The 576716-nt window shown below is 43.0% G+C and overlaps 7 protein-coding genes, 1 long non-coding RNA gene and 1 pseudogene across 24 annotated transcripts; 6 read left to right on the forward strand and 3 right to left on the reverse strand.

Moving 5' to 3' along the window:
- The first annotated feature begins 21287 nt into the window (after nt 1-21287).
- Nucleotides 21288-44366, forward strand: SEH1L (SEH1 like nucleoporin). 3 transcript variants are annotated; one of them, XM_084887335.1, is made up of 9 exons: nt 21288-21556; nt 26044-26094; nt 28900-29046; nt 30808-31019; nt 33519-33617; nt 35953-36093; nt 38648-38805; nt 40845-40995; nt 41935-44366. In XM_084887335.1, the coding sequence occupies exons 1-9, from the start codon at nt 21446-21448 to the stop codon at nt 41945-41947; spliced, it is 1083 nt and encodes a 360-aa protein (XP_084743461.1). In that variant the 5' UTR covers nt 21288-21445; the 3' UTR covers nt 41948-44366. The 3 variants fall into 3 exon arrangements, with proteins under 3 accessions (XP_084743461.1, XP_084743460.1, XP_084743459.1); XM_084887334.1 differs by having other exon boundaries at nt 42002-44366; XM_084887333.1 differs by having other exon boundaries at nt 43547-44366.
- A 1835-nt stretch (nt 44367-46201) lies between these two features.
- CEP192 (centrosomal protein 192) lies at nt 46202-132231 on the forward strand. Of its 7 annotated transcripts, none has more exons than XM_084887303.1 (46): nt 46202-46456; nt 47030-47188; nt 51857-52024; nt 52694-52822; nt 54867-55030; nt 56068-56120; nt 62382-62502; nt 64567-64715; nt 65750-65891; nt 66535-66668; nt 69384-69444; nt 72256-72399; nt 73064-73128; nt 73809-74018; nt 76939-77065; nt 78133-78263; nt 83140-83959; nt 84049-84175; nt 85327-85498; nt 87865-88780; nt 89680-89828; nt 91320-91550; nt 94286-94411; nt 94700-94843; nt 94959-95022; nt 95449-95588; nt 95683-95775; nt 96770-96888; nt 97744-97920; nt 99583-99673; nt 99830-100006; nt 102165-102425; nt 103399-103514; nt 105496-105605; nt 107117-107267; nt 114706-114875; nt 115504-115627; nt 117161-117266; nt 117691-117898; nt 121071-121150; nt 121711-121806; nt 125275-125394; nt 125832-125953; nt 128746-128875; nt 129789-129847; nt 131769-132231. In XM_084887303.1, the coding sequence occupies exons 3-46, from the start codon at nt 51861-51863 to the stop codon at nt 131908-131910; spliced, it is 7335 nt and encodes a 2444-aa protein (XP_084743429.1). In that variant the 5' UTR covers nt 46202-46456; nt 47030-47188; nt 51857-51860; the 3' UTR covers nt 131911-132231. The 7 variants fall into 7 exon arrangements, with proteins under 7 accessions (XP_084743429.1, XP_084743432.1, XP_084743433.1 ...); XM_084887306.1 differs by having other exon boundaries at nt 128749-128875; XM_084887307.1 differs by having other exon boundaries at nt 66547-66668.
- Nucleotides 70283-71264, forward strand: LOC311624732 (reticulocalbin-2-like; annotated as a pseudogene). The gene is made up of 2 exons: nt 70283-70720; nt 70938-71264. The product of its transcript is annotated as a reticulocalbin-2-like (transcript).
- Nucleotides 132232-152571: 20340 nt separating the features above from the next.
- Nucleotides 152572-458364, forward strand: LDLRAD4 (low density lipoprotein receptor class A domain containing 4). 7 transcript variants are annotated; one of them, XM_084887339.1, is made up of 9 exons: nt 152577-153132; nt 158558-158678; nt 158917-159022; nt 207464-207537; nt 270115-270582; nt 306797-306937; nt 443060-443214; nt 456758-456811; nt 457612-458364. In XM_084887339.1, exons 5-9 carry the CDS (start codon nt 270543-270545, stop codon nt 458140-458142), a joined length of 921 nt encoding a protein of 306 aa, XP_084743465.1. In that variant the 5' UTR covers nt 152577-153132; nt 158558-158678; nt 158917-159022; nt 207464-207537; nt 270115-270542; the 3' UTR covers nt 458143-458364. The 7 variants fall into 7 exon arrangements, with proteins under 7 accessions (XP_084743469.1, XP_084743465.1, XP_084743466.1 ...); XM_084887340.1 differs by lacking the exons at nt 158558-158678; nt 158917-159022 and adding an exon at nt 269165-269312; XM_084887338.1 differs by lacking the exons at nt 158558-158678; nt 158917-159022.
- A 12039-nt stretch (nt 458365-470403) lies between these two features.
- Nucleotides 470404-491874, reverse strand: FAM210A (family with sequence similarity 210 member A). Its single transcript, XM_084887346.1, has 4 exons — nt 491631-491874; nt 484529-485036; nt 478923-479034; nt 470404-475396 (listed from the first exon to the last, which is right to left on the reverse strand). The coding sequence occupies exons 2-4, from the start codon at nt 485002-485004 to the stop codon at nt 475163-475165; spliced, it is 822 nt and encodes a 273-aa protein (XP_084743472.1). The 5' UTR covers nt 485005-485036; nt 491631-491874; the 3' UTR covers nt 470404-475162.
- Nucleotides 491875-491983: 109 nt separating this feature from the next.
- On the forward strand, nt 491984-514911 carry RNMT (RNA guanine-7 methyltransferase). The gene is made up of 11 exons (XM_084887839.1): nt 491984-492052; nt 494530-494978; nt 496744-496879; nt 499803-499928; nt 501903-502015; nt 503190-503371; nt 504106-504270; nt 505633-505750; nt 507382-507483; nt 508791-508824; nt 510419-514911. The coding sequence occupies exons 2-11, from the start codon at nt 494565-494567 to the stop codon at nt 510454-510456; spliced, it is 1428 nt and encodes a 475-aa protein (XP_084743965.1). The 5' UTR covers nt 491984-492052; nt 494530-494564; the 3' UTR covers nt 510457-514911.
- LOC311624506 lies at nt 512415-516110 on the reverse strand. The gene is made up of 2 exons (XR_014795331.1): nt 513852-516110; nt 512415-513817 (listed from the first exon to the last, which is right to left on the reverse strand). It is a non-coding gene; the product is annotated as an uncharacterized lncRNA (long non-coding RNA).
- A 12071-nt stretch (nt 516111-528181) lies between these two features.
- Nucleotides 528182-531410, forward strand: MC5R (melanocortin 5 receptor). 2 transcript variants are annotated; one of them, XM_084888436.1, is made up of 2 exons: nt 528182-528340; nt 529754-531410. In XM_084888436.1, exon 2 carries the CDS (start codon nt 529780-529782, stop codon nt 530755-530757), a length of 978 nt encoding a protein of 325 aa, XP_084744562.1. In that variant the 5' UTR covers nt 528182-528340; nt 529754-529779; the 3' UTR covers nt 530758-531410. The 2 variants fall into 2 exon arrangements, with proteins under 2 accessions (XP_084744562.1, XP_084744563.1); XM_084888437.1 differs by having other exon boundaries at nt 528197-528340; nt 529811-531410.
- Nucleotides 531411-551030: 19620 nt separating this feature from the next.
- MC2R (melanocortin 2 receptor) lies at nt 551031-558633 on the reverse strand. Its single transcript, XM_084888534.1, has 2 exons — nt 558529-558633; nt 551031-553449 (listed from the first exon to the last, which is right to left on the reverse strand). The coding sequence occupies exon 2, from the start codon at nt 553315-553317 to the stop codon at nt 552424-552426; it is 894 nt and encodes a 297-aa protein (XP_084744660.1). The 5' UTR covers nt 553318-553449; nt 558529-558633; the 3' UTR covers nt 551031-552423.
- Nucleotides 558634-576716: the final 18083 nt, after the last annotated feature.

Raw genomic sequence — 576716 nt, forward strand, 5'->3', positions numbered from 1 at the left:
TTGGATTCTACCTACTTTTTAAAAAAAATAAATTTTATTGATTTTTTACAGAGAGGAAGGGAGAGGAATAGAGAGTTAGAAACATCGATGAGAGAGAAACATCGATCAGCTGCCTCTTGCACACCCCTACCGGGGATGTGCCCGCAACCAAGGTACGTGCCCTTGACCGGAATCGAACCCGGGACTTTCAGTCCGCAGGCTTACTCTCTATCCACTGAGCCAAACCGGTTTCAGCTCTACCTACTTTTTGTTGTTAAAGTTTTTAAAAATATATTTCTATTGATTTGAGAGAGAGAAAGGGAGAGGGAGAGAGAAAAAAACATCAATGAGGAGAGAAAATCACTGATCAGCTGCCTTCTGCACACCCTCTACTGGGGATCGAGCTTGCAACCCCAGCAGGTGTCCCTGACCGGGACTGAACCTGGGACCCTTTAGTCTGCAGGCCAATGCTCTATTCAACTGAGCCAAACCAGCTAGGGCTTAAAGATTTTTTTTTTTTTTAAATTGATGTTGAGAGAAAAAGGAAGGGAGAGGGGGGAAAAAGAGAAACATTGATGGGAGAGCAAAACATCAATTCTGGCATGTGCCCTGACCATGAATCAAACAGACAACCCTTCAGTGCATGGATGATGTCCAACCAACTAAGCCACAATGGCCAAGGCATGGAATCCATCTTTACAGCTTCCACCCAGCACAATTCCCAGCCCAGAGTACACCCTTCATTCATTTTTGCTGACTTGCATAGATTCTTGGTCCAGACAGGGTACTACAGTGGGAATCTATGCTGGCAGAGGGCAGAATGAGGGTATTGATGCCTGGAGATGCAAATAGGAAGTATTCAAGACAATGACCTACTGGAAATCATAATACTTTTGCTGATTATCATGAAAAGAAAGTAAATTCACTAACTTTTTAAAAATCTCACTAACTCCCCCCCCCCCCACTAACTTTTAATTTAAAAAATACAATAGCTGATTTTTCAGGCTTCAGTTTTATCTTAATAGTTCCATTTAAATATCCCATTACAATTTATTTAATCAGTCCTTTATTGTTGGACATTCAGATTGTTTCCAACTTTTTACTATTATAAATAACAGTAAAATAAAGAGCTTTTGGTGTATGTTGCCAAATTTCCCTCTAGAGAAGCTTTACTAATTCTCTTCAGGTTAGCAATATACTCTGTGTGACTAAGGCATGTTAGCCTGGAAATACAAATTTGCCAAAAAAAAACCAGGACTGCCTTTCGGGTGTGCAATGGACTAGACAAATGCATACAACTTGTTTTAACACAAATATATAATTTGTTTTAAATATATATTACAAAATTCATAGACCTGTGTGATTATATGAATTTATTGTTAAAGATTTAGAATAATGCCGAAAACCAGTTTGACTCAGGGGATAGAGCGTCGGACTGCGGACTGAAAGGTCCCAGGTTCGATTCCGGTCAAGGGCATGCACATTGGTTGCGGCCACATCCCTGATAGGGGGTGTGCAGGAGGCAGCTGTTCGATGTTTCTCATCAATGTTTCTATCTCTCTACTTCTCTGTAAAAAAAAATCAGTAAAATATATATACTTTTAAAAGATTTAGAATAATGGATAGAGAAGAGATAGTTTCACACTTATTTATCACTCAGTCAGTGCTTATCGAGTTTCCAGAGCCCTGAAGACAAGGGGTAACACCCCGAAATATGGACTCATTTTCCACTCCACCTTCATTGGCCGAGCAGCTGCCAAGAACAAAGGCCGCATCTCCCGATACCTGGCAAACAAATGCAGTATTGCCTTGCGAATTGATTGCTTCTCTGAGGTACCCACAAATGTATTTGGGGAGAAGCTTCGAGAACAAGTGGAAGAGCAGCTATCCTTCTATGAGACTGGCGTGATTCCACGAAAGAATCTGGAGGTCATGAAGGAGGCAATGGTACAGGCAGAGGAAGTGGCGGCTGAGATTACTAGGAAGCTGGAGAAACAGGAGAAGAAAAGCTTGAAGAAGGAAAAGGAACGGCTGGCTGCAATCGCCCTTGCATCTCCAGAAAACAGAAGCAGTACACAAGAAGAGTGTGAGGAAATAAATGAAAAACCTAAAAAGAAGAAAAAGCAAAAGCTCCAGGAGAATGGAACAGAAGACCCACCTGTTTCTTTACCCAAACCCAGGAAAAGGAAATATTTGCCCATGGAGGAGTTAGTTAATAATGATCTTGAGACAGCTACCAATGGAAATCTCCCCAAGAGGAAGAAAGCTTTAACCAAACCAGAACCCGAAGAGGCAGCAAACAGGAGTGTTCTCAAGAAAAAGAGGAAACTCTCTTTGAAGGAGGAACCTCTCAGCAGTGGACATGAAGAGGCTGTTAGCAACAAGAGCTCAAAGAAAAAGAAAAAGCTAAAGCTGGCCCAGGAGGATTAGAATGGACAGTACCCTGGTGGGGTATAACCACCAAGTTACCCACCCCCTAAGTCCCAATAAAAGAAAAATCACAAAGAAAAAAAAAAAAAAGATTCTTTGTGGTGACCAGGCACCAACTCTTCTGTTCTGGCTAATGTCAATGCTCTCACTGCCATGGTTCTGCCACCTGTTTGTGATGATACAAGAGGTCTTCTTGCCTCTGTAGCCTTCTGGAATCATTTCTGTGATGTTGCTGCATCATTGCTAAGGAACTGCCCCCTGCCGTGAACATTGGCTTCCACGGACTCTCTCCAAGTTGTTCTGATGTGTCCACCAGGACAATCCAGAGAGTGCAGGAAGATGCAAATGAAGGTTCATTTTTCTGATTATGGTGAAGGCACTGTTTGGAATTTTATGGCATAAAGGCAGAACAACAACCTCTAAGCCATGTCTTTCTTTGACCTCTTTTGCCCTATAGTCTGCACTCTTAGAATGTGATCTCTTCCATTGTTGACCCCACTCTGTATTCTATACCCTACCACCAGCTAGGGTAGGAAGGGGGGGTTGGGGGTTGAGGCAAAAAGCCCATGGCTGGAAGATAAGCTGATTCCAAAGGACTTAAGACTGACCAGGGAAAGCAAGACATTATCACATTCATTGCAGACAAGAGAAGACATCAATTGGGATGTCATGCAGGCTTTCAGAGGAAGATGGCATGTGGCATGGACACTGCAGAGGGGCTGAAGTCACCACTTTGTTTACCAGAGCTAGGGAATAGGGTGAGTGACATCTGCTGCCAGAGTTGCTGCCCTCAGGTGCGATTGACTGCGGGCAGGATCCAACCCAGATGGGCCATGTGGACTATGAGCAACTCAGAGCTCTGAACTTCTCATGTGCCCACAGTAATTGAGAGTCACCACAACCAGTGTGTAGGCACCACTGTTGTGACCCAATCTCTTGAGATTCTCTGAAAGAAACACTGTACAAGTAAGGGCTTGTGATCTACTCCTGACCCTCCTGGAACTGCCTTGGTCATGACACCCCGGAGCTATCCCATGCATAGAGAGTCCTCATTTACTCTCCTCCCTCCCTTCTACCCTGGGCTAGCTCATGGGAAGGGGAATCGAATATCAGAGAGTTCCTGGAAGGAAAGAAATGGGTTCTAGGATTGTGAGGGACCTGGTTTGTGATTAGATGCACACCTGAATGGCCCAGCCTTAGGGGGAGACAGAAAGTGTTGAGAAATAACACAGTGGGCTTCTAGTCACAGATCTGGATGTAAAAGCAGAGCTGAGACTACCAATCACAGTGATAACTAAATGATGTCATTTGCAGTATATTCACTGCCTGGGGATTATTTTTATTGCTACCATTGGTGGTGAGTCTAACATCAGATTGAGCAAATGTGGAAAGTCTTATGCTCGGCAGCCAGGGGCGCCCCAGTGCTCTGTTTAGCTAAGTTGCTGGCAAATGTAGAGGAATGGGTTAAAAATAAAGAAGGGAAGTATGGGAACACAGTTCTCACCAACTAAAAATAACTTTCAATGTTTATTTTTTTTTAGTGATTCTCTTTCAGCTATAAATTTACTTTATAGGCTATTGGATCTTTTACTCTCCTTACCTAAGCTCTGAAACTAACTTTTGTTAAAGTGGCATTGCAAAGAAAGCTATGCTTTCATAGAGCCTGCCAAAATAGATAGGAATGATTTAAAAAAAAGTTCCAGGAAATATGTAATGACTTTTTTAAAACCAAGAATTAAGAATCTGTATTTGTGAAAATGCCAACTTGATGCTCACCAATAGTTTTGGATCTTTTAAAGCAAAAGCAAAAGTTTAATTAACAAAAATATGTGATTTAAAGGACTGTTTGTGAGGTTAGAATTTTTAAAACTAGTTTTTTACATTTTACAGGCTAGTAAGAACTTTTTCTTATTTTTTTGGAGAGCAAATGATAATAGTTTTTTCATTACAGAGATTTTAAACCTGGTGAAAGTTTTAGTCTTTAACCTGTTCTTTTTTTATTTTAATTTTAGAAATTTTAATAGATTTTAGAGAGAAAGTTAGAGAGAGAAACATCGATAGGCTGCCTCCTGCATGCTCTCCACTGGGGAGAGATTGAGCCCACAACCTGGACATGTGTCCCTCCCTACCAGGAATCAAATCAGCAACCATTTGGTGCACAGGATGATGTCCAATCAGCTGAGCCACACAGGCCAGGGCTAACCTGTGTTCTTTAGGATCTAGCCTTAGCTTTTAAATGAAGACTTTATATAAGCAGTTCTGCCCTTCTGATTTTCTCCCATGTCAGAAACAAACAAAAAAAAGAAAGAAAGAAAAGAAAGGGAGGGAAGCAAGAAGGAAAAAAGAAAGGGAGAGAGAAAAAAAAGAGAAGGAAAGAAGGAAAGAAGCGGGGAGGGAGAGAAGAAGGGAGGGAGGAAAAGAAGGGAGGGAGGAAAGGAAGAAAGGAAGGGAGGGAGGGAAAAATGAATGAAAGAAAAGATCCAGAAGCTCCAGGAACTTCTGGATTCATAGCTAATGAACCATAAATCTAAGGACATGCATTTTGTGTCTGTTTGAAGGACATTACCAGCAGATGATCCCTTCAACTTTAATTCTCAGCAGTGGCCCCTTGCAAGACTACTTGTCTTTCCCATCTACACTAGGGTTTGAGAGGACAGAAGTTGATGAGAATTGCTTTGGAATGCTGACGTGTCTCATTCAGACAATTTTTCCGGAGCAAAGTATTTTCGTAACATTTACTGGCAGCAGAACATAGATGATATCAGGAAAGTGATTCCCGCACTGCTGAGCTGCTTAATTCCCCAGTTAAACACCGATTTGACGTCAACAGCCTCATAGCCAGGAGGACTGCCAAAGTCATGCTGCACTTAAAGAGACTTCCCACTACTCCAGGAATGCCACTTTTCACTACTATTATTTTCTAATAATGTGGTTCTTTTTCCTAATCAACATTTGATTTGTTTTAGGTATATAGACTCAAACACACTTTATTTGGTGGAAGAGATTTGAAAAAATTTAACCAAAATTTAAAATTTTTCTATGATTGAGCCTTATCCTTTCACTATATCAATGCCAGGGAAAAGACCTGAGGTTGTGCTTTTTGCATGTTTGTTATACCTTTGTCCAAGGAATATATTATGTAAAAATATGGAAGAATTGAGAACGTTGGTATTTTGTAGGAAAGCATATTCCATGGCACAGGAAGACATCTAAAAATAAGACAGCTAATCTTAAACATTTAAAAATTTAATTTTAGATGGGAGGGGGAGATATCAAAGTGAGAGAGAAACATTGATCAGTTGCCTCCTGCAGACACCCTGACAGTAGATCAAACCTGTAATCTAAGTATGTGCCCACAATAAAACCCACCACCTTTTGCTGTATGGGATGATACCCCAACCAACCAAGCCGCACTGGCCAGGGTTAATCGTATTAATTCAGGTCCCAAATTTTAAGAACTGTAAGACATAAAATGGTATTTTTGTAGATGACCCCTATAATCCCTTAAGTTTCTATTATTCCAGGAATTCATTGCTTCACCAAAGCAGAAAATTCATGTTTGAGCAAGGGACAGAGTTTAGTGGCCAAGAAAGACCTCACTACAGTCTTGTTCATACGATTATTGAATATTGTAACATAATCCAGGCATAGGTGAGTAACTGAATTTAAAAGGTATTTTGCTGTGGAAACCCCTTTCACATCCCGAGTGGGTCAGGGTTCTGGAGAAGGCCACACACAAATGAAAGGGACTAGAAAAGTATTAATTCGAGAATATTGGTGGCCAGGCAGGAGCCCACCTCTAGTGGGAGGACTACCACCTTGCTTTGGCCTTGCCATCCCTTTTATTCAGGTTTGGGATACACCCATTGCCCTTAGGCAGGTAATTCCAGTAACAGGCACATTATCTTATCAGTAAGGACTTACTTGATTATTTGGTGGGAAAGTTGCCTCACTCACTATTGTCTTAATTAGATAGGGAGTGGTTGGCTCTGACCTTTCAGAGCTTCAAGGTTCACCAGGCTCCTGGGTTCCTTGTCCACACCTTTCTAATTAGTGAGACAATGATTGGTTTCTGACATTTTGCTACTACAAGATTAAAGAGTACCAGTTCAATTTCAGTTAATCAACTTTCACAAAAAAGAAGGCACCCATGGCTGGAATTTTAGAGGGAGTTAATGTGGGGACTATTTTCAGAGGCACAGGCAGGGTTCAGGGCATGTTGAGACACTGAAGACTAGTAACAGCAGAAAATTGTTACTACAACACAGTGAGGGTTAACCCCATCCTTGGTGACAGCCCATGAAACCAGGACTGACACTTTAAAAAAAAAATAAATAAATTAAAAAAATATATATATATATATATATATATTATTGCTTTTTTACAGAGAGGAAGGGAGAGGGATAGAGAGCTAGAAACATCAATGAGAGAAAAACATTGATCAGCTGCCTCCTGCATACCCCCTACTGGGGATATGCCTGCAACCAATGTATAGGTCCCCGGAATCGAACCCGGGACCCTTTAGTTTGTAGGCTGATGCTCTATCCAGTGAGCCAAACCGCTCAGGGCAGGACTGACACTTTTTACTGGTTTAACTAAGCCTGTTAGATAACCTTTCTCAAGGCATATGATGAGAGGGCCTATAAGTATAAGATCCTGTGGAGAAGCAATCAGTCAGTGAGAGCCATATGAAAGCAGAAATTAAGATCATCATTAGGAATCTGGTCTTCAGAGAGAAGAAAATAGATACAGAGAACATTAAAATTAAAGAACAAGTGGCCCCAAGAAACACAGGCAGGGAGAGATGTTCTCTCTGTTATCTTTGAATCCCCAATGTGACCAGCTAAGTTCTTTTCCGTCCTGAGTCATCAGGGACTTACAGCACTTACATCATTTGGTGACACTTGCTTAGAACAAACAAAATTTTCCTGAGAAACCATTAAATATTTAACGAGTAATAGCTGCAACATATTCCGTTTTGTGAATTAAAACAATCTATGCTTTATTGACAAATCCCCCGTTGTTTCCAATATTTTTCATTATAAACATCCTTGTAGTTAAATCTCTGAGTACATCCATGACTTTCTTTTTTATTCTCACCTGAGGATATGTTTTTTTTTTTGTTTTTTTTTAAAATACGTTTTTATTTTTAAGAGCAAGGATGGGAGGAAGAGAGAGAAAGAGAAACATTGATCGGTTGCCTCTCTTCTACACCCCAACTGGAATGTAGAAGAGAGGCAACCTGGGCAGGCATTGGTCTACAAATTAAACCAGAGACCCTTTGGTGCACAGGGCAACACTCCAACCAACTGAGCCACACTGGCCAAGTCAACTCTCATTCTTATCATAATTCTGGAGTAGTCTGTCATTTTTCTCTGTCTAAAATTATATTTGGCTTCTAGCAATTGGACTGTGAGGTGCCTGGAACTTTATAATTTTTGAATCTATAATTGGTGCTGGAACTTTATAATTTTTGAATCTATGTTTCTCATCAAAATCCAGAGACTTAAGCCCAGCTGAGGTGGCTCAGGGACTTTTCATTGCTTCAGTCTGCAACACACGTGCCTTGTTTTTTTGTAGGTACAACGGACAGAATTGGTTACTGGCTAACTGCAATGTTGCCAAGAAGTATAGTCACTAGAAGAAGATTGAGCTCTAGCTGGTTTGGTTCAGTGGATAGTGCATCAGAACTGCAGACTGAAGAGTCCTGGGTTTGATTCTGGTCAAGGGCACATGCCGGGGTCATGGGTTCAATGGGCTCAATCCCGAGTGGTGGGCATGCAGGAGGCAGCCTATCAATGATTCTCTCTCATCATTGATGTTTCTATATCTCTTTCCCTCTCCTTTCCTCTCTGAAATCAATAATATATGTATATACATACTTAAATATATATATATTTATATATATTTCCATAAGTATTCTTATTTTTTTTCAAACCTTGCAGAAACAAGGCCACCAAAAATTTTGGTTGCCCCCCCCCCAAAAAAAAAATTGGGAGAGGGAAAGAGAGAGAGATTGTAAGTCTTATACATCTGTCTTAGAGGTACAAACTGTATAAATTGTCCCACATATATGAATACAATTTAAAATTTTATCATGAAAGAATATATGAAACCCTGGTTTGGCTCAGTGGATAGAGTCTCGGCCTGAGGACTGAAGAGTCTCAGATTTAATTGTGATCAAGGGCATATGCCCAAATAGGGGGCTTGCAGGAGGCAGCCGATCAATGATTCTGTCTCATCATTGATGTTTCTATCTCTCTTTCCCTCTCTTTCCCTCTCTTTCCCTCTCTGAAATAAATAAAAATATAATTTTAAAAAAGAATGAAGCTGACTTTCATTCATTTATGATTTGAACAAACGCATTTGCCAAAATGTATTAATCATGCATTCTAGTTAGACACAACAATGATCTAGGTACAGTGAGTAATGAAAAACATTGGCAGTGATTGTCTTCAAGTTTCCCAGAGATGGGAAAATTGTTTCTATATGGGAGTTCCTTATTCTAAACCTCTGACTGGAAGTAAACTTTAGTGGATGACACAATTTCCCTTCTCACCCCTGTCTTCCATCCATACATAAATAAGCCTCCCACATTATAAAAAAACCACACTGTTGATGCAGATGAAATGTGAGAAATGGAATCAATATGATGATGGATGAATCACAAAAATATATGCAGAAGTTTATTTCTGAATTTATTTGATTGCTATCGCAGATTACTCAATGAACATTGAGTTATTATTAGCAATTCTATCAGATGCCTGGAAAGCATCCATCACTGTGTGGTGCAGCCACTAACTGGCAGGAGTAGATGCTGTGTGGAAGAACCCACTACCGCGTCCTGAGCGTCACTAGAGAAAAATTACTAAATGGTAATTCATTGCAAAGGCCTGTACCCTACAAGGGCTTTATAAATAAAATGTCAGCATAATCATGTATTACAGATAGTGGCTAATAGAACATTTTTCATGAAACTTTCCAAGAATTAGAACTTATTCAGATAGAAATAAAATATCTATAATTTTAAAAAAATATATTTAAAAAAATATATTTTTATTGATTTCAGAGAGGAAGAGAGAGGGACAGAGATATAGAAACATTAAAGAGGCGAGAGAGGTTCATTGATCAGCTGCTTCCTGAACGCCTTACACAGGGGATCAAGCCCACAACCCAGGCATGTGCTCTGACTGGGAATTGAACCATGACCTCCTAGTTCATAGGTTCATAGGTTGATGCTCAATGACTGAGCCACACTGGCCGGACAAAAATATCTATCATTTATCCTTGTTGGAGTTCTAACTTATAATCATGAAAATCAATAATGTAATTTAAATTTACCTGCTCTTATTACCATAATCTGAATCATTATTAAATGAAACCAAATGCTGTGCTTTTCTTTATCTCTAAGTGGAAGTGCACATTCAATCTATTTTAAAACATTTTGCAAAGCAACATCACTTTCGGAAAACACTTGATAATTGCCTGGCAAGTTATCCTCTGATGGCCCAGTGCTATTCTTGTCATATTAGGAGCATCTTGACAGAGGAAAACCTCAGGGGATTAAATAAGCAACTGCCTCTGTGCTCTAAACAAGCCCAGACTCCTTCCTCTTGGCACATTTAGATGCTAAATTAGCTCAGTTTAGCCATCCTGGCTCTCCATCTGCTCCCACCTCTCTGCTGCACTCAGAGCCTGTGCCCTCACGTGCAGCCTAGATACAGACAAAGAGAAGCAGGTGGGGAGCGGAGCACCAAGCTGCAGGGGCATCCTAAGTTTCAGTACTATCTGTAAAGCCAGTGTTCAGCACTATCTCCCTAATTTTACACAGGAGCTGCTTGCACTTCTGCACTCCCAAGCCTAGGGGAGATGTTACAAATATGGAAGGGCCAGGATAGCAAGTGAGAACAGATCGACTCCTGTCAACAGACTGAACTGGAGCTTCCCAGCTAACGATCAGTTCTGATGAAACCCTGATTCGCCTCCCTAAGCCTCCATTCATTCAGCTCTTTGATTGCATTTCCATGTACAAAAGAGTAGCTAGAACACTTCAGAAGACATGGCCTAGGAAATGGGGAAGCAGTGTTCTGATCTGGACAAATAACAGAACAGGAGGAGCCTCAAGGAAGCTGGCAGGAGAAATGAAAAGTGCCAGATAGGAGTGTGAAAAAGAGAGACAGGAACACAGCACACCTCTGACACACTGGCACTCACTGGTGGGATGGGCCCTCGGGATTCCTAGGATCTGGACTTCCGGGCTGTTGGTGAACAGACTGGAAGAGTGCACTGTTCTGCACATGTGAACCTGGCAGAGGCAGTTTCTAGGCACAGCCAGGAGGGGTGAAGAGGGTGTAAAACCCCCTCAAAATGTCCAGGTGGTGATTCTCAGGCCTGGCCATACCCATTCAAAGTACAATAAGTCTGCCCAGCTGGCGTGGCTCAGTGGTTGAATGTTGACCTATGAATCAGGGGGGTCACAGTTTGATTCCTGGTTAGGGCATATGCCCAGGTTGTGGGCTCAATCCCCAGTGTGGGACATTCAGGAGGCAGCCGATCTGTGATTCTCTCTCATTACTAATATTTCTATCTCTCTCTTTCCTTCTTTCTTCCTCTCTGAAATCAATAATGATATATATACTTAAAAAAAATTAAAAAACACACACAGCTGAAACCGGTTTGGCTCAGTGGATAGAGAGTCGGCCTGTGGACTGGAAGGTCTGGGGTTCGATTCGGGTCAAGGGAATGTACCTTGGTTGTGGGCACATCCCCAGTAGGGGGTGTGCAAGAGGCAGCTGATCAATAATTCTCTCTCATCGATGTTTCTAACTCTCTATCCCTCTCTCTTCCTCTCTGTGAAAAATCAATAAAATATATTAAACACACACACACACACACACACACATACACACACACAAAGTACAGTAAGTCATCATTCAATGTCACTGATAGGTTTTGAAACTATAAGTGAAAAAAATGTATAACATAACCAATTTTACCAGAGTCTAGTTGATATAAATAAGAGCTAAGTTTCTACAGCATCTGATCAACATTATAAGGAAAGGACTTTGAATGAAATGATATTATTCAAGGACATGCTGTATGGTCTATGGGTCAGTATCAGCATTACCTGCAAGCTTATCCGAAATATGAGGACTTAGCCCCAATCTAGGCCCACTGAGTCAGAATCTCCATTCTTACAGATCTCCCAGGTGATGTGCGTTAGAGTTTGAGAAGCCCTGGTGTAGTGGGCAAGGCCCTGGGCTTGGCACTGGAAAATGCGACATCTTGGGTCAGTTCTGAGCTTTACCAGCTGTAGAAGCTCTGGCCACTGGGTTGATAGGTTGAAGTCTGGACTTGGTGGGTACTTTTTTTTTCTTCCTCCCCCCAACCTCCCCTCTTTTTTGGGGGTACTTTCAACCAGCATGTCTATAGTAGCTTTTCTGGCCTGGTCGTTCTCAGGTGGCCAGATTTCTTCCAAGGAGCTCCGGGTTTTAAGGCAAGTGTTCCCAAGAACTTCCCAGCTTTGGGAAGCTGCATGGCCTTCTATATTATAGCCTCACAAGCATCATACTGTCTCTATTAGTCTGCTACAGTTGCCATAACTAAGCCCCACAGACTGGGGGCTTAAACAAAAGACAATTATTTTCTCACAGTTCTGGAGGTTGGAAAGTCCAAGATCGAGGGCTGGTGCTTGGTAAGGACACTCCTCTTGGCTTGCAGATGGTTACCTTCTCACTGGTTCTCTCACCTGGCCTTTCTTCTGTGTGTGTGTGTGTGTGTGTGTGTGTGTGTGTGTGTGCGCGCGCGCGAGCGCGCGCAGAGAGAGAACTCTGGTCTCTCTCTTTTTTAAACTTAAAAAAGCAACCACCACCATATATATATATATATATATATATATATATATATATATATATATATATATATATTCAGAGAGGAAAGGAGAAGGAAAGAGAGACAGAAACATCAATGCTATCTATTGAGAACTATTGATTGGCTGCATGAACCCTTGCATGAACCCCATTAGGGATGAAGCTCAAAACTCAGGCATATACCGTGACCAGGAACTGAGCCAGGACCTCCTGGTTCATAGGTAAAAATTCAACCACTGAGCCTTGCCTACCGGCTCTATCTCTCTTCTTATAAGGACACCAGCTTTATTTAGATTATGACCCCTCTCTAGTGACCTTACTTAACATTAATTACCTCCCTAAGGACCAATCTCCAAATACAGTCACAAGGGCTTCAACATATGAATTTTGGGGACACAATTTGGTCTAAACAGTATCACTTCCACAATGTGAAGCTGTCACAAGCCTGCCTAGCTCTATCCCGCAGGAGGGAAGGTGGAGGGAGGTCTGGAGGGATAAGTGGTGTTAGATGGAGACTTGACCTGAGGTGTTGAACACAATACAGTGTACAGATGATGTGTTGTAGAATTGTGCACCTGAAACCTGTATAATTTTGTTAACCAGTGTCATCCCAATAAATTCAATAAAAAATATCACTTCATAGCTTTATTTATAACTGTCCCAAAATGTAAACAATCCAAAATTCCATCATCATCAAAATGAACAAATAAATTGTGATCTATTCATATAATCAAATACTACTCAGCAATAAAAAGGAACTCTGGGTGAATTTCAAAAAATTTCTGTTGTGATGGAAATGTTATGTATCTTGTGATGGAAATGTATCTTGTTTTTCACAGTTATATACATTTGTATATAACTGTGAAAAACCTTTAAACTAAACACCTAAGATATGGACATTTTATTTTCACATGGATGATTTCTCTATTTGCGCAAGTGCTCGCACACACACCCGCACCCCCCTACACCCACCTGCACATACGTGCATGAGCGTGCGCACGCGTGTGCACACACACACACACACACACACACACACACAATAAAGATGCCTGGATGCTACTCCCAGAGATTCTGGTTCAGATAATTTGGGGTATATCCTGAGAAAGAGAATCTTCAAAAGTTCTCCTCATGACTCCAAAGTAAAGCAAAGGTTGAGGCACCAGACTGGTACAAGATGTTTGCGTGGCAGGAGAGGCCTATGTAACATCCTTCCGTAGAACACAGTTCCTGTAGTATGTATGTTTCTTATTGCTGCTGTAACAAATTACCATAAATTTAGTAGATTAAAACAACCCAAGTTTGCTAAAACCGGTTTGGCTCAGTGGATAGAATGTCGGCCTGCGGACTGAAAGATCCCAGGTTCGATTCAGGTCAAGGGCATGTACCTTGGTTGCGGACACATCCCCAGTAGGTGGTGTGTAAGAGGCAGCTGATCAATGTTTCTAACTCTCTATCCCTCCCTCTTCCTCTCTGTAAAAAAAATCAATAAAATATATTTAAAAAAAACAAAAACAACCCAAGTTTATTCTCTTATAGTTCTAGAGGTCAGAAGTTCAAAAGGAGTCTTAAGGTGCTAAAATCAAGATGTCATAAGAGCCATATTTCTACTGGAGGATCCAAGAGACTGTTACCTGTCTCTTCCAGTTTTAGAGGCCATCCACAATCCTTGTCTTGGGTGCAATTCACACTGATCTCTGCTTCTCAGTATATCACATTTTCCTCTGTCCCTTACCCTTTTGCATCTCCCTAATATGGACCGTTGTGATGACATTGGGCTCACCTGGATTATCCAAGATAATCTCCCCTTCTCAAGACCTTAAACTTAATCACATCTACCCAGTACCTGTACCATGAACAGAATTATTCATGGGATCTAGGGATTAGGTTGTGGACATATTTGAAGGGCCTGCCACACTATGCTGTTTAAAATGCAATTTTTGGAAGTCAGAGAGAAGACTGACTCCTCACCTAGAATACTGAAACCCAGAAGGCTTAGCAGATTTCCACAGCTATCTCAAGCTATTTCTTAAAAGTGACCTGCAAAAAATATTTTGTATCTCTCTAGAGTCTAGACTATAGCATTACACGTCAGCTGTCCCAAATAACCAGGCCCTAGGGTAGTGATCAAATTAACTGAAAACTCAATTTCCTTCTTCAGGTCCCAGTACAACAAGCCCCATTACAGCGTGAGAATTTAAGAACAGTAACTGCCCTCTGTTATAAGGAGAAGAGGAAGTGCAAACATCACTCAAAGAGGTAGAGAAGAATATCTGCGGAGGCATGCATTCTCAGCTCTCCCTTTACAGAAGAATTGGAAGTGATCACCACTCATTCTTAGAACAACGTGTGTTGACAGGATCCATTGTAATGCCTTTATGGTGGCATTCTCTCTCTTTCTCTCTCTCTTCCTCCCTGCGCCCTACCCTGCCCCCCTAGATGTTTTTTTTGAGGGTTTATTTTGTGCCAGGCAAAATATGCTCTGAAATAAAGTGTTCTTCCTTTCCTACTCTCTCCCATTCTTCCAATTTCCTCCAGATGAATATTCCTAAAATACCCCTTTTCTATATTATTTCCCTCTGTCACTTGGGGTCCTGTCTTGTCTATGCAAATTCCCTCTCTCCCCCCATGACTCACAACATAAACCTCAAATTCTAGCCAAACTAATCTAAATAGAGATACTTAACTGTTTTCTACTTTGTTGCTTAAATTCTTAGCAACCATCCTTGGGTAAAAATTGCTAACCCTGCTATTTGGGTTTTGTACTTACTTGTTTGATAAAACAGATAAAGTTATTTTGATTTTCTGAACTTATGTATGATTGAATACTCCATTGATGGTGGTTTTGAATATCCTATTGATTGTGATCTCACTGGTCATGGAAGCACATTCTTCTGGGAACCAGGACAGTTCAATTATCCTAAATGGTCTCAGTAGCTACAGATAAGGAGTTTCAGTTGACTCAGTGTCCCGGAATCTGGACAGCACAATTATTCTAAATTGCCCCAGTGGTCCCAGATAATGTGTTTCTGTTGATTCAGTGATTCGTAGATACTTTAGATAACTAACTGGCTCATCTCACTTCTGTAAAAATGCTTTTCATGAAACAGGTTCCTTGAGATATTCTGCCAATATAAACCAGATGTGGCAAGATGTTCGGGGCTGCGAGTTCTGGAGCGCTTTAGCCCCTCGTATGCTGCTGGCCTTTAATAAATGACTTTAAAATTCAACTTCTTGAGGCGTCGTTTGGAAGATGGGGGTTACAATACAACAGTGTCACAACTGAGGACACTGAGGCTGCTAGTCAGTCCTGGACACCCACATTGCACAGAGCCTTCTCCCTCATCCTGCTCAAGGCCACTATCTCCCACTCAGTCCGGCTATACCATGCCACATCTTCCTCTTCTTATCCAAACTCCAAGACTGGTTTGTTCTGTTAGATCCCTGGTCAAATGACAATCACCCAGAGGGTCAAACGTCATTCTAGGACAGTCATCGTCGGCAAATTCACTAGTCAACAGAGCCAAATATCAACAGTACAAAGATTGAAATTTCTTTTGAGAGCCAAATTTTTAAAACTTAAACTTCTAACGCCACTACTTCAAAATAGACTCGCCCAGTCTGTGGTATTTTGTGGAAGAGCCACACTCAAAGGGCCAAAGAGCCGCAGTTTGCCGACCACGGTTCTAGGAGAAGGTTAGGCCCTTGAAGCTTATTCATGGAAGTGTGAGCAGTCCCAGAATTTCAGTTAAGAAACTATTGGACTGGGTCATCTGGCTGCAGAATCACATTTCTTTCAGAGGTCCTTTTAACAAATAAAAGTCCACTATTCTATCATTTTTGCCCCTGTTGTGACTTTTTAATATATAATACAAATTGTAGCAGGAAGTAAAGATCCCAGGAAAGTAACCATGGATGACTTATCCTTCCCATATACTCAAAAACTATAGGCATCCTGGTACTGGAACCCAGAGTCTTGGCATTGCAATCCCAAACTGCACTCTAAACCTTGACAGGAAAGAGATTAGCCCTGAATGCTGTTGCTTATTCACTAAGAGAGAGGCTGGTTATGGGCACATCCCCAGTGGGGGGTGTGTAAGAGGACCTGGTTGATGTTTCTGTCTCATCGATGTTTCTAGCTCTCTATCCCTCTCCCTTTCTCTCTGTAAAAAATCAATAAAATATTAAAAACAAACAAACAAACAAACAAACAAACAAACAAAAAAACTCCACAATGCACCATCTTGCTGTGGGCTTTAGATAGGCTGCCTCTTTCAAAGCTCAGGAGCAGAGAAGCAAAAGAAGTCTGGATGATCATCTTCTCCATAACCTGCTGCAGGGAGATAAGAGGGAGAATACCACCTTCTCAAATGTGCGCGAATCGATGCCTCAGAGGGCTACAGACCACAGGCTCATCCCTCACTTCCAAAATTACAGCCGTTTGGCCCCAAGGACTGATGTCAGTGCTTAGAAGACAGAGATGCAACTCTGCAACCATCTTTCCAATTTTAGAGGTGCGCCTCTTTCTCCTTCGCCAAACCTTCAGATGGGAGAGAACCTCCCACACGCCTCTTGGTGCAAGATAATTCTCCACGGATCTCTCACTTTTCTGCATGTCTTGTAAGGAAGTGGCTTTAGTGTGTCCTGGATTATCTTTTCAAGAATATTTGTTCAGTGGACAGCCTTAGAAGAAGGATTAAGTGTTTTTTTCCAGACCAAAGGACAGTCTGTTTATACCCTTGGAAGATAGAATGTCTCCTAGCAGAACAAAGGAACAGGAAGGTTTACAGCCGATTATCAAATGTTCAGGGTCTCTATGCTGACATCCTTCTGAAGTACCAGTCCCCAGCGTGTTGGTGTTACCTGGCCTGGTTATACTGGGGGGTGGAGGGGGCTGGGTCAAGGATTGGCTCAAGAAAATGTGGTGTTCTCGCTACTGCTATGGTTGTAAGTAATAACCATGTGTCCATGATAGACTGTGTCATCCTAACGTGCTAGCTTGCAAGTGGGTGAATTCTCTGTCACAGACACTCTCTAGTGCTGGACTCAGAGCAAACCACTCCACAGTTTACTCTGTCAAGGCCTCTGAGTCCTGAGCCCTTCAAGTTTACTGAACCAATTAGCATCGAATTTGGAAGCATAAAGATTTCATTTCCTTGCCCTAGCTGGTTTGGCTCAGTGGATAGAGCATTGGCCTGCGGACTGGAGGGCCCCAGTTTTGATTGTTGTGAAGGGCACATGCCCTGGTTGCAGGCTCGATCCCCAGTAGGGTGTGTGCAGGAGGCAGCCCATCGATTCTCTCTCATTATTGATGTTTCCATTTCTATCTCCCTCTCCCTTCCTCTCTGAAATAAATAAAAAATGTATTAAAAATATTTCATTTCCAATTTGATGGTATGTTTTCTGCTATATTATAGACCATGGAAAATTTCAGATGTTGGTACTTGGAATCTGCAGTTACAGGACATTTCCAAGTTCCATATGAGATGTTTTAGTGCCACCTACAGGCTACTGTCTAACGAGGAGCTCTAGACAGCACAGACGGGGAGTGATCCATGCAAAGTAGGGGTGAATCTTACAAATATAATGAGGAACAAAAGAAGCAAGATGGAGAAAGTATATATTGTATCATTTACAGAAAGTACAAAACCAGGTGAAATTAATTGTATCAGACTTTTCCAGAGAAACAGAATAAAACATGTATTTAAATCCCTTAAAATAAATTTATTTATATGTTTAAATATCTTTATATAAAGATAATTTTGTAAATATGTATTCATACATATAAATGCATTACTTAAAAAGATATACATTTAAGTATCTATTTAATGGGATTAATTTTAAGGAATCGGTTCATGTGATTGCTAGGACTGGCAAATCTGAAATCTGTAGGTAGGTAAGGCTGGTAGATAGAATCTCAGACAGGACTTTTTAAAAATATATATTTTATTGATTTTTTTTTTTTTTACAGAGAGAAAGGGAGAGAGCCAGAAACATTGATCAGCCGCCTCCTGTACACCCCTCACTGGGGATATGCCCACAACCAAGGTACATGCCCCTCACCAAAATCGAACCCAGGACCCCTCAGTCCGCAGGCCGATGCTCCATCCACTGAGCCAAACCGGTTTCGGCTCAGGCAGAACTTTTATGTTACAGACTTGAGGCAGATTTTCTATTCTACCTTTGGAAAACTTTAGCCTTTGCTCTTTATGCTTTCAAATGAATAGATGAGGTCTATCCACTCTATTGAAGATAATCCCCTTTACTTAAAGTCAGCTGATTATAGATGTTAATAACATCTATAGCCCAGCTGGTGTGGCTCTGGTTGAGTATCAACCTGTGAAGTCGGAGGTCACAGTTTGATTCCAGGTCAGGCCAAATGCCTGGGTTGCGGGCTTGGTCCCCAGTCAGGGGCATATAGAAGGCAGCTGATTAATAATTCTCTCATCATTGGTATTTCTATCTCTCCTCCTCCCTTCCTCTCTGAAATCAATAAAAAATATTTTTAAAAATCACACCTACAAAATACTTTCACAGCAACATCTAGATTGGGCACTATAACCTAGCCAAGTTGACACACAACTTGGCACTTTTACATACCTTCTTAACCCTTTCACCAGGAGAGGTGCAAAGCCCTTGAGTGATGTTTACTCTTCACTTTGATGTTCCATGACTTAAGTATCATAATGCAAAATTAACAATACCAGCATGTAAAAGTTAATAGATCTTATGTCATATAATAAGGGAATGAGGGGAAGACAAAGATATTTACTATACACACACACACACAGACACACACATACATGCTAACAATTACTGTCCTTATTTTTAGAACTGGTCATGAGGTTGTAGCTGGTATTTATTACTACCTTCTACTACCTACTCTACATTCTCTTGGTCTTAGCAAGCCATTTTAGCTGGAAAATGGTTCTTTGCCTGATGTGTGACCCAAACCTTCATTCCTGGCATTAGTAGACCTGACTGGATTGTTGAAGTTTTCCACCGATCTTAATGCCAGGGCATGTTAATACAAATAGGCATCCTAGTTGAAGCATCCATCTTATATAAAAACTGCTGTTTGAAATTTTAACCCTGCTGTTTGACTTCTGTAAATTCTTGCTTGCTAAGACTACTTCCACTTCAGAGTAGCCATTAAACCTTCCCCAGACAAGGTTATCAGTGCTGGCGCCAGGCCAGGCCCCTGGTTGAGGTCTCAAGGCCCCAGTACATATGGGCTCTTTAAGAACTCGAAAAAGGGGCCAGAAACACTCCATATTTGGGAAACAAAGAAGGTAAAAAGATATAAATAGGGAAAATTCCTGCATGTTGGGGCCCAGAATTTGAGAGACATTTTCCTTTGGACTTGCACGTGTAATAAATGTAACTCCATCTCTCTAAGTATTGCTTTGTTCTTCTTCGGTTTTCTGTAACACTAGGATCACCTATGTCCAAACATACTATTCCTTACCTCCATTGTGGAATAGCAGCTCATTTTTTCCTTAGTAGTGAGGAGCAATTACCCCAGACAGTAGAGTGACTACCTTCTTTTCCTGCTAATTCAGAGATGTGAGGAGCCCAAAGTGGTTGGACAGCAGTCTTAACTTCCATTTCAATGGGATTGCTGTGTCTCTGTTGCTTAGTTCTCAGCATAAAATATTGTAGTGTCATACCTTCTTTTGAAACAAAGATTTCCTTTGAAACCAGCAGCACATAAGGTGATGGGACAGGAAGCAAACATTTTATTAGTTGGTTAATATTGAGTAGTGCTCATTTAGTTTCCCTCTGCCCTACCCGCCCCCCCCCCCAATTGATTTTTTTCCCTTCATTTTTTTAATTAAGGTATTATATTGGTTTCAATTCTTTTTTTAATATATAATATTTATTGTTCAGATTATTACAGGTGCTCCTCTCCCCCTCTCCCTCATAGCTCCCCTCCACTCAATTGATTCTTGTTATGGGAAAAACAGCACCATATATTGGACACTGATTTAGAGCTTATACAGCCTCCTGGAGAACAGTGTATTGTCCCCTAACCAGCATTATAGCTGAGTCTTTCAGAAAGCCATTCCACCATTCGATCAAGACTTCTGCTCCAGAATGGTGGGGGGATATAGTAAGACAGGCAGGATAGTAAGAAGCTAGGAAAAATTCCTTGGCAAGTAGAATGGGGAAACAGAGAGATAGTTGAACAAACTGGCTGAGCAATTTACAGCCAGATACAGAAGGTCACCTCCCTAAAGATAACATCTAGGCCTCAGTTGTATTTCAGCTCCAGGCCAAGAAAAGCAGCAAAATCAGGACTACCTGCAATGACTTATATGACCCCCAGCTCTGGTGCTCACCATTCAGGAGAAACTGGGACCCTGAAGGGGCACAGATGGAAAAGGGATGAATATTCTGGGGAAACCCTAAGATTCCCCTCCACCTTCAAGAGAGAGATAAAGGCCTTGGCAGAGTAGCTCAGTTGGGTAGAATGTCGTCCCCATACACCAATGTTTCGGCTTCCTGACTGTTCTACTTGTGGAATGTTTAAACATTTTGGCGACTTCTGACTCTCTCCACCTCCTCTCTCCCTCAGCACATCTGCTCTTAGACCTCCATCATCACTCACTTTCTCCTTCTCAACTCCATCCCTCCTGCCTTCATTTATCCGCTACTGAGCCCGGACTCCACAGTCCGATCTCCAGGAGTCTCTACATTCTTTCCCGCTCTTTATAATTGTGGCCGCCAAGCCCCATTTCCTCGCCAAATCCAAGCCCGTCTTCTCCACTCGCTCGGAACACTCGGGCCCCATTTCGGTGGAAACAAATTGGAACGTTGACCGAAACCCACCCAACGTCTCGGGCTGTGGACGGTATTTTTAACTTTCCCATTGTTCTTCATTCTCAAACTTCAACAATGTAAACTTGTCCCTTTCATTGAAGCACCGCAAAGCCCGCCCCCTGCGTTCCGCGGCTGTTGACGATTGGTCGCCTTCAGGAGACGCAGGCGCACTCGCCGCCGCCAGGGGCATGCCGGGACGAGGGGCGGGGCCGGGGGCGCGCAGGCCGCACGCACCGCGCACGTCCGGGCCGCGGGGTCCAGGTGGGCCGTGGTCCGCGCGCGGCCGCGGCTGCCCTCCTCCGACGCGGGAGGGGCGGACGGAGAAGGGCTCGGGCCCGGCGGGAGCCATGTTTGTGGCACGCAGCATCGCGGCGGACCACAAGGACCTCATCCACGATGTATCTTTCGATTTCCACGGGCGGCGGATGGCGACCTGCTCCAGCGACCAGAGCGTCAAGGTGCGCGCGGAGCCTTCGGGCGCGGCCGATCCCGGAAGGAGGAGCGTGGAGCGCGCGTGATCCGCTGGTGGAGCGGAGGCTCCCGCGCGTAGAATGGGGGACGGCTTCCGATATGGGGGCGCGCCGCCGGGCCCCAGGCCTGGAACCCCAAGGGAGGCAGGCCAGCCGCGCCCGGCCATCCTCGCCCCCTTCAGTGGGGTACACGGCCGCCCCGGGGTACTGGGTGCGCCAGTGCTGAGCGGGCGGGCGGGCGGGCGTCCTGGCCACGTGCGCGCTCCCGCCCCTCGGGCCGCTGGGAGCCCGCGGGTTTCCCGCGAACCCTCGTCCTGGTCCCTGTGGGTGGGAGCCAGGGAGCCAGGGAGCTTCCGGAGCGTAGTCTCCAGTCGGGGTGTGTACGATGGTCGTAATACGAAGCTTGCTCAGTGCGGGGACTGTGCCGTGGAACCTGTAGGGGAGTCAGTTCGCGGTGTGTTCCCAAGTTCTGGGCGCCTCACCTGGGGAGATGATTCTTGCCTTGTGTTCAGATAGGAGGCTCACCTTATTTCGCGTTGAAAGAAAAATGCAAATCCAGGGGACTGTTTCCTCCTCCCCACGTGGGGGTCTGTACTTGTTCTTTTTTTTTTTAATATAGTTTTTTGATTTTTACAAAGAGGAAGGAAGAGAGATAGAGAGTTAGAAACATCGATGAGAGAGAAACATCGATCAGCTGCCTCCTGCACACCTCCTACTGGGGATGTGCCCGCAACCAAAGTACATGCCCTTGCCCGGAATGGAACCTGGGACCCTTCAGTCTACAGGACCCTTCTATCCACTGAGCCAAACCGGTTTCGGCTGTACTTGTTCTTTAATAAATTTCCACCTTTGCTATACCACCTTCTGTGTAAAAAAAAAAAAGCAAATCCACTTCCACTTACCATCTAGCACTTGGGAGTGTTGATCTCTTACCCTTTGAGACAGGATGGATGGACCTGGGGAGAATTAGGCTACACTAACCATTTTAAATTGTACATGACAGTTCCGTGGTGTTAAGCACAACATTTTCATTGAACAGCCTATCGCCACTGTACATCTCGAGTACTACTTTTTCTTCATCCTAAACAGAAACTCTGTACGTAGTAACTCCCTCTTCCGTTCTCCACCTAGCACCTGGTCACCTCTAGTGCTCTTTCTCCTACTTCATATAAATGGCATACACCATTTGTCCTTTTGTGCCTGGCTTATTTACCTTATTGTGATGTTTTCAAGGTTCATTTGTATTTATGGCATGTATCAGAATTTCATTTTTAAGATTGAGTAATATTTTGTATGTAATATTTTGTATGTATACAATAGCCAATAGGTAGAGATGAAGGTTTGTTCATCTACCTTTTGGCTATTGTGAATATTGCATTCATGTCTGTTAAGTGAGTAGGTACTTTTTTTTTCTTATCCACTTATTACTGAATTATCTAATAGATCACTCAAAGTGGAGGTTTTGTCTTTTAGTGTGCAGTGAAGATCATCATTATTTTAGCTTTTTATATATTTTGGATAGTTTCCTTAGGTTCATTCCAGTAGAGAAATTCGTAAATATTTTAAAAGCACTTGAAAATAATTGGCAAATTGCCAGTGAGAGTATTGATTTGATAGGATCATTTTCCATGTCAGGCATTATAATTATGTTTTTTTTCATTTAAGTGTTTTGTTTTTTAAAAAAAATATTTTATTGATTCTTCATAGAGAGGAAGAGAGAGGGATAGAGAGTCAGAAACATCGATGAGAGAGAATCATCGATCAGCTGCCTCTTGCACACCCCCTACTGGGGATGTGCCCACAACCAAGGTACATGCCCTTGCCCGGAATCGAACCCGGGGCCTTTCATTCCGCAGGCCGACGCTCTATCCATTTAGCCAAACCGTTCCCGGCCATTTAAATGTTTTTATGTGGTAAAATCCAATTTGCCACCTTACATAAAATAAAATTTACCATCTTGTCCATTTTTAAGTGTATAGTAAGTAATATCAGGTACATTCATATCTTTCTGCAACCATCCACCTCCAGAACTTTTTGGTTTTGCAAAACTGAAATTCTGTATCTATTAAATAAAAGCTCCCCATTCCCCAGCCCCCAGAAACCATTTTTTTGCTTCTGTGAATTTGACGACGACCTCATATAATAAGTGGAATCATACAGTTGTATTTTTTGTAACTGGGTTATTTCACTTAGTGTAATGCCTTTGAATGTTGTAGCATTTTCTTTTTAAGGCTGAATAGTCCATATGTATTCTATACACCACATTTTACTTACTCATCTGCCCAGGGACTTGGGCTTCTACATTTTAGCTATTGTGAAAAATGTTGCTATGAATGTGGTGTACAGATATCTCCTTGAGACTCTGAATTTTATTATTTATTTGTCTTTTAAATTAATTTTATTAGTGTAACATTGGTTAATAATATTATGTAAGTTTCAGGTGTACAATGCTGTAATACATCATCTGTGTTTTGCATTGTGTGTTCATGACCCAAAGTCTCCTGTCATATTTGACCTACTTTTCTCTCTCTCTCTTTTTTTTTTTTTAAATAATTTCTTTATTGATTAAGGTATCACATATTTGTCCTCAACCCCCCCAACTTTACTCTCTTTATCTGTCCCTTACCAGCCCTTCCCTCTGGTGACCCCCATACTACTAGTATTGTTCCATGTCTTTCAGTTTGTTCATTTGTTGCTTCTTTTTTATATTCCACATATGAGTGAAATCATGTTTCTTGTCCTTTTCGTCTGACTTATTTCACTTAGCATGATACTCTCAAGATCCATTCATGTTTTTGCAAATGGCAGTATTTCATTTTTTTCCTTACAGCTGAGTAATATTTCTTTTCTTTTTAAAATTTTTTTTAATCAATCTTTATTGTTCATATTATTACAAAGGTTCCTCATTTCTTCCCCCCTCCCCCAGGTTCCCACCCCACCCTCCGCCCCCTCCCCATCCCCCATTGTCCTCATCCATAGGTGCAGTTTATGTTCAGTCTCTTCCTCCCTCCCTTTCCCCCATAGTAAATCCCTTTTCAGATGGTAAATCAGTTACTTAGCATTTTCTCATATCAATAATACCTCCACATGCCCAATGATACATTTCACACAAAAGACATTTCCAAATAGGTCATCCAGCCTCATCCAGGCCCCACCCAAGGCACTCACAGATCAACACCCCAGCGCTATACTAACTCAACACATCCAGATCTAAGCCTTCATCACTTGATTCAGCAGACCCTCAAGTTCCCACAAAAGTTTCCAGCCATGTCTTAGAGGCAGCCGTGGGGCAGGGGCAGGCGAGGAGCGAGCTGTTCCGGGCCTGCCTGCTCCGGGCCTGGCCTCTGTTGCTCTGGTTCGTTCCATAACCAGCTGCTCCGGGTCTGGTCACTGCCGCTCCCCACCTAGTTGCTCTGGACTTGGCTGCTGCTGCTCCGGGCCCGGCCGCTCCGGGCCTGGTCGCTCCCACAGCTGAGTAATATTTCATTGTATATATGTACCATATCTTTATCCAGCCATCTGTTGAAGGACACTTTTACATTGTTTCTATGCCTTGGCTATTGTGAGTAATGCTGCTGTGAACATAGAGGTACATATATCTTTACAAATAAATGTTTTCAAAATTTTTGAGTAGATACCCAGAAGAGAGATTGCTGGGTCATACGGTTAGCTCTATTCTTAATTTTTTGAGGAACCTTCATACTGTTTTCCATAGAGGCTCCACCAGTTTACATTCCCACCAGCAGAGAATGAGGGTTCCCCTTTTTTCACATCACATCATCTCCAACATTTGTTATTTCGTGTCTTATTGCTAGTAGGTATTCTAACAGGCGGTATTTCATTGTGGTTTTGACTTGCTTTTCTCTTAAAGTTGAGCATCTGTTCCTGTATCTGTTGGCTGTCCGTGTGTCTTATTGGGAAAAGAGTTCAGGTCCTCTGCCCGTTTTTTAAATTGGATTGTTTTGTTGTGGGGTTGTTTGAGTTCTTTATATATTTTGGATATTAGCCCTTTTTTTGGAGGTATCGTTGGCATATTATCTTCTCCCATTCGGTTTGTTGCTTTTTTGTTTTGTTGATTTCTTTTTCTGTGCAGAAACTTTTTAATTTGATGTAGTCTCATTCATTATTTTTGTATTTCCCTTAGGAGCAATGGTTCAGTATTTACTAACTTGGTGTTTATGTCAACATAGAAACCCTAACTACCTTGAATAAGACTTGACTGTAATTGTAATTGTGTCTATTTCCTATTAGAGCTCAAGTTTTCTATTTCCTTGATCCCACCCAGTGCTTATTAGCCCGGGGCCTGACATCCAAGGTTCTCAATAAATATTTGGATGAAAGAATGAATGTTTGCTTATTCTCTTGTGAATTCATGTTCACCTCCTTTGCCCTAATATTAATTTAGTCTTAATGTTTTTCATATTAATTTTTTGGAGTTCTTTGAATGAAATATATGTCTTTTAATTTTTTTGTAGGTCTGGGATAAAAGTGAAAGTGGAGATTGGCATTGTACTGCTAGCTGGAAGGTTAGTATTTATTTTTACAATAATTTAAAAAAAATCGAATTGTTTAATATCTATTTGGAAGTGACTTTGCTGTTCAGCTTTGGGAGAATTATAAAATTTATTCTTCTTTTCCTAAAAAGGGATTTTACATTTTTCAGTATAAAAGTAATAGAATACACTTTAGAAAATTTGAGAATAAGAGAATTTGTAGTTCCATAGCATTCTAACATAATTATATTTAGCATGTTAGTATTAATTTTCTATTTACATATTTTCAGTAGCTATGATGTTTCATATACTTTTTAAAATATATATATATTTTATTGATTTTTTTTTTTTTTAATAGAAAGGGAGAGGGCTAGATAGTTAGAAACATTGATCAGCTGCCCCCTGCACACCCCCTACTGGGATGTGCCCGCAACCAAGGTACATGCCCTTGACCGGAATCGAACCTGGGACGCTCAATCCACTGTGCCAAACTGGTTTCGGCATTTTTTTTTTTTAAATATATTTTATTGATTTTTTTTACAGAGAGGAAGAGAGAGGGATAGAGAGTTAGAAACATCGATGAGAGAGAATCATCGATCAGCTGCCTCTTGCATAACCCCTCCTGGGGATGTGTCTGCAACCAAGGTACATGCCCTTGACCGGAATTGAACCTGGACCTTTCAGTCCGCAGACCAACGCTCTACCACTGAGCCAAACTAGCTTCAGCTATTTTTAGTTTTTCATAATTATGAATAATGCTATCATTGACATGCCATGTAAGTCTTTGTGTGTACATACATTTTTATTTCTCTTAGGTAAATACCGAGGAGTGGAATGGCTGGGTTGTATATGTTTTAATTTTCTAAGAAACTGCCAAACTGTTTTCCAAAGTGCCTGTGCCATTTTATATTCCCACCAAGAAATATATGAGGGTTCCAGTTTGTGTACATCCTCCCATACACTTGGTATTTTTTCACTTTTATTTTTATTATAGCCATCTTGGTTGGAGTGAATTGCTATCTCATTGGGTTTTGATTTGTATTCTCTTAACGACTAGGATGTTGATTTAAGTTTTTATGTGCCTATTTGCCATTCCTACTCCTTTGGTGAAGTGTCTATTCAAATCTTTTGCCCTCTTCCCTTTTTGAAATTGAGATGAGATTCACACAACATAAAATTAATTATCTTAAAGAAAACAGTTCAGTGGCATTTATTCCATTGACAGTGTACAGCTATCACTTCTGTCAAGTTCCAAAGCTTAATCATCCCAAAAGGAAACCCCATTTTTTGCTTTTCAATTTTACAACTACTTTCATAAGTACAGAGTGTTTTCAAAGGCTTTTATAAACATAAACATACCAATAAATACTATACCTTGTTTTGCTTAACCAATGGATATTAAAGTTGTTTCTTTTTATTGTGATGAACATCTTTGTGCAATATTTATTCTTTAGCTAGATTGTGCTTTACCTGGAATCTGACATTTAATAAAATCTCACTGCCCTTAGTACATCTTTTTATTTAATAGCCTGTATAAATAAGAATTAAAGGTGAAACAAGAATAAGACTGGACGAGCCGGTTTGGCTCAGTGGATAGAGCGTTGGCCTGCGGACTGAAAGGTCCAGGGTTCGATTCCGGTCAAGGGCATGTGCCTTGGTTGCGGGCACATCCCCAGTAGGGGGTGTGCAGGAGGCAGCTGATGGATGTTTCTCTCTCATCGATGTTTCTAACTCTATATCCCTCTCTCATCCTCTCTGTAAAAAAACCAATAAAATATTAAAAAAATAAAAAAAAGGACTGGACAAAACAAAGAATAAAAACTAAAGATGTAAGGTTTGCTTTTGGATGATGATATTGTTATCATGGTCAGATTATGAAAGTATTCTAAGATTATTGAGTGTTAAAGAGTTAGATATGCAGAAGCAAAAAACAAATTTTATAAACATAGTTGGTGGACTGATGCTTATCATATAGTATTTTTACTGGTAAGCAGAAATGAAATTCTGCCGTGAAGACCTTTTAGACCTTTTTTTCGCATTGGTCAATGTGAAGAGTTGAAGAACAGTAATTTGACATTTTTTCCTATTTAAAGATACTGCTTTTGAGATTTAAATTATTTTCTCAGAATACAAGGATTTGGGTTTCTCTATATTGTTCACTCATTGCCTCTTTTCCTAGAAGAGTCCATTCTCTACCACATGTGTCAAACACAAGGCCCGCGGGCCAAATCCAGCCCGCCAGGCCTTGCAATGTGGCCCGCACCGCGCTGTCAACACTGCACTCCGCTGTCAGTTTATGACATTGTCAGTTTATGACTGTTCAGTAAACCATTTGGCCCGCGATTTAGGCTGGATTTTAGATTTTGGCCCCTTCTCTGATTGAGTTCGACACCCCTACACAGACAACAGTCATTTAAACATTTTGTTGCTGTAGTTTCTATAAACTGTTAGGCTTTGAAGCAAATAATTTTGATTAATCTTATTTATTAAGTGGATGGTTCCTGAAGATATAATTTGCAAAGTTAGTGGACTAGTAGGATCTCTAAAACTTTGTTTAGGCTAAACTCTGAAGCAGGTCTCTTAGCACTCGAAGAGGTTAGCTTTATCCAGTGGATTTTTCTTTATTAGTAAAATGTTAGAAGAACTTGACTCCAAAAAGGCTACAATTCTAAATATCCTTAAGTTAAAAAGTTTTAAAATTTAAAATTTTCTATTAATGTTAAATTGAATAGCTTTCTTCTTTTACTGAAGTAAAAATAACTGTATTCTGTTTCTTTAAGTAAAACCTTAAATGTGTGAAATATGAGTAAACTCATTTTTTTGTTTTTAATTCATCAGACACATAGTGGATCTGTGTGGCGTGTGACATGGGCTCATCCTGAATTTGGACAGGTTTTGGCTTCCTGCTCTTTTGACCGAACAGCTGCTGTTTGGGAGGAAATAGTAGGAGAATCAAATGACAAACTGCGAGGACAGAGTCATTGGGTAAGACATTTGTTAGTTTTTGAGAAATGCGGGGCATGAACATCCAAGGAGCATCAGTCTTTCCATGGACACTTCAGGCACTTGGTGTAAGATGTTCTCACTCCCCTCTGTGTTTATCAGTGTCATTGTTCTTTCTTCCATGTTTTTCTCCTGTTTATCTCATTTTGTTTTGGGCCTGAAGTGGTACTTAGGAGTACCCATGGCATTGTTGAAGTATAACTTTAATAGTGAATCCAGAATGTTTGCTTTGCCATACAATACACTCAAAAAGTCTTTAAAAATTGTTTTTTTCCTTCTTACAAAATATACTCTCTTATACTCCCCCCCCCCTTTTTTTTAAATCTGTTTCTGCTGTAACTCTAGTTCTTTGATTGTTTGAATTTAGATAAGAGCATAATGTGTTTGCTATTCAAGTTCCCTGTCTGTAAAGGAGAGAATTGAACTCGATTGCCTTGAAGATCCATTCCAGTGTTTTCTCCCTCCCTCTTTATTTTTCATAATAGATATTGAGGTATAAGTATAAAATTCAAAAGGTAGAGACAGCCGAAACCGGTTTGGCTCAGTGGATTGAGCATCAGCCTGCGGACTGAGAGGTTCCGGGTTTGATTCTGGTCAAGGGCATGTACCTTGGTTGCGGGCACATCCACAGTGGGGAGTGTGCAGGAGGCAGCTGATTGATATTTATCTCTCTTCGATGTTTCTAGCTCTCTATAAAAACATTAATAAAATATATTAAAAAAAAAAAAAAGGTACAGACAAGTGTATACAGTAGGAATGTCCTCTTCTCTGGTCATACAGTTTTCTTTCTAGAGGCAGTCACTATTACAGATTTTTTGTGTATCCTTCTGGATATATTTCATGTCTTTATAAGGATATAAAAGCCCTAGCCAGTTTGGCTTAGAGGATAGAGTGTTGGCCTGAGGACTCGGGTCCCGGGTTCAATTCCGGTAAGGAGTACATTCCCAGGTTGTGGGCTCGGTGTGCGGGAGGCAGCAAATCAATAATTCCCTCTCATCATTGATGTTTCTCTCTTTTTCTCTCTTCCTCTCTGAAATCAATGATATATATATCTATATACATATATATGTGTGTGTGTGTGTGTGTGTGTGTGTGTGTATATACATATACATATATATGTGTGTGTATACACACATACTATATATAAAAGACATAAAAAGAATGGTACCAGGTGGGTGGGGTCAGACTGGACCTCGTCAGCAACTTCAGTATTTGAGTTCGGACTAAGAAAGAATTCAGAGGCTACTAGGGGTGTCGAACTCAATCAGAGAAGGGGCCAAAATCTAAAATCCAGCCTAAATCGCGGGCCGAATGGTTTACTGAACAGTCATAAACTGACAATGTCATAAACTGACAGCGGAGTGCAGTGTTGACAGCGCGGTGCGGGCCACATTGCAAGGCCTGGCGGGCTGGATTTGGCCCGCGGGCCTTGTGTTTGACACATGTGGATAAGAGAAAGTTTATTTAGCAAGTTACAGAAGTAGCATGAGCTGTAGAAATGGGCTCAGGGTATACTGGATAAAGAGATGATTCCTGTCCCTAGCTGGATGGTGAGAGCTTTTATTCTGATACTCAGAATGGCACCCAATTAAAAACTTATTGCTTATTTTTGGAATTGTCCATTTAATATTTTTGGACTGTGTTTGACATCCAGTAACTGAAACCACAGAATGGGAAATCACAGATAAGGAGGGAACTATTGTATATAATTTAAATTGTTAATTTTTAAATTTTTTTTTTCAGGTTAAGAGGACAACACTAGTGGACAGCAGAACATCTGTTACTGATGTGAAATTTGCTCCTAAGCATATGGGTCTTATGTTAGCAACCTGTTCAGCGGATGGCATAGTAAGAATATATGAGGCACCAGATGTCATGAATCTCAGTCAGTGGTCTCTGCAGCATGAGATCTCATGCAAACTAAGCTGTAGTTGTATTTCTTGGAACCCTTCAAGGTAAGCTAGCACAGCAAACTTCTGATAATTTAATCCTAGTAAAGCATATTGTAAATTTTTAAAAATCCTCACCCAAGGAAATGTTTTTAGTGATTTTTAGAGAGAGGAAGGGATAGACAGACTGAGAAAGAGAAATAAACATTGATGGGAGAGAAAAACATTGATCTGTTGCCTCTTGTACATGCCCTGACTTAGGATCAAACTCATAAACTGTATGTGCCTTTGATTGGGATTAGAATCTGTAACCCTTCAGTGCCTGGGCCAATGCTCTAACCACTGACATACACTGGGCAGGGCAAGAGATCCTTCTTTTTTTAGCTGTATATATTCCATTGTGTAAATGTATTATAGGTATTTAATTTTTTAATTTTTATTTTATTTCTATTTTTTTAAATATATTTTATTGATTTTTCACAGAGAGGAAGAGAGAGGGATAGAGAGTTAGAAACGTCGATGAGAGAGAATCATCGACCAGCTGCCTCTTTCACACCCCCTACTGGGGATGTGCCCGCAACCAAGGTACATGCCCCTGACCGGAATCGAACCCGGGACCTTTCAGTCCGCAGACCGAAGCTCTACCACTGAGGCAAACCGGTGCCGGCTAATTTTATTTTTTTTAAAAGAGTAGTGTTGATTTTTTTTTTTTTTGAAAGAGGAAGGTGGAAGAGAGAAACATCATGTGAGAGCATAACATTGATCTGAGGTCTTCTGCAACACCCTCTATTGGGGATCAAGCTTGTAACCAGGAATTGAACTAGCAATTTCTCAGTGCAGAAGACAATACCTAATCTGAACCATACTAGTCAGGGCATACCACAGCATTTTTATCAGCAAATACTGATAGGCACTTCCCCCTGAGAATTGTCAGTCTACTCCCTTTCTATGCCCCTGATTCTATTATGAACAACAATCAAATTGTTGAATTGTATTCACCAGTCCATTCTGTTTTTCAGATTTTTTATTCACTTGATTTTTATTTTATTTTTAAATATATTTTATTGATTTTTTATAGAGAGGAAGGGAGAGGGATAGAGAGCTAGAAACATCGATGAGGGAGAGACATGGATCAGCTACCTCCTGCACACCCTCCAATGAGGTTGTGCCCATAACTAACATACATGCCCTTGACCGGAATCGAACTTGGGACCCTTCAGTCTGCAGACACTATCCACTGAGCCAAACCAGTTTCGGCTATTCACTTGATTTTTAGATTTGTTGGTAGATATGTATTTGATTGTTGTTCATAATTTTTATCTTTACCTTTTTCTTCTTCCTCTTCTTAAAGAATACCCATTAGCATTTCATATAATCCTGGTTTGGTGTTGATGAACTTTAGCTTTTTCTTATCTGTGAAGCTCTTTATCTGACCTTCAATTCTGAATGATAGCTTTGCTGGGTAGAGTTATCTTGGTTGTAGGTTCTTGCTGTTCATCACTTTGAATATTTCTTGCCATTCCCTCTGGCCTGCATAGTTTCTGTTGAGAAATCAGCTGACATTCCTACGGGTACTCCCTTGTACATAATTAACTTTTTCTTTTGCTGCTTTCAAGATTCTCTCTTTGTCTTTTGCCCTTGGCATTTTAATTATGATGTTTCTTGGTGTGGTCCTCTTTGGATTCCTCTTGTTTGGGGTTCTGTGCGCTTCCTGAACTTGTAAGTCTATTTCTTTCACCAGGTAGGGACAGTTTTCTGTCATTATTTCTTCTAATAGGTTTTCAATATTTTGCTCTCTCTCTTCTTCTGGCACCCCAAAAATTCAGATGTTGGTACATTTAAAGTTGTCCCAGAAGCTCCTTACACTGTCTTCATATTTTTGGATTATTTTTTCTTTCTGTTTTTCTGGTTGGGTGTTTTTTTGTTTTCTCCTAGGGAGGCAAAGGAAATCAATATATAGGTAATTAGATATTTTATTGAATAGAAATAAATAATTTAGCCTAGAATTTAGTAGAGTTCATTCTCTTATTGCTTATCTTTTTGCTTTTTAAAATTAGTTTAGAGAAGAAAATGCCATTTGGGAGCATGGGAGCATACCTTCTTGAGGGGTTTCTTCTTTTTGTTTAAGCAACTTAAAATCTTTTTGTCATGAATTTGATCACCATAAGGGTACTTTTCTTTCCATAGTTAATGACAAAATCTTTTAGGAAGAAAAATTTGAAGACCTTTTAGGTGTTTTGTTTTTGATCTACTGAATGCCTGAAACATTTTCTTTTGTGGAAAAAGAAGCTACTTTATTATTTTTATTTTATTTTATTTTATTTTTTTAGCAGTAATAAAATGTGGTAAAAACAATGCTACAGGATGGTAGCCATGGTCTCTACCCTGAGCAATTTCAAGGACACACTCCCAAGGTGTGGCTGTGTTGAATATATGGCAGGGATTTAATCACAGTCTTGCTTACTTGCAGGTTCTAGAGCTGCTGGATGCTAGCTTTTAAAATTCTCTGAATTAAATATAATAATTTAGTCATTATGTGAAATATTTTTTGCTTTTCATTTCTAGCTCTCGTGCTCATTCTCCCATGATAGCTGTAGGAAGTGATGACAGTAGTCCAAATGCAATGGCCAAAGTTCAGATTTTTGAATATAATGAAAACACCAGGTCAGTACTGGTTTCATTAAGTGTTGTTCCAAATTGCATTTTAATAACGTTAGCTTTTTAAAATGTTTAATTTTTAAAAGTGTTATTCCTTTATTTATTAGCTTAATTATGTATTATTTATTACATACTTATTAATTTCCTATGATATGTCATGTTCAGTGATAAGACTATCCTATATAATAAAAGCCTAATAGGCTAAGTGTCTAACCATTCATTTTCTATACAAACAACTGTAAGCCTACTGTTGCCACACCCTGTATTTCAGAGGTGAGTGGTGGAAGATGACCACCAATCACTATGACGTGCACTGACCACCAGGGGGCAGTTACTCGATTGGTATGTTAGCTTGCTGCTGGGTCTGGCCAATCAGGACTAGGTGAGACGGGCAGGGCATGCGTTGGAGCCCTTCTTTGGTTCCTCCCAGACCCTGATAATGCACTGGTGGGGTCCCTCGCCCTAGCCTGTACTCTCTCGCATTCTGGGACCCCTAAGGGGATGTCCGCAGGCCAGGCCAAGGGACCCCACTGGTGCACGAATCCATGCATCAGGCCTCTAGGGATAATACAAAATTGAATGATACAGATGACAAGGTAATTGATTTCCCATTATGTACCATCTTGCAAGGAAAACAAGCAAACAATAAAGTAAAAAGTGGTAATGTATTTTGTAAACCAGGAGAATCAGGATATTAAGAGCTTACACCTAGGGGGAGAAAGCCAGGAAGGTCCCCCCAAAGGCAGATCTATAGAATGAGTGGAAGTTCAATTCCCTGTCAGAGCACAAAGTTTTGACCTGGCCTTGATAAATGATACAAATAAGTGTCCTGCATTTATATAGGTTACAGAGTACTTTAATCTTGTAGGTAGGGGAGGTAGCTTTTATAGTAGCACCATTTTCCAAGTGTAGAAAGTGAGACCAATAAAGTAAAATGTCTAGTCCAAGGTCAAAAAGAAGAGTCAGGACCACATAGTAAAGCTAGGGTATATGTAAGATTGTTCAGGGTGATCAGTAAAGGGTGAAAAGAGGTCAAGGAAGGAACCTCAAAGTGCATACTAGCTTGGAGATATTTCAGAAAGAATGTTGTGATGAAAAGAAGGCCAAGTAGAGAATACTGGAAACACCAATACAGTGACGTAAAAATAGGTTTACAGTTGTAATTATGGAAAACGGAGTTTATTCTTGTATTTACTAATTGTTTTTATTATTTTCCATACAAACAACTGTAAGCCTAGTGTTGCCACACCCTGTATTTCAGAGGTGAGTGGTGGAAGATAACCTCCTCTCTAACACACACTACTTCAGTTCTATCCCTGATAGCCATTTGAAGACAGAAAGAAGTAATAGAAAAATCCGATATGCTGTCTCCTTCATTGTCTTGTTCTTTATTTGCAGATATAAAAATAGAATAGTAAGGATAATATAATAGCTTCCTTTATCACCACTTAATAAACCCCCACTGAATTCCTGTTATCAGCTTTGCTTTTTTATTTACACTCAAATATTTAAGAAATTCAATTATCCTTTTAAAAAATAATTCAAGATCTCATTTTAATATATTTTTATTGATTTTTTACAGAGAGGAAGGGAGAGAGATAGCTAGAAACGTCGATGAGAGAGAAACATCGACCAGCTGCCTCTTGTACACCCCCACTGGGGATGTGCCCACAACCAATGTACATGCCCTTGACCGGAATCGAACCTGGGACCCTTCAGTCTGCAGATCGATGCTCTACCACTGAGCCAAACCGGTTTCGGCCAAGATCTCATTTTAATTAAGTTTTTCTTAAAAGTGTTCTAAATTAAATTTTAAAAAATCAACAGAAGAAACCTGGGAAGTTTTATAAGTTTCTTAGGGCTACAATAACACATCACTACAAAGTGTGACTTAAAACATTTATTCTTAGATTTCTGGAGTCCAGAAGTCTGAAATCCAGAGGTTGTCAGGACTGTGCTTCTTCTAAAATCCTTCCTTGTGTCTTCAAGCTTCTAGTGGCTACAGGAGTCCTTGGTGTGTGGCCACTAACTCCAATCTCTGCCTCTTTCTTCATATGTTTGTATTCTTTATATGTCTTTCCTCTCTGTTCTTTATAAGGACATACAACATTGGATTTAAGTGATGCTCTCATCCCCAGATTCTTAGTTATATGCAAAGACCCTTTTTCCAAATTAGGTCACATGCACAATTTAAGTGTTTAGGACTTGGACATACTTACTACATACTGCAGATATATACATTTATTGTGAGCAATATAAAAATAGAGGTATGTCAACATGTAGATTTAAGAATTTTTTATTTTTGGAATTTTTAATGTAAAATTGTTTGTTTTTTCATTAGGAAATATGCAAAAGCTGAAACCCTCATGACAGTTACTGATCCTGTCCATGATATTGCATTTGCTCCAAATTTGGGAAGGTCTTACCACATTCTGGCCATTGCAACCAAAGATGTGAGAATTTTTACATTAAAGCCTGTGAGGTGAGTTTTTGAAACAATTACTAATTTAAAAGTGTTCTTAACTCTTAGTTATTTTCATTTGTGGAGGAGAGTGTAGAGGCAACTATGATCTGAAGCATGTATTCTTTAATGAACATTTCATTTTAATTACAGTCCAACCTTGATTCTTGAACATCTCCCATGTTGAACAATTCATTTCTCAACCCAACAGCCCTTTCATGCTGATACCTGTATGATCAGTCATCCCCCTCTCAGACTACAAAAGAGTGTGTGCGAGTATGAGTCAGTTTATTGCTAAATTTTACATTATTAATATCTCAGGAAATTGTGCTGTGAATACTTCTGTGTTTTATGGCTTTTGTTGCTACTTATTATTAAATTGTAACTTTTTACTGCGCATTCATTTTCTTTTTATAAATTTTCACTTACATTTCATGTTCTTTTTCTTTTAAAGTGTTTATTTATAGATTAAACAGTACATTAGACATATACTGCATATAAGAAAGGTTAAAACGGAATCATTTGTGGGTGTGGAATGGATTAATTCAATTTACATTATTATTATTTAAAAAAATATATTTTATTGATTTTGTACAGAGAGGAAGGGAGAGAGAGAGAGAGTTAGAAACATCGATGAGAGAGAGTCATCGATCAGCTGCCTCTTGCACACCCCCTACTGGGGATACGCCCGCAACCAAGGTACATGCCCTTGACCAGAACCGAACCTGGGACCCTTCAGTCCCCAAGCCGATGCTCTATCCATTGAGCCAAACCGGTTTCGGCTTACATTATTTCTAATAGGAAAAAATGATTTGGTTTTTGAACAGCTTTCAAGAATGAATTAAGTTCAAGAACCGGGGTTTCACTGTATGTTTTATTTAGACTGATTCTAACAATGAATTAGATCCTCTGAATATAATTGATATTCTATAAATGTTTGAATGAAGGTAGTTGTCTAAGGGAAAATTAAATTAACACTGAGACATTCTTGTGAATAACCTTTTAGCTTTAATTTTGGAATTGTGAGTTTGTAATTTTTTTCCTCCTTCTATTCTCTTCCCATTGCTTTATTTTCTTTTCAATCCTCACTCAAGGTTATGTTTATTGACTTTTTAAAAAAATATATTGATTTTTTTTTTTTTACAGAGAGGAAGTGGGGGGGGAGAGTGTTAGAAACATCGATGAGAGAGAAACATCGATTAGCTGCCTCCTGCACCCACCCCACTGGGGATGTGCCCGCAACCAAGCTACATGCCCTTGACCGGAATCAAACCTGGGACTTTTCAGTCCACAGGCTGATGCTCTGTCCACTAAGCCAAACCGGTTAGGGCTGTTTATTGATTTTATTTTATTTATTTATTTATCTATCTATCTATTTATTTATTTATTTATTTATTTATTTATTTATTTTTTACTATCATTTGTAGCAGTACTTAGTGTCCAACAGAAACCACTCCATCTGTCACGCAATATCTCGACTGCAAAGCTTCTCTTACTGTTGGTGGATAGATAATGACACGGACAGTCACTATCACCATGGCAACAGTGCCCAGGAACTTGCACATGGAAGGCTGGTTCTAGAGCACTCATGCCTCAGCTTCCTCCGGGGTATGCTTTTCCTGCAAGTCTGGTGTGCCCTCGGGTACCACCAACCCAGTGCGGCTCCAAGACTGCAGACTATTTATTGAGTTTAGAGAGAGAAGAAGGGGATGGGGGAAGAGAGAGAAATATCTATGTGAAAGAATAACTGATTGGTTGCCTCCCAGACAGGAGTCCTGACTGGGTATTCAACCCACTACCTGGGTATCTATATGCCTTGATGGGGAATTGAACCAGGAACCTTTTGGTGTGTGGTCAATGATCCAGCTATCTGAGCCTTCTGGCTGGGCTTCTACTACTTTTCTTTTAAAATGAATTATTTCATCTATTTTATTCCTGTACTTTGGGGGAATAAAATCCTCTTTCATTGTATTTTCTATGAAATAGTCTTTCATTATCTTTTATGTGGTGGGATCACACCAGGTATTAGAGTCAGTTGAACATTACACAACTCAATGAGCTAATCGGGGGAGAGTATGGATATGCACATTATTATAAAATAACTAGAGGCCCAGTTATTTTCTTCTTACTAGAAAATAACGAGATGCGTGCACCAGTGGGGTCCTTCACTGCAAGGGTCAGGCCAAAACCGGCCCTTCGACATGCCAGAGGGGTCCCAGATTGCGAGAGAGCGCAGGCCAGGCCAAGGGACCCAATCATGGCCTGGGAGGGACCATGGGAGGGTTCCAAGGTGTGTTCAGTCCATCTTGCCCAGTCCCAATCAGTCGGACTCCAGCATCAAGCTAACCTACTGATAGGAGTGTCTGCCCCCTGGTGGTCAATGCACATCATAGCAATTGGTGGAACAGTTGAACGAATGGTCAGACACTTAGCATATTATATAGGATATGTTAAGTAGGTGAGGCCATTTATATATATATATATTTTTTTTTAGATAGGTGTGTTTTTGTGTGAGTATGTGTGTGTGTGTGTGAACCTGATTGCAGAATTACTCAGGAAATTTTTTTGTTAACAGGAAAGAACTTACTTCCTCTGGTGGACCAACAAAATTTGAAATCCATATAGTGGCTCAGTTTGATAATCATAATTCTCAGGTTTGGCGAGTGAGTTGGAATATAACAGGAACAGTGCTAGCATCTTCAGGGGATGATGGCTGTGTAAGATTATGGAAAGGTAAGATTTTGATAAGAATTATTGCCTTATGTTGCTGCTTTAGAATTTTCACTTAGAAATGTAAACTAAGTGTTTTGACAAAAATTATCTTTCCATAGCTACTTTTAAATTATGTCTTACATAATTTATTTTGAACCTTTATCATTTTACCTAGTTCATAGTAGTTAAAGACTAATTGAATTGTTTTTAAGACTGCGTGGGATAAAGCAACTTTTTATATATATATACTAGAGGCCTGGTGCACAGATTCGTGCACTGGGGGGTACCTCAGCGTGGCCTCCGGGGATCAAGCCAAAACCGGCAGTCCAGTGCAGCCTGCCACCCTTGCCTGTCGCTTTTGCGCATCCCGGCCCCACTACACCTGCTGCCGCCGCCTGTAGGCTCGCCGCCACTCTGCCGTGGTCTCTGGGCGGCGGCGGCGGCCAGCCATGAACCCTGCGTCTGGCACTCAGGTCAGCCGAGCAGCGCTCCTGCCGTGGGAATGCACTGACCACCACAGATCAGCTTCTCCGTTGAGCATCTGCCCCCTGGTGGTCGGTGCACATCATAGTGACCAAATGGTCAATAAGTTGAACAGTCGCTTAGGCTTTTATATATATGTAGACTAGTGGGTGCACGGGGTGGTGGTGTCCCTCAGCTTGGCCTGCACCCTCTCCAATCTGGGACCCCTTGGGGGATGTCTGACTGCTAACTTAGACCCAATCCCTGAGGCTTTGTCCTGAAGTTCTGGTCTAATTAGCATATTACCCTTTTATTAGTATAGATATTTTATTGATTTCAGAGAGCAAGAGGGAGAGAGAGAGAGAGAGAGAGATTTAGAAACATCAGTGATGAGAGTCATTGATTGACTTCCTTCTGCACACCCCCCATGGGGATCTAACCCACCATCTGGGCATATGTCCTATCTGGGAATCATACTGTGATCTGTTTCATTGGTTGATGCTCAAGCACTAAGCAACAAGGGTCAGGCAACAAAGCAACTTTTAAAACTGAAAGTAACTGCCACAGAAATATGCAGTATCTCTAAAATACTGTTTGCTATATGTGTAACTTGTGTAAATTCAGGATAGGATTAGAGTCATCTCTTACTCTATTAAATAATTGCTTTAGCCAACCAGCTATTAATAGGAGAAAATCCAACACGTTCCTCACTTCCACCCTGCAACTCCCAAAAGTTCAAGAATTATCCACTGATTCTAAGGTTTCTTACAAATGCCACGCTGAGAGAGACTGTGGTCTGATTAGTTGACTCTGTGGTTGCGGTAGTGTGGTGTGCACTTTCGCACAGTAATTTATCCACTGGGCAGAGGTGTCTTTGATTTGTGCACCACTCTAGTCAGTGTCTTCCCATACCTTAGATCCAAAATTGTAAATTAGTTCATTTATCTTGAACAGTTATTGTTTCCCAAAAATGCAGTTTGGCTATGTCAGTTTTAGGCTGTGGTAGAAGTAGCCCAGACTTCTCTTTCTAAAGAGTAATTTGATTTCACAGGCTTTGATGCCCTTTTCTGCCTCTGGGCTTTAGTGAGACCACTAACTTCAGCAGGCTCCCTAACTTGGGTTTCCTTGGGCTCAATGTCTCCAGTGACCAATTTTGCATGCAAAGAATTAAGCCATTTTGGTTAAGCCACTCAAACCCAAAGGTTTTGTTTCCTACATCCATCTCTGAGGACATTGGGTACCCATTTGACTTATACTTGCATAACCATTTGACAGTTCCATTATCCTACATATATATGTAATTGAAACTTGTTATAATGAAGATAAATGATTTATCTTGATATTAACTTACTGTAATATGTGGCATCTTAGAGAATTATCTTCGAGGAAGGGAAATGGGAGGTGAAAGATTTATTTGTTAAATTAGTAATTCTTTTAAGACTTTAAAAAATAATTATTAAAATTAAGATAAGTGTTTTGTATTTTAAAATGTCTTTAACATTTATTCTGACTGACATGTAGCCTGTAGTTTAAGGACATGAACATAGATTTGTGCCCTTGAGCATAGGTATTAATGTATTTGACCATTTCCCTTTCAGCTAATTATATGGACAATTGGAAGTGTACTGGTATTTTGAAAGGTAACGGGAGCCCTGTCAATGGGAGTGCTCAGCAGGGAAACCCAAATCCTTCACTAGGTTCAAATATCCCAAATCTTCAAAATTCATTAAATGGATCTTCTGCTGGCAGGTAGGCTGTTTTATGGTAAAACTAGAAATTATTTTATTTTTCAATCATTCTCGTGGCCATACTAAAGGCATGTTATTTTATGGATTTTAAGACTGAAGAAATTTACCTATTCATAATATTACTTAGTGATAATATTTACAGGTAGGTTGTGAGGCCATACAAACAAAATTACATTATGCAATTTAGGTAAAGAGGAAATATGGATAATACTGAGGATTTTAGCCATAGATTATTAGTGTACTAGTACTGCTGGCAGTGTAGCCTTTGAGTCGGGTTAAACTGAAATCTTAAATAAAATGAATTAATTAAGGTTTTGTAGAAGAGAGTAAGTTAATTTTTTGTTGTTTAAAATGTTAATGGAGACTATGAGAAAAATTCTAAGTACTTAATTTTTTTAGAATTTTTAACATTTTAGATTATTATTGATCTTAAGGAATATTTGATGTGATCTAAAGAGTCATACTGTTGTTTTTGTATTCAAATTTTAAATATGTGAATTTGTATTGTAAAATTATTTTAATATGCCTTTGGAATATTCAGGAACTTTAAAGCACAGCCTTAAAAAACTGTCCTGTGGTTATCCTGTTGTCATCTTAAATAAAAGAATTTTATTAAAAAATTTGTCAACTATTTTTATATTGTTGTATTTTTATAAAGAAGTCCTGTTATTTGATTTTGAGGTTTAAGTATTTGCATGGAAACAATTTTAGGTTACCATAGAATATAGCAAATTATAAAGATGATTCCAGAAGCAAACAATACTAGTATAAATTAAAAGGAAAAAACACAAAATCTAGTTTTAGGTTGTTGCTTGTATTGCATATTTTCTTTTGTAAAGAGCTTTGAAATTTTGAAATTTGTTCTTACTGTGCTAATACCCATGTGTGTTAGATCTGTGATGCATTTTCCCTTCTCCGATTGTATTATGTCCTTTAACAGAAAGCACAGCTGAGTACCAGCTAACTGGAGTAACTTGGCTGTTTTGCTGCCTGTTGCATGCACACAGGAATGGAAAGCGAGCTCCTCTCCCCCTTCCCCAGCGCCATCTGACCTCTTCCAAGACACACCAGCAGCCTGCTTACTACTAACCTGCAATCCAAAAAGCTGCTAAAAATACAGTATATATCTTTTTTTTTTTTTTTGTATTAGCCAGTTTGTTGACACTATTTGAAACTTTTAAATATAGAGAGGCTTTTTGTTGAGATATGTCACCAAAACAATTTTTGGAAATGTTCCTGAAATTAACATGGGTTTTTAAAATGAAAAGGATTTATTATCACCCTTATAAGTAGTTGGGAGGAGGGAAAATATAACTTTATTCCATTTGGAGAATGAAGGTTTATTTCTTTTTTTTTCTAAAACAGTAAAATGATGAATTTTTATAATTTTAATTTGAAGATTGAATAAATATTTTTCATAAAGATTGTTTTGAGTGCTAATCTGTTTACCTTTTGTAGAATTGGTTTAAACATGATATTCAATACAACTGTCATTTCTTTGTAATATTTAAAAAATATTAGTAAAGGTGGAGAATAGTAGCAGTAAAATGGAACTGTACAGTTTGTAGCCAAATTAAATATTTGGTATTGCATCATTTATAATTTGGTAGTACAATTAAAACACCTTTGTAAGTTTGTTATTCATATTCACTAAAGAGATAAATGTTTCTTTTGTGTGCTTGTATATATTTATGGTGTGATTTTATGGTTTAAATTTCCTTCAAGTCAAAATTTGGAAACATACTGTAAGAGAAGCAATTGAAGTTTTGCTAAAATTGTGCATGCACATTAACTTCCACATTCCTTGTCCCTGAATTTGCTTAATTTAGTTGACTGCTTCATGTAGTTAATATCTTATAGAGCTCTGACCTTGAAGACAAAGCCATAAATTTTTGTTTGCTAAAGTGCATAATTATTATGAGTAAGTTATAATTAAATGTCAGAATAACAGCAATAGGTCATATTCTTTAGTTATCAAAATTTTGTACTATTGTAAGGATTTGCAGGAAACCAACCAAGTGTATTCACAGATTGTATTTCTTTGAAAGTATGTTGCAATAACTGGCTATACTTTGTGAAAGTATATTTGAATTGGTTTTCAGTATCATGTTTGCATTAAGAAATGTGAAATATGTGCCAGCTGCTACTAGAAATGAAGCGTTACTTAAATTAAGAGCTTATTATATTTGTAAATTTATAGGATTGCATCAAATGTTTCTGAGAGATTAGAAAATGTTTTAAATTATGTAATTGTCTTTTTTTTAACATTCATGCTGGTAATTTTCTTTTTTAACATTTTAAGTTTAACAGATTGTAGTTTTTTCTTTCAAGTTTCTATACTTGCTTAGGCAAGCATGATTTGAGTAAGGGTCTTGATTTTTGCATAATATTGTGTTCTGTTAGGTTGGCATGAATCTATTAAAGCTATTTCCCGCTGGCATTTGATTTTTCCTCTTTGGTTCCTTTTGTATTTACTACTTTTCTCTTTCTCTTTTTCTTTTTCTGTTTTTTTTTTTTTTTTTGGTGTCTTGTTCCTGTCTTCATTTTTTCAGGTATTTCTTTCCCCTTCTGGATTCCCCACAGGCTCGATCGCGATGGTGCAATTATGCCCAGCTTCTTCCTTCTCCTTCTCCTCCTTCCTCTCTTCCTCCTGTTCTGGTTGAGAACTCTTGCGATGCTGACACTGCTAACCTCCAGTATCCTCACCCATGCAGACAATCTCTGTCTAGGCCTCTTAATCCCTTAACTGAGAATGAAGAGGTTTAAAACATGGGCTTAACACTTAAAGACTTTATTTCAGGGCTTGTAGATGCTTTCATTCTAGCTGCTTTTTGTTTTTCTTCTCTTTTCTTTCAGAAGATTTTTCTAATATGGGGTCTGTCTTGCATGTATTATGACCAAAACACAGTGTTTGGAACCTAAACATGTTTGTGCTTCTGCATCAAAGGAATATTTCTTCATTGGTTGATATCCTTTGATGAAATGAGATATGTAAAGTAACATTCAACTGTGAGAATTACACCCACTAACTGACTTGAAAGTGCCTGTTCTGTAAATTTTACTTTGAACTGCTACCATGGTGTTAAGTTTCTTATGGTTTATCATATTGTTTAATGTGAAAGCATATCATTATAAAGTTCACTCTGCCTTTGATACATATTAAGAAATATGCTTTTAATTTTATAGGTTAATATTGAAACTGACCAGTTTGTAAAATAAATCATTCCTGTGTATAAAGCAGCAAAACATAATATGGACTGTTTGGTCTTTTTATTAAACAAAGGAATTTGTTTTTATTACATATAATTCCTGTTTAAAGCTATTGTAATTATTCTCCAAGTAGATTATTTAATAAAATATATTTTAAGTATATGAATCTGTTGCCTTATAAAAATAAAATGTATTCTTTTTGATAGTTGGTAAAGCTTGTTGCTAAAAAAAAATATAATCTAAATAATAAAAAATTAGAGGATGGGTATGACATTTAAAAGGTAGAAAGTCAATATGTAGACTAACATGTAGAAATGACACATACTGACTTTCAATCTAATTATACATTAGATTATTTTCTTTCCCTTTAATATTTTATTAGTGAATTTATTGGTGAAATTGGTTAATAAAATTGTTTGAGGTTAGATTATTTCCTAAAATGATACTTTCAAAATTTAAAAGCAATCTATATAATAAAAGAGTAATATGCAAATTGACCATCACCCCAACACAAGCTGGTTGCCCCCATGGGGTCAAAGATCTTGTCCCCATGTGGACACAAGTTGGCCAGCAGGGGAGGGCAGTTGGGAGGGACCAGACCTGCAAGGGAGGGCAGGTGGGGGTGATCTAGTATTTCAGGAATACTAGAGGCCCAATCTCGTGCACTGGGGATGGGGGGTTTGGGGGGGAGTGTAAGAAGTCCCTGTGCCCTTTCGCAGACTGGGACTTTATCACCCACCTGCCTCAGAGGCAGGAGAGGCTCCTGCCATCACCACTGGGCTTGCTATGGGCCAAGCTTCTGGCTGAGCAGTGTTCCCCCTGTGGGAGCGCACTGACCAGGGGGCAGCTCCTGTGTTGAGCGTCTGCCCCCTGATGGCCAATGCACCTGATGATAGTGACCAGTTGTTCTGCCGTTGGGTCTATTTGCATATTACCCTATAATATGCAAATTGACCCTAGTGGCAGAATGACTGCTTGACCAGACACTATGAGGCACACTGACCACCTCTGGTCCCTTTCCCTGGCTGGCAGGCTCTGATCCGCAGATGGTGAACAGGGAACCAGGTGTGGGTGGGGGTGGGGTAGCAGGGCCGGCACCCAGGGAAGATGGCCCTGATCGCAGGCCAGGCCTAGGGGCCATACCCACGCACACATTTTGTGTGTTGGAACTCTAGTATAGGATAATGAACATAAACTGATGAACAAAAATAGATCCTGAGACATGGAAGCATGGAACAGACCGTCAAACCTCAAAGAGAAGGCAGGGGAGGGGTGGGGGTAAGAGATCAGCCAAAGGACTTGTATGCAAACATAAGAACATAACCAACGGACACAAGACAGCAGGCCGTCAGAGCCGTTGGTCTGTGGACTGAGGGGTCCCAGGTTCGATTCCAGTCGGGCATGTACCTTGGTTGCGGGCACATTCCCAGGAGTGGGTGTGTGGGTGTGTTAAGAGGCAGCTGATCTATGATTCTCTGTCCCTCTCCCTCTCTGTAAAGAATCAAAAAAAAAAAAAGGGCGGTGAGGGCAGGTGTGGGATGGGGGATGGGAGCAGCTGGGGAGAGGCAATGGGGGAAAAAGGAGACATGTAATACTTTAAACAACAAAAAATTAAAAAAACACATTTCTGTGTATAAGGTGGTTGACGGCCCTTTGGGGTTCCAAACCGAATTACTTCCAAGTGGGCCAAGGCTTCCAAGGCGGCGCCTTTGGCTTAGTTACAGTGTGAAGGCCTCCCGGGGGTGCGTGCAGTGCTGAGCTCCTCCTCCGGAGCTGCGGAGCGCGGCTTCCCCGCTTCAAATCCAGGGCGCGCCGCCTCGCCCAATCACCAACTCGCCACCGCCCCGCCCAATCACAGGGCTGGCCGCCGCCCCGCCCAATCACCGGGCTCGTGCCCGCCCCGGCCCTTCGCGCGGCCCAATCACCAAGCTCGCGCCCGCCCCGGCCCTGCGCGCTGCCCAATCCTGAGCAGCTCCTGAGTCCACCGGCTTCCGCTCGTGCGGCCAACAGACGTAAACCCGAGGGGCGCGCGGGCGGCCTTGGTGCGCGCACGCGCTTTTGTAGCGCCTCCTGGACCCCCCCCCTCCCCTCCTTGAAACCTGCGGCGGCGATTTCTTCCCATGCTACCCCGGATCTCCTATCGCGGGCCCCGTGAGGAGGCATCTCCCGTGTCTTGACATGCGGCTCGGCGGGAGGCAGGCAAATTCCCTGTTGGCCGGCATTTTGGCTGCCGGGGCGGCGGGGCGGTGACGGTTAGACCGGGGTCGGGAAGGGGGCGCAGGCTGCGGGGCGGGAGCTGCCGGCACGAGCCGGAGTCAGGGCGCCGGGCTACCTCCACCATTGCACCGCCAGGCCCCGCAGTGAATTCCGCGCGGGGAGTTTAATTGGACGCCCCTGTACCGGAGGCTCCTGGCCAACCGCGACAGAGCGGCTTCGAAAGAAACGGGCTTTGGCTTCTGGGTCCACAGTCTTGTGTCTTCTTCCCATTGGGTGATTTCCAGCTCCTGAGCCGCACACCCACTCTGCACACCCGCTCTGCAAAGTGCTCTGTGGGTGGGCGGGGCTTGCATGTGGGTGATGGGACCCAGGAACTCACATTGTTAACTACATGCAGAGGGGTCTGTCCTGTCACCCATTGTTCACTTTTGTTTTGGTTTCTGCTAGGCGGTCTTCACCCTAGAGCTACTTACCTCTTAATACCATTCCTACATTTTTTGTGTGTGTCTGATTTCTTTATGAAAAAACAAAAAATATAAGAACCAAACACATTGTGAAATAAGACAATGTTTAAAATCACTCTACTTTTGCTTTCTCTTAATTCTTAGACTGTTTAGTAAAACATGAGCTCCTTTTCGAGGAAGTCGTCTGGAGGACACCTGTTTTTATGACAATATTTCCATTTGCTGTTACCATTTTGAGGTTATTCCACTGTTCCAGGATCATCCCCCTTTTCTCCGATTTCAGTTTTGTGGGAAAAGTTTGCGGTGAGCTTTGAAAAGTAATATACTAAATGTCTAGTTATAAGAAATGTGTTAAATGCCAAGAGTAAATGATGAATATTGGGGAACTTTGTCTTTTTCCCACAGTATGTATCTTTATATGTGTTTAGTTGTATATGTAGACCTATAATTAATGAGTACAGTAAATGATATCTTATATATCCAGAAATGTGATTAAAGCAATTAAGTATTAACTCAAGTCCAAAATTTTGAGGTTGCCACTTTAAGAAAATAGCAAAGATGGCTATTTAGTTCAAAGATAACATGATATTGTCTTCACTTGAGGTGATGGAGGAGCGATGGGAATGCAATACAGAGGGAAGTTAGGAATCTGGTATTGTCCACGGCTGGTATAAAACAAGCATAATCCTTTCTGGAAACAGGAGAATAGGTGTTAGATTAGGAACCTTCCACTGGCTTCTGTTACCCTTGCACCAATAGCAAAGCTCCATCCAGGCACTTACCACTATATCATAATTAATAGGGGTTGTCTGCAATGAAAACCGCCTTATTTATTTTTGCATTGCCGAGGCCCATGAGAGTGTCTTTCATGATTTGTGTTTGATAATGATAGTTGCACCAATGATCTTTGCTTAATATCTAAATTTTCTTAGATTTGGTTCCTAATAGGGATAATCTTTAAAGAGCTTGGTATGTACTTTAATGTGGTTTATATATCTGTAAAAGAATAACTCAGTAATTAAAAGATTAGGCCTGGGAGGCTATTTGGAAGCCTTATGTAATAACAGTTAGATTAAAAAGTGATGGGCGGAGGTGTAAGAGATCAACCAAAGGACTTGTATGCATGCATATGAACATAACCATTGGTCACAGTCAGGAGTGGAAGGTGATGGAATGTGCTGGGGGGTGGGGGCGGCCGGGGAGAGGTCAATGGGGGAAAAAGGAGACTTATGTAATACTTTATTTAAACAATAAAGAATTAAAATATATATATATATATTATTGATTTTTTTACAGAGAGAAAGGGAGAGAGATAGAGAGCTAGAAACATCAATGAGAGAGAAACATCGTCCAGCTGCCTCTTGCACACCCCCTACTGGGGATGTGCCTGCAATCAATGTACATGCCCTTGACCGGAATTGAACCCGGGACCTTTCAGTCCGCAGACCGATGCTCTACCACTGAGCCAAACCGGCTTCGGCTAAACAATAAAGAATTTGATTTAAAAAAAAAATTGACAGGCGACAGGCATTGGGAATATAGAAATGGGTCTCAGCTCCAGAAACATATTTGGAGTTAGAAGAATTAGAATTTGGTAACTAATTGAGAGTGCAAGAAGGATCAGATGGTCCCAGGTTTCTGTCTGACTTGGATAGCAAGAGGATTTGGATAACATATGTCAAAACAAAGGATAACGGGAAGAGTGGGTTGGGGAGAAGTAGTGGATTTGGTTTTATATTTGTTGGCTTTGCACTTCTTGGGAGGCATTGAGGTAATGTAGCTATAAAGAGCCTTTGGTAATATGAGTGTATATTTTAGGACAGGGGTCTGAGCTGAGGTGATTTAAAGATGAGGAAGATGGTATTAGTTCAGAAGAAAGAATACTCTGGAACCAGATTTGCCTGGTTGTGAATCCTCTGCTTCCACTTGCACTGTGTGGCCTGGAAAAGTCTCTGAATTCCCTTTCTTAGCTTCAGTTTCTTCAATGGTAGGGATAACTAAAGAATACAGATTACTTTTTTCAACTCATTCTCACCACTGTGCCAGGTACTGGGACTCTATGGATGGACAAGATAGACATGTCCCCAAGAAACTAAAGTCAAAGGAGGACCACCTACTGTCAATCATTTATTCATTTCACAAATATTATATTTGAGCACCTGCTATGTGCTAGGCATTGTTATAGGTGTTAGGAAAGAGTGATAGATAGACAAGGTCCCTGCTCTTGTGGAATAATTTTTTAGTGGAAGAAGACAGACAAATACAAAAATAAATAATGATAAGTGCAGGAAGAAATTAAAATGATTGTGATAGACTGTGGGGCTACATTTGACTTAATGATAAAGTGACATTCAAATTGAGGTGAATGTCTGGAAGAAGGGCCTAGCTGACCGGAGATCTAGAAGAATATTGTAGGTTCTAAGGTAGGGATGAGCTTGGGTTGTTTTTTGTTTTTTTTTAATTTTTAAAAAATTTCTTTATTGATTAAGGTATCACATATTTGTCTTTAATCAACCCTCCATTCCAATCCCCCACCCCTCCCAGACATTGGTTAGGCTCATATGTATGCACATAAGTCCTTTGGTTGATCTCTCCCTTTTATCCCCACCCTCCCTTTGAGGTCCAACAGTCTGACCCATGGCTCCTTATCTCTGGGTCTGTTCTTGTTCATTAGTCTATGTTGGTAATATGAGTGTAGATTTTAGGATACCATTTCCCCTAGATGAGTGAGATCATGTCCTATTGGAAATTTAAGAATAAAAACTGAGACAAGCAATAATCATTATGCTAAAAGGCATATGAATCAGTCTGTAGAGAGTTTCTTTCTGGGCCACCAGTTCTTTTGGATCCAAGAGCTTGGGTTTTATAGGAACAGAAAAGCCAGTATATGGTGAGTGAGCCCAGTGGGATAGAAAATAAGGTGCCCACTGAAATTTTCAGTAGGAATATGGTCATGATTTATATTTAATGTTTCTTCTGATTTCTGAGTAGGATATTAATTGTAGGGTGGCGAGAATAGGAGCATGTAGATTGGTTAGAAGGCTTTTCTGTAGGGCAGGGTGGTAGTAGCAAAGACAGAAAGATGTAGAATGTTTAAAGGTGTATTATGGATATGTTTTGCCCTTAGTATGGACTTCACTAATAGAGATGTTTTGTTTGGCAATAGTGTTTTTATTGAATTTAGATGTGTTTGTGAGGGGCCTGTAATTTCCAGTTAGCTCCGTTTTTAGACCCCTATTATCTGACAGTATTTATGCCTGCAGGCATTTGAGCTTGAGATCCCTAATGTATATGATATACATTGCATGAATATCAGAATCCTGGGTATCCCTAACAGAAGAGAAACAGACGTAGAAGTAGTACTTGATGATTTTCCTAAAACTCTTAGTTGTGAAGGGAAGGTGAGAGTTAGTGGCAGGAAGTGAAAATAAAGGATGGAAGAATTTTGAACGTGTTTATATAAATCAAGAAGAGGAAATAGAAATATCTAACACAGGAAAATGCTGGGGCATGATCTGAGAGGAGGATACTTCTATGATAACTAGTGGCCCAATGCACAAAGATTTGTGCAAGAATCGGCCTTCCCTGGCTGCCGGCACTGCCTTCGCCCTGGCCAGAGCTGCCTTTCTGCCTTCCCCTGCTGCCCAGAGGCCAGGAGTGGCTGGAGTGCTCTGCACCTGCATATGCAAATTAGTCCACCAACTTTGTTGGGTTAATGTGCATGCTCACTCCTGATTGGCTGGTGAGCATCAGGAAGGTATGGTCAATTTGCATCTTACTCTTTTATTATTAGTGTAGATTGGTGATAAGTTTCCTGTGTATTGACATAGTTTGAAAACATTCATTTAACAAATTTATTGAGGGTGTATTCTGCCTTCAGGGGGCTTACATTCTAATGTGGTCTCACTTTTTAATGATAATCTCTGAAATCAGGAACTAGATTTTAGAGTATGGTAGTTGTTTTTTCTATTCCATGTTAGAATGGGTACCCAACTAGTAAACTTTTAAGTATATCCTCATATCATCTGTCTATGCCAGCAGTGTTGTCCCTTCTTTGCTTCTTTACTGGATTAGTTTGTGGTAATTCGTATATTTTGCTATAGCAATCCAAGAATATGTTAAGCTGTGTTGTATTTCATTATTATATTAATTATAAGATAGTTTGATTTTTTAATGTATTTTTTTTTATTGATTTCAGAGAGGCAAGAAGAGAGAGAGAGAGATAGAAACATCAGTGATAAAAGAGAATCATTGATTGGCTGTCTCCTGCATGCCTCCCATTGGGGATCGAGTCCACAACCCACCCTTGACTGGAATTGAACCCAGGATCGTTTAGTCTGCAGGCTGATGCTCTATCTACTGACCCAAACTGGCTAAGGCGATAGTTTGAATTTTACACCCTCAGCTATAAAATAATAAAGTATCCTGAGAATTTACTTCTGAAGGCTTCCCTTTTTAGTGCTGCTCCAAAAATAGGATTAAAAAAAATATTTCCCTAACCAGTAAATAGGATAGAGCGTCAGCCTGTGGACTGAATGGTCCCGGGTTTGATTCAGGTCAAGGGCATGTACCCTGGTTGCAGGCACATCCCCAGTAGGAAGTGTACAGGAGGCAGCTGGTCGATGTTTCTCATCGATGTTTCTGGCTCTCTATCCCTTTTCATTCCTCTCTGTAAAATATCAATAAAATATATTTAACAATATTTTTATTGATTTCAAGAGAGGAAGGAAAAGGGGGAGAGAGATATAGAAACATCAATGATGAGAGACAATCATTGATTGGCTGCCTCCTGCACACCCCACACCTGAGATTGAGCCTGCAACCTAGCTCAGTGTTCAGCCACTGAGCTATGTCAGTCAGGTGGATTTTTCTTAAGATCTAGCAGTTTTCTAAGATTTGAGACTTGCATTCTTAAACATTTAAAAAAGTTTTATAGTAATACTTGATTTATAGAAACTTATATTGTTGCAGGGAGATGGAAGATTTTCGAGGTATAACTGAAGAGTCATTTCCAAGCTTTTTAACCAATTCATTACTTGGTAATAGCGAGATTTTGGAAAATGTAACACTTTCTTCAAATCTTGGCTTGCCTGTTGCTGTTTCAACACTTGCTAGAAATAGATCCAGCACTGATAATAGGTAAGAATTGAATGGATGATTTTTTTTTTAGACCTATAAATCCTTCAATATGCTGGTACCACTGTAAAATTTCCCAGCCAAGTTTGAGCTTTTGCTATATCTGAGGTAAATGGCCACATATATATAAAATTAATCTAGAACAAGATAAAACTTACTGTATTTTTCCCTATTCCATTGCCTTATCAGTGGCGGTGGGGAATGGAATTGGGTTTGAGTACCAGTGACCTTTGATCTATTTATTTTTCTGTCCATAATGTTTTGGCTTTGTGTTAGTTCAGCCTCAATGGTGGCTGGTAATTTGAATTATATCTCTAAATATGATGTGTACAATATGCCCATCTTGTATAATGTGTAAAGTTTGCTCATACTTAAATATCTAACCACTTTTCCTTCCTCACATTTGGTAAAGAGCATCATCTTTACCTTTGGAATGAAGGGCTTGGACTAACCCTATGAAGTCTCTTTAAGATTTCTGACTGTTGCATAATATATACACGCTCCATTGCTGAACCATTTCAGTGTTTGCACATAGGATGATGGTTTACAGCACTGGGGCTCTATTTGTTTTACCGCCTGGTTGGTTTCACAATCATGCTGGCCTATGTCACGATGAATTTTAAATGTGCATAATTTAATTATTAACAATTAAATAGGTATTTTTGTGTGTAGGTATTCTGATATCCAGGCATCTTATTTAGTAGAAGAGAGGCCTTCAGTTCCATCTGAGTCATCTCCTGGTAGCCAGAGTGAAGCTGAACCAAGAGAGAAGTTACAGCTTAATTTCCAGGATGATGATGAGTAAGTTTGTGCCTCCATGTTGCTTTCATTGTGTTAAAAGTAAGTCTCGCTCTTCTGGAGACGTGACTTAATAGGGGATGAAATGCATAAAATATGTCAATACACACACACACACACACACACACACACACACACACACACTGTATATGAGGCCCCTAGAACCATAAGAAATGCAAAAAAATCACTGTTAACTTATTCTCGAATTGCCCCCTTAAAAATCACATTGCTCCCCTATTGGGAACCAACATTGGGAACCACTGAGGCTGCTTCTTTTTTTTTTTTTTTTTTTTTTTTTTTAAATCAATCTTTATTGTTCATATTATTACAAAGGTTCCTCATTTCTTCCCCCCTCCACCAGGTTCCCACCCTACCCTCTACCCCCTCCCCATCCCCCATTGCCCTCATCCATAGGTGCACAGTTTATGTTCAGTCTCTTTCTCCCTCCCTTTCCCCGATAGTAAATCCCTTTTCAGATAGTAAATCTGTTACTTAGCATTTTCTCATATCAATAATACCTCCACATGCCCAATGATACACTTCACACAAAAGACATTTTCAAATAGGTCAACCAGCCTCATCCAGGCCCCACCCAAGGCACTCACAGATCAACACCCCAGCGCTATACTAACTCAACACATCCAGATCTAAGCCTTCATCACTTGATTCAGCAGACCCTCAAGTTCCCACAAAAGTTTCCAGCCACGTCTGAGAGGCAGCCGTGGGCAGGTACAGGCGAGGAGCGAGCTGTTTCGGGCCTGGCTGCTCCGGACCTGGCCTCTGTTGCTCTGGTTCGTTCCACAACCAGCTGCTCCGGGTCTGGTCACTACCGCTCCCGACCTAGTTGCTCTGGACTTGGCTGTTGCTGCTACAGGCCTGGCCGCACCCGAACCGGCTGCTCTGGGCCCGGTTGCTCCGGTCCCGGCCGCTCCCAGCCTGTCAGCCGCTGCTCCGGGCCTGGCCGCATCAGACCCGGCTGCTCCGGGCTTGGCCACTCCCAGCCTGGCAGCCGCTTCTCTAGGCCTGGCCACTCCCAGCCTGGCAGCCACTGCTCCGGGCCTGGCCGCACCAGACCCGGCTCCTCCGGGCCTGGCCTCTCCCAGCTTGGCAGCTGCTGCTCCGGGCCTGGCCGCTCCCAGCCTGGCAGCCGCTGCTCCTGGCCTGGCCGCACCAGACCCGGCTGCTCCGGGCCTGGCCGCTCCCAGCCTGGCAGCTGTTGCTCTGGGCCTGGCCGCTCCCAGCCTGGCAGCCGCTGCTCCGGGCCTGGCCACACCAGACCCGGCTGCTCCGGGCCTGGCCGCTCCCAGCCTGGCAGCTGTTGCTCTGGGCCTGGCCGCTCCCAGCCTGGCAGCCGCTGCTCTGGGCCTGGCCGCTCCCAGCCTGGCAGCCGCTGCTCCGGGCCTGGCCGCTCCCAGTGAGGCTGCTTCTTGCCATTCCATCCCTGCCCTCCTGCTGGCGGAATGGCTGAATGAGCTGCACAGACCCAAAAGCTTTTGCAGTAGATTGGGAGGAAAAGTACCTTTAAGGAAAAACATTTTCATTCATACATTAAACAACAGAAGTAGATAGAAAGATGGGGATAAGAACAGTGGCAGGGACAAGAACAGTAACACTTTTAAAGCATTCAATAATTCAGAAAATCGGCTATTTGGCAGATATACCAGTATCCTTTAAGTCTGTCTTATTTTTAGAAAGCTGACTTTCTCTAGATATGCTAGGTTCAGAGATACTTATTTAAGGCAGAAAAAAAAACCAAACACCCTCATTTTATCACTTGAGAAGCATAGTAGCGGTATGGTAATGTATTTGATTTTAGTAGACTGTCCATCACTAGACCCAAAACGGTAATACAGTCCCTAGGAATACCCACAATGTTTCCAGGTGTAGTTTCTGGCTGGTCCTAGAAATGTTTCTTTTCATGGTATTTAATTTTTCTTTATGAGAGACAAAATACATAACTGATTAATGGGTATCTTATAGATTTATTTAAGGTAACTAACATTTCATTATCATCTGTTCCCTAATTAAAAAAAATTTCTGTTTCTAGAAGAAAGAGCCATATAGAAAGTCAACATTTGTCAGATGCTGTCCTCAAAGAGTCAGTTTTCCCCAAAAATCTAGCAAAAACTGAAGAGGAGGAAGCTAACACTGCGGAATCCTTTCACAGGCAAGATCCTTGTGTAAAGATTTTACCACTGGACCAAGTGCAAGGTACTGAAGTAGAAGAAATTAATGTTGTATATATATATATTTTTTTTTAAATATATTTTTATTGATTTTGTACAGAGAGGAAGGGAGAGAGATAGTTAGAAACATCGATGAGAGAGAATCATCGATCAGCTGCCCCTTGCACACCCCCTACTGGGGATATGCCCGCAACCAAGGTACATGTCCCCGACCGGAATCGAACCTGGGACCCTTCAGTCCCCAAGCCGACGCTCTATCCATTGAGCCAAACCGGTCTTGGCTAATGTATATATTTTATTTTCCTTTCTCATTTCTCGGTCTTTGGACCGATATTTATTTATTTACATTGTTGACAGTATTTCAGATGTCCTCCATTCTCCCCCCTCCATTTAGCCCCCACGATGGCCTGGTATTTTATCTTAAGCTATAATACTTTCAACTGGAAATGTTTTGGTTTGACTTTTACCTATTAATATCATGTCTGTAATCCTGTATAGGAAAAGGCCTCTTAATCTTTTTTTTTTTTTTTTTTTTTAAATATATTTTATTGATTTTTTACAGAGAGGAAGGGAGGGAGATAGAGTGTTAGAAACATTGATGAGAGAGAAACATTGATCAGCTGCCTCTTGCATACCCCCTACTGGGGATGTGCCCGCAACCAAGGAACATGCCCAAGGTACATACCTGGGACCCTACAGTCCTCAGGCTGATGCTCAGTGGATGAAGCATCGGCCTTCAGACTGAATGAAGGATCCCAGGTTTGATTTTGGTCATGGGCAACCGATCATTGTGTCTCTCTTACATGGATGTCTGTCTGTCTGTCTCTCTCTCTCTCTCTTTCTCCCCTTCTTTTTCTCTCTTTCCCTCATTTCCTCTTTTCCATTCTGTCTGAAAAATAAATGGCAAAAATATCCTTGAGTGAGGATTAAAAAAAAAAGTGCTGTGTTCTACTTAAAGGAAAAAGTGTTCAGTTGATTAATTTGCTATCTTTAAATATTATTAGATATTTGGTTGATAAAGTAACTTGGTCTCTCAGTTTTTATTTTTGTTTTCTTAAATAGACACACCTACTGATTTTTGTTTAAGATCGTGGATGAATAATGAGGAGAACAAGGTAATCTTTTTAATGTTTGTTTTTAATATCTGGAATTATTAGGAGAGTGCAAGGTCCTATTTCACATGTATAAGTGCTAAGTAGTACTAATAATAGAAGTCTTCTACTTGTAAATAGCAAAAATCCAAGGTACTGCTTTAAGTAGCTGGGAAGTTGAGGAAATGGTAGACTTGGGGCTCTATTCCTGGGCTCCTTGTGTCATATGGACTGGCTGTCCCTCTGCTCTTCTTCATTCTGTGCTGGTTCCTCTAGAATGTTGGCTCCATCCGGGTAAGTGTTTCTCTTTGTTTTGTTTAGTGTATTCTGTGTGCCTGGAACATAGTTCTCGCATACTCAATAATTTGTTGAATGAGAAGAAAGCCATTTTCTGTGTAGTTTACTCAGGCCTATCCTCTTAACATTTGTGATAAAAAAGAAGAGCATGATCTTCCTGTGGGGTAAATTTAAAAAGTAGAGGACTATTCTTTTTTTTCCTCCTTTTTCTTTCAATTCACAGTGTTTATACAAGTAGAGGACTATTCTAATGAGCTCACTTGAGTCATATATCTTCCCCTGTGTAGATTGATGGGCCAAGGGGTGGGTTGAGATAAAGTCTGATTTATGAGGTGAACCTTACATTCACGTCAGTGTGTTTGTGTATGTGCGTACGAGTGCATCGTACATACACAGATAGAAGAATGTGACTGACAACCATACCAGGACCATATGAAGTAAAAAGATGTGGGCTCCTCAAAGGAAGGGGTGTTGAGCGGATAAGTAGTTTACGTTCAACATAAACAGTGAGCTTGGATTTTAAGCCTATAGTCTAGTATTTATGAGACTTGTTTACAAAACGTAAACTAAGTACTTTTTTTATTTATTTATTTATTTTATTTTATTTTATTTTATTTATTTTTTTTTAATCAATCTTTATTGTTCATATTATTACAAAGGTTCCTCATTTCTTCCCCCCTCCACCAGGTTCCCACCCCACCCTCCGCCCCCTCCCCATCCCCCATTGTCCTCATCCATAGGTGCACAGTTTATGTTCAGTCTCTTCCTCCCTCCCTTTCCCCGATAGTAAATCCCTTTTCAGATAGTAAATCTGTTACTTAGCATTATCTCATATCAATAATACCTCCACATGCCCAATGATACACTTCACACAAAAGACATTTCCAAATAGGTCAACCAGCCTCATCCAGGCCCCACCCAAGGCACTTACAGATCAACACCCCAGCGCTATACTAACTCAACACATCCAGATCTAAGCCTTCATCACTTGATTCAGCAGACCCTCAAGTTCCCGCAAAAGTTTCCAGCCATGTCTGAGAGGCAGCCGTGGGCAGGTACAGGCGAGGAGCGAGCTGTTTCGGGCCTGGCTGCTCCGGGCCTGGCCTCTGTTGCTCTGGTTCGTTCCACAACCAGCTGCTCCGGGTCTGGTCACTGCTGCTCCCGACCTAGTTGCTCTGGACTTGGCTGTTGCTGCTACAGGCCTGGCCGCACCCGACCCGGCTGCTCTGGGACCGGTTGCTCCGGTCCCGGCCGCTCCAGGCCTGGCCGCTCCCAGCCTGACAGCCGCTGCTCCGGGCCTGGCCGCTCCCAGCCTGGCAGCCATTGCTCCTGGCCTGGCCGCACCAGACCCGGCTGCTCCGGGCCTGGCCGCTCCCAGCCTGGCAGCCGCTGCTCCGGGCCTGGCCGCACCAGACCCGGCTGCTCTGGGCCTGGCCGCTCCCAGCCTGGCAGCCGCTGCTCCTGGCCTGGCCGCACCAGACCCGGCTGCTCCGGGCGTGGCCGCTCCCAGCCTGGCAGCTGCTGCTCCGGGCCTGGCCGTACAAGACCCGGCTGCTCCGGGCCTGGCCGCTCCAAGCCTGGCAGTCGCTGCTCCGGGCCTGGCCGCACCAGACCCGGCTGCTCCGGGCCTGGCCGCTCCCAGCCTGGCAGCCGCTGCTCCTGGCCTGGCCGCACCAGACCCGGCTGCTCCGGGCCTGGCCGCTCCCAGCCTGGCAGCCGCTGCTCCAGGCCTGGCCGCACCAGACCCGGCTGCTCCGGGCCTGGCCGCTCCCAGCCTGGCCGCCGCTGCTCCGGGCCTGGCCACACAAGACCCGGCTGCTCCGGGCGTGGCCGCTCCCAGCCTGGCAGCCGCTTCTCCAGGCCTGGCCACTCCCAGCCTGGCAGCCACTGCTCCGGGCCTGGCCGCACCAGACCCGGCTGCTCCGGGCCTGGCCGCTCCCAGCCTGGCAGCCGCTGCTCCGGGCCTGGCCGCACCAGACCCGGCTGCTCCGGGCCTGGCCGCTCCCAGCCTGGCAGCCGCTGCTCCTGGCCTGGCCGCTCCCAGCCTGGCAGCCGCTGCTCCGGGCCTGGCCGCACCAGACCCGGCTGCTCCGGGCCTGGCCGCTCCCAGCCTGGCAGCCGCTGCTCCGGACCTGGCCGCTCCCAGCCTGGCAGCTGCTGCTCCGGGCCTGGCCGCACCAGACCCGGCTGCTCCGGGCCTGGCCGCTCCCAGCCTGGCAGCCGCTGCTCCGGGCCTGGCCGCACCAGACCCGGCTGCTCCGGGCCTGGCCGCTCCCAGCCTGGCAGCCGCTGCTCCGGGCCTGGCCGCACCAGACCCGGCTGCTCCGGGCCTGGCCGCTCCCAGCCTGGCAGCTGCTGCTCCGGGCCTGGCCGCTCCCAGCCTGGCAGCCGCTGCTCCGGGCCTGGCCACACCAGACCCGGCTGCTCCGGACCTGGCTGCTCCCAGCCTGGCAGCTGCTGCTCCGGGCCTGGCCGCTCCTAGCCTGGCAGCCGCTGCTCCAGGCCTGGCCACACCAGACCCAGCTGCTCCGGGCCTGGCCGCTCCCAGCCTGGATTCTTCGTGGTTGTCTACTTCTGTTCTGGGCCTGGCTGCTCCCAACCCGGCTGCTCTGGGCCCGGCTTCTCCGGGCCCAGCCACTCCGTGTCTGGGTGTTCCTGGACTGGCCACCCTGGGCTTGGCCGCCTCTGCCTCAGGCCTGGCTGCCACTGCCCCAGGTCTGGCTGCTCCAGTGCTGGCCGTTGATGCTCTTGTTCTGGCTGCTGCTGTTCTGGGGCCTGGCCACTGCTGCTCCGGGCCCAGCTGCCACTGCCTTGTGCCTGGCCACTCTAGGCCTGGTCGCCGCTGTTCCAACATTCTGTCCCTTTTTTCTCTTCTTTTTTTTTTCTTTTTTTAAAAAAAACAACAAAACGCATTTATGTTGCAATGTTGGCTGGTGCGTTGAGTTCTGACTTAGTCTTTGATTTTTCAAGATCTTCTTTGTATTCTTTCTTAAGTAATTTTACTATCATTTGCTCTCACTTGATTTCTTCACATTGAGAACTTCTTTGGTTTCTTCCTCCTTGTCCTGGGAGCTCAGCAGGTTGGCCTGTGGCACCCCTTTGTTCTCCGCGGGCTCCCGCGCTGCTCCAGCTTGTTGCCGGGGTCGGCGCCGCCCAGGAAGCAGCCCCCGTCCTTGGCTCCGTTGCCAGCGCTCAGCAGTCGAAGGCTCAGGGGCACCCCCCCCACTGGGGGCCCCGTCGCCCGGCTCCTTGCTGGCGCCCGGCTGGCCGGTGTCCGGCAGGGGCTCCTGCTCCTCGTGGCGTTCCTCCAGTCTGGAGCTTTCTTTCTCCCTCCCACTAGGGAAGTCCAGGATCAGAGTCAACAGACTGTCCTCTGCGCACAGTGTGCGCGACTCCGGGGGCTCGGCCTTTCGCCGCGCTCCCAGGACTCCACCTCACAGCCCCGTCTCCCCCTGCCCGAGCCTGGGTCCCCAGGGACTGGCCCAGACCTGGAGTTCGGGGAGGTCTGGACTGAGGCTCAGAGCTGCCGCCGGAGGCTTTGTTTCTTCCGGCTAGGGTAATCCAGCATCAGAGTCAACATTCAGTCCTCTGCGCGCCATGTGCGTGCGACTCCGGGGGCCCCGCATTTCGCCGTCCCCCGGGATTGTCTCCCCCTGCCGGAGCCTGGGTCCCCAGGGTCTGGCACATAACTTGGGGCTCAGCGCTGCCGGTTCGGGGGTTCAGCCCAGGCTGGGGGTTCTATTTCCTTCCTGCTAGGGAACGCCAGGCAGCACCCAGCCCTCTCCTCCTCTCCGGCTGCGACCTCTCCGCGCGCGCGTGCGTGCGAGCGCGCAGCATGTCTCCGTACCTTAGGCTTTTTTTCAGCTCCTCTGATTTTCCTTCTGGTTTTCTCCCTCCTTCCTATTGTAGAGTTTTCAGTCAGTCGACTACCTGTAGCTCTGGGCAATGTCCACTCTACATTTTAGTTGTATTCCTTTGAAATTGTTGTGAGCTGCTGCGGCTAGGTGTATACCCGAGCAGCCATCTTGGATCCTCCCACAATACAGTCTCCCTAAGTACTTTTAAAACTTATAAAAAGGAGATCCAATTTTTGTTTTACTTTCATAAGAATTTTTAAGATAGTTTTTATAAAATGATTACAAAAGGGCTTAAAGTAAGAGTAATTGGGAGAGGTCAGTGGGGGAAAAAGGAGACATGTAGTACTATATGTAATACTTTAAACAATAAAGAATTAAAAAGAAAGTAAGAGTAATTTTCCTCTTCCAGGGGTTGGCAAACTGTAACTCATTGTCTAAATCCAATGTGCTGCCTGTGTGTGTAAAGGTCTATTGGAACTCAGCCATGCTCCTTTGTTTTGTATTGTTTATGGCTACAACAGCTGAGTTGAGAAGTTGTGACAGAGACTATGCTAGCAAAACCCGAAATATTTACTATCTGGTCCTTTTACAGAAAGTATTTGTTGACTCCTGCTCCATAAGCCTACTTCCTGTATGTAACCACTGATAGCTTTGAAGTGTGAGAGGTGCTTCTTATAGGAAGTTCAGGTGTGGTCAAATTAAAATTGAATCAGAAAGCACATTTCTTTGGATATTTAGAAACAGTGCTTTCTGAGAAGAGAGAACATACCTTTGCCATTCAATATGTAATTTATTTTCTTAGGATGGTTGAAGAATTGATTTCCTAAAAACATTTGATATCATTGATGATAAAAGGGGGACCATAAAACTTGAAAGCAGGAAAACAAGTATGAAGCATGAGATATTTAATAAAAAGAAGATGAAAAAGTGAGAGCAGGAGGAAAATAAGTGTATTCAAAAGCATGGACCAGAGGGAGCTACTACTGTATTTGACTTTTGTTTTGGCTTTGACTGTCCTGGTTTCCAGGGCAGTGAAAGAAATATGTTTTGATAGATCTTATCGTCTAAACTAAGAACTACACCACTTTAGCAGAATAAGGAAGTTTTCCAGGGCCTCTCTAGTTCGGTTGGCCCTTATGTAAGACACCACATATGGCAGAATGGATCGAGTTCTCAATAGCGTGCATGACCAAAAAGGCAGAGGTGTTTTCCATATTGTTCTTTCTCATACAGCTTTTCCCCTAATTTTTATTACAAAAAATTTCAACACACAGAACTTATATTCCACAGCAGTAGTCCTTGGTGCCTTAGATCTTTATGAGCATGATGCTGTGCTGCCCTCTGCAAGTGTGCAGTTGCATTGAGAGCCCATGCGTTTAATCTTAAAAATCAGTGTACATTTTGCAAGCTAATTCTTTCTTTCTTTTTTTTTAAACATATATTTTATTGATTTTTTTACAGAGAGGAAGGGAGAGAGATAGAGAGCTAGAAACGTTGATGAGAGAGAAACATCGACCAGCTGCCTCTTGCACACCCCCTACCAGGGATGTGCCCACAACCATGTACATGCCTTTGACCGGAATCGAACCTGGGACCTTTCAGTCTGCAGACCAACACTCTACTACTGAGCCAAACCGGCAAGCTAATTCTTAATATATAATACGATATATAATATGATTATGAAATAAAATCAGCACTTAGAAGGAAATGTTACATTTTATTCTGGGCCTTAGTGTCCTTAGGGTTACATGGTTCCTGGGTCGAGGAGCAGAGAAATCGATCGTTCCATTGTAGGTTGTGGAGCCACTTTGCTATTATTTTCACTTTCTATTGCAAGCCTCTTTTGCTCAAATTCAATTGTATATTAGTATACCAACTATATTTCTAGATCTTCCAAGCATTTAACATTTTGAAATATTAAATTTTAAGGATGTCTTATTGGATGGGTCAGGGGAAGGGAGGTGGCATCAAGGTAGGAAGAAAGTTATTATACATATAAAACAACTAGGCCTTCATTGCCTAAATTGTGAATTATAAATACTGAGCACATTGGTGTTCCTTTTTGCAGCCTTATACTATGGTCTTCAAAGCTGTGAGTGTGCTTCTCTTACATGCATTTTATTTCTTATAGACTGTTGTTCCTGATGCTGGAAAACATTTTGAAGACAAGAATTCAAATAATGACTTAAGCCATACTAGTTTAATAGAAAATGAAAAACTTATGTCACTGACAAGCTTGGATGACTCTTCTGGTACCGTAATGTAATTTGTGTTTTCCTAGCTCTTACGTTGCCATTCTGTGTCTTTCTGCCTCTTGGTTGCAGTCGTTCCTATGCCAGATTTTTGTTTCTTTGCTTTCTCCTTTCTTCCTATCTTCCAGCACTCTGGCTTCTTCTGTTAAATGATGGACTTCTGAAGCATTTCTATGTATCAGCCCTGATATGATTGTGCTTATCCCTGAGGTACAAAGTAGTAACCCTAGGTTCCACTTCAGTCTAAAGCAGTATGTTAAGAAATTGGGGGAACCATGAAATATTTTATATTTGGCCTCTGCTTTCTGAAAGACCTGCCAAGTAGAGAAGAGATACATAGCTAAACATCCAACTGTATTATATGTATTATGTGTACCTCAGTACAAATTGTTCAGGAATCATGGGAGGGTGACAAATTAATTCTGATTGAAGAAGCTATCTGTGAAGCTTTACTGAAAGGACACAATTTTTCCTCCTTCTTGCAAAGAAAGGCCTGTGATAGGCCTTAATGAAGACATGGGAAGAGAAGTACATTTCAGCAAGTGGGAATAACTTTAACAAAAGGCCCTGTGATGGTGGTGGTGGTGGTGATGGTGGTGGTGGTGGTGGTGGTGGTGGTGGTGGGGGATATAGCCAGTGTTTGGGGAATAGCCAGTAGTTTTGTGTGTCATATTGACAGCACTTGCAGGAATCTGAACTGGAGAGTAATCCAGAAAAGAAGGCAGGGGTCAAATTATTCATGGCTTTGAAGGTCTGGCTGATGGGCTGAGAGGGATAAGTAGAAACTAAATTCAGAACAAGTTTTGCTGCTAAAGTGTTTAGATATTTTTGGATGGTGGAATTATGGATAAGGAATTGTTGACCTGGATTTATATAGAACTTTCTTTGACTGCTAGATTCTTAGAGGTAGAATAACTAAGTCAAAGGTTATGAGTACTTTTAAGGCTCTTAATTGCAAAATTATCCTCTTGAAAAGGTAGTGATAACTTACAGTACCATTCTTGCCCCTGCTGGGCTGGTTGTTGAAACATTAAAAAACCACCGCAAAGACAAACAAAAGCACTGCCCCAGTGTCCTTTGATTGGTTTATTTGCAAATTTCTGGTTTTGGTAGAGGTTGAATATTTTTTTTAATTTTTTTAATTTTTTAATTTTTAATTTTATTGATTTTTTACAGAGAGGAAGGGAGAGAGATAGAGAGTTAGAAACATCGATGAGAGAGAGTCATCGATCAGCTGCCTCTTGCATACCCCCTACTGGGGATATGCCCGCAACCAAGGTACATGCCCTTGACCGGAATCGAACCCTGGACCTTACAGTCCCCAAGCCGATGCTCTATCCACTGAGCCAAACCGGTCCCGGCGAGGTTGAATATTTTTAATCATACCTATTAGGGTTCAATTTTGTTACATTATTTTTTCTTAACTCCTTCTTTCTCAATATCAGATATTGTTTGAGGTTTCATACTTAATTATAATAATTAATATTATTCATCTAGAATTTATTTTTACTTTTATGATGGGCTTATCCATCCTTTTTTTGATAGTTACTCATTTGCCACTCCATTTTCTGAATTATTTGCCTTTTTCCAACTGATCTTTAATGCCACATTTATTAATACAGTGGTCGGCAAACTGTGTTTCGCAAGCCACATGTGGGCGGCTCTTTGGCCCTTTTTTGTGTGCCTCTTCTGTATACCACGTGTGGGCGCACATACAGTGCGATTGAAACTTCCTGGTCCGTGCGCAGAAGTCAGTTTTCAGCTCTCAAAAGAAATTTTAATCGTTGAACTGTTGATATTTGGCTCTGTTGACTAATGAGTTTCCCGCCCACTGCCCTGACATATGGTTTATGCCAGGATTTATTTCTGTGCTATCCTATCAAAGAAAGTTAATATTTAGTTATATTGGAATCCTAATAATAATTTATAGACAAAAATGAAAAGTTTTTCTATGTCAAATATTAAAATCATCATTGATTAATATGACTTATGAACCTTTTTGGTTAAATTATAGTTCATTCACTACTTTAAAGCCTATTCTATTTTTTCTCCATTTACTAATAGATGATGATATTGATGATGAAGAATTTTATGATGATCATTTGGAGGCTTATTTTGAGCAACTGGCAATTCCAGGAATGTTATATGAAGACCTAGAAGGACAGGAACTTCCAGAAAAAGCTTTTAGGTTACCTATAGGTGATCTCATTCAGGTATGTTCCAATTATTATCTTTTTTAGGAATTCAACATTAGAAAATTATCACTGGTCTTATTGGATACTAACATAAAACTTAAGCTTTTGGTTTTCTTGGCACTCTATTTTTCCTCAATATAAACTGATGAGAAACACTTTTCCTGCATCCTCTTTCCATTACACAGAAAATTGAAAGAATAGTACAGTACAGTCAACTTGTAAATACCTCCCATTCAAAGCAACCAATTGTTAATAACTTGCCATCTTTGCATTTCCTTTATTCCTCCATAACATGTTATTTCTGAATCATTTAAAAGTAAGTTGCAGATATGACATTTCACCCTAATACTTCAGCATTTATCTCTATAATTTCAAATCTGTTATCTAAATTATTCAATATAATAATCTAAATTAATGTACAGTCCATACTCAGATTTACCTAGTTGTCTCCAAAATGTCCTTTATTTTTATTATTTTTGATCCAGTTTTAATCAAGGATTACACTTACATTTTGGCTGTCATTTTTCTTTATTCTTTCAGTCTGGAGTATGGTAGATCTTTTATGTCGATAAACTATTTTGTAAAATTTAGACTTGTTTTGTAAAATGACCAAATTTCCCCCCTTCTAATTATGTTAAACATTTGGCAAGAATTCAGGTTAAACATTTTTCTCATGAACAGATTAAGTTTAAACGTGGGTGATGTGTACATCTTTATGCATCACTCAGGGACATATGAATCTGTTTGTCCTATTAGTGATGCTGTGTCTGATTACCTAGGTTAATGTGTCAGCCAGATAGCTCCTACCCATTTGTTATCACAAAGTCCTCTGGGGTGAACTTCAAGGTCATGTGAACATTCTGATTCCTGAACAGCCTTTTATGAACTGGATTTAATATCATTGCTGAGACCTCTCAGAAACAAATTTTACATTTTACAACTACCTTGTCATCCTTCTATGAAGAAGACATTGTCTGCTCCCCATATTTTATTCCTCAAAATGTTTGTTTTTAATTTTAAAAATTCATAAAACTAAGATACTCTTTCAACAGGCAAATGGAAACGGTAGTTTAAACGGTAAATTTCAGTCAGAAAATAACAGCTCTCTGATTTCCCATGGCTCACACTCTTCAGGAAATTCTGAAACAACCCACAGAGAGTCTGAACAAGGTCATGTTTGTCTCCCTGGGATCAGTAAGTATTGATATGATTCCTTTGTTTTTAAATTCTGTTTGACTTTGAATTTTTGCAAAAAAATCTCATTTCTTTGGTATGATTTAATATGTATTAACTCTTGTATCCCCCCAAATATTGAAAGTCTGAAACTTTTCAAAAGAGCCTTTAAAAAAATAATTTAAAAGAGGAAGTTTATTTAGAAAGTTACGGAGGTGGTAGAGGTGAGCCAGCTGGGCTGCTGAGGCTCAGGAAACAGGATATAGAGGCAGGAGGAGAGCTCTTGGAGCTTAGGAGAGATACGGCATAGATAACGGGGCTGGAAAGAAGAGAAAGGGCGGGCATGAGGGGTCATGCTCGGAAGAGCTTTCAATAAAGCCTGAGTACACTGGAATTATTGGGGATGCTGTAGGTTGTAGATTACAGGTGATTGTGCTCCATTCAGATGCTAGAGAATTAGAAATGAATTCTCTGTATGGTAGCAGTTTGGCACATTTACTGTTGCCTCATACAGTTGGTTATTTCCTCTCTCAAGCAAATTGCTATATTTTTATTTGAAAGCTTTAGTATTAGGTTTACATAAAGTAATTTGAACAGCAAAAAGAGTTATTACATTAGAATACTGAAACTTTGACATTGCTTCATTATTTTTCTTATGTTTTAGGTAATTCTATAGATAATGGAAATAGTAGAAGGCATGTAGATGATGTGTTACCATTTTCCTCTAATTCTTTGAGAATTGAAAAAGAGAAAGAAGGGGAAGAAAGTTCTAAGAGTATTGTTCTACATTGTGACAGAGTAAGTTTATTTGCATTTTCTTTAAATGTTCTGTGAAAACAGTCTTTTTATGATAGTATCAATATTTTTATTAATTTATTTAAAAATTTTTATTTTTCAGTTATGGTTGATATACAATATTACATTAGTTTCAGGTATACAACCCATTGCTTACACATTTATATAACTTATGAGTGATCACCCCTGTAAATCTAGTACCCATCTGGCACCACATATACTTATTACAATATTATTAGCTATATTTCCTATGTTCCTGGTCGGCAAACTGCGGCTTGCAAACCAAATGTGATCAGTGCCCCTAGCATCCTAAGTGTCAACTGTTCTATCATTACCTCCTCTTGAAACCCCTAAGAAACGTGTGGAGTGTTTTTATTTTTTTCTTTCTTACATTTCCTAATTTTTAAGTTTTTTTTTGAGAGTTAAACTTTCAAAGTGTAAACAAAGACCTACTTTGTGTTTAAGCTTAAAAACTGTCAGAGAGGCCAAAACCGATTTGGCTCGGTGGATAGAGCGTCAGCCTGTGGAATGAAAGGTCCTGGGTTCGATTCCGGTCAAGGGCACGTATCTTGGTTGCGGGCACATCCCCAGTCGGGGGGGTGTCGGAGGCAGCTGATCGATGTTTTTCTCTCATCGATGTTTCTAACTCTCTATCCTTCTCCCTTCCTCTCTGTAACAAATCAATAAAAATATATTAAAAAAAACTGTCAGAGAAACTGCATTTCTCTTTTTTGTTATTTATTTTTTCAACAAATCCTGTGTCTTGGGCTGACTTTTTTTTTTTTTTTTCTTTTTAAATATATTTTATTGATTTTGTACAGAGAGGAAGGGAGAGAGATACAGAGTTAGAAACATCATTGAGAGAGAGTCATCGATCAGCTGCCTCTTGCACACCCCCTACTGGGGATATGCCCGCAACCAAGGTACATGCCTTTGACCAGAATTGAACCCGGGACCCTTCAGTCCCCGAGCCGACGCTCTATCCATTGAGCCAAACCAGTTTCGGCTTGGGCTGAATTTTAAAAGATTACAGAAAACCCCATTCCAGAAGCAGTCATCTACAAATGGTTGAGCACCCATTTTCCCACCAATGGCTTCTTTGGTTTGAGGAGAGTGAGTGGCTATCTAAAGCCCCATACTGCTACCCTGTCATTCTGCCTGGGTGGTGTTCTGTCTTGGAGGTGTTTGGTCATCCCATAGGTGGTAGCTTCACCCAATTGGCTCCTCAACTAAGCGCCTAAAGGGTTCAAGTGCATTTCATTGGAGGGAGCACGGTGATTTCAGGGGAGGGTGGGCTACTTTCTATATTCAAGATTGTTTTCAGTCAGTTTATTGAGAAGAGAGTTCGTTCCCCACATTCTGGTTCTTTTTAATCTGTGCTAATGTTATATATGAAAAATAGTTATATAGTTTAAAAATATATATATATATTTTAAAAATATATATTTTATTGATTTTTTACAGAGGAAGAGAGAGGGATAGAGAGCTAGAAACATCGATGGGAGAGAAACATCGATCAGCCGCCTCCTGCACACCCCCTACTGGGGATGTGCCCGCAACCAAGGTACATGACCTTGACCAGAATCAAACCGGGGACCCTTCAGTCCGCAGGCTAACGCTCTGTATATACACTGAGCCAAACTGGTTTCAGCATAGTTTTAAAATATATTTTTATTGATTTCAGAGAGGAAAGTTAGAGGCAGAAACACCAATGATGAGAGAGAATCATTGATTGGCTGCCTCTTGCTTGGCTTTGAAGCATTGACTTAATTTGCTCTGTCTGATGCAATTGTCATTAGACTCAGGAATATAGTAGTATTTGCTGTTTTACTTCTATTAAAACATATTAATATCTTATTTTTATGAGGTTGGTCACACTAATGGGTTTACCATCCTGTAGAAACTTTTAATGGTAATGATAGAAATTAAATTGACATTTCTAATGATAGAAATTAAATTGACATTTCTAACATTCTGTAAATGTAATGAATATATTGGACCCACTTTTGGTACCTGGATCTGTTGTTGTGTGTTTGGGATGACCACATTATGAATTTAGGCTTTTGTCAATTGCTTAACATTGGGTTTTACATAATCTAGAAGAATATAGTGAATACTGTAGAGTCTGTTCTGTTATATACTTAATAAACATTTATGTCAACTACCCAATTTTTGCCCATAAAATTTTGGATTGAATTAGGAAGAACAAAACTTACTGTTGCTCTTTTATTGCTTTTTAAAGGAAAGCACAAGGGAACAAGTTTTGGTGAAGACTATCAGGACTGCTAATGCAAAATTTAACCCTGTTTATTTTCATGATACAAATGTCAATAGAGTAAGGTGACCAGATTTTAACATTGGTAAAGCGGGGATGAGGGGAGGGTGTTCTTGATTAAAAATTTGGTCTATATGGAGCTGTTCCCTAGCTTGTTGTGCATTCTTTCCAAAAATAGGGACTTTTTAAAAAATGCCTCAGGACACGGGACAAATTGTTAAAAATCGGGACTGTTCCGCCAAATGTGGGATGTCTGGTCACCTTACAATAGAGGTGATTTTGACCTGATAAGTCTTCTAAAACTGGAGGCAGGGTCTCATCAAAATAAGCAATTAGCATCAGATTCAAACACTGAGATTCCTAAAGTATCCATTCAAAAAAATATGAACATAGCATCGTTGAAGCCCATTAATAACAATAGCATTAATTCTGATATTCTCCAGTCACCAACTAGCGAAAGACGATCATGTGAATCTTACGAGTCCATTGAAAAGGAGGAAGACCGTAAGTGGATTTTTTTCTTTTATAAAGAATATATAAAATATTTTGTGCATATTTTGAATAGAATATATTTATAAGTGGAACTTGCCTAATCTTTCACACTAAAATATTTATGTTTTATGAATTTAAAAAATGGTATCTTTAAAATGAAGATGGAGCCTCACAGTGAAGAAGGGCAGCATGTTCAGGCTTCAGGGGCAAAGAGAGCAGTGCTGAAAGGTGTCCACAGCCACACAGAAAGATGGAGATCCTGCCCGGCTGGCGTGGCAACCCAGATATACCCGGAAGAGTCCCCCCCAGGAGAAACAAGCTTGACCACTGTGCCATCATCAAGCTCCCCTGACCACTGTGCCATCGTCAAGTTCCCCTGACTACTGTGCCATCATCAAGTTCCCCTGACTACTGTGCCATCATCAAGCTCCCCTGACTACCAAGTCAGCCAAGATGAAGATAGAAAACAAGACTCTTATGTTCATTTTGGATGTCAAGGCCAACAAGCACCAGATAAACATGCTGTGAAGAAGTTTTGTTACATTGATGTAGCCACAGTCAACACCCTGATCAGGCCTGATGGAGAGTATATGGCATATACATGTCCGAGTGGCTTCCTACTATGCATGTTGCCAAGAATATTGGGGTAATCTAAGCTGTGTCCCAGCTGTGAGTTTGGGGCTTGAGAATCTGTTCATGTGCCAATCAGCACTGCTTCCCTCCCCCCTCCTCTGCCCTGTGCCCATGGCCACTAGCACAGTGTGACTGGGCCTGAAAGCTGGGCTGCTGCATTCTAGGGCCATGCAGGGACTATAACTGAGGCACTGCTGGGCAGCCAGGAAAAAGCTGACAACTCTCCCTGGAAGGGCAACACCAAAGACTGAAGTCAATCATAAAGAAAACTGACTTAGACTCAGACGGCTTTCTCACCAAAAGTGAACTCAGTTCACGGATTCAGTTGTCTTTAAAACATGATGCTGTGCAAGAAGCAAAACGATAGTTTGTTGACAATGATAAAAACAGTGATGTCAGGGAGTCAGGGGATGAGTGCAACATTCAGATGTATGGTTGTGTGATTGACTTTGATGAGAGCACAGCTCTGGCTGTTGCAGAAGAGGAGTCTTTTAGGCAGCTTCATTTAAAGGACAAGAAAGGATTATAAAAAGTTAACCAGGACGGTTTGAATCTTGAAGAATTTATTGCTTTTGAGCATCCTGGAGAAGTTGATTATCTGATGGAATTTGTCATTCAAGAAGCTTTAGAAGAACAGATGGTGATGGATTTGTTAGTTTGGAAGAATTTTTAAAAATTTAATTGATTTTAGAGTTGGGGGCAGAGAGAGAGAGAGAGAGAGAGAGAGAGAGAGAGAGAGAGAGAGAGAAACATGGGTTTGTTTCATTATTTATGCATTCATTGGTTGATTCTTGTATGTACTCTGATCAAGATCAAACCTGCAACCTTGGCCTATCTGGATAGCACTCTCACCAAATGAGGTACCCTGTCAGGGCTGGAATAATTTTTTGGTAACTATAGGCAGGATTCAGTAAATGAAGATGCAGAGTGGATCCTGTTGAGAAAGATAATAGTAGATTCCTAAATGCTTATGACAAGATACCAATAGCAGGCTTGATCCTCAGGATCTGTTATCTTTGATAGTACCCAATAATCGGGGCATTGGTCAGGAAGAAACTCTCCATCTCATTGATGAAATGGATGTGCATAGTGACAGAAAACTCTCTGAAGCAGAGATTCTGGAGAACCAGGACTTGTTTCTTGCTAGTGAAGCCATAGAGTACTGCTGACAGCTTCTTTCTATCATGATGAGATTTAATCCCTGGATATATCTCAGAGTACTGGCTCCTTTTATAAATTGTTACCAGTGTTACTTTTGTGATAAAATATTGATGAGGTTATTTTCCACTCTGAAATCTTACCAAATTGTATCTTAATGATAATCTTGGTCTTTTAGGAAAACAAAACCCTTATACTTATTAAAAAACCTATTGAATAAAACAATATTATATCATCTGACATGTCTTTCCTAGTCTATATGTTTAGTATTATATTGTGGAATATTTTGAGTTCTGTTTCTATACTTTAAAAAACTGGGAGATTTTAGAAAAGAAATATCTGAACAATATAAAAGGAGTATGTAACTGAACTATCAGTTTTTGTTTATAAGTAGCATTAAAGAGGTCATTGTTTTTAGGTTTTGATTTTGCTTTAAAACCTTTAAAGGAACCTATAAAAAGGATTTACACCTCACATATAAGTTGATAAATTCTGCTTAATTTTAATATGGTTTCTATAAAGCGTTTTATTGTGTGAAATAGAACTTTATATTTTTGTATATGTGTATATATATTTAATGTGTAATCATAACTTTATTGTAGGTGGAATTTGACATCGTCTAGAACTTTTTTTTTTTTAATGATTAAAAATGAAATGTCCTTTCTTTAAATAAATATATAAAAATAAAGTGAATCCCACTAGCTAATTCTAAATATAAATTTTTTTACTGTAAGTAAATAAGTAGCATAAAATGGTATCTTATTCACAGATCTGGTAAAAGAATACCTTTCTAAGTCTTTTTTTCCTTTTCCCCCAATTCTCTATTAGATACTTTTACTGTAATTAAGTCTGGCTTATCAGAGAGATACTTTTCTGTGGGGGAAATGAATTTTCCTTTTTCTATCTAGTTTTTGGCAAATTTTAGGACTGTTGATAACTAAGATAAGACAACTAAATAACATTATTTAAGAATATTATATAATTTTATTTGTTTTATGTATCATTGGATATTTTTGGAATTTTATTTTTTAGAAGCTGATCTACCACAGAATGTGGTTTATCAAAATGAAGATGGTAGATGGGTCACTGACCTTGCATATTATACATCTTTTAATGAAGAACAAGATCTAAATATGCCTCCAATGGATGAAATGAATGAAGAATTCAGAACTGGTTGTAAGTGAATATCACTAACCACAGTATCATACCATTTTCATTGTTTATGATGGTTGGTCACATCGGATCCTTTTTGGAATATATATTACTTAGCTCTTCACTTGTTATTATTGGAACAAAGTCTTGAAAAAGTGCTAATCATTGCAGAGTGAGCTGAGCCTTTTTCTTAAAGACAGTGAATTAGACCAGCAGTCTCTTACTTCAATTTAGAACCTTTACAGTATTGCAAAATTAGGAGGCTTTACTTTCTTTTTAAAGTCTATCTTGAACAAAAGTACTATACATACTGATAAATGAGCAGTTACGAAAGTTAATCCATTTGTAGTAAAAGCTAAGAAGTGTGGTAGAAATGATGGAAGAAAAGTGATGAAGGAGGTAAGTAAAATCTCAAAGGATGAACATATTAGGAACATAAATTAGGTTTGTTGATTAGCAGAACCTCTGACAGTGAAAGGAAAACTGGAGGTCTGCAGAATACATGGCATTTTGTCTTAGTCTCTGGAGATGTTGCTATGCTGCTGAGGCTCTGGTCTCTGAACACCTCTAAATTGGGGATGAGAAATTTTTTATTTCTTTAGTATTTCATTTTCCTAACTAGTTAAGTTTTATTTATATGCTAGTATCTAATTGGCATTAATATAATATTATATATCTATTTTTTAAGCTGAGGCATTGGAATTGATTGCACAAGATGAAGAAGAATTTAATAAAGAGCACCAATTTATGCAGGTTTGTATTTTATTGGCATTAACCAAAGTTTAAATTTTTTCCTGTATTAATTAATTAGTTAATTAATTTTTAGAATTTATTATTTTTTTATTAAGGTATTATATGTGTACATATGTTACTATTGCCCCCCATATATGCCCTCCCTCCCCAGAGTTTTCCGTCCATCCTGCAAAATTTTTATTTCTATCTGAATAGATATATGGTTAGTATAGAATTTTATCTTGCTTTCCTTATATTTAGACAATTTCTGCTTTTTTCTTCACACTCAAAATTATTGATTGAAAAAATAACTGGCATACTGAAATAATATTTAATTTGCTTAAAATCAACTTAATAGTCTTCAAAGATATTTCTAGTTTTTAATCATAGTTTAAAATGAGGTAATGCTATTTGTTTTTATTGAAAATATGCTCCTTTCTAAAGATTTATATTAATGAAAGTTGGTGTTTGATTAAGCTACATATCAAAACAGTATATATTGTATTATAATTCAAAGTATGTAAAATGAAGGTCTCTTCTTTCGGATTTCATTACCTGTATTAGCTCCTTAAGCTTGAATTTGTCCACATTTTTAAAAATTTTAAATTTTCTTAACTTTTTTTTTTTTTTTTTTTTAATATGAGAAAAACAGAAAAAAGGCTTGCTGGGGAAATAAAGTGAAATAATAACTTTCTTCCTAGGAAGAAAATATAGATGCCCAGGATACTTCAGTTGGACTAGGAGACACGTCGTGGAGAATTTCAATTAATTACAATTTGTTGAGGAAATCACTTAGCACATCAGATCTGAACAAAGACGATGCCAATTACTTACGCCTGTCTTTGGGAGAGTTCTTCGCTCAGAGATCGGAAGCCCTTGGCTGCCTCGGTGGTGGCTGTAGTGTGAGAAGAGTAAGTGTGATATGTGCGGGAACTGGTTCAACGGACCAGCTGTTATATTTTGAATGTTATAATGCTTATCGAGAGCATAGTAGTATCTGTAAAGCAGAGACAGAATAGGAACATGTTAAAATAGTGGATAAAAGTTTAGATTTATTACTTGGTCAGACTTTGACCCAGTCCTATCTCTGCCTTTTAACTAGTTCTATGACTTGGAACAATTTATTTAACTTCTCTATGCCTTAATTTTCCAATTTCTAAAATGGAATGCCATCTTACAGGGTTTTGGAAGAATTAAATGTCATGTAAAGTATTTAGCACCAAACCTAACATGTGGTAATATTATTATCTGTTAGTTACTATGGTTATATCATTGGTTGGTGGGAAGAACTTAAAGATTCATTTTTTAACCTGTTGTCTAAAAACATATTTTGAAATATAGGAATGTTTCAATTTAATAAGATGTAAAAACTTAAAAATGCAAACAATAATGGAAGGTCCTGTGAAGAATGAGTAAGGACAAGATCATGCTTTAGCTGTGGTAGTCAGGGTGACATCTGGGACCTAAATGATGAGAGAGGAGGAGGCAGTCATCAAAAGATCTGGAGGGAGGTTCTTCCTAGGAAATGGAGAGTATTTGTATCAGGGGTGTGGAACCTTTTTTTCTGCCAAGGGCCATTTGGACACTTTATAACATTCACAGGCCCTACAAAATTACCAACTTAAAAACTAGTCTGTTAGCCTGGCCGGTTTGGTGCAGTGAATAGAGTGTTGGCCTGCAGACTGAAGGATCCCAGGTTCGATTCCAGTCAAGGGCACATGCCCAGGTTGTAGTCCCAATCCCTAGTAGGGAATGTGCAGGAGGCAGCCTATCAATGATTCTCATCATTGATGTTTCTATCTCTCTCCCTCTTCCTTCTCTGAAATCAATAAAATATATATTTTTAAAAATAAGCCTACTTTATTTGGTCAAACATGTAATTAACTCACCCCTAATCCCTTGTCAGGGCCAAACTAAATGATTTTGCAGGCCTTATATGGCCCTTGGGCCAGTGCTCTCCTGATTTATATGACCATTTATGTGATTTATAGGAGGTAGAGTGGCATATTGGAAGAACAGAAATATGCTAATGGAGCTAATGTGAATTTACAGAACTTAAATTTGGAAACTGAACTGTGGGGTGGGAGAGTATGATAGGTTAAGTGGAAGAAGACGACAAGGGCCAGATTATGAAGGGTCCTTGCAGGATTTGGATTCATCTCAAATTTACTGGGAAGAAATTCTTGGAGCCAGGGAGCAACTTTGTTGTGGTGTCTGGGCCCATCACTTAAGTGTGACAGTATGCCACCATATGTGTTAGGAGCCTGGGTGGAAGAGTCAGTCAACTGCAGAGGAAGAGCAGAAACAGGCAGAAAGGTACATAGGAAGAGATTTGATGAAGGCTGAGTGCTAGAATGATATTACAGAAAAGGAAAATTCAGGGACTCAAGATTTCCTTCAGAGATAAGAGTCAAAGGGCTTGTTAATAAATTCTCTACAGGGAGTTGGCATTATTGGACAGTGTTTTTTTATTTTTTAAAATATATTTTATTGATTTTTCACAGGAGGAAGGGAGAGGGAGAGAGAGTTAGAAACATCAATGAGAAAGAAACATCAATCAGCTGCCTCCTGAACACACCCTACTGGGGATGTGCCTGCAACCAAGATACATGTCCCTGACCAGAATTGAACCTGGGACCTTTGAGTCTGCAGGCCAACGCTCTATCCACTGAGCCAAACCGGTCAGGGCCAATGTTTATTTTTTAAATTTATTTTTCACCTTCACCTGAGGATATATTTTTTAGTTGACTTTAGAGAAAGGGGGAGAGAGAGATAGACATTGATAAGTTGCCTACCGTATGTGTCCTAACTGGGAATTGAACCTGTGTCCTTTGGGTGTATGGGGTCAATGTTCCAGCCAACTGAGCCATACTGGCCAGGGTGGACAGAGTGTTTATTAAAACTGGATTTCACTAAGAATATAATTTAAAATAATAGCTATGGTGTTAGATCTCACAGTTGATTTACAGAACTTACATTTGAAACTGAACTATGGATCCTGTCTTCAGTGAATTAAAAAATGAGAATTAATACTTCAGTGAGGCAGATTTTTTCCGCCAGGATCGATTGGAATCTTTTACATTAGGAGTGAAGTTAAAGAGTAATTGAATTCCTTATAAACAGATGAATTTTAAAGCACTGGATCATGAAAAATGGATCTGTCATTTGGAATTTATATTTTGGTATTAATTGTGAAATGTTACTTGCATGCAAGTTGCTGGGTCAAGGGAAGAAATTTCCAAGTGAAGATCAACTAAAAATTGAGTGTATTTAATGAATTCACATTTTAGATCTATCATGTGAAAGTTCTGTGAGGAAAGAAAAGTTATGTTCTTGCCTTTTAGCAAGCACCTTGAATATATTAAATAATAAAGCTTTCTGAACCTTTCATCCAACTCAGTAGGAAGAAATCTACTCTTCATAAAGATTTTTGTATAAAATTATATACTTTAAGTTCCAGGAAAGCAGGAATTCTTTTTTCTTTCTTTCTCACTGATGTTTATTAACAGTGTCTGACACACAGTAGATATTAAAAAATTACTGAAGGAAAAAACAAAGTGTCACCTCTGGGTTATTTAACTTGGATTTCTTAGTGAGGGCAAGTTACTTGACCATATTAGTTCTGATGATTAAAGATAGCTGGCAATAAGGAAATAAAAGGTTTTATGTAGACATACTTTTAAAGTTCATCTCTAGTCATTTAAGTTTAAATAGAAAGAAAAAATATTTGTTGAAATCATTTAGCTAGGTTACCAATATTAAGATAAAATAGTATAGAATTTCTCAAAGCAGTTGAAAATGAAGGAAATAATCCACATGTTTATTTTGTAGCCATCATTTGGTTATTTTATTAGATCACCAGAAGAGAGAGAACCTGTTGCTTTAATAAGAAAATCTGATTTATCACAAAGTGATTTGGACAAAGAAATGGCTCATCTTAATCATGATTCGTCTTCAGGTAATAGATTAAAAGGAAGAATTTTTAGTAACTCTTTTTTTAACCTGTAAATTAAGTGATTGTGTGATTATGTTCTTAATGAGTGAAAATGTATGAATTACATTTTTTTCAATATTAGTTACTCATTTGATTTTTATATAGTCCACATTGCCTTTTAAATCTAAATTGGAAACAAGTCATCCAAAATCCGCCTAAATACTTTTGTAAAAGTCAAAGTAAATTAAATATAATTTGTTCAAATGGTTTAGTTAACTTTGTCCTATTAGACAACTGAGTTAATGAATTATAACTTATATTTACTATTTAGGTAGACTTTTAATTAAAGAGGCATTTTGAGATTGAGACTGTGATAGTATATATATATATAAATATTTAAATAAATATTTAAAATAAAACTATTTTGGTTAACATCTAATGAGCAAACAGCTGTTTTTTGCGAGTATAATGTCTGCTGTTGCATGTCATATACAATTGTATAAGCCACATGTGTCAAACACAAGGCCCGCGGGCCAAATCCAGCCCGCCAGGCCTTGCAATGTGGCCCGCACCGCGCTGTCATCACTGCACTCCGCTGTCAGTTTATGACATTGTCAGTTTATGACTGTTCAGTAAACCATTCGGCCCACGATTTAGGCTGGATTTTAGATTTTGGCCCCTTCTCTGATTGAGTTCGACACCCCTAGTATAAGGTATGCCCCAGTCCTTAGAGAGCCTGTTTTACAATAAGGGGAGTTAATAAAGAGGATTAGTTGAGTTTCCACTATTGTAAAGAAATAATAATTTTTTAATTCAACTTGTGTATTTGTGAAATATTTAAATCTGAAAAATATTAAATGAATTTATAAGAAGGGAAATTAAAATCACAATTTTGTTTGCAGAATTTAGCTAAATTAACAATGGTATGGTCTTTGTCTTAGTGACTATACCTTTATTCAGTTTTTGTGAGATTGACTGATATTTGGGTAAAAGGATTTTTTCTTGGCAATTATGTTAGTGACCCTTATCCCCCAGATTGTTTCTGTGAGATAGTGAATAGATGTAAATTGAATATTGTATATTTCCTACAGGAGATTTAAATGAACACTCCAATGCACAACTAAGTGAAGGATCAGTTACACTTCAGGCGGAAGAACTGGACAGTATTTCACAAGTGGATGAAAACGATGTGACATTAACTGCCAATAAAGGCAAAACAGAGGTATCATAAGCATTTCATGAAGGAAAGCTAAAACCATGTCAGTTCTCGTCTAAGATCAAGTTAAGGTCACATGTGGCCCTGGTCCATGTAGCTCAATCTATTGAACGTCCTTTCATGCCATAACGGGTTGCTGGTTCGATTCCAGATCAGGGCACATGCCCAGGTTGCAGGTTCAGTCTCCAGTCAGGGTGTGTACAAGAGGCAGCTTATCGAGGTTTCTCTCTCTCTCTTCCTCTCTCTGTAAAAATCAATAAAAACATTTAAAAAATAAGTTCAGATGTGAAAAATACCGAGTATAACATAGTTGCCTTTTTAAAAAAATTCAATGTTATGTGTCTTTTAAATATTTTACCACCATTTAAAAAACAATTTACTGATTGATTTTAGAGAAGAGAGAGAAACATCTATTTGTTATTCCACTTATTTATGCATTTATTGATTTTCTTGTATGTACCCTGACTGGGGATCAAACCTGCAACCTTGGTGTATGCTCTAACCAACTGAGCTACCCAGCCAGGGCGCTAGTTTTGTTTTTAACTTGTAAGGAGATTGAATCTTGTCAAATGTGTTTTTTTTTGTGTTTTTGTTTTGTTTGTTTGTTTTGTATCAAGGAGGAGCATGCGCTTTCTCCCATGGTAATGTGTGAATTACATTAATTGGTTTTTGAATATTAAATTTCCTGGATTGAAGACCAGACTTAGAAGCATATCCCTTTCAGCACCATGGCCAGAGCAAAAGGTTTGTTTGCAATGGTGAAAGACAAGGTTGGACTGAACTATATTGTTGAATTTACTGCTAGCTCTGGGTCATTTAACAATTCAAGAAACATTTTATTACATAATCTAAAAGTGAGTGGTGAGTCTGTGAGTGCTGATGAGAAGGCAACTGAAGAATATTTGGAAACCCTAGATAAGCAGATTGTGGAGGAAAATTACTTTCCAGAGCAAATATTTAGTATGAATGAAACCTTTCTAATCTGAAAGCAGATACCTGAAAGGACTTTGATCCATAAAGAGGCCAAGTCATTGTCAGGTTTTAGGGCTTATAAGGACAGGACAATAGTCTTGCTCTGGGTCAGTGTTGCTGGCTACAAATTGAAGCCCTTTGTGATCTGGCACAGTGAGAACCCCAGAGCCTTCAAGTATATCAGTAAGCACACCCTGGCAGTGCACTAGGAGCAATAAGAAGTCATGGATGATCCATCTCCTCTTCCAAGATGCCCTCCTGAATTGTGATACCAGTGAAATGGAGAAGTACAGTTTGGAGAATAACATAACTTTTCAAGATTTTGCTTATTGTGGATAATCCACTCAGACAACCTTTTACTGGTGTTCTTCATCCCAAAACCAAAGTGGTGTTTCTCTGTCCAAACACTACCTCTTTGATCCAACCAATGGATCAAGGAGTTACAGCGGCTTTTAAGGCCTACTACTGGAGGAGGACCTTTGCTGAGGCTCTTGCTGCAACTGAGGAAGACCCTGGGTAGATATGATGCAATTATGGAAGTATTAGAACATCCAGACCTTGCTTGGGCTTGGTGTGACATCACCAAGGTGTGTGTGAATGGCATTTGGAAAAAGAGAAGAAGTTCATTTATGACTTCGAAGAATTTTCTCAAGGCCGAGGAGGTTGCAAAAACCAATGAGTCTAAGGTTGAGATGACAAACAACTTTAACATGGGTGTGGATGAGGATGACATGGAGAAGCTCCTAGAGTTGGTTCCTGAGGAATTGACTAATGAGTTGTTGGAACTGGAACAGGAATGTATAGCTGAGGAAGAGGCAAGAGAAAAGGAGACTGCAGAAGAAAAAGAAGAAACCCTAAGAAAATTCACAGTGAAGGGTTTAATAGAAACTTTCACAGACTTCAGTAAGCTCCTTATAAAGTTTGAAAATATGGACCCCACCACCAAAAGGTTTTCATTAATAGAGAGAAATGATTATAGTGCATTATCTGCTTAAAAGCAGATCTGTGATGGAAAGAAGAAACAAACCAAGCAAACCACCATGGTCATATTTCTGAAAAGTGACACTTCAAAAGTCTTGGGCGTGTCCAGCCCTTCTCACCCAGTCCCAATCAACCGGACCTCAGCAGCAAGCTAACCTACCGGTTGGAGTGTCTACCCCCTGTTGGTCAGTGTGCGTCATAGTGACTGGTCAAATGGTTGAACGAATGGTCAGACACTTAGCATATTAAGCTTTTATTATATATAGGATAGAAAGCAGGGGAGAGAAAGAGAGAGGAAGAGAGAGGGAAGGAGGGAGGGAGAGGGAGAGAAACATCAGTTGGTTGCCTTTCGAACGCTCCGATTGGGGATCAAACCTGCAACTTGGGTCTATGCTCTGACTGGTAATTGAACCCTCAGCCTTTTGGTGATAGGGACAGAATTCCAACCAAGCCATCTGGCCAGGGCATGGAACAACTTTTAGCAATTTGAATACGTGATTTTACATCTTTTCATTTTAAATGTTTGCTTTCAGAATTATTGTTAACGTCTCTAAAGGTAATGTATCTTATCTCTGACTGCTTTAAATTTTTTTCTTTGTTTTTTTGTGTGTCTGTTTTACTATGATGTGCTTAGGTATCTTTTGTTTTATCCTGCTCAGAGCCTTCTTAATTCTTGTTTGTTGACTTTCACAAGTTGTAGAAAATTCTCTGCCAATGTCTCATTAAATAGAACTTTATTCCATTTAGAGAGTTCAGTTACAACTTTGTTGGACTTTTACAGAGTATACTTTTTTTTTTTTTTTTTACAATTTTTCTGTTCTTTTTTGTAGTTTCCATTAACTTTTTCTTTCACAGTTCATTCTGGATATTTTCTTCAGAATTCTCTTCCAAGTCTCATTTTTTTTCCAGTTGTGTCCAGTTAATTTTTGTCGATCCATTGGGTTCTTAATTTGTTACTGTATTTCTCAGTTACAAGATTTACATTTAGTTATTTCTTTATAATTCCTAGCCCTCTGCTAGAGTCTCAATGTTGTCTTTTAATTATGTTTTAGAGTTTATGTTAGATTTTATGTTTTAGATTTTAGATTCAGATGTGTTTTCCATTTTGATGACTAGTTTCTGGATTCCCCCACAGGTCTGTTTCTCTTGTACTTGGGCCACATTATCTTGAAACTTCATGTGTCATTGATTGAGAAGTGGACTTTTACAGGAAAAGTTGTTGAAATAATTGGAGGTCATGGGGGATTATATCTTCCAGACAGGATTTATGTTTGCTTCTGAAAGGGAGCAAAGAACTCTAGCAATCTCAGATTACTTTAATTTGGTTTCTGAGATTGAGGTCATTAGAACTGAGCCTCAGTCTGAAGGACGGCCAGTCTAATTTTGGTTTACCTTAACTCCTAGGGTTAGTTCTTTGTGGTCTCTTCCTAAAGCATGATGCTTATCAGGGTTACTGCCTGCCATAATAGGCAAATACTGAACTTGAGGTTTTACACTTTTACTCCCATAAGAACAGCTTTGCTGTCTGCTTCTTAAAATTTAATTAGCTGCCTCTTGAAACAGCAGATTCCCTAGGGAAAGAATCTCCATTAATGGACTCACCTGTTTGGGATTCTTTCTTTTGAATTTTGGCCTCATAGTTTTTAATTTAATTTATTTTTTTTAAAAAGCTTTCCAATGCAATTTAAGGGAAGTCTTTGAATATGCTCTCCAGTTCTAATTGCTCTCAGCAAGAATTGTTTTGTACTACTTAGTTTGTTATTACTGGAGGCAGAAGTTCTTAACTTGCATTTTTGAATGTTGAATGTGTTTGTTTCTATTTATTGGTTCCTTTTTAGTTTTTTATCCATGATTCCTATTTATGTCTTGCCTATAAATCCTTTTATAAAAAATTGAATTTATTGAGGTGACACTGGTTAACAAAATTATACAGGTTTCAGATGCACAATTTGACACATCATTTGTACACTGTATTGTGGGTTCACCACCCCAAGTCAATCTCTGTCCATCACCATTTTTCTCCCTATACCCTCCATCTCCTGCTCTGCTTGCAATCACCACATTGTTGTCCATATCCACGAGTCTTTCTCTTATTTTCTTTGTTACTCTATTTCTCCAGCCTTCCATCTAGCCCTCCACCCCCTGATGTCAGCCTGTTCTCTATGAGTCTGTCTCTGTTTTGCTTGTTAGTTCATTTTGCTCATTAGATCCTCATATGAGTGAAATCACATGGCACTTGTCTTTCTCTGTATCGCCTGTAAGTAGTTCTAACAATTGAATGAAATTACTAGGAACTATACTTGGCAGTTACAATGGCTTCTCAATCTTATTTTCTTAAATTTTTGATTTTAAATTATTTTTCTGATTCCATTTTAGCATCTTTTACTCCTGAAGATTTTTTTTTGTCAATTGATAATATGATTAGATAAGTAATTCAGTATTTAACAATTGAAGTTGATAGCAGCTGTCTTATTTATTTATTTATTTTTTTTAGATATTTCACTGCTATACCCTTAAGTTATTATCTAGCATAAGTCTTATCTAGCTGCTCTTAAGTCTTATCTAGCATCTCTATTTATAGAAGCCTAAGCGACTGTTATGACTGATCAACTGGTCGCTATGATGCGCACTGACCCCGAGGGGGCAGACACTCAATGCAGGAGCTGTCCCCTGGTAGTCTGTGCTCCCACAGCCAACCTTCAGTGGCCTGGCCAACCTCCCATGGTCCCTCCCCCCTGCTGGTTGGCCCCAATCGGCCCTGATCAGGATTGGGCGAGACAGCCCTGATTGGCCCCCATCACTGGCCATGCCGAGGGACCCCATCCATGTATGAATTCATGTACCAGGCCTTTAGTTTATAAATAAAGATTAATATGTACCTGTTATTGACTGAGGTAAATTTATCTGGTGTAAAATTTCTCATTTCTAGGACACTTTCTTCATAAATAGCAAACCCCAAAGATGTAAAGGCGACCTACCTGATGGTGATGATTCTGTACTTAGGATAAGCACCATTGCTTCAGCTATTGCAGATGCATCAGTGAGTACTGATCCGTCCCAACTTGCTGCCATGATCAAGGCACTTTCAAATAAAACCAGAAAGAAGACTTTTCAGGAAGATGGTGAACAACGGAATGTTTCCATTGTGTCTCATTTAATATCTAATGATTTAGAAAAAAGTAATGGATCCAGTGCATTTGATATGGAGAAATACCTTAGAAAAACGGAAGTTAGTAGATGTGAAGGTGGACTGGGAAACTTTTCAAGAACTGGCGTGTCTGACATTTGGGATTTATCTTTGCCAAAAAAACGCACTACACAAGACATCCATACAGTGGACTTAGATGCTACTAGTATAAGTATAAGGGAATCAGAAGAAAATACACCAGCTGTTTATTATGGTGAAAACAGAGAGAGTGAAAACCAGGAATCATTAAGAACAACAGACTCTTCAAATTCAGTTATTACAACTATAAGAAAGAGTGAGAGTGCAATAGTTGAAGTGAAGACATATTCCACTGATGACAAATTACTAGATACTGGTAATAGTGAAAAAGCTACCTCAATATCCATCCCAACATCTAATAGTTATTCATTAGTAAAGAGTCCCTTTTGGCTGTCAGAAGAGCGTGAAGAAATGAAAACTAATGGAGGAAATCAGAGGCAAAATGAATATGTTAGTGAAACAAGTAGCAGTGAAAAGCATGTGACTTTTGGAACACATTTCTTAATCTCACCTAACAATGTTGGTAAGTATCAGAGTAATTAATCACATTTCACAAAATTATACAGAATAAGTTTGTTTCTGTTCTCATTAGAAACTATACCTTTCTGGTAGATTTGATAAATGCTTCTCCTGAGCATGGTGGACATAGTTCAGAAGATGATCAGGATAGCTTCAGACCTTCCACCACTCCACTGAGTCATTCTTCTCCTAGTGAAGCTTCTGGAACAAGTTTATCAGGGTAGGTGCTTACCTTTTTTTTCAATAATAAAAATACATGCTCGATATAAGAAAAAAGCATATAAAAGAAAATTAATGGTAACCATTGTAAATATTTTGTGAATTTCATTCAAGCCATTTTTTGTGCAAATTGCTATGTTCTTGTTCTTTCCACTTACAATAATCCCCTGTATTTAAAAGAAAATTAGTTATGTTACAGATCGTGTAATGAAAATGTCATGGTTTACATGCTCCTGGTGGATAGTCACTACATTATTTCTGCCATTTTAGTGATATTGAGATGAACAAATTTGCTCATAAATTTTTTTCTGTGATTTCACTGATTTCCTTAGGATAGATATCTAGAAATGAAATTACCAGGTTGGGAGTAAGCCCTCAGCCTGGCCTGCGCCCTCTCGCAGTCTGGGATCCCTCCGGGGGGATCAGGCCTAAGCTGGTAGTCCGACATCTCTCTCACAGTCTGGAGCTTTCGCAGTCCTGGACCCCTCGCTCCTGACTGCACACATGCAAGGGAGAAGTTCCCGCCACCACTGCTGCACTCACCAGCTGTGAGCCTGGCTTCTGGCTGAGCGTCTGCCCCCTGGTGGTCAGTGTGCATCATAGTGACCGGTCATTCTGCTAGTTCAGAAGATGATTGGTCGATTTGCATTTTAGGGTTTTATTATATAGGATTTGTATTTTTAACAGTTGTAAGATGGGTAAATACTTTTTCAAGAGTTGGAATAAGAAATTTACTTCACAGATTTTAGAACAAGTTTAACAGGGTAGGTATAAACTAACTTAACCAAGTTATAGGAACTTTCTGCCATTTTTGAAAAGGTATAAGTTAACATTAAAAAATTATGGACACCTATAGATAAATGTATGTATGTATGTATGTATATATAATTTTGACAGTGTAAATTTATTGCTTTATCAAATATATATATATATATATTTATAGATAGACAAAATTAGATTTACAGCTATAGTAAAATAAATAATGCAGTCATTAACCCATAATATAAGAATAAACTTTTGTGTACTCACAACTGTAAACTCACCCCGGTATATTGCAGAAGCTGAAGATTAGTAGGGATTGGCTTTTGCTAGTGTAGATAATGTTAAATAAGGGACTGGACAACTCCAATCACGAGGTGTTTTCTCTTTCAGGCTTGCTTCAGAATCATTTGGCTCAGCAGCTCATCATCAGAAGCCCCTCTGTGAGAGTGAGTTGTCTCTATTGATGTGTCCAGAGGCTAGTATGAGTAGGCTCACTTATGTGTCTGAACAAGAGAGCACCTGTCCCACCATGGCCTCAGATCATGGCCTTGAGGACTGCAAGGTGGGTAGCACTTTTATTATCTCTTTAATAAGACTTCTGGCTCTAAAGTGTTACTGAAGTAGGGTTCAGACTGAAGTTCCTGCCTGTATAGTTTCTGTTGCCATTTTTATCTTTAAAATGGGGGTCGGCAGGGGTACAAGGAAGGAAGAGGGGAGGGAGAAAGAGAGGAGAATCAAACAATTTCTCAAGTTGGGTGGGCACTAGAGGTACAAATATTTTAGTAACTTCCCTTAAACACTCAGTCTGGTGGAAGATACATACAAACAAGACACACTCTGTAGTGAAATGCACTGTGGTGGACCTATGCTTTCGGTATTCAGGAGATAACAAAAAATATGAGTAGGGTGTTGATAGGAGGGATAATAATGTACTAGTATTGAAGCCATCTTTTTCAGGACTACGTGGACTTAGGCATGGAAGAAGCAGACAGACAAATGGGGGAAGACATGTTATTGTAAATACAGACTGCATTTGAGGGACTTCAAGAAGTTTGGAATGGCTCTAGTGAATCATGTACTTGGGGCAAAGAGGAGAGGCCAAACCAAGAAGCACCTTAGATGTAAAATTTGTGGGTTTGAAGGTTCTTAAGCAGAACATTGACATGATCTATGTTGATGTTTTTAAAGCTCATGGCAGTATCAGTGGAGGAGTCATTGAGAGGGCAAGATAAGGAACATTTCACTGAAAGCTGTCTTTTAAAAAATTTTATTATTTTTTTAAATTTAAGTTCTTTATTTTTTAAAGTATTACATATGTCCCCCCCCCCCCCCCCCATTGACCTCTCCCCAGCCGCTCCCACTCCCAGCACATGCCCTCACCCCCCTACTATCTGTGATCATTGGTTATGCTTATATGCATGCATACAAGTCCTTTGGTTGATCTCTTAACCCCCACCCCTGCCTTCCCTCTGAGGTTTGATGGTCTGTTCCATACTTCTATGTCTCTGGATCTATTTTTGTTCATCAGTTTATGTTGTTCATGAAAGTTGTCTTTTAGATGATGCTTTTAGATGTTGGGTCTCTATGTTCTTAGCATAGTGGTTAAGAGCTGAATTATATAGTTAGATGGCTTTTCTGCTACTTTCATATGGATACAATCTCCCCAAGCTGTTTCTTCATCTGTAAGGAGGGACAGTGATGTGAGGATAGGGCTTGGCAGCAAGAACGAACCACTGAATACATACAGACTCTTATTATTTTTATTTATTGATAGATTAAGTGATGGACGGATGGATGGATGACTGGCAAATAATCTGTTTAGCAGTGTCTTTATTTCTAAAGCTTTGATCCAGAAGAAATTTTCAGACCAAGTACCAAAAATAAACAATGAGGTTAAGTGCATCTTAAGTTGTGTGTAACAGTTGCAGATGTTACCCTTAAGGTGATGCATTATAAAGAACTGAATATATTAACATTGACTAGGGCTATTACTTTATATTTAAGAAAACAGAACCACATAACTTAGATATTTGAAAAGACTTTGGTGCTCATAAAAATTAGCATTTTCAAATATGTCAGCAGTATTTATCTATATATAAAAGCATAATATGCAAATTGACTGGACAGCAGAACAACCAGTGAGCTATGACACGCACTGACAACCAGGGGACAGATGCTCAACGCAGGAGCTGCCCCCAGCCCGCAGGCCCGATGGCCTGCTCGGTGCCTACTGGCCAACCTTTTGGTCCTTCATCCCAGCCAGAGGGTGCGGTCGCCTGATGGGGAATGAGGAACCGGAGGTGGGTGGCGACGGAAATGGGCAGCACTGGGGCCCCAATCGCCCCACCATTTGCCCCCCCACACTGAGGGGTGACAGGCGGCAGCAGGGGGCAGGGCTGGCTGCCAGGGAAGATCAATCCTGATTGCAGGCCAGGCCTAGGGACCCTACCCACGCATGAATTTTGTGTGCCGGGCCTCTAGTAGACAAATAATGTGGGTGGGAGAGAGAGTCTTTGAACTGGCTTTGTGTTGATTCTTAACTTCATGTTGATGTCATTTGAAAGCTTGCTCACTGCCCTCTTTACCCCATTCCTTTGTTAACTAATTTACTTAGATTTTTATTGTAAATTTTAGAAGGAAAATATTCCTTAAATTTTACAAAATTAGTTGTCTCTTGTTCATTATGTAATTTTTTCAGATATAGAAATGGTGTACACCTCCTTTTTAATCTCCTCATAATTATTTCTATAAAATAATGCAAAAAAATTTTAAATTTAATCCTGCATTTCATAGCTGCAAAACTACTTTTTTTTGTGTGTAAGTCAACTTTTTTTTTTTTTCAGCGTTAACATTGTTTAGGTCTCTTTATTATGTTATTTGAATTTGTAATAATCTATGAATTATTCCAAAAATTTTTTTGTCACCCAGAGTGATATCACCAGTGAGTTGAGCACCACAATTATTCGATCCAGTCCAATTCCACCAGAGGAACAGGCTGTGGAAAAGTTGAGAGAAAAAGATTCATTTCAAGGTAGAGGAAAAGAAACATTATCACATATTATCCAGAAAAAGTCAGATACAGAAAAAATGACTGAAACTACTTCTCTGAGTAGCAAACCTGAAGATATAAAAACTAACTTTAAATTTAGTAAAGATCTTTCCTCCAAAAGTGAAGATCTATCGGAAACCACTACCACCAGTTTGACTACAAACTCCAGCGAATCGGACCAGATCAGCCTGGCTCACCTGAGCAAGTCAGGTCCCAGGCACCCGATTGTGTCAGCAGTGCCACGCCTCCCTGTGACACTCCAGGCATCTGTGAACGAAAATGAGAGAGTAACTTCAGAAGATACGTCAACCACCAACAGTGCCCCGGTTCCTCATCAGATGGCCTCTGGAAGCCAGTGTGCCTCAGTTCCCAGCTCTGTGACTTATGGCTCTGCTTTCGACGTGCAGAGCATTCCCACCTCGGTTCCTGCGCTGTTGACTCGGCATTCTTTGGCCACAGCTCCCTTTGCCCAGCAGTACTTGGGGACACTACCTGCAGCTGGAAATGTGGCGCTGCCGCCGTGCTATCCAGGCAGCACCGCCGTCTCCGGGTTCTCAGGAAGCTGCCCTTACCCTGCTGTCGTCACAGGCGAGCATGTTCAGAACTCTGTGGCCGTGGACCTTTGTCTAGGACAAAATATCAGCTCTGGATTGATGGGTGCTTCTTCCCTTTATAACCCATATCCCAATACCACACATCAGAATCTTCTAACTACAGCAAAATCCTTTCCTGTGCAGTCTGTTGGTGCAAATTATGGAATTGAACCATGGGATTCGGGAATGATGCCAGGATTTGGTGAGATGCTTTTGCTGTTATCGCCTGTTGCTTGCTATTACTTAACACTGAGTTTTCTCAAATGACACCATAGAAACTAGTTTTGTTTCAAGGAGATAATGATGGGCCGGAGTTTCTCATAAGTTTTTTTCCTTTGTCCTGAATTTGGAATACAAACTACGTATTTCTGGGCAAGGGTCCTTGAGGTGACCTTAGAAAAATATGAAAACTTAGGTAGATGAAACTCCTAATACCTTTGTCTTCCTGTCTGTTGTGTTCTGCACTTGTGTTCTGTTAGTCTTTCAGCTAGGAAATGTCCAGTGTTTAGCGTCACCTTCCTGAAGGAGTGAGTCTCCTTCTAGCTTTCAAGTCTTGGTAGTGAGAGGGGGCACCCTCCCACTTCTGAACTGCCCTGATCCTCTTGTTGATGGTCAGTCTGCTAAGCAGAGCTGGGTGCCGTGCTTTTTCTGACCCAGTACACACAGCCACTGGAGTGCTTATCTTCAAGGAAATTCCAGCGTAACTGCATACGGATGGTGAAAAGACTACTTGTATTAAAAATGCAAGTTAGAACCTCTATCGTTTCTTATTAGGTTAGGCAGTGGCTTATATTTGTGGGAGAAAAAAGGAAGAGATTTTACTAGGTAGTAACATCTGAGAGTTGAACATCTTTAAGTTGTGAGCTTGATCAATTTTAACTGTTCTTATTCCTTGGCTGTACTCAGCAGGAAATAATTGTTGGCCAACCTATTCTGAGGTTTAGAGAAAGAATATCAAGGAGCCTGAAGACCTGGAGCACTTTATTATCAAAGCTCTGGGTTAACAACTAGTCTTCTATAAACTTTCTGTTTAACTAGCTGTGCATTTAATCAGGTATTCACTATGACTTGCATTTTTGACTATGCTTTATCTTTACCCAGGGAATGTGAAAGTACCTGAGGAAGTGAAGTTTCCTCATGCTTGCTGTGTTGGTATTGCTTCACAAACCCACATTAGTGTACTTAATCCAACCACCCACTGGCTGCAGGTCAGCATAGGAGTTCTCAATGTTAGTGTTAATGGTGAAAAGGTAAGTCTTCATTAACTTTCTTTTTTGACTTAACAATTGCATTATGATTAATGATGGATTTCTTTTTTGTCTAATATGTCCTTTTTTACTGGGAATATGTCCCTCTTATACCTTGCACAAAATCATTGGAATGGTATCTTTCTTGGTCACTCTTTTGTTGTAATACTTCTGGTGTAAGAAGTGAAATCTGAATAGGTTTCTCATTTTCTGCCAGTTATTATTATTAATTAATCATTATATTTCATTATTTATTTATGAAATCATGTATATGTTCTTAGTGCTATTAATTAAACCACTGAAAGCTCTTGCGTTTCTAGTTTTGTTAAATGTGATTGAATATAAGTTACTGTCATTTATAAAAAAAAACTAATTTATTATATTTTTACATGATCTTTGGAAATATAATTTTAACTTTAACTCTTATAGTGAGGATCTCTCACATGATCAATAACAGCTGTTACAGTTCTAGAATGGAAGTCTTCTTTTATGATTGAATATCAGTGAGTAGGGAGGGTGGGAAATATGGACAGCAGCTCCTGTTCTAAAATACCCTGATTTTGCCGAAATCGGTTTGGCTCAGTGGCAGAGCATCGGTCTGCGGACTGAAAGGTCCCGGGTTCGATTCCTGTCAAGGGCACGTACCTGGGTTGTGGGCACATCCCCAGTAGTGGGTGTGCAAGAGGCAGCTGATAGATGATTCTCTCTCATCGATGTTTCTAACTCTCTATTCCTCTCTCTTCCTCTCTGTAAAAAAATCAATAAAATATATTTTTAAAAAATCAGTAAAATATATAAAATACCCTGATTTTGCAACTGCTACTTGCAGACCAGCATTGGTGGTCTACTCTCCCCTATTACATCCTAGTAATGGCCTTTTTCTGGTAAAATAAGATGGTCTCTACCCTACTCTCCTATTTTCCTAGCTTATACCCTCTGCTTTCATATCCTGAGGTTAGAGGAAAAGCAGATAGTTGAAGGAAAGGGTTGAGGATAAAAGGTGGTGAGCTTGAAGGCCTTCTCGAGAAGCAGTGTTGTCTCTGCAAGTGAGGGTAGAAAAGATGATCCATTTACAGTGAGTGAGAAGTTTGGAGTGAATTACAATCTCAGACTTGCAGGTGTGACAAGGAGTTTAGAGATCAGTCTAACCACCCTGCATTGAACCAGAAACTAGGTCCTGGGCCAGGTACAGGGCTGTGCAGTGCTGCAATTTTCAGTTTCTTTTTCAAGGAAAGTGTGGGTATAAAAAACTGATTGCTTTAAAATAGTCTATGGGCCATGAATTCAACCTATCTTCATAAGGCTTTATGAGTTTGACTAATTGTACTCTACAGATAATTGTGGTTTTGAAGATGTATTGAATGTCTAGGTTTGGTAGTTCAAGTGACTGGGGAATAGGATTTTAAACTAACTGATTCTACTTGATTTTCATTGTGAAGCCATTTTTTAACAAACCATGTGGCTCTTTTTTTTTTTTTTTTTTTTTTTTTTAAGGTGGATCTTTTAGCATATCCTTGTTTAGTTTTCAAGAATAAAGTCATCGTAAGACCTCATGCCACAGAAGAGATAAAAGTACTTTTCATACCATCCGATCCTGGGATTTTCAGATGTATTTTCAGTGTTGCTTCTTGGCCATTTACAGCAGATGCTGAGACAATAATCCAAGCAGAAGCCTTGGCAAGCAGAGTCATTCTCACCGCTGTTGCCGAGACCCCTATGATTGAGGTAATTATTTGTAAGCGGATCTTTTAATGATGACCATATAACCTTAAAAGTAATATTTGGGGGGGAAATGAATTTGTGAGTAAATGTGCCACAAGTTAACTTCAGCTAAACATTAGTTCTTACATTCTTATTCCAAAATTTAAAATTATTTCTGTTGTTTTGTAGTAACATGGATATATTTGCTCAGATGTTTATAAAGCAAAATGTAGCATTAAACCTTATTTGCAAACATTATATTCATTTTATAATTTGATAATCACTTAGGAAAGTGCTATGTTCATATTATTCTTTCTTTTCTTTACTTGAAGATTATTTGCTAGTTGAAGAAATTTCTCTTCTGTAGTCCTCTGTTTTCTAGAAATGAAAGAAAGAAGGTCTAGCCTAGTTGAGACAGTGGGTCAGTTACTGTATTATAAGCCTCTTTAGGACAGTGGCACTCAACTTTGACTGCACGTTAGAATACCACTGGTGTTTGTTTATTTTTATTCATTTCAGAGAGGAAGGGAGAGGGAGAGAGAATCCTTGATCAGCTGCCTTCTGCACATTGGGGATTGTGCCTGCAACCCCTGTATATGTGCTGAACGGAAATCGAACCATGACTTCGTGGTTCATAGGCCCACTCTCAACCCCTGAGCCACTCTGGGCCAGGCTTCACTGGTGCTTTTTTAAAAATTGAATTGATTGGGGTACAGGTTTCAAGTGTACAACTCAACAAAATATCATTTGTACACTATTTGTGCACCCTTCTCCCCAAGCATAGTCTCTTTCTGTCCCCATTTTCGCCTCCTTTACCCACCTCTAGCCATTTCCACTCCCTTTCCCTTTGGTTATCACCACACTGTTTTCTATATCTTTTAGTTATATATATTTTTTCTTTTTCTTCTTTTTCCCCTCTGTTAATCCCTTCATCTTTTTTCATCCGGTCCCCCAAAACTCCCTCCCATCTGATAACTATCAGTATGTTCCATTCCTCCATTTCTATTTTGTCAGTTTATTTTATTAATTATATTTCACATATAAATGAGATCATGTGGTATTTGTCTTTCTCTAACTGGGTTATTTTGAGTAGCATAATAATCTCCAGGTCCATTCACGCTGTCACAAAAGGTAAGATTTTCTTTATTTTCTGGCCAAGTGGTATTCCCCTAGGTAAAAGTACCATAGCTTTTTTATCCACTCATCTACTGATGAGCACTTGGCTATTTCCAGTTCTTGGCTCTTGTAAACAAAGCTGCAGTGAACATAGGGGTAGATATATTCTTTCGAGTTAATGGTTTAGGTGATATCTCATTGTGGTTTTAATTTGCATCTGTCTGATGATTAGTGATGTTGAGCAGTTTATCATGTGTCTATTGGCCATCTGCATGTCCTCTGTAAAAGTATTCAGGTTTACCCATTTTTAAATTTGGTTGTTTGTCTTCCTGGTATTGAGTTGTGTAAGTTCTGTATATCTTTTGGAAATTAACTCCTTATCAGGTATATCATTGGCAAACATATTCTCTCATTCAGTGGGTTCCCTTTTCATTTTGTTGATGCAGAAGCTTTTCAGTTTGATGTAGTTTGTTTATTTTTTCTTTGTTTCCCTTGCTCTAGGACAGCGTTTTTCAACCGCTGTTCCGCGGCACACTAGTGTGCCGCGAGATGTTGCCTGGTGTGCTGTAGGTGCAGACAAGACAAGAATTTTATAATTTTTCACTATTTTGTTTACTTAATATTTCATAATAAAGTAATTATAAAATACTTCCTTTGTGTTTATTTGATTCCTATTCAAGAGAATTACTTTATATATAGTCAATATAGGCACAGAGTTAAATTTTTTTAACATTTTCTAATGGTGGTGTGCCTCGTGATTTTTTTCATGAAACAAGTGTGCCTTTGCCCAAAAAAGGTTGAAAAACACTGCTCTAGGAGATATATCGGCAAAAATATTGCTACCAGAAATATCTGAGACTTTACTGCCTATGTTTTCTTCTAGGATTTTTCGTGGCTTACATTTAAGTCTTTTATCCATTTTGAGTTTATTCTTGTGTTAGATTATCTTAAGATCTAAGACTTTTCAAAGTAACAGCAACTAAATGTTGCTTTGTTCTGTACAATATTTGAGTAATGGACTAACAAAAAGAATTTAACATTAATTTTTTTTAGAAATAGCAATGGTAAAATAGCCTGGGGAAACTTAGGTAAGTTTACCTTTAATGCTGACTCTTGTGGCTGAAAGGGCAATGATAAGAACATATGTTGTGATAATTTATTTATACATTACTTTTTGTAAATTAGTCCCTTTTTTTAAAAAAAAATTTTTAAATTAAATTATTATATCTTACCATTGGCCCCCCCGCCCCACTGCCATACATGCCTCCTTCCCCAGAGTTTTGTGTCCATTGGTTATACTTATATGCATGCATACAAGCCCTTTGGTTGATCTCTTATCTCCCCCAGATCTCCCTCCCCTCCCCATTGTAATTTGACAGTCTGCTTGTTGCTTTACTGTCTCTATATCTATCTTTTGGTTCATCAGTTTATAATGTACTTTATTATCCATAAATGAGTGAGGTCATGCAGTGTTTCTCTTTCATTGACTGGCTTATTTCACTTAGCATGATATTCTCCAATTCCATCCAGGTTGCTGCATATGATAAGAATTCCTTCTTTTTTTATGGCAGCATAGTATTCCATTGTGTAGATGTACCATAGTTTTTTGATCCAATCATCTGCTGTTTTTTTTTCTTAATTAGGTAGAAACAGAAAAGAAAGATGTTCTTGATTTTGGTGATTTAACTTATGGAGGCTGGAAAGCTCTCCCATTAAAATTGATAAACAGGACACATGCCATCATGCCAATCAGGCTTATTATCAATGCTGTAAGTACTAACGTGCAGTAAGAAACCGGTTTACAGAGCACATTGATTTTGAATTCTAGACACTACTAATATTATTCTTCGTTAATTTTTCTTTTATGAAAGTAAATTTTAAAAAATCTTTATTGTTGAAGTATTACTACAAATGTCCCCCTTTTTTTTCCTCCCACTGACCCCTTATAGCCCACACTTGCCCCCGAAAGTAAATGTTTTTGTGTAGGATTCTTTCAACAAGTTTAATGTTTTACCAACTGTGCCTTTATTGAAAATGATTCTTCTACTTCTGTGCAGAATGCCATAGCCTGGCGTTGCTTCACATTTTCCAAGGAACCTGTCCATGCTTCTCTGAGAGCTGCTCCTTATGCTGATGTGATTGCTCAGCTGGCAGCTCCTTCTGTGATCACTCACATGATGCCAGCCAGTTACGAAGGACAGGTAAGCTAGGTGTTTTAGAATGAAAAGGCAAAGTAAGTTTCCAAACTACTTTTCTTTCATTAAAATTTTAATCTTAATGCCAGTATTCATTTTATTTTTTAATTTTATTTTACAGGACCCTGAATTTTTTATAATTTGGGTGCTTTTCCATAGTCCAAAGAGACACGTCACTTCTTCAGGTATCATGTTTACGTTTTATCAGAATTGCTTTACTCTGTACCTGAATAAATTAAAAAGTTGAGGCTTATTTCCTTTGTCAGTAAATATGAATAGTTTGAGTAACTTGTCAAATAATTTTATGTTTTAAAAATGGGGCAGAGATCATGCACTTTGTGGTCAAATCCTTGTAATTGTGGGTAACTCAAGCAAGTATCACTGAAAACTTTTTGGGATCTTTTCTGCTGATTGATTTGATCACTTCTACCAAATGGATGTTTTCCCTTTTCTCCTTCCTATCCTCCAGTTATTTTTATTTCTCTTCATTCTTTAAAAAAAGTATCTTGGTTAAGATTACTTGTGACCCCTGAGGGCATAATGTTTGACCAATCATGGCATTTAGAATTAAATAACTCTGGTATCTGAACTAAAAGAATGAACTTTTATAGAGATTCTGGATCCAGCAGAAGAATTTTTGGCAAGAATTGATGTAGAAGTTGATAGCCCAAACCCCACACCAGTCATTAAAAGCATTGGTCTTCGAGCCAGAATAGGAATTGCTAGGATTCATGCCCCAAAAGACTTACAGGTACTCGAAACTCTTTGCCATTATTTTATGTTCAGCTTGGTTTAATTGTAATTGTGACAATTTTTTAAAATGCCTGTTTTACCCCATCCTCTAGACTATGCATTTGTTTGCCACTGTAGCTTCCTCAACAAAACAGCACTTACCTTTGAAAAATGCTGGGAATATTGACGTTTACTTAGATATCAAGGTAAGAATTTGTATCAGTGCTATGACATAGTATTTCCTCAGACTGTGAGACTGAAAGTATTGTGCTACCTCCCTGTCAGAGTGTATGGAGTCAAATGGGAGGGTCTGCAGATGCTTTAAATGCTGGGTGTCACACTGGTATAAAGTAGACGATGAGGAACTTATATAATGTTTCATATATAAGAATCAAGTTTTTATTTTTTTTATTTTTTTATTTTTTATTGATATTTTACAGAGAGGAAGAGAGAGGGATAGAGAGTTGGAAACATCGATGAGAGAGAATCATTGATCAGCTGCCTCTTGCACACCCCCTACTGGGGATGTTCCCGCAACCAGGGTACATGCCCTTGACCGGAATCGAATCGAACCTGGGACCTTTCAGTCCGCAGACCGACGCTCTACCACTGAGCCAAACCGGTTTCGGCAAGAAAGAAGTTTTTGATTAGTTCCCGAAAAATGTGTATTCTCCTTTGGCTAGATAGAATTGGAGAAGAGTGATCTACATTCATAGACATTAATTCTGAATCATGGGGTTGAGTAAGAGCACATGTGTCAAACACAAGGCCCGCGGGCCAAATCCAGCCCGCCAGGCCTTGCAGTGTGGCCCGCACCGCACTGTCATCACTGCACTCCGCTGTCAGTTTATGACATTGTCAGTTTATGACTGTTCAGTAAACCATTCGGCCCGCGATTTAGGCTGGATTTTAGATTTTGGCCCCTTCTCTGATTGAGTTTGACACCCCTAAGTAAGAGGATAGGGTTTTAGTGACCAGGAATTAAGGATAGGGTGGAAGATAAAGTTTGCTATGGGAGATGAAGGAGAAGGAAATATCCTTTCCAAGATAATAAGACAAGGTGGGACAGTGATGGATAAGGAGGAAGGGAGAAATAACCTGTCATAGTAAATGAGAAAGACACATAAGACAAAGAGAGAAACTGAGTAAAAGCCATATTTGTATAAATCAGCATTCAGTTATAATTATATAAATATTTAGATCCCAGATCAAGGAAGTCACTTTTCAGTGGTTCCAGAGACTCTATTCCTTAAACCTGGAGAAGAACACGAAGTTGTTGTTTCATTTACTCCAAAGGATCCCCAAACCACTGAGGAAAGGTAATACACAATTGTTAATAATGAAAAGTTTTTATTCACTCTCAAGTTCCTACTCACTTAGATATGCTTCAGTTCACAGCCTGAATGATAGAATACATGTTTTACCTCATCTATCAGATGATAGCTCTGTTTTACCTCTTTCATTTAACCTTAGAGTTTCTTCTTTTGTTTACTAAAAAACAACCACCTCCTTTTAAGCCTATTGACTAGAAATCTAAAAGTCCTATTTCCAAGTATATTTTGACAAAAGTAAATAATAGAATTTTAGTCTTGCTGTTTCTCGTTAACTTTTTTTTTCTCTCTCCAAGGAAACCATTGGTTGACCTTGTCTGTCGTTAGTTTAAAATACTTTTCTTCACCCCTTCTCAGTGACAGTGACTTTTTGGCACCCAAGCCATAAATGGGTGAACATCACGTACAATGGTGATAACACCATTGCTTTTAGTATTTGAACTTGCTTGATAAACCTAGTGCAGTACTTAGCACGGTGTCCTGAGACACATGACCCATCTCCTGCCTGGGTTCCAGAAGCCTTAGAGGGCTCAGTCTGCTACTGTGGCCTGAAGCACTTGCCCCCAACTTCACTGGGTTAACTCTTTCATCTCGAAGCTTCCTCAACTCTTTCCAAAGTCCTCATAAATAGTATGTTGTAGTGTTTCTATTTAGTTAGCTTGTGACCACCTCGTAGATGGCATTGTGATAGTCTCTGTCCTTACCTGTAGTCACCTCTGTAAAATAAGCTCTAATGGTGGGAAGGCCATTGTATCCAGCTCAGTCTCATGGACAAAGGAAACATGTAGGAAATAGCTGCCAAAAGAATTCTGGACATTCAACTTGGTTGGTTTTCTTTGTCAGGATCTTGAAAATATTTGTGCAGCCATTTGGACCTCAGTATGAAGTAGTGTTAAAAGGTGAAGTGGTTTCCTCAGAAAATAAACCTCTAGCATCTGGATCTGGCTGCTCAGACATTCCGTCTATTTTATCCAACAAGCAGTTTTTGGCTTGGGGAGGTGTCCCTCTGGGCAGAACACAGTAAGTATGCACATAGCAGCCTCTGCTGAGATCTTGCTGTTATTCCCAATGCGATTCTCTGCTGTGTTAGTTATGATCATGCTAATATTTTTACAATTGAATAAAGCTGTCTTATAATCCTTAATCTTCCTATCATGAATTCAAAATTTTTAATTTAAATTTTCACCTGTTTTTAAATGCAATCTAAAAACTTAGGTTTAAATTTTCTTATGCTTTTTGGCAAATTCCTTGCTGATTTCCAAATTTAGGCAATTAAGGGTATCTTTGTTCCTTCTCTGGAAAGCATTATGAAAAGTTAGGAAGACATTCTGTTTAAGGAATTTACAAACTAGATGGTGAATACTTTGTACTGTAGAGTGAAGAGTAGAAGGGGTCTCTAATAGAATAGATACTTGCCCACTCCCTGCCCTGCCTTGCAGAAGAATGTGCTTGTTGGAAAAGGGAGATTTGAAGTGAGCTCTTTATCTAAGAATAGAAAAAAATTAATATATAATTTGGGGGGGGGGTAATATTTACATTGAGTTCATGGGTTTTTGCCTCAGTTGCAAATAATGATAATGAATGAATTAAAATTATTTTTTCTGTGGGTAATGTGGTCCAACTTGATATTTCATTCCAACTTGATATTTCAGATTTCTAAAGTTCTATAGTTTTCCATATTTTATTCCCTCATTCTAGTTTCACATAAGTCTGTTTACATATTTAGTTATTTGTTGGCTAGGATTTTAGTATTATTTTCTCTTATTCGTGTGCAATCTTTATATAATAAAGGTATTAACCCTTTGATTTCGTACAGCTCCTTTTAAAAATTAGACACTGAACCCTCCCCCTTAATAGCTCTGCAACTTGAAAATGATAACATTTCTTTAAACAAAAAAAGTAAATAAAATTAAAACTTTTTTTAATGTTTTTTCCCCCCAGTAAGTCTTTCCCAGTCAGTGTACATGTGGAGGAAGGCTTTTCTCGGGTGTGCTGATAGTCAGAGGTCTTAGTTTTTATTCCGAGATAAAGCTCAGCCACCTTCCCTTTGAACACAAAATGGACAAGGCATAGATCACAGTTTAAATAATTTAACTGCCAATCTTTAAAATTTGAGAAAAATAGAGGTTGATTCATGTGTTTATTCTCTAGCAACAAGAGGATTCATGTACTTTCAAAGATTGAAGAATTTTCTTACTATTAGGCAGTCATATGTCCATTCTACTTGCATTGTAACTTTTTAAAAGTAAGGTTAATTCCGTGAACTGTTTAAAAGACTTTTGTGCAAATGAGCCTCTTAGAGTGAAAAACTTGGGCAATTGGCAAGGGACTCCTTGTTTACCTGAAAGGGGAGGTATTTGAACCAAACATGGTATTTATTGACTTAATGAATTTGTTAATCTGGTTATTTATTTATTAATGTATTATTAGACAGAAAATACCTATACATATAATACAAATAATAAGGGCAGCTAAGGAGCTCTAATGGGAAAGAGATGAAACCAAAAAGCTTTTCTGATAAGTTTTCAGAAATGAAGAGTTCTAGGACTGGAGAGAGAATCCCAGGCTGCTACAATGGCCCGTGCAACCAGTCACCTCTACACATTGGTTTTGGCTTTGTTTTTTATAATTGTAGCAGAACCCATGGAGGAAAATCACATTTAAAATTGTAATTGTTTTCAGGATTCAGAAACTAGTTTTAAGAAGTAATTCTACGTCCACAACCCAACACTTGAGACTGCTAATTAGAGGACAAGACCAGGACTGCTTTCAGGTGTGTGGAGTGCTTGGCTCTGTTCTATGTTCTGTCTGATCCAGAACACTCAGCTATGCAGACTATCGTGTGTAGTAGTTGGAAGAGTGTGTGTCAGTGGTATGTTTTATTTGTGCTACTGCTTTGCTTTATGCAGTGATTATTTTTAAATTGTAGCTTCAGCACACTTTTGGTTCCGAAGAGCGATTAACTAGTAACTGTGAGATCAAAATTCGTCCAAAAGAAGACATTACCATCTTTGTGTTGTTTGCACCTACTCGATTATCTTGTATGTTGGCTAAACTAGAAATTAAACAACTGGGAATTCGATCACAGCCAGGCATTAAGTTCACGGTAAGATAATTTTTATTGCTTTTTCCTCTTCTGTGGAATTTATAACATGTTATAACTATTGATTTAATATTAGTAAATTAAACATTCTGATTTTTTTTTACAAATCAAAATATTATAATTGTTTAGATATATAAATTAGGGAGTAATTATGTATTTTTAGAATTGTCAGGTAACAAAAGCAGACACCATAGCATTCTTCTTAGCAATAATCTCTTCTAATAATCTCTTGCTTTGGAGTTTAATTTCAGTTTGAGAATTTGAGCCATACCTGACTTTCCAAGGGCACATTTTTTTTTAAAATATATTTTATTGATTTTTTACAGAGAGGAGGAGAGAGGGATAGAGAGCTAGAAACGTCGAAGAGAGAGAAACATCGACCAGCTGCCTCTTGCACACCCCCTACTGGGGATGTGCCCGCAACCAATGTACATGCCCTTGACCGGAATCGAACCTGGGACCTTTCAGTCCGCAGACCGACGCTCTACCACTGAGCCAAACCGGCTTCGGCTCCAAGGGCACATTTTTTTTGGAAATGCAGATCAAACTGTTTGATACTGTCTTTCTGAAACGGAAAGCTCAACCAGAGGCCATTTTACCCTCCAAGGGACATTTGGCAATTTCTGGAGATATTTTTGGTTGTCATAACTTGGGTGGGAAGGGGTGCTTCTGGCATCTGGTGGGTAGAGGCTAGGGATGAAGCTGAACACCCTATCATGCACAAGATGGCCCTCACCATAATGAATGATCCAAATCAAAATGTCTGCAGTGCTGAGGTTAAAAACCCTGCTCTTGAGCAATAATAGTTTTTCCTGTTGAATCTTTGGATTTATTAGTATTAGTTAGATTTCATTTTATTTAATCACTAGAGGCCCGTTGCACAAAGAGATTTGTGTAATATCCCTTCCTTCCCTTGGTTTCCAGCACCAGTTTTCCTCTGGCACCAGGACCCAGGCCTTTGCTCTGGCTAGAGTCTGCTTTTTTTGTCTTCGCTGCAGACTCAGGCTGGAGTCTGCCATCTTCGTCTTCGCTGCAGAGTCTAGCCAGAGTCTGCCATCTTCGCTGCAGACTCTGGAGTCTGCAGTCTTGTCTTCGTGGCAGCACTCTGCTCCTGTAGATCCCTTTGCCCCCACCCTCCCTCTCATAGCGGGCCTCCTCCCTGCCTGGCCACTTCATGCCTGGAGCAGCTGGGCGGTCGCCATCTTTGGCCTTCTAATTTGCATGCTCACTCTGATTGGCTGTGGGTGTAGCGGAGGTATGGTCAGTTTACATGTTTGTCTATTATTAGGTAAAATTCTTCTTAAACTTTTACTCTGTAGTTATTTGTAATTCTTTAGGCTTTGAAAATACAGAAAGAATGCTTACATTGAGTGTTTTAAAACTAATAGGCTTCCAAAAAAATTTTCATTTAAAAAATTCATGCCCTAACCATTTTGGCTCAGTAGATAGTGTAGGCCTGTGGACTGAAGGGTCCCAGGTTTGATTCTGGTCAAGGGCATGTACCTTAGTTATGGACACATCCTCAGTAGGAGGTGTGCACAAGGCAGCTGATCTATGTTTCTCTCTCATCGGTGTTTCTAACTCTCTAACCCTTTCCCTTCCTCTCTGTAAAAAATTAATAAAAAGATATTTTTTAAAAATTCAAAATAGTGGAATGTTAAAAGAATTATACAGTAGAACCACATACCTTTGCCACTTAGATGCTGTAATTAATGTTTTGCTATATTTCTTATTACATAATTAACGATCTAATTTTTAAATGCATTTCAAACTAAATTAGAAACAACAATATATTTCACTCTAAACACTTCTAAGTAAGCATATCTATACTATGCCTACCTTTTTATTTATTAACTTTTGCTTTTATAACAATGAAATAATTATTCTTAGTATATTAAAAGGCAGATAATTTTGTAGCGCTGTGATGTTTTTCTCTTAAGATAGAATCTTTAATATAATGCTGGACTGGAAGTGGGACAACTACTAGCCAAAGTATGCGAAGAATAATAATTGTAATTGTAGTAATTCTAATATATGTGTTTTCTTTTCTGATCATAATTTAATCTGCTTTCTGTTTACATAAAAATAATTTTAAATACACACACACACACACACACACACACACATATATACATGTATAACTATTTTTTTGCACTTACAGATACCTTTGTCTGGATATGGAGGAACAAGTAATCTTATTTTAGAAGACGTTAAAAAATTATCTGACAGTTACATGGTAACAGTGAATGACTTAATTCCTGGCAAAGAAAGGAGAATTGATTTTTCTATTCGTAACACTGGCTCTCGGGCAGCTTTTGTAAAAGCTATCGGTTTTAAGGATTCTCAGAAAAAAGTTTTCCTGGACCATAAAGTATTAAAGATTTTCCCAGATAAATTTGTTCTTAAGGAAAAAACACAAAAAGTAAGTCTTGCACTAAAAACACAAACTCACTTTTAGGTTAAATTAATAATTGTTTGTTTTATCGCTAAAAACTAAAAAACGTTGATATATATATATATATATATATATATATATATATATATATATATATGTATATGTATATATATGAATGAAGTACAGTAAAACCTCAATATAATAGACTAATTTGGGCAAGGGGGTGTCTGTTAAAGCCAAAAGTCCCTATATAATAAAGTAGGTTTTCTGAATGCATATGTTAAAAATAGTGTACCTGCTTTTACTTACATAGACACTTTGTGTAATTAAAATTAAGTATGTATGAAAAGCTTAATTTCACAGAAAAGTTTTCTATATGTAATACATACTGTAATTTTAAATTTATACTGAATAGATTTAGTAAATGCGGGCATTCACCAGTCACTGCAAGTAAACAAATGCACATGCCCAGGTGTGGCTTATCACACCTGGGTTAAAATTGCGTAGAAAATCATACCACTGACAATAGAACCAATTGCCTCACCTTATGGTGTTATCACATGCTGATCATTCAAACATTGTTTACAAACGGTGCCTCTTAGACTTAAATATGTAGACTGTAATTGTAGATATGTAATAGTTATATTGGCGAAATTAGTATTTTTCCCAACGTATTGCCTATTTGTTAAAAATGACTAAATTAATAACAAAAAAAAATAACCTGTTAATTATAAGCAAATCTTGGTTAAAAACTTTTAAAATTAACAGGGTGTTAAGTTGCACATATGACAGACATATGGACTGGAAATGTCTATTAAATCTGAAGTAAGTTAAATTGAGGTTTGCAGAATTGAGTGTTTACTGTATTTATCTTCTTGGAAATGATGTACCTATACATTCTTGTCTGTATTGACTATTAGGCTCACATGAGAGTTTATTAAGAATAAAATAACTTACTAAAAAATATTTAACATTCAGTTTAATTTTTTCTTCGCTTTAGGATGTTACTGTAATATATCATCCATCAGAGAGAGATAGCAATTACAAAACCACAACAGAATTGTCAACTATATACTTCTTTGGTGGAGATGAAATTTCACGACAGCAGTATCGAAGGTAGGTTACTTATCTTAGATGGTAATGGGGATTATTGAGTAGAAATAGTGAGGACTTAAATAATGGTTTCGGATTTGGAATTTATAGAACATGTTTCACTTGGTAAAATTTGTGTAGCTGATAAGAAGAAATGCCTGTGGGAAACTCATATGTATTTGCAATATTGTTTAAATAATCTGACTTATTTAGAATATTTCTGACAATGTTGTGAATTATTTGAAGGGAATTTTAGAAATGTGTGTGATGTTTAACATGGCTAACTACTTGAGGTATGTACTAATAGAAAATTTGGTATATCTAGTTTACATATAATTTACATATGCTGAAATGTCAAATTTAGGTACTTAAGTTTAGGTATGATTTAACATAGGTAACATTCTTGTATGCTGAATAAAGAGTTCTTTTTAAAAAAATATATATATATATTTTATTGATTTTTGCAGAGAGGAAAGGAGAGGGATAGAGAGCTAGAAACATAGATCAGCTGCCTCCTGCACACCTACTACTGGGGATGTGCCCGCAACCAAGGTACATGCCCTTGACCGGAATCGAACCTGGGACCACTCAGTCCACAGGCCAACGCTCTATCCACTGAGCCAAACAGTTAGGGCTGAATTCAGAGTTCTTATAAAATTTTGTTTCCTAGGCAAGAGGACTAAATATTAAAAAAGTGTGAAGTTCATCTGTTAGTAGGAAATCGTTAACACCCAGTAGGGAAGGGGTATATGCATATATACTGTCTTTTCTTCTTCCAACTCTTGTATTTTGGACTGTGTTTTATTCTGGGGCATAATTGAGAAAATTTTGTTTTATTTTTAATCTGTTAAAGATTATTGGAATGTTTAAAAAGAGAGAGCATAGCCAAAACCGATTTGGCTCAGTGGTAGAGCGTCGGTCTGCGGACTGAAAGGTCCCGGGTTCGATTCCGGTCGGGCATGTGCGTTGGTTGCGGGCACATCCCCGGTGGAGGGTGTGCAAGAGGCAGCTGGTCGATGTTTCTCTCTCATCTTCTCATCGACGTTTCTAGCTCTCTCTTCCTCTCTGTAAAAAATCAATAAAATATATTTAAAAAAAAAAAGAGAGCATAGTGATAAGTTGCTATATGATGTTAGACCCAATTTGAAGAACTCAACTTTGAACCTGGTGTGTTTTTTTTGTTTGTTTTTTGTTTTTAATATATTTTATTGATATTTTACAGAGAGGAGGAAGGGAGAGAGATAGAGCTAGAAACGTCAATGAGAGACAAACATCGACCAGCTGCCTCTTGCACACCCCCCACTGGGGATGTGCCCGCAACCAATGTACATGCCCTTGACCGGAATCGAACCTGGGACCCCTCAGTCCGCAGACCGATACTCTACCACTGAGCCAAACCGGTTTCGGCATGAACCTGGTGTTTTTTAATTAAGTATTTTAGAGATAGAAACTTACATTTGGAGAAATTTGATTCCCAGCTTTATTTTCCTTTCCACTGGAATATAGAAGTCAAGGTATTGTTTTATTTATTTATTTTTTAAAGATATTGTTTTAGAACTCCAATTTACCACAGATTTAGAATAACGAGATTTGTTTGTGAACATCTGGGTATTACAGAGAAATTTACATTTCAGTTCTCACACATTAAAGATTCTCTAGAAGAGGCCAGGAAAACATAGTTACATGCTAATTTAAATGTTTTATTTGTTTGATCTCTTGGCATATTCTTTTTTTTTTTCGAAGACAAATTTCTGTCACCAAGTCATCACAAATAATGAAAATGTAAGACCTGAAAATAATCTTACGCTTCTTTGTACTTTTATCTTAGGGAGTTCTTGTTCTGATGTTAGTATTTAACGGAAACTCATGGTTGTACTGCTATAACTTTTTATGAGGTCTGTGTACCATTATGTATCATGCAGTTAGTTGGATTTGCCAAACACACTGATAAAAAAAGGTCACTTCATATGCAAAACCACTTTTGAATAAAAATCTCTCCTGCCAGAGCTCTGTTGCATAAGCCGGGGATTCTAGAACAGATACTTCCAGAGCATAGTGTGCTTCAGAGCATTGATTTTGCTGAAACATTTCAAGATGAGCTACTAGTAACTGAAGGTAAGAATTCCAGCATCTTAAATCTTTTGTGTTATTTGTAGCATTATCTAGATCCAGTGATGTAAGAAGGAGGAAGTGTATTAGTATGATTATGGTGTTAGGCTGAGTTCTTCTATATTACTTGGACATATTACATCACTGAGATTCAGTGTTCTCTGTAAAACAAGACTAATAATAATATCTAACATCTCATCCATGTAGTGTTTGTTTTAGATGTCATTAATGTATTATTGCACCTATTCTGTGGGTAGACTTTGAAGAAGGAGGAGGAAAGTGGTTATTATTAAACTCTAATTACTATTTAAGATTTAATGATTACAAGCTTAGGCTTATTTTGAGATTTCTGTGCTTTTGTGCCTACTGTACAATTTTGGATAATGTGGTCATGGCAGTATCCAAAATAAGTGAAGTGACTGTAACTTAGATGTTTATATCTGTTTGATATAAACACTTGAAGGATTTAATGGTGTTTATTACTGATACAAAAGATATGTATTCATATATACAAATTGTAAAAATGGACAGATTTTCACCACAATATTGTTACAATAGCAAGAAGTTAGAAATAACTTAGATGCCCAGAATAGTGGATTGTTTAATTATGCAATATAATATTTTGAAGCTATTAAAACAGTGATGTGATTCTGTATTAATTACATGAAAAGCTCTTATTGAGAAAATTTATTTTTAAAGTTTGCATAGTAAGATCTCATTTTGGCATAAAAATAATTTAGTGTTTATATATAGCTATGTAGGTAAAATTGCAGGACTATACACACCAAAATATTAACAATAGTTATGTTCTGGTGGTAGAATTTCAGTCGGTAGATTCCTTCTCCCTCCCCATTTTTGTTTTTTAAATGATGAACTATATATTGCTCCTGAAATATGAAATGATAAAGGAAAAGGATACTTATGCTTGTGTAGAGGTATATCTTTTAAAATTCTTATTTTAATGGTCACAACAATCCCTGAGATAGTTTGTTATTCCATATTGTACATGAGGAGACTAAAGGTTAAGAAAGGTTAAGTTGCCAAAGGTTACAGAGCTAATGATTGGCAAGGTTCTAGTTCAAATCTAAGGCCAGAGCCTGTGCTGCTAATCATTGATGCTGAGCTGCCTAGAATTTCACGCTCATCAGTAGTATTAAAAATCAAATTGTCACCTACTCCCAACCTAACAGAGTGATATTTTAAAAAATATATATTTTGATTTTTTACAGAGAGGAAGGGAGAGAGAGAGTGTGTTAGAAACATCGATGAGAGAGAAACATCGATCAGCTGCCTCCTGCACACTCCCCACTAGGGATGTGCCTGCAACCAAGGTACATGTCCTTGACTGTAATCAAACCTGGGACCTTTCAGTCCCCAGGCTGACGCTCTATCCACTGAGCCAAACTGGCTTCGGCCAGAGTAATATTTTGTGGCTAGTAAATATATGCATAAATTTACCTGGTATTTGTAGTGTGGTTATGTGGATTCATGTATTTCAAACATTATTTCTATTTCAGTGTATGATCTTCCCCAGCGGCCTAATGATGTTCAACTCTTTTATGGGAACATGCGCAAAATTGTGCTTTCAGTGATTGGGGAATTCAGAGATTCCACTTCTAGCAGAGAATTTCTTCCATCTTCTTCCAAAGCTAACTTAGAATTTAAAAGGTAAAACAAAACATCTGTCACAACAGACTTCAAGATTACTTGATTCATAGTATAACTGGTCTTTTTCCTGTACTTTATTTATTAATTTATTTGTCTCAAATGTTTATTTCATCTTTGTTTTTTGTTTTTGTTTCAGTTGAATAATTTCAAATTCATGGAAAAGTTAAAAAATCATTCAAGGAATTCCCATATATTACCTTTGCTGAGATTCCCCAGTTGTTAACATTTAACACATTTACTTTATTGTTCTTTATGTGTACAAAACTTTTTTCTGAACCATTTAAGGATAAGTTGCAGGGATGATGACCAAGTAGCCCTAAGTTTCTTTTCTTTTTTTTAAAAAAAGTATATTTTATTGATTTTTTTACAGAGAGAAAAATAGAGTTAGAAACATCAATGAGAGAGAAAACATCGATCAGCTGCCTCCTGCACAACCCCCACTGAAGATGTGCCCGCAACCAAGGTACATGCCCTTGACCGGAATTGAATCTGGGACCTTTCAGTCCGCAGGCTGATGCTCTATTTCAGGGGTCCTCAAACTTTTTAAAGTGGGGGCCAGATCAGGGTCCCTCAGAGAGCTGGAGGGCCAGACTATATGAACTACTAATTCCTACTGTAACACCTCGGCTGCGCTCACTGCCCAAAAAACCTGGCGGGCCGGATCAGACTCCTTTGCGGGCCGCATGTGGCCCGCGGGCCGTAGTTTGAAGACCCCTGCTCTATTTGCTGAGCCAAACCGGTTTCGGCTTTGCCCTAAGTTTCTTAAAAACACAACCACTTTCTTATATAGCCATGGTAAACCCATCAAAATTAGGACAGTAACATTGAAAGCATCAGGACTACCATCTCGTCCACAGATTCCATTCAAATTTCCCCGGTTCCCCAGTAATGTCATGTATAGTTAAATCAAGCATATAAACAAGAAACTTTTCCTTTTCCCTTCCTCTTTAGTTCAGAATTTAAGGTCACACCTTGCATTTGGTTAGCTTATTTCTAATCTCTTTTAATACAGAAGAGTTCCTCTTTCCTTATCTTCCATGATTGAGATAACACAGAAGGTTGAATTATCAAATCAGATCCACAAAATCAAAGATATTAGCCAGAATTAAGCTTTACTAATTATTTTAGGTGAAACATGAAAGAATCTGGATTACAAATCTTGCCTCCTAGTCTTTTTTTACAACATTAATTCTCCATTCTGGCTCAAACTTAATGCAAATTATACATGTGATACATCACTAACACAGAAAATGGAGCCATCTTAATCATGAAAGCTTGCTATCCTATATAATAAAAAGCCAATATGCAAATTGACCGAATGGTGGAACAACTGGTCACTATGATGCGCACTAACCAACAGGGGGCAGCCACTCAACGCAGGAGCTGCCCCGTGTTGGACAGTGTGCTCAGCCAGAGCTGGGCTCACTGCTGGTGAGCGCAGCGGTGGTAGTGGGAGCATCTCCTGCCTCCGTGGCAGTGCTAAGGACCCCTCGGGGGATGTCCACCTGCCGGCTTAGGCCCGCTCCAGTGAGCAGGCGTAAGCTGGTAGGTGGATATCCCTTTGGGGGGTCCTGGACTGTGAGAGGGCGCAGGCTGGGCTGAGTGACACCCCCTCCCAAGTGCATGAATGTCGTTCACTAGGCCTCTGATATTTAAGTAATTATAACGTTATTTTTTTGCTAACAGTTATGCTGTATAAATCCATGTTTCAGGGTATTTTTTTTTTTTTTTTTTTTTTTTTTTACCATAAACAATTCCAGACAGACTAGGAATATACTGTTAGAAATTCTGTAGGTAAGGACATTAGTGTGTTTGCTAGCAAATGTCATTAGCAAGATGACATTTAGAGGATTTCAAGACATTTTTCTTTTTTTCTTGGGCATTCCATTGTAAAAAGGAGAAAATATTTGCAGGCCAGCTGCTAACTAACCCTTTTCTTACCAGCAACCTTGATGTTTTTGTTGAGTATAGGCCAGTTATTTTATAAAATATTCCTCAATTTGCAGATTTCAAACATCACAGAAATGATACTGTTTGTTTTCACAGTGCATCCTCTCTGAGTGGTAAAACAGTGCTAATTTGGTCCAGGATTAGAAATATTTTTATCATTTAGTTAAAATGGTGTCTGCCAGGTTTCTCCACTGAAAAGGTAGTTAATACCTTGTAGGGGAATACTTGGAGATGATGAATTATCTTAGTTCCTCATCAAACTTTTAGCACCTACTGATGATTGTTACCTGAATCACTTATTACTATCTTATTTACCAAATAGTGATTTCCTCATTTCATTTTCCTACATTTATTAGTTGTTTTTCCATTATGAGGAAGAGATTTATTTTTCCCTCTTTTATGTATTTATTCACTTATATAGGACAGACTCATGGGTTCAGTATTAATCCTTTACTGTCATTGTTTGGTCTCTTAATTTGGCTTCTTGATCTTTTTGATGTGCCCACAGCATTCTTTGAGCACTTGCTTATTCGGTGGCACAACAGGATATTCTAGGCTCATCTTATACTTCCTCTGTCCAAGCCCTAGAATAGCTGGGACTTTGCTTAGAAGTCTTGGTTCCTTTTAGTAGAGAATGGAATTGAAACCAGGATATGGGTAGTTGGTGTGCTATTGCTTTTCAGATGTCACTACTTCTGGCCTCCTCAGTAGACAGAGCTAGAAGACAAAAGCATTTATATATAAATCCACATGTACCCATGTCTGTTAATAAGTTAAAACTATGAGTATACACTATACCTCCAATTCTAATCTAACAAAATACAATGTAGTATTTCTTTTTTTTTATTTTTTTATTTTTTTTTATTTTTATTTTTTTATTTTTTTAAAATCAATCTTTATTGTTCATATTATTACAAAGGTTCCTCATTTCTTCCCCCCTCCACCAGGTTCCCACCCCACCCTCTGCCCCCTCCCCATCCCCCATTGTCCTCATCCATAGGTGCACAGTTTATGTTCAGTCTCTTCCTCCCTCCCTTTCCCCGATAGTAAATCCCTTTTCAGATAGTAACTCTGTTACTTAGCATTTTCTCATATCAATAATACCTCCACATGCCCAATGATACACTTCACACAAAAGACATTTCCAAATAGGTCAACCAGCCTCATCCAGGCCCCACCAAAGGCACTCACAGATCAACACCCCAGCGCTATACTAACTCAACACATCCAGATCTAAGCCTTCATCACTTGATTCAGCAGACCCTCAAGTTCCCGCAAAAGTTTCCAGCCATGTCTGAGAGGCAGCCGTGGGCAGGTACAGGCGAGGAGCGAGCTGTTTCGGGCCTGGCTGCTCCGGGCCTGGCCTCTGTTGCTCTGGTTCGTTCCACAACCAGCTGCTCCGGGTCTGGTCACTGCCGCTCCCGACCTAGTTGCTCTGGACTTGGCTGTTGCTGCTACAGGCCTGGCCGCACCTGACCCGGCTGCTCTGGGCCCGGTTGCTCCGGTCCCGGCTGCTCCGGGCCTGGCCGCTCCCAGCCTGTCAGCCGCTGCTCCGGGCCTGGCCGCACCAGACCCGGCTGCTCCAGGCCTGGCCGCTCCCAGCCTGGCAGCCGCTGCTCCGGGCCTGGCTGCACCAGACCTGGCTGCTCCGGGCCTGGCCGCTCCCAGCCTGGCAGCCGCTGCTCCGGGCCTGGCCACTCCCAGCCTGGCAGCCGCTGCTCCGGGCCTGGCCGCACCAGACCCGGCTGCTCCGGGCCTGGCCGCTCCCAGCCTGGCAGCCGCTGCTCCGGGCCTGGCCGCACAAGACCCGGCTGCTCCGGGCCTGGCCGCTCCCAGCCTGGCAGCCGCTTCTCCAGGCCTGGCCGCTCCCAGCCTGGCAGCCGCTTCTCCTGGCCTGGCCGCACCAGACCCGGCTGCTCCGGGCCTGGCCGCTCCCAGCCTGGCAGCTGCTGCTCCGGGCCTGGCCGCTCCCAGCCTGGCAGCCGCTGCTCCAGGCCTGGCCACACCAGACCCGGCTGCTCCGGGCCTGGCCGCTCCCAGCCTGGCAGCTGCTGTTCCGGGCCTGGCCGCTCCAAGCCTGGCAGCCGCTGCTCCTGGCCTGGCCGCACCAGACCCGGCTGCTCCGGGCCTGGCCGCTCCCAGCCTGGCAGCAGCTGCTCCGGGCCTGGCCGCACCAGACCTGGCTGCTCCGGGCCTGGCCGCTCCCAGCCTGGCAGCAGCTGCTCCGGGCCTGGCCGCACCAGACCCGGCTGCTCCGGGCCTGGCCGCTCCCAGCCTGGCAGCCGCTGCTCCGGGCCTGGCCGCACCTGACCTGGCTGCTCCGAGCCTGGCTGCTCCCAGCCTGGATGCTCCGTGCTTGGCTACTGCTGTTCTGGGCCTGGCTGCTCCCAACCCGGCTGCTCTGGGCCCGGCTTCTCCGGGCCCAGCCACTCCGTATCTGGGTGTTCCTGGACTGGCCACCCTGGGCTTGGCCGCTTCTGCCTCAGGCCTGGCTGCCACTGCCCCAGGTCTGGCTGCTCCAGTGCTGGCCGTTGATGCTCTTGTTCTGGCTGCTGCTGCTCTGGGGCCTGGCCACTGCTGCTCCGGGCCCAGCTGCCACTGCCTTGTGCCTGGCCACTCTAGGCCTGGTCGCCGCTGTTCCAACATTCTGTCCCTTTTTTCTCTTTTTTTTTTTCTTTTTTAAAAAAAAACAAAAACGCATTTATGTTGCAATGTTGGCTGGTGCGTTGAGTTCTGACTTAGTCTTTGATTCTTCAAGATCTTCTTTGTATTCTTTCTTAAGTAATTTTACTATCATTTGCTCTCACTTGATTTCTTCACATTGAGAACTTCTTTGGTTTCTTCCTCCTTGTTCTGGGAGCTCAGCAGGTTGGCCTGTGGCACCCCTTTGTTCTCTGCGGGCTCCCGCGCTGCTCCAGCCTGTTGCCGGGGTCGGCGCCGCCCAGGAAGCAGCCCCCGTCCTTGGCTCCGTTGCCCGTGCTCAGCAGTCGAAGGCTCAGGGGCACCCCCCCCCCGGGGACCCCGTCGCCCGGCTCCTTGCTGGCGCCCGGCTGGCCGGTGTCCGGCAGGGGCTCCTGCTCCACGTCGCGTTCCTCCAGTCTGGAGCTTTCTTTCTCCCTCCCACTAGGGGAGTCCAGGATCAGAGTCAACAGCCTGTCCTCTGCGCACAGTGTGCGCGACTCCGGGGGCTCGTCCTTTCGCCGCGCTCCCAGGACTCCACCTCACAGCCCCGTCTCCCCCTGCCCGAGCCTGGGTCCCCAGGGACTGGCCCAGACCTGGAGTTCGGGGCGGTCTGGACTGAGGCTCAGAGCCGCCGCCGGAGGCTTTGTTTCTTCCGGCTAGGGTAATCCAGCATCAGAGTCAACATTCAGTCCTCTGCGCGCCATGTGCGTGCGACTCCGGGGGCCCCGCCTTTCGCCGTCCCCCGGGATTGTCTCCCCCTGCCGGAGCCTGGGTCCCCAGGGTCTGGCCCATAACTTGGGGCTCAGTGCTGCCAGTTCGGGGGTTCAGTCCAGGCTGGGGGTTCTATTTCCTTCCTGCTAGGGAACGCCAGGCAGCACCCAGCCCTCTCCTCCTCTCCGGCTGCGACCTCTCCGCGCGCGCGTGCGTGCGAGCGCGCAGCATGTCTCCGTACCTTAGGCTTTTTTTCAGCTCCTCTGATTTTCCTTCTGGTTTTCTCCCTCCTTCCTATTGTAGAGTTTTCAGTCAGTCGACTACCTGTAGCTCTGGGCAATGTCCACTCTACATTTTGGTTGTATTCCCTTGAAATTGTTGTGAGTTGCTGCGGCTAGGTGTATACCCGAGCAGCCATCTTGGATCCTCTCCAATGTAGTATTTCTTTTTTCCTTTCTCTAATTGTATATTTTTTTCTCTAACACCGAGAATCCTGGCCCTCAGTATATTTACATGTTACTCAATCCTCCTGGTTTTAACCAACCTTCTCGTCACATGGCTGTCTCCCTGGGCCCAGTATGCCAACTCACTTTGCCCGAGAGTTCCCTGCAAGTCCCAGAGCCACTAAGGCCACTGCTGACACCGCACTCACCTTAATCACCCAGTGCCTCTAGTTCGGCCAGCTCGCTTGCTTTCCCCTATACTTGCAATGTTAATTTTCTTCTAAGATATTGAGTCAAAGAACGAATTAAAGATAGTTACATATATGAAAAATTATCTTGAAAATTACTTACTATAAGGTACTGGTTCTTAGGAAGCTAAAAAGCCAAGAATAAATGTTTTTATTTCTTAAAATTATTTCTGACATCGGGCAGGTGCCTCCATTGTCTCCCTGGGGCAGCAGAGGCCTGCTTTGAAAAGGAGGGGTGAGAGGGCAACGGGCAAAGGTAAAGCGGATTTCTCTGTGCTGAGTGTTGGCTTAAAGACGTTCCACTGTAGAGCAGGAGAATTTGGATTCTGCACAGTTGAACTTCAATTAAGCCATGTGTTTTTGTGATTGCAGAATTTATTCTGAAGTACTTTTTTTGTAATATAAGGCTTATTTGAAAACACCACTTCAACACTTAACTAAAAACTTGTTAAATTTTATTAGCATTTTTTACTGTGGTATTTTTTCCAAAGGACTTTCTTATTTTAAAGTGTTTGGTGTAAGCATCATGAAAACAGTTACAGATACATTAAGTGTTTCATTGTGTGTGTGTGTGTGTGTGTGTGTGTGTGTGTGTTTTAATTCTTAATATTGGTTCATTTTCTAGTAAATCCTTGTAAGGGACTTTAGATGGCATGCAGAAGTCAAAGCAAGAAAGAGTTAAATCATTGAGTATTCTTAGTAAAAATTAGTATAATAGTATTTGACCTATTCTGTATTTTAAAAAAATATGTATTTTATTGATTTTTTACAGAGAGGAAGGGGGAGAGAGAGAGAGAGAGAGAGAGAGAGAGAGAGAGAGAGAAACATCGATGAGAGAGAGTCATCGATCAGCTGCCTCCTCCACACCCCCTACTTAGAATGTGCCTGCAACCAAGGAACATGCCCTTGATCGGAATCGAACCTGGGACCTTTCAGTCCACAGGCTGATGCTCTATCCACTGAGCCAAACTGGTTTCAGCTATTCTGTATTTTAAAAAAATATATATATTTTATTGATTTTTTATGGAGAGGAAGAGAAAGGGATAGAGAGAGTTAGAAACGTCGATGAGAGAGAATCATTGATCAGCTGCCTCTTGCATACCCCCTACTGGGGATGTGCCCACAACCAAGGTACATGCTCTTGACCAGAATCGAACCTGGGACCTTTCAGTCCGCAGGCGGACGCTCTATCCACTGAGCCAAACCGGTTTCAGCTATTCTGTATTTTTTTTTTACATTACTTTTAAGAATACACAATATGAAGGATTCTAATTCACTGAAAAATACACAGTATGTAATGCAATTTCAGCTTTATCTAAATGTTTTGAAATGCAGAATTAATATAAAAACGTAATACGATCTGGCTTTTTATCATTTTTGGTTCTTATTTTATTTTTTCTGTAGTGACAGTCTTGGGAAACATGGTGGCAATGTTTCTTTGGATGTTTTACCAGTTAAAGGTCCTCAAAGTTCTCCACTTTCACAAGTTGTTCATCCATCTCAAGATGAATCACCCTCTGAAGAAATGTGGGCTGTCCGCCCTGAACACTTGATTTTGGTAGCCCCTTCTGCGTGTGAGTATGTCCGCACAACATGCTGGAATGCCCTCTGACACCCTCCTGTACCTACATGGTGCCCTTGGCTCATCTAGGACATGTATGTGGACTTTATGCCCATGCAGCCACTGGCTGTCATAGGTCCTTCTCTCACCTACTAGAGACCCAGCTCAGACTCGACCACAGCATCATCCTGACAAAGGCCATGGCCCTCAGCCCAAGCTCCCAGTTCCCCGTACGGCAGAGCCACTTAGGATCTATGGTCCCTTCCTTTCGGCACATCTTCTGCCCCAAGGAAGTCATTTGGCACTTGGTCTCTTTTAGCCTTAACATTGATATAGTTGGTTCAGATTAGGAATAAATCTGGTACCTATATATGTGCCCAAAATAAGACATAATCTGTAATAACAATTTCCAGATTTCCTTTTCTCTCTCCCTTTATTCAGTATCTTTGTCGTTTCCAAGAGTAAACAGATAGATGGCCTTGCTTTACCAGGAATTTGAAATTCCTGTAACTGGGCAATTGAGAAAGCACAATAAGCTGGTTTACTAGTGTACTTATTTAGGATTTATTCTTACTGTTATTAACTGGGTCTTATTCACTAATGCTAAATGAAAGTAACATTTATTTATCTTGATATAATAGGTGACCTGGCAAAAACTGGATGTTTCCAGATTTTAAATAATTCTGTTAGGTTACTGAAATTTGAACTATACTGGCCGGCACATTGCCTTACGGTCACACCACAACATGGATTTATTGAGCCAGAGTAAGTATGCCGTCTCTTTTCTCCGGGTGTGTTATTCAGATACTGGCATGGTAATCTTTTAAGGATCAAATAATAGGCTGTTTCATCTTATTAATTTTTCCATGTGCTGACTCTGTACAGTGTGCCATGTGTGGTTCTGTGGGACTTAGAGTGAGTTTAAGACTCATGCTACTTAGTGCAATAAAGACCAGGCCTGTAGCCAAACGTGGTATACAGCCTAAAGGTCCAGAAAGATGTGAGAGGTGGGAAAGCATTCCGGAGGGAAGACGTGAGAATGTTTTCTGGCATGTTACTCTGGCTGCAGAATTACAAAGCAAGGGATACAGTTGGGGCTATGATGAGGGGTGATGGTCTCTAAAGCCCAGATGTTCTGCCTTTTATTACCGTGGATTTCACTCATTCTGCTGGTTTTGTCTGAAGGGCATGTGATAGACAAAGCTGCTTCTGGCTTAATATGTCTGACCCACAAACTTACCTTGCCATTTTCTGCAAAGACTATTCTGAGATAGAAGGAAGTCTTTGAGGGCCTAATGTTGATGAGCAGCTACCCTCTACTTGCAGCTTAATTATTGATAAGAGAAGGTAAAGCCCATTATAGTTCCGTAGCTTTTTAGAGACTGTGTGTGGGTCAGCACAGAACCTTCACATCTGATAGTTGCTTCATATTTAGCAATAGCAACTTTGCAGAACAACAACATGAAGTTTATGTACTTTGCAAAAATGGTGGAGTATACACTATCTTGACTGAGATCTGAGGTGAGGTATGGTTAGGGACACTTCAGAGAAACATTCCTAGGACCAAAGCAGTCAACTAAACATTTACTAATTAATGGTTGAAAATTTAGAGAAATGAGGACAGGTTGTTCACAAACAACTTTTTCCATTGTCTCATGTGTTTAGCTATCAGCAGTGGGAATAATTTTCCTTTGCCATTTTTGACCTGTACCAAAATAGCTCTTGAAACTGGGGATTTTTTTTTTTTTTTAAGTCACAAGTCTGGCTCTCTTGTCCATATTTGCTGTTTGACATCCCATAGCTCTTGAAGAGAACAATGAACACGGAAAATTTTAGTGCTGGGGGGCGCGGGGAGAAACAGTCTGTTTTCATTCCTTTTTTGTCTTCTCCCTTCCAGTTTTCTCCCCACCTGCATTACATTTCCTTTGTACTGTGACAGTATCATTCTTTATTTTTAAGTGGCTCAGAGCTTTGTAGTTTTGATTTTTTGCTCTAGATATGTTATTTTCTCTAGATACTTTAATTTTGAATTGCTTTTTAAATGCTATTTCTATGGTGTGGTCTATATTCATGGGAGTTTGCCCTTCGGTTCAGGGTTTCATGCTACTTAACTTTTTGTTAGTCACAGAGTTAGAGTTGATGCGAAATCAGATGTGTATGGGAGCTCACCTCTGTTATCTGCTCTTTCTGAGCAATAAGGAAATAGTTGGTTATTGATAGGATAGTATTTATAACTCTTGTTCTTGCTATTAAAGTATAGGCTATTCTTGGTTTTCATTACTACATTCTTTTCTTAAGGAGTAAGCTACAGATTCTTGTGAGTCCTAATTGCTCCTCATCCACAAAACAGTCAATGTTCCCATGGAGTGGTTTGATCTATGTTCACTGTGACAATGGACAGAAGGTACTTGTTAAAGTTCTTTTGATGCAACATTTCTCTTGTGTTGTATTTTAAGTGTTGTAATTCTTATTAGCACTTACATTTCAGAAGTCAAATGAAGGAGTCTGCTCTTTCAGCCCAACTAAATTTATTCACATAGAGCGTTTAGTGCAGACATTTTCCATTAGTGATCTGAATGATTTTCCTGGGTGGGGGCAGGAAAGGAGAGTAGGGCCTAAAAGCCGTTATTAATTTATAAAATTTGCTTTGAAAAATGAGGAGTTTGGAGACAGGAAATAAAGCTAGATATTTCTTTTGATCTGAATAAATTTTAATTTATAAATCCATCAAGTACTTTGTATGGCACTATTCTCTACCATGATTTAAAAATAAGAGAGTTTTCTTTAAAAGTTGCAGCTATATTTGTGTCTTATCCCTTTATTTTCAGAAAATTGTGAAAGTTCAAATTCGAGAAAACTTGACTCAAGCAGAACTTCTCACTCGTTTGGCCTCCAACCCATTGGGAATCCCTTTTCCAGTTACTGAGCCTTTAACTAGACATCTTGTAAAACCAATGACAAAACCACCGTCCACAAAAGTTGAGATAAGAAATAAGACTGTTATTTTTCCTACAACAGAACCCGGTGAAACTTCAGGTATCGTATCACAAGATTATTTAATTCAAATGTCTACTGGCATACTGAGTGCGTGTAATACTCTTAGTTAACCATATGTTAGTGATAGGTACAAAATTTTACCCTCTTCAGGACAAAATAAGTAGCTATTGGCAATCATTTCAATGATGAGATAGACTTGGGGGAGCTTAAAAATTGTAATTATAAGCCCTAACCGGTTTGGCTCACTGGAGAGAGCGTCGGCCTGCGGACTCAAGGATCCCAGGTTCGATTCCGGTCAAGGGTATGTACCTTGGTTGTGGGCACATTTCCAGTAGGGGAATGTGCAGGAGGCGGCTGATCGATGTTTCTCTCTCATCTATGTTTTAGCTCTCTACCCCCTCTCCCTTTCTCTCTGTAAAAAATCAATAAAATATACTTTAAAAAAATTGTAACTATAAGGCATTTGATAAATCTGTGTATTCCAGGAGTCTTACATTGCTAGAGGAAACTATTGTACATGCTGACTTTATTTGATTTTTTATGGTCAGAAGCATCCTTTTCCAACTCTCACTAGATTTTTTTTACTAGAATTGCAAATAAGTTAGCTGAAGAAGAGAGGAAAGTGGGAAGAGCCTTGCTCTGTCACTTACTGGTGTCACTTTGAGAGTCAGTGTGTGTGTGTGTGTGTGTGTGTGTGTGTGTGTGCGCCTCTCTTTCTCTTTTTCTTTCTCTACAGTCTAAAGGACTAGGATGATATGTGGGACCTATAGAAAGAATTTGGGACCATCTGTTACTTGTCCCTCTTGCTCCTGGTCCCTTTCATTGATTTTGTCTTCCACTTAAGCTCAGTTTCCTACTTTCAGTCCCCTCTTAGATTTTGTCATCACCAATAGCTATGCCATATTTTCTCTCTCTCCGTTTCAAGCCTGTCATTTCCTGAACATCATCCTCCTGTCTTTCCAGCTCATTTACTCCAGAAATTACAGCAGTTATTTGACCTCATTCAGACCTTCCGGCTATTGATCCTACTACCTTTCCACTCTCCATCACCCTACTCACATCCCGCTTCTCTGATAACGCTCCTTGAATTCTGTGGTCTAGCATTGTAATTACTGCTTCACATTCTTAACTTCCTTATGCCCCTCTCCCCCTACATTCCTACCTGGCAAAATCCTAACCCATGTTAAAACCAGTAGTTTACGTAATCCATGTTCATACCTTAGCAGCAGAACATTGCTGGAGAAAACGACATGCTGACTGATTCAGGACCTCAGCTCTCAGATCAGCAACACTAGGTTCTTTCCCAGCCCTCCTTAGTATGTGTCCGTCATCATCTCTAACAGTATTTAACAGCTCCTTTTAAAAAAATATTTTTATTGATTTCAGAGATGAAGGGAGAGAGAGAGAGAGAAGACAGAAACATCAGTGATGAGAGAATCATTGATTGGCTGCCTCTCGCACGTCCCCCAGTGGGGATCGAGCCTGCAACCCAGGAATGTGCCCCACTGGGAATTGAACCCTGATCTCCTGGTTCATAGGTTGACACTCAACCACCGAGCCACACCAGCCGGGCAACAGCTCCTTTCTTTCTTTCTTTTTTTTTTTTTGCCCTCTGCTGGCTACTGCCAGAAGTGCAGCCCCACGTGACCAGGACCTTTTACTGGAGATGGGGGGAGGGGGAGGAGGAGAGGAGACAGGCCAGCTGTAAACACCAGGCAGGCTGGACACCTGGACACCTGGAGGAGGGACCCACGGACCCGGAGAAAGGGGGAGCAGCACCATAGAGTCCTGACCGACAGCTCCTTCCTTAACGCTCCTCCTCCAGCTATCCTCCCTATTCCTGCTCTCACTCTTTCTGACTCTTGACTTGGCCTCACAGATCATTGAAAGGCCTCTGTTTCCATCACAGAGGAGCCCTTTTGTTAGGAATCTAGGTCCATCTATTCTCGCCTCCTCAGGGACTTCCTCCAGCCCTTTCTCTCTCCTGTGTCATCAGTTTTCCCCTCTTTACTGATCCGTTGCCATTAGCACACAACGCGTTCTACTTTGACCTATTTAAGAAGTGCCCTCTGCAGTCTTGCCGCAGCTGCCTGCTTCCTCAGCACCCTTTCGTGGAGGAGTGATTATGTTCCTGCCTTCACTTCCTCAGGTGGTTTAGCTGCGCTACCACCGCGTCCTGAACACACTCCTATCCAGGCCAAATCCAGGGTCTCTGCCACGTGACTTTGTTCATTTGACCTCTCGATACTGTCAACCCTCTTTCCTCCTTGGAATACTTCCTCATTGGAAGCTCTTTTGGTTTGTTCCTGCCTCACACACACTTTATCCACTGCTGATAACTTTCCTGGACCTGCCTGTGCTCCCTTTTTTCTCTGCTTTCCCTGAGCCCCAGATGTACACATCAGGCACCTGATCAGCTTCCACATGTGGGGCTCTCACAAAATCAGCTCTTGTTCCACCCGTGAAACCTGCTTCTGCTTCAACCTCACCCATGTCTCTCAGTAAATGGCACCACTGTCTACTCATTTTGCTGAGCCAGATTCCTGGAAGTTGCTTTCTTTTCTTAAATATATTTTTATTGATTTTAGGGAGAAAGGGAGAAGGAGAAAGGATAGAAATATCAATGATGAGAGAGAAGCATTGATCGGCTGCCTCCTGCATGCCCCACACTGGGAATTGAGCCCACAACCTTGGGCTTGTGCCATGACTGGGAATTGAACCCTGACCTCCTGATTTATAGGTCGACACTCAATCACTGAGCCCTGGCCGGATGGAAGTTGCTACCTTTTCCTTACCTCCCTCCTGTCCAGTCCATGAGCTAGTCCTTTACAATCTGTCTTCAAAATAAATCCCGTATCTGCTCACTGCTTTTCCTCTCATTGCTGCAGTTCAAGTCTGAGGAAGTTACTCATGCATCGTCTCTCCTTCACTGCAGCAGTCATTTCTTAATCATGGAAGTCACCTTATTGCTTTCTTGCTTAAAATTAAGCCTTTTGGTAGCTTGGCATTGCACCTTGATTAAATCCAAGTTAAGATACTGTGAAATGTGATTTTGTTAGTAAATACTATAGTTCTTGTAGGGCTTCTCTAGGGATCTAATGATTATGTTTTTTTTTCTCTATGATGAGGCAATCATACTAATTATCACAGTAATCTGCTTGTTTACTTACCACTCCAGGAGATTGAGTTGTTGTACATGTGCTTCTTTTAGAAAATTATGTGGAACTTCAGAATCATGGTAACACAGAAGTAAAGTGGTACCTGTCATCTTTAGCTCCACCTTATGTCAAGGTCAGTAATCATTGCTGCTGTTACATTTGTTTTACTGTTTAAACTTTAGGTAGGGTGTTTTAAAAGTTGAATTATGAATATAGGTTGAGATTATTGGCTTTCTGTTCCTAATTTATTTATTTGATTTTCTCTAGAGGTTGGGCTAATACCTGCCCCTGTCTTTTTCGCGAGGTGGTGTGAGAGTCAAATTAGAGAATGTACATGGAAAATATACTTGCTCCATTTAATGCTATCTCCAACAGCCTGATTTTTATCTGAAATAAGTTTATTTTGAAAAATACAAAACATTTGTTATATAGTGGAACATTGTGTGTGTGCATGTGCATGCACATTTTTCTCTCCCAGGTTCTGCATACCATTGTGTATTTGTCACCAGTGGGCGCTGGTGCAGGAGGCAGAATTGAATGCTCTTTGCCACTGAGTGTTAGCCTACTGTGTCCTGCAAGTAATCTCTGCCAGTGGGCAACGCTGGAACCGAGTGTTGTCATGTATATTGTTTAGAACACCGCAGCCTTTTTTTAACCTTTTTTCCTTTGATTGTTTAAATGATTACTTTGTAGGCAGTCGATGAAAGTGGAGATGTTTTTAGAGCTACTTATGCAGCATTCAGATGTTCTCCTATTTCGGGAATAATGGAAAGCCATGGCACCCAAAAGGTGAGTCTTGTTGTTGTTTTACGCCAGCTCGTGTTGTTGGCCAGGAGTGTTTCCTTTGTTTCCACCAGAGCCTTTTGCTTCACCAAGACCATGCTGCTCACACTGCTGCCACGGGAGAAGAGGCTCACACCAGTCAGTGGATTGCTTCCTGCAGCAGAACAAAATACCATGCTTAGTTATGTGATTGATTCACATTCTGATATAAGCACTTCATGTGGCTGCAGGCTGCTGATACTTAGAACTTACTTCAAGTAGCGCTAATCTAGACAATAGGTTTGTGGTGATGGTTAAACAGTTCTGGAGATACCAGTATACTAAAAACCTGTTGAAATGGTTGAATTGTATGGTATGTGGATTTACATCTCAGTAAAACTAAAAATAAAGAAAAATGAGCATATAGGATTAGATTGTCTCCCAGGAATTCTTCACACAATACTTTTTTTTTTTTTAATTTAAAAAAAAATATATATTTTATTGATTTTTTTACAAAGAGAAAGGGAGAGAGATAGAGAGCTAGAAACGTCGATGAGAGAGAAACATCGACCAGCTGCCTCTTGCACACCCCCTACTGGGGATGTGCCCGCAACCAATGTACATGCCCTTGACCGGAATCGAACCCGGGACCCTTCAGCCCCCAAGCCGACGCTCTATCCATTGAGCCAAACCAGTCCCGGCCTTCACACAATACTTAACATAGAAATGTAACCTCCATGATTTTTGTTGTGTTCATACTGTATATCCTGGCCCAGAGCAACACATATCATCTTGTCAGATCACATTTGTAATGAATTTTAGTCTGGTTTCTTAATTTAAGGTGGGGCCAGGGTACCAGGCACATCATTCTGGGACCACTTATGGAAGCATTACCAAATAGCACAATTATTGATGTACAGTATATAATAGTGTTCTACAATAGAAGAGGGAAAAATTAGATACAACCTAATTCTTAAAAGATATATACAGTAATTTTTTGAAGCATCAGAATTTGTTATGGGATTAAATGAGCTAATGAATGTTAAAGTGCCCATTATGTTTCCACTGTGTGACATACAGTAATATTAGGTTTCTCTATTTTTTGGGGTTGGAAGGAGGTGTAAGTGGGATTTGTCTAATTCATGGTACTGCCCCCCAGTAGTTCCTGATAATTTGTATATTTTCATCATTTAGGACATGGTTGTTTTCTTTTTTAATCTTCTAAATGTCCAAAGCATCTTTTAAAAAAAAAAAAATTTTTTTTTTTTTTTTTTACAGTGAGGAAGGGAGAGGGATAGAGAGTTAGAAACATTGATCAGCTGCCTACTGCACACTCCCTACTGGGTATGTGCCCACAACCAAGGTACATGCTCTTGACCGGAATCGAACCTGGGACCCTTGAGTCCATAAGCTGATGCTCTATCCACTGAGCAAAACCAGCCAGGGCCCAAAGCATCTTTAACAGTATAACTCACTAATCTTGATCTCATTTTGATCAGTGTTCTGCCTTTGCCTTCATGCTCTCAGGCTTTCTGGCTGCATTGTCTCTTATGTTCTATAGTGACAGAAATTAGGTCATGTAAATGTTTTAATGTTAAGTTCAGACTCAAATACTGATTCATTGTCACCCTGACTAGTAGTCAGTATTTTTCACACTGAAATCTTTGATAAAGTTCCTTGTTAATGCTGGTAAGCTTTATAAAACACCATTTTTAAATATTACAACTTTTTCGTTATTGAGCTTTTTACAGATTGTATGCATACGGTTCATATCTCTAACATTGAGTTGTATGGTCAGTGTAAATGTTGTGACTGATATTCAGAAGTTAATCATAAGAAAAGCTGCTAACATGTAGCATAGCGGCGCTTGTCTTTTCTACCTCCTGTTATGCACCTACCTTTCCTTTGCATTTTCTGTCTCCTTTCATTCCTCCCCAGTTAGTGACTGTGTGTTGGGCTTAGTCCTTTACCACTAGGCCAGCAGAGGGTTCATAAGCATTACAGTGGAACACAGTTATGTGTCTGGAGTTGGACCTTCCTCATTTAGATGTACATCTCTAGTAGAATTTTTTCTCTTTAAAAGGTATTTATTGATCACATACAAAATAAAAAAAACCTTACCTATCTAATAAAGAAGGAATATGCAAATTGACTGTCAACACCATCACAAAGCTGGCAGCAGCCACAGCGGAGGCAGGGTTTTTGTAACACAAGATGGCAGCACCCACAGCGGAGGCCGAGTTCCCATAATGAGCCTTAATGAGCAGGGACCTGAGGCTGCGGGGCACTGGGCCAGGGCGGGGATCTCAGGCCACACTGAGCTGGGGGACCTAAGGCTGCGCCTCTGCCTGGCAGGGCTTGACAGGGGACCTCAGGCTGTGTTCCCCACCTCGAGGCCGGGCCAAGGGACCTCAGGCCATGTCCTCACGCCCTGCAGGGCTTGACAGGATCTCAAGGCACGCCCCCTGCCCTGGCGCCAGGCCAGGGGACCTGAGACTGTGCCTCCCGCCCAGCATGCACCTGGGGACTTAAGGCTGCACTCTCCACCCAGCGGGGCTTGACGGGGGACCTGAGGCTGTGCCCCCCACCTGGTGGAGCTTGACGGAGGATCTGAGGCTGCTCCCCTCCACCTGGGGTGGGGCCGGGGGACCTGAGGCTGCACCCCTTGCCTGGTGCCAGTCTAGGGGATCCGAGGTTGTAACCCCGCCCAGCAGGGCTCGACAGGAGTGGGGCTGGCCAGGTCTGAATCTCGCCCACTGGGGATGGGGACAGCCAGGTCTGGGTCTCATGTGATTTTAAAGTGCGCATGGGTGGGTGGGGACTTGACTCTGTGTCCCACAGACGCCCCAGATTCTGAAAGAAGGAAGATTGTCATGTACATTTTACTAATTTTCTTTCATCTCTGACACTGAGAAAGGGCAAATAGCAGTATTAAAATATTTCCTCTAATTCCCTTTTATTTATTTATTTTATTATTTTAAAAAATATATATTTTTTTATTGATTTTTTTTTTTTTTTTTTTTTTTTTTTTTACAGAGAGGAGGAGAGAGGGATAGAGAGCTAGAAACATCGATAAGAGAGAAACATTGACCATCTGCCTCTTGCACACCCCCTACTGGGGATGTGCCCGCAACCAATGTACATGCCCCTGACCGGAATCGAACCTGGGACCTTTCAGTCCACAGACCAACGCTCTACCACTGAGCCAAACTGGTTTCGGCTCCTCTAATTCCCTTTTAATGTGCACAAATTTTGTGTACCAGGCTACCAGTATGTTACATAAAGCCTTAAAGAATAATATATTTTGGATCTGGTACAGTAAAAAGCCTACTAAAAGCAGAATTATTCAAAAAAAAATTTTAATTATGGGAAAAACTAGCCAATGCAACCTTTTTTCCCTTTAATTTTTCATGCCAATACTTTGAGCTGCTAATCTAACTACATGTGTGTAAGGTTCAGTGCCTAAACTTCTCTCCTGGATGTATTGTTTTGTAGGTCTCTGTTACATTTTTGCCCAGAGATAAAGGGGATTATGCCCAGTTTTGGGATGTTGAATGTCACCCCCTTAGAGAGCCTCACATGAAACATACCTTGAGATTTCAACTTTCTGGACAAGTGAGTATTACACTAAATTTAATTAAATTGTGTGTGTATACTGAAAGTATAAGTGAAACAGACAGGAAAAACTGGCCTGAAAATGCAGAATATTTTCCTGGTATTACTCTAATTTCATTAATTCTGCTGTATAGCCTTTCTTAATTTTTTCATTTATCTTTATTGATTGGCATGTTTGAAGTCTGGGTTTGACTTTATAAAATCTCTATCTTGATTAGATAAGATCGTGTGTGTGTGTGTGTGTGTGTGTGTGTGTGTGTGTGTAAGAATCTGAACAGTGGAAAGTAAAATATAGGTTTGTGATTTAGGGACTTTAAAAATCTTGTCTCCTTTTAAAAATTTGTGACGGAAATAGTAGAATTAAAAAACATAAATGTCCTTATATTTTCCTAGACTATTATTTCTTCTCCCATTCCCCATGCTTTATTTTCACACAGAGTGTCAAAGCAGAAAATGAGCCTGAAAATCCATGTGTTTCTACAAATACTCTTATTAAAATAGATAATTTAGTTAAGCCCCGAAGACAAGCTGTGTCAGAAGCTCCTGCTCCCATACCTGGGTATGTCGTTTTGTCATTCTTACAAATGTTCCCGGTACTCTGTAGAGGTACCGTTACATTCAGGAAAATGCTCAGTGACTTTACCTATGAGTTTACATGTGTTACTACCACTCCAATTGCCATAGAGACTATTTTTTGTCTAGTGGAAAAGTTCTTTTGTGTCCTTTTGCAGTTAACCTCCACCCTCACCCCAAGGTTTGTCCTGTTGTAATCTATTGCCATAGGTTAGTTGGTTGAATTTCATATATATATATATATATATATATATATATATATATATATATATATATATATATCCACTTCTTTTCTGGCTTCTTTCACTTAGCATACATTTGGGGGGATTCGTTCGTGTTGTTGCGTATATCTGTAGTTTGGTCCTTTTTGTTTAGTATTCCATTGTATGAACGTATCATAATTTATTTATTCATTTTCCTGTTGACATTTGGGTGACTTCTAATTTGGAGCCATTATGAATGAAGGTGCTGTGAACATCATTGTGTGTGTATTTTGTGGACATATTTTTTCATTTTGGTGGAGGTAAAAGTATCTAAGAATAGAATTGCTGGGTCATATGATAAACATGTGTTTAACATTAAAATAAACTGCCAAATAGTTTTTGTAAAGTGGTTGTACCATTTTCCAGAAAAGATTTTTAAAAATCTATAAAAGGAGATTCTTAAAAACTTTTAAGGATGTATATTTTATATCTGCAGCTTACACAACTTGAAAGATAATATTTAAGTGTTTTACCTAATGAAAATGTTTCTAATAATCCTTAACTGATATTTAGGTCTAAGTTAGTTCTGCAGGAAGATGCTTGTAAGAACATGATAAATACCTGCTAAATAAATGTGGTCGTTTATTTCTAGTAGGAGTAAGTAATGGAATTTGTAAGAAATTAGAATCCTTTAAAGGATGTGTTCTTATCACAGTCTCTGTGCTATTTATGTATTTGCTCATCTCATGCTTATTGACTGGCTGCTCACTCACTGCATTCTGGGTGGTGCAGATAAGACAGTGAGCAAAACTACCCTAGCTCTTGCCTCCACAGACTTCACCGTCTGGAGGGGGAGTCACATCACAAATAATCACACTTAACAGGCTTGAGTACGACCTGTGGAAAGGACTAGAAGGAAATATATGGGAAACACGGGGATATATATCTGAGGAGAACCTCCCTAAAATGGGACCTCTATGATGAGAATAAATGGAAATGTCCTAGGTGAAGAGAACTGTGTAAATGACCAGTGGGGCGGGATTGTTGGCCCTTGAGGGACTAAAAGCAGCCCGCAGGCCTAGAGCACAGAGGAGGGGGTGCGCTATGAGCTGAGGGCCAGAGGGAGGTGGGCAGAGTGCACGCAGACCACACACAGCCTCAAGTGTCAGGTGTTTATCTGGAATGCTGCTAGAAACCATTGAATGACATGATGAGATTCAAGTACTTAAAAGAAAAACCCTTTTGGCTGTATAGTATGGACTGATTTGAAGGAGGAAAGAATACAGGCAGTGAAACAAATCAGAGGGTATTCTTATACAGTCCAGGGCTCAGATAGTGTCAAGGAAATTGATGAGATAAGGACACTTTTAAAAAAAAATATTTTTTTTTTATTGATTTTTTTTTTTATAGAGAGGAAGAGAGAGGGATAGAGAGTTAGAAACATTGATGAGAGAGAAACATCCATCAGCTGCCTCTTGCACACCCCCTACTGGGGATGTGCCCACAACTAAGGTACATGCCCTTGACCGGAATCAAACCTGGGACCTTTCAGTCCGCAGGCTGACGCTCTATCCACTGAGCCAAACTGGTTTTGGCGATAAGGACACTTTTTAAGCATATAGGAAGGAAATTTGACAAAGGCGTGAGAAAAAAGGAAGTCAAGGTCAGCTCCCAGATACTGTTCCCCTAGCAGAAAATATCTGGAGGATCAGATTTACTCCGTATTTATGGAGCCATCCTATATAATAAAAGGCTAATATGCAAATTGTCCCTTGGACCAGGAGTTTTTAACCAGGAGTTTGACCAGGGGTTGGGGCTGGCTGGTCAACTGCCCATGGCCCCTTCCCCCGGCCCTCCCAGCCGCTTGATCCTATCGGGCAGTCCTCTAGTAAGAAGATAATTATGAGGTGATTGGATATGCTGCCCAGAGATTCCATCTGAGCTGAGAACCAAATCTGGGAGTCATAGCTGTGAGGTCAGTGAATGGCCTGAGATGGGATTGTCTAGTAAGAGTCCATGTGAGCAGATCGGGATGTTCATGGCCAAGCCTGTGGGACAGTGGCATTAGAGGTGAGGCAGTAAAGATGAGCTTGCACAGACTGACGAGGGGCCAGAGAAATGAAAGTCAGCAGTGTGGAATCTGGAAGTCAAGGCAAGAGGAAGTCACTACCATCAAATGTTGCTGAGAGGCCAGAGCTTGTCATACTCTTAGAGTAGTCTGTGTTCTTGTAAAAATAAAGATTATCAGTGGACTACACTGTGAGAAGTCAGTGAAATAGACGAGTGCCACCTTCATAAGCTGGGTTTGAGCTAAGTGGAGAGCTAAGTGAGAAAGAGGGTTAGAGATGTGCTGCCATCCTGTGTTGTATAGCAACTACGGTAATCCCAACAGCTCTGTAAGAGTGCCTGCTGCCAGCATTTTATCTTTACACAACGTAGTTACATGGCCATTACAAAACTACTTTTTAAGAGAGCTGTAGGAGAAACCACAAATTAAAGTACTACTCCATAATTTAATATGTCTAAATTGTTTAACTTGATTTTAAATTGGTGATTTTTAAACCTATTTCTAAAGCAGACACCTTGACTCAACCTGCCGTGGAGTTTATGCCCCAGAAAATGTGTATCAGTTTCTACCAACTAGAGTTGGGGAATCAAGGACTTTAAAAGTCAACTTGCGAAATAATTCTTTTATTACACATGTGGTAAGTTGGAAATACTATTGTGGGTTTTAGAAAAAGAAGTTATCCGATTATTGGATAAACATTTTCTTGATAATTGGAAGCTTATGTTTTAGATTATAACTAAATTGTAATAATGAGTTATTTTTTAAAATGCCTTAATACCATATTTGTAAAGAAACTCATAGAAAATTCATGACCCTTTCTGAAAATAAAAAAATTAGCACTTGCTTTCATCCTTTTTAAAAAAAACTTTCTCTTTGTTCTGTACCATCAGACCAACATATTTCTGGATAACACTAGAGTAAATACATTTTAAAATTCCCCTTTATGCGTTTTTGTTAATCCCCACCCAAGGATATTTTTCCATTGATTTTCAGAGAGAGTAGAAAGGAGAAAAAGAGAGAGAAACATCGTTGTGAGAGACACACATGGATTAGTTGCTTCCCACACACAACTGTTCCCGAGCCAGGGATCAAACCTGCAACCAGGTGCATGCCCTTGACCGGGAATCGAATCCGTGACCCTTCAGTGTGTGGGCAGTGCTCTAACCATTTAACACAGTGGCCGGGGCTCCATTTCTGCGTTTTTATGAGCATTTATTGTCTTACCTAATTTTTAAAAAAAATATATTTTATTGATTTTTTTACAGAGAGGAAGGGAGAAGGATAGAGTTAGAAACAACGATGAGAGAGACATCAATCAGCTGCCTCTTGCACACCCCCTACTGGGGATGTGCCCCCAACCAAGGTACATGCCCTTGACTGGATTCGAACCTGGGACCTTTCAGTCCGCAGGCAGACTCTCTATCCACTGAGCCAAACGGTTTCGGCTGTCTTACCTAATTTTGTAGCTATACTTAAATTTGCAAATGTAAATTTATGTTCAAATATCTAACTTGCATAACTTTATAAAAGTGTTTTATATTAAATTGCAGCTGAAGTTTTTAAGTCCAAGAGAGCCTTTCTACGTCAAGCATTCAAAATATTCTTTGAGGTGAGTTTATCTTAATTCAAAACGTTCCTGTCCTAGTGCAGGAATTTGTTGTCAGGACATCAGGATTTCTCTTGGGAGCAAGGACTTGTGAGGCCACCCTCTCTGGCAGCCCCTCATCTTCATCCCCAGCACAGCGAGCAGTGAGCACACGGGTCTTCTTAAATAAGAAAGGGGAGGAATACTATGCTGCCATAAAAAAGAAGGAATTCTCATCATTTGCAGCAACCTGGATGGAATTGGAGAACATCATGCTGAGTGAAATAAGCCAGTCAATGAAAGAGAAACATCACATGACCTCACTCATTTATGGATAATAAAGAACATTATAAACTGATGAACCAAAAGATAGATATAGAGACAGTAAAGCAACAAGCAGACTGTCAAATTACAGCGGGGAGGCTGGGGAGATCTAGGGGAGATAATAGATCAACCTAAGGACTTGTATACATGCATATAAGTACAACCAATGGACACAAAACTCTGGGGAGAGAGGGGATGTATGGGGGGGGCAGTGTTAAAATATGTACACGGATAATAATTTAATAAAAAAATGTAAAAAAAAAAAAAAAAAAGGAAGGGGGAGGAGCTGCAGGGAAAGCACATCCTGGCTGACGCCTAGTGTGCTTCACAGTGTGGCTACCCAGACTCCCCCTTGTGTTTGGGACTTTACGTATGATTCCTGTTACCCACATACATGCAACCTTAATTACCTTGTGAGTAACTTTAGAATGATTCCTGCTTCAAATATTATTTTTACTATGCTGAGAATCCGCAATTTAAATTTTCACTACTTTGGACAAAAATTAGTATTCCAGATTAATTGGGAAAACTTTCATTATGGTATTTTTCAGTTGTCATTCTTCAAATTCCCTATATTATTCTTTAATCAGGGCCTCATTTCCTAATTGTCGTTGCTAATGTTCTTTTTCTACATGTTGTACATTTAAGTTGAAATCTCAAACTTGTTTGTCCCTGTTATTTAAGTTTTGTTGGACTTAATACTGAAGAATAATTTTATCTTCATCTTTAATTAAGCCACTTAATTATTATACGGTATTTTATTTTAGCATTAGGAGACTATTTAAATACACGTTGTGTTCTAAGAGAACTCGAACCACTCAGCAAAGGTTCTAGGACTGAGTCCCTGAGACAGCAGTGCTGTTCTCGGAGCTTACACATAGAGCTAGGAACTGCAAAGGGGTTGCACTTGACTTACCATTCCAGTGCTAGAAAATTTTAAGCTGTCATACATTAAAACACTGCTTTTCTGTGCAGCCCTAGCTGCGTAGTCATGTTAATAGCATCTAAAAGAACTTAGAAATATGGGGAAATATTTTTAATTTCAGTAAAATTGGAGCAATTTACATACAATAGCATTTAAAAGAGTATCATAACTTAAATTTTATTTGCTTTGAACATGTACTCTTTGAACATATTACTTTAAAATGTTTCTATCCAAAACCAGTTTGGCTCAGTGGATAGAGCATCAGCCTGTGTTCAGTTTCAGTCAAGGGCATGTACCTTGGTTGTGAGCACATACCCAGAAGGGGATGTACAGGAGGCAGCTGATCGATGTTTCTCTCTCATTGATGTTTCTAACTCTCTATCCCTCTTCCTTCCTCTCTGTAAAAAAATCAATAAATTATATTTTAAAAATATTTCTAAATGTTTATACACAATGGTCAGACCTCTGATTCCCTCTTTCCTATTTTTATTAGTTAGGCAGGAATACATATGCAGTACTTTTTGAATCAGATTTTAGATTTCTCTGTGCCAGTTTTGCATTAAATAATAACATCAAAGAAATGAGAAATAAATTCAGGTTGAATGTACCTGGACTAGTTCTCTCTGCCAGGCATTATGCATGTGATTTGTTTGTTGCCGCAGCATCAGCTGCTGACATTTTCCTTTCTCTTTGCAGAGCCCAGCATTACATCAACATGCCCGTGCAATTCAAACCAAAGGCCGTGGGCACGTTTGAAGCTTTGCTTGTTGTTCAGACTGATGAAGGCAAGAGTGTAGCTATTCGACTAATGGGTGAAGCTCTTGAAAAAATGAACTAGAATACATTTTGTGTAAAGTAAATGGCCTAAGTTATATTTTGGTAACTTCATTTTTCTACACTACAATTATGCTTTTGTATATATTTTGTATGATAAATTCGATGTATAAAGATATTTTATGTATAAACAGATTTTTTGTTGTTGTTTTGACAAGCTAATACTGAAGACGTGACTAAAATATCATGTACCTAGCCTACAGTATTGTAGTTAATTTTTGACAGGAGAAGGGAATTCTATTTTTGAATTGATTATGATATTCTGAATAAAGATGGTATATATTTTAATGTGCTATATCTAGAAATAAAGTTAATTTTCACTGAACTTGTCTTTTTTTTTATATGATGTCATGCAGAAATCAGAATATCGCTTTATTCTAATTACTTCCAAGATCCTGTGTTGGTTCTGTGATTTTTCTCTTCCATTGCATAGTTTCCTTTCCCCTAACAAATTCCCTCTCTTTTCCTCCTGCCTCTTAGCTCATTTCCCAGAGTAAATAGAGAAGCTTACTTTTAATGAAATTGTTTTCCTCCAGTGGAAAAAGTCTTCATATTTTATGCAAATACATTGGAGAGGTTGGTGTATTTTCAGATGGCATTTATTGCTGAAACCGGTTTGGCTCAGTGGATAGAGCGTCAGACTGCGGACTGAAAGGTCCCAGGTTCAATTCTGGTCAAGGGCATGTACCTTGGTTGCGGGCACATCCCCAGTAGGGGGTGTGCAGGAGGCAGCTGATCAACGATTCTCTTTCATCGATGTTTCTAACTCTCTATTCCTCTCTCTTTCTCTCTGTAAAAAATCAATAAAATATATTTAAAAAAAAAAGATAGCATTTATTTTACGGAAAGCCAGATAGGACAAGTGCCCTCTGCAGACACCCACCATGAGATCAGGGCAGTGAGACACTGAGCGGGCAGAAAAGCGCTTCCAATGTGACAGTGTGAGCTGCGGCAAGGAGTGAGGCAGAGAAGGTGACGTGTTACCTGTCTCTCCACCATTACCAGTAAGGCTCCTGATAAAGCTTTCTGAGCCTCAGTGAACAGCCTCCCCTGGGAGCAAAGAATCCCAGCTGGTGAGCATGTGTGGGGTAGGCGGGGTGATCACAGTGGGATGTCACTGATGGCGCAGCAAGAGTGCAGAATGGATGAAAAGCTGCCTCGAGCTGAACCCAGCAGCAGTTTAGAACCAATGGTTGTGAACCTGAGATAGTAAAACATTTCTACTTTTCATTTTTTCTCTTGCTTAAAAACAAATTATGAAAACAACTTTCACAAGTACTGGTTTCACTGATACTGCCCTCCAATTCTAGGTGTTGTACATCAATTGTGAGATCCCTTCATGTTTGAATGTGCATTTATTTGATAAGTCACCCTCAACAATTTTAAAACTGGCATTGCTTTTTAAAAATGTAATCTTTTACCTAGCTGGTGTGGTTCAGTGGTTATGCATCAACCTATGAATCAGGAGGTCACAGTTCAATTCCTGGTCTGGTCACATACCCTTTTGTGGGCTCAATCCCCAGTGGTGGGCATGCAGGAGGCAGCTGATTAATGATTCTCATCATTGATGTTTCTATTTCTCCCTTATTCTCTGAAACCAATAAAAGTATTAAAAAAAATAAAAATGTAATGTTTCCATTTCTACGTAACCATTTTGCCTTTTAGGTGATACTCAGGAGGTTGTAAAAAAGAGGGTTAAACAAGCAAAGACACTTGAAATGTGACTCCTTACATAGATCATGTACTTCTATGGATACGCATTTCTTTCCGTGCCTTCCTGGTTCGGAAACAGGATGCTGAGTGTTAAGAGTAGTTGGATGTGAACCAAAGGTTCATTACGATCAGTCATCACTACTAATGCAGCTAGACCATTGGCTACAATCTAACGGGTAAGAGCATCTCATAGGCAGGTTACAGAACAAGCTTTCCTTTCATTAGCTTCTCCTTGAGAAGCCGCTTTCTCTTCCTTTCCATCTGTTCCCAGCTGTGGACATTTCCACTTGGTTATCTAATAGGCATCTCAAACTTGGGGTTCCCTTGCTGCCTCAAACATGTTCTCTAACTTTCCTTACCTCAGTAGATGTCATCCTATCCATCTAATTATTCAGCTAAAACCCTAGGTTTTGTGTCTTTTACCCTGGTAACAAATGTTTATTGAGTGCTTTCTATGTAATAAGTAATCTTCTCAGTGCCCTATATACACTGTCATCCTCTATTCCCAGTAGCTTTACAGATATGGACCCCTCTGTGGTGGGGAGGCCTGCAGGTACCCAGGAGGGCCCCTGGGGACTGATGGGGGGTTGATGGTCATGGGTGGGCTGAGCATCAGGAGAGGCTGTCCTGGGAATGCCTGGGTACATTCTTGGATCCTAACCTTGGTTTTTCTGAATTCGATGCCCCACTGCAGATAACAGAATCTGTTATTAAAGCTAATAATTAGAGAAAATGTAACTGATAAATGTCTGCTCTTAGAAGTTTTATTTTCTCTGGTTGTAAAGCAACCCCTGAGATGGCAGATTAGCATGTCCTGCCTGGGTTAACACATTCGGTAACGCACTCAACCAGGCAAGGCCTAAAGTTCTGTAGAACTCGGTGATGATTAATGTGCATCATCACTGATTTAATTAGCCCAGAAATGAGACTGGATAGAAGGGCATCTGTTTTGTGTCTTCAATTAAACTCTGAGGTGGGGATGATTTTATATGTATACAATACATATATTTTATGGCACACAGACCTCTGGGAAGAATTTAATTGTTCTGTTTCTCACAAATATAAACTTGTTATCACTGCTGTTTTTAATTTTTTTAAAATAATGATTTCAGAGAGGAAGGGAGAGGGAGAGAGAGAGAAACATCAATAATGAGAATCATTGATCACTGCCTCCTGCATGCCCCCTACTAGGGATCAAGCCTGAAACCTGGAATGTGACCTCGACCAGAATCGAACCTGGGACCCTTCAGTTTGCAGGCCGGTGCTCTATCCAGTGAGCCAAACCAGCTAGAGTTCTGTTGTTTTTAAAATGGCTTTCCTGCCTTTTTAATTCAATAGTTTCTAAATTTTTACATTGAACATGGCAGGTTGTGGTATTTCATAAAGGTTTGATGCAAGCCATGTTCTGAAGTGAAAAACTATTTTCCCTGTATCTTTCTAGATGAGATTTTAAAAAATAAATGTCCATTTGGTGAAAACTAATGTGTCAGCCTAAAGACACATTCTTGTCCATAACACAGTCTGGATACCCAACCTGGTTAAGATCTACAGGTTTCATATTGTGGATTCCCAAATTGTAGCAGCAGACTCATTTGGGATCCAAAATTTTATTTTCAAACTTTATACAAAGTGTATCATTTTAGATAGCTGGTCAGCTATTACTGAATTTCAAAATGCCACTCTGAAGTCCCACAACCACTGGCTGGCTTCCTGCCAGTCCCCCTGCATAGTATCACTGTCTCGTTAATGTGGGCTTCCTGCCCCAGACCTCTTCTCAAATCCCCCAATCCTTCAGGCTCACATTGTCGGACATTGTTTGAGAGCACTCCTTCCTCTGTCATTGTTAACAGGTCAAGGACGAATTAAAGTAGTGGTGATAAACAGCTCAAATAGTAAAAACATTTTATTTTAAAGAGAGGGTGGTTGGTTCACTTGTTTTTGTGTTTTTATACCACATTCTATGTGACCTTAGTCTGGATAAGAGAATGAGCAGGATTCAGGGCTGTGACGTTGTAAAGGTAGTTGCATTGTATGGAAGGATTATTAGAGTAAGGAACGTGGTGGCTGTGACAGGCAGCTTTTAAGATGGCCCACAGCGATCCCGCCTCCTAGCACTCATGGTCTCGTGGGATCCTCTCGACTTGAGTAGCTTGCTTCTGATCCCTCCTTCTCTCCAGCCTGCTTCTCCTCACTTGCTCTTTCACAGGCAGGCCCCCCCCTCTGGGAGTGGTGCTCACACCTCCCGCAGAGGAGGACCTTCATTCCTACCTGCCTTCCAGGTCCTCAGGGAGGATGGGTAATTTTCTGTTGAGTTCCACACATTCAGCCAGAAGTGCCATGAGGGCAGGCCCAGGGCTCCTGGCTCACCTCGGAAGCTCAGTGCACAGAGTACATACAGGTGGCTCTGGCAGATTTTCATACGTTTTGCATGAATGGTTGCAGCAGCAATGAGGTTTCTGTCTTAATAGTTCAATGGCATTATCAAGAGCTTATGGATAATATAATAACATAGAAACGGATGGACCCTTGGTTTAACATAATAATAATGTATTTATGTCTCAAGCCAAAAGCAAATCGTGCACGTGGAGAAGTGCTGCCGTCAGGAGCAGGCCAAGACTGTTCATGGTGAAGTCCCCGGAGGGCCCTTGGTTGCGCTGGTACAGGTAAGAGAATTCGGTGACGTGAGTAGCCTTTCTATATAAGAAAATAGTAATGGGTAGTCAGAAAATATAATGGAAGGAAAAACAAAACACCTAGGAATAAGTGTGTAAAGAAATGTGTGACATGCATATGAAGGAAACTTTGAAGCTATACTGTGGGGCGGAAGGAGACGAGCAGGAGGAGTGACTTGCGCCTGCTTCCCCACGAAGCGTGTTTCTGTAACGCGAGTCAGACCATGTGTGATGGGTCAAGACCGCAGTGGTGACAGTGTAACCCAGAGATGTCAGGCTCAGATAGCGTCCCCCCCGCTCCCAAGAACTAGTGCTTTGCGCCCCCATGCTGGTGGCTCCCAGCCCCTCTCACTGGGAATTCCAGACACAGTGAAAGCCCACCATCATCGTCCCTGGCATCACTGTGGTTTTCTTCCTGTTTATTGACTTTATTGGGATGACACTGGTTAACAAAATTACACAGGTTTCAGGTGCACAATTCTACAGCACATCTGTACACTGTGTTGTGTGTTCACCACCCCAAGTCAGTCTCCATCCATCACCATTTATCCCTTCTATGCCCTCCTCCACCTCCTCCTGTTTCCTAAGGCAATCACCACCCTACTGTCCCTGTCCATGAGTTTCTTCTTTTCCTTCTTCTCTTTTTCTCAATCCCTCCACCCCCTCAACAGCTGTCAGCCTGCTCTCTGTCTGTGAGTCTGCCTCTGTTTTGCTGTTAATACATTTCGTTCATTAGGTTCCACATATGAGTGAAATCACATGGTGCTTGTCTCTCTCTGACTGGCTTATTTCCCTTAGCATAATGCTCTCCAGGTTCATCCCATGCTGTCTCAAAGAGTGAAATTTCCTCCTTGTTACAGCCGAGTACTATTCCGTTGTGTAAGTGTACCACAGCTTTTCTACCCACTTCGTTTGCTTCAAGTCTTGTCTATTGTAATTAACACTGCAATGAGCATAGGCGTGCACATATATTTTTGAATTAGTATTTGAGGTTTCTTCAGATAAATTTCCAAAAGTGGAATTGCTGGGTCCCAAGGTAGTTCTATTTTTAATTTTTTTGTGGTAACTCTCTACTGCTTTCCACAGTGGCTGCACCACGCTGCATTCCTACTAACAGTGCACAAGGGTTCCCTTTTCTCTACGTCCTCATTGGCACTTGCTGGTGGACCTATTGACGGTAGCCATTCTGACAGGTTTGAGGTGATATTTCATTGTGTTTTTTTCATTTCTCTGATGATGACTGACATTTTCATGTGTCCATTGGCCATCTGTGTGTCTCCTTTGGAGACCTGTCTATCCCATTACTGCGTTTTGGATTGAGTCTGCCGCTGGCTCTCCACTGCCCTTTCTTTGTTTGCTCTTGCCTCAAGCGTAGAGACCCCCATTGGTCTCATTTTTATTCATCCTTTTAACTTTGCTGGAATTTTATGAGGATTGGTGTAACAATGATTAGTACTGCTTTAGTTAAAAAGTTGTTTAGATTTTACGTAGTTGGCCCTAACGCTGCTTTCCCCATTTGCCAAATTTCAGTGTGTGAACGGGAGGCTTGTTAGGAATGCGTACTTTGCATTATAGTGGAACCTACTTTTGAAGGAAAAGATCCCATAACCACGTCTGTCATTTCCCCCTAAATACATGATCTCTGTATTTAATGCCTTTCCAATAATAAAACCTACAAGGTGTTTGTTCAGTGGAAAAGGGATTCTAACGTTGCTAAGGAACAATGCCATACACGAACACCCCAGGCAAGGTTGAAGGAAGGAGTGACAATGGAGGCTGGTCCTCCAGGGGTCAGCGATGAGGCTTCAGGTGTTAGTCTCCTGACATGCTGGAGGCGGGAGGGAAGGATGGTTGGGAGAGACTCACCTCCGCCCTCACTTCCCAGGGAGGAATAGTTCTGGGCTTTCTCTCTCCAAGTGATCAGTCCTTAGGGCCCCCACTCCTCCCTCTGCCTGAGGCCAGTGGGCTGCAGGGGGCCTGGTCTGCCTGGGTAACTCTGGAGAGGAAGTGTTAGGAAGCAACATAGCAACAGGAAGCTCACATTTCACTCTTCATCTGTCAATGGAAACTTGTGGTAAGAAGCTGGCAGTGAGATTCATTGGTCATTTACAATCCTAACAACAGGAATTAAAATAGCCTGGGTGAGACCGATGTGTGGGAGGTCAGTAAAACCGAATGGACTCCAGCAACAATATCCAAATACACACAGAAAGTTAGTATCTGGCACATGTGGGTATCAGTGGGAGAAAGATGGGTTATCCCAAAAGATCTTCTTGATAAATCATGTTTAAAAAATGGAACTATAAAGTCCCAGAAGAAAATATGGAAAAACAATTTCAGTTATTAATTTCCAGTTATGAAACAAAAACTGGACATTATTTAAGGAAGATGGATAAATTCAACCATATGCAAGTTACATTTTTTTTTTCTGGCTGAAAAAGCATAACCTTAGTCAAATAACAAATTGGCAGGAAATTTGTAAATTTCTTATGTAAAGAGACTATATATAGTAATAAGAAAAAAACAGCAATAAAAATAGGCAAAAGACTTGGGCAATTAATAGATAGGAAATACAAATAATTTTTAAATTTAAAAATTATGTATATATTAATCAGCTTTCCAATAACCTCAGTCTCAGTGGTCAAGTCACACGTTTGACTTTCTCCCTGTGAGGTGGGTGAGATGTAATGAGTGCAGTTCCTCTCACCTGCCCGGCTGGGTCAGGGCCAGGCTGCGGCTTGGGGTCAGCTAGCTCCTGTGTTTCTCCTCTCGACCGAGAAGCATCAGCTCATCTTCTCTTTGTGGTGAGGGCAGAGATGTGGAAGGACGAACAGACATGTGCATGACTCTTAAGGCTTGAAACTAGTCAGTGTCAGTTCCACCCACATTGCATGGACCAGAACGTACCACTCAGCAAGCCCCACATGAGGGGCCTAGGCGGCCTGGGAGTGTGACTCTCTTTATTACAGGAAGGGAGGAAGAGTATGGAGCAACAGTCAGATTTACTACGATGCGCACTCTCAATGTCCTACTATGTTCAAGTATCATCAACTTTGTAATAAATAATTTTTAAAGGTAAACATAACAAACATAACATAACAATTGTTTTAGTAAGAGATTTTCAAGTCTGAACATCACTTTTTCTGTCAACATTCAGTAAACTTAATGAAATGAATTAAGGTATTTGGGCCAATTTTTGGGGGCAGCCAAATGTTGCCTCTTGATGCAGTCTGTGTCAGAAGGCTTTTTGTCTTTATTTTGAGCACATTTATTAAAGCTGGGGGCAGGGAAACAACGAAGGGTTCAGGATAGACAAAGCAACAGGAGGAAGACTAGGTGGGGTTGCTTTGGCTCTTAGACATGTTATAGGGAAGAAATGAGCCATGGCGGGCTTGGGGACAGGTTCAGGGGGTTAGCCTGCGACAAGCGGTCATTGCCCATTGCTCCCCTGGTTGCAATCTCTTGGGGTCCCTTAGAGTTTAGGAGATGCACGCCTGTGGGGGGAGAAGCGGGGAGAGGGAAAGGCGTGGAATGCTCCCCAGAAGGCTTTGGAAATGACATCTCCCAGTGAAATCTAGATCAGTGTTTGCTTCTGAAGAAACTCCGAGATCTCACTCTATTTTCACAGGTGTCTCTGCTGAACTTCGGAGGCTGGGTCTCTTTGGCTGGGGCGAGGCGTGCAGGCTCTCGGACAGCAGACGTAACCAAGCCGCTTGACGCTCTACGCTGGCTCTGCTTGTGGCTGTGAGGTAACTTGGTGTTCACAGGGAGGAAACGGAGGCTTTGGGAGTGGGGTGCCTTTGGTGAGAGAAAACTCTAGAGTATTTGAGAGATCTGGAAGGGTTTCCCAGTCACACTCAACTGCAGGGCTGCTCGCCTGTACCTGCCCTGAAATTGCAAGCATGCCTGTGGTGATGGTTGCATTATAAGTTTGGTTTTCTCCTTTCGCTTATGTTTATATCAATCTTTTTAAAAAAATATTTTTATTGATAGTAGAGAGGAAGGGAAAGGGAGAGAGAGAAATATCAAGGATGAGAGAGAATCATTGATTGGCTGCCTCCTGCATGCCCCCCACTGAAGATTGAGCCGGCAACCCGGCATGTGCCCTTACCCAGAATTGAACTTAGGACCTTCCATCTGGAGGCTGACGCTCTACCCACTGAGCAAAACTAGCTAGGGCTGTAAATGTCAATCTTAAGGGCACTGAGAGGTTCACATGTTCCTCGCTATTTAAATCTTTGGATATGAATGAAGCTGCTGTTTCCTGGGTGCTGAGGTTGGGGTGATGGAAAATCCCCCAGAGGATCGACTGCAGTGTCACCGTTGGCCAGTGAGGGGCTGCAATGATCTTGTTTTGGGGGTTGTGGACTGTTCTCCTGGAGTTTAAACATGAGCTACCTCTAAAACGGATTAAAGAGCAGTTATTAAAACCGTCATCATGCAGAAATGGCCAAGATCAAGGTAAGAGAAAGTGAAACAGTGTGTGTCGTGCTGTCCTTTTCTGCTACCGAGAGTGCTGGGCGATAGCTAACGTGCAGGGAGGAGCCTTTGGAGAGAATGCGCCACGTTGATCACCAGGTTGCATTATGGGAAGGCAGATACTTTGACAATAATAACATGTATAATGCCTGTAGTCTGAAATAATGGGGGGAAAAGACCAGAAGTCAGAGAATATAACCAACCCAAAGCACCAGATACAAGCTAACCCTCCTAAGTGGCTAATACCGCTGTCAGTGGATGGAGCTGGGGGCGGGCTGAGAGCGCGGGGCTCTTTGTGGGCTCCGCACAAGTACGGTTCCGTGTATCTGCTTCCTTCCACACGGGAACCCTGCACACAGGGACCTGGCACACGTAGTTCCTGCACATGGGGTTAGTCACCCTGGGACCCTACACACGGGGTTCCTTAACAAGGTGTGCCTGGGCGCTTGGTTGCAGCACTGTGTGTTGGCGCCCAGCTGGGAGGGCTGGGACACAGAACGGCCTGTGGAAAGCAGACTAGGCCCAGGCCCCAGGAAGCCCACTCCCAGCCCTTCCTGCGTCATTGTGTCAGTGACAAATGCAGCCCGAGGCAGCGGGTGGATTGGTAGGTGTGTGATCAGGGGCGCTTGTTCCTCAGGGCCACCAGGCTATCAAGCTGAAAGCAAGGGACCCCCTCGGGCTGGGAAGGGGTTGCAGTGCCTGGCGCCCGCCCTTCCCCTTTCCTCCTCCCCCACCCCCTCTCCCCTGCTCTGCGTCCCTCAGAGGCTAGCGGTGCGGGACTCATCCCACAAAGGGCTGTCCCGTTGTGGCCGTTCTGTCACCAGCCGGAGCTGTCAGGTATGTCAGTCATGTTGTTTTGTGGCTGTGTCACCGGCATAATTGGCAAGATTAGGTGGCCACAAAGAGCCGTGAATGAGGTGGCAATTGTGTTCAAGGGAAAAGAGAGTTTAAATAAAGAGAGACTTTCCTTTCTCACAAGAGCAGTGAAAGACGTGACAGCTAATAGTTTAACGCGGGAACAAGATAATTGCCGTAAGAGATCCACGTTCTTTGACAAACGCTACGCGCTCATAATAAATATTCAAATGCCGAGTTTGTGTTGTGAACACAAGATAACCATTTACAGTGAAACCATTTCCATTTGCAGTTGTGAAAAGTTCAGACCCAGTCCGTGTCTGAACCAACTGGGCCACACAGCCTGGAGGGTGGAGGGAGCACCTGAGCCAGGCTGAGGGATCTCCCCGGTGCATGAATCCTAGTGTGTGATAATATGTTCTGTTAGATGGCCAAAGAGATCTAACCAGTTTGCTAAGTGAAAACAAAACAAAACAAAACAAAAACAAAAAGGCCAGACTCAAAAGCTGCCTGTTGTATGATTCCATTGATAAGACATTCTGGAGTCGGCAAAATTCCGCGCTCTTTTGAGATGTGAGCTTCCACTCCCCCATCGAGCAGGGAATCTCCTCACTCCTCCCCGCGGTGACTGGGCTGGCTCTGACTGCGCTGACCCCGGAACAGGGCAGAGGTGATGCCAGCCGGGTTCCTTCCTCTCGGAAGCACCTTGCTCTGAGAAGCCCTGGAGGATCAGACACACCTGGGAAAAGAGGCCCAGGGGCCCGAGAGGCCAGCAGGTGAGCCGAGGAACTATCTTGGAACTGGGCCTGCCTCCCAGTCACCTGGGCTGACCCCATGGCAGGTCAGAGACCAACTGCCCAGCCAAGTCTTCCCCAAATTTCTGACTATCACAAATGTGCAAAAATAAAGCGGTTAGCTTACACCACTAAGCTGTAGGGTAGTCTGTTTGCAGGAATCAATGAGCACAGCATTGCCCCAGGCAGCGTGGCTCAGTTGGTTGGGGGTCGTCCCCTGCACCGAAAGGTTGCTACTTCGATTCCTGGTCAGGGCACAGGCCAGGGTTGAGGGCTCAATCCCTAGCAGGGGGCGTGCAGGAGGCAGCATGATCGATGTTGCATATTTCTCTCTTCCTTACTCTTTCTCTTAAAAAAATAAAATAAAATTAAAATATTTTTAAAAAGTACAGCACACAATAATTTTAGGTTCTATAGTGAACAGAACCCTGATTCTGCTATTTGCTTACATAAATTTATTTCTTTTTTCTATAACATATTAGTGCTTTTTCTTTTTCTATATTTATTTCTTTTTCCATAACATATGTTATAAACTTAACTTTTTATTTTTATTTATTTATTTTTTTTGGTCAGAGATCTATCTCCGCTCACTAGAAGAGTCAAATAAGCATTTTACAATAGGAGACAAAGGAAAAAGAGTTACATTTTATGTAAAAAGTAATATAGTATTGATATTTGTTTCGGAAAAAACCCAGCCATATCCAGAGGCAACAATCTTCTTTTTGCAAAATAAGCTATATTGCCTATTATTTCAGGAGGCAGTACATTGTAATTGCTTTGTTTTTATTATCCTTTTACATGTTTTAAAACTTTGCCAGCAAAGCCTTGCTAATAATACTGCTGAAGAGACACTTTTACTGCTTACTTAGCAAAGTTTGCTCTCTGGATAAAAAAAGCAAAAGGGTGGTTATTCTCTTTCTTCCCTTTCTTTATTCTCATTCCTCCCTCTTTTTCTTTCCTTCCTACCTTCTGCTTTTCCCCACAATCCATCAACCAGATTTCTTATTTGCCGGCGACAGGATCTGACAGAAGCTCTCCCAGGCTGGAAGTGAGTTTATTAGCACGTGTTCTCGATGGCTGAACAAGACCTTGGTCTAGAACCCAGGCAGGACACTGAGAGAGCTGAAGGCCTGGCACAGGGGCCACAGCTCAGGCACACTGCGAGCCTGGCCTGGCACCATTCTGTGATGAAGTTGACTTCCAGTGTTTTCCACTATTCTTTTTTTTTTTTTTTAAAATATATTTTATTGATTTTTTACAGAGGGGAAGAGAAAGAGATAGAGAGTTAGAAACATCAATCAGCTGCCTCCTGCACACCCCCAATGGGGATGTGCCCGCAACCAAGGTACATGCCCTTGACCGGAATCGAACCTGGGACCCCTCAGTCCGCAGGCTGACGCTCTATCCACTGAGCCAAACCGGTTTCGGCTCCACTATTCTTAAGCCACTCACTCAAGCTGAGAGCATCTAACTGGCCTTGCCTTTGCTACCTGTTTCTCAATCTCCACCTTACCTGAAACATGGAGCCGTTGTTCAACAAAGAAATCCCACTCATTTCTTTAGGATGCTTATTATTTTTAAAAATGCACTTTTCACTTAAAACATTTCAATTGTTGAATGGAGTCTGAGGGGAAGAGCTCCGGCAGGAGGCGTGATGGAAGATTACACAGAACGAGATGGGGTTGGCGGTAGGTAGGGGTGGAAGGCTGCACACAAATGGCCGCTGGTATTCTAATTCTATCAAGATTCTGCTTAGAGCCGAAACTGGTTTGGCTCAGTGGATAGAGCGTTGGTCTGCGGACTGGAAGGTCCCAGGTTCGATTCCGGTCAAGGGCATGTACATTGGTTGCGGGCACATCCCCGGTAGGGGGTGTGCAAGAGGCAGCTGGTCCTCTCATCGATGTTTCTAGCTCTCTATCTCTCTCCCTTCCTCTCTGTAAAAAATCAATAAAATATATTTTTTTAAAAAGTTGATCGATGTTTCTCTCTCATGGATGTTTCTAGCGTTCTATCCCTCTCCCTTCCTCTCTGTAAAAAAAAAAAAATCAATAAAAAATATATAAAAGATTCTGCTTAAAAAAGAAGCAACTGAAAATTAGAAATGAACCTAAGATCCAGCAATGCCATCCTTATAGAGACACTGAGGAAAATTCTTATACCCGTGTTCAAAGAAATATGTACAAGGATGTTTACTGCAGTAATGCAGTGAGAGTGACAAAAAATGGAAACTCTTAAACGTCATCAACAGGAGAATGGATAAACATATTGGCATATGTTCACATAGTTCCTACTTAAAATGAATGAACTTAAACTACATGTGCCAACTTGAATACATTTTGATGAAGTAACGAGTGAAAAAATGTCACCTGCACACTATCACAGCATTAATATGAAGTTTAGAAATACACCAGGAAGCACAGCATGTTCTTGTTTCGGGAGTACGCTCACACAGCCTGAGTATAAAGTCCTGGGAAGGAGGGGGGGCTCGTGCTGGGAGACAGTCCCCCACGGCTCCTTTATGTGTCACCAGGTCTTGCAAATGAGTCATTGACTGCCTTCTGCTCTGAACTATCTTTAGAAGGATGTTTGGAGAGACAGAGAGAGTGTCTCCTTCTGGGGGCAAAGCCAGTCACGCTGATTAACAGTCTGAAGACTCAGGTTCCTAAACGCAGGGCTCCTTTCCTGTGATGCAACCCGCTGTGCATGCACGTGTCAGCTGGCCCTCTTCGCCTTCGGAATATTGGGGCACGTATGCTGGTACTGCTGTTGCTGTAAAAAATAATGTGTTCTTTGTTTCTGTTCCTGGAGTATCCTATCTTCTCCTAAGAAACAGTGACAGGCTCATTTATTAGCTTACAGTTTGGGTAACATTTCAGGTTCCTCATAGCTATTGACAACTACTTTCAGGGTAGGAGTTATCTTTAGGATGGGGGAGAGGGAATAGGATAAGAGAAGGTCAAAGGAGGGTTGTAACATTTCATTTCCCAATAAAAATTTCTGAAACTAACATGGAAACATGCTAGTATGTATAAGTGTTTGTTAATCATTCTCTGTATTTTTTTTTTTGGTGTATCTGAAATATTTTAAGTGAAAAGTGAATTTTTGAAAAAGAAGCATCCTAAAGAAATGAGTGTGGTTTCTTTGTTGAACAATGGCTCCATTCCTCAGGTAAGGTACTAAATCTTTTTTTCATCAAATGCAAGCCACTTATTAACATAAAAAAAATCAACCAGCCCTAGCTAATTTGGCTCATTGGATAGAGCCTCAGCCTGTGGATTGAAGGGTCTCAGGTTCAATTCCAGCCAAGGGCACATGCCTGAGTTATGGGCTTGATCCCCAGTAGAGGGCGTGCAGGAGGCAGCCAATCAATGATTCTCATCATTGATGTTTCTATCCCTCCCTCTTCCTCTCTAAAATCAATAAAATATATATTTTTAAAAATCAACCAACAGCAAATAGTACACTAATTTGGTTGTATGTTTCCATGTTTATTTAGTGTTAAAGATAAAATTATCTATTAATTGTTAGAATCAATAAAATGAACATAAATACTTAAAATAACAAGTAAAATAATATATTCAGTTTCTTTCTATGGTTAAAGGAGGAAGTTGTTCTGATGCTAGCATATTTTTAAATTTTATCCTTGAAAACACATAGATGTTTTTTAAAATTGCCTCCTCCAAAACAAATTTAGAGAAGCTTTGTGTCAGTTAAGCATCTTCCAATCACCTTCTTAGAAGGTGCCTTTTTTTCCCCCAAGCCATTTTTAAAACCTTGAGATCCTCAAAGTCAAGTTTTAAAGCTCAATTAATTACAACACATTAACACAGACTTTACAGTGTCAAGACACAGGTCATTGGCAGAAGGTTCTCTTGTCTATGAAAGCAGAGGGTTTAACTTACACATACGAAAACAGAATTACTCATGGTCAACAGTGATAATATTCAACCAGAGTGGTCATTAAAATGAAATTTTCCTGTACAATTGGTCCCTCTTTTGTGATCTATGGAAAGAATTAAATCTCCGAAAATGTAAAGCTTTTTCAGCTTCTCTCTTTCTCTACCCTCTGAACTGAGGAGGCCTCTCAGTTATTTTATTCTATAGGCAAGTCCCTAATTACAGAATCCGTGGCCTCACTGGGGTGGGGTTGATCTGACACCCAAACCTCGATTCCTTCAGTATTTAATCTCTACTTTGGCCCTTTACCTCTCTCTTAAGCCTGTTTAGTGAGCTGATGCTTTCCTTTAATTTAATTTAAAAATATATATATTTTATTGATTTTTTTTACAGAGAGGGATAGAGAGTTAGAAACATCAAAGAGAGAATCATCTATCAGCTGCCTCTTGCACACCACCTACTGGGGATGTGCCCGCAACTAAGGTACATGCCCTTGACCGGAATCCAACCTGGGATCCTTTAGTCCGCAGGCTGACGCTCTATCCACTGAGCCAAACCAGTTTCAGCTTGCCTTTTATTTTTAATCAGCTCTGGATCCTAGGCTGCACATTGGAATCACCTGGAGATTTAGGGTTAGGGCTAGGGTTATATTTAGGACCAAGGTTAAGATTAGGGTTAACCTTCGGGTCCTTGAATGAAAAGTGGAATCACCTGGAGAGTTGGGGTAAGGGTTAGAATTAGGGCTATGGTTAGGGTTAGCGTATGGGTACTTGGATGCACATTGGAAACACCTAGAGAGATAGGGTTCCTGTGTGCTCAGATGTACTCCATAAATTGTAGCATGTTTAGCATTATTTTCACATAATTGGCATCTATACTAATAAAAGGGTAATATGCTACTTAGACTGGATAAACTGGACATTTTCTGGTCATCGGGTCCTCCTTCCAGACAAAGCCACTGTGGCGGGACTGAGGCAGAAGCAGTTAGGGGCTATCATATTGACAGGGAGGGCAGTCAGGGGCAGTCAGGCTGGCAGGGGAGGGCAGTTAGTGGTGATCAGGCCAGCAGGCAGAGGTGGTTAGATTGGAGAGGGTGCAGGCTGGGCTGAGGAACCTCCCCAAGCATGAATTTCATACACCATGCCTCTAGTATTTACAATAAAGACTGTTTTCAAAATTTTCAACTTCTACTTTGATTTCCCATGGATACTTTGATATACTAGAAACAATACACTCTTGGTCATTGAGATATCAAACGCTCCTATAATGTACTCTGTCCTTGAATATTTACAGGACTAAGATTAGTTATAGGACATATTTGGAATGATAGCTGCTCATGCTGTATGATTTTAGGACCATGAGGAGGTTTGTCTGTCAGCTTACTGATGACTGAAAGGACAGAATGAGGGGTTAATTTATTTAACTTTGTTTTCTGTTAATCTCCTTGCATTAAACTTTAAAGCCATTTAGTGAGAATAATCTTATTAGCACTTTTTTCTGAAAAGGGAAAGGATGGGGGAAAATGGGTGAGGCATGTAGGAAGAGTAAGATGGATTGAGATGGCAGGATGGCCAATGCAAAACGAATACACCATTGCATCCTGGGTAGTTTGGTATGAGAATTCCTTGCTCACAGTCTCTGAATTTAAATCTGCAAACATCTAGCCTATATTTGCAGGCATATATTGTACTGAGAGGTTCAGTCTCTGAGCTACCCTGTTTCCCCGAAAATAAGACAGTGTCTTATATTAATTTCCCCCCCCCCCAAAGTTGCCCTAGGTCTTATTTTCAGGGGATGTCTTATTTTCGGGGACTACAATATTATATGTTATGGTAGCTACAATATTATATGTTGTGGTTTTGTTTTCAGGTTTAAGTTACCACTTACCACTATATCCACAAGAATGTAGATTGGTATAATCTTTCTGGAAAAACAATTTGGTAATATGTTCAAGAACTCTGAGATATTCTTTGACACATTTATTCAACTTTTAGGAATCTCTTCTAAAGTAATAAGCAGAAATTCTGGAAAAGATGTAATAAATGTTCATATTGGTGTATTTTACTTGTACACACATACACAAAAGGACATAGCATGATGTCTAACAAATAGTGAAACATTTAAACAAATGATGATAACATTCCTGAAATAGAATCCAGTGTTTTAAATTAAGTCATAAAGAATTCTTGATGACTTGAACAATGTTTCTACCATGTTAGTAAGTGAAACAACAGAGGTAACAAAGCAACATGCAGTGTCATCTATGTTGAGAGGGCTGCTGTTGCAGGCACTGGGCTTGGTGTTGATTCCATACCCAGGATGGGCACATGAGGTGGCCAAGATGAAGTGGCTGACACAACTGGAGGGAACATTTACTGTTCCTGCCTAACCAGTGTTCCTCTGGTTTCATGGGGTGTGGAAACACTCTTTCTTCTGGGCAGCCCATTACTGGAGGGTGGGCACAGGACTAAGCACCCCATCTTCCTGCTTCAGTGATTGGATCTTGGGTGAACACGTGGTTGGCCAGTCAGAGGCTAGAGAAACTGGGGAGGCCCCAATCGAGAATCGGACCCAATTGAGGCAGCCGAGCGGGAGCATGGCACGAAGAGAGATAGAACTGCTGTGACCTTAAAAGACGGTGGAGACGCTATTATAATGTTTATAAATGACTTGAAAATAATGTGTCATTGCTCAGGAATTGTTCCATCATTTTTGTATAGATACAACGTATGGTATGGATACAATCCATACATGCGTCTGGACTGACACGCTTTGAGGTAATCATTGGCATTATTTCTTGCTGCATTTTCTTCTACCAGGAGAAAGCAGATACTGTGGGTTTTTGTTTTGTTTTGTCCAAGGAGAGGATTGCAGTAAGGCTGGGAAAGCCAAAGTTGCCTGATGAAAACATTTTCTTTTCTGTTTCTTGTGATTTTAAACCTAAATCCATAGGAGGAGGATGATTATTTTGTGGATCCCAAAGAAGGTAAATGGGGACATGGCCAACCTCACAACAGATTCTGTGATGTAGGAGTTATCTCCGGTTTACAGACTGAACGCTGAGACAGTCTGAGGGTGCAGAGTACGGTGATGAAACGTACCCATGGCATCTTCAGGCATGTGGGACAGGCTCTTCTCTCCTGGAGCTGAGCGAATCCATAGGTTCTGGTCGTCTGTGCTCATCCACACTCATTCAACATTTGCTCACATTTGCTCTTTCTATTTTTGTCCCTTGATTGACCTTCTTCAATGAACTGAGTATGGCCAGGATATAATCACACTAAGTAATCTGCTATGGGATCATACGGAGAAAGAATTTTTCTCAGGCCCTACTCCTTGAAACCAATTTCCGTTGATTTCCACCCACGTTAGTGATATTTTTTACTTGTCTCTCCCAATATCAGGCTCCATTAATCCCTCAAACATCTCTTGAGTCCTTAGTGAGTGTCAGGCCCAGCTCTGTGCGCTGGGGATACACACTGTCCTCTGTTCTGAGCAAAACAAGTCCTGCTTGTCTGGACTTCAGTCCAGGCCCTCAGAGTGAATGCAATTGATTACTAATGATGAGGGTAAAAGCTGACATATAATCATGTTGAATTTACAGAGAGCAAACATATAACTAAATGCCTCCAACTCTCCCATTGCTATAAGAAGAGAGAGAGAGAGAGAGAGAGAGAGAGTTTGGAGGGGTATGGGAGGCAACAGCTGAAGTGGAAAACAAATACAGGAGGACAGAGTGGAAATGCAGGGAGAGGTTTCTCCCATGGCCATTTTCTAGAAATAGAAATAGAGATGTGCAGTTTCTAGTTATAAATTAGGGAAGTCAACAAGAAAAGGAAATGCAAGATTAATTAAGATTGATCATAAATGGTAAAAAATTTAAAATTCAGCTTTCAATTTAAAAGGGTTAAATCACACACAAGGAAATTATACATGAAATAGAAGAACAAATTGTTTTGTGATTTTTTTTTTAGGAAAAATTAATTTATTCTTCACTGTCCCTGAGCACTTTCTGGGTTAGAACAGAAAAGCCATTTCTCTTTTGACCCCAAGAGGGCAAGAACACAGTGTCTCCAACCTCACAGCATGTGAGCTCCTGTTAGTGTGGCATGTATCCGTGTACATTCAATGTAAACCAAGCACATGTCTCTCAGGTTCAGATCGCCTGTGTGAAGCAGTTACCAACTCACTGCTCATCTAAAAAAGTCTGCCCAGTATCAGATTCCATTAGTCTAAATGCTCCTCGATTAGCCTAGGATTGTGGTCGGCAAACTGCGGCTCGAGAGCCACATGCGGCTCGTTGGCCCCTTGAGTGTGGCTCTTCCACAAAATACCACGGCCTGGGCGAGCCTGTTTTGAAGAAGTGGCGTTAGAAGAAGTTTAAGTTTAAAAAATTTGGCTCTCCAAAGAAATTTTAATCGTTGTCCTTTTGATATTTGGCTCTGCTGACTAATGAGTTTGCCGGCCACGGGCCCAGAACCTGGGCATTCTCCACCGTGCTGGCAGTGTCTGGCAGAGAGCAGGTGCTGTAAATTTTTGCTGGGCTGAGCGGGACTGAACTGGATGTCAAAGCGGTAGGTAGATGGCAGTATGACATCTTTATATGCAGCCAGTGAGAAACCTGACACCCATCTCTCTGTGATCTGGGAACAAGTTTCTAAATGCTTTATCGTCTCAATTTTCTCATCTGGAAAATGGGAAGCTTATAGCTGCCACTGTTATTGTGAGGATTAAATAAAAACTATCTGGATATTCGGTACAGGGCTTGGCTCATTCCTCTCAGTGAGTGGTAGTTAGATTACATTGCTTATGAGCATTGACCACATTCTACAGTACAATGACTATGGGAGTTGAGAAGAGCTGAGCACTCTTTATTTTTATTTATTTATTTAAAATATATTTTATTGATTTTTTACATTAATTTTTCCTAAAAGGGAGAGAGATAGAGAGCTAGAAACGTCGATGAGAAACATCGACCAGTTGCCTCTTGCACACCCCCCACTGGGGATGTGCCCGCAACCAAGGTACATGCCCTTGACCGGAATCGAACCTGGGACCTTTCAGTCCGCAGACCGACGCTTTACCACTGAGCCAAACCGGTTTCGGCTTTTTTTTTTTTTTTTTTTAATATTGTATTTTATTGATTTTCCACAGAGAGGAAGGGAGAGGGATAGAGAGCTAGAAACATCTTGACCAGCTGCCTCCTGCACAACCCCTACCAGGGATGTGTCCGCAACCAATGTACATGTCCCTGACCGGAATCGAACCTGGGACCCTTCAATCCCCAGACCGAAGCTCTATCCACTGAGCCAAACCGTTTTCGGAGGCTGAGCACTCTTTAAAGGAAGTTGAATTAAACCCATATTTCACCAACTAAAGTTACTTGCAAATTACTCACAGGTGTCAAAAGATTTCCCCCCCTGATATTTTGGAAGTATGAACTAGTCGACTTTTGGGGGGGGCACAGGTTGAAAATGGTTATCTCTTTATTAGTTCACCTCTGCTAGACCCTGCCTGAAACCCCTAGTTAAGATACTTTGGCAGACAAAGAGCTATTGTCTAATTTTGGTGAATGCAATAAAATTGGGTTAAAATTCCCGTATGCTATGGCAGTGCCCAAACCCCTATGACACGTTGTTGTCAGGATGACTGACCTCAGCGTTAGGTTGGCTGATGTCAGTGCTAGTGCTTCTGGAGGACACAAATGCATGCTGCCTGCACCCAAGTAGAGTTTCAGCCCTAAACAGCCTTCCCAGGAGAGATGTAGGTCCTTCCAGAAGGAAGTCCTAGTGGGAAGAACCCAACTGAACTTTCAGTTGGGAGTCATTTCCCTTATAGAGGGAGGGGGATCCTAAAGGGGTTATTCTGTGAGGTCAGGAGGAGTCCCCGGGGCTGGCTCCCGGATGCTTCACCCACCCCACTCCGAGCGGCCTGCAGCCCTACTGTGTGCCTCGGGGCCGGTGTCTGAAGGCACCAAGCAGTCCGCAGCCCCGGCCATGCAGGCCTGCCCTCTGGAGACCGTCTGCAGCCCGCCTGGCGAGCCGCTGCTCCCGGCCCCACAGCCTGCGATCGCCGGGCGCCTGGAGTTCCCCGTGTGGCCGGCGGTGGGCGCGCGCCCCGCGAGGCCCAAGCCCGCTGCCGCCGCGTGCGCCGCCGGTGGCCCCGGGAGCCCCGGGGTCCCGCGTCCCGGGCGCCCGCCCGCCCCCGGCCCGCGCGCCGCAGCTGCAGAGGTCGGTGCGGCCCGTGCGCGCGGGGTCCGGGCCGCCCACCTGCCGCACGGCGGCCCCGGCGGCCTGGCCGCGCGCCGTCCCCGCGGCGGAGGGGGATGGGGAGGGCGGAGAGCGCGGAGTTGGAGGCAGACACCGCCTCGGCGGCGGGCACGGTGACGGCCGCAGACAGACGGCGGCGGCGGCGGGAGACGGCCCCCTCCTGCGCGGGGAGGCGGGACACCTCCCTGGCGGCCGCGGCGCTGCACCCCCAGCCCCGAGGCGGCGGACCGGGCCGGGGACGAGCGGGCGAGCGCGACTGGCCCTGCCCGCCCCGAGCGAGCGAGCGACACGGCGGCCGGCGGCCGGGGATCCCCTGCGAGCCGGGGAGGAGCCGCCGCCGCCAGACAGACTGCGAGTCCCCGGGAGAGGGAAAGGGGGGCGGGGAGCGCGCGGGGGGCCGGGGGTGAGGTCTGCGGCTCCTAGAGCCCCGCGAGCCGCGCCCCCCGCCGCCGCGGCCCCGCGCCCCTCCCGCGGCCGGCAGGCAGGCCCGGCGGCCGGAGAGCCGCACTGCGGGCGGCCCGGCCCCGCTCCGGAGGGACGGCCGCAGGTGAGTGCGGACCCGGGTGGCGGCGGGGACCGCGGCGTCTGGCTCAAGTTCAGCGCTGCGCTGCGGACCGGGATTTGGGGGTGCGGGGGGTGCGGGGGGTGTGCGGGGCGGTGGGGATCCGGGGACAGGACGCTCCGGGAACCGGACACCCGCGAGCCTGCGCCGTCGGCGGGGGCCGGGGGAGCGGCCGGGCACCGGGCACCCTCCCCACCCGGGCGGGCGCCTGGGGCGCGGGTGCCCGGAGTCTCCGGTGGGCACCGAGGCCATCCTGGGCTCTCGATCGCTCGCCCAGGGGTGGCTGGGGGACGAGGGTGCTTGGCTGAAGGTACACCGCCGACCCCCCCCCCAAAAAAAAAAACCCCAAAAACAAAAACAAAAACAAAAAAACACCCCGTTTTCTATCCTGCGGGTGCGGGACTTGGTTCCGCGCAGCCGGGAGGGAGGCCGGCGCCAGCGGGAGGGGGGCCGCTCCCCCGGAGGTCTGGGCCCCCTCGGGCCTCTGGGTCGGGGGGACTGGAGGTCAGGGGGAAGCGGGAAGGTTGTGCAGGACCTTGCAGGGGAGTTTGCGGAAAGAATGGGGGGCGGGGGCCGGCCTGACTACGGACCCTTCGACCTGCAGCCCGGCGCCCCGCAGCCTCACGCCCCGGCGGCCCCCGGCCCCCCGCGCCGGGCGCCCGGCCAGCCCAGGACCTGCCTCCCCGGCGCCGGCCCGGGGCCCCCGCGCGCGTGGACGTCGGCCCGGGGCGCCCGGAGCCCCCGGCGTTGCTGGAGCCGATTGTCTCGGCGGCGGCGGCGGCGGCTGCACTCAGGCTGGGGCTCCCGGCTCCGGAGGAAGCGGCGGGCGTGTGTTGGGTTTCTCTCTGACCCTCTCGGTGGCATGAACAGGAAGCGGCGAGCACCCAGCCCGGGCGGCACTGGCCTTTGTGGCGGGGTCCGCCTGCGCGGCGGGAGGAGGCTCCGGGACCCCCGTCCTGCGGGCCGCCCGGGGTGGGGCTGGGGGCGCGCCCTGTGAGGACTGCTCGCTGGAGGACAGTGGGCTGGCTCTGTTCGGGTTCATCCGCTGTGGTGGCAGAGAGGACATCTGCTTGTTTTTAAACTTTTTTTTTTTTAATTGGATAAGGAGGAGGCTTCTCAGCGTGGCAGAGATTTTTCTGGAGGGCGGCATGGGCGCGTTGTGGGTGGGTGGCACCTGGAGAAGGCGCATGGGTCAGTGCCCGTTTCCCGGGTGTGCTGGCAGGGCACCGCGCTGCTGTCTAGACTGCAAGGAACTCTTTATGCTGGTAGCAAGTAGGGCTCCCTCGCTCCTCCTACCCGGGCGCAGGCATGATTGCTGAGTGGCAATGGCCACAGAACCAGCTTCATTTATTTATTTTTTTTAGTCTTTTAATGAGCTAGAATTGGATAAGTTTGATTTGCTTCTTTTCTCTTCCTTTGTGTCCCTTCTATTCCCTTCTTCTTTCTTATATATATATATTGGCAACTTCTTGTCCCTGGACCCCTTCACATATAGTTCAGTGCTTTCTAAATGTTAAGTGTGATTGTGATATTGGTTGATGACCTACTGTGTGCTGGGCATGGTGGGACGCGAGGTGAGGTAAGTGGTACAGAGGTGTTGATTCAGAGAGCGGCGGTTCATGAGTTTCTTGCAGTGGAGGTGGGTAGAGATGGTGAACAGCTTGGGCTCTTAAAAATATCTGGGTTCTGTGGCTGGCTCAGAGGTTGGTGCCTGCCCTCAGGACCACGGCTGGGAAACAGTCTCTTAAAAAAAACCGGCCCTTTCCTCTTGCCTGGCTAGCTGAGGATGGTGTTCTCCCCTTTGTATTTCCCCTGGAGCTTCAGGACTGAGGATTGAATTACAGGAAAGATTCTGTAGAGTCTGCACCGAGAAGCTGCCATTGCACAAGCCATGTTTTGCATTTTGCATATGCGTATTTAGTCTTTTCTGCTATTTGTATTGAGTTTACTGTCATCAGTACATCTGCCTTTATATTCTGCAGAATTCTCTCGGAACACATTCTTTATGTTTAGTAAAGGATCATAATGTCAAATTTGAGTCATTACATGGACAAATGAGTAGATCAGAATATTACCCAAGCACATTTTTGGATTATGATATTTGGTTTCGTATCAACCCTTGAATGCAAAGCAGCACTTTTTAAGAACGGGAGGAATTCTTCATGATCTTGGGAAGCTTCATTCTTTTGAGAGCTTCCTGTTACTATTGACATTTGAACACACTGTTAGGAATTAGATGCCAATCTGTAAATGCTAGTAAGAAATTATTTGTTGCCGGAACCGGTTTGGCTCAGTGGATAGAGCGTCGGTCTGCAGACTGAAGGGTCCCGGGTTTGATTCCGGTCAAGGGCATGTACATTGGTTGAGGGCACATCCCCAGTAGGGGGTGTGTAAGAGGCAGCTGGTCTACGTTTCTCTCTCATCGATGTTTCTAGCTCTCATCCCTCTCCCTTCCTGTCTGTAAAAAAAAAAAAATCAATAAAATATATTAACAAAACAAAAGCAAAAAAAGAAATTATTTGTTGTAATGGAGTTGTAGCCGCATTCCTCTCTTGATTTAAACTATCCCTCTACTTTCCTAACGTTCTGCTGTTGCCCTTGGAAGAATTTGCCCTCATTGGCCATGGTTCTAGCTTGTGTAGGTTTATGATTATGATGAGGAGGACCGTTCCCAGGAGGCTTTGGGGTCTGTCTCCTGAATCCTTCGAGGGCCTTGGTTTGCACGGCCACCATCCTGCAGGGGAACCCAGCCAGTGCCAGCTGCTTATTTGGGGATTTTGTGCCAATTTGTTAGATTCAAAGTCCACCTTCACACTCCCCCCCCCCTCCCCCACCTCCGAGTATATACATACGTAGACAAATATTTATTTTCCCCCGACTGCTGACAGTGTCCTAAGAATAGTGTAGTTGCCTGGCTCATGAGAGTGAGGGCCCATCTGTAGAGGTGTTTACAGTTTGGGACTGTGCTGTGGTCTCGGTTGATGCAGCAGCTCTGCAGAGCAGCCTTGCAGTTCAGGGATGCAGTGTTTTATCTGGGCCCCCAGAGGGGCACTTCCCAGCTGGACAGGGGAACATGGAGGTGAGAGGGACTTTTGCTCTCCGAAGGTAGTTCCTGGCCTCTGTCAAGGAGAGACCACTAAGCTCTGTCTGGGTTCCCTTGGCCCTGCCCAGCTTTCAGTCACCCTGTGTTGACAGAGGGAGCTGCTCCGTGTCACCATGTAAAACCCAAGCACTTGGAGGACGCAGAGCAGGGACCCTGGTGACAGTGACTGGTTAGGTCTTTCTGGTCGCCCTCATCCTGTTTCTCTTCATCTTTCTTCTGAATCTCGGCTTAGGGAGTCTCTCTGATGTGTCCATCCTTTTGGGTGAGAGTTAATAGAGAAAACCCAAGGAGCGGTAGCTATAAAAGATTATTTTCCATGTTAACCTGGAAAAATTTTCAGAATTGCTTAACACACTTTATAGAGGCACATGGCTGTTATACGTGAACAGTAGCAAAATAGCTAAGTAGTCCCAAATTGCTCTTTCCTCCCTTCGCCCTCCTCCTCCCTTCTGCCTTCCATTCCTTCCTTCCTCTTTTTAGGTCTCCGAAAACTCGCCTGGAAGCCATTATTATGTGATGTCAAAGTGACTTTCTGCCTACATGGGATTTGTTAGTCTACAATTACACCTTGACCTATATTATGGGTGTTCATGGAAGGTGAACCTTAAGTTTTAAAATAGGAATGTAAAGCTTCTGCCTACTATTTGAAAATTTAGGCCACAAGACCTGCCATTTTTTAGGGAGAATTTTTTTTTTTTTTTTGGTCTGGCATTACTTGCTTCACTGTTAAGCACCTATGGGAAACAGCCACGCACCTATCCTATTAAATGGATTTATGTTTCCAATGAATATTGTCTTTTCCTCTGTCCTAGGAGGACTTGAAAATAATATCTGTGTTGTCTCCTAGCCATGCGACTTCAGTATGGATGGCTTTTCTTTGAATTCCCACTAAAAATGGCACTCTGGCCTTTTCAGCTGTTTTTGTGAGGACTTTTCTTTCTGCCAGGCTTGTTTTCCAGATAGGTCTTGGAAATTACGGAGAACACAGCTATAATTTCTCCCGTGATTGGCAGCTGAGAGCTTTCCCGGACAAAAATAAGGCTGCACAGTGCCAAATGGTTGACTTTTCTAGAATAAAAACTCTAAAGGGTATGCAAAAAGTCCTCTGGTTAATATATTGGCATTCCCAGAACCCACTAAAACTCCGGCAGCCTGCCAGACACCACTTAATGAGGATGCAGAATGTCTGGCTCGAATCCCCACGAGCAGACGGGGGTGGGAGCTCATGTCCACACCCTTTATTAATTTTTAATGACTGTACTTTTGTTTTGCAGATTTTGTTCTGAACCCTCTTTCTACCCCCCTCCCCTATGACTGACCCCCACCACACCCCTCTCCCCATCCATTTATTTACTCATTTATCCAGCATTGGAAAAATGTTGAGACTTTTAAGGTTAAGAATCCTGCTGAGAGATCATTTCTGTTTGCATGGGTTTCTTTTGTTGTTTTTCTTTCTTTCTTTTCCTTCCTTCCTTCCTTTTTTTTTTTTTTTTTTTTTTTGGAAGGGGAAGAAAGAAAAGGAGGTAACTTTTTAAAAACGATGTTTTATTGTGTGCTGGAAAAGAGAAGCATTTCTGAAACTTTAGGTTTGTCAGACAGTTTATATGACAGTGCAAGTCGCTGCTTGCCAAGCTCCAGACAGATTGCTAATGTTACATGACAGGGATAAATAAATTACCGCTGTCTGCAACATGCTGCTCGCACTGCACACGCACTCTGCAGCCGGCGGGCCGGGCAGCGCGCACCCAGGGAGCCTGCTGGCTGCAGCCGCGGAAGGAAGGCCTGTGCCTGCCGCTCGCCACTCTGGGCCTCGGCGCGGAAGTGAAAAGGGTGTGTCTCTCGCTGTATTTTTGGCAGCGCTTCAGGGCAGCAGGATCCGCGGAGCAGCTCTCTGTGTCCTCAGCTTTGCCGGTGGCTCTGCCCCCGGATCCTGCCCCTCTCCCCTACCTTCCTCCTCCTCCATCAGAGCACAAGAAACTAAACTTTGCTCTTTGATGGACCTGCTCTGGCCCTGTGGTTCCTCAGGGCCAAGTTTCAAGCTGTTTACAGTTGCGTTCCTTCTGCAGGTGCAGACACTGGGAACAAATTGTCTGAGATAAGTGTGGTGCTGCCCTGGGCGGGGGCTGGGTGGCACTCCTGGGCATATAATGTACTTTCATCTCTGGCAATTTGGATAGTCAGCTGGCAGAGTGACAGGTGTAATGAACTTAATGGTCTTGCTCTAGTTGTTGGTGGACACACTGCTCATATTACGAAGCCACCTCCTAAACTGGGCCCCTGCCAAATGACTCACTCTTCTCTTCGCAGACTGGATGCGGGACCTGGGCTGCTCGAGTGACGTTACGAGCAGGAATTGGGTGGGTGTGAGCAACATCTGTGTGCCCTCATCCACACGATCCCTAAGTGGATCTAGAATTTCTTTTCCATTGTTCTTTTTTTTTTTTTTTTTTAAATATATTTTATTGATTTTGTACAGAGAGTAAGGGAGAGAGATAGAACGCTAGAAACATCGATGCGAGAGAGTCATCGATCAGCTGCCTCTTGCACACCCCCTACTGGGGATATGCCCGCAACCAAGGTACATGCCCTTGACCGGAATCGAACCCAGGACCTTTCAGTCCCCAAGCCGACGCTCTATCCATTGAGCCAAACCGGTTTCGGCCAAGTACGGTTGTTCTATCCAGTTTGCAAAAAGGCTCCATCCCGTTCCCCCGCCCCTGGCCAGCCGCCCTCCCCTGCCCTCCCCTGTGCGGTGCGGCCGAGGCCTCCTGGGTAAGTGGGTGGGCTCCTTGCCTCTGGGGTTTGCAGAACGGCAGGCCTCCTCCCGGCCGGTTGGTCCCCTCGCAGGGCCACCATCCTCCCGAGATGGGCTGGGCTCCTGGCCACTGGTGGTGGAGGTGCGGCCAGGGATTATTTCCATTGGCTCTCAAGAGTTGGGGAGGGAATTTTCATAACAAAATCTCTCTGCTTCTGGAAGGCAAGAGCAGAGAGCCCATAGCTTGAATCCAGGCTGTTTTCAGAAGGGCTCCTGGACCTCTGATACCCCCCTCTCCCTCACTTCTTCCACCAGGGCACTTGGTCAGAGAATACTAGCAGTGATTCCAAACACTTGCATACCACTAACTGTGTGCCAGGCAGTGCTTAGGGCTGCACGCACATTATCGGATCTAATCCTCACAGCAGCCTGTGACTTAGGCACTGCTGCCATCCCCTGTTTGCCGGAAGGCCACTGGCAGCCCTGAAATTGCCCAGAGTCCCAGCTCTTGTACATAAAGGGTGGAGTCTGCTGCAGCCCACGCGGTGTCTCCCTGCCGCCATCTGGGTCTCCCTCAGGGACCCCTTACCAGCTGGGTGGAGGGGGACAGTGCGCTTCTCTCCTTGTCCCCACACATTCCAATGACTCTACCCAGCCAACAAGCTCCTTCCTTCTTGCCACCTTGACTATGGCTCTGGCTTATACTCCCCTTACTTTCCTTCCCCATTCTTATTTCTAACTTGCTCTCTGTAACCTATTTTGCCTATGGCAAGAACCTCAGTTTTGGTGATTGAGCCGATGGTGGCTTTGTTTGGCCACATCAGCCTCCAGGCCTCCAGTTCCTTGGAAGACGGTGGTATTCTGCAGTTTCTAGCAAACGACTCCTGTGGGTGTCAGAGCCTCAGGACCTGTTTTCTGGTTGGCCACCTGGGGCTTGTGGGTCTGGGGGTGAGGGTGGACGGGGTGAGGCCCTCCCCAGTTGTCCATTCACTCAGTACTTGGAACATTTTTCTTTCCCTTTGCTCCTCGCATGTGGGGTAGAAAAAAGAAAAATAATAGTCTTTAAGATTCATTAATTAACCACACATAACATCTGATGAGTAATATAAAAATATTAAATAGCTATTGCACACATTTCACCTCTTGTGAAATATTGTCCATCTTGGACAAACCTAAGTGTTTGAGATTACAGAACCTAAAGTGAGTTCCCAAGAACTGAGGCTTTTTGGGGTCTGGCAGGACAGCGTTTCAGTGCTCTCTCACATCGATGTTTCTCTCTCTCTCTCTCTACTCCCCCCCACCCCAAATCAATAAGCAAATCCTCTTGTGAGTTTTTTTTTTTTTTTTAGTTCATTGTAGTGTTATTTTTAATAGAGAAAACTGGTAACAGCTTCAATGTGCCAAAGCAGGTTTTGTAAAATAACAATATAACTATAGAGTAAGATATATTGGAGAATATTTAAAACTACATGAAATTTTTGTAATAGATCCCTTTGAATAGATCCCGAGGAGGGAAGTTGGTGGGTCTAAGAACTTTGAGAGGTTCCTCCAAGAGCATTGCCAGGTTGCTTTTCAGAAAGTATGGAACACTATAGATATGAGGGTGGCTGCACCCTTGGCAGTGCTGAATATTATTATGAAAAAAACCTTTGCAAATTTGGCAGTAAGTGGTATGCTGTTTAAATTTTCCTTCCCAGTTTTTTGTTGTTGTTGTAAAAATCTGGGTTTATGTCACCTGAGTCATAGGTGAACAGTTTTGCTGTTTGTGAGAGTTTTGTTATGGGCAAACGCAATGATGTTATAGTAGATGATCTCATCAGGAGGATAGGCCTTTGTGCTATTTTAAATTTAAATTAAATTCTACTCAGGTAAGTTAAGGACATGAAACAGTCTAATGATATATTTTTAAATGAAAGTACAGGATTTTATGGCCAAGGACTGCACCTGGTCTTTTCCCGTTATCCTAACCCTTCCTCATAGGGGTGTCTGGGATTCACCATAGAAGGATGAGGGCCAGGAGAGGGAGTGGATTCAGCATCTACAATAGCTGCTTACAATGCTGTGGGACATCTTGTTCAGTTACCTCTCTCCATTTTAAATGTCTGCTTTTTGAGATTAAACTTTTCCCTAGTCCTGTACCCAAGGATGGCGACATAAAATTCATTCCCCTAATTTTCACTTGATGGTTGTTGATGCTCAACACTTAATGGCTGGTGCCCTCTGCCGCCTGCTCTTCACTCCTTCCCTCTACAAATTTGGCAGAGTTTTCTTCTTCTGGCTAAAGCCTGAGCCATTTCAGAGTCACATGCAGCCATTAACAGTGTCTGGCCTCCTAAGCTGGCTGCTTCTGAAGCTCGAGAGGAAGGAAAAATCACTTTAGTTGGTTGCCATTTTCTAAAGATAAGTCAGTTTTGTGTTTTTTCAAAAGCTGTCTTTTCAGTTGAAAGGTTGGGACTGGTCAGAGGGAGCAAGATGTAACACCCCCATTTTGGGGGCTAGTCCCAATTAGCTTGTCCTATTCACATGCATCTACATGCATCCATTTGTTCAGCAGGTGTGGGTGCCCAGGGGTGCATGCCGGGAGTGTGCACCGCCTGTGGCATGGCCCAGGAGCAGTGTGCAGGGTCTCCGGGGGGCACTGTTCTGTTATCTGTGCCCAGGTGAGTCCCTGCCCTCCAGGCACAGCGGGTGGGGAGTCTGCTTGGGCAGTTGGGCTTGGCCCACATCTCTCCCCTCCTGGCCACACAGTGTACCACACTCTGCATTCCCCGGTGCAAACCTATCTTATTTGTGGCTGGCGGTGCCAACGGTGCCAAGGACTAGAAGATGGAGCGTGCAGAGGGTCCAACGGCGGGAGGGCCAGCTGGTGGCCATGCAGGTGGTCTGACCAGCAAGGGGTGGACGAGGTCCCCAGGGTCCCTTGCTGGGGTGGGTGGGAGTTTCCTGGGGGAGTTACATGCTAACGATGCTATGGAATAGATGTTTCTGGAACACTTGCTCAGTGCACTTGGGGTGATTAAAAAATACAGCTTGTGTCCTTTTCCCCTGTTTGCTGTTGGCTGATGTGTGCAGGACTGACAGACTTATGTTGAGTTTGACCTTGCTGGGTTTGGCTAGTGCCTTCGGCAGAATGACCCAATGCCAGAATGCTTTTCTAACAGGGACAGAGGGCCCTTTTGGACGTAATGAGTGCATGATTTCCAGGGAGGAGGTGATGTTTACAGTTGAATGGCTCTATTGAACATTTGTTTCTCTGCTACTTTGGCTGTTAATATAAATATTACATCCTTACAGAATGCAGTTTTCATCCTATTGGTGTTTAAATATGAAATTTAAAATCTTTTACTTCTAAACTGGAGGTCCTGGGATTAAATTTTTTTTTCCATCTGAAGAGTAATGTAAAAATAATAGATAATTATTGTACACATAGAGTTACAGGCACATAATTTATGTAGTAAATTTAGACCAGAGAAATCATGATATTTGTTTTCTGATAAAGTTGCACAGTAAAAGGAGAAGGAGTACCTTGCCCAGTGTAGCTCAGTTGGTTGGGTTTCATCCCATGCACCAAAGGGTTGCTGGTTCAATTCCCATTTGAGAACACATACCTGGGTGGTTGGATTTATCCCCAGTGGGGGGCGTGCAGGAGGCAGCTAATTGATGTATGTTTCTCTCTCTCTGTTCCCTTCTGCTTTCCTCTCTCTCTAAAAAAATCAATAAAAATCTTAAAAAATAAAATGGAGTGGGAACATTAGTTATTTAACAGAACTTTAGTGCTTTACTTTGTAATGTGAATCCTTCCTCTTTCACTGTGATACCTGTTTTATATACTGGAATTTAAAGATCAGGCATGCCTAAGCAATGGCTCCCTTTCTGGCCTCTGCGTGGAGCAGGCTGTGCCCCTGGACCCACCTGAGAGCGTGGCAGGCCGGAGCAGCTGCCCGCACTTGCTGTCCACAGCGTGTGGCAGGGTCTGAGCAGGCGTCCTGGCTCCTGGTTTTGAGGACGGTTTTGCCATGAGGGCTTTTCTTTTTTCCGTCTAATTGTGTCTTCTGGGTTCTTGTCCTGCCATGTCCCTGGAAGGCTGTTTGCCTGGGGAAGGTCAGTTTGCCCTTCTCTAAAACAGCTATTTGCCCACCTGTTAGGTTTTGAAGAGGATTAAATAAGATAATGTATATGCTCACCAGCTGGGAGAGGTCCACTGGACTCTCAGAGCAAATGCTCATTAAATGGCGGCCATTATAAAGTCAAATAAGTATTTGCCAAGTGCCCGTCCAGCCTGGTGGGGTGGACACACAGCTCCTGCCCTCTGGGGACTTGGAGACCCAAGGAGAAGATAGATTACGTGTGCAGGAAGCAGCCAGAAAACAAGAGTGGGCAGTTGATAAGTCTCTGGTGAAGAGTGGGAATCACCATTTATGCTATTAGGAAAGGCTTTGTACACGGAGAGTGAGGGTGGTGAGCTCTGATGGCCTCACTCCTTCCCTCCCATCCCTTTCCCTCTGCTCCACATCCTTAACGAGCATGGGTGGCCAGGCACTGCCTCTGTCCCCACCCAGCTGCTGCACGGGTGATGGCCTCCTGGGGGAGGTAAAGGGCTGGGGAGCTAGGAGGACTTCCCTGTCAACTCTGGTCAATCAAGGGGGACTTCACAGACAGACTGGCTTTGGGCTGAGACTCGGTGAAAGACAGAGTTTTGCCAGGTGGACAGGCAGGGAGAGGGTGGGCTCCATTGGTGACTTCCAGAAAGCTGTGTGCATTGGGGTCTAGAAGACAAATTCTAGAGCTTTTAATTTCTATGTATAATATGTATAACACACGATGACTATAATATATGCATGTAATTTATAAATAAATACATGGTGTTCCAAAACATGTATATACACTTTTAACAGCTGATAGCTCAATTGATGTTTCTTTCTTTTCTGCCAGAGTAAGTTTTGGACAAAGGAAATTCATCCTAAAAGGCTATTGGACGTGTGAAAAGGCAGTTGAAGTACAAATATTGCCTTTATAATTATTCAAAGTGTGTATACTTTAACACTTTTAACAGCTGACAACTCACTTAATTTTTACTCCTTTCCAGGTTTAACTGATTTGAATATGAGTGAAATTGGACTAAACTTTGAACAAAGAAAATTTATCCGCTAGACTTTTTTTTTTTTATGGGGATACATAAAATATAAAGTTTATAGTACAAAACTGGCAACAGTTGACGAATTGAGGGCGCACAAATACCAAACAAAATTATTCTTGATGTTTGCAATTTCATTGCTTCTTGGTATCAGCAGTGCCTGGATCAGAATGGTTATCGGGTTGAAAACAGACATTGACAAAAAATATTATTCATTTCTGTAGTTTCTTTTAAAATTTGAAAATGAACTGTATGTTAATAAACACTGACTTTATAATCATTCAAAGCGTGTATGCATTTTTTTTGGGACGCCCTATATACGTGACCCATGGGTATGTGCTCACACTTTTGCTCATAGGAGTGTATGATTTAGAAAATTGGGGGAATCCTGGGGGCCATGGGAACACGTGTTCAGAATAAGGGCGGGAGGGAGCAGCCGTAAGGGTGAGGAGGGGGCTGTTTATTTCACTTTGTCTAAGTCAGTGGTTGGCAAACTGCGGCTGGCGAGCCACATGTGGCTCTTTGGCCCCTTGAGTGTGGCTCTTCCACAAAATACCACGGCCCGGGCGAGTCTATTTTGAAGAAGTGGTGTTAGAAGAAGTTTAAGTTTAAAAAATTTGGCTCTCAAAAGAAATTTCAATTCTTGTACTGTTGGTATTTGGCTCTGTTGACTAATGAGTTTGCCGACCACTGCTCCCAGTGATACCTAGAGTTCCTGCAATTTAGAACTCTGTGCCCTACCCCAGGGACGAGAAACTGAGTTAATGATGGAGACCGAGGCCAGGAGTCTGCTGGCGTTCCCTGGTTTGGGCTTAGGTCTCCTTCAGTAATTTAGGTGGCAAATGCAGTGCTTTCTGATCTCCTGGGGCCGTGGGTCCCTGTGATCAATGGGACAAACAGGCAGTGGCAGCAGTGAGCCCGGAGGTGCTTCCACGCGGTGGCCCACCTCTGAGGAAGGCTCCTGGCCTGAGGGACAGGCCTGATGAGACGCCCTCCCCGCTCCTCCGAAGGGAGCCTGTCCCCGCACCAATTCTAACACACCCTCTGCTGCTGGCGAGCAGGGCGCTGTGATCTCTTAGCTTCCTTGGCTTGTCCACCGAGGAGAGGAGATGGCAAGATGTCAGCGGCCCCTTCTGGCTTGTTCTCAGGGCTGACAGAGGGCAACGGGGAGCAGAGCCCGGCGAGGAGTCTGGCGGCGGCTCTGGGAGCTGGCTGAAGGGCTGAGCTCCCCGTACGCGAAACACTCCGTTTCCGCGTTGCTGCCGCGGTTTTACTGACACCTTTCTCTAGGCAGGCCGCCTGTGGGTGCTTGGCCTCCCTGCCTCGGGGGTGGACAGCTGCGGAGGAGGGATGGCCAGCCTCAGAGTCGCCCTTCAGTAGGGTTCTGTCGGGGAACCAGGAACCTTCTGCCCGCATCTGGAGAGCTTAGAGGCAGAATTCTGTGGCATGTGTATTGGGTTTGGTTATATATTTACACAGAGGATTTTGCCTCTGAACTTGGAACTCCAAACTCATCTCTAACTGCCTTGTGGGCATCTCCTGATCCCCACATGTCCCCCACGACCCCCTTGGTTCCTCCACACCTCCACCGCCCTGTCCCATCTCAGCAACTGCGTTCCCGTTTGCCCAGTGATGCAGGCCGCACATCCTGGAGGGCTCCTTGACTCAGGCCAACCACAAGTCCTGTTTGTTCTGTCTTCAAAGTCTGCCCCGTGTCTGGTCACTTGTCACAGCACTGCTGCTGGCAGCTCAGTGTGTCCTTTCTCCCGGCTCATGCTGGCGTTTCCCGACTGGCTGCTCTCCTCCTGCCTCCTCGTGTGGTCTCAGCCCAGCCATTCCAGTGACTGCGCTGCTCCTCTGCCGGGCACAGGTGCCGGGTAGCCTCACATGTCTGTCCCCTCCCTTCATTCAGGCCTTGGCCAGGAGTCTCTCCCAGGGAGGCCATCCCTGACCATGGGCCCTGCCCAGACCCTGTCCGGTTTCCTCCGGCTGTTCCACAAGTGCGGGCTGTTACCTGTCCCGGAGTAAGTGCAGGAGGCGGGCGTGTAGCCCAGGGACCACAGTGGCGCCACAGAAGGCAGGCAGCACTGGGCACAGCCTGCGCAGGGTGGTGGGCAGTGCGGCATGTGCAGGGCTCCAGGCTCCAGGCTCAGGGTGAGCCATCCTGCTCCCTTCTTCCTCTCAAAGCCTGGGTGGGGCAGGTGTGGGTGCTGGGCATCTCGGCTTAGTCACCTCTGGTCAGGTCAGACCTTAACGCCGATAGAGCATCCCCTTGGCCAGGCTCAGGTGCAGCCCCAGGAGTGAAAGGAGTGAGATGGCAGGCACATCTCAGTGACATCAATGCCATCGCCATCCCTGCTGCTGCTCGCGTGTCCTTCCCCCCCCCCCCCCCTCGGTCTTAGGTTTTTCTACTCACTTACCTTAGCATTTTATTTATTCCCCCAGAATAAGCTACCTCCTAGGAGTCAAGAGAAGCAAAGAGAAGCAACTGTTTTCTGGACCAACTCTTGCATTCCACCTCCCCTCCCCTCCTCACAAATTCAACTTGCTGGCTAAATAAATCTTGGATGACTTAGATGTTTTATATACGTTTCAAACACATTTATCAAATTGTAAAAGGTCATCAGATTTGTTGATTTTATTGAGATCATTAGAGGTAGATGCGTTCTGTTTAGGTAAGGTTTCATTGTTATAATCTTGGTTCCCCAAGAGCTGTTTTCCTCTCTTTTTGGGATCAGGAAAAGTTCAAAGTAGAGAAAATTATGGTCTATGAATCTTTCCCCTCATTTCTTCACAGAAGACAGTTTGACAGGTCCCTGGAAGTTTGACTCATCTTCTAGACATCTGACTGTGCTTTTATTCTGGTATTAGATATGTCTTCTTGACTTTCATTTTGTTGTCGAGTTTAAAACCCACAAAGATTAGTAACCAATGGGACAGGGGAGAAAACCCCGAATAAGACATTCCAAGTAAGACAGTAGTACACTTTCAGCCTGCGTGTGACAGCCTTGTCTGCAAATGAGAAGGTCAGCCTTGGATGGGTCAGATTCTTCCCTCTGCAGGTTTTTCTTTATTTTTAAAATATATTTTTGTTGACTTCAGAGAGGAAGGGAGGGGGGAGAGAGAGAAACAATGATGAGAGAGAATCATTGATTGGCTGCCTCCTGCATGCCTACCACTGGGGATGATCCTGCAACCCCGGCAGGTGCCCTTGACCAGAATTGAACCCGGGACCCTTCAGTCCTCAGACTGACACCCTCTCCACTGAGCCAAACTGGCTAGGGCTGCAGGTTTTCCATCCAGAGACACACCTGCAGTCCTGCCCTGACCAGTTATGGTACATGCCCACCCCAGGTTGGCTGGTGAGGGCTAAGGTCCAATCTCTGCCTCTATTAGGAATCTCTGGTTTGACTCATACCAGCACACATCCCGTCACCCAGAAAACAGACTGGAGGAATTGTACCAGGCCATTACAAATAGATGTTTTCCAGCCTTGGCTGGTGTTGGTCAGTGGTTAGAACGTTGACCCTGAGGGTTGAGGGTTTGATTCCTGGTCAAGGGGTTGCAGGTTTGATCCCCTGCCCCGTCAGGGGCTTGTCCGGGAGGCAACGAATCGATGTAGCTCTCTCCCATCCATGTTTCTCTCTCTCTGTCTCTCCCTTCTCCCGTTCCCTCCCTTCCACTCTCTCTAAAAATCAATGGAAAAAATGTCCTCTGGTGAAGATGAATAAAAATAAACAACAACAAAAATAGATGTCTCCAGGGTAGTGCTATGGGTGATGTAATCAAAATTATATCTTTTCCATATTTCCTACAATGATCATTTTTATACTACGGACACTCCCAGTTTTTGATTTCCTTAAGGTGTGTGTGTGTGTGTGTGGGAAAGTCACTTTCTGAAAAATGGTGGAAAACAATTTGATGTGTGTCTTTTTAAGCATTTTGGAAGCGCGATGGAGTTGCTATGGGGATGCTAAGGTTTACTCTCTACAGAGCGCGGTTCCATCTGGCACCACATGCTCCCTGAGCAGAGCTGGGCAGCCCTGCACAGCAGAGTTTCTCATTAGACGTGGAAACAATTACCCATACGATCTCAATTCCATCTTCCCCCCTCAAATCACCAGTTAGCTTTGATCTACTAGCAGGAACACAATTCTGGGCTGCATTCCACAGCCTCTGACTGCTCCGTGCCTGTCCTCACCTGTGGGACTCGGTGCGTTACCTACTGTCAGAGGGTTTCTGTCTTCGCTGGTGGCGTGGGGGGTGTTTCCCGAACAGGGCGCACAGCCTCTCGCTTTTATCACCGTTGGAGCTGATTTTCTTTTGCAGAAGTGCTGACGTTTCTTTCGGGGGCTCTGTTTTTATTTCCCTTTGCTTTGCCCCTCGAATGCACGGTCTTCCTTCCCATCATGCACGTGCTTAGAGCCAATGTGGTCCCATCTCGATTAGAATGAGGTTATAACAGTCTGTGCCGGGGTCATGGTGGAGACATCATACATGCAAATAAAGTTCAATGTCAGTGTGAAAAGCAGTAGGCTTTCCCATCGTGTGGGTCTTTGGTCGTCATCGGAGGACTTGCAGGGCTAGCATAGTGGTGCAGAGCCTGGCGTGGGGATGCCAGGGGGTGCCAGGCAGCCAGCTGTTTGGAATCTGGTGGCATTCTCAGAACCCTGGTGGGCGCCTTCGGCTATGTCCCAGAGGGACCCCCATGTTGGTGCTGCTCTTGCTCTCATTTTGGGGGTGTGGTTTTAGGCCGGTCTGAGTTCCGGTTCCCTCCTCTGGGAAGTGGAGGTGGCAGCACTTGCCGCCCCCTTAGGGTTATGGTGGCTGTCAGATAAGATGGCGCGGGCGTCTGCTTTCTAGTAAGGTGCATTGCCCCGTGTCCTGACCCCTGGCTACTGGGTATCCTGCCCACTTTCCCTGGCTGTCTGGCAGCATATCCGGGGATGGCCCGTTAGCACCTATAGTTTCTCTCTTAAATGCCTGGCACAGGAAGGTTGCTGTGATGGATGGGCTCCTGGACAATGACCGGCGGGCACGCCAGCTGTTTGCCGTGGTGACAGAGGCGATGCTTTCACTCTCGGCCTCAGGGCCAAGTGGAATTAAGGTGCTTGTGCTTAATGGAAAAGGCCATTGGAAGCCATTCAAGAAATATGGATGCTTGCTCCTAGCTCTGTCCCCAGGAAGCATTGACCCCAGAGCAACTCAGGATCCGGTCCTTCGGTTGCTTGACCGCCCCGGGCATGTGGAGAGCTGCCGGTTAGTTAAGAGGAGAGGGTGAGCGAGAGAGATGTTCCAGTGGACAGTCCACTAACCTGGGCTCCCGTCTCTGCTGAAATGGGCACCTACGTGCCCTGGAGAAATGAAACGAGTTGGTCCCTGGGGTGGCGCCAGCACCCAGCAGGTGCTACAGGTTAGTCACCGCTCCTGTGTTTGGAGCCAGTGGCTGTCAGATGCCCCCACAGTGGCGCTCAGCAAAGGCCTCTGTGGGTGTGTCTTGCCCATAATCCACGGGCCCCCACTTCCGCCCCAGCAGAGCTCATGTGGCAGTTTCTGTACGGAGTGTGAGCATAAAGACCGCCGCTCGTAGCTGAGGGTTGGACAGAACATTTGTGTCCTGGGTCCCAGCGTGCCGGTGGGGGGCCTCGCGGGAGAGGAGAGGATGCTGGACATGTTAAGGCAGCTAATCCAATGAGATTAGCCTCCTGAGCTGCAGGGTTGGAGGGGACAAAGGGTATTGAAGGGACCACTTAGAAGTTTAAACAGACTCAGTTCTCTCTTTTCACCTACCTCTTGTGTAAGGATTTCAATAGCTCCTAAATGAGCTGGCCTGAATGGCAGTAGCGCCCTTTTAAATTCTAATTAGCTTGTGAATTAACTAGTATGAATTTTTATTAGTCAGGATGAATTACAGGTATTAATGATTGTACGGTCTTAGAGCAAAAGGAAAGTAGTAGTTATCCAAAGAGGTTTTCGGCCAGCCATCCGCCGAGGGACTTTAAATAGTCTCAGAAAGGCTGTGCTCGCTTTTCACGCTGCATTCTTTACCCATTCAGTCCCGGACCCGGGCAGTGCAGAGCGGGGATGAGATGTGGGCGCCTCCCTCTCCTCGGTGGCCCTGTGAGGAGACAAGCCCGCCTGCCTGCGGCTGCACCAGCTTGGGCTGCACCAGCCTCACCACTGGCAAAGGCTGTGGCTGTAGCTGTCCCTCCCAGGGCTGCCTGTGGCTGGCTCTGGGGCTGCCCTGTGTGTGTTTGCAGTGTGTTTGCCATGCGAGTGTTGGGGGCTGCTCCGGTTTGGCCAACGAAGGGAGTTCATACACATGTCAGTATTTCTTTGGCCTCACTATTTCCAGACAGACTTGCACGTGGAAACTCATTGCTCAGTAGTTAAATAGGGAGTGTTTTCAAAGACCCAGCCCAGGCCCATTTCAGTGATGGAGATGGGTCACCCTCATGGCCGGGGGCTTTGGGAAGAGTCTCAGGTTTGTCTACAAGCAGAGCAGCTGGGATGTCCCAGGCTCATGTGGTCCAGCTGCTGAGAGCTCAGCTCCTGGTCCTGCAAGTGCTGTGAGCTGTAGGCTCAGCTCCCTTCCACCCCCTCCTCACCCCTCACCCCGCACCATGCCTGCATCCTTCTCCAGGCTTCCATGCCCTGCGTTCTTGGCCTTCCTCTGGGCTCGTGGATTGGGATGCGCTACTTCACCTTCCCGCTTCCCAGGAGGCTCTCCAAGGACTTGTCAGCACCCTAGGCTGGCAGATTCCCCTCTCTCCCCAATGCTTTCTCAGAGTTTGATTATAGTGTGTGTGTGTGTGTGTGTGTGTGTGTGTGTGTGCGCGCGCGCTTATACTTGCGTTTGCATGCATTGTGTGTGCATGTCACACCTGCCTTCCCCACAGACCACAAACTCTCAGCCATTGAGGTGTGTATTGTGTACTTTGATATTCCAAGTACTCCACATGGGGACTGGTACATGTGGGGTTTCTGTGACTGAGGGCAGAGTGGCTGGATGAGACACAGTGGCATCGGGGATAATGGCAGTTTATGGTCTAGTCTCATGCTTTTCCCCTAAGGAATTGATTGGCCCTGCTTTGGCAGACTTGGTCGCCCACTTCTGTATTTGTGTGCTGTTGGGCACCTCAGGTGGCACCGTGCTAGTTTATGAGGACCCAGAGATGCGTGAAGTTCCCCGCTGGCCCAAGCGCTTCCTGTGTGATTTCCTGTCATTGTCTGTGTCTGCACAAGTTCAGCCAGAATATTCTTCAGGGGCAACCTCACAGAGGCTCTCCAGCAAGCCTAGCATTCATCCTCACTCCGCAAAAGCGTTAATACTCCGTGAACTGAGATGAGGCAGAGATCTCTCCTGGAGATAGACATAATCTTGGTTAGATCAGCTTCAGCGTGGTGTGTCTGAGGGACACACACTAGGAGCAGAGGAAACAGTGGTGAATTCACTCCCGGAGGCCTTCCCGCCAAAAGGCTGCTCTTTGTGGGCCTCGATGGCAAGCCAGCCTCATAGCTTCGTACCCCGACTGGCCAATTGGACGGTGCAGGGTGGCCCTCCAGATGCTGGTGTCCCCCCCAGAGTGGTGCTGCAAATAGCAGAATGCTGCCCCTCTACCGCCACCCCTTTTCACCTCATGATGGGGCCTTCTGGATGCTGGTTGCCTGGGACATTATTATTAAGGTGATCCTACATCAAAGCCACTCTTGCTGGAGGGTGAGGTTTTAAACACAGCTACTCTGTTGGCTGGCACATCTTTGTATTTCACTGTAATTAAAGGTAAATGTGGCAGGGTTGAGGTCGTAGAGACGCTCATGCACCGCAGAGGTCAGAGCAGGTTGAGTTTCGGGAGTGGTGGACAGCTTTCATTGGCACCTTCTGCCACTTGCAGGAGACAGGAGGACCTTGTTGTGGTGTATGCTGTGGCTCCTGCCGCCTGTCCCCTTCTGCTGTGGGGAGAGGGCTCAGGCCCCAGGCCTCAGTTTCTCCATGTTGAAGAGTAGCTCAGACCGGTGTCTCTACCAGAGACTACATCCCACAGGAGGTCTCGGATGCATTCCTTCTGTACCGCTGCATACTCTTTATTTCTTTGTGCATGCCCAGCTTCCTTTCAGGAGTGATTTAAAGACAGCTACAAAATACGTGTCGTGTTAAACAATAATAATAGATTGAGGGTTTTTAGGAAACAGAATGTGAAATTGAACATAGCTTTATTAACCCCGGTATTTCAGACATTGACTTACTAGGATCCTTAATTGACAAGTGTCCAGGAAAGTCCGTTGAGACAGTTTTGTTTAGAATTTTAGTATTTCAAGTTTTCCTGACAGAAGTACATTTCAAGTCACCCCAATACCAGTTTACATTTCTTTCACAGTGAAGTAGTTAAGGTTTCAGGAGGTCATTTAAGTTTCTCCTAGTGTTTTGGTTCAGGCCTGGAGCTGTATTGGAGTGATTATCGACATCTAATTACGGAAGGGCAGGCATGAGCTGTGTGGACTTCATTCAGATGTAGCAAACCTACCTTCAAGCACTTGCTAATTATTTTCATTAAGGAATGGATTTTTCAGAACAGCAATACAGATATTGATAATGTTTTACTTTCTAAAATGTGATAATCATTGAATACTTGGTAAGTTTACATAGTATTTAGAAAAAGAAATAACTAAATGCAAAAGGTACTATTTTATTAACTCTCATAAAAGTAATTTTCAAGTCGTTTATTTTAATCTCATCTAACAGTTTCGCTTGGCCTTCCTCTCAGCTCTGACCTCACTTGTCCCAACTTAATTTCAGTTGTTAAACAATTAGAGCCCCCGTTAGCTCCAAATTATCGCTGTCATCCTAGTTAGTCATCTTATTTATTTATCGGGAGCAGCCGTGCTGGCAGCTCCTTTGCCTTCTCTCCATTTTGCCGGGAGCATCTCATCTGCTTGTCTGGGAGGCTTAGCTAGTGCTCCTGGTGTGCGCCCTGTCTTTGTGCCTTTGTTCCCGCAGCCCTCCTGTCTGCATCCCCTATTGGAGCGTCTCTGAGCCAGCTTTTATGCTGGGAGCACTCAGAGCCTTTGTGTCTGACCCCAGCTGATGTTAATTTCCCAACCAGACCATGTTTTCTTTGAGAGCACTTTACAACTCAGCTTTCTAAAGGGGGAAGGCCACCTTTCCCTGGTCCGTGTGGGGTATGGGGGCGGGGCCTAGCCTCTGCCACTCTGGCTCTTAACGTTGGGCATTTACTAACTTCTGTACAGTGGTCATAAGAACAGCTCTCAAACGGTGAGGAGGGAAAATGAGACAATATGGAGACAGCACTTGAAATTTTACATCAGCACCCAACCATCCGTCCATCCGCCAACCCACTTACCCACCCATCCATTCTTCTACCCCACACAACTCCACCCACCTATCTAGCTGTCACTTATTAAGTTTAATTGCCAACTACAAGTTATATTAATGGTAGGGTAAAGGCCCCAGATTTCCTATATTTACCTACCTATGCCTCTTTTTTGTTATTGTAATTCCCAATTAGCCTTTGAAATCTTTAAAAAATATTTGTTGATCCATATGAATACAATTACTTACTTTACACTGCAAGTGTTAATACAAGAAGCCTAGTCTTCCATGCCTGGCTGGTGTGGCTCAGTTAGCTGGGTGTTGTTCTATGTTGAAAGGTTGCTGGTTCGATTTCTGGTCAGGGCACACGCCTGGGTTGTGGGCTGAGTCCTTGGTGGGGTCGTGCAGGAGGCAGCTGATCAATGTTTTGCTCTTTCTCTCTCCTCCTCTCCCTTACTCTCTCTCTCTAAAAATCAATTTAAAAAAATTTAGATCTCTCTTCCTATCTTATGCACATGCATGCGCATACACACACACACATTCATATACCCATTCAGATACACACATGCATATCATGACACACACCCAGCAAGTCTTATGTTTTCCTGTTCCTGTGTGAAGTTTGAACTTTTATCAAGCTTATCAATTGACCATATGGTTGGGATTTTCTATTTTCATTGACATGTGGGATCACTCATTTTAAAGTTAATAAATATCTAGAAAGTATGTATCATACGCCTCATTAGCAGTTTTGCTAGGCCAGTGGTCGGCAAACTCATTAGTCAACAGACTCAAATATCAACAGTACAACGATTGAAATTTCTTTTGAGAGCCACATTTTTTAAACTTAAACTTCGTCTAACGCCACGTCTTCAAAATAGACTCGCCCAGGCTGTGATATCTTGTGGAAAAGCCACACTCAAGGGGTCAAAGAGCCGCCTGTGGCTCTCCAGCCGCAGTTTGCCGACCACGGTGTTAGGCACTTGGGAAGAAACAAACGAAAACACATGAATTAACTGTCCCGTGAACCTTATCACTTTTGCTGGCATCACTTCTCACACATACGCGAGCCTTGGGGAGTGCTGCCACCTGCCTCGGTCCCCTGGACATTGGGTGGAGGCGATGGGTGCCTGCAGGCAGAGCTGTGCCTGAGTGAGTGCCATAAGGTCAAAATGTCCAGAAAGGACTTTGAGGGCAAATGGGATGCTTGAATCATGTATGCAGGAGTGACTCAGACTTTTTGGGATCACATGTCCCTGGACTTGGAGGAGTACCCTGTGTATCACCCAGCGAGTCCTGATTACGCTGTGCCCCACGCCATGGGAGGCATGCTCACTGCTACCCCGCCTCACCGTCAGTGAGTCCTTATTAAACAAACTCCAGGGATAATGGGGTAGATTCGAGGTGAGACAGGCGAGTGAAGGGAGTTTTTTATTCATACATTGGCTGCAAGTGAAGCCAGTTTGAGGGCTGCCTGAAGTTCTTGCTGAGTTCATTCCAGCAGAAAATACTCCTCCTCCAATTAATATTCATATAAGATTGGGCAGATGCTTTGTATACAGAGATTATTGTCATCGTCTCTTTCCAAACGTGGAAACGAAGACTCGGAGAGATTGAGTGACGTGCCCAAGTCACAAGGCAGGAAGGAGTTAGCTCACATCTTGGACCCTGTCTCCATGGCTTGCTGCAGCCCACACATTCCTCAGGAATGTGGACAGCGAAGCTTCTCTGAACAGGATGAGAGCAGACAGGATGGCGGATCCTGCTGCAGGAGGGGCGAAGAGAAGCAGTGCTTCCCAGATCACGTACCGATGGCAGCTCCTGGCCTTCGGTTGGGGGTGAATGAGCAAAGGCCCTTACAATTCCGCTCAGGTGTGAGTGTGGGCCTGTTCTGTACCGCTCTTCCTCTCCGGCCTGGTGGGAGGACCACGGGACAGGGCGTGCAGAGCGCGGAGCACATGTCCAGCCTGCAGTGGGGCTCCGGGTGCAGAACACTGTTGTAGTCAATTACGCTTTTCTGCAGAGTGGGTCTCTGCCTGGAGTTACAAGGCAGGCACTGACAGATGTAGAAGTAGATGCTCAGGAGCAAATTAAAAATGCATTGTTAAAAATGGATTCGAAGTGTGAACAAAGATTGGCATGAAGGTTGGGCTCCTGTATTTTTAGAGGCTAATTAAAGTGCACGAACAATGATAAATTCATATAACCCATATTGTCTAAAATCATCATAAAGCATCCACTGAAGAGCTAATGTCACAGGATGCTGTGCTGGCAGCCTGCAGAGGTCCAGGTGGCCTGTGGCTGTGACTGCCTTCAAGCTCCACCTGTTCTTGCCCGTATTGAGGTCAGACTGTGCTCAAAGGTCTCCGCCTCGAGGACCTCAGCTGCCCGGCACCTGGCGATGTGCAGTGGGTGTGACCCTGCTGCCCCCAGTTTGGGACATGTGTGGCGTTCCCCCATGCCTTGTTTAAATCACTGACAAATCTGTGGTCAGGTTTCTGTAAAGAGCTTCCCCGCTGATGAGGAGAGGGAGAGCAATTTATTATTTATGGGTATTCACACACTGAGGTTGTGTGCAATTGTTTCCCTTGAGTTGGCCCCGGCCTAATATAAAACGCAGATGCCACAGCCATTACCGGGGGGCCTGGCCCGCTGCCTATTGGCTGGGGTAGGTATTGGAGTGGGCAGGGTTCTGTAAAGAAACGTGATCCACAGTGATAGAATTCCCCGTTCTGTCAGTGTCTTGGAAAATTGGCCTCCAGAGATGAGCTGTGGAATGAGCTGTGTCAGAGGCTGTCTTCTCCTGTTGCAACGCTTAGCCCGCTTGTTTGGAGGAACTGGTGGTCTGCATTCCTGCCGTGCTCTTAATCACACTTAGAAACAGGACATTTGCATGGAAATAACCAGTCTTGCAGATCACAAGTGATCAATGACTAGAGATTTTCAAAACGTTAGTTTTGTTCCTGGAAGTCTGTGATACCTTTTTATCTATAATCACTTAAAATTTTTTTTTCCTAACAGCAAATGTGTACACATTCATGGCACATAGATAGATACAATGATGGCAGTTTAAGGGCAAAGCAGACCTGGGGTAAACTTAAGGCTCCTAAACGTAATTAGAAACACATCCATTCTCACTGATAGTTTTTTTTGTTGCTTTTTGTTTTGCCTGTCATAATTCAGTTTAATTTATTGGGGTGACACTGGTTAACAAAATTATACAGGTTTCAGGTGCACAATTCTATGACACATCATCTGTACACTGTGCTGGGTGTTCACCACCCCAAGTCTAGTCTCTGTCCATCACCATTTATTCACCTTATACTCCTCCACATCTCCTCACACCCCCTGGCAACCACACACGGTTCTCTCTCTTTTTGTCTCAATCCCTCTTCTACCCACTCAGCCTCCCCCCATCCCCAGCAGCTGTCAGCCAGCTCTCTTTATCTATGAGTCTGTCTCTATTTTGCTTGTTAGTTCATTTTGCTCATTAGATTCCACATATGACTGAAATCATATAATACTTAGCTTTCTCTGACTGGCTTGTTTCATTTAGCATAAATTTCATTTAGCATAATCTTAGGATAAGATTTCCTTCCTTTTCTTGGCTAAGTAGTATTCCAGCGTGTAAATGTACCACATCTTTTTTACTTACTCATCTACTGATGGACACTTGGGTTGTTTCCAAATCTTTGCTAATGTAAATAACGCTGCAATGAACATGCATATATTCTTACAAAATAGTGTTTCAGGTTTCTTCGGATTAAGTCCCAGAAGTGGAATCTCTGGGTCATAAGGCAGTTCCATTTTTAATTTTTGGAGGTGACTTCATACTGTTTTCCATAGTGGTTGCACCAGTCTGCATTCCCACCAACAGTCACCAGGGTTTCCTTTTTTCCACATCCTCCCCAACACTTGTTTGTTGATTTATCAATAATAGCCATTTTGACATGTGGGGGGTGATATCTCATTCTGGTTTTAATTTGCATTTCTCTGATGATTTGTGACATTGAAGATCTTTCCATATGTCTACTGGCCATCTGTATGTCCTCTTTGGAGAAGTGTCTATTCAGGTCCTTTGCCCATTTTTAAATCAGATTGTTTTTTTGTGTTGAGTTTTATAAGTTCTTCATAAATTTTGGATTTATTAACCCCTTATCAGATGTTTCATTAGCGAATATGTTCCCCCATTCAGTGGATCATTCATTTTGTTGATGGTTTACTTTGCTGTGCAGAAACTTTTCAGTTTAATGCAGTCCCGTTTGTTAATTTTTTGTTTTATGTCCTTGCCTGAGGACATATATCAGAAAAAATATTGCTATGAGAAATGTCCGAGATTTTATTACTTATGTTTTCTTCCAAGATTTTTATGGTTTCCAGCCTAACATTTAAGTCTTTAATCCATTTTGAGTTTATTCTTATGTGTGGTATAAGAAGGTGGACTAGTTTCATTTTTTTTTGCACGTATTTGTCCAATTTTCCCAACACCATTTATTGAATGGACTGTCTTTACCCCATTGTATGCTTTTGCCTCCTTTGTTAAATATTAATTGACTGTGAAGGTGTGTGGGTTTATTCCTGGGCTCTCTGTTCTGTTCCATTGACCTGAATGTCTGTTTTTATGCCAGTACCATGCTATTTTGATTTACTATGGCCTTGTAGTGTAATTTGATAGCAGGCAACTTGATTTCTCCAACTTTGTTCTTCTTTCTCAAGATTGCTGTTGCTATTCGGGGGTCTTTTGTGGTTACATCTAAACTTTTGTGATATTTACTCTAGTTCTGTGAAATATGCCATTGGTATCTTGGTAGGAGTTACATTGAATCTGTATATTTCCTTGGGTAGTATGGACATGTTAATGATGTTAATTCTTCTTATCCATGAACATGGTGTATGATTCCATTTATTTGTGTCTTCTTCAATGTCTTATAATTTTCTGAGTATAGGTTTTTTACATCCTTTGTTAAATTCATTCATAGGAGTATTTTTTTTTTTTTTGAAGCAATTGTGGATGGGATTGTTTAGATTCTAACCTGGCTAGCTTTTTAGGAGCCAGGAGGTAGAAGGTATTATGGGTTATGTTTTCAAGTTGCAGGATTTAAAAATCTATATCCTTCCCCTTTCTGTCACTAAGTTATTGCTTTCTAAAACAAGTTTCCTTTATTTATTTTGAAATAATTGTAGATTTATAGAAGAATTACAAAGATAGTATAAAGAGTTCCCACAAGCCCTTCATCTAATTTCCTCTCACACAGGCATACCTCATCTTACTGCGCTTTGCTTTATTGCGCTTCACAGGTGTTGGGTTTTTACAAATTAAAGGGCAAGGCCCTCCACTGGTAAAAAGATTAGGACTTACTTTATTGCAGCGCTCACTTTATTGCGGTGGTCTGGAACTGAACCTGGATATCTCCTAGGTGTGCCTGTATTGGCATCTTACTCAACCACAACACACTTATCACATTAACATTGTGGTAATTTGATCACCTATCAAAAACTAAACTAAAACCACAGACTTGACTTGGATTTCACCAGTTTTTCTACTAATGTCCTATTTTTCTATTCCCAGGTCAAACCCAATATGCCACGTTGTATTTAGCCACAGGTCCTTTTTATTCTTTAAACAATTTTATGTTTAACCTTCTTTTATGGTAAAATTTCAAAATCTTAGTGAATCCCACTCTCAATGGTGATCAACATGGGATGTTAGTGTGGTCTCGCTGCAACATCTGTCACCCCACTGATTGCCAGGGCTGAGTTGGCTGATCTGGCTGGCTAGGCAGGTGGCCCCCTCCTCCCTCACTGGTCCCCCACACTCCATCGAAGAGGACGACCTTCCCCCCGGAGGAGAGACTGGTCTTCGGTCAAGGGTATACCAGTAGATGCGCTCCCCTGCTAGAACCTCCAAACAAGCTCTCAGTGATGATCAACATGGCTGATCTTACTGGTCCCCAACAATTGTCACTTCCCATGGAATGAACTGGCCTTACACGAGTGATCATGACCCTCAGCCGTACCCTTCCCACGCGTGTATAAGAGGCCTGCTGAGGCTGTACCTGGTTGCATATTTGCTGTGCCTCATCACATGGTCCCTTTCTGATGCTCTGGAGTTGCTAATAAAAGCACCTTTAAATCAGAACTGGATTTTATCTTTTCCCTGCTTTCTGCCACCACAGTTTCTAAGAGAAATGCTCCAGATACAAGGGGTATGCAGCAGGACTTCTTTGGCACCCACCCTCACTCCAGAGCCTTTCTTCCTCCCTTCTACTTATGTTTGTTATTCGGTGTGACCCGGCAGTTCAGAAACACCTCTCCCAACTCCACGGAATTGCAATTTTCTTGAAAATATGTGATGGCGAGAGCCAGACTGAAGGAGAACAACTGCCTTATTTTCATATTCCATCTCCCCTAGGTGCTCAGGATCCTTTGGTCACCGTGGATGCCAAAGGGTTGAAGAATTACCCCCTTGCTCCAAATGTACTATTTCTCCTGCAGAGTTGTCTATTTTGTAGCTTTTTCTATCCCCGGGGGGAGCATGGAAGCAGTCCCCCATTACCACAAATTCCTGGTAAGAATTTCCCTCCGGGGTCAGTGCATGTGGAGTGCATTGGCTGGTGCCCCTCATAGTTACTACTCAAGTTCAGCATTATCTGCTAATAGTGTGTTGAAGGAATGAATGAACCACCAACCTACTAATAAATAGGATTATGTGTTTCACTGTTAAGCTACGTCATACTATGGTGTTAATAGCTATTAGTATTTTCACTGTTGACCCCTCGGCGTTATTTACATTCTAAGGAGATGGTGTCTTGAAGAACAGTTGTTTAACCCCACATGAGGAATTCCTGACCGTGTGGGCCCGCCGTCTACCGGAAAAGGCTGAGATGCCTTTCTTACTCGTCTTCAAAACAAATTAGTGCTTATATGGAAACTCAACCCTGGTGACTAAACGAGGCACATTGAAAAGAATGTTTTGTGGTTCCGTAGAAATGTGGTTGTTTGAAGGGGACCTGGGCCTTCCTGTGAGAAGCAGTATGTATTGAAATGTCTCCTCATATTGGAATAGCTCTTCCTGCTGTAAATGATGTTTTTTTTTTAAATGAAAAATTGACGTCATTGCTGAAGCTCAAAGGCAAATACACATTCATTCCTTCAACAGTTATTTTCTGTGCACACTCTGCCAGGTGCTAGGGGCCCAGGGGAAGGCCCAGGTCCCGTGTCTACCCAGGTGACTGGCCTCAGGTTGACTAGGATACACGCATGATATACTTCTAGTAGTCACTGCTAATATTATTACAATTACAAATAGAAACCCAGCACTGATGACAAGGTTAACACTGTAGTCATTCCGCTGGAACTTGGTGAGTCCCCAGAGCAGTGTTCGGCACCGGGACTGCCGTAGATGTGGGTCCGACCTCTGTACTTAGTCTTCTTAAGGAGTAGGAATTAATTACGGGTACACATTGCTGCATTTTTTTGTGTGTGTACCTATCACATAAAAACGTGGCATTTGTAGCTCTGTGGTGTCACATGATGTCCTCATATGAACAAATCAGTCCCCACTTAACAGGGTGGAATCTCAGAGATGGCTGCGATGTGTGTGGCAGATATCTGAATTATATATAATGTGGGAAGACCATTGAAAGATGCGGAGGAGCTGGTGTGAAAGACTAAGATGCCACTGGCTGATCTTATACGTAAGGCTTATGGAAATGTTTAAAAACAGCTCCTGTGCCGTCGTCCAAGGATGTTGGAATTGGTTCTTCTGCAGAGACGCAATCCTTATTCCTAGTATACAGGGTTGGGCAAAAGTAGGTTCACAGTTGTTCATATGGAAAAAAGCATACAATAATTAATAAGTAATAATACAAGAACAAACTCTGTTTCATGTACTCACAACTGTAAACCTACTTTTGCCCACCCTGTAGTATCCATACAGTCTTGTTAGTCTTTTCTTCTGTTTATTTTGTGTCTTGGCGTTTTGCTAGTTTTCCAGACCACATGAGGACTCAGGGAATAGATGGCATGACAAACGCATGCTGGTGTGGCAGCCGGGCAGCCAGGCACTCCTGACACCCAACCTCTCCTGCCCTGCTCCCAAGTCCGAGTGTGGGCTCTCTGGCCAGCCTGGGCTCTGCATGAAGAGTCCAGACTGCTGAGACTTGATTGCTGTTGGTGTCACTGGGAGGAATTGACCTCCCGGGCAGTTGGCTGTGAGGACCAGCTGTGACTACAGTGGGAGAGCTGCTGTGCAGGAGACACCCCTCTGGAGCAGGACTTGCTTCAGTGGGGCTTTGGTGCTCACTGAGTCTGCCCCTTGAGTGTGCTGCTTATGGATATGCAGAGTTGTAATCTGGTCTGGTCTGACACTGACCACTGGGTACACTGGCTCTTAGGTCTCCAGGAAGGGGCCCCATTGCCTGGGGCCACCCAGCAAGTGCTACAGAGAGATCTGCAGATTCTTCCTTTTTGTATTGGGTTTGGAAGTGCCCAGATGAGGCCCAGCTGTGAAGCAAGGCAGGCTGGTGCTTGAGCTCATCTGGGGCTTTTTATTGATAGGTTTGGGGCTCCCTGACTCAGCTGCAGTTTGTTTGAGAGATTTTAATCTGAGCAAGATCAGCCATTCATGCAGCTTGGGTGGGGTTTTAAATTGGATGAGGCAGACTCATTAGTCAACAGAGACAAATATCAACGATGGAAATTTCTTTTGAGAGCCGAAAACCTATTATACTTCTGCGCATGGGCCACGAAGTTTCAATCACACTATACGTGTGCGCCTGCACGTGGTATTTTGTGGAAGAGCCACACTCAAGGGGCCAAAGAGCCCCATGTGGCTCACAAGCCGCAGTTTGCTGACCACTCTCTTAGGGAATCACCAGGGCAGAGCAAACAGAAATGGCAGCCAGTAAGCCCTGTGACAGACCACGGAGGTCCCAGGATAGGAACAGTGCTCCTTGTGAGCACCTCCCTGTGGGAGAAAGCTGTCCTCCCGATGTCAGACAATCCAGTTCCTCCCCGTATGTGTCTGTTCCCCAGAGCCTCGCCCTGGTGCTGGAGCTCAGAGGAAGCGGGACCTTGTAAGTTCAGTTCGTGGTGCCAGTCTTTTAAGAGGAACAGCTGGATCTCCAGCAGCCTCCGTGTCACTGAGCTCCAATCGCACTGGTTTTTACAGCTCACAGTTACAGGGCTTTCTTTCCCCAGCTCTGGTTCCCTGGGCTGAGGGACTGGTGTGGAGCTGGGCAGCCTCCGCAGAGTTGATCACTCTCCCAATTAAAAAAGCTGCTCACGTGGGTGCCGGACCAGCCCGTTCTGCACCTCCACAGCTCCTACCAGCCTCAGTGTGCTGCTTCTTTACTTCTCTAGTTGTAGGACTTTCATTCAGCCAGCTTTCCAGCCATTCTGGATGATGGTTGTTCTGTATATTAGTTGTAATTTTGATGTGGTTGTGGGAGGTGGTGAGTACAGGTGTTTACCTATGCCGCCGTCTTCCGCTTCTGTCATTTTTATAATGATCATGCTTAGACTGATTACTGAATGTGTCCTTGACTCCATTTCTTTATAGAGATGTAATAGAATCTAGGAAGAGTAATATTTTAAAAATCCTATTTTCCTTCTTCCCTGCTCTGCCCCAAGGAATTTCTAATTCTGTAGGGTAAACTAGCATTAGGATGGCTAATAAGTGTTTCTTATGACTGATTTCATAGGAGCAGGCAAGTTTCCTTTAGGGACTGATTAGGACACATGGTGTTATTGAGGATTGATTTGTAGTGGGCGGTATGGGGCCTATCATCTGTAAATTCTGCAACAAACAAACAAACAAACGAAAAAGGGAGAGGGCAGAGACAGAAAGAAAGAAGGAATGCATTCAATGAAAACAGAAATCTGGAATTCAGAATAGTCCTTTGCTATTCTCTTAAAGGCCTCTCAATCAGAATCAATCATATATATATATATATATATATATATATATATATATATATATATATATATATTAAGATGAGCTAACCTGGAGGTCATTGGGGAACCCCAAAGAGCTGACTAGCTTTATTTAAAAAAAAATACATTTTATTGATTTTTTACAGAGAGGAAGAGAGAGGGACAGAGAGTTAGAAACATCAGTGAGAGAGAATCATCGACCAGCTGCCTCTTGCACACCCACTACTGGGGATGGGCCCGCAACCAAGGTACATGCCCTTGACCCGAATCGAACCTGGGACCTTTCAGTCTGCAGGCCGACACTCTATCCACTGAGCCAAACCAGTTTCAGCTCAATCATGTTTTTATTACCTTTTTGTAGAAATGCACACAAGGGCTCTTGATCGGGCACCGGGCTGTACTTGCCCCTTTACACTCCGGTGTCCCTGCCCATGAGAGGGTGAGTTTCCGATGACCCCCTGACCTACTCACTCACCAGCTCAGGAGCTGACTGCAAAGGGGGGGAGAACACAGTGATCAGGCTGCCTTGTGAGTGCATGTGGACTTGCCCCTTGGGGGAGGCCCCAAGGCAAGCACACGTGTGAGAGAGGCTCCTGCTTCCCTGGAGGTGTGCGGGGAGAGCGGACTGGGCACAGGTCCTCACCGTGCAGGCAGGGGAACAGCCAGGGACGGAGTGGGGGGCAGCAAGGCTCCCACAGGCTGGCTGAGGGGTTTCTCTTTGGAGACTGTGTGGGGTCTTGTAGGCTTGCGGAAGCCATTGGAGTGTCTGAAGCGGTGGGGTGACAAGCTCTGCTTCCACTTGACCACACAGAGGAGGGAGGCCGGGCACAGGCAGGGCGGGTGCTGCTTTGGGGCTGCTCAGCTAATCTGGGGCATCGCCGGCCTAAAACTGCAGCTGAGGTATTTGCTGTCACAGATATATCCAACATGGCTGTGCCAGAACTAGGTGTGGTCCTAGTCTGAGCTAGAGGGAGCCTCATCAAACAAAAATGACCACATGTGCCAAAACTGGTTTGGCTCAGTGGATAGAGCGTCGGCCTGTGGACTGAAAGGTCCCGGGTTCGATTCCGGTCAAGGGCATGTACATTGGTTGCGGGCACATCCCCAGTAGGACGTGTGCAAGAGGCAGCTGGCCGATGATTCTCTCTCATCGATGTTTCTAACTCTCTATACCTCTCTCTTCCTCTTTGTAAAAAATCAATTAAAAATATTGTACATTTAAAAAAAATGACCACATGTAACAAGCACATAAAATAGAGAACATTTAAAGGAACAAAAACCCAATTATTGTCATTAATAAAAGGCCCACTGCTAAGAAAGACGGGATTCTGTGTGTAAGGGCAGAGGCCTCCGGTGAAAGGGGGCCAGTGCAGGCTGGGGGTGGAGCAGTGTCTTGGCTTAGGCTTCATGACTGTGGTAGAGTGAGGTGAAGGCAGAGGAGGCTGCTGCGGTGTCGAGTCCCTAGAGATGGTGCTCTCAGGCCAGGCAGGTCCAGGTGCAGAGGATGAATCAGGACCTGGAAGCTGGAGCTCCGAGGTTGAGGGCGGAGACGAACAAGGAGCATCGGAGTTTTTGCCTGAGCCACTGAGCTGTCGGCATAGGGAAGGTTAGGGAAGGTGTGGTGCGAGGAGACAGTGTACTGCTACTATTATCAGTAGTGGTATTTTGTCCAACTTTTATTCCTACCCTTTATTGTCACCTTGTTTCTGCCTAACGTTTGTGCTTTCTAACCTTTTTGAAAACAGCTTCCCTCTTACGCAGGGGATTGTGAGTGTTAGTTGTTGACCAGAAATCAAAGGGAGCTTCTCTGCAAAAATGGGTTCAGTTTAATGTCTTTGATTTCAGGGGAAAAGGTTCCAGTGCTCTATTACTATTTTGCAATTAGAGCAGTGGTTCTATAGGTTGACAGGACTCAGATCCATGAACGTCCCTGAATGTGGAGGTGGGAAGTTTGGGGGGATCCAAATCTCTTTCCTCTAAACACAACCTCCTGTATCTGAGGTGGGTGTCTCTATGTTGAGAGTAGAAATGGCTTCTCTTTTAAATTTGGGTCCCTTTCCTGATTCTGCTCTCTGAGTTACCCTCTTGTGAGGCCGGTTAGACATGCAGACTCTGAGCCTCACCCCCACCCACCAATCAGAACCTGCCTTTCCCAAGGTCCCCAGGGGACCTGGGCACCTTAAAGTTTGAGAAGTGCCAAGTGAGAATGCTTTTAGGTGTCTCTGAAGCCTTGCTTCAGGGCCAATTTAAATCCGATGGGCACTGCGTTTAAATCCAATGAACGGCAGGAGGCTTCGGAGCTACTGTGAACCAGGGTCAAGTTACAGATCACTGCCACCAGCATCCCCAGCCGTCTGGCACCTCCTGGATGCTTTCTTAGAGAGCCCTTTGAAAACGAGACCCCTGGTAAGCTGGCGTGTATTTGGGCACACAACAGAGAGCCTTCTCTTTTCTAAGGAGAGGGTCCACAGTGGGGCTGAGTGAATGGAGGGGGGAGCCAGGTGTCTGGGCACCCGGTGTTGGCGGGTGCACCTGCCGGGGTGAAAGGAAATTCGTATTGCCGAAACGAAATCGCTGTTTGGAAAACATTGCCTATAGATCTCAGAACTGTTTGTTGCGTGTTCTTTAAACATTTTTCTCTTGTCAGAATGATGAGAAAATTGCTTGTGTGGGAACTTGAGAAGTGCAAATTTGTTAATACCTCCCCTGACAATGGTTTGCATTCAGAACTGTTTATGAGCTGTCACCAATCATTTCCAGTTAAAATGGGCCGCCTTTGACGCAGGCAGCAATGGAAGAGTCTGGGAGGCTATGCCCGCCCTCATGGTCCCAGCTCAAGAAAGGTCCAAGTTTGTGTGCCGTGGGTCTGGGCTTTAAATCATTGGATTGTAAAGAGTGAAGATGGCCTGGTTCCTGCGGGAAAGTTCTGTTTTGAACACCTTCTCCCTTGCAATGACCATCAGAAGCCCGAGATGAATAGACGTAACGTTTGAGATTTAGCTCTTCCTTTGATGGCTAGGATAGAGAGAAAGTCCGTGGTTGTGTCCTTTTGTTCTTTTATGATGTTTGTCAGACTCAGGGGTGGTGCCATTAGCTCATCATTGATCAGACGTGGCATGCAGTTGTTTTCCCACTAATAATGCGGGACATGCCCTGACCTGTCTCTCCCACCCCATCCATCTTGTGCTCATGGCTTATGTCTGCGTTGGCTGTCTGGGGTTCAGAGCACAGCCTTGCGGATGGTGAGAAACTGAACAATTACATGGAGTATTTTTTTTTTTTAAATGAGTCTGGGTGCTTTATAGCAGTGGTTTGGAACTGGAGGCAGTTTTGTCTCCTAGGGGACATTTGGCAATGTCTGGAGACCTTTTTGATGGTCATAACAGGGGTGGGGAAGGTAGGGGCATCACTGGTATCTATTGGACAGAGGCCAGAGATGGTGTTAAGCAACCTATGATGCGCAGGACAGCCCCTGCAACAGAGAACTGCCCAGCCCCAGATGTTGGTGTTGCTGAGGCAGAGAAACCCTGCCTCAGAGTTAGTGGCAGTTTTGATAGATGGATAGAGAGGGTTAAGATGAGAACATATACCTTGGCCAGATGGTGGGTGAGAAGATGTCAGAAATCCAGGGTCTGTTTCTATTCCTTTTTCATTTGTTAATTTAATATTCAGAAAAATACAATTCCCTTGTTCCAAGTTCATTTTTTTCAACCAAGACAGAGAGTCTCACACACGGCTGAGGTCTAGATGGGCATACTCCTTCATCGAAGGTGGCCCTATGGGCTCCAGTGCCAGACGGTGAAGAAGCACATCTCTAAAGGGACGGGAGGGTTTTTTCTTTTTCTCTGCCTCCTGATTTGTCTTAATCAGTGAATTATATGAAACTCCTTTTTTTTTTTTTTTTTTTTTGTTAGCATTTAAAATGGAATCCACTAATAAAAATACCCATTGGGGACATTGATGAAACATTGGAAATGTGATACATTTTCTTGAATATTTTATGGTCAATTAGTTTGGATATTTATTTAAATTTTGCTTTCATGACTTCAAAATATGTTTCTTTAAAGAAACATATTTTGTGTTTAAGTGTTTAAAAATGACTAGAGGGAGTTCGGGGAATGGAATAATCTATCACCTGTGTACTGAAGGTTAAATTCTTTTCCACAATTGCTCTTCTTCCTACTTACCAGGTCCCTTAAAAGCTTTTGTGATTTGATTACAGTTTATAGAAATTTGCAGTTGATAAATTTATTGTTCATTAATTCATTCTTTCGGCCAATAATTTTTCTATTGGGCTATGGTTGGTCTCATGATACAGTTTTCCTCTTTCCTTAACTAGATTACTGATAATATTGAAATGAGGCAGAAGAAAGATTAGGCCAAAATAACTGGGCTTTTAACTTCTATAACACAAAGTCTTCCCAGAAAATGCTCTCTAAAAGGGTCTCATAATTTAAATCCGTAATAGACAGGTGTTGCTGCCATGTACAACTGCTGGGCCCGATGCTATGGTAGACCATTGAGTCCCCAGGCTGGGTTATAATTTATCATTTTATGCTCAGTTCAGGATAACAGTATGTTTCTGAAACAAATTGTTTTTGGATGCTGTTGTTTTCCTGGAGCGCTGGCAAAACTTCACACTATCTCCAAAGCAAAGGGTGAATTGTATAGATTGTGCCTACCTCTTGATATCTACTTGCGTAAAATGAGTCTTAACAGTAAAACATCCCATAGTTGTAGCTCTTAGAGAACTATTAAATAAAAAGAAGCCAAAAGCCTTAGAATGTTTCTCTGTATATCATGCTTTGTTATATGATTTATTTTATTTTTTACTTTTTAAAAAAATTATTTTTTTAATTGTTTAAAGTATTACATCTTTCCTTCCCATTGACCTTCCCCCAGTCTCCGCTATCCACCGTCACATGCCCTCATGTTATATGATTTTGATTCATTTTTCTCAGAGGCTTCTTTAGCTTGTTTTCTGATTTTATCCATCTATCTATTATCTGTATCTGTTTCTTTCTGTTCATCTGTTTATTATATATACCTATCTGTTTGTTTCTATCAATATGTAGTTCTCTTTATCTGTCTGTCTACCTATCTACTTATCCCTCTATCTACCTATCTACCTATCTATCATCTTTATCTGTTTCTACCTATTTATCACATCTACCAATCACCTAATGTATCTATCTATCTATCCATCCATCCATCCATCCATCCATCCATTCACAAAACACAAGTATATATTCTATCTTCCCCTTAAAGAGAAAAGTCTGTATGAAAAAGAAAAGGCTATAATTTATTTTCACATAATTTCCTAAGAGCACATACTGCTTTTTATAGAAGGTCATTGCTATGACCTACTGGTTTTCAATGTCAGTTGAGTGGTCTGTGTGCCAAACCATGTGCTGCCTTGGGCTTATTTTTGACCATGCACCAGACATGTTCCCTCGTACCCGATTGCTCCCTTGATGTCTGCGAACACAGTGCCTTCTCTTGCCTTTCAGCAGCCCCGCTGAGAGCGCCAAAGCCCTTCTTTGCCTTTCTTTGGTAAACTGCCTGGATAAAGTTGTGTTTTATGTAGTCCTACTTAAGTATATTAAAGGCTTTGCAAATCTCGCTCTAATCTGTTTTGACAAATAGCTGAGTAGTATTGGTTTAACATGAACTTTGCCAAATTTGATCACGTTTGGAATGAATGGGTGCATATCACAATCAGTGGGAAAGGGTGAGATTCTAAAGGGTAGCATTTCTGTGACTCAGCCAGTTATTTCCTTCTCCATATCGTGTTATTTGTTGTTGCTGTTCTTTCACTGTGTCTTTCCCTCCTTGTAGATGTCTTTCTAGAACACACCTTGTCTTTTTTGACCTTCTCTCTCATAGACATGAATGGTCACCTGTGCTCACTTCCCCTTGGATTCCATCTGCTACGTTACTTGACTAAAAGGAGCTTTCTATCCTTAGTGTGAGTCTCTCTAAGGATGGGGGTCTCATCTCTACCGAATACAGCCCGTTTTAAGGACAGTGCAGCAGTTGGAGCCCCTCTAGACTGGGTTGAAATGTGCCTTCAATGGCCTCCTCTGGCCTGTGGTTCAGAGCAAGGTTTGCTTTTCTTCCATGTTGGTCCTGCAGATATTTGAAGATACTCGACACCCCATCTGACTTTCCTCTTTTCCAGGTCAGATGGCCCAGCTTGCTTTCACTGTTCCTTCTCTGGCATATTGACAGCTCTTCCCTGTTCCTATTTTATTTATTTATTTATTTATTTATTTATTTATTATTATTTTTAAAATATATTTTTTATTGATTTCAGAGAGGAAGGGGAGAGGGAGAGAGATAGAAATATCAATGATGAGAGAAAATCATTCATCTGCTGCCTCCTGCATGCCCCTTATTGGATCGAGCCCCCAACCGGAATAGGACCTGGCCAGTGCTCTATCCACTGAGCCAAACTGATCAGGGCTATTTTATATAATCTTCACCTGAGGATTTGTTTTTTATTGATTTTAGAGGGCGCACGTGCGCGCAGGAAAGAGAGAGAGATTGAGAGAGAGAAACATCGATGTGAGAGAGACATTGATCGGTTGTCTCTGTACGTGCCCCCACTGGGGATGGAACCCACACCCTTGTGGCGCATAAGATGATGCTCCAATCAGCTGAGCCCCTGGGCCAGGGCCTCTGTTCCTGTTTTAGAGGAGGGCGTGCTCACCAGAGAGTGGTGGGAGTGCTTTCCGGAGCCCAGCTATGAGGCACCGTCTCAGTGCGCAGGCTTGAGGAGGTGACAGGAGCACTGGTGAGGCTGAGCTTCTGGGGCACTCAGTTCTGGCTCCAGGGAACAGCCAACCCTGCGCCAACATTCCATTTACTGGTGGAAAAACAGACCAGTGGGTTCTTGCTGTGCTGCTTACTAGATGATAGATATTTGTATTGTTTACCAAGAAAGAATGCGGTTTCTCAGCCAAGGACTTGGATTCCTCGCCCCTGGTGAACTGTTGTTAGAGCGCGCCGAGACTCTTCATTTATTAGGAAAGATAATTTAGAGAAAATGCTCTATCCGGGACAGGGTGGACTTCAGCAAATATTTGTGAAAATCCAAGTTCAGCTGAAAATTCTTGCTGTCAGCCACACACCTCCACCTCAGACCTTCAGAACTTTTGGGGGGAGATTTTTTGCTGAAGGCAGCACTGACTAGGCCCACAGAGCCAGGGAGAAGCCCACCTGTAGGTTAGCCATGTGGGCAGAAACTTAGACAATGTTGTTAGAAAGTGCAGTGTTTCTATCCTACGTTGGGATTTCAAGGATGAGCTCCCGGATTTGTAAAGACCTCATCTGTACTAAGGATTGCCCAAGAACTGTGGCTTCTCTGGCCACAGTGTCCCTCCTGGCCTGCGTGTGGGACCCGTGTGGTGTGTGCATTAGGAAGGCTGAGGTGGAGGGGACCGTGGACGCAGGACTGCACATGCAGCCGGGCCAGAGAGACCAAAGAGGGTGCTGAGGAAAGAGGGTGATGCTGTGGGGATGGGAGGGCACACAGGGAGTTTCAGACACAGGGACCGAGCGCTGGGCACTGCCCACGTGTGCACCCCCGAAGCCCTGTGCCAGCCTTCCCGTCTGCATCCCAGCAGTTCTCACAGCTGCCTGGAGAGGCCCGTGAGGGTCCCGGGTGAAGATACCCAGACTCACGAAGCATTTCCCGCCACTTGCTGGTTCAGATCCCAGCTCTGCCCATTCCCAGCTGAGTGATCTTGGGTGCCGCCGTCCCCCTTCCTGTGCCCCATTTCTCCCCTCTGTGAGAGGAAGATGTCGGTACTAGCATTACCCACGTCGCAGAGTTCTTATAAGGACTTCAGAGTTAATAATGTGAGTGCCTGGTACACGGCTGGCCTGTCCTAAGTGTTTGTTATGATTGTAAGTGAGGACCCAGGTCTGTCCGACCACACAGCCTCTCTATCGGAGTGTCATTGCTGAGTTACAGCTGAACTTCAGCTTCTTCAGTAGTAGTAATCTGACTTCCTCTAGTAACATACAGTCAGCACGGCTTCAGAACGTTGGGGACACTGTCATGTAACCCTGGAGGAAGTCTGCAGGGCGGGTGTGGAGTGCAGGAAGGGCGGGAGGAGGTCTGCAGTGTGCTGGGATGGACTGGGATTCTCCTCCCGCTGTGGACCAGTCCCCGCTCCTCCCCTCGCGGGCCCTGCACTGCTGTGGGCAGTGGATGCCATTTCGCAGGGCGGGGGCCGGTGGGGGAGGGACGTGGCTGTGGATGGTCCCGCTCAGCCTGTGAGGGCGGCTGCTCTGCGTTAAGCCGCCGAGGAAGGAGCGGCCTGAGACGCTGGAAAGCTGCCCGGAGCCCCGGGTCACAGCCTCAGGGTGCGCCTCGTTGCTTTCCGAAGGGAATATCCAGAACATTAAACACCCACGTTTCATGATAAGATTAAAAATGTCGTATAAAGCCAGAGACAAACGATTTTTAACGTATTTGCTGTCATTCAGTTATACAATATCCTTTCTGAGCAGAGCTAATTAAGAATGGAGTTTTTTTTTGTTTTTTTTTTTCCCATAAATATTCCAAGCCCAATAACTTAGGTAAATAACATTCTTGGGCAGAGAAACCTTTCACATGTGTTTTGTATTAGACCCTGGACTGTGTTTCCTTTCTTTTCAAAATCGCGATGGGCGCTGAGCATTGGATAATACTTTCCTTTGCGAACGGCTGCGCTTTGGATTGTGTGGAGTAATTTCTCTAGATAGCCCGTCACTTTTCCCGAGACTCTGAATCTGGATTAACCGCTGCTTATAAAGCTTTCCAGGGTGCGTTGCTGAAAAATGTAGCTGAAGAATGTGTCTGTAGAAAGCACAGGGGTGTATTTCACAATGGTGCCGTGTTAGAAAAGCATTTGAAATGCAATCTTCCCGAGTCTGGAAAATTCCGAGGTGGCTTATAAACGGACTCGAGTGTTTCAAGTCTGAGGCAGACGTTGGTAAGTGTATCTGTACGATGATGTAAAAGCTCACTTTTCTGTACCTGATTGAAAGCCGGGCACCCATGCCAGGACCCTGGGTTTGTTCTGGCTCTTCCCCATCCTCTCTGTACATCCGATCTTCACATCACCAAGTCCTGCGATTTTACTTCTGAGTATTTTTTTGCATGACTTTCCCCATTCCTACATGCAATAACTGCCTTCGAGTCTCAGCGTTTCTTGCCCGAACTTTTGCAGCAGCCTCTGGACAAATGGCTCTGCCTGGGGCCTCTGCTTTCTCTCTCCCTTCCCCACACGTTCTCCCCTGTGCTCTAGGGCAGGGGGCAGACTTCAGTGTGTATCAGACCAGCTGGAGGCCTCCTCAGGTTTGGTAGGTGTGGAGCGGAGCCTGAGAATGTGTGTTTATCACATGTTCCCAGGGGAGGCTGATGCTCCTGGCCTGGGACCCTGCCCTCTGAGGACCGCCCCTCCCATTCCTTAGTCCACACAGCTGCCCTGCCACTGCCATGCTTCAGAAGGCAAAGACCAGACTTGCCTGTGTGGCCACAGGGTCACAGTGGCCTGGTTTGGGTCTCTGTCTCCAGCCCCCTCTCCCACTGCTCCCCATTTCGCCCCGTTTCTCTAGTGACACCCGACGGACCAACCCCTTCCCAGAACCTGTGTCTGGACTGCCACCCTCCCCCGTTAGCACGGATGTCACTCACGGAGGTGTTTCATCTTCCCTTGTTGAAATGTGTCACAGGAATGAATTGTTCCATGACACTCAGGAGTGAGGCATCTCTTTATTTTTTTTCTAGAGCAATTAAATCTCATTTGAACCCTGACTCACCAAGAAGGGTAAGTCAGCTCATAGCAGTCCTTGGAGGATGGAGTGTGTACCCCAGGACTTGTCACACACACACTGCACTCACTTCCTTGTTCTTGGTGGTCTACTCCCGAGTCACGTGCTTGCTTGGTACCCAGTCAGAGTCTGCCGAGGTCACGCAGGTAGGGGTGTCCCCACCCCTCCCGGTCCCGGAGAACATTCGCTCAGCTGCTCCGAGCTCATTCACCATGGAGCCTTCTCAGCCTGCCTCTCTGTCTCCATCTCCTCCAGCCCTTCTCCTCAGCCTTGGACACGAAGCCTCCTTTCTCCCTCACACAGGTAGACCCCTAAACTCACATCTGTTTCAAATGTTGGTATGTTTAGGCCAGTGGTCGGCAAACTCATCAGTCAACAGAGCCAAATATCAACAGTACAACGATTGAAGTTTCTTTTGAGAGCCAAATTTTTAAACTTAAACTTCTTCTAACGCCACTTCTTCAAAATAGACTTGCCCAGGCTGTGTGGTATTTTGTGGAAGAGCCACACTCAAAGGGCCAAAGAGCTGCATGTGGCTCTCGAGCCGCAGTTTGCCAACCACGGGTTTAGGAATTGAGTAGCTTTTTAAATCCAGATTCCCAGAGTCCCCCTCCCTCCCCAAGAGATTCTTACTCAGGGGAGCTGCGATGGTGCTCAGGAGTATGTGTTTCAATGAGAATTAGCACACTTTTGCTGTAGTTGTTCTGGAGGCCAAGCGGTGAGCAGCACTCACCCATCTCCCTTTTGGACCCAGCAACACAAAAGGCCATTTTGCAATAAATAGTTCAGGGGTCCTCAAACTTTTTAAAGTGGGGGCCAGATCACGGTCCCTCAGAGAGCTGGAGGGCCGGACTATATGAACTACTAATTCCTACTGTAACACCTCGGCTGCGCTCACTACCCAAAAAACCTGGCGGGCCGGATCAGACTCCTCTGCGGGCCGCATGTGGCCCACGGGCCGTAGTTTGAAGACCCCTGAGTTAAATCATTCTGCTACCCAGCTCAGTTTTTGTGAGTAAACCCCTGACTCCTTGAGGCATATGCTTTATTCTTCCTGCACAAAGCCTGGTGCCTTGGACTCAATACTGGTGGCTAAGTGCATGCCACCCACTGGGGAAGGCACCAAACTCTTACCTGGGTCATTGTTTTTTTTTTTCTTTTCTTTCCTGTGTGATGGTCTGTGTCCAGAGGCGGGGAGAATTCGGGGGGTCTCTGAGGGCTGCCTTCCTCAGCTCTGGAATTCTACTGGCTGAGAACGAGTTGTTTTTTAATTGGCAAAAGGACCATCTTAGATCACAGAGAAGCTGCTGGAGTGGCTTTCTTGTTGGATGGCAGCTGGAGATAGCTTTTACACGGAGGAAGGAAGCTGGTTTACAGGGAACCCAGCCTGAAGGCCTCGCTGGACTCCTGGTCACATCCCTGGAGCCCTGTCCCCCACTCTACACGTTGGAGAGGCCTTCGGGGTGTGGGCTGTAGTTTTGATCAGAGTGTCCATTGCTGCCTTGGTGTAGAATTGAAATGGACAGAATTCTGAGTAAGAGCAATACTAAAAGTTGTGATTTTTATCTTCCAGTGAGTTTGAAAACCTATGTTAATCGAATGGTAGATCCACTTTCACATGAAATCTCTTCCTGTTATAACATCATTTTCTGAGTTCTGCCGAGGTCTAAGCTATCCTCAACAGGGTGTCTGTGGAAGGGGGAGGTTGGTAAAAATATTCTCAGACTGCAATTCGGAATGATGAAGATGACTTCTATAATTACAGAGCAGTCTTCAGTTATACCTATATTTGCAAAATGTACTTTCACTTGAAAGGGCAAGTGATTAAATGTATTAGAAACATTTTCTGCACAAGATTGTGTAGAGTCATACACTTTGAAGTTATCAGAGAAATGTTTGACACTTTTGAAAACTTTACTTCCAGTCACTAGAGTTGTGTGTGTGTTTGTGTGTGTTTCATGTGTGTGCACAGGCCTGCAGAATTAACACTTATCATAAGAGTGCTGTGCTTTATTTATTTTGAAACCAGGAGCACCAACTCTTCTGTCACATGCTGTGGTGGGATTTGAGAGGAATGAGGGCAGTTTTGTCAGGATTATGAACTTTTCCAAGAGAATAGCCTATGTATGATAATTCACTTTCTAAAAAAAAACAAACACACACACAAAAAAAAACTTCTATGCAGTCCTGGCCAGGTGGCTCAGAGTGTTGGAGTGTTTTCCAACAAGGGTTGCAAGTTCAATTCCCCTTCAGGGCACAAAACTAGGATTCAGGCTCAATCCATGATTGGGGTGTGCATGGGAGGCAACCGACTTATGTTTCTCTCTCACATTGATGTTTCTCTCTCTCCCTCTCCCTCTCCCTTCCACTCTCTCCAAAATCAGGAAGCATATCCTCAGGTGGGGATGAAAAAATAAAAATAAAATAAAATAATAAATAAAATAAAAACAACCCGTGCAGAGCTCATCTGCTGTTTTCACGCAGCTGCAGCTCCTCACGCGTGTACTGCTGGTGTGGTACGCAGCTCGGCTTCTTCACCGGTCATCCTCCTCCAGTTTCCCGGGAGGCTGAAGCCTGCTCGAGATACGGGAGCCTCACGTGGACGGGCATGGTACCTCACACTAAGCATTGTCCAGCGGCTTTCCTGGGGCCCATGGGAACAGCTTGCCTTATGATGAGAACTAACACAGCCTGAGAGTCACTGTTTTCCTCTGAGCTTTGATCTAAGTAATGTGCAGATGCGTGCATTCTCTTACTAAGCTCTTTTGTATTTTTGTACTTTTCGAGATGTGCACCGAGAGAGATCCCCCCCCTCCCCCCCCCCCCTCGGTGAAGACCTGTGTTCTACTGATTTTCTTTTGTGGCAGAATATTTCGTATCTCTGCGGATGGGTTGCAGACAGTGCCGACTCTTTCCTCTCAGTCCATACTTTTTCCTGTGCCTCAGTTTCCTCTCTCACCCTCCTCTCCCTTTCGGTCCCTTTCTTCTTGCCTTCTTCTCTTGGCCTGACCCTTCTCTCCTCCCCTGTCCCCATCCTGCTCCAGGTGGCCATTGCATGCTGAGGGCTTGTGGTTGTAATTCTGTTCCTTCTCACAAAAATTCCAGTTATTTGAATGACCCTGCTGTTTGGATTCTGGCTAAGTGGGACTTAATTTCACCCGAGGGTCTGAAAACACGGTGCTTATTGGTCTCTGTATGCATATCGGAGTTTGCCGTTGACACCAAGGAAGGGAGACATTTTAATAAGTCAGTGGTTGCAAAATGCTATGCTTTTAAATTCACTCTTCTGGCCAGGACTTAGCAGCTGGAGCATACTGCGCTCAGAGCTTGACCTTCCCCTGTGGTGTTGCTACACTAAAGCCGCTTTATGCTTTTCCCCTTTCGCTTCCCTTTCTCTTACCTGGGTCATTCATTTTAGATCGCACTGCCTTCTTAAAGACCAAAGTCATGCACAGAGCACAGCCCTGGAACCTTTAGAAGCTATGCAGTATTATATTGTAAACCTGTAAAAATTCTTCACCAAGTTAGTGGTTTGGAAGGATTTTCATGAGAACTCCTTCAGCTAAAAGGTAGTAAATTCCTTAAAAATAACGAAACATTGGCTTACAACAAGGTCATTGTTTGGCAGTGTCCATGCTTTAAAAACTTTCCAGATCTCAGAGGAGGAAATGATTTTGAGGCAATGTAGCGATTTAAAAAATAAAAACAATAAATTAACATTTGCATTATTTTACCAAGGATTGATTTCTTTTCTTCCAACTTTGTACCCTACATTAAAGATAAGTTGAACCATTTGATGAACTAGAAGGCTAGTTTTACTTTTTTAAAAAATTGAAATTGGTTTTTCAGAAGTGGAAATTTGGCAGCGAGCATGGAAACTTGCAAATCGGTTTACAGTGTGTTCTGTGCTTCTTAGTTTAATGAAACCCTTAAGAATGAGGAGAGACTGCGTAACTTCCTTCAAATGAGAGAAGGCTGTACTCGTTTGGTTTTGCTGTTTCTGGGGTTTTGTTTTAACCCTATTAATTCAGAAGCATGTAGAATGGCATGTCCAGACTTCAGTTGGTCAGTAGTGGCCCCCAAATGGATAGAATTTCAACTCCAATAGTTATTTTTTTTGGCGACCTCATGTAGGAAATGCCGGGAAATGCTTTCTAAGAATGACATAAAATCACTATTCTTAGAAAATATGAAGAGGGGTGAGGTAATTAAAAACACACCATAAAAACTGTGACATAATGGAATATAAGAAATTGGCTAATAACAGTCTTTACAATCACTGTGTTCTGAACTTGACCTCTGATGAGATAGTATAAGCGTGTATCTATTTTCAATGAAAACGATCAATTAACATGGGAATATTTGGAGCCTCTGTGTTCCTTTCAAATAAAGCAGGATAGATGAACACTTTTAAAAGTGATGGTTTCATCACTAATATGTGTTTTCCAGCCTGCTGGAGCCCTGATGAGCCCATTTGACTTAACATGGCTCACTTTTAGTGTACCCGAGTTCCTGGTACGTGAGCTACTTCCAAACAGATGTCCTCCTTTCATCCTCTGATGGTTTATAGGTTCTGCACTTGGCCTTGCCCTGCTTTCCAAGTCCGTTTCCCTTCTGAGTTACTTCACTCCCTCACGTGGGCGCTGTCCTCTGCTCTTCCCAGATGGCCCTTGCCATCGCCATCACTGCTGGGCGGCCATCACTGAAGCCCACATGAACATGCTTGTGGATGTCACCTCCACACCTGCCTTCATGGTGCTCTCTGCCGAGGGGCCTGCTCTGTGAGCACACAGGGGAGTCTAAGAAGGGATACCTCGATGCATAAATCACCGAGGGCTGTCTTGTGTGCTGTTACTGGACTACCACAGTGTCACCCCCTGGGGAGCTTGTTGGAAATGCAGAATCTTGGGCCTCACCGCAGACCTGCCGAGTCTGAGTCTGTCCTGCCTGAGAGTGTAAAGCGGTGCTTACGCTGGGCCTATTTTAATGGCCACTCACGAGTTTACCAAAGCCGTGAAGGCCGAAGGTGAAATCCTTGAGCAGTAGAACGTTTTCATTAAGTTATTTCTAATTACTGGATCGCGGACTCTGAAAAGCTGATGCATGGGTAGTGCAGACGGACCAGGTGAGTTCTGTTTCGCTGCAGCAGAGAACAGTTGGCTCCTTTCTGCTTTCTGGTTCACCCACGAGGCCTGAGGCTGTGCTGGGAACATCGTCCTCAGGACTCCCCAGGGTTTCATTAGGAGAGTTTGCTCTGTTCTAAGGCTGGGAGGATCGGTGGACAAAGCAGGAGACAGCTGATGTCGTGCAGTTAATCATTCATTAGCAGTTGTTAATTATTTAAGTGCCTAGACCAGTGTTTAGAACTTCAGGTAACAACTCTTTGGTGGTCCATGAAGTCACCTTAGTAGGTCACAACCAGCACTTAAAAGTGATCTGCAATAGAAGAGAAGATAGATTAGTTCACATGGAAAGGCTAAGATTGTTTTTAGAAGCTTTAAAAATGTTTTACATGTGATACGTATATGTACAGATAGGTATTTAATATAACAACTCAGTATATGTGTATATAAGGATATATGCATTTATGTACTTTTATATATATGTATGTGGGTATGCATTGCATTAAAAATGCTTGAAAATACAAAATGATTAGTATTATGGGGAGTTACAGAGAAAGTGGTAAGAGATATAGTTCATGTAATTTAATTTTACTGGGTCAGTTTACGAAGTGACAAATATGTAGCTTACATATTAATGAATAGTACACATTTTGCCACTCAGAAATGTTGGGAAATAAAGTGTTATGATTTTCCAGCCATTGTTGTTACCATAGAGCTATCATAATGTCATTGACAGATTTAAATATTTAGGATCCAGGGAGGTACAGTCAAAACTAAAATGATTTTGAACTTAATTTTTAAAATTGATTTGAGATAAAGAGAGGGAGAGAGAAAGAGAGAGAAAGAGGTGAGAGAGAAACATTGATTGGTTGCCTCCACACATGACCCGACGGGGATCAAATCCACATCTGGGTATGTCTCCCGACTGGGCATTGAGCCCGCCCACTCCTGGTGTGTGGGATGAAGTTCCAACCAAAAGAACCACACCTGCCAGGGCTGTTTTAAACTTGCTTTGATTTTTCACTGCTGACTTAGACAACTTGAGGGTCATCTGTATCTTTGGCATAACCATGGTAAACGTTCGATATCTGTGTAAGTAAAGCATGGGAGGCATCCTTTGAGACCACAGATGCTCATTTCCAGGCTTCCACCTGAGGTGTGGCATGTTTTCTCGATTACTTAGCTACTCTTGGAGGTTGAAGAGTCCAGTTTTTGCCTCTTCTCAACCTCCTTCCTCTTCCTGTGTCTTTAGCATCTGGGTTGGCATATTTAGCATCTGGTAAATCTTTTTTTTTTTTTTAGTATATTTTTATTGGTTTCAGAGAGGAAAGGAGAGAGAGAAACATCAATGATGAGAATCATTGATTGACTGCCTCCTACATGTCCCATACTGGGGATCGAGTCCGTAACCCTGGCATGCGCCCTTTACCTGAATCGAACCTAAGACTCTGATTCAGTCTGCAGGCTGATGCTCTGCCTACGGAGCCAAACCAGCTAGTGCTGGTAAATCCTTATTGAATGAATGCATGACTCTCTTAATAGCTTCTCATTTCTCTTGGGTAAAAGCCAAATCCTTACCATTGCCTAAAAGCCCGTGCGCTCCCTGTGGCCCGCCTTACGTCATTTCATTCACTCGGTCCAGCCACCCTGCTTCCTGTTCCCGGGCTTTTCCCTGGAGCGCTGTTCCTCACACACCCATGTGTCCATCCCTTTGGCTCCTTCCAGCCGTGGCTCAGACGCAGCTTCTCAGGGAGCCTTCTCCAGCACAGCTTCCCTCGGCCCTGACTATCCATCCCCTGCCCTGCTCTACTCTCGCCTTTCTGCACGCCACTTAGCACTTTGGAGCCAGTTGCTTCATTTACCTGGTGAATAGGTCTGTTGGTGGACTGTCCACCCTATGGTGCTTGCTGATGTACCCACAGATCCTACCTGGCACTTGGTGGGCACACACGACAACCTGCCGGTGTTTGCACGGCTGAATGAGTTTGAGGGTGGATTTTGACCTGCTTTGGTTTCTGCTTCCCACCTTACCTGACACGGTGACTTTTCAGGTCTCTTCCTGGCACTTAGCGTTCACTCCACCACAGCACTAGGGATTCAGCACGCAGAAAAACAACTCTCCCAGAAGTTCTTTTAGAAATGGAGAGTTGGGTCTATGTTTAATGTTAAATATTAATACAGGCCAATAAAATATTGATAATTTTCTTCTTTGGCTTATGAAAACCAATCTTGACATTTTTTTTTTTTTTTCCCTAACAGCACAGACTAATTGATGTTTGCTCTGTTTCCCATATTAAATTTTGGGTTTTCATAGCAATAACTTTAGTCCTTTTTGTTTTCTGATAGTAGGTGGTAGAAAACTTGGGACATACCGGGTCTTCAAACACGTTGCTGCTTTGCCGTAACCGGTTTGGCTCAGTGGATGGAGCGACGCCTGCAGACTGAGGAGTCCCGGGTTTGATTCCGGTCAGGGGCGTGTGCCTTGGTTGCTGGTTCATCCCCAGTAGGGGGTGTGCAGGAGGCACCTGATTGATGATTCTCTCTCATCGATGTTTCTGACTCTCTATCCCTTTCCCTTCTTCTCTGTAAAAAAAAAAAATCAATAAAATATATATTAAAACAAAACAAAACAAAAAAGGTGCTGCTTCGCCAGCCTGGGGCTGAGTCTGCTGTGGCTCCTGAAAAGTCCTGGCTGTAGCCTCCCACTGCTCCCGCTTTCGGGGGTCAGGACTCTCATCTGCCAGTGTGGCCCCACAGTCCATGTTCATGCCCGTGGGGTGTTCAAAAGGCCTGGCCGCTGTGGCTCCCCGAGTCTTCATTCCTTAGCTGCTGAGTTCGGCGTTGTTGTGATTTGCCTGAGGTCTTGTAGGCAGTCAGTGGTGGATCTGGACTTGAACCCAGGGCAGGCTGTGTCTGTGGCTCCGCCTTTCAGTGGCCCAGTTGTGCTCATGGACTTCCTGCCGCAGAGACTGAGTATTTGATTCCCGTTTTGGCTCACACAGATACGGTAGCGTCTTCATTTGGAGGTGTGCTAGTGTGCTTTTTTTAGAGTATAGTTTGACCCCGAGAACTCCTTCCATGATGCCTGGGAAACAAGACAGTATTGCTTCTGAAGGAATGAAAAAGGATCTTGATGTGTTAGAAAAATGGTCAAGTTTTTCATCTCTTTGTGATCTTTTGTGAAGGTGTTAGTCTTGCCTTTTTCCTCCTTGAGTTTAGAAATAGCTAGGATACTGACTGGTCACTGTTGGACTTGAATATCACTTAAAATAAATCATTCTCTCTCTCTCTCTTTTTTTGTTATTTCCTTAACATGCTCTTTCCAGCTTTGTTAAAATCTATCTCTCCCCCTTATGCTATGAAACATCTGCTTCTCCCTTTAAGATCCTAGGCATCCCATCTTGTGATGCCCCTGCGCATGTGTTTATGCCTGGGCCGCACATTGGCTGTGGTGCTGGCTGCAGCCCAGTGTCGTCTGAGGGTGCCCTTGTCCGAGTTTCCTCATAGATGGTTCTGGCCTTCACTAAGCTCCGGAGATGGAACTGCAGTGCTTTGCAGCATGAAGAACTCAGTGCAAACCAACAGGGAAGATAGGAAGCCTGCCTGTTGTTTAGCTTTAGGCAGATGGACTGCTTCTGCTCCGACTGAAAAAGTTTCTTGTTTGAAGGGCGAGGCCGGGCGTGGGGACTTCTCTCTGAAAGTCAGTTGGCCGCCCTGCCCTGCTGTCTTGTCAGTTCAGACCTCGGTGTCTGTTTCTGTCCCGTGCTGGCCCAGAGGATGTGAGTTTATCTGGACTGCCTTCATCCATTAGATGTAAACCCCCCCCCTCCCCCCAAGGAGCTTTTGGGGGCTGGGTCTTTGAAGATGCAGATCCCTTGGACCGTACCCCAGGGCTGGTTCTCTGTGTTCCAGAAGAGATGATTTGTGGGTGTGGCTATCGCCATGTTTTATTTCTACCAGGAAACAGAATGCATCTGCTTTGAGGAGGTCCTTCCTTTCTATTTTGGGAAGTAAGCCAGACAGCCGATAGACAACATCTGGCTCCAGGGCCCTTCCCCTTCCCTCCCTCCGGCTCAGTGCCTGCTGGGAGTTGCTCAGGGCCACCCTGCTTGTTTGAAAGGCACCAGGCAATGGGTTCTGATGCTTTGTTAAGAAACAACTTGCCAAGCCCTTGGTCGAGGCCCGATGGCCGGACCCTGCACTTGGCCACCTGGTGCCGGGGGTTTGCACGTCATGCTGAGCTCTGTGGGCCCCTCAGGCCAGTCTCAGCTAGTGAGGAGGCAGATCCTTGGGCCACAAAGACAACCTGTGGTCAGTGTTTCTTGGTATTAGTCTATTCTGAAACAAGTCAGCTCCATGAGAGAAAGCATCAGAACAAAAATTGTGGCATTTATGGGTTGAACGAATGCACACATGCATTTTTGTGTCTTGAAAATGTACCTGATAGTTCCAGCCAAACCTGACGGGGCCGATTTTGCTCAGTGGATAGAGCATCGGCCAGAGGACCGAAGGGTCCCAGGTTTGATTCTGGTCAAGGGCACGTACCTTGGTTTCAGGCTTGATTTCTGGCGCGTGTGGGAGGCAACCAATCGATGTGTCCCTCTCACATCAATGTTTCTCTCTCTGTCTCTCCTCCTCCCTTCCATTCTCCAAAAGCCAATGGAAAAACATCCTTGCGTGAGGATTAACAAAAAGGAAAAAAAGTGCCAAAAATAAAAGAAAATGTATCTGACACAAAAATCCATGCATGTATGTTTCTGCATGTGGGTCCATTGTTAAGGAACACCACAGCATTTCCGAAAAACGCTGTAAAGCAAAAAATGGTTCTGGAAGGAGACCTGCGTGCTCTGTTTTCCTTAATCTCTCTCTGTAGCAGTAAGCACATTTCCTCCATCTGTGTTTTCCCCTGTCCCAGTTTGTAAATGTCCGCGAAGTGATTCTCGCCTCTTGTCTCCAGAGGTCACGCTGTTTTAATTGGCTGCACTTCACGGGGCCCAGTCCCCAGCGGGAGCCGGTCCTGTGTCAGAGAAAGGAAGGAAGCACGTGGCCAGGTCTCTCTCCTAACCTTTGTGCGGGACACGTGTCTTCCTTTACCCTAAAGAGGAAGTGAGGACGTTCTGAAGATGCAGAACACACATGCCTCACTTCCTTTGTGATTTCCCAGTATCCGCCATTCACCTAGCCCCTTCTTGATGGAGGCAGGTCCTTGTTACGTGTTACTTTTCAGGAATACCCGCATGCGGCCTCTTCTTGCTCTGCCTCTCACCAGTTCCTGGTTCCCAAACTGCAGCCACTGAACCTGCAGTGCTGTGGAGGCTGCTGGGAGTGTGTCAGGAGCATGGCCTTGAGGAGATGGCTTGGGGTTAGTGAGATCGCCCACTGGCCCACGCGTTATCACTTCGGAAGGAAAGCCACGTGTAGATTCCTCAGATGCTTCATGCAACAGGATGTGAGAGAGGACCTCTGCCAAAACCCTGGGAGCGCCTGTGCTTGTTAATCCTCCTCAGTGCCTTCCTCCCAAGTGACCGCTTCTTGTGAAGGCCTGCTTTCATTTGGGGGCACAGTGTTAACCCTCGGCCTTCTTCTTGAAGCACTGGGCTTTGTGAGGAGCTGTGCTTTGTGAGCTTATGGGAAGGGCAGGCACTTACTAGAATAGAGGGTGAAGGGAACTGGGGAGGGTCCATCCCCTGGGCCTGTTTCTTTCTCTGCACGGGGAGGGGTCTCCGTGACCCTCCAGTTCCCTGCTGTGGGTCACTGGCTATTTTCACACATAGAGATGGGCTCAGGAGAGTTAAAATTATGCTGGGAAGAAGAGGCGAGTTTATTGAAATTCTCTGCCTCATATGTCATGGGACTGGTGTCTTTAAGTTTTTCTTGGCTTGAGTTTGAGAACTGCTGCCTGGTAGACTGAGCACCAGGGGATGGATAAACCTCGGAGATGACGTTCAGGTTTACTGAGTGATTTATGTGGGAGTAGGAATGTATAATAAGATCTTGAATATAGGTTTCAGGAGAGCATAATAGGTTTCTGTAATGAATGAAGCGTTTATTTTGAACTCTCTTAAGTAATTTAACTGATTCGAATACTTAAAAATATCCCTTTTAATAAATCATGTTTTTCAAAATCTAAAATAAACACAACTGTAGTCACAATCTTCTTGAAATAAAAACAAACAAACAATCATTTATCTCTTAAGGATAACAGAAACAGTATATTTATGTGTTCAACTTTAAACAGAGATTAAATAAAATCTTGCTTAAAATAATTAAAAATCTTCAGTTTAAGCCGAAACCGGTTTGGCTCAGTGGTAGAGCATCGGTGTGCGGACTGAAAGGTCCCAGGTTCGATTCCGGTCAAGGGCATGTACATTGGTTGCGGGCACATCCCCGGTAGGGGGTGTGCAAGAGGCAACTGTCCGATGTTTCTCATCGATGTTTCTAGCTCTCTAGCTCTCTCCCTTCCTCTCTGTAAAAAATCAATAAAATATATTAAAAATAAAAAATAAAAATCATCAGTTTAAAAATAGAAAAATCTTAAAGGACTTTTGAAATAGGTTGTTAGGAAGTTGAATTAACGTTTGTTTTAGAATTAGAACAGGGTTATTTGACCTGTAATGGTGTTTCCATTTTGATTAATGGAATAAATTATTGATATGAATGGAATATTAAGAACGAGCCACAAATTCTTACTTTGAAAAATTTCTTAGGGAATTTTTTTTTTTTTAACCTTCAGCTGTGAGATGGCAGAATGCTAGAGAAGTGGCAAGGATTTTTGGCTAATGCCAAATCAAAAACAAAAACAAAAACACTAGGGAACAACATTTCTAAGCACTGACTGGGATTTTCAGGTAAAGGGAAATAACCGGTACTGGAAAACTGTGTTTGTCATTTGGGATCGAGCATGAGGCTAAGTGTCTTCCACCTGTTTGGAAATTAATTTTGAGTTTCTAAGCTCTGCCGGAGGGCTTGTATGAATTCTGTTGCTTTGGCCTTATTGTAGTAACTAGAGGTTGACAAATCATAACTCTTTTAATTTGGCTTCATTAAAAAAATGTTCAGGACCTCCCACTTGCCACATACTCTGCAAATCCTGGGGATGCCAGGGAGACGGTGATGTGGTTCTTGCCCACAAGTTGCTCATACTCAAGTAGGATAAATGAAGCTCCATTTATGGATGGACGAGGCCGGTAGAGAGGGCTGCTCTGATGTACAATTATTTATGCATTTAATACACATATATGTTATATATCCTCCATATTTAGTAAATTACTGAATTTTTTGCTATGTAACAAATTACCATGCACTTATAGCTTAAACCAACACCCATATATTATCTCACAGTTTCCATGGGTCGGGAGTCTGGGTATGGCTTAGTTGGTTCTCTGCTCAGGATTTCAGAAGGCTGCAGTCAAGGTGTTGGCCCAGCTGTGTTCTCATCTGGAGATGTGAATGGGGAAGGATCTACTTCTAACCTCATTCAAGTTGCTAGCAGAATCCATTTTCTTGTAGGTGTAGAATTGATGTCCCTGTTTTCTTGCAGGCTGTCAGCGGGGGGCATGCTCTCAGATCCTTGCTATATGGCTCCCTCACAAGCCCTGTCATGACATGGCTGCTCACTTCTCTAACTCCAGAAAGTGAGTCTCACTGTCTAGTCTGCCGAGGTGGAGTCATAAATAGCATAACCGGATGAAAGGAGTGAAATCCCATTATTATTTTTGCCATATTCACAACTTCTGCCTGCACTCAGGTGGAGGGGATTATACAAAGGAATGACCTGTTTGGGGGTCACCTTAGAATTCTGCCCCCACAGTACATTTCTGATTGTTCCACTGATCTGTGTTCCCAAGAAATCTGAGCATAATTTAAATGCCAGGAAGACTGATGAAAGCACACACACCCCGTTGAGAAATGAAATCTGTTATCTGGCAAATCAGAAGTGGATTGTTTTCTTCCCTCAGTGGTTAGAAGACAGGAAGAGAAAATAATGTCTGTAGGTTCGCAATTATTGATAGGAAGGAGTTACACAAAAATAGCGAGGTGTTGGGCTCTTGTGTTTGGGGTGGACCGCCACAGGAATCTCACAGTATCCTCTGGCTAGACATAGCCATTTTTAAAATCTGGATGTCTTAGCATTGGCTGATCACTCAGGAGTGGCATATGGCAGGAGCACGCTTTGAGGGACAAGTCTCCTGGAGAGTACACTGCAGCACACAAGCTGGACAGATGGTGGCTTATTCAACCTTGGACAGGAGTGGAATCCTCCTCATTGGCAGGCTGGGGGCTGAGAGGTGCTGTGGTAACTGAGGCAGAGCTGACTGAGTTTACCTGAAACGGCTTTGTAAGGCATGAGGGGGGTCACCTGAAGTGACCCGGAATGGCTCAATGCTCACAGAGTCTGCTCATCACGTTGGGATGGGGATGCTGGTGACAGATTGTGTGACCTGGAAGTGGACAGAGTTTGGAGCACTCAATGGAGGACATTCTACCAACAGAGTGTAGAGCAGGTGTGAAGACAGCCTTGTAGGTAGAACCACAGGTGTTATCACCCCAGTGAGGTCTTCACTAAGCAGGGGTCGGTGCTGCTCTCACAAAATTAAACATGCATTTCACGGGAGGAAAAGGTCCGGGGGGGATTGGTGGATTGGTGTCATTGCAAGATAATTCGGATTGTTAAGAAAGAGAATGGCCTTTTCACAGCCATAGTTATCATGTTTACGATTTAAAAAACACCCCCAAATCCAATTCGGACATCATCCATCTTTGTTTGTGGCCCCTCATTGAAGACAAGGCCTGGGTGTTCGGAGAACAAGTGTGGGTCCTTTGGCTGGAAGATGAGAACTCGGTGCCCCTGTGGCTGCTGGAGAGCTGACAGGGAGATTATTGTTCCCCCTTCAGTCACATCTCTTACCCCAGATGTTTAATTCAAGTTCCTTCTTCCTTTTCTTTAATATCTGATGCTTATTTTTGTATTCTTGATTTATTCATTTTTGTATTTGTGCCTTTACGGTGATTGTGACAGTCCTCACATATTTTTTGGAACTTGGGGAAGGGGATGTACCAAGTGAAACCATTAAATGGTTCACTGAAATTCTTTATTTTTCCTTTTTAGTTCAAGTTCTACATTTGTAACACCATCTGCTTATAAAGCCAAGGACTGACACCAGTCTTCATACAGCTTAAAAGGTGAGTAGAACATAAGACTTCTTTTTTAAAATAAAATTTTAAATTGGTTTTTAGAGAGAAAGAGGGGAGGGAGAAAGAAAAACCATTGACTGGCTGCCTCCTGCACTTCCCTCCTGGGGATGTGCCTCAGCCAAGGCCTGTGCCCTGAGCAGGAATCGCAGGTGCCTGGACCAGGAATCGGACGGTGACCTCTTGGTGCATGGGCTGATGCTCAACCAACCGAGCCACAAGAGCCGAGGCCAGACTCTCTTTTTGATAATGTTTGTGAAGCAGAGCTGGCCACAGCATTGGCCCTTGCGAAAGTTGTACCAACTTCTAGGTGTAAAAACTACTAGCAGCTTTCTTTCTGATAGGAGGAAAGTTGTAGGAGATCAGATTAAATATGATCAAGCACAAGCATATTCACAAGTGGGCCTGAATATATATAAAATATTTCTAGAGTTACCAAAATACCTGAAGAAAAATAATTTTACTATTTTGCTGAGCCTGAGCACTTAATGCCCAGACACCAGGGATTCTTTATTTCTCATTCTAAATTTTTTGTTTTGCTTGGTTTCTTCCTTCATAAATGGGATAATAATACGGTTGCCACGAGAAATAAGTGAGCCACCCGGCTTCATACAGCACTTGGCACATGACACACACTAACTAAACAGTCAGTCCCTTCTCTCAGCTCTGTGACGTCGAGTGGGCGGGTTTTCCTTGTGTCGGTAGCATACATGGTCTGTACGGCGAAGTGGGGGTTGACCTTCTGATTTGCTGCATTTGGTTTTATGTGTTTTGGAGGGTGGGGTGTACGTAGCTGGGCATTGGGGTTTCTGGAACTGGAAGCTTAGATTTCCCCTATGCGTTTTGGTTCTGTCTGGATACCCTCAGACTCAGAGCCTGCATCGGAGCCGGCCCCGTGCGGGGCAGTCAGCAGGTTGCCAGGAGCGTGCCAGGCGCATCCTACCCCCCCCTGCCTGCCTGCCTGCCGCCAGCTTTTCGCCCGAGGCGTGCCTCTTCCCAACTTTGTGCCTCTGTCTTTCTCAACTCGTAAGGGGTTTCAGTGGTTCCTGTGCTGCCCAATTCCCAGGCGTGGGAGCCTCAAGTGGAGAAATATTGAGAGTCTTCAGGAAAGGAAGAAAGTCTCTAAAATATAAGGCGTAACTTTTCCATAATTTTTAATGTGACAGGTGTAACTCACTGTTTACGCTAAACCCTCTACTGGAATGTCAGCTTTGTAAGGTCAAGACTCCCCCGCATCCCCTCCCTTATTTCTTTTTCTCTAGGGCCCCTCCTTCCTGGTTCATAGGAGGCGTTCAACACAGCTTCTGTCCATTGAAATGGATTAATAAAGATGGCTCCCGGAGGCTCATTCAGCCTTTTGACTTGTGGTTGCGTTTGGAAATAGATGAGGCAATGGGCGAACCAGGAGGGACTTAATGTGCTTCCTCCTGGAGGCCCACGGAAACTTGAATTTAAATGGAGTTTTCACAGTGCGGAGCCTTCCTGAGATTGTAGGTGCTGAGAAGCACACGCTATGTAACCAACCACACTCGGTCAGTGCTGGGTGCAGTTCCTCTGCGTCGCTGCGTGTGCGCAGTTCACGTGTTTCTCTCCCGAGTGGATTTCCCTGCCAGACAGCTGAAGGCCTGGAGCCCATTCAGAGGGCTCTCCCGGGGGGAGGGGGGGGGGAGGGGCGGGGAGGGGGGGAGCTTTCACGGCACCTTTGGGCTGCTCGCCTCACGGATGCTTAGTGACTGATGAAATCCTTCCCATTTGTGTGATTCTTGATGACCTGACAGGCCAGCGTGGTGTTTGGGAATCCCTTATCTTCCCTGGCTTGGTGCATGTTGATGAGCTGAGTATTGATGAGCTGGGCTCTTTTTCTTCCATGACTTGGCACACCCACCACCAACTTAAAGCGGAGGTGGCCTCTCATTTGTACCTGGGCCCAGAGATACCATCTCAGATACAGTCCTCTTTGACTCCACCCACCAAACACTAACACTGTCTTCAAGTAGAATTTTACTGAGTAACTGAATACACCACTGGGTTATACCCCTAAGGACTCACAGCTTGATTTACAAAATTTCAACAAAAGTAGAAATAATTCTTGCAAATTACATAAGCACCTGATTTCCCCCATATATGGGGTTACTGCCTCTGTCAGCTATTTTAAGCAACTTTCAAAATTGGTAATGGAAAACTTTTTTTTTTTTTTTTTAGCTACATTTCTGTATATGGATTTTTAAATACAAAGCTACAATCAGAGCAGATAGAGAACAGATCCAGGCAGACTGCATGCCGATTTGTGCTTCTCAGGTCATTTTCTTTATTTTTAATTAATTCTCACCTGAGGATATCTTGATTTTTAGAAGGGGATAGGGGAAAGAGGGAGAGAGAGAAGGTAGGAGAGAGGGAGGAAGAGAGAGGGAGGGAGAGGAAAGAGAGAGAGAGAGAGAGAGAGAGAGAGAGAGAGAGAGAGAGAGAGGAACACATAGATTGGTTGCCTCACGCATGTGCTCCCGAGATTAAACCTGCAAACCTGCAACCCAGGTGCATGATGCTCTAACCACTGTACACATGGGCGAGGGCTCAGGTCGTTTTTGAGCTCATACTTGGATTCTGAGGTGTTTTTAAGAACTTTTGCAAGTGTAAAGTAGGTTCTTAGAGCTTACTGTCCTGGAATTTAAAATTTCTCTGTTACTTGTGGTGGAGGGCTGGTGCTGGGACTCAGTTGAGCACAGAGCTGCTGAATGTAGATGAATAAATCGTTATTCAAGCTTTTGCACCATTTCTCGTCCTCTTCTTGAGAGAATGAAACCTCAGACGTAGACCTGGTTGGCTCCCAGCACAGACAAGAAAGGGTTTGTTTTCCCCCCAAGGTCCTTAATGGACCTGAGTGGATGGTGAGGACCAGGAGCCATTTGGAAGTCTTTCAGCCTGAGACCTGTGGTCCCTGTGGGAAGATGCTCCAGCAATTAAAAAATAACCTTAGGCCCAGCTGGCATGGCTCAGTGGTTGAGTGTCAACCTATGATCTGGGAGGTCACGGTTTGATTCCTGGTCTGGGCACGTGCCCAGGCTGCAGGCTTGATCCCAGTGGGGGACATGCAGGGGGCAGCCGATCAATGATTCTGTCATCATTGATGTTTCTATCTCTCTCTCTCTCTCCCTCTCCCTTCCTCTCTGAAATCAATAAAAAAAAAAAAGAATAAAAAAAATAACCTTAGATATAGATAATGCACCCCTGAGCTGGATTTCCAGCATTTGCATTACATTTAAACTTTAAAGGTAAATCAAATAGGATCAGAGGTGCAGGGAGAAGTGCCACCTTTGAGTGTAGGTCCCTGATGTCTGCAGGGGTGCATAAGGTAATGCTTCTTTTCTCTGGGTATATCCTTGGTAGTGTACAATTAAATATCAATAGATTAAACCTTGACAATGCGATAAAACAGACACCTTCTGAGCTGAGGTAAAAATGACCGTACTCTGCCGAGGGTTCCCAGCGCCGAAGGAGGATTAGGATTGAGCCTTACAGCGAGGTGGAAAGCATCCAGAGGCTGGACTGAGATGTCACATCCGTGTGAGGAGCTGGTGCCTCTCCCCTTCCAGGTTGTCCTCAGGGAAGTAAGGCCGAGGTTCCCAGTGGGTGGGGTGGATCCTAGGGAGACTAGTTTTAGGGCCCCCCTTGGCTTCCGAGAGCCAATAAGAAGGGTTCTCCAGGCCTATTTACCCTCCCTCCTGCCGGCCCGTGTCTACACTGCATCGGGGGACTCGGATCTCAGCTCCATCTCACTGCTTTCCCTCATTACTCAACTTCAAGGTTAAGAGTGCACCACGAAAAGGTGAAAGTCAGCAAGGGCATCAGGGACGCTCTGTGCCATGTTTGAATCAGGGAAACACAGCAGTGCACAGGGGAGGGCAGGGGGTAGAACACCACTTTCAGAGGCGGGGAAGAGAAACTGGTGACCGCTGTCCTTTCTGTCCATGGCTGGATACTGGGGGAGTTTCCTTTGCCTGTTTGTTGGATTCTGTCCTTCTGTTATTGGACTATATTGTTTTCTTATCAAGTAGACACTCAGAGTTGTGTTAGAAACTTTGCTTTTTGCTTGAAAAAAATCAAACATGTTAGTAGCCACATCAGTGGAGGCTTGGCTTAGTAATGTCAAACTGCGAAAAAGCTAGCAAATTTTCCACCTAAAGTTTTTGTGGGGGAAGGATGGGTTGGGGGTGGGGACGCGTGGGGACGGGTATAAAAATAAACCTTTCAGAGATTTTGGGTTGCCTGGTGGAGTGTGTATTTTTCCATGGTGCGGGAGGTTAGAAATAGCACTGCTTTTTATGGGATTCTCAGCAGCAGCAGCTCAGAAATTTGGCTTTGTGGGCTCATTCCCTCCGTGTGGGCGAGGCAGCCCCCGCAGCCTGTGGGCGGGGGCAGTGCCTGGCAGCCTGCTCTGGCAACGTCTCTGTCTGTCTTCCTGCCTCCCCGCTCCCCGCTCCGTGTCACCCGGATGGACGGCACTCAAGTGTGAAATGTGCTTACCAAGGTCAGGTTCTTGCGATGACTCGCCTATGGCAACGGATGCCAGTTGTAACAGACTGGGTCTCAGCGGTCCCCGCAAAGTCACATTGGCCCGTGTGCGAGGGCGGTCACCGGGAGCGGGGAGCATCGTCCGGAGTGGGGGCTGCCCTTGAGGGCTGCCCTGTGTCAGCTGGCTGGACCTCTTGCGTCTCTCTGAGACGCTCTCCTCTTAGAATCTTGCTGTCTGCCGGGTGGATGGGCCAACCCTCCCAAAGGCATCCTCGTGGATTCTTGAAACTTGTTGTGGTTACATAACGCTTACGGATAGAGCTGGGCGGCCAAGGGGTTTCTCAGATCCAATGCAGAAAGGACAAGGAAGGAGGCAGCCACCGGGGCAGAAGTTCTCTGCCCCCAGGAGACCCAGGACATATGTGAATTCCCTGAAACCGTGCCTGTGTCTACAGGGAAAGCCAGGGACTTAATGGGATTCTTAGTAAGGTTTTGACCTCCAAAAAGGATAAGCATGTTCGCAGTGGAGCATGAGCTGTACAGTTCATTTAGCTTGGAAAATCACGTTGGAAATGGAAGGAGTGTGGGAGAGGGAGGCCTGGGCAGGGTGGCAGAGGCCAGGCAGAGGGAGGAGACGGGTGCAGGTAGAATGGTGTGTGTAGTCTGACAGCACAAGAGGGGGCTCCTCCGGTTCCTATTCGATTTTTTCTCTGTGGGCTTTCTTCTTGAACTTCATATCCTGCTTGTTTTCGTGTTGGGGATGCTTGGTGACCTTGCAAGCTGGGTGCGTGGGAGACCACAGGGTGTCTGGGGTCTCTGTGGCTTCAGCCTGAAATTTAATAAATTGTCTCCCACGTTTTCCCCTGGGATCTCCTTTGCCATGGTTCTCTACATTTCTCCGCTCAAGGGGAATATGACGGTGGAGTCAGCGACGTGCTTGTCCAGAGGACCGTGGAGGAGACGTGAGGCAGCCAACGCTTCGCCTCTGCTTTCCCAGCGCTGTGGACGTGGCGGCTGCCGGTGGCGCTCTGCTGAGCACCGTCACTGCCCGGCCGGCCATGTTTGAGGGATGAGGTTGCTGAGTAAGAGTGCAGATAACTTACAAACACCAAGCATCGTAGCTGCACAGTGATCACGGAGGACAGGCCCGGAGTGCTGCTCCCTGCCGGGGCTGCGTGTCCCACTCGGGGCCGGAAGCTTTTCCATTGGGTCCATCGGTTTAGCTAGGGAAGCTGTGGTGTTGCTGGGCTTGTCCGTTACAGCGGTCACTTCTCTATGTCCCAGGGCAGAATGTAAGGCGGTGCTTGGAGATGGGGCATTAGGGCGGGGAGGACTCATTCTAAACACTCTGCAACCCCAGGCTACATTTACTTAAAAAAAATAATTTTATTGATTTCAGAGAGGAAGGGAGAGGGGAGAGAGAGATGGAAACATCAGTGATGAGAATCATTGATCGGCTGCCTCCTGCATACTCCCTACTGGGAATGGAGCCTGCAACCTTGGGCATGTGCCCTTGACTGGAATCAAACTTGGGACCCTAAGTCTGCAGGCCGACACACTATCCACTGAGCCAAACCAGCTAGGGCTGCATTTTTTTAAAATTGAATTTATTGGGGTAACATTGATTAATAAAATCACATAGGTTTCAGGTGTGCAGATTAATACATAATCTGTATATTGTATTATGTGTTCACCACTTTAACTTAGGTTTCCTTCTATCACCATCTGTTCCCCTCAGACTCTCTTTTACCTCCTCCCACCCTTCCTTACCCTCTGGTAATCACCAGACTGTTGTCTGTGTACATTTACTTGTTAGAAGTTGCAAAGCTGCTACCTATTATGCAGGTTCTGTTCTGATAGAGTATTTTACCTGCTGTTATGTTCCGAGAGTAATGATGCTTTTGGCTTTCTTTATTTCTAAACTTGGGCTGAGCTGCATTTCCCCAGTACAGTGCCTGGGCGGAGTTGTGCTTCCCGTTAGTCCGGCAACTGCCACATATCCTGTCACCTTACTTCTCGTCTCAGGACCCCCATTAACTTCACAAAAATAAGAAAATGCACTGAGATTCTTGAATCATTTGAAAGAAAGTTGTTTCATGGGTCTGTGTGGGTTTGTGAAGTGTTTTTTAGTGATTTGCAAGATATAAGCATTCTTTCCCGTTTTCATTAAAGAACTTATTACCACTTACTAGTAGTATTGTTATATTTGTTAGTTATCTAGTTGTTGTTGTTGTTTTTTTTTAATTTTTAATTGGTTCTCAAATGTTCTGCTCCTCTTTTGGAAAAAATTGTGGTAAAATATATGTGACATGAAAAGTTTGGAATGGAACCCTCACTTAGTGCTGGTGGGAATGAAAAATGGTGCAGCTGCTCTATGGAAGACAGCACGCTTCAGCCACTTGTAAGCGCACAGTTCGGCGGCATTAATTGCATTCACATTGTTGTACAACCGTCACCATCATCCGTTCCCCAGAACTATTTTTATCTTGAAAACAGTTGCTAAGTTTTAACAGTCAGTACTGTGCATCCTTTCAATTCATCAGTACAACCTTCGAGATTTCCCCCTTGTTATACCCATTATTCCAAGTATTTCCTGCCTGTCCCTGGGTGCCTTTACCTGTTGCAACTCACACTCACTCTTGTATATACCTTCTGAAAATCTACCCCAAATAGTGCATATTGTAGCCAGCCTTAAATTTGCATGATTTTGGCCAGTGAACTCCTGGTTTCAAAATATCCTGCCCTTCTTCCTATAACTACTCAAAAAGTATGTTTAAGAATTTCACCTCATTTGTCAATCATACCTCAAAATAAAGGCGGGGGAAAAAAGAATTTTGCCCTATCTCTAAATGCAGTTGGAAAGATTTCACTGTTGATGTTCTGCCATTAGAAATTGGGAACACTCAAAAGCTTTGTAATCTATCTTCTTTCACAGAAGCATTTTAATGACTATTAGTTTACTAATACATGATCAAAGGTAAGGATAAAATCAGCCTTGTGTTCTGAATCTCCTGGGTTGGACCTGATATGGAGATGTGAAAAATGAATTCCTGCTTCACTTCGGAAGGTAAGGTGGGGGAGGTCGTGGGGGACATCATTTGGATAAATTACCTACTCTTGGCCTGTGCGTACTTGTTACATTCTTGTCTCATGCCTTGGCTGTGATGATTTTGTTGAGAAGGCTCATACATTTCCATCATCTGCTCTTACATTACGGAGGGGGCTCCCAAATTCTTCTTCTTCTTATTCTGATTTTAGATGGAACTTAGTGTGGGTGAGTAGACAAACTTATTATGAGGAATGGACTTAGTCCAAGTTAAAAATCAGATGATTAAATGTTTATTTCAGAGAAAATGCTAGTAATTTGAAATTTCTGCAATCAAGAATAATTAATAGAAGATCAAATTAAAGAAACACTGATGACATTGGTTTAATGAAGAGAAAAAACGTTTAATCACAAGAGAGAGGTACACTGTAAGGGAACCACTGGGGCATTCTGTACGTTTGGCTTAGGGCCGTGGTCGGCAAATTGCAGCTTGCGAGCCACATGTGGTGCGGCTCTTTGGCCCCTTGAGTGCGGCTCTTCCACAAACTACCACAGCCTGGTCGAGTCTATTTGAAGAAGTGGTGTTAGAAGAAGTTTAAGTTTAAAAAATTTGGCTCTCAAAAGAAATTTCAACCATTGTACTGTTGATATTTGGCTCTGTTGACTAATGAGTTTGCCAACCACTGACTTAGGGCAACAAGACTGATTCCAACCTATGTGGGTAGCTTTCCCACGGCTGGTTGTGTGGCTCTTATTCAATGGTAGATGTGGGCTCAGGAACTGGGTGGGACTGCACCGCTGTGGCAGGAGGAGCAAGCAGGGCTCTGACTACTGATGCCTCCTCTTTGCTAGTGGGGCGTCCGTTCCTTCCACTGAATGTCACCAGACTGGATGACTTTGTTTCCCCGTGATTTATCAGGGACCTTGAAGAGAAAGAGGAAAAGGGGATTCCTTTCTATCTATGGTTCTTCATAGGAAAGTTTTAATATTTTGCCGAGACCGGTTTGGCTCAATGGATAGAGTGTCGGTTTGGGGACTGAAGGGTCCCGGGTTCGATTTCGGTCAAGGGCATGTACCTTGGTTGCGGGCATATCCCCAATAGGGGGTGTGCAAGAGGCAGTTGATCGATGACTCTCTCATTGATGTTTCTAACTCTCTATCTCTCTCCCTTCCTCTCTGTACAAAATCAGTAAAATATATTAAAAAAAGAAAAAAAAGAAAAAAGAAAAGTTTTAATATTTTGGGTGCCAAAAATATTTAGCCTGTAGTCAACGTGATAGTTAATTCTTTGTGTCAATTTGACTGGGCCCAGGGGTGCCCAGGTTAACATTTGTGGGCACGTCTATGAGTATTTCCAGGTGAGGTTAGCATTTGAGTTGGTGGGTTTGGTATAGTGTTCCCTCCCCACTGTTGGTGCACATCATCCAATCTGTTGAAGGTCTGCATAGGACAGAAGGTGGATGAATTTGCCTCCATGGCTGTCTGTTTCAGCTGTGACATCGATCTTCTACCCCTTGACTGGGATTTAAATCATTGGCTCCCCTGATTCTCAGGACTTTGTACTAAAACCAGAATTATGCCACTGGCTTTCCTGGGTTTGCAGATGGCAGATGGCAGATCATGGGACTTCTCAGCTTCCCTAGCTGTATGAGCCAATTCTTCATATTCTCTCAGCACCCCCCCACCCCTGCCCTCTCTCCCCTGAATAATACAGTCAGTTTAAGAATTTGTAACAGCAGTCTGTTCATTAATCTGATATTGTTTATATCCTAAGCATTTTCTTAGAACCTTAACATCTACCTTAATATCTAACTTATTCTGGATAAAATAATCCTGAAACCATTAAAACACTACCCAATTTTTGTTTGGTCAGAAGAATTAATAGCTGTTAAAGAGTTCATTTATTTACTTTTTTCAGTTTTTGCCTTTTCTTTATTTATTCTACAGGCAGGTATTCTTTAAACACACATAAACACACACACACACGAGCTTGTTTTAGGCATAATTTTATGCTTTATTCCTGTACTAGTATGTGCATATTGTCTTTGATAAGCAGAACCAATGGATCTTGAGCGTTATATTGTCCACCATCAGATGTGTGGCTTCCTTCTTACTTGTAGGCAGTAGCAAAAACACTTAGTAAGATATAAAACTAGTTAGAAGTCAAGCACTGGGTATATTCTAAGAAGTTAGAGAGTACCAGAAAAATGGAAAAAGTCTTTTATTCTAAATTAAACCATAGCTGACTTATATCAAACCTTCGCTTGTAAGGTAGGCCTATCAAAATACAGGAAGGTAGACCGCGTGGAATCATCACTGCCAGCACCAGGGACCAGACCCAGGGACCTTATTCTGGACCACGGCTTTCCGAGAGAAGGTCAGCCCACACAAGGGCCAGCCCCAGATCTGTTGTGATACACGGACATTTTAATTTCCTGAGACTATCTAAACTCTGAGATATTTTCTCAGTTTACAGACAACAAAACCTATAAGAAACTAAAATGGACTATCTATCAAGACTGGATGTTGGGCTCCTGAATCACAGCAAAAGAGCCCCTGGAGAGAGTCAATCTGACTAGGGGTCTACAGAACCACACTCTTCCCCTCCTCCCCTCGGCCAGCCTGAGCTCGCCGATGTCTTTACACCTCTCCCACTGAGGCTCATTCTTTTGTTTTCCAGAAAACAAAACGATAAATGCTGTCATCAGCAGCCAAGTCCTCTCTGCCACAAGAGGGGCATCTGAAGGCAAAATCAGTTTTTAACTTTTTCATTCTTTCTATTCATTCATTCATTCAATAAATAAATAATTATTGAGTACTTGTTGATTGAAACTATAAAATACATATTAGTCCTGGCCAAAGCCTTGTATAAATTGAATTGTATGGTTGGAGCATCTTAAGCTCAGACAGCTGCAGTGCTTTGCGCGTGGTTACAGAGCATGTAAACGGAACTGCAAGCACCCGGCTCAGGTCTCCGGGGCCTTTGTGCACCTTTCACCTCCTCACAGGCTCAACCCTTTTTCCTTTCACTGCGAACTACGTAGACTGGCCTGGCCTGAGGTGCAGCCGCTTTACTCTAAACACAACAACCAACATCTTAAGAATCCTACGAACAATGAGGATCACATTCAGTATGAGAGCGATTTATCTTCAGGAACTCTTGAATTTCATCAAAGCAATGTTTCTGAGGAATAAAGATGTGCCTCTTCAGGACCAATGGAATTTCCCCCTGCATTCTTAAGCTTATAATTATTTTTTGAAAATTGTGCTTTTGTTAAGCTTGAGTTTGGCTGATTGTCCCAAGCAGAAGCCATAGCATCAGAAATTTTCTGCTCAACAGGGACATCTTGCCTTTAAGTCTAGCCGATTGGGTTACTTTTTGAGCCGGTCAGATGAAAATTTTGGAAAAAAGTCTGACTAAAACAGAATTTTTTCTTCTAGGCTACCAAAAGGGAGTTCTAAATGCTGGGTGTTTTTTAATTTGGTCATACCTCTTGCATTTGTTGTGTGCCATCCATGGGCTCAGCAGTGACAAGGAAACGCTGTGGGATTCAGAAGGTTCCTGGCCTCAAGAAATGTTTGGTTGCTCTGTGAAGAAGCATTTACGAAGGTCTTGGTTCATTGTCTTTCAAAAGCATGTGGCAGATGTAACAGTAATGTTGGGTGCACCTTGACATGTATATGTTATCTGTGGGTTGGCTTCTAACTGTCTGGGTGTGTTCTGTGCATATTTGTGATTCTGTGACCCACATTCTCTTCCTGTTGCTTTCTTCAGCTAATTCAGATGATCATGTAGCTTGGGATGACTATAGGTCAGGGAAACTTGAGTTATAAACTATCTTAGCCTCTAGCAATATTCTAAGGCCTACAATCTAGGCAGTCATCAGTCTTTCGCCTTAAGGATACCCTTCACAATACCCAGTGAAATGAAACATCGCCAATACATTCGGAGTAAGAGAGTGGACACTAGTGGGGTAAGTTTTCTCTTGCCCAGTTCTACTCCAAAATTTATAATGGAAATACTGAAAACCTTTTAAAATCTTGGCTCCAGGTGAAGAAATTAAAGCATAAGAAACACATAATTTAGCCAGCACGTTGTTTTCTGGTTATGACATAGAGGATTTGTTTTGCAATAAATGAGGCAGCAGCCTTCTACTTTGTGAAAGACCATCAGTTCTGATACAGGTTTTTTTTTTTTTTTTTTTTTTTTTTTCCCCATTTGCTACCCCTTTGCTTGTTTCTTGGCAATTCTGGAGTACAAAGGCCCCTGGAAAGAGATCTTAGATCTGTCTAACCAAAGGGATGATGACAGGCAGTGTGGACTCCAGGAGATCAGTTCTGGGTGTTGCAGATGACGCTACTGAGACAGGTGTGCTATGGTTTGGGGGCTCTGGCACCCAATTAGAGGAATGCTGTGAACCTTCAATGTTGACTTCCTTTTTTTAAATTAAAAAAATATTTTTATTGATTTCAGAGAGGAAGGGAAAAAGAGGGAGAGGTAGAGACATCAATAATGAGAATCATTGATAGGCTGCATGCCCCCTAGCTGGGATTGAGCCCGCAACCCAGGCATGTGCCCTTGGCCAAAATCGAACCCAGGAACCTTCAGTCTGCAGGCTGACACTCTATCCACTGAGCCACATCAATAGGGCAGCTTCTTAGCTTTTATCCAGACACATGATGAAAACATAACCTGGCTTAGGTCTTGACAAAGCTACTAATTTTTTGACAATCTTTGAAGCATTGGGGGTTGGGTTGGCATTCCTTGTTACCCAGTTTTACAGCCCTCCTGTGGCCTCTGTATAATTAAACTAGTTTTCATTTTTGAAACACGGATCTCTTTGTGGACATACTGACTTAGTAGAGGGGGTAAAGGGAGAGGAGACAGTATTTCTGGATTGCTGCTGGGAAGCTGTTGCTATGTAGATGAACTGTAGCTGATCTTAGGTGTTAGTGAACGTGTCTGTGTGTTTTATCTAAGTCAGCAGTTTGACTGATTATTTTATGGCTTCTGTTTCCCCTCTACCATCTCTGAACAGATACTGAAATTATTCAATTAAATTTAGATGCATGAACAGAACACCTACTCATCTATAAGTTATGCAAATATATGCAAATCACAAACAAATGAGCTGGCTGGACTAGAAGATTGTATTACACCAGCATTTGCCATCACAGAAGAAATATGGTATCATAGTATAGTTATCTTATGGTTCATTTTTGAATTAAATCATAACTTTAGGATACTTTTCCACTTAAAAAGTCTGACTGCATCACTAAGAAAGAAGTCTTGGATGAATGTCACCTTGGATGAATGTCACCTCTCTTTCTTTCTTCACATTGCATATGAATTTCAGGTGTCAGTATTAACTTCACTAGTCATTGTCAGTCTGCCAACATTCTTTGAAGCTACTTTTAAAATTTACCTTTAAACTTTATTTTTATTTTTTATATTGCACTTTACTTGGCTTTCAGTCCCAGAAAAGTGCTAGTGTACAGTCTGAGTTAGGCCTGTCTTCTTTAGGGCTCTCGGAGGAGTCAGGCTCACAGGTTTCTGTGGCAGGAGGAATCCTTCAGTACAAGCTCAGTGGTAGCTCTCTAAATTCAGGTGAAATTATTTCTGACGTCGAGATGACACATTTGTTCTAGTGGTTCTCCTGTTAACTGTGGCTACTTAAGTTTAATTCTATAAAGGAAACTGAAAGCCCTGGCTGATTTTGCTCAGTGGTTAGAGTGTTGGCCTGTGGACTGAAGGGTAGCAGGTTTGATTCTGGTCAAGGGCACATATCTCAGTTGCGGGCTTGATCCTCAGCCCCACTTGGGTGTGGGAGGCAACCAATGAATGTGTCTCTTTCACATCTCTCTCTCTCTCTCTCTCTCTCTCTCTCTCTCTCTCTCTCTCTCTCTCTCTCTCTTTTTCTTCCTCCCTCCCTCCCTCTCTCCCACTGTTTCTAAAAATCAATGGAAAAAATATCCTAGGGTGAGGATTAACAAAAAGGAAAAAGTAAGCCGAGAAATGTACATGTTAGGTGCTAGTTTCTATCAATGATAAAAGGGCTGATGATGGTCATGGTGACTGTTACTTTGAGGCTGTAGCCTGGAGGCACATCAGAAGGACCTGGCCAGAAATGGCTTAAATAAGAGATACTTATGAGAAATAATCTGTTCTTAAAAAGGCTTAGCTCATTCAATTTGAATATATAGCAAGAGCAATAGGAAATCAAGTTATACAATTTTCTTTAGAACGGAGAGGGACCAAAGCTATCATTTATATTAAAAAACCTCAACTACAAGTGAGGAAGTAGAGAGGTTAAGAGACTTGCGAAGGTGAGACCCTTAGTAAGTGGTGGAGGGAGCCTTGAAGTGAGAGCTCTGTAGCCTGGGCCCTTTAGACTTTGTCCCCCATGGGTGGATGTGGGTGAAGGACACTGGACCGCCTTTAGAAGATGGTAGTTTTATGGTTGTTAGGAAAATTCTGGTTGTGCACTTTTTATATCATAATTGATGTTAGGACATCCTTCCTTCTTGTTTGAATGATAATAGAATAGGAGAAAGTGTTTATCTTTTTAGTTTAGTCTTCCCTGGAATAGATAAGAGATTGTTAATAGAAGAACTGAGAAATTGTCTGTACTAACAATGGATAGAAAGGTGAATTCTGTCAGATTTGTTCATTAGTCCTTAGAAAATGCTCAAGAGGGTTAGTGACTGGTCACATTTTAGGAACATCTGTAAATATTTTGTAGTAGACAAGCACAATGAAAATCCAACATTTAATTTTTCGCTAACCCCTTCTTGCCCTGAAACAGAGCTGTTGTGGAAGCTTCGTTTGCAACTGAGGAATTAAACCAACAGTTTTCCTAAGGGAAGTTGCTTGAACAAAAGTATCAACAATAGCGAGGCCCCTGTTGGCATCTGGACTTAGTAGTAGCTCGAGATATTTACTCTCTTGCTTGGAATTCTCCCTCCTATAGGGGCCTTGCAGCAAGTGTAGCCTTGCATAATGTGCCCAGCATCTTGGAAAGCTGTGATGGACCTCATGCCTGGGGAGGCCTGATAGCTGATTCTTCTGTAGGATTCCTTCTGTAGAGTCATCCTCTACAAGTCATGCATGTGGAGGTCCTTGTGCCTGAGCCTGACCCAGGGAAAGCCAGTGGCTCCTGCCTTTGACGCCCGGACATTGCTCCGCATGTCAGCCTGTAGTTGTGATAGCACCCGGACCACGAGTCACATTGAACAGAGCTGCACATGTCCAAGCGGCTGGTGTGGAGCTTAAACCTATAGAGGAAGTAGAATGGATTGTAAGGGGTCAACTGGCACCTTGAGATGCTTGGTGTTGTCTCCTTAGTGAGTTAGGGGGATAGTGGTCTGGTGGCTTCCAAGTGGGAAGATAATCTTTATGTTGTTGTTTCGGGTCATACATGTTCTTTTTTTTTTTTTTTTTTTTTTTTAAATATATTTTATTGATTTTTTACAGAGAGGAAGGGAGAGAGATAGAGAGCTAGAAACGTCAATGAGAGAGAAACATTGACCAGCTGCCTCTTGCACACCCTCCATCTGGGATGTGCCCGCAACCAACGTACATGCCCTTGACTGGAATGGAACCTGGGACCTTTCAGTCCACAGACCGACGCTCTACCACTGAGCCAAACCGGCTTTGGTGTCATACATGTTCTTGAACAAATGGTGTAGCCCTGTTATTTCAGTATCCATAGTCCTGCCCTGGCTGGTTTGGCTCATATGGTTGGAGTGTCATCCCATATATTGAAAGGTTGTGGGTTCTATCCCCAGTCAGGAGGTGTATGGGAGACAACTGATCTATGTTTCTCCCTCTCTCTCTCTCTCTCTCTCTCTCTCTCTCTCTCCTTTCCCCTCCCTCCCTCTCTCTCCCTTCCTCTCTCTAAAATCAATAAAAAGCATATCCTTGGGTGAGAAAAAATATATATACATATTCCTATGAGGCTGTAAAACTTTTCCAAAAGAAGTAAACTATATTGTATATTTTGATATGTGTGCTTTTTTAAAAATATATATTTTATTGATTTTTTACAAAGAGGAAGGGAGAGAGATAGAGAGCTAGAAACGTCGATGAGAGAGTAACATCGACCAGCTGCCTCTTGCACACCCCCTACCGGGGATGTGCCCGCAACCAAGGTACATGCCCTTGACCAGAATCGAACCCGGGACCCTTCAGTCCGCAGACCAACGCTCTACCACTGAGCCAAACCGGTTTTGGCTGATATGTGTGCTTTTGATGATTGCACAAAAAGTTTTATTTGATGTTTATGTGAGAGATTGAGCACTGTACACGGACAGAGGCAGAAATAAAAAAAGTCAGAGTTTGGAACTCAAGTAACCATGGAGATCCCCAAGTCCTTCACTTGCTTTGTACAAGGAGGAAAACCCAAAGCCTGGAGAGGGTGAGTGACTGCAGGACTGATGGATTCATCAGCCAATCGTGGAGATGGGAGCAGAGCCCGCACTCCCGCGCTCCCCGTCTGCGCTCCTTGTGTTTTGTTAGGTTTTCCTTGCTGCCTCCCTTCAGGTCATTCCCAAGGGGCCTTCAGGCCATTCCCCCAGGGGCTGTGCGGCAGATTGCCAGGGTGAAAGGGGGCAGGGATGGAATGCAGTCAGAGGGAATCTCAAAATGGAACTTTGGGTTTCGGCTGTAAAGTAGGGAAAGGGAGCTCTGGAAAGGCTTCTTCCAGAAGGGAGCAGGATCAGCCACAGCCCCTCTAGCCACGTGGGGCCAGGGTCTTCGCCTTCCACGTGCCTCTCAGGGAATGAATGGCACTGATGACTGACAGGCCCCGTTTTGTTCTCTTAAGAAATTATAATAGAACTAATGGAAAGTACCCCTTCACTGATATTCATGCAGTTTTGATTTATGAACAGTATTTTATTATTTAGAAACAAAGGGCAAAAGTCACCCATGGCTCCATTATTTTCACACAACTATTTTATTTTCTGTGCCTTTTATTTCAGTCTCTTAATATTAAAAAAAATTAAATACGTGCTTTCTACAAGATCACTATCACAGAGTTATGAGAAAAGCACATGATCTTCGGAGGCAGACAGAGCCGGGTTTGGTTTTTGGGTTCACCATTTATGTGGCCTGGGCTAGTTCCTTTACTTCTCTGCACTTGTAAAACGAGATACTAACACAAGCTCACGCAGGATTTTTGTAGGTTTGAGGGAGATATTGTACATGACGTATATGGCCTTTTGGGGCCTTTAATGGCACATCATTCGCTGCTTAATTTTTCTCGTGGGCATTTGTTTTCCATTTTGCTGCATGGTCTGGAAGTGCTCTGTTACCACTGTCTTTGATAAGAGAAGTCTCCGTTCTCCTGTGGAGGGTGTGATGCGGGGGCTGCCTGTGCTGGCCAGTGTTGCTAGGGGAGATGCAACTGCATGTCCCAGGGGAAAAGCCTGGAGTCAACTCTGATTCTTTTTTGGGTGGCTATGTGGGAACTGGCCATGAGATGAAACCTCCAGTGACAGCCGGATGAGGGAATTTGGCATATTTATTTCTTCTTTATATTATCGACCACCTTAACCCAAGAATTCCTTGGTTGTATTAACACTGCACAGGATTGTCCACGTGGGCAAAGGGAACGGGCTGTCTTTTATTTTAACGAGAGATCTAGGCTGCTGGTGACTGCTCTGTGGAGACCGCTGTCTGACCTTACGTTTCTAAGGCTGAGCACCTCTTGTGCTCAGAGGTGGGATGTAGGAAGGAAGAAAGTGTGGTGAGCTGGGAGTTGGTGACCAGTTCATCTCTGAAACCAGTTGGTAACTAGCTGCCGGGCTTTGAGCAGCTCACCTCTCAGACTCTCAGGATCCTCAGCCGTGAGTGCCCGGAGAGACGTGTCTTTTCTGTTTTCACACCCTCAGCACCGGCGTGCTCCTGGCCGCAGTAGGTGCTCAGCAAATGTTTGCCCAACAGTTGGAGCAGGAGGTGGGCCCGGAGCCTGCCCCTGTGTGTGCTCAGAGGAATGCTGGTCTCTGGAGGGTGGGCTGAGGAGGGATTTTTCCAGCCGGCCGAGTCTGTAAATGCTGCCAGTGACAGCCCTTTCTTGAAAATACTTCATGTTCCTTTAAGCATATTAGAGGCCCTGAGAAGTTTGGCAGAAAGAAAGCCTCAGTGTTGTTAAACCCAGAATTTCCTGAACTTATTTGATCCAAGAACACTCTTTTCCTCCTGCTCTATTTAGCCTAGAGGAACTTTTGCTCGGCCAGATGGCTGTGAAGGAGATTTCCTGCTGGAACATTCTAGAATCTTGAGAGCTGGGGTGGGAGGGTGATAAGGTGATAGAAGGTTGAGGCTTAGCGTGTGTGTGTGTGTGTGAGTGTATGTGTGTGTTAGTCCTCAAGCAGGGCTCAAACGTCGAATTCTGAAGTTAGACCTTGTGGGCCAGGCTTTGCAGCCACAGCACAAACAGGAACCTCAGGTGAGATGTGTCTTTTGAGCTGAAGTCCCACATGCAGGGGGAGGCGCTCATCTTGTCCTTAGGAAGCCAAGGGCAGTGGCATAAAATGACCCCGTTTCTGTCGTGCTCGGGTGCCTTTTCCTGTTTTTCGCCCTAGCAGATGGTAGGTTTCCTGAAGTCAGGATTCTCAACTAAGCTCTGGAAAACTCCGTGGGCACTGTGGCTGGCCACCCCTCCCCGCTGGGTTAACTGAAGGTGCTAAGAGATACTGTGTAGGGGCTGGCTTCCTCTGTCACCTTCCTTTCTTCTCAGGGTCTGACCGGAGAGTCCCCGTCCACCAGCCACAGCCGGTGGACAGTCCCTGTGTGGTCAGCTATCCCCAGAGCTGCTGCCCCTGGGAACCCCCTCCCCTCCACCCCCCGTGTTTCTCTCCACCAGCTTTCCCTCCCAGATAAGCACCCCGAAACGTGATTCTGTTTAGAAGTCGAAGCATTTGAATAAATCAGATGCTTTTGCCCAACCCAGGAAGAAAGGCTGTAGTTATTTTAACAACAAAATCCTGCAGTCTTCAGCTATTTCTGGATGTAGACTGGTAATTAGCATGCCATGTGTAATTCATTGCTGTCTCTGGCTGTTTGTTTCCTTGTTCCAATGCAGCCCAGTTTGGGAGACTGGGCCGATTTCATTTTGGAAATGTGATTTTTGTGGAGACCTCTAAAATGCCACCGCGAGATGAATGGTTTTCTATACAGTCAGTTTGCCAAACCTGGTGTTTGCAGCTCAATTATTAGTTTTCAGCAGCTCTGTGGAGGAGAGTAACAGCTTGCTAGGGTGGTATTTCGTTTCCAAGAAAACTGTTAAAAGCAACTGCTTGAAGACGGATTGATGCTAGCCGAGGAGAGTGACGCTTCAGAACAGGTAATTCTGGGGTCGGTTAAGGAGGCTTTCGTGGTTTACCTGTGTTAGTGTTGCTCATGGGAGGCATTTCACATTTTCAGTTTATATACTCACTGGCGTACCCGGAGGCCAAATGCAGATGAGTACCTTTTGGGATTTATAGTGCTGGGATGAGAGGAAAGTGCCTGAATGGCTCTTGTGATGGGGCGCAGGGTGAGAAGGCTCCTGGAGGCCCCCTGAGGTCTCTGGCAGGACTTCCTGCTCCTCCCAGCTGCAGAGGAAAAGGGAAAATATGCAGCGACTGTTTCTGTTGGGGAGTGCTGGGACCTGCTGAGAGCTTGGCCAGGGTCCAAAAGGAAAGCCTTTGGTTCCTTCTTTTTTTAGGAAGATCTATCGGGGGCAGTCTTTAATAAATAGCCCGCTTCTCCAGATCTCTCCAGCACAGCGGGGCTGGCTCTCTCTGGCTGCTCAGCTGACTCTAGGCAGAAGGCAGGTCGGAGTGCAGCATGAGGAGAGCATGTGTTCGATTGTGCTGTGCAGGCTCTCGAAGCCTGGCTGGCCGTCTCGGGGTTACCCTGGTGTCTTCCCATGTCCACCGAGGGGAACGTAGATGCACTTTGCTCTCTGAAGACTTAGCTTTTGATGAACGAAAAGAGGAGTTATTTTATGCATGAGCTAAATCTTTCTAAACAAATCCTCTTGCCCCTCACCCTCCAAGGCACTAGCTACAAAAGAGGAAGGAAGCTGAAGGAAAAAAAATAGCCTAACAAAGTGAAACCCTTTTGTGAATGGGAAGTACTTGTGTTACTTGGATCTCTTAATAAAAGGGTTTAGATAGGTGAGCACAAGATTCTAAGGAAAATGATTAAAGTGGCCCTAATTGCTCCATTAGATGGTAAGAACTAGCTTCAACTGTTACAGGCCAAGGAGCCATACAGAAACTATGGCCTAGACCTGCCCTGTGTGGTTGGAGGGTCGGGACACGCACCAAAGAGTCGCATATGCCATTCCTGTCAAGGGCAGGTACCTGGCTTACAGGTTTGATCCCTGGCCCTGGCCGGGGCATGTGTGGGAGGCCCGATTGAAGTGTCTCTCTTGTATAGGAAAACCCCAAAACAATAAAAACAAACAAACAACAACACAAAAAACTAAAAAAAAAACCCAAAAAACTATGGCCTAAATAAACGGTTGTTAAACAGTGCAGTTTGTTAGGCAGTGCCAACCAGGGAAAGTCATTTCTGGCAATTTTTAGGTAAAGGTAAAGCTAGAAGGATTTGAGTGCAGTCCTGTACGGTGCAGGGTAGATCCAAGCACCCCAGCCAGCTGGGTCATCTTGGACCCAGCACAGAGGCTCTCCTACCAGGACCTGTGGTGGCTTTGAGGTTCCATGCTCAGCTCTAGTCTTGGGCACAGGACCTCAGGTATGCCTGGAGATCCGGCCCAGATCAGACCGCCTGGAAAAGTGCTGGGGGAGCGGCCAGGGAAGGTGGTTGTCTTTCAGATTACCCCCGTGTAAGGAGATCAGCCAGCTGTTCTCCTCTGATAAACTGAAGAGGTTTGAGCCCTTTTAAGTTTGCCTAGTGCAGGTTTAGGCAAGTGGATTCCATCTGTTTTTGTTTCAAATTAAGATATTTAGTAATAATTTTCTGAAACTCCTTGTCATAGAAACAGACTTGAGGATAAAGGATTGATTGATACACCAAGTACCGTGAGGGAGGGCATATTAAGAACATGGGGACACAAAAGAATCTTCTAAGGAAGGGGACTCAGTCTTCCTATGCTGATAGGGAGACGGTATGAAAGCCAGCTATCATGTCATGTTTAGAAAGCTGTTACAGTTATTTTTGATCAGGTGATATCACACGGTTCAAAAGGGAAACCTATTATCCAAGGTATTCCTTTAAAAGTCTACTTCTGCCTACTCGGTGCTCTTGTTCCCATAACCACAATTATTAGTTTCTTACTTATCTTTCTAGAATTTCCTTATGCATTTATAAACATATTTGGAAATATATGAACCATCACCACTCTCTCATTATCCAAAATAGATATCTCTCATATACCAATTTCCTGCACCGGGACAGCAGCATTGAAGACTGAAATGGTTGGTCCCATGCTTGCCATTCTGCAAAATGATTTGTTGAGCACTCAGCCTTTCTCTGCTGGAGCTGTCGCAGTAAGGCGATCTTACTGGACTCGTTGCTTGTCATGAGGCTTTGACTCTATGTCATTTAAGCAAATGCAGTGACAACAAATGAAGGCGATTTCTCAGTGTTAGGCCTTGGATTCCTCCCACAGGTCAGACAAAACTAAATTCTCACATTAACCACCAGCATTAACTGCTTCTTTCATCTGAGCTCCAAGAGAGGAGATGCTGGCAGGCCTGCTTGGGCTTGCAAGGGGAATGAAAGGAGTAGGACATTGTTTGCTCTAACAAGCAACAGAAAGCAGAGCCCTGCCCAGTGACATGGAGCACTTCAGTTCTTTTTGTGCTCTGACTTTATTCGATTTGCTTACAGAATCTACCATTCATTTGTTTGTTTGTTAATTCAACATTAATCCAACTAACATGTTTTGAACCCTTGTGATATTTACAGTGTGGAGATGGATGTCGCCTTACTGCGACAGCTCCAGCAGAGAAAGGCTGAGTGCTCAACAAATCATTTTGCAGAATGGCAAGCATGGGACCAACCATTTCAGTCTTCAGTACTGCTATCCCGGTGCAGGGGAATTGGTATGTGAGAGATAGCTAGGTAGAAGTCCTTGCCCTCAGAGATGTTATACTCTGAGGTGATCAGAGAGGCCGTTGGCACTGGTGTGGAGTGACCAGTAAGTGCTCCCTAAGGGCAGGTAGAGGAGTCAGGTTCCGTTGGTCATGCTCCTTCCACATCCCCTAGACCCCTCTTCTGAATTTGGTCCTGACCGTACCTCCTCCACACTGGGCCTGGGGTTTTGGTGCTTCATTTGCTGTTTCCATCTGGAGTAACAGTTTCCACATGGATTTTGGTCTTCAGCTCAGTTTTGTGTTTGGCCTGTTTTGGTTTACATTATTTAATAGTGAGCAGTCTAAGAAATATATATTTTTTAATCTTGAAATTAACATTTACTTTTGTTTATTCTTTTATATATATATATATATATATATATATATATATATATATATATATATATTTTAAATATATTTTATTGATTTTGTACAGAGAGGAAGGGAGAGAGATAGAGAGTTAGAAACATCGATGAGAAAGAGAGTCATCGATCAGCTGCCTCTTGCACACCCCCTACTGGGGATATGCCCGCAACCAAGGTACATGCCCTTGACCGGAATCGAACCCGGGTCCCTTCAGTCCCCAAGCCGACGCTCTATCTATTGAGCCAAACCGGTCTCGGCTTATTCTTTTATATTACTTGGGAAACTTTGCAGACTCAAACTTTAGTTAAGATGATATGGAAAGTTGGAAAGATACAGTTTTTGGAACCAGAAGGATGAAAGTTCACATTTCACCCCTTAGCATTATTGTGGCCTTAAATAAATTAATGCACTGGAACTCAGTTCTCTGCTCCATAAAAGGGGGAAAACAATACTGATCTGGCTCAGCTGGTGTGGCTCAGTGGTTGAGCATCGACCTCTGAACCAGGGGGTCATGGTTCGATTTCTGATCGGGGCACATGCTCAGGGTTGCAGGCTCGATCCCCAGCGGGGGGCATGCAGGAGACAGCTGATCAATTATTCTCTCTGATTATTGATGTTTCTATCTCTCTCTTCCTCTCTGAAATCAATAAAAATATATGGAAAAAAATGTTCTGGAGGGCTATTGTAAAGATAAGAACAAACTAAAAGCTATAACTATTGTTGGGGAAGGCTGAGGATTCTTATGACCTTTTCTATTTTATATTTCAGATTCATTCATTCATTCATCTATCCATTTTACTCTTGAGTCTATCAGAGTTTATTGGTTGCTTCTGTATGCCAGGACCTTTGATAGGTGGGACACAAGTAAGAACTACTAAGAGACGGGGTAATGGAGCCTGAGACTTCCTGTCTACAGGTCCATCCTTCATGTGAGAGAGTCCTCCTGTGTCTTGGTAGCAGCAGTGGGTGGGGCTGGGAAGTGAGGGTGGCAAGAAGCTCTGATGTCCATCAAGTTGGAGACTTGTTGGTTGTCTGATTTTGTTTCAAATCAATGAAATTATTTTCCTTAACCCAAGCAGTGAAGGTCCTCAGGCACTATTATCACTGTTACTCTCTCCTGCGGTCAGAGGCCCTGCTTTCAGTGCCCCGCTTGCATTCCCCAGTAGATGCCTCCCGTGCCTTCCTCAGGAATGCACACCACACCAGGTTTTCAATAGGTTATTGAATAGGGTGTTTTCAATAGGTTATTACAATATTCTCAGAGTAGATTTCAAAGTCACCTTTATGGAGGGAAATGTGCTGGGCACTGTGACAGTTGGCAACGCCTTTGGCCTGCCTTGTCATTCTCTTTCGGGAAGGTAGTGGGTTAACCTGCATGTGGAGGAAATGCTCACAGGTTTGACCAGGAGTCCTGTGTTTGCAGGTTGCTTTGGGGAAAATACCAAGTCATCCAGTCTGCCCATGGCTGGCCTGGAAAATAAAAATGTATAGGAATAGCTATATACTCAGAGAACTATGGGAAAGCATTAAACCATGAGTCCATGGTTGAAGATAATAGTGTATAATTTTCCTCTTACAATGACATGAATGAGATATTTTAATAGTTATAAGTATGAAACCATAGGGAAAAACTTCCTAAGCTTCAGTTGTATTATATGTGTTATAAGACATTTTTTGACTGTGTCGGCCTAGGAATGAAAAAGTAGGGTCATAAAATAATATAAAACAATACAAGGTTCTATTTGTGTGTGTGTGTGTGTGTGTGTGTTTTTCCATTGGTCCATTTTGCATTCAGTTGCGGGGCTTGATCTATGTATTGGGTCGGCAGCTAAGTAATTGCGGGTTTCACACATATATGGCTTCAGTTGAATTTTTAGTTTGCAGATGTAGTACAAATGTAAAACACATTTTGTTATTTGATAGTTGGCTATTCAGCTGTTAATCAATAAAAAAAGTTTTTTGATCTGTTTTGTAGTTTTCGTTTGGCGTTCGTTGAAAAATGGAAAATCAAAAGGAACATTTTCGTCATATTTTGCTTTTTTATTTCCGCAAAGGGAAAACGCATCGCAAGCTCATAAAAAGTTATGTGCTGTTTATGGTGACGAAGCCTTAAAAGAACGGCAGTGTCAAAATTGGTTTGCCAAATTTCGTTCTGGTGATTTTTCACTCAAAGATGAAAAACGCTCTGGTCGTCCAGTTGAAGTTGATGACGCCCTAATCAAAACAATAATCAATTCAGACTGTCACAGTACAACACGTGAGATTGCAGAGAAGCTTCATGTATCACATACATGCATTGAAAATCACTTAAAACAACTTAGCTATGTTCAAAAACTCGATACATGGGTTCCTCACGAACTGAAAGAATCACAGTTAACGCAACGCATTAGCAGCTGCAATTTGCTAAAGAAACGTAATGAAAATGATCCATTTTTAAAACGACTGATAACTGGCGATGAAAAATGGGTTGTTTACAACAATATCAAGTGGAAAAGATCGTGGAGCAGGCCAGGTGAACCAACTCAAACAACATCAAAAGCTGATATTCATCAAAAGAAGGTTTTGTTATCAGTTTGGTGGGATTACAAAGGAATTGTCTACTTTGAACTCTTACCACCCAACCGAACGATCAATTCTGATGTCTACATTGAACAATTAACGAAATTAAACAATGCAGTTGAAGAAAAGCGGCCCGAATTGACAAATCGAAAAGGTGTTGTATTCCATCATGACAATGCAAGGCCACACACATCTTTGATCACTCGGCAAAAATTAATGGAGCTTGGTTGGGATGTTTTGCCACATCCACCATATAGTCCTGACCTTGCACCATCTGATTACTTTTTGTTTCAATCTTTACAAAACTCCTTGAATGGTAAAAATTTCAATAATGATGATGATGTCAAATCGTACCTGATTCAGTTTTTTGCTAATAAAAACCAGAAGTTTTTTGAACGTGGGATTATGATGCTGCCTGAAAGATGGCAAAAGGTCATTGATCAAAATGGGCAATACATTACAGAATAAAGTTATTTAGTTCCATGAAAAAATTGTCTTTGATTTTCTTTTAAAAATCCGCAATTACTTAGTTGCCGACCCAATATATAAGGGTTTTTGATGATCAAAATTCTACTTGGCCCGGCTTCATAGAATTTTGGGGCACATAGAAGGGATTTGTTATTTTATCTGTTTCCTGCTCTCTCTGGTCTTTGGAAGAAAGGAAAAGCTTGTAAGACTCTTGTGTCCTTATTTGTGCTGAGACCTGAGCCAGTCATCATGTTCCTGTTAGGCTGTCAGCTTCTTTCTGGCCTCGAGGAGAGGCCGGAGCCAGTGATACCAGCTCTGACTGAGCCACGATAGCTTTCCTCCCCACAGCCGGCTAGCAGGCAGCATGCGCGGTCCTCCGTGCCTCAGTCATGCGGCGATAGGGAGCAGACGTGGCTGCCGGTGCCATCAGACGTGCCCTTGCACCGTTTTCTTCCTGTGGCAGAAGGGTGTGAGTTTGGGCTGTTTTTATCTCTGTGGGAGCCCGGTTTCTCTGTGGGGAGCAGTTGTCTGAAGGACCGCCTTCCACCCTAGTCTTCCTTGCAGTGGGAGCCCAGTTCCTCTCCTTGGCACTTGCGTGTGCATTTCATTTGAACAAGAACATTTTGCACCTGTTGATGTACTGCTTTTTAATTGTTCACAGCTGTTTTCTTTGTTGGGCTCCCCGCCCCCTTTTCTAAAGGGTACGGACTCTGTGGAGAGTGACAGTTTCTGCCTGTTTTTGCCTTTTCTCCCTTTACCTCGTGCCAATCCCCAGGGTCATGTTTGCTAACCTGAGGTGGCCTGGCCCGCTCCTCTCCTGCTTTGAGTGGTATTTTACTGCTTGGGTTAAGGAAAATATTTATTTTTGCAGTTTTTTTTTTTTAATGTTTTGGAAGTTAGAAAGGGAGGGAAGCAAGAGGAATCATTATTATTAATTAGGTGTGAGCAAAAAAAAAAATATATATGTTTTCACTCATCGCAGCTGCCCATGCTTTAGTAACATCTCCTGAAGAGATTCAGCACAAAGTCAGTGTATAAATGCCTGTTTTCAGATTGTCAGTGAAAAAGCAACATCTTCAAGCGATTTTGGAAATGAATATGGAAATCGGTGGGGCTTCACGGGAAATATCTTGGTACGATGATGATGATTTTGGCATATTTCCTAATGCCCTGGGATTTCTCAGTTGTCAAGTAGCAGGCCATAAGGGACCCGCAAGTAAAAAGAGACTATTTTGATCGAACTAAATAAAATGTTTTACAAATTAGAGATAGTGGGAGAGACCAAGACGGTAGAGAAGGTGGAATCTGCATTTACCTTTTCCCATGACCTCATCAAAGTAACAACTAAATCTTAGAGCAACCAACCTGAATAACCATCTGAAGACGAGCCGAACAGGCATCCTATAACTGAGGATATGAAGAAGAAGCCATGTTGAGAAGGACAGGAGGGGTGGAGACACAGAAAGGGCAGGGCACACACCCATGGTATGGTAGTTAAGAAATGAGGGATGTCTCAGCTACAGAGGTCCCCCTGAGGTTGCGAGGAGTCAACCCCCCAGCGGGCTCCCTAGCGCCGAGCATCAGTGCCCGGAAGAGGAGCCCACATAACCTGGCTGTTATACACATTGGGGGGGGTGTCCATTTGCCCAGGTGTAATGGAAGTCTGCTGGCAGCCCAGGCGCCCTAAAGGAGCAGGGCACAAAACCTTGCTCACAGGCACTCACACTAGGCTCCAGCAGAGGTGGCTCGGAGGAGGCTGGAGTCCTACAGGGAGAGACTGAATTGTGTGGTGTGGAGGAGAAGGCAGGCAGACAGCTGCTAGTGTCCTGTGTTGAATCCCTCAGATGCTGCCCACAGGTGCCATCTTTCCTGAGTGGAGCACTTCCCCCCCATAAGGCATTAGCCTGGGGAGTCACACAGCTCCATCCTGATGACTCTCAGAAGCCCTCCCCCGCCCAGCTCGCACACAACTGGAAGCTCTGCCAGTAGCCACCAGCCTGGGCCTGCATTGCAGTCTTTCTTAAAAAACGTGTGAGGAGTTCCTGGCAAGTTTCAGGTTTGCCAGAGACACACAGGGAGAGACTGAGTTGTGGGATGTTAGGACGAGGGCCCAGCCAGTGCCACTGTTCCTTCCCCCAGCGTGGCATCGGCTGAGCTGTGTGGCTTTCGTGTGAAGGCTGTCTTTTCTTTTGCCCAGCGGGTGCCACCATTCCTGGGCTCAGCCTTCTTTCCACACAAGCAAATCGTAACCTGCGTTAGCCTGATGAACTCCACTCGTTGTCTTTAACCTTTGGCATTTTGATTATCCTCTTGGGGTTCATCTTGTTTGGAACTCTTTGCACGTCTTGACTCGTGCCTTTTCCCTTCCCCAGGGATAATTAGATGCTGCGTATCTAGGCTTTTTAACTGTTTAAGTGCCCTTTAACGGCTTTTAGAGCAGCTTCTAACAGAAGACAGAAGATGTCTGGATAGGACAGAGCTCCAAAGATGAAAGCAAAAGTTCATTTGACCACAAAGGGTTTTCTGTTTGTAGTGAAAACGGAATAGCTTGTAGACCAAGTTTCCCTCAAAGTGCTAAAAAAAATTGGACAGAGTACAAAAACAGGTGGCCAAGACTTGGGGGACCAGGGTACTGAAGAAGAGAAGGAAAGGATACTGGTTAAGCCCAACATTCTGTGATGCTTTTCCCCTTGAAGTATTTTTCTGGTTCATAAGGGATCTGGGGGGTAGATATGCCAAGAAACCAAAGTGTTTTCCAAGAAGCTGGGACCAGTAATGGAGCTGTTGGCAGTCTTATGGTACTGTGGAGACAAAACTTGGAGCTAAAGCTGCAAGGGCAGCGAGGATTTAAAAGATCACGATTGCCCTAGCCCAGTGGTCGGCAACCACTGGGACAGGGGCTTAATCACAAGGAACAGCCTGTAATTATTGGAATCGAGAGTCTAGGTCAATGGTGGGCAAACTCATTAGTCAACAGAGCAGCAAACTGGTTCGTGAGTCGCAGTTTACCGACCACTGCCCTAGCCAGTTTGGCTCCGTGGTTAGAGTGTCAGCTTGCAGACCAAAGGGTTGGGGGTTCAATTGTCGGTAAGGACATTGTCAAGGGCATGCTCCTCAGTTGCAGGTTGGATCCCCAGCCCCAGTTGGGGCACATGCGGGAAGAAACCAATTGATGTGTCTTTCTCACATCAATGTTTCTCTCCCTCTCCCCTCTTTTCCCCTTCCCCCTCCTCTTCCCCTTTCTCTCTCCCCCCCCCCCCCCATTTCTTCTCTTCCACTCTCTCTAAAAATCAATGGGAAAAAAAGAAATCCTTGGATGAGGATTAAAAAAAAAAAGATCAGGGTCTTAGGGAAAAGGGGAATATAGTAACATGAGCCCAATAATCTGCACTGCTGTTCTTTTCAAGGCATTTGCTGATGTGCTAACATCTCAGAGACTAAGAAATGAAGCCAAAGCTATCCTTAAAGGTTGGGAGGCAAAGCTGGCAGTGTCAGGGATCTGGGGAAACAAAAATTGGAGCTCAGAATTTACCAAGGAGGAGAAGCCCTGGTAAGCACCCCAGACTTCCTGTTTGGGCTTGATCAGACCCTCAGAGTAAATGTAAACTTGAAATAGGATAGCCCTCACAAAAGTCTGAAACTCAGCTTTGAACCAGTTTAAGTCAGAGTGGATTATAGTGATCTTTCCCTAATCTAACTGCCTGCCAAATAAACCAAAAATAAACCCTCTCAGAAGGATGATAACATCAGCCAGAACCTCAGATTGTCTCATTAGTTTTTGATGCACAATATCTGGCATTCAATGAAAAATCAACAGGCATGCCAGGAAATGGGGCCAAATGATTAAAAAAAAAAAAAAAAAAGAGTAACACTGATGATGAAAACAGCAACAGGTGATACAGATATTGAAATAATTAGATACGTATTTTAAAAGAGCTGCCCTAGCCCTAGCTGGTGGCTTGGTGGATAAAATGTCAGCCTGTGGACTGAGGGGTCCCGGGTTTGATTCTAGTCAAGGGCACATGCTGGGTTTGCATGCAGGAGGCAGCCATCGGTGGTTCTCTCTCATCATTGATGTTTCTGTCTTTCTCTAGGAAATCAATAAAAATATATTTTAAAAAAGTGCTGCCATAAATATGTTCAAGGAAGTAGAGAACTTCACAAATAAAATGAAATATATTAAAAAAAAAAGACTCAAATGGAAATGCTTGGAATGAAAACTACAACAAATGAAGACTTACATAGATAAATTTTATAGCAGATTAGACATAGAAAATTAGTGAGCTCTGCAATATAGGCCAATAGAAAATATCTAGATGGAAGCATAGAGAGGAAAAGGATTGGAAAGAGAGAGAGCATAAGAACCACAAGACATAGTGAAATGACCCAGCAGGTGTGTAAGTACAGGCGAATTGATGAGGGGAGAGAAAGATTGGGGCAGAAACAATGTTTGAACTGATATTGGCTAAGAATTATTGAAAACTAGAGACGTTATGATGGAGACTCAGGAAGCTCTACAAACTCCAAATACAAAGAAAACCACACCCAACATATAATGAAACCAAAACATAAAGAAAGTGTTACAGAGCAGCCAGAGGACGAAAACCAGACACAGTGTCTTTAAGGGGTTAATATTAAGACTGACAGCTGACTTTTCAACAAAAATAATAGAGATCAGAAGACAATGAGTTGATTCATCTTTAAATTGATGAAGAAAGTAACTGTCAACCTATAACCAAAGGACATTTTAAAAAACAAAAGCAGGGAGAATTTGCTACCAGGTGACCAATAGGAAAAGAAAACACTAAAGAAAATTCTTTAGGAGGAAGGAAAAATGGTCCCAGAAGGAAGCATGGAAATATAAAAAGAATTGAAAAGCAACAAGAACAATAAATATGTGGATAATTCTAAATAAAAATTTGCTATGGAACAATGAGAACAATATTTTGTGGAGGTATAATATGTATATAGCAGGGGTCAGCAACCTTTAAGACATAAAGAGCCACTTGGACCTGTTTTCGAAGGAAAAAAAAACCTGGGAGCCGCAAAACCATTGCGACATTTAAAACAAATGTAACACTGCATATATTGTTTCTTACCTTAATGCTATATACTGGATCGTGCAGTTAGCTGTCAATCTGAAGAAAAAAACGATTTTTTCATTTTACAAAAAGAGCCGCATGCGGCTCCGGAGCCGCAGGTTGCCGACACCTGGTATATAGTATTAAATATAGGGTAATAGTATAAAAAGTGGGAGTGGAGTGAAGGAACTTATGTTGTTAAGAGAAGTTGTTGAAGTGCAGATACTCTTTGACTTACGATGGGGTTATGTCCCGATAAATACATTGTAGATTGAAAGTATCGTAAGTTGAACATGCCTTCAATACACACTCTGAACATCAGAGCTTAGCCCAGCCTACCTTAAACAAGCTTAGAACACCTACGTTGCTCACAGTTGGGCAGTTATTTTGAGATTCATCTCAAGAGTAGTTGCCTTCCTCCTCCTCTTTCCACCAGAAGCAGGAGACATAGGTGGGCACTCTGTAGACATGATGGGAGGTGAAAAACGTAGTATCCAAACAATGCTGGCAACACAGTTCACTGTAGAGTTCTGGTTGCTTACCCTTGTGATAGTGTGGCTCAATGGGAACTGTGGCTCACTGTGGCTGTCTAGCATCATGTGAGAGTATCATGCCACATATCACTAGCCTGGGAAAAGATCAAAGTTTAAAATTTGTGTATGAGTTTTTTTTTGAATGATATCGCTTTCACAGCATCATGAAGTAAAAAAAATTGTGAGTCGAACCATCATTAATTTGGGGGACTCTCTGTAGTAATTTATGTTAGACTGTAATAAAGTAAGAGTGTTATAATCTCGAGTAGAGAGGCCCGATGCATGAAACTTTGTGCAAGAGTAGGCCTTCCTTCCCCTGACTGCCAGTACCAGCTTCCCTCTGGTATCCGGGACCCAGGCTTCCCTCCTTGGTCCCTTGGCAGGTACCTGGGACTCTGGCCCTGGCTTCATCAGGAAGGATGTCCGAGGACATCCATCTGATTAGCATATTACCCTTTTATTATTATAGGTAGTAGTCACTAAAATAATCACGTATAATTAATGTGGTGATAGAAGGGAAATTGAAGTGATAAAAAATACTCGATGAATCTAAAAGAAAATAAGAGAGGAGAGTTCAAGAAACAAAACAGGTGGGAAAAACAGAAAGCAAATAGCATCCTGGACAATTTTCACTCAGATATCATAATTACATAAAATGCAACTGGACTGGATACTTTATTTAATTGACAAAGATGGTCAGTCTGGATATTAAAAAACACAATTTTTGCTTACAATAGACATATCTTAAGTAACGGGATAGAAGAATTGAAAGTGAAAGGATGGAAAAAGATGAACCAAATGGAAGCTGATGTAGCTATACACCAATCTGAGATGAAGTGGACTTTAAGGCCAGGCGCATTGCTAAAGATAAGCATTTCACAATGATAAAAGGTCAATTTCCAAGAAAGTTAATTTAATGTAGGATGCAGGCTTCACATGACCCCTAGTTATACCCAAAGCTCTTAGGGACAGTCAAGACTCCCAACTTGCTCAACCCCTAGGAATCACGCATACATCCCCTAAAAGCACCTTGTATGGAAGACCCTTGCTCTCAGCTATTGATGTGATTCTTTTATTATTATTTTTTTTTTTAAAGAAGAGTGTTTCATGCTTGTCTGAGTTAATTCTAATGAATTTGCAAACAGTATTGCTTCACTGGGAGGCATCTATCATTAAAAAGATAGTTGAGTATCTGCTCCTTTGAATGATTTGGTCCATTTGTACAGTGTACCTGGCCTTTCTTCATGTCCACTGTTAAGGTTATTGTTCTTTTAGTTATTGTTCTCTGACACAGGAGTTGAGGCCCTCAGAAATGAGGCAGGGATAGTACTTGAATTTTTCTCTTTGGTCTGATGATGGCTGGTATCTTACATATACCAAGCTACTTCTGTAACTCTGGTAGATCAAAGTTTTAGAGGTTGATGGAAGTGGGAATTGAAATTTCTCCTTGCATGGATCAAGTTCATTATTCATTTGAGGCACATGTCAATGTTTAGTTTAAATGTTTCTTCTTAACATTTACTACTGGATTATTTTCTCATTGTTAGTTTTAGCTTTGCTTTTAATTTATGACCAGTGATACTGGCTTTCTATTTATGGCAGTGAGAGAAATATATGTGTGTGTGTGTATGTGTGTGTGTGTGTGTGTGTGTGTGTGTGTGTGTGTGTATATATATATATATATATATTTATATTTATATTTATATTTATTTATTATTATTATTATTATTTTTGTATGGTAGCCAAGATCTTTAATAAAACAAAAAAATGAACCACCTCCCCAGTTGCTCACCTCTGGGATTAGTGGTTGAAGAGGATGGTTTGGTGCAGTTTTTAGCTAGAAGTCAAACCTAATGGCCAGTTCTCTGTTCCTAGTGCAGGAAATTTGGGGGATACACCTGGAAGAACTTGCCTTCATGTGTGGGCTCAAAGCTTTACTTTCCCAGGTGCTCAGGGTCAAAAGTCCTGTTCTTGAAGTCCTTCTCGATAACCGGTCCAGCTGCTTCCTGAAAGCGGTATTTTGGTCTCCAGGATACATCTGTGCCCACAGGACTGCAGTAGGTCACATGGGACTTGAACCTGAAGCCTGCTCAGCAGGCACCACGAGGTGTAGGACCAAGAAATCTCCTTTTAAAGAAATGTATTTTCAGTGAAAAAGTGATCTGGTTTATACAAAAATAATAAGTGTAGTTGATCTGGAAACAAAAAACAGAAGAGGGCACTCAGGTAACTGAAATTTTGGGCACTCCGAACGAAGTGACTTCCAAATGTGTGTATTTCAGGACATGATAGGCTTCTAACTCTAAAACTCCTGTATGTTTAATGCTCAGGTCAGGAAACATTCCATAGGCTCACTATGCCGACCTTTTATTATTTTAAAGTAATAATAATGTTATAAATAAACAAGTTCTGGACCTATGCCCCCAAATAAGAAGAGATGAAAAACCAGACCAAACCAAAAAACTATGTATGGCTGATTCACAGGCCATAAAAAGATTTTTGTTTTGACTTGGAAACAGTGTATCCACATGGTTGCAGAATGAAAGCTATTGGTTATGCTATCCTGAGATTTCAGCTTTCTGATGATGTTACCAAAGTCTGATGAGATCACTGAGCTCAATTTTCTGAGGAGTTTGATGCCCAAGGTGCCCAGAGAAGCCAGCATCCGAGGCAACAGGTTTTTGTAGAGAAAATACTTGTCCAGCTGCCAAATGAGACTGAGGACAAGGCTCAGATCAGTCTCCACTAATTAGGACTTAGAGAAAATGTAAAGGATAAGCCCCGGATGGTGTGGCTCAGTTGGTTGAGTATCATCTCAAGGTTGCAGGTTAGATTCTGGGCCAGGGGACGTGCCCAGATTGCTGGCTGGATCCCCATTTGGGGGCGTGCAGGAGGCAGCTGATGGATGTTTCTCTCTCACATCTGTGTTTTCCTCCTTCCCTCTCTCCCTCCTTTTTTTTTCTTCCTCTCGTCCTTCCTCTCTCTAAAATCAGTGAAGACATTTCTTCTTCTTCTTTTTCTTCTTCTTCTTCTTCTTTTTTTTTTTAAAGGATAATTATAAGAAAAAACTTTTTGTATATTTATTGTCTTGGTTAGACAATCTTGGCACTGAGTCATTGTAAGGAATGGGAAAGATTAGAGAAAGTATAAAGGAATTCCAAGTTGGCAGGGTCTGACTTAGTAAGATCTAGGTGCCCGGCCAAGCATAAATTACTAGATACCCCTGGCTTCCAAGAGCACTGGGCTAGGGTGGAATTTTAGTTCCAGCCACCTGCCAAGGTTAGTTGGAGTTCATTTGTTGGCTTCCTGCTTCTGCATACGTCTCTGGGACCAGTCTGATTCGGCGTGGTCTCCTGGTCTTCTGGGCACTGTGAGGAGGCCTGCTATACCTCCTAAAAGGCAAAACCAAAACCAAAGCAACAAACAACAAAACTAGGAACAACAACAACAACAACAACAACAACAAAAACCCATTAGAGTCTGGTTTCAGTGTTAGGGCCTGGTTTCAATGAGAGAGTGAATTTTATTACATATCTCATTAGAAACTCCTCAGTAGTTTTCAAGTTACTTATCTGCATCTCTGACTCTGCCCATCCTGATTTCAAGTTTGTATTAATTAGGAGGAATGTGCTGTGAAGTCCTATGTTGATAAAATTTGTTGTCTCTTCTTTATTTTTACTTTTATGCTACCTCTAGCCTAGGAGGGAGCCTTTTAAAATAAAACATTTAAAAACACATCCTCTAATTAGAGAAGAGAAATTTTTTTTTAAAAAGCCCTCATTTGAGTCTGCTGCTTTTCCCCCTAGGATTGCAGTGGGAACAGTACTCTCTCATTTTTGGGTAAGTTAGTTCCCTTTGATAAGCGGTTACTTGACTGTGCTTGAACTCTTCCAATACCAGAGAACTCACCAAAGAAGTTGGCATAATTCTACTTCTGGAAAGCTCTAATTTTGGAAACCCCTTCTTTAAATGGAGGTGAAAAATCTGTCTTTGTAATTCTCACCAGATAAGCTAGTGAAGGCTTGAAAAATACTGCTTCCTGCTGGTAGCATGGCATGGCGGTAGGGGTTACAAGTAGGATAATTCTTACTTGTTTGAAGGTGTCTCTTTTTTAAAATATAGTTTTATTGATTTTAGAGAGAAAGGTTGGGACAGGGATATATATAGAGAAATATTGACAAGAGAGACACATCAATCAGCTGCTTCCTGCATGGCCCCCACCGAGGATCCTAGTTGCATGGAAAGTGAATTTGGAAAATTCCACACAACTGTTTTTCATTGCCCTTTGGTTTGATATCCAGAGGAGAAGGAAAAAGTTCTGTTGTATCCATTATGATGGATAAGGAAAGTGGTTTCACAAAGGTTAAATAACTTGATTATTATCACTTAGCAATAAGCACAGTCAGGATTCAAAACCAAGTTCAAAAACGTGTCACTGTGCTTCTCTAGGTCTGGGTATATAGTCACAGCAGAGTAATCAGGTACTGAAAGGAACCTTGCTGTCTTTGGATATTTATTCCAGAGGTAGAGGCATCTAGGTATCAAATGATGATTTTGGAAAAAATTTTCCCGTTCATTTAGTGGATCACTAAGAACTTCATGATCTTCTGTAGTTTCAAGTTTCCTCCCTCTTCCCCTCCCTTCTTCTCTTCTCCCTTCCCCCTTTCTTTTTTTTCTTCCTTCTGTGACCCAGAAAGGAAACTATCAGCACATAAGGCTTTCTGTCCTCATCTGCTGTCTTTCTTGCAACTGTTCTGAATGCGATATTTTATATCATCTGCCATTTTTCTTTTCTATTCTCCCTTGATTTTTTTTTCTTTTTAGAACTAGATTCACTAAAAAAAAAAAAAAAAAAAAAAAAAAAAAATGTGTTCTCCCTTTGTTTTGTTTAAGGGAACCTCTAGTCAGACATTCTGTGGAAGTGAGGGATGAGAGGATAAAATTACATTCCTTTTCTGATCTTGTCTAGTTTCACAAGTGCAGAGCGGTGGAGCTTCCTGCAGCAGAGATCTAAAAACAGTAGCTGCTGCTGTTGACTGTGACAGGATCCTCAGCCCTGAACACTTCTGTGCCCTTCTCGAATACAGCGTTGGCGGGTTTGTTTGTGAATGTTTCTGAGAGTGTAAAGGTTGCTCTCACACATATGTTTACTCTGTAAAGATAAGGGTCTGGTGAAAATAGAATTGAACTGTGCCATGTTCTTCGTTTTTGCATTTCTGCGAAGAACAGTTTAGTTTTCAGAAACTATCGGTGGTTGCTACTCTGTGTGAAAAAGAAGGCTTAATTGCTAACACGTAAGATAATTGTTTGTATATGTGTCCTGTACACAAATTCTGGCTTGTGTGCTTTTTCTGTGTTTGTGTTAGCTGGGCAGATTTGTGGGAGAGTAGAGAGGGAGGATGATGGTGTTTCCAATGATACTTTCCATTGACTTTGTTTCCTCTGAAGAGGACATTGGCGAGGCGTGGAGATGTTGTGTGTGTGTGTTGTGTGTGTGTGTGTTGTGTGTGTTGTGTGTATCAGTTTTGGGGTTGGATGAGAGAAAAGACACATTCTTCTTGAAGAATTTGTAAGATAGTTTAAAATTTCGTTTATGCTTAACTTATGATACCTGTGACATATCAGCGTATTTTGGTATTTTGGAGGCATTTGATAGTTTTATTTCCTATTTTGACTTCTTTCCATTGCAGCTTGTCAATAACATTCACTCACTAAAATAATGGCTTTTTCAAAAATTAATGTGTTATATGGTGAACATGTCATCTGTTCATACATTTTCTTTTTATATGCCTATTTATTATGCTTTGTGCCCTTTTCACATCTAAAGGTAAAAATTTGCATAAAAATGTAAATAAAACTATAGATAGGCAGAATAGGTAGAGTAACAAAATGTGATGCTAATAGTTTTTCTTTTAAAATAATAAAACAAAAGTTTTATTATTGTCAAGATAGTAATAAAAGATTATGAAAACATTTAAAAATGGAGATAAACAATTTTAAAAAGGAAATAAAAATCATTCAATTTTACTTCCTAGAGGTAGGTGTTGTTAATATGTTTTTAACTGTTTTTGTAAATATTGTGATTAAATATACATAACAAGATTTACTATTTTCGCCATTTTTAATTGAACAGCTCCATGGCATTGAGTACATTTATTCAACCATCACTGCTATCCAGTTCCAGAACTTTGTCTTCTTCCAAAACTGAAACACTGTTTTCATTAAACATTCAGTCCCCATCCTTTCCCCAACAACCCCGCTTCCCTGGAAACCACCATTCTACCACCGTTGTCCTTATGCATTTGACTACTTTGTGTATTCACATGGTTGGAAGCTATAGCACTTCCATGACGGTGGATATTGGTGACACGAGATGGCACTGGGACACAAAGCCCACCCTAAATTACCGAAGACCTCGGTGAAGGCCTCCAGCGTATCTATCATTGTCTAACCACATGCACCTCTGCCTCCCAATGGGAGTAACTGTACACTAAAGAAGACTTTAGCAAAACCTCTGGAAGATGGTTCTGAAATGTATTTTACTAGTTTGCTTTAGATACATTAACAGATTCTGGGTTGAGAACACCAGCTGAATAGTCTGTGAATCACACTATCCAGAAGCCCCAGATGGTCATTTACCCATTCCCCTTCCTGAAGGAGGATGGTACCCAAGTCATCATAGTCCTAGTTCTGTTTGTTCTCTTATTTAGTGGAACTGCACAATCAGTTCAGACTGCCTCCAGTTCTCTCCATCTTTCCATCACACAAATAAATGTCATTTCTATAAATCACAGTACCCTATGTGAAAACTAAGGTGTGTGCACCTAATAGCAGTGAAAGCACATTCTTGACTTATGTTCATTCCATGCCATTTGCTACAAAATCAAACAGAAATTCATATCACTTCTAAGAGCAAATCCCCTCATTGTGAATAAGAAGAAGTGTGTTGCAGCAAAATCAGCACAATAAAAAGCTCAAGGTGAGAAATTTTGCTGTAAGAAAATGACAATTTCACATTGCGTTTTTCAAAGTAGTTAAGTAAACAAAACTTTGAATGTTTTTAGTCCTTTGAATTAAATCACTAATGTATTAATTGGGCAAAAAAAGAAATATTGTCTGGAGAAGTGATGTCAGCACGACAGCAGACTAAGAGGCTCCAGGCCCTTATTCATTCACAGAAACGTTAGAAAAACAACTCAGACTGGCTACATTAACTTTATGCTCCATCAAAAGGTGAAAATACCTTAATCTCATTGATTTCAAAGGCCAAAACCAGTTAGAAACAGAACTTACCAGTTTCCAGCTGTGCCTCAGTCATATGCCCATTGGTGGGAGGAAAATCTGTGAAACATACAAGCCAACCTCAAGAACAGTGTCATTGAGGGTGAAACACTTTGGAGGAATTGGTACCCTCCGCTGTTGTTATAGTTGGCCTAACCCAGGATGTGCTTAATGTAGCTCTCACCAGAAAGTTTAAGTCTTAGGGATAATGTTTCTGATGACGTACCAACATTCATATTTATAAAATCAAATTCAACTGGCACTGTCTCCTGACTAAATGTCCACAAGAGACAGCTCCCAGGGAATTAAATTCACAAAAATGAGTGCACAGTCATGTTTATCTGCCATAAAATTATTCAATCCCTTCCCTGTTATTACCAAGACTTGCTTATAATTATTATTAATTCTGTGTTATTTTAAACAAGTTTTGGCAAATAAGCCATATGTTGGAAAAAACACTGTAATTTCACCAACACAAAATAAATATTATATATATTGACAACTATCGTCTACATTATTTAAATCCAAGAGTCACCACTTGTAAACAGTGTTCAGGAATGATTAGCAGGTGGTCACACTACATCTCGAGAGGTAATTGATTTTGTTGCTGCGTGCGTGTGTGACTTTCTGCAGTAGGTTTAATGCCTGCCGGCCAGGCCCCAACTATGGGCATTTGTTGACTCTGGTGACTGGTAAATGCACACATTTACTAGATCTATTCAGTATAAATTTAGAGTTACATACAGAAAACTTTTCTGTGAAATTAAAATTTTCATTCATACTTAATTTTAATTACACAAATGTGTCTATATAAGTAAAAAAAGGTAAACTTGTAAGCATATATCCATGGCCAGTGGACACACTGGAGTGGTGAGAGCCTGGGGTGGAGGGATAGGGGCTGGCTGGAGGAGGTCAATGGGGGAAAAAGGGAGGCATATATAATACTTTCAACAATAAAGAATTACTAAAAATCAAGCAAACAAAAATAACAAAAACAACAACAAAAATAGGTAAACAAATTTGTCATTTTTAAAAACATACACATTCAGAAAACCCACTTTATTATATAATAGACTTTTAACTTTAATGGTCCATTGTATCAAGGTTGCATTGTAATACGTGAACTGTTTCCAATTAAAAACATAAGCCATCTGTCTTAGTAAATTCAGGCTGCTATAACAAAAATAGCATAAACTAGGTGGCTTATAAACAACGTTTATGTCTCACAATTCCGGAGGCTGAAAAATCTAAGATCATGGTGTTGGCATATTCGGTGTGTGGTATCTGGTGAGAGCCCACTTTCCCACAGATGGCATGTTCTCAATGTAATGGCACATAGTGGAAGGGGGAGCTATCTCTCTGGTGCCTCTTTTATTAAGGGCATTAATTCCATTCATGAGGGATCTGCCCTCATAACCTACCACCCTCCCAAAGGCCTCATTCCCTAATCCCATCACCTTGGAGTTAGAGTTTCAACATACTAATTTAAGGGGGATCCAAACAACTGCATAGGGTTCAGATTCCTCCAACGTGTCTAACATTTCAGCGATGCTGTTCTTGAGATTGGCTTGTATGTTTCAAATATTTTCATCCCACCAATGGGCATACGGCTGAGACACAGCTGGAAGTTGGTAAGTTCTGTTTCTGACTGGTTTGGGCCTTTGAAATCAATGAGACTAAGGAATTTTCAGCTCCTGATGGAGCATAGAGAATGAGAGCTGGAGGTAGACCATGGAGTGAAAAGGCTCCAACCTGTGGCGATCTTGGAGAATGGTCTCTCTCTTCATGAGGGATAGATGAAGCCTGACCATCCACGATCTCTGCCAATCTCTGTCCTACCCAGGACCCAGGCATTCAGCTTTCCTGCAGGTCATTTCTCTCATCAACGGAGGAAAAAAATTGCAGCTCTGAGCCACTTTGCAGACAGGTTTATTTTAGGTTCAGACTAAGTATAAAATATCCTGTACAGCTTCTCTTCCCAGAAAAATGTGTTCCTTGCTCTCAGTAGGTTTTAAGCGAATTGGGGGATATAGCAAGATAGGGATATATCAATATTATACTGTTCTCAGCAAGTAAGGGATATATCAATATTATACTGTTCTCAGCAAGGATAGTACCGATATTTATTAGTGACAATCCGGTTTAGTTTTTGGCCTCAGTGCTATCATCTGTTTTGTCTGTTTAGGCCGTCAGTCTCCATTGCTAAAATAAGTCGGTATGACAAAAGATTCCTGAATTTTTAAGACATGGATATCCCAGGTCATACATACAAAATGACCGTGGATATTTGTGAAAAGAGCTTAAATAAAATGTGGATTTTCCATGTTCTGCCCTAAATGCACTGGCTACTTTACTTACAAAATGATTTGATTCAAAAAAGAAATTGCTAGTATCATGATTCAGAAGGTTAAAAGGCCGTTGAGGCAGGGCAGTCAGACACCTTCTTGCACAAAGCCTCTCAGGAGGGGAACTGACTCAAAGAGGAAGACGGCAGGCGATGCTCTTCCACTGTGCGAGGAAGAAAGGGGATAGGAAGGTGTCCATTTCTGGCCTCAGGGAGGATGACAGCGAAAGTTGGGCCCCTTTGTCCTAGGGGGATGGGAGAGGAATACAACCACCTCACCAAATTTGCATTAAGAATTGCCATTAAGTTATGCACCAAATATCTGGCCGTTGAACGTGTATTGTAGATACTGAGTGATAACGGGAGGGAGTGGGGGTAGCTGCATATGTTTAAAGTTCTGAGCACCAAAGCAACCCACTGACAGGAGCCTGTTCCCCATGTGGCCACAGGGCTTCTCTCCCATGTGTGCCTCTGCATGTACGTTCCCATTTCTTCGGTCATCCCAATATACGCAGTGTGCCAACTCTTCTAATGATGATTTCTAAGGAAGGAGAGAGATTTGGGGTTGAAGAAGAGGGTATCCTATACTTCTTAAGTCCTACGTGCTTCCTGTTGCATTTCGCTTTGAATGGTGGTCCCTAGCTCTAAGTGCAGTGCTCTTCCCACCTCCCAGAAGACAGACTGGATCCTCTCAGCTACTAGACGTGTAGGACCTCACTTTTCTGGGCCTTCCCATGTGGGTTCTGGGCCTTCCCATGTGGGTTCTTTCATGGGCTCCAGGGCATGGAATCTGTGGGTTGTCTGGATGACATCATTGGCGCCCTCGTCTGTGTCAGGTGTTATTGCTGCAGTGAAGACTGCACTTACAGAACTGGGAAGGGCCTGTTGTAACAGTTGGATGAAAGAGAAACGAGTTGCATGTTTCCCAGTAAGGGCCTAGCATGATGTCAACCACGTTGTTCTTCACGGGGGTTTTGTCCCCGTTAGTCAGAGCAGGGTCATGGCATGTCGGGCGTGCCTGTTCTGATTCCTATCAGCAAGAGGCTTTGACATAGTTGGCAGGTCTTGACTGGTGGAGTAATGGGCGAGAGGAGCATAGACTTGCGATTGTTACCCGCCGAGGCAGGTGAATGAGCGAAGACGTGTTGGGAATACACTGCGAGCAGAGGTGGAAGAGCAGCGAGGCCATCTCTGGGGTTTGTTACCGTTACTTTGCCGTGCGCGCCAACATTTCTCTTAAGACTGGTTGTGTGTTTTCCCAGCTTATGTAGGAATGTCAGGCAGCAGCTCTTGTCTGATTTCCTCACAGCTTGCACTCAACATTTCTTGGTTTGTCAGCATGTGAGTCACAATTTTACTTTTATACATTTGTGTCAGTTTAGTGTTTTCGTGACCTTCTCGTTCGAAGTCCTTTGCAGTCCAAATAGACCTTACACATGGAGCTTTGGAATATATGTCAACGTCTGTAAGTGGAGGAAACGGATGCATAGAGGAGATCAAGGTGTGATTTGGAGCAGCCGTTTAGGAATGCCATAGAGCCAGCCTAGGGGGCTGTGCCTCCAGAACGATGGCCGGCCCGGGCAGGCTATATTTGGCTCTCGTCGGCTCGCTTCAGGTATGCATCCAGGCATTTCCAGCTGGAACTTAGAAGAAATATAAACACATCCTAGGAAACAGATTGGATAAAAACAATTAGAAAACTTCAAAAGGTGAAAGTAGCAGAAAACAGCTTGATAGAAATAATATTTTAGAAACCAATTCAATAGAAGTGGGAAGGGGAATGCAAAGATGATAAACATCTTTTCATACAATTATTATTGAAGGAGATTCAGTATATATTTGTGTTAAGAGTTGAAAAATTTCTTCTGACTCCCATTATGAAAATTACATGAGAAGTTGGTGGGTCACTGGATGTAAATTTGTTGGATACGTTTATTTATGCCTTCAGAGAACAGCTTAATTGGAACAATGCTTTTCTTTTCTTTTCTCTCCTTTGCTTAAATATGGAAGCTTGACTCATCTTTTGGGAAAATTCATGTTTCTAACCAGGTCTGTGTGTCATAGTTACCAGGTTAAAATGCCACCTGGCAGAAAGACCTACAGTAAGGAGAATGGGAGTGGGGCGGGTGGGTGGTCAGACTGCAGGTTACTTCTCTTAATGACAGCACCGGAATAAATGATAATAGAAATTAAAATACAGATTTCTCAAGTGTTCCTATGTGGTTAAGGATCCCAGCACTTAAAGAGGTTTGTCTAAACAGAACCAAATCTGTTATGCATCATATCAGAGGAGTCTAGGAGTCAGTTCTGAGGACAGTTTTGCATTTTTAACTTCGAGTTAGTGTTGTTATATAACCTTAGTTTTAGGAAGCCTGTTTGACAGCTGCAGTGATAATAGTAATTCTCATTTCCATGGTAAAATATATAGTCAGGAGTAGAATTTTAATAAAAATAAATATTAGTTGTGGTCTCATAGATACCTTATGTCTTTATATTTAAAATTTAGTCTCATTTAAAAAAATAGGAAATATTTTAATTGCCAAATTAATGCACTAGAGCACTCTGTTAGGCGAAATCATAGTACAACTTTTTGTGGTGCATGTTGGTTTTAAAGTCTCTAAATAATTTCATGTACTGCGCATATTCTTTGCTGCCATCTCTACTAGACTTGGTCTTGTTAAAAGCAAGGAATGAAGATGAGTTTTACTCTGAATTTTAGAAGAGTGTCCTCAACTATACTAAGGACATATAAATGTTCTGTTCCAAAGAATAAGCAACAGCGTGAATTTTAATATATGTTAAATGAAAACATTATAATAGGCTCTGTAATATGATACTATTAATCACACACATACATACATACATGTGTATATATGCATATATATTTGAAGGATACATGTCAAGATATTAGCACTGACTTGAAGGATACATGCCAAGGTATTAGCACTGATTAGCTTTGGTGATAGGATTATGAGTATTCTTAAATTTACTTATCTTTCCATTCTTTTCCAGAGTGAACATTATTGCTTTTTTTTTTTTTTTTTAAGTTCTTTAATGACAGGTATTTGATTTTTTTGTTTGTCTACAGGCACATGTTATTTAAGTAGCAAGTCATTTTAAAGTTCTCAGTGAAGGCACTTTGTTCTCTGCTTCCTGCCTACCTTAAACTGATGTTGCTTTCAATAGCACTACCTATGCAGGAGTCTCTCATAAATTTCTCATTGAGGAAAGGAAGAAAGCAAGCAACCCAGCAGGCAGGCGGTATTCCACTGCGCATTTGATAGAGTGCCAGCTGTGTGTGTGAAGCATGTGAGGTGCTCCGAGGGAGTGGGTGTGAGGAACATAGGACAGGGTCCTTGTCTGTAAGCAGCTTCCAGTCAGGTTGGGGAGACGAGGCACACGCCCAAAGCAGCTGGTGGCTGGCACAGTATGCTGAGGGCTGTGAGCTGTACCGTACGAGTTAGAACAGCCACTCGTGGTGCGATGCAGACAGTGAATGCAGCTAGGTTCCCTAGCTGGCTTTCATAGGAAGGAAGATGGATGTCGATAGGAATCGGTAGGGAAACACTTTGCTATTGTCCTGTCTGTGCTTTCCTCTGGAAGAACAGGTGTTCGTTCTTGGAAACGTCTCTTGGTGCTTCCGGGTCAGTCATTGCTTTCACCTTGAGTGTTGGGTCTATGAGTTACTAACCTAGAAAGCTCTGTTAACTTAAACCTCTTGTCGATTCATGGACACCTGTGTTCCTCTCACACGTCTTCATTAGTGCCACCTGAGAATGGACCTTGACTGTGGGAGACCGATAATTCTAGCACCAAGTCAAGCTGCTTTTACTTCTATAGTCACTAATGCGGAAATGATAATTGATAACACTTATAGGGCTCTGTAGAGAACGGTGAACTTCGTTATAAAGAACTTTTTTTGGTTAATCCTCACTGGAAGATATTTTTTCCATTGATTTTAGAGAGAGGAAAGAGAGAGGAACATCAGTGTGCGAGAGCCACGTCAATTGGTTGTTTCACACACGGGCCCCAACCTGGATAGGTAGCCTGCAGCCCAGGTATGTGCCCTTGACTGAAATTGAACCCAGGACCATTCGGTTTTTAGACCTACGCTCTAACCACCTAGCAACACCAGCCATAAGAAAAAAAAATCAACATTGTCTGTCAGGTATGCACACGAATCCTCTCCATTGACGGTTTCCTTTTTCTAACAGCACCCAGTTTGTATCTAGACATAAGGAATTGCCACAAGACAACTGATTTGAAACTGAAATATACTTTCTGTAGAAACCAATTAGACCGAAGTTGTCAGTTCAAATCAGTTGTCATTTTGTTTAAAGTATTGTCTGTCTCAAAGTTACAGAGGTTCCCTAGCTGGCTTTCATTATGTTTTTTGACCGTAAGGATGTACCGATTATTTGAAATTCAGAGTAAATATCGGTTCGCAGTAAGTTATGTGTGTATCTCAGAGTCACTACGTGCTTTGTAAGAGGCCCTGGTAACCGTGACCTTTCCGTGGGAGGAGAGGGCAGACCATTGTCTCTTTCTCACATCGTCCCCCTAGGACAGACATAGAATGATCTCCAGGTCCTTTGGTGGAAAAATCAGGATTGTTGGATGTTCAGTTACAATTAAATGTGATTTTTGAAGATCAATGTTTCTTCACTCCTGGACTGAACATTTTATAATCATAATAAATATATTACGGAGATCATGGCCTATAATATATTTATTTGATACACGAGGAAAAAATTCTTCTAGGTAAAAATGAGGGTTGTTTGATTTTTAATATCTGAGTTCTGTCTTTTAGTCTAATTTCTCTCAAATAAAAGAACACACACAGCTTCATAGTGCGTCTGAAGTAAGAATACTTGAGCTTCAAGTTCCATTTTTAAGGCATCGTTAATGAGCACTGGCCGTGGCTCCTGACCCTTTGTCTGTCAACGGCTTCTGTGGGAATCTGGGTCGTGGCGGGCCTTTATGGCTGGTGTTCGGCAGAACCATTCATCCTTTCAGGGTGTGTCCCTGAGATCACTGTTGAGAACAGGGCTCTGAGCCAGATTCAACAAGGGTTAACCCCTACACGGTTACTATGACTGTAAAACCGTTCAGCGGCGGAGGGCATTTCTTGGCCGTCCGATGCAGACCTGTGTGATGGTCAGCTCCCCCTTCAGTACCCTCCACACGCGGTTATGCTGCCCTGCTCCACCTGCAGCGATGGGAGCCCCCTGCTTCACGAGGCAGCCTGTTTCTGTTCGGCGTGGTTCCTCATTACTAAAACCCACTTCCCGCCAATGAGGAGAAGCCATGTTTTTCACTCAGTGGGTGTCATTCTGAGCTATGTGGAGCCGTCCCATTTGCTGTCTGCATGAAAGCCCTTTGGAGATGTGAAGGAAGGTGTTATAACCTGCCCAAGCCACACCAAATCACAGCCTGTGAAGATGGAGCTTGGAATCTTAGTTTCAAGTAAAATCCCCAGATGCTTTTCATTGAGAACCATTGCTTGGGGTTGGGGGTGCGGGCAGGGGAGATCAGTGCGTGGACTACGGCAACCTGAGAGGGCAGTGTATCAGTGGTGCTGACAGTGGGGGGATATCGTGCAGAGGAGGCACATGGAGTTTAAGAAAGACTTTCCGGATACACAGGGACTAGCTGGCAGGGAAGGAGTGAGAGGGCTCTCAGACCTGAATAGGTCATTCCTTGGGACAGGAAGGGGCCTGGTGGGTTAGGGGCAGCAGCAGGCCCGTTGCTGTTGATTACAGGGATCGGGGTGGAGGACAGGCCAATAGTCTGAAAAAGTCAGACTGTAGAAGGCTCAGTCAGTCACACGCAGGAATTACATGTTACATCACAGGCGCTGTGGACCACAGTCAGTTTCCACCCAGGAAAGCCTGGACAGGAGATTGTTCTGGAAATGTAGCTGTGGTCATGTGAGCAGAGTGGACTGAAGAGGGCCGATGGGCACGTAGTGGCTGGCAGTGCCAGTAAGGAACACGGAGGGTCTGGGATGACTGCGTCTTCTCGCTTGCGTCTGGGTGTGTAAAGGGTAAAGGAACAGGTTTGGGAGGAACAGTTTATTTTTTGACATCTTAACATTGGGTCTGTTTCTGTATATGCAAGTGGGACTGTCCCGGAATTGGATGTGAAGCTCAGGAAAAGTTAACCCATAGCTGGTTGTGAAGGTGAGTCTCTAGAAGGAAAAGATGAGACGCCTGATAATGGGGCTTTGGAGACACCAACACTTAGGGGATGAGCCGAGGAGGAAGAAGCAACAAAGAAAAGGAAGAAAAACAGACACACAGGAGGGGACCTGGAGAGAGCGAGGGCCTTGAGGGCAGGTGCTGCGGCAGGTGGGAAGGATGCGTCCAGCTCTCTGGCCATGTGAGGGGTGCTGCCCTGGCCTGGACAACCTCTAGCTGTGGCTACTTTCTGTGTAAGGAGCTGCAGTTACTAATAGTCCAGTCTATGCCAGAACTGAACTTGAACCATCAGATATAAATGGGACAAATATTGAAAACCTAGATGTAGAGCAGTTGTTCCCCATAAAGCAACTCTGATTGCACCCACCTGCTGTCAGTCTGTCCAGGGAGATGCAGCTTCCTGTGTGCCCAGCGGTTTTCTAGGTGCTTTCATGGCACTTACCTGAGTGGCTTCATTTACATTATTCCTCTAGGCTAGGGGTGTCGAACTCAATCAGAGAAGGGGCCAAAATCTAAAATCCAGCCTAAATCGCGGGCCTAATGGTTTACTGAACAGTCATAAACTGACAATGTCATAAACTGACAGCGGAGTGCAGTGATGACAGCGCGGTGCGGGCCACATTGCAAGGCCTGGCGGGCTGGATTTGGCCCGCGGGCCTTGTGTTTGACACATGTGCTCTAGGCACTTCCTCCCAGGTGTTTTGGGACCAGGCTGTTTAGGAATATCTGACATTTTAGAAGGTGCTGCTTGCCAAGGGCCCATTTGTAGAAACTACCGATAAGCAGCTTAATTTGTGCTAGTCACCAATTTCCTGTTTCTTACATTTTGGGGTGGAAAGGAACCTGAAGGGCCTCTAGCTCTCTCTCTCTTCCCCTGTGAGGAAACTTGAGACCCGAGCAGTTGGGTTGGTTGTCCCAGGTCACGGGGAGGGTGGCAGGAGCCAGGCCTCAGTGGACTGAGCTGTCCTTGCTCCGAACCAGCCAAGTATCATCTCCTTCTCACATGCCCCTTTTATTTTATTTAAAAAATATATTTTATTGATTTTTTACAGAGAGGAAGAGAGAGTTAGAAACATCAATGAGAGAGAATCATTGATTAGCTGCCTCCTGCACACTACTCACTGGGAATGTGCCTGCAACCAAGGTACACACCCTTGACTGGAATCGAACCTGGGACCTTTCAGTCTGCAGGCCGAAGTTCTATCCACTGAGCCAAACTGGTTTCGGCTCACGTGCCCCTTTTAAACCCGAATTAGCTCATCCAGCAAAGTGCTAGGAGTTGCTTTTATGGTTCTTTTTGCCCTCTTTATGCTTTCACCCTTTCTGAACTCTTTTCTTTGGGAGAGTAGGAGAACAAACTGTTTGGCGTTCTTTGTTTTGTTGTGACTGGTTTATTTTTTGTTGTTGTTGGTACTAGTCTGGCTACACAGCTTCTGGTAGCCATAATCCCATGGCGCTCCTCCTTGGGGCTGGAGGCCCGCAGGCAGGGGAAGGGGCACATAATCTTTTGTGGAGGAGGAGGTCACGAGGGTGCTGTGGCTGGGGCCCTGCTCCTGTGGAGAAGCCAAGTTGGTATAGTCCAGTGGTCGGCAAACTCATTAGTCAGCAGAGCCAAATATCAACAGTACAACGATTGAAATTTCTTTTTGAGAGCCAAATTTTTTAAACTTAAACTTCTTCTAACACCACTTCTTCAAAATAGACTCTCCCAGGCCGTGGTATTTTGTGGAAGAGCCACACTCAAGAGGCCAAAGAGCCTCATGTGGCTCTTGAGCCGCGGTTTGCCGACCACGGGTGTAGTCCAAAGAGGCTCTTTCCAGTGGGAAGAGCTCCTGTAAGTCAGATTGTGTTGCAGTCTAACCTCGCAGCCTTCAGCGAAGCCGTTCGCCTTTCTGACTCATCTTTCTTCTCTATAAAGGAGAAAGGGACAAAGCTGCTTGACCGGGGCAAAGAGACCAGCCTCCTAATCGATGTGAATCAGTAATGAATTACGAAGAACTATATACAGTACCCATTTCAATGATCACTTTTAAATTCCCATCAGAATTGAAAAATGACCCCAGGTTCTTCTTTAGGATGAAATGTTTGGCAGCGTGAGGTTCTGTGACTCGGGGGGGCCCATGGAGGGCGGCGTCTGGGGGTGGACGGCAGGACCTCGTCCCCAGGGAGGCAGGACTGGAAGGGGTTAGAGCCTCTCCTGAGCACCGCAGGACGAGAGTCCTCCCAGTGTGCCCCTGCTCGGGGAGCAGAGAGGCACTGAGACAGCTAACGTGGCGGGCACGTTAGTCCTGCTGATCATGCTGCTGGTGGTGTGTGAAAGGTGTAGGTAGCCATGTCCCATCCTTAACAAACCCCTCTTTCTTTTGCCGGAATTACTCTGATGTGTGAAAGCTGGGGGTGGGGTGGAGTGAAGGGGGTAAGATGATTCCCTAAGGGCTCTGAATCTCTGAGGGCAAACCTGCTACCCAGTGAGCATTGTTTCCAGGCTCTAACAAGTGTACACATTGGATTGGAAACACTCATGAGCTCTTACCTGTGCCAGGGGCTTGTCAGTACCACCTACTGGGGAAGCTCCCATTTCTTCTTGTCCCCTTGGATGGGGAAGTACTATCCCCTTTGTCCACGGGAAAACACAGGCAGGGTTTCTCCTGTGGGTGTGGATGGGGCCAGAAGGGTGGGCTTGCCCCACCACGGGCTGAGAAGATGAGATTTACTCTCTTGTTCGGAAGTTCTCCAATTTCAGAGGCAGGGACCAGGAGCCAGGCTCCCCTGTCCTGTAACCCCTCTGAACGCCTTCAAAAACAGGCCCACCTCACCTTCTCGCCAGTGGCCCATGCAGGTGAGGAAACAGCATTGCTGAGTAGGTGATGAGTCTCTGTGACCCTGGGAACGCGGCACGAGCAGGCTCAGGATGGCAGATAAAGCTGTTGGGTGCATAGTGATGGGGTGGAGTCACATTGCATGGTCACCAGGAGCTTACCCGACACACATTTTGTTTGCTTGATTTTACAGTGCTTACCATCTCCAGTTCTTATCTCTGAGCTGTCTATCCACCGTAGGATATGTCTGTTCTCTTTTCTGCTCACCCTGCTGGTTAGTGTTGGGACTTTCTGAGCAGGTGAGATGAAGGGTCAGTGGAGAAAGAGGAAAATGTTACAGACCATAATTCTTTTTGCTGCAGGAAGCCCAGCCAGTGTGAACATGTCCCTCACACACTTGGCCTTTGTAGACAGACCTGTAGATTGTCCTCCTGCCACAGTTGCATTGGGTTTAATATAAAAGATGGGGGCCCGGTTGGCATGGCTCAGTGGTTGAGCGTTGATCTATGAACCAGGAGGTCACAGTTGGATTCCAGGTCGGGGCACATGCCCAGGTTGTGGGCTCCATCCTTGTGTGGGGCATGTAGGAGGCAACCAATCAATGATTCTCTCTCATCATTCATGTTTCTATCTCTCTGACCCTCTCCCTTCCTCTCAGAAATCATATATGCATATACCGTGTTTCCCCCAAAATAAGACATCCTCCGAAAATAAGACCTAGCGCATGGAAAGATAAGACATTCCCTGAAAATAAGACCTAGCGCAACTTTGGAAGAAAAAATTAATATAAGACACTGTCCTATTTTTGGGGAAACAGGGTATGTATAAAGATGGGGGTGTTTTGTTCTTTTTTCTGTTTAGCTATATATTTTCCACCTTTTTAAAGGAAGGGAGGATTTTGTCAGCAGCATCTTTTGCTGAACCTTAAACTAAACTCCGAGGGAAAATGCAAATAAAAAAGTCTCCCCCTTAGGAGTATTAGAATCCAGTGAAGGAGACAAGATAAATGTAAGAAAAATACAAACAGCATACAACAACCAATTATTGTATGTTAATTAGTAGCAGCTGTATAGAGCTGGTATATTGCTGGAAAACACTAGAACATTTTAGGTATTGCTAATCCAGAGCTTCCTCAGGGATGACTGAAGAATCGATCTGAGACAGATTCTGCAGCTTTCCCCGCTCCCTTTCCTGAAACTGTGGGGAGGGAGTTCAATAAGATATTCCACCCCAAATAAGCTGTGTATAGTCTAGTCCGGTGGTTGGTAGATTATGGCTCAGAGGCCATATCCTAGTTAGCACTGGTTTGTATAAAGTTTTGTTGGAACACGTCACTCTCATTCCTTTATATGCTGCTCCTGGTGGTGGTTTTCATGCTGTAATGACAGAATCGAGGAGGAGGGACAGGGTGTTCATGCCCTGAAGAGCCGTTTACCATCTGGCCTTTTGCAGGAAGTTTGTGGACCCTGCTCCAGTTGCTTCTTCATATCAACACAGAGTAAATGCACGCACACAAACACCCACAACGGGTTCTCAGCCGGGGTCTCACACGCTAACCGAGTTCAGGGGAGCTGGGTGTAAGCACATCTCGGCTTTTGTTCCCAATTATTTTTATCTTTTTAAAAAAAATGTGTTTTATTGATTTTTTTACAGAGAGGAAGGGAGAGAGATAGAGAGTTGGAAACATTGATGAGAGAGAAACATCAATCAGCTGCCTCCTGCACACCTCCTGGGGATGTACCTGCAACCAAGGTACATGTCCTTAACCGGAATCGAACCTGGGACCTTTTAGTCCGCAGGCCGGCGCTCTAGCCACTGAGCCAAACCGATTTCGGCATTTTTTATCTTTTTTAATGGAGCACTTAATAGCTCACACCCCTTTGCATCCTTTACTATAGCAGTTCAGCCTGTCACTTGTGTGCGTATTTGTTGTCTTTTAAGCAAATGCAGAAATCGCTTATTTTGACTTCATTTTGTCATCACAGCAGTTCTTCCACTCCTGGCTTCATGTGCTTTGGGAACCTAAAAAAGCAACTGAGTCTCAAAACTGGCTCATTTTTTAAAAAGTTTGCGTGTGACATTATACATGCATGTATAAATAAATATTACATGTACTTTTGCCTCATTGGAATGAAGATGTGTGTCATAGACTGTGACCATGAAGTCTTTGGCTGCCTGCAGCGACGGGACTGGGCACAATGCTGAGCTCGCTTTGTTGCTGGTGTGCTGGCCAATCAAAGAATTGGTCCCCCTCTCCCCCTTTTACATTTTTCGAATTAGGAGATTATTTCTCACGTTGAATTCTTTGGTCATATTTTAATTTTCAAAGATCGATATATGTTACTCTTTTCCAAGAAGGTACAAAATGTATTTAGTGAGAAACAGAAAGGCCTCCCTCTTTTTTATATATATAAGCAAGATGGAGATTTCTTAAAGCAGAAAATCAGTGACTTGCCTTTGAATAACACACTGGCATTTTATGTAGTTTAAAATTGCTTTGTGGTTCAGTATAGAAATAAACATTACTTTTTTATTACTTTGCATACTTTTAGCTGAAATGTGGATTCCATTTTTACTCTGTACATTTTCTTTTAGACTAGAGATTTTAAGGCCAGCTGAGAAATGTCCTTATAATAATTGTAGAGTTTTTAAAAATTCTGATCTCTTTTAAGAAGACATATGGCCCAGCAGGCATGGCTCAGTGGTTGAGGATCAACCTATGAACCAGGAGGTCATGGTTCAGTTTCCGCTCAGGGCATATGCCTGGGTTGCGGGCTCAAACTCCAGTGTGGGGTGTGCAAGAGGCATCTGATCAATGATTCGCTCTCATCATTGATGTTTTCATCTTTCTCTCCCTCTCTTTTCCTCTCAGAAATCAATACAAATGTATATTTTAAAAATGACATATGGACAGCTCCATTCTTTTTTGATAACACATCTATGTTTATAAATATTCTAAATATTTTCCACATTTTTCCACATATAATCCTCAACAATGCAGAATTTGCTTTTACTTTTCTTAGAGAAACCAGATTTGGCAGAGCCTTTCATGTTTCATTTCCCTGATGATCAAACATAATTTTTGACTATTTTGTTACCTTCTTATCCATGCAGATGATCTCTGGAGGCAGAGTAAACAGGTAGAGGGAGGGTAATAGGAAGCATGATTATTCAGGCCCTCCTGTCAGGGGAGTCTGACATAAAGGTCTGGCCTGGGTGGGGACTGATGGCTGCAAGTGGGAGTAAATTGCTACTGTGGGAACGGCTGTATCCATCTTTGATCTGTGGAAAAGGTTCATTGGAGTCTATATACTCGCCACTCAGATGTGGTTCAAGGCCCCACAGCGTCAGCATCCCCTGGGAGTTGGGTTAGAAATGCAGGATCTCAGGCCCTGCTCCAGACCGGCTGAGCTGGAATCTGCACTTCACTAGGGTCCCCACAGGATCCAGCCGTAAACTTTGGGAAACTGGTCTAGGGCAGTGGTCTGCAAACTCATTAGTCAACAGAGCCAAATATCAACAGTGCAATGATTGGAATTTCTTCTGAGAGCCAAGTTTTTTAAATTTAAACTTCTTCTAACGCCACTTCTTCAAAATAGACTCGCCCAGGCTGTGGTATTTTGTGGAAGAGCCACACTCAAGGGGCCAAAGAGCCGCATGTGGCTCGCGAGCCACAGTTTGCCGACCTTGGGTCTAGGGCATTGGTTTTCCAGAATGACCAAGCATCAGAATCACATTTGGAGCTGATTAAAGGGTACAGAATCCTGGTCACAGCCCCTGGATATGCTGACTCACTAGGTCTGTGATCATCCTGATGCCCAGCCCGATGAGGGAACCCTGGTTTGAGAAGGGTCGCCTCTGGTTGGTGAAGGGACGTTTGCGAAGGCGAATCATCTGCTGAGTGAGTGTGTGTCCGGAGGTCCACAGCTGGCCTTAGCCCCACAGCCTGGCCTGCTGTGAGCTTCCCTTTCTCGGAAACTCTATCCAAGAGTGGACCTGTCATTCCTGAAGAGCCCATGAAGGTCTGCAGGCCACTGGCCCAGCGTGCCAGCCCTGTCTGCGCCTCCAGCTGAGGGGGATGCAGACTTTCAGCCAGTCTAGCTACCCAGCCTCCATTCCCTTCTCTTCCAGTTCCCATGGAAACAGATTGCAGGAAAACTGGGCATGGTACTATCTTTACCCTGTTTTTGGCGATCTGAGGTCTGTTTCCATGGGAACCAGAAGGGAAAGGGAATGGTAGTAGAGTAGCTAGACGGCTTTTAAATTTCAATGTCAGCATTCCTCCTCACTATAAAACCCCTTTAGCCCAAGTTTATCTCTAGGCCAGGGGCCAGTGTGGCTGTGAATGTGGCTGTGACTCATCTCTAGAAGGAGGTGGGTGGAGAAGAAGGAGAGAAATGAAGCTCTTAAAATATTCTGGAAAACGCCAATTATTTTCTTTGCTTCCAGGAAGCCATTTTTAGGTGTTGGTATAAGTTATTTAAATGCCATATTTAGCTATTATTTCTTGCATGGCTTTATTGAATATAATAACATGTTTTTATTCACAGGAAGTGGAGTGATTTCAATAGGAGTGATTTCTCTGATGTGGGGAATCCCTACAATTAGTGGGTGTGCAGTCAATATTGACCCTGTGTGTTGGTGGGGACAAGGGCCTAGAGGAGTGAAAGAGAGGCTCTCTGAGCGGGCAGGGTGGATGCTCTCGTTAGATGGGCGAGTTCTGGCCTCTGGAAAGGAAAAAGTGAGACACAGCCGATGCTGACCTACTTAAGTAATTATTTGAAGATGAAAATATTTAATCCTAATCTAACAAGGCCTTAGATTTTAACTCTCTTAAAATATATTTTTATTGATTTCAGAAAGGAAGGGAAGGGAGAGAGAGATAGAAACATCAATGATGAGAGAGACTCATGGTTGGCTGCCTCCTGCATGCCCCTCACTGGGGATGGATCCCAAACCTGGGCATGTGCCCTGACCGGGAATCGAACTGTTACCTCCATGCCAGCCAGAGTGGAGTCCACTGGGTCCCATTGAGATGCTGTGTTTTTGCTTTCCTCCCCTTACCCTTTCTCCCACCTTTCTTAAGAGACCGTTGAAAGACCACATCTTCCTCACATCTCCTAGGGGTCTGGCGACCACGTCGTCCCTGCGTTTCTTTCCTGCTCCTCATGACCGCCTTTCCATTGGTGGAGGGCCTGCTAATGTGCTGCTGCCGTGTACATCTCCTTCGTGTGTTTTCTCATTTAGTCATTAGCCCTGTCTTACAGTTACGTCAATGCCTCATTTGACAGATGAGGAGGCCGAGGCTCAGAGAGGTTGTGTAATCTGGCTGAGCGGGGTGTGGGATGCTCAGCAGAATTGCCAGCCCTGTTTGATCCCGGAGCCGTGCCGGCTCCTCTGAGCACAGCTCTGCGTGGACTGGGCGTCTGTGTCAGCACCAAGGGGACGGCAGAGTCCCTGGCTACAGGCCTTTGTCACCTCGAGGGAGCTGCTCTGTCATGTTCTCCCAACACACGGGCAGCTCCTTGCTCTTTGACGCTGGTCTTGTGAATTGATGTGTGGGCATGTTCCTATTTTAAATGTACTTGTTAATATGTTTATTTTTAGGTGAAAATGGGCAAACTTGGCTGGCCAGCCAGCGTGGCTCAGAGGCTAAGCATCAACCTATGAACCTGGAGGTCATGGTTCAATTCTCGGTCAGGGCGCATGGCTAGGTTGTGAGCTCGATCCCCAATGTGGGGCATGCAGAAGGCAGCCAATCAAGGATTCGCTCTCATCATTGATGTTTCTATCTCTCCCCCCCTCTCCCTTTCTCTCTGAAATCAGTAAAAATACATATATTTTTAAAATGAAAAAAAAAATCTAGTTTTGATGATTGCATGCTTCCTCTGGGGATATTTGGGGAACACTGACCTGGAGAGAGTGTTCTGCTCTCCTGCTCTTGCTGTCTGAGGGAACCGATGCATGAGACTGTGGGCGGGGGCGGAGTGGGGAGGAGTGGCTATTCACTGTGGTAAAGCCTCCTCCTGCCTTCCCTGCCCTCCCACCACCTGGGCCTTCCTCCGGGCCTCCCAGGGCCTCCGTCTGTAGAAGCTTGCTGAGGGCCCACTGCTCACCCTAGCCAGAAGGAGGCAATTCCTACTTGTCGGCTCCGGAGGGGTAGGGAGTAAATAAGGGCTAGACTTTGAGAGGGAAAAGGAAGAACGGAAAGAAGATGCTATCTTAAATGCAGGGAAAGTTGCCTGTCAGGCCGATGAGGTCTGTGGCGTACTTAGATCGTGAAAGGCTTGGCAGATGCTGTGAAGTGAACTTCGGCAGCTGACGGGAGCATGAACTGTGACCTCGGGGTCCACCTTTGGTGGTTACCCCCGCCTCTTGCTGCCAGAGCCCGTGGTTTCCCTCGGTGGTACCCAGGTGTCCTCCTGTCCAGAGCTGATGGCGGACATGCAGTCAGACTCAGCATTCAGGACACGGATGCTGGGCTGAGCACACTGCTCGGTTTCCGTAGCCACTGGTAAGTGCTTCTAAAGCTGGGCAGACGCAGCAGACTCACCAGCACGTGGCTTCAGGTGCTGCAGGAGACTGTTTCTCACGAGCCCTCTGACTCCCGGAGGGGGCAGGGCCGTCCCCCAGGCCGGCAGGCTCCCACCACCGTCCGGGCTGCGTGGCGGGACACGCAGTGCCCGTCTGCAGTGCTTTCCCCCGTGAGTAACACGCGTTGGCTTTCCTGCGTAAGAGCACACGCATAGCCCTTGTTACCAAGGCAGCGGAAATTGGTCTAATGAACTCTTTCTGCCTGGCTGGAGGCCGCCGGCACACACAGGGACAGGGCCTGTGTGGGCCCATTAGTCACTGCCAGGCAGCTTTGCCCCTGGTTCTCCGCCCCCTTCCACAGCTGCTTGTCAGGACAGATGCACTGGTGTGGCCCTGCCTCATCCAGCCCTCCAGGAAGGCGGGAAGCTCTATCAGCGTTTCCCTAATATATGTGGAGTCAGGCACTGCCCCTCCAGCGGCGTGGTGTGCTGGGGCCTCTCGCAGATGTAACGTTCGTTACTGTGTGTAGCTGTGCCACCGAGGGCTCGTTTATCACTCGCTCAGACTGGTTGCTGCTGGCGATAGCGGCTCCGGGGGCCAGCCGCAGACAGTACCACGTGGCGTTACATTTTTTCAGACATCTGCTGAAATGTTCATCTTAGATTTCTGTGATCGGATTAAATTGTTCCACCAGTGCTTACACACGGAGCTAAATGAGTTCTGTTTCCGCAGTTGGGTATGTCTCAAATGATGTCTTTAGCTCTCATATAAGAACCCATGGCTTCTCTAAGGCAGTCAGAATCTGTGATCTTCCTAGGACAGAGTGTGCTGCGTCGCTGCTGCTTCTGGTCCCCTTACTTGAGAGAACGAGCGCAGTGGTGGAGTGGAAGTTTAAGTTCTCAGAGGATACGGGATGAGTCTATCTGTATCTGTATCTGTATCTGTATCTGTATCTGCAGACAAAGGGGACTTCCTTCTCTCTTCGGCGGTAAGCAGGGCTTCTAAGTTTTGTTGCAATGGGTGTATTTGGGCATAGTGAGTCTTTCCGCCAGGACACTAATGGCTAAACAACCGTGTGTGTGTGTGTGTGTGTGTGTGCGCGCGCGTGTGTGTGTGAGAGACTCACAGTTGTACCTAAATTAACTGAGCGCTGGTTTCTATTGGCTTTGCAGGCCAGAGCTTTGCAGGCCGCAGGTGTTAGTGAGATACCTTTCAGGCACCCTCTGCATGTCACCCTCCTCCCGTGTCTGTCCCAGACAACACAGACTTTTCTGTGGAAATATCTAAGAAAAATATTATCGGAGTATCTTTGGTCACCACTATCTACCCCAAACCGGAGATTGAGTTGTAAAATACTGTAGAGTGGCAAGTTCTCTTTTTCCTGAAAGATTATGCCTTTTCAGAAAATGAATATGAGTAAACAAGACAAAACTACCTAATGACGATGTAGGCGTTCCCTATGTGTTTGACGTAAGAGGCGCAGATGTGGAGCTGGCCTGGAGCTTTGCAAACCAGAGGCATTGAGGAAACCTGTGCTAACGCGAGCGATGAACTTACGCAGGTCATTCATTTCTGTAGAGAGCTCCGGCTGTTTTCCTGCTGATCTGTTTTTAGATTTCAGAGTGCTGGTGCCTCTGTCCACATCCTCTGTCATGCAGAGGAGCCCAGGGCTGGGGGGTGTCCCCTCGGTGCAGTGTCATTCTTGGGCCTGTGAAAGCTTGAGGAGTGTATGTAAAGGGTTTAAGAAGTTAACACTTGACAAACAGAACAAATCAAAAGGAAGACCCTGGCAAGAGGAGATAGAACCTGGGTTAAATTTACTTGTTACTGTCTGTTGTTGTTTTGCAAATTTGGTATTTCAATATGAAAACATGAAAAAACAAAACAAAACACCCAAATCTGAATATCAAGAGGCTTCTTTTCCTTTTAAGGTTTCTTCTTTGTAATTTCTTTTTCTTCTACCACATTTCATACCAGATACCACACCCACGCATTTTCTAAAATCTTGTATCCTTTCCTCTGTTTCTCTCTGTTATTAATTTGACTGACATAGAATGCTTTGGAGCTTAGATTTTTATCTGTTGAGAATGTAAAAAAACAACAACAAAACAAATCAACTGAGGAACTACGAGATAATTAGACATGGTCAGATAAGCACTGAGAGAGGGCGGGTGGGGTATAGTCTCAAAGACATAATTTATCAGTCATCTGCTCAGGTGAGCTGTAATCATTGTAGCTATTATTACTTCTTTAGCATTTACTAGACTAATTTTTTTTGTATATGTTTCCTCATTAAATACATCACAATTCTATGAAGCAGATGCCCTGTTACTTCCGTTTTATAGATGATGAAACTGAGGCTCACGCTGGGGGTGTTAAGTAACTGCCAAAATCACAGGCAGCCCAGAATGAGGTTATCGCGGGGTGGTCTGAGTGAGAGCCTGGCCTTCTGTCCTCTGACCTGTGTGTGTGTGAGGCTCTCCTTGGAGCGTGCTTTATCTCCGTAGATGGTGGAGGGGTCATCCCTCCCTGTGCTGCAGAGGCCCAGCTGGCACTGCCCACCCAGAGTGCCCTCCAGGGTCTGCGTGCTGTGGCCAACCACCTCCTTGTGTACGGTGCCCTTGGTGCTCTGGGCATCTGAGGCGGGACAGAGGCAGCAGAGTGACAAGGGGACCCAACTGAAGCTCAGATGCGATTCAGTGCAGCATGACAAGCATTTACTGAAGAGCTGCTGTATTCTGGTCTCCATCATCGATGCCAAGGATACAAGGATTAACAAGAAAAGGTTTTGCTAGGAAACACCTCTGCAGACAGAGATGAGATAGGCACTGTGGGCACTGCTCACTGCTGACTTCTGGCATCCAAAAGAACTTCTGGTGGCAGTAATGACCTCACAAATGGTTGCAATACTGAATGAGAAGGTGCAGCCAGAGAGCGGAGAGAGTCCTGGTCAAGGCCCAGGTATCTGATGGTAGCCTGCCATTGGCGGAGGCCTGGAGTAACTTGGCACAGGGAGCTGTGAGCGCAGTATTGGCAGAGCAGGCATTGATGGGTGATGAGGGCATTGGAGGGTGTTTGCAAGGAGGGCAAAAATCATTTCATATAAATAGCTCGTCAACCCATATTCTCTTCGGCTCTCTCCAAAGAACGAGATGACAGCTCCCCTTCTTCTCTGCTCACACTGTTAGCTCCCTGCATGACACCCCTTTTCTTTGTCTGTCATGCCCATTGGAAGCTGCCTTTATCTTAAGAAAATTGAGGTGGGGGAGAGCACCTCAGAGCCCAACTCCTGGTGTGGCCAGCCTGTGCTACCAGGCTGGGAGAGGTCATCATTTCTTACTCAGCTCCCTCTGCTTAGCTGGCGTCCTCAGGTGACCGTGAAATGCTCAGACGAGGTCAGGCACACTGCAGTGCACGCTCTCGCGAGGACTGTGTGGCTCTGGGCCACGCCTCTGGCGCTTCCTTGCCTTTTCCTTTGGGCATGTTGGTGGTGTGGGCATGGTCCAATCTGGGCTCGGGAAAGTGGAAATAGTGGCAGCTGGTACTGTACCGCTTTCTCAGCTTCTTCCTTTGCCGACTGGTGTGTAGGGAAGAACTTTGAGCTTGGGCCTAGACTGACCCCTGGATCTGGTCCCAGTTCTGCCTTCATCACTACAGTCACCTTCAGCAGGTTCTCTCTCCTCCCTGAGCCTCATTCTTCTTCTCCGCCAAATGAAAGGGTGGGACGCACGGTCCCCTGTTGCTTCCTTTGCTCCTAGGTAGTATAAGGAGACAGATAGAGACTTTATGATGCATTAGGGACAATGATCCTACTATATATTATTTTTGGGGGACTCTTTCTCCAACTTGGTATGAGTAGGGCCTCAGACTGTGTAGATTCTTCAGGATTTATCAAGTGTCATATTTGACAAGGGGGACATTTTAAAGGATGTCCTAATATAATTGCCACTTTTCCCTGATTGTGGCATTTTAAAAGCTACATTTGTTTTATAGCCTGAACCACAGAAATGAAAAGCTTCCTGAAGAATCAGTAGCACCCTTAACTCAACCTCCCCCAGCTGCAGGCGGCCCATTTCTCTGACTTGTTCCTGGACTTGTGTTCATGGGCAGATTTCCGGGCCTTGTTCGCCGTGTCCTTTTCATGCACACGTGTCCTGTCTGCCTCGATCAGAGGCACTGCCCCAGGGGCACGCTCAGATCCAAAGGGACCTTCGGTTCCCCTTCTCACTCTGCACACGAGGAAACGGGAGCCTGGCAGGCTGCAGGCCGTGTCCACGTCCTGTACGTGGGCCCAGAACCCGGAGGGATGCCCTGCCTTGTGCTCTGCCCCACCGCTGCCCTGCAGGCAGGCCACGGTGTTCCTAAGGTCCCACTGCTTTTCCATTAGGACATCTCGACTGACTGGCACTTGCTGAGATCTTAAAACCGCCTGTTTTTGAGGCAGAGAAACTCGTGGAAAAGTGTGATGTCTTTCTCCCAGGATGACACAGTCTAGCTCTGGCCGGAAATAGATCCTTGGGTTTCTTTTTCCACTTATTCTCACATCTGGTCATTGCTACGGTGAACTTAAATGAACCAGCTCATAGTTGAGATTTCTTTCTTTTCTTTTTTGTAAGCAGTGCAGTACAAGTCTTAATACGTTAATTTTCCTGTTTTGAATTTTACAACAGTGCTTCCATTTGTCAAGGTCAGGACTGTCTGTCTCTCAGTGTTTCTTTCTCCCCGGGCCTTGTCTGGTGGGTAGAGCAGGGATGGGTCCAGCAGACACCCAGGTCTCTGTGCCTGGAGCCCTTCAGGCTGCTCCGTCTAACTGTCGCCTAGGTAACCGACATGCAGCCCGCAAAGCAGTCTGTCCGCAGTGAGAGGAAATAAAAAATGAAACGGCAGTGTTTATTATTGATGCTCTACACATTTTTTGAATGTGACCGGATTTCGAAAAGGGGTGGCTTCACTGCTCTGCTGGGTGTCGGCCTCTGTGCCCAGAGTGTGGCCCGAATGTTTCCGGAATTGCATGTGTCTGTTTTCACAGCGGGCACTTCCACGAGACCTCGGGTCTGTCGAATGCAGCTGAGTTTTCACTCCCCGGCGATTCCCAGGAGCACCGCAGTTCATAAAAGTTTTATGCACAAGCGGGAAAGCAAACATATCCCACAGCTTATTTGGTTGGGTTTTGTGGGTGTTCGTGTTTTTAAAAAAATGTCCCTTCCTGTGGGGGTGTTTTTCCGTTTGGTGCGCTCTATTTCCTTAGTAACTGTTACTCTGTTATGGGAGGGGCTTAATGACATTTTCAAGCGCAATATTGAATTAATTATTTCCTGGTTAGTCCTGCCCATCTTCCCAGGATAAATAGAACGCCTGTGTGTGAGTTTATGAGTGTGTGCGTGTGCGTGCGTGCGCGCATGTGTGTGTGTGTGTGTGTGTGTGTGTGTGTGTGTGGCGACAGGATGACGGTAGCGTGCTTGGGTAGAGGAGGGCCTTTGAATGTGTGGCTGTGGCTCAGGATTAGTCTGTGACCTTGTGTCCTGGGTAAGTTGCCTCCTTTATGCTTGATTTTCTACACGTGGGCATTATTAGGCGTACAGGTACGTGGGTTTAGGGAACTACCTGAGCTTCAGCACTAGCATGGGAAGAACAGTGGTTGTCGGGGCAGGATGTTCAAGGATTAGTGCCGATGCTCCTGCACACTGTGCCTTTTGTGGCTGTTACTTCACCTCTGTGGGGCTGGAGTTTTCTCCCTGAGGGTGGAAAGAATTTCAAGCCGTGACCTCTCCGGCCTTTCCTGGGTAGGACCTTCTGTGACGTGTCAGTGCCGTGGAGTCACAGCTAGTAAGCATCGTCTGCACTTGACCTAGATGGGCTGCAGGAGAAGCGCCTGCCAGTTCAGAGGCCGGAGTCAGCGCCACAGAGCAGCCTCTCAGCCCAGGAAACGCTGCTAGTCAGCTCATGGCTGGGGGTGGGGGTGGGATGTTCTGTAGATGTTTGCTGAGCCCTTCTGTACGTACCCCTCTCTGTATCCACTCATCCATCCATTCAGTAAACGCGTATTGCCCGAGTGCCTGTCAGGTGTGTGACATGTCCTCGGTGCTGAGGGGAGATGGAGAGCCATCCCATCACTGTCCTTGTCCTCGTGGTGCTTAAGGTCTAGTGGGAGGATGGGCGCTAAGCAGTCACCTCCCCTACAGGCAGCCACAACTATGGCAAGTGCTGGTGACCGGCTCCGCATTGAGCCTGGGGACCACCTAGGAGGCATCTCTGCGGAGGGTCGTTGGAGCTGAGATGAGAAAGTGAGCGGCGGTTTGTGTCTTGCCCTCCGCCCTCTCATGTCACTCCGGACAAGGCCTGCAGCTGCCTCTTCCCAGAGCAGGAGCCACCTGAGAGTAGACGATGGGATGGGCAAGAGATGGAGGGACATGCGGATGGGGCATGCTTTGTCAGCTTCTCAGCCTTCTCTGCTGACTCTCGGTTGCCCAGACGGTTGGTCGTCTGAAACTTTGTTCCTGAGCGTGGCCGGTTCCTGGCCCTGTTCGGGCTGGTTGGATCCCTCACTGAATAGAACGATGGCTCCAGGTTCTGGAGACCCTTGAACTATATTTCTTCCCAGAGCTCTCCCGAGCCTTCCCTGTGGTCCTGAGCACGACACTGGGTGGCTTTTTATGTTTTGGCCCCTGTGGTGGGTCTAGTAAATTCAATGCTCTTACAGATCCTCAGGAAAGTGACCTATTTCTTTTTAATTTCAGAAAGAGGAGAGAGGCAAAGCACGGAGAGCAGCAGATCAGACCACACCGAACTCCACTGGAGCGTCTGAGCCTGAGCCGTGGATGATGCTGGCTGCCGAGCTGCAGAGGAGGCCCCGGCTCTGAGGGGGAGAGCAGGTCTCACACACACAGCTTCCGCCCCTCCCGGGCTCACCATGGCCTGCACTCTCTGGCTGGCCGGCTGACGTGACTGTGCCCCGAGTGTGCGCGTGCTGGACTGGGTGCTGTCCCAGGTACCGCCTGCTCTCTGGGAGCAGGGCAAGTGGGCATCAGATGCTACCCAAAGCTGGGCCGGGCAAAGCAATGGACTCCGACAACCGAAGATGGAAGTGACCTGAGGCCTCGCCCAGGCGGTTTCCTCTTGCCAGGACAGCTCAATAGTTGGAGCACAGGCTTGTCTGGGGAGCAGTATGCAGGAAGCTGGTTTTCAGGCCACAAATGCTTTCACAGGTGAGAATTCTCCACAGTTAAATGAAAATGCTATTTCAACTCTTCGTTGATAGGCAGTGCAATACCAAACAACTGTACAAAATGAACGTACATTTGCTTTGATGATCTAAAAGGCCATGCAGAGTCAAGGGGCTCAGGCTGCTCAGGTGAACGATTTTGACAAAATAATAGCATATTTCCCTTCTCTCTAAGGAGGAGTTTAGAAAAAGCATTTTACATTTTACGAGTCTGCTCTTGTTGAGTAATAGAGCGCACACAGTACCTTGCAAGTCACATTTCTCTAAAGGACATCTGGCCGTTGCAGAGGAATGTGTAGGGACCTGGTTTTCTTCGTGTTAGTTCTCAGAACTGGACACAGCACCAATAGGCTGTGGGACAATGGTTTTAGTTTCTGAATATCTCAGTGGCTTTATCTTCCCAATATGCTATTTCAACTCTTCGTTGATAGGCAAATGCAATACCAAACAACAGTACAAAATGAATGTACATTCTTGACTCTCTATGGCCTTTAGGTCATCAAATAGCATATTGGGAAATAACCAGGAGTAAAAGAAGGGAGTTGTAAGTACCCGGCCTTCTCTGGAGGTGGGTCCCGGTGGACTCAGCTCATCATTTTTATTCGTTGCCTGCTCTTCTCATCTTTCTTTGCCCACACAGTCGGCAAAAGTTACCTAAGGAGTAGGATGCAAGAGCTGTCCCTCTGTCGCTGCCCAAGCAGCTAGCTTTGTAAAACTGTGGGCTTACGGTAGATGGAGGTCAGTAGGAGGCTGGTGCCCACCCTCTTAGTTGGTGTGCTTTTCACATGTTCGTGGAGTATAGTCTTTTCTTATCCCAGGGCAACTCACGATGCTAACTTCTTAGTTTTTGGAGTTGAAGACAGACTGAGTTTGCTGATTCTCTAGGCTCATGGAAAGGAGCCCTGCTTTAGATATCTTCAATGGTGAAGGGGTTAAGGCATTTTTTTCTTGGCTTTTGTTTTAGGGCAAAACAAAAGTTACTGTACCGTTAACCATACCTCCCCTTGAAAAATGTGTCAATTTGTGTTTTGTTCCTGGAGGGTGTTCAAAATTCCTCTTTAATAAGGACTTGGGGGCTGCAGCCGGGCTGGGAGGGGAGGCTGGGAGACCTGGGTGCAGCTGTGCTTGCCTGGCAAGCCCGGTGCCTCTTTGCAGTGCATGGCATTCCCATGGCGGGGGTGGGAGCTTGCAAGGCCCCCCTCCCCATGACACCGCTGGCCCACCCGTGTGGTTCGAAGTCTCCTCTTAAGTCTTGCTTCCTGTGTGAATGTAGACATATCCACATGGATACATATTTCAAATTCAACTTCCCAATTACGATTTTCATAGGCTAAATGTTGCGTAAAGAAATTTATATGTTGTTTTACATTTTCTCAGTGCATGTAATTTAGAAATGACCTGAACCATGTAGATACTATTTTGTAACAAAATTTAAATTTCCCCCCCTTTATAAGTAAGACCTGCTTATTGTAAGAAAAATTGGGAAGCACATAAAAGCCTAAAAAAGAAAAATAATTACTCATGCAGAATATTGCCATTTTCATTAACACATTGGCTTGCGTCCTTTCAGTGTTTTTCCCTGTGCAACATTTTTCTCACAGGACTGTGTTCATAATACATATTCAATTTTATAACCGGATTATTCTCTTTTTAACATTACACGATGAGCATTTTCTTTTAAATATAATTTAAAATTGCCTTACGATATTCTTTTATGCGTGTGTGCTTGAATTTTAAAATTGTGCTTTTATTGTTGGACATTGGAGTTTTTGACAGCTTTTCCCCTTACAAATAATGCTCTGATGAATACATTGTACAAAAAACTCTTCTGACTATTGGGTTATTTCCTTAGGATAAACTACTAGACACATAATTATTAAGTCTAAAGGTGTGAACTTTTTTTTAAAAAATATATTTTATTGATTTTTCACAGAGAGGAAGAGAGAGGGATAGAGAGTTAGAAACATCGATGAGAGAGAGTCATCGATCAGCTGCCTCTTGCACACCCCCCACTGGGGATGTGCCCGCAACCAAGGTACATGCCCTTGCCCGGAATCGAACCTGGGGCCTTTCAGTCCGCAGGCCGACTCTCCATCCACTGAGCCAAACCGGTCCCGGCTAAAGGTGTGAACTTTATCAAGGTTTATAGTTGAGTTTCCAAAGGGATGGTTGGTCCCAGCTTCTGGGACTGTGCTGGGCTCAGTTTCTCCCGGTCGCCGGTTCGCCGCCCCTGCCCTGCCATTCCGCTGTGAGGGGGCTGCCTGCTGCCCTGCGGGGTGAGCTCATTCACGCTCGGGGAGCCCTGCAGCACGCCGCTGTGGGCCACCCGGGACCCACCGTTAGGACCACGATGCCGGCATTTCATCGGGGGAAGGAACGCTCCAGCAGCCTCGGTTTACTGTGTTTGCTCATCCAGGCGGTTTCTCTGCGTGGCTGTAGTTCCTGGAGGCAATGATGGATAGACAGACTCCGGCGTGATCAGACTCTGGTAGAAACAACCCCCCAGTTGCCTCTGGGCGAATAGAAATGGGCATTCTTCCAGGACGTGCCAGTCAGGTCTCTCCGCAGAGGCGTCCTGATGGGGATGGAGGTTTCGTATGAGGTTTGCTGTGCTCTGGGTGGCGCGGAGAGCACCCTGCCAGGTTATCGCTCTGCACATCCTGAAGCAGGTGCTGGGCTGAGCTCCTGCCTCCTCCCCTGCCCCAGTGTCGCTCTTAGATACTGTGAAGGTTTTGCAGTATTTTCTCAGGTTCTCTGAATCATTCCATCGGATTGCTTGAAACAGCATTTTAAACTTGGATAGCTAGGTAAATGAGTTACATTCCTATAGGACTTGCAAGTCTTTCTTGATAAAAGAATAACCAGACCTAGTTGTTTAGTTAAATGAACTCCTACCCTTCACTCATAAAGGAGAAGGGTAGGAGCTGATTTAACCGTTTTTAGGTATCTGAAAGAGAGCTAGTTTATAGGCGATGGTGACCAGGTCTATTTAGCTATTGGTGAGCAGAAAGGAAGCACTGCTTCCATTGCATTGTTGGGATGCCTGTTTTTCTCCCGGGATTCGTTCACGCTGGCAGGAGCGCTGGGACCCTTTCGGGGGGGGATGTGGCCTTCACCAGAGGCGTGGCTGGAGCCGCACTGTTCCCAGGGCTCTGAAAGGCCCGGAGGATCCTGGGTCACCCCCTTCCCACCACCCGGACCTTCAGCTTATTACTCATCCCTTCAAGGCCGCGCCCATGTGCTGATCCGTGGATGACCTCCGCCCACACTCCGCAGAGCTGCCAGGAGGAGACAGTGAACGCTGTTTCTCGCTAAAAGGGATGGGGGTGAGGGGTGGGGGGCGAGGAAAGGGGGGTTATGGCCAAATTCGGGAAGAAGACATTGAAGTCAGTTCTTTACTGCAGAGCCTCACAGAGGTTAGCATGAGACTGCCACGAAATAGTTGGCAGATAGGCAGATAGTTGGCAGCATTTCTCCAGTTACAAGACCTTGAAGGCTTTTTAGAAAGAAAACCGCGGAGGGACAGCTCCCCGTAGCACGTGCTGCTGGTCTGTGGTGCTGCCGCCTCCAGTCCGCGGCGCAGGTGTCCCTGTGCTGCCCGGCGGGAGCCGAGTCTCCTCCCAGGGCTGCGTCTCCTGAGCACGTGGACGGGGCTCCTGCCGGACAGATGTGAAGCGCCACAGCTGGGAAGAATGCAATTCCCGCCTTCCTTCTCTCCCCTCGCCAGGTCAGCTGTAAATACGTTATCATGCCCCCAAACTTTCTGGGGTTTCTTCTCGCTTCCTAGGAAGAGTCTGGTCTCCTCATCCTGGACTGAGAGCAGATGCCTCTCCCTGGTCCTGGCAGTCTAGATGCCGCCATGAGCTCCGCTGTTCGCTGGTGCAGAGCAGGTGACCACGAGCGGGCGTGGAGTGGGGAGCGTGGTCCAGGGAGGCTGAGGACCTCTGCACAGCCCCCTGTCTGACTGCTCAGGGACAGCTCCGTCCATTTATAGTCCATCGACAGGGTTTCTGCCTCCTCATTCCATCCCTCTACCTGCCTGTCCTCGGAGACGGCCCCGGGGGATGGCTTCTTCCCCAGGGGCCCCGAGGGCGGTGCGCGGGGCCGTCACCAGGTCGTGGGTGTTCGCCTGCGGGAGCCCGCGGTGGAGTCCCAGGGCTGCAGCTGCTTATCTCAGGACGCCGTGCAGATACGAAACCCAAGAAAGGGGATGCCAAGTGACCACACGGGACCTCTGGGTGGATGCTGCACGGCTCATTATGAAAACTTCACCAGCAGCAGTGAACGTGGTAATTCGGGCACTCCCCCCTTTCCGCCGGCTGTGGCATTTTCGGCTGTTTCCAGGGCTGGACTGCAGCTTCCCTTTGGCCCCAGAAGCAGGATGACCGTGCGTGGTCCACACACGTGCAGGCAGTTCCATCAGAAGTGAGAGGAGAAATCAGGCCGGTCATACCCTCTATAACAGTGTTTCCCAAACTTCTCTCATGATGAGAATCACCTGGTGGAGTTGTTAAAACACAGATTCCTGAATCCCAACTAAGAAGTGCTAAACTAGGATTTTTGGGAACATATAGGTAAAATTGAATACTTAACTAGTGCGCTAAGACAGATTTTATATACAGAGCACTAAGTTAGGTATGCAATTTTACCTATATGTTCTCAAAAATTCTAGTTTAGCACTTCTTAGTTGGGATTCAGGAATCTGTGTTTTAACAACTCCACCAGGTGATTCTCATCATGAGAGAAGTTTGGGAAACACTGCTCTATAAGCTTTTTTTCTTTTTTCTTTTGTGATAACATTTCAGAAAATGAAGGGTGCTTTCCTTGCCCTTTTGGAATTATGCTAACACTGATTTCAGATTTGATATTTCACACAGCTGACATGAGGAATAAAGAGGAATTGTTTTCTATGCCAGGACTTTGCACATACGCGGTCTCATTCGGTTCTTGCGACGGTGTCGGGAGCTGTGCGCGTTCTCCCAGATGTACCGGGGAGGGACAGCTCAGGCCTGGAGAGGGCCTGCCTGAGGCCACAGCGACGAGTGGCCTCTACGCCAGCGTGGAGACCCAGGTCTGTCTGTGATGGAGCTGCATCCCGCCGTCTCCCTCTGTGCTGCCTCCGCTTCCTTCAAGCACGTGGGGGAGCAGAGAATAACGGGCTACTTCCTTCAGAATCCAGTGCTGGGCGAGAGGGACATGGGAGGGGGGCATGGCATGGGGAGGAGAGAGACGGGAAATTGAAACTCTAAACTAAACTTGCATATTAAGCATTTGTCAGAGCGTGATGTCTGTGCTCGGACTTGGTAAATGAAGATTTTACATGCCTGTCTTTTCACAACCTCCCCAGTGGCTAGGCCATTCTGCTTTTAGAATTATTTCCTTGCCCTTTCGGAAGTGTGCCATCATCATTCCTAGACCACACGTGATTTTCTTGCATCTCCTTGTGTCATATTATTTGAGTTTCTTCTTTCCTCACCGCTGCCTCCCGCCGGCGTCTGGCACCTGAGTCTCCTGGGACTCCGTCTCCATGTCCTCGCTTGTGCTTTGACTTCTAGCTGCTCTGCGGACCTGGCTCCAGGTGTGGCCTGCATCGTCCTGCCCTGGATCACTCGTGGACACGGCCCTCGGATAGCCTGTCCCTGGGCGGATGCCTGTGCCGGGGAGTGCCATTTCCAAGGCAGAAGGGCGTGGATGGCCCTGGCCCTGCCCACCCTGTCCACCACTCCTCCTGTGAGCTGTCTTTGCCACTGAAGCTGTCAGCTCCTTTTTCTTTTATTAAACATCCAGCTGATCTTCACTGATTACTTCCCACTGTTGTCTAGTCTTTACTAAGTATCCTGAGTCGGAGGCATATGGTGTGCCTTATTCCTGCCTTCTCAGGGCGAGGGCCGGGAGGGAGAGAGGACGTGATGGTTAGCGAGTCTCACTCTGTGCCAAGCAATGCTCTAAGCCAGCGGTCGCCGACCTTTCGGACCTCTCAGACCACCGGTTGGCGACCACTGTTCTAAGCAACTTTCGACATAGAAGCACTTGTCATCTCACATAAACCCCAAAGCAATTCTATAGAATAGGTGCTGTGATAAAGCCCCTTTGACAGATGAGGAAACTGAGGCATGAAGTTAAGTCAAGGTTATGCCCCTGGTAAGGTGAGTAGCTGGGATTAGAACCTGCGGCCTCCGGAGTCAGCACAAATGAGTGGACTTCCCAGCCTTTGTGAGGAGGCATTTCCCTTCCAGCTTCCCAGTGGCCACGGAGACCTCTGATCCCAATGCTGCGCTCGGAGAGGCGGCCTCGTTCACGGGGAAGTGGTGTTGCAGTTGTATACTGAAGAGGTCTTAGCTTGTAAGGACATTTTCTTGACGTAAAAAGGGTGAATTCATAGCCTGCGTGCAGACAGTGGTTTCCAGTAATGGACTTGCAGCCCTCTTTACCTTCTCTAGTTCTGGGCTCCGGTAGTCCACACAGGAGTGTGGCTCTTCTCCGTGACGGTCTGCCGGGGTTTGGGATTGGGGTGCGGAAGCCCTGGAGCACCCGTTTCTCCCTGGGCTGCGCTGTGTGCGGCCTGGGGCAGCACGCCTCGCTGAATGGTCTAGCGTAGGGGTGTTGAACTCAATCAGAGAAGGGGCCAAAATCTAAAATCCAGCCTAAATCGCGGGCCGAATGGTTTACTGAACAGTCATAAACTGACAATGTCATAAACTGACAGCGGAGTGCAGTGATGACAGCGCGGTGCGGGCCACATTGCAAGGCCTGGCGGGCTGGGTTTGGCCTGCGGACCTTGTGTTTGACACATGTGGTCTAGCGGGTATGTTTTCAGTGCAGACCTTGTTTCTTACGAAGTCTCCTCCCTCCTCCTTTAAAAAAGGACAGAAATATTTCAGTTACTTGGCCATGTCGGCTGATATTCTAGATCAGTATTTCCCAAAGTGTGGTACGCGTACCCCCAGGGGTACGGGAAGAGTTTGGTGGGGGTACAGGTTGCGCCAGAGTTTGGTGGGGATATGCACTGCACCATGCTTAGCTGCGCCCAATTCTACATTCTCATGAGTACAAGGGGTACTCAGCGTTACGAAAATTATAGAAAGGGTACACATATGTCGAAAGTTTGGGAAACACTGTTCTAGATGGAAGAGGATCTCCTGCTTCTGGTTTGTTCCTGCCTTGTGGCGCTCCATCCAGGGCTTGGACACTGGGCGGCCGCTGAGCACCACGAGGGTCTCCTGGACCTGGAGCAGGAGGGACCAGGCCCGCTCTAGAGAATGCCAACCCCCCCCCCCCCCACACACACACACACAGGGCCACGTGTCTGCTGGGACGCAGCAGGGAGAGGAGAGGGGGGACTCGGGCTCACAGGCAGGGGTTGATCCAAGTCCTGCAACCTGGGAAGTGACTCCATCTAGACCTCAGGTTTGGTTTGGTTTTGCCTGTGAAATTGGAGTCGTGATCACAACGCCATTCACCTGTGAGCGCTAAAGAGAGGGCCTGGGTGATAGTGCCGGACCGGGCCACCGGTTTCCCTTCCTGGCACGGCTGCTGGGAAGACCTGGGAGCTGTGTGGTGAGTGTCCCGGAGTCTTTGACGTGGAGGTAGGATGCAGAGACAGCTTGTCCCGGGAGAGAGTTCTCCAGCCAGGCCCAGGCCTCCGCCCGCTGTCGCCACCTTCAGTTTTTATTTCGTGTGTGCGTGGCACATTCCCAGAGGGGTGTGCGACAGGACACGCATTGCAAGGGACACCTCGCCGCGTAGCTGCGTGTGCATGCAGCTGGCGCTGTTTTGGGGGTTGAGGTGCTGGGACCTGAAGGCTGTATGGGGGCAGGAGGTGATGGGTGGGTTTGCGGGTAATTCTGTCTCTGCCCTGCCCTTCGCTGGGTTTGTGATGTGGGAAGTCATAGCACAGGACCTAGTGCACAGTCCGCTGTTTCTTTACCCAGCTTTGAACTTGACCTGTTGTTTTTGTGGTTGGGGAGCAGCTATTTGGTCAAAGCTATGTTCTAATGTTAAATATGAATGTGTTGGCATGAGATATTTGACTAACCCGAGGAAAGAACCAACACCGGGAAAATCCATGCTCGTTGCTGTTCGTTCTCTTCTTGTGGTCCCCCGGGCTGTGCTGCTCTCCCTCTGCCTGGGGACCGCGCCCCTCCTCCCCCGTCACCTGTCCACACTGCGGTCTGTTCCCTCAAGAAGCTGTTCTCTTGGAATGTGACCCAGGCGGCGAGGACACACTGGAGTGGTGGGCCCGAAAGCACCTTCACCAATGTCTTATTTCTCTGAAACCAGCCTCACCTGTAAGATGAGAAACATATGAACGAGCGCTCACTTTCCTAGGTGGGGACGCGGAGCCGTCTTTGTAAAAAGGGTATGGAGAGAACTGTGTGAATTTCAAAACGTTACACAAGAGCTAGCACACCTCATAATGGTGTTTAGATAACCGGGAGCCCTTCTCGGTGCTCACACATGTACCAGGGCGGACGGCCATCATGTACTCACGTGATTGCTGTACCCGTGGCCAGTTCCCGACTGAAGGGGCGACTCCTCGCAGGTAGGCAACCCTTCATGCACACACAAGTGAATGTTGGCTGCAGTTAAAAGTTTGTTATTTTTTTAAATTTAAGGTTTATAAACAAAATTACCCACCATATAAATATGGTGTTGCAATGGAATATTTCTGAGCCATAAATACAATGAAATATTCCCATTTGCACATATGGTGCCGATGGATGGACCTAGAGAGTATGATGCTAAGTGAAACAAGTCAGACGGAGAAGGACAGATACCATATGACTTCACTTATGTTGGAATCTAAAGGACAAAGAAAATGAATAAAACAGAAACAGACTCATAGATACAGAGAACAAACTGATGGTTACCGGAGGGGAGAGGGGCTGGGGGGCTGGGTGGAAAAGGTGAATCCCTGTGGATTATGAAATACAAATTGGTAGTAATAGTCACAGGAATAGGAAGTACAGCATAGGGAATATAGTCAGTAATACTGTAATAACTAAGTTTGGTACCAGGTAGGTGCTAAAATTATTGGAGAGATCACTTTGTAAATTATGTAAATGTCTGATCACTATGCTGTACTCCTGAGACCAATCCTGTATAATAAAAGGCTAATATACAAATTGACCAAGTGGTGGAACGACCGGTCGCTATGATGCTCACTGACCACCAGGGGGCAGATGCTCAACACAGAAGCTGCCCCTTGGTGGTCAGTGTGCTCCCACAGGGGGAGCGCCACTCAGCCAGAAGCTGGGCTCAAGGCTGGTTAGTGCAGTGGCAGTGGTGGGAGCCTCTCCCACCTCCGAGGCAGCGCTAAGGAGTGGGCCTAAGCCAGCAGGTGGACTTCCCCTGAGAGGTCCCAGACCGAGAGGGCACAGATGAAGCTGAGGGTCACCCTTCCTCCCCTAGTGCACGAATGTCATGTACTGGGCCTCTAGTATAACATAATATTGAATGTCAACTGTAATTAGGGGGTGGGGCTAAGAAAGGGAAAGAATAAATGTTCACTTTTGAAAAACAAACAAAAAAGAAACTCATTAGACTTTGTTTCTGGTTTGGTTTTTTAAATCTGTAAAGATCTTGATCGCCAATGACACCACAGGTGAATACCTTGTCTCCAGGGCTTCACCGAAGCGCCTTTCGTTGTGATTGTGTCTTTGTTGTCTCTCTGTTGCTAACCACTTACTCGTGGCCAAGGATGGAGGGGCAATGAAGATGAATGTGGCGTCTCTCCTAACCTCAGTGTCCTGCTTTATTAGAAGAGATAACTGACCCGTGTGGACAGAATAGCGACCACACCAGGCAGAGAGCTCTGAGTGCTGCGCAGTGCACTGATGAGCGCTCTGGGGGTTCCTAGGAGGCAGGCTCCTGGGCGGCTTAGGAAGACTGAGCTGAGCTGGCGCCCAGGGAGGTTCCAGGCAGAAGAGGAGGGAGATTAAGGCAGGAACCGTGCAGGCCCCAGTGACTCTGTGGCCCGGAGTTTGTGGAGGCGGGTCAGCAGTCTGCTAGAGGGTTGGCATTGATATGGAGGTGAATAAAGAGCCTTTGAAGGTTTCAAGCCGCAGTGTCCCCGGAAGAGGGGAGGCAGGGCGACCAGGCAGAGGGAAGTCTGTGCTTGGTCATAGATTATGCTCAGCTCCCAGGCGAGTTTTTTTTTTTAGTCCCCTTCTCCTCCCGCGTTGGTGTTCCTGGGCAAGGCTTACCGGCTTTTGTGTGTGTGTCTATTTATCTCAAAGGCACACTCTCTTCATTTGAGCATGAAGAACTCATTCCCTGATGCTCAAAGCCAGAAGTGTGGGGAGATTTATGAACACCTGTCAGCACTCAGGGAGTGGGAAGAGGGTTGTGCTGCTCAAAACAAAAAACAAAACACAAAAGAGTTAAGATATGTGTATCATAAATGTAGCTCTTCCTGCGAAGTGGAATAACCTGCAGATAATACGCTGCATGAGTTGAGCTGATGGAATGCTGTTTTCTTGCCAGAGATTGCATTGTTTTACAAGCCATATGCGCTTCGTGTCCGGCGTGCGGTTCAGGTGGCTGTGAGATGACAGACAACTTTGTGGGACGCGCTCAGCGTGGGGTTTTGGGAGAGGGAATAAGAATGACCAAGACCACGTTGGGGTTGACGCTCACATCTTCGTGTGAGGGTGCGTGGTGGGTGGCAGACTTTGTGTACCTTCCTTAAAAAGAAAGTGATCGCCCAAGGAGGGTATCGAGATATTAGAGCCTCCCAGCGGAGGAACTAAATGTTAACGAATTGAGTGGCATCACCTTGCTTCATTCATGTTAACCGCTGACTGCTGTGTGACCTCTGGGGAGGAGGCTGTACCACTGAGTGGAGACCGCATTTATCGACTTCATCTGTGGAGCTTCTGGTGCTGGAGGAGGGGAGCTCCCGGGGCGTGAAGCCTGAGAGGGGGCCCAGACAAGGGAGTAAATGATTGTTCTACGGTGACCATTTCTAGGGTACCGCGCAGGCTTACCCAGCAGAGGCACCTGCACTCCATCAGGGGCATTGGGAAAGGGCTTTCCATATGCAGTGACTTCTAAACAGAGAACAGAAGTAGGACTTGGTTGAAGGAAGGAGTAGGTTGGGTGGGGCAGAACCCCGGGAAGACTGGACAGCAGGACCAGCAGCCGCGAGATGAGTGGGGCGAGCCTGGGCAGCGGCTCTGTCCAGCCAGAGCTTAGCGGTGGCAGGGGGATGGGAGGTGGCGGTGGAGACTGACCAGGTGGGGGGGACGCAGACTGTGGCAGTGGCTGTGGTCAGAAGGATGTGCACTGAGTGACGACGCAGAGATAGGCTCTGTTGAAGGATGGTTCACTGGAAGTAGAGTGTGAGGGAGAAGAAAAGTCAAAGCGGACTCTGAGGTGTCCGGCTGAGGCCCCTGGAGGACAGATGGGTGATCTCCTGAGCCGGGGGAATGCAGGAGGAAGAGGGGGTGTTTGTGGGGAAGACCTTGTCTTGGGCGTATTGATTTTGAGGTGCTTCGGGACATCACGATGGAAATGGTGGACACGAAGCTGCATGTCCAGCTGTGAACAGGGCTGGATGAGGAGTTGGGAGCAGCTGTTTGTGGCCCGCGGCTCTGTATGTGCAGCGAATGCCCGCCTCCCCGCCTCACAGAAAGCTTCTGGGGGAAGCAGCCCACTCCACAGCCTGTCTTCCTCAGTGAACACGGACGCGGCCTCAGCCCCAGCACCTCCCTTCTGGTTCTGCTTCCCTCCGAGCCCCTAGCCGGGGGCTGCCCCTCCCTGAAAACCACGCTGTGGCTGGTGTGTCCCTGCAGGAGCTGAGGCCGGCTCTCCTGGCCGCCTGATCCTGCAGCACAGGACAGTGGGTGCTCGCTGAGGGCTGCAGAGCCAGCGGGACCACAGGATAGGAGGAGACTCTTCAAATGGACACTTAATATATCACATAAGGTGATTTACAGAACTTGAGAGAAAAGCAAGTTAATTCTTCACAGATGATCCTCTCCTGGGGACAGCCCACTCCTGCCCTCTCTTTCTTGTCTAGAGGTTGGCTCTGTCTCTACCTCTTCAGAAACAGAGTCCCCTCCTCCTTCAAGGAGTCCTTCCCTGTAAGCCTCTGCTTTCCTTCTAGGAGGATCCTGCCCCCCTCCTCTCCTGCCACTCCCCCACCCCCCATTTCCTACGTACATGTCTTGCCCTGGGATCCATCCCCTTTTCTGCCGGAGCGGGCTACAGGCCACGTGGGCTCTGTCATTAGATCGAGCTTTGCTGCCTGGTGCATGGTGGTGGCGCCCCGAGTGTATTTCCCTTTGATGTCCCTGGGCCAGTGTGAGTGGACGCTGTGTCCTTTGTTTGCCTGAGCCTTCAGTTCTTCTCCGGATGCCTTGTGTACACACACACCGCACACTCACACACCTCCGAGGACCTCCCGGAGGCAGTTTTTGCTATATCTTATAATAGGGCAGAAATGTAATACAAACATACGCGTTGCAAAAACATTTTAGATTCTATGTCTTTAACGTTCCTCTTCCTCTTATTGTCTTGCTTGATGTAAATAACACTTTGGGGCTTAGAGAGCCAATCAGCATTGGTTCTCTATTTATTATATTGAATTTTATGCCAGGCACTGGGCTAGGCACTGGGAATATATAGTGAAATGACTCACAAAACTGGGAAACATGTTCTTTAATAAAAAAAAAACTGCATAGTTTACTTGGCTGACAGGCTTTGGCTTCTTCGGGACAGCATGCCCTTGTCTTATAGATGTTTTTACAATTAACGTACCTTTCAGCGTGGAACAAAACGAGCGGGGAGCATCCAAGGCTTGGTAGTTTCATTTCTCCACATAAAACAGTGCCAGGAGGGTGTTTCACGTTCTCCTCATGTCCTTCCAAGATCCTGGGGGACTTAAGAAATGTCAATTTCCAGCAGCTGGCATCTGGGCTTGGGTCAAAGTTCAGAGGGGTGGGAGTAGGGCTTCCCCCCTCCCCGGCCATCCCCCCGCCCCCAAGAAGCTGGGACTCTGTGCTCGGTGTGGAGCTCAGAGTTGCTGGCAGTAGATAAAAGCCCCTTTGCTTACGGAGCCCAGTTCACAGGTGAGCAGAGAAGACTCTTAGATGGGGTAATGGAAGGAGACACGCCAAAATGGCGAGAGAGGATTTATGATGGGGGCCCATGATGGAAACAAATCCAGTGTGTTCAAATGTATTTTTACAAGTTGATCATGATTGATTACATGCATATGGAAGCAGATCTTTCTTTTTCTTTCCCCCCTCCCTCATAGAGTTTCTAAAAACACTTTGACCAGTAGGAAGCCTTATTTTTAGCTTAAGGATGATGAAGAAATGGACATGGTTTATTTTAAAAAATATTTTCATTTATTTCAGAGAGGAAGGGAGAGAAAGAGAGAGATAGAAATATCAATGATGAGAGAATCATTGATCGGCTGCCTCCTGCATGCCCCATACCGGGGACTGAGCCCAGAACCCGGCATGTGCCCTGACCGGGAATCGAACTGTGACCTCCTGGTTCATAGGTCCATGCTCAACCACTGAGCCATGCTGGCCGGGTGGTCATGGTTTATTTATGGGTCCATGACATGAGGTCCACGCTTAGATTTATTCATTTAACACAGTTATTGACCACGAGCTCTGTATCAGGTACTGTAGTGAGGATCCAGGGCAGAGACAGCCCCTGCACTCAAGGAGTTTACAAGTTGACCAGGGAGACAGAGAATAAAGAAACAGACAAACATATCATGTGTTTTCAGATAGCAATCGAGTCTTGTAGAAAATGAAGTGAGGAAGAAGGGAGTGATGGGGAATAACTCTTATTGACTGGATGATCAGGGAAGGCCTTTCCAAGGAAAAGGGAGAGAGTTCTTGGGCAGAGGGCCCAGCAAGTGCCGAGGGCTTGGGTTTGAGCGGAGCTGGGGTTGGAGGAACAGCAGGTGGCTACCTCGATGGTCAGGTCCCCAGGAGTAGGCTGGGCAGATGGGTGGCCACTGTGCTTCTGTTTTACATTGCTTTGACTCCCATCGTTCTTTCTAGAGGGCGGAAGACTCTGGGGAAGCATCTGTACATCTCAGCTAGCACTGTTTGCTGTGTAGTTAGTATATTTAAATTGTGTCTTGTTTTGAATCGCTCCTTTCAAAAATTATTCATCTCCCAGAAAGTCCACTAGAAGGGTGCGCATATTCAAGGTCAGTTCTTGAGTGTCAGTTCCTGTATTTTCTAGCACTTTCTAAACACACCACTCAGACATGTTGATACAAACGCTAGAGAAACAACTGCATGTGGTGGCTAAGCACATCCTCATTGTTAGTCACTGAGAACCGGGAGGGAAGCAGCCAGTCCAGCTCCATGTGGTGAGCTTCCCGGGTCTGGGGAGAGCCTGGGCTTCCGTCCAGTGGAGTTCAGGGGGCACGAGAGACTTTTCGCTCCGTCTCGGCACGCCCAGCCTTGTCCCCCCAGTGCAGGCTGCAGTCCTGTGGGGCCCGACGTGTGGAGGATGGAATCTGCATCCCACCTCGTGCTCCTCCTCCACACCCGGCCCACCTGAGCCAACACGGAGGCCATTTCTCATTCCACTTTCTGTCAGAATGCCGCCCCTGTGGCAGGTGCCACGGGTTCATGCTGGAACTTAGTTCTCGTAGGTTCCAGACTCACTTCCCCCGGGGAGCGCATCCTTATCTGGGGCAGCTGAATAATGGAAACGCGGTGGGAATCAGTACCGGTGGCATTTTGCCAAATCAGTTTTTAATCTTGTCATACTTTATCTCTTCTCACTTAACAGGAGAACATCTGATGCACTTTTCATGATATTTCCAGCATTAAATACAGCATTTAAAAAGGATACAAACCAAAAATATCCTTTGTCCTTCTCTTCCAGCTCTTCTCTTGAGGCTTTCGGCTCTGGTTCCTTTTTGTTTGTAACCACACGAGTTGCCTTGTTTTTGTGCAGAAGTCAGGTACAGCCTGTTGCCCTCCCTTCACAATCAAAGCTGCTGGGATTGGAATTCACATTTTAATCATTAACATCCCATGTTCAGAAACTCCGTGGCTTAGCAATGGTGGTTGCCCGGCAGCTAAATTTTGAATGATAAGATCCGTATCTTTAGAAACTTGAGCAGTTTTTATAATCTAGATATGTTTCTGAAACATGTTGCTTCGCATTGCAGGGATTTTTAATTAAAAATAAATGCATGAGAAAGTTGCACATCTCTTGGATATTTCAGTGGAAAACACTATTCCTTTGGGGATGTCAGATCTGTCTTCAGCTCGCAGCGCTGGGAGCTCAGAGCAGGAGGGAGCCCACACAGCCCTCCTGCCCTCCATGGTGCTGCCCTCCGAGGCTGGCTGCATTGTTCGCCACAAAGTAAACTCTGAACACTGGGTTCATCTTGGTGCAAAAAGCACAAAATCTCTCTGTAAACAGTTCTTTGGGGTAGGGGAGTCACCCTTGACCATGGGAAATTGAAATTCACCTGTAGCTCAAACTGGAGATGAGGTTTGGGGGGCATCTTTGCATGGAGTCCCAGAAATGCTGGTTCACTCCTCAGCTAAGAGATGATTCCCATCTCCAGGACACACACAGTGTCTGATGGCCTGAAAGAGACCTGTCATCTGCATTTGTTCAGTGAGATGGGGAATAGACTAAGGGAACGACCTCTCTCCACATGATTTTCTTCCCAACAATCGGGGCTTGTGCGCTTCTCTCCCTCCCTCCCTCCCTCCCTCCCTCCCTCCCTCCCTCCCTCCCTCCCTCCCTCCCTCTCCCTCCCTCCCTCCCTCCCTCCCTCCCTCCCTCCCTCCCTCCCTCCCTCCCTCCCTCTCTCTCTCTCTCTCTCTCTCTCTCTCTCTCTCTCTCTCTGGCGGTGTGCCTGGGAGGATGGGGGATGGGTGCTCTCTCTTTGGGGCCGCTGTGTCTCCTCTGAGCTCAGGACTGTGGGAGGGAGCCGCGCTGTGAGGCAGGTGGACTGCAGAGGAGAGCTGACTTGTTTTTGACACAGCCACCAGGGATAATATTTGAAGGGGACACACCTCTAGCTTATCAAAGGGGCAAACATCATCCCCCCCCCCTCCCCGCCTTTTCCCTTCACAACAGTGTTGCCAATCCCGTGCAGTTTGCTATATTGTTTTTCACACTGGATTCTAATTCTCCAAGGCTGTGGCCTGGAGGCAAAGACTGCTGGGTGCCCCATCAGTCAGTGGGCTGGGTGGGTGGGCGTGTCTGCCTGGAGGGGTACGTACCTAAAGCTTCATGCTCCTCCAGAGGAGAGAGAGCCTTCCAGAATGGTGGGTGGATAGCGCTGTGTTCGGCTCCTGGCCTCATCTCCGCCATGCTTCGCCCACTGTGGGGATCGTTGGTGTTTGGCTGAACAGTGGCATTAGTCACTCAGTGACTTGCAGGCCTGACAGATAAAGGGGGATCTACCAGATCTTCATGAATGACATGGGGGTGGGTGGGGGTTTTGATTCTTTGTGATGATGGAAACTGCTGGATTGAAGGAAAGGTAAAGGAAAAGGATTCAGAGCAGGAGGGCAGCAGCCTGGGACACAGGACTAAGGAATACCATGGTCGTCCCATAGGACATAATTAGGAAGTTGATGCTGCAAGCGATTTAGAGTGAAGTTTAATGCTAGAAAGGTCTTAACATTTTTTGTTGAGTTTCCTCATTTTTTTCAGGTGTGAAAATTAGGGCCCAAAGAGTTTAAAGCAACACAACCACCTTTTAGCGGAGGTGAAGCTGGAGTCCTGACCCCTGGGTGTGAGTCTTCTCTGGGGCGCACACTGACTTCTGAACTGGGGCGAATCGTCACCCTCTCTTATCCCTGGGAAAGTGGGCTCTTGTGGTGTGCAGTGAAGCTGACGTGGGAGAATGCACAGGAGGCCTCCGCCTGGCGATCAGTGTGAAGGGTCCCAAAGGCTGTGTTTGCAGCCAGAGTGGCTGCAGCCCTGGGCCGCTCCAGGCTCCGGCCTTTATCAGGCTGTGTGAATGGGGCTATCCCAGCACCAGCATCTTTGGAAATTCTGGTTTTGTTTCCGGTTTCCTTTCCAACAATAACAGTAGCCTTTCTGTAGTGGTTTGTGGTTCCACCTTCACTCATGGGAACAGTGTCTTACTGGATGCATGAGGTCAGCAGGCTCGTTATCACACCCTGCTGAAAAGGTAAATAATGAAGACAGACCTCATCAAAGAACTGCTGTGCTAATTACATGACAGCTTGGGAAAAGAGATGTGTCTCCTTCAGATGTCTGTGCTTCTTGTTATGATTCTGGTGCCTTAAAGCATTTGTGCCCATATCTAGTGAAATAAGAATTCCCTCATTCACTCATTTATTCAACAAAACTCTATTTTCTGTTTGTAAAAAAAAATGTATTTTCTGTAACAAAAAAAGCAATTCTGGAAGAAGGAAAGCCCACTCTTGCATGAATTTCGTGCATTGGGCCTCTAGTCATTCATAATTATGGCACACACTTACGGGTGTTCTCTGTGTCACACACTGTTCTTGTTGCTTTCATATATGTTATTTGAGTTAATTCTCATAGCAACCTTATGAGAGAGGTACTCTTTTTCGCTCCTTTATATAGAGAAGGGAATTGAAGCACAGAGAGGTTAGTGCCTTGCCCAGGGTTGCACAGCCAGTAGGTAGTGGAGCCATGCTTTAAATCCAGACGCTCTGGCAGCAGTGTTCACTCTGACCTACGGTGCACACTGCCTCTGGAATCCATTGCTACATTGGAAAAAGAAGGACAGGTAAGTCCAATGAGGAATGGCTTGTAGCTTGGGATTTCAGTGTGGCAGGTATAGACCTAGGAAAAGGGCTATCAAACAACTAGAAAAAGCATTTTACAAAATGGTATTTATATAAATGGATTCCTTCTCTCTCAGGTTTATCTGCCATAATTTATAAGCTTGTTACCAAAGTTCAGTCCAAAGGTAAGGTGCTGAAGGAAACCAAACAGCTTTTTGGTGCTTTGGTGCGGTGGCCTAAACACATCTCTGTGTTTGCAAATAATTTAATGGTTTGATATATTTCAAACCACAAATTTAGCAGGATTCCTTTTTGCTCAGTTAACTTATTATAGATAATTTTTTTGTGTGTCTCCTTTTATCCTGCTTCTTTAATATACACTTTACAACTTGCCAAATTCTGACACTACTGGGCTGCAGTTCTGTATTGGTAGGTAGTACTCGTCATTGAGGAAGAGAGGCTTGGAAATGAAAGGTTGCCCCAATTCTGCAGCTCATCTTTTGTTTAAGAGTCAATAGTCCTAGGCGCTTGGCTTCCTGGATATTCAAGGGCCTATGCCCGCGCTGAGCCCTGGAGCACCTGCTCATTACCAAAACCTTCATGGGCTAGCTCCACTCTGGCCTCTTCGCCAGCTTGTCCCTTTTCAACCTCCCAGTCCGGTCCTGGCCATAGGGGACCCTCAGGATGCTGTGAGCCGATTCCTTTGTGCCCCACTTTCCTTGGGCGCTGGCTCCATGCCAGGACTGCCACCCCTGTTTGGACACTAGCCTTTAAGGGTCAGCTCATTGCCATCATTATTGGGGTCCTCATATGGTTCTAGCAACTCACAGCTCCTGTATTCCTGTCTGATTCTCCAGCTTGGCCCACGCCGGGCCGGTCCCAGACCATTCTTCCTGCCAAAGGGGCCCTTAAAATGGCATCTGTCATTAGTGCTCTAGGTCTCGTTTCATGTTTCCTCTGTCCCCCATTTCATCTCTTCTAGGTTCTGGGTCTTTATTGTTTTATTATAGGCCTTTGTCACTGTGGCCGGCCCTCAGGTCTAATATGGCCAACTTCTGAATAACCTGTACTATTGTACGTTGCAGGTTGGAGACACTCAAATCACCTTTGGTGTGCCAAGTTCAAAGTTTTGAATAGCAGCTAGTGAACAAACCTTTTGAGCTATGTTTTGCTGGAACTGCCTGCCAGACAATATTTTGGTTTCAGGAATATCTATTCAGGGGCTATTGGGCCAGAGCCAGTCACTCATGGCTGCCCCTCTCAGGGGCCTTTCTGCTCAGCCCTGCCACCTTTAGACTATAGAGTTTGGTCACAAAACAAAAATAAAAATATAAATTTTATATTAATGAGGACAACGATTATTGAATTCACTGGTAGCTTAATTATATGACTTAAAAAAAAAAACACACCAAAAAACTTCTTCATGTACTTTTGTCACCATGGAAGAAGGTGAAGAGATTAGCCAAAGAACATATCTGCATGGTCCATGGATATAGACAACAGTGTGGGGAAGGCCAGAGAGAGGGGGTTGGGCTGGGTTGAGGTGGGTAAAGAAGGATGGGAAATGGAGGACAAATGTGATATTGTCAACAATAAAACAACTTTGAGTAAATACTTCAGTTAGAATGCATTTTATGAGCATTATAAACCATCTTAGGGCTATCCTAATGGAATCATTAAGAGTCTAAAGGTGTCTCTTAAAATTTTTCAGCTGTATTTTGCTGCGTTTGAGTAGGGAAAATATAATGGCATTTGGGAAGCCACGTAAGTTTTGAGACAAGGACCTCTGGATATAGATACATAGGACACAGCTGTATGCTCTATGATGTTCAATCTTTGTGTCATTTTACTACATATTGTGCAATATGAATGACGATTCAAGTAGGAAAGCAGTGAGTTTGGAAGTCATTAAGCCAAAGTATTAAATCATGGTTTAGCCCAAACTTAATTTCAGATCTAATATTATGTAACTCTTTGAAGTTCTCTACACCAATTATAAATTCATTCTTAAGATGTCCGCATGGGATAGATACTTTTATGTGTGTTCTACAACCATGTGACCCAGAAAGGTTAAGTAACTTGCCTAAGATCACACAATGATCACACCAGCTTTGAACCCAGGCAGTCTAATTGTAGTCCCACCATGTTGTAAACTCCTCTGATCTCTAAAATGAGAGACTTCCATTATTTGTAAGATTTCTTCCAGTCCTGACTGTGCTTTCAGCTGTTAGAAGCCTGGAATGTACTCCTATGCATCTGTCCACACAAGCCTCATGTATGCAGACCTGACTGGGTGGTTGAAAGGCCTGCGTAAATTATGTGTCTGATACCACGAATGAGGACAGAAGCTCTGTATCATTCTGTGTGCACCTTCGAGGGGAGAAACACCCGTTTGTCCCTCGTTCATTGGCTAGCACTCGGTGATTTACAGTGGGAAAGTGACATCTGCTATAAGGAGGACCTTTTTCAAAGAATGGGGTGCTTGGGACACAGCCTAGCAGAACACAGAATGCCTTTCTGACATCTTAAATTCTTCACAAAAGTAAAGGACACAGGTGTTCATTGAAGATAAACTTTAGGAAAGCATGTTTTAGCTCCAATATTTATTCTGCTAAAGATGTGCTGGTGAAACATGGCTCAGGGTTTGGAGTCCAAGTGGAGACCTTCCCTGCATGGCTCATAGAACAGAGTGGTCCCTGGTCAGCCCTGATTCATGTTTCCTAAGCTTTGCAGAAGGTAGTGGCTGGCTATGGAGAACTCCCTGTAGAATGGTCTGGACACCATAGAAGACATGAGTTCCATTCCCTGGTGCTGAAAAGTACTTTCTTCCTGTATGTCTAAGGGTACAGAGGGACCTCGTGCAGCCTGGAGGAGACTTAAGGCAGCAGGATGTTCTCATCCGAACAGCTGGCCAGATTCAGTGATGGGATGCGGCAGCTTCCTTAAGTAGCCTCCTCAGAACATCTTCCTTCATTTAATACCCTAGACTAACTCTTTTTTTTTAAAAAAAAGATATTTTTATTGATTTCAGAGAGGAAGGGAGAGGGGATAGAAACATTATTGATGAGGGAGAACCATTGATTAGCTGCCTCCTGCATACCCCCCACTGGAGATCTAGCCCACAACCCAGGGCATGTGCCCTGATCGGGAATTGAACTGTGATTTCCTGGTACATAGGTGGACATTCAACCACTGAGCCACACCGGCCTGGCCAGACACTCTTCAACGCCTCTGTAGAGGGGATTGCTCTGCAGGATGGAATGCTCAAGTTTGCCTTTGAGGCCCTTGCTGTGTGGAGAGGGTGTTTGTGGACACGTGTTTCTAAGCCCATGTGTGAAGATACTTATGTACATCTTGACACTTGTTTCCAGGGCTTGTGTCCCGAGGGTAGGGAGGAAAGGTGTGTAGAATTTAAGAAGCAGATCTGGGCTTTGCACCCCTCTCCTCCAGTCTGCAGGGACTGTGCTCTCACCACCCTCTCCACAGAAGGTTCTCCTTCCTGTCCCTCCACCTCCCGCCTGCACCATAGCTTGGTGTGGGCCAAGGTGCTCAGGGTCCGAGGAGCGGAGAGGGAGCATGCAAAGAATCATTTTCTGGCTCTTCCCCAGGCGACCCACTGCTCATTGGAACTTTCTGAGCCTCAGCTTCCTCATCTAAGATAAAAGACTAACACAGCACCTGGCATATAATAGATACTGACTGAATACTAAATGATTGAATAAATATCCATGGGGATAGAGGAAGAAAAAGTTAAGGGCATCTGATATTTGGTGAGAGTAAGATTGAGAAGGTGACTTTTTTTTTTTTAATTTTAGTTTTCAATTACAGTTGGCATTCCACTATTACTTTGTAATAGTTTCAGCGATACAGCATAGTGGTGGACAATCATGTCCTTTACAAAGTGTTTTCCCTGATATTTCCAGTACCCACCTGGCACGACACATAGTTATTACAATATTATGGGCTTGATTCTCTGTGCTTACTCTACAACTCTGTGACTGTTTGTAGCTACCATTCGTGCTTCTTCTTCCTTTTTTACTTTTTATATTTTATTGATTTTTTACAGAGAGGAAAGGAGAGGGGTAGAGAGTTAGAAACATTGAGAGAGTATCATCGATCAGCTGCCTCCTGCACACCCCCTACTGGGGTTGTGCCCGCAACTCAGGTACATGCCCTTGACCGGAATCGAACCCGGGACCTTTCAGTCCGCAGGCTGATGCTCTATCCACTGAGCCAAACTGGTTTCAGCCCATTCGTGCTTCTTAATCCCTTCACCTCTTTCTCCCATCCCCTAACACCCCCCCTCATCCCTCCTCCCAGCCCTGGCAACCATCACTCTGTTCTTTGAGTCTATGTGTCTGTTCTGCTTGTTCGTTTATTTATTCACATAAAGTGAAATCATATGGCATTCGTCTTTCTCTGACTTATTTTGCTCTGCATAGTTGGCTAGTCTGAAGGGGAAGTTGAAGAACAGGGAGCTGTGACGTGAACAAGACGATGGAGAAACCAGTGCAGGCCTCTGTGCCCAGGGGAGAGGGCTGCCTGCTTGAGAAAGCCTGTGTCCATCCGCCCCGCCCAAGCTTCCATCCAGCATCGGAGTCTGTAGGGTTCTGCTGGTCTCTTCTAGGCCTCCTGTCACCGCGGATGGAGCTCTTTCCTTTGCAGAAGGTGAGGCCCCCTGCTGCCATCTGCTTCTCATCACTGCCTCCCTGTGGTTTTATAGACCTTCTTCCCAGAGGCTGCCTCCATCTGTCCCGGGGTTTTCCTGATTTATAGAACTCCCTGGCTTATAGAATGAAGATAGCTTGGGAACTATAGTGCAAGCTGAAATGCCGATATTTACGTGAGCTGGGTCAGCTGCAGGCAAAGTGCATTCTGCAGAGAACAGTAGAGCAAGCCTGCTCGTGGGCAGGGGCTGGAGGCTGTGGGCACGGAGAAGCTCACACCGCAGCAGCAGCATCAGGCCGTGCATGTTGCTCCCAGCCTGGTGGCCTCCACGCATGCTAGTGGCTTCAAACATCTCTGATTGAGGGTCCGGGTTAGTAAGGTAACCGATGGGTTCCAACAGAATGGCTGGCCCATACCTTTGAAGCTCATTGTAGACTGAGTACATTTAATTTCTGTTGTGATGAACACATGCCTCATCCATCACTATGTATCACTAAGTTAACAGCAGCTTTTTGCCAACGTGTGTTTCCTTAATTCCTTCCATTATTTCATTGTTCCTTTATTCATTGACCATTCCTTATTATGGAAAAGTGCTTCAGCACCCTGGTCCCGTGGGGCTCATCCCACGGATGGTGAGGGGAGAACCACAGTTAGAAAAAGAGCTCAGGCCTTCAAGTTCTAGAACCCAAAGCAGTATTCTGTTTCTCTGGCCTAGTAAGTCCTTCCTAACTGCCTCCTGCACATAAAGAGAGGCATTACATAATGCTGCAAATGTGTTTGCTAAAAACAACAATCAAAAAAGAAGTGAAAAAAATATGCTTGCTGATTTGTCACCAGGAATATATCTATTTCCGCCCCCCTCCTCAACCCCCCTTTCCCTGTCTCCCAAGCCACGCACTGAAGAGTATGTGCAGGTACAACTGTCCTAGTTATAACAGGTACACATTTCTCTCCTGATAGGCTTGTTGGAGATTGTGAGCTGCAGGCGCTTGCAGCCCGGCCTTGGTAACATGACTCCACTTTTAACCAGAAGGTAAAGGATTACTCTGGAAAAAGAGTGTGGCTCTGGAGTTATTCGTAGCAGCCTGGGGAGTTGAGCAAACCCCCTGGTTGATCTCAGCAGTTTTCACTGGCTCGGCATAATTTAACCTACTATTCAGGCTTGGTAAGCAAACGCCTATAATGCTATTGGTGTCCTGAAGCCTTTTTAATAATGTCGTTGATATTGGTGCAAACATAGTGAGTTACCATTGGTCTAGATTTCTGACAATTTTTGGCATTTGTGGAAACAGGTTTCTGATATGAAGGAGACTCAGGAAAAGCCTTATTTACTACATTTCAGCTCTGACTCACCTGCTCCTATGATCTGAGAGGCCGTGTCCATGAGTATTCACACGCACTTCTGTCTGCATTTCCTCTTGCTGACCCACACACATGTACCTACAGGAGTTCTGGGGGCTGTTTCCAGTGTGTGGACATGAAGAGCTGTAGAAAGTCCTGTGCATGTGGTTCCCTCCCATGTGTCCTTTGTCTCCTAGGAAGCCTGTGATCATCGGCATTTTATAACTTCTTTGTATAATTTTCTCTGTGTGACAGATACCTACACGTAATTACCTTCTAGTGTTTACTGCTTCATAATTTGGACATGTAGTGGAGACCAGTTTGTATGACTTACTCAGCCTTAATGGTTTGAATTAGCAAAGGCAAATGGGCCCTTCTGGCTCAGCCTAGAACCATAGTGAAGCATGTACAGTTCTTTTTACGTCTTTCTCTAGTATGTATGTCTTTGTAGATGGTGTGTGGTGAAAGCAAATGAAGCAGACTTCATTTGCAAGTGGAAGAAAAAGCTGAACCCCAAACTGCACTTCTCTCTTTCCCCCCTCCCAATGTTTTTGATTCAATTTTAGTGGAAGCAATTATTAATCACCTACTATACTAGACACTGGGCATACAAATCTGTCACGTGGTCTGAGCTCAAGAGATCTCACCAGTGGGCGAGACAGACAAATAATGACAGCAATGTGACAAGTGCTGTACTGAGAGATGCACAGGTTGCCATGGGAACATAGAAGCAGCGATATTTAATTGTGGATGGGAGTGGAAAGGATGGGGAAGGCTTCACAGACATGACACTTTTTTTTTATTCAGAAAGGTCAGTAGGCATTTGTCAAGTAAGGAGGGGCAAGCCACTGCCGACAGGAGAAATAGTGTGCATCAAGGCACAATCATGGGAGGTCATGAGTGCTTGAGAATGTTTTGGCGGGTAAGGCTTTCAGCGTGATGTATAGAGGAGTTGGGAAATAAGGCGGGAAAGATGGTCAGGACCACATTAGGAGGAAGAATCTTACTATGCCCACCTAGCATGGACTGTATTCTGAAGGTGATGGGAATCTGTTGAAGGATTCCAAGCAGAAGAGTGGCATGGTATTTGCGTGTGACTTAGAAATAACAATTTACAGAATAAACTTGTTTTTTTTTTCATTCAGCAAATACTTTTTGAGAATCAGATATCGTTCTAGTCCTCAGGAAAGAAACAATACTATAAAAATTCCGGGCATTTAGGTGAACTTACAATCCAGTGATAGGAGACAGTAAACAAAACAAAAAGTTAATTTTATGATTTATTAAAAGTTAAGTGCTATAGAAATAAGTAAGCAAGGAATGTAAATAGGGAGTCTTGGACATGGGTATGGAGGGTTACATTTTAAATAGGGTTCTTTGTTATATTTGAATATAAAGAAAAATTACTTTGGTTTGTGTTTTTTTTTTTTTTAATATATATTTTATTGATTTTGTACAGAGAGGAAGGGAGAGAGATAGAGAGTTAGAAACATCGATGAGAGAGAGTCATCGATCAGCTGCCTCCTGCACACCCCCTGCTGGGGATATGCCCGCAACCAAGGTACATGCTCTTGACCGGAATCGAACCCGGGACCCTTCAATCCCCAAGCCGACGCTCTATCCATTGAGCCAAACCGGTCTCGGCGGTTTGTGTTTTTTTATGAACTTGGTTTTAGTGTGTGTTTTAGGACTTAGATTTTATGCCACATTTGTCTCTGTTTTAATTACTATTGTTGTTTTAGAAATTTGTTTACAGAAATAGAACTGAGAAAACCTCCCCTTTTGGCTACAAAATAGAATAAGAACTCAGCTCCATGTCCATTTAGTGTATTTACTTCTCAGTACTGTGGATAAATACAACAAGTTAGACTTTGGAGACGAGAAAGCTGAAGAGTAACCTCAGCAGCATGTTCGAGGATGGTTAATTAAGTTAGGCCAGTTACTTCTCTCTCCACTGAGGACAGAACAAAATAAAAGGGGGTTAGCTTCAGCACTAAAGGCTTGGGTGCAGACGAAGATGAGTTTTCCATAGTGGTCATTTGTCCCCTGATGACCACCATACCCATCAGCGTGGTGCTGGGTCATCAGGTCATACCACACACGGAGCAAGCTCCCAGCTGGGAGTGCCCTCTGGGGAGAATTGAGCAGAAAGAGGAATTGTTAACTTCAGAAGATAAAAATTTTATCAGCTCATGTTCCATTGAGGAAGATGGGTTTTAAGACCCTGGTCCTGCTTGTAATCAAATTAAGGTTCAGCAGAAATAGTCTCTTTTTGGTTATTGGCTAGAAAGGCAAAGGAATTTGGGAAATTCTTAATTAGCCCAAGGTACTATTCTTCATGAAGACCTAAAGGAGCATGTTTAGGGCAAAAAAAATGTTTTTGTCCTTGTGGAACTTGAGATTCTAACCTGGTCTAAGTTTCAGAAATATGTCATTTTTTCTAACAAAGCAGTGACCGTGGATGGGAGTGGAATGCAGGGCTAGAGGGTCCTGTATCTCTCTTGCCCAAAGCAGGATTGGTCCTGAATCAGTGAGAGCTCCTGCTGATAACCCAGAAGGCCTACCTTTCCTCCCTCTAGCATATAGCATTGTAAGGAATGCATGTGAATGGCTTTTCATCCACATTGATTCCTGGTCTCACATTTGATTAGTTGCGGAAACCAAAGCCATTATTTTAAGTATCTGAAGCTCTCCCTATAAGAGATGAAGAGACAGCTCTGTCTGCCAACATCCCTTAGTGTATCTAGGGCCATCTGGGTTGTGAGGGAGCTTTGAGACTTGTCTGGAGGTGGCACCATGTTCAAGGGTGTGAATGGTGAGACCATCAGCTTATTCTGGATGACAGTAGGACTGAATAGGGCTTAACGTGGAAAGCTTATTGGAGGGTGCAAAGAAGGGCTTCTAAAGAACCAATGGAGAAAGAAGACAAAAGAATAGGCAGCGATCCTTCCTTGTTTGGGGCAAGGAACATTCGCCTTACAGTAGAACATCCTAATATCCATTAAAAAGCATAAAGATACCATCTCAAAATGTCCGTGTGGTTGGCTAAAGGAGACAAGGAACATAGGAGTTTATGTAGCTGGCTCCCTATTACACTTTGAGGTTTGATTTTTGTAGAGTTCACAGAAGGTAAACTTTTTCAAGAAGGGACATTTTATAAACGTGTGTGTGACAGTGGAGACTCCCAAGCAGGCAGCCATGGAAGGCTCAAGGCAAGAAACTTAGGCAGGCCCTAGCTGGTTTGAAGTGGCTAGAGCGTCAGCCTGCAGACCAAAGGGTCCAGGTTCAATTCTGGGGCACATACCTTGGTTGCAGGCTTCTCCTGGCCTGGGCCTTGAGAAACTTAGGCAGGCCCTAGCCGGTTTGAAGTGGCTAGAGCGTCAGCCTGCAGACCAAAGGGTCCAGGTTCAATTCTGGGGCACATACCTTGGTTGCAGGCTTCTCCTGGCCTGGGCCTTGGTCGGGCACATGCAGGAGGCAACCAGTTGATGTGTTTCTTTCACATCGATATTTCTCTCTGTCTTTCCTTCTCTGTTCCACTCTCTCTGAAAGATCAATTGAAAAATATCCTTGAGTGAGGATTAACAAAACAAAACAAAACAAAACAAACAAAAAAAAAACCACCCACAAAACAAAACAAAACAACAACATACACACGCACACACCAAAAAAACTGAGGCAGTTTTTCTCCAAATAGGAAAAAATAACTAGCTGTGATCAACTTGAGGACAAGACTGGGTCAGCAACAGCATGAGTCAGTAAATACTTGCCTTGCTACCTGGCTCCCAGGCTTGTTTGCAGACATTAAAATATAAGACAGGTGGAGAACTTAGTGTCCGTACCCAGTTCTCAGGGCGCCTGAAGCTGTGAGGGAAGGAGCTGGCTGTTCCCAGAATAAACAGTCCGAAGCTTTAGCCAGACAGTGGGGTTCCTCTCTCAAACACATGGAGGCTGCACTGAGAGAGATCATTGTGATTTAGGAATTAGGCCAAATGCGTGGGAGGGACAGATGGAAAAGCCTAAATATTTTTGACATTGAAGACTAGAGAGAGAATGATTTCATACATGAAGGCCACAGGTAATTAAGCAACTATTTTGGCTAATAATTTTAACTAGTTATTTGTCTTAAAAATCTTATATGTAATTTGCTAATAATATATTTGAGTTTTCTTTCTGTTTCTAGTTTACCTTGTGAGGCTATTTGTTCAGTTAGAGAGAAAGTTCTTTGTTCAAAGAATATTAATAGTTAATTGTGGTTCCTCTAAGAACCACCAAACAAGGTTTTATTTCTATTCATTGGTTTATTTATTTAACAAAGATTTAATGAATGTTGTGTCATAAGCAGCCTAGTAAGATGAGGCCTGGGTAACTACATTGGTGAAGACTTTAGCAGCAAAGTAGATAGAATTAAATGGAACATTTTTGTAGTGGAAAATATATCTAAGAAATAACCCAAATGTACACAAAAACAAAATTGAAAGAGTAGTTAAGAGATAAGGACAAAATTAAAAGTAAAAAAAAAAAAAAAAGTCATCTTTTCACCCATTGGGGCCCAGTTTTGTGCGGTATGACACCAGTGTATCCATTTATGGACCTCGTAGCCTCTTTACCTCAGCTGCTCATGGGAGGCTGTCTGTTAGTAATGACTTCAAACTCTCGTTGGGTTTTGTGATTTATGCCGCTTGCTCAGTGGAGCCCACTCATGGAGCAGTCTTGACGAATGCATATTAAATGCTCGATACTGTCCGGTTACCATTACATTCAAATACATCTGTTTAAAACCTATAAATGGAGAGCCACTGACAGTCCTCAGCAAGGCATACAAGGCCCTTCACCGCTGGGTGCCTGGCCCCTCGGTCTTGCTTTCCCAGAGCAGGGAGCGGCGCTCTGTTAAAATGGAGGCTGGAACGCCCCAGGAGACATCCCCTCACCTCTGTGTGTGTCTCTGTGCCTTGACCCATGTGCTTGTCACACGGGTGTTTCTTTTCCTATGTATAAACCCACTGACCTTGGACCTTTCATACACACACATTTTAAAAACTGTCTGCCTATATTAGTCCTTGGGCTCCAAGTTATTCATTCATTGGCTTTAAACATAGTAAAGAAACAGTGCTCTTTTTCTAATTCAAGTCCGAAAGGACTTTACTGAATTTTAAAATGCCTAATGGTGTTTTGATGAAAGTTGGGTGGTTTTTAAAGCTGCCATAAAGGGCAGTTTTAGCACTTAAAGTCTAAAGTCTGAAAGTACCTTGGACTTTTTCACTTACGATTCTCAGAGAATTTCAGACATATTAAAATCTTTTCAGAACCCAAATCAGCACCACAATGGGAGCGATAAGCCATGTCATAAAATGGATTGAGTTTTTAAATTTTTTTTATTACTATCTTCAATGGGAGGCTCTTCTATGTTAATCTTATTAAATGGGAAAATATCCTTTTATCATGTCATATTCATCTTTCTGAAGGACAAGTATTTCATAGCACCACTTAAGATATGACTTTGATTAAATGCTCGTGGGGTAACTTAATTCATTATACAGAATATAAACCTTCAAATTAAATTCCCTTTTGCTCCAAATTTATGACCAGGAAAGTCAATCTCCTCTTTGAGTGATGGGAGAGCATCATTAGTGTTGCAGTGTCTTCAAGTGCGACTCCCAGCATGCCATGCAGCTCGCTGTGTGACGTGAGGTGGAGCCCACACAACTTCTGCAGATCTCTCCTCAGACTTCTAAGGAGATCGATGTTGATAATATGTGAGGTATTAAGTCTTTTACAGATTACTCAGAATGTATTTCTTACATTGAGAAATTCTGTAGGAGAATGTGCATATATCATCCTTATGCCATTCTTATGTTGTCAAAGCTGACATTTGAGAAGAATAGCTTTAAGGATTCATCTTCCATTTCTGAAGATTTTCAAAACATTATCTTCATATTTTGTTAAATCACTACATTCTGGATACTGTAATTCTGGCTCCTTTTATAGAAAAATGACTGCAGTATTCCAACCTCACTGAAGGCTGGAATGGAAGACAGCTGGGGAGCCCTTTTCCTTTTTGATCACATTGGTATCTAAGATAGCCTTCATGTTATTGTACTGTACCCTCTGATAAAAAGAGTGACAGATCCTTTAGTTCTGAGAATCAAGAGGAAAGGCTCTTTTTTATTTTATTTCCACAAACTTAAAAAAATTTATTAAGATGTTACATATGTGTCCTTATTCCTCCGCTACCCTCCCATTGCCCTCCCCACCCCCCATCATGCTCTCAACACCCACCCCCCACCACCGGTGTCTATGTCCACTGGTTAGGCTTATATGCATGCATACAAGTCCTTTGGTTGCTCTCTCCCTCTTCCCTTCCCTTTGAGGTTTGATGGTCTGATCGATGCTTCTCTGTCTCTGGATCTGTTTTTGTTCATCAGCTTATGTTGTTCATTATACTCCATAAATGAGTGAGATCATGTGATATCTATCTTTCTCTCTTTCTGATCCATTGGAATGCCTACTACTGTGGGCCAGTGAGGGCCCACCACCAAGCCTCTGGGTTCCTTGTCTCCCTGGCAGCTCATTTGCCTGGAGTTCCGTTTGGTGACCAGTTATTAAAACTCTCTTCAGTCACAAAGTCTTCTCCTTTCCCCTCCATTTCTTTCTTTATTTTTTAACCTATTCGTAATTACTTTATTATTTTATCTTCTCCATCACCCGCCCCACAATCCCCGCATTGTTGTCTGTGTCCATGAGTTCTTTCTTTTCTGCTCAGTCTCTCCATCCCATAACACTGCTTCTCCCCTGCATTTGTAGGCTCATGATTTTTATGTTCTAATCAACTTCTCATTTTTATTGAACTTTACTTTTATGATAGGTAATCTTGTATCTTGCAGGCGAGTAAGCAGTGTATATATAAATCAGTGAAAATATTATCTCTACACTAAGAAATGTAAACTTACCTTGGTTATAGTAAAGTTATTCATCTTAATTTTAGAAACCTATTAATTCTTTACTTGCAGGTTGTTAGTGGCTAAGTTTAATATCTTTGTTATTCACAATGTACCTACATTATTGAGAGTAGGTTTTAATGTTAGAAATGTTGGAGCCAAGATCTCAGTTTTGAGGTTGGTGAATGATAGAAGTGTGAACTGAATGAGTTGATGTTGCTGTATGAATTTTAACAAAAATAGCTGTGGTAGACTAGTCTGCCAATTCACAAAATGGCTGATTTTACAGTTGTGATGTGATATGCTATACAGGTCTTTATTTTGTGACTGAGATCATATCTGAGAACTAAAGCTTTAAAAAGAGTAGGAAAAATTGAGAACAACTATTTGTTGGTCCCCTCCCCGACCATACACTCTTTATTGTGATATCACTGAAGTTAAAGAAGACCCAAAATTTGGAGAAAATTCTTTATTACCAAGAGTAAATCTATTGTTGATTCTATTTTTTCATAGAATATCACATAGAGAATCATGGTAGAAATGCCATTTTCTTCATTTGGCAAGTCCTGACTTTAAAAATGTTATTTAAATATTACAATTTTAAAAATAAAATCTATAGCTCATGAAGGAAAAACCGGTTCCTGAGTTGTTCATTTTGTATTTCATTCCAATATTATACATCTGAAATCGCCACGAATTTACAGCCAAAATGTTTCTAGTATTTAACAACCTTTGATTTCCTTCATCTCCTGGCTTGGCAGAAATACTCAACAAGTTCCACAATAATGGACAAAATATAATAAGAAAACATTTTTTTTATTCTTCTATTTCCTTTCGCTGACTTGTGTTTTACTTCATTGAGGATGTTTCCTTCTCTGTCAAATGCAGTTTTGGGGTCCCAAAGTTTAAGAAAAAATCTATTTTATTGATTTGTTTACAGAGAGAGCTAGAAACATCAGTGAGAGAAACATCGATCAGCTGCCTCCTGCACACCCCCTACCGGGGATATGCCTATAACCAAGGTACATGCCCTTGACCAGAATCGAACCTGGGACCCTTCAGTTCACAGGCTGATGTTCTATCCACTGAGCCAAAGGGGGTAGGGCCCAAAGTTTTTGAAGTATCTCGTTGACAGTACAGAGCTGTAGCAACCAGGTTTTACATCCAGGGATCATCAAAATACCACTCATTTTAAGAGATTATACTTTAGCCTAGCTGTCATGGCTCAGTGGTTGAGTGACAACCTATGAACCAGGAGGTCACGGTTCATTCAATTCCCTGTCAGGGCACATGCCCGGGTTGTGGGCTCGATCTCAAGTGTGGGGTGTGCAGGGGCAGCTGATAAATGATTCTCTCTCATTGTTGATGTTTCTGCCTCTCCCTCTCCCTTACTCTCTGAAATAAATAAATAAATAAATAAATAAATAAATAAATAAATATTTTTTAAAGAGATTGTACCTTAGTTTCTATTTTGTCTTGGTTTTTCTTTTTTAGTAAATTAGCAAATACCAACTAAGCATTCCAATAAAATACTATCAGCTATAGTGAGGGCTTCCTATAAGTGAGTTATGTACTTCTCTCTAGGCAGTTGTTCTCCATCTTGGCTGCCCATCAGAAGCATTCTAAGGATCTCTAGAAATCCCCATTGCCCACGCTGTACCTCAGCTTAGGGAGAGCCAGTGGCCTGGGCTGCAGCTTAGGTACCCGAAGTGTTGAAAGATGCCCAGGTGGTTCCAATATGCAGACCCAGTTAGATCCTCTCATCTAGGGTTCTCAGTTTGTTTGAAATACCACAATAATTTAGTATTTGAGGACCATCCCCGCATGTCTGAATGCATTGGCTGAATGTCCTGGGCCTTTCGATAGCAACCTGTGGTAGAGATGGCCTTGCAGGGTGAGACAGGTCAAGTTGGAAGCCTGCCTCTATCGACACCACTCATGTTAACTTGGACAGACACTTCACTCTGGTCTGAAATCTTATACTAGCTTTAGTATTAATCTTCAATGCTTAATTTATAGCAATTTTCCAGTATTTTCTATATCACATCAAGAAGGTGTTAGATTCAAAATTTCAATCTAGTAGTTTTGATTCAAGAGGCAATGTGACAGATACTCAGCTAATGATCATGGTTGAGAAGAGTTAGATTTTAGAAATTTGAAATTCAATGGGTTGATGTTGATATTTCCATTGTCTACTCTAAGGAGTAAGAGCTTTCTGAGCAAATCAGTAGCATATGCCTTGTGAATGAGTCCTGACTAATAGTATGCCTGCTTACGATAACTAATTCTTTTGAGAACTTTGTTGCCTTAATGGGCATCCTAATTACAAATGAATCTTAGACATTTATGAAAGTAGGTTTGGACAGTGAGAGGCAACTATGGGCAGAACTTGAGAAAAGAGGCAGAGAATTTGGACACTTATCTGGATTTTGTCTTTTATTAGCAGTTTAGTTATAGGTGGATACTTAATCTCTGCATCTTTTAAAAAATGTATATTTTTATTGATTTCAGAAAGGAAGGGAAAAGGATATATAGAAACATCAATGATGAGAGAGAATCATTGATCGGCTGCCTCCTGCACCCACCCTACTGGAGATCGAGCCCGAAACCTGGGCATGTGTCCTGAACGGGAATCAGACCCTGACCTTCCTGGTTCATAGGTAGATGCTCAACCACTGAGCCACACTGGCTGGCTTAATCTCTGCATCTTAATATTCTCATCTATAAAATGAGAATAAGAATATCTACCCTAATTATTTCACAGGGTTCTTATGAGGCTCGGATTAGATAATTCATTTATTCAATAGATATGTGAGTCACCATGTGCCTGTTCCTTGCTGGGCAGCACTCTAGATGTGAAGGATACATAGAAGGGAAATTAGACCTTGGAAGGAGTTAGCAAATATATTAGTCACTGCTCACACTTTTAAAAAAAATATATATTTTATTGATTTTTTACAGATAGGAAGGGAGAGAGATAGAGAGCTAGAAACGTCGATGAGAGAGAAACATCGACCAGCTGCCTCCTGCACACCCCCTACCGGGGATGGGGATGTGCCCGCAACCAAGGTACATGCCCTTTACCGGAATCGAACCCGGGACCTTTCAGTCCGCAGACCGACGCTCTACCACTGAGCCAAACCGGTTTCGGTACTGCTCACACTTTTAAAAAATTCATATTGTAAGGCCTTTGAAGAGGACTTGCTCTTTCATCTTTCTGTTTTCATGTCTTACTACCTGGTACATAATGTAGAAGGGGCTAAAACACCGATTATGTGAATTAATGAATCTCGTAATTCATTTCCTTAAAAATATTTTGTGACTCTAGACGGGATCTCTCTTTTGAACAAGTTGAAATGAGTCCAGTGTGGAAATGTCATTACATTTCCCTGCTGGTTTAAAAAGTACCAAGTGAACTTGAGTGTGGTAATGTAACCTGAGATCCTTTCAAACCACAGCAATGGTTAATTTTTCTAGTTGGAGTTTGATTCAGTTTAGGTTAATATTCCCTTTTTTCCAATCAACATTTCAGATTCAGGAATACCTGTGTTTTTTTTGTCTTGGTGTCCTTTTTATATTTGGTATTAATTGGAACTCTAACCTTTCTTTTTGAAAGGAAGACACATTCTTTTCTTGACATCCTTTTTTCCCATTAAGTTAAAAAAAAAAGTCACTTCATAAGTGTGATTTCAAACAGCTGGATTTTAATCTTTTCACTTTATGAGAAGAGAGAGTTTGGTTTCAGCAGCACTCCTACCACATGGCCCGGACCGCACTCAGCACACTGTACGGTGCAGCTATTTTCCAGTATTTTCTATATCACATTGTGGCTGGGCATTTAGGCTGTGCTCACATGTTATTCTAAGCTAGGTCAGGGACTCTGGTTGGTGTCTTTTTTTATACTGTTTTAAGAGAATGTGAACAAATGGAGAATTGTAATGTTTCATAGTGGGTCACAGAAATACATGCTTTTGAGGATTTAAGTTCTGTCTCTTTACAATGGGTGAAGGTTATTCTCTTTGCAGCCCTAGGTGTCCTTAGTATAGTTGGAGAAGGCCTTGGAGGGTTGATGCCCAGCCTTTTATTTTAATAACAGAATTTTAAAGTCAAAAGGACTTTGGACTTGATCCAGGCCTGCCACCCACATTCTAAGACAGATAAAATCAAAGAGAAATTAAGAGGCTGTGATAGTCAGCCTCAGGGGATGGGGGGCTGGGTCTTGGGATATTTTTCCTGAGTTTTTTCCTCTGGCTGTCCACCGCGCTGGGACTATGCAAGTCCTGCCAGCTTCTGTGGGTGCTCCTGAGAAAAGCTCACAGACATTCATTGTAAGACATACACAGACATTTATGTGCCCACATGTGTGTAATTGTGTAATCTTCTTTACCCTTAATTGCTTAAACTGACAATGTGTTAAATTGAAATGTGTTAAGTTTACAAATTTATTTTAAAGTTTATAACGGTAAATTCCACTTTCAAATATTGATTTGTACAGAGTTCAGGGAGCCCATGTTCAATGTGGCCTGCAGGGGTTTGGGTTGGCTTCCATCCTATAACTTGTCCCTTGGCATCCGTGCTTCTCAGGAAGCAGAGAGCACATATTGTTTCCCATGTTTTATACTATACAACCTGGTATCAAACCTGGTTTTTCTTAGACAAGAGATAAATGAACACCAGGGAAGTTAAAAAAAAAAAAAAAAAAAATATATATATATATATATATATATATATATATATATATATATATATATATTTCTTTCTTTCTTTCTTTCTTTCTTTCTTTCTTTCTTTCTTTCTTTCTTTCTTTCTTTCTTTCTTTCTTTCTTTTTTTTTTCAATACACTTCTATTGGTTTCAGAAAGGAAGGGAAGAGGGAGAGAGAGACAGATACATCAATGACCACAGAGAATCATTGATCGGCTGCCTCCTGCATACTCCACACTGGGGATTGAGCCCACAACCCGAGCATGTGCCCTTGACCAAAATTAAACCCGGGACCTTTCAGTCCACAAGCCAAGGCTCTATCCACTGAGCCAAACCAGCTAGGGCAAGAGGTTAAATATTTTGCTCAGAGCTTCACATCATCTAGTGACAAAGTTGAAAATAAAATGTATGTGCCCTCTCTTACCAAGCCTGAGCGCCCAAGTTCTGCTGTAGCCTCAGCGCTGTAGGCATGGAAAAACGCCACGGACTTTTTCAAAGAAAATAGGAGCCTCATAACTGTGACATTTGCTGGCAGGTCCTGGGAAGAAGGCACCTGTGCTACTCATTTTGTGGGAGAGAGATGTGCAGGGAGTAACGTACGGCAGGCCCTCGACTGCCTCTGGGGCACTATCCTGAGCGTTTCATACAAGGAAGGTCCTTACTAGGAGCTCCCTTCTCTGAGTTCTGTTTCCTGGGATCCCCAGGGAGACTGAGTTCCCAAACGCTCATGGAATGCAAATGGGGAAGAAAGAAATAACTCCAGAGTATCACCCTGGCATTGATTACTGCATGCTCTCACTGTACTTTTTCAGAGTGCAAATTCACCTGCACCAGCGGTAAATGCTTGTATCTTGGCTCACTGGTCTGTAACCAACAGAACGACTGTGGGGATAACAGCGATGAAGAAAACTGTCTCCTGGTGACAGAGCATCCACCTCCGGGCATCTTCAACTGTAAGTCCCTCCCATTCACCTTGACATCATTAAGTTTGATGGTGTTTTTGAAATGGCGACGACAGTGGTCGGCAAACTCATTGGTCCACAGAGCCAAATATCAACAGTTACAACAATTGAAATTTCTTTTGAGAGCCAATTTTTTTAAACTTAAACTTCTTCTGACGCCACTTCTTCAAAATAGACTCGCTCAGGCCATGGTATTATATTTTGTGGAAGAGCCATACTCAAGGGGCCAAAGAGCTGCATGTGGCTCACAATCCTCAGTTTGCCGACCACTGGGCTAGGAGATAGGGTAATGTGGAAGTGGGAAGGCTGTTGTTTTTTTGTGGAGATAAGAAAAGAGAAGAGCATTTTCACAAACAGAGTGCTTTTTCTCTTAGGTTACGAAGATGGTGTGCTTAAAAGTGGGAAATGTGTTCTATTTTGCCAGGGGCACTATATGATGAAAGACACTTTTGCTACTTAAAAGCACTGACTGGATTCCATGAAATAAAATATTGATTTAGAATTCTTCCCATCTGTTTTGTTGAATTTTTTAAAGGAGTAATTTTAAACAATTTAAAAAGAATTTTCAATAAATACTTTTAAATAAGCACAGGAAGATAATGTGGAGAGTTCGTAATGAATCATGTGTTAAAATAATAAAAAAGAAAAAATTATATTGGACTTTCCAGAAAGTTCTCACCGTGTGTTTTTCTATTCAAAACTGGATAGAAAACAACTTAAATGAGGTGATTGCATGTCTGAACCCCAAGGCTAAGGCTGAGCATTTCTTGAACTTGAAAAGGTGAAATTATAGTTTGTGGCTTATGGTGCTTCTTTATCTCAGGGTTTTTATGAGGAGGAAAATGAGAGAAGGAGGCCTCCTCTGAGGGAACGGGGCTTGTTGCTCCCTTGGGCTCTGTGGAGTGGGCTGAGGGTGAGAGAATGTTTTGCGTAGAATGCCCCGCAGGAATGTTCACAGCACTGATGCTCTTCGTGGGGTTTTCTGATACTTGTTTTCATTTACAGCTTTATCATTTTTGTTATGAGAAGTGGCCTGCATAAATATTGATACTGTGATGTGAAATGGGAAGAGGTTTTTAAAAAGATGCACTTTTTTTGCCAAAACCGGTTTGGCTCAGTGGATAGATGAGTGTCGGCCTGCAGACTGAAAGGTCCTGGGTTCGATTTCGGTCAAGGAATGGTTGTGGGCACATCCCCAGTAGGGGGTGTGCAGGAGGCAGCTGGTCGATGGTTCTCTCTCATCGATGTTTCTAACTCTCTATCCCTCTCTCTTCCTCTCTGTAAAAAAATCAATAAAATATTAAAAAAAAAAACAAAAACAAAAAGACACACTTTTCTCTAGTCCTCCTATATTGTTACATTGGGGGAAAGCTCAATAAAACGACTGTGCCAGGTGAATTTTGGGCCTGCTTACTTGTCATGCTTGTTGAATCCAAGAGTCTAATGGTGCAGTAGTTTTCCTCAAGTGTTTCTGTTGCACCGGTGTGCCTTTTCTTAGAGTGTTCTTGGAGTCCCATCTCTGTACCTTCAGAAGACAATTTAAACTCAGGCGTGCGCTTTCTTGGTATCTGGTCCGCGTTTCCTCTGGGGATGCTTTGTGCCATAGTCTTTGCAGTCGTCAATGCTGTCGTTGACGTCATGCAGCTTGCCTGGTTGCAGAGAAGGGGGTCCCAAGGTGACTGTCCTGCCTGCTCTGAGTCAGGCTGCTGGATCGGGATCCTGGCCCTACCCAACTGTCGGGTGCCTCTGTGGCCTTATGCATAATGGGTCATAAAGATGGGCATTGTGGGGATTAGGCGGGATGGTCCACGTGAAACAATTAGAACAGAATAGTTACTAGCAGTAAGCTCTTGATGTAGGTCAGCGAGTCTTCAGGGGGAGGAAGGGTCAGGGGAGAGGAGGTGTCTTAGAAGGAGAAGAGCAATGTAAAGGCATTTTCTTGTTTTGTTTTCTCTAGACTTGAGTAACAGCAAACACATGTATGATAAGCTATCGAGAGACTCTTCGGACTGTGTGTGGTACCCTGACTGGATCCAAGAGTTCTGTGTGAAAAGCCATCAGGCACAGCCTTTGGCCCTCTGCCCTACGGCACCTCACAGGCCGTTTCTCTGAATCTCACAGGGGCTTCTCCTTCATTTCAGGGTCCTTCCACTGTGGTCCTCCTATTGTATTGAACCCCTTCCTTTTCCTTCCCTTCCTCCTTTCTCATCAGTAATCTTTGCTAGTTTTAAAAACCTACTTCGAGATATTTATAACATTAAAAAATAAATGTGAATATTTAATTTTGCTTAGGAGCCAGGTGAGGCAGTTATATCTATAAATGGTTCAGTGTTGCCCATGCAGCTACAGGAGTGCCTCAACAGAGGGATCTAAAGATCCTCTTGGCAAATTATTAGTTCCTTTGTTGAGCTATAAATAGAACTTGTGTCCTTAAAGCTAAAATGGGAGACTATTTACAACGTGCTCTTTTTTTTAAAGAAGACTGGAGAGCTAGGAGATAGGATGACAAAAGGCAAGACCATGGCTGTGGCTTCAGGTTGACTTGGATTCAAGTTTCAGCTTACAGAAGTGATTGGACCCCTTGAAGGCTTAGTTTCTCTGTCTGTGAAATGGGGATAATCTCTGCCATATGAGGATTCTCTGAGTATTTAAGTGAAATAATATACATGAAGAGAGTAGTCTATGCCAGCGGTCGCCAGCTGGTGGTCCGTGAGGTCCGAAAGGTTGGCGACCGCTGGTCTATACAATCACATTATCTCCACTCATTGTGTGGCCATTTCTTGGGGAGGTAGGCCACGAGAGCTGTATCATCTCTCTGAATGCCAGAGCCATTTTCTTACGTAACAGGAGCTTCCATGTGTCCAAAGGCGAGGTCCTCCTCAGAGGGTCTGGATGTTTCCCACTTACTCTGTCCCCTGGGGAAGGCCTCTGAGCTGAAGGTGGCTGCTCTGATCTAGCCAGCAGCCCCCTTTACACTGCTTTCCTCCCATCCTCTCAAGCACCAGAGGGACATTGAGACACTCATCCTGAGTTTGTTGTAGCTGGTCTATTCTTTATGGTCAGGCACCATTGGGGAGGGGCATAGCTTCTCTGCTCTTTGATGGTGCTGGAGGGTGATCTAATATTGAATGAGCATAGTCCCTTCCCCATACCTTGTTGTGCCAGAGTACCGAGTAAATAAAGGCTATTTTACTTCCTATTAATAGCTGTGTAATGAGGCTCAGAGGCTCTCCATTTATAAGTGGGTTTTAATGTACCCACCAATGTGTTTCCTACAGCAGATGGTCACTATGCCCTTCATGGAATGCCAACTCTGATGAGAAAGCTCACCTTTCTTTCCACCTTGAGAACTTGAAGTATAGATTTCTTGTCTATAAAATGTTGCATTCCGGAAAAACAAATAGTGCTTCTTCCCTGCTTCTCTAGATGAACAAGATTTGTTTGCTGGGTAAGCGTTGTTTCCACCTGGAGGAAACACTGTGTTCTGCTATCGGATTGCACATAGGATAAAGCACGGCGGACTCTTCTGGGCTTCCAGAAGAGCTAGAACCAGTTTTCTGCCCGTGCTGTTGGTCTTCTCTGCCTCTCATTTGATATTTTCTGAAATTTAGCATGAATTAAGGCTAGAGAGAAAATGTTACTGCCATTTGTGAAGTCAGCAATGCTAATGCTAATGGAAGCCCTACATGAAATGGTTTTATAACCCAACCAAAAAACCTTAGGTGTGGTTACTGGCGGCGGTGAAAGCCAGACTCATGAGGCAGGTGCTGGCGCTGAAGGAAAGATTGTAGTCAGGAAACACATCACCTGGGAGCATGGCGGACTCTCTTCTCAAAGATAATCCCATCGTTCTCTGTCTCTAAGATCCTTGCTTTTCCTGCTCAAGCCTGCTGTTCTTATAGGCATATGGAGGGGAGGGCTTTTTCCTGTCTAATTATCTTGCTAGCTTTTGGCATGCTCCGTGTAAGAACCACACCCAGGCCGAAACCGGTTTAGCTCAGTGGATAGAGCGTCGGCTTGGGAACTGAAGGGTCCCGGGTTCGATTCTGGTCAGGGGCATGTACCTTGGTTGCAGGCACTTCCCCAGTAGGGCGTGTGCAGGAGGCAGCTGATCGATGACTCTCTCTCATCGATGTTTCTAACTCTCTATCTCTCTCCCTTCTTCTCTGTACAAAATCAATAAAATATATTAAAAAAAAAAAAAAAACCATCCCCAGTGTCATCGTGGCCAATGGGAGAGACTCCCCCGCACGCCCTGAGTGTCTAGATTCTAAAGTCACAGTTTCACTTGCTTCTCTACTGTGATCAGGCTGTCTATTGACTGAGACTAGTTTATTGTTTTGTGAGCCTCCAAGGGTTTTGCACAGACCTGGACGTCTGGGCTGGCATTGATGATCTCACAAAGAAAGAGTTTTGCCAGCTTCTTTTTGCAGAAGAGGGAACTGTCAGCCTAAATTGTTAGCTTTTCTCATGACTGCTGCATCAAAATATGGTACTTTTGAGCACTAAAAATATGCAAACCATACAAATAAAATTATTTATTTCCATGGCTTATTACAAAAATAAAATGAAATGCCTTCTTTAGTGATTGTGCCAGGCCTTGTGGGAGATGAAGGAAAACATAAAGTCTCTTATCCAAGTGATGATACTCAAATCAGGGAACGGAAAGACCCAGGTATAAAGGTACCTGAAAATGAACACGGAATAATTAGAACGAAGCAGTCCTGGCAATTCTTGGTTCAGGGATTTAGAGAGGATCGTTCTGATTGGACTTGGTCGTCATGGTGGCTTTTTGCAGGAGGCATCCTGGGTGTCGGAGAGGACAGTGCCAGGATGGAGAATACCCAGTTGGGAGAAAGAGGGCGGAAGCCTAGATTCTGAAGGCCTGGGTTGGAGGCAGCCTGAGATAAAGATGGGAAGGTGGGTTGGGCCCATAGAGAAAAGCCAATAGGTCATGCTACATCTTCTTCCCTCGTCTCTCAAAAGAGACAGACTTCCTGGGGGCCGATGTCATGCTTAGAGGAGAGCTACAGAGCCTGCCTGCTGGCCTGGGTGATGCTCATATTGCTGCTACCAGCCTTTTCTGCCTCACTATTCCTGTCAAGCAGAGTGTTTCCTGTTACCACACTCTCAAAGACCCTTTACCATGTCTTGGTGGGGGAGAGCAGAGATCCCCTGGCTTGCTAGAAGCAATTATGGAGGATCCAAAGTACACAAAGAGCTGTGTACTCTGAAAGTGTTGGCACAAACAGACTTTCCTTTAGCAATCACTGCTGTGAAACTCATGCTACTAGACCATAAGAGTAAACCCAAAGTTGACATGAAACCACCAGTCAATTGGCCAACTTTTACTTTCAGCTTCAGTGGGACTTCTGACTCAGGGAAAATTGGGAGTCCTCATTCCTACTGAAAGGGGGAATTGCTTCTTTCTCTCTTTTAAAAATATATTCTGTTACAGTTGACACAGTATTATTAGTTTCAGGTACACAACATAGTGGTTAGACATTTATGTAATTTATAAAGTGATCCCCCAGATGATTGTAGTACTTACCTAGCAGCATACATAGCTTATTACAGTATTAGTGACTATATTCCCTATCCTGCACTTCACCGCCCCAGCGTTATTTTGAAACCTCCAATTTGTACTTTTTAATCCCTTTTCTCTTTTCACCCAGTCCTTCAGACCCCCTTATCTGGAAATCATCAGTTTTTTCCTCTGTATTATGAGACCAGTCTCTGTTTTGTTGGTTTATTATGTGGTTTTTTTTTTTTTTTTCAGATTACACATATAAGTGAAATTAGATGGTATTTATCTTTCTCTGTCTGACTTACTTAATTTGGCATAATAACCTCGAGGTCCATCCATGTTGACACAAATAAGATTTTATTCTTTTTTATGGCTGAGTAATATTCTAGTGTATATATTTACCAGCTCTTCTTTATCTTGCCGTCTATTGATGGACACTTGGGTGGCTTTCACATCTTGGCTATATTAAATAACTCTGCAATGAACATAAGGGGCATATATATTTTAAAATTAGCGTTTTGGATTGCTTCAGATATATATCCAGAAGTAGAATTACTGGAACATATGATAGTTCTATTTTCAATTCTTTGAGAAAGCTCCATACTGTTTTCCACAATGGCTGCACCAATTTGCAATCCCACCAGGTATGAGGATTCACTTTTCTCCACATCCTCTCCAACACTTAATGTTTGTTGATTTATAGATAATAGCCATTCTGATGGTTTGCTGTGGTTTTAATTTGCATTTCCATGATGATTACTGACATTGAGCATCTTTTCATATGGCTGTTGGCCATCTGTATGTCCTCTTAGGAAAGATGACTATTCATGTCCTCCCAATTTTAAATTTGGATTATTTGATTTTTCAGTGTTAGGTTGTAAGAGTTCTTTATAAATTTTGGATATTAACCTCTACCAGATATATCAAGAATATTTTTTTCCCATTCAGTAGGTTGAGTTTTGTTTTGTTGATGGTTTTCTTTGGTGGACAAAAACTTTTTAATTTGATGTAGTCCCAGTTGTTTATTTTTTCTTTGGTTTTTCTTTCCTAAGGAGATAATCAGAAAAAACATATTGCTAAGAGAAATGCCAGAGAGTTTACTGCCTATTAAAGACTTCCTTCAATGTAAGTCTTTAATCCATTTTGAGTTTATTCTCATATATGGTGAGAGAGGTAGTCCAGTTTCATTTTTTTGTATGTATATTTCCAATTTCCCCAACACCATTTATTGAATATACTGTCTTTACCCGATTGTATGCTCTTGCCTCCTTTGTCATATTGAACTTTTTAATTGAACTTTTTTCTCCATTCATTAGGGGGGATACTTGTATAAATAGAAATTCCCCATCAACTATGTGATTATCATAAAAGTAGATATCATATAGGATCAGTCTTATTAATAACGAGAAAATCCCCTATTAGCATTCAGTGATATTTTCTTATGTGTCATTATGAACTGATGAATTAATATACATGGAACCTTTTTAGAAATCCCCTCAAGCATCTCTTACTTAGACTGAGCCTGATCAGACTGCAGGTGGTCACTGGCAACCTAGGTATATTTTGGGGGTGTGTGCCCCAGAAGAGGCACTGGCAGGGCTCACACCCCCTCATTCACTGTCAAAGAGGAGTCCCATCTCCCCCCCCCCCCCCCCCCCCCCCTCTAGGGTTTGCTGCCTTTGTTTCACCAAACCGGTTTTCTGACCAATTAAAATCGTATAGGGTCTTGAAAGGCAATTCTGCCTTTTCAAATAAACAAAGGCAGAGAACAAATGGGAGGGAAAGTTTCAATACATTCTTAGGCATCATTTCCTCTTGCTGTGACACTAAATTTACGTGGATAAAAACAACCTCTTAGATTTACATTTTGATTCTGTTACTGCTTTCATGTGTGTGTGGGGCTGTCCCACTTCAGATGAAATGTATCCACTTCTTTAAATATTTAGTAGTCTAGCGTGGATGTTAATGAAAGTCTGGCGGTGCTATTTTGAGAATTGCAACAATGATAGTAATTTTCAGTGTCAGATTCCTGCCTTGCAAAGGGAGGGAGAGGAGGGAGGAGGAGGAGGTAAAAATGTTTCAGTCCTAATAGAGTTTGCCATCCGCTGGGCTGTGCCAGACAGATGGGTCATGAATACTGTCTAGACGCTCTGCCTGAGCGAAGCCGCGGTCTCTAAGGACGCGAAACGAGACGCTGGCTTAAGTAACTGGGGAAAGTCAGGGCAGGCTCTCCTGTAATCAGATAGAAATCAATGCTGATCCGCTTCCTGGGGGAGGCCGCGGCCGGAGGGAGGGGCGTCTGGGTTCCTAGGGGGTGTTGGGAGGAAAACGTCCTCTGATCCTGATCAATTTGAGTGAAAACTCGACCAGGATTAGGCATGGGGAGAACGGGAACGCAGAGGTGTTGCATGGGAACGCTATTGATTTAAACTGCACGCAGCCACACGATGCGGAATGATTTCATTCAGACGTGGTCCTTGAAAGGCCAGGGAGCCAAAACCGGTTTGGCTCAGTGGATAGAGCGTCGGCCTGCGGACTGAAGGGTCCCGGGTTCGATTCCGATCAAGGGCATGTACCTTGGTTGCGGGCACATCCCCAGTGGGGGGTGTGCAGGAGACAGCTGACCGATGTTTCCAGCTTTCTATCCCTCTCCTTTCCTCCCTGTAAAAAAAAAAAAAAATCAATTAAATATATATTTAGGAAAAAAAAAAAGGCAAGGGAAGAGCAGAAACAGAGGACGTCTTCTTGTGTCCGGACTGTCGGGCGGCCTGCATTCATGGTGTGGACTGGTGAGCCTGCTGCTGCTCCAGTCGAGACGGCGTGTCCTGGCTGTTCATTTTCTTGGGTTTAGCCTCTTAATTAGGAAGGGTTTCAGAGACGCAGAATCTGCGTTGCTTTCCTTTCGAATGGGTCTCTGAGAGCTTCCCAAAGCCGGTTCTCATCATCGCAGGCAGCTCTGCCGATGGTGCCCGGGAAATGAGGTACAAGCCTCACAAGCACCCTGCGTGGTTGCGCAGGGCACCTGGACATGTCTGATGGGTGTCGTGCTCAGTGTTTTCCTTGGTGCCAGGAATGGAGTTTACGTGACATACGTAGTGAGTTTCTACGTATCAAAACTCACAAAATGCGGTGGTGGGAGGAGAAGGAGATGCTGGCATCGAGGTGAAATGATGGGGGAAGGTAAGAGGAGGGTGCCAGCTCAGGGGGGTGGGCTTCGTTGTCAGTAGCCATATATTTGCCGCAGAAAAACTACCCAAAGGGTTTACCGTGAAGCTTGGAAGGGACCGTCTTTGAGAAATCACAAAAATAAAGCTGGAATTCAGCTGTCACAGGATGAGACCTCTCCTGCAGAGTGGGGTGAATGAACCAGGCCTGTGAATGAACCATCTGGGCTCACAGCTCTGTTAGTCATGTCTCAATGGAGATGCCAGGGTAGGCTTTTAATTTGGGGGAATCTCCAGCCATCTAAACTTAGCAATAGTCTAAACTTCTTCATTCCTTCCTTCCTTCCTTCTCATTATGTCCCAAGAGCTCACAGCAGAGGGAAAAGTAGAAGGTGGCTTGCTTCCTCCTTCCCAGAAAGAAGAGGGAAACCAGAGAGGAGACGTAGTCCTAAAGTACACGTTTCCTGGGGAGGAGAGGAAGAGAACCGTGTTCAAGAGCTGCAATCACAAGCAGGGGGCAAGTCCGCCTTGTTCCACAGGCTTCTCCGAAACATCGCCAAGGCCGTCCGTCCAGAAGGTACAGCGGTGGTCCAGAAAGAGGCCTTCTTTCCCTAAAACACCTGTCTGCTGCCCTCCCACTCTCACCCCCCGCCACACACACACACACACACACACACTCACACACACACACACACACACACACACTCAGGGCGTAAACTCTCCCGCCCTTGGGATAACCCGGAAAGACCATCCATTGTGGCAATAGTGCGTCAGGTGGGAAGGTGATGCCGGCCTCCACGGACAGCCTCTGGGGCTGGAAGGCGAGCCCAGCACCTGGCAGAGCCCCTACAGCACCTTTGGGTCCTGCTCACGTATAATCAGAGGAACAAGACACGCATCCTCTCACTTCACAGACTCCGAAGATCTCCTGGGGTGATCGGCGCCTTGGCTAGGAGAAGACACCACTGTTCCTCGGCCTTGAGAAAAGGCCCCTGCCCTCACACTGGCCCACCCCTGCTCTGGAAGGGGTGGCTGGGCATTTTGACTTTTTATTTTTACCTCTTTATCTTTAGTGGGGGTTCTTGGCTTCCTTTATTAATTTGATTCTAAAGAAGAAGAGGAGGAGGAGGAGGAGAAGGAGGAGGAGGAGGAGGAGGAGGAGGAGGAGGAAGAAGAAGAAGAAGAAAAGAAGAAGAAGGAGGAGGAGGAGGAGGAGGAGGAGGAGGAGGAGGAGAAGGAGAAGGAGGAGAAGAAGAAGGAGAAGAAGGAGAAGAAGGAGAAGAAGGAGGAAGAGGCGGTGGCGGCATTGAGTTAAACTTCTGACCCATTTCTCCTTCGCTCTTAGGGGGAAAGGCCACGTTTTGTTCCTGGCGAGGGGCAGCGGTGGGCATGTGCTGGCAGCCTCTGCAGTCAGTCTGGGCTTGAAGCTGGCAGCGGGCTGGAGCACAGTGGTGGCTCTCCCTGCCATGGGGGCGGGGTGGGGGTGGGGTGGGGTGAGTGGCTGAGCCAGGCAGACAATGATTTGTCTTCTAGGACTTGATTTAGATCTATGTCTATGACATGGCATGATTTCCGCAGAAGGGTAACCAAGAAAAATGCACCCCTCAGGGAGACCCCCCCTTCTGTTAAATGTGCTCAGAAGACAGAAATGTCAAGTGTGTCTTTTCCATGGGGAGGTGGGTTGGCATGAAATCAAGTCTTAAATGCTAATCTGACCTTAAAAAACGGAAAGTGTTCACTATCTCCGAGCCACCAGGGCGTCCTGCAGGGCGGCCAAGGGCCAGGGCACTGCCACCTCATGATCTTATAGTCCCGTGTCCGTGTTTGTTCTCATGTAGCGGCATTTAAATCTGAAAATTACAGGAACCGATGGCCATGCAGTTAGCTTTCCCCCCAAAAATAGATACCAGGACTGATCAGTTTTCAGAAGTTGTTGAAAGAGAATGAGTGATTGGAAGATAATGTCTGGACAGGAGGCTGGAAAATGCTCTGGAGAAAACATGTTTGGGGTTGTTCCTGGCAGAAAATGGTGTCTTAAATAGTAGCAACAAGTCTCTATATTTCACGGAGAATATTTTTATGAGTGTTGAACATGTGAAAGACATGGGGCTGGGTGATGGGTGGAGTGCACAGGGATGATGGGAGTGGTGCTGAGGAAAGCGTGGATGGAGGTAGGGCGGAGTGTTCATTAGGAATGGGGTAGCATTTGCAGGCAGGTTGGGATGGTGCAGAGTGTGCAGGGGAGTAGTAGGGGCAGAGTGTACAGGGGGAACAGCAGTGTTTGTAGGATGTGGTCTCTGCTCTCCAGGCTTTCACATCCGGTGGTAAAGCAGTGCCCTTGGGAAGATCCACAGAGATTTGGGACAGTTTCTCCAGGGCCAGTGTATGGGACAGCAGGGAAAACCCTTCGAACGTGTGACTAAGGACAGGCCTCACTGTGCGGGTGGTCCTGGGGATCTCTTACTCTCCCGGGCATCCTGACCAGAGGACCCGGGAACGGTTGGGGAGTGGGCTAACAGAGAACCCATGTAGGACTTGCCATGATAAGCTGGCTTTCGTGGAGGTAAGAGCTGAATTTGAGGAGTCTTTCTGGAAAGGTAGGTTGGGGCCAGATTCTAGAAAGCCAGGAACGTCAGGCCACGGAGTTTTTATTCTTTATCCTGAAGTCGGCCGTGAAGGTGTTTGAGTGGGAGAGGGAGGGTGTGACACAGCGTGGGAAGGTCTGAGAGGTCACCCGGCCTGCACTGCACTTCACAGACAGCGAACTTAGGCACACAACAGTGACTGGCAGAGACCCTGGTGCGAATGCTTCCTAGGTCTTAGGCCAGTTTTCTTTCCACTGTAGAGCATCCTCATGCTAACTTGTCAGGTGGGGCAGGAAAAGACAGGGAAACAGAGGGAGTCACCTGGGAGGATTCTTCTCCTCTAGGTGGCTTGGTGAGCACCCCATGGGGGCAGAGACACAGAGACATAACCAGGGGCTTCTCAGGGGGGACAGGGCGGTACATTTGCTACCATTGGTACCTTCGCAACAGTTTTTGAAGGTAGCCATATTGTTATAATTGTTAAGATTATGTAAAAAAAAAAAAAAAAAAAAAAAAAGAAAAAAAAAGAAAAGAATTTGGAGGACTCCATGTGCAAACTGCATCAGGAGATGAACAGGTGGGTAGTCTGAGTGTGCCCCAGCTTGGAGGTGTGCCCAGGTTGGGGTGTCTCCCAGCCTGGGGCCTGCGGGGGCTCTGCAGGCCTCCTCGCTGCTGTACCTCAGGCCCGTGCAGCGCCTGGCAGCACTCCGAGGCTCTCTGTGCTGTGAAAGGAGGAAGGGCGGGGAGGAAGGGACCAAGGTTACTTCAGGGCACAGGGAAGTCTGGGCCACACCAGTGGGAGATCGATTCTAGAGGAGGAGGTAAACCCTGTGAGCAGGTCTCCGGAGGGGACGGGATCCAGCATAGTGAAGGGGGATCTCCTCCTGGGAGACTCGGGCGGGCAGAATGCTGGTCCTGAGAGGGAGAGTCGCTGAGCACCGCCTGGGGCAGATCTTCCCAGTAAAGGGTGCTTAGGGTTTTCTGCCACCAAGTCAGCATGGGATTGGGAAGGTGAGAAAATCCTAATGTACGAGAAATCCAGTCCTAACAGTCAGTATCTTGGTTGTATTTTACATGAATATAATAAAACTTCCTTTTAAAATTAAAAAAAAAATTTTTCCACTATCTGGAGGTATAATTGACAAAATTGTAAGCTATTTAAAGTGTACGTCATGGAGATTTAATAGAAGTGTACATTGTGAAACAAGGCCCCCACGATTGAATAACACACGCATCCCCCACGTTTATATTTTTTTTTGTGTGAGAATGTGTAAGTCCTTTCATAATAAATCTCATTTATATAATAGTGCTGTGCACTGTAGTCACCCTGTTGTACGTTAGGACCTCAGACCTTATTCATCTTACAGCTGGAAGTCTGTGCCCTTTTACAGATTCCTCCCTGTTCCTCTCACCCCATCGCTGTAATACATGCATGTACATGTATGCGAGCATGTCTGTCTTGGGATTTTCTTGGGTGTAGACGTAACATTTGCATCACAGCCGGGCCCATACCTGAGGAAAGACACAGGATCCAGCTCTTTTCCCTTTGAAAACAAATGCTGGTGGGCGTCGTGGGGCTTTGCTGCTGGTGTGCTGGCAGTGCACGTCCATGCACATGCGTGTGGAGAGACCTGTGCCGTGCTGGGGTGTCATCTGGGACCAGGGTGTGAGGTTCAGAAGGGGAAGGGCCTTCAGTGATATTTTTCTTGGGGGCTGAGCACTGAACCTCGTTCGGACTGTGGGTGGCCGTGGATTTTGGCGTTACTGTGTGTCCCAGGAATGAGCTGCAATACAGAATCAACCGCGCTGCTGCGCTCGGCAGTTACCTTGGGCTGCTAGCACCTTGGGTCCAAGTTTTCTCGGCCTGCTGGGAAGGAAGGCAGGTTTGGTCCCTAGAGTCCCCTGTGGCTAAAAAGTAAAAAAAAAAAAAAAAAGATATGAATCAGTGACTTTACTTCTGTTATTAACTTGAATAAGATTATTATTGGATATAATATTCATCCAACAAAGGAGCTTCTTTGTAAATCACGTACTTATTCCCAGGCTTTTTGAGAGAGCAGAAAGTGCCTATCAGCACCGGCCCATACCAGAGCCTGCTCTGTGGGACCGGCCCAGCCGTTCGTTACCGGGTGCCAGGTGCTCAGCCTGCCTTTCCCACCGTCAGCCCCGCTCATTACCGCTCACCCCCGGTATCGCCGCGGAATCCGCTCACCGGAGACGACAATGACGCAGTGTGCGAATCCAGAGTCTGGCACCTCGTAGCACCTTGGTGGAAATAGAAAGCTGTGATCGCAGCATTAAAATATGCTAACGAGCTGCAGGAGCTAGCGGGCACCGCTTTTACACTGCAGATGTTCACTCCGGCGGCCAGCGGCTGCCAGGGCGCTGCTCATATCCCAGCGTTCCGGGGCTGTTTTTGCTCTGGGCGGTGTTATGCTCCGATAGGGACCCCCCCACCGCCTGGAGGAAGCGTGCTGCGTTGCTGGGCCTGGAGGAACCCCCTTGGGTGGTGGGACTGCTGAGTGAGTGAGCAAGAGAGCGGAGTTCATGCGGAGGATCACTGTTAACGATAATGATAGGATGTGACTATTTGATTAAAATAAATTAGATTTTTGCCCCATTGTGATTAATGTTTATCTAGATGGATTTTCCGAGCCCTAGAAAGAGGTTTCTCAATGTGATCTTTTTTTTTTCTTTTCTACACCATTTCCTTTTTAAAATTTTTTTATTGATTATTGTATCACATAATTGTCCTCATCCCCCCATTCCCATCCCATACCCCTCCCCACATATGCCCCCACCCCCTGTTGTCCATGGCCACTGGCTAGGCCCATATGCATGCACACAAGTCCTTTGGTTGATCTCAAAGTGCATCAAAGAATGCCAGTATACTAAATTTAAAGGGACGATTTCAGTGTGCTATGTTAAATTTTAACTATGTAGAATTTTTAACTTCTGGCTTACGGTTTTGTCTTGTTCTGCTTCCTGGATCCTATTAGCAAATGATTCCATTCTTTTCATAACCTCTGCTTTTATTGATGCCTAGGTGCACCCTTGGTTCTCCCCTCTCCCTCAATTGCTCTCTCTTTGTGGAAGTCAAATCGGGTGAAAACATACTCAGAGTGAATGGGCAGGACAGCCATTGGCTGGTGCTGCTCGGAGCTGGTGGCATCATCCACACTGAAGGATGGCTGGCGTCTCTATGGGGAGGGTGGCAGGAGGAAGTGCCTGGCTCACATTGGGAGTTCACCTAAGCTGCAGGTCCAGGCAGCTGGCAGAGGGGAGGTGGGCAGGGTGCTGACTGCACTTGGGGCTCAAGCAGACACTCAGCAGACCTCATCCAGAAGGTGCTGTGGAGCAGGGAAGCACTGTATTTCTCCGACCAAAGCTGTTATATTGGATGTTTTGTGTTGCCTTGGAGATCATACAACTCTGAGCCTCCAGATAAAGGTCATGATCATTTATACGTCTTCCATTTAAATATCCCGTCTGATGTACACTTTGCTGAGTCCCCCAAAGCCTGAACAGGGCATGCAAACAGGTTGATAGATATTCAATCAGTATTGGTTGAGTGGATTCTTATGTACCACTGTGCTGGGCAACCCAAAGTGTGTAAGACTTGGGGATCTTTATCTACAAAAATGGTGTAAAGTAGACTGAGGCTGGATACCTGTACACACACACACACACACACACACACACACACACACACCAGCTAGGAATCCGGGAGGAGTGGGTGCTGTCCAAGAGGGACCAGGAGAAGCTCGGAAGACGACCAGGCTTGCCGAAGCTCATCCTGGCACCAGGCCTGGGGTTTCCCCAGGCTCCACCACAGTGGACGCTTAGGCAGGGAGCTTGGCGTCTCCATGTTTTCCAGTGGCCTACAGAGATATTGGAAACCTGAGAAAAAGGGTATTTCCCCATGATAGGAAAAGAAAACTGCAAAATTGAAATGAATACATGTAATTAACTATCTGTGATTCATGATCTCCTGTGGGATACGGGTACACTTCATTGGTTTAGAGAGCATCTGAGAGGCCCATTCAGGCCAAATTCCAAATACATTTTGAAACTAAAATTGACATTCAATTATCATTTTTGAAAATAATTCATCTTTATTGTTGAAAGTATTACAGATGCTCTCGTTTTCTCCTCCCCCCCTCCCTCCATTGGTCCCCTCCACTCTGTACCCACCTCACCCCACCCCCCAGGCCTTCACTGCACTATTGTCTGTGTCCATGGATTATACATATATGCATATAAGTTCTTTGGCTAATCTCTTCCCGCTCTTCTTCCCCCCTTCCCTCTGAGATTTGCTACTCTGTTCCATGCTTCTATGTCCCTGGATCTATTTTGTTCATCAGTTTATTTTGTACATTAGGTTACACATATGAGTGAGATCATGTGATACTTGTCTTTCTCTAACTGGCTTATTTTGGTTAGCATAATACTCTCCAGGGCCATCCATGCTGCCTCACAGGGTAAGACTCTAAAGGAACCAGGAAATACCACACAGAAAAGAGGTTAAGTATAAAATATATATTTTACCCAACTCCAAATCTTTATACTGCGAGTTGATGAAACAAAACAGAGGAGGTAGTCTGAAAAGTTTTTAGTTTTAATCCAGGATAGAAGAGTGGCTGAAGCCATAGAGGACAGGCTTACTTTATACTTAATGGTGGAAGAAATGGCTGGATTCAGTTTGCAGAAGCTCTGAGGATAGCCATTAACCTGAGCTAGAAAGCCTATTTGTGAGTGTTGATGGCTGAGGGAAGTTGTAAACAGGGACTCAAAAGAAATGGAAGAACCCCTTGATAAATAGATGTAAAGCAGTTTTAGTTGTTTTCTAATATCTGAATGAATACACAACTCATATTATGTACGTGAGTCACATTCTGTTTTTGTGTTCAATTAATGGGGTGTGAAGTAATGATGACATGAATGCAGACAGGATGGAGAGGGCGGAGAGCAAGCACAGACACGGATGACACATTCTCCATACCCTCCGCAGGGAGCCTGTGGTGAGATGAGGCTGGAGCCTGCAGTGGCACCTGCTCTGGTTTGAGGATGAGGAATACCAGGAGCTCCTCAGCATCACTCCAAAGCCTGTCCATCCCTCAGAGGCTGTGTCCTCCCCACAGCCCCATGTCCTCACTCCTCACGGAGGAGTTGGGCTCGGTTACTTCGTGCATGTGCTTCAGACTAAGAGCAGGCCCAGAGAGGCACCCTCTCTGCACCTGGGGCAGAGTGAGCGTTCATTCCTTCCCTGTTCCCCACGGCTCCCAGGAAGCTGCCCAGGAGCTTGGCTGCCCATCTTCCCTTCACTTGTGCTCAGACCCACCCTGGGCAGTGGCCAAGGAGGAGTGTTAACACAGGGCACCCCTGAGAATGCGAGCTGAGCAGTGAACACTTGTTGAGGGAGGAGTCTATGAGATAAAGACGAGTAAAGCCAGAGTCCCTGCTCTGATGGAATTTAGTCAGGAGCCGACGGTAAGATGCATCTCACTGGTCAAGGACAACAGCAAAGGGAGGGCATGGTAAGTGTGCATCCGCTTGGGCTGTCCCTAACCCCTCCTTCTGGCATGTCTGTGCTTCCCCCTCAGTTCCATCTGCACAGGGAGGTTTGTCCTGCACCTAGAACGCAACCTGCCTGCCTGGCCCAGGCACACGTCTTCCTGAGGCAGGACCCCCTTCCCAGGGGAGAGGGGAGAAGGCTCCCTTTAACCTGAAGGACAGAGCAGAAGCAGAACTGCCAGGGGGACTTGGAAAGAGAAATGACTCCCAACTGTCTCATGGACAGCACCCTGTCAACCTACACACACACACACACACACACACACACACACACACACACACACCAGGAGCATGTTCTTCTGGAATATCTCTGTAGAGTAGGATTTGCACGTAGCTATTACATCCCACCTGCAGTCAAGGTCACTAGCATCTAGTTGGGGAAACTATATGAAGTGCTTTGCTGTGTATTGGGAAACTCATTTATAGCTTCTAATTAAAGCCACAGTCACCCCACTTTTAGGCTTTCTTTCTTCTTAAAAAAATATTTTTATTGATTTCAGAGAGGAAGGGAGAGGGAGAGAGAGTTAGAAACATCAATGATGAGAGAGAGTCATTGATTCGCTGCCTCCTGCACACCGGGCCTGTGCCCTGACTGGGAATTGAACCCTTACCTCCTGGTTCATAGGTGGACGCTCAACCACTGAGCGTTTCTTAATACATTGTTACAGTGATGCTGAGAGTATATTTTTCTATAACACATTTTTCCTGCTTGCTACCTTCCCACACAAGAGTTAAAACTTTGAAAACTCCCTCATCTTTATTTCCCTCCCCTCCCTCTGCCCTACCATCTGAATCCCTCCTTCACTTCTTACTATTTCTCCTTTTTCTGCCTCTCCCCCCTGTCCCCTCCTCCGACCCTTAACCTGGATAATGATATCTGCCCTCTGTCCTTTGGGTTCTTTTCAATGAAGTGTGGAATAAAGATTTCAGCAGAGGCATTAGGACATAGGAAAGGAAACTGTATCTCAGGGGCAGACAGAGATTTCAAGAAGTGCACAATCCTGTGACCGTGGCTCCCTGACATGCCAGAGGAGGGAGTTCGCATGGGAGTCGGCTGCACCGTGCCTGCCTGTGTGGGCTGTGGCCTTTGTCTCTTTAGGTCTTTACAGACATTTTAGGCAGCTGCCACACAAGTCGATAAACACTTAGAGAAATGAAGAATGGTTAGAAATGAGCATAGCACATAGTGCAGAGTGACAAAAGGTGTAGGCGTATGTGTGTGTGTGTGTGTATATGTAGTTTACATCTGTGTTTATTTTCTTGTATTATTTTTTATTTTTATTGAATGTATTGGGGTGACACTAGTTAGTAAAATTATATGGGTTTCAAGTGTACAGTTCTATCATACATCACCTGTACAGTGCATTGTATGTTCCCCACCCAAAGACATCTCCTTCCTTCACCATTTCTCCTCCTTTTACACTCTTCTACCTTCCCCCATCGATTTTGCCCTCTGATATTCGCCGTGCCATTGTCTGTGTCTAGAAAGTTGGTTTTTTGTGTGTGTTTATTTTAAAATACCACCCTGACCTTTGTTGACTGTTAACATAGTAGCTTCATTCTGCTATTTTTGTACTTAAACAGGCTTTAAAACAATACTTAACACAGAGTCCTGTCTCCCAATTTTATTATTTATTTATTTGTTTGTTTATTAAGATAGTGGCTTGTCTTCTGTGATGGGAGGAAGGAAAACGAGCTGAGTGGGGCTGGAGGAAACATTTCTCTGCCCAGGATGGCAGCCTGTGGATATACACTCAAAAACAAAGCACCCGTGTGTGTTTCTTTTGAGCAACATACATGTACCTCCCAGAGGCGCTACATGGCGTCATAGAGTGTACACTCCCACACAATTCTGATATTAATTCCTATTACTGAGATTAAACGCAACTCACATTCTAGTCACCCCAGGAGGCTTCCCTGGGCATTCTTGTGCGTTGGGAAAGGGGTCCTGGCATGAAGGCCAGGTGCAGTCTCTGCATTTTGAACCAACTTGACAACTACCCTTCCATGTTTGGAGGAAATGTAGCAGCGAAGAAATATGTGCTGCGGAGTAAGAGAAAAGGACTCATGGTTTCGGTTTTTAAAATGCGTTTCTTAACTTGTTCTCTGGCATAATTTCTGCATTTATGGATAGTACTTCTCAGCCTTTCATGAAATTCCTGCCTTTTATATGTGGAAAAAGCCAGAGGCTATTTTAAATTATAAAAACAAGCTTTAATCTAGTCCAAGAAACTGTGTGTGTGTGTGTTTTTTTTCTTCTAGCTTCAGCCCCATTTTCCTACCTAATGTTAAATATGGCTATTTCTCCCAAGTTAGAGGGTTTCCTTTGTAGAATATAAATGAGCTATTTACTGAGTAACAAAAAGACAAGCCTTTCAAGTACAAATGGAGCTTTGGAGATCTCTCAATTTGAAAGACTAATCTTGGTATAAACACAACTGTTTCTCCATATTGCTGGGAATACTCCATCTAGCTGTTTGGCCACATTTTCTATTATGGTTTTTATAATATGAAACTATGGCTAATAGCTCAGCAGAGAAGTATTTGGGCACAGTAGCAATGGGGATGTGTTTACATTGCCTTCAACTGTGTTGATGAGCAAAGAAGAGTTATTTTCTATAGAAATGGCTCTAATCTGATAAATAAAATTAGGCATTGGGTGCTTTCATTCCCCTTCATCTATCTGAGCTCAGGTCAACCAGTAATCTCATTTAGTGTCTTGGTTTACCTTTTTACATGACTGGTTCTACCTGTGGTCTTTAGGCTCAAAATCTTACAGCAAGTCTTCCTTTTTTCTTTATGTGAATGAAGACTAACTTCTACAGGGGCTAATTTGGAGGTCACTGTGAATCTAGTACCTTCCACCAGGAATTGTGCCCGGGTGTAGAAAGATGGAGCCATTGCATTCGGAAATACCCTTTGAGGCCAGCAGAGACTGCCTGTTTGGAGCTTCACATGCCTATGGGTGGGACTTGTGACACCCTCTTCCCCTTCAGCTCCCCCCACCCCCAAAAAGGTTTGGGACAGAACTGGGTTAGTGAATTCATGTCTTGATAGACTGAAGGGAAAAATGAGGCTCTGTGCTCCATATTCATGTGCATCTGCCCCTCTCGGTGACATGCTAATTGGTTGGCCTGGGCACAAGACTAGGAAGCGCAGGCTTCCTGTTGCTTGCACAGTGTGTCTTGTCTTCTGCGATGAGAGGAAGGCAAATGAGCTGAGTGGGGCTGGAGGAAACATTGCTCAGCCCAGGATGGCAGCCTCTGTCTATGCACTCAAAGGGTTGTCTTTTCTAGGAAGCTTTATATTAAAAATCTACACAGCTATTAATAAGTATATGCTATTGTGTGATTTAAGTTAGTAATGTTTAGCCTGCGTAAAGCTGGTTTTAAAAATCTGGACATATATTCTATTTATTCCTATGATTTAGTTAAGTGGTATGTAGTTGTTGTTGCTTTTATGTTAAATTCAGCTTATTAAATACCATGCCCACCTTTCATTCTCATGCTGTGTTTTTCATTTATTCTGAAGGTCAGATGAATATGTTCAAATTCTGTTAGCGTGCTGGAGTCAGAAATGAAAAGATGACTTAACCTTTTAAACCCTTTTAAAGAATCATACACGAAATTAGGAAATTAGCTGATAGGAGTTATGGGCGAATACACAGCCATGAATATTTTCAACTATTAAAAATGAATAAAAGGGATGCAGACCAGAAAGGGTGGGTATGTTGAAACATTTAATTTTGGCATACTACTTATTCATTCATCACTTGATGGATTCTACAACCTCATTCTGGTTCAAGAGGGCAATCTTGTGCGCCATTTATGCCCTCGTTGGCTCACAACACCTAAAACCACATTGCATTTGGCATCCGGGCTAGTATCTGTTGGTGGAGAACATAGAGCCAAATGGAAGTGGGACCTCCTGGTGGGGCTTGTGGCTTGGCAGAGGATTGTTGTGGAAAAGGCACTGAGTTCATTTAGGCAGTTTCTTCCTCTTCACTAACAGTACTTTTCTTTACTTCTAAAGCAATTCTAAATTCTGGGCGTGTATATAAACTATAATGCTGCAAGTTAGATGGGCCGCTCTCTCTACCATAAAATCTCAATCTCTTCATACTCTCTTCCCCCTTTGTTGATTTTGTATCACTTTTCACTAATTATCATGCTATGTATCTTATTTATTTTGCTTTTTTTCTGTCTCCCAAGAATGTTACTCTAGGAGAATATATATGTTTGTTTACTTCACGAATGTGAAGTACACTCAGTACTTAGAGCAATGCCTGGGGGTACAATTAATATATGTTGAGTGAAACAATGAACTAATATTAAAATGATGCTCAGGATGTAGTTTTTGTATAGTAATATATATTTTGCAGTTAATTATCTTTTAAAAAAATAATAGAATTGTAGTTCAACATAAGAAAGTCAATCAACTTAATACACCACATTAACAGAATGAAGGGGGACAAAAACCACATGCTTATCTCAATAGAAACAAACAAACAAAAAAGACATTTGACATAATTTAACAGCTTTTAAAAATAAAACAGAAATAGAAAGGGACTTCCTCAACTAAGTAAAGGGCCATTTAGGAAAAACCAGCAGCTAACACATGTTCAATGTGAAAGACTGAAAGCATTCCCCTAAGATTAGGAACGAGAAAACATGGATGCATCCTTTCACTACTGCTGTTCAGTATTGTTCTGGAACTCCTAGCTAGAGCATTTGGAAAAGAAATAATAGGCATTCGAATTGCAAAAAAAGAATAAAACTATCTCTATTTGCAGATGACATGATCCTATGTATAGAAAATCTCAAAGAGTCCATAAGAAAGCTACTAGAGCTAATAAACAAATTCAGCAAAATTATAGGGAAGTAGATTAACACAGAAAGTAGTTATTTTTTATACATGTGCGATGAACAGTCTAAAAAGAAAATTAAATTATTTCCATTTAAAATAGCACCTAAAAGAGTAAAATAACTAGAAGTAAAGATAGAAAGACATGCTCACTGGAAACTACAAAACATTGCTGAAAGATATGTAAAGAAGACTTTAATTCAGTAGAAAGACTTAATATTGCTAAGATGTCAATATTACCCAAATGATTTGTAAATTCAATGCAGTCCCTATCAGAATTCCAACAGGTTGTTTTGCTTGTTTTTGCAAAAAATGCAAAAGCCACTTCTCAAATTTATATAGAATTGTAAAGGGTTTTAAATAACCAAATATCTTGAAAAAGTACAAAGTTGGAGGACTCACCCTTCCCAATGTCAAAACTTATTAAGCAACAGTGATTAAAATAGTGATACTGACGTAAGGACAGATTTAGAGACCATAGGAATAGAATGGACCAGAAATGCATGCCCGTACATCTGTGGCCAGTTGGTTTACAATGGTGCCAAGTCCATTCAATGGGGAAAGAATATGCTTTTCAACAAATGGTGCTGGGACAACTGAATTTCCAAAGAATGAAGTTGCAGTTCTACCTCACACCAGATACAAAAATTAACTCAAAATGGGTAAGAGTAAGAGCCAAAACTACAAAACTCTTAGAAGAAAACACAGGGGAAGTTTTTCATGATCTTGGATACCAAAGCATAGCAGAAAAAAGAAAAGAAAAGAAAAAAGGTAAATTTGTCTTCATCAACTTTTTGCATCTGAAAATATTATCAAGGAAGTGAAAAGACATGCTACAAGAGGGAGAAATTATTTGTAAATAATCTATCTCATAAGGGTTCAATATCCAGGCAATATAAAGGACTCCTGGAAGACAACCCAATTAAAAGTGTGCAAAGGAACTTGCCCTCCTGGGAGCACACCCATCCCTTTCAGTTTTCCCTCTTCCCTCTTAGGTATTTATCTCCTAAACTCTAAGAGACTCCATGAGATTTGCAACCAGTACAAGACTTGCAACCAGGGGAGCAATGGGCAGTGGCATCTCGTCCCCAGCTAACCCCCTGAACCTGACTCCAAGATCCCATTTTTCTGACTTCCCAGTGAGCTAAAGCAGCTTGCCTAGGCTCACTTCTTTCCTATAACATTTCTAGAGAGCCAAAGCAGCCCTGTCTAGGCTCTCTCTTATTGCTTCTTATATCCGAAGCCCCTTCTTGCTAAACATGCTCTCAAAATAAAATAAAAAATGTGCCAAGGACAGCAAAAGAGATTATAAGAAAACCTATGGAATGGGAAAAATATTTGCAAATGATATATCCGATAAGGGGTTAACATCCAAAATACATAAAGAACTCGTACAACTCAATAGCAAAACACACACACACACACACACACACACACACACACACACACACACAAATAATAAAATTTAAAAATTGGTAAAGGACCTGAATAGACATGTTTCCATCCCCTGAGATCCAGAAAACCTGGAGGGTCCTGAGAGTTTGTATTTCTTACAAGTTTGCAGATAATGCTATTGCTGCTGCTGTATCAAAGGGACCACACAATGAGAACCAGCAGTCCAGAACAGTAGAGAGCATGATGGAGTATGGACCTGCGAGGCAGGAAAAGAGGGAAGTGCCAGGAGAAGAGAAGATTGCTCAAGACAGAATTGCATGCTTCACAGCTTGGCCTGGACAGCCTGGACCCACATAAACGGAGTTTCCCCCTGCTTTATGCTAATCACTCACTAATGAGGCTATATTTTTCTTGAAGAGCAATGTTGTTCTTTTTCTTTTTAAAGGCTTTTTTGAAGTCTTTGGTGTCGTAAAAGAAAGTTAGTCAATAACCAGGCCCTTATTGTTCCAAGAGTAGACACAAAATCTTAGTCACGAAAAGAAGGAAACTCAGGGCACAAAAGTATTGATTTTGATCCAGAGAAACTAGAGGCTTGGTTTCAGGCAGAAGCCATTCATTTGTAGGGATTTGTTTTAGCCACAGAAATCAAAGCCACCTACCTACCAGGAGCCTGCTAGGATCGAGGATGAAAGAAGCATGACTGTTGGAAGGGGCCTCACTCCATTGCTTCTAGCCAACACCAGCACTATGGCCAGGCCACAGATGGTGTGCTCTCTTACACCCCGCCATCTCCTGAAGAACTGCCTTCCCAAGTCCCAGTAACCAAATCAGCTCTCTGGACTCTGAGAAGCTGTGGAGTTCACTGAAACCTGGACATATGACAGCCCTGGCCTTCCTTGTTTTCATTCAGGCTCTTGGAGGGGGTGGCCAGCCAAGCTCGGCAGATAAAAGAAGTAATTTAGGCTTTGGTTTCAGATAAAAGACTTGAGGTTCGTGAAATGTTCCAAAAGCATAACAATGTAGCTTCTGTTCTGTGCTGTGAAACACATTAGGAATGTGAACAAAGGAGCAGCACTGTGGAGTCTGCAGGATCTGACCCTGCCAAGGCTGGGAGCCAGGAGTCTCAGGATTTGGGCGTCCTTTGGGCTAATGAAAAATCCACCCGACAGTCTCCTAGGTCCTATTCATTCTCCTGCCCCCTTCCTCTCTGTCTTCTTACCTTCACTTGCACCTGCTGGCATTAAGGATGCCAGGAAGGTTAAGGACAAACAGTTTAAGGTCAAGGGCGGTAAAATGATTCTATTTATGAATCCACGGGTCCCTGGTTAATGCACTGAGAAGAGTTATATTGTCTCATGAATATTGTTGTTCCACAAATAAATTACATCTTTGTTTTCAATGGTTGAAAAAGGGCAGGTTTCATAGTTCACAGTAGGGCATTTATGAGCAAAAATTAATCTCTGTGGTAATATGTAGAGAAGACTTTGCGGCCAGGTATATGTCTGCCTGTCTTTTACAAACTTTCAAAGATAGTGTTAATTTTCATGTACTTATAATCTCAGTCTGTCATTATTATTCTCGGGGCAGCATTTGTTTGTAGAAGTAACATTAATTAAGCTTCTCAACTGAAGTGAGAATACTTTACAGGAATACAGCGAATTCCCATTCCTCTCTACCTCCCCCCAGCACATCAGAAAGGTTTAAACACCTAAAGGCAGAATATGGCTCGCAGAAAAAGCAAACCTAATTATAGCCTAAGGATGCCAGGTGAGTTGCGTTCACTTTAAAATGGAGACATTTAAATCCGTCTTCATCTTGCCCAGACTACAGTCCTAGACAGGAAGGGAAGAGCATGCTGCCTGGATGCTTCCTGCCATCTCTAGCTCCTCTGGTTGTTGTCATGGACACTTGTCCAGTGTTGAGGTGTTTCTGAATGAATATAACACACCAGCCAGACACATTCACACATTTGGTGGGTCTTGGAGTGCTGAGGTCAGGCTGGGCATGTCTGGCTCCAGGTGACAGTTATACAGGACTTGGCAGGCCTAGTCCTTGGCGAACCCAAGGACCGCAGGCAATGGGGGTGGTTCAGTTACTCCCCTTGGAGTCAGGTCACCTACAAGAGTATTGATCCTATTTGGTTTGGGGTTAAATTGGTTCATGGAACAGAGATAGATGCCATGGTTTCCTGGGCACTGCAGCTTGGGACCCACGTTTTTCTGGGTCTTTGGTATGGCTCCTCCTGGTTTTTGTAATGCTGGCTTGGTGGTGATCTATTCTTTTAGCCAACCCCCCCCCCCCCCCCCCGCCGCCCCCCGCTTTTTTTTTTTTTTTTTTTTTTGTATGGGAAGCTCTGTATTTGACCATCTACTTTGAATGATAGCCTTGCTGGATATAGTAATCTTGGTTATAGATCCTTGCTTTCCATTACCTTGCATATTTCATGCCATTTTCTTCTGGTCTGTAGAGTTTCCAAGGAGAAATGAGGTGTCAGCCTTTTGGGGCTTCCTTTGTAGGTAACGGTTTGCTTTTCTCTTGCTACCTTTAGGATTTTGTCTTTGTCTTTAATTTTTGGCACTTTAATTATGATGTGTTTGGGTGTGGGCCTGTTTGGGTTCTTCTTGCTTGGGGTTCTCTGTGCCTCCTGAATTTGTATGAATTTCCTTTACAAGGTTAGGGAAGTTTTCTGCTATTACTGGTATTTCTTCAAATATGTTCTCTATCCCTTCCTCCCTTTCTGCCTCATCTGGCACATATACTATTCTAATATTGTTATGTTTCACATTGTCCCACAACTCTCTTAAGCTGTCCTGTTTTTAATTTTTTTTTCTTTTTGATTCTCTGATGGAGTGATTTTTTTTTTTTAACTCTGTCTTCTAATTCACTGATTTAATCCTCAGCTCCCCCTAATCTGCTGTGTATTTCTTCCAATGGCATTCTTTATTTGTGTTATGTCATTCTCTACTTCTGACTGTTCTTTTCCAGAGTTACTATATCTTTTCTCATGCTGTTGAGCATCTTTACCATCATTACTCTGAACTCTGTTTCAGATAAGTTTTTTATCTCTGCTTCATTTATTTCTTTTTCTGCAGAATTCTCTTGTTCTTTCAGTTGAAGGTTGTTTCTTTTTCTCCTCACTTTGGGTATCTGTTTGGGTTTGTGACTATGTATTAGGTAGATCCTTTTACACCTCTCAATCTCTAGTGCAGGACAGTGTCAAATGTTGTTTCTGACTAATTAGATCAGGCAAAGACTCAAAGCCGCCAGAGAGCCTCTGCCTACAGACTGATAGGATTCTGACTTGAATTGCCCCCTCCCCCAAAGCAATTGTCCTCAGGTGTGTGAGAGTGTTCCCCCCCCCCCCAATAGGGTGGGACAGTTGCTTCTGCCTAGAGGTTAATTGTTATTTTTATTCTCTTAAGTGGCCTCAGGGTGTTTTACAATAGGGTGGGTCAGCTGTCTTCCCTCTAGGCAAGGCAAACGCCTGTGTGGGAAAGATGTCATCTCACACAGGGAATGTCTCAGGACAGGAAACTGGGGGTGTCTGCCTTCTGATCCTTAACGCCTGAGTCTCCAATTCTGGCTTCTGCTCACCCAGCTTCAGTCCACTCTGCCCTCCCTCTGCCAGAGTACAAGGTGGAGCCACAGGGAGTTTTGTGTGTTGGCTCTTTAAGAAGGTTCCTGAATTTCCAGCCATTGCTCCCTGGCACCTGCTTTTCATAACCAGGTGTTATGTGGGTACCCTTCGCAGTTCTGGTGCTCTCTGCTGGGGGTGGGGGGCAGCTTGGAGATTAGATGTAACCCCCTACAGCTGAGATATCTCTTCAGTTGCTATCTGTGGGCACCCAACCAGCCCTTTCTCCCTCCTCCCCTCCTACTAGTCTCTATGTAGTCTCCACTTTTGGTTTTTGGGTGTCAGGGTTCTCTCCAGTGAGTCTTCCATTGATTATTCAGGAAGGTTTTTTTTTTTTTGTATTTTAGTTGTAATTCCAGTTTGTTCCTGGGAGCATGTACTTGTGGCATCCACTTTGCCGCCATTTTTCATTTCACTCCTCCCAAGGAAGGTTTAGACCCCATGGAGTGCTGATTTGGGTCCAGAGGAAATAGAACAGACTGGCAAATTCAAGGATGTCACATAGGTTTGCTGTTTTCAGTTCTGTGCTTTGCACTTTTTCTTAGCGAGACCTTTTTCTTTCAGGCTAGGCAGCTCTTCTCCCTCCCACTATGAGGAATGCTAAGTTAGCGGTGGCTATTCTGTTTTATATTAATTAACGTAGTGTGCTTTATGGCTGCTGTTCCAGATGCCTTTATATATTACTAGAAGCCCAGCATGTGATTAAAATCGCATGAGGAGGTTCCCCGTCTCCCATCATGTGAGGAGGCACCCCACAGGGGGCTGGGACCCATGGCTGACCTGTGTAGCATCGGCCACTGAGTTGTGTCCACTGGGGTGGGGCCGTGCTCCTGTGTGTTGTGTCTCCACTCCAGCCTACCCCCAGCCCCAGCCTCCCTGTGGTCACTGGAGCTGGGGTGGCATGCAGTCCCTTCCCACTCATCTGTACGCTCAGCTTCTCCTGGGTGGTCATGATGCCTGGCTAATTAGCATATTCCGTGTGTGTGTGTGTGTGTGTGTGTGTGTGTGTGTGTGTGTGTGTGTGTAGTATGTGGACTCCTATTACCTTGCTTAAAGCACACGAGATCTTGTGAATAGCCAACAAGACCTTCCCCCCCTCCCCCCCCCCCCCGAACTCATAGCCTCTTCAGGAAAAAATGAATAATATGGAGCAACTCCCGGTAACAAGCAGTGTATGACTCCATGCTAAACTGTGGTACTGATAATAAAAGTTGCACTCCCCAGAGGACTCAAAGAAAATGGCATGGAGAGGTAGGATGTGATTGTACCTCATGAAGGGCAAAAGGAGGCCGTTTATTATAGGGAACAAAATAACTGAGGCAAAGGAAGAGAGGTGGGCATGGAAATGGCATGTCCATGGGGGTGCGGGAGATGGTCTCATTAGAATGGAGAGCTTGTTAGGGGAGTAAGGAACATAAATTGGATTAATCTGGGGGACCAGACAATGAAAGATCTCTAAACCTGTAATAGCATTTGCATTTGATGCAGAGGCAAGTGAGAACCTGATGGACTGTAAGTCCCATGGACTGTAAGTTCCTTAGGGATGGGGGCTGCTTTGTATGTGCGAGGCTGCAAATTGGCAGTCATCAGTTTGGTTTGTTCTACACATGTGTTTGGTTTGGTGTATACACTGTTGTCTGTCAGTGTCTTAAAAATTATGAATAAACTGCCAGTGTTAAAAGATTAGGAAACTTTATGCTGAGCCAGTCAAATTTCTCTCTTAAACAACGGGGAGATGTATTAGCAGTTGGGCCTGCACTGTCAGAGGGCCGTGGTGGTGGCTGAGAAGTTCATGGTTCCCCAGGGTCCTTACTGTCTCCTTCACACGGAGGCTGAGAGTCTGGGAGACCTCCTGAGGGCTGCCCTGTTGTTCTCTGCCTCTCAGCCCACTCCCACTCCACTCGGGGACAGCACCTGCCTGACAGCTGGCACGAGGTACGGTCCTCTGCAGATTTGTGGCTGGCCTAATATTTTAAAACATTAATAAGAGAATGGAGGGGATAGATACAGGCAGAGCATATGTACGCGCTGGGATGTGAGTAAACTCAATAGGTACAAAGTTGCATTCTTTTCTTAAAGAGTGGAGTTCATCATAAAATAAATTTCAGCATTTAAAAAACAAAAGCAGTTTTTTAAACAACAAAAAAAGACAACAACAAAGATTTGTCCCACTGAGCAATAGTTAGATGCTTTTTTAGCTTATTCATTCTATGGAACGTAATCCCTCATGATAATATTATGCTGCTGCTTTGCCTTTAAAACACCTCGCGCTAAGTTAAAACACATAAGCAGTAGCATCTTCTGGGTCGGCCGAGGGTGGCGCAGGCACACAGAGTGTCGAGTCACACAGGGTGTCTGCACCTCAGGCCAGGATGCCATGTCCGGTGCTCCTGCTATGGTTATTGATTACTGTTTTTAACGAGCCTGACATGTGATCGCGTAATCACAATTTGGGAAATCAAATTAGCCTTTCTTATTCTCATTAGGGAATTATTTGATTACTTTGGCAAAGGAGGGAATCATATAGCAACATAGCAAATTAGATAAAATTACTAAAAATACTTGAAAGACACTATTGCATAAAAGTCTAGCATTTTTCACTCCCCCTCCCCCTTCTTAATTAATTAAAAACATCCCGAACAGAGCTTCATAATGTGGAAGAATATTTTTAAAGGTAGATTTGGGACTTGAGAGGCGTGGGCAGTGCCAGCCTGGAAGGAAGAACATATAGGGATCCCCAAAGTAAAAATGGAGGATTCTGGCAAAGCCAGATCATTCCTCCCAGGCGCTCTGACCTGGAATCGGTGAATGCATGTGTCCTCGTCGGGCCTCAGACAGACACGCCAGTGTGGGCTTCATGGCGTCAGCCTGACTGACAGCATGCCCAGCTGTGCTCCTGACACCTTCCACAGTTATCCTAAGATGGATGGATTCGCTGCCTCTGTGGAGAGAGAACATGCCTGCGAGGAAGAGGCATGGCTGAGGAAGCGTCGAGAGGGAGACTGGGAGCAGTGAGTCACAGAGACATTTCCCGCTGCTGCACCTCAGCTCTCTCTTCCCTCGAGGCCCCTAATTCCATGATTGCTTTCTGGGTAGATGGGGTGATTCAGGCTCAAACCTGAGGAGGCAAGATTTGTGCAGATGAAGGCTTAGGAGACATGACGTGACAAGGTCGAGCATGTTGTCCTAGGCGGGGCTCCCACAGTCACAGTTCCTGTCCCCACAGTTCCCGCCCCCACCACTCAGACCTCTTCCAGACACCCTGCCCTGTTCCAGGACACCATCATTCATCTGCTTGTTCATTCAACAAATATTTGTTAATTGCCTGCCCTACGCCAGGTCCTTGCTGGGCATTGCGACGCTGCGGTCTCAGGATAAGCAAAGTCCCATTTGTCCTCCACAGCGTGCGGTTCATTGGATGAGGGGAGCAGTTAGATAAGTAATTGTGGGAGGCTTCTGAAGAAGGATCTTCAACTTGGAGGGCCAGGAAAGGCCTTCCTGAGGAAATGGTGTTTAAGCCGGGATGTGAAAGGTGAGTAGAGCATGTGGAAGTGGAGATCTTGGGGTGCCACAAGGAAAAGAATTTCCTGATGGGGTTTCGTGCAGAACTTTGTTGATGATGTAAAATTAAGTGCCCCCTCTCCCCTCCAAGGTCCCATCTGTGTAAGTCTTGTCATGGAAGAAGACCAGTCTTATCTTCAGCAGGGCCAGAATGAAGGCCGCTGCCCAGAATGTCTGCTATTAAAGTCCAGTCCAGTATCTGGCTAGCTTAGCTTGTGTTCCCAGCCACTGTCCATTGCATGTGGCATCCATTGCTTAAGGCCACATGTCTATGGAGAGAGAAGAGGCAAGGGCACAGGCTAGAGCAAGCAAGAGCACAGAGATGGGGAACTCTTTGTCTGGGGGTTTTAATCAGGAGCGTCTTCAAACTTCCGAAGTAACCTTTCAAGATGTTGTGCGCTTCTGATGGGGCCCACCTGCTGGCCAATCCATTGCTCCCAGGCAGTCACCTTCCCCATGTACCCCACCTCACTGCACATGTGCCCATCCCCCCCTTCGTTCGAACGCTTCCCTCAGCGATGTGCAGGGAACGGACCCATGGTTCCCTGGGGAGCATGTAGCTCTAGCTTCCTGGTGAAGCTGCCCAGATGACCACGCTTATAATGTCTGGCCTTCCCTTTATTCTTTTTCTGTTAATATTAATAAACTAGTTAATTACGCCAATAACAGAAGGAAGGTCTGCAGAGAGGAGAAGCGGGGAGGGAGGGAGGGAGTGTGGGTGTGGGTGTGGGTGGGGGATGGGAAGGACTGCTGCCCTGGGTCTGGGCAGGAGATGAGAGGTCTCTGAGGCTGCAGGTGGAGAAGTGGTGGAGGTGAGCAAGTTCAGAGCAGTGGACTCTGTCTCCAAGAGAGACAGTGGGGAGCTGGGCTGGGGTGAGGGCTGGGGGCCTGCAGAGAGAGCCAAGTGGGGCACTTCAGGGGGAGAACTAGTGCCCCTCACCACCCCCATGGCCACCAGACCCCCCTGTGCCATAGACGAGGGGAGGCGCTATAGTGAATGAGTCCAGGCAGCTGTACTGTGCCATGCCATCTTCTTTTATGAACACCATTCTTCCAACTTCCCCCAAATACAGATTCCTGTTAGCGTTGTGATCATAAGGATTTCCCCCCCCCCCTTACATCACTACTCTTTCTGAGCAATTAGACAAGGGGTCTTGATACATACTTAAATGCTTTAATTCTCCCTGTCTCCCTTCAAAAACAACAGCAGGAACTGAGTGTCAGGTGGCCCCAATGTGAATTTTATACCCTTTTACAGGTAAGGGAGAAGATATAGAACCAGCGGCCAAGAAAACAGGTCTCCTCTTTCTCTCACAGGGCTTTCCCCGCCCAGTGACGGTGCGCGGGTCTGTGCCTCGTCACGCCAAAGCATTGCATGCTGGTGTCGCTCCCTGAATTCGCAGAGCTCCCAAAGAGGCTTTGCAAGGGTCACCGAGGGGGAAGTAGAGCTGTTGCCATCAATCTATGGATGGCTATTAAGCGTCCTTATTTGTCTCTAGCACCGTAATACTGTATTTTATGGGCATAACTAATACCATAGAGGTAATTTATGTTGCTGCCATGAAGTTTTTGCCCCCCATTCATGTTGGTCCACAACAGCGCTAATAAAGACATACAAGCACCCAGGGAGGAGTTGAACACGCACCTGTCATTCTGTGCTCCAAGGTGTACACCGCATGGGCCACGTCTGGCCAGAAACAGGTCGTGTTGATGTTCTGGGAATGACCAGGATGGGCTGGAGACCACAGGGTGACACCAAGGGGACTCAGAAATACAGAGCTGCGTGCAAGTGGCCTGCTGTCAGGTTCTCAGCGGCCCGGCAAGGTGTTCTGGAAGGAGAAACTCGGGATTTCTCCCCAGGTGCCTGGACTCTTGATAGAATCTCGCCTTTTCTGAGACCCTTTCCTCTGGCTCCAAGTTGCCCGTGCCTGAGGTGTCATCCTTTTGCTGCTCAGGATTTCCAGTTGCCTTCCTGTAAAGGTGGAAAAAGTGTGAAGGCCTGTTTTATTTCGTATAACAAAAGTGGGTGTCCCCCTTCCCTCCGTGCCCCAGTTCCAGCTTGCTTCTACTGGTTCCCTCATGGTCTGTCAGGAGGAAGCAGCTCCTTAGCAGACTTCCCTCATCTGGCCAACAGGACAGTCCACTTCCCTGAAAAAGGCACAAAGGGACTGAGGGGCACTGTCTGACCTTCCCTGGGGGGCGGGGGTTGGGTGTGTGTCTCACAGACTGGGACAGCCTCGAGGAAGGGGTCTGTTCCAGGAAAAGCCTGAGATGGGGTGGCTTGACCCTCTCAGGAGCCTCTCCGCGCAGAGCCCACCTGACTCCCCTCGGAGCTGGAAGCGTGTCCAGGATCCTAAGATTGAAGATGCCCTGCGGGGGTCTCGCTGCTCCCCAGGAGACAGAGGTCTCTGGCCATTGCCAAAGTACCTGCTGTCTGGACACTCATGGGAGCACCAGGTCAGGCCACAACCCCACCTCCCACTTCCTTCCATCCCTGTGGCTCCCCTACTCCCGCAGTCTCTCCCCAAGCAAATGTCTCCCCTCGTGGCAAATAGAGGGAGATCCTAAAAACATAGCCCCTACCTTGACCTGCTGCCCACAGCCACTAAATTTCATTGTTTCAAACAATTTTAAACCCATTTCTGTAAGCCCACCTGCTAGTCTTCCTTTCCTTTCCTGTCGTTTGAATCTTTTCTTTGACTTGTTTTGCACAACCAGCTGTAGTTCTGTTTAAAATGTCATGAAATTTCTTTTTGCGTGTTTGTTACACCACAGAGTCAGCTTTTTTGGACTAGAAAAAAAAAAATTCAGAGTGCAATTTAGACCTTGGAAGTATTAATCCCTAAAAAAATAATTTATGTAAAGCAAACAAATCATTTTCCTCTTTTTATACCGTGCTTCTGGCTTTGGTGTCCCTAATGTTCTGAGAAGAAGGGTACTCTTAGTTGGGAATTGCTCGGAGTGATGTGGAAATATTTTCCAGCATGTGAATAGCATCCTTTCATTAACTCCTAGAACCCTCCGCCTGGCCCGTCACATAAGAGCTTTTCTTCTTTGAGGAAGAAACGCAGGGAGGCCAAGACTCAGTGGTTTTCTGTGTGCGGAGCCAGGAAATCCCAGTGCAGGGCTACGGACAGAACACCGTTGCTTGACACCAGGCCCTGCTGGCCCTGCTATGTCAGCGACAAGGACTACCTGACAGGCGAGGGGAGGCAGGGCTCACGCCACAGCCACGGCCCACGGTGTCCTCAGGAAGAGGAAGGCTCATCAGATGGGGCTTCCCTCCGCCCCTGTGGGGCCCCTGCTTCCTCCCCTCTGAGTGCAGGGCAGCGTGAGAGGCCCAGCTTCCTAAGAAGGCTGAGGGGGCCCTGCAGCGTGGAGGCGGGCGTGCTGGGCCTGGAAGAGCCGCTGCCATGCTGGACTGTGGAGGGAGCCCGTCAGCAGTGGCTCCGGGAGGCATCTGCCCCTGTTGGGAGGACAGCCGACTGCAGACATGACCGGACAATAAAAAGAGCTGGAGGCGGTTGGAGGGACGAAGTGGGTTGGCTGTTATTCATCGGGCCGTGATGATGCATTGTGGTTTAAAATGGAAACAGAAGGGACAGATTAAATATTGACACTCCCTGTACTCCAACTCTGGTGGCTTTTGGCTTGTCTGACACAAAAGCATATATTCACTGGGAGAGGAAATAAAAATTTCAACTAACTTCCACATCAAGGGTCTTTAGTTAAAAAAAAAAATAAAAAAATAGAGCTTAGTAGGATCATTTCCAGCTGGCCTCAGGGGAGGAGCTTAGTGACTGAAGTCTGTGAAAGCTTTTCCTTAATGACGTCACAGTGCCCTATGGCCAATGAAACAGAATCCGCCTCAAGGACTTCTCTCAAGTCTGTGTCCGAGTTTTATAAAACAGCACGTTTTATTGCCAGGTCATTTTCTTTTTTAAAATATATTTTTATTGATTTTTAGAGAGAAAGGAAGGGAAAGGGCTAGAGAGATAGACACATGGATGAGAGAGAAATATCATCTATCAGCTGCCTCCTGCATGTCCTCCACTGGGGATTGAGCCCCACAATCCGGGCATTTGCCTGACTATGAATGGAACCATGAACTCTTGGTTCCTGGGTCGACACTCAACCACTGAGCCACACCAGCCTGGGCAAAATATACTTTCCTTATAACTCATGTTCGCAGTGTGCCTATAGTACAGATAATATGCATTAAATAAGTGACATTTATAGTGGGAACTTACTTAACCTGTAAGAAAATGTGTAACTTTTAAGAAGTTTGGGTGTTCCCCACTGCCTCCTAGGATATAGGCTTATCAACGAATGATGCAATGATTGTTACACAAATCTTATAAAATGATAATCTATAATTTGGTGTCTTCTCTCTGTACATGTCTTTCAAGAAACACTTTTTCCCCTGCTGTTACCATAGTGAGAGTGAACCTAATGGACTATATTCAGTTTAAGAACAACTCAACCCTTTAGAACTCAGCCCTAGTGACCCCACCTCCCAGCACGGTGGTTACAATAGTTCGTGAGGTCTTATTTGGCATTGAGGAGAGATTTCCAAGTTCACCAAGTTTTCACAGAGAGTAAGTCTTTGAGAAAATGACCTCTTAATGTAAATGTATGGGAGTATTGAGAAGGTCTTGTGCAGTGGAATTCTGAGGAAAAGACTATTAAAATTCCAACTTTCCTCTATAAATATAGAGTTTCATCACAGGAGTGAAATCAGAAATCATTTGGTCTAATGGCCTCATTTTGTAAATTAGGGAACAGTTTCCATTCCAGGGTCAAAAGAGTGAATGTAGCTGGGGGAAGGGGATCTGGACTTGAGGAAGGAATTGAACACAAATAACTTTTTGTTCTTTAGTTGACAGAATCTCAGAGCTTAACATTTCACTGACAAGTGAAATTGTAGATGTATCTCATCTATTTCTCTAATTTGTTCTACTCATGAACATAAGAAATGGTTTTGGTGCTGTCACTTGCAGTGAGTCCATTTATTTATCTTTTACAGGAAATACAAGGGTATGTTTTTCTCCTTGGCTGAAGTACACATGAAATGGCCTTCTTGAAAGGCAATTGTGACTACTAATGTGGCTTAGTGCAAAGGAAAGACGTACATAAAGGATTCTGAAATCTTCCCTTAGCTGTTTCTCAGAATCTTTAGAGTAGTCAAGATAGGTCAGGTATGGGTTAATAAAATTAAACATTCTAGAACAAGAAAGGACTTCTAAGGTCATTGGGATCTAGCCCACTTTCTTGAGGCAATTAAGTTATTCATTTTGTACTGAGAGGATAGCTGACACTCAGAGGGATTATATGCCTCACCTAGCACTGTTCTTTTAAAAAATGTAAGCAAACTCAAAGATCTCCATTCATCTCCTAACTCAGTCGCATTGCCTTTGACTTCATCTGCTGACCTCTTTGTGTAATTTTCCCCTGTTGATTTTTCCTCCTTACCCATGCCCTTGAAGGTCCCTCTTTTAATCCTGTATCAAACTGCAGGCTCTTTATATTCTCCTGCCATCCCTCCGGCCTCCCCTTCTTGGCCTGGAGGATATCTGGCTGCGTCTAGAGGAGCAGAAAGAGTGATCGTGCAGAGGGGACAGGCACTAACTGCTCTGCATCAGAACCAATGAGAGCACAGGGAGAAGTGAGCACAGGGGCAGCTTTGAAGGTTTAGGTTAAGCGTAAGGAAATGAATCCTGAGTCATGAAAACTGTCAGGAACTAAAGTCAGTTATAAGGAAGATTGTGGAATCTGCTTCTCTAGAAAACAAACTGAAAAAAAAAAAATCACACCTTAAAAACAAGGCAGCCTCATCGCCCAGAATGATGTTCATAGGGCATTGCTTGAAGTTGGGGGGTGAACGGATGACCCTCTCATCCTCCCTCTTGATTCTGTTAAAAGATTTTCGGGGGATGAGGTTTTCAAAGTCAGTAGCACAAGTCTTTTGTTGAAAATATTAATTCTATCTTTTCATCTAACCTAAATCTTTGCTGTGTAAGTTAAGCCATGTTCCCAGTGGGGGACATGAAGAGCAGAAGAGATCAGAATTCAGCCTGTAAAATATGCAGTTAAATTTAGAGTGTTTAGAGTTAGGGAGTTAAGAATTGGCACTGAACTGGGTCATAGCATTCGATGGTTTCAGAGAGAGGAACATCCCAGAAATCTGACTCTTGGTGTTGGTATTGCAGTCAAAGTTTCTCCTTAGTTGAGGTTACTAAAGGGATTAGGAGGTCAGAGGAAAAGAGTGTAATTTCAGGGTTTATGTCCAAACCACCGCATTAATGTAAGCCAAATTAAACCCACATAGTATAAAATGTCATGCTCACACGTTTATTTACTTTAGCAAATCTGAAGGTGGCCAACCTTGCAACTGGTACCTCAGCGGTTGAAGATAGGTAACCAAGCAGCACAAAAGTTAGAATTAATAATCTTTCAAAATTGTGTATTCATAAATATGGATAATAAAATGGTAATAACTATGTATCTATCAATACATGTAAATGGATTAAGTGTTGCAAGGGTAGATGAAAGATAAGAAAACAATACCCGTATATATGCTGACTCCAAGAGTTTCACTTCAGATGAGAAGACAAAATAAAGGTATGGAAAAAAGGTATTTCATGTAAATGGAAAAAAAAAAAGCTGCAGTAGCAATACTTACATCAGACAAAATAAACTTTAAAACAGATGTTACAAGAAGAGACAAAGAAGAACATTACCTAATGAAAAAGGGATCAATCCAATAAGAGGGTTAATTCTTATAAACAGTTATGCAATCAACATAGGAGCACCTAAATATATACAGCAAATATTGATGGCCATCGACAGTAATCCTATATAATAAAAGTGTAGTATTCCAATTGTCCCCTCGACCAAGAGTTCGTCCAGGAGTTTGATCAGGGGATGGCCCGCTGCGGGAAGGGAGGGAGGCCCCGGGCTGTGGTGGCAGGCAGGCGGCTGGGGGAAGGGAGGGAGTACCCAACCTATAGCCGTCAGCTGCTAGGGATCCTGCCAGTGCATGAATTTAATGCACTGGGCCTCTAGTACAGTTACAGTAGGGGACTCCAACACTTCATTGAAAGCAATGGATAGACCTTCCAGACAGAAAATGAATAAGGAAACAACAGCCTTAAATGACACAGCCTTAAATTTAAGCAGCCTTAAATTCCATCAGAACAGATGGAATTAATTGGTATTATTAGAGCATTTTACTCAAAGCAGTAGAATATACATCTTTTCAAGTGCATATGGAACATTTTCCAGGATATATCACATGTTAGGACACAAAACAAGTCTCAGTAAATTTAAGAAGATTGAAATCATATCAAGAACTCTTTTTCAACACAGTAGTATGAAACTAGGACTCACAAGAAAAAAACGGAAAAGCTCACAAATACATCAAGGCCAAATAACATGCTACTAAACAATGAATGGGCTACGAGTGAGATCAAAGAAGAAATAAAAAGATATCTTGAAACAAATGAAAAGTAACACAGCAAGCCAGAATCTATAGGACACAAGGAAAGCATTCCTAAGAGGGAAATTCATAGCAATACAGTCCTGTCAAAAAAATCTCTAACTTTATACACCCAAAGGAACTGGAAAAAAGAACAAACAGAGCCCAAAGTGAGGAGAAGGAAGACAATAATAAAGATCATCATGGAAATAAACAAAATAGAGTATAAAAAACACACAAAAAATCAATGGAACCAAGAACTTGTTCTTTGAAAAGATAAGCAAAATTGATAAACCTTTAACCACATTCAACAAGAAAAAAAGAGAGACAAGACTCAAATAAATAAAACCAATTCCATTTATAATTGTATCAAAATAATGAAATACCTAGGAATAAATTCAACCGAGGAGATAAAAGGCCTGCACTCGAAGAGGTATAGACAGTGAAGAAAGAAATTGAAGATACAAATAAATGGAGGCACATACCCTGCTCATGAATAGGAAGAATTAACATCATTAAAATGTCCATACTAACTAAACCAATCTATAGATTTAATGTAATCCCTGTCAAAATACCCATGCCATTTTTCACAGAACTCGGACAAATAACCCAAAAATTTATATGGACCCACAGAAGACTCCAAATAGCCACAGCAATCTTGAGAAAAAATTACAAATTTGGAGGTGTGCCGAAACCGGTTTGGCTCAGTGGATAGAGTGTTGGTCTGCAGACTAAAAGGTCCCAGGTTCGATTCTGGTCAAGGGCATGTGCCTTAGTTGCGGGCACGTCCCCAGTGGGGGGTGTGCAAGAGACAGCTGATCGATGATTCTTTCTCATCGATGTTTCTAACTCTCTATCCCTCTCTCTTCTTTTCTGTAAAAAAACAATAAAATATATATTTAAAAAAATTGGAGGTGTCATGCTAGCTATTAATAAAGTATACTACAAGGCTGTAGTCACAAAAACAGCATGTTATTGGTGTAAAAGCAGACATATAGATCAATGGAACAAAATAGAGAGCCTAGAAATAAATCCATACCTATATCCTCAATTAATATATGACAAAGAAGGTGAGAACATACAGTGGGGTAAAGATAGTATCTTCAATAAACTGGGCAGATAGATGCAGTAAATGAAAATGACCATTTTTTACACTATTCACAATAAACTCAAAATGGATTAAAGACTTAAATGTAAGACCTGAAACCATAAAACTCCTAGAGTAGTCCTGGCTGGTGTGCTCAATGGTTAGAGCATTGGCCAGCACACTGAAAGGTTGCAGGCTCAATTGCCAACCCATATCTGGGTTGCAGGCTGATCCCCAGCCCCAGTCTGAGTGCATGCAGAAGGCAACCAGTCCATGTGTATTTCTCACATGGATCTTTCTTTCTCTTTCTCCCTCCCTCCCTTCCACTCTCTCTAAAAATGGAAGAAAAAAAAATATCCTCAGGTGAGGATTAACAAAAAACAAAAACTAAAAAACTAGAATAAAACATAGGCAGTAAACTCTTTGACATTTTCTTAGCAATATTTTTTCTGATGTGTCTCCTTGGGCAAGGGAGACAAGAGAAAAAAATAAACAAATGGGACTACATCAAACTAAAAAGATTTTACACAGCAAAGAAAACCATTAACACAGTTTCAAAAAACAGCCTATTGTACGGGAGAAATATTTGCTAATGATGCATTCAGTAAGGGGTTAACATCCAAAATTTATTAAAAAAAAAAAAAAAACTTATACAACTCAACACCAAGAAACCCCAATCTAATTAAAAAATGAACAGAGGACTTGAATAGACTTTTCTCCAAAGAGGACATACATATGGCCAATAGACATATGAAAAGATGCTAAACATCATTCATCATCACAGAAATGCAAATCGAGTAGTGGATAAAAAAAGCTGTGGTACACATACAGGACTTGGCAAAAGTAGGCTCACAGTGTAACACAGGCCAATAAGACAAGAATAAACTTTCACACACTCACAGCTGTAAACCTACTTTTGCCCAGTTCATGTACAATGGAATTTTACTTAGCCATACAAAGAGAGAGAGAGAGAGAGAGAGAGAGAGAGAGAGAGAGAGAGAGAGAGATATCGATCTTACCATTTGCTACAATATGGACGCACCTTGTGGTTATTATGCTAAGTGAAATAAGTGAGATGGAAAAAGACAAAACCATATGATTTCCCTTATATGTGGAGTCTAAAGAACAAAATAAACAATGAAAACAGAAACAGACTCAGATGCAGAGAACAAAGTGATGATTGTCAGAGGGGAAGGGGGCTGGGTGAAAAAGGTGAAGGTATTAAGAAATACAAATTGGTAGTTGCAGAATAGTCACGGGATTGTAAAGTACATCACAGGGAATATAATTAATAATATTATAATAACTATGTATGGTGCAAGGTGGGTACTTGAACTATCAGGGGATCACTTTGCAGATCTTGTGGTTATCTGATTACTAGGGTGTGTATACCTGAAACTAATATAAAATAAAATTGAATGTCAAGAAATAATATAATAAAATTGTGTTTTTATTAGCTAAACAAAAACATTAAAAGTGCATGTATTCAGGAAATTCAGTAAGAGGAATTAATGAATTTTAAAGCCATAATGTTCAATTTATTAGTAATTTCTATTCAGCCTATTGCCTGAATTATAATGAGCATTCTCCGATCAAACTAAAGTTTAGACTTCTTAGGGAATTTTATTTAGATTTTTTTTTTGACAGCTTACAGAAAGCGTTCTTACAGCGTTTTTGATAGGGTGATTACTGTACAATTTTTACCTATCTTAATTGTTACAATTTTTCAAAAAGAGTTCACTAAGCCCCAAAGAAGGTGCGAGTGGCTCTCATGTCAGAATATCAGATCAAAACACATTTTGGGGCCTCACTTTTCTTTTATCACAGTGGAAGGAAGCCCGGGCAAAAATGAAATGGAAGAAATTCTTCTGACCACACACCTTTCTCAGCTGTGGAAAACCTCCACAATCCCCTTTCTTTTTCTCTCTTTCCAATATTGGAAGCAGCCAGGTTTTCATCCTCCTAACAATAAAAAAACAAAAACAAAAAAACCCCCACCATTTCTTATATCCCCATCTCCAATGCCCACCTGTAGTCTTCCTGATTCACAGGTAATTTTGGTTTCCCATTTAGAAGGACATATCAGGTTCACACATGCTGCCCAAGATTCCGAAACTTGGAAATGCTAGGAATAACTCCAAGCTCTTTCTTCACAGAGGGTTGTTTGATCTATTTAACAAATATTCAGCTAACCTCTTAGAGTCGTTGGATATGAGATCTTAGCAGCTAGCTGGGTTGGGCTGGCCCTAATTAAGCACAGAATAGCATCTCTCTATTTACCAGTATTTTCCCTTCTCGGCACATTTGAGTTGTCTCCTGACTTCCTTCTCCAGAGCTCCTCCTTCCTATGAGGTGATGGAGGTGACATCAGAGTGCAGAGGTCTCTCTCTCTCTCTCTCTCTTTACCCTCCCCCCCCCCCAAGTCTCAGATGTTCTTCCCTGTTGTTCACATGTAATACTTTGGGGTTTTGCCTTGGTATCATGCTTTCTTGCCCCCTTCCTGGAATAATGCCTATGGGGAGGAAGCATTATCCTCAACATTTTGGTGATGGGAATAAGATTGTGAGAGTATCATTGTCCCTTCTAGGTGGTCCTTTGTGAACTCCTGTGAAGTCTGACATACAGTTGCTGACTCCCAGAATAAAAGTCCCATCTTAAAAATTTTTTAATTCATTTTAGAGAGAGGAAAAGAGAAGGAGAGAGCGATAGAAACATTAATGATGACAGAGAATCATTGGTCTGCTGGAGATGGAGCCCACAATCTGAGCATGTTCTCCGACCAGGAATCGAACTGTGACCTCCTGGTTCATGGGCCAAAAATGAACCATGGAGCCATACCACCGGGCAAAAAGTCCCATCTTTTTACTGAAGAGACCACATCCAGTAACAATAGGGACTATTTAAACAAAAGAAGCCTTGAGCATTTCTGTAAATGTTTTCGTGAGATGATATGCTTCCACATGAATGCCTGTTGTTGACAGTAACCGGGGACAGATCCTCAAGGAACAAGTTATGGGACCTATTGGTAGAGGTCAGCACCGCGGTGCCCTTATTTGTGAGGTCAGAACAAAAGGTCATCCCAAATCAAAATCAATGATGTAGCCAATTTAGATCTTTTTTTTTTTTTTAATAAGAAGGGAGATGAGACCATTGCCAATCAAATACATTTCCAAATATTATAAATGTTAAGGTAGCTTACCCTGGGCTCCAAGCCCTGCCTGCCCCACCCCCTTCTTCACCCACACTCACTGACAGGATGAAATGGGGATCAACCTCGGGGGTTCCAGAGTCAGAGCCACCAGCAGAGGGGCGGCAGGGGCAGTGGTCTCTGCGCAGCCCCCGTGGGTGGGAGGGTGTGCAGGAGGTCAGTGCTGTGGCTGTCATTGTCAGGGAAAACGGGGGCGGGGGTGGAGCGGGCGGCTTCCTCTCTTCCTCCCATCGCCCGCTGACCTGATTTCAAGCAAAAACCCTTCCTTTCCCGTTTTCAATCTTAAACAGGTATGGTGGCTAAGTATTAATATTAATGAGCACAATAACAATAATAAAACTGGCAGCAGCGTGGAATGAATGTGGTCTCCTGCAGTAGAAATATTTACCCGATGTGTCCTGCCAGTGAGAGAGATTTTGGCATTAAACCTAGACATTACCTCATCCTCCTGGGCAGACAGCCGATTTAGATGCTAAGCAAGTCTGCAGAAGTGAAGAGCTGAATACCTGCCTGATTAGCCGCGGAGCCCCAGACCCTGGTTGGAAGCGGTTTCCTTGAGAGCGTCTCTGCTAGTGTGTCTGTCTGGGTCTTGCCCTTAGTTCCTTTCTCTCTCCGGCCCTCCATGGGGTTGTCATTGTCTGTTTTCAAACTGTGCTGATTCCTCTTTTTTTTTTTTCATCTTGAAGGGCACACTGTGAAAGGTCTGCCAGCCAGGTGGGCAGGTATTAATCTACAAAGAGACCCGAAAGGCCAGATTAAGAGGAGGGAAAGCGCAGTGCCCGTGTGTGTGTGTGTGTGTGTGTGTGTGTGTGTGTGTGTGTGTGTGTGTGAGAGAGAGAGAGAGAGAGAGAGAGAGAGAGAGAGAGAGAGAGATGCACAAATACCCTCACACTTTCAAGCACACTGCGCCTCTCTGTTTGTATGAATCAGGGGCAGACGAAAGACATGGGTTTGGTTTTTGTTGAATTTGTTTAATTCGTGATAAATACAAGGGGCATTCCACAGTGAAGGATGTTTTATTTCAAGATTTTTCGCAACTCAGATCATATCATGGAGCATTTGAAATTGTACTAAAATGTGTTTTTGATGCTTCTAACAGAAGAAAACATAATACTTGAAATTCTTTTATTCATTCTACTGGGCTCAAACCTTTTTAAAATTAGTACTGTACACAGTGTAGAAGTTCTGGGTAAGCATAATAGACTGATGTGGGTTGGAAAGTAAAATATTTGGGTAATCCTAAAAATATTAAGAAGGCTTTGAATTTATTACTAAAGTACAGTACCATATATTCATCCCATAAGTTTTCCAAATAGGGTTTGGAAAACCACTCCATCTGTTCCTAGGACCAGCTTGCTTTATGTTTTCCTTAGCTCTTGATTCAGAGTTTCATGTCATGTATGTTTTATGCTATTACTACTAAAGTGACTTACTTTTATTGATTGACTTCAGATCTTCTGACATCCTTCATGGAGCTAAACAGTCTTGGTATGAGCCCTGATTGTTAACAAGCTCTTAGGACTGTATTGTGGTACATTTTGTGATCATTTTTTTTTCTCTAAAATGCTCTTATTTGGGTTTGAGTTATACTAATTTCTTTACACACCCATCATTGAATATTGACCATTGACCTGTGTATTACCACATTTTTGTGTGTGAAGTTTATTCTAGTCAGCAAGTCAGGATTATTTGCTCTTATTCACATGGACTCGAGGTGCCGATGGCATTACATGGAATTCTGAGGTTTAACTGTGAAGGGAGACGAAACCGTTGGCAATCGACTACATTTCCAAACATAAATGTTAAGGTAGCTTGAATTGGGCTCTAGGCCCTACCTGCCCCACCCCTCTTCATTCACTCACAGCCAGAGTGTGCCATGGAATCCACAGGGCTGACATTAAAGGGGACTCATACGAGAAGATTGGGTGAAGCCTAGGAATGGTTCTGCCGATGAAACAGATCTTAACCCATTGTATGCCATAAGCATCTGTAGACACAAGTGGCAGACCTTCCCCACACGCCACGTGCATCTATTAAAAAAAAAAATGTTTTCCCTAAGTGGCAGCCCTGACCAACTTTAAAATAATTTTTCATGAGACGTTTCAGCTGAATATATTCAAGAACGCCTGAATAATGAGTAATATAGTTATTTTTATAATATTGGTTGCAAAATGATTTTTTAAATTAAATTCAGAATATCATGGCATGTGGGGATGGTTTTCATTTTGGACGTGTGGTAGTTAACTGGTTAATACTTTGGGGAGGATATTGACCTTCTCACAGCTCTCTGAGAATCGTCTCAGGCCTGTGTGGTCATCCATGGAGCAGTCCCATGGTGACAGGCTGAGCTCCATTCTCATCACCCCGCTTCCTGTAGTTGGGGTAGGTGAGGTGGTAGTGGTGGTGGGGGGGGAGATCCTTTCTACCTTTCTGGAACTTTCTGTCCAGAAGGTTGTTGCAGGTTAGTGGATGCACCAAAGACTTGCTGCAATAGGGAGAATTGGGGGGAAGAAATGCTTGAGACTGAAGGGCGACAGCAGAGTTGGTTGTCTACATCAGGAGGTGCTGGTGGTATTACATGGAATTTTAACTGTGCCTTCATTCTGCCCCTGATGGTTTATCTATGGCCACTATCAACTGATGATGTGATAAAATGTTTATCAATCTATATACCTGAAAGTGGAGATTGAAACGAAGGGTTTTCTTTTGTTTTGTACTGACTTTACTCCATGAGTTCCCCCTCTCTGTTGCATGGAGGAAGCCGCTCGATACTATTATAAGCGGAATCATTGAGAAATGCACCACTTTGTGCCCCACAGTATTTCTCTTCTGTGCAGCCTCGGAAAATCATTTTCTACAGGGAGTTGGCAGTCTGCCACTGTTTCCAACAGGCAACACGCTTCCCTGCCACCGGCTATCGGAACAAATGGTGTCATGGATGATCTTCCCTCGATGATCTTCGAGTCTTTAAAAAAACCCGTAAAGACTGGAAATGGAATTGAGACTTTAAAAAACTCTTCTGGGGGATTTTTCTCCTGTAAATATTAGATAGGGGAAACATATTTGAAAAGGGACCTGAAGGGAGCTTCCTTGCTGTGAAAGAGGCCTATGGGTTCGATTTAAAACAGCTCAGGATGCAATAGGAGAGTTGCCGATCTGGGAAATATGAGCATGGGTGTGCTAGAGAGGCCCAGACCAGCAAAGCGTGTGTGTGTTGAATGATGCCCATTCTGAAGTGACTTTTGATTTATTATGTGAGGGCGTCATAGTCTCTAGATCAGGCAGAAGATGAGAAAGGAAGGACCATGGCTTTAAAGAATACCCGTTGCCTTTAAATGTTCCTACTGAAAAATAAATGAGTGATGTAGAATACACATGTTTTCTTCCTTGAGAGGCAGGAGTGTGAATTATGATTGGCCTGGCCGTTGGTTAATAGTCCCGTGCCAACATTCCCGCAAAGATGTTCCTTGCCACTGCTGTTTATTATAGATTCTGATGTGGGGTTATCCTAAGGGTTGCTGTCCTTGCATCAGAGGCCTGGGCAGGCGGAGGAGGGGTGGGCAGAGAGGGTGGCTCGGAGTCTGGAGAACCGGTTTTGGAATCGAGCTCTGCCAAGTGGCTTGTGATTTGTGGATACAGAGCTAGCTGTAGAGTGTTCATGTTATGCAATGACAGTTAATACATTCTGATAACTGAAATCTGAACCATGCTGTGCTGTGAGTGGTATCATTTAACTAATCTGTGGTAACCAAAATTTTTTTCGTATTTGAACTGTGTAAAGCAAGGATAACCTGTACACATTTACTCTTGAACAGAACAGGTAATATGTTTTTATGGGAATTGGAATCCATTATTTCTAGTTAAAAGTCATCAGTAAATAGTTTCAGAAATTAACTGATGGGTGCCCAGATGGGAGGGGGTTGAGGGTGTAGGTAAAAAAGAAAAGGGGATTATGAAATACAAATTGCCAGTTATAAAATTAGTCATGGGAATGTAAAGTACAGCATAGGGAATGTAGTCAGTAGTATTGTAATAGCTATTTATGGCATCAGAAGGGTATTAGACTTATTGAAGTGAATACTTGCAAGGTATACAAATGTATAATCACTGCATCATATAAATGTATAATCACTACACTAGTTGTACACCTGACCTGAAACTAATATAATATTGTACATCAACTATAATTGATAAATAAATTTTTAAAAAAGAAAAGGAATTCCAACTCATGATACAATGTGGATGAACCTTGAGAACATTACGCTCAAGGAAATAAGCCAAATAATGTATGATTCCAGTTATATGAGGTATCTGGAGCAGTCAAACTCATAGAGACAGAAAGCACAATGGTGGTTGCCAAAAGCAAGTGGGTGGAGGAGATGGGGAGTTTCTGTAAGACAAAAAGAATTCTGGAGATCGATGGTGGTGATGGTTGCACAAACAGTGTGAATGCACTTAATACCACTCAACTGTGTGCTTAAAAAATGGTTAAGATGTTAAATTTTATGTTATGTGTACTTTACCACAATAAAAAATAGTAACAACCTGCAGCATTAATCATATGGGAGACATTCTGCATGTCGCACAGCCTCTTTGGATCTGTTTTCTCTTCTATAAAAGGCCAGATGACCTTGATAATGCCGCTTCCAGCTCTGAAACCATTTGATTCTCTGATTTGGAGGGAGAGTTCCAAAGAAAGCCATAAAGATGATTAAAGTGTGGAGAAAGGAGACATCTGAGGAAAGAGTAAGGCAACATGGCTAGCTCTCCTGATGTGTACGGACGGGATTCAGCACCTTCTAAGGCTCACATCTGGAGCCTGGTGAGCAACTCTGTCTCTGCTACAGAGAGTGGGAGCAGAGGCTGAACCCAGAGGATGAGGGAAAGGTGTTCCAGGGACTGCGAAGATGTGCAACATCTGAAGAGTATGTTGTTATGGCTGCTTGTGTATTTAAATGAAGACTTTTCTTGGGCATTGACACTTTTATAACAAGGAGTACTTGTACTCTTATCACTGAAGTTCTTTGAATTTTCTTCTAGCAGCGACTGTGTTTATGTAAGATGGGTTGGAAGACAAGCCATAGTGTTTTGTTTTTAATGTCATTTCTGTTGTTTCTCTTGATGGTTGTCTCTTGCATTGGGCTTCCAGATTGGATGTAGGCTTAATAAGGAAATGTGGCTATATTTTAGCTACCATATTTTCTGGCGTATAAGACGACTTTTGAAACAAAAAAAAAAGTCAACCGGAAATATGTGTGTGTGTGTGTGTGTGTGTGTGTGTGTGTATATATATATATATATATATATATATATATATATATATATATCTCGGGGGGGGTCGTATTATACACCGAGTATATCCTGAAAAACATCTCGATATGCCGCTAAATGAATTTTCCAACTCGATCCCGAAAATCGTCTGGATATGCCGCTAAACGAATTTTCCAACTCTATCCCGCACCAATCACTGCAAGGCTGCTCGGACCGTCTCTCTAACTCAGCCAATCCAAGCAGGCTTTTTATGCATGCAAATTATACATGCTCTGTACCCGAAGCTACACTGTGTTCTAGTAAGAAGCCTGCTCAGATTGGCCAGAGTCAGAGAGGCGGTCTATTATAACCTTTGAACCTTTGCTTGTTGTGATTGGCTCCCCGTGGTACATACAGTTGCAGCACAGGAACGTTCTGTGTAGCCAAAGCTGCTGTATCAGGACACATACGGTGAGTTAAAAGGTACCGTAATAGAACATTCTGTGTGTAGCTGAAGCTACAGTACTGTATAACCCCGGCCTAAAAGATTAGTGGGTGTACAACAAATGGCTGGTAGAAAAGAACCCATCATGGCTCCAGCAAGAAGAAGGAAATTTGAAGCCAGTTTCAAACTGAAAGTTGTAAACTTTGCCAACGAACACAATAACTGTGCTGCGGCAAGACAATATGGAGTAACAGAAAAGATGGTCTGAGACTGGAAAGCAAATGAAGATGCATTAAAGAGTATGCCAAGGAGTAAGTGTGCATTAAGAAGAGGCACCCCTTATTGGCCAGAACTCGAAAAGCATGTAGCAGACATGGCTCTTGAGCATCATCAAAATGGTTATGTAGTGACATGAAACAAAATACGTATGTTTGCACTTCAGTGGGCCAAATCTAACCCAGATAACAGCAAAGGATTTAAGGCCACTGTATCCTGGAGTACTAGGTTCTTGGAAAGGCACAATCTGGTACTGAGGCAAAAGACCAAAACTGCACAAAAATTACCTGCAGATCTTGACGGCAAAGTAAGTCTTTTCCATCAATATGTAATACAACAGCTCAAGAAACATGGCTATGCATTAAGTCAGATCGGAAATATGGATGAAACTCCTATGAATTTCGATATGGTTGGAAATAAAACTTTTAATCCAAAAGGTGCAAAAACAGTGTTAATTAAAACAACAGGACACGAGAAGTCCAGTTTTACAGTGGTACTAGTATGTATAGCTGATGGTGCCAAACTAAGACCAATGATTATTTTTAAAAGAAAAACAATGCCGAAAATCAAGTTCCCTGTTGGAGTTTTTGTACATGTGAATGAAAAAGGATGGATGGATGAAGAAGGGGTAAAACTATGGCTTGATAATGTATGGAGTAGGCGACCAGGTGGACTTCATCAAGAACGTAGCCTACTGGTGTGGGATATGTTCAGGGCTCATTTAACTACCAGCACAAAGAACAGGCTGGCAAGAATAAACACAGATGCGGCAGTTATTCCTGGAGGATTGACATCATTGGTACAGCCACTGGATGTGTGCCTAAACAAGCCATTTAAAGATCGCATTAGAAAACAATGGAATGGTTAGCGGCGAAAAGTTCTTCACAAAAGGAGGAAACATGCGTGCGCCACAATTGGATGTTTTGTGTAACTTTGTCATAAAAGCCTGGAATGATATTACTGAAGAAACAGTAATCAGGTCTTTCAAGAAGTGGGGCATATCAAATTCTTTGGACGGTATGGAGGATGACTTCTTGTGGCAAGATGAAGGGGAAGCCGAAGCTGAAGCCACACCATCTGATTCGGAATTTGATCCATATGATGACTGTCTTACAAATGTACCGCAAGAGGTCTTTGGTGAACTTATGATGTCAGAAGAAGAACATGATGAGGATTTTGAAGGATTTTAAGCTCACAATGCTCCTCTGCCTAGAAAAACCTCTTATTATCCCAGTCAGTCACAAATAAGCATTTTCTGCAAGTTCTTCATGTAATTTTCTTTCCAGATGATGCCATCATTGTTAATGTTCTCTTTTCAGTCAAGTACATGGCATTGCCATTTGTGAAGAGACCTTCCATTTATTGTATCAATGCACGGTATATTTCGGTATGTTCGAAAAATGTCACTCATTAAAAATTTAATTAAAAGAAGAACTGGTGTTGCCTCGGAAGTGGGGGGTAGTCTTATACAGCGAATATAGGCCTAAACCTATGTTTTAACTGTAAAATTAGGGGGTAGTCTTATACGCCGGAAAATACGGTACACCATTTTTTAAACTCCTTGGTTGCACATCTTTTGAGGTATGATTAAAATAAGAAGTATTCTCTAGCCTGGCTCACATGGCTTAATGGTTAAGCATCAACATGTGAACCAGGAGGGTGCAGTTTGATTCCCCAATCAGGGCACATGCCCGGGTTGCGGGCTCAATCTCCAGTGTGGGGTGTGCAGGAGGCAGCTGATCAATGATTCTCTCTCTCCCTCTCCCTTCTTCTCTGAAATTAATAAAAATGTATTTAAAAAAAGAAATATCATCCAGAGTCACAATGTGATTGTTCTTTTTATGTTCCTCTGAAATTAATAGCCACTTAATTGACAATGGCCTTGTTTCATATGGGCAACTCTGTAAGAAAATATGCTGAAACAGGAACATCTTGCATATCCTACATAGGTTTTGTAAGACATTTAACATGAATTTCTGGAGTGGAAAAGGTTGGTACCTGGTTACAATTTTGATACCCGGTTCCTTTCAAATGTTGATGCTTTTGAAAGTTTATTATGTTCCTGATAGTCTTACGCTTTTGTTGTTCACATGGTAGTTTCATTAGGTTCGTTGACTAATTTTATGTGGTCTATAGGTCCTATGTCAAATCTCCTTGATCAGTTCTTTCTTGAATAGCATTGACTACTACACGAACTAAAAAAAAAAAAAAAAAAAAAATTGGAGATAGACTTTTTCCTAGTATTCTGCTTTCCCCACTTCCAATTTCTGGAATATGTTTTGCCTAATGCTTCAGAAAGCATTTAGACAGCAGTCTAATACATTGATCAGCTGCGTCCTGCACGCCCTCTATTGGGGATAGAACTCACAAGCTGGGCATGTGCCCTGTCTTAGGAATTGAACCAATGATGCCCAAGACTTCAGTTAGGCACACAGAATGAGTCCCAACCAACTGAGCCACACTGGCCATGGCAGCCTATCCTAATAAGTTTGCAGCATATAAGGAAGTGTAGAAGTCCAGTTGATGAAGACCCTGGTTTAAGTCAGAACTTGGAGAAATTGCAGACAGACACATTGAGAATTTTCGGCAGAAAGTAATAAAGGCTTTCCCAGCCTCGTAGCATGTCATTTGGGATAACTGCAGGCGACTGGAATGATGAAAAGAGGATGATTCAAACCATCTCAGACAGCGTTGTCTCTTGCCTTCACTCTGCTTAAGGTTTACCACTTTCTAATGGAAAAGTGGAGAGATTGGACTTCATTTATAGTGTGTTGTGCATACTAACTCTTACATTTACTTCTAGAAAACTGTATATAGTTCTCATGTTAGAATATAGACCCACCTGTTTTCAAAGAATCCATAACACTGCAATGCTGAAGTCCAGGGTGAATCCTGACTCCTTTGGCCATGAAAGAGTTAACCTAGTTCCTTTAAACCTCAGTTTTCTTATCTGTGCAATGAGATAATACTGACTTCATGGAATTATTGTAGGAATTAAATAAATGCAAATAAATCACCTATTACAGGGTCTAATATGTAATAGATACTAAACAAACATTAATTTCATTTCCTTTCTATTTTCATAATTAAATAACCCATTCTTGTGTAATTAAAAATAGATATTTGAGTCAGGTGGACCTAGTTGACAGATGAACCAACATTCCAGGCCAACAATAGAGACCCATCAGCTAATGATACGCCTATGATATCCCTAATTGGAGTGCTACTCGTTACATAGTCTTGACCACAATGCAGACTCAGTATTGTGCCTGTGTGTATGTATGTTCATTTGAAGATGCTATCAGTCTACTGGCACTTTAAATTCTGCCTGTGTCTCAGTGCTCATTCGAGAATCAGATTTAGCTGATGCCAATTGATGACCCAAGCACACACATAAATCCCAAATGAAAACCAGGCCTGTGTTGCTACCACAGCCTCTTCTAGTGGGCGGGTGAGAGTTCCAGGTTCAATGACTACTCAAATCGGCGTGGTCTCATTGTTTATAAGTGATCAGGATGAAAAGACTCTTCTTAAGAGCAGAATTAAACTTCGCTCTGCACTGTAATTGAAGGGCGGATTAGCCCAAACACGACGGATTCTGCACCACTCCGGGCTAAACACTGAAGAGGTTTTAGTGGGTGGACAACTTATTATTTATGGCCTGTTTTTGCTATTTTACATATTTAACAAATGATTAAATTGCATGAATGGTAAGGGGTCAACCGTTACTCAAGAAAGAATACAAAGGGTGGGACGCACTGTGAAGTGTTCTCTGTGGAGATGGCTCAGAGTGCCCTGCCTCGAACAGAACACTGGCAGGCGCTCTTCTGATTCATGAGAGCTTGCCTCTGTGCTTAGACCTGTTTTAAATAAACCCAAACCTTCAAGGAGCTGCCTGTGGACACGAGGAAGGAAACATGAGTAGCTCTGACTTTGCTTTATGTAAAGCTTCCAGATACATAGCAAAGGACAGGAGACAAACAGGGTTCTGGTCCTGGAAGTGGTGGTTGCTCTTGGGTTTCAGTGTGAATGTATTGGGTCGGCAGCTAAGTAATTGCGGGTTTCACACATATATGGCTTCAGTTGAATTTTTAGTTTGCAGATGTAGTACAAATGTAAAACACATTTTGTTATTTGATAGTTGGCTATTCAGCTGTTAATCAATAAAAAAAGTTTTTTGATCTGTTTTGTAGTTTTCGTTTGGCGTTCGTTGAAAAATGGAAAATCAAAAGGAACATTTTCGTCATATTTTGCTTTTTTATTTCCGCAAAGGGAAAACGCATCGCAAGCTCATAAAAAGTTATGTGCTGTTTATGGTGACGAAGCCTTAAAAGAACGGCAGTGTCAAAATTGGTTTGCCAAATTTCGTTCTGGTGATTTTTCACTCAAAGATGAAAAACGCTCTGGTCGTCCAGTTGAAGTTGATGACGCCCTAATCAAAACAATAATCAATTCAGACTGTCACAGTACAACACGTGAGATTGCAGAGAAGCTTCATGTATCACATACATGCATTGAAAATCACTTAAAACAACTTGGCTATGTTCAAAAACTCGATACATGGGTTCCTCACGAACTGAAAGAATCACAGTTAACGCAACGCATTAGCAGCTGCAATTTGCTAAAGAAACGTAATGAAAATGATCCATTTTTAAAACGACTGATAACTGGCGATGAAAAATGGGTTGTTTACAACAATATCAAGCGGAAAAGATCGTGGAGCAGGCCAGGTGAACCAACTCAAACAACATCAAAAGCTGATATTCATCAAAAGAAGGTTTTGTTATCAGTTTGGTGGGATTACAAAGGAATTGTCTACTTTGAACTCTTACCACCCAACCGAACGATCAATTCTGATGTCTACATTGAACAATTAACGAAATTAAACAATGCAGTTGAAGAAAAGCGGCCCGAATTGACAAATCGAAAAGGTGTTGTATTCCATCATGACAATGCAAGGCCACACACATCTTTGATCACTCGGCAAAAATTAATGGAGCTTGGTTGGGATGTTTTGCCACATCCACCATATAGTCCTGACCTTGCACCATCTGATTACTTTTTGTTTCAATCTTTACAAAACTCCTTGAATGGTAAAAATTTCAATAATGATGATGATGTCAAATCGTACCTGATTCAGTTTTTTGCTAATAAAAACCAGAAGTTTTTTGAACGTGGGATTATGATGCTGCCTGAAAGATGGCAAAAGGTCATTGATCAAAATGGGCAATACATTACAGAATAAAGTTATTTAGTTCCATGAAAAAATTGTCTTTGATTTTCTTTTAAAAATCCGCAATTACTTAGTTGCCGACCCAGTAGCTATGAAAGCTAACTTTCCTAGAAGCCTTGTGGTTATAGGACAGCTGTCTTTAAAACACTGAAAGCACACCCTGCCCAGTGTGGCTCAATTAGTTGGAACATTGTCCTGTACATGGAAAGGTCATGGGTTCAATTCCTGGTCAGGGCACAGACCTAAGTTTCGGGTTCCATCTGTGACATGTAGGAGGCAACCAATTGATGTTTCACTCTCACATCAATGTTTCTCTCCCCCTCCCCCTCCTCCTCTTCTCCCTCCTTCTCTCCCTCCATCTCCGTCTTCTCCCTTCCTTTCTCCCCAAAATCAATAAAAGCATGTCCTTGGGTGAGAAGTTTAAAAAAAAGAAACTGAAAGCACATAGAGTCAAAGATAAATAAACTTTAAAACATCAGATAAATCAGGCCATTAAAAAGACATTTAGGCACATTTTCAGAAAAGTACAGATAGCTGTCCTGCTAGTGCACAGCATTAATGAGAGGTCCCTTCAGTTTTAGCAACCTCTTGAAAAAATCTCAGTAGACTTACAAATTCAAATTTTAATCCCCATATTTAACAATGGTTTCCACACTTCATTTTACCTTTTTAAAGTCCTAACAAAAAAATCAAGCAATGATATAAAATCTCCAAGGCTAAAAACATTTCTAAATCATATTTAGATCACTAGTGCTTGAGGTATTTATTTGCATTTTATGAGGAATGTTTCTTAAGCAAGCTGAAATGTTTTGATGGCTAAAATTCTCTCTATGTGGAGAGAGAGAGAGGGAGAGGGAGAGGGAGAAAGAGACTTACATGTTTATATCTGTTCCTTTTTTCCTGCCCCCAAAACTGAAGGTAGGAAGATCGAGGGTGTTGCAGATACATGTTACCATAACAAAGTTCTAATAAGATTCCCGACAGCAGCAAAATCATGAATGATCTCCTTTACTGATGCTCTGAAGAATATCTCATTCTTTACAGGAAGTTCTAGACCTCTGTGCTGCAGAGGGCATTTCCATCTGTGTTCACTTGTCTCCTCAATCTCATAAACGGAAGAGGCACCTCTTCTCCCTGTGAGGCTCCAGTTGAGGGTGTGATGGAGACAGTGTGAAATCGGAGGATGCAGACAACACCTTCTCTCTGTGGCAGCGGAAACCTCCCCAGACATACGCTTACGTAGGGAGGGTCCTCATTGTCCGGGTGGCATTCTAAACGCCAGTTGTTCCTAAAAACCAAGAAAGCAGCACTTTACATTGGTTCAGGGATCAGCATTTTGGAACATCGGTGCATTTTAATCCTGGAAAAGTTTTACAGACTCATATAAAATGAGTTTGGATTGGTTACTCCAAATGTGGCAGCTCACTCACTGGGAGTAAAAGCCTCCGCCTGTGATCCGTAGGCAGCTGGCACTCCTTCAAACAGGGTTTCTTAGAAGCAAATATTCTCAACATAGGTGTGAGGTATTAAGAAATATCGCAGTCCAGTGGACACTCATATTCCTGTTTCCCAGTCCATAGTGGCTGCACCACTTTACCATTCCACCAAGAGTGCATGAAGTTCCCTTTCTCCACATCTTAGCCAACACTGTTGCTTGTTGAGTTATTGATGACAGCCATTCTGACGGGTGTGAAGTTATATTTCATTGTAGGCTTGATTTGCATTTGCTTTATGATTACTGATTTTGAGTATCTTTCCATGTGTCTGTTGCCATCTTTATGTCCTCTTTGGAGAAATGTCTACTCATGTCCTTTACCTGTTATTTTTAACTATATAGTTTACGTTTTTGATGTTGAGCTGTGAGAGTTCTTCATATATTTTGGATATTAACCTTTTTTAAGATATATCATTTGCAAATATCTTCTTCCATTTAATAGGCTGCCTTTTCATTTTATTATTGGTTTTCTTTACTGAGTAAAATATTTTTAGTTTGATGTAGTTCCTTTTGTTTACTAATATTGTGTTTGCCCAGGGAGACATATCCAAAAAATATCGCTAAGACCTATGTTAAAGAGTTTACTGCCTATGTTTTCTTCTAGGAATTTTATGGTTTCAGATCTTCCATTCAAGTCTTTAATCCATTTTGAGTTTATTCTTATATATGGTGTAAGAAAATGGTCTAGTTTCTTGCTTTCTTTTTGTTTGCATGTATCTGTCCATTTTTCTCAACATCATTTATTGAAGAGACTGTCTTTACCCATTGTATGTTCTTGCCTTTTTGTCATATATTAATTAACTATACATGCATGGGTTTATTTCTGGGCTCTCTATTTTATTGATGTGTCTCCTTACATGGCAATACCATGCTGTTTTGATTACTGTAGCCTTGTAGTATAGATTGATATAAAGTAGTGTGAAAGCTCCAACTTTGTTTTTTTTCTCAAGATTGCTGTGGATATTCAAGGTCTCTTTTAGTCCCATATACATTTTCAAATTATTTGTTTTAGTTCTGTGAAAAATGCCATTGGTATTTTGATAAGGCTTGCATTGCATCTGCAGATTGCTTTGGGTAGTGAGGACATTTTATGATGTTAGTGCTTTCAATCCATGCGTATGTTCTATATTTCTAGCTATTTGTGTCTTCCATTTCTTTCAGCAATGTTTCCCAAGTACAGGTCTTTTACTTCCTTGGTTATATTCCTAGGTATTTAAATTTTTTTGATACAATTGTAAATGGAACTGGTTTCTTCATTCCTATTTCTGATAGTTCATTATTGGTATAAATTTCATTGCTTTTCTTTATAGATATTTTCATATGTGCATGTTCCTGAACAACTTGTTTTGTTTTAAATTTATATGATTCATCAAAGCTGCTTTCTTTTGCAGTTTTCTATATTTTACACATATTTATGACATCTATTCATATTTCTGCATATGTAGCATTCTACTATCTAAATATGCCACAAAATAAATATATACATTATCCTATGAACGGTTGAGTTGCTTTAATGCTTAGTTATTGCAAACAGTACTGACATACATTTTCTTATTCAGGTCTTTTGGTGCATGTGTACAAGAGATTTCACCAGTCTTATCTACCTATGAATTATATTGCCAGATCATGGGATATGAACATCTTCGGTTGTACTGGGAGGCTAATTGTTTTCCAGAGAGAGTGTGCCATTTTACACTCTCATTAGGATTGTTCTGTCCTCACCAACACTTGATATTGTGAGAGTATTCTGTTTCTATCAGACTGCTGAGTGTGAAATAACATCTCATTGGAGCTCTAATCTGCATCTACCTGATACGTTCATTGGCCACTCCGCTTTTCTTCTGTGAGTTTTTAGAAAAAGACCCATTAGCAGCTTGCAGAACATGCATGTCCCAGGCAGTTGTTTGGGAGGAGACATTGTTTGAACCGCTGCTCTTGTTTTCAGTTTCTCATGCTGCCTGATTACAAATGATGAGGACATTCAAGCTTTGAGTTTTCTGGAACACAAGTGTTATGGATGAATTCCAGGGTGAGAAGAAAACGAATCAGTGTCTACGAGGTGCCCTGCCCTGCCCTGCCTAAGAGTTTTCGCAGGTGCCCTCTCTTAAGCCAAACTTGGGTATCCATCCTGTGTCCTCCTTAGTCCTCCTCTCCAAGTATTCCTCATCACCCCCCCCTCATCTGCCTTGAATGCGAGGATCGGTGCTCTCCATGCCGAACCCAGACCCTGACCCTCCTGCTCTGCCTTTTGAGATCCCACTGTGTCTCTGCTGTAGTTAAATAGCAAATGTGTGTGTGTGCTCTGAACCTCCTCATTGGAATGGTTCTGTCTTAACTATGAATGTTTGTTTGGAAAATTTGGTTGAGATGATTAATTATCTTCTTGTTAAGCATATTTACATGATTAGACTATTTTGGAATTTGATGCAGGTGTAAAATCGGCCTGCTGTGGAAGATATTCTTAGTCGTTAAGAGCTTTCATCTCTTGCTCTTGTTAGATATGGGATACAATAAACCAGAGGATTTCAATTTTGACACATGTCAGAGTACCTCTGTGAGTATCTGTGCTGGATTTACTGCCCCTGGGGTGAATTTAGAGATAGTACCAAAGTCACAAGATTAGGGACACCTTTGATCTCTGGGGTGTTTATGATGAGTGGTATGAGAAGGAGCTTTGGAATCCATCCTTGTCCCAGTTCCACTGCAATGAACAGCCAACCAGGAGTCATCCGAGGTAATTCCTGCTGCTTACTTGCTCTGCGTTTTGGAATTTAAATATGGGAGATACATTAGGACAAGAATGAGAAATATGGCCCTAACGAGTTTGGCTCAGTGGATAGAGCATCAGCCTGCAGACTGAAAGGTCCCAGGTTCAATTCTGCTCAAGGGCATGTACATTGGTTTCGGGCACATCCCCGGTAGGGGGTGTGCAGGAGGCAGCTGGTCGATGATTATCTCTCATCGATGTTTCTAGCTATCTATCCCTCTCCCTTCCTCTCTGTGAAAAATCAATAAAATAAATTAAAAAAAGAGGAATGAGAAATATGAAAAAAATTAAATTATAAAATAGTAATTTTCATTGTGGGAATATAATTAGAAATTTAGTAGTCATTCATGTTTTCTCTAAGGCTGGTGAGGAATCAGCTCTGATGCTTGGTTTTCTTTATGTGACCAAGTTATTGGGCTGGCAGTGTCCAGGTATCCTGAAATGAGGGATAGATAATATTAGTCCTTACTTTACTAGGTTATAGTGAAGTCACTAAACTTAGTAGCTCCTGCTCTTAAAATGTACCTAACAAATGTTACTTGATTATGTTTGCTTATACATTTTTCCCCTAAAGCAGAAATACTGGAACAGGGAACTATTTCTGATCTGGTTCTTTTGTTTAAAGTCATCAATGCTTCAGTATTCCTGTCTAATCTTTTCAGCATTGGCTATGCCAGGCTGAGTTCTTGCTTCATGGATAAGCTGCATAATTCTCTGAACTTCCTTGAGAGCCTCCCTGTTGGTTATGTGGAACAAAAGGGTCTCTGATCCCACTGTCCAGCTAGTCCCTTTACATGACACTACCCATAAATGAGCCTGGAACATCTTCTATGGCAGACTCATATTTTACATTTGTGTAGAATTATATTGTGTCCTGATCATGTAAATATGCTTAATTTAACAACATGCCTTTTACACATCTTACTTTTCCAGACAGTTGGGGAGAGAGGCCAGTCTTCATGTCCTAGGGCTTAATTCCACCTTTAAAAGAACTGTGCAAATGAGATGTGTTTTCTGAGATTCGAGTGGCTGACTTTATGCCATGGAATTTGGCATTTATTTGAAATACTCAACAGTCCTTTTCCATGTCATTTAAGTCGAAGATAGCACATTACACAAAGGAATCAGAGCGATGTGACATCAGCCGATAAGGCCATTTTCTGAAAGTTTAGATTTGTCTTCTTTATCTGGGCCAAAGGTCTTTTACTCTTTTTAATGAACCCACGTTCCTAAAAACCTAGTGGTATGTCCAAGCAAGAGTGATTTTGTTTGTTTTTGGAACTTTTGTATGAAACTCATATGTTACCAATGTTTTTGTAAGTAATATTTTATAGTGCTTTCAAATTTACAAAGTATATAAATATGTATTTAATACATTTGTTAGGTGTTTAAAGTTCAGAAAGCATAAAAAAGAAAACCAAATGGCCTCTAAACCCCATTGCTCAGGTAAAGTTCTTGCAATTGACCAAGCAGGACTCATGGTTTAATTAGAAAACATTTTGATTTATCTCCCGGGGAGGGTTCTTCACCCTTCCTGCTTAAACTTAGGCATTCCCCTGACTATTCATTTTTGGTTAATAAAAAGTACCTTGGTCCTAGTCACAACCCAGTAGTTAAAATGTATAATCCTCCCTTGATCCCTCCCCTACACACACACACACACACACACACACATACACACTCACACTCACACACAAACACACACACACACTCATACACACACACACTCATACACACACACTCACACACACACACTCACATACACACACTCACACTCACACACACACACACTCACACCCACACACACACCCACACACACACACACACACACTCTCACACACACACACTCACACACACACACACACACTCACACTCACACACACACACTCACACACACACTCACACACACTCACACTCTCACACACACACACACACACACACAGCCAGCATCTGTGACCTGTGGGTGGGAGTCCAGAGAGCAGGATTGTTATCTATCCTACCTACCTCATGCTTCATGCTTCCACCCTTCCTCCAGCATTTTAATCAAATCATTAGGAAATGGGGTGAGGGAAGTAAGACTGTGATGCCTGCGTGGCAAAGCCTAGAATGATCTTTGGCTCTTCAGAGGCGGGCTCTCTTTGGTGCTTTCATGGTGAGCGAGGCAGGATTCTGAGATCGTCTCCAACATTCCTTCCCACCCCCACACCCCCACCCCCGTTTATGTGCTCTCCCCTGAGTCACTCCTGTGATTGGGTTTCGTTATATGGCAAAGGTAAAGGTATTTGGCAGATATGATTAAGGTCCCCAGTTAATAAAAAGGAAGATTATGCTGGATATGCCTGATTCAACCCAGTGAGTCCTTAAAAGAGATCAGCAGCAGCAGATGCCTTTCTGCTGGCCTTGAAGGCTGAGTTGCTATGTTGTGAGAAGAGCAGGCCAGGTGGAAGGAAATGGGGAACCGAATCATGCCAGTACCAATGAGGAATGGGGAGGAGGATCCCAAGCTCCAGTTGGCGAGCGCGTCCCCGTGAGACCCCGAGCAGAGAACGCAGGGTTTCCAACCTACAGAACTGTGGGCTGGCCAGTGGGTGCTGCTTTCAGCCACCAAGTTTGTGGTGATTGGTTATGTAGCCGTGTACACGTGTTTGACCTGGGTCCTTCAGAGTTACACACTCAGAACCTTCTCTTGCACTTTGTTATAGTGCGGGCACGCATTTCCCTTCACTGGCCACTCCCCTGCTCTTCGTATGCCCCTGCACACAGACGCTTTCCGTTGGGATCCCTTTGCAGTTGGACTGTCTGGGGAGGATTTGAACTGATCTCAGTGGCTGTCCCTCCAGATCCAGATCCTTGCTTTGCACACTCCAGGAAACGCTTCAATCCCCATTCCGTGCAGCAGGAACAGCTGCTCTCCTTCCCGGCTTCACTAGCATTGCACCAGCTAGTCAGCCTATTGCTTTGGTCTCTAGATTTTGCAGGTGGGACTCAGGCAGGGGTTCAATGGCCTCCCTGTCTTGGAGACTTTTGGGATGGTTCTGTGAACCTCTCTCTGCCTTGGTCTGAGACAGAGGGAGCAGCACAGTTTGCCCCAACCCCTGGCCAGGAGTCCTAGTGGGAAGCACAGCACAGGCTCCAGAGCAGGGTCTCGGCGCAGTTCCCTCCGACCTCAGGGCCCCTGGGTCCGTGCAGCTCAGACATGCCCTCCTCTTCCCAGGGCCCTGCCGTTTGGGTAAACAGTGAAGGGTCTTGTAACTGTCTGGTGCTGATTATTTTTATTTTATGCTTTCCTTTGAAAATACATGCTTCATCTGTACTCTTGCTTTTGACATTTATTGCATCTTGATGCTTCATTTGAAACTTCCAGTTTCTCATTGTCATAACCTCTCTCATTTTTTTTTTCTAAAGAAAGTAAGATATAGTTTCTTTGTGTTTAAAATCAAGTTAGTTAAATAGCAGCATGTTTTTTAATCTGTTTCTTTTAGGGCAAAAATAATAAGCAGAATGGTTACTCCATTGTCCAGTAGTAGAGTTTGAGAAGGGCCAAACCAAACTTTCCCAGTTGTCTTATTACTGGAAGGAAAGTTACTATCGGTATCAGTTAGCTAGTACCTCACTAATACTGTGTAACAAATGACTCCAGAAACTCAAGCTTGAAACAGTAACTATTTATTATTGCTCATTACGTGCCCCTCTCCCCTCCTCCGCACACACACACCTGTCTTTGCTCCAAAACCTGAGCACCCCAGCCCAAGCCATGGTAGTCAGATTCCATGGAATGAGCTGTGTGCGTTGACACTCACACCAGGCGACGTTGCTGATGCGGGATCCCTGTGGGGGCAGCGCTGCGCCCTTCCCCAGCTCTGAATGAACAGGCCCACGATTTTATTCTCAGCCTCTGAAGCTGTAAGTGTGACTCCATCTTAAAAAGAATGAAAATGCCAAATAATTTGGCTTGTTTCACGATCCATCTCGGCCCCGTTCTAAATTAAGGCTGCCCTAGTTAAAGCTACGTATCCTCACCGTGCCTGAGAATCAGAAGAGCTGAGTTACAACCCTGGTGCTCGGTTTGTGTGTGTGCCTTTGCATTGGCGCATGCTCACAAGCAAACACAGACACATCGGTACACAGGCACTCAGGTGCACTGAGCGGCATGCATTTGGAAAACAGTATTTGATGATGGGCAGAGCGTGGTTTGGGAATTGGAAGACCTGCATTTTGAGTTCTGTGTGTGTGTGTGTGTGTGTGTGTGTGTGTGTGTGTGTGTGAGAGAGAGAGAGAGAGAGAGAGAGACTGAGAAAGAGAGAGACTGAGAGAGAGTTTCAGCCAACAATTTAACATCCAAGAGTTGTAGTGTCCCTATCTGTAAAATAGAGATACAAACTTCAACTTTTTGTTTTGCTGGAAAAATAAAGAGCATAGCACGGCACCTGGCGTACAGCATGTGTTCAGTGTGCAGTAGTTCCCACACCCTTTGAATCTCTCATTCAGATCTTATATTTAAACATTTTAAAGCCCGCCTTTCAGACCATGGAGCTACCTCTAGATGCTGGTAACCCTGGACAGCTGGAGTACTAGCCAGTCAGGATGCCCAGGAAAACATGGGTGTTCCCGTAAACTTGATTGGTTGTATAGAACTTCCCGCCACCACTGAGTGAATGAGCATGCTACCAGGGGCAGGAGTCTCGAGTCTGCGCTGTCGGGAGAGCCTTGAGGTCTGGTGGGATGGCCTGCTTACAAGGGGCCCATCCTCACTTGGCTTGAGGAGCCTCTGGAAGAGAAACTCAAGTAGGGGCCACTCAGGTTCGCAGGCTGCCTCAGGAAAGGGCACCAGGTATGTTAAGCTGGGCCCAGCCATGACACCTGAGTCATTGCCGGAGAGCAAGAGAGCTGAGCCCAGGGCGGGGACCAGAACTCCGGCTTCCCTGGGACAGGTCCCCGGGAGAATGGTGCCCTGTGAATGGAAAGTTGAAGCCCCGTTTGACCAAGCTGTGTAGAATACTCTAAAGCAGTGTCACAAAAAGGAGAAGCTGCCGTCCTCCCTCCCGGTAACCTGGGCCACTAGGAGTTGGTGCCCTAGGAGGGGTCAGGGCACTGGTGACACGATGGCAGAGCCCAAGTGACCTCCCTAATGTAGCAGAAATTCTCAAGCAGAGAGAGACCTTGGAGAGGCAGGAGGGGACACAGAATTTTCTGTTAATGTGATTTCATTTGACTCCAGTTGGTGCTCTCACATATGCTGGGTGCTTCCTGGGGATATTTCCCGTGTGCCCACAAGCAAGTTCACTCTGTGTTGCCACTCCCCCTCCCTGGGATGCTCTGAGTCCTGGCCTGTAAGCTCTGCAGCATCCCGCCAGTGGCACCCTCCCATGCGTCGGACCCAGAGCCCCACCTGGGGCAAGTCTGGACCCAGGCATCCGGCCACCGGCTATCATGCCCAGGTTAGTGAGGCCCAGCGAGGAAAGAGCAAGACCCAGAGGCCAAGACAATAACAACAGTGGTATTACTACGGGTCACGTACCAGTCAGCGGCTACTACACCTCACCACTCCCTTCTCCTGAAAGTGCTGTTTCTCTAATGGGTAACGTGCCCGCTCCTGTGTGTGTGTGTGTGTGTGTGTGTGTGTGTGTGTGTGTGTGTGTGTATGTGTATGTGTGTGTGTGTTTTCCCTGTACCTGTACATTTTGAGCAGTTTTACCCATTTCAGAACACTTTAAAATTATTAAACGTGCTTGAAATCTCACGGACTCTATTTCAGTTTGGGAATATTATTTTGGTGGGAGGGGGGAGGGGCTGATTTCCTGTGGGATTTTTTTTTATGGTTCTATTATAAGCAAACACTCCCATCGGAAATGTATGAAATATGTTCTCTGCGCGTGTTCATTTCCCTTCCCAATTTAGTTGAGCAGGGCCTCTGGGGCCTCCAAAACTCCTGGAGGAGCCTCTTAGGCTCCATCTTGTCAATGAGCCTGCAGTGACTCCTTGATCTGCATGTGGTGGGAGAAGCATCCCCAGATCATAAAGTGTGTGGAAGGGATTTTCATGATATTGGAAAACCTGTGGCGCACTCTGAGCAGGGTTATATGCCCAAACACACAAAAGGAGATGTAAGTGAGAGGGGAAGTGAAGTTAGCTGCAACGATGAAGCTGCAGCATGGAAGCCAAAAAGAAAACCACACATTTTCTGTGTCCTCAGATCACTTGCGATTGAGCCATACTTTTAAAATAATGGACAAAATTTTTCTCAATTGCCTTGAGCATTAAGCAGCATTCCTATCTTACTGTCTCTTTTGGTGTTATTTCATTCTAGTCAGAGCAAAATTAAAATGTAAATTCTACAACCTATACTAATAAAAGGATAATATGCTAATTAGACTGGGAGACCTCCTTCCAGACAAAGCCATGGTGGCGGGGCCGACCAAGGCAGAGACGGGGGTGATCAGGCCAGGAGGGGAGAGCATTTGGGGGTGATGAGGCTGGCAGGGGGGCAGTTGGGGGTAAGCAAACTGGCAGTGGGGCCAGTTGAAGGTGAGGAGGCCGGCAGGGGGTACAGTTGGGGGCGAGCAGGCCAGTGGGGGGGAGTGCAGTTGGGGGCTAGCAGGCCTGCAGGCAGAGGGGTTAGGAGCTAGTGGTCCCAGATTGTGAGAGGGATGTCTGACTGCCAGCTTAGGCCCGATCCCTGTGAAGCCTAAACCAGCAGTCAGACATTAGGCCCTGTGGGGCCTAAACTGGCAGTCAAACATCCTCCAAGGGGTCCCAGATTGAGAGGGTGCAGGCTGGGCTGAGGGACAACCCCCCACCCCCACCCCGCATAAATTTTATGCACTGGGCCACTAGTGATATATAATATACAAAGTATTTTTCATGTATTATCATGTTATCTTTACCAAATACTTGAAGGTGTTTTCCATTTGCATCTGAATGAACTGAGCTGAGACTCAGGGAAGGTAAGAAACTTACTATAGAAACAGGGACTTCCAATAAATGGCAGACATGGTTGGTAGTAAGACTTCTGAAACCTGGTCCAAGGTTCTCTTTCCTCCCCTCCTCTCCTTCGCTTCCTCCCTCCCTTCCTCCCTCCTTCACTCTCTTCTTACTCTCCAGGCTGATGCGCGGGCTCACGTGGCCTTCTGTAAGCTCAGCTTTGGGAGACTGGGTTGTTGGCCTAACTGGTCTGTGTGCCGAGGGAGCCTGCTGCTTCAAGGAGGCCACATTCTTCTAATCTCTCCATCCCCACCCAGGTGATGTGTCCGCTGCTGGCCTGTGGACCACACTTTGAGTAGTGAGGGTTTAGCAGTGAGCAGGTGCCCCCCTCCACCCCTGCTCACTGGGCAGCACTGGCCCTCCAGATGCAGGCCCCAGTTCAAATGCCCACTGGGCAGCTCTGGTTTATTTCTCCCACATTCCAGATAGAATGGTACCCCAGAAAGGCATTCTGATGATGGCCTTCGACAGTACAGCGGGGTAGTGATTATTGCAAGCTACCTGGAACGCTGGCTCCTTTTAAAAGCAGGCCCTCCACATGTGGCAGATGGTAAGATGCACATTGAGACTTTGGCAGCCTTGAAGGCAGGCTGTAGCTGTGCGGCACTTTTAGAAAGCCCTGGAGGGAGCTGGGCCACTGCAGAGTTCAGAGCACGAGGCACAAACAAATAATACCTGCTTTTGTGATGGAATCTATCGAGTTGCTTTGTAAAGTGTGTTTTTCATATCCAGAGTGGATGTGCCAAATACCCCTACAAAAGAACAGGAATTGAGCTTCCAGCCATTCTGTTGTGAAAAATAAAAGCACTGAGAAAAAAAACACACGAATCTTCAAATCAATAGAGAGCCTTTATCTGAATATTGGCAGGACATTTGAACATACGGGTACACAGAAGCCATCCTGCTGATGTAATTAACTTGTACTTCATCCATGAATGTTGTCCACACATATTGCATCCTATTGTGTTACAGTTATTGTTCTTTAGAGACATGCCAGATTATAATTTGAAGCACTGTGATCCTTGGATAGTGTTTTTCTATTTCGAAATATCTAGATAATTTAAGGTGACTTATTTAAAATACGGGAGTCTTATCCTCAAATACATGACCTGATGGTTTAAGTTATAGAGGAAAAGGGTTGTTTGATCATAAAATTCATATTTAAGTCCAAAGGATGAAGTTTGCTCCCACCTGTGATTCCTGCCAGGTATCTCCAGATTTTTTTGAAGGATAATTTGTGGGGTCACCAAGCTGCTGCAATAAAAAACATAAAAGTCAATATAGGTATTGAAATGTACTGTGTACTACAGACATTAAAAGTCACAATAGGAAGAAACACATCTCCCTCTGTTTCTCTCCCAGAAGAAAAACGATCGTTGGATCTGAAAGAGATCATCCTTTAAAAAAATGTGGCTGAATCCTATAGCCATTTACTGAACAGTGTTAGATTAGAAAATAGCCATTATGCTTCTAGATAAGGAAAAACATGATTCTAACAGTGTTTCATGTTCTTGGGTAAAGTATTCTTCCAGCACAATTCCAAGAATATCCTGGCCAAAATAAATAAAACTTCTAGAAGCATCCATAGCACCAGCAAATTGACCAAAGAATAATCTCCTGACCAAAGAGGAGAGAGGCGGCTAAGCTGAGTCCGAGCTCTCATTCCCCTCACATAACAAACATAGGCTCTTGTTTTATAAATACATTTTTTATTGGTTTCAGAGAGGAAGGAGAAGGAGAGAGAGAGAGGAACATCAACAATGAGAGAATCATTGATTGGCTGCCCCCTGCAAGTACCCCCCTGGGGAATGAGCCCGCAGCCCGGGAATTGAACTGTGACCTTCTTCATAGGTTAATGCTCAACCACTGAGCAACACTGGCTGGGCAGATATAGGTTCTTAATTACCGTTTGGCAACCTGTGTCATGTGCAGGGACTCTGCAGAGCTACCAGTGAATCTCCAGAGAGAACTGTAAGTCTGCCCTCTGGAAGCGTACAGCGGAGTTGGGAGGAAGGAGCTGGTGTGTAAGAAGCGTTAGCTGGAGCACACTGAGGGACGCAGACAGAAGTCCCAGATATGTGCTCATGTGGGCCAGGATGGTGCCAGCAGTCAGTCTGTGCTCTGAAGGGGCTTCATTGGAAACACGAAGGCAGAACCCCTCTTTTCGCCTTGTACTCCCTCCTGTGTGATGGCACAGTTGGCTCTGGGCCTTCAGTCCTTTGGGTTCCAAAGCGGGGGGGCCCAGTGAGCCCCATCCTGGGCAGGAGCAGTAGACGGAACCCTCAGCCAGGAGCTCAGAGACACAATGTCTAGTTCGCAGGCTGGAAAAGCAAAACAAAACACAAAATGGAGATGAGCCTCTTTGACAATAAGTAGTATGTATCCTATTTTTCTTGTGGTTTTTTTTAATTTTTTTTTAATTGATAACAGCTATTAATCCACCCATTTAATTATTTTCCATTAATTCGTCCATAATATTTTCTCAGCACCTACTATGTGTCATGACAGCATCCCCGTTCCTCAGAGCATTCTTTGTTCTAGTTAGAGCTTCCAGTTTAATATCAGCCAGAGGGGACCCTATCTGAATACATTGTGTACATTAATATACAAAATGAGGTATTTTTCTTGCTCTAATTTTTTAATATTGATAATACAGTCATTTTTTATACTTCTAGTTCCCAACTATTGTCAAACATTTGACTATTGAATTTTCTTAAGGAGAAAAGATTTAATGGTGATGAAAGTAGAAACAGAACTAAGGATTTACATTTAGTTCATGGTCTCAATTTTGTGTATTCTTGGCACAAACTACAGCATTTCCCACTATGCCTCGCAAGAATTTGGTTTTAAATATCTGGGTTTAATTTAAATATGAATTTTATTTATGAATGGTACCCCAGTTGCTCATTATCATTCATGTTTTGGAAGTGATTATGACTCTTACCATAAACTACCCTGTTTCCCCCAAAATAAGACAGTGTCTTATATTAATTTTTGCTCCCAAAGATGCACTAGGTCTTATTTTCAGGGGATGTCTCATTTTTCCATGAAGAAGAATATGGTACACATTTATTGTTAAATGAAAATGAAGGAAATTTATTACCTGTATACGGTACGGTAGTACGGTAGTTGTCAACACAAACCAGACAAACTGTGAATCCTACAGTATCAAGAATTTACTCATTTATTTAATGACAATCATGTCATCATCTTCTGGAACATCATCATAACAATCCAATTCCTGAATTTCCTGGGAATTTCTTGTGACTCCATTTCCTTCAGAATCAGTGGACCAAATCTTTCATGTTTAGCCTAAGGGGGCCTTATTTTCAGGGGGATGCCTTATATTTCACTCAGAAGGAAACCTGTAAGTAGGTCTTATTTTCGGAGGATGTCTTATTTTCGGGGAAACACGGTAGTATTTCATGTATCTGTGTGTGTGTGTGTATGTGTGTGTGTGTACATGTGTGTGTATGTATTGGAGCGGGGGAGGAATTGAAGGGACTCCTGAGTTTCTCTCTTGAACATAATGTGCCTTTCATTGAACTGTAAAGGTTTAGGGAAACTAGCCCAGCTCTCTTACTTGATAAAAGGCAAAATGGAATGATGCTGTGAAAAATGTATGCAATGCACTCATTTTAAATGCAATTTTAAAGTGTATTTCATTTGAATGGGCTGTGAAGCTATTGCCTTCCTATTTGTATTTCTGTTAAATTCCCTGGAATAACATCGGGTGTGTCTCTTGGCTCCAGGCGGCCTTCCTGCTTGTGCTTCCTGTGGATTGTTCGAACCAGCCACATCCTCCTCATTTCTGCCGCTGAGACCCCTTTGTATTTTTCTGCCTTCTTTAGACTTTACAGATAACTATTTCACCACAGTTCTTATCTGCACGTTCGTAACTCCCTCTTTTTCTCTAATACAACATCCACATGAATATATCAACACTTTTTAAAATTAGAGGGTAATTAGCTCGCTGCACAGTCTGGTATGTTTGGTATTTGGGTTCCTTGGTGGTGCTCTACGTGTGTCAAATTTTATTTTCAGAAAGCTTTTAATGTTAAATCTCCCTGTAATCAAAACCTTTTTTATAAAGAGGAATGTATTTGTAAATTTTACCGAAATAAATTCCTTTGCAATTTGGAAGGACATATCTTGGAACAGGGATGTTTTTTGTTTGTTTGTTTGTTTTTTGTTTTTTAAAGAGGGCTAGAAAACTTTCTAATTTATCTTGAACAAAAAGCAAAAATACCCCAAAAGCATTTCAGGTGGTTTAGGCTAGAGTCAGATCCTTAGCTCTGGCTAGGCGTCTTCCCTGGGTAAAGGGTAGAAACACAACAGCATGAGGGATTGCCAGGCAGCGAGCCTCTTGGGAATTTTAATTTTGAGTGTGCTGTCTCAGTGGAGGGGATGTTAGGCCTGCTGGATTCTCATTCATTTAGTTACATGTAAGTTGGCTCTTTTTAAAAAAAAAATTAAATTTATTGTTGAAAGTGTTACAGATTTCCTCCCCTTTTTTCCCATTGACTCCCTCCACCCCACCCCTGCCCCTCCCAGGCCTTTACCACACTGTTGTCTGTTTTCATGGGCTATACATGTATGCATGTAAATTCCCCAGTTAATCTCTCTCCATCTTCCTTCTACCCCTGCCTTCCTCCTGAGAATCATCAGTATATTCCATGCCTCTATGTCTCTGGATCTATTTTGTTCATCAGTTTGTTTTGTTCATTTGATTCCACATATAAGTGAGATCATGCAATACTTATCTTTCTCTGACTGGCTTATTTCACTTAGCATAATGCTCTCCAGGTCCCTCCATCCTGTCTCAAATGGTAAGAGATCCTTCTTTTTATAGCTGCATAGTATTCCACAATGTAAATGTACCAAAGCCTTTTTTCTTATCCACTCATCTACTCATGGGCACCTGGGCTGTTGACAGATCTTAGCTATTGTAAATTGTGCTATTATGAACATAGGGGCACACACATTCTTTCTGATTGGGGTTTCGGGTTTCTTAGGACATAGAAGTGGGATCATTGGGTCAAATGGAAGTTCCATTGTTGATTTCTTGAGGAAACTCCATACTGTTTTCCACAGTGGCCGCACCAGTTGCATTCCCATCAGCAGTGCAGGAGGGTTCCCTTTTCTCCACATCCTTCCTTACCAGCATGTGTCCTTTTTTGATGATGGAAGCCATTCTGACAGTTGTGAGGTGATGCCTCATTATTGTTTTGATTTGCATCTCTTGCATGATTAGTGATTTTGAGCAATTTTTTTTTTATGTCTCTTTGCCTTCTTTATGTCCACTTTGAAGAAGCGTCTATTTAGGTCCTTTGCCCATTTTTTAATTGGATTGTTTGTCTTCCTTTTGCTAAGTTGTATGAGTTCCTTATATATTTTGGAAATTAATCCCTTATTAGATGTATTTCTCCCTTTGATTTTATCTACTTTTGCTTTGTATGTTTTGATGCTCTGTTTTCAGGCACATACACGTTTATGATTCTTACTGGAGGCCCGATGCACGAAATTCGTGCAAGAGTAGGCCCTCGCAGCCCCAGTTGCCTCAGCCTTCACAACCCCAGCTTTGCCTGGAAGGTTGTCTGGAAGTTTGTCTGGGAGGTCGTCCGGACAGTTGTTCTGCTGTTCAGCTGTTCGGTCGATTTGCATATTACGCTTTTAATATTAAAGGTGTCCTGATGAATGGACTCTTTTGTCATAGTAGATGTCCCTTTTTATCTCTGGTGATATCATGAAGTTCATTGTATTTTATATTATGTTGCCATTCTATCCTTCTTATATTTACTCTTTGTATTGTATATCTTTTCAATCAACTTAGTTGAAGCTATTTATTTCTGAAAGGTAATTAAAGGACTGGGCAAGGGTATAGGGGAAAAAGTGAAAAGTCTTTTATTAAAATGGAGACTGAGAAGCAGCCTGGAAACCCAGCAAGCTAAGGATCAGCAATGTGGCCAAGGGTCACATATACCGAGTGGATCAGTGCCCGAGTTGCAGCTGGAATTCAGGTCTCCTGATTGTTGCAGTCCAGGCATGGAGAAATATAATGTGTACAACTTTGATCATATTAGCAATCCTTGATTTCCTCATCTGTGAAATGGGGATAAGAATACTTTTGTATTTATCTCATAGCACATTGATTTATGTGTACCTTTCTGCAAATGACAAAACACCAAAAAAAATTTTTTTTTAAAAGAGTGGGACACTGTAGTATACCTGGGAGCAAAAAGCAGCTTTCCATCATAGGTGGGTTTGCTTGCATGTGAAGGGTGTCATTTAATCTTGTGATTCCTTCCTCTGAGTCTTACTGTCACTGAAAGCCTCTTTGGGGGAGTGTTGGCTCTGGTTAGTGTTCAGGGCTCTCGGCTTATCTACTCTGTGAACCTTTGAAGGCGTGGTGACTCAGCTTTCTCCTATCTGTCGCTAGGGGGGAAACTGAAGCCAGTATTTTTGTACCTTTTTGGTTCTTAACAAGAATGCAGTTTCCTTCAGTGTAACTTTTGATTTTGGCTTTAATTCTGCCTTCCTCACAAAGAGAAAAACCCAAAAAACCCAAACACACAAAACAGAACACAAGTGCTGTCTGCCAAGGTCTGTTTTCTCAATGTGGAGTGATGGCTCTTACAGGCTGGTTGGAGTGGGAAATCGTCTCGATGCCTTCCCAGCAGCACTTTATCCCGAGGCCTCCACAGAGACCGGGGCCCAGACATGGGAGTGGAGCATCTGATTGTGGAGCACAGCGACCACACACCGTGGAGCAGGAGGCGCCTGAGTGAGACCGGCCAGCTGCAGGAGGAATTTGGTGGAGTGATTTTTCAGTCACTAGGTGTAGTTCAATTTCATCTTGTTTTCTTGGCATAGACAGAGTTTTCACGAGAGAAACCAGAACTTGAGGTCAAGCTCAAGTTTTCCCAACAAGAAAAACAGATTCAAGCTCTTTTTTTAAAAAAAAATTTATACCGGTACTTTATTTTTATTTATTTATTTTTTACAGAGAGGAAGGGAGAGGGACAGAGAGTTAGAAACATCAATGAGAGAAAAACATCGATCAGCTGCCTCCTGCACACCCCCTGCTGGGAATGTACCCACAACCTAGGCACATGCCCTTGACCTGAATCTAACCTGGCACCCTTTAATCCACAGGCTGATGCTCTATCCAGCTGAGCCAAACCGGTCAGGGTGTGCAAGCTCTTTTTAACTTTGTGTTTGTGTGCTGTAGATAATCAAACATAGATTATTTTCTTTATTCTTTTCACCTCTTTAATATATATATATATATATATATATATATATATATATATATATATTGATTTGAGAGAGAGAGAGAGAGAGAGAGAGAGAGAGAGAGAGAGAAATATCAAGGAGAAGAGAGAATCATTGATTGGCTGCCTCCTTCATGCCCCCTACTAAGGACTGAGCCTGCAACCTGGGCATGTGCCCTTGAATGAAATCAAACCCGGGACCTTTCAGTTGTCAGGCTGATGCTCTATCCACTGAGCCAAACCATCGAGGGAACATTCTTTTCACCTCTGTAAAGGCAGTCATACTTCCCTCCCCACCACTTTCTATTTTAATATACATCGCTATTGTGTTTGTTTTTTCTTCTTTGCCTAAATGGGAATAACTTAGAAGGTAGGATGGCTTTGTCTTGCTGGAGGAAAAATGTTACATTGGAAATGTATGGGTCTAACAGAGGATTGATATTTGCATGCTTGCATCCGGGATGAAGTACATGCAACAGGTAAAGAGTATCCTGTCAAATGTAATTTTTATTTCAAATAGAAAATCTCCAGTGTGTGAAAGGGAAGTGTCAGACCAGAGGGAAGTAATAGACGCTTAGCTGGCAGACAGATGACCTGATAAGGGGCCAGGTGGCTGCACCCTAGGCTGTGGCCCACTGGGCCCGTGTATACTATGGCCAGGCCCACTGGGCAGATCTAGAGCCCTGACATTCCTGGGAAAGGGGGTGGGGGAGGCAAACTGAATATTAGGCTCCTTCAATATACTAAAGCTCCCTCTGGCCCAAGAACAAGGAAATAAGTAAGATACAGACTTGAAAATTACATGACCAGTAGCCAGGGGAGGTTAGGCAAACACGTTGGTTTTCTGGTTTTGCTTTGTTTTGTTTTTTAGTTTTGTACCAACCTATTTTAACTGTGTTTGTCTTCTGTTAAAAATACAATAAAAAAGAAACGGGTAAGAGACGAGGGCCAAGGAATTCAGAACTTCATAATTCTTTGTTTAGTCTCTAAGGCAAAGTAGATTTGTATCTAAAATTAAATGGACATTAAAGTCAATATGTCTAACAGCGCGAATGTTTGCAAATGTCTGCATTAGCTAAGGGCCAGGGTGAGGAAATCAGGAAGTGCAGGGCTTGTCTTTTTCTCTGGAAGAAACAGGCATTTCAGATGTCCTATAGGGCCTTTTTTGTTTGTTCAGACATATTAATAACTAACAGAGTTTCTGAAAGGTATTCAATTCTGGTTGGGAGCTGGAGATGTGTTTATGCTGTGGATTGTTAAATATATTTACAGCTTTTTAGAGAGTTCAGTAAGGGTCCTATGGTGGTTATTTATTTGTCTGGCTGGAATTAAAAAGAATATTCTATCCAGTGTGATTCATAGAAACATTATAAATTGCTTCAGATGATAATGAGCGATAGGAAAGGTAATTTAAAGGAAACGCCACACATGTTATTAGCATGTCAGGAGAAAGAGCTACTGTGAAATACATAGATAATCAGTGTCTGCTTAGGGCAGTTTTTAAGATGGAAGACTGTTGGTGTCTCAACAGCATTTTTTTCTTTATTCTTACTTCTGGGATTGCCCACTCTGGTCCCGTCAAGTCTGTTGACACCTCCATGTGGGGAGTAAGGGGAACCAGTGGCTGGGCCCTTTTCTGTGGGCGCTGTCAACTGTCTGTAACTGGTGACAAACACTTGAGTGCTTAGATGCATGTTCCACTCTCCACGATGGGGTTTTTGTGTGGCCGATGGGGCCCCATTAGAAGGCAGGTAGCTGAGGTTTCTCCCTCACCTCCACACCCACCTAACCTAACCAAACATTCCCATCGGGGTATAAATTGGGGCTGCCATATTGGAATGTATGGGGGAAAACAAAATATTAAATGTTCATATCTCTCTACTCAGCTATTCAGTGCATAGAGATACCTATTCAAGGATGCTCAGTGCAACAAGTAAAAACAGTTCACTTTAAATTGCTTGTTATAATATGGAGAAGTCGGATTCACACTAACCAATGCCAGCTATGAGGACTTGGTTTAAGAAATTACAGAGACAGATCCATCATAGATTGAGTAGGGGCGGGGCCGGGGGAGGGAAGTAGGGAGAGCCCTTTGATCCTCTGTGTAAGAGTGTAAAAAAGAAAAGAGGAAAAAGTGTATGTGCACACATGTGTAGGTGTGCAGAGATAGAAGGAAGAATAACCACCAAAATGTGAATGGTGGTTTCTCCTGTGGTGGGATTCCCAGGTTCCCTTCTGAGACTTGAGCTGGCTGAGACTAGAACTGCCGTTTCTTACCGAAAGATGGTCGCGTTCAGCAGTCTGCATGTTTCCAGTTAGTACTGCATATTGCTAGCAATTGAGATGCCGTGGACTCTATTCTGTGTTCCCAGTGCTTGGCAGCGCTCTATATAACTGTAAACCGAATTCCCTTTGGACTTGCTCTGCTATAAGAGCTTTAGTACAATGAATGTAATATATGAAAAAAAATTGTGAACATTAAGTGTACTTCCAACCATAGGAAGGCTCTATTCATGGAACTGATATGTAGTTTACGTTGGGGATTCCATATGTGGTTTAAAGAGTTGTGTCACTTTAGTGTGTGTGTGTTTTGGACAAGTTATTTAATATCTGCTTTTGGACAGGCCTTGCTGACTCAGTAAATATTTAGCTCTTATGTAATCCTAAAGTACAGATCACCAGTTGGCATCACCCCCTCCTTCCTCCGAGTCTGGCACTTCCTCTGTAGTGTGCCCCAGGACTACTGGCTCGTTAGCATCTAACTCACACTCTTTCCTCCTCCTCTGTGCACCTTTTCTACCTAAATTAGACCAGTGTCCCCTTCCTTGATGAAGCCAGCCCTGCCTCTCCCAGGAATCTACTGTTTCCCCGCAGATCTGGACCCCGGTTCCTGTGGACGCTGCCTCACCCTTCCTGCTGAGAGGCCAGTCTCCATTCCCGCCTCAGCTCCTCTGGGGAAGGCAGGCCTGCAGCCCTCTTCATGGCAAAACTCAGGAATAGTGCTGATGGAGGTGCTGCTCCAGAAACACAGCTCCCCTTGGTTCTCCGTTTTATTTTGCTTTTACTTGATTCCTTGGTGTTTGTTTGTTTTTTTAAAAAAATTATTATTGATTTTTAGATAGAGAGGAAGGGAGAAAGAATCAGAAACATCAATGATGAGAGAGAATCATTGATCGGCTGCCTCCTGCATGCCCCCTACTGGGGATCGAGCCCGCAGCCCGGGCATGTGCCCTGACTGGGAGTCGAACCCAAGACCTCTTGGTTCATGGGTCGACGCTCAACCACTGAGCAACTCCAGCCGGGCGAGTCTTTGGGGTTTTTAAACAAGTCCTCTTCACTGAGTTTGTTTCCCTGCCGCTGAAGCTATTTCGAGCACAGACCTCTGGCTCTCCAAGTCTGCAAGGAGAAAGGGTCTCTAGCATCAGAGTCCAAGTTCCAAGGGACAGGAGATGCCTTCCCTTTGCCTGTATCGCCTCTGGGAGGTCTGGTCCTCCAGGTGTTCGGCGACAATCGCCTCCCTGGCTAAATAAAGTAGACGTGGTCTTCGTTTCCCGCCTTTGACAGATCACGGTGTGATGGGCACAGAGGCCCGCTCCCACGCCAGAGGCACCGCTGTGGTGCTAGCAGGGGTGTGCATACCATACAAAGGCAATGTAGGGATCACTGTTCACATTCCTTAGGGTTTATTGCTCATGGTTGTTCAGACTCCGTCCTGCCATGAAACCCCAGGCCTCCCTTCTCAGGTGCGGGTGACACGTGCACCGAGGAGCATCAGCTTTGGGTGAAGGTGTGCCTTCCAGTGCCTAAGTCCAGCTGGAGTTGAATGTCTAAAACGATCTTCATCCCGTCTCTGTAGCCTTCCGCTAGGGTACTCCCAGCAGCTGTGAACTTCCTGGGTGTGGAGCCATCTGAGTTTTGAGACCATCAGTCTCTTCTCCACGGTTCGTTCATTTTGCTCCTGAGCAGTGCTTCCATTACCGACGGGTGTGCTGGTGGGAGACAGGGACTCAGACACGTGTAATTTAAGGGTCGAAAAGGTCTGAACTTTCTCCATTGCAGAACATGTGCTCTGTGGCATTATTATTAAAATTAGCATTCCACCGCTTGACAAGCACGGATACATTATCTTTGTGCACTGACCCCCTCGGGCTATCTGACGTTAGGTCTCTGAGCTTCATTGGTGGCGTCACCTGAAGGCGGTTGGCGAGTGAGAGGCAGCATGTTGGGCCAGCCAGACTCTAGTTCAAATCCAAGCTCCTCCCTTACCTGCTCTGTGTCCCTGGGGACGTAGGTCAACCTTTCGGAGCCACAGTTTTTTTTTAATAAGAACCTAGCAACTGCCTAAAACAGGACTGCTGGGTGGTTACTTAAGGAAGTGTAAGCGAGGGGAACCAGCACAGTCTCTGACATGAAGCGGGTGCCCAGGGGCACCAGGACAAGGCCCACCCCACATGCACACCGCACATATGTACACACATACACACACGGTGAGTAACCCACAGGACTGAGCCTAGCAGTCCCAAGCTCTCAGCCCTGACACTGATGTTTAAATTCCTGGGCCCGCTGTGGAACCGAGCTGCTTTTCAAAAATCACATCCAGAAAGACGATTGGGAACGTGGAGAAAACGTGACTGTTGCCCTAGGCACTGCTCTGGTTTGGGGCTGTTTTCCTGGACGGTTATTTTCCAACCAGGGTGCTGGCGTGGGCCAGGGACGTTTTTAGGGTGCCATGGAGTTACAACTGTTGATATTGTTAATAGGGTAAACAAACATTCTTGACACCAGAAATAGCAGAAGCTGTGCTTTCCTTTCCATCTCCTAAGCAGGGAAGGTATTCGAAGCTGGAAGGAGTTGAGCCCTGAGCTTATTACAGTTACAGACCCAAAAAGAAAACTATGTGCAAAGATGTGTTTTCGGGAGACAGAAAACTGTGAAGTCAGCCCCGCAGTGGGCCGGGAGATGGGTTTACCTCGAGTGGCTTTTGGAAACACAGTCGGCACTCCGCGCCTGCAGGTTCCACAAGCACGGTTCAGCCAAACATGGATCAAACATTTTTGGGAGGAAAATGTCACGTTACATCCGTACTGTACACGTACAGACTTTTATTCTTGTCGTTATTCTCTAAACCTACAGTCTAAAACTGTTTACATACCATTTACATTTTAAGTAACCTAGAGTTGATTTAAAGTGGATGGGAGGATCAGCGTAGGTTATGTGCAAATACTACGCCGTCTTACCTAAGGGGTTCGAAGCAATCCCCTGTGGATTCTGAGGGATGCCCGTTATTGATTCTTGATTGTGGTAGCCTGCCCGGGGGGCTGTGAAGGTGAAGTTTGTGTGTAGTTACAAAGCACCTGCTTAAACACATTGATTTCCCTTAAGTCATTGAAGAGGGAGGGTAGTCACAGCATACAGGTAGACCCAACCAGGGACTTACTGACATTTAACCTGAAGTCTGACCACATCAGCAACATATTCAGAAGACAGAGATAAGCCACCTTTATAATAGTGAGGTTCCTTAGACCAAAGAGAGATCTATAGTTCAAGTTTCAGATGCTACCTAGGGCAAAGGGTTCAGCTCCCTGAAATACTTCAGAATGTTAGAACTAATGGTGGGTGACATTTATTTGTCTCTTTTTTATATACTTCTCTGTGCGTTCCAAATTTTCTACAATGAGTTATTATTGAGTAACCAATAATATATTAAATAAGGCATACTTTAATATCCAGTTTGGCTCAGTGGAGAGAGTGTTGGTCTGTGGACTGAAAGGTCCCAGGTTCGATTCCGGTCAAGGGCATGTACCTTGGTTGCAGGCACATCCCTGGTGGGGGGTGTGCAGGAGGCAGCTGGTCAATGATTCTCTCTCGTTGATGTTTCTAGCTATCTATCCCTCTCGCTTCCTCTCTGTGAAAAATCAATGATATATATATATTTTTAAAAAACAAAAAAACTTTTGTAGAATGAAAGATCTATTGTATGAAGTCAGTCCTGAGGTTTTAATGGCCAGACAATTCGATCTTACAGACCGAGGCTCCTCAGAGCATAGGGAAGAAGGCTCCAGGACTCTAAAAGCCTGTGTTTCTGACCTTGCTCTCCAAGACTCATCGCCTCTTTACCACCTTATTGAGCTGCCCACTGGCCATGCATGTACAGGTCAGATCAGATGCCTGGAACCCAAGAACTCTTTGCTCTATTATATCCAAATTATATGTAAAAGAATCCTTTCAGAACCATAATTCATGCTGAACCCTTAGTCGAAGGATGGGAAAATATGGGTTTGATTAAATGTTAACTTTCACGGTTTAGGGCCTCTTCAGCGACTCTAAGTATCCCAGTGTCCAAGGAGACCTGTTCTGTGTAGTCTTGTCTCACCCCTGTTGGGGTTCACGAATGGGCTTTCTCTTCTGTGAAGTGATGTGGTTAACACCAGAAATAACTTTGGTTGTTCTGTTATGTGGCTCCCATGCAGTGGTCCACCATGAGCAGTGGTGTAGCGACAGACGGGTCACAAGGATGGTGTCGGGCAGTAAACCGGAAGGGCTAGAAAGAGATGGGAGATGTCATGGCGTGAAGAAAGCTGACTTATTACACCAAGGCACTTAGTGAGTGCCTTTTAGGTTCAGGGCTTCCTGGGGTTGAGTCATTAAGAAGTCTTGCTTCTAAACATTTCTTGAAAGCCAGGGAAAACCAATTGAGCAGAAGAACTGGCTTAGGAAGAATAGGTGAGAGAGTTAGTTGACTTCATTTGGGGAATCATACTACTGGTATTACCTTAAGCCTAAAGCTAAGATGGAATTATTTAGTAGCAATATGAGAGGATGGGGTGCTGGTCAGTTGCTGTAGCTGTGGGATCACAATCCCATTGCTTCCCCTTTTTTATACCCCCACCTGTGAAATGAGAACATGTGCTTCGGTGCTGAGAGGGCTTTCAGGGCTAAGGACTGCCATTAAGGACAGCCTCTGCCATTCTGTTGGGGCTCGGGTAGGGGGGTACTTGGGAAGGCCAACAGCAGTCGAGGCAGGGAAATAGGTTTCCTTGCACAGGTGGGTAGGCAGGTGCAGTCCATCTTTTTCCAATGCTGATAACTCATCAGGGGGAAACCCCTGGGGTTAGGGAAAGGAAGTCAGCGAGGAAACCCCGCAGGGGAATATCGCGGGCTTACTCTCCCGCCGTTTAATTACTGTGCGTTGCTCAGAGAGTGATTTGTCTAACAGTGAAACAGCTCAATAGCCATCTTCAACGGCTGAAGATGGCGAGTTTTTTTTTAACCACAAACCCCATGGCAGTTTGATGTAACTGAATAATATCAGTGGGTTTGCTCAGCATCCCGCTGTCACACGTGAAGAGGGCGTTTGCTCGCTGTGGTTTGTAGGTCAGTGCGGTAGACACTTCCTATGAACTAATTAGGCGAAATGCTGTCCAGCGGTTCCCATCCCCACCACAGGCTCACCTGGCTCAGTGAGAGCGCAGGCGTGAGAGGGCCGCCCCGATTGCCGGTGGGTTCACCCTGCAGAGGATGAAGCAGCCCGAGAGTGTCTCTGGCCAGGCTGTGGGGAGAGTGAGCTGACGGAGAGGGACAGTTTTACTACAGCCTCTTCTTTACTACATCCTCTTCCCTTTAATCTATGCCATTTAAGAAGATAACATTTGAAATTCTGATGGGTGAGGTGAGGCTGTGCAGCTGTGGTAAATTTTTTTGCCGTCTTGAAATGTATTGATGCTAGATAAGCTTGCATGAGCCCAGATGTTGGCATTTACAGTTCTCCTGCCTGTAAGAATGACACATCTCCTCTCTGCTGCTGACTTTATTTCAGTTAGATCGCCTTTTGTGATAAAAAGGAAGGGAATATGTAGCGTTGCCTCATTTACTTGAGTAGCATCCACTCAGAGCTCATGGTTTATTAGACCCTAAACTTGGGTTTGCAGAGTCTGGGCTTCTTTGAAAGCTAGACCTAATCGAAAAATTACCCTCCTGCACAAGCTACTTGAGAGTAAGAACAGTGCTTTACACTGGTTAGAAAACCCATCCATGACTAGCAATATGGGTTCACTTTGTTAGGTACTTAATAAGTGCTAGATGGCACAATGCAATGAATACTGATTGCTTCCATTTTACTATCTCAGGGTGGGGCTCTCTTAATACTTACACAAGTTCTAAAGAAACTTTTAAAATTTCTAGCTCCCCAAAGTCAAGGAGCTACTTGTTGAGATTCACTTTTGTCATCCATTGATGCTGGTATGCACCTTACAAAGACATGGTCACATGGGAAGGGGGAAGGGAGGGGCCTGGCTGGGATGGCACCATGATATTTCAAAGAGCTGTATAAAGATGAGAAATATTTGCATCCGGGCAGAGAGGGAGGCACCATGCAAGCATCTAATTTGCTAAGCTCCCTGCTGGCAGTTTTAAATGCCCTGTTGATTTTATTAAACATTTGTAATAAGAAATCCGAGTTTTGTTTAGGCTAGAACCATAATGAAAACACTGTCATCATTTCTCAGAAATAGTGCAAGTTACATGGCTGAGGAATCAACATCACACAGGGGAGCCTGCCCAGGTCACAGGCTGGGGTGCCGCTGCTGGAAGGTGCTGGGGTACGTCTGGGCAGGAAGCCTAAGAGCACAAGAGGGTTTTTGCTCGTAAGATTCAAAAAGATCACATGGTTCTGTTAACTTATTTTATTTACAGAAGCATTTAAACTGAAGAACAAATGTATAATTGTGTTTCTACATACAGGGGTGGGCAAACATAGGTTTACAGTTGAAATACAATTAGGCCATGTAATAATTAATAAATAATAATACAAAAGAACACACTGAGTTTTGTGTACTCACTACTGTAAACGTTTGTCCACCCCTGTATTTAGAGAAAGGAAACCAAACCTGAGTGCTTCAGCCGTGAGAGGGAAACATGAAAAGTCTGTGCCCACTGAGAGAAGACTCAGAGTCCCTGTAGGAGGCCAGAGGGAAGAAACTTAGAACAACGAAAGAGCTAAAACTAGCCCTGGACCCTGTTGGGCCCCAGACAAACGGTGCCATGAGGGCACTTAGGACTGTCTTGTTTTAGTCTGAGGGATTCAACAGCTTCTACCTGGTGAAGTTATTACTCTCTTGGTTTTTCTGGTGAAGCCAGAAGCAGAGTGAGCAAGAATGAGATTCAGCTGAAACCGGTGTGGTTCAATGGATAGAGCCTGTGGACTAAAAGATCCCAGGTTCGATTCCGGTCAAGGGCATGTACCTTGGTTGTGGGCACGTTCCCAGTAGGAGGTGTGCAGGAGGCCGCTGATTGATGTTTCTCTCTCATCAATGTTTCTAACTCTTTATCCCTTTTCCTTCCTCTCTGTAAAAAATTCATAAAATATATTTTTTTAAAAAAGAATGAGGTTCAAATTCAGACATTGCCAGGGGAACTTGAGCAAGCTTCTTAATCTTTGTGAACTGCATTTATCCTATAAAATGGAGATGCTATTGCCTGCCTCATGGATATTCTGAACAATTGCCATCATCCAGCTAGCATACTTTCCATTCAACAAAGCTTTAAGTGTGGCCATATTCACAAAGAGAAATCAGGCATAGTTGCTGTTTGTAGTGGGCTTATTGTCTACTTCATATAAGATTTGAAAATAGATTACTACAAATTAGAAATGACTCCACAAAAAGGATTCCAACAAAGTGTGCTAGCAGTCCTGTAGAGAGAGCAGGGCTGGCTTCCTGTGGAGTATAACAAGTACCGAGGCGTGAGCGGAAACTCACTTCGAATGTAATAGGAAAATGGTTTCACCCACAGAACTTTAATTTCCATAATAAAGGGGAAACTAGCATGAGCAAAATCCTCACCTGATTGGTGTTAGGCAACTTGTGAAGGATGAAAACAAAATTCTAGAACCAATAATGGGTCTGGGGAGATATTTAATACTGGCAACAACAAAGAACTTGGAATAAATCAAAGCTTGCAGGTATAGAAAGGAGCTGGGTTCAATTGTATTATGAAGGTGTGTGATGATTATAAGAAAGGAAAATGTCCCTGGTAACAGTGATAGGGAAGGTGCTAGGTGGGATGGATTAGACTGGCTATATTGAGGAGCCTGTAAAGATTGAGTACTGCCAAGCAGTGTTCTGTAATATTCTTGAATAATAATGGCTAAACAAGGATTTACACCACCATTGGTTAAGGAAAATCAGAGAACCAGGAGCAGACTGCAGTCCAGGTGCAAGCCAAAAACATCAGGTGGTCCTGCTGCCATCCCCAGCGGCTGCCCAGACCAGGAGAGTTCTGTGAAGGGCAAGAACCTGAGTCCCACTGAAAATGGTGTCATTGAGCCTGGCTTTGCCCCTCACGTCAGCATGAGTCCCTTCTTCAGTGTGAAGCCAGTGCTGATTTTCAATTTTTTATGCTGCAATCTTTGGTTCCCTCAAACCCCCTGGGCCAGGACCCATGGGCCACACTCCCCACTTACCCACACCCTCCCTGCAGAGGTGTGCGGTGCAGATGTGAGTTCTTCTCTATTCATGCCCACTCAACCTCTGGATCATGAGGGAGCAGAGGGCTCAGCACTTCTAATCTTCCAGGGGCCTTGCCAGAATTTTCTCTTAAGTCTCTGGATGCCAACACCACCTCTTACAACTCTTAGTAGGTCCCAATTTTTTTTTTTAAAAAATATATTTTATCTTTTACTTATTTATTTATTTATTTATTTATTTATTTATTTACAGAGAGGAAGAGAGAGGGATAGAGAGTTATAAACATCGATGAGAGAGAAACATTGACCAGCTGCCTCTTGCACACCCCCTGCTGGGGATGTACCCGCAATCAAGGTACATGCCCGTGATCGAAATCGAACCTGGGACCTTTCAGTCCACAGGCCGACACTCTATCCACTGAGCCAAACTGGTTTTGGCACAGGTCCCAATTTTTTACTTCCCCTCCAGTGATGGCAAACAAAGCAGGGTCTTCCATCCGCTGTAAGCAGTGCTGGGTGTCCGGCCCCGTCCAGGGTCATCTTGGAAAGACATTGATTTAGTGCTGCTGTTGGGTTTTCTTCTATGCAGAGTCATTTCATGTGTTGTCTACATACAGACTTATTTGGGTCACGCTCCTGGACCAGAACTGCATAGTGACACAGTGGGAAGAGCAGGTCCTACAAGGCGTCTGAAGCCTTCGCTGTCAGAGAGCACACGTGACAGAGCTGAGGGCATCCCGGTTTGCAGAGAGTGTGAGAGTGACAGAAGAAAGACAGGGATGGATGAAAATGATGTCAAATAGGGGAGCAGGACAGCACCACAGAGCGCCTGATGGGGGGAGGGGGGCACGGTAGAGGGCCCCAGCTGAGGGGGAAAGCAGGGAGAACAGGGAAGAAACCACTTGCAGAACAGACTGAGAAGGCCCGGACCTCTGGTGCCTTTGGGCTTGTGAAGTGGGTGGATAAGCAAAGTGAGGCACAGAGAGGCCACGTGAGCGTCCCGGACGCTCCTGCGGAGCCCAGTGACCAGCCGGGGCGAGAACCCAAGGCCCTGACTTCCCACAGCCCCTTTCTGTGACACGCCTGTCATGCCTTTGCTGGGGGAGTGAGGATGGAGAGCTGCTGTCATCCTGGAACCCCAGAGCTGCTGGGAGGCAGGCTGGAAGGTGGTTTACTTTTTTCATGGTGCCTGCATTTTATGTGTCTCTGTCTTCTCTGCCCCAGATGAATTTGTGGGACTGTTCACTCTCTCTAGACCCTGGTTTCCTCATCTTTGAAATGTCTTCAAGATTCCTTTCGCCCCTGTTGAGTCCATGCTGCGGGCCGGCCGCGCGTCCTTCCCTCTGGGCCTCTCCCTAATTCTTTGCAGTTTGGTTTGGGCCTTCGGTGGGTGGCCAGGTGCTCATCTTTCTCCCATTCCTTTCTGGCGATGGGGGCTGATTGCCAGTCACTGTGGTTTCTAGGGGACTTTTCCTTCCCTGATGTGTCCCAATGTTAGAAGACACTGCTCCTCTAGAAGGCATGGGGAAGGCAACAGAACCTAAAATCAGCCAGCTTCCCCCTCCGTTAGCTACACGGAGGCAGAATGCGAATGCATTTATTTGCCGAGTTTCAGTTGGGGTTGTCTTGCAGATTTTTTTTTTTTTTTTTAAATCTGGCTTTATTTCTGTCTTGTTAAGGAAAATTAAGTTTGCTATACAAAAAAAAAAAAAAAAAAAAAAAAAAAAAAAAAAAAAAAGGATTTAGAGTTTAGGCTGAAACGAACCATAATTATTTTATTTGGTTCATTTACGGTATTGTGCTTGATTAGTTAAGACTTCACCCATCCTTGATATAGTCTTAAGGAAGGATTTGAAAAATGATAATGGGTTAGTATTTTGTTATATTGATATTTTTAGTAAATGTGACATTCTAGTTGAGTCTAAATATATGTAGACCTGGAAGAGTGTTAAAATTGTTTATAAATAAAAACATTATTTGTGAGTGAGAAATAGATGGAAATAAATTAAAAAGACTTATAGTTGGTGATTTGTTTGGTATCACTTAGCAACATCAATATTTTTGTCCGCAAATAAAGGTCTCCTGTTTGGTGCATGTTGAAAATATTTGTACACTTACGTGTTTGTGACCTTGTGTACACATTATCTGAGGCACAAGGATCATTTTGGTTGCTGCTGGGTTTATAGTACTTAATTTAGGTGTCTAGACACTGATTATAGTGACAGAAAAGTGTCTGAAAATGTGAGATGATATTTTAAAGAATGGTACTCTTAAAAATACATCTGCAAATTGCCTCTTAAAGCAAAATAAATTAAATTACAGAGTTAGAAAATCCTAAATTATAAGGATTTGTTTCTTCTAAAATAATTATTTGTATGATTTGAATGTCAGTTTTTACTCTTCAGAAGTAGAAATATTATGTTCCCTGAACCATGCCAGGAACAGGGGGTGATTCCCATTAATAGCCTGAGATTTAATTAATCTTTAGTTTTCAAATACTTTTATTATCTAGATCTTGTCCAGCTCAGATACAATAGCTAAACTCTATTTCTACTGCTGATCACAGTGTCTGTCCTTCATAAACAATAGCCTTGGCTCATCAGCAGTATGTCGCTGTGTGTGTTTGAGAGTGTACCTACCTTTCATGTTAATATAGGAGGCAATTCTCACTGGTTTCATGAGTGCAATATATGACCTATGAATAAGTCAAGGTAGGTAATCCATTCCCGTTAGTAAATATAACTGATATTTCTTCACTGAAATTGTCATTTGTACTGTGAATTACTGAATAAGTCTTCTCATCCAAGGCTGTCTCTGTCTAGTTGTCTCTGCTTAGGCCAGCTTTTACATCTCTCAATTTTTAAAATTAAAGTTATTGAGGTGACATTGGTTAATAAAATTATATAGGTTTCAAGTATACAGTTCTATAATATACCATCTGTGTTTATAACCAAAGTCAGATATCCTTTTGTAACCATATATTTGACTCCTTTACTACCTACTCCCAACCCCCTTCCCTTATGCCAGTGGTTGGCAAACTCATTAGTCAACAGAGCCAAATATCAACAGTACAACGGTTGATATTTCTTTTGAGAGCCAATTTTTTAAAATTTAAACTATATGGGTAGGTACATTGTTATTAACTTAATTAGGGTACTCCTAAGCTGGCCTTTGCTAAAAATTCAAGGGGCCAAAGAGTCGCATGTGGCTTGAGAGCCACAGTTTGCCAACCACTGCCTTATACTAACCAATACACTGTTGTATGTGTCTATGAGTTTTTGTTTGTTTGTTCATTAGTTGCTTTCAGTTTTATATTTCACATATGAGTGAAATCATATGGTTATTGACTTTCTGTCTGATTTATTTTGCTTAACATGATATTCTCACTGTCCATCCATGTTGCTGCAAATGGCAGTGTTTCACTTTTCTCATGGCTGAGTTAGGTTTCATTGAATATACTAGTATTTGCCACATTTTCTTTCAAAGGATACTTCAGTTGTTTTCATGTTTTAGCCACCGTAAATAGTGCTGCAATGAACATAGAGGTACATATATTTTTATGAATAAATGTTTTCAAAGTTTTCATGTAAATACCCAAAAGAGGGGTCAATGGGCCATATGGTAACTCTATTCTTCATTTTTTTGAGGAACCACCTTACTGATTTCCATAATGGCTGTACCAGTTTCCATTCCCACCAGCAGTGAATGGGGGTTCCTTTTTCTCCACAACCTCTCCAACACTTATTGTTACTAGTCTTGTTGATGATAGCCATTCTTATAGGTATTTGGTGTTATCTTGTAGTTTTGATTTGCATTTTCCTAAAAACTAGTGAAGTTGAAGTTTTAAAAATATATTTGTTGGCTATTTGTGTGCCTTCTTGGAAGAAGTGTCTGTTTATGTCCTCTGCACATTTTTAAATTGGATTGTTTGGGATTTTTTTGGTATTGAATTGTTTGAGTTCATTTTATATTTTGGACATTAACCCTTTATTGAAGGTGTTATTTACAAATATCTTTGCCTGTTTGATTGGTTGCTTTTTTTTGTTTTGTTGACAATTTCTTTTGCTGTGTAGAAGCTTTTTAGTTTGACATAATCCGATTCTTTTTTATTTTTTTATTTACTTTTTTGCATTTGCTTTTGTTTCCCTTACCTCAATTTTTGGATCAAGATCCATAAGTTTAGGACTTATGTTTTCTTCAATGTAATTTATTGTTTTAGGTCTTATATTTAGGTCCTTAATTTTGAGTTAGTTTTTGTGTATTGTGTCAAATAGCAACCTAGTTTCATTCTTTTGCACATAGCTTCCAATTTCTCAGCACCATTTATTGGAGAAGCTTAATCTTTTCCATTGTATGTTTTTGGATCCTTTGTTGAAGATTATTTGTTTATGTTGGTTTATTTCTGGGATTTCAATTCTGTGTGGTCTGTGTGTCTGTTTTGATTATTGTTTCTTTGGTCTGTGTGTCTGTTTTTTGATTATTGTTTCTTTGTAGTATAATTTGAAGTCAGGGAGTATGATACCTCTAGTCTTGGGTTGTTGTTGTTTTTCCTCAGTGTTGCTTCAACTGTTTGGGGAGTTTTATGGTTCATACAAATCTGATGATTTTTTGTTTTCTTTTAAAAAATGCACTGGGGTGTTGATGGGATTGCAGTAAGTCTGTATATTGCTCTAGGTAATATGGTCATTTTAACTATGTTGATTCTTCCAATCTATGAATATCTTTCCATTTGTTGGGTCTTCTTCAAATTTTTAAAGGAATAACTTAAGTAAATGGTTATTAAATCAATAGAGAGATGATTCATAGGCAGTACAAACATAAATGTTTATATTCCAGCTGTATGCTTAATGTCAGTTGTAAACAAAAAATATAATTCCCAAACCATATATGGGATATGAAAGTATTACCAATTATGGCCCAAATCCAAAATTAACCCATAGTATTATATATAACTGAGAACACAACTAATCAGTTGTTTTTATGTTTTTCTAAATCAGAAAGTCCATATTTAGAGTTGTTTATTTTGGTAGTTCTATTTCATGCATTTAACTTAAATGTGGCTTTAGATATGGCCTTTTTTTTTGGTTAATATTTCGCCTTTCTATGGGCAAGTCTACCTGGAAAGGGTAATGTGTAGAATGTGTAGATGCTAAGTCTGCACATGAATGTCTAGACATCAAATACTCAGAGTCCACAGATACTTTCAAATAGATCTACTTAATGTTCTGCTACAGTAACTATTGCCCTTTAATATTTTTATTTCATTTAGGTATAACTAATGTTCAGGAACCCTATAACATAATTTAAATGTTAGTAATTTCCGCTTGTGCAAATTTTCTAAAGGTAATCAGTAATATATGTAAATATCCACTCCCAAGGAGGAAGGGGGAGCCGAGCTCCCACTCTGTAGGTGTGGGTTCTGCGTAATGACTGCCTTCCAGGTGTACAGTATTAAAGGGGAGGTACCTTTACAGTAGAAAAACCTGACAGACACTGCCACAGCCAGATGGTCAGTGATGAGCCATGTTGATAGTATTAGTCCTGATATGGTAGGACAAAAATGGCATTATGCCTTTGTGGTCTTACTCCCCAAAACCAATTTCCTTAATCTAATATCATGGGGTCAGGGAAGGGGGGAATCAGACAAATTCCAATAAAGGGAAATTCTACAAAATGCCTGAGTGTTCCTCAGAACAGTGAAGGTTGTTAAAAACAAGGAAAGACTGAGAAACTGTCACAGCCAAGAGGAGCCTAAGGAGTCATGACTAAATGTAATGTGGTATCCTGGGTGGGATCCTGAAAGAGAAAAATGGCATTATGTAAAAAGATTAAGGAAATATAAATGAACCTTAGTTAATTTTTCTTTTAATTGTAGTTTGTAAGATGAAAGAATTTCATGCAGTAGAGTCATTTTGTTTGAACACTACCTTTCTGAATTAGTTTGGGATACAAAATTTTAAGTGCAATTCAATAAGACAGGAAGTCTCAACTTGCCTCCTCCCTGTTTCTCATTGCAGCCCCTTTCTGGTTTTAGAAATTATCCAGCTAGATTACTTATCTGTGGGGTGCAATACTAGATAAGTCACCAATTTTCAGATTATTATTTTCATTTGAAATGGGCTAGAAGACTGCAAACTAACTATAAGTATCTAAATTCTGGTGAGTATAGCCGTTGTTACATCAGGGTACAAAGAAATGTAGATCAGTTGGTTCTTGAGTTGAAAAATTACACCGTCTGTCCTACCTAACAAGTAAGCCAGGTATGCTCAATGAAACTCAACTATAACTAGACAAAGACAAAATTACAAATGGGAAGAAGTTTATAGAGTATATAATTAAATTATCTTATTTAATAGATAGAGTAACGCTGTGGCTTAGATTCTTACTTAGAGCTTGTTTGAGAATTGTATTATTTTTTTTTTAAGTAATCTTTTGTGTGTGAATTATTCTCTTCATCAGTGGTTTTTTGTTTTTTTTGTGTGGCTTCATTATTATAGAGAGAATGCAAGTTTATGTTAAGCATTAGATTTATTATCCATCTAGTATAAGGTAAATGATCATTTTGAAATGCATTCCTGCCCTTTTGAGATACGTAATTTGCATACTCATAAATTGGGTAAATAGAAATCATCTTCCTTAGCATTAGTGTATGTTGTTTTCCCAGGTCTCAAACTTGATTTAAATGAATTATATTTTGCCACTTTGAACTTCTGAAACCATTGATTTTCATTCCTAGGAATTGAGGGAACATTTTTAGGGAATAGAGCTTACCTTCTTGTGATAGGTCATCATTATTTCTTCATGTTATTAGTAGGCTACTAGAGTGAGAAAGTTTGAGTTGAAAGAAGTTAGGCAGGTATAAACTCTGCTCTCAAGAAATTTACAATCCAGTAGAGATACATGATTACGAGCAATATATGTGTCTCGTTAATCGTGTGAGATATTAGATGAGGGTTACATACATACATAGATGAGGGTTAAAGCGGATGCATTGGGAGAGTGAGGCATGGTGCTTTGGCTATGCCTGAACCCAGATAAACTTTTTATAATAAGAGGAATTAGGAGCCTCTGTCAAATAGCCACACAGACAAAAGGGAGAGTAATTAGTCTCTTCTGACTTAGAGAGAAGGACATCTTCATGGAAGAGGTAGCAGGTAAGCCCGGTCTTTTAAATATGAGGAAGTTTCTAGAGATAGGGGATCCATTGGAGGAAAATGAATTTCAGCTGGTAAAGAAAGACAGGCCAATTGGGAAAAGTTAGGATGCATTTTGAAAATTCCAAGATAGAAAGTTAGTTGTTGCTGATTGCCTCCTAGTCTTTGTACATCGACCAAAAGTACATGCTGTCAACATGACTTACGACTATTAGTGTTGGTCTTTATCACCTGGGGTATTTATCAGGTTTCTCCACTGTTAAGTTACTCTTTTCCCCTTGTCTAAAGGGAACACCTTTTTTTTTTTAATTCTCACCCAAGGACATGGGAGAGAGAGAGAGAGAAAGAGAAACATTGATTAGTTGCCTCCCCTATATGCCCCATTCAGGGATCAAATCCACAGCCCAGGTGTGTGCCCTGACTGGGAACCCAGTCTGCTACCTTTTGGTGCATGGGACGATGATCCAACCAACTGATCCACATGGCCAGGGCAGGAACCACCTTTTAAAGGGTGATTATTGCTCTATAAAATAGAAACTTGTCAATGTATTGTGATTAAAATTATGGATATTTCAGACCATTTATCAGGCATAATAAGCAAATACTAGACTTTGCCTAAACTTTGAAAAAGAAACTAATCTAAACTTGACCTTCTCAAAAATACTACCTAAAGGTGGTTTTCTTCAGATGAAGTTTTTAATAGGGAGAAAAGAAGTAGTTAAGAAATGAATTAAGACACTTGTCTTAGCATCTGGCATGTGGTGATTATCCTATGTTTCATCATCATTATCATCATCATCATTACTTCCATTGAATAGCCGAAACATCCAGATACTGGACACCATTATACCCAAATTCTTGATGACCACTTTTACTTTTTCTACTTTGATTTTGAATTATTAAAAAAAGTTTTTAAAGAAAAATTAAATCTAATCATTTTTTAAGGTATAAGCAAAGTTCACATATTTTACAAACTGATTGGCACTTTAAAAATTGCTGGAGTAGGGAGCGCTGGGGAACTGCCTATTGATTGCACTGTTGTCAGTTCCTAAGCAACTAATGCCAAATTTATCTTCACATCACACAACTTGTGTGTTTATCCAAGCTGGTTGAAATTCTTACCCTTGTATAAAAATAGACCAGGGAGAATGTGTAGTACTATGCCACAAGAATTGGCTGCATTCATACATACTTTCCAGTAGGTGTCACTCTGGCAGAAGAAAACAAGAGTATGAGTTCTGAAGAGTAGGAAGACATCCTTGGGAGACCAGCCTAGGTGTGGAGTGGGGCACAGAGGCCCCTGTTCTGGACTTAGATCCTCCATTCACACCCAGGCTTCTCTGACCAGCAGGGCAGGTTGTCAAGGCAATGTGGAAGATATTGTTCTGCACCCAATACTTTGGCCATAGCCAACTCAGCTTATTCATAAAGCATCAAAGCAGCAATAAACAGAAAAGCCATTATCTCTGTAGGCAAAACCTGAATAATGGGCAGCACTGGTATATGGAGGGCAAATTTTTATTCCTCTCTGTAGGGTAGGTACATAGAGAGCTTCAGTAATAAATTCTCATTGGCTAGCTGAAAGATTCCCATGGGGACTTTATATGTTTCTGGCTGATTTTCCATATCAGTATTTGCTCAGAAATGCAAAATAATTTTCATGTTAGTTAAATACACTATAACTAAGAAAAATGTATAACAGTGTCATACATGAATTCCCAAAGAATATATATGCCAATATTGCTTTCTATTAATAGGTTTAATTAAGAATAAATGTCATAATTTAACTTATGTAATAAATGAGCACCTCTAATTTTCCCAAAAGTAACTCACGCCATCTCCAATATGCTCCAAGAGAAAGTCAGAAAATGGCCATCCCATGATCTTGGACAATCACAGGATTGTGAAGCACATGAACTACCTGGTTGATAATCTTTCTTCTCAGGAATGTCTTTCCAATTTTCAGGAACTTCAGTGTTGGCACTGTCACTGGATATGTCACTGCTGTTACTCTAGAATGCAGTAGCATCCACTGTCTGCAAGACCAATGTGAAATTAATAAAAGTAATTATTGAGTCTAAATTGTGAACCACCATGCTGTAAAGGGCTCGTTAAGGAGAGAATTCCTATTTCCATTTTTCCTCACAGTGTTGATAATTAATAACAAAGGGATGTTTCAGTTCCTAGTAGACGATTAGAACAACATCTGCACAGCTTTTTCATCCTAGAGGTCTCTGAAATGTTACTAGCTGCATTTTTGACTCATCTACCTGGACATTGAATGAATGAATGAATGAATGAATGAATAGCAGAGACCTGGGAAATGGTACCTACCTTGAAATAGCATTAATGGAAAATGTTTAGATATTTAAGCCAAGGTATTTTTATAATTGTTAATTACATATAAAACCCAATTCACTAAAAAAAAAAAAAATGCAACATGATTATTAGCTTCTCTTTGTCTTTGGAATTTCTAATACATGTGCGCACATACATGTATGTATGTATATATGTCTATGTATGCATGTATATATATATGCATATAATGTATTTTTAAAATAATTTAAAAATGTTTTTATTGATTTTAGAGAGAGAGAAAGGGAGAGAGAAAGGAAAATATCAATATGAGAGAGAAATACTATCGGCTGCCTCCTGCATGCCCCCTACTGGGGATTGAACCTGCAACCATGTGCTTTGACTGGTAATCAAAATGCTGACCTTTGGTGCATGGAACAAGGCTCACCAACTGACCCATACTGACATAGTATATTTTCTACTTCTTCAAAGTCTAGAGACCACGATCATGCTGCTTGAGAGTCAGGAATGAGGTTTTGGTAGGCAGCTCCACAAAGTACTTTTTCTGTGACCTTACTTAAATCACTTCCCTTCTCCTGGCATTGGCTTCCCTATCAGAGGCATTGGTGAGAGACCTGTGAGGCCTCTTCTACGTCAAAGATTGCATGGTGTGCAAGATTGCCGCATGTGTCTGGGCACTGCCCATGCCCTCTAGCCAGGAGGCTCAGTCTTCCATTTTATAGTCTGTGAAATTGGGTGTTGAAACCTAGCAACAAGGAATTCGTAGTCCAGTTCTTTTGTCTCATAGTCTTTAAATATCTTGGGTACTTTTTAGCTTTTAGATTCACTGTTAGAAAGAGTAGAACGCCTCAGTTTTGCTTCTATTTTTTTTTTTCTTTATAAAGTTATGATGTTCAATTGAAGAAATGGGGAATTATTTTCAGGGAATCAAAGCCCTCAGTAGGTGATTACAAGAAGGTCCCTTTGCTTTTGTATCTATAGTCATGAGCCAGTTCTATCCCCCAAAAGACTATAGATGAGACTGCTGAAGGAAGGTATGCTGACAACCCAAGTCACTCAGAGTCTGTCTGGCTACTGTGCTGTTTTTCTGTGCCTTCTGAGCAAATATTTGGGAGTGAAAGGTAACTTGGCAAATCTCAGAACCCAGGGGAATTCTGGGTTCATAACTGCCCGGGCTGTGGCTACTGTTTGGGCCAGCCTTGGAAGAGATCTACTATCACAGTCTCCATGCCCATGGGAAAAGGTGGAACTGACATCTTTTCCAAAGGGCCTCAAGCACTTGCATTTCAATGGCTCGGTAGGATTCTGAGTGACTGATCTAAAGGTCATAAGTTTTTGAAACCCAAATTCTTCTCCTTCTCCGTGATTATTTAATTGAATCCTTCCCTACAAGACAAGAAATCAGAGTTCATCTTATTAGCTTTCTGAGAAAGGGTCTCAATTAGATCAAGCTTCCTTTTCAACCTCAACCTTTCATGTTAAGAATAATAATTATACCAATGGACACAAAACACTGGGGGGTGAAGGCATGTATGGGAGTGGGAGGGGGGCAATGGTAAGATATGTACACATATAATACCTTAATATAAAATGAAAAAAAGCCAAAACCGGTTTGGCTCAGTGGATAGAACGTCAGCCTGTGGCCTGAAGGGTGCCGGGTTCGATTCCGGTCAAGGGCATGTATCTTGCTTGCGGGCACATCCCCAGTAGGGGGCATGCAAGAGGCAGCTGATCGGTGACTCTCATCGATGTTTCTAACTCTCTCTCTCTCTCCTTCTCTGTAAAAAATCAATAAAATATATATTTTTAAAAATGAAAAAAAATAATTATTATAGATGACTCTAATTTCAACATTGAATATTCAAGAAGCAATAGCTCTTGTTGGTTGGTAAGAACATAGGTAGTAGAATGCAGAGCTGTGGTTAAAATTGTCCACGGAAGAGTCTAGTCTGCAAGTGGTAACTATGGCTCTCCCAACAAAAAGAAACATCACGTCTGTGTGGAATAGAGGAAACAGTGAGTTTAGTCCTGCATTTTCCACAGGCCACCCATATGGCCTTAGGAAAGTCTCCTGAGAGCTCTGATTCTGTTTTCTCACTTATAAATGGCTTATGGTTTTTGTCCCAGGACCTTAGGGGTGTGTCAAATTTCCCAGTTTCCAGATCTTTTTGTCTTAGGGATATTAAGGGCCCTACACTGTAGCTATTCTTCAAGTTCTGTGTTTTAAAAGTTGAAATATTTTTTAAATTTTTAACCTGAAATGAACAGCTAAAATTATTTGGGGGGACCATACATAAGCAGTTTTGTTTATTCCTTTTTAAAACGGACTTTGTAAATATATCTTATTGTCTCTTACCCCTTTTCTAAAATATCACCCAGTGATTTTTTCCTCTGGTCATAGAATTCTGAAAGTTTCTCAATGAGAACTAGATGCCTAGTTCACAACTCCTTAAGATTTTGCACTTGGCAATTAAAATTTCAAGCGGCATTTTCGTATTGGAGTAAATGAGATAATTAAAAGATTTTTCACGAAGGAGAAGTATATGAGAAAATAAATGGTTTCTGCCGTGTGATTAAACACTGCAGCTGAGATGCTTGATGAGCAGCGGAGTCATTGTTAGGAGTGTACTTGATCATCACGAGTGGGATCTTGATTACAGTTCAAGAAGCATGATCAGAGACAAGAGCGATGGCATCCATTCGCAGACACAGGTCCCGAAATTTACTTCCACTCGATGCAGGACTTGACCGATGCTTCTAGGACCTTGTGCGAGATCAGGCACTGAAATATACATTTGTTTGCTTTAGTGACACAGCATGAGGAGGATGCACTGAGGATCTGAAATTTATGAAAAGCTGAACCAAAAGGTTCTCCTGGTTGTCAAGTCCTCATGCCATCATAAAATCATTGTTGTATTCATACTAGAGAAAACTTAAAAACCAAAGATATGTAACAATGAGTAATGGTAAGAAAAATGTTTAAAGTGTAAAATACCCTATAAGGATTTATGTAACTCCTTAATTTTCCCTCAGCCATCTGGCATCAGAAATCTCCCTCACCTCTGGCATTGCAGAGAATTCGGAGCTGCAGGATTAAGGAGATCCAGAACACAAATCATGACTTTGTCACTTTTTAAGATGTGTGCCCTTAGGCAAGTTGTTTAATGTCTCTAAACTTTAATCTCTTCCTTTGTGAAAAGGTGATAACCATACCTTTTTACTTTGTAGGTATATATAGATGGTTGTGAGAGTAAATAGTAGCGTACACTCACTGTATTAGTTCAAGGGACTGTCATGGATAGCATCATCCTTAACCCCTAGGACCGGGGGTGGGGGTGGGGGGGCGCACATGAAGACTGTTAACTTCCAGCCATTTCTGCTGACCAAATCAATTCAGTCTGAGCCTTTCCCGTTTCTCCACCCTCTTAACGAGGTCCTTTTCTTTTCAAATTAATTCTCAGTAAATGTCCAGAAAAATTCAATAAGGGCCATTGAGAGGACATTGATGCACTTAGGAGACGTAGGAGAGTTCTGAGCTGGCGCTTGCCCGCCCCCCACCCCCACCCCCACCCCCAGCAGTCTCTGTGCTTTGCAGGCTGTGCCCGCATATGTGATCTGAAGTAGGGAAGTGGCATGCTAACTTTTGGAAACATTCAGCTGCCAAGTTTCCTCTGCTCAGACTTAAAATAGATCAGACTGAGAAAGGAAGGTAGAATGTAAACCAACTGTTACCCTCTGCACTGAGTCTGTTTTTGCTTGATCTAGTGTAATTAGTACAGTTCTTTGTTAGGAGGTAAAGAAACTTAGCCCCCATATCCCATTTCTGACTCTTTGGGGACCTGATGGTTTAACAAGGGTATATCTGAAGATTTACTGTTTCTTGTCACTCTGTCTTTTTAAATAAAAAATTTATATCACCAGAGATGACAGATATCTTTCTTTTAGGGATAACTGATGATTCTTTTTAGTAACATGAGCATGTTCACAACACCTGATTAATCCTTAAACCAAAATCCATAAAGCATTTTTTTTAGGTTGATGATTAGATTCAACTTAAAGTTGGGTAGATGGCAGAATTACAGACATGCCTCTGGGCATCTCAGATAAAAATATTTTCAGCCAGGCCTGTGGGTGCCAGTAGCAAAAGGGGTGTATTCTATATGGTTGGACCATGGGCAAACTTAAAGAATTATTGGTGAGTGTACATTGAGTGTCCTGATTCCCAAAATCTGTTCACACACAAAAATGGTTTTCCAAATATTGTGGCATGAGGAAGGAGGGAGGGGGAAGGGAGCTGTTCCTCACTTAGGGAGAGTAAATCTATGGAGAGAGTGGACACTGGCTTTTCCACGTTACTTCTTTCAATTCAACAGAAGAAGAGAGGGTACAGAGCTTCCTTGTAGAATGTCCTGATGGTCATAACATTAGCAGGTCAATGGGGATAGATGGTCCTAGCTACTACTGCTGATAAACAAACCACTCCTCCCTAGTCCTCATACATCAATAAATACTTAAGTACTTATCAAATACCTAGCCCCATGGGAGACAGACCACACGACAGGCCCTAGGTCTCAAGGATCTTTAAATAGATGGCCTTTAAAGACCCCTTAGTGATTTTTCCGAGTCATGATTTAAACACAGATGACCAGGTCATCGCTGGACCATTTTCAAACAGTCAGATTCCTCTTTTTTCTTCTTCTTCTTCTTTTTTTTTAATACTTTTTGCTGGTAGTTACAGAAATATTGCCCCCCCCCCCACTCCCCCTAATGCAGAGTATTCTGGATTGAAGAATGGCTATTATTCAAGTAGTCCTTGTCAGAAGCAAGGACAAGTTATGTCTGGAGGTAAATTAACATCTCTGGCACGTTCCCTCCCCAGGTGTACACTGAGGCCAGCAGCCACACTACCCACCGCTGCCGAGCGGGCCAGCCCGAGGGTGGGGTTGCTTGTCTTTCCCTGACAACACCGGCATGGTCTGCGCTGAACAACTTTTCCTCACCTGCTCTCCTTGATTTGTGTGGTTTTGAGAATGTAAACAGTCCATTTAGATGTTCCCATTTGCTAGAAAAGAAAAGAAAAGAAAAGAAAAGAAAAGAAAAGAAAAGAAAAGAAAAGAAAAGAAAAGAAAAGAAAACCTCAAAATCCAGAACTTTTGTGGGGACTCAGTAGCCACAGCAGGCGAGGGACACCACGGCCCCGTGACCTTTACTCTGCTCCTGCTATCTCTTCCCTCCCTCACCACCTCCCCTTCTCCTGACTTGGAAGTTTGCCTGAAAACCATATTTCTTTCATTACAGTGGCTGCCCTCCAACCTTCCCTTGCTAATTTCCCTGTAGCTTGTGGGGTCTTTCAATTGTTCAAGTGCATGTTATACTTTAGGCTTGAATCTCCTAACTCCTTAGAAGAATTCTTGCTGTCTCTGCTCTGCCCATATTGTCCCCACTCCCTGAAAAAAGAAAAGAAAAAAAGACACACTAAAAGTGAGACTCAGCCCCTGGGAACATAATAGCAAATGCCACTCCACGCCTGTCAGTTATTCTCTTGCGTTGCTATTTTGAAACATAGAGAATATCCTTCTCTGAAAAGTCAAGGTAATTTAAATCTCATGTTATCATAATTTGAGCTCAAAGCAGCAATGTAAAACAAAGCCATGCCACTAAAGAAATACTTTTAAAAATATATATATATTTTATTGATTTTTTTTTTATAGAGAGAGGGTTAGAGAGTTAGAAACATCGATGAGAGAGAATCATCAATCAGCTGCCTCTTGCACTCCCCCCATTGGGGATGTGCCCACAACCAAGGTTGCCCTTGACCGTAATCAAACCTGGGACCCTTCAGTCCTCAGGCTGACGCTCTATCCACTGAGCCAAACTGGTTTGGGCAAAAATACTTTTTTTTTTATTACTATAACAACCCATAAAGCATAAAGTGTCCCTAGCTAGTTGTGTCTCAGAGAGCTTTTGTAAAGTGCATTGTCTTTTAGGTCTACCAGTTGTCTGTAATAGAGGGGTGGCAAAGGGTACCCAGGGTGGACCAAAGCCTTGCTGAGGAGAGTCTTCCATGATCACAGATGCCCCTCCAACAGGCCTTTGCATGGGGAGAGGCCAAGCAGCAGGAAAGAACAGAGCTGTCTCCGCACCAAGCTGGTGGGCTGAGCCAGGGCCCACCAGGGCTGCTCCAAGAACAGGCGGGCGCCTCTGGGGTGAGGGACAGAGGGGACTGCAGATTCCCCGCGCACAGCCAGGGGCTGCTGTCCGTCAGGGTGGGAGATAACAGCCTCTTGTGGTAGTGGGGTCGTGACATTGGCATGAGCTGCCCTTCCCAGCTGGGCCATCCTGGCACCCAGGCTCAGGCCTAGAGAGGCAGCAGCGCAGCTGTACTGAAATACCCATTCTTTCCCCTCTCCCGCTCCCTTGCCAACAAGCAGACAAACAAAAGAGACGACACTGTGGTTCATACAGTCATCAGAACCTTCCTCAGCCGACAGAGAGAAATAGTTGTACTCATTTATAGCAGAATGCTTTACGTACACCTTATTTTTGTGTGAAGAGGGGAAATTTTTAATACCTTTGTATTTTTATAGCTCCTGGATAGTTACTCTTTACTTATGGGGTCATACATTTTGAATGGAGCCGTAAAGGGTTTGTATTTGTCTTTGAGGGAGGAAATCATCCTTGTCCATCAGTCGTGGCTCTGAGGAAGAGTGAGGTCCTGTACAGCATGAATCATCACTTCATCACTCAGCAAACCTGTGCTGAGTCTCCTCCGGCACAGGCCCTGTCTCCTCATGGGGCCTCAGAAATAACCCTGCAAACCCCTGCTGCCGGGAGTGTGACATCTGTCAGACATGGGAAGGTCTGAGATGGGGACGAGGGGGCTTTACTAGTCACATCTGTGTGATGGGAACTGATGATGGGACCGAGGGCCTCAGGTAGGGGTCTCCAGTCAGTGAAGAAGAGACCCTGGGGAAGGCCATGGAGGAGGGTGAACACGGTGTCCCCTGGCTGCTGCTCCCCTGCCCCTGGAAAGCCGGCCCACGACCAGAGAGAAGCCCACTGCTTCAGTCCCTCTGCCCCAGGAATGTCTTCTGCTCGGCACCACAGCATTTTCTTCTCTTTTTCACAGAACGGTGTGCCTGGCATGCTTATCATGTATTAAATGACAACAGGTGTGCGTTGGCCCAGTGAAAAGAACTAATGGGGTGTCATCCTGTGGTTTTATGACTTTATGCTCTCCTCCATACATGAGTCTTCCCTCCAAAAAACAAGAAGCAGTTAAAATATATATTTTGTTTGTTTGTCTATAAACATCTGCCCCAGAGAATAGGAGAGTGTCATGGAAAGTGAAAAATAACTTAGTTTTATTGGCCATCTGTTGTGTGATGAGCACTGTGCTGGGAACTTAATCGGTATCGCTCTGAGGAGAGTGTTGCTGTGCCCATTGAGCTGACGGGAACTCCGTAGCCCAGCGCGCTTACGAACCTAGCCCAGCTCACACCGTGAATGCGGGTGCCATGGAAGAACCCACGCCTACGTCGGTCCATGCTCCACTGGGAAGGGAAGCTGCGAATGCTTCTCAGAGTTTTCCTATTTCGGATTCACTGGCCTTCTCCTCTTGCCTTATTTTGGTCGATATTAGTCATTTCCCCACACCCGGCCTCAGTGTTCTAGCTGTGATGGGCACTCCTGTGGGTACAATAAGCCTTCACAGAAGTGGCTGAGATGAATACACACAAGGAAGAAAAGTATGTATCTCGCACATTCCTAATCCAGAGGTATCTGGAGTGCTTGAGATTCCTGGGGTAGAGGGGCTGAACGCAGACGCGAGGCCTTGCTACATGTGCGAGCTTATTAGCCAGGAGACGTAACAGCTATTTCGCTCAACTTAGTGACGAAGATGGGGAGAAGAGGTGGAATGCACAGTCGGCTGTCCCCCTAGTGCTGCTCACAGAAGCGCTGTCTTCCCATCATGGCAGCAGCCCCGGGGAAGCCACTCTTTTGCAGAAGACCCAATTGCCCAAATAAAAGTAAAAACTCTCCAATTGTTTACAGCTTTAAAAACATTTTCCTCCGCGTGGAAATTCTCCGAAAATTTGAGACTAGTAGCACCAAACCAAGAGTTTTCTTCTCTTTTTTTCCTGAATGCAAATGAACTTCTGCTGCTGCTTCCTGCTCATCTTACTTCCTTCATTGTTGAGCTGGTCAAATGGAGAAGGTTCTTCCTTTTAAAAAATGGAACTAGGAGAAAAAATATTAGACTATTTGCTCATTTTAAAATGAAAATAACACCACAAGAAATGCTGCTTTTGAACTCTAGTTTGAAAATGTTTTGATTTATTGAAAAGTATATATGCATCCTATGTTCATGGCAGCACTATTTACAATAGCCAAGATATGGAAGCAACCCATATTGAAGCGTCCATCAATAGATGAGTGGATAGAAAAGCTGTGGTACATTTACACAATGGGATACTACTTGGCCATAAAAAAGAAGGAAATTTTACCTTTTGTGACATCATGGATGGACCTGGAGAGCATTATGCTAAGGGAATAGGTCAGTCAGAGAGAGACAAGTACTGTATGATTTTACTTATATGTGGAATCTAATGAATAAAATAAACAAACAAAGCAGAATCAGACTCATAGATACAGAGAACAGACTTACACCTGTCAGAGGGGAGGGGAGTTGGAGGGCTGGGTGAAATACTTGAAGGGATTAAGGAAAAAAAAAATCCAAAACTCATAGACACAGACAGCAGTATGGTGCTTACAGAGGGAAAGGGGTGGGAGCAGGTAGAAGAGAGTAAGTTGGATAGATGGCTTATCTTTGGGTGGTGAACACACAGAACAATGTACAGATGATGTATTATAGAATTTGAAACCTATATAATTGTAATAACCAGTATAGCCCCAATCAACTCTCTGCTCTTCTACAGCTGTACCATCCTCCTACAGGCTCAGACTCAGGACTAAAATATTAGCTCAATAATAGAGCTGAACTATCAAGGGAATATATCATTGTATTCTTGCTTGCTTGGGGGAAAAATGCTTATCAGTTGAAGGATAAGTCAATTACAATTGATTTTGGGAATCAGTCTGTTTCATAAGTTGGACTCTGCTTATATTCACCTTATTTTACAAGGAATTTATTATAGATGTTTCAAGGAAGAAATATATGGATTTTTTTTGGTCAATCCTCGTCCAAGGATATTGTTTCTAATTGACTTTTAGAGAGGGAGAGAGAGAGATGTGAGAGACACATATCTTGGTTGCCTCTCGCAGAGCCTGGGAATGAACCTGCAAACCAGGTACGTGCTTTTTTCTGGAATCGAGTGGGCTGACACTCTAACCATTTAGCAACACTAACCAGGGAGGAAGAACTATTCTTTTAAAATCTGTTGCGCTTATGATTAGCTTTACTTTGAGTTAATTTCCCTTTATTAACTGATAATTTTACCAACAATTTGGTTGAATTGTGTTAAATTTGGAAGAATAGGTACTATTTATTATTATTTATTCGTTTTCTTTGTTGTGCATGAGTGAGGCAAAACAGCTGATCTCCATCAAAATTCACATGCTGGAGTGTTTGGGGGAGGAGGGCAGTAGTGATTATATTTTATTTTGCTGGTGGTTTTTCTTTCTTTTTTCTTTAAAAAAAAAAAAAGGAAAATCATTAGGCCTATAAAGGGCATTCTCAATCTAATTGAAGCAAAGCTAAAAGGCAGTGATAGAAGATGACATTTTAGTGTGCTCAGCAAGCTGACCCTCATAAAACTTTGTGTCTTACAACGAAGAATTACAGGCTCATGACCATCCAGGAAGGTCCGAGCAATAGGAAGTCTTACTGATGTGCTGCCCTGCAGCAGGCAGCGGGTCTCCTCAGAATGCCAGTAGGAGGCACAAGACATACAGACATTGTTCTGCAGCCTGCTGCCTCCACTACTGCCAAATGGGAGCCCAGACCTGCTGGCCTCAGGGGTGTGAGAGCCAGTGGGAGGCAAAGGCTCCAGTGAGAATGGGGGAGCTCACAGTCGCCCCAAGATCAGCCAGGTATCTTCCTGGGACTGGGTGGGGAAGAAAGGCCACACAGCTTCTTAATTGGGTAATGAAGGAGTGGAGAAAGGCTGCTGGTCATCGCCGCTCTGTAAACATATAAGGGGCATGCTCCCGATCTTGTACGTGGAGAGGTAAATGTGAAGGCCCTCGACTGACTCCATGTCTGAGGTCACTGGCAGACCTCCCATGATGAGATTTATTTTTTGTTTTATTTTAAATTTAATTTCTTTATTGATTAAGGTATCACATATTTGTCCTCATCCCCCATTCCCATTCCCCCACCCCTCCCCACGCATGCCCCCATCCCCCTGTTGTCCTTGACCACTGGTTAGGCTCATATGTATACACACAAGTCCTTTGGTTCATCTCTCCCTTTTATCCTCACCCTCCCATACACTCCCTCTTAGCGGGCAGGTCACTAGGGATCTGTCAGCTCCCCCGTGCCCAGGACTCGAAGGTTCAGTCTCAGACTGCCGTTTTGAAGTGTGGAGGTGGTATGCATATCTTCTCTTTCCTCCAAAAAGCAGTCAGAAGCTGAGAGCCACTAAATTCGAACAGAGCTTCCATTTCCCAGGAGCTCCCAGTGACTCCAAAGCCCCTCTAAGCATCTGACGCTGAACTAGGCCCCTCACAGCGGCACTGTTTCTGCCAGCTCCATCTGTAGTCCCCGCAGGTGGGGCGGACCCCGAAGCCACGCCTCTTCCACGCCCACTGCCGGCACTGTAGCCAATGAGGTGAAGACCTGGGCTTAATTAATCCTCATCAGGTCAGAGAAAACGTGTCCTAAAATTGTAGGTAATTGTTTCTGGTAGTTCGAGGTTGCTTGATGCCAGAATTCTGAACAAAAGGATAGAGCAATTATTCATAAACTGTAATTAATTCATTAATCATTGCTAACGTGGGTGAAGCATATACAGGATTCATTTTCTAGAACAGCCAGCATGCTAATTGGGGTGATAGTTCAGTTGGTTTAAAGTGATACGTTTCTTGAATGATTTCAAGTAACTTAAGAAATCATCCCTCCCTTTGGTTACCTTCTCAACCACCATTGTTCTGAAGTTGCTAAAAGATACAGTGATTCCATCAGTTCCCCAACTCCGTCTGGATGCAGAGGACAGTGCTTGCAGATCTGGAAGGAAAGGAGATTCTTTAGCCTTTTAGCTCATTTTTGTGTTTGCCTTAAAAGATTTAAGGATCCGTCAGTACTTCTTCAGGAGGCTTTCTATATTGTTTGTTGTGCCTTCATACATTTAGTAAAGAAACCCCAGGAGGAAAGCAGAGAAGGAATTATAAGTGGGAGCAAAGTAGGTTTTCTAACTTAGGTATGCCTCCTTCTAGTGCTTCCCAATGCCCAGAGATCACCATTTTTTTTAATTAGCTGGTAAATTAGGGCTATTAAATCCTGGTAACTGTCACGTGGTGTTTTAGGGCAGCAGCTCATTTAAAGCATTGTTCGTCTAGGAGGGATCATTTTTACATGAATCCTCATAGAGTCAGGCATTTTCCACCAGTTCCAGTGGTAGAACGTCTACCTAAGGACTTGCATTTTTCTGTACTAATATAGGAGCACAGAGGGTACAAAACAGCATAAATCAGACCTAAGGTCCCCAGTGAAGTCCTGGTGCATGTATGCTTGCTTCACATGGTAGAGCTGCTCCTTTTTGCACAGGGTACTCCTTATGGGATGCTTGGAAGGACAGTGTTCATTTGGGAGGGAATTGTTGCTTCGTAAGGTTTGGTTCACAGTGATTCTCCTATAAAATTTTTTCTCAAAATTTTCTTAGAAGTCCTAGTAGTTTGCTGGGCTAATGTGAGGGGTTGACAAAACATCCATTGTAAGCGAACAAGCACTGGATTGGAATTCATTTTCCATTAGATTGGGGAGGAGGGCAACATTTTTTGGTAGAAGGATGCAAGACAGAAAAGCCAACGGAGGGTAGAGAGACTGATGTCAAGTTTAATTTTAGATGTTTAGAACTTTCTTGGGTAATGAAGGTGAGACCACAGCTTTAGAGTTTCTGGAGGGAAGAGAAACCAGATATTTTATGGTTGACATGCTCCATCTCATATCCCCATTTCAATATTTTCTGGTCAGTGACTTCTTGAAAGAGAGCCTGCACTTCCCCCCAGGCTGGTCTCTATAGCCAGTGTGAGCTCTATCGGCTCCAGGCATAGCCGTGGATGGACACTGGTGATGGGGACACTGGTGATGAGGACACCTAAGTAAGCCTAACTTCTTGACCATCAATTTGAAGTCTGTAACTTTCAGTCATTTCCAATGCTCACTTCTCTTCATTGATAATTGGGAAAGAAGGCTTTAAAATGACCAGAATTGCGAAAAGTACATCTGTTATCAAATTTAGTAACGGCTGGTCTATCATCCATTATGTTTACTTGATTATTTTGGTATCATTAGAAAGTCTAATAGGAAAGAAAGCAGCTTTAGGGTGAAGCCAGCCAAGACATCACTTCTCTGGCTCTGTCCCCACCCCCAGGCAGAGTGACCACGCGCCTCACCGTAGACAGTGTGCCATCCATACTGCTGTTTCCATCCTTGTCACATTATGGATAGTACACCTGGACGTCGACTTCACCGCAGCACTAGCTCCTTTGGGGCAGAAGGTGTGGCATGTTCATCTTTGTCCTCCCAACACCTGGTAGCTAAGCCCTCTAAAACATATACTGGACAGTGCACTGCAGAATCGCAGGGTGGTGTGAATGTTTGTATAGAAGATTCCTCCCTTTTTAAAATTTGAGCCCAACTAGGCACCAGGAGCCCTTCTTAGTAGGCCTTTTTCCCCCACAAGGGTTCACATTTATGTTTCTGTTGATTATAATTAGAAAAAAAGAGCAATTTTTGAGAAGAATCCTAAAAGAAAACATAAGAAATGGAGATTTTCTTATTCTCAAGAAGCTAAAATGTGAATTCATTTTTGGTGATGGCAAGGGAAACAGAAAAAGTGAAAGGAGCGGAGTGTATTATCTCTGGCATTACAGAAATCCTCTTTAATGAATAAATAGAACCTTAATATGGAAAACTGCAGGTGTATTATCAGTTGCAATTGATTTGCTGTAAGTTAATGGTTTAGCACCATGGGCCGATGGGGGGTGGCCAGGGGGAGGGGGCCACATGAGGTTGGCTTCGGGAGCACACTGACCAACAGGGGTCAGCTCCTGTGTTGAGCATCTGCCCCATGGTGTTCAGTGCACGTCATAACAACTGGTTGACAGGTTGTTCTGGTGGTTCGATTGTAACATCGCTTAGGCTTTTATATATATAGAGATAAAGTAATTGGTTGCACCATCTTTTTGATGAATGATCACTTTGCTATTATACTAGCATTTTCCTATTTCAATAGCTATTTATATTCCTGTGGAACACCTTGAGATTTCCCCCTTAAATTAGACTGTCCCAATCTATGAGAATGACTTCCTGGTCTCACTCTATGACCTCCCAGACCAATGTTTCTTTTTTTTTTTCTTTCCTTTTCCTCTTCTCTTTCTTCTCCTCCCTCTCCCCACTTCCCTCTTCTTTTTTCCTCACTGACCACCAGTCACCTCCTCTCCTGGTTGACTGGGCTCTGGACCTAATAATGGTCTCTAAGGATTTTGTGTTTTCCTGGTTTATGAAAACATAAAAATGCCTTTGATCCCTAACTCTCTTTTTAAGAAAGCCCTTGGCAAAGAGAAAAAGCAGCATCACTTAATTATAACAAATTCACTTTTAAAATAACATAACTTTAATTACGAAATTGGATAATTACAGGGTTGCCCACTGGTTGGCACCTAGATCTGTGCCCTGTGTAGTACATTCCTTCTGGTTTGTTGATCGTGTAATGCAGTTTTCACAGAGGCTTGTCTCTCCTGGTCTGTCTCCCCAGTAAACTGTCTGGAACAGTCTAGCATATTTCCAACAGCTGAGCTGCTTGCATTCTGTCTTTTCCGGGTAGACTCTTCTAAATTCTTTGGAGCCTTCTCTTTGGGAACATAGAAAAGGGACTTATGCAGTTATAAAAAGAAACTAGAGATCATCCAGCTATAAAATTGCATCTTAGCATTAGCCTCTGTTTTGTCTACCACTCATTTTCTATTCATCCTTTTCTAAAGTTTTTCCAGCAATTTGAACCTGGTAATTTTAGTTCTGTGGTTTCTATTGGCTCCCAAACCCTTATCCAGTGGTTAAAAATATAAACAGCAAACCCAGCTTGGTGGGTGTGTGAGTAGACAGGGGCTGAGGACTCACTGCTCTGCTGGCCCCTGAGCACTGTGAGCTCGGCTGCCATGCATGCCAGCCTGTGTGCATGAGCATACGCATGTGCATGTGTGCTTATATCCACATGTGTGCGTGTATATGTACACATGTGCATATATTTGTGTGTGTGTGTGACAAAGGATTAGCCGGGGCAGACTACAGTACTTGACAGTTTAGAACTTTTTTTTTTTTTAATCGTATTTTTTCGTGATTTATTCCACACTGAAATGAGCATGGCCTTAGAAGACTGAAGTCACTGTCCCATGCTAGCCATTCGTCTTTAGTCAAGTAACATTTCTCTCAGCCTCAATATTTCCATCTATAAAAATGGGCATAACTCCAAAACCGGTTTGGCTCAGTGGATAGAGCGCCGGCCTGCGGACTGAAGGTTCCGGTCGAGGGCATGTACCTTGGCTACAAAAGTGATCTCTCCTCAAACCCATTCCTCATTAACTGTGGATCAACTGGTTATGTCTATCTACTTCTTTCAATTCTGTTTAATTTAGATTAACTTCGAGTTAAGACTATGCCGTGGGGAAGAAAGCGGAGAACATGTCTGAGGATAATACTGCAGTGAATGCCTTGGGATCTGTCTCCTAGTTCATTATATAACCAGGATAAATCACCATTGTCTGTCCACATCCCTCAGCGCCTCCCTTCCGAATGAAGTGATTCAATCCTGCTGTAAACTCTCTCTTGTTCTCGCCGCAGGCTCTGTGCTGGGCCTGCTGGCACCCCAGCTTTCCTGCCCATGTGGGCCCTGAGATTGTCCTTATCCTTCGGTTCTCCTGCCTGGCGAAATATTAGATAACGAAGACAGAGCTTATCTCGCACACGTCTGAGCTGACGAACACGGTAGCCCCTCCACTGCAGGCGAAGGCAGACGCAGCCGCCTCCCTGGCTGGAATAAGAATGAGCCTCGAGCGTGTCTGGCTCCGTGGCTGATGGTCAGATGCGCGTGGCGTGATTTCCATAACACCCAGACAGCCCGCGTCCCTGATGCACCTGTCTAGCCGGTGCCTCGGCTCTGCGGGGGAGAGAGCAGGCGTTTGCCATGGGGCTCATTTCTAATGCATCAAGAGCAAATGTGTTACCAGCTCTCCTTTATATCTCTAGCGGTGAATAGCAGTGCCTCCTGGGCTTCGTTTTGAAAAGGGGCCTTCCTCAGCTTTTCATGTCGGGTTGAAGAGAGGGGAGAAGGGACAGAGTATGCCTGGCCGTGGGGATTAGCAGCCTGCTCCAGGTGAGGGATGGCCACCCTTATTAATGCACTAATGAGGAGGCAGGGTCATTTGGATGATTAGTAATTTTGGCAACACAACTTCTGCCCCAGATTTGATTAAGCCCCTGTACAGACTTCCTCTTCCAGGAGATTATCTTTCAGAAGCACATTTGGTTTCCCTCCCCCTTCAAAGCCCATTAGGAAAATTAAAACATTTAATTTTAGTGATGAATTTGACTGATGCAGACAACTGCTCTCCCAGATTCTCTCCGAATGTAAGTGCAATTGCTATACCAACCAGAATATCTGTTACTGAACACAGGCTGCTGTTAGGTTATGTGGCGATTGCGAATTCCTGGTAACACTACGTCAGAGAATAAGTTCTATGTTGAAAGAAAAATATCTCAACATTGAACCAAGCCAGGGGGACAAATCAAATAGGGGAACTGAAAGGTAGCTAATATCTTCAAAATTAGTTCTTTCTGAATGAACTTGTCCATCAAACCTTGCTTCTTCTCTTTAAAAAGCTGATAAAAAAAAAATGTGTGTAATTCACAAGCTAGTTAATACTGAATAGCTGATGAATTAAAGTGAATTAAAGTTGAAAGTGTGACAGAGTCCTTGAGGCTGAAATTAGTCTTATCTAAGAATTGTGGTGTTTTTTTTTTTTTTTTTTTTGGTGTGTTTTTTTTGTTTTTGTTTTTTAAAGGATGAAGTACTTAGTAAAGAATAAAAGCTGAGAAAGGTTCTGAGTCACAGTTAGCATTTTGTCTTTCTCCTACGGCCAAATGAAGTCAGATTATGATAGTGGTTTTCCCATTATAAGGGAAGAACTCTGAAATACACACATACACACAGTCCCCTTCTTTATCATTTTTCTCTTTCCCTACCTAGATATTACATAGTATCTCATCTCTTGTGGATTTGTTTGACCTCTATTATTATTTAAAAAGGAAAAAAAAAAAGATGCTCACTTGAGTTCAGGCAAAATAGACAATACAAAGTCAAGAGAGAAGAAATAAGAACATCAGTTAAGGAGAATTATTTTTCAAACCTAGCATGTAGAGAAAATGCTTTTATATTTCATTTCAATGTTTGAAAACCTAAAGATTTCAAGTTGGAAGGTTGTAATGTGACTTCGGATAAGAAAAGGGTTACTTTCTTAAGTTCTCAGTTGCATATTACTCATTTGACTGCACAAGATGGAAGCCTGGGGGTTTCTGAGATTTATCTGCTAGGGCTTAAATAAACCGTTGCTTTTTATATCCTTTAGATATGACAGAATGCAAAACTATGTAACAGTCACAGTCTAATGAAAATATTATGAAGTGTATTGGAGTAATTCCTAAAGAACTGGCTGGTTGCTTTAACTAAAATACCAGTAGGAGAATTAAAAATAGACAGTTCTCCCCTTCACCATTTCATTACTTATCATTACCTCCTCTAGCACCGAAATGCCCTTCTGACCACAGTTTTTCTGTGACATTCACGCTGGTTTTGAAATGATGCAAAGAGGAACTTTATTCCCGCAGCCAAAATAGCATGCAAGGGGGAAGAGCAGAGAGAGGGTACAATGTGATCAGAAGTAGCGTTTTCTTTCAGTCCTTAAGATATTTCGACTCAATATTCTTTTTTACAAATTATTTTCATTAATGTGGCTATGTTCTACAGTCTCCCTTGTCCGTGAAAATTAATGCTGAGTCAAAATGGAATGTAAGTAGAAAACTCAAACACAGAATGATCCACATGTCTAGTCCTGTCAGCGGAATTCTTGGAAAAAATTAGACCTGCAAATGAAATGAGCAGAAATGAGAGATGTTAAAGAAAAAAGACACTGATTCAGTCGCAATATTAATTTTAAATAGTAGACTGCTAAAAAAAAAAAAAATGTTACTGTATATTAGAAAGAGGCCCTGGTTGGGGAAATGGGCTGTCTTACATTGGCGAAGGCTTCTTCGAGTCTCCATTCGCAGACAGCAATGGGTCTCTTCTCGGACTCATGAGAAATCAGACTTCATGTGACAGTGTTGTGATTTTACAAGATCCTTTTCAGGGAATTATTTCTCATCATACAGGTTTTGTTTTTGTTTTTCCAGAATGGGTAAATTGAAGATACTGTAGACTTTCTAATTCTGTGTTTATTTACAACACATCTACACACTCATGCATACATGTGTGTTCCCTCACAAATGCACACAATACTCAAGGGTCTAACTTTCAAGTCAATCTTGAAACGGCCTAGATGCCTAAAAATCAGGGTGGACCTATAATGTGTCCCTGTAACATTACACCTATTTCAAAAGACAACAGGGATTGTAAGTCCAGAGTCACGGGAATAAAAGATCTAGCCAAGGCCCAGGAAGCTGGTAATATCAAAACATTATGTGTGTATTTGTTTTCTTCTGGGAGATATTTCACTCTTAAACTGCCTCAACTTCCCCAGGTCTGTAGTTCTCAAACTCTAACATGCATTAGAATATAACGTGCTTTAGACTGTTGGTCCCACTCCCAGAGTTTCTGATTCAGTAGATCCGAGGTGGGCCTGAAAGTGTATATCTCTAACAAGTTCCCAGGTGATGCTGATGCTGATACTGATACTGCTGGCCCAGGAACCACACTGAGAACCACTGCCCTGGGCATTATACTCCAGAATTCTGTTCGTGTTAGATGGTCTTATGCTCATATATTTTGCAAGTACCAGGCACAATGCTAGTTGCAGGGAATCTGAGAGACTTACTGCCTTTGCGTTATTGAGAGCAGTCAACTGTTCTTCACCCATCAACCACATTCACCCTCAGCCTGCCTGCAGGGATAAGGTGAGGACTAGCTAATTCCCTAGCCCTTAATTAGTTTATTGGGGTGGAATGGTTCAGGACACAGAGGCCTAGACAGTTCCAATTACTTCTGTCTGCCTGTGTTAGAACTCTTCCCCTCCAGTAGACATGGCGGTTTTGCAGGGTAAACTCTCTCTTGGATAGCTGGATCTTTGGACAGATGTGTAGGTCCTTGAATCCCTTCTAGAGCCAATGCCCAGGCCAGGTACACAGTGGGATTGGTTTTTTTTGCCAATATTTAAGAACTGTCATTTACGATTGAGCCTAATCTTGTTCATAATTCTGTTTCCTCATATCAAATGCAGCGTACATTTATTTAGCTGTACAGTGCCTACAAAGAAATGAGGTCACTTTCAACCTTAAAAACTAGTCCCAGAATACATTTAAATAATAATAGTTGATCTTGGTTCTTTTTTATGTAAATTAGATGATGTTCATTAAGTTGCCGATAATCTCTTTATTTTAGACTCATGAAACACCTGAGTCCAGAAAGCTTTTGGTACAGGTTGCCTCATTTTCTAGGTTCCTGAGGAGGACATGGTCCAACATCATTCATCTGTGACATGATATGGTCAAAAGAATAAGTTCCTCCTGTTCCCATCCCAATGAAACCTTTACGAAAATACTGTGAGAAGACACACTCATTCCTTGCTTGAGGTTGAAACCACTAGTGACATTTACGCAGCAGTGTTTGGGGCCGCACCCGTATCTTCCCTTTCACCCTTGGCAGGCGCTTCCTTTCTCTTCCCCCTTTAAATATCATTGTGAGCTTCTCTGCTCGAATGAATCAGTTAGATTTGTATGTTTTTACACAAGAATTTTATTTTATTTTATTTATTTTTTAAAATATATTTTTATTGATTTTTTTTTTTTTTTTTTTTTTTTTTTTTTACAGAGAGGAAGGGAGAGGAATAGAGAGCTAGAAACATCGATGAGAGAGAAACATTGATCAGCTGCCTCCTGTACACCCCCTACTGGGGATGTGCCCGCAACCAAGATACATGCCCCTGACCAGAATCAAACCCGGCACCCCTCAGTCTGCAGGCTAACGCTCTATCCACTGAGACAAACAGGTTTTGGCTTTACACAAGGATTTTATAGATAAATAATTTTTTGAGCCTGGGAAACAAACCTGCATATCGATTTATCCATTTTATGGAAATGTTTAGATTATTATTCTTTATTTTTTAATAGGATATTAAAAATAAATTCACAAATGGAGCTTCAATAAGGAATATATTTCAAATATACCATCAAAAATTGATGCATTATTTTTAAAACTTTAGTTTCTTTTCTTTCCTTAGATTTTTTTTTTTTTTTTTTTGAAAGTATAACATGTGGCTGTTACCTCATCAGGTGAAGGAATGAAAGGCACATTTTCTCCCCATGATTTGGTTTGTAGCAGAGGTACCTGGTGTTTTCTGTAAGCAGCTTCACTTTTGGAAGACATTTTTAGACCTGTCTCTGTCCTTAGAGATGATTGTTCTGAGCCATCAGCACAGTCTCCTCACAAAGAATATGTGATCACATTGGTCCCTGGAAACGACCTTGACCCTGTTTTAGAAGAAATGCTTTCCTAATCCCAGAGTCCAGCAACACTGATGTTATGTGTTATTGTACCCACATTCAGCTCTTCTCACACTCAGGAAAGCCAGCTAACTCAGTCGTCACTATGTCATCTTTCTTCTTTTACTATTAGTTCCCGTTTCCAGAATCTCTCCATTTGTTTACATTCACCTGTGGTCGGAGAAAGGCAGTGAAACAGTGTTTGGATGCCGCCATGGGCTGCTGCTTCTGCTTGGCTTTGTCCTGTGTGGTGGTGGAGCTCCAGCCTCCAGTACATGCTCAGCTTCATCCTGCAAGACTTAGGGAACTGTCCTTCTTAAATTTTAATCACAGTTTCTGCTGCCGTTCCCATTGGCTTTTCTGACAGCCTAGCTTGTTTGGATGTTTTGCTTGAGGACGGCTTGTGGCACTCCCACTGTGCCCTCTCACACATGCCCCAGAGATGGAGGAAGTTGAATACAGGTCATTAGCAGTGGGCAGATGGTAGGCCCTGGCCCTCTCTTAACAGAACCCAGCAGTGCTGTTACTGCCACAGCTGCCTCAAGCCTACGTTGGTCTGTCTTTCCCAAAGTAGCATCACTACATCCAGGGTGGGGAAAAGGTGCCTTGAGAAGTAAGAAAAGTCTGGGTGAGGTAAATGAGGTGAAGTTGTGGTGGACAGGAGTAAATAAATGGGGGAAAGGAATGGAAGATAGAGGAGAAATTTCTAACTGCTTGGGATGCTAGATCTTTCCTCCAAGGATAAAACGTAAGGTAAAGGAATATAAAGTAAGAAAGACACCAGGCAGGTAACTGAGAGCATGAGTATGTGTGCACACGTGTGTGTGTGTGTGTGTGTGTGTGTGTGTGTGTGTGTGTGTGTGTTGAGAGTCCACTGTGTAGCAGGAAATCAAAATGAGCCTGAATCTGAAACATTACATGTTTGGGCATGCCACCTCTTGTATGTTCTGAATTTTGTGTTCAGAAATTACATGTTCCTGGAGCATCCACCCTTTCCAACCATCTCAATCCTTACTGGTTTGTTTTCATCTTAAAATCTGCAGCATTTATAATCTCTAGGAACAATTTAACTTATCATGAATTTCTGTCTTATTTGATATACATGATTAGCTTTTAGTTCCAAGGAAATCTTACCTTGTAACTAGTCCTTTCTGTCTCCATCAAAATTGCAAATACATTAAAAGCTCAGGAAATTGAGTCTAACTTTGGGTTTGTTTGTTTGTTTGTTTGTTTGTTTTAATACTTGTATTGATTTCAGAGAGGAAGGAAGAGGGAGAGAGACTTAGAAACATCAATAATGAGAGAGAATCATTGATCAGCTGCCTCCTGCATGTCCCACACTGTGAATCAAGCCCCCAATCCGGGCATGTTCCCTGACTGGGAATTGAATAGTGATCTGATTCATAGGTCGATGCTCAGTCATTAAGCCATGCTGGCCGGGCAGCTTTGGGTTTTTAAGTGTATGGAGCATTTTACATTCAAAACTCTTCGGGAAGACCAATTTATTCCTTTGGTCCAGAGGTCTCATTATCACCAAGTGTAAGAGAAGAAACAGAGCAGAGTTAGTTGGTGGTCTTGAGGCTGGTGCTTGCCTTCTCACTAGAAATCTTGGAGCTTTTCTTTTTAGATGTTTCTTTAAGAATGAATTGCTAACCCAGTAATCATGTGTGGGTTGTAGTTGCCTTTGAAAAGGGAGTTATCGGGCTGTTTTTGTCTTTGAAAAATTGAAATATCTAGAAGAAAAAAGACAACTCAAATCTTCTGCTATTTCTCACTGTAGAATTCTTCTCTTTCCAACAATCTATAGTAATAAAAGGGTAATATGCTAATTAACCAGACATCTTCCAGATGTCCTTCTGGACAAAGCCATGGTGGCAGGGGCCGAGGAAGAGATAGTTAGGGGCGATCAGGCCGGCAGGGAAGGGCAGTTAGGGGCATCAGGCCAGCAGGCATAGACAGTTAGAAGCAATCAGGCAGGTAGGCAGGTGAGCGGTTAGGAGGCAGTGGTCCTGGATTGCAAGAGGAATGTCCAACTGCTGACAGTCAGCATCCTTTGATGAGTCCCAGATTGAGAGGGTGCAGGCCAGGCTGAGGAACTCCTCTCCTCTCCCCTCTTCCCCCCCGAAGCACAAATTCTGTGCACTGGGCCTCTAGTTTAAAAATAATTCCATATAGCCGAGACTGGTTTGGCTCAATGGATAGAGCGTCGGCTTGGGGACTGCGGGGTCCCAGGTTCGATTCCGGTCAGGGGCATGTGCCTTGGTTGCGGGCATATCCCCAGTGGGGGGTGTGCAGGAGGCAGCTGATCCATGACTCTCTCTCATTGATGTTTCTAACTATCCCCCTTCCTCTCTGTAAAAAATCAATAAAATATATTAAAAAAATAATAATAATTCCATATAAATAAAAACTCTTTAGGGATTTTCTTGAGAATATCAAGAGTAATAATTTGTCTAAATTAAAGATTTTTATTATGGAAACTGGTTTGGTGGCAAAGATTTTGTGTCTCACATTTAATATCACTGGGTAATAGAATAGGGATGAAGAAGTTAAGTAAATCGGCCTCAGCTTTTTGTTTTTTTCTAAAGTCAGCTGCAGCATGAAAAAATGTTCTCCAAAAAGATGTGTGTGTGTGTGCACTTGTCTGTCTGTATTTATAGAGAGAAGTAGACAGCAGACAGAATTTTAAAAATAAAGCAAATGCAGCAGTAATCCGGTCTAGGACAGTGATTCTTAACTCTGGCTGCACACTAAAGTCACCTGGGGAGCTTTAGAAACTCCAGACGTCTAAGTCCGCCTCTGGGGCTTCTGATTTAGTGAGTCTGGGATGGAGGCTGAGCCATTGGTATTTGTAAAATACCTGGGCGATAAAATCTGCAGCCAGCTGTGAACCATCGCTCTAAAGAATATATGCAGAGCTGAATTCAAAGATGGTGAGCAATGGAGCCAATGCATTTGTAAATGAGGCCAATGAGATTGTATGCCATGTGCATATACACATGGTTTTATTTGATCTTTATGACATACTTCGGGCATTTAGGGGTGGTGAGGAGGAAACAGGTGCTAGGGAAGTGATGTGAGGAATCCAGCATCACACCGTTCACAGGTCCAGCCCAGGACCTTCCACTAGAAGGATACTCCCTGGTGGCCACGTGTTAGTCTTCTGAATTATAATCACAAACCTTAAAAAGACCTTCACTAATGAAATACTAGTATGTTCCTGATGAAGAATGGACTTTTGAGTCTGTGTCTCTGGAGAGGTGCTCTGAGGAGCAGCTCCCCCTCAGAGGCGGTATGAGTGTGTGCCCAGGTGCTCGCCAGAGAGCAGGGCTTAGAGGAGGTGGCTCCTGGCTCAGAGCCCCTGTCCGTCTGCCATCAGCTGACATTGCCAGCCACCATAGTGATGACGACCACTATTGGTTCAACTTGACCTTATTCTAAGCAATAATGTTTAAATTATACCCATTATGAACCACTGGTTAACAAAGAAACACTAATATCGGAATATGAGTGAGGAGATTAAAAAAACGTAATCACTTTGCAAATGTAACTCAGTGTAGTCTTGCTCAGGTCTCTATGTTTCATTATTCTGATAGATGCTTCTGGTTTTTCAAAATTTAATGTTACCAAGGAAAAGCATATTGATAATTATATTCAGGTTAATTTTATATTTATAGGGAATAATGATCATCTCCTCCCAAAAAGATGCTTGCAAACAATGGCACAGGACATAAATATTACAAATACAAGCCCATTGATTTGTAAAGCTGGAAATACAAAAATTATAACCCTCAGGACAATGCAGTTAATTGTTAATATCATCAAACATTTTCATTTCATAGTTCTTTTTATTATATCAACTTTACTGAGATATAATTTACATACCATACAATCCCCCAATTTAAAATAAAGTGTATGCTTCAGTTGTTTTTAGTATATTTAGAGTTGTGCAGCCATCACCACAATCTAAATGTAGAACATTTCTGTCACTCCACAAAGAACCTCATACCCAATGCTATTCATCCCCATGGTCTCCCAAGCTCCCAGCTGTAGATAACCACTAATCTACTCTTTATCTCTGTAGATTTGCCTACTTTGGACATTTCATGTAAATGGAATCATACAGTATGTGGTGTTTTATGACAAGCTTCTTTTACTTAGCATGATGTTTTCAAGGTTTACTCATGGACAGTATGTATCCATACATCATTCTTCTTTATGGCCAAATAATACTCCATTGTATGGATATACCACATTTACCTGTTGATGGATATTTGAGATGTTTCCACTTTTTGGCCTTTATGAATATGACTGCTGGGAACATTTGTGTACAAGTTTTTGTGTGGGCATATGTTTTCATTTCTCTTGAGTGGGATTGCTGCGTCATATAGTAAGTTTACATTTAACTTCTTAAGAAGCTTCTGGACTGTTTTCCACAGCAGCTGCACCATTTGATATTCCTATCAGCAGTATATGAGGGTTTTCATTTATTCATGCTTTCACCAGGTTATTGGTCTTTTGATTATAGCCATTCGAGTGGGAAGTGGACTTTCATTATGGAATGGATTTTCATGTCCCTGATGGCTAATGGTGCTGAGAACCTTTTCATGTGCTTTTTCGCCATTTGTTTATCTTCTTTGGAGAGCTCTCTGTTTAGATCCTTTGCCCATTTTTAATTTTTTTATTATTGAGTGTTAAAAGTTCTTCATATATTCTAGATACAAGTCCCTTATCAGATATATAAACTTTCTCTCATTCTGTGGGTTGTCTTTTTTCTTTTCCTTGATTGTATCCTTTAAAGCAAATGAATACATCCTTTTTCATTCCTGATTTTAGTCATTTGAGTTTTTTGTTTTTTGTGTGTTTTTTTGGTAAGTCTACTAAAGATTTGTCACTTTTGTTGACCTTTTCAAAGAACCAAATTTTGGGTTTGTTCTTTTTTTCTTTTTCTTTCTGCTTTATATTTGATTATTTTTGGTTTAATCTTCATTATTTTCCACCTTCTTCTTGCTTTAAGTTTCATTACTCCTAAATATTTTTAATTTGCTGTATGCCTTTTGGATAATTTTCAGAGATTTTAAATGGTTATTTTTTAATAATGGTTATTTTTCTGGGGAGTGGGTCCATCAAGCTCCTTACCCTACAATTCTGGAAGTGAATCTCCCCTGTTATATTTTAACTAGAGGCCCCGTGCACAAAATTTGTGCATTTGGGAGGGGGGTCCCTCAGCCAACCCTGTGCCCTCTTGCAGTCTGGGAGCACTTAGGAGATGTCCGACTGCTGTGGAGGTGGGAGAGGCTCCCTCCACCTTCACTGAGCTCACCCGCTGTGAGCCCGGCTTCTGGCTGAGTGGTGCTCCCCTTGTGGGAGCTCACAGACCACCAGGGGCAGCTCCTGTGTTGAGCATCTGCCCCCTGATGGTCAGTGGGCATCATGGCAACCAGTCATTCTGCCATTCGGTTGATTTGCGTATTAGCCTTTTATTATATATGATACATTTTGTAAGGCTATAGTTGCCTCTCAGAGTACTACATGATAATAGACAGTTTAAAAAAGTTTTTTTTTTTTCCTGTAAGGTACATTCCAAGAAAAACATTGTAAAGACATTTACAATGTTGTCATTCTGGCTCTTTAAATTTTAAAAAATTCAGTTTTATTTGTATAACCAAGATTAAGTGAGTTTCTGCCAGAAACTCATTATTCCTGTGAAAACTCCAAAGATTTTTATTATTGCCACTCTATTTTGATGTATTTTATTGCTTTCCTAATTTGGATGTTTTTGTTGAGAATAACAGACTTAAGGTCACTTGTAATCAAAACAAAACCACATCTCTCCTCATCCACATAAAAGGCACTCTCAGGCCTTTGGGCAGTGGGTGCTTGCTTTCCTAACTATTTTGGTTCCTGCCTGTTTCATGGTGGCAAGATGTTCTCAAAAAGCCCAGATCATCTTCATCATCTCGGTAATCATGGGCCTTGTATGCGCACCTAAATTCTTCATGTTTCCATGTGGTGATTTCATCGCCTATGTAGATTGATTCCTCATTTAAACAAAGACAGGACTGACATCAAAGTGTATTTAAAAATTATCGTTTAACCTTGGCTAATTTGGCTCAGTGGATAGAGCTTGTTGCTGAAGGGTCCCAGGTTCGATCCCAGCCAAGGGCACAAGCCAGGGTTTGGGGCTCAATCCCCCCTACTAGCCAATCAATGATTCTCATAATTGATGTTTCTAGCTCTTTCTCCCTCTCCTTTCCTCTCTGAAATTAATAAAAAATATACTTTAAAAAATAAAACTAAAAATTATCTTTCAGTTTCAATACTTTTTCAATTCACAAATGAATAAGATATTAAACTGAACAATTTCTTAGGCACATTAAAATGTTTAGTGTTAGAATAGGTTCCAGTGAATCCCTACACAAAAAGGACATTTTTAAAAGTATATATTTTATTGATTTTTTTACAGAGAGGAAGGGAGAGGGATAGAGAGTTAGAAACATCAATGAGAGAGAAACATCAATCAGCTGCCTCCTGCACACTCCCTACTGGGTATGTGCCTGAAACCAAGGTATATGCCCTTGACAGGAATCGAACCTGGGACCCTTGAGTCTGCAGGCCAACACTCTATCCACTGAGCCAAACCGGTTAGGGCCAAAAAGGACATTTTGAGTTTGAAAGAAAAGGAAGTGTTATGGACACAATAAATTAAAAATAGAAAACAAAAAGGAAGGGGTGCTTTTTTTTTCTGGCAAACTCTGATTTTTATAAATATTTATTTTTACTTATCTTTTTATACAATTTAGAGCCAGCCGCTTCATCTTTTCAGAGCCAGTGAAAAGGAAAGCCATAAAAGACAATAACCTTAATTTGCCAGAGAATAGGTTTTGTTTAACATAAAGGAAAATTGCTCAGTGCTTCAGTGAAGTTAACTTCCAAGTATCTTCCCTGAGGTGGGAGGACTTCATTCTCCGTTGGTGGGGTTAAGTGGTCTCAGTGCACTTCTAGCCCTTTCCAAGAGCCTTGGTCTCAGAGAAGGAGTTCATCTCTTGAATCTTTTAAGTGGAGCTTATGCAGGGTGGGGCAGAAGTAGGTTTAGAGTTGTGAGTATGTGAAACACAGAGTTAATCATGTATCATTATTTAATAATTATTGTATTATTTTCCATATTAACAACTGTAAACCTACTTTTGCCCCACCTTTAGATTAAGGTCCTTCCAAAAATAGGATTAGGCTCAGGGGTCATCTCTGGACCAGCCACATTTAGAGTTAACCTGATTAATGGTTAGTAGATTCTGAAGTGAGACTTTCTGGTTCAAGTTCTGGCACCACCACTAACTAGCTGTGTGACATCCTGCAAGTCACATAACCTGTCTGTGCCTCAGGTTCCTTCTTTGTAAGACTGGGATAATAATGAGTACTCATCTCATATGATACTTGTAAGGCTCAATTAAAAGAGTACTTGCTTTGGAGTGCTGCTTGGCACATAGTAAGTCTGTGTGTTAGCTATTATTATTGTTATTGTTATCATTTGGGTTAAGTGTCCCTGCTATATGCTCCTACAGGACCCCATACATTTATCCACTTGTTCATTCACCTGCTCTGTGCTGAGCACTCTGCTGGGCACTGCACTGAGTCACATCAGCCTCACTGTCTCACTAACCAGCGCTCAGGACATGAACTGGAGACGTCAGGGACAAGGACAGTTGCTGGTTTTCTTTGTATTCCCCGTCCCCTCACAGGGAGTGGCACACAGTTCGTGCTCAGCTCTAAACACTGAGGTAAATGAGAACTCACTTCATGTTTTCAAAGGCGATCTGGTACAGTGATTCTTGTGTTTAAAGTGTATATATGCTAGACTAGTCTAAAGTGCCAAAGATTAAACAGCGTCTAGTTATATAGCTCTGGCGTGGTTTTGGGTTAACTTGGATGTTTCCAGTGCTTGCCTTAACATATGCTCTCATACACTAACCAATACCTTTGGGTGTGCTGTGACTTTATCTCAACTTCCGAGGAAATGAATGCTTTTGAGAAAGCCAGGAATCTGAAGGTCTTAGAATTAACTGGACACAGCCTAGAATTTGTAGGCAAGACAAAGAGAAGCTCCAGAGATGACAGTGTGGCCCTTTTTCCAGAGTCAGACCACTCAGGAAATGCGTGTGACTGCAGGGACCAGAGTCTTACCGTCTTCAGGAGTAATGATCAGTGCCGTTGAGTAATTTAGGAACCACACACACCGAACGAATGTGGATGCCACAGGTGTGCCGTATGCTGTATGTGCACAAAAACACACAGTGTATGCGGTGCTGATGTCAGTGTGGTTCCCATTCCTCAAAGGGTAGTTACAGTTTTTAAGGAATCAAGACCTGGGAGGACATGAGGGAATCGGGCCAGGTGTATAGCAGAAAAGCAATGGCATCTTCATAATTCTGTCTTTAGGAAGAGTCTGCTCATAGCACTTGAGTTTTTCCGAAAGGTAAAATCAGAACTCTTTCTTAACATATGGTATCCAGAATTCCTGAGGGACTTCTGGAGATTTTGTAAAGAATGCCAGATATCCTGGAAATTGTATTCTGATACCACAGCCTCTGTTAGCATAGGTTGGTTGGCTTTGCCATTCTCGTGAGCCCTGAGAGCACCGCCAACCCCTCCTGCCTCTCCTGCAGGGTGTAACAGCCTGCCAGCACAGGCGGGAAGACAGCCAGCAGCACCTGTCCTGTGTGGTGCTGGGCCCTGCCCTTAGCGCAGAAGGGCAGCATTGTGATTTTACACACAGGTGCACACAGGCACTGGCATGCTGAGTACCATTTGTTCAAGTCATTATTGAGTAGCAGTCACTTTGGTTCAAAACCGGAGACCTGGATTCCAGTCTCATTTCCTCTGTGTGGTGGGCAGAAGACAAACTGTCTGAGCCCCAGGTTTTGCTCACTTTGTCCCAATGAGGAGTTTGGGTGAAACCAAAGTTTCAGAAAGACGCTTTGATGTGCAAATGAGTCACCTGGGATTTTGTTCAAAGGCAGGCTCCGGTTTCCTAGGTCTGGGGCTGGGCACAAGCTCCTGCCTTCCTAACCAGCTCCTGGGTGACAGTGCCGCTGCTGGTCCGTGGACCACCCTTGGAGGATTATACGTGTTCTTTATTTTCTCCTCCCAATCACTGTATGATGTGGGTATTCTGAGCCTCATTTTAAAGATGAGGAAACTGGGGTTTAGCTCAAGCTGACATATGAGTAGTAAGATGGCAGGACTAGAGCCCAAACTGGGGTCCAACTGGCCCCCGAACTTAGCCACTATAAAAATTTTATACTGCCTTTCATTTTCTTCTGGGACTTGGAAGAGTATCTGCAGTTTTTAAATGTGGATAACCTACGTATTAGGAGCAGCTTGGCCATTATGAAAATCTATATTGCCATAAATGCAGAATAACATGTAATTCTTTTTTCCATTAGAGGAAAAAATACTGTAGCGGCATGGATAATGCATAAGGTACACTTCAAAGTCTGCTGTTCATACAGGATTATGGTTGCATATTAGGAACCTATTTCAAGGCTATTTTGATTTGAACTAATTTATTTAATAAACTTTTAATCCGCCTTAGCTTGCTAGCTCCATCGTGTCTCATATTTTATATTTGCTGACATTTGTACAAAATGACGGGGAATTGAGTACTGTGGTTGGATCACGCGCAGAGCCACTCTGTGTTAAAATCTTTTAAGAACCCAGAATACATTATAAAATTATTCTGTGCTGTAGGCTAATGTCCACAAATATCAAACAAACTATTGCTGTGTTTTGAGAATGCAGGAGCACCACGTCTGTGTTCTTTTAAAAGCCTCATGACTTTAGGCACAGCGGCCTTACTTAAAACACACTGTTGTGTTTTCTAAAGGCCACATTCCAGGGCCTAATTTTTTATGTGGAAAATTTCATCTCAGAGCAGAGTTTTACAGCACAGTCACAAACCTCAAAGAATGAGAATTTGTAATGGGCAGGGCCATCGATTCTTAACAGGACTCACATTAACAGGCATAAGAGACATATAAAACGGCTCTAAGAGCCTCTGGCAACACGTGAAGATACAGAACCTTTAGCATGGATTTGCAAGTTAGTTCCTAAAAGGAATCAGGCAATCAGGCTAAAGTAAGTCCATATAAATCAACTACCATCCTCTGGTTAGCTTCAGGTGATTTCAGTTTGTTGGCTGTCCGATAATTAATTCTGCGTTCACTGCCCACTGAGCAGGGTGATGGGTGGGTGGGTAGGAGCTTCTGAGTCACACTGCCCAGGGTTCTGACTCCCAGCCTGCCTCTTAGCAGCCGCATGACCTTGGTCAAAACATCCTCTCTGAGACTCAGTTTCCTCCCTAGAAAGTGGAAATAAGAAAAATGTGTGTCTCAAAGTTGTATGAAGATACAGGATATGCTATGGTACTCGGAAGTGTCTAGAACGTAACAGTACACTGAGTTGCCAGATTATTATGATCTCTGGACGCATAATAATCTGGTCACTCTGTGTGTGTGTGTGTGTGTGTGTGTGTGTGTGTGTGTGTACACACATATATGGCCCGGTGCATGAATTCATGCATGGGTGGGGGCCGGCCTGCCTACTGGTCGAACTCCAGGTCAAGGGGACAATTTGCATTTTAGCCTTTTACTATGTAGGACATACACTGAGTGGCCATATTATTACGCGTTCAGAGATCATAATCATCTGGCCACTCAGTGTAGATCTTTATAAGTGTTTTTACATGCTAATTTTATGCAGTGTAACCATTGTAATTTTATGCAGTATAACCATTGTAAAGGTATTCCAAACTCTCCAAATGATCTGTTTCTGTAGAAAAACTCTGTTTTGGCTGGGATGCCCGTTGAAGGTGGGATAATGGAGTGGGTGGGTGGACAGCAGGCCATGTCTGAGAAGCCCACGGTGATTCAGTCAGAGGCCTGGGCCAGGCTAGGTGCTAACCCAGGTTGTATGTGGCAGAGAACGATCCCGGCAGAGCAGAGCACCCCTTCATCACCCAGAGATTTTTTTTTTTCCCGGAAGCTGATGATCTCTGAGTAGCCCCCGAGCTAATAGCCCTGCCCTGTGCTGCCTCTCTTGGCCATGCAGGACACAGACGCCTCCAGCCACCTCAGCTTGTCATAGTCAGATCTGGGCGGGACGCCAATCCTGAGAGCTGGTTCAGTTCCTTAAATAAGCTGCTTTCTACAGATGGAACCTAAGACGAGTTCAGCTCTACAGTAAATGCCTGTCTGTCGGATTACATTGAAGGTCTAATATATTTCCTCCTGAAGACTGTAACCACTTAGTAGATATTTATCAGATGAAGTAATGAACTGAGACCTTTATGTAGGAAACCTGGACCATGCTGGGAGAGCGAGCTTGTGAAGGCAGAGGCTCCAGAGGTCCTTGTTGCTATCAACAGACCCTTGTGTCAATGTCTGTCTTAGTTACCCTCCCTCACACCGCTCCCCAGGCCTGGGCTGCACACAGGGAAGCCTCGCACAGCGTGGGGGCGTTTATTAACTACCCCAAACTTACATTAGTAAAGTCAGCCATCAGCGGGCTCCTGTTAAAGATACATATTTAAAGACAAGGAGGAAAGATTTATTGAACGCACATAGTTTTTTTGTTGTTGTTGTTTTTTTTTTTTTTTTTTTACACTTTCCTACTTGTATGTTTTTGTTCAGCAGACTTAGTTCTTCTCACGCCCTTCTGCTGTGCATGGTGCCATTTTCCCTGAATTAGGGGGACAGAAATATTGGCACTTATTTAAAAGACCCCAGGGATCCACATATCCTCATGGCCAGCTAGAATAAGATGTTTGGGGGGTAGGAGGAGGGAGAAGAGGTGTAGGGAGGAAACACAGTGATGGACAGAGACTTTACTTGAGGCGCTGAACACACAATACAGTGTACAGATGATGTGTGCACCTGAAACCTGTATAATTTTGTTAACCAGTGTCACCCCAATAAATTCAATAGAAAGGGAGGGGAAAAGATGTTTATTATGAGTTTCTCCCCAGAGCATCCTCTTCAGGCTGGTGCTTAAAAGGGAATAGGAACGAAATTAAAACCACCACTTGGTGACTTAGCCCACAGCCCTTCAGTGAATGCAGGAAAACGGTGACGTGCCGAGTTAACCAAGTGGCAGGCAGACGCGCGTGAAACACAGGCCTGTGGCTCTGATGGACACTCACCTCCGCGCGGCACATGCCAGCCAGCCTGCTGCGAGGAGTGGGCAGTGTTTTGAAAATAAGGTGTCCCTTTATTGCTTAAGGGATTACAAATGTGTGCTTATCCTCCCATTGCCCCCCACCCCCCAATTCTGCCCTCACCCTCACCCCCTGTTGTCTGCGTCCATTGGTTACTCTTATATGCATGCATACAAGCCCTTTGGTTGATGTCTCTCCCTTACCCGCACCTTCTCCTACCTTCCCTCTGAGGTTTGAGCACCTGATTGATGCTTCTCTGTCTCTGGATCTGTTTTTGTTTATCAGTTTATGTTGTTCATTGTAATCCACAAATGAGTGAGATCATGTGTTATTTATCTTTCTCTGACTGACTGACTTCACTTAGCATAATGCTCTCCAGCTCCATCCATGTTGTTGCAAATGGTAAGAGTTCCTTCCTTTTTACAGCAGCGTAGTATTCCATTGTGTAGATGTACCACAGTTTTCTAATCCACTCATCTGCTGATGGGCACTTAGGCTTGTTCCAAATCTTAGCTATTGTAAATTGTGCTGCTATGAACATAGGGGTGCATATAGCCTTTCTGATTGGTGTTTTTAGAGTGCCTTTTAAAAGCAGATTTAGCACTGAGCATGATTAAGCAGAATGAACAAGGAGCTTAATTAAGATCGATTTCCTACAACACAAATGCCAGTTGATAAGGAAGCTAGCCAAACAAAGTAAACGTATAAGGCAGAGTGGAATACCCTGCAGCCATTAAAAATGAAAAATATCTCGATTTTTTAGCACATGAAATATGCATTTTAAGTAATAGTTCCCAAGGAGACTATTTGCCACCATGTGAAAATGCTAATATGTCTATTAGCAAATGACAGAATAGATTTTCAAGTCCCGTATGTTGACAAAATCTTAAATTTTCAGTGATAGACCTGCATGACAGTCATATGCAGTCTTGTGAATATGCCTCTCAAAGGACCTGATTCCAGAGTGATCTTACCACCAGGACTAAACTGACCAGAAACTGCCATTCCTGGAGGACCCAGGGCTGCAGAACTAGGGAGAACCCAGGAGGCCCCGCTCACAGTAGGAGCGCCTCTTCATGCCTTCTGAGGCCAGCTCTCCTCCTTGGAGGGTTCCCTAAGCTGGGTGACCAGCCCCAACCCCGTCACTGGAGCCTTGCCCTCTTCATTCACCCAGTTATGTGACTCTGAGCAGAAATCTGGGAAAAGGATAACATAAGAGAGGGGAGTTACATTTTAAATGTGGAAATGGCTCCAGGAAAACCAGGCTGTCTTGATTGGCACATGCAAATGTATACAACTGTTAATTCTCCTCCTGAAATTCCCATGTCTTTTATCCACATGAAACCTTGGAAAAATCTTCTGGATGATTCTTTTGTTCCTTTCCTGCCCCCCGCCTCCCCCAGTCATTAGAACATGAGATAGTGATGTCTTCTCGCCGACCTGAGGACCAGAGGTGACATCAGGCCCAGCCGCTCTCCTTGGCCCCAGGTGACGTGCTGGGGCAGACAGCAGGGACCAGCTGCTGACGTAACTGTTCTTGTTTCTAATGCTGGCTGTAACCAACAGTTTGGTTTTGCTTTGACAACTCCTCCTACAGCCAAAACTATTGTTATGGTCCACATCATTGCTATTTACCCTAAATAAGGAAAAAACAAAGGCTATTCTGGTCACAGAGCAGTGCTTGTGGCTGGGGTTATTTGCAATATCCCCGTGGCACGCTGCCCTTTTCTCTGAGGCCACAGCAGGACTCTTTCGGTACAGCGTGGTGACAGACACCGAGGTCTCTGCACACAGCCCGGGGCGTCAGAAGGCGCTGGAGATGTGTTATGCACACATGAACCGACCTGGGTAGACCTCGGGGGGGGAAAGGACTGTGCTTGCACACAATGAACCGGGAAAAGCGCCCTCCTGAGATACGTCTCTGCTTTAGTGTTTGAATTGCCTTTTCTCATTACCTGAGATTGTTTTATCTGCGATGTCTGAACCTTGTAAACTAGAATTGCACAGTCAGATTGAGAGTCCTCACTGTAGAGGATTCTCTGGGGAATATTTGTACTATCATGCATGGAGACATAATGATAATGATGATGAGATGGGAGAGAGAGACAGAGACAGAGAGAGAGAGAGAGAGAGAGAGAGAGAGAGAGAGAGAGAGAGAGAGAGAGAGAGGAGGGAGAGGAGGGAGAGAGACTGTGAGTGTTCTGTGAGTGTTTCCTGCTGTGGTTATGGCTTTGCCAGTTGCCAGCGCAGAGCAGAGCTGCAGGAGCCATGCAAGCTGCTCCCATCAGTTAGAGACTCTGGGGAGAGGAGGACCCAGAGGACAGCCCACAGCCTGGCTCCTGCCGTGAGGGACACGGCGTGCGCTCTGAGCCCGGACGTGCTCCTGGGGCTGGATCCACAGCAGAAAAGCTAAGCGTCCCTGCCTGTTCACACATGCTGCGTGCTGCCTCGGTAAGCTTTCCCCCTCTCTCTCCATTTCTTCAACTCTGAGAGCCTCTAGCAGAAATCATGGGGAGAAATATTGGATTGGGATTTGTAGATTTCCCCTTCCTCTCGTGCCCGGTTTGATATTTGCCTGTTAAAAAGATTACTGAACGTAATTGAGCCAGAAGAGGATCTGTCTAGCTGCATCCCACTTACCTGTGTGTCTGACACGTCCCGTCTGAGGCCACGCACAAGAAGTGCAGACTAATCATTGCTCTGTGCTGCTCTTTAAAACCGGGGTGTTCAGATGCTCTCCGGAGCTCAGCCCCTGGACTTGTTATCTGCTCTGTGACACCAGCGGCTTCCTGCCGCAGAGCTCCCGGTCTCTGTGGATGGCAGTTGATAATTGGTAGCCACCGTCTGCGGTTGCAGCCGCAGCGTTTGAGTCTAGCACCTGGGCTGGGCCCCGCTGATACAGTAGAAAGACCACACACACACACACACACACACACACACACACACACACACCACCCCACGCTGGCTATAACTGCACCTCTGAGCTGCCTGGAGAGGAGACTGCCTGAGGCTGAAGGGATGCTTTGAACTGGGGGGGCATAATCACGGTTGGACTCCTCCTGGCAAAGGACTCGATTATGTCCAGTGACCACCTGAGCAACAGCACACTGAAGGAGGCCCCGCTTACAGACCTGTTCTTGACAAAAGGTACACTGCCCAAGGCCAGCTGTGCGAGGTGCCTGCTCTCAGGGGTTGGTGGTGGTTGTTCTTGGAGTTTAGTCTGAGGATGGAATTGAGAAAAGTACGAAGTCTGTGTCTCCCTAAGGGGGAGGGTCTGCCAGCTCTGAGAAAACTTCGGGGCTCAGCTCTCTTGGGGAAGTTGTATTTTAGGCTTTTCCATTTTTGTCAGCTCTATAATCATTTCGTTTATGTTGGAGATGGTGTGCATAAATACATAGGCGGGTTGCTTTGGAGTTTGGGTTCTCAAATGCTCTGTGAGTGAGGTGGAGACCTCCCCTGGATATTGTTACTCGGGATTTGCTTGGTTTTCACCCCGAGCCACTGAAATCAGCATTTTAAAGAAAGGATGCATTTCTCGGGGTGTGGGTGGCTCCCTGGGTAGTTTCTCAGACACCAGGGCAGGAACAGTAGATGGTAGGAAAGACTTGTGACTCTGAGAGGGAGACAGACAGACTGACTGCTGGCCAGGGAGCACTCACAATCCAAGGCTCTCAGCTGTGAATAAGGCAGTTACTTGTGCAGCTATTTTTTTTTTTTCTGAGACACTTTTCTAATTTAATAATGTGGGGGTGGACTTTAAATGAATTACAGTGGTGCCTCGCATAAAGAATGCCTCGCACAGCGAACTTTGGACAGGTTTTTCATGAAACCATCGGCCAAAAAGCAGAAAATGGATGAAGATGTGCAAGATTCGGTAGACTCTACTTAGTCTGTCTTAAAATTAAAAAAATGTGTGTTTTTTTAAAAAAAATTTATGTTTTTAGATGTATCTAAATAAAAATATGTCATCTTAGCATATTTTTTTTATGTCATCTTAGCATATTTTATGCTACAGAACGAATTATTTTTTTTAACATGTATTGTTATGGGAAAACGCGTTTCACATAACGAACTTTTCGCATAACAAGCTTGCTCCTGGAACGAATTAAGTTCGTTGTGTGAGGCACCACTGTATATAGAAGGAATTATGGTTTTACCCAGGTATCCTTTCCCATTTACAGCCTGGCAGAGGGGTAGACTTTTCAAAGGTTCTAATTGCTCTTGCTGCTTTGCTGTGTTTTCAGAAAAATCCTGCCAATTATCTTTGATGGGAACATATTTAGCTAAATTTCTTTCTGAAGAGATCACCAAACTGTAGATTCTGAAATGCATGGTGGAAAGTGGTGTTGGATGAGTGCTTAGACCTCAGTAAATAAAAAAGATGTTATTCTAGCCAGATGGACTCACAGTATCTGCATTCTGAGGATTAAATAGTCAATCTGATCGTCTCTCCCTGCTACCTTCGTGCCAATGCCATCAAAGGCCCTGGCCTTGGACCAGAGTCCCTCAGGTGTGCCCGGGGCCATTCCTTGCCCTCTGGGGGCCCTGTGCCATTTATGCTCTGCTTTCATCTCTCCCCTACAGATCATAGGTACATCTCCACTTTCATGATCATGCAGAACTTTCATTATAAACATGTGACTATCAGTAGGATTCTATACATAGGTCATTGGTAGCAGCCTGAGGCTCTTTTCCAGGGCCAATTCACACCACCTAGAGGAAGCAGCAACCGTTGAATAATTGTTACAGAATAGGAAAACTTTAGCAAAACTCTCCTAAAGTCATTAAACAATGCTTAGTGGAATATGGTTCTGTGCTGGACACTGTTCAAATAAGATTTGGTCATGGGGGCCCTTTCCTTCAGGGATTTCTTCATCAGTTCTCTGTGACGAACATGACCTGGTGAACATGACCTCATGGCAGGTGCGTGCTACCTGCTGAGGATGCTATAGAACAGGATGCTGCCCAGGGCTCACTCCAGGGGGGAAGAAGGAAGAAGGAAGAAGGGCACCAACAAGACAGTGATAAGTGCTGTGCCAGGGTTTGTAAATGCATGCAGCGGAGCCCCCCAGGGTAGAGAGCCCCTCAACAAGGGGTTAGGAGAGATGTTCTAGAGCAGTGGTCAGCAAACTCATTAGTCAGCAGAGCCAAATATCAACAGGACAACGATGGACATTTCTTTGGAGAGCCAAATTTTTTAAACTTAAACTTCTTCTAATGCCACTTCTTCAAAATAGACCCTCTCAGGCCGTGATATTTTGTGGAAGAGCCACACTCAAGGGGCCAAAGAGCCGCATGTGGCTCGAGAGCCTCAGTTTGCTGACCATGGTTCAAAAGGAAGCTAACGCTGGGAGTGACCCATATCTGGGTAGCTCTTTTCCCCTCCTGTTGTGCTGCTTGTTGCAGGATAGATCAGAGTAGCCAGCCCACCCCGAGGAAAAGGAAGTTCAGAATACAGGGTGGGGCAAAAATTACAGTTGCTCATGTAGAAAACAATACAATAATTAATAAGTAAGAATACAAGAGTAAACTCTGTTTCATGAACTCACAACTGTAAACCTCCTTTGGCAACACCCTGCAGATAATATAATCGTTACAATTACAGCACTTACTATTTTGCCTTCTGACCTTCAAGCTGTGAAGTTATTCTTATAACACAGGCTGAATTTCCCCCCCTCAACCATGGTGTTTAATGAGTGTGAATTTTCATTCAACCGTTAAAGTCTCTGAGAGTATTTTTATACTAACAGTTCGCAAACTTGAGACAATTATAGTCGATGTGGATCCAAACTCCTCTTCCTGCTCCCACCACCCAGTCTCTGTAGGATTCAGGAAAGAATCTACTAGCCTTTAGGAGCACTCAGCACTTTGAAAAGTGTCACAGAGCCATAAATAAAGAGTAAGACACCCCAAGGCTGTCATCTTTCCACCACACCCATCTCTGCTCAGGAGGACAGAGAGGAAGGCAATGCAGACACTCACTGTGCCTGAGCCACAGCGGGGGGCCTAGGAGAGGTCTGGAGAGAGGGGCTGCCTGCAAGATAAACAAGTCCTGGCAGCTGGCCTTCCCTCCAGTGGTCTCAGTGCTCCCAGGAGATTCTAGCACTTGGGGGGAGCGCGGTGGAGATACCTCATGTGGATGGCCAGGGTGGGAGATGAACCCCTGGGGTGCTGTGCAGGGGTTTGTGGGAAGCATTCATTGCTGTCATTGTATTCTGCTTTGCAACTTTTCTGAATGCTGCCACGGGTTTGCTTGGCCTGGTGGAAGGAGGGGGCCGTTGAGATGCCCAGACCCTCCCCTGTTATAAGGTCAGAAAGGGCATAACTTATGTATCTGAAACTTAAAAATAATTAAGCATTTAGAAAGCAGGACTTCTGTGAAGGATGCTATATTAATGGAGGGAAGACCAAATGGAAGATGGTGTTAACCAGACCACAAATAGAAATGAGTGTTATATTAGGAACCTAAGGTGGTAGAACCACACTTCCCCCAAAGTTCTGTAAAAATAGGACAGACACTCATGCCTCTAGTATGAGTCAGTTCAGCTCTTCATTGAACCAGGGAATAGACCCACAGGCCTCCCTCACACAGCCCCCCGCTTCTGTAATTCTCCACTGCGCATCTTGGAATCTCTTGGAGATGTTTCTATAAAAACACGGAGCTGCCATCATCCCTGTCATCACTGTCACGGGTTTACGGCAATTATACAAGGTGGTGTGGTGCCTTCCTGTACATTTTAGGATGGATTTATTATAAAATTTCTGGTGTTTGGATGGCACTGACTCATCCATTGCAATGTCATGAGCTGTATAGGCCCATGAGAAGAGGAAGAGTGTGAAAATTTGACTTTGGCCTAAAATTCTCTCCTTGTGTGGCCTGCTTTTTGAGGGAATCAAGGAAAACTGGCTCAGTGAGTGGGCTGTGGTCAGAATCCCTTGTGGGCATAGGACATTTTGGAAACCCCAAAGTACCCCTGTTATTCTCTCAGAACTCTACCATTCCTGTAAGTTTTTTTAAAAAAAGGGTTGTAGTAGTTATTGAAATTCATTCTCCTCTTAGCCTCCCCTTTCCATCCCATCCCCTAAAACCAAAGCTGGAATAGGGTCTTGAAGGGAGAATTGATTGGCATTTTTCCTTTCTGTGCACCATTGCACATAGCCTCTGCCCTTCCACGTGAAAATAGACAACATCTTGAAGGGCAAGGCGTGGGCAGACCAGGGGGAGGGAGGGCAGCAAGGCCCAAGTGTAGTGCCAGGTGTCAGCTGGCATCTGCCTCACTTTTGTGGACAGACTGCAGCTCCACAGGGTGGGGGGCCTGGGTTCTCCGGAGCAGTAGCGTGCACGCACCTGTCCGATAATATGGCTCACCAGGCCCTGTCCAGAGAGTTCCCTGTGGCGTGGGTAACAGGCTTTACTGCACCTTCTGCTGCCCCGAGCACAGCCTTGTACCTGGGCCTTCCAAGCCTGGAGCACATGGAAGAGAAATGGGTACAAGCTGGGAGGGTACGTGTGTGGGGGGCCTGTGTGCGGGAATGTGTGGCCAGGAGCTGCCACCTGGAAGGGATGGTGCTTCAGCAGGAAGTGGAGAGGGCATGGCCTGCCTGAGTCCTGACCGCGCAGTACAGGGTGTTGCTGGGTGAGGTCCCCAGAGCCCTGAACAGGTCTGTGCTTGAGATCAGGAACATAAAAATCTTAAAACTAGAGACTTTGAAGAACAGGTGTGCTAAATTTCATCTGAGACAGTCAGAGGTGTGAATGCAGGGTTGTCGAGGGTTTCTTTACATATGAAATTTCTTTTACTTGTTCTATGAAAGTTATTTTCTTGAGAAGATGTAAAATTGGGCTTTTGGCAACAGAGTCATGTCGGGCGCTGGCAAAACACTTTGGGGTCCTGACTGCCTCTGAGCAGTCTCCATGAATGGGTGGGGCACTTGGAGGGAGGGTTCAGGAATGGCGAAAGGAGAGACAAGGATCGCCTATCACAGTAACTACAAAATGTATGGACAGAGGGGAGGAGGGCAGCTGGGTTTGTGGGTCTACAGCCTCCTCCCCATCTGCCCTTCCCATCTGCCTTCCAGGCTGCGGATATCTTACTTAATTTGCTGTTTGTGATGCATTTTTCAGCAGACTCTTCTTGTTTGGAGTGAAAGAGGGTGTGGGAGGACAGGCATGGGGGTTGCTTGTATTCCCCTCGTGAGCTTGAGTAAGGTCTCGAAGGGAGAGGGTATTGGTAGCACAGGGCTCTGAGGTCCAGAAGCCATCATACTGTTTCCTAGAACCCTCTCTCTGTTAGCACGAATTCTCACTTCGAGAATCCTCTGACCCCTCTTGGGGGAGTATTTGTAGCCCCAAAGAGAGCAAAAGCTTCCTATTTCCAGTTCTTAGTGTTCAAGAAAAAAGTCTGTTTTCATTGACTGAAACAAGAGAAAGCAGTTGATGACATAATAATTTATATTTCCTATAGAGAAACTCAGAGCAAAGTTTAAAGAAGTGAAGACTAGGAGAAGATATTTGCACTACATGTAACAGACAAAGATTTATAGCCATAATACATAAAGACTGCTTACAAATAAATGAGAAAACTACAAATAAGCTAATGTGGTTATGAAGAAGAAAAATATAAATTACCAATAATCATAGGGAAAGATCTAAAATTACCAGAAATTGGGTAAATACAAATAAAACAAGATATGTATTTTTGCCCTTTAGATTTGTACAAATGAAAAGGGTGAGTGTTCAGCCGAAACCGGTTTGGCTCAGTGGTAGAGCTTCGGTCTGCGGACTGAAAGGTCCCAGGTTCGATTCCGGTCGAGGGCATGTACATTGGTTGCGGGTACATCCCCGGTAGGGGGTGTGCAAGAGGCAGCTGGTCAATGTTTCTCTCTCATCGACATTTCTAGCTCTCTTTACCTCTCTTCTCCTCTCTGTAAAAAATCAATAAAATATATTTTAAAAAAAGAAAAAAAGAAAAGGGTGAGTGTTCAGTATTAATGAAGATGTGAGGAGCAGGCCCTCTCCTTGGCAAGGGCCTTTTTATAAAGCAGGGTCACCGAGGCCATCAGCATTTAAAAGGAATTTCCTTGACCCAGAAATTTCAATTTTAGGAATCTTTCCTGTAGGGATACTTACAAATGTGGGTCAACACACACATTGTTACCCACACACATATATATGTACACACAATCTTTGGATCATAATAGGAAAGAAAAAAAGAAGAAGAAACTACCTAAACATCCATCAAGTGGAAAAATATAAGTTCTAGTATATTTGTATTCTGGAAGAATAACCTCTATAAAGACTGAGGTTGGTCTCTATATATTCTTATTTAAGATGTCTGTGACGTAGTAAGTGAAAAAAACTAGAACAATGTTTGTACAATGATCCCATTCATTAATAAGAAGAAAGCCCTTATTCAATAGGCATATGTACAAATACACACAATGGGTGAACTGTACCCCCCACCCCCAGGACAGCATGGCCCATAAAGGGGAACTCTTACATTGTACACTATTTCATTCTATATCGCTTAAATTTTAAAGGTCATTTTTATAATAAAAATTCTCTTCAAATGGAACACAACAAATATGCCCAAATATGTCCATAGAATTATGAAAATGTAATTGGGTTACTCTGCTGTGAATGGGTGTCTGCATAGCTTCCCATATTCAGGGAAAGGTGACCTAGGCAGACGCTCTGCAAGTGAAGGGTTAGCCCAGGAAGACTTTGGCCTCATCATTGATTCCCCTCTTAGTGATGAAGTCACTTAACCACCTGACAGGCACTGCCCATGCCTGACACCAAAAGCATAAGAAAAATAGACGCAGGTTTCCAATCATAGTTTCCTGTGAAAGGCAGACAGTCAACAAGTGGCCAAGAAAGGGATCCATCGCATGGTCACACAGGCACCATGTGACATGGGCACCAAAAGACATGGGGTGTCCTGGACATGGAAATGTTTTGTGCAAAGGCAGTATTTCTGGGTTCACATGCATGTCACACACCCCACAGCCTGTGAGGATAAATGAGGTCACATTTATATCTGAATGTTCCTAGACTATTCCCTCTGATGGAGAGGAATTTCGGTCTTTTCCAGGAGGCTCCTAGCATGAAGGCTTCTGATAGTCCCTGGGAGGGGGTTGGGTGCACATAAATTCCCCACAGGAAGTAGATGCTGAAGCCCTCAGAGATGAACTGGGCACCCAGGGCCTCCAGAGGCCTTGCCAAATCAGCCATTGGACCTCACGGTGTGCAGAGCGGTGACACGAGGAAGGGGAGGTGGGGAGCTTGGGTCTTGCTGACTGCCAGCCTCTAGAGCCACTTAGGGCATTGCTGCCTGAACCTCCTCAGTCAGCCATGCCCCCTGGGATCTGCCCTTTTACTGCCAGCTAGTGGTGTACCCAGAAAACCTACCTGGCCTTACTTGCTCCCCACCTGGAGCTCAGCAGTTCCGTTCTCTCACACTCAGCTCTCCACTCTCTAAGGCAAACCTCTGAACCAACGGCCAGTCAGGCCCAGTGCCAAGTGCAGTCTGGCCCAGTCCAGAGGGCGCTATGTAAAGCTCCATGCCCTCAGGTATGTGGGGACCAAGGACAGGAGTGGAGGACACTGCTACAGGGCAGGGCACGGTGGAATTCAGGAAGACCCTCCATCTATCCCCATTTTCAGGGTGCGGATGGTGGAGGCACACAGCTGCACATACTAGGGGGGAGGTGCTACCCAGTCCCCTTTACATCATCCCAAGTGGCCATCATGCTTCCTGATTGGCCAGTGGCCTAAGTCCTGCTGCAGCAAGAGGGTGTGCATTGTGCACATGTACATGTGTGCACATGCCTTGTGTGCATGTGTACCCATACAGGTGTGTATTTGTATGCCTGTGTGCATGAATGCATTGTGCCCATGTGTGTATGTCCACACATGTGCTTTTGTGTGCAAGTGTGCATGCATGCATGTGTATCTCTGTGTGTGCATATATATGTGTGTATGCGTGTGCATGCCTGTATGTGTTGCAAGTGTGACGCAGTAGCATAGTTGAGAGAGCTCTCCCCTCTGTCCCTTTCCCTTCATTATACCCCACGCCTCCCCACCTCACAGCAAAAGTCGGGCACTGTGCTCCTCGCCGTCCTCCTGAGCCTCTCGCCCTTTAACGTGATGCCCCTGTGCAGACAATCACTTCCTTTGAGCGTGCGGAGACTCAGGAAAACGGGTAGCCAACACTCAGCAGACCACGAGCTGGAAGCCGGGAAGCAGAAAGTCTGGGTTCTGCAGCTGCCCTTGGGCACTGAGCCTCTGCTCCTCCCTGCGGAAGGGCTTGAGCCACCTCCCTCTAATTGACAGCTCACCGTGCTGTCCTTCCAGAAGCAGCTCCGAGGCACTACCCTTGTGTGTGAAGCATGAGTTAATGACATTTAGACCATCTCTTTCATGGCAGTGTCAGGGCCCATGGTGACCTGACTGCTCATAAAGTGTGGTCCCCGCGGAGTTCAGCACAGTGATGTATCTTCTAAATTACTTCCAAAGCAGCGGCCTTGAGGAAAGGAGGTGGGAGTACGTTATCAACATAGGTTTTCTCTTCTGTGTGTACCATGTGGGTCCTGCGTGGGATGTGCTTTGGGAAACTCAGCCATGAAGATGGGTTTAACTTTCTCAGAGAGATTACACTGGGAGGAACGGCTTCGGTTTTGAGAGACTTTCTTAACTCCCCTACAGGTGGGGGCGTCGTCTGGCAGGAACAGGGTTTAGGTAATGGAGACTCTGAGCTTTTCATACCCAACAGATGGCCCTTATGGGCTGGCCTGCCCAGTAGGCAGGGGCAGCCCGTGTGTCCACCAGCCTGTGGCATACGCACTGGACTGGTCTTTGCATTTCCCGTGTGAAATGGTGTCAGTTACAGCATCGCACCTCCAGAGGTCTCGTGGGGCCAAGGGAATACATTGTCCTCTGGTTCTTCTCATTATAACATTGCAAAGGCAGATTTGTCTGAGCACCAAGGTTAGGCCGAGACCACAGGTTTGCCTGGCTCTCCTCTTATTGAAATGTTATTAGAATGTCAAAGTCCGGCAGTGGCCTTGGGCGGCAGGCCTGGGGAAAAACAGCTTCTCTCTCATGAGGTTCTCATGCGGAGCGGATTCATGCAAGAGGCCTCCAGTGCCGGGGGTTGTCCTGTCAAGAGGGCCTTGCGGAGACGGGGCCTGGGGAGCTGAGGGCGGCACGTGGTTCACACGGCTTCCTCTTCCTTCACAGCGGAGCTGGAATTCGCCCAGATCATCATCATCATTGTGGTGGTCACAGTGATGGTCGTGGTCATCGTCTGCCTGCTGAATCACTACAAGGTGTCCACGCGGTCTTTCATCAACCGTCCGAGTCAGAGCCGGAGGCAAGAGGACCGGCTGCAGCAGGTAAGCGAGGGCCCGCGCCTCCTCGGTGCTGCCCAGGCCTCTGGCCCTCTGGCCCGGGCTCCAAGATTGCGGCCAGGTGCCCGTAGGGCCACGGAGCAGGACAGCCTCCCGTGTCAGCCACTGCTGTTCAGAGTATGGGAAACTCTCCATTGAAGGTCACTACACTCGTGGGAAAGCATGTGCATCCTGAATGCTCAGCTCAGTGAATCCTCACAAACTGGGCGCCCCTGGGTAACCTGCACCCGAGCAGCAGAGGGACAGGAGCCGCCTCTAGAAACACACCCAGGCCCAGGCATGCCCCAGAAGGTCACCGCGGCCCTGAGGACGATCAGTGCAGATGACTTTCACCAGCTTGAACGTGATTACAATAGCCTTATACCATAGGTGCCCTTTGGTGTCTGCCTTCTTCCGCTCACATCACACGTGTGAGATCCATCCGTGTGGTTACGGAGAGACCTGTCCTTGAATACACATATGCTCATGACCTGTATTTGTAAGATTCCGAGGAGGTCAGCAGTGCTGGGTGTGGGTGAGCTGGAGGGGTGGCGGTGGGACAGCAAGGGCTCGGGGCCTCCTCAGGTGCCTCAGGGCAGGTTGGTTTGTGTGGGGGCTTACAGAACAGCCTTTAGTAAGGCTCTTCAGGTTGGTTTTTTAAAGTTTCTAGCTACTTCTGAACCACCCTCCTCTAGAAAATAGAACACTGATATTCAGCTAAGCTGCTCTGTGATCTGTTCCTGGTAGACCAAGGGCCACGGGAACTCTCTGTTCTGAGCTAGTTTTGCAAACTATGATTCTGGTGGGTTTTAGTTTTATTATTTTATTATATATTTTTTTCTTCTTCTTTTATTGATTTTAGACAAAGGAAAGGAGAAGGAGAAAGAGAGAGAAACATTGATGTGAGAGAGAAACATGGATCAGTTGCCTCCCACACGCGCCCTGACTGGGGGTTGAACCTGAAACCTGGGTATGTGCCCTGACTGGGAATCGAACCAACCACCTTTCCCTATACAGGATGGCACTCCTACCAACTGAGCAACCTGGCCAGGACTGATTCTGGTGATTTCTCGTGAAGTTTGGAAATAGGAAATTTAGGTGCTTATAAATTGTTAGCTTTGGTGGTGGGCAAAGGAGGCAGGATTCCCACATAGTATGAGTTCCTCAGAGTATGTGTCAGGACCAGAGCTGTCTGGTACCTGGCTTAGGTAGACCATCGTGAGTGTGGGGTGCAACTGTCCTAGTGGGTATGGTGCAGCCCAACCGAGGGACCCTGGGACCTCTTAGGAGGTCAGAGTCGTGCTTCATTGGGCTGCAGGGTGGCTCAGTGAGCCATCAGTTCTGCTGTTCCCATGGGTAGAACCCAGGTTTGCCAAGGGTTCTGTGTCCATGGCATGCAGAGGGAGAGCAAAGGGATGGGGCTTTTGTGTGCCACCCTTCAGACCCACAGAGCATGCCATGACCGTGACCAGAATCACTTTCTCTGGTCCTCTGCTGTCCCCTTCCTCCATCTCACCAGATCCCCAGCTGGGTCCACAGGTTAACATGGCTTGCATCACAGCACGATGGCTTTCCTATGGGCCCCCTGTTATCCCAGCAACCCGGCACCTGCTGGATCCAGACTCACAGGACACTGGTGTCCTAAGCCTGTAGATCCCCTTCCCCTCCTCCCCCAACCTATACACACACACACACACACACACACACACACTGTTACCTGAAGGAGAGAACCAATTCCTTTGAAGTTCTAACACATAATCCTCTTGAGTTTAAAGAGAGAGAGGCCAGTCACAGCAGTAGTTTTAGAACTACAAAAGAATTGGCCGGCATTACTTGGCCTATGTCTTAATGCGAGGACTATAAATTCCAACCCCTGGCCTTGGGGTGAAATAGGTAAAAATTATCCCACTCATTACCATCATCTATAGGCAGCTCTCAAGTTTCTGGGGCAGTACCTGCCATGAATGTGTCCAAGTTCTCCATCTTACACTTTCTGCCTCAAGCCCCGAAGTACTTGGAGTCGCTGCACCTGGGCAACTCAGGCTGCATTTGCTGTTGCCCAGCCTGGGCCCCATTACCCCGTCCTCCCCTCAGATTTGCTTTAGGGATCCTTTTTCTTCCCCTGCCTTGCCTTGTCTTGTCTTGGATAGGAAAGCTGGCTCCTTCCTCCACACCTCAGCACAGACCTGGCCAGGCCTCCTCTCGCTGTGCCAGCCCTTGTTGCCTTAGCGCCTGCTCACTGGTCTCTGTCCCCAGACTGGGAGCTCCCTGCCAGGTCAGCACACAGAAAGCCACTCTGAGTAAGGACCGGCAAAGAGGGGTGGCAGGAAAACAATTTTACAAAAAGAGAAAATAAAAAAATGCAAGTGTGGTTTTACTTAGGATGTGCGTTCTGTTTCATTTGGAAGCGGGTCCCCGTGGGTCGCAGGGCCTCCTGTTCTCGAAATCAAGAAAGCCATGAAGTGACTTTCAGAGGTTCCTTCAGGGCCACACGCTGCATGGCAAGTGAGGGTAATCAGTTGCGAAGATCGTGTCTGCAGAGGTCTTGATCACCGTCTGTGTCTAATTTTGTTAATAAACGCTTGGAAGTTTTGCCCCCGGGAGCTCCCAAGGCTTCCCAAGGCTTGAATTTTCTTTCCCAATAAAATGGGAATGTGGATACTGTGCAGCTTAGCAATGGGCTCTGTTCAACGTTTCATAAGCTCAAGATGGAGTTTTTACACAGGGACCACGGCAATTCAGGCCCAGACTGTAGCTCCATTTCATGACGAGGACCGTTAGCCTAATTTATAGTTGAGAGAGGAAAGAGAGAGGGTGAGGAAGCACCTTGACTTCTCTCCTGGACTCAGAAACCTCACCTTTGGCCCAGGAAGGTGCTTCCTCACCAGGCTTCCTGCCTCCCAATTACCTACTTAGGAATGCCAGTTCCCTTCCTGCAGCACCGGGAGAGCCATCACATTCATTTCCGCTCGTGTCCCCCGCCAGCGGTGATTTGCCCTCTAGGGGACATTTGACGATTTGGGCAACTCAAGCCAGGGAGTTGCTACGGGGATGCTCTAAACATCTTGCAATGCAGAGGGCAGCCCCACAACAAAAATGATCTGACCCCAAATGTCAGCAGTGCTGAGTGGGGAGCCCTGATCTTACCGGGTGCTAGATGCCACCCTTCCCAGGGCACTTGAAGAGGATGCCTGTTCATATAAGTGGGTCTCTCATGGCTTCCACAGAGTTAACACTCCCCAGCAGCTCGGCAGAAAATGTTGGGGGTCCACAGAGAAATTGTGTGGTTAAGATGGTCCTCGTCTAGGACTCTGCCTTGGGAGTAGTTTCCCTCCACAGGCTTCTGCCTCCTCCTTTCATTCGGTCATCCACTGGGCAGGAGCCAGGCACTGCCCAAGACAGTGAAGGTGTCCTTGCCGTGCTCTGCTCTTGCCCTGCCCCCATCACCATCAGTGGCATCCACTACGCTAAGGCTAACTGGCATTTTCTCAGCCTCACTGCAGTGGCCGTTGGTGTGTGTGCCCCGGGGTGTGTATCACGTGGATATAAACTGTAGCAGGGATTTGGGATGGGGCATGAGGACTCGGCATGGGCACTTTCATGTTGCCCCTCCAGGAAGGTGGCTCTCCCTCCACATCCCAAGGGGCCAAGCAGCCTCCTCCCCTAAGGGGCCAAGAAGAGCTAGGTCCGGGCTTGGCTGGTGATGGGGAAGGCCCTGCTCTCACTGATAAAACACAAGTGATGGCCCCTGGGCCCCCCTTGGGGTGGTGCAGATTTGTGCCCGGTGGTGAAGATGGATAGGTGTTTGCGGTGACTGCTGTGCATGTGGTTTCGTGTCTGTTGTCAGAGCCCCTGAGTGCCTTTCACTTAGCATATAATTCCTGCCATCCCAGTGGCCTGAGTGGCTGGTTAGCAGCTTGTGGGTGTGGGTGCCCACTGCCGCCCTCCCTGTGGGTGAGCCTGTGTATGCTGGGACCCACTTACTTCTGGGGGCCCTTTGGGCCCATTTGTTCTAGAACTATCTGAGGTCTCCATAAGCATGTTTGTAAAAGGGTGTATTTATTTTAGATGCTGCGAGAAGGGTTGGGCATCTAATGTATCGACTTCTAGGTAATTTGGTTGAACACTTGATTAAATTTATTTGTACCTATTTCTGCCGGAAGACTTGGTAGTCAGGATGGAGAAACCAAAGAGAACAGTTGGGTTTGTGTTGAGAAGGAAGCTTGCTGAGCATGTAGCTGTTACAAATCTGGCTGAGTAAACTTCACTGCGCTGGTGGAGCTGCCCCTCTCCTCCCACCGAGCCAGAAGCAGGGCAGGCTCATAAGTTAGGGTCTCAGTAACTCCGAACATCCCTGGTTTTCACAGAGCCTTCTGGAGAGTGGTGGTTGGACCAGTTGTCCGGGCTTGTCTGTATTCTGGAGGGTTTTCTCTGTATGATGCCCTCATGCCCGACTTCATCATGCCCCGTCTTCCTCATGCAGCACCTCTCTCTCCTGGTTTCCTCCCTTCTCGCTCCAGCACTGCCCGCTGGAAGAACACCCTCTCTTGCCAGGTGCCCTCTGCCCAAGGGAGGACAGGTGGAGTTTGCCTTGGCTGAGGCCGGTGAGCCTGCACCCCACAGTGTCCCTGAGGTGCTGTTCCGGGGAGCCCGGGGGTGGGGCAGCGCTGGCTCTGACTGTAGAGGAATAAGCCGTTTCTGAATGAAATGAAATTGCAGGAAAAGCGAATGCTTCAAAACCGTGGTGAGTGGGCTTGGGATGGAGACCTGATGTGTTCTCTCTGAGATAGCCCAGGCTTATTTTTCAGAGCCTGGTTTGTGTGATTTCAGAGCGTTGAGACTTTCTAGATTATTCACTACCTTAGGCCACCATGTAACAGGAAGACAATAGAGGGGCATAAATAATCCAGACACAACCCTGAGAGCAGTTTACACAAGCCTTTCTTCCCACAGCTGGCGGAGACCTGAGCAGCCTTCCCTAACACCCTGTACCCAGCCCGGCAGGGCCGGCTTAACCCGCCTGGCCAGCCCAGGGCACAGCGGACAGTGGGCAAGGCCAAGGTGGCCAGCCAATTGCTGAGGATCAGCAGCAAAACAAGAACATTTTACTTAGTTTGAAACATATGTAATTGTGGCTATCCAGCTATTGTGACCTAGAAACAGCGATTTCAATGAAAAATTAACAAAAGGAGTTGTGTTGGGCATTTCTTCATGACCAATGGCTGCAGGGGTTCAATCAATAGTGACAATGAGGGTGCCTGGGTCCCCTGTGGAGACGGAGCAGCGCGAGGCAGGCACTGAGTGCATCCTGGGCTAAGCCGGCGGCTGGGGGGCATCAGCCAGGAGGCCATTGGTTCTTTCTCCCAGCTGTTGGCAAGGAGGACCAGGACTGCAGCCACCAGCCTGTTGGGACAGAAACTTGGGTTCTTTGGGTCCAAAGTGCCCTGGTATGGGAAAGTCTATACCCGAGACACTCTCTGCAGAAGTTGTAGATTTGGCTTGGGGTGTGGCCAGTGTGTGTGGTTTGCCCCACAGAGTGTGTTGACAAAACTTGATGAAACTTGTACAGATGAGATTTCACATAAATATTCTAGTTACATCTTGTCTTGGACAGTCAGCCTCTCGGGCCACACTGGCCTCTGTGCCTGCCTGGCACCCCCAGCCGGGGGCTGCAGAGCAGCTGCCACTCAAGATAGCCAGGTGCCCACATTTTGCTGTGGCCCCATCTCTCTGTGTAATTGTTTTCAGACGAAATATTCTTCTGTGCTTGCGCCTTTATCACAAGGGTCAGAATGAAACATAGAGGGCCACTGGTTTCCAGAAAAATGGGAGAGCCCTTCTTGGTGGGCGTAAAGGTCATTCCGGCAAGATGAGGAGTTAAACCAAGTGCGCCTGGGCCAGCGGAATAGAGCATTCCCCGCACCAGCCTGGCGTGCTTGTCCTGGCTCTTGCTGTCCCGCCATCTCCCGATGACTAGTCTGTGGCCAAGAGGGCAGAGTTGGCTGTGGGCTCCTTTCTGTTGGCCTTGGGAACAGGGGTGGCCCAAGGATGGACAGTTCTGGTCCCCTCTGAGAAGTGGCCCAGGAACCTATCCCACTGGGCTCCGGGCTCACAGAGCTGGAAAAGCCCACGGGCTGTGTCCTGAGGTCCAGTGAAGGACGCAGGAGGTAGGGGAGTCACCACACACAGGGTTCATTACCACTGTGACTGAAGAGCTAGACCCCTGGGCACCTGCCTTTTCTCATTTACTTCATCTGCGCTTAGAGAAGCATTTCTAAAATGACAGAAATGAACTGTTTTCATTCAGGAAGGCACCCAAACAATGAGCTAACGGGTTTGAAGATGCAGTTATAGTAGGTATGTCTCTCCAGACTAAGGAGAAGAGAGCCACATGCATCGTTTAGCATCGGGGCGGCATGAAAGATGCCAGGCACCAGTTTCCCATGGGTGAGGCAGATGGTTGCTGGGCCGTAAGACCAGGGCCATTTGTTGTCACCCGTGTTCAGTAATAATTCTCCGTGATGAATGAGCCCCTGAAGCTGCATTTCCAAGTGTCGAGAGGACTGCAAGGGGCAGGTCAGTTCCTAATGTAAACTCCAAGCACAGGCTTCCTTCCATCAGCCATGCTGTTTCTCTCTCTGAAAGAGCGAGGGTGTTAGCATAGTCAAGCTGCCAGATTGGCCATTTATCAGGTTTACCCTTCAGTGTGTGTAGTGAAAGATAGAAAGTTGGTATTTCGGGCGGGGGTGGGGAGAGGTGATAATTTCAACAGCTTCAAAATGAGAATGTCCCCTTCAAGTAAGAAAAACAGAAGGCCAACTTGTTGGCAAAAATTGGATAAGGATCCTGGGCCGTAGTTGTCACCAGTGATTCTCATGTGAACAAAAAAGGCAGGCCTTTTTAATAGCCAAGACTTGTCATTAAACAGTGTAAGCAGCTCAAATAGGCCTTCTTATGTTGACATTGCTCACAACAATTTTGAAATTACCTTCAAAGTTTGCAGTTCTTTTTTGGGAAAAATTTTAGTGAAAAAAATTAAAATTTTTCAATAATGGCAAGTCTTCCTTTTTCTCATTTGCTCTCTAAAGATGGATTTTATTTTTATTTTTATTTTATTTTTTATTTTTTGGTACCAACCAAAATCCATCTAGCATTAAATCTTATGAATTTAACATTATACAATAAATTATACAATTTTGCTGCAAGCCAAGTGTGACTCAGTTAGTAAAAATGATGTTGCCCAAGTTACAGCCTTGGATTCTGAGGAGAAAGGTCAGGAAGGACCCTCGGGGGAGGAGCCAGGGTGGGAGGAAGTGGACAAAAGGAGTTTGGTCTCTGTTGTTAAAATGTTTATGGTAAGCACCTTACCATTAAAAAAGTAATAATAATAAAGTAAAATACAATGTTTATGGTGAAAATGAAAGTATGTGTTATTTTTACAACTAAACAGCAGCCTCTGCTCACATAAGTGAATGCTGAGGACAGTTCCAATAATGTCCTGAGCATCTGCTGGCTCCCCAGGGAACTCGCTTGAGCATGATTTGTATTGTGGCCAAAGCATGCTAAAATGAGATTTTAAAAGCAGAATTAATTAAAAATTTTATGAACCATAACATTTTAATAATCTTTTAAATAGGCATTAGCATTAATAAGCCAATGAGAATGTTTATTTCTTTTGTTTTTGTTTTTTTACTTATAGTTCTTGAAAGTTATTGTGGCTTATTCTGAGGGGGAAACCTTTTTCTAAATTATTCTAATTCTGAGCGCCACCTGCTAGGGAGGCTCCCCAGAGCTGTCAGAGATGCCCAGGGAGGTAGCCGGGTTGTGGTTCTGTGATCTCGGGGAAAGCATTGCCTTAGCTTCCACTCACGCCCTAAAGGAGATGATTGTGCCTGCCTGGGCTGATGGTGTGTGGTTGCACATGTCCCGATTGCCCTGAGCTTTCTGATCCCCAGGCTGGTTTCCAGTGAAATCTGGAATTGCTCACTCTCCTCCAGCACTGAGCCCTGGAGAGGCACCTGCACAGCTCCTTTTTTCCTTGCTCTGTGGGGCCTGTAGACCTCCCTGATCTATTGTATTGTTCTGGAAATAGAAAGGATTCCCTTCCTTTTCTTCCCCACATACCTTCCTGGGTAATTTATCTTTCTCTTAAGGGACTTGCCCTAGATTGAGTAGAGTTGGGAGGGAAATATTGAGTCTTGAGAAATCTGATGATGGATTTCCAAGGAGGAATAAAAGAGGAAACGCTAGAGAGAACGCAGTCATTGACATCTATAGAGGTATTGCCTTTATGTCTAAGCTGTTACTGCCATCTAGGGTGGGAAAGATGGTAATACTATAAAGCATTGGGTAGTAGAGAGGTTGCAGTAGGAAAGGGAAAGAAATAAAGAAAATTGATTTTATTCGGAGGCAAAGGTGTTTTGTTGCTGAACTCTAAGATCATTTTATCTATGCTTGGAAATTCTCACCCTGGGACAAGAAGAAAAATAGATTTCCAAATATTTGAAGCTGTATAATACAGGCATTCATTGGGAGGAACCCTTGAGAAGAAGCCAAAATATCCACCCATGGCCTTGCTTTACCACAAACTAATTGTCACCTTCAGTGAGTAATGTACCCTTTTGGGGCCCCAGTTTCTTCCCACATAAAATGAGGAATAATTGGCTTAGATCAGAGAACTTCAGATTGTTTATGTCCAAGAAGAACAGTAGAGACACACTTTATACCATGATCTACAATACTCATATGCACAACTAAAGCAAAAACTTTCATCAAACAGTACTTACAGACAATGATATTTTCCATCCTGTTTTATTTTTCAAATTCTGGCTGTGACCTACTTAAGTTGATTTCCTAGCTCTCTGAGAGGTTGCATCTCACAGTTTGGAAAACATCATGTTAGATGTTTTCAGTCCCCAAATCTGATGGCCTTGTCTGTGGTCCCTGATGTGTGGAAAGGAGAGATTAGCTGAGAGCATAAAACCAAGAAGGTTCAGGCTATGGGAGTGGCCTTCCACGTGGACCCAAGGCCCCAGGCTTCAGCCACAGTTCACAGTGGAAGTGCCAGTGAGTCATGGCCACAGCTATAAACCAATCCTTCGGGTAGAAAAAGATCCAAGATATATAGAAATAAAAAAGATTATAAGAGAGTGCTATGAACAATTGTATATCAACAAATTGAATAACCTAGATGAAATGGACAGATTCCTAGAAACACACCCTACTAAGCCTGAATCATGAAGAAATAGAACATCTGAATAGATCTGTAACTATTAAGGAGATTGAATTAGTAATCAAAAGCCTACCAACGAATAAAATCCCTAGACCAGATGGCTTCACTGGTGAATTGTACCAACATCTGAAGAAGAATTGACACCAATACTTTCAAACGCTGGTGAATTAGCATTACCCTAATACCAAAACCAGACACAACAGGAAAAGAAAACCATTATCCCTTATGAATATTGATACAAAAATCCTCAACAAAATATTAGCAAACTAAATTTAGTAACATACTAAAAAAATTATACTACACCATGTCTAAATGGGGTTTATTTTTGTAATGTAAGGATGGTTTTACAAATAAAAATCAGTGTAATACACCACATTAACAGGATGAAGTGGAGGGGACTACATGATCACCACATCATGCAGAAAAAAATATTTGACATAATACAACACTTTTTCATGATAAAAACATTCATCAAACTAGGATGGAAGGAAATTATCTCAACATAATAAAGAACATCTATGGAAAGCCCACAGTTCACATTGTACTCAGTGATGAAGGATTGAAAGCCATTTCTCTAAGATTAGGAACAAGATAAGGATGCATGATTTTATCACTTCTTTTCAATATAGTACTTATTGGAAGTTTTATCCAGAGCAATTAGGCAAGAAAAAGAAATAAAAGGCATTCCAACTATAAGGGGAAAAGTAAAACGATCCTATAAACAAGTGACATGACCTTACATGTAGGAAAACCCTAAAGAGTCCAACAAACAACACCTGCTAGAACTAATAAACAAATCTAACAAAGTTGCAGGATACAAAATTAACATGCAAAAATCAGTTGCATTTTTTAATACTAACAATGAACAATCAAAATGGAAATTTAAGAAAATCCAATTTATGATGGCATAAAAATACTTATGAATAAACTTAACCAAGGGGGTTAAAGATTATATTGACGATTGTACAATGTTGCTGAAAGAAATTAGATACAAATAAATGGACCCATATATTCATGGATTAAAAAGCCTGGTATTGTTAAGATGTCAGTACGACCTAAAGCAATCCACAGATTTAGTGCAATCCCTATCAAAATCTCAATGATGTTTCTTGCAGAAATAGAAAAGTCCATCCTAAAATGCATGTGCTACCTCAAAGAAGCACCACCCCAAAGTAGCCAAAATAATATTAAAAAAGTATAACAGAGTTGGACATTTCAGACTTTCTGATTTCAAAACTTACTGCAAAGCCACAATAACAAAAACAGTACAGTACTGGCATAAAGAAAGACAATAGCATAGAAGAGAGAGATCAGCAATAAACTTTCCCATAGATGGTCAAATGATTTTTGACAAGGGTGCCAAGACTATTTAAGGAGAAAGAACAGTATTCTCAAAAATGGTGCTGGGAAAACTGAATGTCCATATGCAAAATAATGACACTGGATCCATATCTTACACCATATTCAAAAAGTTAACTCAATATGGACCTAAAACCTAAATGTAAGAGTTAAAACTCTTAAAAGAAAGTAGTGGGGGAAAACTCATGGCATTGGGTTTGGCAATGATTTCTTGGATATGACACCAAAAGCACAGGCAACAAAACAAAAATGATAAATTGACCTTTAGAAATTAAAAACGTTGGTTTGTCAAAGGACAGTATCAGGAGATTGAAAGGCCACTGGTAGGATGGGAGAAAATATTTGCAAATCATATATCTGATTGGGGTTAATATTCAGAATATATAAAGAACTAAAACTCAACAACAAAGTAATGGACCACCCAATTTCAAAATAGAGTATGGACTTGAATAGACATTTTTACAAAGACGATATACAAAACAGCTAAAAAGAGTTCAGTATCACTAATTGTGATGACTAATTTTATGTGTCAACATGAGTGGGCTTAGATGCCCAGATGACTGAAAAAACATTATTTCTGCTGTCTCTGGGAGAATAATTCCAGAAGAGATTAACACTCACTCAGTAGACTGGATGAAGAAAATATGTCTTCAGTGTGGACGGCATCTTCCAATTCCCCAAACACCTGAATAAAACATCTTCTAATTCCCCAAACACCTGAATAGAACAAAAAAGTGGAGGAAGGCAAATTTCTCTTTCTTCTTGAGCTGGGACATTCTATTCTCTTGCCCTCTGATATTGGAGTTCTTGCTTCTTGGACTTTAAGACTTACACCAGTGGCCATCAGGCCTTCAGTCTCAGATGGAACTATACCACCAGCTTTCCTGGCTCTCCATCTTGCACTTAGCAGGTTGTAGGACTCCATGAGCCAGCTTCTATAATATATATATAGGCAGTGACCATGACGACCAAAATGACCATTCGACCAGTCAACATTCAGTGTTAGCATAGATGCATAGACACAAGTAAAGTCTTTGAGTGAACTAAGAATGAACAAGACAAATGCTTGCCTTCAAGGAGAAGGTTAGGTCAGGGATGAGATTTCAAAATTGCCACCAGCACAGACCCGAGGTGCTACTTCTCAGAGTGGCCAGAGATACACCTGGTAGCGGACTGGGATCATGGCTCTTAGGAACTCCAACATTCAACCAAAATGCAGAGTTAGGGGCACCCCCCGAAGAGCAGGAAAGTGGCCAGAGAAGTCAGGGTGCGAACCAGGAGGGGTGATGTCTCAGCCAACAAGAGAGGACCCGGTGCTGCTGGGAGCCAGGGGAGAGGAGGGCTGGAAAGTGCTGAATGGGTTTAATAATTGATGTGAACTGGGTGAAATGTAAGATTGAGTGTTCATTGAGGAGCTGGGGCAGAGTCTTAGAAGCATCCCAGGATGAGTGTGTATGTTGTTTTCAATATGAGAATTGCTGTGACAGCCCAGACCTACAGTGATGGTTCCTCTTGGTTCAGAGGAGCCTAGGCTCTGACGTGCTATGCAAGCTGCCTTGGCCTGGTGGGTGTGGCTCAGCCACTTCCTCAGATTTGATGAGGTCTGTCACCTGTCGCCAGGTCAGAGCCATGATGGCCCATTACATAATTTTATAATCAAACCTTAAGCCCAGACTTCCTCTAAACGCTGCTGGTCTGTTCCTATTTTTGCTGCTGAGTCCATGCTGTTCTGGAAGGACCATCGTAGGATCAGGCTGTATGTATTGGACAGACATCCTGTTGTCCAAATGGGGTGTTTGTATTAGAATGCTACACCTTACCTACAAAATACAGAAGAGATGTAGGGGTGTCTTGCCGTGCAGGTCTACTTGTGGGCTCTTTCAGGTTCTCGGGAGGCTCAGGGATGGCACAAGATCATGTATGACTATTCCTGGGAATCCAAAAACTCTGACATCTGCTCCTGCTCGCCCACGTTCTTCTCTTCAGGACAATCACAGGCCTTTCACTAATAGCCCAGCAGGCCTTTGCCAACAATTTGGGCTCCAAAGGGAAAACACGTTGAAGTGCTTTGTAAACAAGTCTGTGGTGTTAGAAAAGCTTGCCACCTTGACAGCCTGGCCAAACACTTTTGAAAAAAGATGTTAAACAGCTAGATGTCAGGTCACATCTGCCTTGGGAATGAAGGGACTGAAGAGTAAATTGGCTAGACCCTCGAAGGCCAGCCAGGCGTTGGAACCTCCGTTTTCAGTGTGAAAGCACAGCGTGGCGGGCGGTGCCTGACGTGTGCTGCTGCTTACCTCAAAGCGCACTTCAGAAGGGCCTTGGCTGGCATGCCAGCGTGGCCACGCACCTGCGTAAGGGCTTATCACCCAACCCTGGCCGGTGTGCTTGGTGGTTAAAGTGTCTGCCTGAGCATGGAAGGGTCACGGGTTCGATTCCCAGTCAGGGGCACATACCTGGGTTGCAGGTTCTTTCCCTCGCCCTGGTTGGGGCAAGTGTATGAGGCAACCAGTCAATGTGTCTCTCTCACGTTGATGTTTCTCTGTCTCTCTTCTCTCCCTTCCTCCCTTCCACTCTCTCTAAAAAAAAAAAAAAAAAAAAAAAAAAAAAAAAAAAAAAAAAATCAATGGAAAAAATATCCTCTGGTGAGAATTAACAAAAGAGCTTAAAGACCCAGACTCTACCCAAATCTAGGCAGTGACTGAATATGGTTTGATGACATTTGGAATGTATGTCAAACACGTACATTCTAATTTTCCTTTTGGCCACAGTTCTCCTTTTGTGTAATGAGGAGATTGTTTTTGTAATAACTTCGGTGTAATGAAAGGACCAGTTCTTTGTTGTTCTGTGACTAAAACAGGTCTGCTACTGTGCAAGAGGAATGTGGTTCCTTGATTTCAGGTGCTGCAGCATGAAACTAATGATTTTCTTGTGATGTCCCCCTCCCTCCCCTGCCAGGAAGGGCGCCTGTGGCCTTCAGACAGCTCTGGTCCTCAGCCTGGTGGCTCAGAGGTAAGGAGTTGGACAAGGGAGGGATGTGGGTGGCTGCAGATGGCTGCTCAACCCGATGTGATGGGCGAGGGGAGGAGGGAAATATGCCGTCACAACAAAATAGGTGGAAAAGTCAAGTGTATGACAGTGTAGATTAGGAAATAACAAAATAACATTTAAATTAAGGCATTTGCCCATAACTTTGGTTTTTAATGTGGGGAGAGGATTTTTAGAGTCTCCTATGAATTATTTGTGCTAGTTTAGAGCTCCCTACAGAAAACAGGTTGAGAATCACTGATCTTTACGTGACCCCATAAGCTGCAAACAAGGAGGCTGTGCAGAAGTGGGCATAGTGTATACGGTAAATATAGCATGACTCATTCCCACATCTCCAAGTTTAATAGAATGACCTAAAAGTAACATAGTTTTTTTTGTCTTTATTTTAAAAATATGATGTGGGAGAAGTCAATGGGTGGATACACACACACACACACACACACACACACACACACACACCCACACACACCCTTGGCCCAGTGCGGCATACACATAGCATATGCATTAAACGCACATTTTCAGTTACACGCATTGTCCACTGTTGAACCATCTTGGATAAACTACAGTTTGGCAAGGCGAGGGGTCTAACTCATGGGGAATAATATACCTCCATCTTTGTCTGGGATAATCTTTTCCTGTTTCGTTGGAGGGGGAAATGTTTCAGACGGTTGAGAACACAGACCAAGTGGGGATGTTCTTATAGCATCGTGTCTGATCATTACTGAGCCAAGAACGTCTCCACGCCTTCGCTCTTTTCCTTGCAGATCATGTATGCCCCACGGTCTCGGGACAGGTTCACTGCCCCGTCCTTTATCCAGAGGGACCGGTTCAGCCGCTTCCAGCCCACCTACCCCTACGTGCAGCACGAGATTGACCTCCCCCCCACCATCTCCCTGTCTGACGGGGAGGAGCCGCCTCCTTACCAGGGGCCCTGCACCTTGCAGCTCAGGGACCCCGAACAGCAGATGGAACTCAACCGAGAATCTGTGAGGGCCCCGCCCAACCGGACCATATTCGACAGCGACTTGATAGACATCTCCGTGTACAACGGAGGGCCGTGCCCGCCCAGCAGCAATTCGGGCATAAGTGCCAGCACCTGCAGCAGTAACGGGAGGATGGAGGGGCCGCCCCCGACCTACAGCGAGGTGATGGGCCACTACCCAGGAGCCTCTTTCTTCCATCACCAGCACAGCAGCACGCACAGCGGGGGCAGGCTGCCGCTTCAGCACGACGGCTCAGGGGGCACCATGGTGCCCATCCAGGGCAAGGACAGGAAGCCTGGGAATCTCGTCTGATCCTCCAGCATGCACTCGAGCGGAGAAGAAGAGACCGAGGACGGAGGAGGACTGCACAGCTCCTTGGCTCCCGGGCTCAGTGTTCAGTTTTACGTGCGACAACTAAGTAAAACCAAATATGCAAATGTGGTCTTTGTTTCTGATTCCTTCCAGGGGAATTGCATGCAAACCAGACTGAAACAATACCAACTTCCATCCGGTCTGACCGTCAACAGTGTTTATTGGGGGGTGGGGGTGGGGGTGGCAGGTGTCGGGAGGGAGGGGGGGTGGCATTGGCAAAGGGGGGTGGGCATGGGAACAGAGAAAGGGGTGCTTTGACTCTATCATGAAATGAAACCCAGAGGTATTTGATTTATTTAATTATGAGAGGAGACTGCAGAGAAAGAGGCCAGAATGGCCTTAAATTTATAATTAACTAAATAAAGAAGGAAGCGTTATTATATATTATCACGGGGAAGAATTGGCCAGTTTGCTTTTTCTCCCAAGGTGTGGAACTCTTATTTTGTTTTAAAAATATGATTCAAAAATTCCTGTTTTCTGTGTGCCAAGGAAAAAGTGGGGGAGTTCGACGAATGCAAGGAGTTGATTTTGTGTTGTTATGATGATGTGTTTTTAAAAAGTTGCACTATCTTAATGTTGAAAATATATATGAGGGAACTGTTTCATGTGACGTTCTGTATGTTGTCTTTTCACCTGTGGATTGTTAGGCCCGAGGAATACCCTGGCGTGCTTCCCATAATCGTGCAAGAAAAGATATGTTTGGGGACGTAGGTGAACATGCCAACTTAGGTCCACCCAGAAGGCCGTTCCTGCTGTGAGAGTCTGCGGCAGCGGGCAGGGCGTCTGCAGCATGGGGGCCTTTGGGGGTGAGAGAGGAACGCTGAGGTCCAGCACCGGGGACTCGCTGAGTCACTCTGCTGGCCCAGGCCGCCTGTTCTGGTAAAGTGACCGCCACAGGCATTGACGCATCCAGTATCGCAATGCCCTTGCCCTCCAGCAGTGGTAGTTCTTCAGTCATTTAGGTGTGTTTTTTTTTGGTTTTTTTTTTTCCACTGTAGCATGAAGTAGGCTCGTACATACATTATTTTATGCAATAAATTGTTTAAAATGCAAAGTGGTTATTTTGAATGCTGTTGGAATATGTCACTTCTCGGTGTATTCCCGGTGTCGGCCCCCTTTTCGAGACAGTTCAGTTCAGTGCTGGACGGCTGGTCAGTGCCCGAGGGGCCCTCGGTGATTGCTCTGCATGGAGCCCGCCGGCCTCAGCGTGTGAGTGGTGCTGGTAGTGACTTCTTCTTGGGAAACTCCTGGGATTGGCGGGGGACACCACATTGCTGAGCATGAAAACAAGCCATTGCCCTTCGCGAGTGTGGACGCAGCCTTCTCGGGGGGATGCTGTGCTCACAGCCCAGACTCCCGCGGGAGTTCGTGCAGCCTTTGCATGTGGCCAGAACTGGATGGTCGGTCAGTTCCACGGCTGGGCAGGCAGGGCAGGGCAGGGGGCGACTCCAAAAGCACAGGATTCAAAGCACAACATGCAGTTAAAATGCAACTAGAAACTAATGTTACATGCTGTTAGTTTTAGTTTTAATATTCCTGATATTTACAAACGTGTTCTTAGCTAAAAGAAACGCTTTCTTTTGGGGAAGAAAGCATCTGGCTTTTGTAATAGCACCAGCCAACACGTTCAGCCAACGCCACGCCACCGCCTGCTCTGTGCAGGTGCGACCCCTTCCCTCCGCTTGTAACCAATGGCCACCGCAGCTTTAAGGTGGGATAACACATGTGCTCGGATCTGGCTGTGGGTCTCAGACGATCTGTCAGTGAGGTGACTTGGTGCTGTCGGCCGAGGGCTGGAGAGACTGTTCTGAGCTGCACGTCCTGTCCCCTGCCCTCTGCTCCTGCCTGCCGCTGGTTTTTGTTTTGCTTGGAGGATTGGCCTCTTCATTAAATTGACTCATTTCACCCAGGAACAGCCACAGAACTAGCCAAACTCTTAGAAGAAGAGAATTAACAGACTCTGTGGGGACGTGTGCATGCTAAGAGCCGCAGTGGAATTCTAAGACTGGGCAGAGCCCCGTGGGGACCCCTCCCCGGGCAGCTCACTGTCTGGATCCCACGCCTGTGCTGAGGGAAGCTGGCGCTCTTTGCGGATGGAGCTTTGTCTCACCCTGTCAGGTGAAGGTTAGAGAGCACTTGTTCCTGTCAGGAGCCCTGGTGGCGGTGCTGGTGTCCCCTCAGATGAAAAAATGGCAAGGTCAGCTAATGATACCATCATTCCAAACCTCGCCGGCTATTTTGGTAAAGCAGGTGAGCCAACCCCGGAACTCCAGCTCAGAATGGCTTTGCAGTCCCTCACTCTCCTACCTGCTGCAAGAAGGAACTGCTGTCAGAAACTTGTCGATTCTTAGTCACCTTGCAAGTATGTGGATGTTCTGCAGGCGCCCACAGTATTGGCAAAACAAATATTGAATTCAAGTAAAGGTCATCACCCTTCAAAAGAGAGGTTCCTCCCATTCGGCCACTCTAGAGAATTGCCCTTTAAGTCCAATAGTTATTGAAAGACAGGGACATACGAAACCGTGAACTTGAATGGTCTTGAGGCTGGGCCTCTGGAATGAATTAGCTTAAAAGCCAAGGCCATAAACTTAATTAATAGTAAATTTCCCTTTGGCTCAGGGAAGGGGTGATTTAGACCAGTAGCTCTTTGGAATGGGGCAGCTGACCTGTTCGTACCACGTCGCTCCTCGCTGGCCTGGTGTGGAAAGAGGGGTGATGGAGGGGGGTCTGATGTGGGAGAAGCCTGTGTGCTTACGGAGCCCGAGCACCCCGTTGAGAAAGCAGTGATTGAGACCATCAGTGACGGGCTGATTACCTCAGTAGAGAGTTGAGACAAAGACTTGCAAGTTCAAAAGAGCGGCTGCTGGGAGGGGACTCTGAGCATCCTGCTGTGGCTTGTCCTCCGTCCCAGAGCCGCCCAGCACATGCTGCGTCCCACTGACAGGAGCACGGCCCCCAGGCAGGTGTCTGTCTGTGTTTTCAGAAAGTCTCCTGCTCTTCAGACACCGAAGCAGTCCTGAGTCCCAAAGAGATTGTGCTCAACAGAGGATGCGTTTAAAACGTTAAACTGTGCTTGGTGTTTCTGACCAAAATTCCGCGCTAAGGAAGCTTGACAAGCGTGTCCTCTGTCCTCCCCCATCTCCTCTACACACAGGCACACAGTCGGCAAGGAATTCCAAGATTGTGGAGAAGAATATTTAAAACTGACAAAGACTGGTCATGAGGGAGCACAGACAGACAGCCACTGAGCTCACAGGCGAGGAAAGGGGGCCTTCTACCGCCCGCAGGGGGATGTGGCACTCAGATGAGTGCTCCTTGAGCTTCTGTATCTCTGCTTGATCTTCTTCCCCTTTATCTTCTTCACCTTTATCTTCCGCAACTACTTTCAGAAAGCTTCTGTTATCTAGAAGAATCCATTCTAATCCCTGCCTTCCTCCTGCAACCCGTAGCTGCATGCTGGCAGGGGTGATCCTGCATCTTCCATCTATTGGCTCTTGTCTCCAGGAAGTCCATGGCCTTTAGATCCCGGTCCATCGCAAAGAGAGAGGCCCGGCTGGCCCCTGCCCCGCAAGGGAACGCCCGTGCGCTCCTGGCCACGCAGCCTGCCGCACGTCCGAACCGCCTCCTGCCTGGGTTGCCACCCTGCTGCTTGCTTCTTGAGGTTTGCTACTGAGCACGGTGACAGTCACTGCTTGTCCGTGGGCATGCCATTCGTCTTTCTGAACACTTCGAAAGCTCGGCAGTGTCTGATGGAAAAAACCTGGGAAGGATACTTGGTTTTGGTTAACGTGTGGATTGTGTCTCAGCGACGAAAAGCAAAAAGATGCCCGTGTTTGGCGCCATGTCTTCATACGGTGGCAGGGTCCCCCAAGTCCGCCTGGCTTGCCGCCAGCATCCCCAACCTCGGTTGAAGAGCAGGGACGCGGGCTTCCGCTCTGCTTACCTTCACCTCGATGGCTGGGCTGTGGTAGTTCAGATAAAGTAGCAAGACGGAGCGGCGGCGGGCAGGTCTCCCTCCTCCCGGTGAGGAGCACTGGGTCTGACGGTGGCTCACCTCCCTATTGCAGATGTAACCGTGCTGCCAGCTGCCAGGGATCAGAGAGGTGGATGGGGAACGGGGAGCACCCTCCCGCCGGGGGACCCCCTCCATTTCAGCTTAGGCCATGTGAATCCCCAGAGTGCTGCATCTTTTGCCTAGTTCACGTTTATAGTTCATGCCAGGGTTAGACCGTCGTTCTCTGCTGCTGCTGCTGCTGCTGCTGCTGCTGCTTTCGGGGTTGGCTGCATTGGGAAGCCGCCGTGTGTGAGTGGATGCCTTGCTGCGAAAGCACCGTCTTCCTTTCACCCCTTTCCTTCCTTCCTTCCTCCCCCTCGGTGTGTGCTTGTTGAAGTGGACGGTGGTGGGGCTTAGCGCGAGACAGAGCATGACGATCGCCACACGCCACGTGCATGGGCCACGGACCCACGTCCCGCGGGAGCTCTGCATGCCCGTAGGTCTCTGCAGCCGCCCCGCCTCACGTCCTGGGTTTAGCCGCCGCCGCATCCGCGCTCCCACCTTGGTTGTGCCTCACTGACAATGGTGCTTCTTCAGTGGTCTGTCTCTTCTTACGTTTTTCTTTGTAAGGTGCTGTATATAACTTGAATATATTATGCACATATCCTACCCAATGGGTAGAACATACATTGTTAATACTGTACTATAATGTATAGATACCAATTTTAACAGAAATGGCATAGAACTTGTGAATGCCTATGTGCTTTGTCCTCTTTTGTAAGGAAATTTGCAAATGGATGCCTACAGATAAAAAAAAAAAAGTCTATGTAGTTTATTTTCCTATTAAATACCAATATTATAACACGAGGGAAAGAAGTCTGAACAAGCAAGCATTTATGACCAGCGTAAGCATAGCAATGGAGAGTTGCATCTTTGCTGTGAAAACACTTTAAAAATATATATATATAAGTTTAAAAAAAATTCCATAGCTTTTTGGTTGCCATTAGATGCTTCTTCTTTTCAGCTCTTAACGCTCAGTTGGACCAGTGTTAGAGGGAAAAAAAAAGTTGACTTTTCAGCCTGTTTTATGAAGACATCCATGTTGTGTGGGAGAGTGATGTCAGACCCCAGAGAAAGTGCACATTTTGCAAAAATCACATCCAGAGTCAGGGGGCCTGCAGTGGAGGTCCGCCTTGCTCAGGACGGGGGCATTTGGGACCATCTGGGTCCCGAGTCTCTCTCTCTCTCTCTCTCTGCCTTTCTCCTTCACGAACTGAAGCTGTGGAGCCAGTGAAATAACCGGAGGGTTTGTAGGGAAAGCATACCTCAGGAAACATGAATCCACTTAGGACCCCATTCTTCGAAAAAATCTCGTTATGGGTTATGTTAGCAGAGAACTAGCTATCAGCCAGCTGAGTTGGGAATCTTATGTCCATTCCTTTTGGTGTCTCGTGGTGATCTTGATCCAAAAAATAAACTAGGTTTTGCCACAAGTTATGGATTACATTTTCAGTTGCATGATGTCACATCTCTCTTCTAGCTCGGTTTTTAGTTTCTGAGTGTGCCCTCTGCATTTATTTTCAAATATTCTAATGTTACAAAAAAAAAAAAAAAAAAAAAAAAAAAGAGAGAGAGAGCCGATAACAATGTGCTCACTAAACCACTGTTGAATGTGGGTGTGAGCATCCTTTCCAGTGGTCTGTCCCTGGAGGATCTTAATTCTGATCAGTGCCATGGTTTTTATTTGCTCGGTGGTGTCAGTTCTGATCTTGCAAATCACAATAGGATCACACCCTTTCCCGCCAGAGAACAAATTATTACCGATTATCCTTAAACTGAAAATGCCTCTACAATGCAGCTCTTAATGCTGAATGGACTAAAAGTCAGCCCTTCTTTTATTATCTGTTTTGAAAGATCCATCAAAAGATTGGTATCTCGTGTGTTCTCGTTCCTGTCCAGCCCCACTGTCTGCTGCAGGGTTCCCCAGGCTTCAGCATTAAAAAGAGGGGCTCATGGCTGTCAGGAACCACATCTCCCACCCCACCCCAGGTTCGATCTCTGGGGAGAACTGTTGAGAGTGGGTGTCATCAGAGAATGTTCTGGACTCAGAGGTACTAACATTTGTTACCACACTATGGCTTTTCTCTCTACAGAACTAATTAAGGCTTCAACTTTATTGTTAATGATACTGGTTCATTTTAATGTGCTTATTGGTATATTGTTATTTTTCATTTCATGGCTTTCATATATCACGTTTTCTAATTGTATATTTGTCTAGTGTGAAGCTGTTTTAAAATATGTAATACTATTCACAGCATTTAGTTCATTTAATTATTTTAAAGCAGCCTACTAAAAAAGTACAACTGTATTTGAACTTTTCAAGTTGATCATATGAGTTATAATAATCAGAAGTCATTAAAGTCTTTTTTTTTTAACAGCCATTTGTGCTTACTTTTCAAAATAATTCCCAGTTATGTACTAAAAAAGATCTCCAACTGTTGTGTATCTGCCTCTTTTTAACTGAGCACTGGCGATGTAGTTCTTAGGCCTAAGGTCTGTCATTGCAATACTTTTAAAGAGAGATGTTGCTCTAAGTGCTGTTAAAGCTATGAAATCAGCTTTTTCTGCTTGTTCGTAATGCTATGGTCCAACCACAGCACAAAATTATTAAAAATAATCAGTGACTTATGTGTCTCCTAGTTTGTTTTTTAATCTTTCAAAAATAAAGCACATGTGTGAATGTGTGTGCCTGTATGTGGAGGGTGGAATGGGGATGGGAACTACATAAGTTTTAAAACCCATCTCACACACTTCTATGGTCCCTGGCTAACCTTTCCATTCTGCATTGTTTATTCAGACTTTTAAAAGATCATCATTATATTCTTCTATGAACAGCTCTGGCCGATCACACCATATGATGCTTTTCTCAATTGTGTGTTCTCCACAGCGCACCAGGGATTGCTCAGGTCTCACCACAGGAGGACCACAGAGCTGCGTCACCTGCGCTGAGATGCCTGGGGAGGAACGTGTAGTTGTCGTCAAGTGTCTGCGTGGCTGTCGCAAAGCAACGGAGGTCCACTCACTCTCACAAAGGTGAACAGATTTCTAACAATAAGGCCTGTCCGACGGCGGGACAGCTGCCGCGGAGGTCCAGGGCCCCGGGGATTTCAGCCCCTGATAACGGAGGAAAGAACCCAGCTCCCTTCCCTGAGAGGTTAGAAGGGCTTTATGTCTGAGCTCTAAATAAGTGTATGGCGTCACAGATGACATGACTGTCGATGTAGAAAAACCTCACCCAATCTACCAAACTATTAAATAAGTGAGATGAGAGTGGTGGCAGGAAATACAACTTGTGTTTGCATTTCTCTATGTTAGTAATGAAAATGAAATCTTAAAGACGCCGTTTAAATAAGTATACAACTAAAGCTAAAAGCTCTAGCCATAACTCCCATCTTAGATTCTGAATTATTTTATTTTAGAAAGGGAGCTAGAAAGCTATAAGGAGGAAAATAACTACAAGAGAGGGATTTCTTTTCCTGAAAACAGCACATAGTCACGGATAAACCACACTATGCTCTGCAATACATTCTGTAGCCTTATTCAGGAGACTAGTTGAGAATACTAAAGAACTTTCCCCAAATGTGCTATCCCGGAGGGAAGCGAAGACTCACGTAAACTTCCTTTTCTCTCACCACGTGCTGCTGCCTGAATGAGGGCTCCATTTGTCATGCCCGACTCTGGCATGGGACTCACAGGTGACTTAGCCCCTGTCCCACTCCTGGGAGATTTCCAATTGAGTTAAGTGGCAACACAGGCTTTGGAGTTCCAGACCTGAACGGGTTAATATTACCTTTGCCTCAAGTTAAGGTCGCTGAAGGAAGGTCACCTGTACGGCAGCAACGCCAGTGGGAAGTCCTGAGGAGGAAGCGTGCTTGCCATGCAGGCCCTCAACAAGGAAGGGAGCTGCCATTGCTTTGCTATTTCGTATTCCAGGTTTAATTTTAAAAACATTCTGCCCAATTACTAAAGACCTGTAAACGGCACTTTGTCCTGGGATGCTCACTCTTCTAACTGCTGCAGCTTCAAATGCCAGTGAAAGAAACGGGCACCAATTTTAATGCTCTAGGCCTAGGGTGTCGAACTCAATCAGAGAAGGGGCCAAAATCTAAAATCCAGCCTAAATCGCGGGCCGAATGGTTTACTGAACAGTCATAAACTGACAATGTCATAAACTGACAGCGGAGTGCAGTGATGACAGCGCGGTGTGGGCCACATTGCAAGGCCTGGCGGGCTGGATTTGGCCCGCGGGCCTTGTGTTTGACACATGTGCTCTAGGCAGTGGTCGGCAAACTCATGAGTCAACAGAGCCAAATATCAACAGGACAACTATTGAAATTTCTTCTGAGAGCCAAATTTTTTAAACTTAAACTCCTTCTAACGCCACTTCTTCAAAATAGACTCTCCCAGGCCGTGGTATTTTGTGGAAGAGCCACACTCAAGGGGCCAAAGAGCCACATGTGGCTCGTGAGCCACAGTTTGCGGTCCACGGCTCTAGCAATTAGTACCATATAAGGCGGGAGTACCCAAGGTCAAGGTAACTAAATCATTAGGCCTGAAACTTCTCCCGGTAGGTTTTAAGTAAAACACATCTGTTTATTTCCCCCATTATTCTAGATGTGTACAGAATCTTTGGTCAATGAACCACGTGGAGGAGGACTGGGGGGAGGAATTAGTATTTCTTGTAGCCTTAGTAATAAAATGTGAGATTCCAAGGGGAGAGTAAACAGTTTTACATGTTGGTTTGAGCACTGTTACTGAGCGTTCTCTCCACCTCCCCGGTGTAGACCTGGAGTAGACTCCGGGTGAACCTCAGGCTCCCAGGGCTGGCATCCTGCACTTCGGGGCTCCTCGGCCTTTTCACATCTGTAACCCGTGCCATGCTCTTCACTCCTCTTTGCTAATATTAGCACCATCCCTCTCTGCTGGAACATTAGCAACAAGCACTCGGTCCTTTGTCTTCCCATCCACCTCCTCTAAACATACACGTTCTCCTTTTCTCAATGCTGATGCTTCTCTCACCACCTGCTGATCTCCTCCTGCAAGGGTGACAGCTAAGCAAGCTAAAGGAGAGGGACAGGCAAGAGGCTGCAACTCGCCCAGGCCTCTGCATTCAGCCGGAGGGGCTGCCCACCACAGGATCCTGTGTGGTGCTCACCACCCTCGCTGTGGATCTGTGAAATGGGCATGCATGCTACCCACACGTGAGTGACAGAGGGGCACAAGGCAAATTCAGCCTGACAAGTGTTAGCTTATCTGACCCATTAGACACTGTGCCTTGCAGAGCCCACAGAACAGTAACACTGCGAAGAACACAGCTTTTTCTCTACCACTTCTTGGTATCGCAGAGCTGCCAGGGTTTAAGGGTTGGTCATTTCATGGGATTCAGAGAGGCCAGTCTCTGCCCTTTGGTGAAAACAAAAATTCTCCATCTGGGATGTACTACTGAACTTCTCAGTGCTAACATTTTCCACCAACGCCAGCGTCTGGTCGCTTCCGATGCTCGAGTGCTTGGCCCCAAGTAAATGGAAAATTCCAGTCTGAGCTGGCTCCAAGTATGCCGCAAATGCAGGCTCAGATATCACGCTCAGCGTCGTGACCCGCCACCCAGGGCCCCAGGAAAAAGCAGGCTCACTTTTACCAAGGGGGCCGTCGCGTATTTCCTGAAGTCAAATCCTCTGAGGATGTATGAAATATTAAACATGTGCCGATGTATGAAGACGAGATGTAGTTAGCAAAGTTTAGATTACTTGCTCTCAAGCGTAGATTTAGGTTTTTGAAAATAGCTACCAACTGCTTTGCCAAGGACAGCCTAGACAGTAACAAGACACCCGCTGGCCCTGAGCTGGCCTGCGGCGAACCCTCCCTTCTAGAGAACTGAGCTGAAGCCTGCGAGGAGGGAGGGGCTGCTTCCTCTCTGTGATCACACTGAGAGAGCAGAAAAGCTACTCTCCTCCTCCTGTCATTCTAAAGAAAAATTACCCAGAGCCTAAGTAAGATGGAAGGCACCAGCAGAAAAGAGGGTAAAGAATGTTAACAAATTGGCTTTAGCTCCAAACACACAAAAGAATTTCAAGTTCCAAAGCACAGGCTTGCTTTATTTTAGTGCCCAGACGAGAGGGAAAATATTGACTGGAAGCTGATTTTTCCCCCCCATATTTCAGATCCAGCTCTCCTGTGCCTCCTTCAAGTAAAAATATTGGCCTCAGTTTCCTACAATGACCCACTAATGGCAAAATTCTGTATAAAACCTCTCTAAGCTTGGGGGTTGGACTCAAAACTCCTATTAATCTAAAATGCTTCCAAAATAATGCAGTTGCTAAATGGTCTAGATTTCTCAACAAATCGATTAGGTTTTGTGAACTGAAGTGTTTGATAATATTTTCAGCTTTTTGGGGAAACTAAGACTTGTCCTTTATTTCTGAGAGGAATGCAAATTACCACCCACCATATCCTGCATCTTCTTCAACAGGGGAATAAAAAGTGCATGTTGGTGGAGCACCATGGCAACCGAGCCCTGTAATTCTATCTCCAGACAGAGCTGAAGGGCAGGCAGAGCCGGCATTTGAGGACTTCACAGACCTCACTTTTGGCTCTGAGCATAAGAGAACCAAAGTAGCCACTATTCTTAGAAAAGTAAAGCAACAGCGACAATTAAGTCACCCTATTAAGTGTCCAAAGAAAATATTGACTCAAGTCCAATAAAACAGCCCAAATATGGGTTCATCATTGCAGAATCTCAAATCAAGTAGAGGTACATACAAGGTAATAACAGATATCTGTGTGTAGAGGAAATGCTGTTGTTTTTAATTTCAGTTTTTAGGAGTCTAATTGGTATAAGGAAAGATAAAGAACCAACGTTGTTCCATGTCATGTTATGATACATAATTATCATAACAAAAGGCAAACTTTCACTCGTACTTAACTAAAAAGTCAGGGAACAACTGCAGGTTTATGGTCCCACTCTTACCAAGAATGGGGTGTGTGATCTATCCATGAGAGGCGGAGAGAAAGAACTGGCGTGCCACCCATCAGGCATGCGCATGTGCAAACTTACCTTCTTCTGTCTCACTTCAAATAGAGTTTTTTAACATTTAAATTGGTCAAAATTCAAAACAGAAAGTTGTACAGAGGGAGGATAAAAGGTTCTATGCAATCCTCACTTACACAGAACGAAGATACATTTTGAGCCCTAGATCATTTGGCCCAGTGGATAGAGCATTGGCCTGTGGACTGAAAGGTCCTGGGTTGGATTCCAGTCAAGGGCACATGCCTGGGTTGCGGGCTCGATCTCCATTAGGGGTGCGTGCAGGAGGCAGATCAATGATCATCTCTCATCATCGATGTTACTCTCTCCCTCTCTGAAATCAGTAAGAATATGTTTGTTTGTTTTTTAAAAAGATATACTTTGATTTTGGCAGCATATGAAACATCTCTTGACCATCCCAGGACTTCTGCTCTTATGGACCATGTGGTCTCAGAGAAAACACAACAACGACGCTGGCATGGGTGGCAAGCACTCTTCTCTGTAAAGAGCAACTACGTAGTCTGAGGTTGACTTGAGCGGCCTGTGTGCCTCCCCATGACAACTGTCCCACTCAAGCGTCCAGAATAAAGAGGCTTCCGTTCTACTCTGCCCTGAAGGATTCTGAAATCAAGATGCATTCTTTGTACTAAAATTGTTTTTTATAAAAATAGGCAGACAACTGTCACAAGATAATCATGATCTGTAATTATTATTGCTGGTGACTGTCAATGATGCATAGAGAAGAATACAGCTTGATTTTCAAAGCCTAACCCTGAAGAAGCAAGACAATCAAAAACTTGTTTTGTCTAGTTATAATAAGCCAATTTGACACAGAAGTCACAAAGGGAAAATCTCCCAGAGGGAAAAATATATCCAATTGGCCTGATTTAGCACTTCTCAAATATAACCTACAAGCTCAATGTGCAGGAGAAAGATCTTCCAAGCATCGGAGGGCCAGGGCAAAATGTATGGCTGATGATGAATTCTGGGAAGGAGTAGTGTTCTAGAGCGCTGGTCACCAACTTTTCGGACCTCACAAACCATCAGTGGTCTGAGGATCCCTGGTTAGCAACTGCTGCTCAAAAGGTTTCCTTAAACCAGCGGTTGCCAACCTTTTGGACCTCACGGATCAGCAGTGGTCCACAGACCACTGGATGGTGACCACTGTCCTAGCACATTCAAATCTCTAAGAACAGAAGAATGAAGTCTTGAGTTTGTTCAGCTGCATGATGCAAAATCTTTTGGGATCCCATTTAATACTAACTTGTTATTACATAACATACAGATGGACCAATAGAAACTGAACCAAGTTCATACTGCAGAATGAATAGTTAAAAGTACCTACCTCTGGTTCTATACCTTTCTGGTTCAGGAGGTTAAATTCAAAGGTGGCGGAGTCCCACACTTTTCTACATCCTCCTATGGTACATGGGGACATAGGCCAATATAATCCGATGCATTGTCGACCATGACACAGATAAAGTTAAGTAGTAAGCTTTTAGTACTGAAAAATACTTCCAACTTTGGTAACATTTAGTTTATTTTAGGCCATGTGGAGACACAATTTTGAAAATCTTAAATAAATGAAGGTCCCATTTTCAAAAAATATGAACTGTAGCCAATAGAAGATATGTCTACATAACCATTAAAACAAGTATTTTTCAGAAAGAATCCTTTAAAAATTCAGAAATGTGTATCTCTCATATATATTTTGTAAAAAAAAAGTTATCATTTCAAACATGCTATGAAAGGTGCACACATAGTATTCTGCCTCATTTGCCAAAATCCCCTCCTGTCCATTTCATTAGCATCACCACATTCTACAGTGGCCTGTGTACTGTCTAAAGATGGTCCAATCCTGTGGAAAGAACACAGGAAAAAGCGACATGGGCCTAATATACAACTTGCTTCTTCTTTTTTAAGCACTTCTTCTGCCCAAACTATTAAGATCTTTTAAATTCCAGGAATTATCTTCTAAGATCACTGAAATAAGTCAGCCAATACCTCATTTTATCCTGGAACACACGGGACTCTACTAGTAGTAATATTTTCATTTGTAAATAAATGGAGGGAGATTTTGTAAAAAAATAAATTGAAGACTACATTTGAAGGCATATTATTGTCACTACTGGGAGGAAGCAATCTCAGTGTTTGCATTCCTTTTCTCCTTTCTTGAGGTCTGAAAATAGCACTTGTACGCAAAAGATTTCAGTAAAAGGCATTTTTTTGGTACCTTTAAAAGTTTGGCATTGCTATCATCCTTGAATAAACCACATCTCTTAGCTAATCTTTTTCATTTCAATTGTTAATTTGCTGAGCAAACCCTTTTCATCCACTTATGTATATGAAGTTAAATCTCAGTCATAGCCTCTTGACTTTGTCAACACACCCTACTTAAACAGAGACATGCAGATTAGATGGGGAGCCTCTCTGCCTTGGAGCTCCCAGAATTTATGGGCCAATTAATCCAAGGGGTAAGGTTTATTATAAGTGAAATAGGGTTTATGATATATATTGCAAACCATATATACTTATTCTCTATATAGCTTAACAATTTAACTTCATACAACATATTAGAGGTGTCCTCTTTTAAGCTACTTGTAGTTTACCGTAAATACCAGGTTAGCAATATGTGAGCAATAGCATTTGACATGATATAAATATGTCTGATGCCAAATATTAAAAGAACTTCTCCTATCTTCACAGAATTTTGGGGGGTGTTTAAAAATATATTTATTGCTTAGATGGTTTGCTATAGAACAGCTTTTCTTTCTCATTTTGAATTTGGAAGTTCTATACAAGAGAATACGAAGAGGAACAAAGTACCATGGCTAATCTTGTGATTCTGTTCATGTTGTATAAACCAGTTTTGTACAAACATGTAGAAGTAGTTTTTAAGTTCCCTTTAGAAAAATATGAACTCTATACGTGTATTATTTTTCCTGTTTAATGCATGGGCTGAAATCACTAGGATCAATTTCCTTCTTAAGAAAAGAGAGGAGACGAAGGAGACGAACAGAGGGTTGAAGGTAAGATGAATCTTTCTGAAACTGGCATCCCACTGTCATGTAGCTTCCCGGGGGGTGTGGGTGGGGACACTTGGAAAAACAGCCCTTTGGATTTTTTGTTTTGTTTTCATGGCCAGTATTTCCTTTAGTTATTGAACCTCAGCATTGTGTCCACAAATCAAAGAGAAAAACTTGTGCGTCAAAAAACTTTTTAGGAAAAAAAAAAGTATACATATGTGTGTGTGTGTGTGTGTGTGTGTGTGTGTGTGTGTAGTAAAAGCCAAGGGGAGAATCAAACAATCTTATTTTGTATAAGAAACAAAATAGCTGGACATGCGATCTAAGCTATGATTCACTCAGTTTAAACAAATGACAAATTTCAGTTTAATATTGGGGGAAAGGGCAGCAGAACAACAAACATTTCTTCACCTCACTAATAAGATGTGGCAAGACATTATTGATTATGAGGGTACAGATGAAGGCTAAATAAAGCTTTAAATCAATAGTGATCATTGCGAGCCACAGCCCCAGCACACTGCCAGGAGATTCCTGCTACACCTCACTACTGGTAGAGTTACGTCATGGCCTCTCCAGAATGTTGAGTTTAGTGTGGAGAGTTGCATAGAAAAAGAAAACACTAGGAACCCTAAATAATAACTACAAAAATAACAACCCTCATAAAAAATTAAGGGATGCAAGATCTGGTTTTAACTAAGCAGACCACATTGGTACTTAGTGATACAGGGACCACTGGTTCTGATGAATATCGATATATTCAATAAATAAAAACCTCACTTTGAAACTGGTTCAAATATCTCTAATACAGTTAAAAAGTATACATACCTCAACGTTTTACCTTTCACATTCAAAGAATATATATCTTCCTTTGAAGTCTGGCTGGTTGGATTTTAGCCAGCAGAAACTGGTGAGGAATTCAGAGAATTTTTTTACTAGAGAATTTCAAAGCACCCATCAGCATCTCACTTTCTATAACTGAATAAATGCAACATAATTATGAAACTGGATGGCAGCAAAACAAATGGACTGAACAAAAAGGGGGATACTCAAGAAAATCAAGTTTTAGTCTCAGGATTATTAGTATCTTCTAAGAACCCACAATGTGTCCCCATTGGAAAATATGTCCAGCGCAAAGGGCATAGTGAAAGGAAATTGTTTTAGAAGAGTTCTATATAATGCAAGATATTAAAACACAAGGCAAAGTCTCAAGTGTTTAAAAAAATAAGAAAAAAAAACAAGAAATGTGTTAATATCTTAGCATTTAATATCTGAAAATATGTGAATTATTTAACAAACAGGCTAAAACTCAATTATATTTAGATTTGAAAATGTGCTGTCAATGTGAAATCGTAAGTTCCACTCTGCGTAAGAGGACTAACCATCCTCCTGAGCAGCACTGCACCAGGCACACCAACGGCTCCTGGCCCTCCCCTCACTACTCTGCCGCACCCACAAAAGAAGTTCCAACCTCAGCATATTCATTTATGAGGCGTTCCAATATAATGAATAAATGTATCAAATGTAAACATTCCTTTCCCTTTAAAGTATTTTCTAAATTTGGCCAAACTAAATATTAAATACAAAAACCTGCCAAATAGCAGTGATTTTTGCAGGATTCTGTCTGCTGGTCCCTCTGATAATCTAAACAGACAATCTTAGGCAGACGCCATTCCCTCTTCCAAATATCAATTCAAGGGAGAGAAATGAAGTAGAAAACAGTTTAAACAGATACAGACACACCTGAAACACACCCACACAATCATGACAACTTTCATATCTGACAATGGTTAAATTTCATTTTAAGCAGATAATTTAATGATAGTTTTAGTATAAAAAAATTTCAAGTGAAATGCTCAAGCAAGGATTCAATATCAGGGAAAGAGCAGCAGCTACAATTTTGGAATTTATTCCACAATGAGATCACCATTAACTGGGAGAAGACATTAGGGGAAGACACCGGGAGAGAGCGCTTGCTTATGGAGACAAGACATGCTAGTGGCGGGAAAGTGGGTCCGGTCTGTGACAATCCATTCTTCCAAAGCGGTATTTTCTTGAGAACCACAAACTTGAATCGCTGCTTAAGATCATCTGATTTCAACAATGAACTTACAGAATAATTACTTTCACTTTTCCTCTGAAAAATTAGTTGAAAAGGACACAAACAATTCATAGTTTTATGTTCTAGGTGAAAAGGTACAATGGCCATATATTTTTACTTTAAAAATTTGATTATGACAAGTTTCAGGTAAAAAACACTTTTAAATGGTCAATTTTTTGCATTTACATATAACCAATTCATCTTATTTACATGAATGACTCAATTTTTATTCAATTTTCTTTATACAAAGGATATTATTTTAACTGGAATATAACTGTTTAAGCACTTTTTAAAAAAATAGAAACTCTATTTTCTTATTCATAGGCAGTTTTGATGATGAAAGTTTGTCTCCATACTGAGAATGAGAACTGAATACAGTTAAAGCCTCAATGAATAACATAACTTCCTGTCTAGGGCCACATCAGTTATTCAAGAAGTCAACTGCCTCATCTGCCTAAAGTATAGCTGCAACAAAACATAAGCAAGCATGCTTCTGAGGACCTTGGGGAAAAAAAAGTGTCTGAATCAGACATTAACACTGCTTAATGATGCTTTAGATGTGAAATTCTTATACTGGGTTCATTTTTTTCTTTTCAAAAAAACACTGATTTTTCTAGTGAAACTTAATGTTAAAAAGGTTATCTTAGTTCTTTAACCCTCAGAGAACTGGCATAGTTAGGCAGCCAACCAAAAAATACACTCAGGAGCATGAATCTCTGAAAGTGCAGGATCGTTTATAACCTCTTATACGAGACACCCTATTCCACTTTTTTTTTGAAAGAAACCTTTTCTTTGGTTTCTTGTAGTTTTTCAGTGAGTTTATCCTTCGTTTCTTCCATTTTCTCTGTGAGAAGCTCCTTTGTCTCTTCCATCTTATCCTGCAGATACTCCTTCACAGGAGGCGGTGTTGACATGTAGCCGCGACTCCGCAGATACTTCACGGTGCAGGAGGTTCCCCCCAAAGTCACAGTGTACCGGGCAGGTGTTGCAATCTGAAGGGAAAAAGCAAACAGGCAGATCGGTACCTGATTATGACCATGGTCACAGGCAGAAACAATATGAAATCACCTTACTGCTTTACAAAGCTAATGAAGTTGTATTCTCTATGGTGCTCCCTCCTGACAAGTGGGGCTTCCTCTGTAAACTCACTTTATAAATATCTGTTACTCAGACACTGACCCAGGATTATAGAATGTTCATTGTGGCAGCAAAGTCTGTGACCATGTGCCAGTGAACCTGGGCAAGGGTTTGGAGGGGCGATTCGCTGGGAAATCAGAGGGGGCTCAGGACCACTACCAACAACAAAGGTACACAGGCCTCTATTGCTTAAAACCTGCCCACCCACAGACAATATCTGGAACTAAATTAGAACCAAACTACTTTAGTTTGAGAGGCAAGTGTGGGCCAAATGTTTCTTCTTGACTGAATTTAGCTTTGTTTCCAAATCTCTTTCCTTTGACTTTTCCAGGCCTTATGCTCCTTCCTCATTACAGTCTGCCCTGGGTCTGGAATCCCAACCAGAACCTCCCTGAGACCAAGTGGTAAAATGGTACATGTGTTGCAGACATGCACAGGTTTAACTCTGATCAGGGACATAAGAGCCAAAACTAAATAATAGACAAACTGGCCAAAGAGAATCTTAAAAGTAGAGAGTCTGTATCACACTCAGAGGCTGTTGTATGAAAATTCAGAATTGTATCTGTAGGGTACCAGACACCAAAGGTCTTTGAAAGAGCTGCGTGTGCTATCTCCAATTTTCTTCTTCATTTTCTCTTGAACTTAGTCTAATCAAGCTTTCCTTGCCCCCACCCTTTCCACAAAGACTGCTGTCATCGCAGAGCAGAGTTCCATGAACCCTGAGAACCATCTGAGACAGCTTTTTGGTGCCCGGTCCTCCGCTTGGCAGCCAGGACCCGAGTCCCTGGTTTCCTTCTATCTCAGAGGCTGCCCCTTCCCAGGGGTCGTTGCGGATTCCCCCTCCTGTCGCCTACCTCTGAACATGCAGGGCAGCATTCAGTGCCTGGACCCTTTTTTTCTCCACCCACCTCATTCCCTTGGCAGTCTTACACAGTTTTGTCTGTACTACATCTGTGTGTCGATGATTCTTAAATTCAAATTTTCAGACCCAGCCTTATCCCTAAATCCCAGTATATACAACCACCTACTCGTTTCCACCTGGATGTCTAATAGTATATAAAATGTCATCTGTTCAAAATCGGTCCCACTCCAAACCTCTCCTCTCGAAGCTGTCTACACCTCAGGAAATGACAACTGTATTCTTCAGTTGCTTGGGCCCAAAACCTGTTGGATAGTTTCAAAATATACCCAGAATCCACCTATTTCTTACGGCCTCTCCTGCTATCACCTTGGTCTTATCCACTAGCAGCTCTCACCTAGACCACTGCAGTAACCTCCTGGCAGGCCTGCGGGCTTCTACCCTTGCCATGTTTCCAATACAGCAGCTAAAGTGATTTTGTTAAAGAAGCCAGAGCTCAAAATTGCCCACAGACTTTCCATCTGATCCAGAGTGCTCACAGCAGCCTGGTGGGCTGCCCTGATGGGGTCACGCTTGCCTGTGGCCCTGCTCCCTCTTTCCGGCTACATTGGTTCCTCCTGTTCCCTCACATACTCCAGGCGTCCTGCTGCCTCAGGACCTTGTACATGGGTTTTCCCTGCTTGAAACATTCTTCTCCCCACAGCTGCTTAACTCTCTCACCTTCTTGTAACCCTCCTTCTGGAAAACACCAAGCCACAACACAAATACACCCCCTCACTGGTTTGTTCTTTCTTCTTAGCACTTACCATCTAACTATATTGTGTGTGTGTTTATTTATTTTTTTAACTTTCCCTTCCTTGTCTCTCTAACCGCCTCCCACCACTAGAATATAAGCTTCACAAGAGCAGTATTCTGTGCCATTTTATTTCATTACGGTATCCCTAGTACCTGGAATTGGCACTTGGCACACATAGGGGCCCAACAAGTTTTAAGCAACTCAACCAATGGTGCATTTCAAGGATAGTACAAGGGGGTTATGTGTGTCCTAGCCAAGGCCACAAGGTCATACTCTCAGGTTTTTGGATTTTTTTCCTCATCTATGCCACAACTCTTTGGGACTTTGCCTTATCAAAGCAGTAAATCTGTGTTTGTTGCTCTACTTAAGACTGTGGGTTACAGTAAATACTCAAGAGAACCCCCTCCACATTTCCCACTTTGCACAGGAACAGTGAACGAGAAGAAAAACTGCTAACTTAATCTAAACCCAACAAACATGCATTGAGCATCAATTTGCCTGCAAAGCACAATACAGAGCACACGGAAAACACAAAGAGAAAGAAGACATGATTCTAAATTCCTGGGCACTAATAATCAAATAAAGAAAACTTTAAAAAATAAAAGTAGTGCCCTAGCTGGTTTGGTTCAGTGGATAGAGCATGGGCATGCAGATTTAAGTGTCTTGGTTTTGATTCAGGTCAAAGGCACATGCGCGGGTTGCAGACTTGATCCCCATTAGGGGGCATGCAGGAGGCAGCCAAACAATGATTCTCTCATTGGTGCTTTTATCTCTCTCTCTTTCTCCCTTGACTTATTAAGGTTAAATTATGTCCACAAAAGCTATAAACTTGATAATTTATGAATTAAATTTTAATGTTGCAAAACTCGGCAATTAAGTTTAGCTTGCTAGTCAAAATTATAATAAAAGAGGAAATCTCTCAAGATTTCAGAGGATTCTAATAAAGATGACAGAATAAAACAACTTTAGTTTTAAGTACTATTATAAAACCATAATTTTAAGTATTTTTATATAATAAAAGTAAAATAACATCTAGTTTCCAAATGCTTTGTTTCCTTTCTTAGTATGAAGCTACAAAGAACCTCATAATTATTTGTCAATAGAGAAAAATGAGATTAATATGGCTTAATAATACAATGAATCTCCTCTTCTGAAAAAAAAAAAAAAAAGACCCACAGGTGTAGAAATATTTATAAAGATGTCACTGTCTAAATCCAGAAAAGTTATAAAGTCTATGAACTTCTAAAATAAAACATGCACAACATCTAACAACTAAGTCTAATTAGGTTTATCATATAAAACAACTTGCATTAAACTTTATATTTTACTTATTAAGAAGATGAACTATTTATAAACGGTAAAATAAATGCTAAATTTGACTTAGAAGTCAGGTGGCATGCAGATCTCTGAATAATAAAAATGAATATACCATGTATAGGAAAAAAGTTAAAAAAATAACTTGTACCCTAGAAATTCAGAAGTTTCACATGTGATCACAGCAGGTTATGAATGACCTACCTATTTTCAATGCACTCTTCCTAAACCATCATTTTATTTATACTTAAAATTTTAAAACTTTATAAGATATCTAAGAGATGAAATGCAATATTTTTTAAAAAACAACTATTACAAAAAAGAACTATTGGGTGCTAACATTGAATTTTCTGGGGAGCTGAGCAGGTCATTGATTAAGTGTGAGGAATAATTAATTTCTAATAGTACCTACCTTAAACAAGGCATATGCTGTTAGGGCATTTCCACTCTGGGAATTTTTCAAAATGCTTACTATGCTGTCAGGTAACCCAATAAGCTCTAGAAAAGGAATGACATTCACTCCGCTAAGAAAGAAACAAAAAGTAATTTATATATATATACACATACACACACACACACATTTTAGGGATAAATAGTTTCAAAAGATTATCTGAAAATACCAAAACCAAATTTTGTTTAAAAGTCAAACAAAGTCAAAAGTCAAACAAAGTCAAAAGTCAAAGCTTACTGTGTGCCACTTTTGCATTTAACATATTCAAAAAAATAAAAGCATTTATCAGAGAAAAATTAATAACTTCATGTAACCTAGGAGAAAAGGGTCAGAATCACTTACCTGACCTTAGTTTTCTCAACTATAATAAATACCACTTCATTAGTTAGAATGCTTCAACTCAAACTTCAGGATCTAAGACTTTTTACCTCTAGTATTACATGCCAAACTATAATATTATTGTAAAAGCAAGTTATATAACATTACTTACTGTATTACTATGCAAAGAATAAATTATTCTAATGACTTGAATAAATTTTTTGATGAAAACTTCAATTATCCTAAAAGGGTGCTGCTATTAGCAGGTGAACTGAATAGGCAGGTGAAAATTACCATAAACTGCAAAACATTTTTGGAGGGAGGGAGAGAAGGCAGAGAATGTCTCTAATCTGAGCTGATAAACCCTAATTTATTTGTAGTTTTTCTGATTATCAATATTTCATTACATTGGCACGTGCACAAATTTGCAGATATTGAGACCCTTCACCTCTAAATCAGAATAAGGCTCTTGTTCTGTGAATCTCCTACATTGACATAAAATTTCCTGAATTGGTCTGGCATGTCCCTTAATGCTCTCCTTTTCTCTAGAAATGCTTCCCAGGACCTTCTGAGGAGGAGGAAGGCAGCATGTCTTGCTTGACACTGAGATTTTTAAGCTTTCAGTCCAGTTGCATGGTAGACTATCCCTTAACTTGGATTTGTCTGATTGTTTCCTCATGATTAGATTCATGTTAAATGTTTTTCAAAAGGAAAACTGCACAGTTGATTTCGGTGCATCAACAGGGGCCACATAATGGTAGTTTGTTCCATCACGGATGTTAAGTTTGATTCTTGGTTAAGGTAGGATCCACAGGTTGTTCCACGATACACATACTCTTTCTCTTCGTAATTCAGAAAAAAATTGCCTGGATTCATTATTATTATGGTAGTTGCAAAATCTTCATTTATTTTTAATATTAAAAAATAACTTGGTAACTGGGAAAAAGTTGTCCCTCTCCATGATTTCATTATAATACTAAGAAACCAGGGGTTACTCAATAGATATGGCTGAACATCATCCAGAAAAATTACCTAGGGGGAGGTAAGTGATCAACCAAAGAACTTGTATGGATGCATATAAGCATAACCAATGACATTGGGAGTGTGGAGAGGGCATGTGCTGGGGATGGGTGGGAGTGAGGAGTGGGTATGGGAGGCTGGGGAAAAGTAAATTGGGGGGAAAAAGAAAAGGAGACATATGTACTACTATTTGTAATACTTTAAACAATAAAAAAAAAAGAAGAAAAAAAAGAAAAATTACCTATCATCTACAAAAGAAAACCAGATAAGTGAAGTAATCTTTAAAGAGTTTAAGGAATATGTCAATTATAAATCCAAACTGGTTTCTTCTATCTCTATCACCAGTTCTATTAAAAACCGCTTTCTTAGACAGAATCCTATTAAAGCAAGGCTTAGTATCATAAAGACTATTCTATACATCTAATAGTTACTATTTGCAGTAACATCCTACCACAACATGCTAATTACCTTCCAGTGCCAATAAAATTATAAAGTTACTCCATTAATCATTTTCTAGTTCAGACTAAGCACAAAATGTAAAATCTACATATTTAACAGAAATCATAATGAAGAAAAAGGACAAATATTTGACCAAATATAAACCACAATGGGGTAATTAAAAAAATAAAAACCACCATAATAATAACCCCAGACACCTTGCATATGTATCCTCTGTAAAATGAAGAAGCAAACATCTCATTTCACTTATTTCTAAAATACCAATCTGATGACTTGACTTTAGTAAAAAAATAAACAAACCTTTCATCCTCTTTGGAATTGCTAAGTATGAAGTATTAATGAAGGTTTGATTCAAATAATAATATTCATTTTTTGAAACTTTTTACTCTGAACTTCCCACAGCCTGACAAAAACATCTGCTTCACAAACTGCCAGCTTTATGGACGTTTCTAGTGATGCAGAAACACACAAGGGCAAAGGCACATTCACAGCCTGAATAAAGTGCAGTAAAAATCAGTCAGGATTTTTCCCCAGAGTGAATCTGTAGCTTTAGGAACCTGAGGCCAAAACATGAAGCATCTAAACACAGGAACCAAACCATCATCACAGAGCCACATTTGACCAAACAGAAGACTTCTGGTTAGAAGACATAATGTATCTGCAAGTTTTTGCCAGGTAGGAGGGACAACAAAGCTTAGTTTAAAATAAAATCCATTACCATGCACAATTTAGATCTCCCTGAAATAAAACGTTTCAAAAGCCTGAGATCTTGATCACTGAGTTAACTAAATAAAGAACGGCATTTTGCTTTATGGTGACTAGTAAGGCAGCATGCTGGTTGTCAGAGTGACTAAGACAAACATTGGCAATGCAATGTGACTTCTAATGCCCATCCTTCAAGTTACAAATTATTTTTTCTTCTTTCTTTTAATAGTAAGTAGGCAACAAGCTAAAACTAAAATAAAGCCAGCTTTTTGTCAGTTAAATTAAAAAACAAAACACCTGTATTTAATACAAGCAATTCCAATTTATACATATATATATACATACATATACATATATATACATATACATATACTATACATATACATATACATATACATATGCATATACGCCTAAGCAACTGAACAACCAGTTGACTGGTCACTATGACAGATTGACCACCAGAGGAAGACACTCAATGCAGGAGCTGCCCCCTGGTGGCCAGTGCACTTCCTCAGCCAACCTCCTGGATGGGCCAGCCTCCTGCAGCCCTGATTGCCCGCCAGGCTGAGGGACCCCACCCATGCACGAATCCATGCACTGGGCCTCTAATTTTATAATAAAATCATCTCACAATGAAAGGTAAATTGTCATTTGAACATATCTTAAGTCCTTATGTTTTTTAAGTATTACTCGCGAAAAGATCTTACTAGAACAAATCAAATTTCAACTCCTGCAGTACTACAGATTCAGTAAAATACGAAATACAAATTTTTAGCTATGAGATGCTGTAACAGAATTGGACCAGTAGTCATAGCTAGGCAATAGTGGTGGGTCTGGCACACAGATTTCACATGCTGGCAAACAGCCAACAGATAAGTTCTGGTGGGGAATGGGGTGTGAATTTTAAAGTAGACAGTCTTATCACCATGCTTACACACAAACATTCTGCAGAAAAGAGGGGAAAGGATAGAACTAAGAAAGGTGCATTCCACAGGGGCTGGCAGAATGTCATAACTGCCTCAGATGCCAGACAGCAATAACTATTATCACTAGGTTATTTGGGGTCTGATTGTTTAGTTATAGAAATCTTTAACTCAAGAAAGAAAAGTAAACAAAAGTCCTCTTTTTAATAGTCCAAATGAGATTATCATATTCAATTAATTAGAAATTTAGATGTCTGCCTCTAATGCCAGGAGACTGAATGCTTATTTAGGGAGTCAGAAGAAACATGTATTACCTAGTTATCTTCCACAGTGCTGAATCAAAAAAATCCACAATGGCTCAAAAAAGAAAATTTAAGACATAAAAAGCCATTATTTAAGTATAAAAACTGAATGCCTATAACTTTTATGCAAAATGGTATACACTTTTATTCTCTGCTAATAAATAAGGGCAGTTTCAAAGACTTCTATAAAAATTATCCATGTCCAGAAAATGTCATTAATAAGCAAAGAGAGAATTACATAAAGTGTATATACAAGGACCTCCTAAGAAAAAAACAAAAACATTAACGAAAATAATACATAATAAAGAAAGATATAATTAAATAACAAAAACACAATGGAGAGAAAGCCATGAAGAGAAACAAAAAAGCATCAATTACACAAGGTTAAAAATCCTTTTATAGCTTTTATAAAAATATATCTCTAATCCCGTTTCCCAAGAATAAGTATAATTTTAATTCCATCATCCTTTAATTTAGTAAATAATAAGCTTTCTCCAAGGAGTGAGCTTCATAAACAAAACTATATTTTATTAATTCCCTATTATCAAGTAAGTAAATATAACCAAACACTGAAAATCAATAGACTTTTGGAAAGTATAAAATAATTCTAATCCCATTAGAAAAGTTTACTAAAATGTCAAAATGGTCTCCATTGTGCTGTCATCACTGCCTTCAGGACAGTGAGCTCACTGGGCTTGGTCAGGACCAGACCAGTACTTTTCTTTTCAAAGGAACAGGGACAGGTTGGTACCCACTGGTTTGCTTGAGGCAGAAACAAACTGGAAATTATTGGGAAGCTGTTTCTATGTATATTCTTGCTCCTAAAACAGTGTGAATAATAGAACTTACCTTTAAAAAAAAAAAGAAAAAAAAAGAACAATATTTAACAAGAAAGGAACATTTAGAAATTCTATGTTTTATAATATTAGCAGGCTAGGCCTACTAAATTAAGTTTTTTGAAAAAGTTTGTTTTATTGAGGAAAGAACACTTAACATGAGATCTATCCTCTTAACAAAATGTTAAATGTATATGAAATTAACTTCTGATAAGAATAAACGGTATTACGTTGACATTTGTAAGATATGAGTAACGTTAAATCATAAGTCTGCAATTTGCTCAAGTTTGTGTCTATAACAGTTATTAGCCAGAATTTTGCAAAAATATTTTAGAATTTTCCACATGGAAAAATAATAGATGTCTTTTTAGATTGACGAAAACTTTAAGAAATATATAAGTACAAAATTTCTGGTGCTGCTAAATTTCTGAAATATGATTTTATCTCTGTGCTACCCTAAATGTTGATAGGAGGTGAACACAGTGACTAAGAGCATGAGCTTTGACATCAGATTCCCTGTTATTCTAGGAAAAACTAAGTTATTCTGGCTTATTCTTAAAATCTGGTTTCTCATTATTAAGATGGGAATAATTGCACTACCTGCTTCAAGATTGCTATGAGGATTAAATGAGATAATACAGTTAAAAATTTAGCAATGCCTGATGTACACGGTAAGCAAATGTTGATTATTAAAGTGTGACAAGGTTATGAAAAGTAGTCATTTTCTATCAATTAAAGACATTAAAGCATTTAAGTACACTAAAGATTAACAGACTGAGGAATCTCAGAGGGAAGGCAAAGGTAAGGGGGTAGGTGGGGAGAGATTAACCAGAAAATTTATATGCATATATGTATACCCATGGACACAGACAACAGTGTGGTGAAGGCCGGGGTGGAGGAGGGATGGGGGAGGGGACATCTGTAATATTTCCAACAACAATTTTTTAAAAAGATTAAACATTTTTATAAAACAGGGAAAGATGCTCAACCAAGCAAAAACTTACTTTATGGCTGCATAATAAAATGTTCCAAACCAAACACTAGAAGTTACTAGATGCACTGGAATCAACACTTTTCCATACTGTCTAAAAGTTCTCTTAAATCGTTGATAAAGACTAATAGATTTGTCTTGTAAAGGATCAGGCTCTTCTTTTTTTTCGGAAGGCGTTCCTGGAGGTGTGGTGTTGGATGACATAACCCTCTTGGAGGAAGTACTTTGCTCCCACTGTTTATAATGAAGAATCCCCAGTTGGGGTGAAGGAGCATCGAATGGCTTCCTTTTCTTTGCAGTGCACTGGGCAGCAGATAAATGCAGCCATTGTTTTTGAGGGACTTGTACCAAAACTACTCTGGATTCAGCTGTATACAAAAGTAATGGTCCCTTTATATACTGACAGTGTCCAAAAAGACCAGCTTTATGTGGGTCCATGCATGTCCTATGTGCCAGTTGGAATACAGTCCTTGGTACATTCCATTGCATTTTGAAGAATGGTGATGGATGGATTTCAGCTTCTATAGAGAATAGATTTAAAAATTAGATTATATAGATTCCCATTTTAAACTAATCTACTTAAAAATGAGTCATTAATTATTAAGAAGTAAAAGAAAAGACATTACTACCAAATCCACGAAATGTTATTTATGGTATACAGTTGTAACAATGCAATTTTAAAATCTCATTAAAATACACCATTTAAAAATGATAGAGTAAATGAGTCTAGCAGACATCATGGAGGGTAATGTTTTGAAGTGATTTTATTACTACAAAATGGATATTTGTAGGGCTCTATTATTCTACAAATTAGCAGTATAGTATAATGGAAATAAGTCTTAAGATCTGGGAGCGAAAGACCTGGGCCCTAACGTTTATGGGGACATAATTCCATGCAATTCCCTATTAGATAACAAGCCCACATCCACTAGTAAAATGATTACTTCGCAGATTATTATAGGAATTATATGAAAATTCTGATGTAAACATGCTTTTGTAAATTAACAAGCATCATATAAGTGTTAGTTATTACAAATGTTAAGATCTGATGAGTAGTTATCAGTATCATTTATCCTATAATGCCTTTAGACTAAATTATATAAAACTGTAAATCACATGTTATTGGCTGGTGAGAAGAGATGGACTTTTCCAGATATCTATAACTTTTTGTCAAGAAAGTTAAAATGTAATTTTAAAAGAACATAGGCATTGGAATAAAATATAATATACCCAACAGAGTTAATAGTGGTATTATTTTGAGAAAATTATTAATAGTTGGCCTCTCTAGATAGAGGTTTTCCTACTGGTATGACAGAATTTTAGTATGTATTACTATATAGCAAATCAGTTCCCCTCTGTTGGCATCAGGAAGTGCCACTAACCCCTAATCTCCACCCTATCCCATACTTGTTAACTTATTACTTCTGAGAATACATTGAGAATAGATGATCTTACTTTTTAAAATTGTATACTAAACAAGAGTCAATATATATGTAGATTCAGTTAGCACCTCATAAATCAGTACTCCAATAAACACAGCTACTTCACCACATTTTACACAAATATTTGTTATCTCAGTGCAAACTATTATCCAATAAAATCATCCACTAATGAATTGTTCCCTATAAACCCTGACTTACCCCTCCCTAATTAATGATTAACATCAGCTCCTATCAGGCTCTCACAGATCATCAAACAACACAATGCAAATGAGTTTCAAAACGAAATTGTAAATGTCTCAAAATTAGCAGGTTCTCAGGAAGTCTTAAAAGGTGATACTAGAAATTGCTACAGACAAAAGCAAAGTCAAAGTCAAGTAACAGTCTGAAGAATCAGACTATTTAACAACCAACATGAAAAGCTACTGGTGCTTCAAATAAAGAATATTAAGTAAGAAAGGCCATAAAGAAACAGATTAAGTCCTTAGTTATTTTTACAAAACTAACAACTTATTCTGAAAGCCAAACATGCTAAAAAGGCTCCTGCCTTAAGAACTATGCACTAGATATTTCCTCTGCTAGGAAGTCTTTTCAAGTTAGCATGGCTAATTTGCTTCTCACAAGTCTTTGTTCAATGGCACCAGCTCCCTGATGTCTCCTTTGTCCATTCTATTTAAAACGGCATCACTGCTCCCAATCCCCTCCCTTCCGGCCCTGACATCCATCCCTATCTTCCTGACCTTGCTCTATTTGTGTGTTTTTTTGTTTGTTTTTTTTTTCATAGCATTAATCTTCTAACATCCTATATAATTTACTTATTTATTGTGTTTACTAGTTATGGTCCCACAAGGACAGTTTTTTGTTTTGTTTTTCCTGTTAGTTTACTGCTGCATCCCAGGACCCTAAAACAAAGGCTGGGTGACACATAGGAGACACTCAATAAATATTTAATAAATAATTCAATAAAGCCAACCCCCTCTTCCCTTTAAAAATGAACCAAAGTTATGAGGAGTGAATTTTCTCACCTTTAGCCTTCCCCCTTCCAGAGTTACCTACATCCACACCCATCCAAGAATCCATTAACTTCTTCCTCTTGCTACTTCATAACTGTAATTTTGCGACCCGCTAGCAGGGTCGCCTAAGACCATCAGAAAACACAGATATTTACATTACAATTCATTAACAGTAGCAAAATTACAGTAATGAAATAGCAATGAAAATAATTTTATGGTTGGGGGTCACCACAACATGGGGAACTGTATTAAAGGGTCGCGACATGAGAACCACTGATCTAGAACAAGCATGTCAAACTCAAAGGCTAACATGAGCCAAATAAACAAGGTTTAAGTTTATGTGAGCTGAAAAAAATAAAAGCTTCAATTCATAGAAACAGATTTTTTTTTTTTATATAGAGACATGCTGAATACAAAGGACTGAAATAAATGAGTGATCGCTAACATAAAATAATAAAACTTTTGTTTTTCAAATATATTTTTATTGATTTCATAAAGGAAGGGAGAGGAAGAGAAACATCTTTGATGAGAATCATTGATTGGCTGCCTCCTGCATGCCCCCTCCTGGGGATGGAACCAACAATCGGGGCATGTACCCTTGGCCGGAATGCAACCCGGGACCTTCACTGCCAACACTGTCCACTGAGCCAAACTGGCTAGGACAAATAACAAAACATTTTAATAAAAATTAATATTTTTTCTTGAACATTAACTTACCAGACATTGAATAACTGCACAAATTAATAAGTGTAATGCAAATAAACCTATTTTTCTTGTTCTCTGAAAGCGAAATATTTCCTGTTGTGCACATCAAACAAGTCAGTCCAAGACAATGACGTGGAAATCGGCTGCTAAAATATCCGCTGCTACCCTGTTTCCCCGAAAATAAGACAGTCTTATATTAATTTTCATTCTGAGACAGAGCCTAGGGGGGCCTTATTTTCGGGGGGATCCCTTATATTTCACTCAGAAGGAAACCTGTAAGTAGGTCTTATTTTCGGGGAAACACGGTAGTATTGGTGGAGAGAAATGGTGTGCCTGCGTGTAAGGCAAATGAATGCAATACAATTATAGTAATCAGTCCTTAGCGAACGTTATAGTTCCTTATTAATAATTATGTATAACAGGATATTGTAAAAATTAAGTTACAAAATTTTTATTAAATTATTTCTTACATATCATTATACTGGCTGGGCCGAAAAAATATTCGTTGTGGGCCGCATGTGGCCTTCGGACCTGAGTATGACCTGCTTGTTCTAGAATCACTCTAGTTACCAAAATCTGACACAGATAGGGTTCTCAAAAAACACAGCACTAACAGGAAAAAATATATACATACACATACCTACCTCTCTTCAGAAAAATATTTCTATCTATTAGAAATATATTAGATTATTTACCAGATGGATAAATACAGATTTATTTTAAGGAACTAGCTCACACACCTGTAGGGCTAGTAACTCTGAAAAGGTGTAGGCAGATTTGAAGGCTAGAAACACAAGCAGAAATCGATGCTGCAATATATATATTTTTAAAATAAACTTTTATTTATATCAGAAAGTAAGGGAGAAGGAGAGATAGAAACATCAATGATGAAAGAATCATTTATCGGCTGCCTCCTGCATGCATCCTATTGGGATTGAGCCCACATCTGAGGTATGTGCCCTGACCAGGAATTGAACCTGTGACCTCCTGGTTCCTAGGCTGACTCTCAACAGAGCCACGCTGGCCAGGCAATACTGAAATCTTAAGAATTTTTTCTTCTTGAGATACTTCAGTTTGAAATTAAGTCCTTTAATTGATTTGAAAAGATTCACCGACATTATTGAGGGTAATCTCCTTTACTTAAAGACGAGTAAAGGAGATTACCCTCAATCTCCTTTACTAGATGTTAATCAATCTTCAAAATACCATCACAATAACACCTAGATTAGTGTTTGATTAAGTAACTAGGTACTATAACCTAGTTAACATATAAAACGAATCTCTACACATAATAAACTTATGAGATTTCTCAACCAATCTTACTTTCAACTTTTAAACCTTTTAAACAAGACTATCTTATGTGACCCAAAAGGCAGTATAATTTTAGTAGGGGCACTTTGTGAGTGGACTGGACAGATAGTCCTTCTTCCTCCAAGACTTTGTAAAGAAACAAACTTTCCATAAACCACCTCTCTTTCCAAACTCCAAGAACATCATTCTTAGGAAGCTACAACATTGTATCTACATTTTAAAAACTGTGTTTATATTTCAAAAATGCTATCTTCGCTCAGGTAGGTTTTGTTCAGTGGTTTCAGAGTGTCAGCGTGCTGATGGAAGGGTCCGTAGATTCGATTTCCCTGTCAAGGCATGCACCTCGGTTACAGGTTTCATCTGGGGCCTGGGTGAATCATGTGCGGGAGGCAACCAATCCATGTGTCCTTCCCACATCAAGGCTCCTCTTTTTCTCTCTCCACCCCGCCCTTCCTCTCTCTCTAAAAATCAATGGGAAAAAATATCCTCTGGTGTGGATTAAAAAAAAAAAAAAAAAAAGAAAAAAGTGTGATCTTCTACTCTACACCAGCAATTACACTTTAAAATTGCAAGTCAGAATGTCCTAACTTTGAAAACTAATGACTTAAAAAGCGAAATTGTAACTACTAATCAGTTACTTGCCTTTACTCAGAAAACTTGGTAACTATTAAATCAGTTGCTTGCCTTGTAATCAGAAAACTTACAAGTTGCCACTTCATTTCTTTCACTGATAAAATATAAGTCAAACCAGGAGAAATCTAAACCAGGTGGTGTGAGTGGGTTAATAGTAGGCCAAATAATCAAAACAGCACATAAAGCAATCTTAAAATGGGTTCAAATAATTCATCTGAACTTTATAACAAGTTGATTTTTAAAGACCTTTCTTGGCAATTCATTCATTCAATTAGCAAGCACCACTATGTGCCAGGCACTTATTAAAAACATTCAGGTTAAATTCCTGAACAAAATGATGATCCTGTCTTGGGGGATCTTATCCAACTATTTTTTCTCTGAACATTAAACAGCAAGCATTGAAAATTATCAAAATATTTTCTGAAAATCAACTATTTGTCAGCCAATTTCTAGTTCTGAGTTTGGCATTCTAAGCAGGTGCTGTTTCTTTATTAGCATGGAGTCTGGTCTTCGGAGCTGGCAGCCTAGGTCCAAATCCTAGTTCCACTAATTCCCAAATGCACAACCTTGGCCAAGTTATTTAACCTTCATCTTTAACACAAAAATAACCATAACTATCCCACTGGATTATGTAAAAATTCAATGAGTTCAAATGTGTAAAGCACCTAATCTGGCTGTCACACAGAATTATTACCTATTTTATTTTTAATTCAATTTCCAGAAGAACAGATATTATACATGTAATAATGGGGAAAAGAACACCAACAGCAACTTTCAAAACATTTTTATCTGACCCATTTACTCCCTCCATTATTACTACTCTCAGGAGTTCTTCTATTCTCAACTGAATTTCCTTGACTTCCAGTTGAGCTTTATAAAAATGACAAAATGTGAGCTCTACATATCTCATGCACAACATTCCGTCCATGGTGGAGTTTGTATAAACACATAGGAAGAAACTTTTACTCTAATAAGAAAATTAAAAAAAAATTTTCCCCTAAAATTATTTATGTTAAAAAGAGGCCTCATTCATTCTTGGTCCAAAGTTTATAATGCCCACATTTTAGAAGTGACAGGGCTTTAAAGGAAGTACCTGTGAATGTCGCCTTCCACAAAGCCAAGTCTACTCGTTAATATCATCGCCCTTACTGACAAGTAGCCAGGCTAGTCAAACACGCTCTCAAAGCTGCTTTTAAAGGGATTAATTTTGGTAAAAGTATAATTCAATATGGGACTGCAAATGTGACCACGTTCTGACTTATATACCATTAAGATGGGGAGGTGCTGAGGCACAATAAAGTTAATATGTACACACGCCAATCATCTTAGCCCGCGGGTTCGGTTTTGACCCGTCTCCAACTGAAGGCCTTTCAACTGTAGAGCTTTCCGGTTCCAGTACAGTAGGTGGCTTCCACTCTCCAGTGCAAAGCAGGGGATGGGTGAACAAAGAAAGTGCTGTGTCCCCCAACCACCCATATCCAAGTCCGGACAGCATGGACTACCCCGCTATGAGGCTTTTCTCTAGACTAGGTTTGGGCTGCCCCTTTCTCCAGATTCTCACAGCCCAAAGAGACCTCCCTGGAGGGAGGTATGGTGCCACCTCCCAAATACGGCGATCGGGGACGATCTGCCAATCCCTAAGGAGAAGTGAGATGTGGACCATTCCTTAAGACAACTCCGACAGCGGGGGCGCTCAGACCCCTCCTCCGCAGGCTTCCGAAGAAGGGACGAGCAGAGAGGGTGCAGAGTCACAAGAGCAGAAAGCTAAAGACAGTCCCAAAGGCAGATTTGCAAGGACACAGGACCGACAGAGAAGGGCGGGGGTGACCTCTTTCGGCCGCGGCGGGTGGTGGGGCGGGCAAGTGTGGGTCCCCGCAGGTGGACCTCCGGCCACAGCCCGAAGAGCCGGGCAGGGGCCGGGTTCGCGCCCCGGGTCTGCTCCCCAGTGCGCAGCGGGTTGAAGGTGCCCTCTTCACCCCTCCCGCTGCCCTTAAAGGTCTTGGGCCCAGGCTACCTCTTCGGACGTTGAGGCCGCCGCCGCCGCTTCCCGCCGCCCAAGCCGGACGACAGCTCCTCCGAGGCCACAGCGGTGTCACTCCACAGAATGATCCGGCCGAGCGTGGCTCGGGATGCTGGGACCCGCCGTGCTCAGGTGGACACCCGCCTCCCACCACCCCTTTAGCCCCACCAGCCGCGCCCACTAGCAACGTGCTCGCGACTGCTCGACCCGCTCGTGCGTCCCGGAGCACGCCGCTGCGCGCAGCACCACAGGACTTGTAGTTTCGGCGCGAAGGTCGCGCATCACCTCCAATCGCGGCCGAGAACTGTGTCACGTGACCAACGCCCGCCCCCGGAAGTGGCGTAGCTATACAAGCGTGGCGCGGCTCGCCGCTTCCGCAAACAGAACCGTGTGTGTGTGTGTGTGTGGCTGTATGGGTAAGTGTGCTGCCGGCTCTGCGGCCCGGCTTTCCTTTGTCTTTGGGTCCTCCGCCGCTGCCATCCAGGTGGAAGGGGCACTGCGACTCCCGATAGGAGGTCGCTTTGTCTTAGCCTCGCGCCTTCCGAACCCTTCGCGAGGGGCTGGTGGTGCCCTCAGCGCAGAGCAAAAATGGGCAGTGCTTGTGGGAGCCGGTGGGCGCTCCTGCTCCTCCAGACCTAGAGAATCCGGGTCCCGGGAAGTCCGCCGAAGAGCAGCCTGAGGCCGCTCTTCAGGGTCGGGCGGAGAACGTGGGAGTGTCAGATACAAAGTAGCGCGTGTGTGTGTAACCTGGAGCGGCGAATCCGAAACCTGAGCCGGAGGCTTGGTGTAAGAGCTAGGCCGCGCCAGAGACGGAAGAGGGTGAACTTGGCCGAGAAATTGCCTTCTCGCCTTGTCGCGACTTCTTGGGCCCTCGCGTTGACCCGGACTGGCTGGGGGGCGGGGGGCGGAGAGCTTTCCCCCATTGAGCTTAAGCCTGGCCGTCCCAGCCCTATGCTCGGTGGTTGTCTGTGGAACTGAAATGACGGAGACGGCTTGCGTTAAAGGTGCCTGGAAAAGCCAGGTCAGAACGCCTGGTCATTTCATTGCTTCTCCAACTCGATGTCAGTGGACTCTTCCGTAAACTCCTTCCTCCAGGATTCTGAAGGGCCACACTCATGGATTTGGAGTATGCTCGTTATTACACATGGACAGTCGATTCTCACCTATTTTTGCCATCGTTTGGGGTTTCTTCTCATTTATTCTGACCGAATTCATTGCTTTAATGGCATCTTCTCTGTGGAAGTAGAGTTGCATAATATAAACGTCACACCTATTCCCAATGTAAATTTCAGGCGTCAGTTTCAGCTAAAGAGGATAAATCACATTGATTTCTTATCATTTAAAACCTATTTCTGTTCTTAATTAGGAGAGAGGAGATTATAGGGGTTTGATCATTTGGAGGACAGTTTTACTAGATAATAATTTTAAGTAGTCATTCTGAAGATTACTTTTTGGGTGCTCTTCTCTCCCCTCTCCCCGCCCCCTGATTTGGACTTCTGGTCTCCCCTTTCCATTGGTTTTGAATAATACAGCCTAACATTTTAATAGTGGTACGTATGTGTATACTGTATAAGCTGAAAGCTTCTTGAACAGTAATTCACACAATGCTTCATTGAGCTCTTCTGTAGTAAGAATTGAGTAAATTTGTTAAGTGACAATAAATGGATCTCCATTTCTGTTCAATAGGCAGTTCACTTATTTCCCTCTCGATCCATTAGGCCTAAGAACGTTTGAACATGTCTTAATGGTTATTAAGTTGCTGGCTGAGTCTTGAAACTTCTTGTCGAAAGCTACTATCTTCACTTTTACCTAATTCTGAAACCTATTACGAAATAGGGGTTTCAGAGGTCAACTCCAGGTTCCCACACTTTTCTTGTTCTTGTTTCTGTTAGTGTCTCTGATGTGTGTTTTGTGTGTGTCTTTTTTTTTTTTTTTTCAATATCTCCAGGCCAAAAGAAATACCTAACAGTACCATTCATTGGTTTAGTCCAAAGAATTTAAGTATGCCCTAGCTAGTTTTGCTCAGTGGATAGAGCATTGGCCTGCAGACTGAAGGGTCCCAGATTCCGACAGGGGCACATGCCAGGGTTGTGGGCTCAATCCCCAGTGGGAGGCATACAGGAGGCAGCTGATCAAAGATTCTCATCATTCATGTCTATCTCTCCTTCCTTCCTCTCTGAAATCAATAAAAATATATATATTTTTAAAATTAAATATTTATGTCCTAGCAACTTTATTTAAGAAAATGATATTTGTGTTTAATTTTTAGTTAAACATGAGTTCTTACTAATAGAATCTATGCACCTGTTGGATACTGTAAAACTTCTCAAGCCTTGAAATAAGATCCAACATCACCAACTTCATTTCCTGTTTAATTGATTTTATTCAGTGCCACAAAAATATCTGCTTCACAAAGTTATGATGTCATTGAAAGGGATATAGTGCAATCTGCTCAGCTGAAATTGTGTTCTACTTGAATCTGTATCTGTGATATCTTCCAGATACCAGATATCACTATGCTTCCCTTAAAATTTTAAAATACCCTGCTGTGCCTTATGATTTTGTTATAGTGCCCAGCACACAATTTGGGAATCAAAGCTATAAAGTAAGGTTCAGAATAGAAAAGAAACTTGTATACCCCCCAACCCCACTTCATTTGTCAGTTTTAATGCCAATAGTGACTTTTATGGGTAAGATTGCTAAATGAGTTTGGGGATTATAATTAGTACTCCCACATTAGTATATTCATAAATTGATATTAATGTATATTAACATCATTTTCATGAGATTTAAAAAACTCCTAGTTGGTCATTGAAATTAAATGAATGGTTAGCGTCTGGTTAAAATTATTTTTAAAGTGATTATAAGTAATATCAAATTTTTGCCATTTCAGTGTTCATGAAGTTTTATCTAGTTAAGTAATCAAAAATGGAAAATTCTGTAAAAGCAGAGGAATGTGAAAAGGTCTCTCTTGAAGAAGAGAAAGCATCAATAAATTCTGGAACAGAGTCTTCATTCAGCCATAATGAAAGCACTGCTGCTCCTGAGACTGAGCTTTCTGAAAAGGCTCCTGTGCAAGTCCACACTCCCCAAAAGAGAAAAATGGAGTTTGCAGATGATCTTGTAAAAGAGAGTTCCAGCTGTGGAGAAGACACTCCATCCAAGAAAAGCAAACTTGATGCTGAAATTGAACCAGAGGAAAAAGGTTCTGGTGATGATGAAGGCATTTCAAGGGAAAAAAGGCTGGAAACTGATGATTTTCCAAAAGATGAACCTTCTCCTGTAGACGGTACTCCAAAAAAGAGAAAAAGAGAACTTGAGGATGTTTCTGAAAAGCAGAAAGTATGTTGAATGTATTTTATTCATAATGGTATATGTTAAATTGAAATATGGAGCAGCTTTGAAATAATACTGGTTTTTACATAATCTTAATAACTTCAGAATGTTCTTTTTTATTATATTAAGATAGAGTAAGTTTTTAACTCTTGTACTTCAGTTGTTTTTATTTAGGTGAAACTTCTAATGAGATAATTTTTATGATATCAAACTCTTATTTGACTAGAAACTTGAAAGCAAGTTTTATGGTTTGTCTTTTCTAGGCATTTAAAAAAGACAAGAGTATGAGTCCCAGATGATTTACCTTGTTTCATTTTTTAGTAAGTGTTCATCTCTTTGTATCTGAAATAGTATCACTTAAAAAGATACATTTAAAAATTATACCCAGTTTTACATTTTTTTTTTTTCTTACTGCAACTCTTTTAACTATATTGTTTCAACTTCTTATTTGGGTAGTTGCATACAGTTTTAGCTAAGTGGACACAGAAGCCTGATGTTTAGCAGGGATACTATAGAGCAAGGAATATCAAGTCATTTTCATCTGGGAATACCAGATGTTGTGAAGAAATCAGAGACAAAATCTGGATCTGGAGGGAAAGAGAGCTTCAATAAATGAGTAAAATTCTGCCATCAGCCATGAGGAGTTTGCTTAGATAGGCTAAGCATTTGTCGTTAGTGGAGTGTGAATACTTGTAACAGAGAGGAGCTTGTATTATAAACTCAGTTTTCAAACTTTTACTAGCAGTGGAAGCCTTTTCTCAGGTAAAAATCTTTGGTTGAACAGGAAGTATGGGGATCTGAAGCTCTGTACCTACCATGGGAATTTTGCCAAAGGCTCAGGGCCTTAAGTAGGGAGCACAAATTGAAAATGTTGAAATAGATTAATAGCAAATAGTAGTAAGAATCACTGACACTGAACATAGCCTATTGAGTCCTAATCTCTTTCTGTATATGACCTCATGTAATGGTCCCAGCTATTTTATAAATATACTAGAGGCCCGATGCACTCGGGAGTGAGGTGGGTTGCCTCTCCGCCCAGCCTGTGCCTTTTCACAATCCGGGACCCCTCAGGGGATGTCCACTTGCCAGCTTAGACCCGCTCCCGGAGGGATGGGGCCTGAGCTGGTAGTCAGACATCCCTCTGGCAGCTGGGGAGCCCGTAGTGGAGCAGGTCTAAGCTGTCAGTCGGACATCTTTAGTGCGGCTGAGGAGGTGGGAGAGGTTCCTGCCACCAGGACTGCGCTGGCCAGCCATGAGCCAGCTTCTGACTGAGCGGCACTCGCCCTGTGGAAGCGCACTGACCACCAGGGGGCAGCTCCTGCTTTGAGAGTCTGGTCCTGCTGGTCAGTGTGCGTCATAGCGACAGGTTCTTTCTGGTCTTCCCCCCACCCCTTAGGGTCAATTTGCATATTATCCTTTTATTATAAAGGATAGTACATATTACTCATTTCTATTCCACTGACTGGAATTTATTCAGTTGAGTTAATTAGGGCATTAGAAGAGTACTTGTTTTATTAAAACATTGATAGCAGAATTATATGGACAAAAGATCAATATTAAAATTTTAAATCTAGAGATTTTTTTAAAAGTAGGGAAGGGAAAACAAATCTTACATCTGATTATAATTAGTGAGATTTCTGTGGCTAATGCTGTTGTTCAGTGAAATTTACCAATTTCATTGGCGTTTTATCTGTATATAGGTCAGATGCTCTTTTAGGTTTATTTTTTCCATGTTGTAATCCTTAATGTTGTTCTATTCTCTTATTTTCAGCACTTAAAGGAAGGCCACAGCTCAACAGTGGCTGCCCACTACAATGAACTTCAGGAAGTTGGCTTGGAAAAGCGTAGCCAAAGTCGAATTTTTTACCTAAGAAACTTTAATAATTGGATGAAAAGCGTCCTCATTGGTATGATTTTAAAAAATTTACTCTTTGGAATGTTTTATTTCAGCTTATGTCTCATTTCCCCCACTAAATGGTTAATCATATGCCAAGTTGCTAGATCTTTAGATTCATTTAGTCATCAAACCTTAACTTTATAAAACTGGAGCCAAAACTAAAGACAGGCCTTTGAGATTAAATGATTGTTTACTTTTGTTGACTACATAAAGATACTAATAACTGTTTAATGGATATTAAATTGAAAAGTTAACCAGGCTTTCAAAAGGTAGTATGCCCCTTTTATTATTAGAGTTAATGCTATTAAGTAATTGTTCTATTTTACTCTAATAATAGTTTTGGAGCAATGACATGTTGTTGGATTAAACATTAAGATTCCATTAAATCAAGGAAATTGGCAGTGTCATAATTCTTTATTTTGAGGGCTTTAATGAGTTGGTAAAGATCATGTCTGTTGATTGTCCATTAAACTTATTTTTCTTGAATGGTGTTTGAGGAGAAAATAAAGTTTATATTGAGGATTATGGAGATAGTCAACTTTTTGGATCTAGTATTTTATCTGTGGCAACTCACCTTTGAAATTAAAATGGAAGTCAGTTGAGGAAGTATGATTCAGGATATATTTATTACTTTGTATATCTAGTACATTAGACTATTACACAAGGTTAGGTTTTTAAAAAGCAAGTTTGTTTTGAAGTTTTTCTTTGTTTTTTTAAAACCCTCTTAGAAAAAGTGAAAATACTTTCTTGATTACACTGGAAAGAAGTGCTAATTATGGATACTTTCTACTAGGTTTGATGATAATTTACTAACTTTTAAAGATAAATTAGACATTCTGAGAAGTGGTAAGAATGAAACTAGGCTCATTTTAAAATATATATATATTTTATTCATTTATTACAGAGTGGAAGGGGAAGGGATAGAGAACTAGAAACATCGATGAGAGAGAAACAATTTTTAATCATGTTTTATTACAAAAATATTACTTATTTGACTCTGCCAGTTGTTAGTGAGGGTAATTGAGTGTCAGTTTTCTTTTCTCTTTATTTTTAAGGTTAATTTTATGTCAATATTAGCTTATACTTTTAAGGTAATCTTTGGACCTCAATCCTGATTTATTCTCTCTTGCTTTCCTTCTGCATATCCAATGATGCAGATAACTTATCATTAAATATTTTAATGATGTATAATTTATTCATGTATTTATTAAAAGACTTAAGTCAGACGTAGCAAAAATTTATCTCAGAATATTCATGTTATTTTCCTTCAGCTGTTCGGTAACTCTCTCGGCGGATGCCCTGACATCTGCACTGCCTTTCTGGTCCTAATGCAATCTGGTGGTCTGTGTGTGCAAAGCTCCCTCTGGCTTTTTCCTTTCTCTTCACAACATCCGTTCTTTGTCATTCACTGTCTTTCTTGTTGGTGTTTATAGTTTAGTAAATAGTTGAGTACTGTTCATGAATGTGATGAAGATATGTTTGAAATGTTTTTTGATGATTTCTCTAATTAGTCTTTCTGTATGGAAATAAAGAGATTTTATAATTGTTTTTCACTCTTTTTATATTATTTTTATGCTGTTTCTTAGGATTCATAGCAGTAAGTTAAATATGGGACACTTGTATTTCTATTGAAATTACTTTAAAATCCTGTGGACAGTGAAAGGCAGAAGCATTTATATAGAATATGCTAGCAATCAAAATAATACACATTAAATAGAAAGTGTTAAACTCAGTGATGAAGACAGAAAAAGTAGATTTTGGATGCAGTAGTGTATCAAATTTAGAATTGCTGAATACTTCAATCATCTAAAGCAGTGGTCGGCAAACTGCAGCTCGTGAGCCACATGTGGCTCTTTGGCCCCTTGAGTGTGGCTCTTCCACAAAATACTACATGTGGGTGTGCACATACAGTGCAATTGAAACTTCGTGGCCCATGTGCAGAAGTAGGTTTTCGGCCTGGAGAGTCTATTTTGAAGAAGTGTTAGAACACTTAAGGGGCCAAAGAACCGCATGTGGCTCGAGAACCACGGTTTGTGAGCACTGGTCTAAGGGTATTAAGATGTCGTAACTGAAACATTTGGCTATTGATATATGGGGAACCACTGAGAAGTGTTAAGAGTGAAACTAGGCTCATTTTTAAAAATACATATATATTTTATTCATTTATTACAGAGTGGAAGGGAAAGGGATAGAGAACTAGAAAACATCGATGAGAGAGAAACAATTTTTAATCATGTTTTATTACAAAAATATTACTTATTTGACTCTGCCAGTTGTTAGTGAGGGTAATTGAGGGTAATTAATTGAGGGTAATTGTTTGTTGGCTGTTGTCTTTTAATGTGATTTGGTAGATTGGGATGAAAGATTCCTTTTTTTTTTTTTTTTTACTTCAGAGTATTTAAGAATTCTGATGATTGTAAAAGTAAGGGGTATATATACTTTTTTGTCTACTTATATTTTTTGGGGTGGTAAGCCTGACTGATATCTTTTATGACAAGCAGGCACTCTTATTATCCTATAATTATTTTTATTAACTTAGGTGTACAATAAGCTAAATACTTAGCTTTGGAAAGAGAAAACTATAAAAAAATATGAATGATAAGGTTTTCTCTTATGAACAATTATTGGGTCTTTTTGTATTAATTAGAATTTAAAATGTCTGCTTTTTAATATTAAGTCAGATTCTGAAAGTAATCTTCAAAACCTGTCTTAACTTTCTTAAATCCAGATACATGCCTTTTTATCTTCAGTGCTAGAAGATCAAGTTATTATCTGTCATATTTTGAAATGTTTACCAAAAGTTATGAATTACATAAATGAAAATATAGTATTTCATATTACATGTGAGACAGAAGTTAATAGTTTATTAGGGAAGACAATTTATGCTTTAGTAAAATGGAGATCATATATTATGTCTTATTTCTCTGTTTTAGGGGAATTTTTAGAAAAGTTACGGCAGAAAAAAACACGTGACATTACTGTTTTGGACCTGGGATGTGGTAAAGGTGGAGATTTGCTCAAGTGGAAAAAGGGAAGAATTAATAAGCTAGTTTGTACAGGTAAGATAATAATGGTGTGGAAAAAGTAATTTTTGTCAATCAGGAAAATGGAAATTAAGATGGATCTCATCAAAATGACACTAAAATATTTTATTTCAGGATATGTGGGGGTTATGCATGAGATGGGTGTTTTTTAGATGAGATAATGTTCACCCTTAGAGGTTGCTGCAAAACTTACTCATTATTCTGGAATTTATAAATTAAGATTGAGTATTTATCATCTCTACCCTATATGAACTGTATTTCAAGGTAACCAAATGGTCGAGAAGGAAAATGTCAATTTATCGAAAAATCAGGAGGAATGATGAAAATCACAATTTTTCTTCCTTGATGGAAGCAACAATTATGAACAGATGCTGAAGCTATTGGGTAAACTTGAAAGGAACTTAACTGAATGAATCAAGTACCTGGACCCACTGGTCAGTCTTAACACTAAAGTGGAACAAGCAGACATCATATTCTTCCCAATGTGATGAGTAATAGGAAGTGCACAGCACTACCTATGAAGCATTGCCTAAATTTTTTGCTTTTAAAACCACTGTATACTTAAAAAGGCTTGCAGACCCCAGAAAGCTATTGTGTGTGTGACTATATCAATTGATTATAGTAATTAAAACAGAATTTAAAAAATTGTTTTAATCCATTTTAAAAAATTTAGTAAGAAGACGGGCATTTTAAAAATATTTTTTGCAAATTCCTTTAGAGTCTGGAATAATAGACAACTGGATTCTCATATCTGTTTCTGCATTCAGTATGTTGTGATTTGTTATTTTATTTGATAAGTAGTTGAAACATACAGGAGTATTTTCAGATAGGAAATTCATCTTTGATATTATATCAAAACTTGACAAGTTCCTTAAAGATCCACAGTGAGGAATCTGAAACCATAATAATGAACTTTTCATAATCTGTTAAATTTAATTCCAGTGGTTTATCTTGCACTTTGGTTGGCTGTTTTGCCCCATGAGATTTTGTAATATTTGGAAAATAATGTTCACTAAAGTTATACAGATCTCTATGTTGACATCAAGAAATCACTTGTTTGGTATCACCGCCAATCAGAGAAGGAATGGCAAGATGCCCAGCCCATGGTGGTACATGTCAGTTTTTCTGAATTGTAATTTTCACTTGAAAGCTCAAATTTTATCACTGGTAAAAAAAATATGTCCATTGTTTTTCTTGAAGTGATAAGCTCACTTTGTTTATTTTCAAGATAATAACTGCTATATTACCAAGATAATAACTGCTATAATAACCGCTTTGTCAGTGGTTCTTTCAAGTGAAAATAATTTTCTATGAAAAAATTGGCCAGTCAGCTCATAACACAGTCACACCAGTCCTGTTTATACTTTTGTTATATAGTAGAAGTTTTTTTTATTTTCCATTTCATCACATAGAATATTAAAAAGATGTGTTCAAAAGCCAAGATTTAATAAAATTTATTTTTACTGCTTTATCAAGGATATCCTTACATGAAACTGGCTTTTCCCCCCATGCTAGTTTTATAGTGCTGAAGAATATAAGTATTAGCAATACATTTAGTGCCATTACCTTGTATTCATTAATAAGGTGCCACCATTTTATCCACTATTGCTTTTGCTTCATCGGTGCAAATTTCAACACAGAGAAAAGAGCAAATAATATTTTATTAAAAATATATAAATTCAGTATTTCCAAAACTGGGCATACAGTGTTAGGTTTTATAATTGAAATTGGAATCTAAACTTTCTGTTTTTAACTTTGAATAAGCATTTAAAAATCATTATAGAATTTTAAATGTCTTTTGAAAAATTATAGGAACAAAGACTTCTCTTTTGTTTTGAAGGAAATAGGACTTTTTTTGCTTGTACTAAGGCTAGATTTCATGCTGAAGTTTATCTGTTGAGGTTAATGTATGGATTTGTGCCATCTTTGCTTTACAGTTTCTCTCTGTGCATCTTTGTTGACCGTTACTAACATCCTTTCCCCTTCTAGATATTGCTGATGTTTCTGTCAAACAGTGTCAGCAGCGGTATGAGGACATGAAAAACCGTCGGGATAATGAGTATATTTTCAATGCAGAATTTATAACCGCTGATTGTTCTAAGGTACAAGGTTTTTAAAATTTTGTCAATTTATTTTTTACATATTCAATTTGGGTAAATAATTTGTTTTAAAAATTAGCTTTTTAAAAAAAGTGTGTTTTGGCCAAAACCGGTTTGGTTCAGTGGATAGAGCGTCGGTCTGCAGACTGAAAGTTCCCAGGTTCGATTCCGGGCAAGGGCATGTACATTGGTTGCGGGCACATCCCCAGTAGGTGGTGTGCAAGAGGCAGCTGATCGATGTTTCTGACTCTCTATCCCTCTCCTTTCCTCTGTAAAATATCAATAAAATATATATATTAATATATATATATATAAAAAAGTGTGTTTTGCAACATTAAAAATCCTTATGACACATTTTCCATTTCAACTAGAAATTCTGTCATGATCAGTTTTTTTAATGATCCACTGAGAATTTTTTGTTTTTAATCATTTGAACTTTTGAAATCACTTGTTGCTTTCCCATTTGAGCAAGATTTATTTTCCAGTGTTTTGAAATATAACTGAATTGTTTTGTTCACTTTGTAATTTATGAGGGTAGTTTCCTAATATATTATAGTCTGTTTTTCTTTTTCACCTTCTATCTGTTTCTGAATTGCTTAACAGCTATGAAATGTAAAACTACAGAGACACTTGAATGGAGAAAGTCTGTTCTTTGTCTTATTAGCTCATTAAGCTATTAGAGATATCCTTAATCATCCTACATGTGTTGTTAGCAGTTTTGAAAGGGAGAGGAAAAGTGGTAGTATACTGCTAGAATGTTGGAAACTTTTAAAAACATTAGTGTATTTTTTTTTTTTTTTTAATGTCTGTAAGGCCAGCTTTGGGGAATTTTTTTTGGGGGGGAAATTTTTTAACCCAAGTTATTGTTCAGTGTTATTTTCAAGTAAAGCCAAATAAAAGGATCAACTCCTTTACATGTCTTATTTGATTGATACATTTTAACATGATTTCAGAATCCCTACTTTTTAAAAATTGCTATGAAAATGGGAATCAAATTTCTACTGAGCAAGAATGAAAATATGATTTCGTTATGATCCTCATTATACATGAGAGAAAGGATAGGTCAGTTGGAAGGCATGTCTACTTTTATTTTAAGAGCCCTGATTTTAGAGATTAATTGCTAAAAAAAATTTTATGTTGGACTCTAATATATTTACTCTTTTTTCTTTTGCTTTAGGAACTTTTGATTGACAAATTTCGTGACCCAGAAATGCATTTTGACATCTGCAGTTGTCAGTTTGTTTGTCATTACTCATTTGAGTCTTATGATCAGGCTGACATGATGCTTAGAAATGCTTGTGAGAGACTTAGCCCTGGAGGCTATTTTATTGGTACCACTCCCAATAGCTTTGAATTGATGTAAGTACTTTTAAATATGTTGTGGTTTACAATAGACTCAGTATTAAGCTTATTGTAAAGTAGCAATGTTTATCAGAGAGCTTTTATAAAACATACCATATTGATCATAAAATTGATAAACATTTTGGTAATTTATTTGAATAGATAATCAAGGCTTATGTTACATCGAACCAAAGGTTATAGTGCTAGACAAGCTGCACATCAGATTCCAAGGCACAGAGAATTAACTGTAATGATAATGAGCTTTACCCTCTACCTTAATTTTATTATTAGTGTGATAATTAGTGAACTTCTAGTACATTACATCTTTAAAGTAGCTAAAATTCTATTAAAAAGCTCATCAGCCCTGACCAGTGTAGTTCAGGGCTGGCCCACAAGTGGAAGGGTCAAAGGCGCATACTGGGTTGCAGGTTCTATCCATGGCCATGGTCAAGGTGTGTGCAGGAGGCAATCAGTCAATGTGTCTCTCGTATTAATGTTTCTCTCTCTCCCTTCTTCCCATTCTCTGTAGTAAATAAATAATAATAAAAAATATCCCAGGTGAGGATTAACCCAAAAAAGCTAGTTGATTGTCTTTTTAAAATTGCATCATGGTGTGTATGTGTGGGGTTTTTGTTTTTTTTGTTTTTTGTGTGTGTGTGTGTGTGTGCGTGCGCGCGCGCGCATAATCTGATCAGAATAAATCTGAACTAATAACAATTTTAATCTTTTTTATTTTGGTTTGGGAAAAACAGAAGACGCCTTGAAGCTTCAGAAACAGAATCATTTGGAAATGAAATATATACTGTAAAATTTCAGAAGAAAGGAGAGTATCCTTTATTTGGCTGCAAGTATGACTTCAACTTGGAAGGCGTTGTGGATGTCCCTGAATTCTTGGTCTATTTTCCACTGCTAACTGAGTAAGAATGTCATTTATTTGTTACTATTCTCTTTTGCCTTCCGAGAGGAAAAAGGGGAAGGGGAAATCTGTATTTCTAGACAGTTCTCTATAGGATTCCCAAAGGAAAAATATAGCCTTGTTTTAAAAAACAAAACCCTCAAACCACAGTTGTGCCATTGGTCTTTTACAGCCTTGCTTAGCTTTCTTTTATTCCTATAATTATTTTATCTTGTAGTTAAGAAAGGGAGTCTGTTACCTTCAACTTCTGGCAAAAATACCTGACATTACAAATAGCAAAAGTTTTTTTTTTAAAATAACTACTAGTAATTTGGTGTTATCAAATGAATCCTTCTTTTTATTGGAATGGGTATTAAAAGTTGTTTCCTATTTCACTATGGCTCTGAAATCTCCTATGTCTCATAGGCAGTCTCTATAATAAAGAGCCAGGGTGTAACAACCGAAGCTTGACCAGACCAGAAGTCAGTGCTAGGTTGCCATGGTGGTTAGTGCACATCTAGCAAGATGTTGAGTGGCCTTAGCATATCATTAGCATGTTACGCTTTGATTGGTTGAACAGACATTTAGCATTTTAGGCTTTTATTATATAGGATGGAGTGGGCAATGGACAGAGGGTGATGGTATAGAGAACTCCCAGGATTTCTGGCATGAATCATTAAAGAAATTTACTAAAATAGCAAAGATTGGCAGAGAAAGAGTCTAGTGGGAGTCAGCCTTGGACATAGAGAATGCCTATGCCAGATCTTGGTGGAAATTTGTAGTAAGCAGTGAGGTAAACGAGTAGAACAGAAGAGAGAGCTGAGCACTGATAACTGTGCTGGGTAAAATCAGGGGAGTGAAAATGAGTAAAGGCTCTCAGCCAAACTCTTTAACAACTAAACTTGGTAAAAAAAAAAAACCTGTGAAACAAACAAGCAACCCAATATGTAAGATAAAAATTAATAGTGTCTACAACTTGCCATAGAACCCAAGAGAGGATGACTATTTTAAGAAGGAAGTTGGCAGCTGTTTTCAATACTGTTGTGAGGATTCTATAGAAATAAAATTAAATAAAATGGATTCTATAGAAAAGTGTTCTTATAGGTCATTCCCATCTCACAGTCTTTCATTTTTGTTCCTGACCCATTTGTTGTATTAATAGCTCCCTGTGACCCATTGAGATTTGGAAGACATTTTTTTATAGACATGGCCAATGGTATATTGCTCAGCTTTTATTTTGCATCATTTTATTGTGAATATATGAAGGAAATATGGTAGTTTTTTTAGTTACGTTTAGAAGATGTCACTATCGTGTGAAAGTAAGCTGTTGAGATTTTACAAATATTTTAGAAGCCTTTTCATTATGTAATATTGTTTTGGACAGAATGGTGAAAAAGTACAATATGAAACTCATCTACAAAAAAACATTTCGGGAATTCTATGAAGAAAAGATTAAGAATAATGAAAATAAAATGCTGTTAAAACGAATGCAGGCCCTGGAGGTAAGTATTTTGAAAGCAATTCCATGTAGACACTTAATATTGATATATTACATAGATTATTTATAACTACTCTAGACTCTTCAGCATCTAGAACAAAGCTTGGCACAGAAACTTTCCAGGTTAGGTGCTCAGTGAATGAATGAATGAATGAATGAGTGATGCCGTCATCAAGTTTTACTTTTTAGATAGTAATTCTTTAAAATAACATTTTTCAACGTCAGGACTATTGGAATTTTGGCTGGATAATTGTTTGTTTTAGGGACTATTCAGTGCACTGTAGCATGTTCAAAAATATCCCTAGATGTCAGTAGCACTCCTGTCCCAGCTGTGACAGCCAAAAATGTCTCTAGTCATTGCCTAATATCCCTTGGAGTTCAAAATCACCCCCAGGTGAGAACCACTTCTTTACACTAATGCCCTTTTGCTAAACAGTAATTTAAAACCTTCCTAGGCAGGGTGTGAGACAAGTTAGCAAGATTTCAATCTTTAGCCTATATTGCTCCTGAGACCTGCTTTAACTCTTGGACTCCTCTGCTTCCCCTAATGCAGTAGTGAATGTAGTCTATATAAGCTTTAAACACAGTGGACAGCCATTAATTAATTAGTTTTCCGTATGTATTTTATTACTGATCATAGTCAGGGAGCATTTTTGTTAAAATGCCCTATAAATAGTGCTTGGGGTACTTTGAATAGACATTTGACCAACATACTCTTACACATACACACTTCTTTGTTTGTTTTGTTGACCCTTCTTCAGATTCTTATGAGAATGTGGAGATTACCTATAATTTTGAGGCTAGATTATTTTCCTTATCTTGTTAAACTCACTGGGTTCTCTGTTGACTAGAGTTTTTCATTTGTATTTTTTCTAATTGCTGTTCATACCTTCTGTGGCTATTCAATAGCGATAATGCTCAAATTAACATTTAGGTCATTTGATAATATCTTTCTTCAGTTTTGTGTTGTAACAGAAAAAGCCTTTGACTAAGAGTCAGGGAACTGCAAGTGTTTGCTGCTAAGTGGTCCTTAGTGGTGATTAAATGATATAATTTAGTCCAACTTCAAATATTCTGATTATGATCAAGTGCACCATAACAGCTGCTGCCTGCCACTCTTTATATATATATGTGTGTGTGTGTGTGTGTGTGTGTGTGTATAAGTATGTGTATATGTGTATATGTATATGTATATAAAGGCTCGGTGCAGGAAATTTGGGCACACAGGGAGTTGGGTGTCCCTCAGCCCAGTCTACACCCTCTCGCAGTCTGGGAGCCGCGGGGAGTGGGCCTAAGCCGTCAGTCAGGTATCCTTAGCACTGCTGTGGAAGCAGGAGAGGCTTCTGCCTGAATGGCATTACCTGTGGGAGCACACTGACCATAGGGGGCAGCTCCTGTGTTGAGCGTCTGCCCCCTGGTGGTCAGTGCATGTCATACCACTGTTGGGCCTATTTGCATATTAGTCTTTTATGATATAGGATATATATATATTTCACAAGTATATGTAGTTTGTCTTCCTGAAGTAATACTTGGGAATTATTGTGTTAATTATTTTATTTCGGTGATTTAGTATGTTTGTTCTGCATTGTAAATTTCATGATATATCTTAACAAGGAGTTTGACTTGCTTCCCTAGGCATATCCTGCAAATGGGAATTCCAAACTTGCTTCTGAAAAGGCAGATGACTATGAACATGCAGCACAGTACATAAAGAATAGTCAAGTAAGATTACCTTTGGTAAGTTTTCTAATTTTAACTTATTTTCTAAAAAAAAAAAAAAAATGAAAAAAAGTACATATGGAAACTTAGGAAATTATCTCATTGGTATATAGAACATGGGTTTACTGAGTTATGAATCATATACACATTAACCTGTTTCCCTTAAGTTATGATGACTTTTTTAACCATAGACTGGAGAATAAAATGTACTGAGAATGGAGTGCTATCTATGAAGCAGTAAAGATGGGGAAAATGTTAAGAGGCTTGGTTTGAGTGTTCTTGCTATATCATTATATCTTAACCTAGGTGCTATTATCTAATGTGTTCCATAGATAAAATTCAGGGCTCATGAACAGATGGTGAAAAATTACATTTTCATTTTCACTGACTTCTACATGAAGTTTACATTTTCTCTTATTATGAACACAACAGTAACAGTTGTATTATTTGTAGCTGTGACTTAGTCATTAATAGAAATTATGTATATTTGCATAACACATTTCTGCTGGCATCTTAGAATATTGTTTACTTTCATTAATTCTTCAAAATTACATTAGTTGCTACTATATCTTATTAGCCATTTCATTACTATATCAAAATGTTTTTAACATTTTGATAACTATTTTAAAAATAATTCAATTCCTCTGTATAATGTGTTCTTCATTTGGTGATTTCTTTGTAAAAACATAAAAATTTTATTTCTTTCTGTATTTGATGTTTTGAGATAGGCATTTTGATTTTTTTGTTTTCCTACAAGCTAGATGCTTTTTTCAATTACACACAAACACCCTCTTTACGCAAATTCACCCTTCAGTTGAGAAGTAGTGGTTAAGAGAATTTGGCAGGAGGACAAAAGTGTTGAGAGGGTGGTGGTAAAGGTTACGATTTATTTTAAATGTTCAGGTCACAGTAATATTTATAGTAATTTGTATGTATATTTATAGCAAAGATAGTGTTTGGACTATGTGTGTATATATACACACAGTTGACCCTTGAACAACATGGGGTCAGCGGCACTGACCCCTTGTACAGTTGAAAATCCATGTATAATGTTTGATCCCCCCCCTCCCAATTTAACTAATAGCCTTACTGATAACATAAATAGTTAATTAATACATATTTTATATGTTAAATGTATTAAAGTAAACTAGAGAAAAGGAAATGTTCTTAAAAGCATAAGGAAAATAAATTGGCAGTATTTATTAAAAATTTTTCACATATAAGTAGACATATGCAGTTCACACCTGTGTTGTTCAAAGATCAACTGTACTTCCATATTCAATCTGAAATTTTTTTTTTTTATTTTTATTTTTTTGTAATTTTAGGGAACCTTAAGTAAATCAGAATGGGAAGCTACAAGTGAGTATATCATCAGTATACGTTTACTGATATTTTCAAAGATTGTTTTTTTTGTTTGTTTGTTTGTTTTTTTAAATATATTTTATTGATTTTACACAGAGAGGAATTGAGAGGGACAGAGTGTTAGAAACATCGATGAGAGAGAATCATCGATCAGCTGCCTCTTGCACACCTCCTACTAGGGATGTGCCCGCAACCAAGGTACATGCCCTTGACCGGAATCGAACCTGGGACCTTTCAGTCCGCAGGCCGACGCTCCACTGAGCCAAACTGGTCCTGGCTCAAAGATTGTTTTAATGTGATCATTAAAATATGAAATTGAGAATTTTTCTGACACATATTAGGTTGTGTATATACTTAATTATAGAAAAAATTCTTACTTATGTCCAATTCCCTGTTTTGCACAGCTGTTTAGTGTCAAAAGAAAATATATGCAGAATGTTATTTTTAGATGCATTTAGATGTCTTTGAGTGAATACTCAGTAAAGTAATGAGTTTTATTTAAGAGAGTGCCCTTGGGGCTGGATTCATGGAAGAGTATCATTGTTGGGGCCAGATTAATACCTTTAAGCATTGATTATCATGTAACCTTTGGCTCACTTTCCTTACCAGCCAATTCAGTTATTAGAATTTTAACATGCATGTTATATATTCCTTATCAGTCTTCTGAATAAAATTTTATATATATATATATATATATATATATATATTTATATATAGGGGGGGGCAGTGTATGAAATTCATGCACAGGGGTGAGTGGGTGGGTGGGTGTGTGTGTGTCCCTCAGCCCAGCCTGTACCCTCTCCAATCTGGGAACCCTCTCACAATCCGGGACTGCTGGCTCCCAACCACTCACATGCCTGCCTGCCTGCCTGATTGCCCATAACTGCTTCTGCCTGCCAACCTGATCACCCCCTAAATACTCCCCTGCCAGCCTGATCAATGCCTAACTGCCCTCCCTGCAGGTCTGGTCGCCCCCAATTGCCTTCCCCTGCAGGCCTGGTGCCCTGAACCGCCCTCCCCTGCAGGCCTGGTCTCCCCTAATTGCCTTCTCTTGCAGGCCATCTTGTGGCGGCTATCTTATGTCCACATGGGGGCAGCCATCTTGTGTGTTGGAGTGATGGTCAATTTGCATATTACCTCCTTATTAGACAGGAGATATATATATATATATATATATATATATATATATATATATATATATATATATATATCTTAGGACTTATTTTATTTTTTATCCAGAGCAATATATATGTTATATTTCTCTGGATAAAAAAATAAAATTAGTCCTAAGATTTTTTTACTTTTAATTTTATTTGCTTTTATATTCTTAAATTTTCTTAGAGATTTTTAAAGCCTTTGAATTGGTCTTCTCGGGGGCTATGATATCACTGTGTATACTGACATTTGTTATCAAGTAAACATCATATATAACCCCTTATCTGCTTTTTAAATGACTAATTAAAAGCTGCTTGAAGGCCTAAGAATTTTTACCAAATTATAAATAGGATTGAGATTGTTTTGTTTTCCCCGAGGATTTGATGAAGCAAACTGTAACTTTATTTTTTTTTAATCTTTTTTTTTTTTTTTTTAGGTATTTACTTGGTTTTTGCATTTGAGAAGCAGCAGTGAGCACCAGAACAGCTGTATTTCATCTTACACAGATTTGAATGATCCACCTTAGATAAATTTGTCAACTTTCTGTTTATTTTAATTATTTTAAATGTACAGGATGGTGCTGGAAACTCCAGTGTATACATTCGATATTTGCTGTCTGTGACAGATGAACTTTTGTGTGTGTATATAAAAATAAGTTGGGACCTTTGTTTTTAAAATCTATTTTTAATGTTCTAAGAATTCCATTTGCCTCTACTCTTAGCTCATAAAAATTACAATATGACTTGTTAAAGTTGCTGAATTCTTTCCACGGTGATCTGATTTGTTCAGTCTGCTTACAGTATTAAATTTATTGCAGTTGTAGAATTGATGAGGGAGTATAATAGTTTGCAACTCATTTCTATAGTTTTACATAGTGTTTTTCAAGATTAAGTGGATTGCATATCTATACATTTGAATGTAAGAAGTGTTCAGTAGGTATCGCTAAAGTTATAAACTAAATTTTAAATGGTCCTAATAGTTATTAACCTAGAATTTTAGCCAGTTACTACATTTCATTACAAATAGTAGCTATTTTATTTGCTAGTATGATACATTTCTGGAACTGGATAGAACATTTTGGATGCTAGCACAAAGCTGCTTTAGATCTTGAGGGTTTTCTCTGGAGAAATTCCTGCCGATTAATGTTTCTAGGTATCAGGAATATAATTAGATTTACCTTTCTTCATTGAACAAAAATGCCATCGATGTTTTCTCTCAAGATATAATGAAAGCACGCCCATGTAAACCAATTGCACATTATCCTCAGATTTAAATGTGGAACTGCAATTGTAGGATGTGTCTAAAAAAAGCCGACCAACTTCAGATTCATTTTCCCATGATGATCTAGGTTATAGTGCTATATGCTATAAATCCGTTACTCCTTTCAGCCCAGAAAGAAGCAGCAGTATCTACCCCTCAATTACAATGTTGTATTTTGCATAGTAGGATCCAGCATCTCATCACCATTCAGAATTTGCATTTGCTACTTCAAAACCATTACAATCATGAGCTCTGGCTTCTTGCTTGACTACTTTTCCAAAATTCTGCCAGGTGAACTGTTGTCCTAAATAGTGTCACATCACAATTGAGAAAACTTGCCAATTTTTAGATGTAGTAAAAACTAGAAAAGAACAAAGCAGAGCAACTACAGCATATCCCTTTCATAAATAATTTCTTTAAAGCATGTTTAAAAGACTTCTAATTTCTCTAATAATCCTGAGTACTTGTTTAAAAAGTGTAGTTCTCAATTTGTTCATATATGCTATTGTTTATGGTATTGGAGTAGCAAATCTTTTAGCAAGAAACATGAATTACCTAATTTCTGTTTCTTCTGCAATCTGTCAATCATCAAATTGTTACCAGTTTACTATTTGTCTTGGTGGTGATTGACATGAGCCACTTGGGGAAATAAATAACAGTATTTTTATTATGGTGGCTGCTGTTAGCTAGCTAAGGTTTTTGTAATGGTGCTGAAGAGAGCGAGATGGTGAGCTCTTAATACTACATATCCACGTTTACTTTAGTTCTGGAGGAAATGCCAGAGAGTATTAGGAAAGTTCAATAGAACTAAAAAGCTTTATTATTTCCTGTCGTTCATTTAATGGTCTTAGTTAAGTCTAAGCAAATAATAAACCTGCTGCTCTTTCCACTCCATGGATAACTTGGAGAAAAGAAGAATCACCTACAGGATGGAGTAGTTGTTGGTAATAGAAAGCAGAGAGAAAAGGAAGGTCCAGGGCTGGGGGCAGGAAGGAACAGAAGAGCTCCGGAGTGGGTGGAGCAGGGCCTGGGGTCTGAGTGAGCTGCTGCGTGTGCAGGAGAGGCACAGTCTCACCTGAGGATGTGCAGTTGCCCTTTCCTTTGAGCTTCGTTGGCTCCATTACCTTCTCTGCACTTTTCTCCACTCCCCGATGTCCCCTTGCTGCAATTAAGTGTCTGGGTGGTGTCCTGTATTAGGAAAAGGTGGCCCCTGCCCACCATCACCAAGGCAAACGCTGATAGGACCCCCACCCCCACCCCAAATACACCTGCAGTCAAAATATTTGGTGGTTTTCCATTAAAGACTTGTAACCATTAGGAAATTGAGGCATATGTCTTTCCAATGTTAGATCAGTGATGTAAGTGGTTCATGGGAATGACTGAAGGGTACTCCCAGACCTGCCATTCAGTTTGTTCTCTGAAGATTAAAGTAGAAGTGAGGGGCAATCAGCCACTTGTGGAAAGAACACAACCTGAGGTTGGAAGGACTGCTTTAGGAACATGGCTGGAGTATGGTATAACCAAGAATGCACAATGTGAATTCGTTGGGCCTAGAACAGAATATGCCTAAGGAGAAGCACTACTAGTTCTACATAGTGTTCAGGGAGAGATGGCAATCCCAGCTGCATTCCAAGGGGCGGTGTCTAACCTACAGACAGCACGAAGCCTGGGGGTAGTAACTGCTCCTCTGTCTACCAGCTTCTGGTTCTAGTGTGCCTCCCAGAGAAATGTGCCTGCAGAGAGAGAAGGCATTGATTTGGAGATTGACCTCTGTTTACGAATCCTTGTGATTATCAGCACAGTTTCCTGGCTTATCCCTTCCCTAAACTTGGAAATTGATGAAATGGGATTGTGGTCTACATTTGTGTTAATAGCATCGATAGGGCCTCAGAAAAGAGGTTCACACTGGGAGACAGGCTTTGTGGCGAGGTGTGATGTTGATTGTCACTGGAGAGGCAGAAAAAGCATCAGCTATCAGATGTCCAGATCTCCAGTCCCATTAGCTCTTTTGGGAATTTATTCTTCGGCTTCACAGCGTATTGCCATTATGTTATTTTGATATATCTTCAAGTACTCTTCTAACGAAGATTGGGCTTGCATAGGTGTGAGAAAATGCCAGTGTGAATATTCTTGTGAATATTCGGTAGAACATTATTTTTCACTATTGATAAAAGGACTTTTTGTTGTCTACCTCAGGCTTTGATGTATCATGAACCAGTCACTGCTCCCCTCTCTGGTTTTTTGTTTTTTTTGTTTTTGTTTTTTTTAAGCCAGATCCAGGGTCAGGGCTGTATAAATAAAGTACAAAAATGCTCGTGGCGTTTATGGCCCTTTGGTCAGTAGTAAGCATGGGTGTACGATGTCCTCACCTCCCTAATTGCTGTTCTATAACATACAACACACCTCATAAGAATTGTCTTCATTTTCCACCCTCAGACAGCAACATTCCTGATTATTTGAAGATAACAGAGCAATGGGTGCTACACTTATTTATTTAACGATAGACATATTTATAGATATATATGCGGCTAGAGACGGCCACCTCCTCCACCTTGTGTCCTCAGTTCCTCCTCTGCTCCTCACTGCAATCACGAGCAAGTGTGGGACACCCAGATTTGCCTGGGGAGACTTACGGTCAGTCCTGAAGCCCTCTGCTCCCTGAGCTCCCCGGCCCTGCTTCCCTGGGGATAGCAAACCTTGGGTAAAGTCAGCTAACATGAAGCACCTATCTTATGTCAGTTACTTCTCTAACTTGTATGGGACTCAGTTAATCCTTACAACAACTGCCTGAGGTAAGGAGAGGGCGAAGTTGATTTTGATGAGGAAACAGGCACAGAGGGGATACAAACTTGCCCAAAGCAGAGCCAAGATTGGAACATCCCACAAACCCCAATCAGGCCTGCGTTTCCATTGCATGTTCTATTCCTCCAGGGGTGTTAAAAAGGCTCGAATGACTCCTTGCCCATCCATCCTGCAACTATTGGGACACTCCATCCCTTTTGTTCAAAACTTATAAACTTATTTAAGTGTTCCCTGAGAGGAACAGTTACTACCGAGTGAGGCTTTGGGGCAGAGAGCGGGGACATTTAGGCACTAGGAGAACTAGGAGACGAGGGGAGAAAGGGAGTGATCAACAGGCAGGAAGGCAGATTCAAGTTTGGTAGACCTCAGCCCATTGCTTATCTAGTTTGGTCCGTATGCTAGCCAGTGAGGGGGTGCTTCTCTTCCACCCTCACCATAGGGACTGGCAGGAGGTGAGAGTGTAGCCGAGGGGAGAGGCCAAGAGAAGGAATCATTCCTTCACTCAGCTGCTTGTGCAGGCCGGCCGACGCAGATCATTTTGTTCTAACTTTGTTGAAGTGTAACTGATTTTTCACAAATGAAACATGAATACTGCCTGTAGCCAGATCAACAAACAATATTGCCCATTCCTGGGAAGCCCCTCCTGCGCCTCTCTAGTTACTACCTCCCCAAGGGAACCACTCTCTTCCTTTCTAAGAGCACAGATGAGCTTTGTCTGGTTTGGGAAATTACACAAATTAAACAGTATGTATTTTGTATTTGGCTTATTAACATTGTGAGATTTTTTTATTGCATGTATATGTTCATGGTTCATGCTCATGGCTGTATAATACTCCACTGCATGAATAAACCACATTACTTATTTGATGGATGTTTGGTTCATTCCCAGTTTGTGAACAGTTATTAGTGGTATTGCTTCATATATTCTTGCACATGAATTCTGGTATGCATGTCTGCCTAAGGGTGAAATTGCAGGGTCACACGACATACAATATTTCAGCTTTGCAGGATGCTTCTAGCCAGTTTCCCAAGTTCCAATTGTCCTGTATTTCTGCCTACACTGAATGGTGTCTTTTCCATTTTTTTCCTAGCAGGCATGTAGCAGTATTTCAGTGTGGCTTTAATTTCATTACACTGATTATTAACAAGATTGGGTACTTTTCATATATGTTTATTGGTCTTTAAGTGTCCTCTTGTGAAATAACTGTTTAACTTCTTTTCCATTTTTCTATTGGGTCGACTGTCTTTATTAACTTGTTGGTTTTGAAAAATATATTTATTCTGGATACAAGTTCTTTGTTGAATGTATTGTGTTGTGAGAATGTAGTTGATGAAAAGAAGTGCTCAATTTTAATATAGTACAATTTACCGGTGATCTTCATAGTAGGCATATTTTGCTCAGGATATGTTTGTCTACTCCAAGCTTATGATTATGAAAACTACCAAATTCATACATACCTGAGGTTGTCCTTTCTGCTTATGAGATTTAGGGAAAGAAAACTGCTTTAAGAACTTTAACAGTGGTTTTTCACCACAGATGGCTGCAGTGTCTTTGATTGTCCTGGCTAACCTGGAATGCTGAAAGATGTTTTCTATAACTTTTACCATTGTGCTATTAATGCTACTAATGGTCTCCATTAGCAATGGTCTCACACTTCTAACTTCCTTATAGTTGGTCTTTCCTTGAAGTTGACAGTGATCACCACACTTAGAATGAGTAAATCATTAGCAGCAGACAAAACATTCCTCCCTGGGTTTATTACTTGGGAATTCCTTCAAATTTTCAATCGCCTTCAGTTTCCCAGTGCACCACCTTTCAAACGCAGTACATGTGCGCTAAGTGAAATTAGCCAGGCAGAGAAAGATAAATATCACATGATCTCAATCATTTGTGGAATATAATGAACAACATAAACTGATCAACAAAAATAGATCCAGAGACAGAGAAATATCAATCAGAACCTCAAACCTCAGGGAAGGTAGAGGACAGTGAGGGTAAAGGGGAGAGATCAACTAAAAGACTTGCATACATATAAGCCTAATCAATGGACACAGACAACAGGGGTTGGGGGCATGAATGGGAGGTGGGGAGTAAGGGGGGGGGTAAAGACATATGTAATACCTTAATCAATAAAGAAATTAAAAAAAAAAACTGCACATGTGGATCATTCCTTTCTCATTCTAAATAATGTCTGCACTCCCCTGCCTGCCTTTGAGTGTCTGCCAGATGCCTGTGATGGTGACTGACTCCTTGCTCTAGTAAGCTCTGAGTAAATAGCCTCCCTATTCTCATTTGGGTGGCTTTCATTGGTTTCCACAGCTCCCAGAAACTCGTATGAACTTTCCTTAGAGGGAGTTACTGACTTCCCACATACTTGAGATGGCACTCGAACTATATTGTGCAAACATTTAAAAAGAGGTGGATTTGTGGTGTCAGTTCCAATACTTAAAGAACTTGAGCCCTTCCGCTTTTCTGAGTACCCGTATGATTATGTTGAGTCCACCGGATAACCTAGGATAATTTTGCCCATCCCCATATCCTTAATCACATCTGTCCAGTCCCTTTTGCCACATACAGTCACATACTCACAGGTTCTGGGGATGAGGATGTGGACATCTTTGATGACTAGTTATTCTGTCTGCCAGACATGTGACCCAATGCTGGTAAATAACACACAGCGAAGTCTACTTAGAGGTTTCTGGGAAAGGTTTTACACCCCAATAAGGAGTTTTACGAGAAGAAACTCCTCTTTTCCCTGTCTTTGGACACAGTTTTTGGGGAAAGGTGGTACTGTAGCCATATTTACAACTATGAGGGGGCAAGCCTAAGGACAAAAACAAAAGACAAAAAAGTTTGGATACATAAAGACAGTGTCGAGCTGCTTGGTTAGCCTAGATTGGAACCATCTACCTCCAGACATCTTGCCTTACAGGTGTATTTGGGGCTAGATAATCATTTTATAAATATAAGAATAGACATATTAAATGGCCCCATATAGTGTATAATAAGTATTTACAGGGAGGCAAGACATAGCCCTCTTTAAATAAAGAAAAGGGTCATGGAGGAAGGGCCAATAGGTAGCCAATAGGGTCTGTGGGAGGAGTGACTCCTGCGATACCATGACATCCGGCAAGGGACTGAGGTAGGTAGCCAGTCGTTTGTTTTAATGGTGTACAGCGTGAGGTCAAAAGGAGCAGCTTCTTGCATTAATGTCCTTGGGCAATATATGGCTGTAATAAGTGGAGCCAAGGCTCCAGGTGGCCAGAGAGGAGCCTGCCAAAGCTTTAAGAGTGAAGCCATGTTGAGGACACTGACCTGAGTGCCTATTGTTTTCAATTTGGAAGCAAAGTTTGTCAATAAAGACCATGTTGCCACCAGAACCCAAAAAGACTAATAGATGTTGGATGTGTCCACGAGTGTGTCACACAAATCTCCTTGGGGGAGGAAGTCCTCAGTGTAACGTTCTACCTGTGTTCCTGGGGGCGTGGACGTCGTGAAGATCTTTCCCACAAAGACTGCGCGGGAGGGCAAAGAAACATGGCGCGGCAGTTCCCTGGTAATCACCTCTCTGGGGCGGACCCCCGACTTCAGGTTCCCACTTCTCTCAAGGCAGATTTCTACCTGTTTGTTAGGCAAAAGGAAGATTGGGCTTGAGCAACTCGACATGAATCCTGATCCTTTCCCTTACAAACCATGTGGCCTTTGGCAAGTCATGTAACCATGGAAAGTCACTTAACCACCATTTTTTCGTTGTAAAACGAGATTCTAACAATCTCATGAGATTGAGTAAAAATAAAATAAAAAATAAATGAAAGTGTGCTTTGAAAACTAGGAAGAATATAACTATTTAAACAATTCGTTTTTTTGCAAAATAAAACTATTTCCACTGTCATTGATTTATATGCCAGGATTCCAAACATTACAGGGTGAGACAAATGCTGGAAATGAATTACACTTCTGTGATCCACACGAAATTAATTTTTTCCTTTGCCTCCTTCATATTTTGTTTAGCCAATAAGCTTGGATTAGGAAACATTTTTTGGGAGCATGTACTATTTGAATAGAAGCAATTTATTGACATGTTAGGTATTAGAATATATGATAGGGAAAAGGTATGTGTATAAGATCCAAACAGACCTGCTTAAGAATTGTGGCCTCACCTCTTATAAGCTGGGTGACCTTGGTCAAATTTTATATTTCTTTGAAATTGAATTTTTTATAATACCTACTTAATAGGTCTGGAGTAGGGAGTAAATGAGTATCTATCATCAACTATCATCTATTCATCCTCTAGCTATAGAACAAGTTAATGACATATAGTAGATTCTCAGTAATGTTTATTGTGACATTAACATTTTGATAGATGTCAACTAATATTAAATTCAAAAATTCTCACATCTTCATTTTTTATGACATAGTTTTGAGATATAATTCACATGCCATAAAATTTGCCCCTTTACATGGTTGTGTAACCACAAGCACTTTCTAATTTTAGAAGATTTCATCACTCCAAAAAGGAACTCTGTACCCACAAGCAGTCACTCCACATTGTCCCTTCCCCCAGAACTTGGCACCCACTAATGTACTTTCTGTCTCTATAAATTTGCCTCTTCTGAACATTTCAAATAATTGGAATTGTTTACTATGTGGCCCTCTGTGACTTCCCAGGATTCTGATAGAAACTGTTCTGATTCTGTAGATCAGTTTGAGCAGGACTATAACATCCTAACAACATTCTGTGTTCCAATGGGTGAAGACGGGATGTCTTTCCATTTATTTAGCGCTTCAACATTTTCAGCAATATTTTATAGTTGTCAGTGAAAATTCTTGCTGATATAGAAAAATATATCCTGTGTCCTCCAACTTTGCTGAGTTTATTATTTTAGTTCTAATAGTTTTTTAGTGGATTCCTTAGTATGTCTGTATATAAGAGCATACCATCTGTTAACAGAGATAGTTTTGTTTCTTGCTTTCCAATCTGAATGCCTTTTATTTCTTTGACTTGCCTAATTGCCCTAATTAGAATCTTCAGCACGATTTTGAATAGAAATGGCAAGAGTAAACATTTGCCTTGTTCGTGATCTTAAGGGAGAATGCATTCAGTCTTTCATCAGGTGTGATGTTAGCTGTCCTTAATGAGGTTGAGGATGTTTCCTTCTATTCCTAGTTTGTTGAGTGTGTGTGTATTTAAACATAAAAGGATATTTTTCAAATAGTTGTGTGTGTGTGTGTGTGTGTGTGTGTTTTACCTATTTATGGACCTGCTCATGTAATTTCCACCCTTTGTTCTATTGATATGTTGTATTGCATTTATTGACTTTAACATTTAATTAAAAAAAAAAATCTTTATTGTTGAGATTATTACAGATGTCTCTCTTTTTCCCCACTTTGCCTCCCTCCACCCGGTTCCTGTCCTGCCCCAGACCTTCACCACCCTATTGCCTGTGTCCATAGGTAATGCATATATGCATATAAGATCTTTGTTTAATCTCTTCCCCTTCTCTCTGAGAATCATCAATCTATTCCATTTTCATGCTCTTATTCTATTTTGTTCACCAGTTTATTCTGTTCATTAGATTTCTTATTCATTTGTTTTGATTTGTAGATTCAATTGTTGATAGGTATGTATTTGTTGCCATTTTGTTGTTTATATTTTTTATCTTTTTCTTTTTCTACCTCCTCTTCTTAAAGAATACCCTTCAACATTTCATATAATTCTGGTTCGGTGGTGATGAACTCCTTTTAGCTTTTTCTTATCTGTAAAACTCTTTATCTGACCTTTAATTCTAAATGATAGCTTTGCTGGATAATCTTGGTTGTAGCTCCTTGCTATTCATCACTTTGAATATTTCTTGCTATTCCCTTCTGGGCTGTTGAGAAATCAGCTGACAGTTATATGGGTATTCCCTTGTAGGTAACTAACTGCTTTTCTATTGCTGCTTTTAAGATTCTCTTTTTGTCTTTAGCCCTTGGCATTTTAATTATGTGTCTTGATGTGGTCCTCTTTGGGTTCCTCTTGATTGGGACTCTCTGTGCTTCCTGGACTTGTAAGTCTATTTCTTTCAACAAGTAGAGGAAGTTTTTTGTCACTTTTTCTTCAAATAGGTTTTTTAAAAATATATATTTTTTATTGATTTTTTACAGAGAAGGAAGGGAGAGGGATAGAAAGTTAGAAACATCAATGAGTTAGAAACATTGATCAGCTGCCCCCTGAACACCCCTTACTGGGGATGTGCCTGCAACCAAGGTACATGCCCTTGACTGGAATTGAACCTGGGAACCTTTGGTCCCCAGGCTGATGCTCGTGAGCCAAACTGGTCAGGGCTTCAAATAAGTTTTTAATATCTTGCTCTCTTTCTTCTTCTGGCACCCCCATAATGCAAATGTTGGTGTGTTTGAAGTTGTCCCAGAAGCTCCTTATACAATCTTCATATTTTTGGTTTCTTTTTTCTTTTTGCTCTTCCTGTTTGGTGTTTGTTGCTTCCTCATATTTCAAATCCTTGATTTGATTCTCAGAATCCTCTACTCTACTGTTGAATCCCTGTATATTATTCTTTATTCCAGTCAGTATATGCTTAATTTCTGACTGGTCCTTTTCCATGTGTTTGGCATTCTCACTAAGATCCTTGAAAGTCTCACTAAGTTCACTGGAGGTTTCTAGAAGATTCTCAGGTAACCTTATAACTGTGGTTTTGAATTCTATCTCCAAGAGTTTGCTTCTTCCGTTTCTCTCATTTGTGACATGTCTCTTTGTCTCCACATTTTTGGCTGCTTCCCTGTGTTTGCTTCTATGTATTGGTTAGAGCTTCTATGTATCCTTGTGTTGGTAGAGTGGCCTTGGGTAGTACCCTGTTTCCCCGAAAATAAGACAGTGTCTTATATTAATTTTTTCTCCCAAAGTTGCGCTAGGTCTTATTTTCAGGGGATGTCTTATCTTTCCATGCGCTAGGTCTTATTTTCGGAGGATGCCTTATTTTCGGGGAAACACGGTAGGTGTTTTTAGGGCCTATTGGCTCAGTCACCTCTTAGTGGACTGTGAGCACAGTCTTGTTGTAGTTGAGCCTTGATTGCTGTTGGTATCACTGGGAAGAATTGACCTGCAGGCCAATTTGTTTTGAGGACCAGCTGCAACTACAGTGGGTGATCTGCTATGCAGGAGACATCCCTGAGACTCAGTGCTCACTGAGTCTGCCCCTTGAGTGTGTTGCTTATGGGTGTGTAGAATTGTAATCTGGTATGGTCTGACACTGACCACTGCTTCTTGGGTCTCCAGGGAGGTGCAAAGTCAGCCAGTGTCTCGGGGCCATCCAGTGGGAGCTACAGAGAGATCTGCAGATTACTTCTCTTTGTATCTGGTTTGGAAGTGCCCAGACAAGGCCCAGCTGTGAAGCAAGAAAGGCTGGTGCTGGTGCTGGGTGCTGGGCCGTTTATTAGAAGGTTTGGGGTTCCCTGACCCAACTGCAGCTTGTTGAGATATTTTAGCCTGAGCAAGGGCAGGCCATTCATATGCAAAAGCTGCTGCAGGCAGTTTGGGTGGGATTATAAATTGGATGAGGCAAGTCTTAGGAATCACCAGGGCAGAGAAAACAGAAATGGCTGCCAGTCATCCCTGTGACTGGGGAGTTCCTAGAATAGGAACAATGATCCCTGCGAGCACCTCCATCTGGGAGAAAGCTGGCCCCAAGTTCCTGCCCCGATGCCAGACAAACGTGTCCCCCAGAGCCTCACCCTGGTGCTGGAGCTAAGAGGAAGCAGGACCTTGTAAGTTCAGTTTGTGGTGCCGGCCTTTTAGGATCTCCAGCAGCCTCTGTGTCACTGAGCCCTAATCCTCACTGGTTTTTACAGCCCATGGTTCTTCTGCCGTAGGGACTTCTTTTTCCAGCTCAGGGACCTTGGGCTGAGCTTGGCTTCTGGTGTGGGGCTGGGACCCCTTGCTCCTCACTGGCAGCCTCCACATAGATGACCTCCCTCCCGATTAAAAAAGCAGCCCACGTGAGAGCCAGACCAGCCTGTTCCACACCTCCGTCCCTCCTCCCAGTCTCAGTGCACTTTCTTCTCTAGTTGTAGGACTTCCATTCAGCGAGCTTCCCAGAGGTTCTGGATGATGGTTGTTCTGAATTTTGATGTGGTTGTGGGAGGCAGCGAGTACAGACGTTTGACTATGCTGCCATCTTGGTTCCCTCTCAAACAATATATCGACTTCTACATTTTAAACCACTATTGTGTTTCTGGGATAAGTCATACTTGGACATAATGCATAATACTTTTAATAGGTTGTTGATTTGGTGGCTTGCTTTTTGTTGAGGATTTTTGTGTCTATATTAACATGAAATGTTGTTCTATGGTTTTTCTTATGATGCATTTGCCTAGTTTTTTTCCAAGTATCATTTATTTTTCCTAGAATCTGGATACAATTAACTGTTGTAAGACAGTGCTCAGTATATTTAGGCCTCACGTTAGGTTCTTACACTTAGTATTTGTAAATGTGAATTCACATTCCAGTAAAACCGGAAAACTAAAATTTGATATACCGTATTTTCTGGTGTATAAGACGACCCCCTAATTTTACAGTTAAAACATATGTTTAGGCCTATATTCGCTGTATAAGACTACCCCCCACTTCTGAGGCAACACCAGTTCTTTTTTTAATAGACCGCCTGCTCAGATTGGCCAGAGTCAGAGAGGCGGTCTATTAAAAAAAGAACTGGTGTTGCCTCGGAAGTGGGGGGTAGTCTTATACAGCAAATATAGGCCTAAACCTATGTTTTAACTGTAAAAATTAGGGGGTCGTCTTATACGCCAGAAAATACGGTATGTGTGTTTTGTTTATTCCAGAAATAAACAGGTTCTTTAACATCCAAAAAGAAATTGATCAGTTTTAATATAATAAAGAAGAAAACAATCATCTTAATAGATGCAGAAAATATCATTTGCACTTAAAACTCAGAAAACTAGAAAATGTATAAAACATCCTTAATATGATAAAAAGATTCTATTTTTTTTTAAAACTACATTAAGCTTCCTGTGTATAAATGAAACAATACAATCTTTATCCCTGAGGTTTGAAATATACATTCCAATAATTCGTATTGTTACTTTTCTCTTGCTTATGGAACTTGGTAGATATTTATTTTTTAAAACTCATTTTTTCTTTTTCTTTTTTTCTTCTTGCCTGAGAAAACTTATTATTTTCATTGAAGAGGACTCCTCAGGAACCTGGAATTTGTTGTTTTTCATCCCTTTTCTTGACATAAAAGTGACATTCATGACAACGGAAATAAAAATAATATTCATGATATATAGCAGATTTGATCATCTAACTTATTTGCAATGTAAGCAAGGGATGGTGGGAAGAGCCCTGTAGTTGGAGCTGAAAGATCTGGGTTCAGGTTTGGGGGTTTTTACTCACTTTGTGAGTATATTTAGCTTAAAATATACTAAGAAAGTTGTTTAGTCTCTACATCACTGTTTTCTCACCTGCAAAATAATAACTTTTCTCAAAAGACTGTTTAGAGCAGTGTTTCCCAACCTTCTCTCATGATGAGAATCACCTGGTGGAGTTGTTAAAACACAGATTCCTGAATCCCAACTAAGAAGTGCTAAACTAGAATTTTTTGAGAACATATAGGTAAAATTGCATACCTAACTTAGTGCTCTGTATATAAAATCTGTCTTAGAGCACTAGTTAAGTATACAATTTTACCTATATGTTCCCAAAAATTCTAGTTTAGCACTTCTTAGTTGGGATTCAGGAATCTGTGTTTTAACAACTCCACCAGGTGATTCTCATCATGAGAGAAGTTTGGGAAACACTGGTTTAGAGGATCAAATGGGACAATGCATGTGGAATGGTTGGGCACCTGACAAATGATGTAATATTGACTTAAGATGAGATTTAGGGGATTTGGAGAGGGCAATTAGGTGAAAGGCTCAAAAGTAAAAACTTATGGTTATAAAAAAAGCATGGAGGTGTAATATACAGGTGACTAGAATTAGTACACAATACTGTATGGTATATTTGAAAGTGGCTAAGAGAGTAAATCTTAAGAGTTTACATCACAAGAAAAAAAATTATAACTATGAGTGGGGATGGATGTTAATTAGACTTAGGTTGGTGGTCATTTTGCAATATATTCAAATATCAAATCATTTATAGTGTACACCGGAAACGAATATATTATGTCAATCATATTGCAATAAAAATGAGATCTAGCTAACCTATATTATTCTTAGCTGTGTAGTTGGAATATTGATCCATTGAAGCTATTGATTTGTGTGTGTTTGGGCTTGTGTATTTGTGAGCATATTTTATAATAGAGTAATTATATTTATTACTCTGTGTAATTGTTTTATTGTCTTTAAAAATGTTTGATATATTTCATAAAAATGATCAAACCATGAAATACTGAAGCTCCACATTGTTAGAGCGGTCCCAGGAATGTGTGTGATAGAATGCAGTTTCCTAAGCTCCCACCCCAGGTCCTCCTCAGTTTGAGGGTGGCAATGCTCCCTTACAGGTCCTGCTGTGCTGGGTTGGGTGGTTCTCCACATTTCCTACCCCAATCAATTCCTGAGCTGGATTCCACTTCCTCCTGCCCATGTAGGGCTAGGAGGGTCATGGCTCCTGCCGTTGCTGGCTCTGACACCTCTCCATCTGTAAATAGTCCCACCTCCCCTCTTCCCATATGTCTCTTTAGTTGACCATCTGAGAACTCCATGTCCTGCTGGGATTTTGATAGTAGGTTAGACACATGCCAGTTTTCTTTCTTAATTCCTGTAGATGTTAGTACTTTCCTTTAATTACATCATGATATATAATCACTATTCTGGGCTATCTCTTCCTACCTAACTTGACTATAAACTCCTTGAAGAGGAAATAGATCTTCCTCATCTCTATGCCCCTCATGAAAGCCATCAACCAACTCTGTGGCAGGCAGAAGCCCTTGCATGGAGAAGGGCAAATATTGAATAAGGTTTAACTCATAGATGCCTACATGTTTTTAGTCAGTCATGAAACAACTGCTCTGAAACTATTCCCAAGATGAAGAGGTTTTAATATGAAGAAATAATTTTAAATAGTACTCTTTTCTCCAAAAATAGCCTCCTCTTGTTCTCTGTCTTTTGAAAACAGAAATTCATGTCAAGATGCTACATTATTTAACCACTCTATGCCAAGGTCATTTTATGAACTCGACATTAATTGGAGAAGGGCATGACATTTTAAGTCCACGTGGATTCAAACCTATTTATCCATGGAAATTGCTGCTGCCACTTCTTAGGAACACATAGCATCCCATTTAATGATAGGTTATTCAGAGTAACACAATCAATGTGAGAGAGAAACATTGATTGGTTGTCTCCTGTATGCACCCAACCTGAAATCTTTTGGTGTATGGGACAACACTCCAACCAACTGAGCAATCCAATAAAACGCTACAATAAAACAATGTCTTAACTGCAAAATGGGCAAAAGATCTAAATAGACATCTCAAAGAAGATATATGGATAGTAAATAAGTACATAAAAATTGCTCAACATTATGTGTCATCAAGGGATTACAAATTTGAACAATAAGATACCTACTAGAAGGGCTAAAATCCAAAATACAACACCAAACTCTGATGAGAATGTTGAGCAAGAGCAACTCTCATTTATTGCTGGTGGGAATGCAAAATGGTACAGCCACCTTATTTATTGACATTTCAAATTATATTTACTTACAATATTATAGCTTCAGGTGTACAATTTGACATCATATACTTCTGATGTGATCATCACAATAAGTTCAGTAACAATCTGTTACCATATAAACCTATTATAATATTATTGACTATATCCCCTATGCTATACATTACATTCCTGTGATTTCTGAATTGCATAACTAGAATTTTTACCTCTTATTCTTCTTTACTATTTCTACTATTTCTTCTTCTCCCTCTCCTTTGACAACCATCAATTTGTTCTCTATGAGACTGTTTCTGTTCATTTGTTGTTATTGTTTTAGATTCCACATATAAGTAAAATCATATGGTATTTGTCTTCAGCTGTCTGACTTCTTCACTGAGCAAAATGCCATCCAGGTCTATCCATGTTGTTGCAAATGGCAAGATTTCATACTTTTTAATGGCTGACTAATATTCCATTATTTAACATCTTTATCCATTCATTTATCAATGGACATCTAGTTTGCCTCCATATCTTGGCTATTGTAAATGTTGCACTCAGCATTTGAGTGTATGTATCTTTTTGAGTTAATATTTTTTATTTTCTTCAAAATACCCAGAATTAGAATTGCTGGGTTGTATGGTGGTTTTATCCTTACTTTTTTAAAATGAAATTCCACAGTGGCTACAGCTATTTACAATGCAACAAATTGTGCACAAGGGTTTGCTTCATCAACACTTGTTATTTGGATGCCTTTTATTTTATTATTTCCTTATCCGGTCGCTGTGGCTAGGACTTCTAATACTATGTTGAATAAAAGCAGTGAGAGCGAATATCCTGGTTTTCTTCCTCAGATTGGAAGAATAGCTTTCAGCTTTTCATCATTGAACATGTTGTTAGCTGTGCATTTGTCATGGATGGCCTTTCTTATGTTGAGGTATGTCCACTCTATACCTACTATATTGAATGTTTATCATAAATATATGCTGAATTTTGTCAAATGTTTTGTCTGCTTCTATTGAGATACGACTTTTACTTTTGGATTAAAAAAAAATATATATATATATATATATATATATATATATATATATATATATATATTATTGATTTTTTACAGAGAGAAGGGGAGAGAGATAGAGAGCTAGAAATGTCGATGAGAGAGAAACATCGACCAGCTGCCTCTTGCACACCCCCTACTGGGGACGTGCCCACAACCAAGGTACATGCCCTTGACCGGAATCGAACCCGGGACCTTTCAGTCTGCAGACTGAAGCTCTACCACTGAGCCAAACCGGCTTTGGCTACTTTTGTTAAAGTGGTATAATAGGTTGATTGATTTGCAGATATTTGAACCATTCTTGCACCCTTGTAATAAATCGTGGTGTATTTAATATTTGTTAAATTCACTTTGCTAATATTTGCTGAGGATTTTTATCGCAGTGTCTTTGTTTGGTGTTTTGGTATCAGAATAATGCCAGCCTTATAGAATGAGTTTGAAAGCGTGCCTTTCTCTTCAATGTTTTGAAATTTTTTTGAGAAGGAGAGATATTAATTCTTCTTTAAATGTTTTTCTTCTGGTTGTGGAGGTTGTTTGTTTGAAGGGTTTTGATTACTGCTTTAATTTCATTGCTAGTAATTGGTCTGCACAAGGTCTCTGTTTCAGTATTGGAAGATTGTGTTTTTATACGTTTATTTATTCTAGATTGACATTTGTTGGTATATGATTATTTAGAGTATTCTTTTAAAAAATATATAAATTGTTATTGATTTCAGAGAGAGAGATATCAATGTCAATGATGAGAAAGAATCATTGATGTCTGCCTCCTGCATGCCCTGTACTGCAGATTGAGCACACAATCAGGGCATATGCCTTGACCTGGAATCAAACGGTGACCTACTAAGATCCAGGAGAGCTGGCCAGAGGAAAGTCTCTTTTATCTTTGTGCTTGACTAACAAAAGCTCGTTGGTAGTGGTAGGAGACCTGGCACGGCGAACACAGTCCTTGTGGAGGAGTTCAAGTCTTGATACCAACCAGGGAGTGTGTATCAGCCTCAAAACTGAGGGTCCCAGACTCGGATTCCCCAAAGAGTCATTGGGGACCCTTTGGAGAGAAAGACTGATAGAGGGACAGGAGAATCTGAGCTGTGAATGACCCATCAGCATGTTAATCAATGCATACGAGGAAGAGAAAAGAAGCAAAGTCAAAATGAATAGCCATTTAGGAAACACATTTGGATGCACTTTCGGGGAAGGATTCTCCAGGAACAGAAGAACAGAGGTTGTTCTGTGCAGGTGTCACCCAGAGCTGCATAGGCCGGCAGCCTGGCACCCACCTGTTAAAGGGAGGGTCGCGCTCCAGAGCTCTAACCGCTAGGTGGAGCCTCAGGCCCGCGCCTGGGACCAAAGCAGAGCAAGAGGTCCCCAGGGAGCCGCACAGAGGCGGGGCTGCGAGGCTGTACAAAGGCCGGGGAGCCGCCACCGGGCGCAGGGCGCCTATGCGCTGCTGGAGGAGTCCCGTCCGGGGTGATGGCAGTGCGGCTCCTGGCGGAGGCCCCAGCCTGTGGATGCCGGAGTCCCGCGCGAAGGGCCCCCGGGCTGCTGTGCAAGAGGAGCGGAGCGGGGTAGAGCTGGTAAATAGCCCCACTTTCTTTGTACTTCATTCTTCGCCTTGGAAGGAATGCAAAAGCGTGCCTCCTGTCACGGGGGAAGAGAGCTACTTGGGTATTTAAACAGCTTGGTGCGATGGTGAATGTGATAGTATAATTGGGCGCTCCCGATTCCTGAGACAGAACTAGGCGAAACGACAAATGCTTCCATTTCAGTAAGAGGTTATGACGGAGGGTGGAAAAGGATGACAGAAATTCCAACTCCCAGATGTGCTGAGTTTGGAGGGCAAAGGGATTTTTTAAGAATATAAATCATGGGAGAGACATTGGGCAACCAAGGAGTGATCTTGCTCTAGTTCTTGGTAAATTCAAAATCCCTTGTTTCCCCGTGCTATTTGTATGTGTAACTTATAAAAGTATTTATTAATCAGACGTTGTTGGAATTCAAATGCAGAATCGGGGGAAATGTTTGTTGAGGGGAAAACATCATTCTGTGTGTCTCAAATTCAACAGGCATGTGCAACTAAATGGATGAATGGAAGGCAGTAACTGGTTATTTGCTCTTATATAAAATTAATGAATCACCTTGATGACAGTCTTAATTGTCACTGTGGAGACTGACTCCTAGCGGATTTTAGAAGTGTCAGGACAAATCTTAGTTGAACTATCGGAGGGCCTACTTTGTAAAGTATATGATTTGTCTAACCACTGTATATCTGAAACCAGTATACAATAATATTTAATGTAAACTAATATTACATATTAAAATGATATTTAATTGAAAATTGTAAAAGGATTGAACTGCCATCTTGGACATGAATAATACAAGTTATTTGTATAAACACAATGTTACTACTCTAATAATTGTAAAAATGTTACTAATGTCAACAAAGCATGACACGTATGTTTGTTTTACACATTAGATTGTTTAAAAAAGAAGGCATCCATCTGCTTCTCTTTAGAGAATATGGGCCTACATAGCCTTCAGAAATCTAAGGTCACTGGAGAAAAGGCAGTGGCCTAGAGCCTTAGGAATGTGCAAATCCGGAGCCTGGAAGGGGTTTTATAGGCTGTGTGTTGGGAACACTTTTGAGAGTGAACTTGGGTGCCAGGACAGCAAGCATACAGAGTGAAACTGTCTCAGGCACCCGGGGATGTGTGGTCGCTCTGTCCAGAGGTCTGTGACAGAATGGGAGCTTAAAAGGAGGAGGACCGGAAGGCTGGTGACAGTTCTAAGCCTGCGTGTCGGAAGGACACTGTTCCGGGAGTCCGGGTGCACGGCAGGATGTGTTCTAACACGTAGAATCCTAACACTCAGCGAATGCTCCGAGTCCATTCACTCCCCATTCTCAGGTTTGGCTTGCTTTCGGAATGCTGCTGTGTTTCTCTGGCACACTGTTAACCTCTCTGAATCACGCGTGACAACCTGTTTTGCAGTACATTGGGTGCCGAGAAGAGGAGCAATGAATTCCTCATTTCGCCTGTATTTCTTAGATCTCGGCCTGAACGCCACGGAGGGCAACCTCTCGGGACCACATGCCAAGAACAGGTCTTCGCTGTGTGAGGACATGGGCATCGCGGTGGAGGTGTTTCTCACGCTGGGCCTCATCAGCCTCCTGGAGAACATCCTGGTCATCGGCGCCATCATAAAGAACAAGAACCTGCACTCCCCCATGTACTTCTTCGTGTGCAGCTTGGCCGTGGCCGACATGATGGTGAGCATGTCCAACACCTGGGAGACCATCACCATCTACCTGATCAACAACAAGCACCTGGTGATCGCCGACGCCTTCGTGCGCCACATCGACAACGTGTTCGACTCCATGATCTGCATCTCCGTGGTGGCCTCCATGTGCAGCCTGCTGGCCATCGCGGTGGACCGCTACGTCACCATCTTCTACGCCCTGCGCTACCACCACATCATGACCGTGAGGCGCTGCGGGGCCATCATCGCGAGCATCTGGGTCTTCTGCACCGGCTGCGGCATCGTGTTCATCATCTACTACGAGTCCACGTACGTCATCATCTGCCTCATCTCCATGTTCTTCACCATGCTGTTCCTCATGGTGTCCCTGTACATACACATGTTCCTGCTGGCGCGGACGCACGTTAAGCAGATCGCGGCGCTGCCCGGCTGCGGCTCCGTGCGGCAGAGGACCAGCATGAAGGGCGCCGTCACCCTGACCATGCTGCTGGGCATTTTCATCGTGTGCTGGGCCCCGTTCTTCCTCCACCTCATCCTGATGATCTCCTGCCCTCAGAACCTCTACTGCTCCTGCTTCATGTCCCACTTCAACATGTACCTCATCCTCATCATGTGCAACTCCGTGATCGACCCCCTGATCTACGCCTTCCGCAGCCAGGAGATGCGGAAGACCTTCAAGGAGATTATCTGTTGCCACGGCTTCAGGACGCCCTGTATCTTCCCCAGCGGCTATTAGAAGCGCCCTCGGCAGCGTTCTTGTCTCCTTCCTTTACATTGTAATGAAGTCAGTGAGGGGCAATCCGGGAAACTCAAAAAATCAAAACTGTGCATCCCATTTGTCCTTTCTCTTGCTCTTGAATTGGTACTTAAAGATGCATTCTTCCCTCCACCCCTCTCTTTCCTGTGGTGGTGGTTGGGCAGATGTGCGCATGCAACTTACCCGTTTTGGAAATGATCTGTGACCATTTATTATTGACCCGTTTTCCTACTACGTTTTCTCCTTCTCCCGCCCATTTCTGGGGGCCCCATCCATCTTCCATCTAGTGTGTGCTCAGGGTCTACACAGGATGAAGAGCTGACCATAATGGAAGAAAACCTGTGAATATTTACATCTTGTTGATTGCTTTCTCTCCCCAGAAACTGTTTTGTAACTCTTTGATATCCCTGGGACTTATCCATGCTTTTCAGGGTAAAATAGAGTGGACAAATTCTTTTCATTTGAAATTTCCTGTTTATTTGTTATGGGATTTCTCTATAGCTCTTCTTTCTTGAACTTTTGGCTGTATGGCTTGTGTTCACAATTGTCCAAGGATGGAATTTCCTTAATTCTACTTCTGTCAATCATGTTTTTGCTTTACCCAGATATAAAACTTTATGCTACAAAACCTTACATCATGTGGTGTGAAAGTTTCTGCGACTCTCCTTACTGTCTTATTCTGACTCAGCCTGGAGTTTCCAAATGAATGTCTTGGGGACATGTTATGGGCTCCAAGTGTCCCATGCGATCCTCACATACTCCCTGCCCGCTTGTAACACATGCCCGTAGCCAAGCCATTTCATACTTTCTCAAACTGGGCCTGTCTCTGAATTTGAAACCCTGTCACTCACTGTATGATTTGCACATCACAATCCGACTCCAGCAGCCAGAGAAGGTCAGTGCCATCTCTAACCCAGGGAGTCCCGTCTTCTCCAGTGTGGAACGGAGTTTGAAAATCTGAGTTCAGGTCCTGACTCTGTCTTTGACAGGTGATGTTGCCTTAATCATCTCATTTCAGGTTCCACATCTGGGCTGACCTAACAGGATGGTCTTGAGAACTGCAGATGTGTGTCCAGTGGGAAGGAATACATGTAACATAGTGATTCAGTAAATATCTGCAAATTAGCCCGGCCCTGGGACTCCAACACAAAGTTCCCTAAACAAAACATCCATGTAGCTGTCAAACACTACATGGTATTCCATATGTACTCTTCCTGTTTCTGTAGGAACTTCATTTGATATAACAACATGTGTTCAAAGCGATGAGATGTGTGCTGTTCAGAGTGTTTTGGGTGTTTCTGCCCATTAGTCAGCAGCTGCAGCAAAAGGAGAAGTTAGCATGAAGTTTCCCCGACAGTATCTATTGCCTGGATGATGGCCGTTTCTCAGTTTAAGATGATTTGACTCCCGAAAATCAAATAATACTGTACACTTGACATTATACATTGTCTTACAGTCTGTCTCTTGGTAAATAAGTGTTGTGAGGATGTCACTAACCATGTACTTAGTTGGGGGCTAGAAGCAGCAGCCATTGGATACTCTCTGCCATCAAAGAGCTTATGGGACAAATTATTTAAGACATGAATATGTTAAGATGCGTGAATACACTGCCAACAGTTCAAGGTGCTACGCACAAATGAGAGTTGATGAAGTGCAGACGATACCTGCTGTAAAATAAGGACTGCGATAGCTCTGTGTCTGTAAAGGCAATTTTCGCCTATGGGTTCAGGGAGCATAGCAGTTTTGTGGTGAAGGTGTAACTGAAAAATCCCCCAGGTTGTCTCTACCTCAGGTGCAGATGTGGCTCCTCTTGAGCTGGAGACCAATAAACTAAAAGGACAAGTTATCTGATAAATGATGGTGGGACAGGGGACCACACAGTCACTCCCATTCAGCGGAGGGACAGGAGGAGGCTACAGGGCGTTACATTTCCAGGGTCAACAGCAACGGTGGCTGGTGCTGCCTCACCAGACCGTGCAGATCGGCACTGACCTCCCAGGCTCTGCGTGCTGGTCCTCTTTGTCCCGATGGCTTTTCCTTTCCCTCATCCTAACCCTGTGTGCTGTGAGTCTGTCAGGTTGTGAGGGAGAGTCTTGCTTTTTGTTTTATTTCTCTGAGACCTTTTGTCCAATTGAAAGGACTCACTGGATCCTTTTGCTACATCCCTCTTGGCATTGATTCTGAGACAGCTTCCGTAATCTACTAAGAGGATTTGCAGTGATGGTGAAACCTGACCCCTTGATTTGATCCTAGTGCCAAATCTGAGTTTTAATTTGGCCTATGTTATTCAATGTTTTAAATTTAATTTTTTATTTATTGGGTTGAGAAGAGCTATCTCTTCCCATGCTGGAGTCCCTGACTCTGGATTTTCTTGGAAAAAAAAAAAGTTTAATTTTAAATCTGGTTTCAAATGTATCAATAATCCTATTACTTATTTATTGTAAAATACATAAACCATAAATTTACCATATTAACAATTTTTCCGTTTACAGTTCAGTGGTATTAAGTGCATTCATATTGTTGTTCTACCATCTGGAATCCCTTTTATTCCTGCTTGCATTCAGTTAATTATGTGTGTAGCTCACCACTCCCTTGTAGTATTCCATTAAATGCAGCCAACAGTAGCCAATACACACTCCTGATACCCTGTTTTCAGACCTTCCCCCATATGCTTGTGTATGATATCCATCAGTCAAACTCTTTTCCCGCAACATCACATGCATTGCCATCTGTCTCTGCTCTCTGTGTATTTATCCATTTTAGATTCTGATCCAGCCACTTCTCTATAACAATTTTTGTGCTTGCCAGAATAGTCAAGGACAGTGCTTCTCAAACTTTAATAGCTATATGAAACATGAGAAGAGCATGTTTAAATGCAGATTCACATTTGGTGGCTATGGAGCAGGAACTGAGAGTTTGTGTATTTAATAAGCCCCCAGACGCTGTTGGTCCAAGGATCCCACTTTGAGGAACAACATCATCCTGTAGAAACAAACAGAGCCAAAGTCTCAGCGACTTCACATGATAATAAAAGTTGATTTTTCCATCACGTTACATGTTCTGCACAGAGTAACAGGGAATCTCATGGTAATTACTCAAGGACCCAAGACAATGGAGGCCCTATCCTAAAACATACTTGCAGGTGAATTTCTATTCCACTCATAATCCATTTGCCAAAATAAGTCCCATGGTCTAACATCAAAGTAAGCCAGAGAAATCCAATTCTACCGTTACCTAGAAGGAGGTGAACTGGCCATTGGTGAGTGGCACCTATTGTGTGGTCAGTCAGTGTCTCTGTCCTCAAGGAGCTAATAAACTTAAAAACTCTAAGAATGAACTTGTGTGGAATAGCTATGTGGGATGAGGGGAATGCATTCCGACCTCAGTAGCACTGATACTCACAGGTGGTTGTGGGCACATAGCAGAATTTTGTGATCAGGGGATACGTTTGGAAAAGACCCTAAACTAAACTAGGATATATTTAGCTCTTTCCTTCTTCCTCCTTGACAATAATTATTGTGCAAAATTTGAGAGAGGAAATATTAGAACCAAAGTGAGAATAATACATAAGCATATTTTATAAGTCCTTGAAGGACAGGTTAGAGATGCATAATTGTAGAGAAAAGGGGAACACAGGGTTGGAAAGTACTTTGCTTGATGAAATAGCCTGACTAGAACCAATGACATATGTTAGGGCAAGAGTAAAAAAATTATATTACTGGAAATTATAGAGGTAAGATTATGTGAGCCTTGAAAATCAAGGAGAAGAATCTATTTTATTCTTAAATAGAAACTAGAGAGCTATTGAAAGTTTTTCTTCCCTCCCTCCCCCTTATTAAAGACATGACCATGAACCAACAAAATCTGTGCTTGTAAATAATTTTGAGAACAAATTGAATTAATGTTGGCAGAGATGGGAGGGAAGCTGTCACAGTCAGGCAGGCTGCAGGCCTGAGGGTCTGTACAAGTTGTGCAATGAGATGGAGAGAAGAGGAAGCCATTTTAAAGGAAGGTTCTCTCTGTTTGAGACCCCATTAACTACAAAGGAGACTTGGCCCTTAGGTGCCCCTTTGCCTTACACTAGAGCATGCCTCAATTGTATCAGTAAAGTCTGAGGCATAATAACATCATCTCTCTATATAAAAGCCTAAGCAACCATTACTACTGGTTACCGAACGGCTAGTTGCTATGACATGCCCTGACCACCAGGGGGGCAGATGCTCAATGCAGGAGCTGCCCCCTGGTGGTCAGTGAGCTCCCACAGCCAACCTCCTGTGCCTGGCCAACCTCCCACAGTCTCTCCCCCAGGCCAGCCAGTCCGATTGGCCCCAATTGGGACTGGGCGAGACAGCCCAGATTGGCCCCTATCACTGGTCAGGCTGAGGGACCCCACCCAGGCACAAATTCATGCACCAGACCTCTAGTCAGAAATAATGAGGTATGAAAGCTGGAGCATACAAAAACTTCCTTAGGATCTCCCAACATAAACCGACTAGCTTCTTAAGCTATTTTTCTCTCCTTCTCTTTACCATTAAAATGCTTGCTTGCTTTTCTTTTCTACGCGGGCTCTTCACAATGTGGTGTTAACCCTTACCACCCCTACTGACATACAATTCACCAATTCCAAACAGCTTTCTCAGGCTCTACTTTCTTTGCTTCATGTGCAATATTTGAAACTATTATCTGCTTCTTTAAACTCCTTCCTTAGCTTCCATAACACTCACTGTGCTGATTTTGGGATACTTTCTTCTATCAACACTTTTACTTCCTATGGCTCTCTTAGCTCTCCCATTTCCCACATACAGGCTTGCCCTGTATCTGTAGAAAATTTCCTTTTATTTTATAATTTTTCTCTCAGGAATCTCTCAATGTCCTTGATTTTGACTCTTTTTTTAAAAAAATTAAATTTATTGGGTTAACATTGGTTGATAGGTTTCAAGTATACATTTCTGTGATACATGATCTGTGTATTGCATTGTGTGCCCACCATGAAAAGTCAAATAATCTTCCATCACCCTATTTTGGCTTCCCTTACCCTTTACTATCCGCTTCCAACCTCTCCCCCCTAGTAATCACCAGGTTGTCTGTGTCTATGGGTTTCAGTCTCATATTGTACATATGAGTGAAACCTTATGGTTCTTGACTTTTTCTGTCTAACTTATTCTGCTTAGCATAATATTCTCAAGGTCCGGAATCCAGGGTTTGGTTCTGTGATTTTACTTACAAGCACATGGCCACATCCTGGACAAGAGCTTTGTCAACATTAAGGAGATGCAGGAGACTTGTCTCATCCCGGCACCTTGAGCATTGCTCTATTATTTTTCTTCTTAGCTTGACTTCTAACTAGAGAGAGCAACAGAATCGGGCATTCGAACACAGACCATATACCCCAGGTCAGAGGAGACAGGCAGAGTCCCTGAGATGCCTCTTCATCCATGGTCCTGATCAAACTTTTTTCTGCCAGTAGGTGGCAGTGAACATATCCCAAATTTTTATCATCCATCTAACCCTCTGAGCAGCCAGTTACTGAGTTCAAGTAGCTCCAGGTGAGAATTCTTCCCAAGACCTCATTGCTTGAAAGCTAGTCAAAGATGTCGTGAGTGCAAATTACATTTTGAAAGGATTGTTTCATTTAATTCCCCAACCACCTTAAAAATAATCAAATATTACCATTCTCAGTTTACCCACGAGGAGACTGAAGCTTAGTGAGATTAAGTAAATTATCTCAATTCAAACTGAGGGACTTCAAAAAAAAATGCATTTCTTTGTTGTCATAATATTTAAATTATATTTTTATTGATTTTAGAAAGGGGAGAGGAAGGGAGAGAGAGAAACATCAATGATGAGAGAAAATCATTGATTGGCTGCCTCCTGCGTGCCCCTTACTGGGGATCAAGCCCACACCCAGGCATGTGCCTTTGACCAGCATTGAACCTGGGACCCTTCAGTCTTCTGGCCAACACTCTACCCACTGAACAACACTGGCTAGGGCTGTTGTAATTTCTTTGCTTTCTTTGGCTGCTATCCACATATACCCATCTTGTCTCCTGTACCATGCCACCTCTTGTGAGTGGGCACAGGGCAGGATGGTGGTGGGTGGTGGGTAGTTGAGCTTCTGGATAAGAATGACTATTAAGCACAGGTCCTAGAGGCAGCTGTAAAAATTCTGGTCTCGATCCAGAAGCTGATAATATGGCTGATAATGAGGTCTTGGGGAGAATTCTCACCTGGAGCTTCTTCACCTCATTTCCACCAGCCTGCATAGGGAGCTGGCTGGTCTGGACCGGGGAGGGGTGAAACTGGGAGGAGAAGACAAAAGGGTTATGAAAGAGCTTATAGTTTTGCCTAACACGTGCTTTATTTTTGTTCATGGGCATTTTTGTCTCTCCTCCCCCCTTTCTCTTTTTAAACTTCTTCTCAAAATTTGAGACAATTAGGTTCATGTGTGAGTGTGCTAGAGGAAGTTAGTCACCAGGGTTTTAATTGTGGTTCCCAGTGATGCTTTAGAAAATTCACACAACTACCCACCTACTCTGTCCATTTTTCTCAGACTGCGGTGTGCTTTTTATAACTCTCAGAACCACTCAGGAGTAGGTTAGGAGATTAGAGGCTCCTCACACCTGGGAGCTAGAGCATCTAATGTCAAAAAACAACTATGATTGCCTGGCTGGTGTTGCTCAGTGGCTGAGCATTGACCTATGAATCAAGAAGTCACAGTCCGATTCTTGGTCAGGGCACATTCCCGGGTAGTGGGCTTGATCCCCAGTGGGGGATATATAGGAGGCAGCTGATTGATGATTCTTTCTCATCATTGATGTTTCCATCTTTCTTTCTCTCCCTTCTTCTCTAAAATCAATAAAACATTTTAAAAAGAGAATTATGATTTTTTAGTGTCCATCTGGCACCACCTCTTCCATCCTTATTGGAAGCTGACTTCATCTCCCATGATTTTCACTTTCACTCCTCTAAACTACACACTCCTGCAGCCACACACCAGCCAATTCCAGAAACATTTCCACTTGCAAAATCCATCCAAGACCTTGGGATTCCATAAGTGGCTTACTATGTTCTTTATGATTTGGCTTTTGTTTATTTCTTCATCCTCACCTCTTGCTACTCTGGCCCCTGTACCTGATGCTCTTGTTACAATGGAACCACTTTTGTTCCTCAATTGGAATCATATTCTGTCTCTTGGCTCCAGGTCTTTGCCTCTGTCTAGGACTTTTGTGTTCCTTTCCCTTTCCCCTTCAGCTGACTCCTGTGCATCGTATTCTTTCAGGAGGTTGTATTGAATCCTCCATTCTAGTGGTCTCTTTCCCCGGGTTCCCTTAGTGCCCAAAGCTTTCCTTATCCAGGCCCTTTCCACTCAGCTTTGGCCCTGCTTGTTTCATTGTCTTTATTGAGCACTACTCAAAGTTGCATGAATTGAAGAGAGGTATCCTCTTTTAGTTCTTTATTCAACAAATCTTTATTGAGTGGCTGCCATGACCCAGTTGTGGTGCCAGGTGCTAGGTGGGCAGCCATGAAAATAACTATGTTCTTCAAAGATGTGCCTTTGTTTCATGGCTCTGGGTTGGAACAGCTTGCCTGCAATAGATATCTGTGGATCAAATGAATAGATTTTCCCAGTCAAAATGACTTAGACCTACTTCTAATGCTTTAATAATAAAAAATACAGTATAATTTGTTAATTGCAACAGAAGTCAAGACTGGAAAATCTTTTTCCATGACACAGAATCTAGTATACCCATCAGAAAATGGACCTGCAAGATGCCCAGTGTGGTATCTCACTCCATTTCATCACATGCACCTGTATACATATATACAATATATATATATATATATATATATATATATATATATATATATATACACACACACACACACACACACACACACACACACACACACACACCTGCCTAAAATAGCTATAAACAGACAAGAGGCTGAGGGTCATACAAGGGCCTCAGGAGTAAAGGTGGAAGGGAAGCGCAGAGGCTGGACCAATTCCCATCCATGTTGCTTGTGCATGTGAGTGCAGTCCAGTTTTGCTTCTACTTTCCACAATTCTCATCATCAGTATGTACAGCACTTTGATCTCCACAGGGACCAGAACATTAGCTGTACTCTCTGGACAGTTCACTATATTCATAGTGTTTAAAATTTTAATTCAATTCAGTTCAACTCATTTGTAGTTATTAATGCCTAAAGGATGATCTCTTTCTATTTTATTACTATTTTTAATCCTCACCTAAGGGTATTTTTTCCATTGAGAATGGAAAGGAGGTGGGGAGGGGAAAGTGAGAGAGAAGAGAGAGAAACATCAATGTGAGAGAGACATATTGATTGTTGCCTTCTGTAGGACTGGAGATTGAATCTGCCACTGAGGTATGTGCCCTTGACCAGGAATCAAACCCACTACCCTTTGGTGAAAAGGCTGACACTCTAACCACTGAGCAATGCCATCCAGGGCAGGATGGTCTCTTTTTAAATTTAGTTGAACTGCACAAAGTTAAACTACATTGCATCCTTGTTTAAAAGTTGAAGTCACACCGAAACCGGTTTGGCTCAGTGGATAGAGCTTCGGTCTGCGGACTGAAAGGTCCCAGGTTCGATTCCGGTCAAGGGCATGTACATTGGTTGCGGGCACATCCCCATTGTGGGGTGTGCAGGAGGCAGCTGGTTGATGTTTCTTTCTCATCGACGTTTCTAGCTCTCTATCCCTCTCCCTTCCTCTCTGTGAAAAATCAATAAAATATATTTTTTTAAAAAGGAGTAGAAGTCACATATTAGCACAATAGAAAATCCATTTTCCAGTGGACAACAAACAGTTAAATAGTTAATCTCCATCAGGTGTAAATGGGCAACATATAACACCAGTAGAGTAGTACCTAAAAAATAAAAAATCTCTGTGGAGCAATGGGGAGCCAAAGAGGTAAAATATTTCGTAGTAGGTGCTGTAAATAAACCCTGAATGTATTTTCTCTGCTACGATCTGCTGCTCTTTCCATTAAAGCTGAAGAGTTTTATCAGCCCAGCTGCCATAACTGTGGAGGATACTTTACAGGAAATAGAGAGCAAATTTTATTCATATTCTACCACTGCATAGAAAGTCCTGATGGATAAAAGCAATTCACCAATGTCAGGCCTTGTACATTAGCTGTTAATAGCAAAAATAACTAAAATTGGAGTATTCTGTGGTTGAGGTTTAAGTGTTTTGTACTGCAACTACAACACTTTGCTTATAAAGTGGCTGAGAGCTCCAAGGCTTGATATGAAAGTGACCAGAATTGAATATGAAACATCACAGACTAGCGTGAATTATTCATAGAGATTAGAAGATTTGTGATTATCTGTGAACATTCATGGATAAGAAGACAGCGGGGAATCAATATAATAGAAGAGTAGGAACCAGCAACCATGCAGAGACTTTGTTCATCACAGACACTCCTGGACGAGGGCATCGAACCTAGGAAGGAGGATTAGGAACCTTGAGAGGCTTACAGTATGGTCATAACTCATGGACGTTGAGAAAGAAGATACTAAGAAGGCTACCAGTGGCTTAACCGGGCTTAACTAAATTCAAAACAAACAAACAAAAGACCCAGCCTAGCAGCTGTTTTTAAAAAGGGGGGCCTCTCACACAAACTGCACTTCAGGGAGAAGTCTAGACTAAGCTGCCAGCCTCCTGCACTGAGCTGCCTTCCTGCAATTCCAGGAACATCTTATTGAGAAGTTCCTGGAATCTGGTTTCAACCAATAGGATGGAGATTTTCCCCATCCAATTGGAGCTGCACAGTTATATCCATCAGCATGTTCACCGGTCAATCAGAGTGACTCCAGTCTGACCAATCAGGACAATGCCTTTTGGACCAATCAAATGGCAAGGATTTAGAGACCTCATTTGCATGAGGATAGATTAATCAGTGACCAAGGGTGGGAACTTCTGTCTGTATAAGTCAGCTTCCCTCTGGCTCAAAGAGTGCCATTTCCCTTTCCATCGAAGACTGAAGAGTGCATTTCCCCAGCTGTTACACTACTGAGCTTTAACACTATGAGCTGTTCCACAACAGTGCTGTTCTCAGAATTGTTCTGTGCCACAATTGAGCTGTTTTGCACTGAATCAAGTTGCCTTCTCCACTGCATTCTAAATTGGGAATTCCTGTTGGCATTGAATTGGCACTATCAACCATCAGTTGACAGTCTACAAGTCGTTTCTAAGTTGTGTGCATGCAAATAAATATTCTGCACTTATAATTACTTCTGCTTCCTGTCATGTTTCCTAAACGGAGATTTAATAGGGTGCTTCCCATGTGCCAGGAACTCTTCTAAGTCCCTGTCATATAGAAATCCATTTAATCATCTTAATAACCCTAGGAGGCAGGTACCATAATTGTCTTCATGTTAGGGGTGAGGACATGGAGGCAGAGAGAAATTAGGTAACTTGTCTGAGTCAGAAGATGTGTATTCAAGTGAAAGCCAGGACCCTGATCCATTTGTCTCAGTGGATAGAGCACTGGCCTGCAAACTGAACGGTCCCAGGTTTGATTCCAATCAAGGACATGTACCTTGGTTTTGGGCACATCCCCAGTAAAGGCAGGGGGAGGGGGGTTGTTGCAGGAGGCAGCTGATCGATGTTTCTCTCTCATCCTTGTTTCTAACTCCCTTCCTCTCTATAACAAATAAATATATATTTAAAGGAAAGCCAGGTAGTTTGGTTTCTCAGTTATAATTGATCTACTGGGATTCTACCGTGTTTCCCCGAAAATAAGACATCCTCCGAAAATAAGACCTAGCGCATGGAAAAATAAGATCCCCTGAAAATAAGATCTAGCGCATCTTTGGGAGCAAAAATTAATATAAGACACTGTCTTATTTTTGGGGAAACAGGGTATGTAGAAGACTCTCTCCCAGTAGTCCAGTGGGATGAATAGGTGGGAAGGAGTGGGATGATTACAGCTTGATACCCTCAGGGAGCAGAACAGCTCAGGAGGGAAGAGAATCTGCAGTGGGCCTCACACAGAGGCCAGGAATAAATGCAACGTTTGTCCTGCTGAGTCACCGGAGTGGCAAGGCCACCTCGACAAACGGTTACGGCAAAACAGCGTGCTCACTCAACAACCTTTGCTGTAAATGTCAGCCAGAAAACTGTATCAAATCAGTAATAGCGGTGGTAATAGCATTCAGAAGGAATGTGAGAGACTTCAGCGCCAGATGTGGCTTGCCTGGTCTGATAGCAACTTTTTTACATTTGAATTGGAGGCCTTGAAACCCAAACAGAGGCTGACAAGAAGAGGGCTGCTGCTTCACGGTGGGTATGGGACATGTAGTGTGTTCGTCCAGCTTTTCACGTGACCAGCAAGGCAGAGGTGATGGGCGTGGCCACAGCTTCCTGATGAGTGGGGAATGTATTGCTGCGGATGCTCAGTAGGAGCAAAATGAGCTTCAAGGAGCTGAGCTGGGAACAACCAGACATGAGCATCCTGGTGGCCCGGACAATGGAAGCTACAGAGCAAGCAGCAGAAACGTGCAGTGACCAAACACCAGAGAGACCTGAGCTATCAGTGGGTGTCAAGTGAGAGCTGTGGACAGACACTCCCTTGTCACTGATTCCTTAACACCTCCTGGCCATTAGGTGTCACTGTGTGTGTGTGTGTGTGTGGGTGGGTGGGTGGGTGGTGGTGATGAGGGAGTGAAAGGGTGATAAATGGTGATGGGAGCTAGGCAGGGCTGAGCAATGAACCCACAGAGTTCAAATCGGAAATAATGGTGAAGACAGTGAATTGAACAAATCTACCTGCAAAGAACCAGATTCAATTGTTGCATCAGACCTAGTAAGCATGCAAAATTAGAAATTGAGTTTAGTTAAAAGAAAATAAAAACGACAATTTGGCACACCTAAGTGGCGTGAAATATAACTGAAATATTGGATCCTCTAGCCAGCCTTGGAATTATTTGGTTCAACAAGGTGAAAAAATTACTCAGAAGAGCCAGTGTTGTGAGGGGTGAGATAACTTGGGAGAAGAGTATCCAGGACAAATTTCCGCCCTAGCGCCACTCTGCATCCTGAGGAAGTGGGAGGCTTTGGCTGGGCAGGCGACAACCTCGGGTCTAGAGGACTTGCTCAGATTAAATGGAGTGTAGGTCGGAGGGAGGTCCTTGTCATTGAACACAACCACTGCAGTTTCATTTGCTCTCTGGAATTCACTCGCTCTCTGCTCAGTTCTGGCATCTTCCCAGCACTTAAATCTAAGCCTGGTGCAGGAACGCAATGTTTCTCTCTCCAAACCTATTTTCTAGAAGGTGAAGGGGTTTTCACGGGGATTCCCTCTGCCTCCTCATCTAACAAGTGAGGATCATGATAATTAACGCATAGGGTTGTCGGGAGGATCAATTTGAATGAAATGAGATAACAAGAGAAAGTGCCTGGCGTACAGCACTTGATGGCTTTAAAGACAGCGTGTTGAACATGAAGCTTGTTGGTGATCACATAAAGGTCGTTTAGTTCCTGGTGATACCTAAGACAATAGTGAAAATAAGTTAACAGGAGATTAACTTATTTATGCAATTCTTGCGCCACCTGACACTCCATGATGAGACCCTGCTGCTGACATTATATCCAAAGGATGGTCTTCATGCTCACTCACATCTGCTTCAGGGACGTTCAGCCTACTTTTGAATGTTTTTTAAAAGATGGACGAGGAAGTATCATACTTAACGTATAAACATGAGGTCAATGTCTTCTGTTTTACATAATTAAGAATGATCGTTTCCTTTGTTAAATATCTGCTCAAATCTGGTCCGTTATGACCTTCACTAATCGTGATACTTTAGACTTCATATTAATGACAAATCAAAGCATTCAGGTTTATATAATTTCAGAATTATTCGGGACCTTAGAAATTACTTAGGACAACATTCTTAATTAACAAATGAATAAGCCTCTCCTATATGGTAACAAAGGCTCCCTCCTGTGCCACTCAAACACAGGTAGTTTCCGTGTATCAACCCACATGCACAGCTTCTTAAGGAACGCATTAACGAAAACATCAAGCACATAGAGAGGCCCTTTGATGTGAAGGTAGGAGCTGCCATGTCTGTCCTTGAGAAGGTTCTAGGGATCCTCAGAATTGAGGCTATTTATTTATTATTTTTAATCCTCACCCGAGGACATTTTCCCATTGATTTTTAAAGAGAGAGGGAAATATTGATGTGAGAGAAACACATTGATTGGTTGCCTCCAGCACAAATCCTGACCAGGGCTGGGGCCAGGGAAGTGCCTGCAACTGAAGTACATGCCCTTGACTGGAATTAAACCCTGGACCCTTCAGTCTGCAGGCCAATGTTCTGTTCGCTGAGCCAAACTGGCTATGGCTATTGTATTTATTGTCAATTTTCAAGATGAGCTTATTTCTGCTATTGATTGTCCTTTTTCTTCCCCTGAAATGAATTTTCAAAGACAATTTTTAAAAATTGCTCAAATTTGTTGATGACTAGCAGTTGGAGGCCCAACTAAGAAAAATTTACCAAATTTCTGAACCTTTGAGCCCCAGCCAGCCATTTGCTGGAAGAAATGGACTCTAGGTGATAAAGCACCACATTTATACCAAAGTTCCTGCAAGGGCAAGTTCTTAGCTTCCTCCCGACAATAAAGTCCTGGGATTGCCCCCAAGTGAACTGTGATTGAAACTCATCCAGATGCTCCCATGCACTTAGAAGAGTCTACTTGATGATTGCGCTTAGGCTAAGTAAATTGTGCAAAAAACTTTAAGCTTGAAGGCCATTAATAGTTCAAAAAGGAAAAAAATGACAGAAAAGAGGGAACATGGAATGGTGAGGTTTTTGTGGTAAATTCAACTGTCAAAAAAAAAAAAAAGTATTTTGATTTTGTAACTACAATTTTACACTAAGTGTCCTGACCTTTTGCTTTTTGAGTTCTATTATTTGCAGTCATACTTTGCATTGATGGACTGTGCTGGCAAAGTGAGGACGTCAGTGTGCTTTGTGGATGTACGCTATCATTCTTAGAAAGAGATCTTGGGGGAAATGCTGCATTTGTATAAAACTGGCAAAACAACCTAGGAGTTCAAGTCCTCTTGCAATTATTCACCTTTTTAATTAACAGGTGACTGTGGCCTCTGGGCTTATTTTCTGAGATTTAAAATTCAGAACATAGAGTGTGAAAGTTCTTGTTAACTGAGAATGCTTTGCTTATATATTCATACTTTCATTTACTGAAGGGAACTTAGCCTTAAACACACTTAGAAACGATTGCCAAATTTTCCCAAAAGGTTTATTTCTTCCCTAAGTCTTACTGAAAATTAAATATGTTGTGTTGCAATGTAGCTGGGGATAGAAGCCTCGGAAGGGTGACTGGCTTGAGGACCGTTTGAGGATTCTGAGGACTCACCATTCGTCTCCCAGTGGTCAGGCTTGAGAAGCAGATATTACTTTAATTTGTAAAATGTGACAGAAGTAATGTTTTCCTTTCACAAGCTCTTTTCACACAGCTATATGAAATGGAAAATTAGGAAGAGCACAGGATAAAAAAAAATGGCACTTCAACTTTTAAAGCAGAAAATTAAATATTTGGTTTTACAACCACAATATTTTATTAAATTTCAATGAACTTTGTAAGAGACTCTTTTCCAATAAGACTTATGTTTTTGTAAATTGTGTTCTTCCAGCTTTGGGGCATCATCCTTCTTTCAGAATTTAATAAGACAGCCTTAATTCCGCATCTCACATCCTGTGGGAAGCCCAACACATTGTAAACATTCCCAGGAATTCCAGAGACTATGTCCAATGGCTGCCTCTTAGAACACTGACTCTCATGACTTCACCCTTTCTCACTAGTTCCTTTTCTCTGCACTGTGGTCACAATCCTTTTTACTTCATCCACCAAAGTAGCACTAACATAGGGCTGAAGTGTGCAAAGCTTTTCTGGATTATTTGAGTCCTCTAGGACTCCCTAATCCATATGTAGATATACCTGATGATATCCCACAGATCCCTTAGGCTCTGTCATGTTCTTAATTTATTTTTCTTTTGCTCCTCAGATTGAATAATTTTAAAAAAAATCTTTATTGTTGAAAGTATTACAAATGTACCCCGCCCCCCACCCTGCCCTTGACCTCCTTCATTCACTCCTGCCTCCTTCCCAGGCCTTCCCCTCACTCTTGTTTGTTCATGGACTCTGCATAAGTTCAGGCTGGATAATTTTAATTACCTAGTTTTTAAACTTAATGATTTTTTCCTTTTGCCTTCTCAAATATACTTTATAACCTCCATCTAGTGAATTTTTCATTTCTGATATTGTACTTTTCAGTTCCAGAATTTTTGCTTCCTTTTAAAATAATCTCCATCTCCTTTTACATTATTTTTATATACATTTCATATACATTATTCTCTCAGTTTCCTTTAACTCTTTGTTCATGTTTTCCTTTAGCACTTTGCGCATATATAGGACAGTTGATTTAAAGTTTTTATCCAGTAAATCCAATGTCTGGACTTCTTCAGGGAGAATTTCTGACAATTTTCTTTTTCTTCCTGTGACTTTTTTGTTTCTTTGTGACTTTTTTTTCATTGAAAATTGGACACATTAAATACTGTAATATGATAATTCTGAAAATCAGGTTCTCTCCCCTTGCAAGAGTTTGGTATTGTTGATTGCTAAGGACTACAGCCATCCATTCGTTTAGTGATTTTTCCAAACAATTTTTGCAAAGACTGTATTATCTTTGTGTGTGAGCATTGATGTTTCTGTTCCTTTATCTCTGTGTCCAGCCAGGGATCTGACAGAGACTTGCCAAGAGGCAAAAAGAAAAAAATAAGCATTCCTGGGCTTTACTGGTTGGCTCTAAGCTAGAAAGCTCTTTCAACATTAAGCCAATTTGCTTCAGCTCTGCCTAAACTTTCACCTTCTGTTTGTGCAGTGCCCAGGGGTCAGTCAGAAGTGCAAGATTAGTCCCTAGCTGGTTTGGTTCAATGGATAGAGCATCAGCCTGAGGACTAAAGGGTCCCAGGTTTGATTCCCGTCCAGGGCATGTACCCGGGCTGGATCCCCAGTAGGGGGCGTGCAGGAGGCAGCTGATCAGTGATTATCACTCGTCACTGGTGTTTCTATTTCTCTCTCCCTCTCCCTTCTTCTCTGAAATCAATTTAAAAAAATAAACGAAAACAAGTGCAAGTTTAGGGTCCTTTCAGGTCATTTCTGAACCAGAAATATGCATGTTGCACACCAGATTCCCTGGTGTACATGATGCACTTGAAAGAACTTATTTGCTCCAAAATCTGCCTCCTCTGCATCCTCCTCCAGGGGCTTTTAGGTCTGTCTGCTGCGTGAGGAGAGCACATGTCTTAAATGCGTTCATTAGCTACCTCCTGGGACCTAACGCCACATTGAGGAAGGTACAACCAAGGTCAGCCTCTGTGCTTCCCCAGGGGACCGCCCAACGGGTCAAAAAAGCACAACCCCAGTTTTTTGAGAACCAGGTCCTGGAACCAGCAAGCAGAATTGGTGGGCCACCATTTTTGCAACCACTGGCCAGCTGGGGAATGGAGGACAATAGTGAGTAATAAAATATGCTACTAGGTTTTCTTACTGAAATTCAGCTATCTCTTTCTTCATTAAGCACTCCCCGGATTTCTGTGTTTAATTTTGTGAACATATTTATAGCAGCTACTTTAACATCTTTGCTAAGTTTGACATCTGGTTGGCTCTCACAGGCAGTTCTTGTTGCCAATCCTCCCCCTCTACCACCCCCTCGGTGTATTTATTGGTTATACTTTTCTGTTTCTTTGCATGCCTTGTAATTTTTTTTTGCTGAAAATTGGACATTTTAGATAATAAAGTGTATTAACTCTGGGTACTGGTCCCCTCCCCCTTCTGGGGCTTGTTCTTTGTTGCTAGTTTATTTGTTTAGTGCCGGGCTGGATTATTTTAATGAACTCTACCCCTCACTCCACCCTGCACCCTGCAGTATTATGCCCCTGGTGTTCTTCTGGGGGATGGAGTGCAGACTTGAGCTAGCTTACCATAACCAGGAATGACTGACAGTGGTGTTGACAGTGCTATGTTTGGTGTTTTCCTGACCATACCCAGATGTTAACCCCACTAACTACTGGCTGACTATTGTTTTCAACAATGCCCTGGGGCATAAATTGCTCCAAAGACTAATCAAATTAGGGTTCCTTTGAAGGGATGGCTCTTGAAGTCAGTTTCTGAGATCTGTTTTGACCCCACTGCTCCCTTCTTTTCTCAACAAACTCCCTGGCCTATAGATCTGTCTAGATTTCTAATGAATCTAGGGTTCCTTTTTCAATTTCCTGTTCCTGAGAGTGCTGTGATTTCTCTACCCTCTGTTGACAGTGAAGTCAGTCACTTTGGGAAGAGATAAAGAGCTATTTATTTTATGGCCTGCTTTCCCTTTCAGAAAAAAATCTCTGAGCCAGGGCTCTGGGTGTAGGGTGGGGATAATGATGCCCTCCTCTCTGTGACACCCTACATTAGGAGATAAGTGCTCAGCTGGAAAAGGAAGGCCCAAGGTATTCTTGACTTGCCTGCCCTGGCATGGGATGAGAGAAAGTCATTCTGTCATGATATGACCTTGTTGTTGTTTCTTTTGCATGTGGAGCAGCATAGCATCAGAGAGAGTGGACTTTGGGGCCATACTGCAGCCTAGAATTGACTCCTAACTCTGGAACTCACTAACTTGAGTTGGGTAAATGTGTCAGTTTTCCATGGTTGCACAACTAATTTCCACAAACTTATATGCTTAAAATAGCACACATGTGCTATCTCACAGTTTCCATGGCTTGGGATCTAGGCTTAGCTCACAAGGCTGCAATCAAGGTGCGGGCTGGGTTGCACTTTTATCTGATGCTCAGGGTCTGCCTCCAGACTCACTTGGCTGTTAGCAGCATTCAGGGCTGAGAGCCTCCATTGTTTGCACAGCAATTAGAGGCTGCCTATTGTTCTTTGCCAATGGGTGTCACTCTTTTATATAATGTAATATATCATGAGAGTGATATTCCATCACACTTGCCATTTTCTATGCGTTAGAAATAAGTCACAGTTGGCCCACACTCAAGGGGCAGAGGTTGTACAAAAATGTGAGACTCCAGGGGGCAGGGATCACAAGGACTACCTTAGAGTTTGGTGCCACAGAAGTTACTGAATATCTCTGAACCTCAGCTTATTCACCTAAAAAAAATGGGGATAGTAATAGTATGTAGTCTTAAGATTGTGGTGAGAATTAATGTATGTAAAGCTCAGAATATACCTGGCCAGTAATAGGCATTATTGTTGTTACTAGATGTCCCCACAGTCCAGGAAGCATTAACTCTGGCAATTTTTCAGGATTCATTATTGACATGCTTATGCTTCTCAGTTGGTTTTAACCAACTGGTCTGGGGGTGCTCCTTGACTGTTCTCTCAGGCCAGTGAATATGTGGTTGAAGGAGTGGGGTGTTTATTGACTTACTCATGTCTGTCCATGCATATATGGGTATCTTAGTGTTTTGGGGCTGCTATAATGAAATACCACAAACCGGGTGGCTTGTGAACATCAGAAATGTGTTTAACACAGTTCTTGAGGTCAGCATGGTGGGATGAGATTCCTCCTCTGGGTTCATAGCCGGTACCCTCTCTCAGTGTGTCCTCACATGGCAGAAGGGGTAAGGGATCTCTCTGTAGCCTTTTATAAGGGCACTAATCCCATTCATGAGGACCCCACCCTCAGGATCTAAGTACTTCTCAATGGCCCCACCTCCTAATACCACCACCTTTCAGGAGTAAGATTTCAATCTGTGTGAATTTTTTGGGGAAAACAAACATTCAGAGCATAGCAATGGGGAAATGAGAGAGAGGAAGCTTCCCTCCGTTTTATTAGAGAGGGCACAAAAGTAGTATACCCCTGCCTTAAAGAGGACATCAGACCAGCTATAATATTTCATATTTTTACTAACATTCTCAGCTGAATGATCGAAAGCTAGATCATCAACAAAACTGAAAATATGCCCATGGCATTAACAAAGCAATTTAAAAAAATGATATTTTGACAAAAGAGTTAAAGTAATAATCGTGAGAAAAATCTGAGCCTTGATGGTCTTCCTTACTCAAATGAATGCACTTCCACACTATTTTTGTTTGAATTACATAGGAAGGTAGAGGTAGAAACCATTTTTTTTTCCCAGTAATTCTGAGTTCTGATGACCCTGATCTGAATTGAATCTAGCCTAGAGTTGGAAATGTCTCCGAGTAAGCACTCAGCCTGTTTTTCCTTTATGCACTGTTAGGGTAGCCTCCTTGATTTGTATCTTAGATTAAACACAACAAATCGAAGGCAGTGAGAAGCAGAAGTACATCTAGGCGATTTCCTATGACCACAGCCAGATGTGACAGCTGAGAGCTTGAGAGCCGTAGCAAAGCTGGCAACAATGGCAGAACAGCCGCTTGGGACCGTTTATGACAGGGCTGACATTGCACTACCCACCTCTATAGAACAGCACAACACCGGAGAAAGGTTACAATTTATTGAGAACACTCAGTTTAATCACAGAAAAATAATGCTCTACATTATTCTTTTAATGGTGGAAATAACATTTACAAGTCATTTATAGAGCAGTGCTTTAGGTTTTATGGAAAATAAAGTTACTTATAGTACTTTATCTATTAATAAATTTGGTTTAATATACATTAGTGTAATATATCTCATTAGTGAGGGGGAAGGACCAGAGGATTATTACAGAACAGATAACAAGGGACACTTTAAGTTTCATCTCCAAACTGTGAAGGAGTCCGTCTGGGAAAATGCCTACAACTGTCTTCCCTTAACTCCATGTTTTCTGCTCTGCTTTTTAAGATCCCATTCCTCCCCACACCTAATATCAAACTCATCAGCAGTCCTATGGCTGGCTTCTGCTCTCAGCGGCTCAGGAAAAACTCTACTGAGGTGTAGTGTTGCCCCTTCCAGAAGGTGCTGTCCCTCTCCTTGGATCCTGAAGACCCGTGAATCTGAAGATCTGGCTTCTCTCCTTTCACTCTTTCATCTCTCGCCCCTTTAAGCCACTCTCCAACTTAGCTAGGACTATGGCCAGAAGCTCCTCCTCCTCCTCCTCCTCCTCCTCCTCCTCCTCCTCCTCCTCCTCCTCCTCTTCCTCTTCCTACCCCTCCTCCTCCTCTTCTTCCTCCTCCTCCTCCTCCTCCTCCTCTTTCTCTTTCTCCTTCTTCTTGTTTAATTTTTAAATCCTTTTTGTTGAAAGTATTACATATGTCTACTATTCCTCACTATTGACCTCTTGTAGCAGGGCCCCCTGCCATGCCATCCCCTCCCCAGGCCTTCACCACCCTATTGTCTGTGCCCATGGGTTATGCAAATATACATTCAAGTTCATTGGCTGATCTCTTCCCACCCACCTTCTGCTTCTTCTTTAAGCTTTATTTATTTATTTATTTATTTATTTAGCTATTAACAACAGATGAGTTTACAAACTGTTTCTTTTATTCCCATGGGCAATGCCTCTTTTTAATATCTGGCATCTGTCCTGTAGCTGATGGTATGATGAAATTTTGTAGTGACTGAGTCTCTACATCTGTGAAGAAAATAAAATGTCTTACCATCAGTGTCTGCCTTGGGTCTCAACAATAGCACTGTTCTTCAAATTCTTGAAGTAATATTTTGGTATTGGTTTTTCCCATAGTATCAAAGCATGATGATCTCTCTCTCTCTCTCTCTCTCTCTCTCTCTCTCTCTCTCTCTTCACTTAAAAAAATACATATTGGGACTTGTGGCCTCTTTTCTTTTACTTCTACATTTGGACAAACTCACAAAGATTGGGTATACCTTCTTCAGATGTTCACAACTTTCCTCTGGTCTTTATTTACACACAGGAACCAAGTTGATTAAAATTTTATTTCCTCCTTTGAAATGTATGCTTCTAAGGTACGAGGAGTTTTAACCAAGAAAGGATTTTAAAGGCAGTGGGGTGCTGAGTGTGCAAAGAAGTCTGACTGAGACGGTTCCTTTATTCTTGAAAACTCAAAGCTGGTTGTTTGGCATTTATAATTTATATCCTGCTTGCTTCCAAAAAGATTTGGAATGGCATCCAAAAAAGCAGACAGGTGGGAGGGAGGGCAGGCAGGCATTCTGCAATGCAGTGTGGAACAGGCAAACTCAGCTGCAGCAATTTATTGGCACCTTTGGCTTCCAAAGGCCCATGTATTGTTTCTGGCCTGAATACTTGTCCTGGTACTCTAACTTCTAGAAATCCGTTACAGTGACCTCCAGCCTGGAAAGGCCACTCGGTCATAGGCTTGCAGGATATTGATCAAAGAGCAAGTTCTCCTCTTCGCCCAAAGTTCTCACACATGTATCGCTGTATATGCTCTGTATTCTGTCCCTTTTAGTACATTATTTATCTCTCTATGCATAAAAGTTGTACTCCAGCAAGCCTGTTTACATAGAACCAAACTATTACCAACACTAGTAAGTGGAATAATCCTCATGCACACTAGGGAATGAGAGGGCAGTATTGGTATTTGTTGTTATTGGTATTGGCATGTTATTGGTATTGGCGTGTTATTCTATCACGTGGCAATATCACCACGACGATCATGAATCCCCCTGGTGAGAATCAGTAATGCTACGGGTACCTGCTGCAGAAGATCATCTTTTTGAATGCCTCCCTGAGCTCGGGGCTGCGGAAGGCATAGATAAAGGGGTCAATGACTGCGTTGCACATGATCAGCATGCCATTCACCTGGAAGAGGGACATGTAGCAGGCGCAGTAAGGGTTGTTTGGGCAGAACGTCATTAAGAGGATGTGAAGAACAAAGGGGGCCCAACAGAAGATGAAGACGCCAAGCAGGATGGTCAGGGTGATGGCCCCTCTCATGTTGGCTCTGGACAGGGTTGAGATCTTCCTGGCGTGGGCACGGGCCAGCAGGAACATGTGCACGTAGAGGCAGAGGATGAAGACCAGCATCAGCGGGAACAGTGACGTGAAGGTGATCACCGTGGGGATGCTGTGGGAGAAGATCACCATGGTGATGCCGCTGCAGGTGCAGCAGGTCCAGACGACCACCAGGACAGCCGCGGCGCGGCGCGCGGTCACGATGCTGTGGTACTGCAGCGCGTGGAAGATGGTGATGTAGCGGTCCGCGGCGATCACAGACAGGCTGAAGATGGAGCCCAGGAGGGAGAGGATGAACAGGGAGTCGATGATGTCGTCGGCCGTGGTTTCGAAACTGCCACGAGGCTTGAGATAACCCATGTTTCGGAGCATGATCAGGATGTTTTCCAAGATCTTGTACAAGCTGCCCAGCATATCGGAAATGGCCAGGCTGCAGATGAAAAAGTACATGGGTGCCTGGAGCGTCTTGTTCTTGATCACGGCCAGAAGGACGACCAGATTCTCCAGCACCCCGGCGATAGATATGGTAAAAAATATCTCTTCTGGCAAAACCACGTGAGGACAGTCTGAGTTGTTTCTCGCTGTATCATTGATGTTTTCATAGAGGTTGATTATGTGCTTCATTTCTCCTGCTTGTGGTTAGGACAGTGATGTTGCTTGGACTTGATAGAAAACTGGACTGATTTTTCAGAACCTTTTTTTGGGGGGAGTGGGTGTACTCTTGTGAGAGATCCGAGGGAAAAACCACACGGTCACCTAGGAAAGAATATATAACAATATCAGTTGGGAAATAAACTGCAAAATAAAAACAAGCCACGTTAACTTTAAGAAAGCTCTATTGCCCCAGTGAAATAGAATGGTGTAATATTTTAAATAACACAGTTTACTGGGCCTTCATCTTCAGCACTCAGTGACAAATCTTTACTGGGATTTTGAGCCCAGAAATAAAAATAAAGATTGGTCTTTGTCCTCTCCTCTTTCCCTCCCTGCATCTTCTCATGAATCCAATTTTATGTGAGCCAAATTAGAATGAGGAAAGAAGTAAGGAAATGAAAGAAGTAAGGAAATGTGTAGACACAGGAAAGCACACAGCTACCTTCTCTGACTGGGAGGAGTGGCTGGATTCAGGGGACTGATGAGGTGTTTGGGTCCTTTCTTTTTCACTGTCTGACCTTACAGCATACAGAATAATGGCAAACGTATTGATGGACATGTCCAGAGTTGACTATGCAATGCAATACTCATTATTTTTGTTTCAAAGACTGAACTCGCGGAAATGTATTTCTGGAGATTTCCAACGTTTTCAAGTTTTTTCTAGGTTGAAGTTGAATTATGGCAGTCAAAGGATCCAGTTTTCCTCAAGCAGAAAAGGCCGACTAGATCATAGTTGAGTGACTTTGTGAGAAGTTTGCTTCAGGTGAAAGCATGTAAATTTTTTACTGATTCAGTTTCCAGGTGGCTATACACACACAAACACACACACACACACACACACACACACACACACACACACACACACACATTTTAATTTCAGAGAGGAAAGGAGAGGGAAAGAGAGAGATAGAAACATTAATAATGAGAGAAAATCATTGATTGGCTACCTCCTGCACACGCCCTGGGCATGTGACCTTGACCAGAATCGAACCCAGGACCCTTCAGTCCCTAAGCCGACACTCTATTCACTGAGCCAAACCAGCTAGGACATCACAGATGGTTTTATGAAATGTTTCAAATTTGCCTTTGCCATTGTGGTGGTATTAAGGATATGACCACAAGTTCTTTATACTCCTCCCCACAAGAAATGGAGCTTCATCCCCTCCATTCAGGCTTGCTAGAAGCCGGTGCCATGTTGTAAAGCAGCTCTTGGGAGAGCCAATCAAGTGTAGCTTTTGACCCAAAGTCCACAGGGCATGCATCACTGTCTTACACTAAAGTTTTTCTGAAAAGGAACTGGTTTTCTTACAAAGGACTGGCGTCAGGTATTAAGGTAGAAATGTTAGAGTTAGGTAGGAAGATGAATAGGAAAGGGGTGGAGTGGCAGGTGGTAGCTGCTGGTAGGGTTCAATCCGGGTTAACCACTTGGTCCTGTGTTCCCAGGACTAGGAGTCCTGCAACCTGGGCACTCTCTCAGTGCCAGGCCACCTGCCATGGTTAGTTACTCTAGTTCTACCTACTTGGGCCCTGGGAAGTCTGTATGCTAAAGAGCCCACTCATGTCCAACACGCTGAAGAGAATGAGGCCTTTGATGGTTAACTTTATGTGTCAATTTGGGCCTCCCAGTGCCTGGTATTTGGTCAAACATTATTCTGGGTGTTAATGGATGAGATTAACATTTGAATCAGTAGTCTGAGTAAAAGCAGATTGCTCTCCCCAGTGTGGGCAGGCCTCATCCAATCTGTTGAACAAGAAGGTTCCATGAAAAAGGAGACATATGCAAAATTATATGTAATACTTTAAACAATAAAAAAAGAAGTCTCTCTCTCTCTCTCTCTCTCTCTCTCTCTCTCTCTTTCTCTCCCTCTCTTTCATATATATATATATATATATATATATATATATATATATATATATATATATATATATGCCAAGCGTGAACCACCTATCCAGACTGTCTGGACAGAGTCTCTTGTCTTATAGTTGAGTCCATTAAATATGGTCAGATTTGGTGTATATTTTCAATCTTGAGTGCATTTGATGGTAGAATTAATAAAGAAAAAAAGAAATGCTGGCAAGTTCCTGGCACTTCTTAGGAAGAAATGGTTCTAAAACCCAGCTCTGCTGATGTGCATTCGTGAGCTGCTGCTGCCAATCCTGTAAATCTATGGGAATGCCCTAAAATTGACTAGAAAATGATTACGTGTGTTGGAAATGAAAAAGATAGGAAATACCGTACTGCCCACAAAAATCTAGCTGAGGAGCCCTGGCCAAATGGCTCAGTTGGTTGGAGCATTGTTCTGTGCACCAAAAGGTTGTGGGTTCGATTTCTTATGAGGGTACATATCTAGGTTTTGGGATCAATTATCCAGTTGAGGGCATGTACAGGAGCAGCTGATCTCTCTCTCTCTCTCTCTCTCTCTCTCTCTCTCTCTCTCTCTCTCTCTCTCTCTCTCTCTTCCCTTTTATCTTTCTCTTCCTCTCTCTCAAAAATAAATAAAACATATCCTCAGATGAAGATAAAAAAAATTTAGCTGTGGAGATAAACATGCACATCTGAGAAAGAGAACAGATAAGGTATGGTGACTTGTTAATGAATGAGTCATGGCTGCACGTGTTGTACATGATGTGGAAGAGGACTGGCTTGCCTACAAGCACTGTAGGTAATTCACTGTCCACTGTGCAGGGCCCCACACGTATGCTTAGCAATTTTAATTAATACTCTCACAGATAAAAAAAACCCCAAACTCCCCAAATACATCATTACCTTCTTAAAACTCTTCATTTTAAAGGCAATTTGGTATCACTGTGGCTCCTCTCATAGTGCTCTCTATGTCAAAGGTCAGAGAAGGGGCACAGTAAAAGGTATTTTCTTTTAATGCTCCAATTAAATGTTCCTCGCTACCCCACTAATTTCCTAGATAAGGAAACTGAGGCTCAGAGAGATTAAGTAACAAGGTTCTCCAGCTGCTAAGTCTGCCTTGCTCCAAGGCCCATGTTCTCTCCTGGGTTCCCTGTTAGATAGAGTTCCTTCAAATTCTGTCTAGCACCAGTTACAAGAGGCCTTGAAGTGACCCCGAATTTCAGGGTTGAGGCAGCCCCATTCTTTTCCTTCTTGTCAGGGTGGTATGATTGACAACTACTGTCCCTTCCCCACTTCCTTCATCACCTTTTCATGCCCAGCACACACATGCCTCTCTCTGTGCAGATGTTCCTCAGCGGCCTCCCTCGCCCAAAGGAGCACGAGGGAGCTTCCCCCCCGTGTTCCGCCGCACTGTGTGTCTTTATTTCTCTGGTGGCATTGCTCACATTACACACATGCTCTTCCTTCGTAAGTGGATTCTGAGTTTTAGGATGAGCACTGTCCTTGCCATCTGGGTATGCTCAGCGCCTCACAGAGAAGCCGCCGGGCAGGGCAATATGTGTACAGTGAACGGCAGACGAATGCTGCTTACACCAGACCAAAGGGTCTTAGTAAAAGTTAGTTAGCTATTGAGTTTTTAGATGAGACGCGTACCTAGAAAAATTAACAAGGTTAATAATAAAATGGCTTAGACATTTCTCATGCTGAACTGCTTTAAATTGCCCTGAAGCAGGGAGAGCTCAGTTGCTGTGGGAGCAGAACTCTTCCTCTGCGGTGAGAGATGCAGGAAGCAGGGAAAGTGAAGACTGCTCCGCAGCTGTCTGCTCCACCCCCTGGTACTTGTAGAGGCTCAAGGCAGGCAGGCAGTCTGGCCAGGCTTGTAGCAAGGCCTGGCACCAAGGCCCAGTGGATATTTTTTATAAATACACTAGAGGCCCAGTGCACTGGGGGAAGGAGAGGGTTGTCCCTCAGCCTGACCTGCTCCCTCTCGAGGGACCGCTCAGGGGATGTCTACCTGCTGGCTCAGCAGTCAGACATCCCTCTCGCAGTCTGGGGCTCTCACAGTCCAGTACGCCTTGCTCCTTAGTGCCCACCTGCAGCGGAGGTGAGAGAGACTCTTGCCACTGCCGCTGCACTCACCAGCTGTCAGAACAGCTTCCCGCTGAGTGGCACTCTCCCCGAGGGAGCACATTGACCACCAGGGGGCAGCTCCTGCATTGAGCATCTGGCCCCTAGTGGTCAGTGCACATCATAGCAACTGGTCATTCTGCTGTTGGGTCAATTTGCATAGTAGGCTTTTATTCTATAGGATGAATGAGGGAGCACAGCTTGTCAGCATCCCTCCTGCTCTTCTGTATAGTGTGCACTAAAGGGAGTTCTCCTCTTCCCAGTCTTCTCAGCATCCTCCTCTATCCCTTGCCTATTTCTATCCATGTAGGGTTTTGCATGTGTAGAGATAGGTGTGTACATGTATACACATGTATACAATGTGTATGTGTGTACATGTGTGAGTTTGGGAAGAATTATCTCAAGGCAGCCTAGGGAAATACAAATATAGCAAATAGCTGTTTTCATAGAAAGAAATGGGCTTCTGTTCAATAGAGTGCATGCCCCCATGACAGAGCCAACCACGCAGAGTCAGTGTCTCAAGTCCGCAGTGGCTGCGTGGCTTTCTAAGTGATGACCGCTTTGGAGGAGTTTGTGGTAAGGAATGTTTTTTATGCTTATTTATTTCATACCCTGAGTTGCTTCCAAGGAAGTCAGAGGACTACAGAGTTAATGGATGAGAAAGGCAGAGAGAGAGAGAGAGAGAGAGAGAGAGAGAGAGAGAGAGAGAGAGTGTTGTCCCAGAACCACAAATAATCCATGTGTGTATGTTAATGGCAGAGTTGTAGGAAGCCAATTGCATACCAGGTTTCCTAATTGCCAGGGCAGCAAAACTATGGTGCTTATAAAAACAAAAGGTATTCAGGTAAAAAGGTGACTCTCATGAAAGGGTAAAAGAATCATGATTTTTTTTCACCCTCATTTCCATTAAGAAAAGCCTGGCCATCACCCTTGTACAGAGCCTGATGATCATTTTGAGACTAAGAATATAAAGAAGTTAACAAGTTCATCAACATGCAAGGCTGCTTTAGTTAGACAAACAAGTAATTGATTTTATTGTTATAGTTCAATTAGAAAAATGATATCTTCCCTCTGGAGGGATAAAAAAGGATAAGCTTTTAGGTGGAATTCTGAATACAACCTATTTAGGACTGTCCTACTTAGCATCCCAACACGTAAGAACCTGAGAAATGAGTAGAAAATGTACTTACCTTCCGCTCTGCGGTGGGAACGTTCTGGCCTGGCTCACTGAGAACGAACGAGGTCTGAAAGAAGAGCCAGGGGATGAATGGACCTTGGCCCGGGAAGCCGGAACACATGCATCACCGGGAGTGGCGTTAGTTTGTTGCCATAACCTTGGGAGATGTCATGTGGAAGGGACTGCATGTTTCTGCTGATGTGAAGTCGAAGACACAGATTAGGACACAATTTCCCTGGGTCAGCGACACAGAGCTGCTTCCAAAGTTTATGACAAGGTTCATGGCAGACTGCAGACGATGGCCTTGCTCCTTTTTTAACATCGTTGTAGAGCTGCATTTAATTTCAAACTAAGAAATTCAGTCAACGGGTTTTGAGGAAATGGTTTAGGAAGAATTGCTTTGTACATTTCCAGCAAACTTTTAGAGACATTTCACAAACATTTGATGCATCCATCTCCGTCAGAAGAAGGGAATAACCCTATTGTCCATATTTCACAAGACTGGGCAGTGAGGCAGGGAGCTGTGGGCTCGAGGGCAGCTAAGAGAGCATGGGCCAAGGCAAGAAGAAATTACAATTCTTCAGCAGAATTGGCAGGACTCTCACATCCTGCCAATTCTTCTGTCATAACACTTCACAGGAACCACCACCGATACCTCTATCACTCACAGCAAAATGGTTAGTTGTAGGGTATGTTATTGCTGGTTTTCTGTTTGCCAGGCCGGCAAGAGAGGGGGCGGGGCTGATGTGTATGTGTGTACATGTAAATGCATGTATTTGTATGTAGGCACGTGTGTACATGCATGTGTTGGTGAGGAGAATGGCTAGTAGAGTTCTCTCAAGGCAGCCTAGGGAAACAAAAGTATGAGGAACAGCCATTGGTATCCAAGCACATAAACCTGAATGTGTACACAGGGCATGGGGCCAAGTTTGGGAAAGAACTGGAGCTTTGGGGCGGATGCCAAACCGTCACCATTTCTGAAAATACCAGCTCCAGCCCCGAGCTGAAAGATGTTCCCATGTGGGTGGTCTGGAAGGACTGGGAGCAGAGGTCTGAGCGTGATTTCCCAGGCGGGGAAACACATTCTTACCGATGCCCTTCCTCAGGCCTGTCCCTGAGGCAGAGCATGTTCTCCTGGGCGCTGCTCGACTCAGGGTCATTCCAGGCTTGGCACTGCTGGGGAGGAGCTGTGTGCCTGGCAACACACTCTGGAGCTCAGATGAGCCACACGGTTGAGACGGTCTATATAATTGGGCAGTGCCTCCAGAAAGCCACTGTTGTGGTGTCTGGAAGAGACACCTTGTCCTCGGCCTTCGGATTTGCAGTATCACAAGACTTTGTCAAAGATTTGTGGATCTGATGAGCTGGTTGGGAAAACTGGTGGCAGGATCCAGAAGCCGGCCCCAGGCAGGCTGCCAGATGGAGGGGGTGTTGGAGCTTGGGAAGCTCTTTGGAGATGGCACGTCTCAGCAGATTCAATCTGTGTGGAGACCCAGGCAGCTGAGTCTAGGGGAGATGGAAGAGATTTTGAGGAGGGACAAGATGGCCTAAGAGGGTTTGGCTAAGCCCTAGTATAGAGTAAGTTTTGCTATTTTAGTTTATTTTTTCCTCAAGATGGAGGGTGCTCATCTTCCTCCAATTATTCAAGGAGCAGAGTGGAAAGGACATGCGACTGAAAGCCAGAAGACCTGGTAGAGCCCCAGCTCTGCCGGGTGTCTGGGTCTGTCATTTCCTCATGGAAAGTGGGTCCTTGGGAAGATCAAATGAGACCAGTTTTGTGAAAGTGCTTCGAGAATGTAAAATCATACACCAGAACCTGTGGGACTTATACTCTGGCCCAAAGTATTATTGAAGTGGTGGTCAGTGCTAAGAGAGACCTTAGTCAGAGTTACTGAGCTTGGGAACATTTAAAAGCAAACTAGTGAGCTGAGATGCTGCTAGACCTGTGGTAATAAATGCTGCAGGTGCCACTCACTCCATCCCAGCCTGTCTCACTTCCTCCCAGAGACAGGATCCTGAAAGGGGATTCTAGAGAGCATTCAAGGAGCTCCCATGAGCACCTTTATTTCTCATGCAATCCAGCAGCTCAGCGCCCTTTTTTCCTGCTGTTCACAACTCTACCATGCTACTCAGTCTTATGCTTCCAAACAGGGTGTGTGCGTGTGTGCGTGTGTGCATGTGTGTGTGTGTGTGTGTGTGCACGCACGCACACCAGAAGCCAGTTCCAGCATGTCATAAATGCAAGAGTTGCATCGAAAAGTTGATGGAACTTGGGGACTCAACAAGGGCTAGGCCACATATGTTATCACCTGTTGGGAATGGCTAAAGGCATTTCCCCAAATCTGAAAGGGATGCATTAGTTGATTGCTTACTGCCAGACAGCTCAGTGCATCTTAGTCTACAAGTTATTAACTCCTATTGGCCAAAACACCTGAACAGCTAAAGGCAATTCCCCAATCTGACAATAGATTCTGTACCAAACCCTACCCTTTGATGTGTATATCTCCACCTTGCCTTAGGATAATTTGTATTAATAAAAAGCAAGAGGTATTGAGACAAGGAGAACTTGGTTCTTTTAGCTAAGTCTTCTCTGACTCCCTATAATGCCCTCCAAAATTATGTTTCATCTCTGGACTCTTATTTAATTTAGGCACAGCCCTTTCATTAAGTTTCCTGAACCCTTCTAGATGCTGGATCAAGACCACCAGTGTTGGGGAAGGGGAGAGAGAGAGAGAGAGAGAGAGAGAGAGAGAGAGAGAGAGAGAGAGAGAGAGAGAGAGAGAGAGACATTGCACAGGGACAAGAAGAGAACAGGGTAGGGATCTGTCTTTCAGATATGCCCTTTGGACAGCACATCCAATGCTGGGGGTTGGAAAGTAATTCTGTAAAGAGAAACACGCTCCTCCTGGGTGCTGAAGGGCAGACTGTAGGAGCTAATGTCCAAAAATAACCTTAAAAAGCAGATGATGCTACCAGAAGAGTGGGTGTTTTCCACAGATGAGGCAATTACCTGACACCACTGGCATGTCCCACAATTTACTAGTAATTCAGTTCTGACACAAGCTCCCCAAGACAACAGCATCAGATCCCACAGATTAAGGGCTTAGTCCCACAAGATGGCCCCCACTTCAGATACCAATTGCAAGTCCCTGATTGCCACCCGTGCTTCTGAATAACCTGCTATAAGTCTAGGTTTCTACAACCGCCTCCTTCGGTTGCATAATTTGCTACAGCCCCTCACAGAACTCAGAGAACCACTTATGCTTACTGCTTTATTATAAAGGGTGCAGATGAACAGCCCTACTTCAACTTTGCCTGCAATTTATAGGATCTTATTCCTATAATACATTTCTTATTTCAGAATACTCATGACTTTGCATCTCTGATTGAACACTGATTAAAGAATCATTTGGTAGCTAAAAAAGGAATACTCCAGGAACAGAAACCTAGAAAATGTGACTTTGTCTGAGAGGCCTGGGCGTTTCCAAAAGATGATTAGTGACGCCTGGAAGGACATTTTTATAAGACTGGGGGTGGGGGGTGGGGGAGCCGTGTTATGTAGTGGTGGAACATCTGGTGAAATTGTGGGTTTCCACAACATGGAAGTTAGAATGGGTACCTAACAAACTCAAGGATTTGACTAAGGAGATTTCAAAGCAGAGTTTTAAAAGGGTATGGCTTATGCTGAAGGCCCAGGGCAGGGGGTGAGGGTCGGGGGGCTGGAGAGGGTTAATGAGGGAAAACAGGGGACATATGTAATACTTTCAACAATAAAGAATTATTTAAAAGAAAGAATGAAGTAAATCTTCATATACCAACTTCAAATACATATATACATACATATATACATGCATACATAACTAGAAGGGTATGGCTTATATTCTTGTGAACTAGACAACTGGGCATCTAAGAATCTCAAGGTTATTCTCCCATATCAGTCTCATGTGGAGCTCAAGGTAGCAAAACACATATCTCAGAAAAAATAAAAAAGTAGTATGGCTTTTGTCTAATGGAGTATGATTGTGACTTTCATCTAATTTTATACATAAGAAAGGTTTAAAAGGAATTAGAATGCCTTGGACTTAAAGGGACAAAGACATTTTATAATAAAAAGAGGACCCTGGGCCCTCTAGCTCTTATGGGCAGGAAGCAAGTAGAGAAATATCTCAGCTACAAATACAGGACATTTTTTATGGGAAGCAAAGGATGATTCGGAGGATGAAGCCAAGGATCACAGAGAACCATTCCCAGGCAGCAGGACTGGGCCCTAATCAAGAAACTGGTGATGTGAGTCCAGAGCAAATGAGCTCACAACGCGCCCTCCTTTTGGCGTGGGAGTAACAATAGCAGTGACGCTCTGCCTGTCCTTCATCTCAGTTCACAGGTCCTCAAAAAGTTGTACCCAAGGAACCACAATGGAGGAACCTTATCTTGTGATTTGGGTCATAGAAACTGGAGTTTGAGTTGATTCTTTCCTGAGAGCAAGACTCAGGAGGGATCTGTATATTTTTTATGTGGGAAGGACCTGGGTGGTTGTGCTGGACCCGGGGAGACCGTAGGAGATAATGCCCAAAAATGACCTTAAAAAGTCTATTTCTCCCCGTTTGCACACGATGCTCTGGCATCCGGAGCGTATGTCTCTCCCCTTGATTCTGGGAAGGGTCTATGACTGCTTTGATCAGTAAAAATGTGGAAGAAGTGAGTTTCAGAACTTTTGAATTAATATCTAAAGAGTACCTGCAGCTTCAGTTTCTTCCTTTTTGAAAAAGCCATTATGCTGGAAGGAAGCCACCATATTTGGTGTAATTAGTTATTCAGCAATAGATAATCTATGCTAGAATAACTTTCTGCTCTAAGAATTTCACTTATTGCTAGATACTTTCAAAGATGAATATGAACCCTGGTGAATTAGAGCTTTTGCCCATGTACTAAAGGGTCGTGTTTTCAATTCCTGATCAAGGCAATTCCTGGTCAAGGGCTTGTCCCTGGGTTGCAGGTTTGCTCCTCCCACCCCCTCATTGTCTCTAATAAATCAATGGAAAAAAATATCCTCAGGTGAGAATTAACAACAGCAAAAAAGAATTTGCGATGGAAAGCCCTGATGACTATGAAGGGATTGCAACAACAACTAGAGCATGAAGGCAGGTAGAGGGACATTTGATCATATTTTTGAAATGGAATAATTATATATTTTGGAGCTCTTAAATGTTGAATATAAAATCATAAATCTGCCCTAGCCAGTTTGGCTCAGTGGATAGAGCATAGGCCTGAGGACTGAAAGGTCCCAGGTTCTATTCCGGTTAAGAGTATGTATCTTGGGCACATCCCCAGTGGGAGGTGTGCAGAAGGCAGCATATCAATGTTTTTCTATCATCGATGTTTCTGGCTCTCTATCCCTCTCCCATCCTCTCTGTAAAAAAATCAATAAAATATATTTAAAAAGATAAAATCATAAATCTGACATTGGTCAATTTGAGACTAGTGGCCCATTTTAAAGGAAAAATATTGGAAAAATATTTTTAAAAATTTATCATTCAAAAGAAAAAAACATGTAAAAGTATAATGTCCTTCCTGAGAATAAATTACAAACCCAGAGCATGGAAGAGATGAATAGAGTTGGGTCCAGAACCATTAGCACTGAGAAAGGGGACTATTACTATTTCAATTGTAGATGGTCTGTACTAGTGGAAAAATTGAATCTTAGAAGCAAATTCTGTTCGTTTTTGTTCATAGCTGATAATGAAGCAAGGATGAATCAATTAAATGTTTAAACCATGGGATTTGGTTTTATACATATATCTATGGTTGAAAGTGAAAAATTAATATCCCACTGGATGTACACTGATTTGTGGGAATTCATTTGCTTCTTCTACAGTGACAGAAGAATGCAAACATTTCATCAGGAAACTAACATGCTCATGTCATTGGGGATGAGGGTGTTTTAACTTAGCCCCGAGTGCCACCCACCTCCCCTCTGTGCTCCTCCAGAACTTTGTTACAAAACATGTATTCCTGCTTTGTATGAATGAAGTTCTTCAGCTGAAACTCTTGGGGGTAACAGCAGAGTAACTCCTGGAATAACAAGTTTCCTCTTTGTCTTATTCTCCCCAAAGGCTCTGATTTGTCAGACGGTGGAAAACAATTTGACATCATAATTCTCCCAATATGGTGGAATTTAGAATCATTTAGAACCATTGTCTGGTCTGGATCTGATCTCTGTCCTGGATTTCACAAGCAGGAGTCCTGCCAAGTTGGAGAGGGGAGGCCGCAGGGACTGCCAGTCCCACAGCGTGTGGGCCGTTGTGCACTTTCAAACAGTAGCCACTCCACCCCACTCACCTGGGACAACCTGCCTTGAGTATTCGAATTACACCTTATCTTCCCTCCAAGGACATGTAGAATCTTTATGTTGGCAGAAACTATGCTTATTTACACGCTATGTACTGTAAAGTCTTACTGTTATGAAATTCTCAGTGATTATTTTTAGCAAAAGAAAAGAATGAGAAATGAATGTGGGGACTCTATAAATCTCAAACATCAGTCGCAATAATGCAGGCACCAGCAACCAAATGTTAGGCCCCAATGCTGGGCTGGTGGCAATATTGACAACGAGAACTTGATAAATTCTTTTCCTAAACGGGAAACTTCCCAGCTGAGCCCTGGAGGCCCTGGCATTGGTCAGTTTGATTTGGATCACAGGTTCTGGAGTTTGAATTGATTCTTTCCTGAGCAAGACTTTTGGGATGTCCTCTGTGCCTGTCCTAAATGTGTCCCTCCTTCCAGCCATTGCCCCACACAGGGACCCGCCTCTTCGTCACATACTTAACCTGCATTTGATAGCGCCCAATCGATTTTCCTGTGCAGTGTGAGAAATCAACCTACAAATCATAGCGGGGTGGGCATGCAATAGGCAAACTGCACCACCACAGTCTGCTTAGTGGAATTGACTACCCCAATCAGCCTGCCTTTTTTTTTTCCCTCCACTTTTCTCTTTTTCTCTGCTTTCCCTGTAGACCAGGCAAGATGAACTTTCCACAAGTAATGAATGAGTCTACTAGTAAACAGCAATTTGATTGTACCACATGGTATAAGTTCTGGCTAATATTCAGCCCTCCAAATAATTTTAAAATTCAGCCCTCCAAAATTCTCACACCTTTATTCTCGAAGTCCTTCCATTTTAAGACCAGACTCCTAATTAGTTACTGTTGTTCCAGATGCTGACTTAGGTCGGCCTGGAGGCTGTGTTCATGTCTTCTGTCCCCAGACAGTTGCCTCACTTGTGCCTCAGGTCTCAAATCCCCCAGTTTAGGGTCAAGCTAAGGTTTTACAGCAGTTGGATTCTTCCTCAGATACTTCTGCCCTCCTCTAAACTTCTATAGCCATTGTCTATAGCACCGTTCCATAAACTTATCTGGCCTGGGGTTTGAAACCACCCCAGAGGTAGCCTTAATGTGACTTGCTGCTCAATAGAAGCATGAAGCCATCTTAGCTACCTGTGTATTTCTCTTCTAGCTTTTGCTGGAGTCCATTTCAGCCTCTTTTTATTGCACTACCCTGTATCTCTTTTTAAAATTCATCTTTATTGTTGAAAGTACTACAGATGTTCCCTTCCCATCCCCTCCCCATTAATCCCCTCCGACCCACACTACCACCCCCAGGCCTTCACTGCACTATTTTCTGTGTCCATGGGCTATACGTATACATTCTTTTTTAAATCTTTTTCTGCCCTTCCTCCTCCTTTCCCTCTGAGATTTGTTAATCTGTTCCATGTTTCTCTGTCTCTGGATCTGTTTGGTTCATCCGTTTATTTTGTTCTGCTCTGTGTCTCTTGAATGATGTATTGAGGTGATGTCCCAGTGCCAGAGTTCAGTTCCCCTGTACCACTGCCTGTGAGGGTTAAATGAGATAATATGTCTAAATGAGTATCCTACATACTGTGGTCTTGGCATTGAGCTAAATGCTTTGCATATCTTTTTCAACACTCATAGCAGCCTTGCGAAATAGCTGTTGTTATCTTTATTTTAAAGATAAGAAAACAGAGGCTTTAACAGGGCAAGTAATTTCCCCAGGGTAACATAGCTGGCAATTCATAGAAATGAGATGCAAATTCAGTTCTGTCTTATTCCAGATGCCCTAATTCTTCATTTATCTCTTTACCCCACTTCTCTGCAAAGTGTGAGTATCTTGCCAAAGTTCACTAAACTCCAGAGGCAGTAGCTCTCATTTTTACCCTTAGTTACCCCCAAGTAACATAAGAAACTAGGGCTCTTAGCAAATGCTTATGACACATCTCCTGGTCCACAAACAGAGTGAGGTTTGCCAGAATAAAGCACAATAACCTCAAGTTTCTCAAATTGTTCTTTACCTTGCTGCCAGGAAAACATCCCTGCCTTCTACCTAATGGAAAACCGCTTCAATGCGCTCATCCTCTTTCTGACATTGGCCCCTCATGTCAGCTGTTGTTTCTAACAATGACAAATCAGTCCCAGTGTGTGACACTTTCCCTACCCGTTTGCCTCTAGATTTATATCCTGTTGGCCAAAACTTTCTTCATCTTGATTGCATGTGACCTAGGCAATGACTTTCTTCCTGCCAGATAGATCTTTAGGATTACACAGCCTTTTATTCTGTTTACTTATTAAGGAAGTGTTTCCCTACCCACTTCTTGACATTGGGCATTTGCCATTTTGTGTTGTTTTTACTTAGTGGCCTTTTAGGATCCAGACAGTACAGGCGCCAGCTGCCCGCTCTCCGTTCGGTGTGGGTGCCTGAGACAGCTTCACGGAGGCGTTATGGGAACTCGGGAAATCACCATGTGCCTCAGGGTCTGACTCTGGGCACAGAAAGGAAAAAATACAAGAAAAATAGGATGTTTTCCAGTTAAGGCAATGCATGACTCTATTGCCTTAAAAGAGATGTGATTCCCTACCCCGCAGTTTCCGTTTTCCTTCTGCAGGCTATTTCTGTGATATGGCCCAAGAACATTTCCCCTGGCTAATCAAAGCTTAAGGGCCATGTGAAATGTCAGTTATAATAAAGTGACTTTAGAGGAGGCAAGCTAATTTAAGAGAGTTTACAAGTTGGAAAAGGATATAAAGAGACCAAATGTCTATGAACTAACTAGGAAATGGAGCTATATCATACTGACAGATTACAAAGGTGAAAACCCATTCTGTGAAAAGTCTGTGCTCTGAAGACAATATTAACCCCCAGACAAGCAAAACAAGGAGTTCTGGGGACAGTCTTAGAGCACATACTGAAGAGGAATCCTGGTGGGACTGTTAGATATAGAAATAGGTGGCCTGGCTTAAGAATAATTTGGCAATGAAATGGGGCCACTTGCTCTGGCAAATTGTCAGCAGCTGGTTTTCAGTCAACAATTCATTTATCTTGGGAGCAGTTGTATAAACCCCTAACAATTCCTTGAGTTGATGTTGTAGGAGGATTTGGCACATGGGCAAATCCTCACATGTTCCTGAAGCTCATGCAAGAGTCTCAGAACGAGCGGTTGACCTTTCCCTTCCTACTTTTTTATTCCCATTGGCCATGGCATTACTTGAAATGCTGCCTATCACTTGGATTATTTCACCACCCTCTTACCTACCTTCCTGTCTTTAGTCTCTACTCCCTCTAACCCAGTGGTTGGCAAACTCATTAGTTGACAGAGCCAAATATCAATAGTACACCGATTGAAATTTCTTTTGAGAGCCGAAAACTGACTTCTGCGCATGGGCCACGAAGTTTCAGTCGCACTGTACATGTGCGCCCATACATGGTATTTTGTGGAAGAGCCACGCTCAAGGGGCCAAAGACTGCATGTGGCTCGCGAGCTGCAGTTTGCCGACCACTGCTCTACCCAACTCCATGCCATGTTACCTAATGAATATACCTAAAAGTTTTTGCCATGTTGCTTCTCTGTTCCAGGACTGCGTAGGTGAGATGTTGGAGTGGAGGCAGCCCACTCTACCTCTGCATGAGAATTTGGCATTTAGTTAGCTCTGGTTCCCTGTAACTTGATAAGGAGAGCATGTGAAATATGTCACTAAGAAGCATTGCTTATACCAGAATAATACCTGCTTGCATCTGGATTTGAGGAACTAGAGATGAATTGTAAATACTGGATAAGAAGCCATAGCTTTGATCTCCCCTTCAGAGGGCCACTCTTATAACTGGGGATTTTTTTTTAAAGCAATGAGAATGGATCCCAACATTAAAAGTATTGTAATTTTTGAAATTTATTGTGAAATGGGATTTTAAAAAGTTGGCTGTTTGTGACTTTTCCTAACTTTTTATATATTTGTTGTGGAAAAACAAAAACAAAAAAACCTCAAAACTGAAATAATAAGAAGTTTCCCTCAATGAAGAGTGAAGATCAATGGACAAATCTGGCTATCTGCTTTTGGAACATGAATATGAAGTCACTCGCAAGAACGCGTTTCTGAAGCCTTGTAATGCAGCTTGAATGTATTCCAGATAAGTACAATCTTGGAATAAGTTTTTGTAATTATTAACTTACTGTGATTAATGTTTAGGCCACGGATTAAAAAAGAAGAAGAAGAACAGCTATTGTAGATGAGAGGAAATAATATAATCACTGGTCAGATGGACTGCAAAAGATTATATGATTGGAATATGCAATGTGGGTGGACAAGCCTGAGAATTCCAAGTAGCTTGCACCTCCAGAAAATTGCCCTTGGCAGCTAACACCTACGGGCTTTGCTTCCTCCTTGTGGCTGGTTTTAAGGATGAAGCTTTTCTCATTCCCCACCCAGTTCATCCTAAAACAAACGGAGAAGGACTCAGCTGGATAAAATTTAGGCTACATTGTGTTAATCATCTTGAGTTCAGCCGAATGAACATTCTATAAGCAAATCATGATTCAAGTTCATACTACTTAGAAAACACTCTATTTTTAAGTCAGATAGCCAGTTGGTAAGGACGTTGCCAGGGAGACAGAAGTATTGGATGGTGTTTGGAGGAGATTATTTTTTCATTTCTCAGAGGAAGGATAGTTAAAGCAAAGCAGACTATCAAGTGTAGATTCAAGGGGCTCTGCAACAACACAGTATCTGCAAGGCATGAGTTGGGAACAAAGGATCTAAGTAAAAGAGGAAATAAAGAGGTGTGGAGACTGGGATGCCAGGATACAGGCTTTTTGGAGAGAAGGATACCCACGCCGGCTGCTTCCAGAGAGAAAGAGGCCAGAAGAAACCCGGGGGTCTACTTTTAAGGGGAGGATAGAGGACAGGGCTTAGGGCACTCAGCGCATGCTGATTGGTGATTAGGGACCTAGGGAGTTAGGATTGGGGGGTAAGGGGCTTAGGTATTTGGCAGGTGCCGATTGGTGGTTCAGAGTTCAGGTATGTCTGGCTGCAGGTGGGGTTTACATCTGTCCATCAACTGGAGGAAGGGAGGATCTATCACTAAGCACTAAGATAATATTTTATTACAAATAAAACTTTTGATAGAAATTTATTTTTCTTTTGCTATTAATATATTTTTTAAAAAACCATTTAACTTCGGAGAAAAAATGGAAATTGAAATATTAACATGAAACTACTAATACCATGTTTCCCTGAAAATAAGACCTAGCGCAACTTTGGGAGAAAAAAAATTAATATAAGACACTGTCTAATTTTCGGGGAAACAGGGTAGTTATCATTAGTTTGTGGTGTCATAAAAATTCTGGTTTCTGTGGTTGGCCTGAATTCTCAAAAAATTAGCATGTAAATTCTAAGTTAGGGATGTTATGTTAACATAAAAAAACAACAACATTCAAACCTATAAAGAATTTTTGTGAGTTTATTTGAGCCAAACTTTTGACAGTTGCCGGGAAGCAGAACCTCAACGTATTGGGATAATGCTCCGGAGAATGGCAGTTTTGTACTTTGTTTTATAGATTATAATCAAAGGAGGAGAAGTAAGTGGGTTTCATGAACTCCATTGGTGATAGATTAGGTAGGTGGGAGAGAGCAAAGCGGATTGGGGGTGGGGGGAAGTTCTGGGCTTGATAAAAAGTAAAATGATAGACACATACTTCCTTTATGTGGGTGCGGGATAGTTGACAGCCCACAGTTAATAACGATGTGGTCTCTGGAGAGCGGTGCCTGTGCTTCAAGGGGCCCTGGAGAAGGAACTTACTCCAGAATTGCATGAGAGCTGTCACCATGAAGGGAAACATCTACAATGGATGGAAAAGCGGTGGTTTCGTGGAAAATAATGTGTGGGCAGTAACTGTTGGAATAAACCAAAAAGAAAGAGTGAAAAATGGGGGCAGTAAGCAAAGTCCTAGTTCAAAAATAATGTTACAAAACATGTAAGTAACATTATTGTTTGAAATACAGATTACTAGGAAACATGGGAAGTGTGTTATTTAATAAATACAGGTGGTTTGAAGGTTGTGATTTTAGAGTCATGATCCACAAGTCATTCATCAAGGCAAATGTTCCTGTGGCCCTTCAGTATCTCTTATTCGGTTTTTAGGGAAACTTGGTCAAGACCTTGAGTGGAACACACCTTTAATAAATAGGCTAATTATTGGTGTAATCAATAGACTTAGTGTACAAATCATCAAAAGAAAACAAATCCTGTCTCAGAGAACTAAAAAGTAAATCTCTTGAAAACAGTATTGCAGCAAGGTACATACTTGTAAGCCACACCTAAAAACAGAAGGGGTATAGAAAGTCTGGTCACTGGTTTTTGTCGCATTGGATGCCATCAGAACTGCCTTGGGAAACACAGTGCCAAGGAACTCAGATGTGTTGGAAGCTGCCCATTGCCTTCACTAGCAGAAAGGGGTGGACAAGGAGTCCGGAAGGCTGTCAAGCCATACGTCCACTGTCTAGTTGAGACAAAGGGAGCTGAAGCAACTTCCACCTTTTAGTCTTATATAAATCTTTGCTGATGGGCTATCGCCGAGCTATCACTGGAATTGCCTGCCTAAGGGCTATGGGTGTATCCCAAACCTGAATAAAAGGGATGGCAAGCAAGAGCGAAGCAGAATCTTTCCTTGGGCTTCCACCTGGCCCCCAATTTCCAAACTATTATTTCTTGTCTTGTCTCTTTCATGTGCCTCTAGGAGGAGGCCACACCCGAACCCTGAACCCGAACCCTGAACCTAAACCCTGAACCTGAACCCTGAACCACGCGGGGCATGGGGCATTCGGACAGATGGGTAGAGCACAGAGCCAAAAAGTGTGTGCTTGCTATACCTGGGCATCATCGCGGTTACTAACCTCTTTCACTGCTGTCTCAGGAGGCACAGCGTTTTGTCAGGAATCAGGGCTGTCAGCCACTGTGAGAACACCTCAAGGGTTGGTAGCTCAAAATTGGGCAATGTTTTTTGAGACCCAAAAATACTTTCTTAATGATAAGAAAACTTCATCAAGGATTTTAACAAGAATGTTTCATATGAAGACTAGCCATGAATTTTCACTTTCTCTAATTCAAGTTCAGTTCAATATTTAACCATGCCAGAGGGTATGAAGAGGGGAGCTGGAGAATCAAACACTGGGAAGTCTTATGAGAAAAAGTGAGCATCTCAGCAACGCTGCTAAATAATAGATTTAACAGAATTTCAAATAAGTATCGGCCAGGATGGAAAACCCTCATTAACACCTCAGAGAAGTCATCAAAATCCCGACATATGCTCCTTGTTCCTAAACCTCTTCAGAAGGCGTTAAAAAAAATGTTTAATTTATCTACAAATATTTATGCCACACATTAAACTTATATTTTTTTCCCTTTTTTTCAAGGACTGTTTGTAGTGGGAAAATATTTTAACTGAGAAGGAATAAATGAAGAAGCACCATGTTATGTATGGACATTGCATAAAGTGTTTTCGCCCACAAAATACAAATGAAGCTTAGACTATGTTAGTTATCTCTTGCTGCACAACTTATTCCAAAACTTGGCCACTTAACACGACAGCTCTTTTGAGGTTTCAGGAATGCAGGAGCAGCGTGGCTGGGGAGCTCTGGCGCAGGACGCTCACCAGGTCACGGCCCAGTTCTCGCCTGGGATCGCAGTCATGGCCAGGTCTGTGCGGGCGAAGCCTCTGCCCCAAGCTCACTCACAGGGCTGTTTGCAGGCTCCATCGTCCTCATACATGGACCTCTCCACGGGGATGTGCACGGTGTGGCAGCTTGTGACTCCAGAGGGAGAGGACAGCAATGAGAGAACAGGAAAGGCGGAGTGTATTATTTTACAATGTATTCGCCAAAGTGGCATGCTCTCGGCTCTGCCTCATCGACTGGCCATGCTTACTTTTAAAATGTTGGTTCTTTTCCAACAAAACCACTTCTGACTTTGTCAAGCACTCAAGACCCCAAGTGCAAGAGCCCATTGGTGAGGTGGTAGGACCCTAGCAGAGCGTTTCAGAGGAAGCATCAGGTGGTAGTGCTGGAACACTGTGGAAGGAGACTACACAGGGGTAGGGATGCTGGGAGGAGGGGACCTAGGGACTAGCTACCACAGTTGTTAAATATTTTCCAACTTAAAATAATCTTCCATTTGTAGGTGATACACCATTCCTGAATAAACATTTCCTCTACTTCTGATAGCCGTATTCATCCTGTAGATTTTAAAATTGCCCAGGTTATTGTTTTCTTTGAGTCTTGCATGTTGCCCCTTCTCCTCTTCTTCCCCATTCCCCTTATTTCTTATAAAAACATGGTGGAGGAAACCAGTTATGGGTTGAATTGTGTTTCCCCAAATTCATATGTTGAAAGCTTAACCCTAATACCTCAAAATGGGACTGTATTTGGAGGTAAAATCTTAAAAAAGAGGTAATTAACGAGAAAAGGTTATATAGGTGCGTCTTAACCCAATATGACCGGCGTCTGTTAAAAACAGAGATTAGGATACAGACCATACAGACTGAGGGATGGCCACGTGAAGATGCAATGAGAAGATAGCCATTTGTAAGCCAAGGAGAGAGGCCTCAGGGAAATAAAGATGCCAACATCTTTTTTTTTTTTAATTTTATTTATTTATTTATTTATCTTTTACATTTTTTAATTAAATTATTATCTGTGTACATATTTTAACATTGCGATGCCAACATCTTGATTTTGGGCTTTTAGCCACCAGTGCTGTGAAGTAATTTATTTCTGTTGTTCAACCCATCCAGTATATAGTATTTTATTATGACAGGCTTAGCAAACTAAGACAAAACATTATCATCCTATATAATAAAAGCCTAATTTGTAAATCCCTCCCCCCACCTCGCGGTCAAGCCTAATATGTAAATTGCAACCCCCCCCCCCCCCCCCCCCCCCCCCCCGCGGTCATTCCAGTTTGGGAGACCAGGAGTTCCACAGCTCGCTATGATGTGTGCTGACCACCAGAGGGCAGTGTGGAACATGCAGATGGCTGCAGGCAGCAGTGGAGGCCCTGCCAGCCCCAGGGGGCTCCAATAAGAGTGGGACCACGGTGGGATGGTGGAGCAGTTGAGTAGGTTGTGCCAGGCCAAGGTGGTGCGATCAGTGGCCAGCAGGCCCTAATTGCCCAATTGGGGCCAGGACCTGGGATGGAACCCCTAACTGGGGGGGGGGGGTAAGTGGCGGCAACCAACTTCCCATGACACCTGGGTTGGGAGCTGCGACCTCTCGCCAGCTATCTGGGGGTGGGGGGTGATGGGGACGGAGATGCGGTGAAAATGCCGGTGTCCACAGAGCTAGCTCTCACTCCACCTGCCACCCTCCCCCAGGACGCCAGGGCTCACACACCAGGAAGCCCCCACTCTCAAGTAGTGGGCAACCGTGCTGGCTCTTCTGTGTGAGCCAGGCCGCAGCTGCTGGGACTGCAGGAGCCTGTCTGTGAGTGTTTGGCACTGCTGGGCAGCCCAGAGGCCCACCCCAAGGCGTCCGGCCTTGCTCACTGCATCTGAGGGGGGACGGGGGTGGGGGGGTGGGAGGAGGGCAGGTGCTTCCCAGAGCCCAGAGGTCAGCTGGAACCTGCCCTTCCACTCCAGATGCTTGTGCTTTGACAGCCAGCCAGGCCTAGAGACCGGGCCTCTAGTGGACACATCAAGGAAATCAGGGAAGCTTTTTATGTTACCGAATCCTTTTAATGCCTCCCAGATTTAATGAGGCCACGTACAAGCTGACTCTCTGCTCCACAGTTCCTCCTTCTTCTCTAGATCCAGGTGAAATCATTTTTGTTTTCAAAGTAAAGTTTTAGGTGTCCATCCTTAGAACTTTTAAGCTGCGTTTTATCACAACATTCGTTTTCTAAGTTGTCTCTTTCTTCGTTCTTGTGTGTGAAACTCCAGCAGATTTACTATTGTGTCATTCATTAGTCAGACCTGCAGGTTGTCTTTAAGCCAGTCCAATGTGAGATTCTCGATAGTTTCTGCATTTGGTAGATTAGTGATCCGTAGATTTGATAAAGACCTATTTTTCCTTGTGATATTGTATTTCAAGATGCCGTGTGGATTGGGCTGTAGAATATGGGTTGGTGAACGGTAGATATTTTTTTGGCCACAGTCTCTTAAAGGTAGAGATGGAGAAGGGCAAACAAGACCACAAGGAGACTGGCTCTTAACTGCAAGGCACAGGTGGGTATCGTGGTTTCAGGGGGCTCTGGTGTGGTGATCAAAGGAATTGGTGAATAGACCTGCGTGGGTAGAAACAGCACCAGAAGCAGCTGCCCCAGACTGAGACTGGCCACCATCCCCAGGCCCATGTTGGCCCCACACCTTGGCTCAGGCTGGCCACGTGGTGTGCTGGGGGACCTTGGCTCTTGCATGGTGCTGGGGAAATAACTAGCAGAGTCTTAAACCAGAAGGCATCACAATGGCAGTGATGTGGCATGACCCGCCCACCTGTCCTCACCACTGCCCACCCCCCAGCAAACCATTTGTTTTTCAAAATATCTCAGAGTTATTTAGAGAGCTTGGACCCCTATCCTATCTAACAGAAGGCCAATATGCAAATTGACCAGACGGCAGAACAACCGGTCACTATGATGTGCACTGACCACCACGGGGCAGATGCTCAACGCAGGAGCTGTCCCCTGGTGGTCAGTGCACTCCCACAGGGGGAGTGCCACTCAGCCAGAAGCCGAGCTTAGGGCTGGCAAGCGCAGCAGCGGTGGCGGGAGCCTCTCCTGACTCTGCAGCAGCACTAAAGATGTTCAACTGACAGCTTAGGCCTGCTTCTCAAGGGCTCCTGGACTGCCAAAAAGGCACAGGCCAGGCTGTGGGATCCCCCAAGTGCACAAATTTTGTGCACCGGGCTTCTAATCTATATATGTATATAAAATTCTAATATGCAAAAAGACTAAACGGCAGAAGAACTGAACAACCAGTTGCTATGATGTGTGCTGACCAGCAGGGGGCGCATGTGGAACAATGTGGGTATCAGCAGAGAGTGGAACAGGCAGGCGTCGGCTGCGGTGGGATGGTAGAGCAGGTGAGCAGGGGTGCCAGACCAAGGCAGGGCGCCGGTTGCTGTCATCAGGGCGAGCCTCTGGTGGTTACTGAAAATTATTTCCTCCTGTGTGCTGTGGTCCTGCTCGGTGCTCACACCCGCTGCCAGTGCTGGAGCCACCGCTCGCACCAGCTGCCATCACCTGGCGCCGGCCCCGGTCACTCCGTGCGAGCAGTGGCTGCAAGCCCCGTTCGCCCCTCAGGACTTCTCCACCTCCCCCTGCTCCTGAGGGGCGATCGGGACCCACAGCCACCCCTCACACCCACTCGCACCCACTGTCAGCGCCAGAGCCACCTCTCACACTCTCTACCAGTGCCAGCCCCACTCACACCCGCTGCAGGTGCCCAGTGCCAGTCCCAATCGCTCAGTGCTGTCAGTGGGTTTGAGCAGCAGCTGCCAGCCCTGATCACTCCTGAGGGCTTCTCCACCTCCCCCTGCTCCTGAGGGGTGATCAGGGCCATAGCTGCAGCTCATACCCCTGCTGGTGCTGGCCCCAATTGCTCTGCGCCGTTGGCAGGTGCGAGCAGGGCCAGTGCTGTCATTGCGTGGGAGTGGCAGCAGTTGCAGGAGCAGAGCTGCTGGCAGAGAGAGAACTGGGGGCTGTGGAGGGAGGGGCTGAGTGGGAGTGCAGAGGATGGGCTGAGGCCCACCCCTGTGCCCATCACAGCCTCAAGGCCCACAGTTCCTTTCAAGGTGTACGAATTTATGCACTTGGACCCTAGTAGTTTATATTAGTAAGTATAAAACACATAAAATAATAATGATTTCA

The sequence above is a fragment of the Pipistrellus hanaki genome (assembly GCF_964339955.1).
Source record: "Pipistrellus hanaki genome assembly, chromosome: 6".
NCBI lineage: Eukaryota > Metazoa > Chordata > Mammalia > Chiroptera > Vespertilionidae > Pipistrellus > Pipistrellus hanaki.

Excerpts from the sequence above, each read along its gene's own strand:
- SEH1L (XM_084887333.1), top strand. The coding sequence starts at position 21,446 with ATGTTTGTGGCACGCAGCATCGCGGCGGACCACAAGGACCTCATCCAC. Across the intron at positions 36,094-38,647 it reads TTTACATTAAAGCCTGTGAG|GAAAGAACTTACTTCCTCTG; the intron begins GTGAGTTTTTGA and ends TTTTGTTAACAG. Across the intron at positions 38,806-40,844 it reads CTGTGTAAGATTATGGAAAG|CTAATTATATGGACAATTGG; the intron begins GTAAGATTTTGA and ends TTTCCCTTTCAG.
- CEP192 (XM_084887303.1), top strand. The coding sequence starts at position 51,861 with ATGGAAGATTTTCGAGGTATAACTGAAGAGTCATTTCCAAGCTTTTTA. Across the intron at positions 65,892-66,534 it reads TGTTTGTCTCCCTGGGATCA|GTAATTCTATAGATAATGGA; the intron begins GTAAGTATTGAT and ends CTTATGTTTTAG. Across the intron at positions 94,412-94,699 it reads TCAGGCTTATTATCAATGCT|AATGCCATAGCCTGGCGTTG; the intron begins GTAAGTACTAAC and ends ACTTCTGTGCAG.
- LDLRAD4 (XM_084887339.1), top strand. The coding sequence starts at position 270,543 with ATGCAGGAAGCTGGTTTTCAGGCCACAAATGCTTTCACAG. Across the intron at positions 270,583-306,796 it reads GGCCACAAATGCTTTCACAG|AGTGCAAATTCACCTGCACC; the intron begins GTGAGAATTCTC and ends GTACTTTTTCAG. Across the intron at positions 456,812-457,611 it reads CTCAGCCTGGTGGCTCAGAG|ATCATGTATGCCCCACGGTC; the intron begins GTAAGGAGTTGG and ends TTTTCCTTGCAG.
- FAM210A (XM_084887346.1), bottom strand. The coding sequence starts at position 485,004 with ATGCAATGGAATGTACCAAGGACTGTATTCCAACTGGCACATAGGACA. Across the intron at positions 479,035-484,528 it reads TTTTATTATGCAGCCATAAA|CGGAGTGAATGTCATTCCTT; the intron begins GTAAGTTTTTGC and ends TTTCTTTCTTAG. Across the intron at positions 475,397-478,922 it reads CAGCATATGCCTTGTTTAAG|ATTGCAACACCTGCCCGGTA; the intron begins GTAGGTACTATT and ends TTTTCCCTTCAG.
- RNMT (XM_084887839.1), top strand. The coding sequence starts at position 494,565 with ATGGAAAATTCTGTAAAAGCAGAGGAATGTGAAAAGGTCTCTCTTGAA. Across the intron at positions 494,979-496,743 it reads ATGTTTCTGAAAAGCAGAAA|CACTTAAAGGAAGGCCACAG; the intron begins GTATGTTGAATG and ends TCTTATTTTCAG. Across the intron at positions 507,484-508,790 it reads GTCAAGTAAGATTACCTTTG|GGAACCTTAAGTAAATCAGA; the intron begins GTAAGTTTTCTA and ends TTGTAATTTTAG.
- MC5R (XM_084888436.1), top strand. The coding sequence starts at position 529,780 with ATGAATTCCTCATTTCGCCTGTATTTCTTAGATCTCGGCCTGAACGCC.
- MC2R (XM_084888534.1), bottom strand. The coding sequence starts at position 553,317 with ATGAAGCACATAATCAACCTCTATGAAAACATCAATGATACAGCGAGA.